This window comes from Phyllobates terribilis, unplaced genomic scaffold, assembly GCF_046119375.1.
Source record: "Phyllobates terribilis strain yellow unplaced genomic scaffold, ASM4611937v1 Scaffold_11__3_contigs__length_659146591, whole genome shotgun sequence".
In the NCBI taxonomy this organism is placed as follows: Eukaryota; Metazoa; Chordata; class Amphibia; order Anura; family Dendrobatidae; genus Phyllobates; species Phyllobates terribilis.
In genome coordinates, this window is record NW_027362771.1 from 28063912 (window position 1) to 28640627 (window position 576716).

At 44.2% G+C, this 576716-nt stretch overlaps 1 protein-coding gene across 3 annotated transcripts; it reads left to right on the plus strand.

The window, feature by feature from the left end:
* Positions 1-58918: 58918 nt before the first annotated feature.
* CPLX2 (complexin 2) lies at positions 58919-467534 on the plus strand. Of its 3 annotated transcripts, XM_073651150.1 has the most exons (5): positions 58919-59215; positions 205433-205561; positions 369052-369150; positions 401492-401667; positions 464861-467534. In XM_073651150.1, the coding sequence occupies exons 3-5, from the start codon at positions 369120-369122 to the stop codon at positions 465056-465058; spliced, it is 405 nt and encodes a 134-aa protein (XP_073507251.1). In that variant the 5' UTR covers positions 58919-59215; positions 205433-205561; positions 369052-369119; the 3' UTR covers positions 465059-467534. The 3 variants fall into 3 exon arrangements, with proteins under 3 accessions (XP_073507251.1, XP_073507250.1, XP_073507249.1); XM_073651149.1 differs by lacking the exon at positions 205433-205561 and having other exon boundaries at positions 58920-59215; XM_073651148.1 differs by lacking the exons at positions 58919-59215; positions 205433-205561 and adding an exon at positions 321488-321742.
* The last annotated feature ends 109182 nt before the right edge of the window (positions 467535-576716 follow it).

Sequence of the window (576716 nt, forward strand, 5' to 3'; positions counted from 1 at the left end):
GGATGTCGCGGTGGTCGGCTCCCTGGCCCGTACCCTGGGGTCACTCTTTAAAAGGGTGGATAATTGTTAATTTTATAAGAGTTTGTGACACCACCTGTGGTATCTGGTGAGAAGCACCAGCGCTGCAGCAGTCCACTGAGGCCCGTGATAAGGCAGCTCGATGGTATAGCTCCCCACAGGTGGAGCTAGGTCTCAGGGCAGCGTATGCAGGGGGAATGCAGGACAGGCGAGACCCAGCTGGGTCAGAGCAAGAACGGAAACGGACACGGTAGTCACTTCAGTACCTTTTACTGGAGGAAATTCAGGCACATCCTGGAGCACTGTAGGGTGAAGGGTGCATATCAGGATCCTCCCCAATGAGCGGGTGTAGGGCCTCCTGTTTCTTGCCTCTGCGCAGTAAGTTTCTGACCTGCCTGGAGCTAGGCCTAACTTTGTCTCTGTCCTGCGCTGGCTGACCTTGTGGTAGGGCCTTCTCTTGAAGTTCACGCTTCCAGTATGCGGGGCCTAAGCGTCTCCTGGCTCTGTTACGTATCAGCACCTTAGCGATCCTGGGACTTGTAGTTCTCCAGGGATTCCGGTTATGCCTTACTGGGTCATAGAGATCCCGGTAAGCTCGGATCCGGTGTCCGGTAAATGCTTCGGGGTGAGCTGGTTAAGCTCCTCTGCCCCTTATGTACTAACTCGCCACTCGCCTTCGGCCTACTCGGGCCCTCAATAGGCTATACACACTAACGGCAGCTTGCCGCGCTTCACCGATCTTATGACGCCGGCACACCTTAAGCTCTATCTGGGCTCCCTGAATCTAGCTAGCAGGAGCCTCGTGCTCCACTGCTGAACTATTAACTGAGTTCTCTAGACTAGACTGAGCTCCACTGCAGACTGACCTCTCTTAGGCTTCTCTACTGCAGGAACTCTTCAGAGGAACTGAACTGCCTAGCTTCACCTTCCCTATTTATATCCCTAACGGGCTCCCTCTGCTGGTCTGAGGTGGAAGGTGGAGATGTGTGAATGTTTATGGGGGCCTCTTGTGGAGGATTCCATCAATACACTCTTCTAGGATCTGTGATACCAAGCGCAGCGGGGCGTCACAGATGCTATTGACGACGAGGTTAGGTTGCGCCTTCCTGGACAGAGACGGAGTACTGGAAGCACGTCAACAACTGCATCCTCAACCACAACTCCACCTCTGACCACAAGTCGTAGTGGCTCTTCAGGTCGCATGGGCTCTAAGCCTTGCATAGCCTGGGCATTTATTCCGATCGATAAGGATGACCCAACTCGTGTTATCTGTAATATTTGTCACCAAAAGCTAAGTAGGGGCCAAAAAATCCATAGTTTGAGTACTTCATGCATGTACCGTCACATGGATATGAAGCATAAGTTGCAGTGGGAAGCTCACTGTGCTACAATGCGGCCTAGCAGGCTGGGCCAACCACCGTCTGCCCCATCTTGTGCATCCGCGGCCTCTTCATCCTCTGTGACTGGGGGGACAGCAGTCACACATGTTTTTGGGCGCAGACCTGCCACCTCTTTACCTGCAACAGCCAGTGTGATTGGCAGGTCGTCAGTTCATTGGGAAGTGGAAACACCTGCTGGTGTTGAGAGCTCTCTGACATCGAGAGCACCACCTTTGGATCAAGGCAACCTAACATGTCCGCCTGCATCTTCCTCACAGACCGGCAGTTTGCCAGGGACACCCTACTCAACCCCGTCAAAGCACAACAGCCAGCCCTCGGTCCCTCAGATGTGGACAAGTAAAAGACCATTTCCTCCTAGCCATGAGAAAGCTAAGAGGTTGAATTTCACCATCTGCAAGCTGTTGGCTACAGAAATGCTGCCTTTCCGCCTGGAGGACACAGTGGATTTTTGAGACCTTATGTCCGTCGCAGTGCCCCAGTACCAGATGCCCAGTCGGCACTACTTCTCAAAGAAAGGTGTGCCTGCGCTCCACCAGCATGTCGCACACAACATCAGCGCTTCTTTGAGAAACTCTGTGTGTGACAGGGTGCATTTCACCACAGACACTTGGACGAGTAGGCATGGACAGGGGCGTTACATGTCGCTGACAGGGCACTGGGTAACTATGGTGACAGCAGGACAAGGGGCTGCTGTCCAAGTCTTGCCGTCCCCGCGAGTTGTACGTCAATCCTCTTTATCTAGAAGTTCCTCCACTGCTTCTGCCTCCTCAACCTCCTCTCGGTCCTCCACCTGCACCCAAAGCCTGTCTGGTAATGCCACCTGCTTTCTAACTGCGCACCTCCTTACTATGCTGGCAGCAGGGCTCAACGGCATCAGTGTTTACTTTGAAATGTCTGGGAAATGTGAGTCACACAGCTGAGGACTTGTGGTCAGCTCTGGAGACCCAGTTTCATGAATGGTTGTCTCCACTGGACCTGCAACCAGGGAAGGCCGTGTGCGACAATGCTGCAAACCTGGGTGCGGCCCTTCGCCGGGGCAATGTTACACACGTGCCTTGTATGGCTCACGTGTTAAACCTGGTTGTCCATAAATTTTTAGCCCACTATCCCGGACTAGATGGCCTTCTGCAGAGGGCACGGTCGCTGTGTGCTCACTTCCGCCGTTCGCATCCCGCAGCTCAACGACTTACATCTCTACAGAAGTCGTTGGGCCTGCCAGTTCACCGGCTGAAATGCGATGTGCCGACACGGTGGAATTCAACTCTGCACATGTTGCAGTGACTGTGGCAGCACCGACAAGCCCTGGTGCAATAGTTTATGACGTATAGCCTGGGCCAACGAGATCCAGAGGTGGGGCAAATCACACAGCAGGAGTGGTCTCAGATCAGGGACCTATGAAGTTGACGCGCCCCCTGAGCCGTGGGGTACCCGGAGCCGGGCCGGTAGACGCTGGGGGTTGTAGTCACTGTGGCGGTGACCCGGTCCGTGACCCAGGGCGGTCAATCCAACGGTAATTTGTATATATGGATTTTATAATGTCCGACTACGCCACCTGTGGAGTGCGGCCAAAGGGGCCGCCGCTGCGGAACAGTCCTCTGAAGCTGGTGGTTTTGCTGCAATGGTATTATTACTCACCACAGGAAGAGTGTAGCTTGAGGGCAGTGTGGGTGGATGATGGTGGTTGTAGTGCAGGGAGTCAGTAATGAACACAGAGTCCGTGTGATGCAGTCCCAAGATCTTTACTAACAGTTGTTGCAGTCCAGATTACAGGTACCAGAGCTATCTCACCCGTCGTGCTGTGCGTACTCAGTGAGGGGCTCAGTCCACCCCCAGATAGCTCCGGAGTACTTAGCAGGACCCCCTTCTGTGTGTCCTTTCTCTGGCCTTCTCCCTGCACCTCACACCCAGTGACACTTCTATCCGGTATCCTCGGGCCTTGGCGGGCGACTTGTGTTCCGTCCCCTGGGTCCTATGTGGCTACCTTCTTAGTGAGACTGGTGTGGACTTTTGCCTGCAGTACATGAAATGCTGCAGCCTCCGGTTTCTAGTTGAGCCTTGCTGTTTCTCCTCTAGTTGAGGGACCGGTTCCCCTTATCTGGCCTGACCCCTCTACCTCCTGGTAGCAGCGGGAGTACAGGTGGCCTTCTGCACGGCCCGTAGCCCTAGGGTCCCTTCGGTTCCTGGAGCCTTCCTGCTCCCACTCCTCTCTTCTCTCCTTCAGTCCTGGGCCTCCCAGGCTAGGCCCGCCTCCGGAGCAGAGCTCATGCCGAGCCTCTGCTCCTGTCACTTTTCCTCCTCTGACTGGCTTGCTCTTTCTAAGATGGCTTCCTATTTATACTCTCCCTGTCATGTGCTCCCCTAAGCTGCTCCCCTAAGCACCCACTACATAGGATCCTCCCGCCAGCTAGGGACCTGGGACTGTGCTCTCCCTTAGGAGCAATCTCGCCCTAACCCCACTGCGGGTATGTGTTGGATGCAGGTGTTAGGGTCCCGAGCCATACGCCTTCCTTACCTGAGGGTGAGATACCACACCTCTGGGTGAGATGCAGTAACTCTGTGGTGACTGCACCCTCAGGGGCGCCACACACCTTTCTGCACAGTTTTGAAATGGCGACGAAGATGTTTAGTGCTGACGACGATGCCATTATCAGCATAACTATTCCGGTGATTTACATGCTGGAGCACACATTAAACAGAATTCAGAGTCAGGTGGTCGGACAAGAGGAGGTGGAGGAAGTAGAGGAGGAGTCGTATGCGGAAGGGATAACATCTCCAAGGTCCAGACGGTTGGCAGCACCAAGGAGGCAGGCATGGGAGGGTGGGGGAGAGGGATTAAACAGGGCGCATGGTAGCAGCCAAACTGTTGAGGAAGGTGCAGGAGCCGAGGAAGAAGTGGAGGATGAACTGGCGATGGGCATGGAAGACTCATCAGATGAGGGAGACCTTGATCACATTTCTGTTGTGCGAGGTTGGGGGGAGAGGGCAGAGGAAAGAAGCATGATTCTTACCTCGCTACCAACACAACAAGGACTTGGTCCTCCTGGATGCGCAAGACACATGAGTGCCTTCTTGCTGCACTACCTGCAACATGACCCTCAGATTGCAGAATTCGAAGTAATCTCGACTACTGGGTTGCCACACTCTTAGATCCCCGGTACAAAAGTAAATTTGCCGAAATAATTCCTGCCATAAAAAGGGATTGACGCATGCAGGAGTATCTGCAGACGCTGTTGCAGAATCTTGTGCTTTTCCACAAAACACCAGTGGTGCACGAAGTGAATCTCACAGTTCTAACTTGCCAACCGCGGGACTGTCGAGTCTTCATCACTCAAACCGTAACAGTAACACAGTATCTGCTGGTAACAGCAATTTTGTGAAATCGTTTCACCACTTTTTTAGACCATCCTTTGCAAGGCCACAGGAGACAAGAAGTCTGACACATAGTCAATGCCTAGAGAGGATGGTGCAGGAGTATCTCCAAGTGAACATCGAAGCCATGACTGTGTCACTGGACCCTTGCTCATTTTGGTATTCCAATCTGGAAAAATGGCCGGAGCTCGCCACTCACGCCTTGGAGATCTTGTCATGCCCTGCAGCCAGTGTTCTCTCTGAACGTGTGTTCAGCGCTGCTCATGGTGTGCTGACAGATAAGCGCACGCGGCTGTCCACTGAGAATGTAGACAGACTCACGTTCATAAAGATGAACAAAACATGGATTCGCAAGGACTTTTCTAATCCTGTGTTATCCTTGGGAGGCTAAAAGCTTGAGGATTTGGTAATATCACCTCACCAACCGTTTTAAGCAACTGTGGGGCAATTGATGCCACTTAACCCTAGAACGCATGACCATAAAAATCTACACTTTCATATACCTGGGGCCTTTTAGGCCCGTGTGCAAATAACATTGAATAACTCAAACTCAAATGACAAACAACTATATACATGAAGAATACCTAGAGTTTCAAAATTCTAACTAAAGTAATCTTGCAGAAAATAGAAAACAATTAACAGGGCGGGACTGCGAGGCCCCAGGTATGCGTTCTAGGGTTAAGTGGTGTCTGTGCCACAATTTTGGGAAAAAATGGAAACTCTTTTTGGAGTCCCCTTGCTGTGTCTTACGTGATGTTGGCATCGTCAGTTCCAGGTGGGTTGGGTCGCTCCCCCCCCCCTTTTAACTGTAAGAAACTACATACACTATGGCTTGGGGTAACACAGATGATTGAGTCTGAAGAGCTGTTTACTCAGAGGTCTGCTCCAAATCTTCAGTGTCTGCTAGTCAGCGTAGAATTTTTAACTGCATCTAGCCTAGGCAATACTTTGGGCGTAGTAGCCCAGCTGCGAAGCAAGCTGCACCGCCTGTGTATCTAATAAGAATTTTTAAATGCATCTAGCCTAGGCAGACTGTGGGGACCCCCAACCAAACCCAGACGCTCAGCCCCCCTACCGCCCCCCTTTCCTTGACAATACAATAATGTAACTCTTACAACTGGATGGGTGAGGATCGGTCACAGCTTTATTAACTCTTTATACTCATTCCATTAGAAAGACATTTTATTTCTAAAATAATTCAGCTTGTTGCAGCATGCCCTGGGTCTCCATTCCGGCAACTTGGCCAACAAGTGTAACTCTCCAACATGTCCTTTCTATTTCCAGGCCACGGAGGATCCTGCGTACTCGTATGCAGGACTCTGACCCCCACCCATCACTCTTAACGCTTGTTCCACTCCGTCCTGGAGTCCTGACAGGAATATGTCCAGTCCAATATCCATTAAGTGAACACCGTCGGGCCGTATGAGGCCTGCTTTATCTCCTTCCAGTTGTCGGTGTCGTACCACTACACCGCCTCTGTCTCTTCTAAATTTTGCCATCCGAATATTTATTACCCGCCTTGTCCGTTCGATGGCCGTGATGTCTCGCGCACCTTGCCATACCGCTATCGGCACAATCTCTGACCATACTATAGCTAGTTTTGTGAAAAATTCTCTGAAGCGCTCAGTGTCTAGTTTCATTATTGCCATTAGTTATGCGCTCTTGTGATGACCTAGGTTGTTTCCCCCAGCCTGTATAACTAAGATGACCAGACATCTTGCCTCTCTCCCTACCTTGATTACCTCCATTAGTACCTGTGGCCATAGCAGGCCTCTAATACCTCTCCAGTTGAAATATGTGTTATGAAACTCTAATTTCCTCCCGCCTGGGCGGACTTTCGCCCTTTAATCTGCCCAATATATGTACGAGTGGCCTATCACCCACACTGTTGGCTTAGCGTCACCTGTAAAAGAAACAAACCACGTTAGGATAACAAGTCCGGTCTTATGTATCTTGCCAAACACGTGGATCACCATCTCTCTATCCTCTGAACTTCCGTTTCTGACAGTCCTGCTCTTGCTGCTTCTGTGGCCGCGCCTATGCGGAATGAGTGTGTCCAGTAATCTTTGGGGTGGTTCCCTGCCGATGTTATGCATTTATTAAATATAGCTTGGAACTGGTATCTTGATAATGGCGTCCCATCAATGTGTGATAGGAACAAATTACTTTGTGATCTGATGGTTAGATATGGTTTTACTATTGTTACCCGACTCAGTGTACCGTTTGTTGGTTGTAGAAGTACCCAAGTGCCCCTGCCCGCTGGAACCATTTTCGATTTGTGTATGCGTAGACGTATTGCATTATTGCCTATGACTACGTCCTGGTGTAATAAGCCTCCACTGGTGCTAATTTTGGATTGAGGGACTAATTCGCTTATGCATAGCGCCCCGAAGAAGGCGATCACAAATGCAGTAGACAGTAGTGTTGCTTCAAATTGTGAGTGTCATGTTAATGGTGTTAGGGATATGATGTGAGAAATCAGTTTTAGTGACACGGGACGGGACGTCTACACTCCTGACTTGGCTGACCCCTTTTCCACCCTTTTATGGATTGTCTGATGATGAATCTTTGTCACATCTCCCCAATTCAGTAGTTGGAAGTGAAATGCTACTCCGGTCAGACACCGCTGCGCTGACGCCCCTGATATGCCCCTCATCATTAGCTGGTGAAGAAATTCTATGGTGACTTGTGATCTGGCTTGTTCACATTGGTCAACCCGTCTGCCTGCTACTAGTCGTGTCCACTCTTCCCATGCCTTACCGTATGCTTGCCACGTCGACGGGGCAACTGACGCTCTGATTAATGGCATCAACTATTCGCCACTAGATCCCATAGGGAAGGTGGGCAACTGTTGTCCCGATGGGTGGGCATTGTGGAAGAGCTCTGTGAAAATCTGCCAATTGAATTGTTATAAAGCGTTAGCAGCAGCTTTAGACCCCTCAGCATAGTGGCTAGCGCGGACCCATACATTGTGTTTTAGGCACAGGAATGCTAGCCTGGGTAGTAGGCCTAGCACTGGGAGAGACGATGATGCCATCTTATTAATGCAGTGCGCTAAGCTGGTGTTTTTTGTTATGAAGCGTATATTTTTGTAAGCCAGGAGCGCGCCCCATATTTCTATTGCTACCACTATTGGGAAAAAAAATTATTTTCAGGGCTAGATGCAGCGAAAAATTATTATTAATTGAAAAGCTGGTGGAGCTTGGTATAGATGGCCTAATACAATGAGACCCACACACTGCTAGAAGGCCAAATATTTTTTCAGAGTTAGATGCAGAAAAAAATTATATTCAGTTTGCAACCTGATGGAGGTCAGTATAGATGGACTAATAGAACAAGTCCCACACACTGCTAGAAGGCCAAAAATTTTTTCAGTGCTAGATGCAGAAAAAAATTATATTCAGTTTGCAACCTTATGGAGGTCAGTATAGATGGACTAATAGAACAAGTCCCACACACAGCTAGAAGCCCAAATATTTTTTCAGAGGTAGATGCAGAAAAAAATTATATTCAGTTTGCAACCTGATGGAGGTCTGTATAGATGGATTAATAGAACAAGTCCCACACACAGCTAGAAGCCCAATATTTTTTCAGAGGTAGATGCAGAAAAAAATATATTCAGTTTGCAACCTGATGGAGGTCTGTATAGATGGATTAATAGAACAAGTCCCACACACAGCTAGAAGCCCAATATTTTTTCAGAGGTAGATGCAGAAAAAAATATATTCAGTTTGCAACCTGATGGAGGTCAGTATAGATGGACTAATAGAACAAGTCCCACACACTGCTAGAAGGCCAAACATTTTTTCAGAGCTAGATGCAGAAAAATATTATATTCAATTTGCAACCTGATGGAGGTCAGTATAGATGGACTAATAGAACAAGTCCCACACACAGCTAGAAGGCCAAATATTTTTTCAGAGGTAGATGCAGAAAAAAATTATATTCAGTTTGCAACCTTATGGAGGTCAGTATAGATGGACTAATAGAACAAGTCCCACACACAGCTAGAAGCCCAAATATTTTTTCAGAGGTAGATGCAGAAAAAAATTATATTCAGTTTGCAACCTGATGGAGGTCTGTATAGATGGTTTAATAGAACAAGTCCCACACACAGCTAGAAGCCCAATATTTTTTCAGAGGTAGATGCAGAAAAAAATATATTCAGTTTGCAACCTGATGGAGGTCTGTATAGATGGATTAATAGAACAAGTCCCACACACAGCTAGAAGCCCAATATTTTTTCAGAGGTAGATGCAGAAAAAAATATATTCAGTTTGCAACCTGATGGGAGGTCAGTATAGATGGACTAATAGAACAAGTCCCACACACTGCTAAAAGGCCAAACATTTTTTCAGAGCTAGATGCAGAAAAATATTATATTCAATTTGCAACCTGATGGAGGTCAGTATAGATGGACTAATAGAACAAGTCCCACACACAGCTAGAAGGCCAAATATTTTTTCAGAGGTAGATGCAGAAAAAAATTATATTCAGTTTGCAACCTTATGGAGGTCTGTATAGATGGACTAATAGAACAAGTCCCACACACAGCTAGAAGCCCAAATATTTTTTCAGAGGTAGATGCAGAAAAAAATTATATTCAGTTTGCAACCTGATGGAGGTCTGTATAGATGGATTAATAGAACAAGTCCCACACACAGCTAGAAGCCCAATATTTTTTCAGAGGTAGATGCAGAAAAAAATATATTCAGTTTGCAACCTGATGGAGGTCTGTATAGATGGATTAATAGAACAAGTCCCACACACAGCTAGAAGCCCAATATTTTTTCAGAGGTAGATGCAGAAAAAAATATATTCAGTTTGCAACCTGATGGAGGTCAGTATAGATGGACTAATAGAACAAGTCCCACACACTGCTAGAAGGCCAAACATTTTTTCAGAGCTAGATGCAGAAAAATATTATATTCAATTTGCAACCTGATGGAGGTCAGTATAGATGGACTAATAGAACAAGTCCCACACACAGCTAGAAGGCCAAATATTTTTTCAGAGGTAGATGCAGAAAAAAATTATATTCAGTTTGCAACCTTATGGAGGTCAGTATAGATGGACTAATAGAACAAGTCCCACACACAGCTAGAAGCCCAAATATTTTTTCAGAGGTAGATGCAGAAAAAAATTATATTCAGTTTGCAACCTGATGGAGGTCTGTATAGATGGTTTAATAGAACAAGTCCCACACACAGCTAGAAGCCCAATATTTTTTCAGAGGTAGATGCAGAAAAAAATATATTCAGTTTGCAACCTGATGGAGGTCTGTATAGATGGATTAATAGAACAAGTCCCACACACAGCTAGAAGCCCAATATTTTTTCAGAGGTAGATGCAGAAAAAAATATATTCAGTTTGCAACCTGATGGGAGGTCAGTATAGATGGACTAATAGAACAAGTCCCACACACTGCTAAAAGGCCAAACATTTTTTCAGAGCTAGATGCAGAAAAATATTATATTCAATTTGCAACCTGATGGAGGTCAGTATAGATGGACTAATAGAACAAGTCCCACACACAGCTAGAAGGCCAAATATTTTTTCAGAGGTAGATGCAGAAAAAAATTATATTCAGTTTGCAACCTTATGGAGGTCTGTATAGATGGACTAATAGAACAAGTCCCACACACAGCTAGAAGCCCAAATATTTTTTCAGAGGTAGATGCAGAAAAAAATTATATTCAGTTTGCAACCTGATGGAGGTCTGTATAGATGGATTAATAGAACAAGTCCCACACACAGCTAGAAGCCCAATATTTTTTCAGAGGTAGATGCAGAAAAAAATATATTCAGTTTGCAACCTGATGGAGATCTGTATAGATGGATTAATAGAACAAGTCCCACACACAGCTAGAAGCCCAATATTTTTTCAGAGGTAGATGCAGAAAAAAATATATTCAGTTTGCAAACCTGATGGAGGTCAGTATAGATGGACTAATAGAACAAGTCCCACACACTGCTAGAAGGCCAAACATTTTTTCAGAGCTAGATGCAGAAAAATATTATATTCAATTTGCAACCTGATGGAGGTCAGTATAGATGGACTAATAGAACAAGTCCCACACACAGCTAGAAGGCCAAATATTTTTTCAGAGGTAGGTGCAGAAAAAAATTATATTCAGTTTGCAACCTTATGGAGGTCAGTATAGATGGACTAATAGAACAAGTCCCACACACAGCTAGAAGCCCAAATATTTTTTCAGAGGTAGATGCAGAAAAAAATTATATTCAGTTTGCAACCTGATGGAGGTCTGTATAGATGGATTAATAGAACAAGTCCCACACACAGCTAGAAGCCCAATATTTTTTCAGAGGTAGATGCAGAAAAAAATATATTCAGTTTGCAACCTGATGGAGGTCTGTATAGATGGATTAATAGAACAAGTCCCACACACAGCTAGAAGCCCAATATTTTTTCAGAGGTAGATGCAGAAAAAAATATATTCAGTTTGCAACCTGATGGAGGTCAGTATAGATGGACTAATAGAACAAGTCCCACACACTGCTAGAAGGCCAAACATTTTTTCAGAGCTAGATGCAGAAAAATATTATATTCAATTTGCAACCTGATGGAGGTCAGTATAGATGGACTAATAGAACAAGTCCCACACACAGCTAGAAGGCCAAATATTTTTTCAGAGGTAGATGCAGAAAAAAATTATATTCAGTTTGCAACCTTATGGAGGTCAGTATAGATGGACTAATAGAACAAGTCCCACACACAGCTAGAAGCCCAAATATTTTTTCAGAGGTAGATGCAGAAAAAAATTATATTCAGTTTGCAACCTGATGGAGGTCTGTATAGATGGTTTAATAGAACAAGTCCCACACACAGCTAGAAGCCCAATATTTTTTCAGAGGTAGATGCAGAAAAAAATATATTCAGTTTGCAACCTGATGGAGGTCTGTATAGATGGATTAATAGAACAAGTCCCACACACAGCTAGAAGCCCAATATTTTTTCAGAGGTAGATGCAGAAAAAAATATATTCAGTTTGCAACCTGATGGGAGGTCAGTATAGATGGACTAATAGAACAAGTCCCACACACTGCTAAAAGGCCAAACATTTTTTCAGAGCTAGATGCAGAAAAATATTATATTCAATTTGCAACCTGATGGAGGTCAGTATAGATGGACTAATAGAACAAGTCCCACACACAGCTAGAAGGCCAAATATTTTTTCAGAGGTAGATGCAGAAAAAAATTATATTCAGTTTGCAACCTTATGGAGGTCTGTATAGATGGACTAATAGAACAAGTCCCACACACAGCTAGAAGCCCAAATATTTTTTCAGAGGTAGATGCAGAAAAAAATTATATTCAGTTTGCAACCTGATGGAGGTCTGTATAGATGGATTAATAGAACAAGTCCCACACACAGCTAGAAGCCCAATATTTTTTCAGAGGTAGATGCAGAAAAAAATATATTCAGTTTGCAACCTGATGGAGATCTGTATAGATGGATTAATAGAACAAGTCCCACACACAGCTAGAAGCCCAATATTTTTTCAGAGGTAGATGCAGAAAAAAATATATTCAGTTTGCAAACCTGATGGAGGTCAGTATAGATGGACTAATAGAACAAGTCCCACACACTGCTAGAAGGCCAAACATTTTTTCAGAGCTAGATGCAGAAAAATATTATATTCAATTTGCAACCTGATGGAGGTCAGTATAGATGGACTAATAGAACAAGTCCCACACACAGCTAGAAGGCTAAATATTTTTTCAGAGGTAGGTGCAGAAAAAAATTATATTCAGTTTGCAACCTTATGGAGGTCAGTATAGATGGACTAATAGAACAAGTCCCACACACAGCTAGAAGCCCAAATATTTTTTCAGAGGTAGATGCAGAAAAAAATTATATTCAGTTTGCAACCTGATGGAGGTCAGTATAGATGGACTAATAGAACAAGTCCCACACACTGCTAGAAGGCCAAACATTTTTTCAGAGATAGATGCAGAAAAATATTATATTCAATTTGCAACCTGATGGAGGTCAGTATAGATGGACTAATAGAACAAGTCCCACACACAGCTAGAAGGCCAAATATTTTTCAGAGGTAGATGCAGAAAAAAATTATATTCAGTTTGCAACCTTATGGAGGTCAGTATAGATGGACTAATAGAACAAGTCCCACACACAGCTAGAAGCCCAAATATTTTTTCAGAGGTAGATGCAGAAAAAAATTATATTCAGTTTGCAACCTGATGGAGGTCTGTATAGATGGATTAATAGAACAAGTCCCACACACAGCTAGAAGCCCAATATTTTTTCAGAGGTAGATGCAGAAAAAAATATATTCAGTTTGCAACCTGATGGAGGTCTGTATAGATGGATTAATAGAACAAGTCCCACACACAGCTAGAAGCCCAATATTTTTTCAGAGGTAGATGCAGAAAAAAATATATTCAGTTTGCAACCTGATGGAGGTCAGTATAGATGGACTAATAGAACAAGTCCCACACACTGCTAGAAGGCCAAACATTTTTTCAGAGCTAGATGCAGAAAAATATTATATTCAATTTGCAACCTGATGGAGGTCAGTATAGATGGACTAATAGAACAAGTCCCACACACAGCTAGAAGGCCAAATATTTTTTCAGAGGTAGGTGCAGAAAAAAATTATATTCAGTTTGCAACCTTATGGAGGTCAGTATAGATGGACTAATAGAACAAGTCCCACACACAGCTAGAAGCCCAAATATTTTTTCAGAGGTAGATGCAGAAAAAAATTATATTCAGTTTGCAACCTGATGGAGGTCAGTATAGATGGACTAATAGAACAAGTCCCACACACTGCTAGAAGGCCAAACATTTTTTCAGAGATAGATGCAGAAAAATATTATATTCAATTTGCAACCTGATGGAGGTCAGTATAGATGGACTAATAGAACAAGTCCCACACACAGCTAGAAGGCCAAATATTTTTCAGAGGTAGATGCAGAAAAAAATTATATTCAGTTTGCAACCTTATGGAGGTCAGTATAGATGGACTAATAGAACAAGTCCCACACACAGCTAGAAGCCCAAATATTTTTTCAGAGCTAGATGCAGAAAAAAATTATATTCAGTTTGCAACCTGATGGAGGTCTGTATAGATGGATTAATAGAACAAGTCCCACACACAGCTAGAAGCCCAATATTTTTTCAGAGGTAGATGCAGAAAAAAATATATTCAGTTTGCAACCTGATGGAGGTCTGTATAGATGGATTAATAGAACAAGTCCCACACACAGCTAGAAGCCCAATATTTTTTCAGAGGTAGATGCAGAAAAAAATATATTCAGTTTGCAACCTGATGGAGGTCAGTATAGATGGACTAATAGAACAAGTCCCACACACTGCTAGAAGGCCAAACATTTTTTCAGAGCTAGATGCAGAAAAATATTATATTCAATTTGCAACCTGATGGAGGTCAGTATAGATGGACTAATAGAACAAGTCCCACACACAGCTAGAAGGCCAAATATTTTTTCAGAGGTAGATGCAGAAAAAAATTATATTCAGTTTCCAACCTTATGGAGGTCAGTATAGATGGACTAATAGAACAAGTCCCACACACAGCTAGAAGCCCAAATATTTTTTCAGAGGTAGATGCAGAAAAAAATTATATTCAGTTTGCAACCTGATGGAGGTCTATATAGATGGATTAATAGAACAAGTCCCACACAAAGCTAGAAGCCCAATATTTTTTCAGAGGTAGATGCAGAAAAAAATATATTCAGTTTGCAACCTGATGGAGGTCTGTATAGATGGATTAATAGAACAAGTCCCACACACAGCTAGAAGCCCAATATTTTTTCAGAGGTAGATGCAGAAAAAAATATATTCAGTTTGCAACCTGATGGAGGTCAGTATAGATGGACTAATAGAACAAGTCCCACACACTGCTAGAAGGCCAAACATTTTTTCAGAGCTAGATGCAGAAAAATATTATATTCAATTTGCAACCTGATGGAGGTCAGTATAGATGGACTAATAGAACAAGTCCCACACACAGCTAGAATGCCAAATATTTTTTCAGAGATAGATGCAGAAAAAAATTATATTCAGTTTGCAACCTTATGGAGGTCAGTATAGATGGACTAATAGAACAAGTCCCACACACAGCTAGAAGCCCAAATATTTTTTCAGAGGTAGATGCAGAAAAAATTATATTCAGTTTGCAACCTGATGGAGGTCAGTATAGATGGACTAATAGAACAAGTCCCACACACTGCTAGAAGGCCAAACATTTTTTCAGAGCTAGATGCAGAAAAATATTATATTCAATTTGCAACCTGATGGAGGTCAGTATAGATGGACTAATAGATCAAGTCCCACACACAGCTAGAAGGCCAAATATTTTTTCAGAGGTAGATGCAGAAAAAAATTATATTCAGTTTGCAACCTTATGGAGGTCAGTATAGATGGACTAATAGAACAAGTCCCACACACAGCTAGAAGCCCAAATATTTTTTCAGAGGTAGATGCAGAAAAAAATTATATTCAGTTTGCAACCTGATGGAGGTCTGTATAGATGGATTAATAGAACAAGTCCCACACACAGCTAGAAGCCCAATATTTTTTCAGAGTTAGATGCAGAAAAAAATATATTCAGTTTGCAACCTGATGGAGGTCTGTATAGATGGATTAATAGAACAAGTCCCACACACAGCTAGAAGCCCAATATTTTTTCAGAGGTAGATGCAGAAAAAAATATATTCAGTTTGCAACCTGATGGAGGTCAGTATAGATGGACTAATAGAACAAGTCCCACACACTGCTAGAAGGCCAAACATTTTTTCAGAGCTAGATGCAGAAAAATATTATATTCAATTTGCAACCTGATGGAGGTCAGTATAGATGGACTAATAGAACAAGTCCCACACACAGCTAGAAGGCCAAATATTTTTTCAGAGGTAGATGCAGAAAAAAATTATATTCAGTTTGCAACCTTATGGAGGTCAGTATAGATGGACTAATAGAACAAGTCCCACACACAGCTAGAAGCCCAAATATTTTTTCAGAGGTAGATGCAGAAAAAAATTATATTCAGTTTGCAACCTGATGGAGGTCAGTATAGATGGACTAATAGAACAAGTCCCACACACTGCTAGAAGGCCAAACATTTTTTCAGAGCTAGATGCAGAAAAATATTATATTCAATTTGCAACCTGATGGAGGTCAGTATAGATGGACTAATAGAACAAGTCCCACACACAGCTAGAAGGCCAAATATTTTTTCAGAGGTAGATGCAGAAAAAAATTATATTCAGTTTGCAACCTTATGGAGGTCAGTATAGATGGACTAATAGAACAAGTCCCACACACAGCTAGAAGCCCAAATATTTTTTCAGAGGTAGATGCAGAAAAAAATTATATTCAGTTTGCAACCTGATGGAGGTCTGTATAGATATATTAATAGAACAAGTCCCACACACAGCTAGAAGCCCAATATTTTTTCAGAGGTAGATGCAGAAAAAAATATATTCAGTTTGCAACCTGATGGAGGTCTGTATAGATGGATTAATAGAACAAGTCCCACACACAGCTAGAAGCCCAATATTTTTTCAGAGGTAGATGCAGAAAAAAATATATTCAGTTTGCAACCTGATGGAGGTCTGTATAGATGGATTAATAGAACAAGTCCCACACACAGCTAGAAGCCCAATATTTTTTCAGAGGTAGATGCAGAAAAAAATATATTCAGTTTGCAACCTGATGGAGGTCAGTATAGATGGACTAATACAGCAAGTCCCACACACAGCTAGAAGCCCAATATTTTTTCAGAGGTAGATGCAGTAAAAAATATATTCAGTTTGCAACCTGATGGAGGTCTGTATAGATGGATTAATAGAACAAGTCCCACACACAGCTAGAAGCCCAATATTTTTTCAGAGGTAGATGCAGAAAAAAATATATTCAGTTTGCAACCTGATGGAGGTCTGTATAGATGGATTAATAGAACAAGTCCCACACACAGCTAGAAGCCCAATATTTTTTCAGAGCTAGATGCAGAAAAAAATTATATTCAATTTGCAACCTGATGGAATGGAGGTCAGTATAGATGGACTAATAGAATGATGCTATGCCCAAAAGATTTTACTTCACTAGGTGCAGTAAAAAAATTGGTATTCTATACACAGGTGGTATATCTTGCAACACAGATAGGCTACTCCACTGACTAACACACTCTGCAATAGGCCAAAAAGGATTAGCTTTGCTAGATTCAGCCAAATGCTGTGAAAAAAACTTGCACAGCACTGGCACAGACCTGCCTGGCAAAAACTGATAGGAACTGATGTAACCTAGTCCTGAAAAGGACTCCAATTACAATTAGTCTTTACTCCCACAATCTATCTATTTAAAAGCACAGACCTGCCTGATAAAAGTCGTGGGAAATGCTGTAACCTAGTCCTTAAAAGGACTGCAATCACAACTATTCCCTACTCCCAAGCTATCTGTAGATTTGTGCGAAAATTGGCTTGAAATTAACAAGGTATAGCGCACACAGCAACAGCGGTGCCGTCTAACACGCAGCTGCAGCAGTGAGAAAATGGTGGCGACGGGGAAAATGGCTTGGTCTTATAGGGCAAGGACATGTGACATACACTGCCAATGACACATGCCCTTGCTTGTGTGAAAAAAAGCACTTCACTCCGTGTGTGCGCTGCTGATAGGCTGACAGATTGCACCTCCCCACTGCAAATGCGGGAAAGAGAAAAAAAAATGGAGATCTTCATTGTTCCTGCAGAGATCCATCCCCTGCCCCTCCCCCCACCCCGCTGTACACTCAAACTGCGTATTAACATTAATTTTCATCATTACTGAGAAAAAATCCAGTTATGATTTTGATGCACGAACAGTTATCGAACATAACCTCGAACAGCCGAATTTTTCTCAAATTGTTCGTGTTCGCCGAACGGCTCGAACACCGCCCAAAACAGCTCGAATTTGAGATTGGCGAACAGTTCGAGTAGAACAACGCTCATCTCTAATCTTCACAAAAACCAGGTACATATACCTTACTTTTCTTTGTCACAAGTCTGCTGACTTTTATGCCCTACTAATGAGACCAGCAACATCACCTAAGGTGCCTGAGTGCCAGCTGAAAACCCCTTACTGATGAAAGAGAGAATGATTGATAAATTTCCAGCATACTTTATATTCTCTCTTCTTTATCCTTCTAGTTTCAGGGGTAAACAGACAAAAGTGACATGTCTGAAAAATGGTCAGCACTTTACCAATATAGCCATATTCAGGATATAATATCTTTTCATCTGAAATTAGAACTAATTGTTACCCTTCAAATATCTCTAATCAATAAGTACAAGGAAAAGTTTAAATTGCAATTGTCATCTACATCCACAAAGTGTTTATTCTTTTTTGAATAATTTTCAACTCCATTTGCATATTAGGTTTATCAACAACATTTGAAAATGTTCTGGTTTTTTTGCAATAAGCTAATCTAACAAGAACATTAGAAATTGCTCACTACAACTAATGTAACAAGCAGTTTCTCCAAATTCAACACACAATACCCTTTTTAATGACTATTGCATTCTTAGAATTAATCAACCCCTTTTGGCTGTTATTACCTGCTGCAAATGTTATGGGCAGTCAGACATCAGCCTCTGGCCTTGTCGTGGAGGAATCTCAAAAAATTCCTCATCTGCACTGGCCTCCACTTCATTAATATTCTTGGGTTTGCTTGCTGGAATTTCCTTCTTGAAATCCCACCAAAGATTTTCTATAGGATTTAAGTGAGGTAATTGTGACAGCCACTCCAAAATCTTCCAAGACTTCTGAAACCAAGCCTTGGTGGACTTGGAGACATGTTTGGAATCATTGTCGTGTTGGAAGGTCCAATGATGCACAAGCTTCATCTTCCTCACAGAAGGCACACGTTTTTCTCTTAGAATTTCCTGCAACTTGATTAAATCCATCTTGCCCTCCAAACACTGTTGTTTTCCTGCATCAGAGAAATTAATGCAGCCTCAACGCTTCACTGGGGAACTGCCATTCTTCACTGTAGTTACAGGTACGGTATTCTTTTCTGCATATGCTTAATTCTTCCTCCTCCAAATACAACCCCTGGCAAAAATTATGGAATCACCGGACTCGGAGGATGTTCATTTAGTTGTTTAATGTTGTTGAAAAAAAGCAGATCACAGACATGGCACAACAACTAAAGTCATTTCAAATGGCAACTTTAGGGCTTTAAAAAACACTAAAAGAAATCAAGATAAAAAATGTGGTACTCAGTAAGGGTAATTTTTTTCAGACCAAGCAGAGGGAAAAAATTATGGAATCACTCAATTCTGAGGAAAAAATTATGGAATCACCCTGTAAATTTTCATTTCCAAAACTAACACCTGCATCAAATTAGATCTGCTCGTTAGTCGGCATCTAAAAAGGAGTGATCACACCTTGGAGAGCTGTTGCACCAAGTGGACTGACATGAATCATGGCTCCAACACGAGAGATGTCAATTGAAACAAAGGAGAGGATTATCAAACTCTTAAAAGAAGGTAAATCATCACGCAATGTTGCAAAAGATATTCGCTGTTCACAGTCATCTGTGTCTAAAATCTGGACCAAATACAAACAACATGGGAAGGTTGTTAAAGGCAATCATACTGGTAGACATCAAAGCGTCAAGACCGGAAACTTAAAGCAATATGTCTCCAAAACAGGAAATGCACAACAAAACAAATGAGGAACGAATGGGAGGAAACTGGAGTTAATGTCTGTGACCGAACTGTAAGAAACCGCCTAAAGCAAATGGGATTTACCTACAGAAAAGCTAAACATAAGCCATCATTAACACCTAAACAGAAAAAAACAAGGTTACAATGAGCTAAGGAAAAACAATCGTGGACTGTGGATGACTGAATGAAAGTCATATTCAGTGATGAATCGCGAATCTGAATTGGGCAAGGTGATGATGCTGGAACTTTTGCTTGGTGCCGTTCCAATGAGATTTATAAAGATGACTGCATGAAGAGAACATGCAAATTTCCACAGTCATTGATGATATGGGGCTGCATGTCAGGTAAAGGCACTGGGGAGATGGCTGTCATTACATCTTCAATAAATGCCCAAGTTTACATTGACATTTTGGACAGTTTTCTTATCCCATCAATTGAAAGGATGTTTGGAGATGATAATATCATTTTTCAAGATGATAATGCATCCTGCCATAGAGCAAAAACTATGAAAACATTCCTTGAAAGAAGACACACTGTTACGCTCACGCCCGGACTGACTGGCGTGAGCGTGATTAGTGATCCCACTGTACCATGAACCGAGGAGTGCCTGGAGGGGCGTAACTAAGTATCAACCAGATCCGATCAAGGTCGCACGGCGGCTTAGTCGACTCCGTGGACCAAGGAGGAACCGAGCAGAGGGACCAGGTGCGACTTCAGGTCAGACCCCGGTCACAGTTGTTGACCCACACCGGGGAATGCAGTAACAGGCAGGTTAGACTGGCATACAGGCAGGTGGGTATTGGCAAGTACGGCTGGTATGCAGACAGGTGGGTACTGGCGAGTACGGCTGGTATGCAGACAGGTGGGCACTGGCAAGCACGGTTGGTATGCAGACAGGTGGGCACTGGCAAGCACGGCTGGTATGCAGACAGGTGGGCACTGGCAAGCATGGTTGGTATGCAGACAGGGAGATACTGGCAAGCACGGCTGGAGTGCAAACCAGGAGGTACTAGCAGGTTGGAGCGCAGGCTGGATAGGGTCCAGTACAGACTGGGAGACAGGTACAGAGCCGCAGATGCGGTAGACAAGCAGAGTAAAGCAAAATCGCCGTAGCGGAGGACAAGGCAGAGCAGAGAGGAACTGCTGGTGCGGTGAGCAAGCAGAGCGGACCGAAAACCGCCGGTGCGGTGGGCAAGGCAGAGCAGAGCGGAAGCGCCGGAGCGGTGGACAAGGCAGAGCAGAGAGAAACCGCAGGTGCGGTGGACAAGGCAGAGCAGAGTGGAACCACCGGAGCGGTGGGCAAGGCAGAGCAGAGAGAAGCCGCCAGAGTGGTGGGCAAGGCAGAGCAGAGAGAAACCGCAGGTGTGGTGGACAAGGCAGAGCAGAGCGGAACCGCCGGGGCGGTGGGCAAGGCAGAGCAGAGAGAAGCCGCCGGAGCGGTGGGCAAGGCAGAGCAGAGAGAAGCCGCCGGAGCGGTGGGCAAGTCAGAGCTGAGAGAAACCGCTGGTGCGGTGAGCAAGGCAGAGCAGAGAGAAGCCGCCGGAGCGGTGGGCAAGTCAGAGCAGAGGGAAGCCACCGGAGTGGTGGGTAAGGCAGAGCAGAGGGGAACCGCAGGAGCGGTGGGCAAGTCAGAGCAGAGAGAAACCGCCGGAGCAGTGAGCAATCCAGAGCGGAGTGAAACCGCAGGTGCGGTGGACAAGGCAGAGAGGACAGGGCTCTGTTCACATGGAACAGACTGGAAAATACAAGAAGATATGGAGGAAGGGAAAAGGGACAAGCAGAACCAGATACACACAAGGTACTTACTATGAAGTAGCGAATGGACACAAAACTCACAAACAGAAGTACAGAGACAATGAGTAGGAGTTAGGTGCAGGTTCAGATACGTCAGGAAAAGGTAAGGTACGGACATAGAGAAAAACAGGTAACAGGCTAGGATACAGTTCAGACAGGAACTGCTACTGCAAAGAGATACACAAACGAGCCTGGGTATACAGCCCCCAGAGATGGCGGAAACGGACAAGAAGACACAGATAACAGGTCTGGATATGCAGCCCCCAGAGATGGCAGAAACAGTCAAGAAGACACAGAACTGGACCTGGCAACTTCAGAGTCAAGGAGAACACTGAATGATAGTGTTGCTCAGGCACCTCCTACTGGGTGGAGGGGGTTTAAATATCCAGTGACTCACAGTAATAGACTGGAGATGCATTAGGGGTGCGCCCACAGCAGCTATAAGAATCAGGAAGTAACCGGGCCGCCGCCCTAAGCAGTCAGTCAAGAGAAATGCACACAGCATGAACTGGAGCAAGATATGCAGGCTGGACTGACAGGTAAGATTGCGGTCTTGCATAGTGGGAGGTGGTGCACTATGCAAGCACGCCGCCAGGGATGTTACAGTACCCCCCCTTTACACCCCCTCTTCTTCAAGCCTGCAAGGGCCTTCTGCAGAGAATTTGGAGGCCAATCCTTCTCTTCAAGAGGATTACCTCTTCTGTCCAATAGAGGAAACAAAACTGATCTCATCATCTTGGTGACTAGGATGCTTCCTCCTAACAAGCCATCCTCAACAACAGATGAAGTGGGTGAAGTGCCAGGAACAGCACACAGGAAAGTCTCTCTCCGTTTGTTATCATTTAGCACCCTGGTGGATTCAGGAGACAACTGGAGGTCCTCCACCTGGTTGGAGGGGTGCAGAGACTCGGGGGTAACCACCGCCTTGACGTTCACTTTGCCAAGCTCACTGGATGAAATGGGCGGCGTACCAGGTACCGAGTGTAGGAAAGTCTCTCTCGTTTTTCAGGTAGCACCCCGGGAAATTCAGGAGACAACTGGAGGTCCTCCGCCTGGTTGGAGGGATGCAGAGACTCGGGGGTAATCACTGCTTCGAAGTACATTTTGCCAAGCTTACTGGATGAAGTGGGCGGCGTACCAGGTACCGGGTGTAGGAAAGTCTCTCTCCGTTTAACAGGTAGCACCCCGGGGAATTCAGGAGACAACTGGAGGTCCTCCGCTTGGTTGGAGGGGTGCAGAGACTCGGGGATAATCACTGCTTCAATGTCCACTTTGCCAAGCTTACTGGATGAAGTGGGCGGCGTACCAGGTATCGGGTGTAGGAAAATCTCTCTCCCTTTGTTATCAGGTAGCACCCCGGAGGATTCAGGAGACAACTGGAGGTCCTCCACCTGGTTGGAGGGGTGCAGAGACTCGGGGGTAACCACCGCCTTGACGTTCACTTTGCCAAGCTTACTGGATGAAATGGGCGGCGTACCAGGTACCGAGTGTTGGAAAGTCTCTCTCGCTTTTCAGGTAGCACCCCAGGAAATTTAGGAGACAACTGGAGGTCCTCCGCCTGGTTGGAGGGATGCAGAGACTCGGGGGTAATCACTGCTTCGAAGTACATTTTTGTCAAGCTTACTGGATGAAGTGGGCGGCGTACCAGGTACCGGGTGTAGGAAAGTCTCTCTCCGTTTAACAGGTAGCACCCCGGGGAATTCAGGAGACAACTGGAGGTCCTCCGCTTGGTTGGAGGGGTGCAGAAACTCGGGAATAATCACTGCTTCAATGTACACTTTGCCAAGCTTACTGGATGAAGTGGGCGGCGTACCAGGTACCGGGTGTAGGAAAGTCTCTCTCCCTTTGTTATCAGGTAGTACCCCGGAGGATTCAGGAGACAACAGGAGGTCCTCCGCCTGGTTGGAGGGGTGCAGAGACTCAGGGGTAAACACCGCCTTGATGGACGTAGGACCAGATTTATTAGAGACGGAGGGTCCTTGCTTTAGGACCATCTTCAGACTGGTTTCAGAGATGACTTGTCTGTAAGGCGGGACGGTATCTGAAGCCAGATCATTGGTACAATCGTCGAGACTGTGTTGGGACAACGCCTCCACTTCTCTTCCTTCGGAGACTTCAGCGGACAGCGAGTCAGCGACTAGCAGATCAGGTGAAGAAGAAGAAGAAACTGCTGACTGTGCTGAAGATGTGGGGACTGGACACCCCTTGTACCTTAGCAGTCCCCCAGGATACACCATGCAGGATCTCCAGACCTGAGCAGGCACTTGATCTCTCGGCTCTGGACGACCTGTGGGTAAGCCAGTCAGCACCTGGAATGTGAACTTCTTCATATGTAATGCTCCAATCTGGAGCTTAATTTGTACAGACATATTTTGACTGTTTCTGAGTAGGGCTCGTCCTTCTTCTAACAATGCCCAAACCGGCTTCTGGAGTTGTCGGACGGGAATCAGACACCGACTCTTCAAGGCTTTAAGCCCGAAACTTCCAGTTAATCCGAGGCCTTCACTTGCCACGGAGACAGTCATGGTCATCTGTGGAGAGGAAACATCAACGCCAAGGACAGCCTCTCCTACAGGCCTAATGTCTTGGGATTCTCCAACCTTCACTGGACAAAGACCGTCAGGGGGTCCCAAACCACCGCAGCGGGACCGCAATCCGATTTTGTGACTGAGTTCTGGCTTCTGCTTTGCCTGAAGAACATAGTCATCCTTCATGGATTCTGTGCGGAAAGCTGCCTCTACAAGCTGGGGAACAGGAGGTCTTTGGGAGAATAGAACCTGGCATGACGGTTTACCTCTACGCCTTGCACGTCTGGACTGCCTCTTGAGGTTGGGAAGAGAAGTATTCTGTGGAGCATAGTCATCCTGTGTGGATTCTGGGTGGGCAGCAGTCTCTTCAGACTGGAGGACTAGCAGGCTACCTACACACATTACCCATCGGGGCTGCTCCGGGATATTGGGAAGGGAACTCGGTCCGACAAAGGTCGCATGGCGGTTTAATCGACTCCGTGGACCAAGGAGGAACTGAGCAGAGGAACCAGGTGCGACTCCAGGTCAGACCCCGGTCACAGTTGTTGACCCACACTGAGGAATGCAGGAACAGGCAGGTTAGACTGGCATACAGGCAGGTGGGTATTGGCAAGTACGGCTGGTATGCAGACAGGTGGGTACTGGTGAGTACGGCTGGTATGCAGACAGGTGGGCACTGGCAAGCATGGCTGGTATGCAGACAGGTGGGCACTGGCAAGCACGGCTGGTATGCAGACAGGTGGGCACTGGCAAGCATGGCTGGTATGCAGACAGGGAGATGCTGGCAAGCATGGCTGGAGTGCAGACAGGGAGGTACTAGCAGGTTGGAGCGCAGGCTGGATAGGGTCCAGTACAGACTGGGAGACAGGTACAGAGCCGCAGATGCGGTAGGCAAGCAGAGTAAAGCAAAACCGCCGGAGCGGAGGATAAGGAAGAGCAGAGAGGAACTGCTGGTGCGGTGAGCAAGCAGAGCGGAGCGAAAACCGCCGGTGCGATGGGCAAGGCAGAGCAGAGCGGAACCGCCAGAGCGGTGGGCATGGCAGAGCAGAGCAGAACCGCCGGTGCAGTGGACAAGGCAGAGCAGAGCAGAACCGCCGATGCGGTGAGCAAGGTAGAGCAGAGAGAAGCCGCTGGAGTGGTGGGCAAGTCAGAGCAGAGGGAATCCTCCGGAGCGGTGGGTAAGGCAGAGCAGAGGGAAACCGCCAGAGCGGTGGGCAAGTCAGAGCAGAGAGAAACAGCCGGAGCAGTGGGCAAGACAGAGCGGAGCGAAACCGCAGGTGCGGTGGACAAGGCAGAGAGGACAGGGCTTTGTTCACATGGAGCAGACTGGAAAATACAAGAAGATACGGAGGAAGGGAAAAGGGACAAGCAGAACCAGATACACACAAGGTACTTACTATGAAGTAGCGAGTGGACACAAAACTCACAAACAGAAGTACAGAGACAACGAGTAGGAGTTATGTGCAAGTTCAGATACTGCAGGAAAAGGGAAGGTACGGACATAGAGAAAAACAGGTAACAGGCTAGGATACAGTTCAGACAGGAACTGCTACTGCAAAGAGATACACGAACGAGCCTGGGTATACTGCCCCCAGAAATGGCAGGAACGAACAAGAAGACACAGATAACAGGTCTGAGTATGCAGCCCCCAGAGATGGCGGAAACAGATAAGAAGACACAGAACTGGACCTGGCAACTTCAGAGTCAAGGAGAACACTGAATGATAGTGTTGCTCAGGCACCTCCTACTGGGTGGAGGGGGTTTAAATATCCAGTGACTCACAGCAATAGGCTGGAGACGCATTAGGGGTGCGCCCACAGCAGCTATAAGAATCAGGAAGTAACCGGGCCACCGCCCTAAGCAGTCAGTCAAGAGAAATGCACACAGCATGAACTGGAGCAAGATATTCAGGCTGGACTGACAGGTAAGATTGCGGTCTTGCATAGTGGGAGGTGGTGCCCTATGCAAGCATGCCGCCAGAGATGTTACACACATAAGGTCAATGTCATGGCCTGAAAATAGTCCGGATCTCAATCCAATTGAAAATCTTTGGTGGAAGATGAAGAAAATGGTCCATGACAAGGCTCCAAACTGCAAAGCAGATCTGGCAACAGCAATCAGAGAAAGTTGGAGCCAGATTGATGAAGAGTACTGTTTGTCACTCATTAAGTCCATGCCTCAGAGACTGCAAGCTGTTATTAAAGCAAGAGGTGGTGAAACAAAATACTAGTGATGTATTGGAGTGTTCTTTTGTGTCTTCGTTTTTCATGATTCCATAATGTTTTCCCTCTTCTTGGTCTGAAAAAAATTACCCTTACTGAGTACCACATTTTTAATCTTGATTTCTTTTACTGTTTCTTAAAGCCCTAAAGTTGCCATTTGAAATGACTTTAGTTTTGTGTCTGTGATCTGCTTGTTCATTAATAGTGTTGAGCCACCCCCGTAGTGTTCGAGTTCGGTTCGGTTCGTCGAACACCCGTGTGTTCGCCGAACTGTTCGTCGAACTGTTCGTCGAACACCATTAAAACCAATGGCAGGCAAACAAAAACACATAGAAACACATAGAAAACACCTTCAAAGGTGTCCAAAAGCTGACAAATTGCTCAGAAGACACAACTAACACATGGAAAAGTGACAAGTACATATAGTCATGCGAAAAGAAAAGAGGTGGAGGAGTAAAAGGAGGGGGAGACACAAATATAGGCATGTCATGCCCTTCTAAAATCCAAAAAGTGAGAAGCCGACACGTTCAGTCCGCTCCTGCACGTGCCACCTCCGTGTCGCCGGGTTTGTGCCAGAGCCGCGGTGAACCCTGACGGCCAGCCCCCCTCTCCCAATACTGGTGCCTGTCCGCTGGTGGGTCGAGCGAGCCCCCCTGTGGTGGAGGCAGCTCTAAGCTTTTTAATTTAAATTGTCTCTCTAATTTGAATGAATACACTTTAAATCCATTTACAAGGATCTATTGGAGGGCAAGTCTCATGCCAGCAGCCGCGTAATTCCAGCTCCAGTAGCGTCCACTAAGCTGCTGCAGTTAAAAAGCTTTTATAAGGATCGAGCTCGGCTGTCCACCGCAAGGCATCCTACTGCCAGTCCCAGCCCCTATGCCTTGGGGTGCCTCCTGATGCTCTTCACTGAGTATCCCGTGGTCCCGAAGCATTTCCTTTGAAAAAATTAAGTGTCCAAACTACAGGTGGTGTAGCTTGCTTAACAGCCGGGATAATCCGCTGACTAGCAGACACTGCAACTAGGCACAAAGTATTTCCTGGGCTAGATGCAGTTAAAAATTTGTAATTAGATACTCTCGTTGGATGCTGAGAAAGCATTCCATAGAGTCTCCTGGCACGCCATATATGATTCTCTTAAAAAGCTTGGGGTAGGGGTCTAGGGGACCCTTTTATAGCAAAAATCACGGCCCTGTATCACAATACATCACCTAGGCTGAAGATAAATGGAACTGTAGCACCCTGAGGGCTCGGTTGCTACAGAGGTATTGCACCTCACCCAGAGGTGTGATATCTCACTCTCAAGTAAGGATGGAGTGTGGATCAGGACCCGACACCTACATGCATTACACCACATTGCCGTGGGGCAGGGTGACCAATATGCCTCTGAGATGGGCACGACAGTCCCTGTCCCTGGCTGGAGTGGGGGGAGGGAACACTGAGGAAGGGGAACCCTGTAGTGAAGGAGCAGGGAGGAAGCAGTTCCTGGGTGCATTGAGAAGGGAGTATAAAAGGTGGGCACCATCTTAGTTCAGTGCAGAGAAGTCTGAGCAGAAGTGGCAGGGAGCAGGGGCTCTGCATGAGCTCTGCTCCGGAGGCGGGCCTAGTAACAGAGGCCCAGGCCTGGAAGAGGGAGAAGGAAGGAAGAGGAGCGGAGAAGGCTCCAGGAACGAGGAATGAAGGGATCCCAGGGGTGCGGACGGGCGAGTCGCCACCGCACGCCCGAATCCACCTGCGTGGAGGGGTCAGGCCAAAGGGGGAGACCGGTCCCCGAAACTAGTGGAGGCAGGAAACGACCCTCAGCTAGAAACCGGAGGCTCTGACATTTTATGTGGCGCAGCCCCTCGCTACACCCGCTAGGAAGGCACCACATAGGGTCAGGGAAACTGGCGCCAAGTTTACCAAGAGGAGGCCCGAGGCAGCTGACAGAAGGGTTGGTAAGAAAGGCCAGACAAAGGACACACAAAGGGGGTCCTGTGAAGCGCTCCAAAGTTATCTGGGAGTTGTCTGAGCCCCTCACCTGGTGAGCACAGTACGACGTGGGCAGCCGTTACCTGCAGACGTGGTCTGGATAATAAGAACTGTGAGTAAAGGCCCTGGACTGCATCACTGACTCCGTGTCGTTACTGCTGCTGCCCTGCACCATCACCCCCATCCTCCGCATACACTGCCCTGAGGCTATACTCCTCCCGTGGGGAGTTATGCTACGCTCTGCTGCACCCACAACACCAGCCTCAGCGGTCTGCCCTGCAGCGGCGGTTCACTCTGACCGCAATCCACGGGTGGCGTAGTCGGACATTTAAACATCAAAACCACATAAATAGTTCCGCCACTGGTTTGACCACCCTGAGCCACGGAACCGGGTGGCCGCCACGAAGACTACAACCACCAGCATCCACCAAAAAGGGTCCGGCTCCGGGTGTCCCAAGGCCCAGGGGGTGCATCAGAACATTTTCATCACCTTTCACAATCACCAATGGGACAAGGCAGGGATGTCCTCTGTCCCCTCTCTTATACATCCTAGTGACGGAGCACCTGCTCTCATCAATTCGCCATAACCCCAATATTAGGTGGATTGAGGTGGGAGGCACCGAGTACAAGTGCTCTCTATTTGCTGATGATGTCCTAGTATATATCACTCAATCACATATATCCATCCATGCTGTTATGGCTGAAATAGATCACTTTGTTACATGGTCAAATTTTAAAATCAATGCAGCGAAGTCTGAGGCCCTCGATGTCTCCCTCCCCAAATCCATATAGGATTCCATCCAGTCCAACTTTCCCTTTGCCTGGCCCTCCTCACAGGGTATCAAATACTTAGGAATTCCTATTCATAGAGACCTCTCCCATCTATGTTATCTTAATTTTGGGCCCTTTATTGAACAACTCCATACAGACCATGGTTGGCAAGTTAGAACTGTAAGATTCACTACGTGAACCACTGGTGTTTTGTGGAAAAGCACATGTACACTGTGTTCCAAATTATTATGCAAAAAGTGTTTAGGAGTGATAAGGGAAGAATTTGTTTGTTTGTCAGTTAAACTCATTGATGGTGATGTGTGTCAGGGCTCTTTATATCACTGTAAGCAATTGCAGACACCTGTGCTAATTAGTTTGGCAGGTGTGTCCAATGAAAGGCAAGACTACTTAAGAAGGCTGTCTCACATTATTAAGCAGCCTACATTTTCTGCCAAAATGGGAAAGAAAAAGGATGTGTCGGCTGCTGAGAAGCAACAAATTGTGGAGTGTTTAGGTCAAGGCATGACTACAATCAACATTGTGCGATGATCAGGATGAAGTGTCTTGGCAATCAAGAAGTATGTAGCTGATTCACAGTACACACGTGTGCGTGCTGATAAGGGCAAATTGAGGACTCTTTCCTACAGGCAATTACGTCAGGTTAAAAGAGCAGCGGCAAAAAAGCCTTGTCATAGCAGCAGACAAGTTTTTGAAGCTGCTGGTGCCTCCAACGTCCCCCGAACAACAAGATGCAGGGTCCTTCAGAGGTTTGCAGCTGTGCATACGCCATCCTGTCGACCTCCTCTATCCACTTCACACAAGCAGAAACGGCTGCAGTGGGCTAAACATTACATGAAGACTGATTTCAAAACTGTTTTGTTCACGGATGAGTGCCGTGCAGCGCTCGATGGTCCAGATGGATGGAGTGGAGGATGGCTGGTTGATGGACACCCCACGCAAACACGGCTACAGCGCCAACAAGGAGGAGGTGGAGTAATGTTTTGGGCTGGAATTATGGGGAGAGAGATTGTCGACCCCTTTAGGATCCCTGAAGGCGCTAAAGATGAACTCCATAATGTATGTGGATTTTCTCAAACAGCACTTCCTGCCATGGTTCAAGAAGAAGAACCGTGTATTTCACAGCAAGATCATTTTTTTGCATGATAATGCACCATCTCATGCTGCACATAAAACATCTGCATCTCTGGCTGATATGGGCATAAAAGGGGACAAATTATGGTGTGACCCCCATGCTCCCCTGACCTCTACCCCATTCAGAACCTCTGGAGCATCATCAAAAGGAGTGTCTATGATGGCGGGAGGCAGTTCACATCTAAGCAACACCTCTGGGAGGGTTTTCTGTCCTCATGCAAAACAATTGAAGCAGAAACCATCCAAAACCTGACAAATTCAATGGACAAGAGAGTTCAGAAGCTCCTTTCGAACAAGGGGTCCTATGTGAAAATGTAACATCACCTAGAATAAAGTTTTGAGTTGAAAACTGTTTGATTTCAGTTTCTAATAACCTGCTAATGCTTATAATTTCAAAAATGACCATTTTTTTGGTCTTTATTAAAATGAAAAGGTTGATCGAAAAGTTTGGGGGATCTAAGAGTGTGGCAACCCAGTAGTCATGATTACTTCGAATTCTGACAATATGAGGGTCATGTTGCAGGTAGTGCAGCAAGAAGGCACTTATGTGTCTTGCGCATCTCGGAGCCCCAAAATTATTTTCCGGGCTAGATGCAGCTAAAAATTATTATTAATTTTAAATCTGGTGGAGCTTAGTATAGATGGCCTAATAGGATCAGTGCTGCACACTGCTACAAAGCCCAAATTATTTTCCAGCCAAGATACAGATAAACATGATTAGTAATTTGAAAGCTTAAAACGGTTGGTAGGGTGATTTTAACCAATCATCAAGCTTTTACTCTCCCCAGGATGACACAGGGGTAGAAAAGTCATTTCGGATCCATGATTTGTTCATCTTTATGAACGTGAGTCTGTCTACATTATCAGTAGAGAGCCGCGTGCGCTTATCTGTCAGCACACCACCAGCAGCGCTGAACACACGTTCAGACAGAACGCTGGCTGCGGGGCATGACAAGATCTCCAAGGCGTAAGTGGCTAGCTCCGGCCATTTATCCAGATTGGAAGCCCAAAAAGAGCAAGGGTCCAGTGACACAGTCATGGCTTCAATGTTTACTTGGAGATACTCCTGTACCATCGTCTCTAGGCGTTGATTATGTGTCAGACTTCTTGTCTCCTGTGGCCTTGCAAAGGATGGGCTAAAAAAGTGGTGAAATGATTCCGCAAAATTGATGTTACCAGCAGATACTGTGGTTCTGTTACGGTTTGAGTGCTGAACACTTGACGGTCCCACGGTTGGCAAGTTGGAACTGTGAGATTCACTACGTGCACCACTGGTGTTTTGTGGAAAAGCACATGTAAGATTCTGCAACAGTCTCTGCTGATACTCCTGCATGCGTGCATCCCTTTCTATGGCAGGAATAATTTCTGCAAATTTACTTTTGTACCGGGGATCTAACAGTGTGGCAACCCAGTAGTCAGGATTATTTCTAATTCTCACAATTCGAGGGTCATGTTGCAGGTAGTGCAGCAAGAAGGCACTCATGTGTGTTGCGCATCAAGGAGCACCAAGTCCCTGTTGTGTTGGTGGCAAGGTAACAATCATGCTTCCTTCCTCTGTCCTCTCCCCCCAACCTCGCACAACAGAAATGTGATCAAGGTCTCCCTCATCTGATGAGTCTTCCATCAGTTCGTCCTCCACTTCTTCCTGGGCTCCTGCACCTTCCTCACTAGTTTGGCTGCTACCATGCGCCCTGGTAAAACCATCTCCCCCACCCTCACATGCCTGCCGCCTTGGTGCTGCCGACTGTCTGGACCTTGCAGATGTTAGCCCTTCCGCATACAACTCCTCCTCCTCTACTTCCTCCACCTCCTCTTGTGCCACCACCTGACTCCGAATTCTGTTTAACATGTGCTCCAGCATGTAAATCACCGGAATAGTCATGCTGATAATGGCATCGTCAGCACTAAACATCTTCGTCGCCATTTCAAAACTGTGCAGAAGGGTGCATAGGTCCCTGATCTGAGACCACTCCTCCAGCGTAATTTGCCCCACCTCTGGATCTCGTTGGCCCAGGCTATATGTCAGAACGTATTGCACCAGGGCTTGTCGGTGCTGCCACAGTCGCTGCAACATGTGCAGAGTTGAATTCCACCGGGTAGGCACATCGCATTTTAGCCGGTGAAGTGGCAGGCCCAACGACTTCTGTAGAGATGTAAGTCGCTGAGCTGCGGGATGCAAACGACGGAAGTGAGCACACAGCGACCGTGCCCTCTGCAGAAGGCCATCTAGTCTGGGATAGTGGGCTAAAAAATGCTGGACAACCAGGTTCAACACGTGAGCCATACAAGGCACGTGTGTGACATTGCCCCGGCGAAGGGCCGCACCCAGGTTTGCAGCATTGTCGCACACGGCCTTCCCTGGTTTCAGGTCCAGTGGAGACAACCATTCATGAAATTGGTTCTCCAGAGCTGACCACAACTCCTCAGCTGTGTGACTCACATTTCCCAGACATTTCAAAGTAAAAACCGCCTGATGACGTTGAGCCCTACTGCCAGCATAGTAAGGAGGTGTGCAGGATCCCTTCTGCGCAGTTAGAAAGCTTGTGGCATGACCAGACAGGCTTTGGGTGCAGGTGGAAGACCGAGAGGAGGTTGAGGAGGCAGAAGCAGTGGAGGAACTTTGACATAAAGAGGATTGACGCACAACTCGTGGGGACGGCAAGACTTGGACAGCAGCCCCTTGTCCTGCTGTCACCATAGTTACCCAGTGCCCAGTCAGCGACATGTAACGCCCCTGTCCATGCCTACTCGTCCAAGTGTCTGTGGTGAAATGCACCCTGTCACACACAGAGTTTCTCAAAGAAGCGGTGATGTTGTGTGCGACATGCTGGTGGAGCGCAGGCACACCTTTCTTTGAGAAGTAGTGCCGACTGGGCATCTGGTACTGGGGCACTGCGACGGACATAAGGTCTCGAAAATCCTCTGTGTCCACCAGGCGGAAAGGCAGCATTTCTGTAGCCAAGAGCTTGCAGATGGTGAAATTCAAACTCTTAGCTTTCTCATGGCTAGGAGGAAATGGTCTTTTATTTGTCCACATCTGAGGGACCGAGGGCTGGCTATTGTGCTTAGACGGGGTTGATAAGGGTGTCCCCGGCAAACTGCCGGTCTGTGAGGAAGATGCAGGCGGACATGTTAGGTTGCCTTGATCCAAAGGTGGTGCTATCGATGTCGGACAGCGCTCAACACCAGCTGGTGTTACCACCTCCAAAGAAAATGATGACCTGCCAATCACGCTGGCTGTTGCGGGTAAAGAGGTGGCAGGTCTGCGCCCCAAAACAGGTGTGACTGCTGTCCCCCCAGTCACAGAGGATGAAGAGGCCGCGGATGCACAAGATATGGCAGACGGTGGTTGGCCCGGCCGGCTAGGCCGCATTGTAGCACACTGAGCTTCCCACTGCAACTTATGCTTCATGTCCATGTGCCGGTTCATGCATGAAGTACTCAAACTATGTATTTTTTGGCCTCTACTTAGCTTTTGCTGACAAATGTTACAGATAACACGAGTTGGGTCATCTTTATCGATCTGAAAAAATGCCCAGGCTATGCAAGGCTTAGCACCCATGCGACCTGAAGAGCCACCACGACTTGTGGTGAGAGGCAGAGTTGTGTTTGAGGATGCAGTTGTTGACGTGCTTCCAGTACTATGTCTCTGTCCAGGAAGGCGCAACCTGACCTCGTCGTCACTAGCATCTTCCTCCACCTCCTCTGCTGACCTCATCTCTTGGCTGACTGTGGGTTGACAGTAAGTGGGATCTCCAACCTCATCATCATCACCCTGTGCGTTATCACACCCGTCGTCCTCAGAGCCAACCTGTTCCTGCCCTGACAAAAAACTAAAGTTGTCGCTCCAATCAGGTATTTGAGTCTCATCATCGTCTTCCTCATTGTCTCCACCAACAGGAGTTACAGTTTGGGAATGAGGGTCTACATTATGGTCAGAACCTTCTGCATCTGGTCCTGGATTCGACTCATAAAGATTCTGGGCATCAGTGCAGATCATTTCCTCGTCTGGATTCACAGAAGCGCTGGAGTCGACCTCTGATTCCCAGGCTATAGTATGAGTAAACAGCTCTGCAGACTCAACCATCTGTTCTACCTCATACTCAGACGGGCAGCTGGAGATTTGGGAGCTGTGAGGAAGCAAGTGCGATTGGGGTGACACCTTTGAGGACTGGAGTATTTGTGATGTTGAAGTTGATGTGGAGGAGAGCCCACTTAAAGGAGCACTTGATATCCGTTGAAGCACCTGCTGTTTTTGTGCCTCATCTGGAATTTGTAGCGATTGGCGTGGCCGTAAGAAAGGGATCTTATCACATTGTCCGCTAAAAGAAGTAGACATTTTAGTTTGGCTGGAAGATGGTCTTTCTTCTGCAGATGTTACTGTTGCTTTAACACCTACCCCACGGACACAACCTTTTTTCCCCTTCCCAACACGCCTATTCCCCTTTCCACCAGCAGCAGGCCTTTTTCTACTCATTTTGGTGGTTAACTAATTCACAACTCTGGAGTTGTTTGCACAAAAAAACAATGGATGGGAACCGAGCAGAGCTGAGTGGCCAAACTGTGGTATTAGGCCAAAACTATTGGCTGGGTTAGATGGAGAAAAAAATTATATTCGATTTGCAACCTGATGGAGGTCTGTATAGATGGATTAATAGAACAAGTCCCACACACAGCTAGAAGCCCAATATTTTTTCAGAGGTAGATGCAGAAAAAAATTATATTCAGTTTGCAACCTGATGGAGGTCAGTATAGATGGACTAATAGAACAAGTCCCACACACAGCTAGAAGCCCAAATATTTTTTCAGAGGTAGATGCAGAAAAAAAATATATTCAGTTTGCAACCTGATGGAGGTCAGTATAGATGGATTAATAGAGAAAGTCCCACACACTGCTAGAAGGCCAAATATTTTTTCAGAGCTAGATGCAGACAAAAAATTATTTTGAATTTGCAACCTGATGGAGGTCAGTATAGGTGGATTAATAGAACAAGTCCCACACACTGCTAGAAGGCCAAATATTTTTTCAGAGCTAGATGCAGAAAAAAATTATATTCAGTTTGCAACCTGATGGAGGTCTGTATAGATGGATTAATAGAACAAGTCCCACACACAGCTAGAAGCCCAATATTTTTTCAGAGGTAGATGCAGAAAAAAATTATATTCAGTTTGCAACCTGATGGAGGTCAGTATAGATGGACTAATAGAACAAGTCCCACACACAGCTAGAAGCCCAAATATTTTTTCAGAGCTAGATGCAGATAAAAATTATTTTTAATTTGCAACCTGATGGAGGTCAGTATAGATGGACTAATAGAGAAAGTCCCACACACTGCTAGAAGGCCAAATATTTTTTCAGAGCTAGATGCAGATAAAAATTATTTTTAATTTGCAACCTGATGGAGGTCAGTATAGATGGACTAATAGAGAAAGTCCCACACACTGCTAGAAGGCCAAATATTTTTTCAGAGCTAGATGCAGATAAAAATTATTTTTAATTTGCAACCTGATGGAGGTCAGTATAGATGGACTAATAGAGAAAGTCCCATACACTGCTAGAAGGCCAAATATTTTTTCAGAGCTAGATGCAGAAAAAAATCATATTCAGTGTGCAACCTGATGGAGGTCAGTATAGATGGACTAATAGAACAAGTCCCACACACAGCTAGAAGCCCAAATATTTTTTCAGAGGTAGATGCAGATAAAAATTATTTTTAGTTTGCAACCTGATGGAGGTCAGTATAGATGGACTAATAGAGAAAGTCCCACACACTGCTAGAAGGCCAAATATGTTTTCAGATCTAGATGCAGATAAAAATTATTTTTAATTTGCAACCTGATGGAGGTCAGTATAGATGGACTAATAGAGAAAGTCCCACACACTGCTAGAAGGCCAACCATTTTTTCAGAGCTAGATGCAGAAAAAAATTATATTCAGTTTGCAACCTGATGGAGGTCTGTATAGATGGATTAATAGAACAAGTCCCACAAACAGCTAGAAGCCCAATATTTTTTCAGAGGTAGATGCAGAAAAAAAATATATTCAGTTTGCAACCTGATGTAGGTCTGTATAGATGGATTAATAGAACAAGTCCCACACACAGCTAGAAGCCCAATATTTTTTCAGAGGTAGATGCAGAAAAAAAATATATTCAGTTTGCAACCTGATGGAGGTCAGTATAGATGGACTAATAGAGAAAGTCCCACACACTGCTAGAAGGCCAAATATTTTTTCAGAGCTAGATGCAGAAAAAAATTATATTCAGTTTGCAACTTGATGGAGGTCAGTATAGATGGACTAATAGAACAAGTCCCATACACAGCTAGAAGCCCAAATATTTTTTCAGAGGTAGATGCAGATAAAAATTATTTTTAATTTGCAACCTGATGGAGGTCAGTATAGATGGACTAATAGAGAAAGTCCCACACACTGCTAGAAGGCCAAATATTTTTTCAGATCTAGATGCAGATAAAATTATTTTTAATTTGCAACCTGATGGAGGTCTGTATAGATGGACTAATAGAGAAAGTCCCACACACTGCTAGAAGGCCAAATATTTTTTCAGAGCTAAATGCAGAAAAAAATTATATTCAGTTTGCAACCTGATGGAGGTCAGTATAGATGGACTAATAGAACAAGTCCCACACACTGCTAGAAGCCCAAATATTTTTTCAGAGCTAGATGCAGAAAAAAATTATATTCAATTTGCAACCTGATGGAGGTCAGTATAGATGGACTAATAGAATGATGCTATGCCCAAAAGATTTTACTTCACTAGGTGCAGTAAAAAAATTGGTATTCTATACACAGGTGGTATATCTTGCAACACAGATAGGCTACTCCACTGACTAACACACTCTGCAATAGGCCAAAAAGGATTAGCTTTGCTAGATTCAGCCAAATGCTGTGAAAAAAACTTGCACAGCACTGGCACAGACCTGCCTGGCAAAAACTGATAGGAACTGATGTAACCTAGTCCTGAAAAGGACTGCAATTACAATTAGTCTTTACTCCCACAATCTATCTATTTAAGAGCACAGACCTGCCTGATAAAAGTCGTAGGAAATGCTGTAACCTAGTCCTTAAAAGGACTGCAATCACAACTATTCCCTACTCCCAAGCTATCTGTAGATTTGTGCGAAAATTGGCTTGAAATTAACAAGGTATAGCGCACACAGCAACAGCGGTGCCGTCTAACACGCAGCTGCAGCAGTGAGAAAATGGTGGCGACGGGGAAAATGGCTTGGTCTTATAGGGCAAGGACATGTGACATACACTGCCAATGACACATGCCCTTGCTTGTGTGAAAAACAGCAGTTCGCTCCGTGTGTGCGCTGCTGATAGGCTGACAGACTGCACCTCCCCACTGCAAATGCGGGAAAGAGAAAAAAAAATGGAGATCTTCATTATTCCTGCAGAGATCCATCCCCTGCCCCTCCCCCCACCCCGCTGTACACTCAAACTGCGTATTAACATTAATTTTCATCATTACTGAGAAAAAATTCAGTTATGATTTTGGTGCACGAACAGTTATCGAACATAACCTCGAACAGCCGAATTTTTCTCAAATCGTTCGTGTTCGCCGAACGGCTCGAACACCGCCCAAAACAGCTCGAATTTGAGATTGGCGAACAGTTCGAGTAGAACAACGCTCATCTCTATTCATTAAACAACTGAATGAACATCCTCCGAGCCCGGTGATTCCATAATTTTTGCCAGAGGTTGTATGTTGCTGATCCATAGGCCTGAAAAGTTCCAATTTTGTTTCATTGATCCACAGAACAGAATACCAAGGCTTTTGTTACTTATTTTTTGGTTTTATCATGAGCATGTCAGATGTGACAGACAGTCGCTCTGCAGTTGGCTGCAGAAGATCTCTTAGTTTGGCACTGCAGACACCTTCTTAAATTTGTCTTACTTTAGGACCCAGCGGATACCTCCCTTCTGCTCTGATTGACTCCTTGGTCTGGGTGTTAAAATACTTTGTTTGCTACAGGAAGGCGCCAGTGATATTCACATTGGTGAGGAACCAATATAGGGATGGTAGGGGAGACAGGGTGATATTAGATCAGTCTAGGGGTCTCCACTTCCCCTTTCCCTAGTGTCTGGGCTCTCTTCCCCTCATTCCTTCGTATTGCACTTTGTCTTACCTACACTTTGCATGACATTATCACCGGCCGTGCATGTTTAAGGAAATAAAAAACTGACACGTGGTTTCATTTGTGTTTTTTTTCCTCAGGCGCGTTTTTTTTTCTTTTCTCCCTTGGTTATGGTTTCAGTTGCAGAGCTTGCAGAGCAGCTGCGCTGTCTGTCTCTGGAGGTGACTGGCCTCTGCTGTGAGGTTCAGCAGCAGTATCAGTGACTGCAGGTCACTAATGTTGGGTTCTCCGCAGGTAGGCCGTTCCAGCTTGAACACAAGGTTGCCCTCCCGTACAGGTTTTCCGGAGGTAGGGACAAGTTTTTTGTGTTCAAGGAGGCCTGCAAACTGTACTTTAAACTTCGTCCTTACTCCTGAGAAGCAAAGAGTGGGAATTGTGATCTTACTGCTTCAAGGAGATTCTCAATCCTGGGCTTTTTCTATGCCGCAGGATTCAGTTTCTCTCCAGTCTGTGGAGGTTTTTTTGGGGCCCTGGCCCTCATCTATGATGACCCTTACCGAGTCGCCTTGGCGGAGTCTAGGCTATGTCGCCTCCATCAGGGGAATCGGTCAGTGGAGACCTACAGCTCTGAATTCCGTAGATGGGATACAAAATGGAATGACTCAGCTCTTAGAAGCCAATTTTGTCAGGGCCTTACAGAAAGGTTGAAAGATGCTTTGGCTGTATAGGAAACCCCTGAGCACTTGGAGGTTGCCATGTCGTTGGCTATACGTGTTGATAGATGCCTTCGGGATAGGTGGGTGAGACCACCTTCTCCGGGGCCTTCTTGTCAGAGTTATGCCCCTTTGCCAGGGGAGCGGTCTGGTGGTGAACCAGTACGGGGGGAGGTGGAAGAAATTTTCAAAACAGTCCTACATAGTCACTGTAGAAGGTACATACCTTATGGGAATAAAAGGGCTAGGAATAGGAGGAAGCCAATGTGGCTAAATAAGGAAGTCAAGAGGGCAATGAAAAACAAAAAAAGGGCTTTCGGTAAACTTAAACAAGAAGGCAGCGAGGAAGCGCTAATATATTATAGGGAAAAAAACAAAATCTGTAAGAAACAAATAAGAATAGCAAAAGAGGAGACAGAGAGACTAATTGCCAAGGAAAGTAAAGCGAATTCCAAACTGTTCTTTAACTATATAAACAGTAAAAGGATTAAAACTGATGGAGTTGGCCCATTGAAAAATAACCTGGGTAAAATCATAGAGGACGACGAGGGTAAAGCAAACCTACTCAATAGCTTCTTCTCCACTGTTTTCACAAAAGAAAACAATTTATCGGAGGAAATGCAGAGTGATAAAGTAAACCCTCCGCTAAATATCACCCACCTAACCCAGAAGGAAGTTTAGAAATGCCTAAATAATATCAAAATAAACAAGTCACCAGACCCAGATGGCATACACCCCCGGGTACTAAAAGAATTAAGTAATGTGATAAACAGACCGCTGTATCTTATATTCAAGCACTCTTTATGGACAGGGACTGTCCCACTAGACTGGCGCCAAGCAAATGTGGTACCAATATTCAAAAAGGGGTCTAAAAGTGACCTTGGGAACTATAGACCAGTCAGCTTAACGTCTGTTGTGGGTAAATAGTTTGAAGGATTTCTTAGAGATGCTATGGTAGAATATCTTAATGATAATAACTGTCTAACTCCATATCAACATGGATTCATGAGGGATCGCTCCTGCCAAACAAACCTGATCGCCTTCTACGAGGAGGTGAGCTCACAGCTGGACCGGGGAGAGTCAGTGGATGTTGTACACCTTGACTTCTCCAAAGCGTTTGATACCGTGCCACACAAAAGGTTGGTATATAAAATGAGAATGCTTGGTCTGGGGGATAATGTGTGCAAGTGGGTAAATAGCTGGCTGAGTGATAGAAAGCAGAGGGTGGTTATCAATGGTGTAAGCTCAGGGTGTGTTAGGGTTACTAGCGGGGTGCCTCAAGGGTCTGTCTTGGGCCCTATATTATTTAATATATTTATTAATCATCTAGTGGAAGGGTTGCATAGTAAAATAGCAATATTTGCAGATGATACTAAACTTTGTAAAGTAGTTAATACAGATGAGGATAGGGCACAGCTACAGGAGGATTTAGATAAATTGGGGAGTTGGGCCAAAAAATGGCAAATGGGGTTCAATGCCGATAAATGTAAGGTCATGCACATGGGAAAGAAAAACAGCAGTCACCCATACATATTAAATGGGAAACCGTTGGGGAAATCTGACATGGAGAAGGACCTGGGCGTCTTGGTTAATAGCAAATTAAATTGGAGTGCCCAGTGTCAGGCAGCAGCTGCGAAGGCAAATAGAGTCATGGCATGCATCAGAAGAGGAATAGGGGCATATGATGAGAACATTGTTCTTCCTCTGTATAAAGCGCTGGTAAGGCCGCACTTAGAATATTGTGCACAGTTCTGGGCTCCGGTGTTCAGGAAAGACATATTGGAGCTAGAGAGGGTACAAAGGAGGGCGACTAAGGTAATAAAGGGAATGGAGGGACTAGAATACCCAGAGAGGTTGTCAAAATTAGGCCTATTTACATTGGAAAAGAGAAGGCTTAGGGGAGACCTCATAAACATGTATAAATACATCAGGGGGCAGTACAGAGATCTCTCCCATGACCTGTTTATACCAAGGATGGTGACAAAGACGAGGGGGCACACTATGCGTCTGGAGGAAAGGAGGTTCCTGCACCAGCATAGAAGGGGATTCTTTACGGTCAGAGCCGTGAGACTCTGGAACTCTCTGGGAGAGGAAGTGGTGATGTCCAACTCACTTAATGAGTTCAAGAGAGGCCTGGACGCCTTTCTTGAGAACAATAAAATTACATCTTATGCTTAGTGATAGTTAATTAATCCAGGGATTTAATCTGACTGCCAGATTGGTGTCGGGAAGTGAATTTTTCCTCAATGATGTAAATTGGCCTATACCGCATGTTTTTTTTTTGCCTTCCCCTGGATCAACGCTGCGGATTAGCTGCAGTGCACAAGAAATAGGCTGAACTGGATGGACGCTTGTCTTTTTTCGGCCTTATAAACTATGTAACTATGTACAGTTAGGGGGTGCCTCTGCATCGTACATTTGCCTGGGGATTGGCAAAAAAAAGGTGTATTTTTTTTTGGGGGGGAAGGGACATTTTATTGGGGTCTGTCCTTCGATTCCTAAGCAAAAGGAGAATCGATTAACCCTTGGCAGTCTGGAGTTGGATAAGCAAGGGGTGCATGTATAATCAACCTGTAGTTCTTGGTTTGTCCTAGAGGTGGTGCTAGAGAGCAAAACCGAGAAAATTTGTGTTTGTTGACAGTGGAGCTAGAATCAGCGTGGTTGATGCTGAGTTTGTGAGAACTCATGGTCTTGCTTGCTGTACTTTAGCTAAGCCTATTCCCATCTTCGCCATTGACTCAGCGCCACTTGCACAGAAAGCTTTAACTCAGATTGTACATAATGTAAGACTGAGGGTGGGGTCAGTTCATTGTGAGATAATCCCTTGCTATGTCCTGGACGGTCTTCCCACACCAATTGTTTTGGGTCTACCCTGGTTGGTAAAACATAATAGGTTGGTGGATTGGCAAGCCAGGGAGATCACTGAATGGGGAGATTACTGCCATGACAACTGTTTCGATATATCCCTTTCTACAGTCTCTACAGAAATATTACCTGCTTTTCTCTCTGGTTTTGAGAACATTTTTTCTGAGAGGGGGTGTCACGATTTGCCTCCTCATCATGCATATGACTGTCCTATAAACCTGACCCCGGAGCCAAACTACCAAAGTCCAGATTGTATAATGTTTCTGGCCCTGAGAGACAAGCAATGAAGGATTTCATTGCGAAAAGTCTGGAGAAGGGACATATCAGACCCTAATCTTCGCCCGTGACGGCAGGGATCTTCTTTGTGAAGAAAAAAGATGGCGGCCTATGTCCCTGTTTAGATTTCCGGGAATTAAATCAAATTACCATCCGAGATCCATACCCTCTTCCTCTGATTCCAGATTTGTTCAGCCAGGTTGTGGGAGCTAAGGTATTCTCCAAGTTGGATTTAAGGGGAGCCTACAATCTGGTTAGAATCACAGAAGGGGATGAATGGAAAATAGCATTCAATACCCTGAAGAGCATTTCGAGGGTCTGGATATGCCTTTTGGTCTGACCATTGCACTTGTGGTGTTCCAGCATTTCATAAATTATATTTTCAATAATTTGGTGGGCAGGTTTGTGGTGGTCTATCTGGATGATATTTTGGTTTACTCACCTGATTTTGAGATACATCGGGGCCATGTTAAACAGGTGCTTCAGATATTAAGGGATAACAAACTATATGGCAAACTAGAAAAATGTGTTTTCGCCATCCAGGAGGTACAGTTTTTAGGGTACATGTTGTCATCTTCGGGTTTTCAGATGGATCCAAAGAGGATCTGTGCAGTCCTTGATTGGGACCATCCCGAGAACCTGAAGGCTCTACAACCTTTTCTGGGCTTTACTAATTTTTACCAGAAATTCATCCAAAATTATTCAGTAATGGTGAAACCCCTTACTAACATGACTAGGACGGGGTCGGATTTGTCCAAATGGTCGGATGCCTCCCTGCAGGCTCCCTAAAGAACTGTTTTGCCAAGGCACCTATACTCATTCAACCAGATGTTTCCCAACCCTTCATTGCAGAAGTTGATGCGTCGAAGGTGGGGGTTGGGGCTGTGTTGTTTCAGGGTCCGTCTCCTGGTAAATGGCGTCCATGCACTTTCTTTTCTAAGAAATTGTCTTTGGCTGAGAGGAATTATGACGAGGGTAATAGGGAACTTTTGGCGATCAAATTGGCGTTCGAAGAATGGCGACATTGGTTGGAGGGGGCTGTGGACCTCCTTTCTCGTTGTTTTGGTGGCCGGGGTTGCATCGGGATGTGATTGAACACGTGTCTGCTTGTAGTATTTGCGTGCGTTGTAAAGTATCACATACCCGTCCGTCTGGTACTCTTCTTCTGCTACCTATTCCTAGCAGACCATGGACACACATATGTATGGATTTTATTACTGACCTACCGGTATTTGCAGGCAAAACTGTGGTTTTGGTGGTTGCAAATAGGTTCAGTAAAATGGTTCACTTTGTCGCATTGCCGGCACTTCCAAATGCCAAGACTCTTGCTCAGGCGTTTATAAATGAGATCGTTAAGCTTCACGGGGTTCCCTCCGATGTGGTGTCAGATCGGGGGACCCAGTGTGTTTCCAAGTTCTGGAAAGCATTCTGTTCTTGACTGGGGGTGCAGCTGTCCTTTTTACTCTGCATTCTGTCATCAGTCGAATGGACAGACCAAGCACGTTAATCTGAATTTGGAGACTTATCTCAGGTGTTTTGTCTCTGAAAATCAGGAGGATTGGGCATCCTACTTACCGCTGGCAGAATTTGCTATTAATAATCATCGTCAAGAATCTACTGGCAGGTCACCATTCTTTGGTGCATACGGTTACCATCCACAGTTTGGCACTTTTAGTGGGGTGGGTGGGCTTCGGGAATTCCTGAGGAGGAACATTTTGCTTTGTCGCTCTCCTCGGTGTGGCTGGGGGGTTCTGAGTAATTTGAAAATCATGGGAGACAGGTACAAACATATGGCTGACAGAAAACGCTTGCCAGCCGACTTCTTAAATCTATCTTACTTTAGGACCCAGCAGCTACCTCCCTCCTGCTTTGATTGACACCTTGGCCTGGGTGTTTAAATACTCTCAGTTTGCTACATGGAGGCACCTGTGATATTTACATGTTCCTTTGTGAAGGCTTGGAGCTATTGCAGTTGGCTTGCTTCCTCTCTGGTGCCTTGGAGGACATTTGGTGTAATCTCTCTGAAGTCTGCTCAAGCTAAGTTTCTCCCCCCTGTGTTTGTCTCCCTTGTTTTTAGTTTATTGTGCGGACTGACCAGTGCTCACCCCCCCCCCCCCTTCCCCATCCAGGGCCTAGCTCCGGATATAAACAGGGCTTAGGTTTCCTGTTCGGCGATGGGTGAGGAACCAATATAGGGACAATAGGGGAGACAGGGTGATATTAGATCAGCCTAGGGGTCTCCACTTCACCTTTCTCTAGTGTTTGGGCTCCCTTCCCCTCATCCCTTCGTGCTGCACTTTGTCTTACCTACACTGTGCGTGACAGCTTTTGAGCATATTGGAGTTGAATTTTCTTGTTCTTTTGGATCAGTAGGGGGTTAAAACTTGGAGTTCAGGCATGAAGAAAATTTTTACATTTTGCTAATGAACCTACTTTGCAATGAGTGATGAATAATTTTTATTATAACTGTGTGCTAGAAATACAGAACCTTGAAAATATATTCATAGCCCATGAACATTTCCACATTTTTCCATGTCACACCTACAAACTTAAATGTATTTTATTGGGATTTTATGTGATGTACCAACAGAAAATAACACGTGTTTGTGATGATTTTCTTAATATTTTTTTTTTTTTAAATCTAAATCTGAAAATTGTGACATGCATTTGTATTCAGCCCTATGTAGTCTGATACCCCTAAATAAAATCCTGAGCAACCAATTGCCTATAGAAGTCACAATATTAGTAAATTGAGTTCATCTGGGTGTAATTTATTTATATATGACTACAGCTGCTCTGTGAAGACCTCAGAGTTTTTTTTGAGAACATTAAGGATCATACAGCATTATGAAAACCAAGGAAGACACCAAAAAGGTCAGGAATATGGTTGTGGAGAAGAGTAAAGCACGGTTAGGTTATACAAAATGGTCAAGCTCTGAACATCTCAAGGAGCAATGTTTAATCCAACATCCAAAAATGAAAGGAGCATGGCACAACTGCAAACCTATCAAAACATGGCCGTCCACCTAAACTGACATTCCAAGCAAGGAGAGCACTAATTAGAGAAGCTGAAAAGAGGCCCATGGTCACTCTGGAGGAGCTGAAGAGATCCACAGCTGAGGTGGATGAATCTGTCCACAGGACAACTATTACTTGTATGCTCCACTAATATGGATTGTATATAAGAGTAGCAAGAAGAAAGCCATTTTTCAAACCAAGCCAAAAGAAGTTTTGTTTGCAGTTTGCAAAAAGTCATGTAGGGGCCACAGCTTGCATGTAGACAAGGGTGCTTTGATCACATGAGAGCAGAGTAGAACTTTTTGGTTTAAATGCAAATCGCTGTGTGAAAACTAACAGTGCATTACACTCAGAAAACACCATCCCCATCATCAAACATGATGGTGGCACCATCATGCTGTGGGGATGCTTCTTTTCAGCAGGGACAGGGAAGCTGGTTAGACACTCACCATCCAATCTCACTGAGCCAGAGCTAGTTTTCAAAAATTTCAGCCTCTACATGTGCAAAGCTGGTAGAGACATCCCCAAAAGACTTGCAGCAGTAATTGCAGTTAAAGGTGGTTTTACAAACTATTTTCTCAGGAGGGCTAAATTCAAATGCACGTTGCAATAATTATTTAAATTTTTTAAATATTTGCAAAACCATATATCATTTCTAGTGTTGAGCGAGCATGCTCGACACTGCTCGGTACTCGCCCAAGCATCTCACTATTCGGGATGTTCGGCGAGCACCGAGCATTTCTGGGTTACTCAGGCGGGAGCCAATGAACATGCAGGGATTGCCGGCCAGTCACTGGAATGCCGCAGCCATGTTGTTTGTGGGCATTACAGTGATTAGCTGGCCGCACAGCGTCACCTCGAGTATTTAAAACCGGGCGCCGCCATCTTGGACACAGTCGCTCCAGATCAGCCAGTGTAGGGTCAGTGCTGCTGAGCTAGGGAGAGATTTATACCCTGAAATAGTTAGTGTAGGGTCTCTAAAGCCTGCCAAATCAAACAAAGAGTCCTTCTCAGGACTAATATCCATCCCAGATATCAGGCAGGCAAGCTGTATAGGAGATGCAGTGGTTATACCAACAAACACTGCATTAAAGTCCTGTGTGCTCCTGCTGGTCAAATTGATAGACTTATTCCCTGGTCTCAGGGGCCAGGAGAAATCCTTTTATTATCATCTAAATCCTGTATTTTTTTTTTCCTCAGTCAGACTGTACAAATACACGTCTTACTAACCTTTTGGTATTCCCCCCCCAAAAAAAAACAAAAATTGAGTGTGTCTGTGACTGATCAGACACAAATATATCTGTTTAAAAGAGTCTGGTGTAGGCCAGATAACTAGAACTGTGTCTTTGCAGTTCCACGGTTCAAATCTCTGTATTATCCTGCTTTTGGCATTTTTTCCATAAAAAAAAACAGTAATAGTGTCTCCCTGACTGTTCAGACACAAATATATCTTTTTAAAAGAGTCTGGTGTAGGCCAGATAACTAGAACTGTGGTTTTGCAGTTCCACGGTTCAAATCTCTGTATTATCCTGCTTTTGGCATTCTTCCATAAAAAAAATCAGTAATAGTGTCTCCCTGACTGTTCAGACACAAATATATCTGTTTAAAAGAGTCTGGTGTTGGCCAAATAACAAGAACTGTGGTTTTGCAGTTCCATGGTTCAAATCTATGTATTATCCTGCTTTTGGCATTTTTTCCATAAAAAAAACAGTAATAGTGTCTCCCTGACTGTTCAGACACAAATATATCTGTTTTAAAGAGTCTGGTGTAGGCCAGATAACTAGAACTGTGGTTTTGTAGTTTCACGGTTCAAATCTCTGTATTATCCCGCTTTTGGCATTTTTTCCATAAAAAAAAAACAGTAATAGTGTTTCCCTGACTGTTCAGACACAAATATATCTGTTTAAAACAGTCTGGTGTAGGCCAGATAACTGGAACTGTGGTTTTGCAGTTCCACGGTTCAAATCTCTGTATTATCCTGCTTTTGGCATTTTTTCCGTAAAAAAATAACAGTAATAGTGTCTCCCTCACTGTTCAGACACAAATATATCTGTTTAAAAGAGTCTGGTGTAGGCCACGTAACTATAACTGTGGTTTTGCAGTTCCATGGTTCAAATCTCTGTATTATCCTGCTTTTGGCATTTTTCCGTAAAAACAAACAGTAATAGTGTCTCCCTGACTGTTCAGACACAAATATTTCTTTTTAAAAGAGTCTGGTGTAGGCCAGATAACTAGAACTGTGGTTTTGCAGTTCCATGGTTCAAATCTCTGTATTATCCTGCTTTTGGCATTTTTTCCGTAAAAAAATAACAGTAATAGTGTCTCCCTGACTGTTCAGACACAAATATATCTGTTTAAAAGAATCTGGTGTAGGCCAGATAAATAGAACTGTGGTTTTGCAGTTTCACGGTTCAAATCTCTGTTTTATACTGCTTTTGGCATTTTTTCCATAAAAAAAAACAGTAATAGTGTCTCCCTGACTGTTCAGACACAAATATATATGTTTAAAAGAGTCTGGTGTAGGCCACATAACTATAACTGTGGTTTTGCAGTTCCATGGTTCAAATCTCTGTATTATCCACCTTTTTGCCTTTTTTTACATGAAAAATAAAAAAATTGAGTGTCTCGCTCAGTGTTCAGACACAAATATATCTGTTTAAAAGAGTCTGGTGTAGGCCAGATAACTAGAACTGTGGTTTTGCAGTTCAACGGTTCAAATCTCTGTATTATCCTGCTTTTGGCATTTTTTCCGTAAAAAAAAACAGTAATAGTGTCTCCCTGACTGTTCAAACACAAATATATCTGTTTAAAAGAGTCTGGTGTAGGCCAGATAAATAGAACTGTGGTTTTGCAGTTTCACGGTTCAAATCTCTGTATTATCCTGCTTTTGGCATTTTTTCCATAAAAAAAAAACAGTAATAGTGTCTCCCTGACTGTTCAGACACAAATATATATGTTTAAAAGAGTCTGGTGTAGGCCACATAACTATAACTGTGGTTTTGCAGTTCCACGGTTCAAATCTCTGTATTATCCTGCCTTTTTGAGTTTTTTACATGAAAAATAAAAAAATTGAGCGTCTCGCTCAGTGTTCAGACACAAATATATCTGTTTATAATATTCTGGTGTAGGCCAGAGAAATAGAACTGTGGTTTTCCTCTTCCACGGTTCTAGTCTCCTTTTTATTACCCTTTTTCCATTGATAGTGCGAGTGTAAGCTATTTTACTTCATTTACAATGGGCAAGGCACGTGGCAAGGGACATGGAACTGGACATTCTGGTGATGGTGCGTGCAGAGGACGGGGGCCGTGGCCAAGGTGAAAATGTTCCACAACCAACAGCCACATCTTCTCACTCCCACTTCTTGACCGAATTACTAGGGAAGCACACTACAACACTAGTATTGCGAACTGATCAGTGTGAGCAGGTTATTAATTGGATAGCAGATAATACTTCCAGTTACCTGGGCACCACCACCTCCGGTCTGTCTTCCATACGGTCAAGTTTTAGTAGCCGTGAGTCTCGACCGCATACTCCTCCTCACCCTGATGCTCCTTCCTCCCACCATGCCGAGTGTCATCAGACAGCAACTGATCCCACACTTGGACACTCTGAAGAGCTGTTCACTGGTCCATTTCCATATTTGTGCCCCTCGCCTGCTCCGCTTGAAGCGGTGGAAGAGGAGATCCCATGTAGCGATGCCCAAATATTTGAACAGCCATGGCCACAGGAAGTCGACGCTGGCAATTTGTCACAAGAGGTGGACGATGACGAGACACAATTGCCACGAATTGAGGAGGAGGATCGTGGTGGGCAAGTGGAAGAGGAGGAGATGGTGGATGATCTAGTAACTGACCCAACGTGGCAGGAGGACACGCTGAGCGAGGCCAGCAGCACACAGGGGGAGGGAAGCAGAGTACCCCAACAGGCAGGAAGAAGCAGTGTGGTGGCCGCACACAGAAGGCGGGCAACAGTTCCCCATAACACCAACACGAGGGACGTTGCTAGTACAAGCGGTAGGTCTTCCAGTGTCTGGAATTTTTTTAAAGACTCTGCTGATAACCCCAAAAAGGCCATATGTACCACCTGCCATGCCAGCATCAGCAGGAGTGACAAAACTACCAGCCTGACCACCACCAGCATGACCAGGCACATGGTAGCAAAGCACCCGACTTTGTGGGGCGAACCTCAGGGTCCACGACCAGTCTCAGCGGGTGTTACCACTGCTTCTTCCGCTGTTGTGCATGTAAGAGAACCCCCTGTTGTGCGTGCAAGGCAATCCCCTGTCCATACTGCATGCAAAGATTCCCCCTCCTCTCAGTCTTGACTTGTTATGGCAGTTTCTCAAGAAATAGCATCAACGTCCACGTCCACGTCCCACCGCAGCGTTCAATTGTCCATATCCCAGAGCTTTGAACGAAAGTGTAAATTCGCAGCCAACGCCCCACAGGCCACAGTCCTAAATTCGCACATTTCATGACTGCTTGCGTTGGAAATGCTACCTTTTAGGCTGGTGGAGACGGAATCCTTCCGCAACCTTATGGCGGTGGCCGACCCTCGGTACTCGGTTCCCAGCCGACACTATTTTGCCCGGTGTGCCATCCCCGGACTACACAAGTACATGTCCCAAAACATCTGCTGTGCCCTCAACAACGCAGTTACTGGGAGAGTCCATCTGACAACAGACACGTGGACAAGTGCTTGTGGCCTGACGGCACACTGGGTAACCATAGTTGAAGCCGGGACCCAGTCGGACCTTGGGACGGAGCACATCCTCCCCACACCGAGGATTGCGGGCCCTATGTCAGTCAGAGTTGCCCCCACAGTGTACAGCTCCTGCGCATCATCCTCCTCCTCATGTTCAGCCTCCATCCCAGATATCACCACATCAGTTACAAGCTGGAAGCACTGCTGAACTGCCTCAGCAAAGCGGCAACAGGCTGTGCTGAAACTCATAAGCTTAGGTGATAAACCTCACACTGCTTGTGAGTTGTGGACAGCTGTGAAAGAGCAGGCAGATCTGTGGCTGAGACCGCTGAACCTACATCCAGGCATGGTCGTGTGTGACAATGGCCGTAACCTGGTGGCGGCTCTGAGGCGAGGCGAGATCACACACGTACCATGCCTGGCTCATGTGCTTAACCTCGTGGTTCAGCGGTTTCTTAAATCGTACGCCAAGTTGACAGATCTGCTTGTCAAAGTACGCCACCTGTCAGCTCATTTTCGCAAGTCGGCTACAGCTTCCGCCGCCCTTGCTGTGTTTCAGCAGCGTTTGCAGCTTCCGGCACACCGACTGGTGTGTGATGTCCCCACACGTTGTAACTCTACCCTCCACATGTTGCAAAGGATTTGTGAGCAGAAGAGAGCAGTTGTGGAGTACCAGCTGCAACAAGGCCGTGAATATACAGGTCAGACGCCACACATAAGACCTCAGGAGTGGACCTGGATGTCTGTCATATGTACCATCCTGACAAACTTTGAGGAGTCCACCAAGATAGTGAGTGGCGATGACGCCATCATTAGCGTCAGCATCCCACTTGTCTCTCTTTTGCAACGCTCTCTGCAGAGAATTAAAGAGGAGGCATTGCAGCCAGAGTATGATGAGATGGATCAAGAAGCCGTACTGGGCGATTACACACAGCCCAGCCTCATCTTATCCCAACGTGCATTGGGGGACAATGAGGGAGAGGAGAAGGAGGAGGAGGAGGAAGAACAGGAGATGGTATCATGCGCTGTAGACGGTAGTACCTGTACAACTGTCATACCGTCGGTTCAGCGTGGGTGGCCTGAGGACAGGGGGGAGGAGGAGGAGGAGAGCGTGGTCAGTCGTCATCTTGGTGAGGACACGGAATTCTTGCCTGTTACCAGTCTGGCACGCATGGCTGACTTTATGTTACGATGCCTTAACCGTGACCCTCGCGTTGTCAAAATGTTGGGTGACAGTCATTACTGGTTGGTGACGCTACAAGGAGAACTTTCCCTCTCTTATTCCTGAGGTGGAGAGGTGTACAAAAATGTGGCAGTACCAGTAGGCCCTTCCTGCAGAACTGTTAAAAAATTTCCCATCTGAACTCGCTAGCGGCAGAGGTCACAGTTCGTTGACCAACCAAGGCGTACAGGCGAGAGAGATGCAACTCTAATCCAGCAGAGGCAGGGGGAACACTGTCAACATTCTGGGACAGTTTTCTGAGACCCGCCGAGCTTACAGGCCCTGAGGCGCGGGGTACTCTCACAAGGAGTGGAAAGTTTCAAAAGATGGTGAGGGAGTACCTTGCCGACCGTACCAGCGTCCTCCATGATTCCTCTGTGCCTTTTAATTATTGGGTATCCGAAATGGACACTTGGAATGAACTCGCTCTGTTCGACTTGGAGGTTCTGGCCTGCCCTGCCGCTAGCGTGTTATCGGAGCGTGTTTTTAGTGCCACTGGGGGAATTATAAGTGATAAGCGTACTCGCCTGTCAACTGACAATGCTGACAAGCTGACCCTTATCAAAATGAACAAGGGCTCGATTGGGCCAGACTTCTCATCACCACTAAATGACAGCAGAGTAACATAAAGTCAAATTCATTGTGTTATTTCGGGAGGTGTATTCCCATGCACCGCTTCACACCCACACATGGGTATACGCTTCCTCATTTTTGCTGTTTTTTGCTCTTCTCCTTATCCTCAGCCTCCACCACCACTATACCACCAGGGTGACCGTGGTCCGTGTTGCCAGCATTGCAAGTTCCTCCGTCCTAATTTTTGGCAGCTTTTGCTTGGAAGGCATAGGCAAAGACTATGGGAGACCCACTCCCCAATAATGGGAATAATGTTTTTAATATTTGGTACTGCATGGCTCTTGTAATGGGCATTAAAACAGTCTTGTTAAGCTACTGTGACCTCCACCACTCTTCCAAGGGGCATTAAAACCGTCTTGCAAGCTACTGTGACCTCCACGTCTCTTCCAAAGGGTATTAAAACTGTCTTGTTAAGCTACTGTGACCTCCACCACTCTTCCAGGTGGCATTAAAACCATCTTGTTAAGCTACTGTGACCTCCACGTCTCTTCCAAGGGGCATTAAAACTGTCTTGTTAAGCTACTGTGACCTCCACCACTCTTCCAAGGGGCATTAGAACCGTCTTGTTAAGCTACTGTGACCTCCACATCTCTTCCAAGGGGCATTAATACCGTCTTGTTAAATTTCTCTGACCTCCACTTCTCTTCCAAGGGGCATTAAAACTGTCTTGTTAAGCTACTGTGACCTCCACCACTCTTCCAAGGGGCATTAAAAAAGTCTTGTTAAACCACTCTGACCTCCACGGTTCTTCCAAGGGGCATTAAAACTGTCTTGTTAAGCTACTGCTACCTCCACCACTCTTCCAAGGGGCATTAAAACCGTCTTGTTAAGCTGCTGTGACCTCCACCACTCTTCCAAGGGGCATTAAAACCATCTTGTTAAACCACTCTGACCTCCACGTCTCTTCCAAGGGGCATTACAACTGTCTTGTTAAGCTACTGTGACCTCCACCACTCTTCCAAGGGGCATTAAAACCGTCTTGTTAAGCTACAGTGACCTTCATGTCTCTTCCAAGGGGCATTAAAACTGTCTTGTTAACTTACTGTGACCTTCACCACTTTTCCAAGGGGCATTAAAACCATCTTGTTAAGCTACTGTGACCTCCACCACACTTCCAAGGGGCATTAAAACCGTCTTGTTAAACCACTCTGACCTCCTCGTCTCTTTCAAGGGGCATTAAAACTGTCTTGTTAAGCTACTGTGACCTCCATCACCCTTCCAAGGGGGATTAAACCGTCTTGTTAAGCTACTGTGACCTCCACGTCTCTTCCAAGGGGCATTTAAACTGTCTTGTTAAACCACTCTGACCTCCACGTCTCTTCCAAGGGGCATTAAAACTGTCTTGTTAAGCTACTGTGACCTCCACGCCTCTTCCAAGGGGCATTAAAACCGTCTTGATAAACCACTCTGACCTCCACGTCTCTTCCAAGGGGCATTAAAACCATCTTGTTAAGCTACTGTGACCTCCACCACTCTTCCAAGGGGCATTTAACCCGTCTTGTTAAACCACTCTGACCTCCACGTCTCTTCCAAGGGGCATTAAAACTGTCTTGTTAAGCTACTGTGACCACCACTCTTCCAAGGGGCATTAAAACCATCTTGTTAAGCTACTATGACCTCCACGTCTCTTTCAAGGGGCATTAAAAACGTCTTGTTAAGCTACTGTGACATCCACCACTCTTCCAAGGGGCATTAAAACCTTCTTGCTAAGCTACTGTGACCTCCACCACTCTTCCAAGGGCATTAAAACCGTCTTGTTAAACCACTCTGACCTCCACGTCTCTTCCAAGGGGCATTAAAACTGTCTTGTTAAGCTACTGTGACCTCCACCACTCTTCCAAGGGGCATTAAAACCGTCTTGTTAAGCTACTGTGACCTCCACGTCTTTTCCAAGGGGCATTAAAACCGTCTTGTTAAACCACTCTGACCTCCACGTCTCTTCCAAGGGGCATTAAAACTGTCTTGTTAAGCTACTGTGACCTCCACCCCTCTTCCAAGGGGCATTAAAACCGTCTTGTTAAACCACTGTGAACTCCACAGATCTTCCAAGGGGCATTGAAATGTTGTTTTTAATTAACTCTAACCTCCACGACTCTTCCAACGGGCATTGCATTTCCTCCTAATTTTAGTCAGCTTTTGCTTTTCAATGCATAGGCGAACACTAAGGGAGACCCACTCCCCAATAATGGGTAGAAGGTTTTTAGTACCCTGTAATCTACGTCTGTTGCAGTTCCTCATAATTTTTGGAAAGCCTTCCATTCACTGCTTAGGCCAACAGTGTACAGGAGACCCAGTTGCTATAATTGGAAAAAACGGTTTAGTTAAGGCACTCTGATTTCCATGTCACTTCCAAGGGGCATTGGAGTACCTCAACATTTTTGGTAGGCATTGCACTCACTGTATGCCCTATAACTGTGTAGCCGAACCGCTCCTTTTGGTACAGAAACATATCCTACAAGATATGTGTGGTTGACTGGCCTGATATTGATGTGAATGGTCCCTGTTCCTCCTGCTCTTTCTCCTTTGCCACCACTCATCCATCATCTGAAGCTTTGTTTTAATGGGAGTCATAGAACTGGGATAATAGCAGGAAAACATCCAGCAATCCTCGGAGAAGGTAGGATATGCACCAAAACGCTGACCACTTCAGGCCTAGCTGCTACTACATACATGCGCTGGCATTCCAAGGAACAGAAAGCTAAGGAGATGGATGGCCTCATGATCATTAATAATTTACTCGTTGTGTAGGAGGCGACCACTGCTGCTGTCTACCTTCTGAACTTTGTGTTGAAGACTGATTGACCCAGGACCCGCAATCCTCTATGTCTGGAGGACGAGTTGCATCCCAGTGTCCACCGGTATCCCGGCTTCCACAATATTAACCCAGTGTGAAGGCGTCAGTCAGATGGACCATCCCTGGCCACATTCACTTGTCCACATGTTTGTGGTTTGGCTGTCCTTCAAATAGGGGCGGCTGGGGACCGTTTATGGACACCCGGCCGCCCCCAGGCGGCTGGAGACCGTGCGTAGGCACCCGGCCGCAGGGCGGCTGGGGACCGAGTATGGACACCCGGCCGCCCCCTGACGGCTGTGGACCAAGCGTGGACAGCCGGCCGCCGGGCGGCTGGGGACTGAGTATGGATACAAGGCCGCCAACGCAGCCATGACGTGGTGGCCAGATTCCGCCTCCACATGCCTAAAAGGCCCAATTTCAAGTGCAAGCAAGCAGGCAGTATGGTATTGCAGCCTCGGGGTGGGTGGGTGGCAGGCTGCATACTTGCGCTTGCATTTTCAAGGAATGGGGGAGGTACAATTGAACACTTCCCTGGGACAAGGACTTGCATGGGGATAGTTGCAAGTCTGCATCTTCTGATGCGGCAAGGATCACTTCTGATGGGCACACTTTTAGGCAGTGACCTGGGAGTCAGAGATGCTTCCAGGGGTCTTCCCCATGCTGTTCCCATGTCTTTTCAGCACTGTATGCATGTGTCACACAGCACATGGCCAGATAAGATTGTAAAATGTTAAAATGACATTTCCCGGTGAATGCATTAGTCACGGTTGAAAGCAATACAAAAGTGCAAAAACGCATAAAAAATGCTACTTGTGAACATAGCCCAAGGTGTGGAGGAGTATTTTTTTGGGGGTTATTTATTTTACCTTATACACAAGTCTTTACCCTGGAAAGGAAGTTCCTTAACATATTTCACAGGAAAGCAGTTTCAGTTTCGTTTTTGAACGTTTTATTGTGAGCCCTTAAAAGTGGCTTAATACCTCTGACCACGTTGTTGACAGCAGTGACCTGGGGTCAGAAATGCTTCCAGGGGCAATCCCCATGCTGCCCCCATGTCATTTGAGCACTGTCACTATTGTTTTGTGCACTTTTTAGGCTTTCTACAGACTGCCGGGGGTGCCGCCGCAAAAATGCTCGGGTCTCCCATAGACTAACATTGGGCTCGTTGCTCGGGTCGAGCACCCGAGTATCACGGTGAGCTCGGCCCGAGCTTTGAGTAGCCGAGCATTTTAGTGCTTGCTCAACACTAATCATTTCTTTTACTCTTCACAAATACTTGCTACTTTGTGTTGGTATATCATATAAAATCCCAATAAAATACATTTAAGTTTGTGGGTGTAACGTGAAAAAATATGGAAATGTTCACACGGAATGAACACTTTTTTTCAAGGCACTGTATCTCCACTAATTTTGCAGCATTTGCAGTAGATATTCTATTAGCATATCCTATAGATGAGCTATCAAAATGCTATACAGTATATACAGTTGAATACAATTAATGGTTTAATCAACAGGTCACCAAAGGAGCTATTAAACATTACCTTTCACTAGTCTGAGCATGTTAAACTGGGCATATCATTATGAATAAAACATTATTTTTTATTCTGGAAAACACCCATGGAGTCAAAATCATCACTACACCTGTAGATAAATTCCTAAAGGGGTATCATTTCCAAAATGGGGTCACTTGGGGGATTTTGCTGTTCTACAACCTAGGGGCTCTGTACATGGAGAATGCAAACTATTCTAGCAAAACCAGTCCTCCATAAGCCAAATAGCGCTCCTTCCTTCTCAGCCCTGACATGTGGCCAAACATTAGTTTCTGATGACATATGGGGCATCACAGCCTTCGGAGTGAAATTGAGCAATAAATTGTGGGGTCTAGTTTCACCTATTAACTCTTGTGTAACTGAAAAATTTGCAGAAAATAATTCTTAAGGGTTCAAAATACTCACTATACCCAAGATGAATTCCTTAAGCAGTACATTTTCCAATTTGGGGTTACCTGGGGGGGGGGGGTTCTGCTGATCTGGCACATCAGGGGCTCAACTAATGGAGTAATCTCTTCAAACAGAATTTGCGTTCTAAAAGCCAAGTAGCGCTCCTTCCCTTCCGATCCCTGTCGTGAGCTCAAACAGAAGTGTACAACCACATATGGGGTATTGCCCCGTACAGTAAAGATTGCACATACTAGTGAGGAGCCACACACAGTTCAGTAGTGGGCCTCCTAAATATGATAATATACTGAACCCCACAGATCTAAATTGAAGCTGCATTGTTATGAACTGCACAGAATGGTAAGAGCTGAGATCACAAGGCTGTTATACAGCTGAGAAAATAAGAGGCTCGTAAGCATAGTAAAAGTAAGTAACACCTGATCAAAGTGTGAACCCCTGTTAAGCATTCTTATTTTTATACATATTTGGCAGCATACATATTGTTAGATGACTCTGAAAGACATTATTGTGTGATGATACAAACGTACATTATAGTATACAAAAACTATACTATGCCTTTTTACACTATACTGTAGTATAACTACATTTGTCTAACTTGCACAGTATATTAGATTCCATTTATATCAATTTGCGTATAGACCCTGTTATTGTAATTGGTGTAATTAGATTATTTGTGAACGATGTAATGGCCTATACAAATTGCAACCGACATCTGAGTAGTTGCAATATGGCGGCCCCAGTAATGGCAATGATTGATAATTCACGCCTTTATACTCATGTCTTTCACCCTTGGTAAAAATGGTTGGGCAGTATCGGTTCAGTGAGGGTGCCACAGTGGTCAGGAAAATCCACACAAACATAGAGGAAATTAACCACAGCACTTTAAGAGACCCAAACAGAAAATCTAATTTGACTTTATTGTAGTAGAAAGCTCCAATATATAATGGCTAACGTTTCAGTAATCTGTAGACTTTGGTCACAGCTTGTTTGTATCATTGAGCTTAGCTTGCAGTGCTGATCATAAGAATGGTCTGGTTGGCACATAGCAAAGTAAGTCATTAGAGTTAGGGACCATCCTGATTGTGGGCAACTTGTTGAGGTGGGATTGCTTTTACGCTTTTGTAAGGAGAATATAATATGAAATTAGCAATTAATTCAGACAAACTTACCCTGGATAAATGATATCAATTAGTTGGCCTTTAGTACAATAACTAAATGTAGTCAATCAACAATGCACAATTTCCCAAAGCTATAATAGCAATATTCCAGACATCAATATTATAAGATTCCTCAGACTGGTGTAAAGTCACCCGCAAATAAGGTTATAATTAATCCCTTCGTCCCAACCCACTGGAATAGGTAGAAATGTGTAAGACCAAATAAGAAATAGTAATAAACTTATCTTAATCTCTAGTCCATCTGAGATTCACACAGTGCCTTGAGTGGTGTCCATTAGATGTCCTTTTTTGTACATAACTGAATATAGTCAATCCACAATTCATAACTCCCCAAAATAGTAACAGCACTCCAGGCATCAATTTTCAAGGTCCCTCAGACTGGTGTAAAGTCATCAGCAGTAAAGTTATTCCTTAGGATTAGTCCCTTCGTCATTGTTGAGTTGAAAAATGGCTCCTGGGATACTTTGAATAAATCACCATATGCACTGGTTCCACCACCAAATCAATGTAACACCGTGCTGTCATTGTACCTGAAATAAAAACTAGAGGGGTCTACATTATGCCATTCTAAACCGCAATCCCTGGGAGTAGAATAAGAGTAACATTCCCTTGTGAAGGTCTCTTCATAGCATTGATGCCAGCAATGCCATAAAGAGGCATTCTCAATGGAACAGGGAAGTTTTCCATGAGACATTTTTCAACACACAACCCCATGCCACATGTTGCTCATGCTACTGTGAGAAACCTGCTTCTCCTAAATGTACTACCATGGTACGTAGGGTCTCTAGACTTTTTTCTCATCAAACACATCTGGGACATCATTGGTTGGCAACTGCAAAAGGACCTGCTTGCAGAGGGTCTTGATTTGTGTGATCAATTGCATTCAGTGTGGCAGAACATTCCTCAGACAACCATTAATAATCTTACTGATCGCAGCCAAGGAGTGTAAATGTGTGTAGTTCTGCATGTGGTGCTCATACTTGATACTGAATAAATTTAAAAGTTTTCTAGATTTGTTTCCATTTTTCCAGCAATTAGATATCACTGACATGTCTATAGATCCTGTGATTTCCATAACTCCATGACTTTACCTGCTTGGTGTTGCAATTTCAATGCTGAGGTGTGTATTAACTGCAAAAACACATTACATCACACATAATATTACACTAGATTCTATGATGGGATCCAGGGTACTAGTCTGATTAATGTATGTGGAGTCGGGATGGAATTTTTCTCTTAATATGGAGCAATTAGCATCTGCCCCATGGGGTTTTGCCTTCCTCTGGATCAACATTTTAGGATATAGGTTGAACTCAATGGACTTAAGTCTACCTTCAACCTTCAAAAAACTATGAAACTATATTACTAGTCAAGGTAATATTAATATAACCCCTCTATGTGAATACAAACCAGTACTACAAGTTATTGCTTCCAGCTCTCAGCCTTTCTTCTCTAAATTTTACTCTCCACAGAAAGGAACGTTCTTGCGCCAAGAAAGGCTTCATGTTATCCTGGGAGAGGTATAGAAAGAGACTGAATTCGACAGATAGAAGTGAGCTGGCTGGGAAAGTGGATGATACAAATTGAAGCAATGTATAGGATGTGCCAGTTTGGCTGCCAGGCGCGAGCAAGCTATTTTTAGCAGGCTTCTTCTCGCAGAGCAGGAGTGGGAGAGCTGTGAAGTGGTAGAGAGACACAGAAATATAGTGACAGAAAGGGAAAGCGAGGAGAAACACTGGAAAATACAAAGCAACAAAGCTGCCTCCATTCCAGCAGCGCTGCCTTCTCTCTAGAACCAACCTCAGTCCACAGAGAGGTAGGTTCAGATATTTTATACATAATGTGTCGGATCTATCTGCCTGGTGGTGCAGGCCTCGCGGCATCCATTCATCATGGTACTGGTTAATTCTGAACATATCTTGGGTAGTATTGTAGGCACGGAATGAAAGAGCAGAGAACGCAGGGTCTGTGTGTGACGGAAGCTGTCACAGCTGTGTCTGTCTCAGCACCATGACTGAGAGGCAGCTCCTCCGGGGAGCTGAGCTCAGCACAAGGCAGACACAATAACACTAGATGCACAATTACACTGCAGGCTGCTCTCAACTTGGCGTTTCCTCTCGCTGTTTATGTAATCGCTACAGGTGTAAGAACTGCTGTCTGGGTCATCACCGAAGCTCGGGCTCATTTTCCATCAATGGTGTCGATGCTCTTTTAATTAACTTCTGCAAAAATGCTGAAAAATATGTCATTTTCTGATATCTGACATGGTTCCATAGGTTATTGTTTAACATTTCAATGTACTGATAGAATTTACACTCAGTCCACTGCAGCAAAGCAAACATGCATGTATATACAAACAGACATGAAGAAAGACTCCATAAGACGTGCTTTATTCACATTTCTTTTCATAGGTTTAATAAGAGATTAATATTCTAGAAAAGCAAGGCCACTAAATCCCTCTAAGGCTCTACTTGCATCTGAAAATCATCACCAGCTGCCCATTATACGATCTAGATGGCTAGTGTAAAAATCTAATGTGGAAATTACCCAGCTCAAGATGACCTAATATCCACTGACTTTCTTGAAGAATTAGGACGGCATTTACTGTAGATACTATAATTGGTTCATCCCGATTAAAGTGGACTGTAAAAAATGTATCTTGATACACGTTTTACAAAAATAGATAGATAGATAGATAGATAGATAGATAGATAGATATGTGATTAATAGATATATGGATAGATAGATAAATGGATTTATAGATATATAGATAGACAGATAAATAGATTTATAGATAGATCGATATGTGATAGATAGATAGATAGATAGATAGATAGATAGATAGATAGATAGATAGATAGATTCATACATACATACATACATACATACATACATACAGGTGCATCTCACTAAATTAGAATATCATAAAAAAGTTCATTTATTTCAGTTCTTCAATACAGAAAGTGAAACTCATATATTATATAGAGTCATTACAAACAGAGTGATCTATTTCAAGTGTTTATTTCTGTTAATGTTGATGATTATGGCTTACAGACAATGAAAACACAATAGTCATTATCTCAGTAAATTAGAATACTTTATAACAACAGCTTGAAAAATGTTTTTAAAATCCGAAATGTTGGCCTACTGAAATGTATGTTCAGTAAATGCACTCAATACTTGGTCGGGCTCCTTTTGCATCAATTACTGCATCAATGTGGCGTGGCATGGAGGCGATCAGCCTGTGGCACTGCTGAGGTGTTATGGAAGCCCAGGTTGCTTTGATAGCAGCCTTCAGCTCGTCTGCATTGTTGGGTCTGGTGTCTCTCTTCTTCTTCTTGACAATACCCCATAGATTCTCTATGGGGTTAAGGTCAAGTGAGTTTGCTGGCCAATCAAGCACAGTGATACTGTTGTTTTTACACCAGGTATTGGTACTTTTGACAGTGTGGACAGGTGCCAAGTCCTGCTGGAGAATGAAATTTCCATCTCCAAAAAGCTTGTCGGCAGAGGGAAGCATGAAGTGCTCTAAAATGTCCTGGTAGACGGCTGCGCTGACTTTGGTCTTGATAAAACACAGTGGACCTACACCAACAGATGACATGGCTCCACAAACCATCACTGATTGTGGAAATACTGTAGCTCTTTCAAAGGCAAGTCCAGCAATACCTTTACATGGTCAGTTTGTTTGAATTGATATGTAAATGAAGCTGTAGATCTGAAACCTCTGTCACTCCATCTCTATTCCCGACTTGGTAATAGGGACTTTGGGTGTCACTACTTTGAACGGGGCAGGAGCAGGATGTCACTACTTTGGTGAGGGGTGAGGGAGAGGTCTGGATGTAGCTCGTGACCCTCTTTCAGACCTGAACCTAGCTCTACAAGTAAGAAGGATTGAAGACCACTGCTCTAGGAAATCCCAACATAACTTCTTGTTGAATTGGACAAATTATCAATTAAAAAGCTCAATCAATTAGTTGGTGTAAACATATTTCTGAACCTGTGCTGTAGACCTGGTGACCTGGTGTGGCAGCATCATAGAAATCTGTCGGTATCTGTGATGCTACAGTTTTGACCTGTGGTTGGGCCAAGGTTTGTGGCTTGGATACAGGCAAGCGTTTTGCACTTACATGAAACTAACCGTATTGTATGAACCCACTTTAAAGTGTTTATCATGAAGTGGACATGTTACTCCCATAATTATTTGTTGATGATATATAGAAATTCACTAAAGAATGACAAAGTGCCAATGGATTAGTGCACACAAGGCATCTATATTCATGAAGGGCTCTATATCCTGGTAAAATATAAATAAAAAAACACTCTCTTGATGCTAAGTTGTTTCAGTGTCTTTTAAAGGATTATATGCATGACTATGTTTCAAGAGTTGTGTTTATAGTGTTTTTCGACATTGCACATTCATGTGACACCTGCTTTATGGGTAAAATAAGGTCTATAATCTTAGAAAGTTTCATTTATAATTTGATTAATGGCTCAAAGACTATATGCCTTAAGTGATAATAAATGATGTCTTCATCTGAATGATCCATGTTTGTAAATTGTAAGCGCTGTATCCTAAGGTTCACTGCTGGAACCAATATCTTTGTTAAAGTGTAATTGTCACTTTCAAAGAAAAAAAGCCCAACATTTATCACAAATGCGACTTGGAGTGTAATAAACTTCTATATTCTTGGGAACAAAGTTGGCGAGGCAGGACTTCCCTCCTGTGCTGTTGGCCAGCACTCTGCGCATCATGCAGTCTGCCCTTACTTTCCATGAGGTAATAGTTATATTAGTGTTTATAAGGCTGCATTTTAATACTGCCGTTTTCTTCTGTGATCATAGTAAAAACGCACAGTTTTGTCACAATTTTTAAAAAACTCAGCAAAACTCTGTTGGTTTGACAAAAAAAATCACACAGCAGCGGCAACATGTGAACACAGCCTTACATGCCCCAGTTCTAAAGAGCTCCAACCAGTGAGTAAAACTAGATAGCAGTGGTAACAGGCACCAGAGAATACAGGCAGGAAACTGCTCCGATGGAGGATGAGTATGTACTCCGACACAACGCAGGTTAGGAGAATGATTGCTGCAGCACAGCCCGCTTCCTTAGCAAGTATCTGTACACAGCCAGTACAGAGTATGGAATATGCATTGCAAAGAAAGCCTGAAATGGATGAAGAAATTAATAGTGGTTGCATGTCAGCAGCATGGAATGGGAAGAAAAGAATAAAAAATTTAATGGAGTGCATTAGAAATCTATAGTAAATCACTGGGGCAACAATTTCATTAAATAGAAATATAAAAGACTGTCTGTTACCCATTAAAGATATAGAGAATGGAGTTAATAGCTTGGTTCCTATTTTGCAGATGAGACTAAAGTATATAGTAGAGTACAATGTAACTACAAGCTGAGCTTTTGCAACCACTTGAAAAATGAGATTCATTGTCAATAAATTAGTGATGGGTAAAATGCGATTTTTTGGTGAGCCGGCTCTTTTGGATCGGCTCACCAAAAAGAGCCGGCTCTTTTGGCTCCGAAAATGGCTCTTCATTTCCTATTACCTTTGGCTTTAAATTTGAAGCCAAATTCTGGTATGTTTTAACCTTTTAGTAAAAATCTACACATGTGCCAATTTATGACATAAAACAGAATAGTTTCCAGAATAACCAGATTTTATATTATTTGCTGTAAAAACTTTAACAAACACAAAATGAACATGCAAAATACCAACAAGATACTAATTATCAGTGCCACATTTTAAAGCTACCTTCACACTTGGCAAGTTCGCTGTGGGCTGTCTGCTGCAAACAGTCTGCAGCAAAACTGCAGTGTCAAATGTGGCATCTGCATCCAGGCGGATTTAGATAAGGAATTTGCTGCAGAATTCACCCGTCCATTGACTGCAATGAATTTCGCATATCGGATATTCTGCACATACTGACATGCTGCTGCTGAAGCCAATTTCACACCTCATGTCAGATTCTGAATTTTTCTACGAAGTGAGAATGTGTTTTGGATAAAAACCATTGCCACTGTTGGCTTCTGTAAATGCCATGGCATGTCCACGCTGATGATCTGCATGGAAACTCCGCTGCAAATCCACAAAGTGTGAAGGCAGCCTAAAATTGTCTTTAGGGCCCATTGGATAGATAAACTAAGTGCCATAGCTTGGATGGACTGATTCAGTTTATTTCTTCTGTTATTATCTGTTTTGGAAAAGACTGTTTTTTTGGTGTCCCATCAAGGACCAATGTCTTTTGCCATCACTAATATAATGTCATTAAAGGGGTTGGATCACATGGGCATTAGTGCCATTAATTGAAGAGAACTTTTTAAAATAGGTATATTCTCCATATACTTATTTTAAAAATTCTGCTTCAATCCTGCTGGTATTCCATAAAAACCTATGTAACTGTTTACATGGGTTTCCATGGAAGTTGTCCTGTGCCGGAGCCCTATTCAGCAAAAGACACACAGGATGCGACCATGTTGTCGGCCAGCGCTCGCTGACTGACCGCATGGACCATGCAGCACCCGAGCCTGCGATCCAGTGATGCTCAATCCAGCGATGGTATGTTTGCAGAGGAGATCCTTATCTGCCCTGCCCATATGCATCGCTGGATCATTTGTTCTCTTCCATTCAAGTGAATGGGAGAGAACAAGGGACGCACATTTACATCCGCTGTTTCTCCCTCGCTCAGCGAGGATTTACAAGCTGGCGGTAAATAACTATAATCAGGCTAAATCCAGATGTCAGTGTTCCTTTAATAAAGTGCCTGACTGCTGCTTGCTTGTCACAGATTGGAGGGGGGTGGGGCTGTGAGTCAGTGCTATGTGCGGCAGCAGGAGGAGCAGGCATTCTCAGTCTCCTGGATAAGATCAGAGTGACTACTGCCGGGAGGGAGGGGCCGGGAGGGGCGGGGCAAGAGGGGAGGGAGGGGAGGGGCGGGGCAAGAGGGGACTGACTGTGGAACGTGAACTGGCAAAGAGCCGTTTAAATTTCAATTGGCTCCCTGCCAGGAGCCGACTCATATGATTCACTATAAAGAGCTGGCTCTTAGAGCCGGCTCGTTCAGGAGCTACCCATCACTACAATAAATGTATTGTATCTAAGTGCTAATACTCTGCATGCAGCATATGTCCTAGGTGCAATAAAAGTAAGAGTCACATGGAGAGAAACATCAGGGTTAATCTTGTAAACCATTGACTGAAAAACAGCATGCAATGTCAATCAGCAGCATCTTAGGCCAGATGGATACTGTTGTATTTTAACCCCTTCACGACATTTGCTACACATGTACGGCGCAGCAGGAGGTTCCCGCAAACCGCCATACATGTATGGCATGATGATTGCATCTGCATATTCGCAGAGCTGGTGCAATCATCAGCGGGTGTCACGATATATTATAGCTCACACCCTGCAGTAACGCCCACAAAAGGTGCTAGCGCTGATCGTGGGCATTTAACCCCTCTGATGCTGCTGCCAATAGCAACAGCGGCATCGATCGGCTTGCATAGGGAGAGAGCTTCCTCTCTGCTCTGGTTGGCACAACGCAATTGCGAACACGTTGCACTGATGGTCTACATGGTGACCCCGAGCCTAAAGATGGCTCACCCAGGGATCGTGGCCTGTAAGTTCCTGCTCAGAGTAGGAGCTGACTCACCTCCTCCATGTGAGCGATGCACTGAGCTAATGCCATGCATTATTATTGAGTATATATTGACCTGAGTATTAGGTCAGTGATCAGGGAAGGGAAAGTTGATGTCCAATAGAGGGACTAAGGAAACATTTTTAAAAAATGTAAAAAAAAATTGTAAAAATTTTAAAAAAATCACAAAATAAAGAATAAAAAAAAATGAAAAACATATTATACCACTAAAAACATATATTAATGTTAAAACAAAAATAAACAAAAAAAGTACACATATTTGGTATCGCGACAAGATCCATAAAACTGTCCCATTAGTTAACCCCTGCAGTGAATACCGTAAAAAAAATGCTCTTTCAACATACAGCCAAAAAAGAGTGCAGTAAAACGCGAACAAAAAGTCGAATGTAAACAAAAATTTATAGCTGAAAATGTCATCTAGTCCCACAAAATACAAGCCATACAGCTCCATCAGCAGAAAAATAAAAAAAAAAAATTATAAAATGTTTTGTATTATGTAAAAGCGACGAAACATAAAAAAATTATATAAATGTGGCATCGCTGTAATCGTACTGACACAATGAACAAAGCAGCCCTATGGCTTTTACCACACAGTGAACGGCATAAAAAAAGACACAATTCCTGAATTGCTGCTTTTTGTTCATGCTGTCTCCCAAAAATGGGAATAGAAAGCAATCAAAAAATGTTATTTGTAGAAAAATGATACCAACAAAAACTCGTTCCGCAAAAAACAAGCCCCAACATGACCGCAGAAATATAGAAAAATTATAGCTCTCAAAATATGGCGATTCAAAAACTTTTTTTTTGTAAAAGAAAAAAATGTTTTTTAGTGTGTGACAGCAGTCAAACATAAATCTGGTATTGCTGTAATCGCACTGACTCGAAGAATAAAGTCATATAATCAATTATACCGCACGAGGAACAGCGTAAAAAATAAATAAAACAAATTCTTGACCTAATGTTGATTTTTTCATTCTGTCTCCCAAAGATTGCAGTAAGGCTCAGCTCACATTTATCCTGCGCTCTGCGCTGAGCGCTTACAACGGGGTTTACGTGTAAATCTTTGAAATACGTGATTTAGACAGAAATCCCCAGCTGAAGATTCCCTACAATGAGGCAGATGGAGACACTGTGGACGTTGTCTGGCCTATGATTCAGCGGTGCCCATCATTTTAAGCATGCATAAAAATGCGGTTGCCACAGTTTTCTGCACCTCTGTAAAGAAGGATACTGAATTGTGGCCATACGGAATCAAAAGTGAACATATTATAAATTATATTATGGTGAATGGATCCCTCTGAGTTTCATCTGAATCACGTCATTCAGAGATTTAGATGGAAACCCCGATGTAAGTTCTCAGAGTACAACGCAGGATAAATGTGATCCAAAATGTTGTGTAAAATTTCCCAATAAGTGTTTCAATCAATCCACAAAAAAGCAAGTCCCCACTCAGGTCCGTCATCTGTCAATGGAAATATAGGGTGCTTCCATGTTACTGGTAATACAAAGGCTCTGGAAAAGTTAAATGGCTCCCCCCAAAAGAAATCCAGCAAATTCTGGACTCCCAAATCCAAATGCTCCCCTCCTTTTAGCCAGTAAATATGCCTAAACCACATTTAGCGTCCACATGTTTGTCAGTACCAAAGTGATGAGAGAAAACTTAATTTACAGGTGCATGTCTCCAGAAGCAAGAGCTGGGCATAATGTACAGGCACTACAATGTACTATGAACTACAACGTACAGGCACAACAATGGCAGATTTTACTCAACAATATTTATTGCTGTTTGCTTCTGGAAAATACCCATGGAGTCAAAATCCTCACTACACCTGTAGATAAATTCCCAGAGGCATGTAACTTCCAAAATGGCGTCACTTGAGAGGGGATTCTGCAGTTCTGGAACTTAGGGGGCTTTGTATATGGAATACAAAAACTATTATTGGAAAACCTGCGCTCCAAGAGTCAAACTCTTCCCTACCAAGTCTCACTGTGTGGCTAAGCAGTACTGTACAGACACATATGGGGTATTGCCATATTCAGCAGAAATTGTGTGATAGATTTTGGTGCCATTTTTACCCATTTCCCAGTGTGAAAATATAAAATCTGGGGCTAAAACAAATATTTTGTGGTAAAAATTTAATTATTTTTTCTCTACCATCCAATGGTATAAGGTTCTGTGAAACACCTGTGGTGTCAATATGATCACTGCACCCCTAGATGAATTAATTGAGGGGTTTAGTTTGTAAAATGGGGTCACTTATGGGTAGGGCTCTGCTGTTCTGGCACCTCAGGGGCTCTGGCAATGTGAATTGGCACTTGCATACCATGACAGAAAAATCTGCACTACAATATAACGCTCCTTCCCATCTGAGCTTTGTACTGTACCTTAAAAGTAGTTTTTGACCACATAAGGTAAATTGATGTAAACAGTAGAAATTGCATGTCAAATTGTACCATTTGTTTTTTTCCTTTTTGCCCTTGTGAAAATGAAAAATTTGGGACAAAAGCAACATTTTTGTGGGAAAAATGTCATTTTTTATGTTCTCGGCTCAACATTATAAAATTCTGTGGAGCACCTGGATTTATGGTTCTCACCACACATCTAGATAAATTCTTTGTAGTTTCCAAAATGGGGATTTCCACTATTTAGGCACATCAGGGCTCTGCAAACATGACCTGGTGTCGGCAATTTATTCCAGCCAATTTTGCTCTCCAAAAGTCAAATGGTGCTCCTTCCTTTTTGAGCCCTGCCGTGTACCCAAAAGTAGTTTTGCACCACATATAGGGTATTGACAAACTCAGTAGAAATTGCACAACAAATTTTGGGGTCCATTTTCAACTGTTACCCTTGTGAAAATGAAAAATTTGGGGTTAAAGCAACATTTTTGTGGGAAAATGTAATATTTTAATTTTTTCCTCCGGAAAGCAAATAAAGGGTTAATAAACGTCTTGACTGAGGTTTTGACTATTTTGAGAGGTGCAGTTTTTAAAATGGTGTCACTTTGGGGTTTTTGGATATTTTCTGTCACATAGGCCCCTCAAAGTCACTTCAAACGTGATGTGGTCCCTAAAAAATGGTTTTGTAAATTTTGTTGCAAAAATCAGAAATTACTGATAAGCTTTTAACCCTTTTAACTTTCTAACAAATTTTTTTTTAAAAATGATGCTGATGTAAAATAGACATGTGGAAAATGCTGTTTATTAACTATTTTGTTGATATAACTGTCTGGTGTAAGGGCATAAAAATGAAAAGTTACAAAATTGCAAAATTTTCAAATTTTTCAACAAATTTCCAATATTTTCAAAAATAAACGGCAAAATAAATTGACAATCATGAAGTACAATGTTACACGAATACGCAATCTCAGAATCGCTGTGACACATTGAAGTGTTTCAGAGTTATTACCACATAAATTCACACTGGTCAGGATTGGAAAATTTTGCCTGGTCAGGAATAATGTGAAAACAGGCTTTGGGGTGAAAGGGTTTAAAGAAGCATAGACTTGGGGGACAGTGACATATTTACTGCTCTATAAGTCACTAGTGCAGCCTCAGGAATGTGTCTGTTTCAGCCCCCTTTGGAACCTAATTTGGAGACTACCCAACACACTACCCCCAATCAATAACATCAATAAAGCTACTCTTAACATTTGGAACTCATTTAGAGATATGTAAAATCCACTTATCCCTAAATTAGTTGTCCGGGTTATGTAGGAAAATAGCAAGGGAGTCTAATACATGTAATTTTAACAGTATGAATTATACTCACTGTTAGGACTGCACTCTAATTCACTGTCCTGACAGATGTCATATGACTACCTGTATGTGATTTGCATACTTGGGATCATGTGCTGACTGCTTTCTCACCCACTTCTCTTAATGGTCTCAATTGGGATAAGTGGAAGAAAAAGCAGTCTGCATGTGACAAATCACATATGAGTGATCATATGATGCTTGACGGGACTGTGAAACAGAGCGTAATGCTAACAGTGACTACATTACACACTATTAGGATTCTGCACATATAATTCGCTAGCTAGTTTTTTACATGGCCTGAACAGAAACCTTTATTGAAAAGAAGACATCTCTTTGACTGCTATTTACACAAATAATGTGTTCCCTACCTAAAATTGCAAAACTCCGTGACTTCTTAACCTATCATTTCTGTAAATTTTATGTATCCCTCGATTCTTGTATTTCATTCACTGTGCTGGCAAGTCTCTACAATATCCATTTAGCTTAACTTTGATCCAAGGGTCGGATCAACATCTGCAATGCAAGTCAATGGGTTTATGGACTGTCAGAATGAAGAAGGTGGAGAATTTGTTTTCTAGTTTCTTCATGTACGAGAAAATCGGATGACACTCGTACCACACTCTGATCAGAATAATCAGTCTGATTTTCTCATACATGAAAAAATCGGACATTTGTATGAGGTCTAGGTATTTGCTGTAGACATTTCTTCATCAAAAACAAATGTTTTGGCTAGAAAAACGGTGCATAAAAAGCATGCATTTTTCCATGTGTTTTTTGATAGGGTTTTTCTGTGTTTTTTTCCTATTCATTAGAATTGGTGAAATACACTGTAAAGACATTGATTTGAAACTGCTTCAAACATGCAAAGAAAGTAAAATGCATTTTTTGCTACAAAAGTTTGCAGAAAAAATGCAATGTGTGAACATACCCTAATACTCTACTACCAGAACTCTTCTCACTAATCCTAGAAACTTTACTAATATTAAAACCTGGGCTCCATGGCCCACAATACAAAAGCCTTTGTTATCATGGTCTATGGTCATCTTATATCGAGAAGGCTCTTTTACTTATTATGGGAATTTGAACAAAATACTTATTTTATGTAAAAGGAAATCCTAAAATGAATTAATTATCCTACAGCAAGTCTAGCTGTGTTAGAATATAAGAAGTTTCCTATTAAATTATACAGCGATTATATTTTACTCCATTCAGACATAGGATAATATCTTACTGCAGAAAGCTGTAATCTTAGAAAAGTGACATTCACATACAGGAGCTCATGAAATGTTTATGGCACAAGTTACACTACATGCGAGGATACACGAAACAAGCAGAAGAAATTCCAGGGGCTGGAGTAAATCTAATGAGCAGTATCATAACCGAGCAGCCCAGAAAGATAATGTTCGTCGTGTCACGGCACAAACATCATCTCTTTTATCTTTGTTGTTTTCATGATTTTTTTTTACATTTCCCACAAACTTAGCAAAATCATGAATCAAAGACTAAAGGAAATGTCAAATTTGTGGATCTACTGTAGCTGCCAGTTTCCGTTCCTTCTACTACTGAGCAAATAAATTAGCAGCAATGTAACCAATGCAAAACATGGGCACCCATACCTAGCGGAGACGAAGACTCGCTTAATGCACCCAGGACAAGAGTGCAGTGCTCTATACTTATGCCGTTTCATTACCTCTATGTTAACACCCAGAGGAAACTGTATTTTGCACTGTTTTGATGTGAATATTTCCATTATTAACTCTCTAGCCATCTCGTTTAAATTATCATGCAGTTTGCATTTCATAGACCCTGTGTAATTGTTTATCAGGATACCAATTGGCATAGCCAAGAAAACAACCATTCTCTAACTGTGTTAGAATAGGTAGAAACATACTAAAAAGTAGTATAGTACATAGAATAGCATAGTATTAGTATAGTAACTAATATTAGTATTGGCATGAGAGACATAAGTCTATGGGACGATTCATTACCACTGATATTGTGTATACCAGTCTAACTGAAGGGCTCATTGGAGTACTTTGCACAAAATTCATGAAGAGACGCACACCACTTAATGAATTTGGCGCATCTACACAGTGGCATGCACCGTCGTTCACCTACCCTGTAATTCTACTCCAGTCAGAGACTAGAGTATAATTTCTAGTAGTAAAACACATAGTTGTGGTGGTAGTTAGTGTCCTCCCACATCTGATATCCTGTTCAGCAATAACGGCTATGATGGTATTACACTGGTCCACAGATTGTGACCATAGGTAAACAGCAATTTTATCCAAAAGTAGAATCTAAAGAAGGTATAAACTATATATAATAATAAAAACCTATTAAGAAGATGTTTAGGACAAATAAATAAAAATGACATAAATCTTCATTTAGAAAATGAATGAATAAAAAGTAATACACAGAGGAAAACCTAAACAATAGATGAATCTCCACAGGAATAAATAAATCACATTTTATGTGTGTATATAAGTCGCTTTGAATTCCTCTGGGGTTCACCCATTGTTTGTGTTCTTTGTCTGTGTCTTTGTGTAGGTTTTGCTCATGCAGTTTTTAACACAAGTTAATAAAATGTATTTTATTTCATGTAAATTTGTCTTACACATATTCTTTCTTAGTGTTTATTGATTCTGGTTGTCCTGAAAAACATTGAGTCTTCCCATGGTTAATGTTTTTCTCATGTATGTATTGTAATAGAAAGAATAGATGATAAAGGGCACAAGTCTGGGTTTGCACTCAGGGTTGAGGTCCTTTTCTGTGGCTCATTTCAGGGATTGTTTTTGACAAAAATGTTGCAGCTACTGGTGTTCTGTTAGTCTTTAACACAAAAAATGGCAGTTACTAATTCTATTTTTTAATAGTGTTGAGCGAGCATGCTCGACACTGCTCGGTACTCGCCCGAGCATCACACTACTCGGGATGTTCAGCAAGCACCGAGCATTTCCGGGTTACTCGGGCGGGAGCTCGGGTCTCTGCCCTGCACGTTTGGCGCCCTTTACAGAGCCAATGAACATGCAGGGATTGCCAGCCAGTCACTGGAATGCCGCAGCCATGTTGGTTGTGGGCATTACAGTGATTGGCTGGCCGCACAGCGACACCTCGAGTATTTAAAACTGCGCTCCGCCACCTTGGACACAGTCGCTCCGAATCAGACAGTGTAGGGAGAGTGCTGCTGAGCTCGGGAGAGATTTATACTGCGAAATAGGTAGTGTAGCGTCTCTAAAGCCTGCCAAATCGAACAAACAGTCCTTCTGAGGACTAATATCCATCCCAGATAGACAAGGACTTGCACGGGGATAGTTGCAAGTCTGCATCTTCTGATGCGGCAAGGATTACTTCTGATGGGCACACTTTTAGGCAGTGACCTGGGTGTCAGAGATGCTTCCAGGGGTCTTCCCCATGCTGTTCCCATGTCTTTCCAGCACTGTATGCATGTGACACAGCACATGGCCAGATAAGGTTGTAAAATGTTAAAATAACATTTCCCGGTGAATGCATTTGTCATGGTTGAAAGCAATACAAAAGTGCAAAAATGCATAAAAAATGCTACTTGTGAACATAGCCCAAGCTGTGGAGGAGTATTTTTGTTTTTGGTTATTTATTTTACTTTATACACAAGTCTTTACCCTGGAAAGGAAGTTCCTGTAACGGGTCTGGGAGGCGGAACCTCTGAGCTACTATACAAGGGGGCGGTCCTTGTAAGGGAGCGGGTGGCAATCAGGGATGACGGGCAGGCAGTCACAGCAGGTGACCGGGACAGTCTCAGAGTGGACGGGCAGGGAGTTACGGCAAGTGACCGGGGCAGTCTCTGGATGAACGGGCAGGGAGTTACGGCAAGTGACCGGGGCAGTCTCTGGGTAAAGGGTAGGTACGACCTGTGATGGCAGAGCCTCCGGGTAGGCTAGCAGGCAGATGGTAGATGTGTGCTCCCAGGTGAGCAAGCGAGAGTCTCTGGAATGGTAGGTGGTCACAGCACGTGACGGCGAAGCCTCCAGGTAGGCTAGCAGGCAGGTAACAGGTGGGCGCTCCCAGGTGAGCGGGCAGGAGTCTCTGGAAAGGCAGATGGTCACAGCACGTGACGGCGGAGCCTCCAGGTAGGCTAGCAGGCAGGTAACAGGTGTGCGCTCCCAGGTGAGCGGGCAGGAGTCTCTGGAAAGGCAGATGGTCACAGCACGTGACGGCGGAGCCTCCAGGTAGGCTAGCAGGCAGGTAACAGGTGTGCGCTCCCAGGTGAGCGGGCAAGCTGGTCCATAGACAGACTGACAGGAGTTGGAAGGCAGACCGTCGGACCTCAGGCTAGCAGGCAGGTGACTGGATATCAGGCAGGACAAAGGCAGCAAGCTGGCAGGAATCTGGCAGGTAACTGGCAGGTAACTGGCAACGGGACCTGAGGGCTGAAGCACAGGTGAGACACAGGTGCAAACAACATTGCTCGGGCACCTCCATTTTGGAGGAGGTGCCCTTTATATGGGAGGTCCTCCGGCAATTGGCCGGGGACTCCTTAGGACGGCGCGCGCGGTCCCTTTAAGAGAGGGGGAGCGCGCGCGCCCTAAGCACACTGCCGGGGAAGGAGCGCGCGCCGGAAGCAGCGGGGAGAGCAGCGCTGGAGGACGCCGCGCCAGGAGCGGGGAGGTGAGAGGGACGGCGTCTCTGCCTAGAACGGGGCAGAGACGCCGATGCTACAGTACCCCCCCTTTAGGCCCCCTCTTTTTTAGGCCAGAAAGAAATTTTTCAAGGAGAAGCGGGGCGTTGATGTTCTCCCTGGGTTCCCAAGTTCTCTCCTCAGGACCAAACCCCTTCCAATCTACCAGAAAAAAGGTTTTTCCTCTTACCCTCTTGGAGGCCAGAATACTCTCTACCTCAAAGATGTCATCAGCGGAAACCGGAGCAGGAGGGGCACCTGGATTTTTGGAAAAAGAGTTAAAGACAACGGGTTTGAGGAGAGATACGTGGAAGGAGTTGGGGATCCGTAGGGTGGCCGGGAGTTTTAATTTGTAGGCCACAGGGTTAATTTGCCTGAGGACTTCGAAGGGGCCGATGAATCGAGGACCCAACTTGTAGGAGGGTATTTTGAGCCGCACATGTTTGGATGAGAGCCAAACCTTGTCTCCCGGACGGAATTGGGGCGGATCCAGACGTCTCTTATCAGCATATCTCTTCATCCGCTCAGAGGAGAGAAGAAGAGCGGACCTGGTGCTCTCCCAAATAGTAGAAAATTCGCTGACAAGAGACTCCGCAGCAGGGTTGTCCACAGAAACGGAGACAGGAAGTGGAATCCGGGGATGTTGGCCACCAACTATAAAGAACGGGGATTTGGAAGAGGACTCGCTCTCATGGTTGTTATAAGAGAACTCGGCCCACGGTAGAAGATCCACCCAGTCCGAGTGGTGAGCATCCACGAAGTGCCGGAGGTAGCTGGACAAGATCTGATTGATCCGCTCCACTTGGACTGAGGGTGGTAAGCGGAGGAGAAATCCAGGGTAATGTCCAGCAGCTTACAAGTGGCTCTCCAGAAACGAGAGGTGAACTGAACCCCACGATCCGACACGATGTGGAGGGGCAGACCATGGAGACGGAAGATGTGGCGGATAAAGTCTTTAGCCAACTCGGGTGCAGACGGAAGACCAGGCAGGGGAATGAAGTGGGCCATCTTAGAAAAACGGTCAGCGACAACCCAAATGACGGTACAACCGGCAGAAACTGGAAGGTCGGTGATAAAGTCCATAGCGATGTGTTGCCAAGGAGCAGCAGGTACGGGAAGGGGCAGGAGATGGCCGGCAGGTAGATGTCGGGGAACTTTGTTACGAGCACAGGATGAACAGGCCGCGACGAAGTCTACCACGTCCTTACGTAGGGTAGGCCACCAGTAATGCCGGGCAATAAGTTGAAAGGTCTTTTTTTGGCCAGCATGGCCAGCTAGTTTAGAAGAATGTCCCCAGCGAAGAACCCTCTCCCGATCTGGCACAGCTATGAACGTCTTACCGGGTGGAAGACGAGTTAGATCCAAGGGAGCCACATTCATCACCTTGGAGGAGTCGATAATGTGCGTAGGTTCCTCCTCTTGATCGGAGGACAGGAAAAGCCGAGACAAGGCATCAGCTTTGACGTTCTTGTTCGCCGGACGGAAATGAAGAGTGAAGTCGAAGCGGGCAAAAAACAACGACCACCGGGCCTGGCGAGGATTGAGCCTCTGGGCATTTTGGAGATATGCCAGGTTTTTGTGATCCGTGTAGATAATTACCGGGTAGAGAGCCCCTTCAAGCAGATAGCGCCACTCTCCTAGTGCCAATTTGATGGCTAGCAATTCCTGGTCTCCAATGGAGTAGTTGCGCTCCGACGAGGAGAAGATTTTGGAGAAGAAGCCGCACGTTACCATTCTCCCGGTAGAAGACTTCTGGGTGAGCACCGCTCCGGCTCCGGAGGAGGAAGCATCAACCTCCAGGTAGAATTGTTTATTACAGTCTGGACGGTGCAGGACGGGAGCAGAGGCGAAGGCTTTCTTTAGGGAAAGGAAGGCCTCCTCGGCTTCAGGCGACCATATCCTGGGGTTAGCCCCCTTACGGGTAAGTGCAGATATGGGAGCAGTCCGAGACGAGAAGTGTGGGATGAAAAGACGATAATAATTAGCGAAGCCCAGGAATCGCTGTATCGCCTTCAAACCTTCAGGACGAGGCCATTTTAGAACGGAAGAGAGCTTCTCGGGATCCATTTGCAGACCTGTTTGGGAGATGACATAGCCCAAGAACGAAAGGGAGGTCTGATCGAAGAGGCACTTCTCGTATTTGGCGTAAAGGTGGTTCTGCCGAAGCCTAAGCAGGACCTGACGAACATCCCTCCGGTGTGTGGGGAGATCCGGAGAGAAGACCAAGATATCGTCCAGGTATACCACTACGCAGGAGTACAGGAGGTCACGGAAGATGTCATTGACTAGTTCCTGAAAGACCGCGGGAGCATTACAGAGACCGAAGGGCATCACAAGGTACTCGTAGTGACCGTCCCGGGTATTGAATGCCGTCTTCCACTCGTCTCCTTGACGGATACGGACCAGATTATACGCTCCTCGAAGATCCAGCTTGGAGAAGATCCTGGCGCCCTTGAGCCGGTCAAACAATTCGGAGATGAGTGGCAGGGGATATTTGTTTTTTACCGTAATGAGATTGAGTCCTCTGTAGTCAATACAGGGACGTAGCGAGCCGTCTTTCTTTTTGACAAAGAAGAATCCGGCTCCAGCCGGGGAGGTAGATTTTCGGATAAATCCCCTAGCCAGATTCTCTTCAATGTACTCAGACATGGCTCGGGTCTCGGCTGCAGATAACGGGTAGATACGCCCACGGGGAGGAGTGGTGCCAGGTACCAGGTCGATCGGGCAATCGTATGGCCTATGGGGCGGCAACGTCTCAGCTTCCTTCTTACCGAAGACGTCCGCATAGGGCCAGTAGGGAGCCGGGAGACCAGGTAAGTTAGCTGGAGTAGGCTGAGGGCGAAGTGGACGGACCGGAACCAGGCAGGTCCTATGGCAGTCAGGACCCCATCGGAGTACTTCACCGGACCGCCAGTTCAATACGGGTTCATGAGTCTGGAGCCAAGGTAGACCTAGCAACAAGGAGTGAGAAAGTCCGGACAGCACATGGAATGAGATCTCCTCAGAGTGCAGCATTCCCACCTGTAGGGTTATAGGTTCGGTGACGAGCAGGATGGTCTCCGAGAGAAGTCTTCCATCCACGGAAGCAACTGACAATGGCTCCGCCAGGGACTTGGTGGGAATATGGTATCTCTCTACCAGAGACTGGGCGATGAGGTTTCCAGCAGCTCCAGAATCCAGATGGGCGAGTTCGAAGAGACGGTTTTCTCCCCAAGCAATAGAGACCGGTAAGGTCAGAGACGGAGAGGACTTACTTTTGTCTAGGACGACCTCTCCAAGTGGTCCTAGACACTGGCGTTTCCCGGCTTTTCCGGGCAGGAACGGATGAAGTGCTTCTTACTGCCACAATAGAAACAGCTTCCCTCGGCTCGGCGAGATTCTTGGCGAGAACCGACCATCTTGGTCTGGTCGACCCGCATAGGCTCAGGAGAGACGGAGGGAGTGACGGGTTGCTGAAAAGTAGGAGCTAGGCGTGGAAACCTCCTCTCACGGGTGACCTCTTTGGCACGCTCATGGAACCGCAGGTCAATCCGGGTGGCAAGAGCTATCAGGTCATCGAGGGTGGTAGGAATGTCCCGACCGGCAAGTTCATCTTTAATACGGCCGGACAGACCCTCCCAGAAGACTGAAACCAGAGCGTCATTATCCCAGGCCAGCTCCGAGGCAAGGGTACGGAACCGTATGGCATATTGGCCCACGGTGAGGCTTCCCTGACGGAGGCGTAGCAGTGACGATGCGGATGAGGTCTTCCGTCCGGGTTCGTCGAAGACTTTCCGGAAGGCCGTGAGAAAGGCAGGCAAGTTGGACACCAGGGGGTCTCCTCTCTCCCATAGAGGATTTAGCCAGGCCAGAGCCTCTCCGGTGAGATGGGACATGATGAAGGCAATTTTGGCCCGGTCGGAGTTAAACTGGTGGGACAGGAGTTCAAAGTGCAGGGTGCACTGATTTATGAAGCCCCGAGCCTGAGCGGAGTCGCCTCCGAAGCGAGGAGGTGCAGAAAGCCGGGGTCCGGGGTAGGATACCATAGTGTTGGTGGACAGCGGAGCTGTCGGATTGCGAATCATGGCGCTGGCGGAGGTTGCTGGCGGAGCAGTCAGAGTGTCCAGGCGAGAATTGACATTCCGCAGGTGACCCAGGATGGACTCCTGTTGGGACCTCTGGCGGGACAGTTCATGGCACAGGTCCGAGAGCGAGGGAGCTTGGGTGCCACCGGGTTCCATGGCCCGAGCAAACTGTAACGGGTCTGGGAGGCGGAACCTCTGAGCTACTATACAAGGGGGTGGTCCTTGTAAGGGAGCGGGTGGCAATCAGGGATGACGGGCAGGCAGTCACAGCAGGTGACCGGGACAGTCTCAGAGTGGACGGGCAGGGAGTTACGGCAAGTGACCGGGGCAGTCTCTGGATGAACGGGCAGGGAGTTACGGCAAGTGACCGGGGCAGTCTCTGGGTAAAGGGTAGGTACGACCTGTGATGGCAGAGCCTCCGGGTAGGCTAGCAGGCAGATGGTAGATGTGTGCTCCCAGGTGAGCAAGCGAGAGTCTCTGGAATGGTAGGTGGTCACAGCACGTGACGGCGAAGCCTCCAGGTAGGCTAGCAGGCAGGTAACAGGTGGGCGCTCCCAGGTGAGCGGGCAGGAGTCTCTGGAAAGGCAGATGGTCACAGCACGTGACGGCGGAGCCTCCAGGTAGGCTAGCAGGCAGGTAACAGGTGTGCGCTCCCAGGTGAGCGGGCAGGAGTCTCTGGAAAGGCAGATGGTCACAGCACGTGACGGCGGAGCCTCCAGGTAGGCTAGCAGGCAGGTAACAGGTGTGCGCTCCCAGGTGAGCGGGCAAGCTGGTCCATAGACAGACTGACAGGAGTTGGAAGGCAGACCGTCGGACCTCAGGCTAGCAGGCAGGTGACTGGATATCAGGCAGGACAAAGGCAGCAAGCTGGCAGGAATCTGGCAGGTAACTGGCAGGTAACTGGCAACGGGACCTGAGGGCTGAAGCACAGGTGAGACACAGGTGCAAACAACATTGCTCGGGCACCTCCATTTTGGAGGAGGTGCCCTTTATATGGGAGGTCCTCCGGCAATTGGCCGGGGACTCCTTAGGACGGCGCGCGCGGTCCCTTTAAGAGAGGGGGAGCGCGCGCGCGCGCGCCCTAAGCACACTGCCGGGGAAGGAGCGCGCGCCGGAAGCAGCGGCGAGAGCAGCGCTGGAGGACGCCGCGCCAGGAGCGGGGAGGTGAGAGGGACGGCGTCTCTGCCTAGAACGGGGCAGAGACGCCGATGCTACAGTACCCCCCCCTTTAGGCCCCCTCTTTTTTAGGCCAGAAAGAAATTTTTCAAGGAGAAGCGGGGCGTTGATGTTCTCCCTGGGTTCCCAAGTTCTCTCCTCAGGACCAAACCCCTTCCAATCTACCAGAAAAAAGGTTTTTCCTCTTACCCTCTTGGAGGCCAGAATACTCTCTACCTCAAAGATGTCATCAGCGGAAACCGGAGCAGGAGGGGCACCTGGATTTTTGGAAAAAGAGTTAAAGACAACGGGTTTGAGGAGAGATACGTGGAAGGAGTTGGGGATCCGTAGGGTGGCCGGGAGTTTTAATTTGTAGGCCACAGGGTTAATTTGCCTGAGGACTTCGAAGGGGCCGATGAATCGAGGACCCAACTTGTAGGAGGGTATTTTGAGCCGCACATGTTTGGATGAGAGCCAAACCTTGTCTCCCGGACGGAATTGGGGCGGATCCAGACGTCTCTTATCAGCATATCTCTTCATCCGCTCAGAGGAGAGAAGAAGAGCGGACCTGGTGCTCTCCCAAATAGTAGAAAATTCGCTGACAAGAGACTCCGCAGCAGGGTTGTCCACAGAAACGGAGACAGGAAGTGGAATCCGGGGATGTTGGCCACCAACTATAAAGAACGGGGATTTGGAAGAGGACTCGCTCTCATGGTTGTTATAAGAGAACTCGGCCCACGGTAGAAGATCCACCCAGTCCGAGTGGTGAGCATCCACGAAGTGCCGGAGGTAGCTGGACAAGATCTGATTGATCCGCTCCACTTGACCATTGGACTGAGGGTGGTAAGCGGAGGAGAAATCCAGGGTAATGTCCAGCAGCTTACAAGTGGCTCTCCAGAAACGAGAGGTGAACTGAACCCCACGATCCGACACGATGTGGAGGGGCAGACCATGGAGACGGAAGATGTGGCGGATAAAGTCTTTAGCCAACTCGGGTGCAGACGGAAGACCAGGCAGGGGAATGAAGTGGGCCATCTTAGAAAAACGGTCAGCGACAACCCAAATGACGGTACAACCGGCAGAAACTGGAAGGTCGGTGATAAAGTCCATAGCGATGTGTTGCCAAGGAGCAGCAGGTACGGGAAGGGGCAGGAGATGGCCGGCAGGTAGATGTCGGGGAACTTTGTTACGAGCACAGGATGAACAGGCCGCGACGAAGTCTACCACGTCCTTACGTAGGGTAGGCCACCAGTAATGCCGGGCAATAAGTTGAAAGGTCTTTTTTTGGCCAGCATGGCCAGCTAGTTTAGAAGAATGTCCCCAGCGAAGAACCCTCTCCCGATCTGGCACAGCTATGAACGTCTTACCGGGTGGAAGACGAGTTAGATCCAAGGGAGCCACATTCATCACCTTGGAGGAGTCGATAATGTGCGTAGGTTCCTCCTCTTGATCGGAGGACAGGAAAGACCGAGACAAGGCATCAGCTTTGACGTTCTTGTCCGCCGGACGGAAATGAAGAGTGAAGTCGAAGCGGGCAAAAAACAACGACCACCGGGCCTGGCGAGGATTGAGCCTCTGGGCATTTTGGAGATATGCCAGGTTTTTGTGATCCGTGTAGATAATTACCGGGTAGAGAGCCCCTTCAAGCAGATAGCGCCACTCTCCTAGTGCCAATTTGATGGCTAGCAATTCCCGGTCTCCAATGGAGTAGTTGCGCTCCGACGAGGAGAAGATTTTGGAGAAGAAGCCGCACGTTACCATTCTCCCGGTAGAAGACTTCTGGGTGAGCACCGCTCCGGCTCCGGAGGAGGAAGCATCAACCTCCAGGTAGAATTGTTTATTACAGTCCGGACGGTGCAGGACGGGAGCAGAGGCGAAGGCTTTCTTTAGGGAAAGGAAGGCCTCCTCGGCTTCAGGCGACCATATCCTGGGGTTAGCCCCCTTACGGGTAAGTGCAGATATGGGAGCAGTCCGAGACGAGAAGTGTGGGATGAAAAGACGATAATAATTAGCGAAGCCCAGGAATCGCTGTATCACCTTCAAACCTTCAGGACGAGGCCATTTTAGAACGGAAGAGAGCTTCTCGGGATCCATTTGCAGACCTGTTTGGGAGATGACATAGCCCAAGAACGGAAGGGAGGTCTGATCGAAGAGGCACTTCTCGTATTTGGCGTAAAGGTGGTTCTGCCGAAGCCTAAGCAGGACCTGACGAACATCCCTCCGGTGTGTGGGGAGATCCGGAGAGAAGACCAAGATATCGTCCAGGTATACCACTACGCAGGAGTACAGGAGGTCACGGAAGATGTCATTGACTAGTTCCTGAAAGACCGCGGGAGCATTACAGAGACCGAAGGGCATCACAAGGTGCTCGTAGTGACCGTCCCGGGTATTGAATGCCGTCTTCCACTCGTCTCCTTGACGGATACGGACCAGATTATACGCTCCTCGAAGATCCAGCTTGGAGAAGATCCTGGCGCCCTTGAGCCGGTCAAACAATTCGGAGATGAGTGGCAGGGGATATTTGTTTTTTACCGTAATGAGATTGAGTCCTCTGTAGTCAATACAGGGACGTAGCGAGCCGTCTTTCTTTTTGACAAAGAAGAATCCGGCTCCAGCCGGGGAGGTAGATTTTCGGATAAATCCCCTAGCCAGATTCTCTTCAATGTACTCAGACATGGCTCGGGTCTCGGCTGCAGATAACGGGTAGATACGCCCACGGGGAGGAGTGGTGCCAGGTACCAGGTCGATCGGGCAATTGTATGGCCTATGGGGCGGCAACGTCTCAGCTTCCTTCTTACCGAAGACGTCCGCATAGGGCCAGTAGGGAGCCGGGAGACCAGGTAAGTTAGCTGGAGTAGGCTGAGGGCGAAGTGGACGGACCGGAACCAGGCAGGTCCTATGGCAGTCAGGACCCCATCGGAGTACTTCACCGGACCGCCAGTTCAATACGGGTTCATGAGTCTGGAGCCAAGGTAGACCTAGCAACAAGGAGTGAGAAAGTCCGGACAGCACATGGAATGAGATCTCCTCAGAGTGCAGCATTCCCACCTGTAGGGTTATAGGTTCGGTGACGAGCAGGATGGTCTCCGAGAGAAGTCTTCCATCCACGGAAGCAACTGACAATGGCTCCGCCAGGGACTTGGTGGGAATATGGTATCTCTCTACCAGAGACTGGGCGATGAGGTTTCCAGCAGCTCCAGAATCCAGATGGGCGAGTTCGAAGAGACGGTTTTCTCCCCAAGCAATAGAGACCGGTAAGGTCAGAGACGGAGAGGACTTACTTTTGTCTAGGACGACCTCTCCAAGTGGTCCTAGACACTGGCGTTTCCCGGCTTTTCCGGGCAGGAACGGATGAAGTGCTTCTTACTGCCACAATAGAAACAGCTTCCCTCGGCTCGGCGAGATTCTTGGCGAGAACCGACCATCTTGGTCTGGTCGACCCGCATAGGCTCAGGAGAGACGGAGGGAGTGACGGGTTGCTGAAAAGTAGGAGCTAGGCGTGGAAACCTCCTCTCACGGGTGACCTCTTTGGCACGCTCCTGGAACCGCAGGTCAATCCGGGTGGCAAGAGCTATCAGGTCATCGAGGGTGGTAGGAATGTCCCGACCGGCAAGTTCATCTTTAATACGGCCGGACAGACCCTCCCAGAAGACTGAAACCAGAGCGTCATTATCCCAGGCCAGCTCCGAGGCAAGGGTACGGAACCGTATGGCATATTGGCCCACGGTGAGGCTTCCCTGACGGAGGCGTAGCAGTGACGATGCGGATGAGGTCTTCCGTCCGGGTTCGTCGAAGACTTTCCGGAAGGCCGTGAGAAAGGCAGGCAAGTTGGACACCAGGGGGTCTCCTCTCTCCCATAGAGGATTTAGCCAGGCCAGAGCCTCTCCGGTGAGATGGGACATGATGAAGGCAATTTTGGCCCGGTCGGAGTTAAACTGGTGGGACAGGAGTTCAAAGTGCAGGGTGCACTGATTTATGAAGCCCCGAGCCTGAGCGGAGTCGCCTCTGAAGCGAGGAGGTGCAGAAAGCCGGGGTCCGGGGTAGGATACCATAGTGTTGGTGGACAGCGGAGCTGTCGGATTGCGAATCATGGCGCTGGCGGAGGTTGCTGGCGGAGCAGTCAGAGTGTCCAGGTGAGAATTGACATTCCGCAGGTGACCCAGGATGGACTCCTGTTGGGACCTCTGGCGGGACAGTTCATGGCACAGGTCCGAGAGCGAGGGAGCTTGGGTGCCACCGGGTTCCATGGCCCGAGCAAACTGTAACGGGTCTGGGAGGCGGAACCTCTGAGCTACTATACAAGGGGGTGGTCCTTGTAAGGGAGCGGGTGGCAATCAGGGATGACGGGCAGGCAGTCACAGCAGGTGACCGGGACAGTCTCAGAGTGGACGGGCAGGGAGTTACGGCAAGTGACCGGGGCAGTCTCTGGATGAACGGGCAGGGAGTTACGGCAAGTGACCGGGGCAGTCTCTGGGTAAAGGGTAGGTACAACCTGTGATGGCAGAGCCTCCGGGTAGGCTAGCAGGCAGATGGTAGATGTGTGCTCCCAGGTGAGCAAGCGAGAGTCTCTGGAATGGTAGGTGGTCACAGCACGTGACGGCGAAGCCTCCAGGTAGGCTAGCAGGCAGGTAACAGGTGGGCGCTCCCAGGTGAGCGGGCAGGAGTCTCTGGAAAGGCAGATGGTCACAGCACGTGACGGCGGAGCCTCCAGGTAGGCTAGCAGGCAGGTAACAGGTGTGCGCTCCCAGGTGAGCGGGCAGGAGTCTCTGGAAAGGCAGATGGTCACAGCACGTGACGGCGGAGCCTCCAGGTAGGCTAGCAGGCAGGTAACAGGTGTGCGCTCCCAGGTGAGCGGGCAAGCTGGTCCATAGACAGACTGACAGGAGTTGGAAGGCAGACCGTCGGACCTCAGGCTAGCAGGCAGGTGACTGGATATCAGGCAGGACAAAGGCAGCAAGCTGGCAGGAATCTGGCAGGTAACTGGCAGGTAACTGGCAACGGGACCTGAGGGCTGAAGCACAGGTGAGACACAGGTGCAAACAACATTGCTCGGGCACCTCCATTTTGGAGGAGGTGCCCTTTATATGGGAGGTCCTCCGGCAATTGGCCGGGGACTCCTTAGGACGGCGCGCGCGGTCCCTTTAAGAGAGGGGGAGCGCGCGCGCGCGCACCCTAAGCACACTGCCGGGGAAGGAGCGCGCGCCGGAAGCAGCGGGGAGAGCAGCGCTGGAGGACGCCGCGCCAGGAGCGGGGAGGTGAGAGGGACGGCGTCTCTGCCTAGAACGGGGCAGAGACGCTGATGCTACAGTTCCTTAACATATTTCACAGGAAAACCGTGTCAGTTTCGTTTTTGAACGTTTTCTTGTGAGCCCGTAAAAGTAGCTTAATTCCTCTGACCACGTTGTTGACAGCAGTGACCTGGGGGTCAGAAATGCTTCCTGGGGCGATCCCCATACTGTCCCCATGTCTTTTGAGCACTGTCACTATCGTTTTGGGCACTTTTTAGGCTTTCTACAGACTGCCGGGGATGCCGCCGAAAAATGCTCGGGTCTCCCATAGACTAACATTGGGCTCGTTGCTCGGGTCGAGCACCCGAGTATCACGGTGAGCTCGGCCCGAGCTTCGAGAACCCAAGCATTTTAGTGCTCGCTCAACACTATTTTTTAAATAGTATACACTTATATTAGACAGTCTTAAAATATGCCAAATTTATTAAAATGGCTCCTTCAGGATGAACTTTTGGTGACAATATGGCCAATAAAATTGCGGCATAATTTTGGTGCAAAGTGTTGTATAATGCCTTCTTTCAAGTAAGTTTGTTAATTCAGGCACATTTAGCTTAGTAAATGTTCTTCACTGTGGTTTGATTTGAAAGCACTTCTTTTTGATTTCAGTGATCTAGGTATAGCACTTATGGTGTTTTCACCCTAAAATTGTATCAAATTGACTTACGTAACTCATTTTGTGCAGTTTTCAAGGGCAAACAAAAAAAAATGTATGAAGGAAGAATCTTACATTAAAGGGTTTTTTTCTCATTCAATTCACTTTAGTGCATTTTTAGAATGCCAAAAAAACAAAGGAGATTGGGGAGTGTGTGCATTTTTTATGAAATAATTTGTTTTCGTGTAATATAAAATGTAATATAAAATGAAGCAATAACTCCTGGATAAAATGTAATTTTCCAAATGTAAAGTAATTTCCAAAGTATACTGTAACTATATAAGGGGTTCACTAGTGACACACTATAATAGGGGCAGCTGTTTGATTAAGAACACCCCACCTATTTTTACAATACAGTAGAGCAAATCAGACTCTCAAGGTTCCTATAATTACAACTATATGCACAATACATTACTATTACTTTGTTTCCAACAAAAAAGCAGCTGATTCCTTAACTACTATTATTTAATAATGAACGCTAACCAACTACGAGTATACATTTTGCAGAAATGTGCTGCAGAAATGAGCAGATTGATCTTCAAGCTGAAATTCCTGAAATTCAGAAGTCCCTGCAAATTCGAACACACTGCAATTTCATTCACAAGGATCAGAAAAAAATGCCTATTGACATTTCATTCAATGCTGAAGAGAGTGGGCTAATGGCATTAAACAAGGCCATGCAGGCTTCCCCATAATTCCCCGCAGCTATCATATCATGGTCTATGGCAGTCAATCAAGGGGGCTATCACACTCAGTGTACAAAAGTAGTGAGCAAAGGAGCACTATTTTACAGTGTAAGAATAGGATGTCAGAGTTTACAGTTCATTCCACCTAGGGAAAGAAAAAGGCCTAAACTGATTGTGGTGTATTACTTTTAGTGTTGCAGTCAATTGGAGAAGGGTGACCATAGATGGTGACTTAATGTAGGGTTCTCTGGTCCTTGCGCCGGAGCAAGAGAGCGTGTGACCTCAAGTATGTAGTTTGCATTCATGCGATCACATGCTGACTAAACGTGCTCAGCCTTGTTCAATACAAGTGATTTAAGTGAGGCCATACACGTCTAGTCTAAATTTGGCAGGAAGTATGTAAATCACATACTTGCGGTCACATGATTGCTCGCTCATGGCGCAGGCACCAGAGAATCCTGACAATGTTCACACTGCGCGTTGTGAGGATTCACAAGTCTGCGGTCACATAGAGCGACTGGCTACTTGAGCCTCAAACTTTGACAACCCCTTTACTGATAGCATCTGTTTTTTGATGACTATGAATTCAATGTTTTATAATTATTGTACAGATTTTTTAACGTTTTCATTCTTAATTTGTTAATCACATGATTGTGACCCAAAAAAATTGCGTATTTTGGTAAAAATTTCTAGAGCAAAATATAAAAAATATATAAATTTGGGCTACAGGTACAAAATGTATTAATTTCAGAGCTTGAACTATTCATATTTCTAAAGAAATATTAAAATGTTTTGAACAGTTGTGGTGGGTGTATTAGAAATCAGGCTGTAAATCTATATAATAATGTGATGTGGTCTGTACTCACTGCATATATTTATTACATTGAAGAGGAGGAAAAACAGTGCTCAACACATAAACAAAATCTTACTGAACACAAGAACATTTTCCAAAATTTTGACAAGACTGAGTTTCATAGAACATTTTTTAACCCATAACATGAAAGTAAGGTTAATCATATAACTTTCCTTACAAATTCTTAAGTTTTCCTAAAATTAGTTGATGCAAAAATAAATACAAACCACATCAAAAACAACTACTTCAAATATTTTGTATGGCCCGTTATTTTAAGGACAGCGTCAAGTCTTTTAGGCATGGTATAAACAAGCAACATTGCAACATCTATCTTTTTCTATTCTTCAAGAATGACTTCTTTTAGAGCCTGGATGCTGGATACAGTGTGATGCTCAACTTATCTCTTCAGAATTCCCCATGGGTGTTCGATTGGGCTCAGATCAGGAGACATACTTGGCCACTGAATCACTTTCATCCTGTTCTTTAGAAATACAACAGTGGCCTTAGATGTGTGTTTTGGATCATTGTCATGTTGGAAAAGTGCACGTCTACCAAAGGCAAAAGTGATGGTAGCATCTTCTCTTTCAATATGGAGCAGTACATCTGTGAATTCATACCCTCAATGAAATGTAGCTCCCCAACACCAACAGCATCATGCAGCCCCATACTCGGACATTTCCACCACCATGTTTCATTATAGGCATCATGCATTTTATTTTGTACTCCTCACCTTTGCAACGCCATACAGTTTTGAAGCCATCCTTTCCAAAAACCATTTATCTTGGTCTCATCACTCCAGAGTATAAAGTCCCAGTAGTCTCCATATTTTTCAGCATGGGCCCTGGCAAATTGTAGGTGGGCTTTTTTGTGCTTGGAATTTAGTAGAGGCTTCCTTTGTGGAAGACACCCATGTATGCTATTACTCTGTGTATTGTGTCATGGGAAACATTCACCCTATTTTGACTTTCTACTTCCTTAGCTAACTTCAGTGAATTTGAATGTCAATTTTCTTCAACCCTTATGAGAAGACGCTCCTGTTTAGGTGTAAACTGGCTTCTGGCGGTAGTCGTGTGAGTGGTCCACCATTTCCATGTCGAGCCAGCTACAGAAAATTTTGTGTTGTTAGTGGGTGTGTGCGACATTGTACCTGGATCTACTGCTTCCACTGTCGGTTCCATTGCACTTTTTGTCAGTCTTGCTCCTGCTGACCATTTCATTCACTTAGCCAGACCAGTCATTAAAAACAATGTCCATTTTATATTCAGCCAGGGGATTACAGGTTAGACATTCTCTTCCTCCATCTTCCACACAATACACCAGCTCCATTCTCAGAGTTACAGACTGCACTTTGTTCTCGGCAACAGGTACCACAGAGGGCATGGGGAGATGTTTGAATTGGCAGCGTTTTCTTAAGGGTAGGGTCATGCGGATCCATGTGTAACGCTATGATCCCAATAACAGTAATAGTCTTTAGCTATATCAATCCCAGGGGCTTCTCATTGAGACTAAACTACCTGTTTTAGTACTCACAGCGGGGCACTAACTTTTCCTAAGTTCCCCCTTTTCCGCTGGACTGTATGTTTCCCGGCTTGTAAGCTTTCATAGAATCATAGAATCATACTTCCCCACTTCCCTGTGATGTCCTGCCGACTCTGTACCTAGCTTCTTGCCATGTTGAGCCTTGTAGTTCTCCAACCAATGAACCTGTTCTCCTTCTGTTATATCCTCTCCAGCCCATAGCCTACTCCATACTCTGCTACTTAAAAACTGACAAACCATTTCCAATATCCCTATAGCCTTCCCACTGGTCCACCTGTAGGGCCATTCATCCCCTCTCTCTTTATATAACATATGCAAAAATATAATCACACAGCAATTAACTTTTAGCTTCTTGCCCCAACATCTTCTTAAGGGGAACAGATCTCCTGTGCACCCTCTCACATAGGTGTTAACTTCTGTGGTCGGCCTGAATGTCTCTTTGAGATTGTTGCAGTTCCATCTTTGTTAAATTTTTGAATAATTTTTGCTACAGTTTTCTTCCTAGCATGTAAATCTTTGCTTTGCTGATCTTCTTGTAGCCTTCACATTTCTTGTGAAAATAAATTATTTTCCTTATCAGGTCTTGTGACATTTCTCTTCCATATGGTGCCATTGCTGATAGCATGAAATAAGAAAGGGTTTTTAGTCAAGGTCTAGGGTTAATAGTCAACTGTTGAACATCTGTTTAATAAATAATTAGCCTTACCTGTGATTGATTTCTTCTTCATTAGAATTTTGTAATGTAAGCTTTAGCTTTGCTCCTAAGACTTTCATCCGAGTATACTCATTTTTGCAACATAGTCTCATATGAATTTGATAATAAAATTATTGTGCAAAATAACAAATCATGTTTGCAATCAATGCTACACATTTGTGTGAGTATTTTTTAGTATGGAATTCCATGGAAAATATTGATTTTGAAAGGAAACTAAAGGTTTTCTGAAATATCTCTTAAGGTGTGCTCATTTATGCTGAGTAGTGATGAGCGAGCACTAAAATGCTCGGGTACTCGTTGCTCGGGTCGAGCAAATTGGAATGCTCGAGTGCTTGGTCCAAGTAACCAGCCCAATGTAAGTCTATGGGAAACTCAAGCATTTTTCCGGCGGCTCCTCCCGGGGGTCTACAGAGGGCCTAAAAATTGTCCAAATCGATGGGAACAGTGCTCAAATGACATGGCCACAGCATGGGGAAGACCCCTGGAAGCATTTCTGACTCCCAGGTCACTGCTGTCAACAATGTTGTCAGAGGTATTATGCCACTTTTACAGACTCACAATAAAACATACAAAAGCAAAAACAAAATGGATTTTTCTGGGAAATATGTTAAGGAACATCCTTTCCAGGGTAATGACTTGTATATAGTGATGAGCAAGCACTAAAATACTCGGCTACTCGTTGCTCAGGTCGAGCAAATTGGAATACTAGGGTGCTCGACCCAAGCAACGAGCCCAATGTAAGTCTATGGGAAACTCGAGCATTTTTCAGGCGGCTCCCCCCGGCGGTCTGCAGAAGGCCTAAACATTGCCAAAATCGATGGGAACAGTGCTCAAATTACATGGGAACAGCATGGGGAAGACCCCTTGAAGCATCTCCCAGATCACTGCTGTCAGCAACGTGGTCAGAGTATTAAACCACTTTTATGGACTAACAATAAAACATACAAAAAGAAAACCAAAATGGATTTTCCTGAGAAATATGTTAAGGAACATCCTTTCCAGGGTAATGACTTGTATATAAGGCAAAATAAATAACCAAAAACAAAAATACTCCACCACAACTTGGGCTATGTTCACACGTAGCGTTTTTGATGCGTTTTTGCACTTTTGAATTGCTTTCAACCAAGACAAATGCATTCACCAGGAAATATAATTTTAACATTTTACAACCTTATCTAGCCATGTGGTGGGTGACACATGATCAAACACATGCATACACTGCTGAAAAGACATGTGGACAGCATGGGGAAGACCTCTGGAAGCATCTCTGACTCCCAGGTCACTGCCTAAAGGTGTGCCCATCATAAGTGATCCTTGGCGCATGTGAAGATGCCTCCCGCCATGCACCTCTCATTGTGGACTTGCAACAATCACCGTCCACGTCCTTGTCCCACTACAGCGTTCAGTTGTCCCTACCCTATTCCTTGGAATGCAAGCTCAAGTATGCAGGCAGCCACCCACCCACCCACAGGCTGCAATACTATACTGGCAAATTTTTGACAGCTGCTTGCACTTGAAATGTGGCCTTTTAGGCTCGTGGAGGCGGAAGCTTTTCACAACCTCATGCCGGCGGTGGCCGAATGTCCATACTTGGTCCCCAGCCGCCACTATATTTCGCGGTATCGCCTCCGCCTTCCACAAGCACGGGTCCCACAACATTACCCGTGCCCTCCTCAGTGCACTTACTGGTAAATGTACCGCCTAACCACAAATGCATGGACAGGTGAATGTGGCTAGCGACGGTACAGAGTCAGTCCACAACTTTTTTTGCTAAGAGTTGTATTTAGCTCAGTGAAAGGACTGGTATAGAGGGAAACTGTATCTACCCTGCATGTCATTCCTCCCAGGAAGTCCTGTAATTGAGCTTGTTGCAGAAGCAATGGCAGCCCGTCCAACATCAACTCGCACTTGTCGGTGGTGCTTTGATACACACACATCTTTGCGCATTTAATTTCTTGAATACAGAGTTGGACAATGGCCTGATCTGTAATGCGTTTTGAGAAATAACATGCATAAGCATGGCCGATCCACAATAAAAAAGCAGCCATAGAGTGTCCGGGAACCTTCCCCTACACGTTTCTTAGCCAGGGCTGCTTTTCGGCAGGGTTGGATGGATCAACCAGAAAACCGGAGACTCCTCCAGTGGGCCCTGGCTTCTCCTTCAGGAGAGTTCATAGTGTCGAGGTGAGGCCATGATGATGATAGAGGCCACCGTCTGCTTAGTTTTCTGTTATTTGGAATGCAAGTGCAAGTATCCAGCCAGCCACCCACCCACCCACAGGTCGCAACACTAAACTGCCAGATTTCTTGGCAGCTCTTTACACTTGAAATATGGCCTTTTAAGGTCGTGGAGACAGAAGATTTTCACAACCTCATGCCGGCGGCGGCCGGGTGTCCATACTCGGTCCCCAGCCACCACTATATTTCCCGGAATCGCCTCCGCCTTCCACAAGCACGGGTCCCACAATATTACCCATGCCCTCCCCAGTGCACTTACTGGGAAGGACAGCCTAACCACAAACACGTGGACAGGTGAATGTGGCCAGGGATGGTACGGAGCCAGTCCACAACTTTTTTGCTAAGAGTTGTATTTAGCTCGGTGAAAGGACTGGTATAGAGGGAAACCGTATCTACCCTGCGTGTCATTTCTCCCAGGAAGTCTTGTAAAGCTGCTCGCATTTGAAATGTGGCCTGAACATTACTGCTGGTTCTTTTCTGTGGAAATTTTCTTGTCTCCTACCAGCCTGGAATATTTCCAGCAAACTATGGTACGACGCCATGGTATTAGCACTGCCCCCAGTACCAGTAGCGAAGCCATCCCCAATTTCCTTCTCAGAAATTTTATTTGGTAGACTGAGTGGCTGCCCAAATACATTTTCTCACAAAGGAGCTGAAGATAGAGTGGCAGTAGGTGCAAGTTTCTCCAGCCTGTTAGATTTTAGAGGGTAAACGGCAGCACATTGGATCAGTGGTTAGCACTGAAGCCTTGCAGCGCTGGGATTCTGGGTTCAAATCCCAGCAAGGACAATATCTGCAAGGACTTTGTATGTTCTCCATGTGTTTGTGTGTGTTTCCTCCTCAGTAAAAAAAGCAGCCATAGAGTGTCCGGGAACCTTCCCACACACTTTTCTTAGCCAGGACTGCTTCTCAGCAGAGTTGGAAGGTCCCTTGGCTTCCCTTGGCTTCTACCTCAGGAGAGTTCATGATGGCGCTAACTTTGCAGCTGCTATGGGGCTCTTGAGCGGGTGAGAAAGGTTAGCCCTCAGACTTAAATCCTCTGGTGGGCAAAATGTTTTTCAATCTGAAACAGCTTCTCAGTGGGAGTTGTATTACACCACAGCCATATTCTTTAGCTCAGTCAAAGGACTGGCATAGAGGGAAACCGTATCTACCCCGGCTGTCATTTCTCCGTCACCAGGTTCCACCCATTGTAACACATGACCATGCCTGGCTGTATGTTCAGCGGTGAGAGCCACAGATTAGGCTGCTGTATTACAGCTTTCAACAACTCTGCAGCGCTGGGCGGTTTGTCAATTAAGCATTAAGCATGTGATCTTCAGCACAGCCTGTTGCCGCTTGGCCAAGGCAGTGCTGCAGTGCTGTCAGCTTGTGACTGATGTGTTCATTTTGGAGATGGAGGAGAAGGTGCATGAGCTGAACAATGTGATGACATTGAGGTTAAATTGGTGACGCTGTTTTTTATACTAAAGAAAGATCCTATTGTTTGTTTTTTTTACGTTATTTTTTAAGACAAATGCATTCACCGGGAAATGTCATTTTAACATTTTACAACCTTATCTGGCAATGTGGTGTGTAACACATCATCAGACACATCCTTTTTTATTTATGATGGAGGGACTCTGAAAGTTATAAAGCCTATTTTTACAGGGACATCAGACGGCCCTTACTATTCTTAAAAGGCCAGCAGTCGGCCCTAGCTATTGTTAGAGAGCCATCAGACAGCTATGCTTTGTTGTTCCCATTATTAACAAGTGGGTCTCCTATACTGTTATTGCGTATCCAGTGACTGAAAGGGCTGCCAAAAATTTGGACGCAACCCAATACCCCTTTGAAGAGACATAGAGGAGGGTCTCAGTAAAAAAAATGTTCCCATTATAAAGGAGTGGGTCTCCCATAGTGGTAATGCCCATGCTGTGACTGCAAGGGCTTCCAAAATTTGGGAAAAACCCCACTAAGAATTTAAAGACACATAGAGCAGGGCCACAGTAACAAGGTACATGTTCCCATTAGAAAGGAGAGGGTCTGCTATACAGTTATAGGGTATGCAGTGAGTCCAACAGCTGACCAATTTTAGGAAAAACCCCACTAAGAATTTAAAGACACATAGAGCAGGGCCACAGTAACAAGGTACGACATGTTCCCATTAGAAAGGAGAGGGTCTGCTATACAGTCAGTCAGAGGAGGAAAGTGAGGGGAGCAGAGGCTCTGCAGGAACTCTGCTCCGGAGGAGGGCCTAGTGAGAGGCCCAGGAGAAGAAGAGAAGAGAGGAGAGGGAGCAGGAGAAAGGCTCCAGGAACAGAAGCAGGGATCCTAGGGGTACGGGAAGTGCTGGAGGCCACCCGTATGCCCGAATCTGCCAGCCGGTGGAGGGATCAAGCCGCAGAGGGGACCGGCCCCTTAACTAGTGGAGAACTACAAGGCTCATCTAGAAACCGGAGGCTGCTGTACTTTCAAGGTGCAGTGGCCACATCCGCAATTATATCGCCGAGAAGGTGGCCACAGAGGGTCCAGGGGATTGCTGGTCGCCCGACAAGACCCGAGGTTACCGGATTGGGACACTGATTGCGAGGCGCAGGGCAGGAGGGTGAGAGCCAGTGCAGGAAGACGACTGAGAAAGGCACACAGAAGGGGGTCACGTTAAGTGCTCCTGAATTATCTGGGGGATTGCTGAACTCCTGCTTGGTGAATGCAGCGCGACGTGGGAGGCTGTAAACTGGACAGTGCAACCTGAGGAACTTAACGACTGTGAGTAAACTCGGAAGACTGCACCCCACTGTCTCTGTGATTATTGTCTGCGCCATCACCCCCTGCACTACAATGCCCAGCACAACCTATAACATCTACACTTCCCTGGAGCTAAGCTCTACCTGTGGAGAGCCACACCATCCCTGCTGCAGTAACATCAGCTCCAGAGGACCTGCTCTGCAGCGGCTGCTCCACATAGCCACGTACCACAGGTGGCGTCACGAACTTTGTACATAAATCCCCTGTAAATAATCCCCTTATTGAATGACCGCCCTGGGTCACAGACCGGGTCACCGCCACTGTGACTTTTCCCCAAACAACGACCGGCCCGGCACCGAGTACCCCACGGCCCAGGGGGCACGTCATATGCAGTGAGTCCAACGGCTGACCAATTTTAGGAAAAACCCCACTAAGAATTTAAAGACACACAGAGCAGGGCCACAGTAACGACAAATTCCCATTAGAAAGGAGAGAGTCTCCCATGGTGTTGGCCTATGCAGTGAATGCAAGGGCTGCCAAAAATTTGGAGGCACTTTAATGCCCCTTGGAAGAGACTTGGAGGAGGGTCTCATAAAAAAAATTTCCCATTAGAAAGGAGCGGGCCTCCTATACTTGTAATGCCCATGCACTAAGTGTATGGGCTGACAATCATTTACCCCTGGGCGGTATACATGAACATACTGTATAAAAAAAAAATTTCACGGGCATCATAAACACCCTTTAAAAAAATTATGTGGGTGTTGCATCACGGACCATGGTCACCCTGGTGATATGTTGGTGGAGGATGAGGAGAAGGAGGAGGACAAGAGCAAATAGACAAAATCAGGAAGCGTATACCCATGTGTGGGTGTGAAAAGGTGCATGGGAATACACCTCCCAAGAAAAGACACTAGATTTGAGTATATGTTACGCTGCTATCATTCAGTGGTGTTGAGAAGTCTGGCCCAATCCACCCCTTGTTCATTTTTATAAGAGTCAGCCTGTCAGCATTTTCAGTTGACAGGCGGATGCGCTTTTCAGTTATAATTCCATCAGCTGCACTAAAAACCCGCTCTGATAAAATGCTGGCGGCAGGGCAGGCCAGGACCTCCAAGGAATAGAGAGCCAGTTCATTCCATGTATCCAGCTTGGATACTCAATAATTATAAGGCACATAGGAATCACGGAGGATGTTGGTACGGTCGGCAAGGTACTCCCTCAGCATCTTCCCAAACTTTGTACTCCTTGTGAGAGTACCCCGCGCCTCAGGGCCTGTGCGATAGGAGGGTCTTAGAAAACTCTCCCAGAACTTTGACAGTGTTCCCCTGCCTCTGCTGGATTGAACTTGTGTCTCTCTCGCCTGTACCTCTTGGTTGTCCAACGAAGTGTACCCTCTGCCGCCAGCGTTTTCAGATGGGAATTTTTTTAATAGTTCCGCAACAAGGACCTTCTGGTACTGCCCCATTTTTGTAGACTTGTCCGCCTCAGGAATAAGAGATATAAAGTTCTCCTTGTAGCGTGGGTCTAGAAATGTCACCAACCAGTAATGATCGTCACCCAAAATTTTGAGAACGCGAGGGTCATGGGAAAGGCAGCGTAACATAAACTCAGCCATGCGTGCCAGACTACTAACAGGCATGACTTCCTTGTCCTCACCAAGAGGATGACTGACCATGCTCTCCTCCTCCTCCTCCTCCCTGTCCTCTGGCCATCCACGCTGAACAGACGGTATGACAGCTGTTCAGGTAGTACCGTCTATAGTGCATGAAACTAGCTCCTGTCCTTCCTCCTCCTCTTCCTCATTGTCACCCAATCCACATTGGGATGAGATGAGGCTTGGCTGTGTGTAATCACCCTGTCTGGTTCCTTGCTCGATCTCATCATGCTACACCTGCAATGCATCCTCTTTGATTGTGAGCAGACAGAGTTTCAGAAGACAGAGAAGCGGGATGGTGATGCTAATTATGGCGTCATCGCTGCTCACCATCGTGGAGGAGTCCTCAAAGTTCTGGAGGATGGTACATATGTCTGACATCCATGTCCACTCATGAGGTCTTATGTGTGGAGTCTGAACTGAATACTGATGGCCTTGTTGATGCTGGTACTCAACAACTGTCCTCTTCTGCTCACAAATCCTTCCCAACATCTGCAGTGTAGAGTTCCAAAGCGTGGGAACATCACACATCAGTCTGTGAGCCGGAAAATGCAAATGCTGCTGAAACACTGCAAGGGCGGCGAAAGCTGTAGCTGACTTTCTAAAATGGGCACACAGGTGGCGTACTTTAACAAGCAGATCCGGCAGCTCCGGGTAGGATTTGAGAAACCTCTGAACCACGAGGTTAAGCACATGTGCTAGGCATGGTACCTGTGTGAGCTCGCCTCGCCTCAGAGCTGCCACCAGGTTCCGGCCATTGTCACACACGACCATGCCTGGCTGTAGGTTCAGCGGTGTGAGCCACAGATCTGCCTGCTCTTTCAGAGCTGTTCACAACTCTTCAGAATTGTGCGGTTTTTCACCTAAGCACATTAGCTTCAGCACAGCCTGTTGCCGCTTGGCCGAGGCTGTACTGCAGTGCTTCCTGCTTGTGACTGATGTGGTCATTTCGGAGATGGAGGCTGATGAGGAGGAGGAGGCTGAGGAGGATTAGGTGCAGGAGCTGTAGACCGTGGGGGCAACCGTGATTGACCTAGGGCCCGCAATCCTTGGCGTCGGGGGGACGTGTTCCGTCCCAAGGTCCGACTGGGTCCCGGCTTCCACTATGATAACCCAGTGTGCCATCAGCGAGATGTACCATCCCGGCCCACAAGCACTCATCTACGTGTACCGGTAACTGCATTGTTGAGAGAACGGCTAATGTTTTGGGACACGTGCTTGTGTAATGCGGGGATGGCACACCGCGAGAAATAGTGGCGACTGGGGACCGAGTACCGAGGGACAGCCGCCGCCATCAGGTTGCGCAATGCTTCCGTCTCCTCGAGCTTAAAAGGCAACATATCGAGCGCAAGCAGTCGTGAAATGTGAGAATTTAGTAGTATAGCCTGTGGGGTGTTGGCTGCATATTTGCGCTTGCTTTCCAAGTACTGAGGTATGGACAACTGAACGCTGCGCTGGGACAAGAACATGGACGTGCTTCCTTATGCTGCTACTTGAGAGTGGGCAATGACAGGTGCAGGGCTGGAGGCATCTTTGCATGCACCATGGACAGGGGATTGGCTTGCATGCATAACAGCGGAAGAAGCAATGATGCCACCCGCAGACACTGTTCCTGGACCCTGGGGTTCGACCCACAAAGTCGGGTGCTTGCTGCCATGTGCTTGATCATGCTGGTGGTGGTCAGGCTGGTCGTTTTGCCACCCCTGCTGATGCTGGCCTGGCACGTGGTGCAAATGGCCTTTTTGGGGTTATCGGCAGAGTTTTTAAAAAACAACCAGACTTGGGAAGACCTAACAGTTGTACTGGCAACTTCCTTCGTATTGGTGTTACGGGGAACGGTTGCCTGCCTTCTGTCTGCGGCCACCACACTGCTTCTTCCTGCCTGTTGGGGTGCTCTGCCTACCTCCCCCTGTGTGCTGCTGTCCTCGCTCTGCATGTCCTCCTGCCAGGTTGAGTCAGTTACTATATCATCCACCACCTCGTCTTCCACTTCCGCACCCTGGTCCTCCTCCTGACATTCTGGCAATTGTGTCTCATCATCGTCCACCTCTTGTGACACTTTCCCACATTCGCCTTCGTGTGACTGTGGCTGCTCAAACATTTGGGCATCGCTATACGCGATCTCCTCTTGCCCCGCTTCAAGTAGACCGGGTGAAAGGCCCGAATCTATAAATGGAAAAGTGAACAGCTTATCAGAGTGTCCAAGTGTGGGATCAGTTGTCTCTGGGTACATGGCATGGTGGGAGGAAGGAGGATCAGGGTAAGGAATATTCAGTCCAGACTCACGGCTACTGAGACTTGACCGTGTGGAAGACAGGGTGGTGGTGGTAGTGGCTAAGTGACTGGAAGCATTATCTGCTATCCAACCAACAACCTTTTGACACTGCTCTGGGTTCAATAGTGGTGTGCTGCCGTCCCCTAGAAATTGGGACAGGAAGGTCAGGCGAGAAGATGTGGGTGTTTGTTGTGGCACAATTTCGGCTTGCCCACGTGCCTTGTCCTCGGCCTCTGCATGCACCATTACCATCACATCCAGTTCCCCGTCCCTTGCTACGTGCCTTGCCCATTTTAAATGGAGGACAGTATCTTCCACGCTCACTACAAATGACTGAGTTTGGAGCGAACATATATGTGATCCGTGTGATGGAGAAAACAGAGTTTTAAATACCTGGCCTGTAGGTAAGTAGTTTGAACAGCAAACTGTGGTGAACTGCTTCAATGACACACTGAAGGAAATTTTTAATGGAGGCCAGAAATGGCAGTTTTTTCTGACAACGTATATGTGATCCGTGTGACGGAGAAAACAGAGTTTTAAATACCTGACCTGTAGGTAAAAAGTTTGAACAGCAAACTTGTGTGAATTGCTTCAATGACACACTAAAGGAAATTTTTAATGGAGGCCAGAAATGGCAGTATTTTCTGACAACGTATATGTGATCCATGTGACGGAGAAAACAGAGTTTTACATACCTTGCCTGTAGTTAAGTAGTTTGAACAGCAAACTGCTGTGAATTGCTTCAATGACACACTAAAGGAAATTTTTAATGGAGGCCAGAAATGGCAGTATTTCCTGACAACGTATATGTGATCCGTGTGACGGAGAAAACACAGTTTTAAATACCTGACCTATAGGTAAGTAGTTTGAACAGCAAACTGCGGTGACTTGCTTTAATGACACACTAAAGGAAATTTTTAATGGAGGCCAGAAATGGCAGTATTTTCTGACAACGTATATGTGATCCGTGTGATGGAGAAAACAGAGTTTTAAATAGTAAAAGAGTTTTAAAAGTATTCCTGGCCCCTGAGACCTAGGCCTTTGCATAGAAATATCTAACAGCAGCAGAAGGCAGAATTGGAATGGAGCCTCTTGTGCTATATGCACTGCAGTCTGCTATATACACCGCCTGCCTATACACCCTGCCTGCCTGATTTCTCTGCAGATAGATTAGTCCTCTGAAGGACTGTTTGTTAAGATGGATATGTGTAATGTATGTTTTTTTTCCCTACACTACCTAATACACAAGCAAATCTGTCCCTGACGCAGCAGCACCTCTCCCAAAACAAGCAAATGGCGCAGAAAAATGATGTTCTCTGGATTGCTTTTTAAGCAAATAATGAGGATTAAGATCCAAAGAAAAGTCTTCCTGGCCCCTGAGACCTGGGCCTTTGTATAGAAATATCTAACAGCAGCAGAAGGCAGAATTGGAATGGAGCCTCTTGTGCTATATGCACTGCAGTCTGCTATATACACCGCATGCCTATACACCCTGCCTGCCTGATATCTCTGCAGATAGATTAGTCCTCAGAAGGACTGTTTGTTAAGATGGATATGTGGAATGTACGGTTTTCCTCCCTACACTACCTAATACATGATCACATCTCTCCCTGACACAGCAGCAGCTCTTCCTACACTGTCTGATCCGGAGTGACTGTGACAAGCATGGCGACGCCAGGTCTGATATAGACCTGATGACGCTGTGCGGCCAGCCAATCACTGTAATGCCCACAACCAACATGGCTATGGCATTACAGTGCATGGCAGGCAATCCCTGCATGTTCATTGGCTCTCTAAAGAGCGCCAAACATGCAGGGAGGGGACCCGAGTTCCCGCCCGAGCAACCCGGAAATACTCAGCGAACGCCGAGCATCTCGAGCAGTGAGATGCTCGGGCGAGCACCGAGCAGTACCAAGCATGCTCGCTCATCACTACTTGTATATAAGGCAAAATAAATAACCAAAAACAAAAATGCTCCTCCACACCTTGGGCTATGTTCACACACAGCGTTTTTTATGCTTTTTTGCACTTAGGCATTGCTTTGTGACAAATGCATTCACTGGGAAATGTTATTTTAACATTTTACAACCTTATCTGGCCATGTGGTGTGTGATACAACATCAGACACATCCTGTTTTATTTATGAAGGAGGGATTGTGAAAGTCACAAACACTATTTTTACAGCCTTACTATTCTTAAAGGGCAAGCAGTCGCCTATGCTTTGTTGTTCCCATTATTAAAGACTGGGACTTCTATACTGTTATTGGGTATCAAGTGACTGAAAGGGCTGCCAAAATTTGGACGCACCCCAATACCCCTTTGAAGAGATATAGAGGAGGGTCTCAGTGAAAAAATATCAAATTATAAAGGAGTGGGTCTCCTATAATGGTAATGCCCATGCTGTGACTGCAAGGGCTGCCAAAATTTGGGGAAAACCCTTCTAACAATTTAGTACGCAGAAAAAACTTCCTTTCCCAGCATCTATCACTAACAATTTAAAGACACATAGAGCTGGGCCACAGTAATGAGTACGACATGTTCCCATTAGAAAGGAAAGGGTCTGTTATTCAGTTATAGGGTATGCAGTGAGTTCAACGATTGACCAAATTTAGGAAAAATCCCACGAAGAATTTAAAGACACAAGGAGCAGGGCCACAGTAACAAGGTACGACATGTTCTCATTAGAAAGGAGAGGGTCAGCTATACAGTTATAGGGTATGCAGTGAGTCCAACGGCTGACCAATTTTAAGAAAAACCCCACTAAGAATTTAAAGACACAAGGAGCAGGGCCACAGTAACAAGTATGACATGTTCCCATTAGAAAGGAGAGAGTCTGCTATACAGTTATAGGGTATGCAGTGAGTCCAACGGCTGACTAATTTTAGGAGAAACCCGACTAAGAATTTAAAGACACATAGAGCAGGGCCACAGTAACAAGGTACGACAAGTTCCCATTAGAAAGGAGAGGGTCTGCTACACAGTTATAGGGTATGCAGTGAGTCCAACGGCTGACCAATTTTAAGAAAAACCTCACTAAGAATTTAAAGACACAAGGAGCAGGGCCACAGTAACAAGTACGACATGTTCCCATTAGAAAGGAGAGAGTCTTCTATACAGTTATAGGGTATGACTGACAAATTTTAGGAGAAACCCCACTAATAATTTAAACACACAAAGAGCTGGGCCACAGTAATGACATGTTCCCATTAGAAAGGAGAGGGTCTGCTATATAGTTATAGGGTATGCAGTAAGTCCAACGGCTGCCAAAATTTAGGAAAATCCCCACTAACAATTTAAAGACACTTAGTGCTGGGCCACAGTAATGACAAGTTCCCATTAGAAAGGAGAGGGTCTGCTGTGCAGTTATAGGGTATTCAGTGAGTCCAACAGCTGCCAAAATTTAGGAAAAACAATACTAACAATTTAAAGACACATAGGGCTGGGCTACAGTAATGAGTATGACATGTTCCCATTAAAAAGGAGTGGGTCTCCCATACTGTTTGCCTATGCAGTGAATGCAATGGCTGCTAAAAATGTCCCTTGCAAAAGATGTAGATATGGTAAAATGGTAGTTATGGTGGTGATATGGAGGAGGATGTGGAGGATGAGAAGGAAAAGGACAAAAACAAATAGACAATCAGGAAGCATATACCTGTGTCTGGGTGTGAAGACAGTGGTGCATGGGAATAAAGTTAGACCTGCCAAAAAAAAGACACTGGATTTGAGTTTATGTTATGCTGCTATCATTTGGTGGTGTTGAGAAGTCTGGCTCAATCGAGCCCTTGTTCATTTTTATAAGAGTCAGCCTGTCAGCATTTTCAGTTGACAGGCAGATGCGCCTATCGATTATAATTCCACCGGCAGCACTAAAAACCCACTCTGACAAAACGCTAGCGGCAGGGCAGGCCAGGACCTCCAAGGCGTAGAGAGCCATTTCATGCCACGTGTCCAGCTAGGATATCCAATAATTATAAGGCACAGAGGAAACATGAAGGATGTTGGTACGGTTGGCAAAGTACTCCCTCCCATCTTCCGAAACTTTTCCCTCCTTGGGAGAGTACCCACGCCTTAGGGCCTGTGTGATTGGAGGGTCTGAGAAAACTGTCCCAGAACTTTGACAGTGCTCCCCTGCTTCTGCTGAATTGCATTTGTGTCTCTCTTGCCTGTACTCCTTGGTTGTCCAACAAACTGTGACCTCTGCTGCCAGCATTTTCTAATGGGAATTTTTTTAATAATTCCGCAACAAGGGCCTTCTCGTACTGCAGTCCTGCAAGGGAATAAGAGACAGAAAATTCTCTTTGTAGCATTGGTCTAGAAGTGTCACCAACCAGTAATGACTGTCACCCAAAATTTTGACAACGCGAGGGTCACGGGAAAGGCAGCGTAACATAAGCTCAGCCATGTGTGCCAGAATGCTAAAAGGCAAGACTTCCGTGTCCTCACCAAGATGACGACTGACCATGCCCTCCTCATCCTCCTCCTCCCTGTCCAAGTCCTCAGGCCATCCACGCTGAACAGACGGTATGACAGTTGTGCAGGTAGTACCGTCTATAGCAAAGGGAAACTAGCTCCTGTTCTTCCTCCTTCTCTTCTTCCTCATTGTCACCCAATCCATGTTGGGATGAGATGAGGCTGTGCTGTGTGTAATCACCCTGTATGGTTCCTTGCTCTATCTCATCGTCCTCCGCCTGCAATACATCCTCTTTAATTGTGAGCAGAGAGCGTTTCAGTAGACAGAGAAGCGGGATGGCGACGCTAATTATGGCATCATCACCGCTCACCATCTTGGTGGAGTCTTCGAAGTTTTGGAGGATGGTACAGATGTCTGACATCCATGTCCACTCATGAGATTTTATGTGTGGAGTCTAACCTGAATACCGACGGCCTTGTTGATGCTGGTAGTCAACAGCTGCCCTCTTCTGCTCACAAATCCATCTCAACATCTGCAATGTAGAGTTCCAACACGTGGGGACATCACAGATTAGTCGGTGAGCTGGAATCTGCAAACGCTGCTGAAGCACAGCAAGGGCGGCGGAAGCTGTAGCTGACTTTCTAAAATGGGCACACGGCGTATTTTGACAAGCAGATCCGGCAGATGCGGGTAGGTTTTGAGAAACCGCTGAACCACGAGGTTAGGCACATGGGCCAGACATGGTACGTGTGTGAGCTCGCCTCGCCTCAGAGCCGCCACCAGGTTTTGTCCATTGTCACACACGACCATGCCTGGCTGAAGAGTCAGCAAGACTCTTGTACTATATGCACTCCAGTCTGCCACATACACTGCCTGCTTGCCTAACTCCTACTATCACCACTGATTATATGCAGCTGGATTACTCCTCAGAAGGACTGTTAGTTCAGATGGATATATATATGCAGTACAGACCAAAAGTTTGGACACACCTTCTCATTTAAAGATTTTTCTGTATTTTCATGACTTTGAAAATTGTACATTCACACTGAAGGCATCAAAACTATGAACTAACACATGTGGAATTATATACTTAACAAAAAAGTGTGAAACAACTGAAAATATGTCTTATATTCTAGGTTCTTCAAAGTAGCCACCTTTTGCTTTGATGACTGCTTTGTACACTCTTGGCATTCTCTTGATGAGCTTCAAGAGGTAGTCACCGGAAATGGTCTTCCAACAATCTTGAAGGAGTTCCCAGAGATGCTTAGCCCTTTTGCCTTCACTCTGCGGTCCAGCTCACCCCAAACCATCTTGATTGGGTTCAGGTCTGGTGACTGTGGAGGCCAGGTCATCTGGCGTAGCAGCCCATCACTATCCTTCTTGGTCAAATAGCCCTTACACAGCCTGGAGGTGTGTTTGGGGTCATTGTCCTGTTGAAAAATAAATTATAGTCCAACTAAACGCAAACTGGATGGAATAGCATGCCGCTCCAAGATGCTGTGGTAGCCATGCTGGTTCAATATGCCTTCAATTTTGAATAAATCCCCAACAGTGTCACCAGCAAAGCACCCCCACACCATCACACCTCCTCCTCCATGCTTCACGGTGGGAACCAGGCATGCAGAGTCCATCCATTCACCTTTTCTGCGTCGCACAAAGACACGGTGGTTGGAACCAAAGATCTCAAATTTGGACTCATCAGACCACAGCACAGATTTCCACTGGTCTAATGTCCATTCCTTGTGTTCTTTAGCCCAAACAAGTCTCTTCTGCTTGTTGCCTGTCCTTAGCAGTGGTTTCCTAGCAGCTATTTTACCATGAAGGCCTGCTGCACAAAGTCTCCTCTTAACAGTTGTTGTAGAGATGTGTCTGTTGCTAGAACTCTGTGTGGATTTGACCTGGTCTCTAATCTGAGTGGCTGTTAACCTGCGATTTCTGAGGCTGGTGACTCGGATAAACTTATCCTCAGAAGCAGAGGTGACTCTTGGTCTTCCTTTTCTGGGGCGGTCCTCATGTGAGCCAGTTTCTTTTTGAACGCTTGATGGTTTTTGCAACTGCACTTTGGGACACATTCCAAGTTTGCCCAATTTTTCGGACTGACTGACCTTCATTTCTTAAAGTAATGATGTCCACTCGTTTTTCTTTACTTAGCTGCTTTTTTCTTGCCATAATACAAATTCTAACATTCTATTCAGTAGGACTATCAGCTGTGTATCCACCTGACTTCTGCACAACACAACTGATCGTCCCAACCCCATTTATAAGGCAAGAAATCCCACTTATTAAACATGATAGGGCACACCTGTGAAGTGAAAACCATTTCTGGTGACTACCTCTTGAAGCTCATCAAGAGAATGCCAAGAGTGTGCAAAGCAGTCATCAAAGCAAAAGGTGGCTACTTTGAAGAACCTAGAATATAAGACATATTTTCAGTTGTTTCACACTTTTTTGTTAAGTATATAATTCCACATGTGTTAATTCATAGTTTTGATGCCTTCAGTGTGAATGTACAATTTTCAAAGTCATGAAAATACAGAAAAATCTTTAAATGAAAAGGTGTGTCCAAACTTTTGGTCTGTACTGTATGTTGGGGAATACTTTTACTAACTATAAACAAGCAAATCTCTCCCTGACTCAGTAGCAGCTCTCCCTACTCTGCCTCTTTCTGGGGTAGACTGTGATGACCATAGCGGCGCCAGGTCTTATATAGACCTGATGATGCTGTGCGGCCAGCCAATTACTGCAATGCCACAACCAACATGGCTACGGCATTACAGTTTGTGGCAGGCAATCCCTGCATGCTCATTGGCTCTCTAAAGAGCGCCAAACTTGCAGGGTGGGGACCTGAGTTCACGCCCCAGCAACCCGGAAATACTCGCTGAGCTTGTCGAGCACCATGATATTCAGGCGAGTACCGAGCAGGGGTGAGCACGTTCACTCATCACTAATGCTGAGCACTGTATGTACAAGTTGCACAGTTTTCACATCTCTAAAAATGCAGAAAAGGGTTAGATTATCACAATATTATTACAAAGATTTGTATTTAGACTTCCGCACTATTCCAATGAACTATCATTAAATTAAAGTGGATCCAGTTTGTTTATCAAGATGATTCAATAATGTTGGCCATAAAAAGTACAAATCCAGGAGAACATATTATCAGCTACTGAAGTAAGGATTTGGTAATGCTCAGAAATGAGATAAAACCATCAGGTTATAAGGTTGCAAACCTTATAATAGCCACTTATTGAGTACAAATATATTGGGGAATGAATTAGGTATTATACGTGCTATTGAAACTGTGAATTGTTACAACATTAAGAGAAATGAAATTCTATTTGTTTTATAGTCAATAAAGACCACTAATTACTGATAAAAATGGATTTGTCTATATCTAGGTTTCAGAGAGCCCTATTTAACACACAAGCACAACTATATCACTAGGATGGATAATTCAAACTAATGATCACAGTAAGACTACACCATTATGCCTGTGAGTAAATTCTGAAGATGCCATATTTTCTTCAGAACCTGCTTCAGCGTTGTCAGCTGCTGTTGCCATATGCCACCGTATTCTGCTTGCAGTGCTGGTGATTGGGAAGAGGTTTGATTGCAGAGAAATGTGTTTTTATCAACTCGGTCTTGTACAGGCTTGGCGTCCCCAGGACGCCAAGAAATCCCCGGGGATTTATCACAACCGAGTTGATAAAAACACGTTTCTCTACAATCAAACCTCTACTATGGGCCATGCAGATATGTATAGATTTACTTTTCTAAAACCTATATGCCCATAGTAGAGGTCTGATATCTCCCAGGGGGTGACAGATTCCCTTTAAGTTCCATGTATGACATGTATGTACTGTGCTCCAAAGACTTAGGGGCAATATACAGTACATATGAGATATACAGTGAATATGAAAAGTGTACACATCCCTGATAAAATGCCAGGTTTTATCATATAAAAAGAAACCTACTGCCTGTTTTTATTTTACCCTTCAAAATGATTTCAGTTTGTTTCTATTATGGGTGATGTGAAGACCCGGGGTCTTCTGTGGGCATAACACTACTGAGACAACACAGGGTGAGGGTAAAGCAGCGTGGCAACACTTTATTGAACCAAAAAGCAGACAATAAACATGTAGAACAGTTCCAACATATACCCAAGATGGTACAACATTACACAGTATCACCCTCCGCTCCGCCCGCCTGGGATAGAACAGCTGTGACTTTGGGACTTCCAGGGCCAACTACCTCAACCAGTGGCCCCCCGCTTCTGGTGGACCCACACAGAGAAGAGGTAGTGGCAAGCTTAGGAAGCTAGCAGTCCATCCCGAGAGTCCCACCCTGGCCTCTCCAAGAGTTTCCATGGGCCAGATGACCGGCGGGTCCCAATCTGGCTTCTCCGAATTTCCGCATGGGTTCCAGGTGACCGTTGGGTCCCTCCTGGCAACCCCAAACAACATATCCATGGGGCTAGGTGACTTCCTCGTCCCACCATGGTCTGCCCAAAATGTATCCATGTCTCTCTGATGGTCAGTGGAGCAGATCCGAATCTTTCCAGTCAGGGCCGATACCCTTAGGCTAGAATCATGTAAAATAAAAATCTGTGTCTGTTTGGATAATGCCATGCAATCAATCTACTGTCCTGAAGGATGTCTCTCATTTTCCTTGTAAAGTCTTTCTGATGCTCCTTGATTCTACTTGCAGCGCTACAGACATCCCTGTTTATATTTACATCTGTGTAACGTCATCAGTCACAGGTTGGGGGAAAGGGCTCATACAAGTCTCATTGTTTGAGCTAATCAATTTACCTAGTTGGTATCACAGGTGGCTCTTGCAAATACACATCTAGCTGGCTTTTTAGTACAATATGTCATTAGCATAGTAAACATTAGTGATGAGCGAGCATGCTTTCCACTGCTCGGTACTCACCCGAGCATCTCAGTACTCGATATGCTCGGAGCTCGCCGAGCACTTGTGCGATGTTCGGGCGGCAGCTTGGGTCCCCGTCCTGCATGTCTGGCACTATTTAGAGCATCAATCATGCAGGGATTGTCTGCAACTCACTGTAATGCCACAGCCATGGTGGTTGTGGCATTACAGTGATTGCCCAAATCGATGGGAACAGTGCTCACAGTGAAACATGAAAAGCCGGCAATTCAGCAGCGGCATACACCGGTACCTGACAATTTAGAACAGAAAGAATAGAGCATCACACATAGATTAGATAGATAGAAACATGTCAGTCACATATATAATAAGTACAGTGACAGTGTTGGTTACTGTACTTGTCATTTACTGTTAAAGGATTTATTAAAAAAAAATAATAGTGTTTTCATGCACCTGTCTCTTTAAAAAAGCCGGCCGGCAATTTATCATCGGTACCCGACAATTTAGAACAGAAAGAATAGAGCATCACACATAGATTAGATAGATAGAAACATGTCAGTCACATATATAAGAAGTACAGTGATAGTGTTGGTTACTGTACTTGTCATTTAGTGTTAAAATAAAGGATTTATTAAAAAAAAAATTGGCGTGGGGTTCCCCGTAATTTTAGTCTCTAGCTGAGGTTAAGCAGACGGCTGGGGCAGATGTTTGAAGCCTGGGAAGGGGGCAATACCCACGGAGTTTCCAAGGCTACTAATATCAGCCCCCAGCTGAATACCTAGCCTTTACTAGCTATAAAAAGGGGGGACCCCCAAAAAAATGACATGGGGTCCCCCCTATTTTTATAGCTAGCAAAGTCTAGGCTGACAGCTGGGGGCTGATATTAATAGCCCAGGAAGGGTGCCATGAATATTGGCCCCCTCCCAGGCTAGAAACACCAGCCGTCAGCCGCCCCAGAAGTGGCGCATCCATAGACTGGGGTGAACCCATCCCTCCGGTACGGGGACCGGCTCTCCATCAGGTCCGGCGAACTGGCTGTACAGGTCAGTCCCAAGGGGTGGTGGTTTCGAGACCGGGGGGTGCACGCGGCTGGGAGGCGCCTGTGGTTTTCAGGCCTTGCGACCGGGCCTGGAGCGGGCCGCTTCCTGCCGCGCCCAGGGTCAGGGGGCACGACAGGGGGCATGGTTCAGTGGCGGTCTTCGCGGCTTGCGGCCCAGGTGTTTGCGGCGGGAGCGTGGAAGCTGCAGCGGCTCCTGGAACTTCTGGCTCCGCGGCGGGATCCAGGGGTAAGCTTACGGTGTCAGGACCCGGGGCAGGGGCGTCCGCCTTACCTGCCTCCGCGGCAGCGCTGTTCTCGGCCTCCGGTCTTCTCTCTCTGTCTTCGGGGGCAGGCGCACTGCCGGATGCTTGGAGCGTCTCTTGCTGCCGGGTCGCGACCCACCGGGACATCTCCTCCCTCCATCCGTCGATGACTTCCCTCTGCGCTCGGACCATCCTCCGGTCCAGCTCCTCCAGCGCTGTCCGCTGGAACTCAGGGTCTTCTGCGGGGAGCTGAGCCATCAGCTCCGTGAGGCTGTATGGGGACGCCTCAGCCTGCAGCAGGCCGCTTGCCAGGGTGCTGGAGTTGACGCTCCTCTCCATCTCCGGGTGTGGTCTGGCCCGACTGATCCAAACCACACCCTGCCCCTCGGCTTTCTTCTCTTTCCGCCCCTGTTGGGGGTTGTCCTGGGGCAATCTGCTGACAATCACTCTCAGGGGCAGCCCCCCCACCTTGATGGACATCTCTACTCATGGCTGTTGGGGGTGGGCTCCTTCTTTGGCGCCATTCTGGGACCTGGCCCACGATGGGAGGTGGCTTCCTGCTGTCTTTTGACGCGCACATTATGGCGTCCATTCTGCCAGGGCGGGCGCCATTTTCAATGCAGTGAAACAGTCTCTTTTCAGGCACGCAATACCCGTTTGTGGCGGTTGGTCACAATCCTGCCGACTACGCCAAAGCTGACTCGCCCCCTGGGCCGTGGGGTACCCAGAACCGGGCCTTCTGGTGTACGGTGCTGATGGGGGTAGTAGTGGCAACCCGGTCCCGTGGCTCAGGGTGGTCAGACCAAATGCTGTGGCAGTCTATTTATAGATTTGGGAATGTCCGACTACGCCACCCGTGGATTGCGGTCAGTGATGACCGCCGCTGCAAGGCAGACCGCTGAGGCTGGTGTTGGTGTGCAGCACAGGGATAGAATAACTTCCCACGGGAAGAGTATAGCCTCAGGGCAATGTAGGTGGATGCTGGGGGTGATGGTGCAGGCGCAGCATAAATCACACAGTGTCCAATGGTGCAGTTCAGGCCTTTTACTCACAGTTGATATCCAAGTCACTTCTGTCAGCAATGACTGCCCAAGCCGTGCTGCGTCCACCAGGTGAGGGGCTCAGTCAACCCCCAGGCAACTCAGGAGTGTGGCACAGGACCCCCTTCTATCCTTTCTCTGGCCTCTCGTGCCCCACCAGTGACCACCAGGCTGCCTCGGGCCTTCTCTGGTAAAACTTGGCGCCAGTTTCCTTGACCCTATGTGGTGCCTTCCTAGCGGGTGTAGCAAGGGGTCGCACCAATAAATGATCACGACCTCCAGTTCTTGGCTGAGGGATGATTTACCTCCACCAACTTGGGAATCCGGTACCCGTCCACGGCCTGACCCTTCACCCGATATAACGCGGGCTTGCAACGGTTGCTGTCCGTTCTGCTCTCTTAGGGTCCCTTCTGCCTTCTTGTTTCTGGAGCCTTTCTACTCCTCTGTCTCTCCTCTTTCCTTCCTTCTCCTTCTCCTCTTCTCCTCTCTGGCCCCGGCCTTCTCTCCAGGCCTGCCTCGTGGAGCCGAGCTCAGGCTGAGCCACAGCTCCCTGTCAGCTCTAACTGAACTTCTGCTCTCTTTCTCTGAACACTGACTAAAGATGGCTCCCACCTTTTATCTACCTCTCTGTGTCTGAGCTCAGGTGACCTGCACCCAATGAGCTCCTTCCTATGCTCCAGAAACCGTTCCCTACTGCTCCTACATCACTGGGTTCTCTCCCCCCTCCCCACTCCAGCCAGGGACATGGTCAGTTGTGCCTGAATAAATGGGAGCACCGTCGAGCCTAGTCAGTCGTGCCTGCATAAATGGGAGCACCGTCGAGCTGTCCCCCGGAAATGGGGTGAGCGTGTGTATGCAGCTAACTGAGCCCTGGTCCACACTCCATCCTTACCTGGGAGTGGAATATCACACCTCTGGTTGAGGTGCAATACCCCTGTGGCAACCGAACCCTCGGGGAGCCACACTTACTTCCTCCCTGGTGCTGAGAGGACGTGTGTCCAATCTCTCTGAAGTCGGCTCAAGCTAACTTGCTACCACCTGTGTTTGTCCCCCTTGCTGTTTTTAGTTGTTTAGTGGGGACTGACTAGCGCTCATCCCCCCCTTCCCTATATAGGGCCAAGCTCAAGGGAAATACAGGGTTTGCGGTGATTGGTGAGCAACCAATATAGGGATGATAGGGGAGACAGGGTGATATCAGATCAGCCTAGGAGATCTCCACTCCCCCTTTCCCTAGTGTCTGGGCTCCCTTCCCCTCATCCCTTCGTGTACACTTAGTCTTTCCCACACCTTGTGTGACAGAATTATGGCATCAGTAATCATGAATTATTGGCAATTTAATTATTTTACTCATTTATATAGCTCCATTAATTTTCATGACATTTTACAGACATTGTCAATTAAGTGGGCCTTCGAGTAATGCAACATTTCCTTTACGGTGCCAAACATAAATTTATTGTTATCATACAGTAAACTACAAAAATCTGACTTTTTTAAAGTGAGTTAAATAGGTAAGCTAGATGGGCTTTGTTATTTTCTATTTTTGGTTTTGTTGTGATGTTCAGATCTGATATTAAGGCAATAAAAACCCAAGCATTTTCCAGATCTTTACGTCCATCTCAGTATGAGGACTCTTAACAAATTGCCATTCCCTCTGAAGGCAAAAATGTATATTCTGTTTCTGTGGATCTTGTAGAAGAGATCTTTAGGGCAACATGGTGACTCGGTGGTTAGTGCTGAGGTGCTGGGTGCCAATCCCACCAAGGACAACAAGAGTTTGCATGTTCTCCCCGTGTTTGCGTGGGTTTTCTCCAGGTACTCCAGTTTCCTCCCAAACTCAAAAGACATACTGATAGGGAATTTAGATTGTGAGCCCCAATGGGGACAGCAATGATAATGTCTGTAAAGTGCTGTGGAATTAATGGCACTATATAATTAAGCAAAATAAATAACAAATCTTTTCCCAGGAGTTCGCCCGACGCTTGCCCCTGACACTACTCCTACCCAAATATTAGTTGTTACTCCCCAGTTTTGTCTATATAGCCTTCGGAAATCCTATGATTCCATGTTTGGGAACCAGGAATTTTTTATATAGACTATAGGGGATATGTGCTTGATTGTGAAATGTGTGCCCAAGCTAAGACTTCCCAAACCATCCTGCAAGTTTTCTCCAGCCCTTACCTGCTCTCGATGTCTTTGAACACACCTCCCCATGGACTTCATTACTGACCTCTGAACCTCAGAAGGCAAGATAGTTTTCTGGGTGGTGATTGACAGATTCAGTAAACAGTGTAATTTTGTAATTTTGTCCTAATGTCTGCATTTCATAACTTTCAAACTTTAAGTAATTTATCCATTAAATAAAGTGTGCATTTACGTGGAATTCCCAAAACATAGTTTGCATCAAGGGAAGCCAGTTCATTTACAAACTGTGGAGGCCATTCTGTAAAAATATCAATGTCTTGTTATTCTGTCCACCACAAAGAGACCAATAGTGAGAATGACCATAGTAAAGGTAATTTGTCACCAGATTTTTGCTACCCCATCTGAGAGCAGCATAATGTAGAGGGTGAGACCCTGATTCCAGCGATGTATCATTTACTGGGTCGCTTGCTGTCATTTTTATAAAAATAATGTTCTATCTGCTGCAAATCTAGGAATTCTCTGACTGTTGAGCTCTGTATAACCTCGCCCACACAACTACTTGTCAACTTTCTATTCATGTACAGCATGCACAACAAACGGCCAATTAGTGGGGTGGGCAGGGATATACTGAGTTCAGGAATATGCATCTGGATCTGGTAGCAGGTTTACTAATCCTCTAGTAATAATCCACTGGTAATTAAAAAATTGATTGTATCAAAACTACACTAAGCAGCCCACTAAGTAGCATATCACTGGAATCAGGGTCTCTGTCACTACATCATGCCACTCTCAGATTAGGTGGCAAAACCTGATGACAGATTCACTTTCACCATATACTCAAGCAATATTATGATATTTCAGATCATCAGTCTGATTGGGTGGACCATCTTCTATTGCCTGAATTTGCTATTAATAGTCAATATCAAGAATCCATTAAACCTTCTTTTTTCTTTAATCTTCGATTGCATCCTGCTTTTGATTTCTTTTCAAGCACCGTGATGAAGGTCGAAAAAATCTATGTGTAAATGAAAGGTTTTCTGGTCTGAAGTCAGAGAGAACTTGAGGAATGCACAGGGTAGTCAGACTTCAGCTACTTATAAGAGACGTTCTAGGTGCCTGAGCTTTGCGGTTGAGGACAAGGTGTGGTTGTCCATAAAAATTATCAAGCTCCTGGCAAAGTTCCTAGTTGAGTCCGAAATGTGTTGGTCCTCATCAAATAATTGAGGTCATTTAACCAGTAACTTTCTGCCTGAAACTTTGTCCTTCAAAATATCTAATACGTTTCATAAGTCCCTCCTATAGTAATATCATTTGCCGGTTCACTCTGTCAGAGATACTCCTCCTCCCATGTTGTCAAAGGCAAATTGGAGTATAATGTGCAGAGAATCCTGGGTTCTCCAGTGGGGAGAGGGTCTTTACAATATCTGGTGCTTTGGAGAAATTATGACCGAGAGGAGAGATCCTGAGTTCTCTTCCGAGTAATATCAATGTCAAAAACATGATCAAGAAGTTTTATATACTGTTCCTGTGTATACCTGGTTGTAAGAGTCCGGAGACCCCTCTTAAACAGGGGTTAGAGGGATGCTGTCTCATCTTCTCCGTCACCTGCTCCTGCAATGTCTGCTACTGTCACCAGATGGCCCTGTATTCATTCTGCTGGCGACACTGGTGATGGGGAGATGTTGGGGTCAGAGGCTCTGGGCAGCACAGGCTCTGTTCGGACCTGTGGTACCGTCCAGTCTGACAATATGGTTATGTGTGCTGTCTAGTTGGAATAATCAGCTCCCCTGCCTTGGCCGAATGATCAGCACCATATCCTACTAATGCTCCCAGATTACTGCTAAGAACTACCAGATATAATTTTACTAGGCCTGGTTCACATCTTAAGTCCAGCTACAGATAGTCTGTGATATTCGCATTTTCATCTTGGCCTGTATCCCCACTATTCTTCTGTCTTCTGACTTTGTTCTTTGTCTGTCCTCCTAGTTTTAACTTGGCTACATGACCACTCTGCACCACTGGAAAGCAGCTGACTTCATGGTTCCAACCCAGTGGTCCTTGTGGAAGTCTAGATCCCTGTTCAGCGGTTAAAGGGTGAAGGCCTAGGCAACCCCTGGGATCTGATAAATGGAGTGGCTTGCACTAAGCCTGTACATAATAGCCATTTTTAGAGCTGTCAGGTGACCACTGAAAAGACCTCTGTTATAGAGGACAACTAACAAATGCATGTGCAATAGTCAAAGTAAAATAAAATTTGTTGGAAAGGTGAAAAGGACTGGCAATGTTGCATACTGGTAGGTATATACTGGCAATATACTGCAGCATACTTATGTGAAGACTGTGAACTATATACTATATAAGGATTGATATTATATGCATAAACTTAATACCAAAGGTTATTATATTGGTCAATAGCCTTGCCTATCATTAAGGCTATGCTCATTCATGTTCAGATGCAGACTTGTATTGTGGATTCCGCATCACAAATTCGCAGCAATTTGCAGTATAATACAAATGAGTGGAGTTTTCAAAACCCCGATCACATTTAGTGGAAAAAATATGATTAGTTGTGAATTTATTGTGGATTTGCTTCAAAACCATAGATGAAATTTTCTGCCATATGTAAACATAGAGTGAGAGTTAGGAGTGTCCGTGACCGGAAGTATGTGATTTGAATACATGCTGTCACGTGCCGACTAGATGGGCAGGGCCTCACTCAATGCAACTGCATTGAGCAAGGCTGGATACAGTCTAGTCGGAATGTGGCCAGAAGTATGCAAATCATATACTTGTGGTCACACCGGCACCAGCATCAGTGAATACCAACAGCGCCTAATGCACTGTCTCATAGAGTGACTGCAGACTTGTAGGTTAAGGCTGTGTGCTCACTATGCATTTTTTAAAAAACGCTTGTTAGAAGGTCTGCAATGTCCCCCAATGATAATCCGCATGTGCTGTGCACATGCGGTGGAAATTTCCGCTGCGGATTATCATTGTGGAAAAATCCGCAGCACTACCAATTATTTTGCGGAATCGCGGTGTTTTCATCGCCATTGACTTGCATTGAATCGTTTAATATCCGCATCACTACATGTGCACATGCGGATATTAAGCGATTCAATGTGCGAATGGTACCCGGGTCTGGAGAAGAGGAGACTCTCCTCCTGACCCGGGTACTATAGTACCTGTAAAAAAAAAGAATTTGAAATAAAAAAATACATTATACTAACTTTCCGATGGCCCCCGGTCTCCTTATCCGATGCGTCCTGGCTCCCTGGCAGCTCGCGATAGTCTGAAAAGGACCTGCCGTGACGTCATTTAGTCATGTGACGGGTCACGTGACCGCTGACGTCGACGGTCACGTGACCTGTCACATGACTAAATAACGTCATGGAAGGTCCTTTCACACAACCGCGAGACACCGGAGAGACTGGACGCATCGGATAAGGAGACTGGGGGCCATCGGTAGGTGAGTGTAATGTTTTTTTGTTTTTTTTTACCATTTTTATCTTTTTTTTTAACTAACTTGGTCACACTATATAAAATCCATGCCGGTTGCATGGATTTATATAGTGTGACCAAGTTGTCAAGCACTTTCCAAGAGATGTTAAAATTGCTTGGAAAGCGCTTGACAACCCGCATGCTAAATCGCATGCTAAAAACGCGGGACATACGCTTCTACCTGGCAGGAAAAGCGCATGTACAATCCGCATGTACAATCCGCATGCGTTTTTTTCTGCCTGGGAGATACAGAAACGCTCAGGAAAAATCCGGAGCATTTCTGCATCGTGGGCACATAGCCTAAGACTGGGCAACCTATTTAACCAAAAATGCTGATTTTAACCTTTTTCCTGGTAGAGTTCCATTTTTCATCTATTATTTTATGTGGTAATAAGTTTGAAATGCTTATACAAATAGCAGTGATTCAGAGTTTTTTGATGACATGCTGTATCTTATATCAGTGGAAAATTTAGGTCAATCTGATTTAAGTTTATTTATGAAAATGTCTAAAATTTGTCAAAAATTTTGAAATATAACCAGTTATCTTCACTTTCATGCCCTGAAAACAAATAGTCATAACACACAAAATGGTTAAAATATAACATTAACCATATGTTTACTTTACAATGGGTTCATTTTTCCAATGTCCTTTTATTTTGTAATGATGTTAGAAGGCTTAATAGTTTAGCATCAAATTTTATTTTTTTCATCTAAGTTTACAAAACCTATTAATTGGGGACCACTTCACTTTTAAAGAGTCTTTGAGGGATCTATAGGTCAGAAAACTCCCAACAAAGAGCTTATTTTAAAAATTGTTTGTTAACACTTCCAGTGCTTCACAGGAAGTAACACTGGGAATTACTGTCACACTCCACTCTCACTAATCTAATATAGATGACCTACCCTTAGGATAGGTCATCCTCACCAAACTATCAGACAACCCCTTTAACTGTGGTTTGGGCACACTGCGGAGCTCAGAAGGGGTTGCTATTTAGCTTTTAGGGTGTGGATTTTGCGGGATTGGTTCTTGGGAGCCACAACACTTTACTAGGGTCTTTAAGTTACTAGTAACATAGAAATCTCCTACTGTATTTTCACAGGATGAGTTGAAGCTTTTTTTATACCATTTTGGGATACATAACATTTTTTAATCTCTTTTTTTTACCAATTTAAAAAAAATGAAATGAACATATATAATCAGTTTTTAAATTGCAGTTTATTTTTACGCTGTTCACAGATTGGTAAATCCAACAAGCCTTCTTTATTCAGGCTTTACAATTACAGTGGTACTATATTTGTATGTTTTCTTTATGTTTTGCATGTTATAACTTTTTTTTTTTAAAAAATTCATTTGTTTTTGTATCTCCATAATCTGACATCTGTAACATTTTTATTTTTTCACCAATAATATTGCCTAGTTTGCTGCCAGATGAATTGAAGCTTTTATTGATATTATTTTGGGCTACATAACATTTTTTGATGGCTTCTTTTCTGATTTTTGAGAGGCAGAATGAACAAAAAACAACAATTCAGGAGATGTTTTTATTTTATTTTTTTATTACGCTATTCACCTCTTACAATATAAGTGATACGACAACTTTTCTTACAGCGAATCAGATTTCTATTGTGTTTTTTTTCTACTTTTGTGCAATAGAAGTTATTTTATTACAAAATATATTTGTGCATTGCCACATTCTGAGAGCAGTAACTTTTTTATTCCTTCTCAAAATGTATGAATGATTGTTTTTTTGCAGTATGAGTTGACAGTTTTAGCAATATTTTTTTTTATATACAACTTTTTGATCAGCTATAATCACTTTATTTCATTTTTAGTGTGTTTCGTATGATGAAAAGGCTACAGAATTTTGTCATGTTTTTGGTTATTTTATTATTCAATCATGAGGTTGAATAATGATACATCTATATAGATCAGGTCATTCCAGACATGGCAATACAAATTGTGTTTGGTTTTTTTGTTTTACTTTTGTTTCTCCTTAAAAGAACAGTGTTTTTAGTGTTAAAAAAATTTTCTTTACTTTTTTTACGTAATCTATTTTAACAAATTTGATTGGACTTTTTTTTTTACTTTATTACTTGGTCCCACTTTGGCCTAGAGCTTTCACTGGTTTGATTGCTGCTGCTGTAATACACTTCAATGCTTGTGTATTATATGCCAAAAGCAGGGCCTAACGGGCCTGCTGAAATACATAAGTGCTTATGGCAGGGTCTAACAGGCCACTGTGCCACTCCGGCCAGGCCCTTGCGGTCACGGTACTGGTGCACGGTGGTCCAAGTGCTGGTATGGTCCGGCCGGGGGTGTGCGACAGTCTGTATCAATTGTGTGGGTTAATAATAAAATAATAAAAAGGTTTGTGACGCCAGTTGGGATGTTCGGCCTGGTATGGCCGGGCACTGATGAAGCTCCCTGGGAGTTAGGTGGTGATGAGCAGTGCTGGATGATTAACCCTTCCCAACCAGGGCTGGCTCCCAGAGGAATTTGAGCAGGAATGGCACAGCAGGAAATAATCAGCTTGAGACAGGGTAATAACCAGTTTGTACCTTTTACTGGAGTTCTGCAAACAGTTCCAGAATCTTCTATACAATTCACATACAGGGTTTTGGACAGACCTGCATGGTGGGGGTTCAGACTCTCTGCTGTGAGGTTATGCAGCCTTCCTGCTGCTAATTATACCTCTGGTAGACAATTCCTTGGATCCCCAGGGGTCCAAGGTGAACAGTTACTTAATCTGTGATCCCTTCCAGAGAGCAGTCTACATGAATCCTGGCAGAACACTCACTTTCTCTTGCCGCAGTGTCTTTGATTCCATGCGGTTGCTGAGCTCCTGGGAAAACACTTCACTGCTCGTTATATGAAGACCGAGCAGTCTTTCAGTTTATCACAGACTCTGGAAGTCTCTGTGCTCTCGGGACTGTGGCCCGGCCTTGTGTAGCTTTCCCTTGCAGAGAACATATTTCTCTCCCTTGCACAGGGCATTCCATGATGCTACATCTTCCTCAAATCTACAACTTCCACTACTGAAGCACCTCCTCCCATCTGACGGATCGTGCACAACTTCCTGGTTTGGACAAAAGTGCACAGTCCTTCAGTTAGGGATCGGGTAACAATGTGTGGATGTAATGAAAACAGCAGAGAATTTAGCCCTCACCATTGCTGGCAATGCATATGAATTATATTACACATGCAGGCATTTTGTGGCGCTATAGACATGGGCACCACACCACCATATTTGGATCTGGAGGCCACTGGTTGGTCTCGGGTTACCATGAAACCATTGGCACCACACGATCACGTCACAGGTGTGCCGATGTAGTGAAAGTGGTATCCGTCTCGCTCTCACAATCATATAGATGCCACGTTCACTATTGATCTTAGCACTTAAAGTGTTAAACAGCCTTTTTGGGGCTTAGCACTCATTGGAGCCATTGTAGCAAAGTGTGCACTATAATATACAGCTGAAACCCATTGCTGATGGTTCCAGCTCTGCTCCAGAACAACCTTCATCACCATGCTATTTATTTACAGCATTTGCGGGTACTCCTTGTCCGCTGCGGCATACACAGTGGATTCTGACATGGGTTTTCAAAGTAAGCACTCCAGCCTCATCAGTTTTAAGAGAACTATTTAATGATCTGTGAGAAAACTCAATTGATAGAATAAAAAAATAGTAGTGGAATCAGCTGTTATTTTATTGTATTTCAGTTACAATAAAGTATATTGTGCAAATAGTTGTAATTGTGAAAACTTTCAGAGACAATTTTACAGTACTATAAAATAGTCTCTGAATTCATCATTCAAAGATGACTATTCTGTATTTCAAAGCCCATTAGGATTTTTTGCTAGAAAACTTCCCATAAGTGATGAACAAAATTGGATAACAGAAAAGAATTATGAAATTATGAATCTACATCTTAGTGAATGAAAGAATATTACAACTTTAGATGCTGCACCCTAAGAAATCTGAGTGATCAGGTTACAAGCAAGTGCCTTTAATTAAATAAAACAACAAGAAAACAAGGTAAAGTGATTCTAAAATGTTTTATTGGAAAAGAAGAAGTCAGGAAAAAGTTAGTGAAACAATTCATTGCATAAAATATGAATTCTGAAACTAAAGTTTCCAATGAGTCATAGTTATATAAACCAGTTGACAGTTTAAGGAATTATTTCCACTTTAGTAAATAATGTATCTATTTTTATGTCTCTGAGTCATATTCATGGATAGATTAGAAATTTTGATGAAAACTTGCAAACTGACTGCAGTTTATGATAGGTTTTGAGCTTATCTTTATGTTAAATTATGTGCTTCTGTTGCTATTAGGCTCTGTGGACATTTGTCAGGCTGGTATAAAGTTGCATATAATTTTTAAAGAGAATTTTTCATCAGGGTGCGCTGCCCTTAAACCTTCTTATATGGTCAGGCAGCTCTTGACCTTAGCTCTCTAAAGACAGGTCAATCCCTATAAAACTCCCTTACTTGCTTGACTTAAAGCTCACTGGCTCGAGGCTGGGAGGATGAAGGTGCAGACATAAGCTAGGGAGGCAAGAGCCATCACAATCAGAGCAGTTCCAGACTCATATTGATAAAAATGTTGATTTTTCTATTATTGAAGAAAAGTGTAAATTGATTTATCTTTAAAAGAGCTATTTGACCATATAAGCAATCTGAGAGGATACACTCTAATGACAAATTCCATTTAAGCTAAATTTAAAAGTGTAGTTGGCTGTTTTTTTTAAAGGAGTTGTCCATTATTTAGATATCTATGACTCTTTCTTAGGATAGAAAAAAAGAAGGCTGCACGGTACTCTTATTTGGGTGCACGAATAGGGTTCCACTCCACAATACACTGTGTGCAGAATTATTAGGCAAATGAGTATTTTGATCACATGATACTTTTTATACATGTTGTCCTACTCCAAGCTGCATAGGCTTGAGAGCCAACTACCAATGAAGTAAATCTGGTGATGTGCATCTCTGTAATGAGGAGGGGTGTGTGTTGACTAATGACATCAACACCCTATATAGGGTGTGCTTAATTATTAGGCAACTTCCTTTCCTTTGGCAAAATGGGTCAGAAGAGAGATTTGATGGGCTCTGAAAAGTCCAAAATTGTAAGATGTCTTGCAGAGGAATGCAGCAGTCTTGAAATTTCCAAACTTTTGAAGCGTGATCACCGAACAATCAAGCATTTCATGGCAAATAGCCAACAGGGTCGCAAGAATCGTGTTGGCCAAAAAAGATGCAAAATAACTGCCCATGAATTGAGGAAAATCAAGCTTGAAGCTGCCAAGATGCCATTCGCCACCAGTTTTGCCATATTTCAGAGCTGCCACGTTACTGGAGTATCAAAAAGCACAAGGTGTGCAATACTCAGGGACATGGCCAAGGTAAGGAAAGTTGAAAAACGACCACCTTTGAACAAGAAACATAAGAAAAAATGTCAAGAATGGGCCAAGAAATATTTTTAGACTGATTTTTTAAAGGTTTTATGGACTCATGAAATGAGAGTGACTCTTGATGGGTTAGATGGATGGGCCAGAGGCTGGATCAGTAAAAGGCAGAGAGCTCCACTCCATCTCAAATGTCAGCAAGGTGGAGGTTGGGTACTGGCATGGGCTGGTATCATCAAAGATGAACTTGTGGGACCTTTTCGGGGTTGAGGATGGAGTGAAGCTCAACTCCCAGACCTACTGCCAGTTTCTGGAAGACAACTTCTTCAAGCAGTGGTACAGGAAGAAGTCGGTATCGTTCAAGAGAAACATGATTTTCATGCAGGACAATGCTCCATCACATGCATCCAACTACTCCACAGCGTGGCTGGCCAGTAAAGGTCTAAAAGAAGAAAAAATAATGACATGGCCCCCTTGTTCACCCGATCTGAACCCCATAGAGAACCTGTGGTCCATCATAAAATGTGAGATCTACAGGGAAGGAAAACAGTACACCTCCCGGAACAGTGTCTGGGAGGCTGTGGTGGCTGCTGCATGCAATGTTGATCGAAAACAGATCAAGCAACTGACAGAATCTATGGATGGAAGGCTGTTGAGTGTCATCATAAAGAAAGCTGACTATATTGATCACTAATTTTTTTGGTTTTTGTTTTTGCATGTCAGAAATGTTTATTTCTAAATTTTGTGCACTGATATGGGTTTACCTGGTGAAAATAAACAAGTGAGATGGCATTATATTTGGTTTTTATTAAGTTGCCTAATAATTCTGCACAGTAATAGTTACCTGCACAAACAGATATCCTCCTAAGATAGCCAAATCTAAAAAAATCCCACTCCAACTTCCAAAAATATTAAGTTTGGATATTTGGGTTGATTGAGAACATAGTTGTTGATCAATCTAATATATATAATCATCTTATCCCATCTGTCTGTCCTTCTGTCCAGGAAATCCCGCATCGCTGATTGGTCCAGCCGCGGCCAATCAGTGATGCGGGATTTCAGAAAAAGATGGCGGCCATTAGCGGCTCATCTGCCGCACGGAGGCCAGCTGCGATGCAGACGGGAGATGAGCGGCAGAACTACCCCGACCAGCGGCGCCGCTGACCTCCATGCGGCTACTGTCGGGAGATCAGCGGCTAGAGAAGCTAATCTCTCGACGGCAAGTGTGAAGGGAGGACCGGGGAGCGGCGCCGCCGGTTTGGATACTTCTGCTGCGAGCAGCCGCTCATCTCCCGGCTGCTCGCAGCGGAAGTACCCGCACAGGCAGCGCCACTCCCCGGTCCTCACTAATACGGTTCGCTGATTAGTCGCGACCGCCGGCCGCGACCAATCAGCGATTTTGGCGCCAAATTTAAACACGCTCTCCGTTCATCACTAACACGGTTTGCTGATTGGTCGCGGCCACCACCAATCAGCGATATTGGCGCCAAATTTAAACAATGCTCTGCACAGAGGTCAGCGGAGATGCAGCCGGGACATGCGTTAGAATCGGGCCACCATCTAGTAATAAAAATAATCCTCTAAAATACAACTTGCCTAACAATTCTGCACATAGTGTATATAAAAATTAAAATAGGTCATCAATATCAGATCAGCAGTGGTGATGCGGGTGTGGTTGGGGATTGTTTTCAACAACTGTCACTCCACCAATTTACAGCATCCAGATGTAAACAGAGTATAATGTCAAATCAGCATGGCTTCATATAGCTCAATTCCTATTTACTTGACTATCTTTAGGATAGGTCATCTTTATTTAAGGAGTGGAAAACTCTCTTAGCCTAGAAGCAAGATAATGCAATTCCCAATGCCTATTGAGTAGTCTAATCTTCAAATTACAAAAAAATAATTCCTATTTTCTGATAGAAGCTTAAAGGGTTCTCTGAGAAAATGTTCAAAATGGCCACCATCACATATTTCAAGCAGCAATAACCATGCATGCATTAGGATGGGTTGCAGAGTGAAGAAACTCAGGGCAAAGCAATATTAGAATTAGAGCAGGTTCCTGTTTGTCAGACTCAGGAGCAGAATTGTAAACAGGAATAACACATCTGCTCTCTCAGTCCAACATATTTGCAACTGGAGATGACTAGCAGAAAGAAAAAGACTCTCCTTGGCTGACTGAGCAGAATGGGCTTTTTTTCTCCTGCTTCAGTCTTCCGCCATGCTCAGTTGTAAACCTGTTCTGATCAGTCACCCTAACAGCTTCACAGGAGGGCATAGAAACTGCCCGAACATCAGCATTGTATGATGTGGGTTCAGCTCTTGAGCCTGCTCCATTCATCTGCAATTGGTGTAATGGTACATCATGTAGCGAGAAGAGGATAAAGAGTTTTGGTGGATACAAATACTATTGCTCCAATTGCCTGAAACATTGCATAGTGGACCATTACATCTATAATATAACGGCAGATGCGTGTCTCTGTCCGAAGCCTCAATAGACTGCGCATGCGTGACGCGCAGTCTGGCTCCAGACAGAAGACCGCATCCAGCCGTTACAGGTAAGACAGCCACTGCTATGGGGCCCGGGCCCGTGGCCGGAGGGGGCCCGTGAGGGCCCAAAGCAGCGTGGGAACGAGGAGGATAGGTGAGTAGGAGGATGCGGCGGCAGAGGAGCGGGTTGCGGCAGTGGAGGATCAGAGCACACTACCACGTGTGCCCGCTGCTAAAGGGACATGAATATTCCCTCTGAGGCCACTCCCATGGTCGTGGAGAAGACGGAATATTCATTCTCTTTAGTAGCGGCCACGGAGGAGCGCTGAGCCACGGCTCCTGCTGTCAGTGGCCGCCGCTAAAGAGAAAGCATATTCACGCTTCTCCACGCCCATAGTCCCCGCATGGAGAAGCGTGAATGTGCCGGCAGCAGCTGCTGCAGAAAGGACACAGCGCTGGAGCAGAGGTGAGGAAGGAAGGTGAGTATAAGTGTTTATTGTTTTATGTGTGCAGTGATTGGGGGGATGAGGAAGCCACACATACCAGGAATTGGGGATTGAGGAGGCCACACATACCAGGAATGGGGGATTGAGGAAGCCACACATACCAGGGATTAGGGGATGGAGGAAGCCACACATACCAGGGATGGGGGATTGAGGAAGCCACACATACCAGGGATGGGGGATGAGGAAGCCACACATACCAGGGATTAGGGGATTAAGGGGGCCACACATACCAGGGATGGGGGATTGAGGAGGCAACACATACCAGGGATTATAGGATTGAGGAGGCCACACATACCAGGGATGAGGGATTGAGGAGGCCACACATACCAGGGATTAGGGGATTGAGGAGGCCACACATACCAGGATACTTGGATTGAGGAGGGCACACATACCAGGAATGGGGGATTGTGGAGGCCACGCATACCAGGAATGGGGGATTGAGGAGGCCACGCATACCGGGATTGGGAGTGAGGGATAGGGTGCCATGCATACCAGGATTGGGGATGAGATGAGCCACGCATACCGGAAATAGGGATGATGGGAGCCACGCATACCGGGATCGGGGATGAGAAGAGCCACACATACCGGGATCGGGGATGAGGGGAGCCACGCATACCGGGATCGGGGATGAGGGGAGCCACGCATACCGGGATCGGGGATGAGGGGAGCCACGCATACCGGGATCAGGGATGAGGGGTGCCACGCATACCGGGATCGGGGATGAGGGGAGCCACGCATACCGGGATCGGGGATGAGGGGAGCCACGCATACCGGGATCGGGGATGAGGGGAGCCACGCATACCGTGATCGGGATGAGGGGAGCCACGCATACCGGGATCGGGGATGAGGGGAGCCATGCATACCGGGATCGGGGATGAGGGGAGCCACGCATACCAGGATCGGGGATGAGGGGAGCCACGCATACCGGGATCGGGGATGATGGGAGCCATGCATACCGGGATCGGGGATGAGGGGAGCCACGCATACTGGGATCGGGGAAGAGGGGAGCCACGCATCCCGGGATCGAGGATGAGGGGAGCCACGCATACAGGGATCGGGGATGAGGGGAGCCACGCATACCGGGATCGGGGATGAGGGGAGCCACGCATACCGGGATCGGGGATGAGGGGAGCCACGCATACCGGGATCGGGGATGAGGGGAGCCATGCATACCGGGATCGGGGATGAGGGGAGCCACGCATACCGGGATTGGATGGTGGGGACAGGATGGGGGCAGCACATACCAGCATGGGAGACCATATACCAATAAAAATGCTCGCCACCCGGGCGTAGAATGGGTTCAATAAGTAGTTTATGATATATTGTTTAATGTATGATAGCTTAGCTCCATATTTCTGGTGTCCAAGCAGTTGTATGACATCTTTCTAATCACCCAGTTAGGTTCAATTGTAATTTTTCAAGCGTTTGAAAAAAAAATAGTTCTGTTGATCATAACATGGTACATATTTCATGTGTAATAAATAATCCAAAACAGTAACATTTTTCTTGTCAATAAGCAATATAGTGACTAATTTCTGGTTTTATGGAATGTATTTGGTGGTGGCCCAGTCACATAATATTATGGTTTTAGCCAAAGGATAGTTATACATTTATTGGTGAAAAACTATTAGATTATCTATCTACTTGAGAGTTAATTATGGCCTAGGATTATTGCATTTAGTACCTTGAAGCCAAAAGCATTCTAGTATATTGTGTAGATGCCAGTGAATTACTTTTATAATAAATAATGAACACAAATCACCTAAATCTATATTCTAGTTCTGCACTCTTTCTCCACAAACTGGAAGATACTTAAAATCTCTCAACAACAGGTTGATCAATATAGACATATACAGTATGTTGTAAAGACGTGGGGGTTTACAACCATACTTGTATAGTAATCACAAACACACACATACACACGTCTATGCATATTCACACAAACACACACAATCGCAGTCATACATATATAACTCTGCCAGATTTAATTTCACTGCTGTCTATATGAAATGCTGTCAGCCATCTTTTGGCAAAAGGTGAATATATCCCATGTAATGGTCACCGTTCACCTGCAGGTACAGCAATACATATATTCTCATACAGCTGATCTAATAGGTGTGAGCGCACTATGGAGGTATTTTAACTCCATAACTCAAACCAGTGTATATTTCAATGTGTTATTAAAAACAAAATGTGCGATCTTATATGGTATAATTAAAGATGAGTCAATCTTTTGAAATTTAAATTTGCCAAATTTTGCCAGGAAATTTGATATGCGGCAAATTGATTTGAAAATACTCCAAAAGCCGCCAATTAAACAAAGTGACAATCAATTACATCTGTATTAATCTCATTTTCTCACATACTATTCTTCTTCATTGTTATGCTTTCACACATTATCTGAACAGTTTCTTCAGTGTTTTATGATTTTCTCTCTCTATTGCTAGGCTGTGAGCTTTGACATCCTCTCACTATCCAGAGTCATCACAAAATGTGTCACGGTTTCGTAACTAACTGTGGCCTAGGGATGCTGTGAGTGACAGCTCAGCCATCGCATGGAATCTGCAGTGTGCTGGATTGTTGGTTTTGTGAGTGATAGTTCAGTCATCCAATCTGATCCTGGGGTGTGCTGGGCTCTCAGCATTTTGATTGATAGCCCTGCTGCTCAATCTGGTCTGGTTTGCAGGTGTTTCCCTAGATACCTCCTGTCCTTAGATAATTTGCTAGGTATTTAGCTGGCTTTCTGTGAGCAGCAGATTGTCAGTTGTAGCTTTGCTTTAAGTAGGAGTGTGTTCTTAGCCCTGTGTCTGACTTCTGATCTTGTTTATGACCTTGGATCTGCTGTGACAATTCTCGTGGATTATCCCTTCTGCTTTTGATGCTCTCCGACTTCAGGTATCTTACCCTGGACTTGGCCTCTGACTATCCACTTGTTGTGCTCCCTGGTTTTGACATCTCCTTCTGGCATTTGACCCAGGACTGTTTCCTGACTACGCCTCTGACTTACTTCTCTGTACTACGAGCCCTCTTGGTATCTGACTTTGGACCTTCTGATTACCCTGTCTCACAGCTTGCCCATGAGTAGTGACTCAACATCACAAAATGGCTGTTGAATTCCTTGCATCTGTTTTTATGCAGGGTATAATAGTCCCTCCTGGTTGGTTGCGATATAACATGTCTGAAAGATGGGGAAGTCTGCTCAGCTGAGTCCGAGGCCAAGTGATCCTTGTCTAACGCAAGCAATCTTTGGCAATGTATAAACTGTCGGCTTCCATTTTAGGCGAATAGTATGTTATTTAAATACACCGAGTTCAGGAAATTCGTAAAAATTGTACAAGAATTCAATTTGCATTGATTCAATCCACTCATCTCTAGTTGTATTATATAATGAAAGTAAGTTATCGACTCAGGTGCAGAATGAGGACTACAGAATTATAGAACGGTGTCATAAAAGCCCTTGGAAAGCCGTCAAAGAAAATACATATCACAAATACATGTCTCAAAGTTTATGAAATGCATTTGAAAGCCCAATACTGCTCATTGTTTTGTCCTCAGCATTCATCTACATTTTAGCTGTTTCCCTCTGTGGGTTGTCAATTGGCTACTTGATCCTAAAAGCATTAAATCATATGTGCAATGTATCAGCATGTAGTTATCGTTCATTTTTTTCAGAATTACACCCTGAGATAGACTGAAATAGTCGGAACAAAAGACAAACGGAAGTGTTTACTTGAAGAGCTTCCTTTTAGCTCAGCAGACGCTGAATATTACTGCCGATGTTGCTATTGATTTTCACACTCTCACTCATTCTTTGACAAATGTGAAAATCAACAGGCATGTCAATTGTGAGGTACAGATTCTGTAAAGAAGAAAAGACTCTTGGGGCAAAGTGTTTCTTATATTTTATTTTACATTTATCCTTTTAGTTCTTTTAAAGTTGAGATATCCCTCAGGCCGTGCTCACATGCAGCATAAACTGCATTTTTTTCTGCTGCTTTTATCTGCGTGTTTTCAGCAGGTGTCCGCACTATTATATGCAATAACAATCTTCTCTGATGATTGGGTTTTTGTTGTGTTTTTTTGTTTTGCTGTGCTTTCTACTTTATTTCATGTCTTTTTTTATGAAGATTTGAAGCAGCATTTTAATGCATTTAAATGTGTTTTTTAAAAATGTTTGGATTCTGTACTTAAAAACTTTTTTTACATGCATTGTTTACATTTTTCAGGCTCCCAATAGCAGCATATAGAGAATTAATGCCCCCAAAAAGCTCAGTGCCACAGTGTCTATAGATGTACAGTGGGGATGCGTTTTCATGAAATCACATGAACTTGGCCTGGATAGTTAAACAAAGCAGATTTCTCTGCACACAACAAAAGCAGCTGAAAAAAATGCAGCTTTTAAGTCTGAAATTACAATTTCAGTATAAAATTAAACATTCGAAAACTATCTATTAAACATATTGTCACCATGCGCTGTACATTTACTGCGCTATAAAGCATAAACTAAATGTGCAATAAATGGAAAAATCTACAGAATAAATATATTCTGTTATTAGTACTGTACAGTGAAAACAAAACACCAAAATAATCCAGAATGGAATTGATATTTTGGTTCCTTTAATCAAAGAAAAAAAATTATACAGAATATGTAAAAAGTTGCAAATACAAAATACTGCTCATTCCACCAGTAACAAACCATTCTACAGCACTGTGGACTGAAGAATTACCATACAGGGCAGTGATGATTAACAAAAAATCAGGGCTAAATCAACTATAGCATATTTTTTAAAAAATATAAAAAAAAATTTTCAGTATCATCTCAGGCAGGATACATATGAAAGGTAGCAGCTCTGTTATAAAACTACGGACAAGCTACATGGGTCACACCATGGATGATGGACACAGCTCATCTCCTCCCACTTGCAGCAGTGTGACACCTCAAGAGTTAATAAGTTATTTTCACTTATAATTTAAAAAAGAAGTAGAACTAATTATGATTATTTTCCCAAAGTACAGCATATTAAAATCTCGCAGTGCATAAATTTGGCAGTAGAATTTATGTTGAGGCTGTATAATTTGCTCCATTTAGATATTCTTTCTCCACGTACAGTAAATAAGTATCAGTCATTGGGATTGGGAGTGCCGTTTTATTAAACATTGCATTATTAGTCCTCAGTAAATAAGTTTTGTCAAACTTAAATCGAATTCAATAACATACCATACATAATGATGTAATAATGATAGACAAATGCCAGCCATTAGGCTCCCAGAGAGCCGGCAATTAAAACCATAGCAACGATTCATTAGGATTTTGGCAATAACAAGTCGTCAGCTGCGACTTTAAAGAACCAAAAATATTTTGTTTCAAGCATGTATATAAACTAACCTTGTCATGTAAAGCAGAGGGAAAGCTCAACAGGCAAAGAAGAAGAAGGAATTGTGAGCAATTTTTTTTTATTATTTATTTATTTTTTACTTATTTTATATTTTTCTTTACTTGAATGTATGTATTGGGCTACAAAATCAGTTTTCCAATCGGGTTTCATTAAAAATTTTGCTCCGTTTGTCTGTTACAGGCTTACAGGCTCTCTGTTTCCTTGCACTTTCAACTTTGATGTGGTCTACGGTAATAAATGAACTTAGCTCCGAAAAAGGGCTTGTTCAGACGAGCGCATTATGTGTTCCACATATGTAGTGCACAAAGGAAAACAAAGTTCCCTATTTGAGCAGATCCGTCCTTAGAGAAAAAAAACAGCCCCTTTTAAAAACAGACGTTTTGGTTTCTGTTTAGATACCCCTAAAATTGTAAAGTGCTGCAAAATATGTTGGTGCTATAAAAATAAAAATTATTATTATTATCTATTTTTGTTCTGCTTCTAATGGATCCATTTTTACCCAAGAAGTCTCTGAACACTTTTAGTTTTCTGGTCATTGCAGTGCTAAAAATCAGATCTGTCTCTCCACAAGTTTTATTCCTGAATTCCTGAAAGAAGATCTCAGTAATCCCCAACTGACGGTGCACAAAACCCCAAAAGTACAATGGAAAATGGGCCTGAGAACAGATGCCAACTGCCGTAGGTGCATTGAAGAAGTAGCAGATCTTAAACACATGTTTTGGGTTTGGGCACATTGCAGGACCTCTGAAGGGTGCTAAAAGGATAGATTTATAGAATATATGGTGTGTGTAGGGGTGCTAACAGGTCCTGTTGGGATTTACCAGGTACAGCTGCAGAACAATTGGCTATTGCTAAAATATTTTATCAAACCAGGAAAATGATTGCGAATCATTTATTACAGGAGGACCCACATAGAGTAGTGGAAATAATAAATCACTGAATGTGAATATACAGCATGAAAGGAAGATATATATGAAGAATAAAGCCATGGTAAGTCAAAAACACAAAGGAAGAAATGGTTAGAATGTCCTGGCATTGTTGCAAATAATCTGATAAGATTAAGAAGGCTGGCGAGGGGCACTTAGGATATAGATGGAGGAATGTAAGTAAATGGGGGTAAGGGGAGGCGGGGAAATGGGAGCAACATGCATCAATAGTCAGCATTAGAGGAACCGAGAAAATGAGAGGGACTCATTAAGGCCACCTGGTGCCAACATACCCAGTGTCATGATCCATTTGGCCTCAACTTGAGCCAGAACCTTTCTAACATTGCCACCCCGTGCACCCATGTGAATCACATCGATCCCACGGACCTTGAAACAGCTGGGGTCACAGTTGTGAGCGACCCTAAAATGTTTAGGGATCGTCTTAGGTTCAGTAAGGGAGTGCCTGCCACTCCCTGTGCTGCCTATTCTCTGTCCACATTGGCACAGCTGACCATGACTGGAACAAAAACACAAAAAGTCCTTACATTTTTATGTAACTTTGTGCCATACAAAAATTTACCAACTTTCCAAAGTGTTTTGTGCAAGTTCTCTGCACTTTAACTTATTGGCCTCTATTTTTTTATCTTGTTGAAAATGTATAGAAACCAGAAAGGAGGCAAACGGATGACATTTATTACACTCCCGTTTCCATTCAAATGATGGGTCATGTACTGGAACATTTTATTTCCATTTTTATGGTAATAAGAAATAAATTGCAAGGGAAAAATTGCTTTTTAGGCAAACCAATTTGAACCCACAAACTTACACATCTCTACAGCAATATTTTACAAATATGAACTTTATGTTGCTATATGATGTTATAAGATGTAGGATGTCCTTGTCTATAATATGAAGTTTAATTAGTACATTTACCGAATATTTTCCAAATGGATTGCTTTTACTTTTATCTGACTGAATACACCTTGACGTTTTTCATAAAGCGGAACGCTATCCACACCTAGCAAACTATAGTCTGTTTGATGGCAAGCTGGGCCCACTCTGACTTTCTTAAGGATGAAAACCAAGGAGACTTTGATCCTTCTAAGCAGAATGGCTGGCAAGCACTAAGCCTGACTGTGGAAGCTTGGTTTCAGGTGATGGATTTGACACAGGAAATGTATCTTGAAATTAGTCAAAATCTACCTGTTTGACTTCATTTGATCCCTACAGTATTACCCATAGAAAATGGCCTGGATAATTCACATATTTCCTTATAGTAATATTAATACACATGAATTTTTCACTACAAAATACACAATATTTTGATTTCAACCTATAAGGCATATTCAGTTTGTAATCAAAGCAACTTAGCTTCACTATCCTTCTACATAGATTATATTGGAGTCTTTGTTTCGATGACAAAACTACACTTGGTCAAAGCCAAATAATCAATGTTGGCTTATGCTATACACTATAAATTTACACTTTTTAGAAGTAGATAAATCAAAGTATGTTAACTGTTTTTAAATGAAAGAAGATAGTTACACCTGCTGTATCGAGACTGACAGTTGCATATACATATACAAGCCCACATCACAAGTTTTAGAAATGAATATTCCACAAAGCCACAAAAGAGAGAACAAACCAAATGAGCCCTTCTTTTCTCTATGGCTGAGCACAACATGCACCCTACTGGAAACTTCATGCCTCATTCTTACGCTAGGAAAGGTACAATATGACATTTTTTCCTCTGGGGCTTGACATAGGCACACAGAGAATGCTGGGTTTATCAGCTGCGATGAACATCACTGATGTGTACATTTAATAATTTAATTTTCTGAGCTGCAACCATTTCTAGCATGTCAATCTCCCCGTACTTCCTAAGTTCTTATCTTCAACCCTCTGGACAATACATTTAAGAAATCAATCAAGTTTAATTTATTATAATTTTTCTATTGATACTTTATAAAATTAGCAGAATTATTATAAAAATAATGTAACACAAAAGTTGTATATTTCCTGAGCAAAACCTCAAATATCACATCAACTGCCATACATGGGCTACAAAACTTTGTAAAGGAAAGAAGTCTTATTTGTCTTTGTCTTCCAGGTTAGGGTTGATTGATTATTCTCTCTCTCCTTTCACATACCAGTTGAAAGTATTTGCTCAATGTTTTTATGTTTTTTACTTAGCTATTTGACACAATATTTGATTCAGTTTCTTGTACTTTGTCTCACGAGTATTTACTGTGAAGGCTTGGCTTAATTTACTATCCATTCAATCTTGGCATGACTTTTGCTTGATTCCTAAATCTTATGTACCATATTGCATGTTGCCTTGTTGTTATTATAGCATATTTCACTGAGTTGCAACTTTTGCGTACGCATGTGCAGCTAGAGTACATCTGCCATTTTAGGTAACTTTTCAGAATAACCTGCCATGAGTATACATTAGGAATAACACTATTTATGGCCATTATTTAATTTATATACTGTATTTCTCACCATTTTTCCATTTGCAGACTCTATACTGAATTATCAGTTATCTCTACTCTAGTGGGTAGAGACTGGCTTTTATGATGTCTTCCAGATACAGCAAACAGAAGCAGATGGATTCCTGCTTCTTCCTCTGTAGCAAACATACAAAAGCAGCAGCAGCATGGCTGACTTTATACAGCAGTACTGAGCTGTGCTACTGTGAATCCAGAACTGAAGTTGTCACGGGTGTGTCAGAGCTGACAGTCAGTCGCCCTGCAGTTGGTTGCAGGAGATCTCTACGTTTGGCATTACAGACATCTTCTTAGAGGCTGGCTGTCTCTAGGACCCAGCGGCTACCTCCCTCTGGCTAATTAGCACCCTGGCCTGAGTGTATAAATACCTGGTGTGTTTGAGAGGGAGGTGCGGGCGATATTCATTACTACTTGTGAGGCTTTAGCAAGAGCAGTACTTCATCCCCTCTCGAGCTTGAGGCCATGTGCGCATTTGGCTGTAGTCGTCTAAAGCTAAGCAATCCCCCCGCCTGTTTGTCTACCCCTGTTGTCTATAGAGTTTACCTGGTCTCCCATTGCGCTGAGTACTTCTCACTTATCCTCACTCATACTCTCTCCATAGAGAGGACTGTGCTGGCAGTCCTTCTTGCTTAGACTAAGCCTACACAGATTTATTTTTAAGAGTGGATTATGAGATCAGGAGGTAATGGATAGGAGATGAAGTGGCTTATAAGGGGAGAAAGAAGTAGATTTATTACAAAATTTCTTAAATTTGCTTGTACTAGTCATTTTTGAAAAGTGACCATTTAAGCCCAAGTAGCTTTTGAATCAACTGTCAAATAGTTGCTATGTCCCCAGGACCTCTCAGCTGCCATTGTTGAATGACAAATGGCTGTATTCCACTCATTATATAATGAACTATAAATCACTGAAATGTTTATCTTGAATTTACAGATAATTCTGACATAGTTAGATTTTTTCTGTGGGATACTGTACCTTTTGAAAAGAACATGCTGTAGATTGTATGTATTGGGATCACTACGTGTGTGGGAGAAGAATGTTTTCTATTGCTATCAACTTATTTTTCTACTTAATGGTGTATTGCTAATGCACGACATCTGCCCACTCACAATAAAGTTTGGAAAACAAGTATTTCTGTGATATCTCCATGGCTGTACATGAAATATATTTATTGGGAACTTGTTTTATTAACATTGTAATGTAAAGACATAGAGACATTCAATCATACCTTCTGCTTGACTTCTTTTGTCACCTAATAGTAATCAGTGTCACCTATTCCTCTCTGATGTTCTGAATAACACAATACATTAATTAGGTGATGCAAATTAAAAGTGCCTGGTACCATGATATTTAAAAAAAAAATAATTAAAGGGATCCTGCCATGTCAAAAAACACTATTAATATGCAGATATGGGTTTAATCTGTAGGTTAACAGTGTTCTAAAGCGATTTGGTCGCCGCACGGAAAGCCCGGCTAGCAGGAGGAAATGAACTTTATTCCTCCTGGTAGCCTCTGGCTTGAAGTCATAGAGACGCGACTTCAGTCACTGCTCAGTATATAGTGAGCCGTGACTGTAAACATGGCCCGGCACTGACTGACAGCCGGGCCAGTATCAGTCAGTGCTGATATTAATAGCCTGGGAAACTTTCTGGATATTGTCCCCTTCCCAGAATAATAACACCAGCCCCCTGATGTCTGCTTTCCCTCAGCTGGTTAGTAAAAATAAGGGAGATCACATGCCATTTTAAAAAAAATAAATAATTTATTTAATAGGTTTAAAAAAGTTAAACACCCTTTAGTACCACATGAAAAGCAATAAAGGGTTCTAGTTTATTATTTGTAGGGGGCTTGTGACATTAAATACAGTGGTGGCCAAAATTATTGGCACCCCTGCAATTCTGTCAGATAATACTCAGTTTCTTCCTGAAAATGATTGCAATCACAAATTCTTTGGTATTATTATCTTCATTTAATTTGCTTGCAAGGAAAAAACACAAAAAGAATTGTCCTAAAGCCAAATTGGATACAATTCCACACCAAACCTAAAAAAGGGGGTGGACAAAAGTATTGGCACCCTTTGAAAAATCATGTGATGTTTCTCTAATTCGTGTAATTAACAGCACCTGTAACTTACCTGTGGCACCTAACAGGTGTTGGCAATAACTAAATCACACTTGCAGCCAGTTAACATGGATTAAAGTTGACTCAACCTCTGTCCTGTGTCCTTGTGTGTACCACATTGAGCATGGAGAAAAGAAAGAAGACCAAAGAATTGTCTGAGGACTTGAGAAACCAAATTGTGAGGAAGCATGAGCAATCTCAAGGCTACAAGTCCATCTCCAAAGACCTGAATGTTCCTGTGTCTTCCGTGCGCAGTGTCATCAAGAAGTTTAAAGCTCATGGCACTATGGCTAACCTCCCTAGATGTGGACGGAAAAGAAAAATTGACGAGAGATTTCAATGCAAAATTGTGCAGATGGTGGATAAAGAACCTCGACTAACATCCAAACAAGTTCAAGCTGCCCTGCAGTCCGAGGGTACAACAGTGTCAACCCGTACTATCCGTCGGCGTCTGAATGAAAAGGGACTGTATGGTAGGATACCCAGGAAGACCCCACTTCTTACCCCGAGACATAAAAAAGCCAGGCAGGAGTTTGCCAAAACTTACCTGAGAAAGCCTAAAACGTTTTGGAAGAATGTTCTCTGGTCAGATGAGACAAAAGTAGAGCTTTTTGCGAAAAAGCATCAACATAGAGTGTACAGGGAAAAAAAGAGGCATTCAAAGAAAAGAACACGGTCCCTACAGTCAAACATGGCGGAGGTTCCCTGATGTTTTGGGGTTGCTTTGCTGCCTCTGGCACTGGACTGCTTGATCGTGTGCACGGCATTATGAAGTCTGAAGACTTCCAACAAATTTTGCAGCATAATGTAGGGCCCAGTGTGAGAAAACTGGGTCTCCCTCAGAGGTCATGGGTCTTCCAGCAGGACAATGACCCAAAACACACTTCCAAAAGCACTATAAAATGGTTTGAGAGAAAGCACTGGAGACTTCTAAGGTGGCCAGCAATGAGTCCAGACCTGAATCCCTTAGAACACCTGTGGAGAGATCTCAAAATGGCAGTTTGGAGAAGGCACCCTTCAAATATCAGGGACCTGGAGCAGTTTGCCAAAGAAGAAAGGTCTACAATTCCAGCAGAGCATTGTAAGAAACTAATTGGTGGTTACCGGAAGCGGTTGTTCGCAGTTATTTCGGCTAAAGGTTGTGCAACCAAGTATTAGGCTGAGGGTGCCAATACTTTTGTCTGGCTCATTTTTGGAGTTTTGTGTGAAATGATCAATGATTTGATTTTTGCTTCATTCTCTTTTGTATTTTTTCCTTGCAAGCAAATTAAATGAAGATAATAATAATACCAAAGAATTTGTGATTGCAATCATTTTTAGGAAGAAACTGAGTATTATCTGACAGAATTGCAGGGGTGCCAATACTTTTGGCCACCACTGTATCCACAGGATAACTATCCTATTTATTCTATCTATCTATATATAAGATTGTTTTATTACTTAGAAAACTAGCTTTAAATGACAAAGATAATGACAGTATGTAAAAGCTGATGTTAAAAAACGCATTGCATACGGATTGCATACGCATGTCATATGGATGTCATTCAGATGCTACTTGATAAAAATCGCATTGTACTCGAATGACACTCACATGACACTCATCCTACTTTTTAGGAACAACATTAGAGTGATTCTATTTAGCTGATGAGGCTAGCCCTTTTATGTATGCTGGGTAGTGTTGAGCGATACCTTCCGATATCGGGAAATATCGGATCGGATTGGATCGGACCGATACCGAAAAAGTATCGGATATCGCCGATTCCGATACCGGAAACCAATGCAAGTCAATGGGACATAAATATCAGAATTAAAATAAACCCTTTCTTTCCTTGTAGGTTATTTCTACATGAAGGAAAACAACTAAGAATAATGTAGAATGTATTGGGGGAGGTGGGGGAGACAATAAAGGCATAGAGGTTTAGCCCAGTCAAATGGAATAGCAGGAATTAATATTTTTTTATTATGTTCTGAGTTACGGAAATATTAACTATGTTAAGTATTTTTATATTTTGTCAGATATTTATGTTTCACTACTTCCATGCTCTTCACCTTCTTTTTTACTTCTCCCACACTTTCTCCTTCATCATCCTCAGCATCTTTTTCATCCACTTCTTCTTCACCTTCTTCTTCTTCACCTTCTTCGTATTATTCTTTTTTTTACATTCTTCATATTCTACTTCTTCATCTTCTTCATATTCTTCTTCTTCATCATATTCTTATTTGTGACAGGCATTCCTGTAGTTGTTATCTATAAAAGTTTGGACATTACACCTTTCGTTCTGCCCGTCACAAAAGATTTACAACAGGATTTGTCCGCGTTCAGTTTGGCCTGCAGCAGCAGGTCTTTTCCAGGGGCACCACGAGGAGGAACGGACTCACCCCCATACACTGCTTAGTCATCTTCTGCTTATAATTTAGATATTATCTTTTGCTCTGATTTTTAGTCTTATGCTTAATGTTCTTCCGCTTTTTGTTCTGCAGCTTCTTGTATTTCTGCTTCTTGGTTTTCTGTCTCTTGTTTTTCTGTATCTTGGTGCTTGTCTTCTCTTCTTTGTCTTCTTGGTCAACTTCTTCAGGGTCATCTTCTTGGTCTTCTTCGGGGTGGTCTTCAGGGTCGTCGTCTTCGGGGGTCCTCGTCTTCGGGGTCCTCGTCTTCTTCGGGTTGGTCTTCTGGGTCCTCGTCTTCGGGGTCCTCGTCTTCTTCAGGGTGGTCTTCAGGGTCCTCGTCTTCTTCGGGGTGGTCTTCAGGGTCCTCGTCTTCTTCGGGGTGGTCTTCAGGGTCCTCGTCTTCAGGGTCATTGTCTTCGGGGTCCTCGTCTTCTTAGGGTTGGTCTTCAGGGTCCTCGTCTTCAGGGTCCTCGTCAGGGAGATCCAGAGTGATTACCAAGAACCATTTCAAAAAGCTTGAACTTGGAAATGTAGCAGAAGGTACAAGAAAGCTGAGGAACTACCGAGGACCAGCTGACGGTACTGGAACCCGGATGGATAGCAGAAGGTACAAGAGCCAATGGAACTACCGAGGACCAGCTGATGTTACTGGAACTCGGTTACTAAGCAGGAGGTACCTGTGCCAGAAAGCACTACCAAGGACCAGCAGACGTTGGTGGAACTTGGATACCGAGAAGGAGGCACCTAATCCAAAGGCACTGCCGAGAACCAGCTGACGGTACTGGAACCCGGATGGGTAGCAGAAGGTACAAGAGCCAATGGAACTACCGAGGACCAGCTGATGTTACTGGAACCCGGATGGGTAGCAGAAGGTACAAGAGCCAATGGAACTACCGAGGACCAGCTGATGTTACTGGAACTCGGTTACTAAGCAGGAGGTACCTGTGCCAGAAAGCACTACCAAGGACCAGCAGACGTTGGTGGAACTTGGATACCGAGAAGGAGGCACCTAATCCAAAGGCACTGCCGAGAACCAGCTGACGGTACTGGAACCCGGATGGGTAGCAGAAGGTACCCATGTAAAAAAAAAGTTCAAGGCCGCGAGCCGGCCGCAGTTACCAAAACCCACAGTCCTACAGAGGGTGCTTGTCCTATTGGCACTATGGAACCAGCCTTCATTGCCAGATCCCGCAGCCCACATAGGAGTCACCTAAACTGCAGGCACCATAGAGTCGGCTAACCCGACCGCAACACGACAGGACAACGCATTGGAGGCAAAGTGACGTTGACACTACCCGGAAACAGCTGGCGTGCTGGAACCAGGCTGGGCAGGAGGGAGTACCCGTGCCAAAGACACTGCCGAGAACCAGCTGACGGTACTGGAACCCGGATGGGTAGCAGAAGGTACAAGAGCCAGGGTAAATACTAAAAACAGAAGAGCCAGAGGTGTATTTGGAGGAGGTTTTAAATCCGTACTACAGTGGATGTGGACAAAGCAGGAGAATTTGCCGGACACACAGCTGGGGATCAGCTGACGTTACTGAATCCCAATAACACTGGAGCAAGCGTTGACTGTGCAGACGGCACTTCTGAGCAGCAACTAGCGGTATTGGAGCCCAGGGTAAATACTAAAAACGGAGGAGCCAGAGGTGTAATTGGAGCAAGTTTTAAATAAGTAGCACAGTGAATATGGACAGAGCAGGAGAAATTGCCGTGAACACAGCAGGGGAACAGCTGACGTTACCGAACCCCAATAACACCGCAGCAAGTGTTGACTGTGCAGACGGCACTTCCGAGCGCCAACTGGCGGTGCTGGAGCCCAGGGATAAGAATGAAAACAGAGGAGCCAGAGGTGTAATTCGAGCAACTTTAAAATGTGTAGTACAGTGGATTTGGACAAAGCAGGAGAAATTGCCGTCCGCACAGCAGGAGAACAGCTGACGTTACTGAACCCCAATAACATGGTAGCAAGTGTTGACTGTGCAGACAGCACTTCCGAGCGCCAACTGGCAGTGCTGGAGCCCAGGGATAAGAATGAAAACAGAGGAGCCAGAGGTGTAATTCGAGCAACTTTAAAATGTGTAGTACAGTGGATGTGGACAAAGCAGGAGAAATTGCCGTCCGCACAGCAGGAGAACAGCTGACGTTACTGAACCCCAATAACACGGCAGCAAGTGTTGACTGTGCAGACAGCACTTCCGAGCGCCAACTGGCGGTGTTGGAGCCCAGGGTAAATACTAAAAACGGAGGAGCCAGAGGTGTAATTGGAGCAAGTTTTAAATAAGTAGCACAGTGAATATGGACAGAGCAGGAGAAATTGCCGTGAACACAGCAGGGGAACAGCTGACGTTACTGAACCCCAATAACATGGTAGCAAGTGTTGACTGTGCAGACAGCACTTCCGAGCGCCAACTGGCGGTGCTGGAGCCCAGGGATAAGAATGAAAACAGAGGAGCCAGAGGTGTAATTCGAGCAACTTTAAAATGTGTAGTACAGTGGATGTGGACAAAGCAGGAGAAATTGCCGTCCGCACAGCAGGAGAACAGCTGACGTTACTGAACCCCAATAACACGGCAGCAAGTGTTGACTGTGCAGACAGCACTTCCGAGCGCCAACTGGCGGTGTTGGAGCCCAGGGTAAATACTAAAAACGGAGGAGCCAGAGGTGTAATTGGAGCAAGTTTTAAATAAGTAGCACAGTGAATATGGACAGAGCAGGAGAAATTGCCGTGAACACAGCAGGGGAACAGCTGACGTTACTGAACCCCAATAACATGGTAGCAAGTGTTGACTGTGCAGACAGCACTTCCGAGCGCCAACTGGCAGTGCTGGAGCCCAGGGATAAGAATGAAAACAGAGGAGCCAGAGGTGTAATTCGAGCAACTTTAAAATGTGTAGTACAGTGGATGTGGACAAAGCAGGAGAAATTGCCGTCCGCACAGCAGGAGAACAGCTGACGTTACTGAACCCCAATAACACGGCAGCAAGTGTTGACTGTGCAGACAGCACTTCCGAGCGCCAACTGGCGGTGTTGGAGCCCAGGGTAAATACTAAAAACGGAGGAGCCAGAGGTGTAATTGGAGCAAGTTTTAAATAAGTAGCACAGTGAATATGGACAGAGCAGGAGAAATTGCCGTGAACACAGCAGGGGAACAGCTGACGTTACTGAACCCCAATAACATGGTAGCAAGTGTTGACTGTGCAGACAGCACTTCCGAGCGCCAACTGGCGGTGCTGGAGCCCAGGGATAAGAATGAAAACAGAGGAGCCAGAGGTGTAATTCGAGCAACTTTAAAATGTGTAGTACAGTGGATGTGGACAAAGCAGGAGAAATTGCCGTCCGCACAGCAGGAGAACAGCTGACGTTACTGAACCCCAATAACACGGCAGCAAGTGTTGACTGTGCAGACGGCACTTCCGAGCGCCAACTGGCGGTGCTGGAGCCCAGGGATAAGAATGAAAACAGAGGAGCCAGAGGTGTAATTCGAGCAACTTTAAAATGTGTAGTACAGTGGATTTGGACAAAGCAGGAGAAATTGCCGTCCGCACAGCAGGAGAACAGCTGACGTTACTGAACCCCAATAACACGGCAGCAAGTGTTGACTGTGCAGACGGCACTTCCGTGCGCCAACTGGCGGTGTTGGAGCTCAGGGATAATACTGAAAACAGAGGAGCCAGAGGTGTAATTGGAGCAACTTTAAAATCTGTAGTAGTGAGAATGTGGACAGAGCAGGAGAAATTGCCGTCCGCACAGCAGGGGAACAGCTGACGTTACTGAACCCCAATAACATGGTAGCAAGTGTTGACTGTGCAGACAGCACTTCCGAGCGCCAACTGGCGGTGCTGGAGCCCAGGGATAAGAATGAAAACAGAGGAGCCAGAGGAGTAATTGGAGCAACTTTAAAATGTGTAGTACAGTGGATGTGGACAAATCAGGAGAAATTGCCGTCCGCACAGCAGGAGAACAGCTGACGTTACTGAACCCCAATAACACGGCAGCAAGTGTTGACTGTGCAGACGGCACTTCCGAGCGCCAACTGGCGGTGTTGGAGCTCAGGGATTACAGTTCAGGTGGTAGAAACATGAACAGAACAGGAGACCTGGATACTGTTGCCAACCAATTATTTATTCTGGAAGAGGACTGGCAAATTCATGAGAGATCCAGGCCTTGTTCATTTTGAGAAAAGTAAGCCGGTCAACGTTATCGGAGGATAGTCGCATGCGACGGTCTGTTAGTACACCACCTGCGGCACTAAAGACGCGTTCCGATAATACACTAGCAGCAGGGCAAGCTAGCACCTCCAGTGCATACTGACTAAGCTCTGGCCATGTATCCAGCTTACAGACCCAAAACTTGAAGGGAGAAGAGCCGTCTGGGAGTACACTAAGAGGGCAAGACATGTAGTCTGTCACCATCTGACGGAAACGTTGCCTCCTGCTGACTGGAGCTGTCTGTGATGGTGTAGACATTTGTGGCGGCGGGGACACAAAACTTTGCCACATTTCGGCCATACTGGTCTTGCCTTGTGCTGAGGCGCTGCTTCTGCTCCCTCTTTGTGCAGAGCTTCCTCCACTGCCTCGACGCACTGAGCTGCTTTGTAAAGCACTAGCAGCACTGCTCTCGGTTGGAATGGAGAACATGATGGAATGCACCAGTGCGTCTTGGTACTCCCGCATTTTACGCTCCCGGTTCAATGGTGTTATGAGGCTTTGTAAGTTGTCCCGGTAGCGAGGATCTAGGAGGGTGGACACCCAATAATCAGCCGTGTTGAGAATGTGGGCGATGCGGCGGTCGTTTCTGAGGCACTGCAGCATGAAATCAACCATGTGCTGCAGACTGCCAACTGGCCAAGAAACGCTGTCCCCTGCTTGAGGCGTGATCTCTGCCTGCTCTGCATCACCCCACCCTCGCTCTAGATACTGACTACTAGAGCATTGTGTACCTCCCTCCTCTGGACAGATGTCTTCCTCATCCATTGACTCCTCCTCATCCTCCTCACAAAGTGTCCCCTGCCTAGGCCTTTGTGAGGAACCACGTTGCGCAGACTGTAGAGAAGCAGATGGCATTTGTGACTCCTCATCCTCCACCTCTTCCAAAACCTCGTCCCTTAGTGCTTGCAGTGTTTTTTCAAGCAGGCAGATAAGGGGGATAGTCATGCTGACTAGTGCATCATCTGCACTCGCCATCCGCGTGGAATAATCGAAGGCACGCAAAACGTGGCAAATGTCCTTCATAGAGGCCCACTCAGTGGTGGTGAAGTGTGAACGGCGCGCACTGCGACTTGTTTGCGCCTGCTGCAGCTGGTACTCCATTACTGCTGCCTGCTGCTCACACAACCTCTCCAACATATGTAACGTTGAATTCCACCTGGTGGGTAGGTCACATATGATGCGATGTTCCGGAAGACATAATCGGCGCTGCAGAGCTGCAATGCGTGATCTTGCATTGCTGGAACGCCGCAAGTGAGCGCACTCTATGCGGACCTTGTGAAGCAGTGCATCAAGATCCGGATAGTCCCTCAAAAAACTCTGCACGACCAAGTTGAGCACATGTGCCAGACATGGGATGTGAGTGAGGTTGCCTAGGCCCAGAGCTGCCACCAGATTTCGGCCATTGTCACACACTACCATGCCTGGCTGGAGATTCGCTGGCACAAACCACACGTCACTCTGCTGCTTGATGGCATTCCAGAGCTCCTGCGCTGTGTGGCTTCGATTCCCCAAAGAAATTAATTTTAATACGGCCTGTTGACGTTTGGCCACGGCTGTGCTCATATCGGTCATCATAACAGGTAACCGTTCACGGGTCGATGTGGAGGTAGACCGTGACGGCTCCTGCAGCGCTGATTCAGAGGAACTGGAGTATGAGGAGGAGTCAATGTGTACAGACTGGATTCCTGCAATCCTTGGAGTTGGCAGAACACGTACAGCGCCACTCTCAAGATCTGTACCCGGCTCCACAACATTTACCCAATGGGCAGTGAGGGAAAGGTATCGTCCCTGTCCATGCTTACTGGTCCACGCATCAGTGGTCAGGTGGACCTTGCTACTGACGGCGTTTTGTAGCGCATGTTTAATTTTTCCCTCCACATGATGTTGCAGGGCAGGGACGGCTTGCCTGCTGAAATAAAAGCGGCTGGGCACGTTGTATTGTGGGACTGCCAATGCCATAAAGTTACGGAATGTGTCAGTCTCCACCAGCCTGAATGATAGCATTTCAAGGGCCAGTAGTTTAGCAATGCCAGCATTCAGAGCCTGTGCTCGGGGGTGGTTTGCCGAGTATGGGCGCCTTTTCTCCCATGCCTGTGCTAACGATGGCTGTAGACTGGCCTGGGAGTGTGAGGATGACTGGGAAAGTGGTGCTGTGGGTGGAATTACACTGTGTCTCTGTACAACAGTGCCAGAGATTCTTCCATGGCGATCCTGTGAGGAAGCCGAACCAGCTGTGTGTGAGCTGGAGGAAGAGGCTACAACACGAGCTGAAGAGGTGGTAGGTGGCGCTGTAGGTTGGCCTAGGTCTTCAGTGTGTTTGTGTAACTCCACCACGTGCTTGGTCCGCACATGTTTCCACATATTTGTGGTATTGAGGTTGCTGACACTTTTCCCTCTTTTCACCTTCTGATTACACAGCTTGCATTTGACAAAGCAAATGTCATCTGCAACTGTGTCAAAAAAGGACCAGGCACTGCAAGTCTTGGGAGCGCCCGCTTTGGATTTTGGAAGAGCCATGCTCCTAATGGGTGCCGAAGTGGAGGCTACAGGCAACCAAGTCTGCCCCCTCCCTCTCCCTCCTTTTTGGGCCGTTCGGGGAATCTCTTCCTCAGAGCTGCTCCCACCACCTTCCTGTCCCTCACGCCATGATGGGTCAAGGACCTCATCATCTACACCACCCTCTTCAAACAACTGCTTCTCCTGGGTAGTCTCGACAGCACAGTACGCACCAGAAAGTGGCACCTGAGTCTCATCATCAGATGCGTACTGAGGTGTGCTGCTGACCATAGGCACTGGCCCACCCGCCTCTTCAGATTCAGAGAGACAAAACGGTTGCGCATCACTGCATACTACCTCTTCTTCAAATTCTCGAATTCTGCTTGGCTGGCCCCCTCTTTCCAAGCCAAGAGATTCAGAGAACAGAAGTAGAGATGGCTCCTGTCCAGGGCTCTCTGACTGCCTGGGCAATTTGGCAGGTGGTGAAGAGACAGATGGGTGCTCTTCAGTGCTCAGGACCTGAGAGGATCTGGAACTAATTGAAGTCGATGCGTTAGCTGCCATCCATCCGACAACGGCTTCAATTTGGTCCTCGCGCAGCAGTGGGGTACGGCTAGCTCCTACAAAGCTGCGCATAAAGGACTGTTCCCTGGTAAAACTGGGGGATGCTGAGTCACTGGTGCCCGCAGCAGGCACAGAATCCCCACGTCCTCTCCCTGCAGGCACAGAATCCTCACGTCCTCTCCCTGCAGAAACTCCACGCCCACGCCCACGACCACGACCACATGCCTTACTCCCTGCCTTCTTCATCTTGGTAGACTGATAAAGATAGGCAGAAAAGTACTAAGGGCTTAGTGTGCTTATTCCTGAACAGCTGCTAACAGGTATAAGAAACACTAATTTTATAAAGTGTGGACTAGACTTTAATATGAGCTAATGTGGCCTACACAACTGTAAAGTGGAGTGTTTGGTGAACTTTATTTAGGTTTTTTTTGTCACAAAAAGACACTGGATGTGCCTAAAGATGTAATAACGATAGTATCACAAACTTTTTGTAGCTATTACAATGTAGGAAGGTAACCTACAATGCAATAGATGAGGCTGCAAAAAATAGGCTAATACTAATCTGGCTGGGGCTGCAGGGCCCAATGCTGCAGAAAGGCTCCTCTATCTACTCCTATATAGTGTGTTTGGAATCAATTTAGCTGAATATGGATGGAACCACCACACTAATAGGAGATATCAGGAAAAATTATGAATTGGCAATAAAGGACAATGTATGAGGCAGTGACACACACTGAGTGCACTACAACCAGACGGGGTTGAAGCACACACTACAGGGTGAGCTGCACTCACACACCAGACCTTGCAGACAGCGGTGAACAGTACAGATGCAGAGCACTGTGCACTAGTGCTGCAAGACGGAAAAAAAATTCTCTATCTACTCCTATATAGTGTGTTTGGAACCAATTTAGCTGAATACAGATGGAACCACCACACTAATAGGAGATATCAGGAAAAATTATGAATTGGCAATAAAGGACAATGTATGAGGCAGTGACACACACTGAGTGCACTACAACCAGACGGGGTTGAAGCACACACTACAGGGTGAGCTGCACTCACACACCAGACCTTGCAGACAGCGGTGAACAGTACAGATGCAGAGCACTGTGCACTAGTGCTGCAAGACGGAAAAAAATTTCTCTATCTACTCCTATATAGTGTGTTTGGAACCAATTTAGCTGAATACAGATGGAACCACCACACTAATAGGAGATATCAGGAAAAATTATGAATTGGCAATAAAGGACAATGTATGAGGCAGTGACACACACTGAGTGCACTACAACCAGACGGGGTTGAAGCACACACTACAGGGTGAGCTGCACTCACACACCAGACCTTGCAGACAGCGGTGAACAGTACAGATGCAGAGCACTGTGCACTAGTGCTGCAAGACGGAAAAAAATTTCTCTATCTACTCCTATATAGTGTGTTTGGAACCAATTTAGCTGAATACAGATGGAACCACCACACTAATAGGAGATATCAGGAAAAATTATGAATTGGCAATAAAGGACAATGTATGAGGCAGTGACACACACTGAGTGCACTACAACCAGACGGGGTTGAAGCACACACTACAGGGTGAGCTGCACTCACACACCAGACCTTGCAGACAGCGGTGAACAGTACAGATGCAGAGCACTGTGCACTAGTGCTGCAAGACGGAAAAAAATTTCTCTATCTACTCCTATATAGTGTGTTTGGAACCAATTTAGCTGAATACAGATGGAACCACCACACTAATAGGAGATATCAGGAAAAATTATGAATTGGCAAAAAAGGACAATGTATGAGGCAGTGACACACACTGAGTGCACTACAACCAGACTTGGCTGAAGCACACACTACAGGGTGAGCTGCACTCACACACACAGACCTTGCAGATAGCGGTGAACAGCACAGGGAACTGTGCACTAGCACTGCAAGGCACAGTGATTTAGAAAGTAGCTTGGGTAAAGCAGTATAGAGCAAATAGGTAGCTAAAACTGTCCCTCAGAACAACAGCGTCCTATCCCTAACTGAATTCACAGCAGAGTGAGCTCAAAATGGCGGCGGTGGCTTTTATAGTGCATCATGACATCATTTCAGCAGCCAATCACAGCCATGCCATTAGTTAAGATGCCTACATGCCTAACAGGATGTGCCCACACTTCTTAGGATCCTCATTGGCTGAATAAAATGAAAATGTCTCATTGCATTATGGGAACTTCCGATTCCGGTATACGATATTGCAATAGTATCGGAATTAAGTATCGGAATTCCGATACCGCGAATATCGGCCGATACCCGATATTTCAGTATCGGAATGCTCAACACTAATGCTGGGGACTCGTTGTTTGCACTCTGTTTGCTGCCTCTTACATTTTTCAGTCATATTTGCAACAAAACCAACTCTGCTAACGACAGTACATTATGATAACTGACCTAATATTCCCTAATATTTCTGCTCAGGTACTGCTAAACGATATCTATATAGTGGCAAACAAAAGTATTCACCCTCCTTGGCCTTTTATCTATTTTGTTACGTTACAACCTGTGTTTAAATATTTTTGTAATCCGATTTGTGTGTAATGCAACAGCACTAAATAGTCTAAATTGGAGAAGTGAATAGTGATGAGCGAGCACTAAAATGCTCGGGTACTCGTTGCTCGGGTCGAGCACATTGGAATACTCTGGTGCTCGACCCGAGCAACGAGCCCAATGTAAGTCTATGGAAAACTCGAGCATTTTTCAGGCGGTCTGCAGAGGGCCTAAAAATTGCCCAAATCGATGGGAACAGTGCTCAAATTACGTGGGAACAGCATTGGGAAGACTCCTGGAAGCATCTCTGACTCCCAGATCACTGCTGTCAACAACGTTGTCAGAGTATTACGCCACTTTTACCGACTCACAATAAAACATACAAAAACAAAAACAAAATGGATTTTCCTCGGAAATATGTTAAGGAATAAGGAACATCCTTTCCAGGGTAATGACTTGTATATAAGGCAAAATAAATAGCCAAAAACAAAAATACTCCTCCACACCTTGGGCTATGTTCACACATAGCGTTTTTGATGGGTTTTTGCAATTTTGCATTGTTTTCAACCAAGACAAATGCATTCACCACAAAATGTCATTTTAACAATTTACAACCTTATCTGGCCATGTGGTGTGTGACACATCATCAGACACATGCATACAGTGCTGAAAAGACAAGGGAACAGCATGGGGAAGACCTCTGGAAGCATCTCTGACTCGCAGGTCACTGACTAAAAGTGTGCCCATCATAAGTGATCTTTGGCGCATGCGAAGATGCCTCTCACCATGCACGTGTCATTGCAGACTTGCAACAATCACCGTCCACGTCCTTGTCCCTACCCCATTCCTTGGAATGCAAGTGCAAGTATTCAGCTTTTGACAGCTGCTTGCACTTGTGGAGGCGGAAGCTTTTCATAAAATCATGCCAGCGGTGACCTGATGTCCATATTCGGTCCCCAGCCACCACTGTTTCTCCCGGTGTCGTCTCTGCCTTCCACAAGCAAGGGTCCCACAACATAACCCATGCCCTCCCCAGTGCACTTACTGGGAAGGACCGCCTAACCACAAACACGTGGACAGGTGAATGTGGCCAGGGACGGTACGGAGCCAGTCCACAGCTTTTTTTGCTGAGTTGTATTTCACCACAGCCATATTCTTTAGATTAGTGAAAGGACTTGGGAAACCATATCTACCCAGCTGTCATTTCTCCCAGGAAGTCCTCTAAAGCTGCTTTCACTTGAAATGTGGCCTTTTAGGCTCATGGAGGCAGAAGCTTTCCATAACCTCATGCCGGCGACGGCCAAGTGTCCATACTCGGTCCCCAGCCGCCACTATTTCTCTCGCTATCGTCTCCACCTTCCACAAGCACGGGTCCCACAACATTACCCGTGCCCTCCCCAGTGCACTTACTGGGAAGGACCGCCTAACCACAAACACGTGGACAGGTGAATGTGGCCAGGGACGGTACGGAGACAGTCCACAGCTTTTTTTGCTGAGTTGTATTTCACCACAGCCATATTCTTTAGCTCGGTGAAAGGACTGGCATAGACGGAAACCATAACTACTCTGGGTGTCATTTCTCCTAGGAAGTCCTCTAAAGCAGCTTTTGCAGAAGCAATGGCAGCCCGTCCAACATCAACTCGCACTTCTCGGTGATGCTTTGACACACAAACATCTTTCTTTGCGCATTTAATTTCATGACTATAGAGTTGGGCAATGGCCTGATCTGCAATCCGGTTCGAGAAATAACATGCATAAGCACGTCCATGCACATTAAAAAAACAGCCATAGAGTGTCCGGGAACCTTCCCCCACACTTTTCTTAGCCAGGGCTGCTGCTCGGCAGGGTTGGACGGACCCACCAGAAAACCGGAGACTCCTCCAGGGGGCCCTGGCTTCTCCTTCAGAAGAGTTCATAGTGCCAAGTTGAGGCCATGTTGATGATAGAGGCCACCATCTGCTTAGTTTTCTGTTACTTGGAATGCAAGCGCAAGTATGCAGCCAGCCACCCACCCACCCACCCACAGGCTGCAATACTAAACTGCCAGATTTCTGGGCAGCTGCTTGCACTTGAAATGGGGCCTTTTAGGCTCGTGGAGGCGGAAGCTTTTCAAAGCCTCATGCCGGCGGCGGCCGGGTGTCAATACTCGGTCCCTCACCACTATTTCTCCCGGTATCGTCTCCGCCTCCCACAAGCACGGGTCCCACAACATTACCCATGCCCTCCCCAGTGCACTTACTAGGAAGGACTGCCTACCCACAATCACGTGGTCAAGTGAATGTGGCCAGAGACGATACAGAGCCAGTCCACAGCTTTTTTTGCTGAGTTGTATTTCACCACAGCAATATTCTTTAGCTGGGATAAAGGACTTGGGAAACCATATCTACTCCAGCTGTGATTTCTCCCAGGAAGTCCTGTAAAGCTGCTTTCACTTGAAATGTGGCCTTTTAGGCTCGTGGAGGTGGAAGCTTTTCACAACCTCATGCCTCTGTCCATACTCGGTTCCCAGCAGCCACTATTTCTCCCGGTGTTGTCTCCGCCTTCTACAAGCACAGGTCTCTGAACATTACTGCTGGTACTTTTCTGTGGGAATCTGCTTGCCTCCTACCAGCCTGGAAAATTTCCAGTAAGCTATGGTACGACGCCATGGTATTAGCACTGCCCCCAGTACCAGTAGCGAAGCCTTCCCCAATTTCCTTTTCAGGAATTTTATTTGGTAGACTGAGTGGCTGCCCAAATACATTAGTTTCTCACAAAGGAGCTGAGGATAGAGTGGCAGTAGGTGCAAGTTTCTCCAGCCTGTTAGATATCAGAGGGTGAATGGCAGCACACTGGATCAGTGGTTAGCACTGAAGCCTTGCAGCGTTGGGATCCTGGGTTCAAATCCCAGCAAGGAAAACATCTGCAAGGATTTTGTATGTTCTCCCCGTGTTTACGTGGGTTTCCACCTCAGTAAAGAAAGCAGCCATAGAGTGTCTGGAAACCTTTCCACACACTTTTCTTAGCCACGACTGCTTCTCGGCAGGGTTGGACTGTCCCACCAGAGAATCCTCTGGTGTGCCCTGGCTTCTACCTCAGGAAAGTTCATGATAGCGCTAACTTTGCAGCTGATATGGGGCTCTTGAGCGGGGGTGAAAGGTGAGCCCTCAGAATCAAATCCTCTGGTGGGCCCAATGTTTTTCAATCTGAAACAGCTTCTCAGTGGGAGTTGTATTTCACCACAGCCATATTCTTTAGCTCGGTGAAAGGACTGGCATAGAGGGAAACCGCATTTACTCAGGCTGTCATTTCTCCGTCACCAGGTTCCGCCCATTGTCACACACGACCATGCCTGGCTGTATGTTCAGCGGTGAGAGCCACAGATCAAGCTGCTGTGTTACAGCTTTCAACAACTCTGCAGTGCTGGGCGGTTTGTCACCTAAGCATTAAACAAGTTATCTTCAGCACAGCCTATTGCCGCTTGGCCAAGACAGTGCTGCAGTGCTTTCAGCTTGTGACTGATGTGGTCATTTCGGAGATGGAGGAGGAGGTGCAGGAGCTGAACAATGTGATTATATTGAGGATACATTGGCAACTCCATCTGGTTTTATACTAAAGAAAGATCCTACTGTTTGTTTTTTTTTATGTTATTTTTTAAGGTAAATGCATTCACCGGGAAATGTCATTTTAACATTGTACAACCTTATCTGGCAATGTGGTGCGTGACACATCATCAGACACATCCTGTTTCATTGATGATGGTGGGACTCTGAAAGACACATAGAGCAGGGCCACAGTAACGACAAATTCAAATTAGAAAGGAGAGAGTCTGCTATACAGTTATAGGGTATGCAGTGAGTCTATCGGCTGACCAAATTTAGGAAAAACCCCACTAAGAATTTAAAGATACATAGAGGAGGGCCACAGTAACAAGTATGACATGATCCCATTAGAAAGGAGAGGGTCTGCTATACAGTTATAGGGTATGCAGTGAGTCCAAAGGCTTACCAAGTTTAGGAAAAACCCCACTAAGAAATTAAAGCCACATAGAGCAGGGCCACAGTAACGACAAATTCCCATTAGAAAGAAGAGAGTCTCCCATAGTGTTGGCCTATGCAGTGAATGCAAGGGCTGCCAAAAATTTGTAGGCACTTCAATGCCCCTTGGAAGAGACGTGGAGGAGGGCCTCATAAAAAAATATTCCCATTAGAAAGGAGCGGACCTCCTATACTTGTAATGCCCATGCACTAAGTGTATGGGTTGATAAACATTTACCCATGGGGAGTATACATGAACATACCTTATAAAAAAAATTTTAACGGGCATCATAAACACCCTTTAAAAAAAATGATGTGGGTGTTGCATCACGGACCACGGTCACCCTGGTGATATAGTGGTGGAGGAAGAGGAGAAGGAGGAGGACAAGAGCAAATAGACAAAATCAGGAAGCGCATACCCATGTGTGGGTGTGAAAAGGTGCATGGGAATACACCTCTCAAGAAACGACACTGGATTTGAGTTTATATTACAGTGCTATCATTCGGTGGTGTTGAGAAGTCTGGCCCAATCTAGCCCTTGTTCATTTTTATAAGAGTCAGCCTGTCAGCATTTTCAGTTGACAGGCGGATGCACTTATCAGTTATAATTTCACCAGCGGTACTAAAAACCCGCTCTGATAAAACGCTGGCGGTAGGGCAGGCCAGGACCTCCAAGGCATAGAGAGCCAGTTCATTCCACGTATCCAGCTTGGATACCCAATAATCATAAGGCACAGAGGAATCACGGAGGACGTTGGTACGGTCGACAAGAAACTCCCTCAGCATCTTCCCAAACTTTGCACTCCTTTTGAGAGTACCCCGCGCCTCAGGGCCTGTGCGATGGGAGGGTCTTAGAAAACTCTCCCAGAACTTTGACAGTGTTCCCCTGCCTCTGCTGGATTGAACTTGTGTCTTTCTCGCCTGCACTCCTTGGTTGTCCAACGAAGTGTGCCCTCTGCCGCCAGCGTTTTCAGATGGGAATTTTTTAAATAGTTCCGCAGCAAGTACCTTCTGGTACAGCCCCATTTTTGTAGACCTGTCTGCCACAGGAATAAGAGATATAAAGTTCTCCTTGTAGCCTGGGTCTAGAAGTGTCACTAACCAGTAATGACTGTCACCAAAAATTTTGAGAACGCGAGGGTCAAGGGAACGGCAGCGTAACATAAACTCAGCCATGCGTGCCAGACTACTAACAGGCAAGTCTTCCATGTCCACACCAAGAGGATGACTGACTATGCTCTCCTCCTCCTCCTCCTCTCTGTCCTCTGGCCATCCACGCTGAACAGACGGTATGAAAGCTGTGCAGGTAGTACCGTCTATAGTGCATGAAACTAGCTCCTGTCCTTCCTCCTCCTCCTCTTCCTCATTGTCTCCCAATCCATGTTGGGATGAGATGAGGCTTGGCTGTGTGTAATCACCTTCTATGGTTCCTTGCTCCATCTCATCGTGCTCCGCCTGAAATGCGTCCTCTTTGATTGTGAGCAGAGAGCGTTTCAGAAGACAGAGAAGTGGGATGGTGATGCTAATTATGGCGTCATCGCCGCTCACCATCTTGGTGGAGTCCTCAAACTTTTGAAGGATGGTACATATGTCTGACATCCATGTCCACTCCTGAGGTCTTATATGTGGAGTCTGAACTCAATACCGACGGCCTTGTTGATGCTGGTACTCAACAACTGCCCTCTTCTGCTCACAAATCCTTCCCAACATCTGCAGTGTAGAGTTCCAACGCGTGGGGACATCACACACCAGTCTGTGAGCCGGAAGCTGAAAATGCTGCTGAAACACGGCAAGGGCGGCGGAAGCTGTAGCTGACTTTCTAAAATGGGCACACAGGTGGCGTACTTTAAGAAGCAGATCCGGCAGCTCCGGGTAGGATTTGAGAAACCACTGAACCACGGGCCAGGCATGGTACGTGTGTGAGCTCGCCTCGCCTCAGAGCTGCCACCAGGTTGCGCTTGCATTCCAAGGACTGGGGTATGGACAACTGAACGTTGCACTGGGACAAGGACATGGACGTGCTTCCTGATGCTGCAACGACAGGTGTAGGGCAGGAGGCGTCTTCGCATGCACCATAGACAGGGGATTGGCTTGCATGCACAACAGCGGAAAAAGCAATGGTGCCACCTGCAGACTCTGTACCTGGACCCTGGGGTTCGGCCCACAAAGTCAGGTGCTTTGCTGCCATGTGCCTGATCAGGCAGGTGGTCAGGCTGGTCGTTTTGCCACCCCTGCTGATGCTGGCCTGACAGGTGGTGCAAATGGCCATTTTGGGGTTATCAGCATAGTCTTTAAAAAACAACCAGACTCGGGAAGACCTAACAGTTGTACTGGCAACTTCCTTTGTGTTGGTGTTACGGGGAATGGTTGCCTGCCTTCTGTCTGCAGCCACCACACTGCTTCTTCCTGCCTGTTGGGGTGCTCTTCCTCCCTCCCCCTGTGTGCTGCTGTCCTCGCTAAGCATGTCCCCCTGCCAGGGTGGGTCAGCTACTATATCATCCACCACCTCGTCTTCCACTTCCGCACCCTGGTCCAATTCCTGACTTTCTGGCAATCGTGTTTTCATCATTGTCCACCTCTTGTGCCACTTTCCCACCGTCGCTTTCGTGTGACCATGGCTGCTCAAATAATTGGGCATTGCTACACGCGATCTCCTCTTGCCCCCCTTCAAGTGGACCGGGCGAGAGGCCCGAATCTATAAATGGAAAAGTGAACAGCTCCTCCGAGTGTCCAAGTGTGGGATCAGTTGTCTCAGGGCACTCGGCATTTTGGGAGGACGGAGGATCAGGGTGAGGAATATGCGGTTCAGACTCACAGCTACTGAGACTTGACCATGTGGAAGACAGGGTGGCGGTGGTAGTGGCTAAGTGACTGGAAGCATTATCCGCTATCCAACCAACAACCTTTTGACACTGCTCTGGGTTCAATAGTGGTGTGCTGCGGTCCCCTAAGAAGTGGGACAGGAAGGTCAGGTGAGAAGATGTGGGTGTTTGTTTTGGCACAATTTCAGCTTGCCCACGGCCTTGTCCTCGGCCTCTGCATGCACCATCACGTCCAGTTCCCCGTCCCTTGACATGTGCCTTGCCCATTTTAAATGGAGGACAGTATCTTCCATTCTCACTACAAATGACTGAGTTGGGAGCGAACTTATATGTGATCCGTGTGATGGGAAAACAGAGTTTTAAATACCTGGCCTGTAGGTAAGTAGTTTGAACAGCAAACTGGTGGGAATTGCTTCACTGACACACTGAAAGAAATTTTTAATGGAGGCCGGAAATGGCAGTATTTTCTGACAACGTATATGTGATCCGTGTGACGGAGAAAACAGAGTTTTAAATACCTGGCCTGTAGGTAACTAGTTTGAACAGCAAACCGGTGTCAAAAATGTTGATGACACAGTGAAAAAAAATTGGAATGGAGGCAAAAAATGGCAGTATTTTCTGAAAACGTATATGTGATTCGTGTGACGGAGAAAACACAGTTTTAAATAGCTGGATTTCTTGTGCTGTAATATGGAAAGGACCTGGATGTATTCTGAAGTGCCAGCAAGCAAATGGCGCAGAAAAACTGTGTTCTCTGGATTGCTTTTTAATGAGGATTACGATCAAAAAAAAAGTATTCCTGGCCCCTGAGACCTGGGCCTTTGTATTGAAATATCTAACAGCAGCAGAAGGCAGAATTGGAATGAATCCTCTTGTGCTATATGCACTGCAGTCTGCTATATACCTTGCCTGCCAGCCTGCCTATATACACTGCCTGCCTGATATCTCTGTAGATGGATTAGTTAATCCTCAAAAGGACTGTTTGTTAAGATGGATATGTGAAATGTACGGTTTTTCTCCCAACACTACCTAATACACAAGCAAATCTCTCCCTGATGCAGCAGCACCTCTCCCTACTCTGCCTGATTCCGGAGTGACTGTGACGAGCACAGCGGCGCCAGGTCTGATCTAGACCTGATGATAATGTGCGACCATCCAATCACTGTAATGCCACAACCACCATGGCTGCGGCATTACAATGAATGGCAGGCAATCCCTGCATGTTGATTGGCGCTCTAAAGAGTGCCAAACATGCACGGAGGAGACCCGAGCTCCCACCAAGCAACCCCGGAAATACTCGGCGAGCGACGAGCATCTCGAACAGTGAGATGCTCGGGCGAGCACCGAGCAGTAGCGAGCATGCTTGCTCATCACTAGAAGTGAAGTGAGAAAAATATAGGCATAAATTACATTTAAGGGATCAAATAGCTAAATATTGGCATGTGCATATGTATTCACCCCTTTTGCGATGAAGCCCCTAAAAATTTCTGGTGTAAACAATTACCTTCATAATTTAGATGCTTAGTGAAAGGAAGTCCGCCTGTGTGCAATCTAAGTGTCACATGTTCTGTCAGTACATACGCACATTTTCTGAAAGACCACAGAGGCTGAAACATTATTAAGCGAGAGGCACCACTAGCCAAATACCACCATGAAGATCAAGGAGATCTCCAAACAAGTTGTTGAGAAGTATAACTCAGAGTTGGGTTATAAAAAAAATATATCCCAATCTCTGAGGATCCCCCAGGGCACCATCAAATCCATTATCATCAAATGGAAAGAACATGGTACCACAACAAACCTGCCAAGAGAGAGCTGCCCACCAAAACTATCAGCCCAGGCTAGGAGGTCATTAATCAGAGAGGCAGCACAGAGACCAATGGTAACCCTGAAGGAGCTGCAGAGTTCCCAAGCAGAGACTGGAGTATCTGTCCATAATGCCACAATAAGCAGTAGAGGTGGCCTTTATGGATGAGTGGGCAGAAAAAAAGCCTTTTTATTTGCACACAAATAGTAAGGTTCATTTTGACTTTGCCAAAAGATATGTGGGAGACTCCTCAAATGTATGGAGGAAGGTGCTGGTCAGACTATAAGGTAGCCCATTCTCACTTTGGCACCCTACACACAAAGTGTGTCCTCCCTCTGGTGTGCTGCAGTGTATGTAGTGCTTTCCACTTATTTCTGACCAGCTGGTCGCTTCTGTCTCCAGACATTTCTCTTCTGGAACCAGGGCAGCAATGAATTCAGAGGACATAAAGTTCACAACAATAACTGGGACTTTACTTGGGAAGTAGGAATATTTACAATATTTACAGGCAGATATAAAGGATAAGGCCCAACGGGTTGTCATCTTTCCCACAGGTACTTGATACAACTTTAGCCCTGGTTCCCAATTTAGGTGAAGTATCTCTGTTGTCTTGTTTTCTAGCCCTAGAGAATCTTCCTCACCAGTGACAGTATATCCCGATCCTAGTTCTCCCCACGTCCTAGACTTGAGTCCTATCTTCTCCTGCAGCTTGCAGACAGAATGTGCCCCAGGTCCTCAATGACTCTCTTGAGGTCGGAAAGGGGACTCTTGTGTAGGGATTCTTCTCTTTGGTGATCCACTGTCTGAGATACGGAGCCCACGTTTACCCTAGCAGCCAGTATATGGATCCTGTCTCTTCATAAGCACTGTACACTACACTGACTCTTCACTTCCTGCTCCTGGAAAACTAACCAGAGATTTCCTAAAATGCCCACCTTCTGTGGACTGTCCGCACACACAGTTAACTCTCTCACTGCCCTAAATGCCTGTAGTGCTACTGGAAAACTTCACCTGTCATCTGTATTCTAGACAGTGGCATCTTGTGGCAGGTTCCTAATAGCATTTATTCATATCCTTTCCGCAACAATAGCACTGAGTTCCCTCTCCTTCTACTGGGCTGGATTATCACAGCTAACCCCTTAACTGGACCTAACTGCAGCCCAGAGAGATCTAACTGTCGGAAACATACTCTTTAACCCTTTTAGTGCCAGAGAGAAGCTACTTCACCACTACTACAAGATGACACCAAAATCATGCTGTTGGGGTTTTTTTTGGCAATAGGGACATGGAAAATAGTCTGAGTTGAGGGGAAGCTGGATGGTGCAAATTACAGGGATATTCTTGAGCAAAACCTGTTTCAGTCTGTCAGTGATTTGAGACTGGGACAGAGGTTTACCTTCCAACAAGACAATGACCCAAAGCATACTGCTAAAGTGGTTTAAGGGGAAACGTGCCAATGTTTTGCAGTGGCTTAGTCAAAGCCCAGACCTTAATCCAATTGAGAATCCGTGGTTAGACTAGGAAGATTCTCATTCACCAGAGGAAACCATCTAACTTGAAGGAGCTGGAGCAGTTCAGTTTTTCTTTGAGGAATGAGCAAAATCCTAGTGGCAAGATGTAGAAAGCTCATAGAGACTTATCCAATGCGACTTGCAGCTGTAATTGCCACAAAAGAAGGCTCTATAAAGTACTGACTAGTGCAGGAACTTTATAAATGGGAATCTCCCTTCTCTGGACTTCAATCTAACATGCAAAAGTGGAGTCACAAACAAGTAGAAGATCTCACAGTAAGGGTAGGTGCAGATAACTGTATGTTCTCCATCTAAGAAAAACTATCCGATTATGCTAATCACACTCTGATCAGACTTTGACCAGAGTGGGATCTGTTTTTCTCGGATGTGGAGAATTAAAAACAGTTTCTCCATCTTCTCCATTCAGTCAGTCTGTGATAATCGGACCAAACTCAGATATCATGCAAGTGCGTTCCAATGTTTTTCAGACCCCTAGACGTGTACAGGCCAGTGCCTTCCGATGAGAGGCAAATCGTACCTGCTTCAATATTTTTCCTCAGAGCACACGGTCCAAGGAAAAGTTTGGACATATGTACTGCCTTATTGAATAACATTGGTCCAAGTGCAATCCGATGTTTTGACTGATAACACTCAGACCAAATCTATAGTCGTCTGCAGTAAAGCCTTTAGAAAGGAACAGATCCCACTTTAGTCAAACTCTGATCAGAATCTGATTAGCATAATCGGATTGTTTTTCTCAGATGGAGAACATACGGCCATCTTGACTCGCCCTAAGGTACTCAGACATTACAGGGATGCTCAATCATGAATAAACTCATAATACTGCAATAATTAGCTGATGGCAATATCCCATGGAAGTGCTGTGTGTTAGAGGTCTGATAAGATTTGGCGCCCAAGTAAGCCAACCCCTATATACCTATGCATTTTATGTAAAACTAAGGTTTCACCACTTTTTATATACTTTTGATTAGCTTGTAGAAGCAAAAAAATCCTCCTTGCCAGTCATTAATTAGACAAGCAACGTGAGATCACAGTTTCCTGCACAGCTTTGTGTAATTCTCAGTTCTGTATCATGTAATTACATCACCTTTAGCCTCATTTGTTTCACTGACAGTTTCAAGTTGCAGAACATAATAACACAGTTTTCATTCTTATTTAGAGGTGGCTGTATTTTCACTAAGTAGTTGGCAGTTACTTCATGATAGTCCGTACTCGTTAAGCCTTAAAAAAAAAAATCTTTATTGGGGTAATGTTAGCATAGCAACTTAGATAATTGACATTGAGAGAATACATTGTGTTAATTGCTATGGCAGCTCACCAAAAAACAAAGCTGGTAGAGAGACCAGTAATGTTTAGTCAGTTTTCTAGGCAACAGAAATGCGAGCAGTCGTAAAGCACCAACACCAGGGGTCTGAATGCCCAAATCTCTCTTTTTTCTGCTCTAATCTCTCTGTTGCAGGTGACAACTTAACTATGTGACACATTTTCATGTTCCAAAAAGCACTAGCCAGAGGCCCAATTATTGCATCCAGTATCAGCTGCAGATGGTGGCAAGTGGCTGATAAAATTATAGTAGTCTTCAAATGATGATAAAACTCCCAAACTGAAGATTTTTCCTAAAATGCCAGATGTGAGGGGCAACAAAGAAGAGCTGGATTGCAGACAGTAGTATTCGTGAGGCAGGTGGCGTACATTGGCAATTTGGAATTTTACCAAATGGTTATATGAAAGTCATTTGTAATCATATTATCAAGGAAAATGCTCATTATTATTATTATTATTATTATATATTTTTATAGCACCATTGATTCCATGGTGCTGTATATGAGAAGGGGTTACATACAAAATACAGATATCAGGCATCAGCTGACAGATATACCTACTTGATTATTCACTCTGTGTATCCTCTTACAGCGCAGACGCGCCCCGTACATGCGCTGCTCGCGCCGTGTGGCGTCGCTGGCCGGGCGGGTTGCTGGGGCGACGGGGGGGATGACGTTTGTCCTCCTCCTAGTCTCTTCTTGCAGACGCCGGCTAGCCGGGCCACGGGGCGGAGCAACATGACGTGTTGCGCGCCGATTCGCTAGTGGCCCAGACCCATTCATTTAAATAGCCCCTGCTTTTAACCTCTAACCACACCTCCTGACGAAGCCGGAAGGTGAAACGCGCGTCGAGGCTGCCATACGCGTCTTTCACTACTTGCTCTTCACTACATTATGATCCAAGGTATTCTCATGCTTTATATTTGTCTTGATCTTGTCTCTGATTTGTGGACAAGACAGAATTGGGCTGCATATTACTAATTTCTTGATTGACTGTTGAGTATATACTCTGACACTTTCCTAATATTCTAGAGCAGCCTTTACTGAGAAGCTGCATGCAGTGTGAATAGGATCCGAGGCTGTTGCACGGATTCCTGTTTACACCTACTCCATATATATTATGATTCTAAGTAAATTATGCAGGCAAGATATAATTATGCCACATACCATTTACTTTTTTGATTGATTGCTAGGCATTTTATTCATTGCTTTGCTATTCAATTTAGTAGCCTTACCTGGAAGCCATATGTAGTTAGAGCAGGATCCCATGTGTCTCTCTTTTCTATTTGTGCTGGATTATTTTCAGCATTTTTTCTATTGTACCATTGCAGTATTTTTTGTCATTCCAAACTATTTTAACTGATATTCTCTATGCTGTATATCTATTATATTAAAATAAAATTTGTTACCTTCTCATAAACAGATCCCACAGTTTTTCTTTAATTCCCGTTTGCTTGTGATTACATATTATATGTTATACTATCGGGATAGCAAAATTGATCAGGGAATGCTCTGTTTTTCAGCTCTTTATTTTTATTGGGATTGTTTTCACTTTTCAGTGAATACTATATAGGTTTATAAAATACAGATATCACTTACAGTAACGAATAAACAATGATAGACTGTTACAGAGGGAAGAGGACCCCTTGCGGGCTTACATTCTACAGGATAGTGGGGAAGAAGACACTGGTTTGGGGGGTTGCAGCAGCTCCGATGTTGGTGAGGCGCAGGTCCGGTGTTGGTAAGGCAGCAGCTCCAGTGGTGTTGAGGACGCAAAGGGGTCATGGCAGGCTGTAAACTTTCTTGAACAGATGGGTTTTCATGTTCTGTTCATAACAGACAAATTGATATAAACAGGCATCAATGAATATGGCAGATCTTGGAATCAGCAGACATACCCTGAACAGACAGATTGATATAAGCAGGGATCAATGAATATGGCAGATCTTGGAATCAGCAGACATACCCAGAACAGACAGATTAATATAAACAGGTATCAATGAATATGGCAGATATTGGAATCAGCAGACATACCCAGAACAGATAGATTAATATAAACAGGTATCAATGAATATGGCAGATATTGGAATCAGCAGACATACCCAGAACAGACAGATTAATATAAACAGGTATCAATGAATATGGCAGATATTGGAATCAGCAGACATACCCAGAACAGACAGATTAATATAAACAGGTATCAATGAATATGGCAGATATTGGAATCAGCAGACATACCCTGAACAGACAGATTGATATAAGCAGGGATCAATGAATATGGTAGATACGGGAACCAGCAGACATACCCAGAACAGACAGATTAATATAAACAGGGATCAATGAATATGGTAGATACGGGAACCAGCAGACATACCCTGAACAGACAGATTGATATAAACAGGGATCAATGAATATGGTAGATACGGGAACCAGCAGACATACCCTGAACAGACAGATTAATATAAACAGGGATCAATGAATATGGTAGATACGGGAACCAGCAGACATACCCTGAACAGACAGATTGATATAAACAGGGATCAATGAATATGGTAGATACGGGAACCAGCAGACATACCCTGAACAGACAGATTGATATAAACAGGGATCAATGAATATGGCAGATACGGGAATCAGCAGACATACCCTGAACAGACAGATTAATATAAACAGGGTCAATGAATATGACAGATATTGGAATCAAAAATCATACCCTGAACAGACAGATTAATATAAACAGGGATCAATGAATATGGCAGATATGGGAATCAGCAGACATACCCTGAACAGACAGATTAATATAAACAGGGTCAATGAATATGGCAGATATTGGAATCAAAAATCATACCCTGAACAGACAGATTAATATAAGCAGGGATCAATGAATATGGCAGATATTGGAATCAGCAGACATACCCTGAACAGACAGATTAATATAAACAGGGACCAATGAATATGGTAGATATTGGAATCAACAATCATACCCTGAACAGACAGATTAATATAAACAGGGATCAATGAATATGGCAGATATGGGAATCAGCAGACATACTCAGAACAGACAGATTGATATAAACAGGGATCAATGAATATGGCAGATATTGGAATCAGCAGACATACCCTGAACAGACAGATTGATATAAACAGGGATCATTGAATATAGCAGATCTTGTCATTATGCTCATGTCATTACTAAAAGTGTTTATTTTCAGCCTGGATAGATATGACATGACATACACTTTACATAGCTGTCGGGCGAACAATAGTTCTACCAATCATTGGGCTGACAGCGATCTCACTTGACTCTCCCATACAGAGGAGCGCTCACCCTGCCACACACTCCTATGTTCTCTATGGAACACCTGCTGCTTGACATCAGCGGTGGCTTATCTCAGGGACAACAAAAGGATCAGCAGTAGAGATGAGCGTTGTTCTACTCGAACTGTTCGCCAATCTCAAATTCGAGCTGTTTTGGGCGGTGTTCGAGCCGTTCGGCGAACGCGAACAATTTGATAAAAATTCGGCTGTTCGAGGTTATGTTCGATAACTGTTCGTGCACCAAAATCATAACTGGATTTTTTCTCAGTAATGATGAAAATTAATGTTAATACGCAGTTTGAGTGTACAGCGGGGTGGGGGGAGGGGCAGGGGATGGATCTCTGCAGGAATAATGAAGATCTCCATTTTTTTTTCTCTTTCCCGCATTTACAGTGGGGAGGTGCAATCTGTCAGCCTATCAGCAGCGCACACACGGAGCGAAGTGCTTTTTTTCACACAAGCAAGGGCATGTGTCATTGGCAGTGTATGTCACATGTCCTTGCCCTATAAGACCAAGCCATTTTCCCCGTCGCCACCATTTTCTCACTGCTGCAGCTGCGTGTTAGACTGCACCGCTGTTGCTGTGTGCGCTATACCTTGTTAATTTCAAGCCAATTTTCGCACAAATATACAGATAGCTTGGGAGTAGGGAATAGTTGTGATTGCAGTCCTTTTAAGGACTAGGTTACAGCATTTCCTACGACTTTTATCAGGGAGGTCTGTGCTCTTAAATAGATAGGTTGTGGGAGTAAAGACTAATTGTAATTGGAGTCCTTTTCAGGACTAGGTTACATCAGTTCCTATCAGTTTTTGCCAGGCAGGTCTGTGCCAGTGCTGTGCAAGTTTTTTTCACAGCATTTGGCTGAATCTAGCAAAGCTAATCCTTTTTGGCCTATTGCAGAGTGTGTTAGTCAGTGGAGTAGCCTATCTGTGCTGCAAGATATACCACCTGTGTATAGAATACCAATTTTTTTACTGCACCTAGTGAAATAAAACCTTTTTGGCATAGCATCATTCTATTAGTCCATCTATACTGACCTCCATCAGGTTGCAAATTAAAACTAATTTTTATCTGCATCTACAGTACCTCTGAAAAAATATTTGGGCTTCTAGCTGTGTGTGGGACTTGTTGTATTAGTCCATCTATACTGACCTCCATCAGGTTGCAAACTGAATATATTTTTTTCTGCATCTACCTCTGAAAAAATATTTGGGCTTCTAGCTGTGTGTGGGTCTTGTTCTATTAATCCATCTATACTGACCTCCATCAGGTTGCAAACTGAATATAATTTTTTTCTGCATCTAGCTCTGAAAAAATATTTGGCCTTCTAGCAGTGTGTCGGACTTTCTCTATTAGTCCATCTATACTGACCTCCATCAGGTTGCAAATTAAAAATAATTTGTATCTGCAGCTACAGTACCTCTGAAAAAATATTTGGGCTTCTAGCTGTGTGTGGGACTTGTTGTATTAGTCCATCTATACTGACCTCCATCAGGTTGCAAACTGAATATATTTTTTTCTGCATCTACCTCTGAAAAAATATTGGGCTTCTAGCAGTGTGTGGGTCTTGTTCTATTAATCCATCTATACAGACCTCCATCAGGTTGCAAACTGAATATAATTTTTTTCTGCATCTACCTCTGAAAAAATATTTGGCCTTGTAGCAGTGTGTCGGACTTTCTCTATTAGTCCATCTATACTGACCTCCATCAGGTTGCAAACTGAATATATTTTTTTCTGCATCTAACCCAGCCAATAGTTTTGGCCTAATACCACAGTTTGGCCACTCAGCTCTGCTCGGTTACCATCCATTGTTTTTTTGTGCAAACAACTCCAGAGTTGTGAATTAGTTAACCACCAAAATGAGTGGAAAAAGGCCTGCTGCTGGTGGAAAGGGGAATAGGCGTGTTGGGAAGGGGAAAAAAGGTTGTGTCCATGGGGTAGGTGTTAAAGCAACAGTAACATCTGCAGAAGAAAGACCATCTTCCAGCCAAACTAAAATGTCTACTTCTTTTAGCGGACAATGTGATAAGATCCCTTTCTTACGGCCACGCCAATCGCTACAAATTCCAGATGAGGCACAAAAACAGCAGGTGCTTCAACGGATATCAAGTGCTCCTTTAAGTGGGCTCTCCTCCACATCAACTTCAACATCACAAATACTCCAGTCCTCAAAGGTGTCACCCAAATCGCACTTGCTTCCTCACAGCTCCCAAATCTCCAGCTGCCCGTCTGAGTATGAGGTAGAACAGATGGTTGAGTCTGCAGAGCTGTTTACTCATACTATAGCCTGGGAATCAGAGGTCGACTCCAGCGCTTCTGTGAATCCAGACGAGGAAATGATCTGCACTGATGCCCAGAATCTTTATGAGTCGGATCCAGGTTCTGACCATAATGTAGACCCTCATTCGTAAACTGTAACTCCTGTTGCTGGAGACAATGAGGAAGACGATGATAAGACTCAAATACCTGATTGGAGCGACAACTTTAGTTTTTTGTCAGGGCAGGAACAGGTTGGCTCTGAGGACGACGGGTGTGATAACACACAGGGTGATGATGATGAGGTTGGAGATCCCACTTACTGTCAACCCACAGTCAGCCAAGAGATGAGGTCAGCAGAGGAGGTGGAGGAAGATGCTAGTGACGACGAGGTCAGGTTGCGCCTTCCTGGACAGAGACGTAGTACTGGAAGCACGTCAACAACTGCATCCTCAAACACAACTCTGCCTCTCACCACAAGTCGTGGTGGCTCTTCAGGTCGCATGGGTGCTAAGCCTTGCATAGCCTGGGCATTTTTTCAGATCGATAAAGATGACCCAACTCGTGTTATCTGTAACATTTGTCAGCAAAAGCTAAGTAGAGGCCAAAAAATACATAGTTTGAGTACTTCATGCATGAACCGGCACATGGACATGAAGCATAAGTTGCAGTGGGAAGCTCAGTGTGCTACAATGCGGCCTAGCCGGCCGGGCCAACCACCGTCTGCCATATCTTGTGCATCCGCGGCCTCTTCATCCTCTGTGACTGGGGGGACAGCAGTCACACCTGTTTTGGGGCGCAGACCTGCCACCTCTTTACCCGCAACAGCCAGCGTGATTGGCAGGTCAACATTTTCTTTGGAGGTGGTAACAGCAGCTGGTGTTGAGCGCTGTCCGACATCGATAGCACCACCTTTGGATCAAGGCAACCTAACATGTCCGCCTGCATCTTCCTCACAGACCGGCAGTTTGCCGGGGACACCCTTATCAACCCCGTCTAAGCACAATAGCTGGCCCTCGGTCCCTCAGATGTGGACAAGTAAAAGACCATTTCCTCCTAGCCATGAGAAAGCTAAGAGGTTGAATTTCACCATCTGCAAGCTCTTGGCTACAGAAATGCTGCCTTTCCGCCTGGTGGACACAGAGGATTTTCGAGACCTTATGTCCGTCGCAGTGCCCCAGTACCAGATGCCCAGTCGGCACTACTTCTCAAAGAAAGGTGTGCCTGCGCTCCACCAGCATGTCGCACACAACATCACCGCTTCTTTGAGAAACTCTGTTTGTGACAGGGTGCATTTCACCACAGACACTTGGATGAGTAGGCATGGACAGGGGCGTTACATGTCGCTGACTGGGCACTGGGTAACTATGGTGACAGCAGGACAAGGGGCTGCTGTCCAAGTCTTGCCGTCCCCACGAGTTGTGCGTCAATCCTCTCTATGTCAAAGTTCCTCCACTGCTTCTGCCTCCTCAACCTCCTCTCGGTCTTCCACCTGCACCCAAAGCCTGTCTGGTCATGCCACAAGCTTTCTAACTGCGCAGAGGGGATCCTGCACACCTCCTTACTACGCTGGCAGTAGGGCTCAACGTCATCAGGCGGTTTTTACATTGAAATGTCTGGGAAATGTGAGTCACACAGCTGAGGAGTTGTGGTCAGCTCTGGAGAACCAATTTCATGAATGGTTGTCTCCACTGGACCTGAAACCAGGGAAGGCCGTGTGCGATAATGCTGCAAACCTGGGTGCGGCCCTTCGCCGGGGCAATGTCACACACGTGCCTTGTATGGCTCACGTGTTGAACCTGGTTGTCCAGCAATTTTTAGCCCACTATCCCAGACTAGATGGCCTTCTGCAGAGGGCACGGTCGCTGTGTGCTCACTTCCGCCGTTCGCATCCCGCAGCTCAGCGACTTACATCTCTACAGAAGTCGTTGGGCCTGCCACTTCACCGGCTAAAATGCGATGTGCCTACCCGGTGGAATTCAACTCTGCACATGTTGCAGCGACTGTGGCAGCACCGACAAGCCCTGGTGCAATACGTTCTGACGTATAGCCTGGGCCAACGAGATTCAGAGGTGGGGCAAATCACGCTGGAGGAGTGGTCTCAGATCAGGGACCTATGCACCCTTCTGCACAGTTTTGAAATGGCGACGAAGATGTTTAATGCTGACGATGCCATTATCAGCATGACTATTCCGGTGATTTACATGCTGGAGCACATGTTAAACAGAATTCGGAGTCAGGTGGTGGCACAAGAGGAGGTGGAGGAAGTAGAGGAGGAGGAGTTGTATGCGGAAGGGCTAACATCTGCAAGGTCCAGACGGTCGGCAGCACCAAGGCGGCAGGCATGTGAGGGTGGGGGAGATGGTTTTACCAGGGCGCATGGTAGCAGCCAAACTAGTGAGGAAGGTGCAGGAGCCCAGGAAGAAGTGGAGGACGAACTGATGGAAGACTCATCAGATGAGGGAGACCTTGATCACATTTCTGTTGTGCGAGGTTGGGGGGAGAGGACAGAGGAAGGAAGCATGATTGTTACCTCGCCACCAACACAACAGGGACTTGGTGCTCCTGGATGCGCAACACACATGAGTGCCTTCTTGCTGCACTACCTGCAACATGACCCTCGAATTGTGAGAATTAGAAATAATCCTGACTACTGGGTTGCCACACTGTTAGATCCCCGGTACAAAAGTAAATTTGCAGAAATTATTCCTGCCATAGAAAGGGATGCACGCATGCAGGAGTATTAGCAGAGACTGTTGCAGAATCTTACATGTGCTTTTCCACAAAATACCAGTGGTGCACGTAGTGAATCTCACAGTTCCAACTTGCCAACCGTGGGACCGTCAAGTGTTCAGCACTCAAACCGTAACAGAACCACAGTATCTGGTGGTAACATCAATTTTGCGGAATCATTTCACCACTTTTTTAGCCCATCCTTTGCAAGGCCACAGGAGACAAGAAGTCTGACACATAGTCAACGCCTAGAGACGATGGTACAGGAGTATCTCCAAGTAAACATTGAAGCCACGACTGTGTCACTGGACCCTTGCTCTTTTTGGGCTTCCAATCTGGATAAATGGCCGGAGCTAGCCACTTACGCCTTGGAGATCTTGTCATGCCCCGCAGCCAGCGTTCTGTCTGAACGTGTGTTCAGCGCTGCTGGTGGTGTGCTGACAGATAAGCGCACGCGGCTCTCCACTGATAATGTAGACAGACTCACGTTCATAAAGATGAACAAATCATGGATCCGAAACGACTTTTCTACCCCTGTGTCATCCTGGGGAGAGTAAAAGCTTGATGATTGTTTAAAATCACCCTACCAACCGTTTTAAGCTTTCAAATTACTAATCATGTTTATCTGTATCTTGACTGGAAAATAATTTGGGCTTTGTAGCAGTGTGCAGCACTGATCCTATTAGGCCATCTATAATAAGCTCCACCAGATTTAAAATTAAAAATAATTTTTAGCTGCATCTAGCCCGGAAAATAATTTTGGGGCTCCGAGATGCGCAAGACACATAAGTGCCTTCTTGCTGCACTACCTGCAGCATGACCCTCATATTGTCAGAATTCGAAGTAATCATGACTACTGGGTTGCCACACTCTTAGATGCCCCAAACTTTTCGATCAACCTTTTCATTTTAATAAAGACAAAAAAAATGGTCATTTTTGAAATTATAAGCATTAGCAGGTTGTTAGAAACTGAAATCAAACAGTTTTCAACTCAAAACTTTATTCTAGGTGATGTTACATTTTCACATAGGACCCCTTGTTCGAAAGGAGCTTCTGAACTCTCTCGTCCATTGAATTTGTCAGGTTTTGGATGGTTTCTGCTTCAATTGTTTTGCATGAGGACAGAATACCCTCCCAGAGCTGTTGCTTAGATGTGAACTGCCTCCCGCCATCATAGACACTCCTTTTAATGATGCTCCAAAGGTTCTGAATGGGGTAGAGGTCAGGGGAGCATGGGGGTCACACCATAAATTTGTCCCCTTTTATGCCCATATCAGCCAGAGATGCAGATGTTTTATGTGCAGCATGAGATGGTGCATTATCATGCAGAAAAATGATCTTGCTGTGAAATACACGGTTCTTCTTCTTGAACCATGGCAGGAAGTGCTGTTTGAGAAAATCCACATACATTATGGAGTTCATCTTTAGCGCCTTCAGGGATCCTAATGGGGCCGACAATCTCTCTCCCCATGATTCCAGCCCAAAACATTACTCCACCTCCTCCTTGTTGGCGCTGTAGCCGTGTTTGCGTGGGGTGTCCATCAACCAGCCATCCTCCACTCCATCCATCTGGACCATCGAGCGCTGCACGGCACTCATCCGTGAACAAAACAGTTTTGAAATCAGTCTTCATGTAATGTTTGGCCCACTGGAGCCGTTTCTGCTTGTGTGAAGTGGATAGAGGAGGTCGACAGGATGGCGTATGCACAGCTGCAAACCTCTGAAGGACCCTGCATCTTGTTGTTCGGGGGACGTTGGAGGCACAAGCAGCTTCAAAAACTTGTCTGCTGCTATGACAAGGCTTTTTTGCCGCTGCTCTTTCAACCTGACGTAATTGCCTGTAGGAAAGAGTCCTCAATTTGCCCTTATCAGCACGCACACGTGTGTACTGTGAATCAGCTACATACTTCTTGATTGCCAAGACACTTCATCCTGATCATCGCACAATGTTGATTGTAGTCATGCCTTGACCTAAACACTCCATAATTTGTTGCTTCTCAACAGCCGACACATCCTTTTTCTTTCCCATTTTGGCAGAAAATGTAGGCTGCTGAATAATGTGAGAGAGCCTTCTTAAGTAGTCTTGCCTTTCATTGGACACACCTGCCAAACTAATTAGCACTGGTGTCTGCAATTGCTTACAGTGATATAAAGAGCCCTGACACACATCACCATCAATGAGTTTAACTGACAAACAAACAAATTCTTCCCTTATCACTCCTAAACACTTTTTGCATAATAATTTGGAACACAGTGTACATGTGCTTTTCCACAAAACACCAGTGGTTCACGTAGTGAATCTTACAGTTCTAACTTGCCAACCGTGGTCTGTATGGAGTTGTTCAATAAAGGGCCCAAAATTAAGATAACATAGATGGGAGAGGTCTCTATGAATAGGAATTCCTAAGTATTTGATACCCTGTGAGGGCCAGGCAAAGGGAAAGTTGGACTGGATGGAATCCTATATGGATTTGGGGAGGGAGACATCGAGGGCCTCAGACTTCGCTGCATTGATTTTAAAATTTGACCATGTAACAAAGTGATCTATTTCAGCCATAACAGCATGGATGGATATATGTGATTGAGTGATATATACTAGGACATCATCAGCAAATAGAGAGCACTTGTACTCGGTGCCTCCCACCTCAATCCACCTAATATTGGGGTTATGGCGAATTGATGAGAGCAGGTGCTCCGTCACTAGGATGTATAAGAGAGGGGACAGAGAACATCCCTGCCTTGTCCCATTGGTGATTGTGAAAGGTGATGAAAATGTTCTGACGCGCCCCCTGGGCCTTGGGACTCCCGGAGCCGGACCCTTTTTGGTGGATGCTGGTGGTTGTAGTCTCCGTGGCGGCAACCCGGTTCCGTGGCTCAGGGCGGTCAAACCAGTGGCGGAACTATTTATGTGGTTTTGATGTTTAAATGTCCGACTACGCCACCCGTGGATTGCGGTCAGAGTGAACCGCCGCTCCAGGGCAGACCGCTGAGGCTGGTGTTGTGGGTGCAGCAGAGCGTAGCATAACTCCCCACGGGAGGAGTATAGCCTCAGGGCAGTGTATGCGGAGGATGGGGGTGATGGTGCAGGGCAGCAGCAGTAATGACACGTAGTCAGTGATGCAGTCCAGGGCCTTTACTCAAAGTTCTTATTATCCAGACCACGTCTGCAGGTAACGGCTGCCCACGTCGTACTGTGCTCACCAGGTGAGGGGCTCAGACAACTCCCAGATAACTTTGGAGCGCTTCACAGGACCCCCTTTGTGTGTCCTTTGTCTGGCCTTTCTTACCAACCCTTCTGTCCGGCTGCCTCGGGCCTCCTCTTGGTAAACTTGGCGCCAGTTTCCCTGACCCTATGTGGTGCCTTCCTAGCGGGTGTAGCGAGGGGCTGCGCCACATAAAATGTCACAGCCTCCTGTTTCTAGCTGAGGGTCGTTTCCTGCCTCCACTAGTTTCGGGGACCGGTCTCCCCCTTTGGCCTGACCCCTCCACGCAGGTGGATTCTGGCGTGCGGTGGCGACTCGCCCGTCCGCACCGCTGAGATCCCTTCGTTCCTCGTTCCTGGAGCCTTCTCCGCTCCTCTTCCTTCCTTCTCCCTCTTCCAGGCCTGGGCCTCTGTTACTAGGCCCGCCTCCGGAGCAGAGCTCATGCAGAGCCCCTGCTCCCTGCCACTTCTGCTCAGACTTCTCTGCACTGAACTAAGATGGTGCCCACCTTTTATACTCCCTTCTCAATGCACCCAGGAACTGCTTCCTCCCTGCTCCTGCACTACAGGGTTCCCCTTCCTCAGTGTTCCCTCCCCCCACTCCAGCCAGGGACAGGGACTGTCGTGCCCATCTCAGGGGCATATTGGTCGCCCTGCCCCACGACAATGTGGTGTAATGCATGCAGGTGTCGGGTCCTGATCCACACTACATCCTTACCTGAGAGTGAGATATCACACCTCTGGGTGAGGTGCAATACCTCTGTAGCAACCGAGCCCTCAGGGTGCTACAGTTCCATTTATCTTCAGCCTAGGTGACGTATTGCGATACAGGGCCGTGATTTTGGCTATAAAAGGGTCCCCTAGACCCCTACCCCAAGCTTTTTAAGAGAATCATATATGGCGTGCCAGGAGACTCTATGGAATGCTTTCTCAGCATCCAACGAGAGTATCTAATTACAAATTTTTAACTGCATCTAGCCCAGGAAATACTTTGTGCCTAGTAGCAGGGTCTGCTAGTCAGCGGATTATCCCGGCTGTTAAGCAAGCTACACCACCTGTAGTTTGGACACTTCATTTTTTCAAAGGAAATGCTTCGGGACCACGGGATACTCAGTGAAGAGCATCAGGAGGCACCCCAAGGCATAGGGGCTGGGACTGGCAGTAGGATGCCTTGCGGTGGACAGCCGAGCTCGATCCTTATAAAAGCTTTTTAACTGCAGCAGCTTTAGTGGACGCTACTGGAGCTGGAATTACGCGGCTGCTGGCATGAGACTTGCCCTCCAATAGATCCTTGTAAATGGATTTAAAGTGTATTCATTCAAATTAGAGAGACAATTTAAATTAAAAAGCTTATAGCTGCCTCCACCACAGGGGGGCTCGCTCGACCCACCAGCGGACAGGCACCAGTATTGGGAGAGGGGGGCTGGCCATCAGGGTTCACCGCGCCTCTGGCACAAACCCGGCGACACGGAGGTGGCACGGGCAGGAGCGGACTGGCCGTGTCGGCTTCTCACTTTTTGGATTTTAGAAGGGCATGACATGCCTATATCTGTGTCTCCCCCTCCTTTTACTCCTCCACCTCTTTTATTTTCGCATGACTATATGTACTTGTCACTTTTCCATGTGTTAGTTATGTCTTCTGAGCAGTTTGTCAGCTTTTGGACACCTTTGAAGGTGTTTTCTATGTGTTTCTATGTGTTTTTGTTTGCCTGCCATTGGTTTTAACGGTGTTCGAAGGTGTTCGACGAACAGTTCGACGAACAGTTCGGCGAACACACGGGTGTTCGACGAACCGAACCGAACTCGAACACTACGGGGGTGGCTCAACACTAATCAGCAGTCCAAAATCAGGTACTTAGCTCCCCCAACAATCATCTGTCAGTGGCCCCAAACCACATTAGATCAAACCCATTAATATGATGTTACCTATTAGTACCTGCTTAGTAAATGATATGGCAACTCAGGTTTTGTTCAAGTCACGAGATCTTGCAATAACTTGTGAGACCTCGCACTTTCACAGAGAAGGACACCATAGAGGCTTGTGGAATCCCGCTATGTATACCTTGGTCCCATAACTCGGAAGCTTGGACCTTACTGTTGCTAGAAAGCCAAATTGCTTAATCTGATTTCAGGGACACTTATGCGCATTTTCGGTAATAACTTAAATTTAGTAAAATGATCTATCTGTAGCTGCCCACTACCCACACCATCACATTATTTCTAGTATGCTTGACAGATAGGGTCCACCAGTCCTTCAACAATTTTTCATTAGTTCTACACTTCATTATTGTTCTGCCTTGTTATCTAACATATACAAGTTACAGTGGGTATGGAAAGTATTCAAACCACTTTAAATTTTTCACTCTTTGTTTCATTGCAGCCATTTGGTAAATTCTAAAAAGTTCATTTTTTTCTCATTAAAGTACACCCTGCACACCATCTTGACTGAAAAAAAACAGAAATGTAGAAATTTTTGCAAATTTATTAAAAAAGAAAAACTGAAATATCACATGGTCATAAGTATGCAGACCCTTTGCTCAGACACTCGTATTTAAGTCACATGCTATCAATTTCCTTGTGATCCTCCTTGAGATAGTTCTACTCCTTCATTGGAGTCCAGCTGTGTTTATTTAAACTGATAGGATTTTATTCGGAAAGGCACACACCTGTCTATATAAGACCTCACAGCTCACAGTGCATGTCAGACCAAATGAGAATCATGAGCTCAAAGGAACTGTCCAAGGAGCTCAGAGACAGAATTATGGCAAGGCACAGATCTGGCCAAGGTTGCAAAACAATTTCTGCATTACTCAAGGTTCCTAAGAGCACAGAGGCCTCCATAGTCCTTAAATGGAAGAAGTTTGGGACCACCAGAAGTCTTTCTAGACCTGGCCGTCCAGCCAAACTGAGCAGTTGTGGGAGAAGAGCCTTGGTGAGAGAGGTAAAGATTGAAGAACCCCAAGATCACTGTGGCTGAGCTCCAGAGATGCAGGAGGGAGATGGGAGAAAGTTTCACAAAGTCAACTATCACTGCAGCCTTCCACCAGTCGGGCCTTTATGGCAGAGTGGCCCGACAGAAGCCTCTCCTCAGTGAAAGCCTGCATAAAGTTTGCTCAAAAACACATGAAGGACTCACAGACTATGAGAAATAAGATTCTCTGGTCTGATGAGATGAAGATAGAACTTTTTGGTGATAATTCTAAGCGGTATGTGTGGAGAAAACCAGGCACTGCTCATCACCTGCCCAATACAATCCCAACAGTGAAACATGGTGGTGGCAGTATCCTGCTATGGGGGTGTTTTTCAGCTGCAGAGACAGGACGACTGGTTGCAACTGAAGGAAACATGAATGTGACCAAGTACAGAGATATCCTGGATGAAAACCTCTAGAGAGTGCTCTGGACCTCAGACTTGGCCGAAGGTTCACCTTCCAACAAGACAATGACCCTAAGCACACAGCTAAAATAACAAAGGAGCGGCTTCAGAACAACTCTGTGACCATTCTTGACTGGCCCAGCCAGAGCCCTGACCTAAACCCAATTGAGCATCTCTGGAGAGACCTGAAAATGGCTGTCCACCAACGTTCACCATCCAACCTGACGGAACTGGAGAGGATCTGCAAGGAAGAATGGCAGAGGATCCCAAAATCCAGGTGTGAAAAACTTGTTGCATCATTCCCAAGAAGACTCATGGCTGTACTAGCTCAAAAGAGTGCTTCTACTCAATACTGAGGAAAGGGTCTGAATACTTATGACCATGTGATATTTCAGTTTTTATTTTTTAATAAATTTTCAAAAATATCTTCATTTCTGGTATTTTTCAGTCAAGATGGGGTGCAGCGTGTACTTTAATGAGAAAAAAAAATGAACTTTTTAGATTTTACCAAATGGCTGCAATGAAACTAAGAGTGAAAAATTTAAAGGGGTCTGAATAGTTTCTGTACCCACTGTACATTAACTGTCCATACAAATTTTCTCTAATCATTCTTCTCCAATATCTGTGTAAGTTGCCTATTTTAGTTTTTGAAACTCTGCCTTAGAAGTAACCATATCGGAATCACTGGAAATGGTTTCTCATCCAGATAACTGATCTGTTTATTCTCCTGCGTCCTTTCTTAGTTAGAAGCAAATGGTGCTGTTCTTACCCTTATAAGATATATTTGATTTCTTGGCAATTTGAGACATGGAATACCTTTCATTTAAGGACAGTAATAGATTAATGAGTCCTGTAAGAAAGATTTTTCTTCTGGATATTTTGACCTAATACTCCAGACACTCACATAGCTAAAAAAGGGCCAGTGCAAATACTTTTTTAAAAAGCTCAATGATAAAAGGGAATCTGTCAGCAGTTTTTTGCAAAATCTGAAGACAGCATGAGATAGGGGTTAAAACACTGAATTCATGGATCTGTCACTTATCATGCATGCAGTGTGCTGTTGTTTACTCACATTGAAGGTTTTATTACTGGGACATTATCATTGCTGGGACTTTGATAAGCAGCTCACTGTCAATAGACAATGTACATACAGACACTGGTGTGGGCAGGGTTAACTTTCTCAGTTCTGCTTCATTCTATATTTAAAAACTCTGATTGTGTCACATTGCTGGAATCAGGGTCTCTTTCTCTACTTTATGCTGCTCTCAGATGAGGAAGCAAAAACCTAGTGACAGATTCCCTTTAACAGCTATACTAACACAATTAACTGATAATTCAGGATATTTTAATACTATGAGCCACTGAATACACAAGTTGTGGAGTGATTTTCTTTACTAACTAGAACCAGATTCTAAAACAAATTCTTTTCTTTTCTCATTATTTTTTATTTCATAATTGGACATTTTTTATTTTAGATTTGTCCATGATTATGTTAGTAGCCCTGATTGAGCTGCTGCCTTGCTAACAGCAGTTTTCAGATGTGCTTTACAGCAGCCACCTAGACGCTTAATGAGCCATATTTTTGTTCTACAGCATCAAATCCAAACATCTGCATGAAGTTTTTATATTCTTAATTTTCATGCAAGTTGTCTTTAGGTACATTACACCTGTTGGTTAACTGGCTGCCTATGAAAATGACACTTCTGTGCATGTGTTTGAGAGCCAAGGAAATAACATTGTGAACGCCACTGGGGATAAGTATTCATGTGCATAGTGACAATTTCTGCACAGTGCTGCGAAATATGTTGGTACATTAAGCAATGGGAATTAAAATGTTTCTCTTCTTCTTGTATGCAAAAGAGAAAAATAATCTATTCTTATCCAACTACTCAGTGCAATTGTACTAATAGATTTTTTTGTCCTTTAATTATTTATGCAAAGTTGTATTTCTGAATAGTTTCAGAGCTGACTCTACAAATGTATTATGCATGCTTTTTCTATGTTATGTTTGACAGTTCAGGTTACAGCTGTGGCATCTCAATTGCTGATAGTATTTTACGCTTAGGGTAGAGCCAACTCTTCTGTAACCTGAGTTATTGATGACTGAAGATACATTTAGAAAAAATATTTTTAAATTGCAATCTATTTTATTGTGTTGCTGATAAAGGAAATGTATAATTAGAAAATGACCTATTATTAAATCAGGTTTTTGACTGAAATTAAATTTTTTCAATTTTTGTTTTTTTTATCTCAATCTATATTAAAAAATAACTGAAATGTTAAAATTTTCATACTGGCTAATGGAGCTGTTTTAGACTCTTTCCTATTGTTTTTTTTTTTACAGAAGAGAGTTTTCAGCAGCCTTGTTATTAAAAAATACAGGATTAAAATGACTGGTAACACCTCTATACACAGCTGATAACACAGGATCCACCAATAACAATAGGTGATGTCACAGCTGACCTGCTCCCCCTCCCTTCACAATGACCTTTGCACATGCTCATTAGATGCTTCAATACAATATGAAGTAAGCATCTAATGTAGAATAGTTCCACTGGCTAGTGTGAAGTTGCAATTTTTTTTAAATACAGACTGTGATAATCTATAGTAAAGATTTTGTAATAATAATATTGCCAAACATTTTGAGAAAATACATTTAACATAAACCCCTGATGTAACCCCTTTATGACCTTGCGATTTTTAGTTTTTGCACTTTTGTGTTTTTCCTCCCCTTATTTCATGAGCCATAACTTTTTTATTTTTTCATCCCCATAACTGTATGAGGACTTGTTTTTGTGGGACGAGTTGTACTTTTGAATTATACTATTCATTTTATCATATAAAGCATAAATTCCAAGTGCAAAAAAAGTGCAATTTCACAATTGCTTTTTTATTTTTTTTTATTTACCATGTTCACTATATGGTAAAAATTACCTGGCAATATAATTTGAGTATGTAGATACCAAACATGTATAGTTTTTTTTATTTAAGTGGTTAAAAAAATTCAGAAATTTGTAAGAAAATTTGTTTTTGCTTATTTCGCCATTTTCTACGACTCGTAACTTTTTCATTTTTCGTGATACGGGGATGTGTGAGGGCTTATTTTCTACGCCCTGAGCTGCTTTTATTGATACCATTTTGGGGTAGATATGATGTTTTGATTGCCTCCTATTACATTTTATTGCAATGTTGAGGTGGCCAAAAAAACTTAAACCTGTTGTTTTTATTTTTTCTCTCGTTACGCTGCTTATTGGATTAATGTATTTTATATTTTAATAGATCTGACTTTTGCGAATGCAGTGAAACCAAATATGTGTATTTTTTAACTGTTTTATTTTTAATGGGGCAAAAGGGGGTGATTTGAACTTTTGTGTTTTTTTTCATATTTTTAAAACTTTTTTCTCACTTTTTACTGTATTGAATAGTCCTCTTAGGGGACTTGAAGCTGCAATCGTCTGATCACTTGTATTATACATAGCAATGCATATGTAGCAGAAGTCACAATCTCCTATGAACTTCGGCCACGGGCCAGCATTTATGGGAGGATCATAATGACAGTCAAGGGGGTTATCAGCAGACCCCCGACTGTCATGACAACCCATCGGCACCCTGCGATCACGTGCACTTTCTAAGACCCCCTCATACTCATCCATCTGGGTCTCTCCAACCATTTGCGATCTCCAGTAGACCTTGGACTCATTTATCAGTAGACTTCATTACTGATTTACCAATATCTGCAGGTAATACAGTTATTATGGTAGTGATGGACAGGTTCAACAAGATGTCTCATTTTATTGCGTTATCCACCTTACCCAACATCAAGACCTTGGCGCAAATTTTCATCAAGGAAATCGTAAGATTAAATGGGATTCCTACCGATCTTGTTTCTGACCGAGGGTGCAATTTATTTCCATGTTTTGGAAAGCGTTTTGCACTCGGTTGGGGATCCATCTGTCGTTTTCCTGAGCCTTTCATCCACAGTCTAGTGAGCAAACTGCTCGCGTTAACCAGAATCTTGGGACTTATCTTACGTGTTTCATGTCTGAGAATCAGCAAGCAGGATTGGGTTACTTATTTACCTCTAGCTAAATTTGGGGTAAATAACCATTGTCATGAGTCTACTGGAAAGTCCCGTTCTTCGGGGCCTACGGTTTTCATCCTCCGATCAGCTCGTTTAATAGGAATTGCTCCTCAGGAATACCTGAAGAGGAGCATTTTTCATTATCTATTATGTCTGTGTGTCAAAGGGTTCTTAATAATTTGAAGAAGATGGGGTCCAAATATAAGAGTGTGGCTGATCAGAGACGTGTGGTGGGTGCGGACCTGTGTGTTGGTGACTTAGTGTGGTTGTCCTCTAGGAACATTAAGTTGAAGGTTCCTTCTTGGAAACTGGGTCCCAGGTTCATCGGTCCTTACAAGATTGTGGCCATCATCAATCCTGTAGCATTTCGCTTTGCGTTGCCACCTACTTTTAGGATTCATAATGTGGTTCATCGGTCTTGCTCAACAAAATACATTGAATCCTCTGAACCATCATCACTGCCTCTGTCTCTGGTCATGGTTGATGGGAATTTGAAGTTTCAGGTAGCCAAGATCATGAATTCATGTTTGGTTTGTCAGTCTCTTCAGTATTTGGTACACTGGAAGGGTTATGGCCCTGAAGCGAGGATGTGGGTACCATCATCTGATGTCCATATGGTTAGGTTGGTCCCGTCCTTTCATACGGCACATCCTGATAAACCTGGCCCCGAGGTTCCGGAGGTCCCTCCTAGAAGGGGGGGGGTACTGCCACAGGTTTACCTCAACAGACAGGAGTCAGAAGACCTCAGCATCTGAGTTCACATACTCCTGCATTGAATAGAAGCACTTCTTCCTCGTATTAAATGGTGCAAGTTTCTTTCAGCAGTGCAGGAGTTAATCCGCTTAGCTTTGAATCTCTATAGCTTCTATTTGGAAGTTCTCTGCTGAGCAGCATCCCCCTTTCTTATATAGTCTCTGCTCTGGCTATCTTGGATTGCCAGTATTATGTCTTCTACAGCCTGGTGAGGAGTGGCAGTGAGGTGTTGGTGTTTGGTGGAGGCGTTTAAGGAGATTTGTTCTGTGACTGTTGCTTGAAGTTTTAGTTGTGTGCATAGTACCATCCTCTTCTATTTTTGTTTACCTTCCTAATTCCTTTGATGTTTCCCGCTGTTGTCTGTGAGTGCATATTTTGTGTGTTAAGTATTTTCAGTTGTCCCTGTACATACTTCCTTGTTTGTCTGGTATGTATATATACATACACTATTCCTCCCCACTTTCCTGGGAGGGGGAGGGGACAGATAAGGGCTGATTCAGGAGAACAGCAAGGTATGTGGCCCCAGCATCTTCACCATCTGAAGTAACCTAGGGAACAGAGATAGATAGGGCACCCCTACTGTTAGGGACAGGGTAGGAGCCCCTGGTCCCGGGTTGTCAGACAATAGCAATGCTTGTGATTTTACATATCTTATGCTTGTGATGTTACACTTAAAACATAACTCTACAATATAATGAAACTTATTTCCAAAGGGATGGATACAATGTGGTTCTTATGCAGCTTATAGAGTGGCAGATTTATTTCAAGTGCATAAGGGAAAAAAAAAATTGGAAATTTCAGCCTACCATGCATATGCCATAAGGGTACACTCGTGCACAGAAATCCTTGGTAGCAAATCCAGGGATGAGAAGCAGTAAGAAGTAGATTAGAAAAATGTTCTCTCTCCATAAAAACTGCAGTATGATGCCTCAACCAGACATCCATGAAGAAGCCTAGAGACTGCTATGCATAAACTTTTGACCCAAACTTGGAAGAATATATGAGGCTGTCAAATGTGGGTTAGTTGACCCGCAGCCAGTCTGTGCATCGTTGTTTCCTGCTAAATGAAATTTTATTTGTTATTTGAGGACTTCTTTCCTAGGATGAACCAGCACTAGCAGTTAAGTCCTATAATTCTCTTAACAGGGCTCTGTTGATATGCGCAATCCTGTATGTTGCCCAAAAATACAGATAAATTCTGTTTTTTACCTAACTTTCCATAGACTAGACCTACATCCACTTATAATAGCATAGCTCGATTTTCCTGTCATTGTGCAGAGAGGCTAAAAGGTTATGCTGCACTTTTAATAGCTAAAAGTCAAACACAACCAGAGAACTGTAGAACAATTGTAACCAAAGTCTATGTTTCACCACGCAAAATGTCTTTTGAAAACACAAAAAGTTCATAAGCTTATTTGTAAGAGTAAATTGCAGATGTACTCGAACAATGAGCAAAACTGTCAATAAGTAGAAGTTAGAGAAGGTCAGATACAGTAGAAAGTAAGCAATTCTTTCACAATAGAATGTTATATATTTTTAAACTATGTGAAATGGTAACAATTTTTGTCATGGATATATTTTCATCATTTGATGTTTATCTATAGATTTATTTATTTTTTTACATATGTCCCCAGTATAAAATAACCTATGTCTCTCACAACTGATCCAATTAATAATACTTTAAATAATAATTACACTAATCTGTTGTGGCAAACCAAATGTTAACTTTTAAACCATTTTAAGGGTTTGTGAATCATCTTTGACAAAAGGGATTTCTTTAGATATTTGCAATTGAGATACATTTTATATTTTTCGCCTTCACATAAACAATATTTAGTAGTTTCCCAACTTTTTTATGTAATTTAGTTCTTGTAAGAGGTATCCATGGAAGTTATGTATAAACTACACGTACTTTTCTTCTAATTTTTATCTCTGGGACAGAGAAAATTATTTGGTTAATTTTGGATAAGAAATGGTATAATATTCTAAGAGATTTACAATAGTCCTCCCCTAGTAATGATTATACAATTTCCTAATTTATGTTAACACAATACTACCCTCCTCATTTCTACATAACATTAGTATTGTCTGTCTACAATAGCACTAAATGTAATAGGTGGGTTCCAAATTTGCCATAGGTGTTAGCTATATTTAGATTAAAAAAAGTCTAAAATGAATGTAAAATAACACCACATGCCTATGATATGTATGTGTAGAGATGGAAAATTTATTCTAATGGAATTAAAATCTACTAGAATTTTACAAGAATTTGCATTCAGAAGAATTATGAATTTTTTTGTCATTTGCTGAATGCACGCACCTGTGGCTCCCATCTATCTGAACTGTAGAAGGCTGGCAAAAAGCTGAAACAAAACCATACCTCACCACTCACTTCTCCAGCCGCTCTCACTGCTCCCTGCCCACACCTCCGGCCCAGTGTTCACTCTAGACTGGGACTTCAAACCACAAGCAGATCCCAGAGCTCACTGTGCATGCTCCAGGCCTATTTGCGGTCAGAAGCTCCTGTCTTGAGTGGACACTAGGCCGCAGATACAAAAAGCACATCAGATAAGGAAAAGAATGGTAGTAAGCCTCACAGATATAGAAAAAATATCAAAAACTTTATTGAGTAAACACATAATACAGGTCAAGTAGAAGAACTTAGAAGTGAAAGGGCGATATTGCCAGCAGGAGAGGGAATCACATTAGATTATATAGGATGTCTCAGGAATCAATATACAGTTATATGAAAAAGTTTGGGCACCCCTATTAATCTTAAGCTTAATGTTTTATAAAAATTGGTGTTTTTGCAACAGCTATTTCAGTTTGATATATGTAATAACTGTTGGACACAGTAATGTTTCTGACTTGAAATGAGGTTTATTGTACTAACAGAAAATGTGCAATCTGCATTCAAACAAAATTTGACAGGTGCATAAGTATGGGCACCTCACCAGAAAAGTGACATTAATATTTAGTAGATCCTCCTTTTGCAAAAATAACAGCCTCTAGTCGCTTCCTGTAGCTTTTAATGAGTTCCTGGATCCTGGATGAAGGTATTTTTGACCATTCCTCTTTACAAAACAATTCCAGTTCAGTTAAGTTTGATGGTCGCCGAGCATGGACAGCCCTCTTCAAATGATCCCACAGATGTTCAATGATATTCAGGTCTGGGGACTGGGATGGCCATTCCAGAACATTGTAATTGTTCCTCTGCATGAATGCCTGAGTAGATTTGGAGCGGTGTTTTGGATCATTGTCTTGCTGAAAGATCCATCCCCTGCGTAATTTCAACTTTATCACTGATTCTTGAACATTATTGTCAAGAATCTGCTGATACTGAGTGGAATCCATGCGTCCCTCAACTTTAACAAGATTCCCGGTGCCGGCATTGGCCACACAGCCCCAAAGCATGATGGAACCTCCACCAAATTTTACTGTGGGTAGCAAGTGTTTTTCTTGGAATGCTGTGTTTTTTTGCCGCCATGCATAACGCCTTTTTGTATGACCAAACAACTCAATCTTAGTTTCATCAGTCCACAGGACCTTCTTCCAAAAAGAAATTGGCTTCTCCAAATGTGCTTTTGCATACCTCAGCCGACTCTGTTTGTGGCGTGCTTGCAGAAACGACTTCTTTCGCATCACTCTCCCATACAGCTTCTCCTTGTGCAAAGTGCGTTGTATAGTTGACCGATGCACAGTGACACCATCTGCAGCAAGTTGATGCTGCAGCTCTCTGGAGGTGGTCTGAGGATTGTCCTTGACTGATCTCACCATTCTTCTTCTCTGCCTTTCTGATGTTTTTCTTGGCCTGCCACTTCTGGCCTTAACAAGAACTGTCTCTGTGTTCTTCCATTTCCTTACTATGTTCCTCACAGTGGAAACTGACTGGTTAAATCTCTGAGACAGCTTTTTGTATCCTTCCCCTGAACAACAATGTTGAATAATCTTTGTTTTCAGATCATTTGACAGTTGTTTTGAGGAGCCCATGATGCCACTCTTCAGAGGAGAACAACTTGCAAGTGGCCACTTTAAGTAGCTTTTCTCATGATTGCATACACCTGGCTATGAAGTTCAAAGCTCAATGAGGTTACAAAACCCAAAAAAGTGCTTTAGTAAGTCAGTAAAAAGTAGGTAGGAGTATTTAAAACCAGAAAATGATAAGGGTGCCCATACTTATGCACCTGTCAAATTTTGTTTGAATGCAGATTGCACATTTTCTGTTAGTACAATAAACCTCATTTCAAGGCAGAAACATTTCTGTGTCCAACAGTTATTACATATATCAAACTGAAATAGCTGTTGCAAAAACACCAATTTTAAGGAAACATTAAGCTTAAGATTAATAGGGGTGCCCAAACTTTTTCATATAACTTTATGTGTAATACAGGTGCCGGGATGCAACGCACAGAGATCACGAGGCATAAACAGTCAAGAGTTGATATAATTCTATTTATATACAGCAATGACTTTAGTGTTAATAACTAGGCAAATCAACAGTAGAACTAATAATAGTAATCTTGGAATAGAATAGAAAGTCTTTAACTAATTAATGGTAATGTTCTTTCCACAAAGGTGGTGCGCCCAGATGTGGGGGTCACCAAGTAAGTTCTCTCTGCCAATATGACCCTGGCGGTGGTCACCAGGTTTTCCCGCTTGGCCTCAAGTCTCTTTGATAGTCTATCAAAGCCCGTTGAGCCTCCCATGGACCAACCGGCCCCCTTCCAACCTGAAATCCTAGTCCCAGACGACCTCGGTACTGTAGGTGATATCTGGAATTGACGGCCCTGTTCACTCTCGCTGTTCCACCGCAATTGCAGGCGTGCCTCTCCTGTCGCAGTCTTCTCTCAGCTCTTCTCGGCTTGACCGTTGGCGGAAGTCTCTTAGGCTCTGGGCGGAGAGGACTGTGCCTTGGCTCTTGACAGGCAACGCCGGGTTCTGGAGGCTTGACGAGCGCAGGGCGCAGATTCTGGTCCTGACCAACATAGGTGTAATTTGGAGTTCTCCTGCGGTGGATCTGGATCTTGCCAGGCAGTGACCAGCACCTGGGTGGCACAGACATCCTCCTGAGGTCCTGGACTCTGCGGCGTCTCTGGAGCACGTCTGCTCCACTCTCTTGATTGGCGCCAAATCTTCCTGCGGTTTGGCATGCATGGCTTTTTTTTATAAAGGAAGTCCTTCCTGTGAGTCACCTGATCAGGTCCAGGACCCCAAGTCACTCCCCCTGCAAATCTTCCAGCACAATTTGGTTCCACTTGATTTCGCCTGGCCAGCAGATGGCAGTCTTTCCTTACCAAAGTCACATCCTGCAAGGACTCTTCAGAGAATTCACTGCTTCTTATTACATATGATTAAACCAATTCTATGTGAATTCAATTCAAATTTTATTCAATTCTAAGGTCACAGCAAATTCGAACAATTTGCTATTCGATTCTTACTAATTGCCAAAAATACTTGCTGCTTTTTACATGTTGGAAGATTGCAACAATCACAAACATGACATAACCTCATGTGGGACTGCATGGGCATCCCCATAATGCCTTGTAGCTATCAAGTCAAATGGCATTGCGCAGCCAGTCAGAAGACACTATCATAGCCCGTATAAAACTTCAGGCAGGGATTACAGTAGCCATTTTAGTGTAATTTTAGAATAGTGAAAGTTTGTTAGAACTCACAGCTCAGCAATAGAAACAGAAAGAGAAAGCCATAAAACAGTAGACAAATACTCCAGACCAGTAATGCATTGTAAAACTGCTGTGAGGATGATAAGAGTAGTAGTATGCAAATAATACACAGATTAAATTGATAGTGGAGAGAGAGTGTTGAGGGAGGTCAGGCTCAGAGTGATTGATCAGTAATATGTCATAGAAGAGATCTGTCCTGTTGAATTTGAAATTGTTCTTAAAGGTAATCTGTCATCAGGTTTTTTCTATATAATCTGAGAGCAGCATGATGTAGGGACAGAGACTCTGATTCCAGAAATGTGTCACTTTCCTTGGTGTATTTGCTGAAGTTTTGATAAAATCACTGTTTTCTCTGCTGCAGATCTAGCAGTTCTCTGAGCTGAACTCTGTATAGTCCCGCACATACCACTGATTGACATATTTCCATGTACACTGGTCATTGGCAGAGGGTTTGCTAATCAATGGCAAGGGTGAGGTTACAAAGAATAGGAGGACTACATAGCATGAGACAACTAGTCCTAGTGAAAATTTTCTGCTGATAAAACTGATTAGTTGTCTTATGACATGTAGTCCTCCTAATCTTTGTAACCTTACCCTTGCCATTGATTGAAACTACAAAAAGCAGCCTAGTAAAAGACACAGCGCTGAAATCACAGTCTCTACCTTTATATCATGCTGCTCTCAAATAGCAAAATCCAGCTGACAAATTTCCTTTAATGCACTAAGAAGCAGAATTGAGACAGCACAATGGTTTTTACAGAAAAAAAATCTGAAATCAGTGTCAGATTGTCAGCTTGACACAAGCAACTATCCTAAGTTTTTATATTTATTGTGCAGTCAATATTAGGATAAGGGGAATAATTGCTTTCTAAGAATGCAAAAGAATACTCCTCAAAATCCAGACATTTAACTGTGACTGTCTACCTCATAAAGTGTATATGTTGCAAACATTTTTGGCCACATGTATTTATCTAGTCAAATTTTGCATTTGTACATGCCTCACGAATACAGTGTCCTGTTGCAGATGCTGCCTTTTTGGACATGTACCTACCTATTTTTTTATTATTACATCATTTTTGAGAAAGTAGTTGAATTTTGTTGGGAAAATTGAAAAAAGAAATAAAGAATTAGACATAATTGTGCATTTTTGGACACACCTGCTTTATTAGTCCATACAGTGGCATGTAAAAGTTTGGGCACCCTTGGTCAAAATTACTGTTATTGTGAACAGTTAAGCAAGTTGAAGATCAAATGATCTCTAAGGCCTAAAGTTAAAGATGACACATTTTCTTTGTAGTTCAGACAAAAAAACATTGTCATTAGAAAAGGAAAATGGGCCAATGCAAAGGTTTGGGCACCCTTGGAGATTTGTGTGCTCAGATAACTTTGACTAAGGTTTCAGACTTTAATTAGCCAGTTAGGGTTATGGCTTGTTCACTATCATGGTTAGGAAAGGCTAGGTGATGCAAATTTCCCAGCTTTATAAAAACCCAGCCTCCTCTAACCTTGTGCCAAAAAACAGCAGCCATGGGTTTTTCTAAGCAGTTGCCTAGCACTCTGAAAATAAAAATGGTGGAGACCCACAAAGCAGGAGAAGGCTATAAGAAGATAGCAAAACATTTTCAAGTTGCCATTTCCTCAGTTTGAAATGTAATTAAGAAATGGCAGTTAACATGAAAACTGGAGGTCAAGATAAGGTCTAGAAGACCAATAAAAATTTCAGTGAGCTGCCTCTCTAGCTGCTCATAGGATGGCTAGAGAGGCAAATCAGAACCCCCGGTTGACTGCAAAACACTTTCAGAAAGATTTAGGAGACTCTGTAGTTGTGGTACAATGTTCTACTGTTCAGAGACACCTTGACAAATCTGATCTTCATGAAAGAGTCATCAGTAGAAAACCTCTCCTTCATCCTCACCACAAAATTCAGCATCAGAAGTATGCAAAGGAACACGTAAACAAGCCTGATGCATTTTGGAAACAAGTCTTGTGGACCAGTGAGGTTAAAATAGAACTCTTCAACACTTTGTAACCTCTATTTTTGGTGTTCATTTATGTTATTACATCTATTAATGTTTTTTGGTTACTGTAGAATGAAAATATTTAATAAAAATAAACCTAATTAAAAAAATAGAACTTTTCGACAACAATAATCAAAGTTATGTGTGGAGAAAAACGACACAGAATTTCAGAAAAACAACATCTCGCCAACCAATGGGGGTGGATCAATCATGCTTTGGGGTTGTGTTGCAGCCTATGGTACGGGGAACATTTCACGGGTAGAGTGAAGAATGGATTCAATGAAACATCAACAAATTCTTGAAGAAAACATATCTGTAAAAAAGCTTAAACTGAAAAGAGGATGGCTCCTACAAATGGATAATGATCCTAAACACAAGTCAAAATCCACAATAGACTGCCTCAAAAGGTACGAGCTGAAGGTTTTGCAATGGCCCTCACAGTCCCCTGATTTGAACATCATTGAAAATCTGTGGCTAGACCTCAAAATAGCAGTACATGCAAGACGACCCAGGAATCTCACAGAGCTGTAAGAATTTTCCAAGGCAGAATGGATGAAAATTCCTCAAGCAAGAATTGAAAGACTCTTGTCTGGCTACAAAAAGCGTTTACAAACTGTGATACTTTCAATCAGTAGGACTCTGCACAGATTTGAGCACCAGCTCAGGGCAATGCACAAAGGGAAAAATTGTTATATGTTAGCAAACAAAAATTCCGGATATTCTGTTAATGCAAAATTCTCAATTTTTGTATAAATAATTATTTTTTCTTTTGCATTTGGTAAAATTTTCTTATAGAAACAAGCATAGGATTGGGCTCCTGTCCAGGACTAAGAATATAAACAGCTCTGATAATATTGCTGTACTTATACTCAATGGATTCTCTTGTAAAACAAATATGAGATAGTTTAAGAGACAGATGGATGCTGCTAAATTCTGTGGGATACATCTTCAAAAGTGTTGAATCAATATTAAACAGTTATCTTGAGAAATCATTATTTCTTCAAGGATTTCAGATTTAACAAAATTTAATCAACATTAGTAATGTCTAATTCTTCTGCCAATGGAATATCTATTACCGGTTCTTCAGCTACAACTCCACAATTTTCCAATATAGATTTTTCATTCTTTCTAGGTTTACTGTGGTCTAGACATCATGTTACCCACAGAAAGTACCATCCAACCTTGATAGACCACACATACACTGTCATTGCCACAAGAATGGATGTTCATCATCACGTGTAGGATCCTGCGTGCATCATTTAAAAAATGCATGGTCACTCAGGTTTGGCATAGACTACAGGCTCAGGCAAGTAAATTCTGACTTGGCCCCCATACAGAAAAATTGTAGTCATTGTCATGGGCTTACAGGCAACAGCAAGAATGGTATGCCTGATCACAAGACTAAGAGGGATAATTTTTGGACAGGTTTTTTTTTTTGTTACGTTTTAAAATGCATAGTCTGTCTGTGCTGTGTGTTATTAAATGTTGTCAGACGTGTTGAGGTCACTTGGTTATTACTAAGGCTGTGTTAGCGTTAAGGATTTCAAAAGGGGTTCAATAATAACACAGGAGACCCCAGAACACTTTTTTTCTAAGCAATTAGAGACACTGCAGTATTGAGATTTACAGCAAATCGATTAGCTACAAATTAAATAAAAAAATTAATTTCAAACCTGGCGAATTTGAATTCCAAAGTTTCGATCATCTTTATTATACATATGATTGTTAGACACAGCAAGTATGCTGGAAAAGAAATTATAATAGAACAGCAGTAGTATGACTTGAAGTGGTCTGTTAATTTACTAATCAGGAAATACAGAAATGATGATGTGCTTTCTGAACAATGAAATAATTCTATGTGAAAAGTCAAGTGTTGATAGAGGGGTTTAATAAAAATTGTATTGAGCAAGTATTCACCTAAGCTAAATATGTGGCTTTAATCCTCATGTCAGTATTCTTTGATGATGAAAGTCAAGGTTCATCAGCTTGAGTCTACACAGGATTCTGTCTGTAGTATCTTCACCATCTGTCTGAATAATAGGAACATATTTGTCAATTGTTGCATATATTGAAGGAGAAAAGCTAAGAAGCAACTGAATTAACAGAGACCAATATGATCATATGCTCAATCATGATCCATTAGAATAAAAAATACAGTAAAAGATGGAAACATTGCTCTGTGAAACTGAAAAATCTGTGCAATATTTATTTTTGGAGATAACATTTTTTAACATAGTGGAAGTAGAAGTACTAAGCAAATATTGCATCTACTCAACACAAAAGATCTGCACACATTGTTTATAATATAACTGACACTTTCAGCTTAATTCATTTTTGTTTGTCACAGTTGGTTCACATTGCATGTAAGTTAGGAATATTATATTATAATTACAGATGATAGAATTGCTCGGCTGAGAATCAATTGTGAATCTACGGTAATTTCCTGAAATTTGCAGTCCCCAGCAAATTTGAACAGTTTGTGATTCTATTGTTGGTGATCATCACCCCCACTAAATAATGCCCTGCACAATTTTACACACTGCTGAAGAGTCAAAGAATGGGCTAATTGTGTCAGGCTTGGCTAGGTAAACTTCTTAATAATGACATGCAGCTATAAAATTATAGGGTCAGGTGGAACTACCAGTATAAAAGATGGGTCAAGCAGCACTATTTTATGCTTATATAGCTTAGAGATAGGAGGTCAGAGCGCACAGCTCATTCCTGTTAGAACCCTCCTGTTAGTTTTTTTCCATTTTTGTGGTCACGTGACCTGCTGCCTATTTATTCCAGCTCCGCCCTCCTGGCTTTGCTGGACTTCAGTGTTACTTTGACTCTTAATCTAGCCAGGTGCTGTGTACCTATCTCTATAGTTTGCTTGGTCCTTGGACCTCTAAGTATTTTTGTCTGTTTGTCTTTTTGCTCCGCTACAACTTCTGCTAGGAGGTGTCCAATTTTGTCCCAGTCCTTAGTACTTTTAGGGACCCCTCCCTTATATCTATAGGTCTGCGTTCAGACTAGTTGAGGACGAAGGCGGGTCTGTTCACAAGGAACAGGTCCCCCACTGCATCGTAGGGAATCAGCTTAGTCCTATTGTAGGGACAGTTTTCCTATCTTTCCTTAGTTCTTGTAGCAGATCATAACAATTCCACACAGGGACAAAAAAAGGCCAAAATTGGATTGTGTTGTACTATTACACTAGTGGTGAAGCACATTGAAAATGGAAGTGGTAATCAGTCTGTGAATAATGATGCTGTATGTACAAGCATTATATGTACACTGCTCAAAAAAAATAAAGGGAACACTTAAACAACAGAATAACAACTAACAAGCTTTCCTTGTCCCATTTGTTCTTTGGAAAGTACCATGGGTACATGTTAATTTTTTGAAAATGTATTTTAATAATCCAATTAATCAAATGCATACCTCATGCTGTATTTTTGTTTCCAGGCATTAACCTGTATGCCTACTTTACAACTTAACATTTTTGCTTGCATTGCATTTACAACATGTTTAACTACTTCCGGACCACCTCCAGACTTTAATAAACATCTGAACAGTCCTCTTTCTACTCTGCAGTGATGTTCTAAAACATCACTGCATAGTAAAGCAGTCTAATTCTCTGCCATGTGCGTTCTGCCACTAGCACTGCCTCTGCAGCCATGTCAGCCACACTTCTCCTGGCTGCCTGTCCACTCTGATTCATAGTGCAAGACGGTACCGCTGCTGTTGGCGGTGCTGTTGATGGCCCTACACTGCCAGAGATTAGTACACCGTGTTTTATAGTGCTAGACATTACTGATGCTGCCGAGACTGCTATATACTATGAGGCATCTTGCCTGCGTCATCCTAATTCTCTACACTTGGCTTCTGCCACTGCCATTGCCGAGCCACACATCTCCTAGCTAGTAATACTAATTTGGAGAGAAATAATAGAAACACCATGATAAAATATACAAACCAAAAATAATAGCGTACACTGTCAACTATGTGAACAAGAAAATATCCTATAATCAAAGCAAAAAAAGATGATACGAAGTCCAAAAAATGTATGTATTTATTACCATGATTAGCTTAAAACATATACAGTGGTTTTCAAAAATATTCACCCATTGGCTTTTTACCTATTTTGTTACTTTACAACCTGCATTTAAATATTTTTGCAATCCAATTTGTGTGTGATGCTTCAGCACTAAATAGTCTAAGTTGGTGAAGTGAAGTGAGAAAAATATAGGCATAAATTAAATTTATGGGATCAAATAATCAAAAATTGGCAGGTGCATATGTATTCACCCCTTTTGCAATGAAGCCCCTAAAAATCTCTGATGCAAGCAATTGACTTCCTTTCACTAAACATGTGATTAATAAAATCTATCTGTGTGCAATCTAAGTGTCACATGGTCTGTCAGTATATACTTTCTACACCTTTTCTGAAAGGCCACAGAGGCTGCAACACCATTAAGCAAGAGGCACTACTAACCAAACAACACCATGAAGACCAAAGAGATCTCTAAACAAGTCGGGGACAAAGTTGTTGAGATTTACAAGTCAGTGCTGGGTTTTAAAAAAAATCCCAATCTCTGATGATTCCCCGGAACACCATCAAATCCATTATCATCAAATGGAAAAAACATGGTAACACAGAAAACCTGCCAAGAGAGAGACACACACCAAAACTCTCAGCCCAGGCAGGGAAGAAATGAATCAGAGAGGCAGCACAGAGACTAAGGTAACCTGGAAGAAACTGCAGAGTAGCCAAACAGAGACTGGAGTATCTGTCCATACGACCATAATAAGCCGTACGCTCCATAAAGGTGGTCTTTAGGGAAGAGTGTGCAGAAAAAAAGCCTTTACTTAGACACAAAAACTGTAAGGCTTGTGTTCAGTTTTTTCAAAAGACATGTGGGAGACTTCCCAAATATAAGGAGGAAGGTGCTGTGGTCAGATGAGACCAAAATGTAACTTTTTGGCCACCAAGGTAAGCACTATGTTTGGCGCCAAACCAACACAGCTCATCACCCCAAGAACACCATCCCCACAGTGAAACATGGTGCTGGTAGCATCATGCTGTGGGGATGTTTTTTGGCAGCAGAGACAGGGAAAACGTCTAGGGGAAGATGGTGCAAAATACAGGGATATGCTTGAGCAAAACCTGTTTCAATTTGCTAGTGATTTGAGACTGGGACAAAGGTTCAGCTTCCAACAAGACAATGACTCAAAGCATACTGCTAAAGCAACACTTGAGTGGTTTTAGGAAAAGACGTGTAAATATTTTGTAGTGGCCTAGTCAAAGCCCAGACCTTAACCCAATTGAATATCTGTGGTCAGACTTGAAGATTGCTGTTCACCAGAGAAAGCCATCTAACTTGAAGGAGCTGGAGCAGTTTTGCCTTGAGGAATGGGCAAAAATCCTTGTGGCAAGATGTGGAAAGCTCATAGAGACTTATCGAAAGCAACTTGCAGCTGTAATTGCTGCCAATGGAGGCTCTGCAAAGTACTGACTTTAGAGGGTAAATAGTTATGCACACTGAGGTTTTATGTTAGTTTGTCCTATTTTTTGTTTGCTTCACAAAAAAAGAAAGCCAAATGTTCACAGTTGTAGGCATGTTCTTTACATGAATTGATGCAAATTCTCAAAAAAAAAATTAAATTACAGGCTTTGATGTAGTAAAACACGAAAAAATGCCAAGGGGGTGAATACTTTCGCAAGCCACTGTACAATGGCACAAGAAGGTCCCCCAATCTGACCCCCTTAGACTTTTAACTTTGGGGTGATCTGAAGGCAATTTTCTATGCTGTGAAGATACGAGATGTGCATCATCTGAAACAACGGATACTGTAAGCCTGTGCTAGCATTTCTTCTGCGGTGTTGCTATCAGTGTGTCAAGAGTGGGAGAAGAGGGTTGCATTGACAATCCAACACAATGGGCAGCACTTTGAACACATTTTGTAAGTGGTCATAAACTTGTAAATAACTAATGAAAGAATAAAGTTAAGATAAAACCAAGCACACCATTGTTTTTCTTATGAAATTCTCAATAAGTTTGATGTGTCACATGACCCTCTTCCCATTAAAAAAATAAAGTTGGATCAAAATGGCGAACTTCAAAATGGCCACCATGGTCACCACCCATCTGAAAAGGTTTTCCCCCTCCCATATACTAATGTGCCATAAATAGCAAGTTGATATCACCAACCATTCCCATTTTATTTAGGTGTATCCATATAAATGGCCCACCCTGTAGATATAAGGTATTCCACGTATTGAGATGCAGTGCACAAGTAGGGTTTCCAGCCATGTTCAGTATAGAAGAGAAGTTGGCACTCAAGAAGGGTTGCAGTTAAACAGAAGAGACGTTTATTCAGGCAATAATAAATGGTTAAATGTTTTTGGTCCTACAGAAGGACCTTCATCAGAACAGGGTGAATTTTTAAAAAAAGAAAAATAAAATTAAAATAAAATAATGGAACAAAGTACATATATATAACAATACAAACAATTGTCACAGGGAAATATAGTTAATAGTTAAATATAACTTCAAAACATGGCAGGAACAATGCACATTAATGCATCTAATGGGTAGTGCCAGTAAAAGGATATACGGAGACTGGAGCAAGCGAGCTGTGCTCCCAGGCACTGCATATCAGTTCCTATTTCTGCAGGTTCCTCTGGCACTACACACAGTTTTTCCTCACCCTGTCCTTCTTCCTCCATTATCCCCTTGGTAAACTTTCTCATCTGTCCCTCTCTATGTGACAAGTCTCCAGCTAAAAACTCTGCTGAATTATTTTACCCTTCCACACTTGCACCCGAGTGGATGCCAGACTTTTCCTACTACAATCTAATGCTCCAGGGGCCATGTTTCATTGTGACCAGCAACATTGGCCTCCTTTGGGGGCCCAGCTCTTGTTAAAAAAAATTGTCGAACCGCCACCGGACATAAATGGCAGCAACCGTTGGTACACTGTTAATAAAAGTCACCATTTAGCCAAACCATAGAGACTGTACAGAGGCACACAGAGCCTTGTGTTTCTACCCTATAAAACATTAATGTGCCTTCATGTTTATTTTCCTCTAGAAACAGTGTTTCTATAAGCGAACACTTATTCTGGAATACAATAGATCATGGAGCCATTTATTTTGGGGGGAGGGGAGCAGGTTTCATAAGTCCTCCATATGCCTTCTAAAAGTACAGCAAAACACCATAATCTTCTATGGGTGCTCTACTTTAGCTTCACATACCTTGGGAAAGTAGGGGAACGTTAATATGACCTTAATTTGCACTAAGAACAATACATATATGTTGTGACCATCGCTACAATAAAGGGCAACTTGACAGCCTCTTTTTCCAGGCCTCAATTCAGATTAGCGACCTCTTTTTGTGCTGTTTATTATATGTAAAGCTGGTTTATTTGCTCCGTGTTTAGCAGCCTTTTTGAGGCTTATTCTCTTGGGTAGCTAAGCAATACTGTAGAGCACATGGAGACAAAAATACCACCACGGATCAAATCTTTGGCACAATCACTTATGAATCTTCATGAGCTTTTTATCAATAATGGGTCTTCCTGAAACCCATTATCATATTCCTGTAGGCAGTCTAAAACTGTTGCTGCAGCGGCTATCACTGAAAGAACATCTTGGGGCTTATATGACATGCTAAATGTCCTGGGCAGGCCAGTGTACTTTCTTTACCAGACAAAGTCATTTTTCGATTTGCACATGCCTATTCCTGTAAGCGTATATAGTGCAATGTAATTCTCCTACATTCATTAGGTATTGCATTCCCTGTGGTCTTTTCTAAGTGGGGATTAGCTCTTGGAAGCAGGGCTGCAGCTAAAGATACAGGTGAACACAGGCTTTTCTAATTCCATAGGATTGTTGTTATTTTATGGAACTGTATTAGTAATATACAATAATTTAAGGAAAGGACTAAATTATAGTTTATTTTATTTATTATTTCACTAGTGTGATTTAATGTTTGCTTTAATGCTATTACCAGTGTAGGGAAATAGATGCATTTTCTGTAAAACATAGTGGAGTTTCTGGGCTTTATTAATATTTAGGAAGTAAAGTTCCAGTTTGACGATGGTTTGGACCCTGTAAAATACATGCTGCTGTAGAAGGTGCTCTACAACAATGAGGGTAAGGCTAGGGTCTCACGACTATTTCTCATCCAAGAAAATTGGTCTGATTTAAGCTAATTACAGTCTGTCAATGAAAAGCGGACCACACTAGGATCCATAGACTTGAATAAGTGTGATCCGATTATTGGAGGCAAATAGCACATGGTGCGTTTTTTTTTTTCCTTCGACCACTCTGAGAAAAAAATTGGACATGTGCAGATTGTGTACAGCCTCATTGAATAACATGGGGACAAGTGCTATCCATCAAAATGACGGATAGCACTTGTCCGAGTTATACGGTTGTCTGCATGAGCCCTTACAGAGAGCACTTGAATTGCCTGTAAACCTGCAGGCTTCTTATTGGAAACGCTCACTATTAAAAAAAATGGAGTAAATATTGAGGAAAATAATTAAAATTAGAGTGAAAATACGATTAAAGTGGCACTCTCTCAGAGCTCAGAAACCTAAGTACTCCCTCTTTAGAAACACCAACGATTCTGGTGTGCAGTGCATCATCTCTGACGGCTAGCTACATCTTTCATCCAGAAATAATCGTTGATTAAAGTTCCAGAAGTGGGACCCCATTGTAGCTATCAGATGCCTGCGATTAACTGCACTGAAAATAACTCTTTACTGATTACTTATTATTATGAAATGGAGTGCTTTCATTTTGTGTTAAAACATTTTAGAGCAGGTTATCCTTTCTTTTATGGTTTGACACAGATGTAGCAAAGATTATCATGACTCACATCACACCACCATCTTGGTCACATGTGATAGAAGGTTATCTTACTTAGAGGGGTTGTCTGGCCACATCATAGGATGGGTCATAAGTATGAGATTAGTGAGGTACGACTCTGGCACGCCTGCAACCAGCTGTTATTAACTCTACAGCTCCATTCCATGTGTTTTTTTTTCCATCCAGAGCTGCTTTCAGTTGATTACTGGAGCTAACATGAGTTGATAACCTATAGGTAGGTCAACAATATGATGTGACTGGACAACCGTTTTAAGGGGATTAAGGTCATTTAAAATTGCAATGTCAAATTAAGTTTACAACTAGACCTTCTAAGGCTGGGGTCACACAACCGTTTGGCTCCTTATCCGAGAAAATCGATCTGATTATCAGAGTTTGGGCAGAGTGTGATCCGATTTTCTCCGATGATGAGAGAAAAAATTCTCCATTTTTCCATTTAGTCTGCACATGATTTTTTTCATGGACTTGATTGGCCGAGTGCCATCCGATTTACAGATGAAAATCGTACAGGCTGTGATTTTTTTCCTCAGACAGAATCCATCCGTTGTAAAAAAGGACATGTGCACAGTCCCATAGAATAACATTGATCTGAGAGCAATCCGATGTTTTGTCAGATCACACATGGACCGAAAATACAGTGGTCTGCACAACCCTAATGCCGTGATATCCCAGGGCTTAGTTATTTTAGTCACGATAACCTAAAGTTAGATCTAAAGATAAGATGTATCAGTCAGCTCTATAGACAGTAGATAAAGCGGTACAGCGCATACTGACCGCCACTTAATTTAAAGGGGTCTTTTGGGCTTGTGGTGAAAGTATGCAGTGGGTCTACGTGACTGCAGACTTCTGAATTCTTACAGCGTGCACACTGTCAGAATTCTCTGGTGTTGCCGGTGAGAGCGGACAAGTATGCGATTTGCATAAGTGTGGTCACATGCTGACTAGAAGTGCTCGGCCTCACTCAATACAAGTGAATTGAGCTAGGTCAAGCACGTCTAGTTGTAATGTGGCTAGAAATATGTAAATCACATACTTGCGATCACATGACCGCCCGCTCTCACTGACAACACTAGAGAGTCCTGACAGCATGCAGTGTGCGTGTGCATGCTGTAACCATTAAGAAGTCTGCAGTCATAAAGTGGCTGCAGAATTTCACCACAAGACCGGACAACCCCTTTAACTCTTCTGATCACTAGAACTGAGTCCAGAGCCCACCATTCCTCCTCACTGCACAACCACAATGAAAAGAAGTTGAAGAAAGATGCGGTCAGCAAGTGTTGAGCCTATTTCTGTCTGTGGGACTGAGGCAGACACCCTAGTGAACAGTGGCAGTCCTATCAATTATATATTTATTGTCTATTCTGTGGAAAAGTGATAAAACTGAATCTTGGAAAACACTTTATGGGATTTGTCATGTGATTGTCTCAACTAATACAGCCATGTGGCATGGTAGCCGAGAAAGCAGACATGCTTGGTTATGGTTATGCCAGCATTCTAGGGTGCCAAACAGTCGTATTTTAGTTGGGCCAACATTTGGCTGGAGGTGAAGAGACCGGAACCCAAAGTTAATGATCGGGACCCAAAGATAATGATCCAATGACAACAACATGAAAGAGGTTGTATTTGATGGAGACAACCCCTTTACTGGTCTATATAACCAATAAGCTTGCTGTGTATATTAAATCTAGAATGGATATTAGAAATTCGTTCAACAGTCAGTGATCACGTGATAACATGATATGGAGTCCATCATTGCCTGTGATGACTGCTGCCTTCAACACTGTGGATTATATACCGTATATACCATAAGAAAATAAAAGGTTTACGGATTGAAAATTGAAAGTATGACAATGAAATTGTCTATGGGCATCTGCACCAGAATAAATTACTTTACAGAATTATCAAAGCAGGGTCGTTCTCAGAGCGTCGCTCATCATTCAACCATTCTCTACTGTGTTACTTGGGTTGTGCTTTTAAGTAACCTGCTACTTCGGGCTCCTAGCAGCCATGAAAATAAACATCCCTCCTTCTCCTTTCATTTAAGGACAAAGGTTAGTATTGAACCTCTCATTCACATTTCCACTGTGCCTTGTCTTCTGCAATCACATGCTAATGAGATGGGGCTCCATCACAGATGCTCCATGCAGAAGCCATTTTTTCATTAGAAACATTTGCGGTCTTTGACATTTTAATTCCTATGAAATAATTAGAACTCTTAAAATACAATAGTTTTATAAACATGTTACTTGCAGTCTGAATGATTGAAATGAATGAACAGTCACAATAAAATACATTCATTCCATTTTATCATCAATGTACATGACACTAAGGCATACAGCAAAGCATATGATATACCATCCATAAGCCAACACTGTACTAAGCTAAATATCTCCTTAAAAATAGAGCAAAAAACATAATATCTAATAATAATAATATTAATCTTTATTTATATAGATAACCTAGCAGTCACCTGAAGAAATGTACACCCAATACACGAAAATTATAGTAATCGTCACCCAGCTAGCTGCCTCATTATCCTGCAGTTCTGTGCTACCATCCTTCCCCACATTGACCCCAGTGAGAAGCAAACTCCTTTCCATATTGTCAATGGATCTCAGTGTTGCGACCTGGTCATTCCAGTATTTGGGCTTCCAAATGTACAATGTGCACACATCTCGCGCAGCAGTATACACCTTAAAATGGCCATTCAAGGCCTGCATACAGGTGACAACATGTACACTGGATGTCATTGTCAATAATGGAGTACATTGTACTAGTGGTGATTTCACAAGACAGAAATAAAACAGCTAAATATAAAAAGTAAGTTACCGTATTTTTCAGACCATAAGACGCACTTTTTTTCCCCAATATTTGGGAGGAAAATGGGGGGTGCGTCTTATGGTCCGAACATTACCTGCTGTGGTGGTGAAGTGGGATTGCAGGGCCCTCCAGGATCTCAGCGGTTGTGGTAGCGGCGGCGGCGTCAGCGGCAGCAGAGGTGAGGCAGAGCGGCTGGGGCCGGGACCTGTGCCCGGCTGGTACTGGGGCTGGGGCCTGTGTCGGGCTGTGAGCGGCGTCGGGCGGTGAAGCAGTGCGGCCTGCGCAAGTTTCCGGTGTGCGCAGCCATCTTCTTAGAGCTGTGATCTGCAGGAAAATGGGAGCCGGCGCATGCGCAGACCGGTAGCTTCGGCGGCCATTTTCCTGTAGATCACAGTTCTAGGAAGATGGCCGCGCACACCGGAAACCTGCGCAGGCCGCACTGATTCGCCACCCAACGCTTCTCACTGCCCGGCACCTGCCGCTGCCCGGTACAGGCCCCAGCCCGAGGTCCCGGACTCAGCACAGTACAGGCCCCAGTCCAAGGCCCCGGGCTCAGCTCGGTACAGGCCTCAGCCCCAGCCAAAGGCCTCAGCCCCAGCCAGAGGCCCCAGCCCCAGCCAGAGGCCTCAGCCCCAGCCCCAGTCAGAGGCCTCGGCCCCAGCCAGAGGTCTTGGCCCCAGCCCCAGCCAGAGGACTCGGCCCCAGCCACAGGCCCCAGCACAGGAACCGGCCAGGCTAAGGGCCTGTGACCTCTTTTGCTGCAACCGCCGACTTCCTGAGGGACCCTGCCTCCTGTGACCCTCGCTCCACTGCCCACAGGTAAGATACCATACCTATTCAGACTATAAAATGGACCCCCATCTTATAAAAAATATTTTTTTCTATTTTCCACCCCAAAATATGGGGTGCGTCTTATGGTCCGGTTGGTCTTATAGTCTGAAAAATACGGTAATCCAAGTCACTACCTTCTAAATTTTCTAAACCCAAAGTCTCTGTATCTCAAGTCATGCTTAAGCCAAACCACACTTAGAACAAACCACTCGCAAGCTCCTTCACTCACTATTTCATTTGCATTTCCTAAGCTGCAATACAACCTGCAACTCACTGCAATATCTGCAAAAGAAAAAAGGTGGAAAAAAACAAGCTGCGGCTTTTATAATTTATTATTTCACCCTTGTGCTGAATTCCTTGCTACAGTGCTAAGTACTATATACAGGTGCATCTCACTAAATTAGAATATCATCAAAAAGTTATTTTATTTCAGTTATTCAATACAAAAAGTGAAAACTCATATATGATATAGAGTAATTACAAACAGCGTGATCTATTTCAAGGGTTTATTTCTGTTAATGTTGATGATTATGGCTTACAGCCAATGAAAACACAAAAGTCATTAACTTAGTAAATTGGAATTATTAACAAAAAACACCTGCAAAGGTCCCTTAGTCTGTTTCAGTAGGCTCCACAATCATGGGGAAGACTGCTGACTTGACAGGTGTCCAGAAGGCAGTCATTGACACACTCCACAAGGTCCCAGAGTTCCTATTTTAATTTGGAAATCAAGGTCTCACAGTCTGGAGGAAGAGTGGAGAGGCACACAATCCAAGCTGCTTGAGGTCTAGTGTGAAGTTTCCACAATCAGTATCACGGTGCTTGATTGGCCAGCAAACTCACCAGACCATAACCCCATAGAGAATCTGTGGGGTATTATCAAGAGGAAGATGAGAGACACCAGACCCAACAATGCAGACGAGCTGAAGGCTGCTATCAAAGCAACCAGGGCTTCCATAGCACCTCAGCAGTGCCACAGGCTGATCGCCTCCATGCCACGCCGCATTGATGCAGTAATTGATGCAAAAGGAGCCCCGACCAAGTATTGAGTGCATTCACTGAATATAAATTTCAGTAGGCCAACATTTCGGATTTTAAAAACATTTTTCAAGCTGTTGTTATAAATTATTCTAATTTACTGAGATAATGACTTTTGTGTGTTCATTGGCTGTAAGCCATAATCATCAACATTAACAGAAATAAACACTTGAAATAGATCACTCTGTAATGACTCTATATAATATATGAGTTTCACTTTTTGTATTAAAGAACTGAAATAAATGTACTTTTTGATGATATTCTAATTCAATGAGATCCACCTGTAGTAGCCTCAATGCTGCTGCTAATGAGCATTTGGTACATAGAGACAGGAGAGCAGATTTTCCTCATGTCTGTGATTCATATGTATAGGAGACACCATAGCAGTTAGTCTCGACTTACAAGCTCAGAGACAACTAAGATTTCATGATAGAGCATGTAGAAAGGAAAAATGGTGAAAGTCATATAATTGCCAGAAATCGTGTTATTCCTCATGTACACAACCATGACAGCTTATTCTGAAAAGTCACCTGAAGTAATAGGTAAGCGTTAAAGGGTTATACCCATATCAGTCTTTCAAGGATAAATGGGAATAACTACGCCTGACTGTCTAGTGTAGTTCGGTTAATGTGTATCTCCACCTGCAGTGGTCAGAGATGGATGGAGTTATTCCCATCTCAGCCAAGAAATGTTTTGGACACTGAATGACAATTTTAATTTGATAATTAATAACACTATTTTTGGGGATCTATCTGGCAATGCTAGGTAGACATTATAAAGCAGAATTACTTAGATATTGTATAAAGACATTATTTAGGGATTGTACAGTGCTAGTGCTGGAAAACTTAATGATAATTGTATGAAAATATTATCTGGTCTCGCATGACAGTATTCAGGTATAAACATTAGGATAAACTGTGCATATGTATCTGTGTGTGATATGCATTTTTTTAAATAATAAAAGCAACTGTCTAATGGCAAGGGGTGTAAGATTGGGGTTACACAAGGTGCTGAGCACACGTAGCATGCATGCAAGGTGTGTCTGCTGACATGACACTTCATAAATCTAGCAGCGGCTGTCCTTTTGAAAGAATTTCTAATGGGTTGACTTTTTTAATAGCCCCACGGTTTTGTGGTGAAATTTTGCCCCCTTTCCTTTACAACTTGCTTACGTTTTTTAAATATTTGGGAGCACAGTGCTCTATAAGGAAATGTCAGAAATCACCTATTGCCTCAATCAAGTTTTTATAATTTTTTATATTATTTATTTTTTATTATTTAGTTTAATTTCCCATTATCCGTTTAAAAAAAAACCTGAACTCTTGTTATTACTTTGGCCACAAGGCCTAAAAGTAGGCTCACAGATGACTTTTCAGCAGGACTTTAATGGTTAAGTGTTTTATCTGTGAAAATCAAGGATTAAACATGTACAGTATATGAAAAACAGAGGTCTGAATGGGACATAAAAGTAAGCCATGTAATAACTTGTGTAAAGTTAGGTAAAGTTAGACAAAAGTGTCTAACATGGCTAGCAAGGTGCACCAAATATATTAAACAGCATGAGCAGGTGTGAAAAATTTAGTGCATCTTCTAAGTCTGATCTAGGATTTCGCTGTTTAAATATAAGAATATGCAAATTGCCTCTTCACAGAGGAAGAGGACTTGAACTCTAGTGCCACCTATTGAAAGTAGCAATCCTAAAAGTCACCTTTAACGAGCCTTGCCATGTGACTTAACACATATGACTTATAAGCCTCCTCACATTGGCATGCCAGGCTAGGCATGTCACTCTCCACAAGGAGGAACGTTACCTCTTAGATTGATTTAAATATAAGAAGAAATTTGTAAATGTGCCCAACTGTGTTAGAATTTCACAAAATATGGCTCTGTGCATAATGACCAAACACCTCTATCTCATGTATCTTAACCACTTTAACCGGGCACATATCAGCTGATTATTACAGCTGCCATGTGCCCACAACAGCCGCGGGTGGAATCGCGATCCACACGCGGCTGTTAACACCTTAAATGCTGCTGTCAATCTCTGACAGCGGCATTTAACATTGCCGTGCCGGAAGCGCGTCACTTACCCCATCGGTGACCCCGTCACGTGATCGCGGGTCACTGATGGGTGGGCATGACAACCCTGGGTCTGCAGCAGACTCCAGTGGTTGTCATGAGCTGATCGCTATGAGCGCCACCTAGTGGTCGGCGCTCATAGCACAGGACCATTTCTGCTACACAGAGGTAATCTGCTCATCACCTCTATGTAGCAGAGGCGATCAGACAAGTGCTGCTTCTAGTCTCCTATGGAGACTATAGAAGCAAGCAAAAAGTGAAAAAAAAATGTTTTTAAAAATATGAAAAAAATATAAAAGTTTAAATCACCCCCCTTTCGCCCCATTCAAAATAAAATAATAAAAAAAAAAAACACATAGACATATTTGGTATCGCCGCGTTCAGAATCGCCCGATCTATCAAAATAAAAAAAGAATTAATCCGATCGGTAAACGGCATAACGGGAAAAAAATTCTAAATGCCAGAATTACGTTTTAATAATAAAATGCAATAACGGGCGATCAAAACATCGTATCTAACCCAAAATGGTATCAATAAAAACTTCAGCTCGGCGTGCAAAAAAATAAGATCCCGAAAAATGGAGACGCTACGGGTCTTGGAAAATGGCACCATTTTTTTTTTTTTTAGCAAACTTTGGAATTTTTTTTCACCACTTAAATAAAAAGCAACCTATACATGTTTGGTGTCTATGAACTCGTAATGACCTGGAGAATAATAATGGCAGGTCAGTTTTAGCATTCAGTGAACGTGGTAAAAAAAAAATAAAAAAAACATCTGTGGTATTGCACTTTTTTTGCAATTTCACCGCACTTGGAATCTTTTTCCCATTTTCCCGTACACAATATGTTAAATCTAGTAATAGTGTTGAAAAGTACAACTCATCCCGCAAAAAATAAGCCCTCACATGGCCATATTGACCAGAAAATAAAAACACTATGACTCTGGGAACAAGGGGAGCAAAAAAGGAAAATGCAAAAACGGAAAATCCCAGGGTTGCGAAGGGGTTAAGGATACTGTTACAGAACTTTTTTTTTCTAGTAGTTACTCTTCAATGAAAAGCCAGTCTGGTTCAGTCTTCTTTCTAATTGTGCTGTCATGAGTATACGCGTTTAATGAGCTTATAAAAGTCAGTAGGTCTTTTGACCTTGGTCTTAACTTGTAACCCACTCCTGGGAAGATTGGCAACTGCATTGAAGATTCTCTTTCTGTAAGCAATACATCCAACTACAGAATAGTGAATTTTATTTTGCCTGGAGACTAAAGGTTTACATCCAGGCTTCCTTCACATACAGCTTTTTTATGTTTTCGTAGCTTGTATCATGGCAATTTTTATATATAAAAAATATATATTATTATATATGCTGTGTGTGTGTGTATATATATATACAGCACAGACCAAAAGTTTGGACACACCTTCTCATTTAAAGATTTTTCTGTATTTTTATGACTATGAAAATTGCACATTCACACTGAAGGCATAAAAACTATGAATTAACACATGTGGAATTATATACTTAACCAAAAAGTGTGAAACAACTGAAAATATGTCTTATATTCTAGGTTCTTCAAAGTAGCTACCTTTTGCTTTGATGACTGCTTTGCACACTCTTGGCATTCTCTTGATGAGCTTCATTGTTGGAAATGGTCTTCCAACAATCTTGAAGGAGTTCCAAGAGATGCTTAGCACTTGTTGGCCGTTTTGCCTTCACTCTGCGGTCCAGCTCACCCCAAACCATCTCGATTGGGTTCAGGTCTGGTGACTGTGGAGGCCAGGTCATCTGGCGTAGCACCCCATCACTCTCCTTCTTGGTCAAATAGCCCTTACACAGCCTGGAGGTGTGTTTGGGGTCATTGTCCTGTTGAAAAATAAATGATGGTCCAACTAAACTCAAACCGGATGGAATAGCATGCCGCTGCAAGATGCTGTGGTTGCCATTCTGGTTCAGTATGCCTTTAATTTTAAATAAATCCCAGCAGTGTCACCAGCAAAGCACCCCCACACCATCACACCTCCTCCTCCATGCTTCACGGTGGACACCATGCACGTAGAGTCCATCCGTTCACCTTTACTGCGTCGCACAAAGACACGGTGGTTGGAACCAAAGATCTCAAATTTGGACTCATCAGACCAAAGCACAGATTTCCACTGGTCTAATGTCCATTCCTTGTGTTCTTTAGCCCAAACAAGTCTCTTCTGCTTGTTTCCTGTCCTTAGCAGTGGTTTCCTAGCAGATATTTTACCATGAAGGCCTGCTGCACAAAGTCTCCTCTTAACAGTTGTTGAAGAGATGTGTCTGCTGCTAGAACTCTGTGTGGCATTGACCTGGTCTCTAATCTGAGCTTCTGTTAACCTGCGATTTCTGAGGCTGGTGACTCGGATAAACTTATCATCAGAAGCAGAGGTGACTCTTGGTCTTCCTTTCCTGGGGCGGTCCTCATGTGAGCCAGTTTCTTTGTAGCGCTTGATGGTTTTTGCAACTGCAATTGGGGACACTTTCAAAGTTTGCCCATTTTTTCGCACTGACTGACGTTTTATTATCTTAAAGTAATGCTGGCCACTCGTTTTTCTTTACTTAGCTGTTTTTTTCTTGCCATAATACAAATTCTAACAGTCTATTCAGTAGGACTATCAGCTGTGTATCCACCAGACTTCTGCACAACACAACTGATGGTCCCAACCCCATTTATAAGGCAAGAAATCCCACTTATTAAACCTGACAGGGCACACCTGTGAACTGAAAATTATTTCCGGTGACTACCTCTTGAAGCTCATCAAGAGAATGCCAAGAGTGTGCAAAGCAGTCATCAAAGCAAACGGTGGCTACTCTGAAGAACCTAGAATATAAGACATATTTTCAGCTGTTTCACACTATTTTGTTAAGTATATAATTCCTCATGTGTTAATTCATAGTTTTGATGCCTTCAGTGTGAATGTACAATTTTCATAGTCATGAAAATACAGAAAAATCTTTAAATGAGAAGGTGTGTCCAAACTTTTGGTCTGTACTGTGTATATGTATATATATATATATATATATATATATATATATATATATATACACTACCGTTCAAAAGTTTAGGGTCATTTAGAAATTTCATTATTTTTGTAAGAAAAGCACTTTTTTTTTCAATGAAGCTAACATTAAATGAATCAGAAATACACTCTATACATTGTTAATGTGGTAAATGACTATTCTAGCTGCAAACGTCTTGTTTTTATTGCAACATCTACAAAGGTGTATAGAGGCCCATTTCCAACAACCACCACTCCAGTGTTTTAATGGTACATTGTGTTTGCTAACTGTGTAAGGAGGCTAATGGATGTTTAGAAAACCCTAGAAAACGCTTGCACAAGTATGTTAGCCCAGCTGAAAATGGTTTGGCTGATTTGAGAAGCTATAAAATTGACTTTCCTTTGAGCTAGTTGAGAATATGGAGCATTACATTTGTTTGTTCTATGAAACTCTCAAAATGACCAGAAAAAGAGAACTTTCATATGAAACTCGACAGTCTATTCTTGTTCTTAGAAATGAAGGCTATACCATGCGAGGAGTTGCCAAGAAACTGCAGATTTCCTACAACGGTGTGTACTACTCCCTTCAGAGGAGAGAACAAACAGGCTCTAACCAGAGTAGAAAGAGAAGTGGGGGGCCCCGCTGCACAACTGAGCAACAAGACAAGTACATTAGAGTCTCTAGTTTGAGAAATTGATGCCTCACAGCTCCTCAACTGGCAGCTTCATTAAATAGTACACGCAAAACGCCAGTGTCAACGTCTACAGTGAAGAGGCGACTCCGGGATGCTGGCCTTTAGGGCAAAGTGGCAAAGAAAAAGCCATATCTGAGACTGGCTAATAAAAGGAAAAGATTAATATGGGCAAAAGAACACAGACATTGGACAGAGGAAGATTGGAAAAAAGTTTTATAGACAGACGAATCAAAGTTTGAGGTGTTTTTATCCTATAAATATGTCTATGGGAAAACACATTAAGAAATTAACACCAGGGGCAAAAGTTTCAGGGGCCTCAAACTACCCTTATACACTTACCCATCACCCAACTGGGCTCCTTTGCGGCTCCAGCTACTGATGCTTTCTGGATTGTAACACCAGCAGCATCAGGAGGACATTCTGCTTGTTGTGTTACACTACATCCTGATGCTGGACAGCGACAGGACCATGTACACTGACACTTTGAGATGAAGATGAGCCCCGAGGCTGAAATTCTTAACTTTAAGGAGATGGAAACTTACAAGGAGCTAAAGGAAAGATAATATTATTTATTGGATGTAACTAATTACTGAGGCTTTGCTCTGAAATGGTGCATCTACCAGGGGATAGTTAAAAAAGTGACGATTCGGAGTCTATGCTGACAATGAATTTGAAGCGTGCTTCTCTCTAACCACACAAAAAAACATACACAGTTTTACCATACACTGCCCTAGCTTCCTCTTCACTGGTGTTTGCTACAGATCCACAGCAATTTGTAGTAAAACCATGTGTTTCTTGAGCAGTTGCTTTTCCACTACCATTTCAGATGTCCTAGTTGCTTACAGAATCTAGATCCTCTCTCTTGTCTCCTGTCCCTCTCTGTTCACATCCCCTCCACTGCTAATCCTTTATGACGTTTTTCTTTTTCTCTTCTCATTCTCTCTTTTCCCCATTTTCCGCCTCTTCCTGGTCCTACCCATTGCTTCTTCCTTCCAGTTCTTGGCCACCCTGAGGTCCTTATGTACAAGATAACAACTTCCCATGATGCTGACAGAGGGGAGGGATCAGCTTTTCAGTGTCCTGTGCCTTCTGTCATTTTCCTGAGATTGCCATATCTTGGACAGGGTGAGTCCTTCTATTCAGCCATTGCACAAATACCTGCTCAATTAAGGAGAAAAACAAATTACCTCCATCTGAACAACTAATTCTGTCCATATCTTAGTGATCACAGACCAACATAGCCCATGAGATTTCCAGGCTGGGCATGATTCAATTTTCTATCTGCAGTACCTGAGATAGGGAACGAAACAGTGGAAAAATTGCAAGTGGTATTTTGCTGCTCTTCACAGAAGAGTTTATAGTCATTACCCCATTTTCTTACATGAATATTTGGATGTTTGCTTTTTTATTTTTATTGTTTTTAAAATGTTACAGTATTTTCATTATAATTTTGTTGCTATTTCTCTACAATATATAGGATAGACGTGTTGAGAAGGACACTTAACTAACCACAGTCAAGTGAATTTTCTCTAGAAAACAGAGTACACATCAACTTGAGAAATGTATTAGTATTCAATTTACCTCACTTTGCTGAGGGGGTGAACTTATTAAATTACACATACAACTGCACGGAATTCTCCTGAGACATCTATGTGGGGTAAAGAATCTGAAATTTCTAAAATAACTAACATTTATTAAAAATCAGAAGTCACAATGCATCGATCTGTGATCTGCTGGCCTTGAGATCATGTAACTCAATGTTTTCGAGCAATATGAGAACTGATAATTATGTGAGACCAATGGCATGCACAAATACTTGGCAGAAACATGGATTGTTACAGTACAAGTAGATCAATGTAGATCAATATGTCTGTGTTTAGACACGTAGGCTCAAAATGCATTCATTCTGTGTCAAAAAGTCCTTCCACAGTCACCAGGTGCATGTGAGTATATACAGAATCCAGATATATGTGTTAATATATATATATATTTGTATATATATATATATATAAATATTTATATATATGACATACAGTATATATACATTGCTCAAAGTAAATGAGTACACACCATTTGAAAAATAAGATTTTAATAAATGAAACAATTTCCAATATGTTGACAAGATTAAGTTTCATAGAACATTTTTTAACCCATAACATGAAAGTACGGTTAATGATATAACTTTCATTACAAAATATTGAGTTTTACTCAGATTAGTTGATGCAAAAATGAATACTCCCCACACCAAAAACTACTACATCTAGTATTTTGTATGACTTCCATGATTGTTAAGTACGGCACCAAATCTTCTAGGCATGAAATGAACAAGTTGGTGACATATTGCAACATCTCTCTTTTTTCCATTCTTCAACAACGACCTCTTTTAGAGCCTGGATGCTGGATGTTCAAGTTGTCTCTTCAGGATTCCCCATAAGTGTTTTGGTTGGGTTCAGATCAGGAGACATACTTGGCCACTGAATCACTTTCACCCTGTTCATGTTTACAACAACAGATGTATATTACGGGTCATTGTCATATTGGAATAGTGCACGTCTACCAAGGGCATGAAGTGGTGGTAGCATTTTCTCTTTCAATATAAAGCACTACATCAATGGAAAAGAAGTGGAAAAATGTAGTTCCCTGACACCTGGAGTTTTCATGCAGCACCACATATGGACACTGCCACCAACATGTTTTACTGTAGATGACGCGCCCCCTGGGCCGTGGGGTACTCGGCAGCCGGGCCTCTTATGGATGCCGGTATTGGGAATATCACGGTGGCTGGCCCGGTCCATGACCCAGGGTGGTCAGTAAAAGGGGGATATTTATAGGGGATTTGGAAAGTTTATGATGCCACCTGTGGTATGCGGCTAAAGGGAGCCGCCGCTGCGGAGCAGTCCTCTGGAGCTGGTGTTACGGCAGCAGGGATGGTGTGGCTCCCCACAGGTGGAGCGGGCCTCAGGGCAGCGTGGGGGGGTAATGGATGGTGGTGCAGGGGAGATGGGACCCAGCCGGGTCAGAGGAAGAACAGACACACACCGGGGCTAGTTTCAGTACCTTTACTGCAGATGGTAGTCAGGTACGGTCCAGGGTACTTGTAAGTGGTGTGCACTTCTGGTCTTGTTCCCCAGTGAGCGGGTGTAAGGCCTCCTTTCTGTATCTTCCTGTCTCTCTCCCTGGAGCTTCTGACCTGCCTGGAACAGGGTCTAGCTCCCTTGATGTTTCTCTCACCCGTATGCTTGGCGGCGAGGGCTTTCTCACTGGTTACCACGATCCCTGGTCGTTGGGGCCTTCGTGGTACCTAGTCCTCTGAGTGTGCGCTATTCACGGGTGGACTGAGGGATATGAAATCCTCCTCAGTATGTCGGATTCCCTACTGGGCATAGAGATCCCAATAGGCTCGGGCCCGGTGCCCGGCTTGCAAAAGGGGACGAACCCTCTGTGGTTCCTTTGTCCCTCATGGCTCTTCTCCTTGCCTTCTAGCCCACTCTAGGCTCTCACTGGCCAGACTAGCCCGCAGCTTGGGCCTAGCCTGGCTTTCAGCCACACAGACTTCAGCTTGTCCGGTGCTGCAGCATCGTGTCACACTCACTGCTTCCCACTGACTGACTTCCTGAACTCCACCCCCCAGTATATATATACCTTACAGGGCTCCATCTAGTGGACTTGGGTGTTGATGTCTGCATGTATTGAGGCCACTGGGAAGAATCCCATCTGTGCAACACCAAGGAGTTCTGTGACAGCCTGCAGCTGCAGGGCATCACATAGACACCATCCATTTTTCTAAATGCAGGGTGCCTTGCCTAGAAGACTTGGTGCAGTTGTTAAAAATCATGGCGGTCATACGAAATACTAGATGTAGTAGTTATTGATGTGGGGTGTATTCATTTTTGCATAAACTAATTTGAGCATAACTGAATATTTTGTATTGAAAGTTATGTTATTAACCTTACTTTTATGTTATGGGTTAAAAATATGTTCTATGAAACGTGCTTCTCCACCGATCATATTTACTTTTCCTCTCGTCATGAGTATGTTTTTTAAACATATATTTGTTCAATATTCTTTCCATTGAAGCTTTTATAATATTTTGTATTCAATAAATTTGATTTAACATTATCTTTTGAAATTTTGGGTCATGTATCTCATTTATAGGTAATAAGTCTTTTCGAGACACATAACCTTTTATTATTTCTACTATTTAATTTTGGAAAAGTGCCAACAATTTTGTCTAACCCATTTTTGGGTTCTTGTGTGAAATTAAGTTCAATTTGCCTTTTCTTTTCTGTTTTATGTGTTGTTCCAATACACACAAAGGAAATAAACATTCTTCATTTTCTGGAACAATTTCAAAGGGTACTATCAACATATATATGTATAAATGTGTGTATGTGCACATGTAGTGCTAAAACATGTACATGCTCATTTATAAGCAATATTTATGGATATAGGATGCCATAGTCTAAAACAATGGCACATCCTGCTGCTTAGTGAGGCACAGGCTTTCCATGCATTAAAAAAAGAACTTATGAAGATCAGTGGGGGTCTGACCGAGACCTCTAACAATTGCCAGAACAGTGACTTCTTCTATATAGAAATAGTGGAACAAAGGTCAAGCATGCGCATTGTTGCTCTATTTAATCTGGGGACAGAAGTCCCCTGCTCAGGCGATTGCTTGCATTTGTCTCCCACCGTTCTAGAAGTTATGAACTATTCTGTGCATACGTGACAACTTATTCTTGCCAGAAAACTATTTAAAGTAATCTTGGTATAAAGAAATCAATGGGTTCAATACTGCTAATTGATCTCATGAAATTACGGTACTTTTCCCTGGCACTACTGGAGTGGGGTTGGGTGGGTGTATTTTGAACGGCATGGTTTCACTTTCTTGGGTACAAGTATTTTATGAAGCTTTGTGGAATTTGCTTGGTGCCATTGGGAGTGTATTTTTTGCTTCAGTGTAGGTGATCTTTGGTATTGATACTGCTCTAGGAGGGAAGTTATTTTACACTGTTATGTTATTTTTGCCACTGCTAGTGTATTTTATGCTTCTTTGTGACAGATTATGTTGGAATGATCACAGGGGCCCTGATGTTCTAATGGCTGCATATGTACAGTCATGGCCAAAAGTATTGAGAATGAGACAAATAGTAATTTTTCCAAAGTTTACTGCTTCATTTTTTGCAATGGCAATTTGCATATACTCCTGAATGTTAAAGAGTGATCAGCTTAACAGCAATTACTGTACTTGCAAAGTCAATATTTGCCCAGAAAATGAACTTTAAGCCCCAAAACACATTTCAACATCATTGCAGTCCTGCCTTAAAAGGAGCAGCTAACATCGTTTTAGTGATTGATCCATTAACACAGGTGTGGGTGTTGATGAGGACAGGGCTGGCGATCAATCAGTCATGATTAAGTAAGAATGACATCACTGGACACTTTAAAAGGAGGCTGGTTCTTGGTATCATTGTTTCTCTTCAGTTAACCATGGTTATCTCTAAAGAAACACTTGCAGCCATCATTGCACTGCACAAAAATGGCCTAACAGGGAAGAGTATCGCAGCTACAAAGATTGCACCTCAGTCAACAATCTATCGCATCATCAAGAACTTCAAGGAGAGAGCTTCCATTGTTGTCAAAAAGGCTCCAGGGCGCCCAAGAAATACCAGCAAGCGCCAGGACCGTATCTTAAAACTGTTTCAGCTGCGGGATCGGACTACCAGCAGTGCCGAGCTTGCTTAGGAATGGCAGCAGGCTGGTGTGAGTGCTTCTGCACGCACTGTGAGGCGGAGACTCTTTGAGCAAGGGCTGGTTTCAAGGAGGGCAGCAAAGAAGCCACTTCTCTCCAGAAAAAACATCAGGGACCGACTGATATTCTGCAAAAGGTACAGGGAGTGGACTGCTGAGGACTGGGGCAAAGTCATTTTCTCTGATGAATCCCCTTTTCGATTGTTTGGGACATCTGGAAAACAGCTTATTCAGAGAAGAAGAGGTGAGCGCTACCACCAGTCTTGTCTCATGCCAACTGTAAAGCATCCTGAAACCATTCATGTGTGGGGTTGCTTCTCAGCCAAGGGAATCGGCTCACTCACAGTCTTGCCTAAAAACACAGCCATGAATAAAGAATGGTACCAGAATGTCCTCCAAGAGCAACTTCTCCCAACCGTCCAAGAGCAGTTTGGCACCCAACAATGCCTTTTCCAGCATGATGGAGCACCTTGCCATAAAGCAAAGGTGATAACTAAATGGCTCATGGAACAAAACATAGAGATTTTGGGTCCATGGCCTGGAAACTCCCCAGATCTTAATCACATTGAGAACTTGTGGTCAATCATCAAGAGACGGGTGGACAAACAAAAACCAACAAATTCTGGCAAAATGCAAGCATTGATTATGCAAGAATGGACTGCTATCAGTCAGGATTTGGTCCAAAAGTTGATTGAGAGCATGCCAGGGAGAATTACAGAGGTCTTGAAGAAGAAGGGGCAACACTGCAAATATTGACTTGCTGCATTAACTCATTCTAACTGTCAATATAACCTATTGGTACTCATAATATGATTGCAATTATATTTCTGTATGTGATATAAACATCAGACAAACACTAATAAAAACCAGAGGCCAGCAGACCATGTGAAAATATCATTTTGGTGTCATTCTTAAAACTTTTGGCCATGACTGTAGATAGATAGATACTTGTGTGCGAGTGTGTCATGTGTATGTGTGTGATATATACTGGTGTGATAGTGTGTCTCGTGAGTGTGTTATATACTGGTGTGCAAGTGTGTGTCATGTGTGTGTTATATATGAGTGTGCGAGTGTGTGTGTCGTATGTGTGTTATATACTTGTGTGTGAGTGTGTGTTTCATGTGTGTGTCATGTATGTGTGGGTTATGTGTATGTGTTATATACTGACGAATGTGTCATGTGTTATATACTGGTGTGAGTGTGTGTCATATGTATGTGTGTGCTATATACTGATGTGCGAGTGTATGTGCCGTGTGTGTTATAATATGGTGTGTGTCATGTGTGTTATTTACTGGTGTGCAAGTGTGTGTCATAATGTGGTGTTTGTCATGTGTGTGTCTTATGTGTGTGTTATACACTGGTGTGTGAGTCATGTGTGTTACATACTGGTGTTTGAGTGTGTGTTATGTATATGTTATATACTGGTTTGCGTGTATATTATGTGTGTTATATACTGGTATGTGTGTGTGTTATGTGTATGTTATATACTGATTTGTGTGTGTTATATACTCGTATTTGAGTGTGTGTTATGTGTATGTTATATACTGGTTTGCATGTGTGTTATATACTGGTGTTTAAGTGTGTGTTATGTATATGTTATATGTATATGTTATATGCGTGTGTGTTATATACTGGTGTTTGAGTGTGTCATGAATGTGTTATGTGTATGTTATTCACTGGTTTGTGTGTGTTATCTACTGGTATGTGTGTGTGTTATACACTGGTTTGTGTGTATTATATACTTGTGTTTGAGTGTGTGTTATGTGTATGTTATATACTGGTTTGCATGTGTGTTATATACTGGTGTTTGAGTGTGTGTTATGTATACAGTTATATGAAAAAGGGTGGGCACCCCTATTAATCTGAAGCTTAATGTTTTATAAAAATTGGTGTTTTTGCAAAAGCTATTTCAGTTTGATATATGTAATAACTGTTGGACACAGTAATGTTTCTGCCTTGAAATGAGGTTTATTGTACTAACAGAAAATGTGCAATCTGCATTCAAACAAAATTTGACAGGTGCATAAGTATGGGCACCCTTATCATTTTCTTGTTTTAAATACTCCTACCTACTTTTTACTGACTTACTAAAGCACTTCTTTGGGGTTTGTAACCTCATTGAGCTTTGAACTTCAGAGACAGGTGTATGCAATCATGAGAAAAGCTACTTAAAGTGGCCACTTGCAAGTTGTTCTCCTGTTTGAATCTCCTCTGAAGAGTGGCATCATGGGCTCCTCAAAACAACTGTCAAATGATCTGAAAACAAAGATTATTCAACATAGTTGTTCAGGAGAAGGATACAAAAATCTGTCTCAGAGATTTAACCTGTCAGTTTCCACTGTGAGGAACATAGTAAGGAAATGGAAGAACACAGGGACAGTTCTTGTTAAGGCCAGAAGTGGCAGGCCAAGAAAAACATCAGAAAGGCAGAGAAGAAGAATGGTGAGATCAGTCAAGGACAATCCTCAGACCACCACCAGAGAGCTGCAGCATCAACTTGCTGCAGATGGTGTCACTGTGCATCAGTTAACTATACAACGCACTTTGCACAAGGAGAAGCTGTATGGGAGAGTGATGCGAAAGAAGCCGTTTCTGCAAGCACGCCACAAACAGAGTCGGCTGAGGTATGCAAAAGCACATTTGGAGAAGCCAATTTCTTTTTGGAAGAAGGTCCTGTGGACTGATGAAACCAAGATTGAGTTGTTTGGTCATACAAAAAGGCATTTTGCATGGCGGCAAAAAAACACAGCATTCCAAGAAAAACACTTGCTACCCACAGTAAAATTTGGTGGAGGTTCCATCATGCTTTGGGGCTGTGTGGCCAATGCCGGCACCGGGAATCTTGTTAAAGTTGAGAGACGCATGGATTCCACTCAGTATCAGCAGATTCTTGACAATAATGTTCAAGAATCAGTGATAAAGTTGAAGTTACGCAGGAGATGGATCTTTCAGCAAGACAATGATCCAAAACACCGCTCCAAATCTACTCAGGCATTCATGCAGAGGAACAATTACAATGTTCTGGAATGGCCATCACAGTCCCCACACCTGAATATCATTGAACATCTGTGGGATCATTTGAAGAGGGCTGTCCATGCTCGGCGACCATCAAACTTAACTGAACTGGAATTGTTTTGTAAAGAGGAATGGTCAAAAATACCTTCATCCAGGATCCAGGAAATCATTAAAAGCTACAGGAAGCGACTAGAGGCTGTTATTTTTGCAAAAGGAGGATCTACTAAATATTAATGTCACTTTTCTGGTGAGGTGCCCATACTTATGCACCTGTCAAATTTTGTTTGAATGCAGATTGCACATTTTCTGTTAGTACAATAAACCTCATTTCAAGGCAGAAACATTACTGTGTCCAACAGTTATTACATATATCAAACTGAAATAGCTGTTGCAAAAACACCAATTTTTATAAAACATTAAGCTTAAGAATAATAGGGGTGCCCAAACTTTTTCATATAACTGTATGTTATGTGTGTGTGTTATACACTGGTTTGTGTGTGTTATGTGTGTTATCTACTGGTATGTGTGTGTGGTATACACTGGCTTGTGTGTTATGTGTGTTATCTACTGGTATGTGTGTGTGTGTTATATACTGGTTTGTGTGTTATCTACTGGTATGTGTGTGTGTTATACATTGGTTTGTGTGTGTGTTATGTGTGTTATCTACTGGTATGTGTGTGTGTTATACACTGGTTTGTGTGTGTGTTATGTGTGTTATCTACTGGTATGTGTGTGTGTTATACACTGGTTTGTGTGTGTTAGTTGTGTTATCAACTGGTATGTGTGTGTGTTATACACTGGCTTGTGTGTGTTATGTGTGCTATCTACTGGTATGTGTGTGTGTTATACACTGCTTTGTGTGTGTTATCTACTGGTATGTGTGTGTGTTATACACTGCTTTGTGTGTGTTATATACTGGTATGTGTGTGTGTTATACACTGGTTTGTGTGTGTTATCTACAGGAATGTGTGTGTGTGTTATACACTGCTTTGTGTGTGTTATACGCTGCTTTGTGTGTGTTATACGCTGCTTTGTGTGTGTTATACACTAGTATGTGTGTGTTATACGCTGCGTTGTGTGTGTTATATGCTGCTTTGTGTGTGTTATACACTGCTTTGTGTGTGTTATACACTGCTTTGTGTGTGTTATAAGCTGGTATGTGTGTGTGTTATACACTGCTTTGTGTGTGTTATATACTGGTATGTGTGTTTGTTATACACTGGTTTGTGTGTGTTATACACTGGTATATGTGTGTTATCTACAGGTATGTGTGTGTGTGTTATACGCTGCTTTGTGCGTGTTATACGCTGCTTTGTGTGTGTTATACACTGCTTTGTGTGTGTTATATGCTGGTATGTGTGTGTGTTATACACTGCTTTGTGTGTGTTATACACTAGTATGTGTGTGTTATACGCTGCTTTGTGTGTGTTATACGCTGCTTTGTGTGTGTGTTATACGCTGCTTTGTGTGTGTTATACACTGGTTTGTGTGTGTTATACACTGCTTTGTGTGTGTTATATGCTGCTTTGTGTGTGTTATACGCTGCTTTGTGTGTGTTATACACTGCTTTGTGTGTGCTATACACTGCTTTGTGTGTGTGTTATACACTGGTATGTGTGTGTTATACACTAGTATGTGTGTGTTATACACTGCTTTGTGTGTGTTATACACTGGTTTGTATGTGTTATACACTGCTTTGTGTGTGTTATACGCTGCTTTGTGTGTGTTATACGCTGCTTTGTGTGTGTTATACACTAGCATGTGTGTATTATACGCTGCTTTGTGTGTGTTATACACTGCTTTGTGTGTGTTATATGCCACTTTGTGTGTGTTATACACTGCTTTGTGTGTGTTATACACTGCTTTGTGTGTGTTATATGCTGGTATGTGTGTGTGTTATACACTGCTTTGTGTGTGTTATATACTGGTATGTGTGTTTGTTATACACTGGTTTGTGTGTGTTATACACTGGTATGTGTGTGTTATCTACAGGTATGTGTGTGTGTGTTATAAACTGCTTTGTGCGTGTTATACGCTGCTTTGTGTGTGTTATACACTGCTTTGTGTGTGTTATATGCTGGTATGTGTGTGTGTTATACACTGCTTTGTGTGTTATACACTAGTATGTGTGTGTTATACGCTGCTTTGTGTGTGTTATACGCTGCTTTGTGTGTGTGTTATACGCTGCTTTGTGTGTGTTATACACTGGTTTGTGTGTGTTATACACTGCTTTGTGTGTGTTATATGCTGCTTTGTGTGTGTTATACGCTGCTTTGTGTGTGTGTTATACACTAGTATGTGTGTGTTATACACTGGTATGTGTGTGTTATACACTAGTATGTGTGTGCTATACACTGCTTTGTGTGTGGTATACACTGGTTTGTGTGTGTTATACACTGCTTTGTGTGTGTTATACGCTGCTTTGTGTGTGTTATACACTAGTATGTGTGTATTATACGCTGCTTTGTGTGTGTTATACACTGCTTTGTGTGTGTTATACGCTGCTTTGTGTGTGTTATACACTGCTTTGTGTGTGTTATACACTGCTTTGTGTGTGTGTTATACACTAATATGTGTGTGTTATACACTGGTATGTGTGTGTTATACACTAGTATGTGTGTGTTATACACTGCTTTGTGTGTGTTATACACTGGTTTGTGTGTGTTATACACTGCTTTGTGTGTGTTATACGCTGCTTTGTGTGTGTTATACGCTGCTTTGTGTGTGTGTTATACGCTGCTTTGTGTGTGTTATACACTAGTATGTGTGTGTTATACACTGCTTTGTGTGTGTTATACGCTGCTTTGTGTGTGTTATACACTGCTTTGTGTGTGTTATACGCTGCTTTGTGTGTGTTATACACTGCTTTGTGTGTGTTATACGCTGCTTTGTGTGTGTGTTATACACTAGTATGTGTGTGTTATACACTGCTTTGTGTGTGTTATACACTGCTTTGCGTGTGTTATACACTGCTTTGTGCGTGTTATACGCGGCTTTGTGTGTGTGTTATACACTGCTTTGTGTGTGTGTTATACACTGCTTTGTGTGTGTTATACACTGCTTTGTGTGTGTGTTATACACTGCTTTGTGTGTGTTATACACTAGTATGTGTGTGTTATACACTGGTATGTGTGTTATACACTAGTATGTGTGTGTTATACACTGCTTTGTGTGTGTTATACACTGCTTTGTGTGTGTTATACGCTGCTTTGTGTGTGTGTTATACGCTGCTTTGTGTGTGTTATACACTAGTATGTGTTTGTTATACACTAGTATGTGTGTGTTATACGCTGCTTTGTGTGTGTTATACACTGCTTTGTGTGTGTTATACGCTGCTTTGTGTGTGTTATACACTGCTTTGTGTGTGATATGCACTGCTTTGTGTGTGTGTTATACACTAGTATGTGTGTGTTATACACTGGTATGTGTGTGTTATACACTAGTATGTGTGTGTTATACACTGCTTTGTGTGTATTATACACTGGTTTGTGTGTATTATACACTGCTTTGTGTGTGTTATACGCTGCTTTTTGTGTGTTATACGCTGCTTTGTGTGTGTTATACACTAGTATGTGTGTGTTATACACTGCTTTGTGTGTATTATACGCTGCTTTGTGTGTGTTATACACTGCTTTGTGTGTTATACGCTGCTTTGTGTGTGTTATACACTGCTTTGTGTGTGTTATAAACTGCTTTGTGTGTTATACACTGCTTTGTGTGTGTTATACACTAGTATGTGTGTGTTATACACTGCTTTGTGTGTGTTATGCACTGCTTTGTGTGTGTTATACGCTGCTTTGTGTGTGTTATACACTGCTTTGTGTGTGTTATACGCGGCTTTGTGTGTGTGTTATACACTGCTTTGTGTGTGTTATACACTGCTTTGTGTGTGTTATACGCTGCTTTGTGTGTGCTATACACTGCTTTGTATGTGTTATACACTGCTTTGTGTGTGTTATACGCTGCTTTGTGTGTGTTATACAGTGCTTTGTGTGTGTTATACACAGCTTTGTGTGTGTTATACGCTGCTTTGTGTGTGTTATACACTGCTTTGTGTGTGTTATACGCTGCTTTGTGTGTGTTATACGCTGCTTTGTGTGTATTATACAGTGCTTTGTGTGTGTTATACGCTGCTTTGTGTGTGTTATACGCTGCTTTGTGTGTGTTATACGCTGCTTTGTGTGTGTTATACGCTGCTTTGTGTGTGTTATGCGCGGCTTTGTGTGTGTGTTATACACTAGTATGTGTGTGTGTTATACGCTGCTTTGTCTGTGTTATACACTGGTTTGTGTGTGTTATACACTAGTATGTGTGTGTGTTATACACTAGTATATGTGTGTGTTATACGCTGCTTTGTGTTTGTTATACACTGGTTTGTGTGTGTTATACACTGGTATGTGTGTGTTATCTACAGGTATGTGTGTGTGTGTTATACGCTGCTTTGTGCGTGTTATACGCTGCTTTGTGTGTGTTCTACACTGCTTTGTGTGTGTTATATGCTGTTATGTGTGTGTGTCATACACTGCTTTGTGTGTGTTATACACTAGTATGTGTGTGTTATACGCTGCTTTGTGTGTGTTATACGCTGCTTTGTGTGTGTGTTATACTCTGCTTTGTGTGTGTTATACACTGGTTTGTGTGTGTTATACACTGCTTTGTGTGTGTTATATGCTGCTTTGTGTGTGTTATACGCTGCTTTGTGTGTGTTATACACTGCTTTGTGTGTGTTATACACTGCTTTGTGTGTGTGTTATACACTAGTATGTGTGTGTTAAACACTGGTATGTGTGTGTTATACACTAGTATGTGTGTGTTATACACTGCTTTGTGTGTGTTATACACTGGTTTGTGTGTGTTATACACTGCTTTGTGTGTGTTATACGCTGCTTTGTGTGGGTTATACGCTGCTTTGTGTGTGTGTTATACGCTGCTTTGTGTGTGTTATACACTAGTATGTGTGTGTTATACACTGCTTTGTGTGTGTTATACACTGCTTTGTGTGTGTTATACACTGCTTTGTGTGTGTTATATGCTGCTTTGCGTGTGTTATACACTGCTTTGTGTGTGTTATACGCTGCTTTGTGTGTGTGTTATACACTAGTATGTGTGTGTTATACACTAGTATATGTGAGTTATACACTGCTTTGTGTGTGTTATACACTGCTTTGTGTGTGTTATATGCTGCTTTGTGTGTGTTATACACTGCTTTGTGTGTGTTATACACTGCTTTGTGTGTGTTATACGCGGCTTTGGTGTGTGTTATACACTGCTTTGTGTGTGTGTTATACACTGCTTTGTGTGTGTTATACACTGCTTTGTGTGTGTGTTATACACTGCTTTGTGTGTGTTATACACTTGTATGTGTGTGTTATACACTGGTATGTGTGTTATACACTAGTATGTGTGTGTTATACACTGCTTTGTGTGTGTTATACGCTGCTTTGTGTGTGTTATACGCTGCTTTGTGTGTGTGTTATACGCTGCTTTGTGTGTGTGTTATACGCTGCTTTGTGTGTGTTATACACTAGTATGTGTGTGTTATACACTAGTATGTGTGTGTTATACACTGCTTTGTGTGTATTATACACTGGTTTGTGTGTGTTATACACTGCTTTGTGTGTGTTATACGCTGCTTTGTGTGTGTGTTATACGCTGCTTTGTGTGTGTTATACACTAGTATGTGTGTGTTATACACTGCTTTGTGTGTGTTATACGCTGCTTTGTGTGTGTTATACACTGCTTTGTGTGTTATACGCTGCTTTGTGTGTGTTATACGCTGCTTTGTGTGTGTTATACAGTGCTTTGTGTGTGTTATACGTTGCTTTGTGTGTGTTATACAGTGCTTTGTGTGTGTTATACACTGCTTTGTGTGTGTTATACACTGCTTTGTGTGTGTTATACGCTGCTTTGTGTGTGTTATACACTGCTTTGTGTGTGTTATACACTGCTTTGTGTGTGTTATACGCTGCTTTGTGTGTGTTATACGCTGCTTTGTGTGTGTTATACAGTGCTTTGTGTGTGTTATACGCTGCTTTGTGTGTGTTATACGCTGCTTTGTGTGTGTTATACGCGGCTTTGTGTGTGTGTTATACACTAGTATGTGTGTGTGTTATACGCTGCTTTGTGTGTGTTATACACTGGTTTGTGTGTGTTATACACTAGTATGTGTGTGTGTTATACGCTGCTTTGTGTGTGTTATACACTGGTGTGTGTGTTTTACGCTGCTTTGTGTGTGTTATACACTGGTTTGTGTGTGTTATACGCTGCTTTGTGTGTGTTATACACTAGTATGTGTGTGTTATACACTGCTTTGTGTGTGTTATACGCTGCGTTGTGTGTGTTATACGCTGCTTTGTGTGTGTTTTATATGCTGCTTTGTGTGTGTTATACACTGCTTTGTGTGTGTTATACACTGGTTTGTGTGTGTTATACGCTGCTTTGTGTGTGTTATACACTAGTATGTGTGTGTTATACACTGCTTTGTGTGTGTTATACGCTGCTTTGTGTGTGTTATACGCTGCTTTGTGTGTGTTATACACTGGTTTGTGAGTGTTATACGCTGCTTTGTGTGTGTTATACACTGGTTTGTGTGTGTTATACGCTGCTTTGTGTGTGTTATACACTAGTATGTGTGTGTTATACACTGCTTTGTGTGTGTTATACGCTGCTTTGTGTGTGTTATACGCTGCTTTGTGTGTGTTATACACTGCTTTGTGTGTGTGTTATACACTAGTATGTGTGTGTTTTACGCTGCTTTGTGTGTGTTATACACTGGTTTGTGTGTGTTATACACTGGTATGTGTGTGTTATACACTGCTTTGTGTGTGTTATACGCTGCTTTGTGTGTGTTATACACTGCATTGTGTGTGTTATACACTGCTTTGTGTGTGTGTGTGTTATACGCTGCTTTGTGTGTGTTATACACTGGTTTGTGTGTGTTATACACTAGTATGTGTGTGTTATACACTGCTTTGTGTGTGTTATACGCTGCTTTGTGTGTGTTATACGCTGCTTTGTGTGTGTTATACACTGGTTTGTGTGTGTTATACGCTGCTTTGTGTGTGTTATACACTGGTTTGTGTGTGTTATACGCTGCTTTGTGTGTGTTATACACTGGTTTGTGTGTGTTATACACTAGTATGTGTGTGTTATACACTGCTTTGTGTGTGTTATACGCTGCTTTGTGTGTGTTATACACTGCATTGTGTGTGTTATACACTGCTTTGTGTGTGTGTGTGTTATACGCTGCTTTGTGTGTGTTATACACTGGTTTGTGTGTGTTATACACTAGTATGTGTGTGTTATACACTGCTTTGTGTGTGTTATACGCTGCTTTGTGTGTGTTATACGCTGCTTTGTGTGTGTTATACACTGGTTTGTGTGTGTTATACGCTGCTTTGTGTGTGTTATACACTGCTTTTTGTGTGTTATACACTGCTTTGTGTGTGTTATACGCTGCTTTGTGTGTGTTATACACTGCTTTGTGTGTGTTATACACTGCTTTGTGTGTGTGTTATACACTAGTATGTGTGTGTGTTATACGCTGCTTTTTGTGTGTTATACACTGGTTTGTGTGTGTTATACACTAGTATGTGTGTGTGTTATACGCTGCTTTGTGTGTGTTATACACTGGTTTGTGTGTGTTATACGCTGCTTTGTGTGTGTTATACACTGGTTTGTGTGTGTTATACGCTGTTTTGTGTGTGTTATACACTAGTATGTGTGTGTTATACACTGCTTTGTGTGTGTTATACACTGCTTTGTGTGTATTATACACTGGTTTGTGTGTGTTATACACTGCTTTGTGTGTGTTATACGCTGCTTTGTGTGTGTGTTATACGCTGCTTTGTGTGTGTTATACACTAGTATGTGTGTGTTATACACTGCTTTGTGTGTGTTATACGCTGCTTTGTGTGTGTTATACACTGCTTTGTGTGTTATACGCTGCTTTGTGTGTGTTATACGCTGCTTTGTGTGTGTTATACAGTGCTTTGTGTGTGTTATACGTTGCTTTGTGTGTGTTATACAGTGCTTTGTGTGTGTTATACACTGCTTTGTGTGTGTTATACACTGCTTTGTGTGTGTTATACGCTGCTTTGTGTGTGTTATACACTGCTTTGTGTGTGTTATACACTGCTTTGTGTGTGTTATACGCTGCTTTGTGTGTGTTATACGCTGCTTTGTGTGTGTTATACAGTGCTTTGTGTGTGTTATACGCTGCTTTGTGTGTGTTATACGCTGCTTTGTGTGTGTTATACGCGGCTTTGTGTGTGTGTTATACACTAGTATGTGTGTGTGTTATACGCTGCTTTGTGTGTGTTATACACTGGTTTGTGTGTGTTATACACTAGTATGTGTGTGTGTTATACGCTGCTTTGTGTGTGTTATACACTGGTTTGTGTGTGTTTTACGCTGCTTTGTGTGTGTTATACACTGGTTTGTGTGTGTTATACGCTGCTTTGTGTGTGTTATACACTAGTATGTGTGTGTTATACACTGCTTTGTGTGTGTTATACGCTGCGTTGTGTGTGTTATACGCTGCTTTGTGTGTGTTTTACACGCTGCTTTGTGTGTGTTATACACTGCTTTGTGTGTGTTATACACTGGTTTGTGTGTGTTATACGCTGCTTTGTGTGTGTTATACACTAGTATGTGTGTGTTATACACTGCTTTGTGTGTGTTATACGCTGCTTTGTGTGTGTTATACGCTGCTTTGTGTGTGTTATACACTGGTTTGTGAGTGTTATACGCTGCTTTGTGTGTGTTATACACTGGTTTGTGTGTGTTATACGCTGCTTTGTGTGTGTTATACACTAGTATGTGTGTGTTATACACTGCTTTGTGTGTGTTATACGCTGCTTTGTGTGTGTTATACGCTGCTTTGTGTGTGTTATACACTGCTTTGTGTGTGTGTTATACACTAGTATGTGTGTGTGTTATACGCTGCTTTGTGTGTGTTATACACTGGTTTGTGTGTGTTATACACTAGTATGTGTGTGTTATACACTGCTTTGTGTGTGTTATACGCTGCTTTGTGTGTGTTATACACTGCATTGTGTGTGTTATACACTGCTTTGTGTGTGTGTGTGTTATTCGCTGCTTTGTGTATGTTATACACTGTTTTGTGTGTGTTATACACTAGTATGTGTGTGTTATACACTGCTTTGTGTGTGTTATACGCTGCTTTGTGTGTGTTATACGCTGCTTTGTGTGTGTTATACACTGGTTTGTGTGTGTTATACGCTGCTTTGTGTGTGTTATACACTGGTTTGTGTGTGTTATACGCTGCTTTGTGTGTGTTATACACTGGTTTGTGTGTGTTATACACTAGTATGTGTGTGTTATACACTGCTTTGTGTGTGTTATACGCTGCTTTGTGTGTGTTATACACTGCATTGTGTGTGTTATACACTGCTTTGTGTGTGTGTGTGTTATACGCTGCTTTGTGTGTGTTATACACTGGTTTGTGTGTGTTATACACTAGTATGTGTGTGTTATACACTGCTTTGTGTGTGTTATACGCTGCTTTGTGTGTGTTATACGCTGCTTTGTGTGTGTTATACACTGGTTTGTGTGTGTTATACGCTGCTTTGTGTGTGTTATACACTGCTTTTTGTGTGTTATACACTGCTTTGTGTGTGTTATACGCTGCTTTGTGTGTGTTATACACTGCTTTGTGTGTGTTATACACTGCTTTGTGTGTGTGTTATACACTAGTATGTGTGTGTATTATACGCTGCTTTTTGTGTGTTATACACTGGTTTGTGTGTGTTATACACTAGTATGTGTGTGTGTTATACACTAGTATGTGTGTGTGTTATACGCTGCTTTGTGTGTGTTATACACTGGTTTGTGTGTGTTATACGCTGCTTTGTGTGTGTTATACACTGGGTTGTGTGTGTTATATGCTGTTTTGTGTGTGTTATACACTAGTATGTGTGTGTTATACACTGCTTTGTGTGTGTTATACGCTGCTTTGTGTGTGTTATACGCTGCTTTGTGTGTGTTATACAGTGCTTTGTGGGTGTTATACGCTGCTTTGTGTGTGTTATACGCTGCTTTGTGTGTGTTATATGCTGCTTTGTGTGTGTTATACGCTGCTTTGTGTGTGTTATACGCGGCTTTGTGTGTGTGTTATACACTAGTATGTGTGTGTGTTATACGCTGCTTTGTGTGTGTTATACACTGGTTTGTGTGTGTTATACACTAGTATGTGTGTGTGTTATACACTAGTATGTGTGTGTGTTATACGCTGCTTTGTGTGTGTTATACACTGGTTTGTGTGTGTTTTACGCTGCTTTGTGTGTGTTATACACTGGTTTGTGTGTGTTATACGCTGCTTTGTGTGTGTTATACACTAGCATGTGTGTGTTATACACTGCTTTGTGTGTGTTATACGCTGCTTTGTGTGTGTTATACGCTGCTTTGTGTGTGTGTTATACGCTGCTTTGTGTGTGTTATACATTGCTTTGTGTGTGTTATACGCTGCTTTGTGTGTGTTATACACTGGTTTGTGTGTGTTATACGCTGCTTTGTGTGTGTTATACACTAGTATGTGTGTTATACACTGCTTTATGTGTGTTATACGCTGCTTTGTGTGTGTTATACGCTGCTTTGTGTGTGTTATACAATGGTTTGTGTGTGTTATACGCTGCTTTGTGTGTGTTATACACTGGTTTGAGTGTGTTATACGCTGCTTTGTGTGTGTTATACACTAGTATGTGTGTGTTATGCACTGCTTTGTGTGTGTTATACGCTGCTTTGTGTGTGTTATACGCTGCTTTGTGTGTGTTATACACTGCTTTGTGTGTGTTATACACTGCTTTGTGTGTGTGTTATACACTAGTATGTGTGTGTGTTATACGCTGCCTTGTGTGTGTTATACACTGGTTTGTGTGTGTTATACACTAGTATGTGTGTGTTATACACTGCTTTGTGTGTGTTATACGCTGCTTTGTGTGTGTTATACGCTGCTTTGTGTGTGTTATACACTACTTTGTGTGTGTTATACACTGCTTTGTGTGTGTGTTATACACTAGTATGTGTGTGTGTTATACGCTGCTTTGTGTGTGTTATACACTGGTTTGTGTGTGTTATACACTAGTATGTGTGTGTTATACACTGCTTTGTGTGTGTTATACGCTGCTTTGTGTGTGTTATACGCTGCTTTGTGTGTGTTATACGCTGCTTTGTGTGTGTTATACACTGGTTTGTGTGTGTTATACGCTGCTTTGTGTGTGTTATACACTAGTATGTGTGAGTTATACACTGCTTTGTGTGTGTTATACACTGCTTTGTGTGTGTTATACGCTACTTTGTGTGTGTTATACACTGCTTTGTGTGTGTAATACACTTCTTTGTGTGTGTGTTATACACTAGTATGTGTGTGTGTTATACGCTGCTTTTTGTGTGTTATACACTGGTTTGTGTGTGTTATACACTAGTATGTGTGTGTGTTATACACTAGTATGTGTGTGTGTTATACGCTGCTTTGTGTGTGTTATACACTAGTATGTGTGTGTGTTATACACTGCTTTGTGTGTGTTATACACTGGTTTGTGTGTGTTATACGCTGCTTTGTGTGTGTTATACACTGGTTTGTGTGTGTTATACGCTGCTTTGTGTGTGTTATACACTAGTATGTGTGTGTTATACACTGGTATGTGTGTGTTATACACTAGTATGTGTGTGTTATACACTGCTTTGTGTGTGTTATACACTGGTTTGTGTGTGTTATACACTGCTTTGTGTGTGTTATACGCTGCTTTGTGTGTTATACGCTGCTTTGTGTGTGTGTTATACGCTGCTTTGTGTGTGTTATACACTAGTATGTGTGTGTTATACACTGCTTTGTGTGTGTTATACGCTGCTTTGTGTGTGTTATACACTGCTTTGTGTGTGTTATATGCTGCTTTGTATGTGTTATACACTGCTTTGTGTGTGTTATACGCTGCTTTGTGTGTGTGTTATACACTATTATGTGTGTGTTATACACTAGTATATGTGTGTTATACACTGCTTTGTGTGTGTTATACACTGCTTTGTGTGTGTTATACGCTGCTTTGTGTGTGTTATACACTGCTTTGTGTGTGTTATACGTGGCTTTGTGTGTGTGTTATACACTGCTTTGTGTGTGTGTTATACACTGCTTTGTGTGTGTTATACACTGCTTTGCGTGTGTGTTATACACTGCTTTGTGTGTGTTATACACTAGTATGTGTGTGTTATACACTGGTATGTGTGTGTTATACACTGCTTTGTGTGTGTTATACACTGCTTTGTGTGTGTTATACGCTGCTTTGTGTGTGTGTTATACTCTGCTTTGTGTGTGTTATACACTAGTATGTGTGTGTTATACACTAGTATGTGTGTGTTATACACTGCTTTGTGTGTATTATACACTGGTTTGTGTGTGTTATACACTGCTTTGTGTGTGTTATACGCTGCTTTGTGTGTGTGTTATACGCTGCTTTGTGTGTGTTATACACTAGTATGTGTGTGTTATACACTGCTTTGTGTGTGTTATACGCTGCTTTGTGTGTGTTATACACTGCTTTGTGTGTTATACGCTGCTTTGTGTGTGTTATACACTGCTTTGTGTGTGTTATACACTGCTTTGTGTGTTATACACTGCTTAGTGTGTGTGTTATACACTAGTATGTGTGTGTTATACACTGCTTTGTGTGTGTTATACACTGCTTTGTGTGTGTTATACGCTGCTTTGTGTGTGTTATACACTGCTTTGTGTGTGTTATACACTGCTTTGTGTGTGTGTTATACACTAGTATGTGTGTGTATTATACGCTGCCTTGTGTGTGTTATACACTGGTTTGTGTGTGTTATACACTAGTATGTGTGTGTTATACACTGCTTTGTGTGTGTTATACGCTGCTTTGTGTGTGTTATACGCTGCTTTGTGTGTGTTATACACTGCTTTGTGTGTGCTATACACTGCTTTGTGTGTGTGTTATACACTAGTATGTGTGTGTGTTATACGCTGCTTTGTGTGTGTTATACACTGGTTTGTGTGTGTTATACACTAGTATGTGTGTGTTATACACTGCTTTGTGTGTGTTATACGCTGCTTTGTGTGTGTTATACGCTGCTTTGTGTGTGTTATACACTGGTTTGTGTGTGTTATACGCTGCTTTGTGTGTGTTATACACTGGTTTGTGTGTGTTATACGCTGCTTTGTGTGTGTTATACACTAGTATGTGTGTGTTATACACTGCTTTGTGTGTGTTATACACTGCTTTGTGTGTGTTATACGCTGCTTTGTGTGTGTTATACGCTGCTTTGTGTGTGTTATACACTGCTTTGTGTGTGTGTTATACACTAGTATGTGTGTGTGTTATACGCTGCTTTTTGTGTGTTATACACTGGTTTGTGTGTGTTATACACTAGTATGTGTGTGTGTTATACACTAGTATGTGTGTGTGTTATACGCTGCTTTGTGTGTGTTATACACTGGTTTGTGTGTGTTATACGCTGCTTTGTGTGTGTTATACAGTGGTTTGTGTGTGTTATACGCTGCTTTGTGTGTGTTATACACTAGTATGTGTGTGTTATACGCTGCTTTGTGTGTGTTATACACTGCTTTGTGTGTGTTATACACTGCTTTGTGTGTGTGTTATACACTAGTATGTGTGTGTTATACACTGGTATGTGTGTGTTATACACTAGTATGTGTGTGTTATACACTGCTTTGTGTGTGTTATACACTGGTTTGTGTGTGTTATACACTGCTTTGTGTGTGTTATACGCTGCTTTGTGTGTGTTATACGCTGCTTTGTGTGTGTGTTATACGCTGCTTTGTGTGTGTTATACACTAGTATGTGTGTGTTATACACTGCTTTGTGTGTGTTATACGCTGGTTTGTGTGTGTTATACACTGCTTTGTGTGTGTTATATGCTGCTTTGTATGTGTTATACACTGCTTTGTGTGTGTTATACGCTGCTTTGTGTGTGTGTTATACACTATTATGTGTGTATTATACACTAGTATATGTGTGTTATACACTGCTTTGTGTGTGTTATACACTGCTTTGTGTGTGTTATACGCTGCTTTGTGTGTGTTATACACTGCTTTGTGTGTGTTATACGTGGCTTTGTGTGTGTGTTATACACTGCTTTGTGTGTGTGTTATACACTGCTTTGTGTGTGTTATACACTGCTTTGCGTGTGTGTTATACACTGCTTTGTGTGTGTTATACACTAGTATGTGTGTGTTATACACTGGTATGTGTGTGTTATACACTGCTTTGTGTGTGTTATACACTGCTTTGTGTGTGTTATACGCTGCTTTGTGTGTGTGTTATACGCTGCTTTGTGTGTGTTATACACTAGTATGTGTGTGTTATACAATAGTATGTGTGTGTTATACACTGCTTTGTGTGTATTATACACTGGTTTGTGTGTGTTATACACTGCTTTGTGTGTGTTATACGCTGCTTTGTGTGTGTGTTATACGCTGCTTTGTGTGTGTTATACACTAGTATGTGTGTGTTATACACTGCTTTGTGTGTGTTATACGCTGCTTTGTGTGTGTTATACACTGCTTTGTGTGTTATACGCTGCTTTGTGTGTGTTATACACTGCTTTGTGTGTTATACACTGCTTAGTGTGTGTGTTGTACACTAGTATGTGTGTGTTATACACTGCTTTGTGTGTGTTATACACTGCTTTGTGTGTGTTATACGCTGCTTTGTGTGTGTTATACACTGCTTTGTGTGTGTTATACACTGCTTTGTGTGTTATACACTGCTTTGTGTGTGTTATACGCTGCTTTGTGTGTGTTATACAGTGCTTTGTGTGTGTTATACGCTGCTTTGTGTGTGTTATACGCTGCTTTGTGTGTGTTATACGCGGCTTTGTGTGTGTGTTATACACTAGTATGTGTGTGTGTTATACGCTGCTTTGTGTGTGTTATACACTGGTTTGTGTGTGTTATACACTAGTATGTGTGTGTGTTGTACACTAGTATGTGTGTGTGTTATACGCTGCTTTGTGTGTGTTATACACTGGTTTGTGTGTGTTTTACGCTGCTTTGTGTGTGTTATACACTGGTTTGTGTGTGTTATACGCTGCTTTGTGTGTGTTATACACTAGTATGTGTGTTATACACTGCTTTGTGTGTGTTATGCGCTGCTTTGTGTGTGTTATACGCTGCTTTGTGTGTGTGTTATACGCTGCTTTGTGTGTGTTATACACTGATTTGTGTGTGTTATACGCTGCTTTGTGTGTGTTATACACTGGTTTGTGTGTGTTATACGCTGCTTTGTGTGTGTTATACACTAGTATGTGTGTGTTATACACTGCTTTGTGTGTGTTATACGCTGCTTTGTGTGTGCTATACACTGGTTTGTGTGTGTTATACGCTGCTTTGTGTGTGTTATACACTGGTTTGTGTGTGTTATACGCTGCTTTGTGTGTGTTATACACTAGTATGTGTGTGTTATACACTGCTTTGTGTGTGTTATACGCTGCTTTGTGTGTGTTATACACTGCTTTGTGTGTGTTATACGCTGCTTTGTGTGTGTTATACGCTGCTTTGTGTGTGTTATACACTGCTTTGTGTGTGTGTTATACACTAGTATGTGTGTGTGTTATACGCTGCTTTGTGTGTGTTATACACTGGTTTGTGTGTGTTATACACTAGTATGTGTGTGTTATACACTGCTTTGTGTGTGTTATACTCTGCTTTGTGTGTGTTATACACTGCATTGTGTGTGTGTTATACCCTAGTATGTGTGTGTGTTATACGCTGCTTTGTGTGTGTTATACACTGGTTTGTGTGTGTTATACACTAGTATGTGTGTGTTATACACTGCTTTGTGTGTGTTATACGCTGCTTTGTGTGTGTTATACGCTGCTTTGTGTGTGTTATACACTGCTTTGTGTGTGTGTTATACACTAGTATGTGTGTGTGTTATACGCTGCTTTGTGTGTGTTATACACTGGTTTGTGTGTGTTATACATTAGTATGTGTGTGTTATACACTGCTTTGTGTGTGTTATACGCTGCTTTGTGTGTGTTATACGCTGCTTTGTGTGTGTTATACGCTGCTTTGTGTGTGTTATACGCTGCTTTGTGTGTGTTATACACTGGTTTGTGTGTGTTATACGCTGCTTTGTGTGTGTTATACACTAGTATGTGTGTGTTATACACTGCTTTGTGTGTGTTGTACACTGCTTTGTGTGTGTTATACGCTGCTTTGTGTGTGTTATACACTGCTTTGTGTGTGTTATACACTAGTATGTGTGTGTGTTATACGCTGCTTTTTGTGTGTTATACACTGGTTTGTGTGTGTTATACACTAGTATGTGTGTGTGTTATACACTAGTATGTGTGTGTGTTATACGCTGCTTTGTGTGTGTTATACACTGGTTTGTGTGTGTTATACGCTGCTTTGTGTGTGTTATACACTGGTTTGTGTGTGTTATACGCTGCTTTGTGTGTGTTATACACTAGTATGTGTGTGTTATACACTGCTTTGTGTGTGTTATACGCTGCTTTGTGTGTGTTATACACTAGTATGTGTGTGTTATACACTAGTATGTGTGTGTTATACGCTGCTTTGTGTGTGTTATACACTGCTTTGTGTGTGTTATACACTGCTTTGTGTGTGTGTTATACACTAGTATGTGTGTGTTATACACTGGTATGTGTGTGTTATACACTAGTATGTGTGTGTTATACACTGCTTTGTGTGTGTTATACACTGGTTTGTGTGTGTTATACACTGCTTTGTGTGTGTTATACGCTGCTTTGTGTGTGTTATGCGCTGCTTTGTGTGTGTGTTATACGCTGCTTTGTGTGTGTTATACACTAGTATGTGTGTGTTATACACTGCTTTGTGTGTGTTATACGCTGCTTTGTGTGTGTTATACACTGCTTTGTGTGTGTTATATGCTGCTTTGTGTGTGTTATACACTGCTTTGTGTGTGTTATACGCTGCTTTGTGTGTGTGTTATACACTAGTATGTGTGTGTTATACACTAGTATATGTGTGTTATACACTGCTTTGTGTGTGTTATACACTGCTTTGTGTGTGTTATACGCTGCTTTGTGTGTGTTATACACTGCTTTGTGTGTGTTATACACGGCTTTGTGTGTGTGTTATACACTGCTTTGTGTGTGTGTTATACACTGCTTTGTGTGTGTTATACACTGCTTTGTGTGTGTGTTATACACTGCTTTGTGTGTGTTATACACTAGTATGTGTGTGTTATACACTGGTATGTGTGTGTTATACACTAGTATGTGTGTGTTATACACTGCTTTGTGTGTGTTATACGCTGCTTTGTGTGTGTTATACGCTGCTTTGTGTGTGTTATACACTAGTATGTGTGTGTTATACACTAGTATGTGTGTGTTATACACTGCTTTGTGTGTATTATACACTGGTTTGTGTGTGTTATACACTGCTTTGTGTGTGTTATACGGTGCTTTGTGTGTGTGTTATACGCTGCTTTGTGTGTGTTATACGCTAGTATGTGTGTGTTATACACTGCTTTGTGTGTGTTATACGCTGCTTTGTGTGTGTTATACACTGCTTTGTGTGTTATACGCTGCTTTGTGTGTGTTATACACTGCTTTGTGTGTATTATACACTGCTTTGTGTGTTATACACTGCTTAGTGTGTGTGTTATACACTAGTATGTGTGTGTTATACACTGCTTTGTGTGTGTTATACACTGCTTTGTGTGTGTTATACGCTGCTTTGTGTGTGTTATACACTGCTTTGTGTGTGTTATACGCGGCTTTGTGTGTGTGTTATACACTGCTTTGTGTGTGTTATACACTGGTTTGTGTGTGTTATACGCTGCTTTGTGTGTGTTATACAGTGCTTTGTGTGTGTTATACGCTGCTTTGTGTGTGTTATACGCTGCTTTGTGTGTGTTATACAGTGCTTTGTGTGTGTTATACGGTGCTTTGTGTGTGTTATACGCTGCTTTGTGTGTGTTATACGCTGCTTTGTGTGTGTTATACGCGGCTTTGTGTGTGTGTTATACGCTGCTTTGTGTGTGTTATACACTGGTTTGTGTGTGTTATACACTAGTATGTGTGTGTGTTATACACTAGTATGTGTGTGTTATACGCTGCTTTGTGTGTGTTATACACTGGTTTGTGTGTGTTTTACGCTGCTTTGTGTGTGTTATACACTGGTTTGTGTGTGTTATACGCTGCTTTGTGTGAGTTATACACTAGTATGTGTGTGTTATACGCTGCTTTGTGTGTGTGTTATACGCTGCTTTGTGTGTGTTATACACTGCTTTGTGTGTGTAATACGCTGCTTTGTGTGTGTTATACACTGGTTTGTGTGTGTTATACGCTGCTTTGTGTGTGTTATACACTAGTATGTGTGTGTTATACACTGCTTTGTGTGTGTTATACGCTGCTTTGTGTGTGTTACACACTGGTTTGTGTGTGTTATACGCTGCTTTGTGTGTGTTATACACTGGTTTGTGTGTGTTATACGCTGCTTTGTGTGTGTTATACACTAGTATGTGTGTGTTATACACTGCTTTGTGTGTGTTATACGCTGCTTTGTGTGTGTTATACGCTGCTTTGTGTGTGTTATACACTGCTTTGTGTGTGTTATACACTGCTTTGTGTGTGTGTTATACACTCGTATGTGTGTGTGTTATACGCTGCTTTGTGTTTGTTATACACTGGTTTGTGTGTGTTATACACTAGTATGTGTGTGTTATACACTGCTTTGTGTGTGTTATACGCTGCTTTGTGTGTGTTATACGCTGCTTTATGTGTGTTATACACTGCTTTGTGTGTGTTATACACTGCTTTGTGTGTGTGTTATACACTAGTATGTGTGTGTGTTATACGCTGCTTTGTGTGTGTTATACACTGGTTTGTGTGTGTTATACACTAGTATGTGTGTGTTATACACTGCTTTGTGTGTGTTATACGCTGCTTTGTGTGTGTTATACGCTGCTTTGTGTGTGTTATACACTGCTTTGTGTGTGTTATATGCTGCTTTGTGTGTGTTATACACTGCTTTGTGTGTGTTATACGCTGCTTTGTGTGTGTGTTATACACTAGTATGTGTGTGTTATACACTAGTATATGTGTGTTATACACTGCTTTGTGTGTGTTATACACTGCTTTGTGTGTGTTATACGCTGCTTTGTGTGTGTTATACACTGCTTTGTGTGTGTTATACACGGCTTTGTGTGTGTGTTATACACTGCTTTGTGTGTGTGTTATACACTGCTTTGTGTGTGTTATACACTGCTTTGTGTGTGTGTTATACTCTGCTTTGTGTGTGTTATACACTAGTATGTGTGTGTTATACACTGGTATGTGTGTGTTATACACTAGTATGTGTGTGTTATACACTGCTTTGTGTGTGTTATACACTGCTTTGTGTGTGTTATACGCTGCTTTGTGTGTGTTATACGCTGCTTTGTGTGTGTGTTACACGCTGCTTTGTGTGTGTTATACACTAGTATGTGTGTGTTATACACTAGTATGTGTGTGTTATACACTGCTTTGTGTGTATTATACACTGGTTTGTGTGTGTTATACACTGCTTTGTGTGTGTTATACGGTGCTTTGTGTGTGTGTTATACGCTGCTTTGTGTGTGTTATACGCTAGTATGTGTGTGTTATACACTGCTTTGTGTGTGTTATACGCTGCTTTGTGTGTGTTATACACTGCTTTGTGTGTTATACGCTGCTTTGTGTGTGTTATACACTGCTTTGTGTGTATTATACACTGCTTTGTGTGTTATACACTGCTTAGTGTGTGTGTTATACACTAGTATGTGTGTGTTATACACTGCTTTGTGTGTGTTATACACTGCTTTGTGTGTGTTATACGCTGCTTTGTGTGTGTTATACACTGCTTTGTGTGTGTTATACGCGGCTTTGTGTGTGTGTTATACACTGCTTTGTGTGTGTTATACACTGGTTTGTGTGTGTTATACGCTGCTTTGTGTGTGTTATACAGTGCTTTGTGTGTGTTATACGCTGCTTTGTGTGTGTTATACGCTGCTTTGTGTGTGTTATACGCTGCTTTGTGTGTGTTATACAGTGCTTTGTGTGTGTTATACGGTGCTTTGTGTGTGTTATACGCTGCTTTGTGTGTGTTATACGCTGCTTTGTGTGTGTTATACGTGGCTTTGTGTGTGTGTTATACGCTGCTTTGTGTGTGTTATACACTGGTTTGTGTGTGTTATACACTAGTATGTGTGTGTGTTATACACTAGTATGTGTGTGTTATACGCTGCTTTGTGTGTGTTATACACTGGTTTGTGTGTGTTTTACGCTGCTTTGTGTGTGTTATACACTGGTTTGTGTGTGTTATACGCTGCTTTGTGTGAGTTATACACTAGTATGTGTGTGTTATACGCTGCTTTGTGTGTGTGTTATACGCTGCTTTGTGTGTGTTATACACTGCTTTGTGTGTGTAATACGCTGCTTTGTGTGTGTTATACACTGGTTTGTGTGTGTTATACGCTGCTTTGTGTGTGTTATACACTAGTATGTGTGTGTTATACACTGCTTTGTGTGTGTTATACGCTGCTTTGTGTGTGTTATACACTGGTTTGTGTGTGTTATACGCTGCTTTGTGTGTGTTATACACTGGTTCGTGTGTGTTATACGCTGCTTTGTGTGTGTTATACACTAGTATGTGTGTGTTATACACTGCTTTGTGTGTGTTATACGCTGCTTTGTGTGTGTTATACGCTGCTTTGTTTGTGTTATACACTGCTTTGTGTGTGTTATACACTGCTTTGTGTGTGTGTTATACACTCGTATGTGTGTGTGTTATACGCTGCTTTGTGTTTGTTATACACTGGTTTGTGTGTGTTATACACTAGTATGTGTGTGTTATACACTGCTTTGTGTGTGTTATACGCTGCTTTGTGTGTGTTATACGCTGCTTTATGTGTGTTATACACTGCTTTGTGTGTGTTATACACTGCTTTGTGTGTGTGTTATACACTAGTATGAGTGTGTGTTATACGCTGCTTTGTGTGTGTTATACACTGGTTTGTGTGTGTTATACACTAGTATGTGTGTGTTATACACTGCTTTGTGTGTGTTATACGCTGCTTTGTGTGTGTTATACGCTGCTTTGTGTGTGTTATACACTGGTTTGTGTGTGTTATACGCTGCTTTGTGTGTGTTATACACTGGTTTGTGTGTGTTATACGCTGCTTTGTGTGTGTTATACACTAGTATGTGTGTGTTATACACTGCTTTGTGTGTGTTATACGCTGCTTTGTGTGTGTTATACACTGCTTTGTGTGTGTTATACACTGCTTTGTGTGTGTGTTATACACTAGTATGTGTGTGTGTTATACGCTGCTTTTTGTGTGTTATACACTGGTTTGTGTGTGTTATACACTAGTATGTGTGTGTGTTATACACTAGTATGTGTGTGTGTTATACGCTGCTTTGTGTGTGTTATACACTTGTTTGTGTATGTTATACGCTGCTTTTTGTGTGTTATACACTGGTTTGTGTGTGTTATACGCTGCTTTGTGTGTGTTATACACTAGTATGTGTGTGTTATACACTGCATTGTGTGTTATACACTTCTTTGTGTGTGTTATACGCTGCTTTGTGTGTGTGTTATACGCTGCTTTGTGTGTGTTATACACTGCTTTGTGTGTGTTATACGCTGCTTTGCGTGTGTTATACACTGCTTTGTGTGTGTTATACACTAGTATGTGTGTGTTATACACGGCTTTGTGTGTGTTATACACGGCTTTCTGTGTGTTATACGCTGCTTTGTGTGTGTTATACACTGGTTTGTGTGTGTTATACGCTGCTTTGTGTGTGTTATACACTGGTTTGTGTGTGTTATACGCTGCTTTGTGTGTGTTATACACTAGTATGTGTGTGTTATACACTGCTTTGTGTGTGTTATACGCTGCTTTGTGTGTGTTATACGCTGCTTTGTGTGTGTTATACGCTGCTTTGTGTGTGTGTTATACACTGCTTTGTGTGTGTTATACACTGCTTTGTGTGTGTTATACGCTGCTTTGTGTGTGTTATACACTGCTTTGTGTGTGTTATACGCTGCTTTGTGTGTGTTATACACTGCTTTGTGTGTGTGTTATACACTAGTATGTGTGTGTGTTATACACTAGTATGTGTGTGTGTTATACGCTGCTTTGTGTGCGTTATACACTGGTTTGTGTGTGTTATACGCTGCTTTGTGTGTGTTATACACTGGTTTGTGTGTGTTATATGCTGCTTTGTGTGTGTTATACACTAGTATGTGTGTGTTATACACTGCTTTGTGTGTGTTATACAGTGCTTTGTGTGTATTATACACTGGTTTGTATGTGTTATACACTGCTTTGTGTGTGTTATACACTAGTATGTGTGTGTTATACACTGCTTTGTGTGTGTTATACACTGCTTTGTGTGTGTTATACACTGGTTTGTGTGTGTTATACGCTGCTTTGTGTGTGTTATACACTGCTTTGTGTGTGTTATACACTGCTTTGTGTGTGTGTTATACACTAGTATGTGTGTGTGTTATACGCTGCTTTGTGTGTGTTATACGCTGCTTTGTGTGTGTTATACACTGCTTTGTGTGTGTTATACACTGCTTTGTGTGTGTGTTATACACTAGTATGTGTGTGTGTTATACGCTGCTTTTTGTGTGTTATACACTGGTTTGTGTGTGTTATACACTAGTATGTGTGTGTGTTATACACTAGTATGTGTGTGTGTTATACGCTGCTTTGTGTGTGTTATACACTTGTTTGTGTATGTTATACTCTGCTTTTTGTGTGTTATACACTGCTTTGTGTGTGTTATACGCTGCTTTGTGTGTGTTATACGCTGCTTTGTGTGTGTTATACGCTGCTTTGTGTGTGTGTTATACACTGCTTTGTGTGTGTTATACACTGCTTTGTGTGTGTTATACGCTGCTTTGTGTGTGTTATGCACTGCTTTGTGTGTGTTATACGCTGCTTTGTGTGTGTTATACACTGCTTTGTGTGTGTTATACGCTGCTTTGCGTGTGTTATACACTGCTTTGTGTGTGTTATACACTAGTATGTGTGTGTTATACACGGCTTTGTGTGTGTTATACACGGCTTTCTGTGTGTTATACGCTGCTTTGTGTGTGTTATACACTGGTTTGTGTGTGTTATACGCTGCTTTGTGTGTGTTATACACTGGTTTGTGTGTGTTATACGCTGCTTTGTGTGTGTTATACACTAGTATGTGTGTGTTATACACTGATTTGTGTGTGTTATACGCTGCTTTGTGTGTGTTATACGCTGCTTTGTGTGTGTTATACGCTGCTTTGTGTGTGTGTTATACACTGCTTTGTGTGTGTTATACACTGCTTTGTGTGTGTTATACGCTGCTTTGTGTGTGTTATACACTGCTTTGTGTGTGTTATACGCTGCTTTGTGTGTGTTATACACTGCTTTGTGTGTGTGTTATACACTAGTATGTGTGTGTGTTATACGCTAGTATGTGTGTGTGTTATACGCTGCTTTGTGTGTGTTATACACTAGTATGTGTGTGTGTTATACGCTGCTTTGTGTGCGTTATACACTGGTTTGTGTGTGTTATATGCTGCTTTGTGTGTGTTATACACTGGTTTTTGTGTGTTATATGCTGCTTTTTGTGTGTTATACACTAGTATGTGTGTGTTATACACTGCTTTGTGTGTGTTATACAGTGCTTTGTGTGTATTATACACTGGTTTGTGTGTGTTATACACTGCTTTGTGTGTGTTATACACTAGTATGTGTTTGTTATACACTGCTTTGTGTGTGTTATACACTGCTTTGTGTGTGTTATACACTGGTTTGTGTGTGTTATACGCTGCTTTGTGTGTGTTATACACTGCTTTGTGTGTGTTATACGCTGCTTTGTGTGTGTGTTTTACACTAGTATGTGTGTCTGTTATTCGCTGCTTTGTGTGTGTTATACGCTGCTTTGTGTGTGTTATACACTGCTTTGTGTGTGTTATACACTGCTTTGTGTGTGTGTTATACACTAGTATGTGTGTGTGTTATACGCTGCTTTTTGTGTGTTATACAGTGGTTTGTGTGTGTTATACACTAGTATGTGTGTGTGTTATACACTAGTATGTGTGTGTGTTATACGCTGCTTTGTGTGTGTTATACACTTGTTTGTGTATGTTATACGCTGCTTTTTGTGTGTTATACACTGGTTTGTGTGTGTTATACGCTGCTTTGTGTGTGTTATACACTAGTATGTGTGTGTTATACACTGCATTGTGTGTGTTATACGCTGCTTTGTGTGTGTTATACGCTGCTTTGTGTGTGTGTTATACGCTGCTTTGTGTGTGTTATACACTGCTTTGTGTGTGTTATACGCTGCTTTGCGTGTGTTATACACTGCTTTGTGTGTGTTATACACTAGTATGTGTGTGTTATACACGGCTTTGTGTGTGTTATACACGGCTTTCTGTGTGTTATACGCTGCTTTGTGTGTGTTATACACTGGTTTGTGTGTGTTATACGCTGCTTTGTGTGTGTTATACACTGGTTTGTGTGTGTTATACGCTGCTTTGTGTGTGTTATACACTAGTATGTGTGTGTTATACACTGCTTTGTGTGTGTTATACGCTGCTTTGTGTGTGTTATACGCTGCTTTGTGTGTGTTATACGCTGCTTTGTGTGTGTGTTATACACTGCTTTGTGTGTGTTATACACTGCTTTGTGTGTGTTATACGCTGCTTTGTGTGTGTTATACGCTGCTTTGTGTGTGTTATACGCTGCTTTGTGTGTGTTATACACTGCTTTGTGTGTGTGTTATACACTAGTATGTGTGTGTGTTATACGCTAGTATGTGTGTGTGTTATACGCTGCTTTGTGTGTGTTATACACTAGTATGTGTGTGTGTTATACGCTGCTTTGTGTGCGTTATACACTGGTTTGTGTGTGTTATACGCTGCTTTGTGTGTGTTATACACTGGTTTGTGTGTGTTATATGCTGCTTTGTGTGTGTTATACACTAGTATGTGTGTGTTATACACTGCTTTGTGTGTGTTATACAGTGCTTTGTGTGTATTATACACTGGTTTGTGTGTGTTATACACTGCTTTGTGTGTGTTATACACTAGTATGTGTTTGTTATACACTGCTTTGTGTGTGTTATACGCTGCTTTGTGTGTGTTATACACTGCTTTGTGTGTGTGTTATACACTAGTATGTGTGTGTGTTATACGCTAGTATGTGTGTGTGTTATACGCTGCTTTGTGTGTGTTATACACTAGTATGTGTGTGTGTTATACGCTGCTTTGTGTGCGTTATACACTGGTTTGTGTGTGTTATATGCTGCTTTGTGTGTGTTATACACTGGTTTTTGTGTGTTATATGCTGCTTTTTGTGTGTTATACACTAGTATGTGTGTGTTATACACTGCTTTGTGTGTGTTATACAGTGCTTTGTGTGTATTATACACTGGTTTGTGTGTGTTATACACTGCTTTGTGTGTGTTATACACTAGTATGTGTTTGTTATACACTGCTTTGTGTGTGTTATACACTGCTTTGTGTGTGTTATACACTGGTTTGTGTGTGTTATACGCTGCTTTGTGTGTGTTATACACTGCTTTGTGTGTGTTATACGCTGCTTTGTGTGTGTGTTTTACACTAGTATGTGTGTCTGTTATTCGCTGCTTTGTGTGTGTTATACGCTGCTTTCTGTGTGTTATACACTGCTTTGTGTGTGTTATACACTGCTTTGTGTGTGTGTTATACACTAGTATGTGTGTGTGTTATACGCTGCTTTTTGTGTGTTATACACTGGTTTGTGTGTGTTATACACTAGTATGTGTGTGTGTTATACACTAGTATGTGTGTGTGTTATACGCTGCTTTGTGTGTGTTATACACTTGTTTGTGTATGTTATACGCTGCTTTTTGTGTGTTATACACTGGTTTGTGTGTGTTATACGCTGCTTTGTGTGTGTTATACACTAGTATGTGTGTGTTATACACTGCATTGTGTGTGTTATACGCTGCTTTGTGTGTGTTATACGCTGCTTTGTGTGTGTGTTATACGCTGCTTTGTGTGTGTTATACACTGCTTTGTGTGTGTTATACGCTGCTTTGCGTGTGTTATACACTGCTTTGTGTGTGTTATACACTAGTATGTGTGTGTTATACACGGCTTTGTGTGTGTTATACACGGCTTTCTGTGTGTTATACGCTGCTTTGTGTGTGTTATACACTGGTTTGTGTGTGTTATACGCTGCTTTGTGTGTGTTATACACTGGTTTGTGTGTGTTATACGCTGCTTTGTGTGTGTTATACACTAGTATGTGTGTGTTATACACTGCTTTGTGTGTGTTATACGCTGCTTTGTGTGTGTTATACGCTGCTTTGTGTGTGTTATACGCTGCTTTGTGTGTGTGTTATACACTGCTTTGTGTGTGTTATACACTGCTTTGTGTGTGTTATACGCTGCTTTGTGTGTGTTATACGCTGCTTTGTGTGTGTTATACGCTGCTTTGTGTGTGTTATACACTGCTTTGTGTGTGTGTTATACACTAGTATGTGTGTGTGTTATACGCTAGTATGTGTGTGTGTTTTACGCTGCTTTGTGTGTGTTATACACTAGTATGTGTGTGTGTTATACGCTGCTTTGTGTGCGTTATACACTGGTTTGTGTGTGTTATACGCTGCTTTGTGTGTGTTATACACTGGTTTGTGTGTGTTATATGCTGCTTTGTGTGTGTTATACACTAGTATGTGTGTGTTATACACTGCTTTGTGTGTGTTATACAGTGCTTTGTGTGTATTATACACTGGTTTGTGTGTGTTATACACTGCTTTGTGTGTGTTATACACTAGTATGTGTGTGTTATACACTGCTTTGTGTGTGTTATACACTGCTTTGTGTGTGTTATACACTGGTTTGTGTGTGTTATACGCTGCTTTGTGTGTGTTATACACTGCTTTGTGTGTGTTATACACTGCTTTGTGTGTGTGTTATACACTAGTATGTGTGTGTTATACGCTGCTTTGTGTGTGTTATACACTAGTATGTGTGTGTTATACACTAGTATGTGTGTGTTATACGCTGCTTTGTGTGTGTTATACACGGCTTTGTGTGTGTTATACACGGCTTTGTGTGTGTTATACACGGCTTTCTGTGTGTTATACGCTGCTTTGTGTGTGTTATACACTGGTTTGTGTGTGTTATACGCTGCTTTGTGTGTGTTATACACTGGTTTGTGTGTGTTATACGCTGCTTTGTGTGTGTTATACACTAGTATGTGTGTGTTATACACTGCTTTGTGTGTGTTATACTCTGCTTTGTGTGTGTTATACGCTGCTTTGTGTGTGTTATACGCTGCTTTGTGTGTGTGTTATACACTGCTTTGTGTGTGTTATACACTGCTTTGTATGTGTTATACGCTGCTTTGTGTGTGTTATACACTGCTTTGTGTGTGTTATACGCTGCTTTGTGTGTGTTATACACTGCTTTGTGTGTGTGTTATACACCAGTATGTGTGTGTGTTATACGCTAGTATGTGTGTGTGTTATACGCTGCTTTGTGTGTGTTATACACTAGTATGTGTGTGTGTTATACGCTGCTTTGTGTGCGTTATACACTGGTTTGTGTGTGTTATACGCTGCTTTGTGTGTGTTGTACACTGGTTTGTGAGTGTTATATGCTGCTTTGTGTGTGTTATACACTAGTATGTGTGTGTTATACACTGCTTTGTGTGTGTTATACAGTGCTTTGTGTGTATTATACACTGGTTTGTGTGTGTTATACACTGCTTTGTGTGTGTTATACACTAGTATGTGTGTGTTATACACTGCTTTGTGTGTGTTATACACTGCTTTGTGTGTGTTATACACTGGTTTGTGTGTGTTATACGCTGCTTTGTGTGTGTTATACACTGCTTTGTGTGTGTTATACACTGCTTTGTGTGTGTGTTATACACTAGTATGTGTGTGTTATACGCTGCTTTGTGTGTGTTATACACTAGTATGTGTGTGTTATACACTAGTATGTGTGTGTTATACGCTGCTTTGTGTGTGTGTTATACACTGCTTTGTGTGTGTTATACACTGCTTTGTGTGTGTTATACGCTGATTTGTGTGTGTTATACGCTGCTTTGTGTGTGTGTTATACACTGCTTTGTGTGTGTTATACGCTGCTTTGTGTGTGTTATACACTGCTTTGTGTGTGTGATATACACTGCTTTGTGTGTGTTATACACTGCTTTGTGTGTGTTATACGCTGCTTTGTGTGTGTTATACGCTGCTTTGTGTGTGTTATACACTGCTTTGTGTGTGTGTTATACACTAGTATGTGTGTGTGTTATACGCTGCTTTGTGTGTGTTATACACTGGTTTGTCTGTGTTATACACTAGTATTTGTGTGTGTTATACACTAGTATGTGTGTGTGTTATACGCTGCTTTGTGTGTGTTATACACTGGTTTGTGTGTGTTATACGCTGCTTTGTGTGTGTTATTCACTAGTATGTGTGTGTTATACACTGCTTTGTGTGTGTTATACAGTGCTTTGTGTGTATTATACACTGGTTTGTGTGTGTTATACACTGCTTTGTGTGTGTTATACACTAGTATGTGTGTGTTATACACTGCTTTGTGTGTGTTATACACTGGTTTGTGTGTGTTATACTCTGCTTTGTGGGTGTTATACGCTGCTTTGTGTGTGTTATACGCTGCTTTGTGTGTGTTATACACTGCTTTGTGTGTGTGTTATACACTAGTATGTGTGTGTTATACGCTGCTTTGTGTGTGTTATACACTAGTATGTGTGTGTTATACACTAGTATGTGTGTGTTATACGCTGCTTTGTGTGTGTGTTATACACTAGTATGTGTGTGTGTTATACGCTGCTTTGTGTGCGTTATACACTGGTTTGTGTGTGTTATACGCTGCTTTGCGTGTGTTATACACTGGTTTGTGTGTGTTATATGCTGCTTTGTGTGTGTTATACACTAGTATGTGTGTGTTATACACTGCTTTGTGTGTGTTATACAGTGCTTTGTGTGTATTATACACTGGTTTGTGTGTGTTATACACTGCTTTGTGTGTGTTATACACTAGTATGTGTGTGTTATACACTGCTTTGTGTGTGTTATACACTGCTTTGTGTGTGTTATACACTGGTTTGTGTGTGTTATACGCTGCTTTGTGTGTGTTATACACTGCTTTGTGTGTGTTATACACTGCTTTGTGTGTGTGTTATACACTAGTATGTGTGTGTTATACGCTGCTTTGTGTGTGTTATACACTAGTATGTGTGTGTTATACACTAGTATGTGTGTGTTATACGCTGCTTTGTGTGTGTTATACACGGCTTTGTGTGTGTTATACACGGCTTTCTGTGTGTTATACGCTGCTTTGTGTGTGTTATACACTGGTTTGTGTGTGTTATACGCTGCTTTGTGTGTGTTATACACTGGTTTGTGTGTGTTATACGCTGCTTTGTGTGTGTTATACACTAGTATGTGTGTGTTATACACTGCTTTGTGTGTGTTATACTCTGCTTTGTGTGTGTTATACGCTGCTTTGTGTGTGTTATACGCTGCTTTGTGTGTGTGTTATACACTGCTTTGTGTGTGTTATACACTGCTTTGTATGTGTTATACGCTGCTTTGTGTGTGTTATACACTGCTTTGTGTGTGTTATACGCTGCTTTGTGTGTGTTATACACTGCTTTGTGTGTGTGTTATACACCAGTATGTGTGTGTGTTATACGCTAGTATGTGTGTGTGTTATACGCTGCTTTGTGTGTGTTATACACTAGTATGTGTGTGTGTTATACGCTGCTTTGTGTGCGTTATACACTGGTTTGTGTGTGTTATACGCTGCTTTGTGTGTGTTGTACACTGGTTTGTGAGTGTTATATGCTGCTTTGTGTGTGTTATACACTAGTATGTGTGTGTTATACACTGCTTTGTGTGTGTTATACAGTGCTTTGTGTGTATTATACACTGGTTTGTGTGTGTTATACACTGCTTTGTGTGTGTTATACACTAGTATGTGTGTGTTATACACTGCTTTGTGTGTGTTATACACTGCTTTGTGTGTGTTATACACTGGTTTGTGTGTGTTATACGCTGCTTTGTGTGTGTTATACACTGCTTTGTGTGTGTTATACACTGCTTTGTGTGTGTGTTATACACTAGTATGTGTGTGTTATACGCTGCTTTGTGTGTGTTATACACTAGTATGTGTGTGTTATACACTAGTATGTGTGTGTTATACGCTGCTTTGTGTGTGTGTTATACACTGCTTTGTGTGTGTTATACACTGCTTTGTGTGTGTTATACGCTGATTTGTGTGTGTTATACGCTGCTTTGTGTGTGTGTTATACACTGCTTTGTGTGTGTTATACGCTGCTTTGTGTGTGTTATACACTGCTTTGTGTGTGTGATATACACTGCTTTGTGTGTGTTATACACTGCTTTGTGTGTGTTATACGCTGCTTTGTGTGTGTTATACGCTGCTTTGTGTGTGTTATACACTGCTTTGTGTGTGTGTTATACACTAGTATGTGTGTGTGTTATACGCTGCTTTGTGTGTGTTATACACTGGTTTGTCTGTGTTATACACTAGTATTTGTGTGTGTTATACACTAGTATGTGTGTGTGTTATACGCTGCTTTGTGTGTGTTATACACTGGTTTGTGTGTGTTATACGCTGCTTTGTGTGTGTTATTCACTAGTATGTGTGTGTTATACACTGCTTTGTGTGTGTTATACAGTGCTTTGTGTGTATTATACACTGGTTTGTGTGTGTTATACACTGCTTTGTGTGTGTTATACACTAGTATGTGTGTGTTATACACTGCTTTGTGTGTGTTATACACTGGTTTGTGTGTGTTATACTCTGCTTTGTGGGTGTTATACGCTGCTTTGTGTGTGTTATACGCTGCTTTGTGTGTGTTATACACTGCTTTGTGTGTGTGTTATACACTAGTATGTGTGTGTTATACGCTGCTTTGTGTGTGTTATACACTAGTATGTGTGTGTTATACACTAGTATGTGTGTGTTATACGCTGCTTTGTGTGTGTGTTATACACTAGTATGTGTGTGTGTTATACGCTGCTTTGTGTGCGTTATACACTGGTTTGTGTGTGTTATACGCTGCTTTGCGTGTGTTATACACTGGTTTGTGTGTGTTATATGCTGCTTTGTGTGTGTTATACACTAGTATGTGTGTGTTATACACTGCTTTGTGTGTGTTATACAGTGCTTTGTGTGTATTATACACTGGTTTGTGTGTGTTATACACTGCTTTGTGTGTGTTATACACTAGTATGTGTGTGTTATACACTGCTTTGTGTGTGTTATACACTGCTTTGTGTGTGTTATACACTGGTTTGTGTGTGTTATACGCTGCTTTGTGTGTGTTATACACTGCTTTGTGTGTGTTATACACTGCTTTGTGTGTGTTATACACTGCTTTGTGTGTGTGTTATACACTAGTATGTGTGTGTTATACGCTGCTTTGTGTGTGTTATACACTAGTATGTGTGTGTTATACACTAGTATGTGTGTGTTATACGCTGCTTTGTGTGTGTGTTATACACTGCTTTGTGTGTGTTATACGCTGCTTTGTGTGTGTTATACGCTGCTTTGTGTGTGTTATACGCTGCTTTGTGTGTGTGTTATACGCTGCTTTGTGTGTGTTATACGCTGCTTTGTGTGTGTGTTATACCCTGCTTTGTGTGTGTTATACGCTGCTTTGTGTGTGTTATAGGCTGCTTTGTGTGTGTTATACGCTGCTTTGTGTGTGTTATACACTGGTTTGTGTGTGTTATACGCTGCTTTGTGTGTGTTATACACTGGTTTGTGTGTGTTATACGCTGCTTTGTGTGTGTTATACACTAGTATGTGTGTGTTATACACTGCTTTTTGTGTGTTATACAGTGCTTTGTGTGTATTATACACTGGTTTGTGTGTGTTATACAATGCTTTGTGTGTGTTATACACTAGTATGTGTGTGTTGTACACTGCTTTGTGTGTGTTATACACTGGTTTGTGTGTGTTATACACTGGTTTGTGTGTGTTATACGCTGCTTTGTGTGTGTTATACACTGCTTTGTGTGTGTGTTATGCACTAGTATGTGTGTGTTATACGCTGCTTTGTGTGTGTTATACAGTAGTATGTGTGTGTTATACACTAGTATGTGTGTGTTATACGCTGCTTTGTGTGTGTTATACACTGCTTTGTGTGTGTTATACACTGCTTTGTGTGTGTTATACGCTGCTTTGTGTGTGTTATACGCTGCTTTGTGTGTGTTATACACTGCTTTATGTGTGTTATACGCTGCTTTGTGTGTGTTATACGCTGCTTTGTGTGTGTGTTATACAGTGCTTTGTGTGTGTTATACACTGCTTTGTGTGTGTTATACGCTGCTTTGTGTGTGTTATACACTGCTTTGTGTGTGTTATACGCTGCTTTGTGTGTGTTATACACTGCTTTGTGTGTGTTATATACTGCTTTGTGTGTGTGTTATACACTAGTATGTGTGTGTGTTATACGCTGCTTTGTGTGTGTTATACACTGGTTTGTGTGTGTTATACACTAGTATGTGTGTGTGTTATCCACTAGTATGTGTGTGTGTTATACGCTGCTTTGTGTGTGTTATACACTGGTTTGTGTGTGTTATACGCTGCTTTGTGTGTGTTATACCCTGGTTTGTGTGTGTTATACGCTGCTTTGTGTGTGTTATACACTGCTTTGTGTGTGTTATACAGTGCTTTGTGTGTATTATACACTGGTTTGTGTGTGTTATACACTGCTTTGTGTGTGTTATACACTAGTATTTGTGTGTTATACACTGCTTTGTGTGTGTTATACACTGGTTTGTGTGTGTTATACTCTGCTTTGTGTGTGTTATACACTGCTTTGTGTGTGTTATACGCTGCTTTGTGTGTGTGTTATACACTAGTATGTGTGTGTTATATGCTGCTTTGTGTGTGTTATAAACTAGTATGTGTGTGTTATACACTAGTATGTGTGTGTTATACGCTGCTTTGTGTGTGTTATACACTAGTATGTGTGTGTTATACACTAGTATGTGTGTGTTATACGCTGCTTTGTGTGTGTGTTATACACTGCTTTGTGTGTGTTATACGCTGCTTTGTGTGTGTTATACTCTGCTTTGTGTGTGTTGTACGCTGCTTTGTGTGTGTTATACAGTGCTTTGTGTGTGTTATACGCTGCTTTGTGTGTGTTATGCGCTGCTTTGTGTGTGTTATACACTGCTTTGTGTGTGTTATACGCTGCTTTGTGTGTGTTATACGCTGCTTTGTGTGTGTTATACGCTGCTTTGTGTGTGTTATACACTTCTTTGTGTGTGTTATACACTGCTTTGTGTGTGTTATACGCTGCTTTGTGTGTGTTATACACTGCTTTGTGTGTGTTATACACTTCTTTGTGTGTGTTATACACTTCTTTGTGTGTGTTATACGCTGCTTTGTGTGTGTTATACGCTGCTTTGTGTGTGTGTTATACACTGCTTTGTGTGTGTTATACACTGCTTTGTGTGTGTTATACGCTGTTTTGTGTGTGTTATACGCTGCTTTGTGTGTGTTATACACTGCTTTGTGTGTGTGTTATACACTGCTTTGTGTGTGTTATACGCTGCTTTGTGTGTGTTATACGCTGCTTTGTGTGTGTTATACGCTGCTTTGTGTGTGTTATACACTTCTTTGTGTGTGTTATACACTGGTTTGTGTGTGTTATACACTGGTTTGTGTGTGTTATACACTGCTTTGTGTGTGTTATACACTGCTTTGTGTGTGTGTTATACACTGCTTTGTGTGTGTTATACACTGCTTTGTGTGTGTGTTATACACTGCTTTGTGTGTGTTATACGCTGCTTTGTGTGTGTTATACACTGCTTTGTGTGTGTTATACACTGCTTTGTGTGTGTTATACGCTGCTTTGTGTGTGTTATACGCTGCTTTTTGTGTGTTATACACTGCTTTGTGTGTGTGTTATACACTGCTTTGTGTGTGTTATACACTGCTTTGTGTGTGTTATACACTGCTTTGTGTGTGTGTTATACACTTCTTTGTGTGTGTTATACGCTACTTTGTGTGTGTTATACACTGCTTTGTGTGTGTTATACACTGCTTTGTGTGTGTTATACGCTGCTTTGTGTGTGTTATACGCTGCTTTTTGTGTGTTATACACTGCTTTGTGTGTGTGTTATACACTGCTTTGTGTGTGTTATACACTGCTTTGTGTGTGTTATACGCTGCTTTGTGTGTGTGGTATACACTTCTTTGTGTGTGTTATACGCTGTTTTGTGTGTGTTATACACTGCTTTGTGTGTTTTATACACTGCTTTGTGTGTGTTATACGCTGCTTTTTGTGTGTTATACACTTCTTTGTGTGTGTGTTATACACTGGTTTGTGTGTGTTATACACTGCTTTGTGTGTGTTATACACTGCTTTGTGTGGGTTATACACTGGTTTGTGTGTGTTATACACTTCTTTGTGTGTGTTATACGCTGCTTTGTGTGTGTTATACACTGCTTTGTGTGTGTTATACGCTGCTTTGTGTGTGTTATACGCTGCTTTGTGTGTGTTATACACTGCTTTGTGTGTGTTATACACTGCTTTGTGTGTGTTATACGCTGCTTTGTGTGTGTTATACACTGGTTTGTGTGTGTTATACACTTCTTTGTGTGTGTTATACGCTGCTTTGTGTGTGTGTTATACACTTCTTTGTGTGTGTTATACGCTGCTTTGTGTGTGTTATACACTGCTTTGTGTGTGTTATACGCTGCTTTGTGTGTGTTATACACTTCTTTGTGTGTGTTATACACTTTTTTGTGTGTGTTATACGCTGCTTTGTGTGTGTGTTATACACTTCTTTGTGTGTGTTATACGCTGCTTTGTGTGTGTTATACACTGCTTTGTGTGTGTTATACGCTGCTTTGTGTGTGTTATACACTTCTTTGTGTGTGTTATACACTGCTTTGTGTGTGTTATACGCTGCTTTGTGTGTGTTATACACTTCTTTGTGTGTGTTATACACTGGTTTGTGTGTGTTATACACTGCTTTGTGTGTGTTATACACTGCTTTGTGTGTGTGTTATACACTAGTATGTGTGTGTGTTAGACGCTGCTTTGTGTGTGTTATACACTGGTTTGTGTGTGTTATACACTAGTATGTGTGTGTGTTATACACTAGTATGTGTGTGTGTTATACGCTGCTTTGTGTGTGTTATACACTGGTTTGTGTGTGTTATACGCTGCTTTGAGTGTGTTATACACTGCTTTGTGTGTGTTATACAGTGCTTTGTGTGTATTATACACTGGTTTGTGTGTGTTATACACTGCTTTGTGTGTGTTATACACTAGTATGTGTGTGTTATACACTGCTTTGTGTGTGTTATACACTGATTTTTGTGTGTTATACTCTGCTTTGTGTGTGTTATACACTGCTTTGTGTGTGTTATACGCTGCTTTGTGTGTGTTATACACTGCTTTGTGTGTGTGTTATACACTAGTATTTGTGTGTTATACGCTGCTTTGTGTGTGTTATACACTAGTATGTGTGTGTTATACACTAGTATGTGTGTGTTATACGCTGCTTTGTGTGTGTGTTATACACTGCTTTGTGTGTGTTATACGCTGCTTTGTGTGTGTTATACGCTGCTTTGTGTGTGTTGTACGCTGCTTTGTGTGTGTTATACAGTGCTTTGTGTGTGTTATACGCTGCTTTGTGTGTGTTATACGCTGCTTTGTGTGTGTTATACACTGCTTTGTGTGTGTTATACGCTGCTTTGTGTGTGTTATACGCTGCTTTGTGTGTGCTATACGCTGCTTTGTGTGTGTTATACACTTCTTTGTGTGTGTTATACACTGCTTTGTGTGTGTTATACGCTGCTTTGTGTGTGTTATACACTGCTTTGTGTGTGTTATACACTTCTTTGTGTGTGTTATACACTTCTTTGTGTGTGTTATACGCTGCTTTGTGTGTGTTATACGCTGCTTTGTGTGTGTGTTATACACTGCTTTGTGTGTGTTATACACTGCTTTGTGTGTGTTATACACTGCTTTGTGTGTGTGTTATACACTGCTTTGTGTGTGTTATACGCTGCTTTGTGTGTGTTATACGCTGCTTTGTGTGTGTTATACGCTGCTTTGTGTGTGTTATACACTTCTTTGTGTGTGTTATACACTGGTTTGTGTGTGTTATACACTGCTTTGTGTGTGTTATACACTGCTATGTGTGTGTGTTATACACTGCTTTGTGTGTGTTATACACTGCTTTGTGTGTGTGTTATACACTGCTTTGTGTGTGTTATACGCTGCTTTGTGTGTGTTATACACTGCTTTGTGTGTGTTATACACTGCTTTGTGTGTGTTATACGCTGCTTTGTGTGTGTTATACGCTGCTTTTTGTGTGTTATACACTGCTTTGTGTGTGTGTTATACACTGCTTTGTGTGTGTTATACACTGCTTTGTGTGTGTTATACACTGCTTTGTGTGTGTTATACGCTACTTTGTGTGTGTTATACACTGCTTTGTGTGTGTTATACACTGCTTTGTGTGTGTTATACGCTGCTTTGTGTGTGTTATACGCTGCTTTTTGTGTGTTATACACTGCTTTGTGTGTGTGTTATACACTGCTTTGTGTGTGTTATACACTGCTTTGTGTGTGTTATACGCTGCTTTGTGTGTGTGTTATACACTTCTTTGTGTGTGTTATACGCTGTTTTGTGTGTGTTATACACTGCTTTGTGTGTTTTATACACTGCTTTGTGTGTGTTATACGCTGCTTTTTGTGTGCTATACACTTCTTTGTGTGTGTGTTATACACTGGTTTGTGTGTGTTATACACTGCTTTGTGTGTGTTATACACTGCTTTGTGTGGGTTATACACTGGTTTGTGTGTGTTATACACTTCTTTGTGTGTGTTATACGCTGCTTTGTGTGTGTTATACACTGCTTTGTGTGTGTTATACGCTGCTTTGTTTGTGCTATACGCTGCTTTGTGTGTGTTATACACTGCTTTGTGTGTGTTATACGCTGCTTTGTGTGTGTTATACGCTGCTTTGTGTGTGTTATACACTGGTTTGTGTGTGTTATACACTTCTTTGTGTGTGTTATACGCTGCTTTGTGTGTGTGTTATACACTTCTTTGTGTGTGTTATACGCTGCTTTGTGTGTGTTATACACTGCTTTGTGTGTGTTATACGCTGCTTTGTGTGTGTTATACACTGCTTTGTGTGTGTTATACGCTGCTTTGTGTGTGTTATACACTTCTTTGTGTGTGTTATACACTGCTTTGTGTGCGTTATACGCTGCTTTGTGTGTGTTATACACTTCTTTGTGTGTGTTATACACTGGTTTGTGTGTGTTATACGCTGCTTTGTGTGTGTTATATGCTGCTTTGTGTGTGTTATACGCTGCTTTGTGTGTGTTATACGCTGCTTTGTGTGTGTTATACACTGGTTTGTGTGTGTTATACACTGCTTTGTGTGTGTTATACACTGGTTTGTGTGTGTGTTATACGCTGCTTTGTGTGTGTTATACACTGCTTTGTGTGTGTTATACGCTGCTTTGTGTGTGTTATACGCTGCTTTGTGTGTGTTATACACTTCTTTGTGTGTGTTATACGCTGCTTTGTGTGTGTTATACACTGCTTTGTGTGTGTTATACACTGCTTTGTGTGTGTTATACGCTGCTTTGTGTGTGTTATACAGTGCTTTGTGTGTGTTATACGCTGCTTTGTGTGTGTTATACGCTGCTTTGTGTGTGTTATACGCTGCTTTCTGTGTGTTATACGCTGCTTTGTGTGTGTTATACGCTGCTTTGTGTGTGTTATACGATGCTTTGTGTGTGTTATACACTGCTTTGTGTGTGTTATACACTGCTTTGTGTGTGTGTTATACACTAGTATGTGTGTGTGTTATACGCTGCTTTGTGTGTGTTATACACTGGTTTGTGTGTGTTATACACTAGTATGTGTGTGTGTTATACACTAGTGTGTGTGTGTGTTATACGCTGCTTTGTGTGTGTTATACACTGGTTTGTGTGTGTTATACGCTGCTTTGTGTGTGTTATACACTGGTTTGTGTGTGTTATACGCTGCTTTGTGTGTGTTATACACTGCTTTGTGTGTGTTATACAGTGCTTTGTGTGTATTATACACTGGTTTGTGTGTGTTATACACTGCTTTGTGTGTGTTATACACTAGTATCTGTGTGTTATACACTGCTTTGTGTGTGTTATACACTGGTTTGTGTGTGTTATACTCTGCTTTGTGTGTGTTATACACTGCTTTGTGTGTGTTATACGCTGCTTTGTGTGTGTTATACACTGCTTTGTGTGTTATACACTGCTTTGTGTGTGTGTTATACACTAGTATGTGTGTGTTATACGCTGCTTTGTGTGTGTTATACACTAGCATGTGTGTGTTATACACTAGTATGTGTGTGTTATACGCTGCTTTGTGTGTGTGTTATACACTGCTTTGTGTGTGTTATACACTGCTTTGTGTGTGTTATACGCTGCTTTGTGTGTGTTATACGCTGCTTTGTGTGTGTTATACAGTGCTTTGTGTGTGTTATACGCTGCTTTGTGTGTGTTATACGCTGCTTTGTGTGTTATACGCTGCTTTGTGTGTGTTATACACTTCTTTGTGTGTGTTATACGCTGCTTTGTGTGTGTTATACGCTGCTTTGTGTGTGTTATACACTGCTTTGTGTGTGTTATACACTAGTATGTGTGTGTAATACACTGCTTTGTGTGTGTTATACACTGGTTTGTGTGTGTTATACTCTGCTTTGTGTGTGTTATACACTGCTTTGTGTGTGTTATACGCTGCTTTGTGTGTGTTATACACTGCTTTGTGTGTGTTATACACTGCTTTGTGTGTGTGCTATACACTAGTATGTGTGTGTTATACGCTGCTTTGTGTGTGTTATACACTAGTATGTGTGTGTTATACACTAGTATATGTGTGTTATACGCTGCGTTGTGTGTGTGTTATACACTGCTTTGTGTGTGTTATACTCTGCTTTGTGTGTGTTATACGCTGCTTTGTGTGTGTTAAACGCTGCATTGTGTGTGTTATACAGTGCTTTGTGTGTGTTATACGCTGCTTTGTGTGTGTTATACGCTGCTTTGTGTGTGTTATACCCTGCTTTGTGTGTGTTATACGCTGCTTTGTGTGTGTTATACGCTGCTTTGTGTGTGTTATACGCTGCTTTGTGTGTGTTATACGCTGCTTTGTGTGTGTTATACGCTGCTTTGTGTGTGTTATACGCTGCTTTGTGTGTGTTATACACTGCTTTGTGTGTGTTATACACTTCTTTGTGTGTGTTATACACTTCTTTGTGTGTGTTATACACTGCTTTGTGTGTGTTATACGCTGCTTTGTGTGTGTGTTATACACTGCTTTGTGTGTGTTATACGCTGCTTTGTGTGTGTTATACACTGCTTTGTGTGTGTTATACACTGCTTTGTGTGTGTTATACGCTGCTTTGTGTGTGTGTTATACACTGCTTTGTGTGTGTTATACGCTGCTTTGTGTGTGTTATACGCTGCTTTGTGTGTGTTATACGCTGCTTTTTGTGTGTTATACGCTTCTTTGTGTGTGTTATACACTGCTTTTTGTGTGTTATACACTGCTTTGTGTGTGTTATACACTGCTTTGTGTGTGTTATACGCTGCTTTGTGTGTGTTATACACTGCTTTGTGTGTGTTATACGCTGCTTTGTGTGTGTTATACACTGCTTTGTGTGTGTTATACACTGCTTTGTGTGTGTTATACGCTGCTTTGTGTGTGTTATACGCTGCTTTTTGTGTGTTATACACTGCTTTGTGTGTGTGTTATACACTGCTTTGTGTGTGTTATACACTGCTTTGTGTGTGTGTTATACACTTCTTTGTGTGTGTTATACGCTGCTTTGTGTGTGTTATACACTGCTTTGTGTGTGTTATACAGTGCTTTGTGTGTGTTATACACTGCTTTGTGTGTGTTATACGCTGCTTTGTGTGTGTTATACGCTGCTTTTTGTGTTTTATACACTGCTTTGTGTGTGTGTTATACACTGCTTTGTGTGTGTTATACACTGCTTTGTGTGTGTTATACGCTGCTTTGTATGTGTGTTATACACTTCTTTGTGTGTGTTATACGCTGCTTTGTGTGTGTTATACACTGCTTTGTGTGTTTTATACACTGCTTTGTGTGTGTTATACGCTGCTTTTTGTGTGTTATACACTGCTTTGTGTGTGTGTTATACACTGCTTTGTGTGTGTTATACACTGCTTTGTGTGGGTTATACACTGCTTTGTGTGTGTTATACACTGCTTTGTGTGTGTTATACGCTGCTTTGTGTGTGTTATACACTGCTTTGTGTGTGTTATACACTTCTTTGTGTGTGTTATACACTGCTTTGTGTGTGTGTTATACACTTCTTTGTGTGTGTTATACGCTGCTTTGTGTGTGTTATACACTGCTTTGTGTGTGTTATACGCTGCTTTGTGTGTGTTATACACTTCTTTGTGTGTGTTATACACTTCTTTGTGTGTGTTATACGCTGCTTTGTGTGTGTGTTATACACTTCTTTGTGTGTGTTATACGCTGCTTTGTGTGTGTTATACACTGCTTTGTGTGTGTTATACGCTGCTTTGTGTGTGTTATACGCTGCTTTGTGTGTGTTATACACTGCTTTGTGTGTGTTATACGCTGCTTTGTGTGTGTTATACACTTCTTTGTGTGTGTTATACACTGCTTTGTGTGTGTTATACGCTGCTTTGTGTGTGTTATACACTTCTTTGTGTGTGTTATACACTGGTTTGTGTGTGTATACGCTGCTTTGTGTGTGTTATATGCTGCTTTGTGTGTGTTATACGCTGCTTTGTGTGTGTTATACGCTGCTTTGTGTGTGTTATACACTGGTTTGTGTGTGTTATACACTGCTTTGTGTGTGTTATACACTGGTTTGTGTGTGTGTTATACGCTGCTTTGTGTGTGTTATACACTGCTTTGTGTGTGTTATACGCTGCTTTGTGTGTGTTATACGCTGCTTTGTGTGTGTTATACACTGGTTTGTGTGTGTTATACACTGCTTTGTGTGTGTTATACACTGGTTTGTGTGTGTGTTATACGCTGCTTTGTGTGTGTTATACGCTGCTTTGTGTGTGTTATACGCTGCTTTGTGTGTGTTATACGCTGCTTTGTGTGTGTTATACGCTGTTTTGTGTGTGTTATACGCTGCTTTGTGTGTGTTATACGCTGCTTTGTGTGTGTTATACACTGGTTTGTGTGTGTTATACACTGCTTTGTGTGTGTTATACGCTGCTTTGTGTGTGTTATACACTGCTTTGTGTGTGTTATACGCTGCTTTGTGTGTGTTATACGCTGCTTTGTGTGTGTTATACGCTGCTTTTTGTGTTATACGCTGCTTTGTGTGTGTTATACACTGCTTTGTGTGTGTTATACACTGCTTTGTGTGTGTTATACACTAGTATGTGTGTGTTATACACTGCTTTGTGTGTGTTATACACTGCTTTGTGTGTGTTATACGCTGCTTTGTGTGTGTGTTATACACTGCGTTGTGTGTGTTATACGCTGCTTTGTGTGTGTTATACGCTGCTTTTTGTGTGTTATACGCTGCTTTTTGTGTGTTATACGCTTCTTTGTGTGTGTTATACACTGCTTTGTGTGTGTTATACACTGCTTTGTGTGTGTTATACACTGCTTTGTGTGTGTTATACACTGCTTTGTGTGTGTTATACGCTGCTTTGTGTGTGTTATACACTGCTTTGTGTGTGTTATACGCTGCTTTGTGTGTGTTATACACTGCTTTGTGTGTGTTATACACTGCTTTGTGTGTGTTATACGCTGCTTTGTGTGTGTTATACGCTGCTTTTTGTGTGTTATACACTGCTTTGTGTGTGTGTTATACACTGCTTTGTGTGTGTTATACACTGCTTTGTGTGTGTGTTATACACTTCTTTGTGTGTGTTATACGCTGCTTTGTGTGTGTTATACGCTGTTTTGTGTGTGTTATACGCTGCTTTGTGTGTGTTATACGCTGCTTTGTGTGTGTTATACACTGGTTTGTGTGTGTTATACACTGCTTTGTGTGTGTTATACGCTGCTTTGTGTGTGTTATACACTGCTTTGTGTGTGTTATACGCTGCTTTGTGTGTGTTATACGCTGCTTTGTGTGTGTTATACGCTGCTTTTTGTGTTATACGCTGCTTTGTGTGTGTTATACACTGCTTTGTGTGTGTTATACGCTGCTTTGTGTGTGTTATACACTAGTATGTGTGTGTTATACACTGCTTTGTGTGTGTTATACGCTGCTTTGTGTGTGTTATACGCTGCTTTGTGTGTGTGTTATACACTGCTTTGTGTATGTTATACACTGCTTTGTGTGTGTTATACGCTGCTTTGTGTGCGTTATACACTAGTATGTGTGTGTTATACACTAGTATGTGTGTGTTATACGCTGCTTCGTGTGTGTGTTATACACTAGTATGTGTGTGTGTTATACGCTGCTTTGTGTGCGTTATACACTGCTTTGTGTGTGTTATACGCTGCTTTGTGTGTGTTATACACTGCTTTGTGTGTGTTATACACTGCTTTGTGTGTGTGTTATACACTAGTATGTGTGTGTGTTATACGCTAGTATGTGTGTGTGTTATACGCTGCTTTGTGTGTGTTATACACTAGTATGTGTGTGTGTTATACGCTGCTTTGTGTGCGTTATACACTGGTTTGTGTGTGTTATACGCTGCTTTGTGTGTGTTATACACTGGTTTGTGTGTGTTATATGCTGCTTTGTGTGTGTTATACACTAGTATGTGTGTGTTATACACTAATTTGTGTGTGTTATACAGTGCTTTGTGTGTATTATACACTGGTTTGTGTGTGTTATACACTGCTTTGTGTGTGTTATACACTAGTATGTGTGTGTTATACACTGCTTTGTGTGTGTTATACACTGCTTTGTGTGTGTTATACACTGGTTTGTGTGTGTTATACGCTGCTTTGTGTGTGTTATACACTGCTTTGTGTGTGTTATACACTGCTTTGTGTGTGTGTTATACACTAGTATGTGTGTGTTATACGCTGCTTTGTGTGTGTTATACACTAGTATGTGTGTGTTATACACTAGTATGTGTGTGTTATACGCTGCTTTGTGTGTGTGTTATACACTGCTTTGTGTGTGTTATACACTGCTTTGTGTGTGTTATACGCTGCTTTGTGTGTGTGTTATACACTGCTTTGTGTGTGTTATACGCTGCTTTTTGTGTGTTATACGCTGCTTTGTGTGTGTGATATACACTGCTTTGTGTGTGTTATACACTGCTTTGTGTGTGTTATACGCTGCTTTGTGTGTGTTATACGCTGCTTTGTGTGTGTTATACACTGCTTTGTGTGTGTTATACACTGCTTTGTGTGTGTGTTATAAACTAGTATGTGTGTGTGTTATACGCTGCTTTGTGTGTGTTATACACTGGTTTGTGTGTGTTATACACTAGTATGTGTGTGTGTTATACACTAGTATGTGTGTGTGTTATATGCTGCTTTGTGTGTGTTATACACTGGTTTGTGTGTGTTATACGCTGCTTTATGTGTGTTATACACTAGTATGTGTGTGTTATACACTGCTTTGTGTGTGTTATACAGTGCTTTGTGTGTATTATGCACTGGTTTGTGTGTGTTATACACTGCTTTGTGTGTGTTATACACTAGTATGTGTGTGTTATACACTGCTTTGTGTGTGTTATACACTGGTTTGTGTGTGTTATACTCTGCTTTGTGTGTGTTATACGCTGCTTTGTGTGTGTTATACGCTGCTTTGTGTGTGTTACACACTGCTTTGTGTGTGTGTTATACACTAGTATGTGTGTGTTATACGCTGCTTTGTGTGTGTTATACACTAGTATGTGTGTGTTATACACTAGTATGTGTGTGTTATACGCTGCTTCGTGTGTGTGTTATACACTAGTATGTGTGTGTGTTATACGCTGCTTTGTGTGCGTTATACACTGGTTTGTGTGTGTTATACGCTGCTTTGTGTGTGTTATACACTGGTTTGTGTGTGTTATATGCTGCTTTGTGTGTGTTATACACTAGTAAGTGTGTGTTATACACTGCTTTGTGTGTGTTATACAGTGCTTTGTGTGTATTATACACTGGTTTGTGTGTGTTATACACTGCTTTGTGTGTGTTATACACTAGTATGTGTGTGTTATACACTGCTTTGTGTGTGTTATACACTGGTTTGTGTGTGTTATACGCTGCTTTGTGTGTTTTATACACTGCTTTGTGTGTGTTATACACTGCTTTGTGTGTGTTATACACTGCTTTGTGTGTGTGTTATACACTAGTATGTGTGTGTTATACGCTGCTTTGTGTGTGTTATACACTAGTATGTGTGTGTTATACACTAGTATGTGTGTGTTATACGCTGCTTTGTGTGTGTGTTATACACTGCTTTGTGTGTGTTATACGCTGCTTTGTGTGTGTTATACGCTGCTTTGTGTGTGTTATACGCTGCTTTGTGTGTGTTATACGCTGCTTTGTGTGTGTGTTATACGCTGCTTTGTGTGTGTTATACGCTGCTTTGTGTGTGTGTTATACCCTGCTTTGTGTGTGTTATACGCTGCTTTGTGTGTGTTATACGCTGCTTTGTGTGTGTTATACACTGGTTTGTGTGTGTTATACGCTGCTTTGTGTGTGTTATACACTGGTTTGTGTGTGTTATACGCTGCTTTGTGTGTGTTATTCACTAGTATGTGTGTGTTATACACTGGTTTGTGTGTGTTATACAGTGCTTTGTGTGTATTACACACTGGTTTGTGTGTGTTATACAATGCTTTGTGTGTGTTATACACTAGTATGTGTGTGTTGTACACTGCTTTGTGTGGGTTATACACTGGTTTGTGTGTGTTATACGCTGCTTTGTGTGTGTTATACACTGCTTTGTGTGTGTGTTATACACTAGTATGTGTGTGTTATACGCTGCTTTGTGTGTGTTATACAGTAGAATGTGTGTGTTATACACTAGTATGTGTGTGTTATACGCTGCTTTGTGTGTGTGTTATACACTGCTTTGTGTGTGTTATACACTGCTTTGTGTGTGTTATACGCTGCTTTGTGTGTGTTATACGCTGCTTTGTGTGTGTTATACGCTGCTTTGTGTGTGTTATACCCTGCTTTGTGTGTGTTATACGCTGCTTTGTGTGTGTTATACGCTGCTTTGTGTGTGTTATACGCTGCTTTGTGTGTGTTATACACTTCTTTGTGTGTGTTATACGCTGCTTTGTGTGTGTTATACGCTGCTTTGTGTGTGTTATACACTGCTTTGTGTGTGTTATACACTTCTTTGTGTGTGTTATACACTTCTTTGTGTGTGTTATACACTGCTTTGTGTGTGTTATACGCTGCTTTGTGTGTGTGTTATACACTGCTTTGTGTGTGTTATACGCTGCTTTGTGTGTGTTATACACTGCTTTGTGTGTGTTATACACTGCTTTGTGTGTGTTATACGCTGCTTTGTGTGTGTTATACACTGCTTTGTGTGTGTTATACGCTGCTTTGTGTGTGTTATACGCTGCTTTGTGTGTGTTATACGCTGCTTTTTGTGTGTTATACGCTTCTTTGTGTGTGTTATACACTGCTTTGTGTGTGTTATACACTGCTTTGTGTGTGTTATACACTGCTTTGTGTGTGTTATACACTGCTTTGTGTGTGTTATACGCTGCTTTGTGTGTTATACACTGCTTTGTGTGTGTTATACGATGCTTTGTGTGTGTTATACGCTGCTTTTTGTGTGTTATACACTGCTTTGTGTGTGTGTTACACACTGCTTTGTGTGTGTTATACACTGCTTTGTGTGTGTGTTATACACTTCTTTGTGTGTGTTATACGCTGCTTTGTGTGTGTTATACACTGCTTTGTGTGTGTTATACACTGCTTTGTGTGTGTTATACAGTGCTTTGTGTGTGTTATACACTGCTTTGTGTGTGTTATACGCTGCTTTGTGTGTGTTATACGCTGCTTTTTGTGTGTTATACACTGCTTTGTGTGTGTGTTATACACTGCTTTGTGTGTGTTATACACTGCTTTGTGTGTGTTATACGCTGCTTTGTGTGTGTGTTATACACTTCTTTGTGTGTGTTATACGCTGCTTTGTGTGTGTTATACACTGCTTTGTGTGTTTTATACACTGCTTTGTGTGTGTTATACGCTGCTTTTTGTGTGTTATACACTGCTTTGTGTGTGTGTTATACACTGCTTTGTGTGTGTTATACACTGCTTTGTGTGGGTTATACACTGCTTTGTGTGTGTTATACACTGCTTTGTGTGTGTTATACGCTGCTTTGTGTGTGTTATACACTGCTTTGTGTGTGTTATACACTGCTTTGTGTGTGTGTTATACACTTCTTTGTGTGTGTTATACGCTGCTTTGTGTGTGTTATACACTGCTTTGTGTGTGTTATACGCTGCTTTGTGTGTGTTATACACTTCTTTGTGTGTGTTATACACTTCTTTGTGTGTGTTATACGCTGCTTTGTGTGTGTGTTATACACTTCTTTGTGTGTGTTATACGCTGCTTTGTGTGTGTTATACACTGCTTTGTGTGTGTTATACGCTGCTTTGTGTGTGTTATACGCTGCTTTGTGTGTGTTATACACTGCTTTGTGTGTGTTATACGCTGCTTTGTGTGTGTTATACACTTCTTTGTGTGTGTTATACACTGCTTTGTGTGTGTTATACGCTGCTTTGTGTGTGTTATACACTTCTTTGTGTGTGTTATACACTGGTTTGTGTGTGTATACGCTGCTTTGTGTGTGTTATATGCTGCTTTGTGTGTGTTATACGCTGCTTTGTGTGTGTTATACGCTGCTTTGTGTGTGTTATACACTGGATTGTGTGTGTTATACACTGCTTTGTGTGTGTTATACACTGGTTTGTGTGTGTGTTATACGCTGCTTTGTGTGTGTTATACACTGCTTTTTGTGTGTTATACGCTGCTTTGTGTGTGTTATACGCTGCTTTGTGTGTGTTATACACTGGTTTGTGTGTGTTATACACTGCTTTGTGTGTGTTATACACTGGTTTGTGTGTGTGTTATACGCTGCTTTGTGTGTGTTATACGCTGCTTTGTGTGTGTTATACGCTGCTTTGTGTGTGTTATACGCTGCTTTGTGTGTGTTATACGCTGTTTTGTGTGTGTTATACGCTGCTTTGTGTGTGTTATACGCTGCTTTGTGTGTGTTATACACTGGTTTTTGTGTGTTATACACTGCTTTGTGTGTGTTATACGCTGCTTTGTGTGTGTTATACACTGCTTTGTGTGTGTTATACGCTGCTTTGTGTGTGTTATACGCTGCTTTTTGTGTTATACGCTGCTTTGTGTGTGTTATACACTGCTTTGTGTGTGTTATACACTGCTTTGTGTGTGTTATACACTAGTATGTGTGTGTTATACACTGCTTTGTGTGTGTTATACACTGCTTTGTGTGTGTTATACGCTGCTTTGTGTGTGTGTTATACACTGCTTTGTGTGTTTTATACGCTGCTTTGTGTGTGCTATACGCTGCTTTGTGTGTGTTATACGCTGCTTTTTGTGTGTTATACGCTTCTTTGTGTGTGTTATACACTGCTTTGTGTGTGTTATACACTGCTTTGTGTGTGTTATACACTGCTTTCGGTGTGTTATACGCTGCTTTGTGTGTGTTATACACTGCTTTGTGTGTGTTATACGCTGCTTTGTGTGTGTTATACACTGCTTTGTGTGTGTTATACGCTGCTTTGTGTGTGTTATACGCTGCTTTTTGTGTGTTATACACTGCTTTGTGTGTGTGTTATACACTGCTTTGTGTGTGTTATACACTGCTTTGTGTGTGTGTTATACACTTCTTTGTGTGTGTTATACGCTGCTTTGTGTGTGTTATACACTGCTTTGTGTGTGTTATACACTGCTTTGTGTGTGTTATACAGTGCTTTGTGTGTGTTATACACTGCTTTGTGTGTGTTATACGCTGCTTTGTGTGTGTTATACGCTGCTTTTTGTGTGTTATACACTGCTTTGTGTGTGTGTTATACACTGCTTTGTGTGTGTTATACACTGCTTTGTGTGTGTTATACGCTGCTTTGTGTGTGTGTTATACACTTCTTTGTGTGTGTTATACGCTGCTTTGTGTGTGTTATACACTGCTTTGTGTGTTTTATACACTGCTTTGTGTGTGTTATACGCTGCTTTTTGTGTGTTATACACTGCTTTGTGTGTGTGATATACACTGCTTTGTGTGTGTTATACACTGCTTTGTGTGGGTTATACACTGCTTTGTGTGTGTTATACACTGCTTTGTGTGTGTTATACGCTGCTTTGTGTGTGTTATACACTGCTTTGTGTGTGTTATACACTTCTTTGTGTGTGTTATACACTGCTTTGTGTGTGTGTTATACACTTCTTTGTGTGTGTTATACGCTGCTTTGTGTGTGTTATACACTGCTTTGTGTGTGTTATACGCTGCTTTGTGTGTGTTATACACTTCTTTGTGTGTGTTATACACTTCTTTGTGTGTGTTATACGCTGCTTTGTGTGTGTGTTATACACTTCTTTGTGTGTGTTATACGCTGCTTTGTGTGTGTTATACACTGCTTTGTGTGTGTTATACGCTGCTTTGTGTGTGTTATACGCTGCTTTGTGTGTGTTATACACTGCTTTGTGTGTGTTATACGCTGCTTTGTGTGTGTTATACACTTCTTTGTGTGTGTTATACACTGCTTTGTGTGTGTTATACGCTGCTTTGTGTGTGTTATACACTTCTTTGTGTGTGTTATACACTGGTTTGTGTGTGTATACGCTGCTTTGTGTGTGTTATATGCTGCTTTGTGTGTTATACGCTGCTTTGTGTGTGTTATACGCTGCTTTGTGTGTGTTATACACTGGTTTGTGTGTGTTATACACTGCTTTGTGTGTGTTATACACTGGTTTGTGTGTGTGTTATACGCTGCTTTGTGTGTGTTATACACTGCTTTGTGTGTGTTATACGCTGCTTTGTGTGTGTTATACGCTGCTTTGTGTGTGCTATACACTGGTTTGTGTGTGTTATACACTGCTTTGTGTGTGTTATACACTGGTTTGTGTGTGTGTTATACGCTGCTTTGTGTGTGTTATACGCTGCTTTGTGTGTGTTATACGCTGCTTTGTGTGTGTTATACGCTGTTTTGTGTGTGTTATACGCTGCTTTGTGTGTGTTATACGCTGCTTTGTGTGTGTTATACACTGGTTTGTGTGTGTTATACCCTGCTTTGTGTGTGTTATATGCTGCTTTGTGTGTGTTATACACTGCTTTGTGTGTGTTATACGCTGCTTTGTGTGTGTTATACGCTGCTTTGTGTGTGTTATACGCTGCTTTTTGTGTTATACGCTGCTTTGTGTGTGTTATACACTGCTTTGTGTGTGTTATACGCTGCTTTGTGTGTGTTATACACTAGTATGTGTGTGTTATACACTGCTTTGTGTGTGTTATACGCTGCTTTGTGTGTGTTATACGCTGCTTTGTGTGTGTGTTATACACTGCTTTGTGTATGTTATACACTGCTTTGTGTGTGTTATACGCTGCTTTGTGTGTGTTATACACTGCTTTGTGTGTGTTATACGCTGCTTTGTGTGTGTTATACACTGCTTTGTGTGTGTTATACACTAGTATGTGTGTGTGTTATACGCTAGTATGTGTGTGTGTTATACGCTGCTTTGTGTGTGTTATACACTAGTATGTGTGTGTGTTATACGCTGCTTTGTGTGCGTTATACACTGGTTTGTGTGTGTTATACGCTGCTTTGTGTGTGTTATACACTGGTTTGTGTGTGTTATATGCTGCTTTGTGTGTGTTATACACTAGTATGTGTGTGTTATACACTGATTTGTGTGTGTTATACAGTGCTTTGTGTGTATTATACACTGGTTTGTGTGTGTTATACACTGCTTTGTGTGTGTTATACACTAGTATGTGTGTGTTATACACTGCTTTGTGTGTGTTATACACTGCTTTGTGTGTGTTATACACTGGTTTGTGTGTGTTATACGCTGCTTTGTGTGTGTTATACACTGCTTTGTGTGTGTTATACACTGCTTTGTGTGTGTGTTATACACTAGTATGTGTGTGTTATACGCTGCTTTGTGTGTGTTATACACTAGTATGTGTGTGTTATACACTAGTATGTGTGTGTTATACGCTGCTTTGTGTGTGTGTTATACACTGCTTTGTGTGTGTTATACACTGCTTTGTGTGTGTTATACGCTGCTTTGTGTGTGTGTTATACACTGCTTTGTGTGTGTTATACGCTGCTTTGTGTGTGTTATACGCTGCTTTGTGTGTGTGATATACACTGCTTTGTGTGTGTTATACACTGCTTTGTGTGTGTTATACGCTGCTTTGTGTGTGTTATACGCTGCTTTGTGTGTGTTATACACTGCTTTGTGTGTGTGTTATACACTAGTATGTGTGTGTGTTATACGCTGCTTTGTGTGTGTTATACACTGGTTTGTGTGTGTTATACACTAGTATGTGTGTGTGTTATACACTAGTATGTGTGTGTGTTATACGCTGCTTTGTGTGTGTTATACACTGGTTTGTGTGTGTTATACGCTGCTTTGTGTGTGTTATACACTAGTATGTGTGTGTTATACACTGCTTTGTGTGTGTTATACAGTGCTTTGTGTGTATTATGCACTGGTTTGTGTGTGTTATACACTGCTTTGTGTGTGTTATACACTAGTATGTGTGTGTTATACACTGCTTTGTGTGTGTTATACACTGGTTTGTGTGTGTTATACTCTGCTTTGTGTGTGTTATACGCTGCTTTGTGTGTGTTATACGCTGCTTTGTGTGTGTTACACACTGCTTTGTGTGTGTGTTATACACTAGTATGTGTGTGTTATACGCTGCTTTGTGTGTGTTATACACTAGTATGTGTGTGTTATACACTAGCATGTGTGTGTTATACGCTGCTTCGTGTGTGTGTTATACACTAGTATGTATGTGTGTTATACGCTGCTTTGTGTGCGTTATACACTGGTTTGTGTGTGTTATACGCTGCTTTGTGTGTGTTATACACTGGTTTGTGTGTGTTATATGCTGCTTTGTGTGTGTTATACACTAGTAAGTGTGTGTTATACACTGCTTTGTGTGTGTTATACAGTGCTTTGTGTGTATTATACACTGGTTTGTGTGTGTTATACACTGCTTTGTGTGTGTTATACACTAGTATGTGTGTGTTATACACTGCTTTGTGTGTGTTATACACTGGTTTGTGTGTGTTATACGCTGCTTTGTGTGTGTTATACACTGCTTTGTGTGTATTATACACTGCTTTGTGTGTGTTATACACTGCTTTGTGTGTGTGTTATACACTAGTATGTGTGTGTTATACGCTGCTTTGTGTGTGTTATACACTAGTATGTGTGTGTTATACATTAGTATGTGTGTGTTATACGCTGCTTTGTGTGTGTGTTATACACTGCTTTGTGTGTGTTATACGCTGCTTTGTGTGTGTTATACGCTGCTTTGTGTGTGTTATACGCTGCTTTGTGTGTGTGTTATACGCTGCTTTGTGTGTGTTATACGCTGCTTTGTGTGTGTGTTATACCCTGCTTTGTGTGTGTTATACGCTGCTTTGTGTGTGTTATACGCTGCTTTGTGTGTGTTATACACTGGTTTGTGTGTGTTATACACTGGTTTGTGTGTGTTATACGCTGCTTTGTGTGTGTTATTCACTAGTATGTGTGTGTTATACACTGGTTTGTGTGTGTTATACAGTGCTTTGTGTGCATTACACACTGGTTTGTGTGTGTTATACAATGCTTTGTGTGTGTTATACACTAGTATGTGTGTGTTGTACACTGCTTTGTGTGGGTTATACACTGGTTTGTGTGTGTTATACGCTGCTTTGTGTGTGTTATACACTGCTTTGTGTGTGTGTTATACACTAGTATGTGTGTGTTATACGCTGCTTTGTGTGTGTTATACAGTAGAATGTGTGTGTTATACACTAGTATGTGTGTGTTATACGCTGCTTTGTGTGTGTGTTATACACTGCTTTGTGTGTGTTATACACTGCTTTGTGTGTGTTATACGCTGCTTTGTGTGTGTTATACGCTGCTTTGTGTGTGTGTTATACACTGCTTTGTGTGTGTTATACGCTGCTTTGTGTGTGTTATACGCTGCTTTGTGTGTGTGTTATACCGTGCTTTGTGTGTGTCATACACTGCTTTGTGTGTGTTATACGCTGCTTTGTGTGTGTTATACACTGCTTTGTGTGTGTGTTATACACTAGTATGTGTGTGTGTTATACGCTGCTTTGTGTGTGTTATACACTGGTTTGTGTGTGTTATACACTAGTATGTGTGTGTGTTATCCACTAGTATGTGTGTGTGTTATACGCTGCTTTGTGTGTGTTATACACTGGTTTGTGTGTGTTATACGCTGCTTTGTGTGTGTTACACACTGGTTTGTGTGTGTTATACGCTGCTTTGTGTGTGTTATACACTGCTTTGTGTGTGTTATACAGTGCTTTGTGTGTATTATACACTGGTTTGTGTGTGTTATACACTGCTTTGTGTGTGTTATACACTAGTATGTGTGTGTTATACACTGCTTTGTGTGTGTTATACACTGGTTTGTGTGTGTTATACTCTGCTTTGTGTGTGTTATACACTGCTTTGTGTGTGTTATACGCTGCTTTGTGTGTGTTATACACTGCTTTGTGTGTGTTATACACTGCTTTGTGTGTGTGTTATACACTAGTATGTGTGTGTTATACGCTGCTTTGTGTGTGTTATACACTAGTATGTGTGTGTTATACACTAGTATGTGTGTGTTATACGCTGCTTTGTGTGTGTGTTATACACTGCTTTGTGTGTGTTATACACTGCTTTGTGTGTGTTATACGCTGCTTTGTGTGTGTTATACAGTGCTTTGTGTGTGTTATACGCTGCTTTGTGTGTGTTATACGCTGCTTTGTGTGTGTTATATGCTGCTTTGTGTGTGTTATACGCTGCTTTCTGTGTGTTATACGCTGCTTTGTGTGTGTTATACACTGCTTTGTGTGTGTTATACGCTGCTTTGTGTGTGTTATACACTGCTTTGTGTGTGTTATACACTGCTTTGTGTGTGTGTTATACACTAGTATGTGTGTGTGTTATACGCTGCTTTGTGTGTGTTATACACTGGTTTGTGTGTGTTATACACTAGTATGTGTGTGTGTTATACACTAGTATGTGTGTGTGTTATACGCTGCTTTGTGTGTGTTATACACTGGTTTGTGTGTGTTATACGCTGCTTTGTGTGTGTTATACACTGCTTTGTGTGTGTTATACAGTGCTTTGTGTGTATTATACACTGGTTTGTGTGTGTTATACACTGCTTTGTGTGTGTTATACACTAGTATGTGTGTGTTATACACTGCTTTGTGTGTGTTATACACTGGTTTGTGTGTGTTATACTCTGCTTTGTGTGTGTCATACACTGCTTTGTGTGTGTTATACGCTGCTTTGTGTGTGTTATACACTGCTTTGTGTGTGTTATACACTGCTTTGTGTGTGTGTTATACACTAGTATGTGTGTGTTATACGCTGCTTTGTGTGTGTTATACACTAGTATGTGTGTGTTATACACTAGTATGTGTGTGTTATACGCTGCTTTGTGTGTGTGTTATACACTGCTTTGTGTGTGTTATACACTGCTTTGTGTGTGTTATACGCTGCTTTGTGTGTGTTATACGCTGCTTTGTGTGTGTTATACACTAGTATGTGTGTGTTATACACTGCTTTGTGTGTGTTATACACTGCTTTGTGTGTGTTATACACTGGTTTGTGTGTGTTATACGCTGCTTTGTGTGTGTTATACACTGCTTTGGGTGTGTTATACACTGCTTTGTGTGTGTTATACACTGCTTTGTGTGTGTGTTATACACTAGTATGTGTGTGTTATACGCTGCTTTGTGTGTGTTATACACTAGTATGTGTGTGTTATAGACTAGTATGTGTGTGTTATACGCTGCTTTGTGTGTGTGTTATACACTGCTTTGTGTGTGTTATACGCTGCTTTGTGTGTGCTATACGCTGCTTTGTGTGTGTTATACGCTGCTTTGTGTGTGTTATACACTGCTTTGTGTGTGTTTTACGCTGCTTTGTGTGTGTGTTATACGCTGCTTTGTGTGTGTTATACGCTGCTTTGTGTGTGTGTTATACCCTGCTTTGTGTGTGTTATACGCTGCTTTGTGTGTGTTATACGCTGCTTTGTGTGTGTTATACGCTGCTTTGTGTGTGTTATACACTGGTTTGTGTGTGTTATACGCTGCTTTGTGTGTGTTATACACTGGTTTGTGTGTGTTATACGCTGCTTTGTGTGTGTTATACACTAGTATGTGTGTGTTATACACTGGTTTGTGTGTGTTATACAGTGCTTTGTGTGTATTATACACTGGTTTGTGTGTGTTATACAATGCTTTGTGTGTGTTATACACTAGTATGTGTGTGTTGTACACTGCTTTGTGTGTGTTATACACTGGTTTGTGTGTGTTATACACTGCTTTGTGTGTGTTATACACTGGTTTGTGTGTGTTATACGCTGCTTTGTGTGTGTTATACACTGCTTTGTGTGTGTGTTATACACTAGTATGTGTGTGTTATACGCTGCTTTGTGTGTGTTATACAGTAGTATGTGTGTGTTATACACTAGTATGTGTGTGTTATACGCTGCTTTGTGTGTGTGTTATACACTGCTTTGTGTGTGTTATACACTGCTTTGTGTGTGTTATACGCTGCTTTGTGTGTGTTATACGCTGCTTTGTGTGTGTTATACGCTGCTTTGTGTGTGTGTTATACACTGCTTTGTGTGTGTTATACGCTGCTTTGTGTGTGTTATACGCTGCTTTGTGTGTGTGTTATACAGTGCTTTGTGTGTGTTATACACTGCTTTGTGTGTTTTATACGCTGCTTTGTGTGTGTTATACACTGCTTTGTGTGTGTTATACGCTGCTTTGTGTGTGTTATACACTGCTTTGTGTGTGTGTTATACACTAGTATGTGTGTGTGTTATACGCTACTTTGTGTGTGTTATACACTGGTTTGTGTGTGTTATACACTAGTATGTGTGTGTGTTATCCACTAGTATGTGTGTGTGTTATACGCTGCTTTGTGTGTGTTATACACTGGTTTGTGTGTGTTATACGCTGCTTTGTGTGCGTTATACACTGGTTTGTGTGTGTTATACGCTGCTTTGTGTGTGTTATACACTGCTTTGTGTGTGTTATACAGTGCTTTGTGTGTATTACACACTGGTTTGTGTGTGTTATACACTGCTTTGTGTGTGTTATACACTAGTATGTGTGTGTTATACACTGCTTTGTGTGTGTTATACACTGGTTTGTGTGTGTTATACTCTGCTTTGTGTGTGTTATACACTGCTTTGTGTGTGTTATACGCTGCTTTGTGTGTGTTATACAGTGCTTTGTGTGTGTTATACACTGCTTTGTGTGTGTGTTATACACTAGTATGTGTGTGTTATACGCTGCTTTGTGTGTGTGTTATACACTGCTTTGTGTGTGTTATACTCTGCTTTGTGTGTGTTATACGCTGCTTTGTGTGTGTTATACAGTGCTTTGTGTGTGTTATACGCTGCTTTGTGTGTGTTATACGCTGCTTTGTGTGTGTTATATGCTGCTTTGTGTGTGTTATACGCTGCTTTCTGTGTGTTATACGCTGCTTTGTGTGTGTTATACACTGCTTTGTGTGTGTTATACGGTGCTTTGTGTGTGTTATACACTGCTTTGTGTGTGTTATACACTGCTTTGTGTGTGTGTTATACACTAGTATGTGTGTGTGTTATACGCTGCTTTGTGTGTGTTATACACTGGTTTGTGTGTGTTATACACTAGTATGTGTGTGTGTTATACACTAGTATGTGTGTGTGTTATACGCTGCTTTTTGTGTGTTATACACTGGTTTGTGTGTGTTATACGCTGCTTTGTGTGTGTTATACACTGGTTTGTGTGTGTTATACGCTGCTTTGTGTGTGTTATACACTGCTTTGTGTGTGTTATACAGTGCTTTGTGTGTATTATACACTGGTTTGTGTGTGTTATACACTGCTTTGTGTGTGTTATACACTAGTATGTGTGTGTTATACACTGCTTTGTGTGTGTTATACACTGGTTTGTGTGTGTTATACTCTGCTTTGTGTGTGTTATACACTGCTTTGTGTGTGTTATACGCTGCTTTGTGTGTGTTATACACTGCTTTGTGTGTGTGTTATACACTAGTATGTGTGTGTTATACGCTGCTTTGTGTGTGTTATACACTAGTATGTGTGTGTTATACACTAGTATGTGTGTGTTATACGCTGCTTTGTGTGTGTGTTATACACTGCTTTGTGTGTGTTATACACTGCTTTGTGTGTGTTATACGCTGCTTTGTGTGTGTTATACGCTGCTTTGTGTGTGTTATACAGTGCTTTGTGTGTGTTATACGCTGCTTTGTGTGTGTTATACGCTGCTTTGTGTGTGTTATACGCTGCTTTGTGTGTGTTATACACTGCTTTGTGTGTGTTATACGCTGCTTTGTGTGTGTTATACACTTCTTTGTGTGTGTTATACGCTGCTTTGTGTGTGTTATACGCTGCTTTGTGTGTGTTATACACTGCTTTGTGTGTGTTATACACTAGTATGTGTGTGTTATACACTGCTTTGTGTGTGTTATACACTGGTTTGTGTGTGTTATACTCTGCTTTGTGTGTGTTATACACTGCTTTGTGTGTGTTATACGCTGCTTTGTGTGTGTTATACGCTGCTTTGTGTGTGTTATACACTAGTATGTGTGTGTTATACACTAGTATGTGTGTGTTATACGCTGCTTTGTGTGTGTGTTATACACTGCTTTGTGTGTGTTATACACTGCTTTGTGTGTGTTATACGCTGCTTTGTGTGTGTTATACAGTGCTTTGTGTGTGTTATACGCTGCTTTGTGTGTGTTATACGCTGCTTTGTGTGTGTTATATGCTGCTTTGTGTGTGTTATACGCTGCTTTCTGTGTGTTATACGCTGCTTTGTGTGTGTTATACACTGCTTTGTGTGTGTTATACGCTGCTTTGTGTGTGTTATACACTGCTTTGTGTGTGTTATACACTGCTTTGTGTGTGTGTTATACACTAGTATGTGTGTGTGTTATACGCTGCTTTGTGTGTGTTATACACTGCTTTGTGTGTGTTATACACTAGTATGTGTGTGTGTTATACACTAGTATGTGTGTGTGTTATACGCTGCTTTGTGTGTGTTATACACTGGTTTGTGTGTGTTATACACTGCTTTGTGTGTGTTATACACTGGTTTGTGTGTGTTATACGCTGCTTTGTGTGTGTTATACACTGCTTTGTGTGTGTTATACAGTGCTTTGTGTGTATTATACACTGGTTTGTGTGTGTTATACACTGCTTTGTGTGTGTTATACACTAGTATGTGTGTGTTATACACTGATTTGTGTGTGTTATACACTGGTTTGTGTGTGTTATACTCTGCTTTGTGTGTGTTATACACTGCTTTGTGTGTGTTATACGCTGCTTTGTGTGTGTTATACACTGCTTTGTGTGTGTTATACACTGCTTTGTGTGTGTGTTATACACTAGTATGTGTGTGTTATACGCTGCTTTGTGTGTGTTATACACTAGTATGTGTGTGTTATACACTAGTATGTGTGTGTTATACGCTGCTTTGTGTGTGTGTTATACACTGCTTTGTGTGTGTTATACACTGCTTTGTGTGTGTTATACGCTGCTTTGTGTGTGTTATACGCTGCTTTGTGTGTGTTATACACTAGTATGTGTGTGTTATACACTGCTTTGTGTGTGTTATACACTGGTTTGTGTGTGTTATACGCTGCTTTGTGTGTGTTATACGCTGCTTTGTGTGTGTTATACACTGCTTTGTGTGTGTTATACACTGTTTTGTGTGTGTGTTATACACTAGTATGTGTGTGTTATACGCTGCTTTGTGTGTGTTATACACTAGTATGTGTGTGTTATACACTAGTATGTGTGTGTTATACGCTGCTTTGTGTGTGTGTTATACACTGCTTTTTGTGTGTTATACGCTGCTTTGTGTGTGTTATACGCTGCTTTGTGTGTGTTATACACTGCTTTGTGTGTGTTATACGCTGCTTTGTGTGTGTGTTATACGCTGCTTTGTGTGTGTTATACGCTGCTTTGTGTGTGTGTTATACCCTGCTTTGTGTGTGTTATACGCTGCTTTGTGTGTGTTATACGCTGCTTTGTGTGTGTTATACGCTGCTTTGTGTGTGTTATACACTGGTTTGTGTGTGTTATACGCTGCTTTGTGTGTGTTATACACTGGTTTGTGTGTGTTATACGCTGCTTTGTGTGTGTTATACACTAGTATGTGTGTGTTATGCACTGGTTTGTGTGTGTTATACAGTGCTTTGTGTGTATTATACACTGGTTTGTGTGTGTTATACAATGCTTTGTGTGTGTTATACAATAGTATGTGAGTGTTGTACACTGCTTTGTGTGTGTTATACACTGGTTTGTGTGTGTTATACACTGCTTTGTGTGTGTTATACACTGGTTTGTGTGTGTTATACGCTGCTTTGTGTGTGTTATACACTGCTTTGTGTGTGTGTTATACACTAGTATGTGTGTGTTATACGCTGCTTTGTGTGTGTTATACAGTAGTATGTGTGTGTTATACACTAGTATGTGTGTGTTATACGCTGCATTGTGTGTGTGTTATACACTGCTTTGTGTGTGTTATACACTGCTTTGTGTGTGTTATACGCTGCTTTCTGTGTGTTATACACTGCTTTGTGTGTGTTATACACTGCTTTGTGTGTGTTATACGCTGCTTTGTGTGTGTTATACGCTGCTTTGTGTGTGTTATACGCTGCTTTGTGTGTGTGTTATACACTGCTTTGTGTGTGTTATACGCTGCTTTGTGTGTGTTATACGCTGCTTTGTGTGTGTGTTATACAGTGCTTTGTGTGTGTTATACACTGCTTTGTGTGTTTTATACGCTGCTTTGTGTGTGTTATACACTGCTTTGTGTGTGTTATACGCTGCTTTGTGTGTGTTATACACTGCTTTGTGTGTGTGTTATACACTAGTATGTGTGTGTGTTATACGCTACTTTGTGTGTGTTATACACTGGTTTGTGTGTGTTATACACTAGTATGTGTGTGTGTTATCCACTAGTATGTGTGTGTGTTATACGCTGCTTTGTGTGTGTTATACACTGGTTTGTGTGTGTTATACGCTGCTTTGTGTGCGTTATACACTGGTTTGTGTGTGTTATACGCTGCTTTGTGTGTGTTATACACTGCTTTGTGTGTGTTATACAGTGCTTTGTGTGTATTACACACTGGTTTGTGTGTGTTATACACTGCTTTGTGTGTGTTATACACTAGTATGTGTGTGTTATACACTGCTTTGTGTGTGTTATACACTGGTTTGTGTGTGTTATACTCTGCTTTGTGTGTGTTATACACTGCTTTGTGTGTGTTATACGCTGCTTTGTGTGTGTTATACAGTGCTTTGTGTGTGTTATACACTGCTTTGTGTGTGTGTTATACACTAGTATGTGTGTGTTATACGCTGCTTTGTGTGTGTGTTATACACTGCTTTGTGTGTGTTATACTCTGCTTTGTGTGTGTTATACGCTGCTTTGTGTGTGTTATACAGTGCTTTGTGTGTGTTATACGCTGCTTTGTGTGTGTTATACGCTGCTTTGTGTGTGTGTTATACACTGCTTTCTGTGTGTTATACGCTGCTTTGTGTGTGTTATACACTGCTTTGTGTGTGTTATACGGTGCTTTGTGTGTGTTATACACTGCTTTGTGTGTGTTATACACTGCTTTGTGTGTGTGTTATACACTAGTATGTGTGTGTGTTATACGCTGCTTTGTGTGTGTTATACACTGGTTTGTGTGTGTTATACACTAGTATGTGTGTGTGTTATACACTAGTATGTGTGTGTGTTATACGCTGCTTTGTGTGTGTTATACACTGGTTTGTGTGTGTTATACGCTGCTTTGTGTGTGTTATACACTGGTTTGTGTGTGTTATACGCTGCTTTGTGTGTGTTATACACTGCTTTGTGTGTGTTATACAGTGCTTTGTGTGTATTATACACTGGTTTGTGTGTGTTATACACTGCTTTGTGTGTGTTATACACTAGTATGTGTGTGTTATACACTGCTTTGTGTGTGTTATACACTGGTTTGTGTGTGTTATACTCTGCTTTGTGTGTGTTATACACTGCTTTGTGTGTGTTATACGCTGCTTTGTGTGTGTTATACACTGCTTTGTGTGTGTGTTATACACTAGTATGTGTGTGTTATACGCTGCTTTGTGTGTGTTATACACTAGTATGTGTGTGTTATACACTAGTATGTGTGTGTTATACGCTGCTTTGTGTGTGTGTTATACACTGCTTTGTGTGTGTTATACACTGCTTTGTGTGTGTTATACGCTGCTTTGTGTGTGTTATACGCTGCTTTGTGAGTGTTATACAGTGCTTTGTGTGTGTTATACGCTGCTTTGTGTGTGTTATACGCTGCTTTGTGTGTGTTATACGCTGCTTTGTGTGTGTTATACACTGCTTTGTGTGTGTTATACGCTGCTTTGTGTGTGTTATACACTTCTTTGTGTGTGTTATACGCTGCTTTGTGTGTGTTATACGCTGCTTTGTGTGTGTTATACACTGCTTTGTGTGTGTTATACACTAGTATGTGTGTGTTATACACTGCTTTGTGTGTGTTATACACTGGTTTGTGTGTGTTATACTCTGCTTTGTGTGTGTTATACACTGCTTTGTGTGTGTTATACGCTGCTTTGTGTGTGTTATACGCTGCTTTGTGTGTGTTATACACTAGTATGTGTGTGTTATACACTAGTATGTGTGTGTTATATGCTGCTTTGTGTGTGTGTTATACACTGCTTTGTGTGTGTTATACACTGCTTTGTGTGTGTTATACGCTGCTTTGTGTGTGTTATACAGTGCTTTGTGTGTGTTATACGCTGCTTTGTGTGTGTTATACGCTGCTTTGTGTGTGTTATATGCTGCTTTGTGTGTGTTATACGCTGCTTTCTGTGTGTTATACGCTGCTTTGTGTGTGTTATACACTGCTTTGTGTGTGTTATACGCTGCTTTGTGTGTGTTATACACTGCTTTGTGTGTGTTATACACTGCTTTGTGTGTGTGTTATACACTAGTATGTGTGTGTGTTATACGCTGCTTTGTGTGTGTTATACACAGCTTTGTGTGTGTTATACACTAGTATGTGTGTGTGTTATACACTAGTATGTGTGTGTGTTATACGCTGCTTTGTGTGTGTTATACACTGGTTTGTGTGTGTTATACACTGCTTTGTGTGTGTTATACACTGGTTTGTGTGTGTTATACGCTGCTTTGTGTGTGTTATACACTGCTTTGTGTGTGTTATACAGTGCTTTGTGTGTATTATACACTGGTTTGTGTGTGTTATACACTGCTTTGTGTGTGTTATACACTAGTATGTGTGTGTTATACACTGCTTTGTGTGTGTTATACACTGGTTTGTGTGTGTTATACTCTGCTTTGTGTGTGTTATACACTGCTTTGTGTGTGTTATACGCTGCTTTGTGTGTGTTATACACTGCTTTGTGTGTGTTATACACTGCTTTGTGTGTGTGTTATACACTAGTATGTGTGTGTTATACGCTGCTTTGTGTGTGTTATACACTAGTATGTGTGTGTTATACACTAGTATGTGTGTGTTATACGCTGCTTTGTGTGTGTGTTATACACTGCTTTGTGTGTGTTATACACTGCTTTGTGTGTGTTATACACTAGTATGTGTGTGTTATACACTGCTTTGTGTGTGTTATACACTGGTTTGTGTGTGTTATACGCTGCTTTGTGTGTGTTATACGCTGCTTTGTGTGTGTTATACACTGCTTTGTGTGTGTTATACACTGCTTTGTGTGTGTGTTATACACTAGTATGTGTGTGTTATACGCTGCTTTGTGTGTGTTATACACTAGTATGTGTGTGTTATACACTAGTATGTGTGTGTTATACGCTGCTTTGTGTGTGTTAGACACTGCTTTGTGTGTGTTATACGCTGCTTTGTGTGTGTTATACGCTGCTTTGTGTGTGTTATACGCTGCTTTGTGTGTGTTATACACTGCTTTGTGTGTGTTATACGCTGCTTTGTGTGTGTGTTATACGCTGCTTTGTGTGTGTTATACGCTGCTTTGTGTGTGTGTTATACCCTGCTTTGTGTGTGTTATACGCTGCTTTGTGTGTGTTATACGCTGCTTTGTGCGTGTTATATGCTGCTTTGTGTGTGTTATACACTGGTTTGTGTGTGTTATACGCTGCTTTGTGTGTGTTATACACTGGTTTGTGTGTGTTATACGCTGCTTTGTGTGTGTTATACACTAGTATGTGTGTGTTATACACTGGTTTGTGTGTGTTATACAGTGCTTTGTGTGTATTATACACTGGTTTGTGTGTGTTATACAATGCTTTGTGTGTGTTATACAATAGTATGTGTGTGTTGTACACTGCTTTGTGTGTGTTATACACTGGTTTGTGTGTGTTATACACTGCTTTGTGTGTGTTATACACTGGTTTGTGTGTGTTATACGCTGCTTTGTGTGTGTTATACACTGCTTTGTGTGTGTGTTATACACTAGTATGTGTGTGTTATACGCTGCTTTGTGTGTGTTATACAGTAGTATGTGTGTGTTATACACTAGTATGTGTGTGTTATACGCTGCTTTGTGTGTGTGTTATACACTGCTTTGTGTGTGTTATACGCTGCTTTGTGTGTGTTATACGCTGCTTTGTGTGTGTTATACGCTGCTTTGTGTGTGTGTTATACACTGCTTTGTGTGTGTTATACGCTGCTTTGTGTGTGTTATACGCTGCTTTGTGTGTGTGTTATACAGTGCTTTGTGTGTGTTATACACTGCTTTGTGTGTTTTATACGCTGCTTTGTGTGTGTTATACACTGCTTTGTGTGTGTTATACGCTGCTTTGTGTGTGTTATACACTGCTTTGTGTGTGTGTTATACACTAGTATGTGTGTGTGTTATACGCTACTTTGTGTGTGTTATACACTGGTTTGTGTGTGTTATACACTAGTATGTGTGTGTGTTATCCACTAGTATGTGTGTGTGTTATACGCTGCTTTGTGTGTGTTATACACTGGTTTGTGTGTGTTATACGCTGCTTTGTGTGTGTTATACACTGGTTTGTGTGTGTTATACGCTGCTTTGTGTGTGTTATACACTGCTTTGTGTGTGTTATACAGTGCTTTGTGTGTATTACACACTGGTTTGTGTGTGTTATACACTGCTTTGTGTGTGTTATACACTAGTATGTGTGTGTTATACACTGCTTTTTGTGTGTTATACACTGGTTTGTGTGTGTTATACTCTGCTTTGTGTGTGTTATACACTGCTTTGTGTGTGTTATACGTTGCTTTGTGTGTGTTATACACTGCTTTGTGTGTGTTATACACTGCTTTGTGTGTGTGTTATACACTAGTATGTGTGTGTTATACGCTGCTTTGTGTGTGTTATACTCTGCTTTGTGTGTGTTATACGCTGCTTTGTGTGTGTTATACAGTGCTTTGTGTGTGTTATACGCTGCTTTGTGTGTGTTATACGCTGCTTTGTGTGTGTTATACTCTGCTTTGTGTGTGTTATACGCTGCTTTGTGTGTGTTATACGCTGCTTTGTGTGTGTTATACAGTGCTTTGTGTGTGTTATACGCTGCTTTGTGTGTGTTATACGCTGCTTTGTGTGTGTTATATGCTGCTTTGTGTGTGTTATACGCTGCTTTCTGTGTGTTATACGCTGCGTTGTGTGTGTTATACACTGCTTTGTGTGTGTTATACTCTGCTTTGTGTGTGTTATACGCTGCTTTGTGTGTGTTATACAGTGCTTTGTGTGTGTTATACGCTGCTTTGTGTGTGTTATACGCTGCTTTGTGTGTGTTATATGCTGCTTTGTGTGTGTTATACGCTGCTTTCTGTGTGTTATACGCTGCGTTGTGTGTGTTATACACTGCTTTGTGTGTGTTATACGCTGCTTTGTGTGTGTTATACACTGCTTTGTGTGTGTTATACACTGCTTTGTGTGTGTGTTATACACTAGTATGTGTGTGTGTTATACGCTGCTTTGTGTGTGTTATACACTGGTTTGTGTGTGTTATACACTAGTATGTGTGTGTGTTATACACTAGTATGTGTGTGTGTTATACGCTGCTTTGTGTGTGTTATACACTGGTTTGTGTGTGTTATACGCTGCTTTGTGTGTGTTATACACTGGTTTGTGTGTGTTATGCGCTGCTTTGTGTGTGTTTTATACACTGCTTTGTGTGTGTTATACAGTGCTTTGTGTGTATTATACACTGGTTTGTTTGTGTTATACACTGCTTTGTGTGTGTTATACACTGCTTTGTGTGTGTTATACACTGGTTTGTGTGTGTTATACACTGCTTTGTGTGTGTTATACGCTGCTTTGTGTGTGTTATACACTGCTTTGTGTGTGTGTTATACACTGCTTTGTGTGTGTTATACACTGCTTTGTGTGTGTTATACGCTGCTTTGTGTGTGTTATACGCTGCTTTGTGTGTGTTATACACTGCTTTGTGTGTGTTATACAGTGCTTTGTGTGTATTATACACTGGTTTGTGTGTGTTATACACTGCTTTGTGTGTGTTATACACTAGTATGTGTGTGTTATACACTGCTTTGTGTGTGTTATACACTGGTTTGTGTGTGTTATACGCTGCTTTGTGTGTGTTATACACTGCTTTGTGTGTGTGTTATACACTGCTTTGTGTGTGTTATACGCTGCTTTGTGTGTGTTATACGCTGCTTTGTGTGTGTTATACGCTGCTTTGTGTGTGTTATACACTGCTTTGTGTGTGTTATACGCTGCTTTGTGTGTGTGTTATACGCTGCTTTGTGTGTGTTATACGCTGCTTTGTGTGTGTGTTATACCCTGCTTTGTGTGTGTTATACGCTGCTTTGTGTGTGTTATACGCTGCTTTGTGTGTGTTATACACTGCTTTGTGTGTGTTATACACTGGTTTGTGTGTGTTATAAGCTGCTTTGTGTGTGTTATACGCTGCTTTGTGTGTGTTATACACTGCTTTGTGTGTGTTATACACTGCTTTGTGTGTGTGTTATACACTAGTATGTGTGTGTTATACGCTGCTTTGTGTGTGTTATACACTAGTATGTGTGTGTTATACACTAGTATGTGTGTGTTATACGCTGCTTTGTGTGTGTGTTATACACTGCTTTGTGTGTGTTATACACTGCTTTGTGTGTGTTATACGCTGCTTTGTGTGTGTTATACGCTGCTTTGTGTGTGTTATACAGTGCTTTGTGTGTGTTATACGCTGCTTTGTGTGTGTTATACGCTGCTTTGTGTGTGTTATACGCTGCTTTGTGTGTGTTATACACTGCTTTGTGTATGTTATACGCTGCTTTGTGTGTGTTATACGCTGCTTTGTGTGTGTTATACACTTCTTTGTGTGTGTTATACGCTGCTTTGTGTGTGTTATACGCTGCTTTGTGTGTGTTATACACTGCTTTGTGTGTGTTATACACTAGTATGTGTGTGTTATACACTGCTTTGTGTGTGTTATACACTGGTTTGTGTGTGTTATACTCTGCTTTGTGTGTGTTATACACTGCTTTGTGTGTGTTATACGCTGCTTTGTGTGTGTTATACGCTGCTTTGTGTGTGTTATACACTAGTATGTGTGTGTTATACACTAGTATGTGTGTGTTATACACTGCTTTGTGTGTGTGTTATACACTGCTTTGTGTGTGTTATACACTGCTTTGTGTGTGTTATACGCTGCTTTGTGTGTGTTATACAGTGCTTTGTGTGTGTTATACGCTGCTTTGTGTGTGTTATACGCTGCTTTGTGTGTGTTATATGCTGCTTTGTGTGTGTTATACGATGCTTTCTGTGTGTTATACGCTGCTTTGTGTGTGTTATACACTGCTTTGTGTGTGTTATACGCTGCTTTGTGTGTGTTATACACTGCTTTGTGTGTGTTATACACTGCTTTGTGTGTGTGTTATACACTAGTATGTGTGTGTGTTATACGCTGCTTTGTGTGTGTTATACACTGGTTTGTGTGTGTTATACACTAGTATGTGTGTGTGTTATACACTAGTATGTGTGTGTGTTATACGCTGCTTTGTGTGTGTTATACACTGGTTTGTGTGTGTTATACACTGGTTTGTGTGTGTTATACGCTGCTTTGTGTGTGTTATACACTGCTTTGTGTGTGTTATACAGTGCTTTGTGTGTATTATACACTGGTTTGTGTGTGTTATACACTGCTTTGTGTGTGTTATACACTAGTATGTGTGTGTTATACACTGCTTTGTGTGTGTTATACACTGGTTTGTGTGTGTTATACACTGCTTTGTGTGTGTGATACACTGGTTTGTGTGTGTTATACGCTGCTTTGTGTGTGTTATACGCTGCTTTGTGCGTGTTATACACTGCTTTGTGTGTGTTATACACTGCTTTGTGTGTGTGTTATACACTAGTATGTGTGTGTTATACGCTGCTTTGTGTGTGTTATACACTAGTATGTGTGTGTTATACACTAGTATGTGTGTGTTATACGCTGCTTTGTGTGTGTGTTATACACTGCTTTGTGTGTGTTATACGCTGCTTTGTGTGTGTTATACGCTGCTTTGTGTGTGTTATACGCTGCTTTGTGTGTGTTATACACTGCTTTGTGTGTGTTATACGCTGCTTTGTGTGTGTGTTATACGCTGCTTTGTGTGTGTTATACGCTGCTTTGTGTGTGTGTTATACCCTGCTTTGTGTGTGTTATACGCTGCTTTGTGTGTGTTATACGCTGCTTTGTGTGTGTTATACGCTGCTTTGTGTGTGTTATACACTGGTTTGTGTGTGTTATACGCTGCTTTGTGTGTGTTATACACTGGTTTGTGTGTGTTATACGCTGCTTTGTGTGTGTTATACACTAGTATGTGTGTGTTATACACTGGTTTGTGTGTGTTATACAGTGCTTTGTGTGTATTTTACACTGGTTTGTGTGTGTTATACAATGCTTTGTGTGTGTTATACACTAGTATGTGTGTGTTGTACACTGCTTTGTGTGTGTTATACACTGGTTTGTGTGTGTTATACACTGCTTTGTGTGTGTTATACACTGGTTTGTGTGTGTTATACGCTGCTTTGTGTGTGTTATACACTGCTTTGTGTGTGTGTTATACACTAGTATGTGTGTGTTATACGCTGCTTTGTGTGTGTTATACAGTAGTATGTGTGTGTTATACACTAGTATGTGTGTGTTATACGCTGCTTTGTGTGTGTGTTATACACTGCTTTGTGTGTGTTATACACTGCTTTGTGTGTGTTATACGCTGCTTTTTGTGTGTTATACGCTGCTTTGTTTGTGTTATACGCTGCTTTGTGTGTGTGTTATACACTGCTTTGTGTGTGTTATACGCTGCTTTGTGTGTGTTATACGCTGCTTTGTGTGTGTGTTATACAGTGCTTTGTGTGTGTTATACACTGCTTTGTGTGTTTTATACGCTGCTTTGTGTGTGTTATACACTGCTTTGTGTGTGTTATACGCTGCTTTGTGTGTGTTATACACTGCTTTGTGTGTGTGTTATACACTAGTATGTGTGTGTGTTATACGCTACTTTGTGTGTGTTATACACTGGTTTGTGTGTGTTATACACTAGTATGTGTGTGTGTTATCCACTAGTATGTGTGTGTGTTATACGCTGCTTTGTGTGTGTTATACACTGGTTTGTGTGTGTTATACGCTGCTTTGTGTGTGTTATACACTGGTTTGTGTGTGTTATACGCTGCTTTGTGTGTGTTATACACTGCTTTGTGTGTGTTATACAGTGCTTTGTGTGTATTACACACTGGTTTGTGTGTGTTATACGCTGCTTTGTGTGTGTTATACACTGGTTTGTGTGTGTTATACGCTGCTTTGTGTGTGTTATACAATGCTTTGTGTGTGTTATACAGTGCTTTGTGTGTATTACACACTGGTTTGTGTGTGTTATACACTGCTTTGTGTGTGTTATACACTAGTATGTGTGTGTTATACACTGCTTTGTGTGTGTTATACACTGGTTTGTGTGTGTTATACTCTGCTTTGTGTGTGTTATACACTGCTTTGTGTGTGTTATACGTTGCTTTGTGTGTGTTATACACTGCTTTGTGTGTGTTATACACTGCTTTGTGTGTGTGTTATACACTAGTATGTGTGTGTTATACGCTGCTTTGTGTGTGTTATACACTAGTATGTGTGTGTTATACGCTGCTTTGTGTGTGTGTTATACACTGCTTTGTGTGTGTTATACTCTGCTTTGTGTGTGTTATACGCTGCTTTGTGTGTGTTATACAGTGCTTTGTGTGTGTTATACGCTGCTTTGTGTGTGTTATACGCTGCTTTGTGTGTATTATATGCTGCTTTGTGTGTGTTATACGCTGCTTTCTGTGTGTTATACGCTGCGTTGTGTGTGTTATACACTGCTTTGTGTGTGTTATACGCTGCTTTGTGTGTGTTATACACTGCTTTGTGTGTGTTATACACTGCTTTGTGTGTGTGTTATACACTAGTATGTGTGTGTGTTATACGCTGCTTTGTGTGTGTTATACACTGGTTTGTGTGTGTTATACAATAGTATGTGTGTGTGTTATACACTAGTATGTGTGTGTTTTATACGCTGCTTTGTGTGTGTTATACACTGGTTTGTGTGTGTTATACGCTGCTTTGTGTGTGTTATACACTGGTTTGTGTGTGTTATGCGCTGCTTTGTGTGTGTTATACACTGCTTTGTGTGTGTTATACAGTGCTTTGTGTGTATTATACACTGGTTTGTGTGTGTTATACACTGCTTTGTGTGTGTTATACACTGCTTTGTGTGTGTTATACACTGGTTTGTGTGTGTTATACACTGCTTTGTGTGTGTTATACGCTGCTTTGTGTGTGTTATACACTGCTTTGTGTGTGTGTTATACACTGCTTTGTGTGTGTTATACACTGCTTTGTGTGTGTTATACGCTGCTTTGTGTGTGTTATACGCTGCTTTGTGTGTGTTATACACTTCTTTGTGTGTGTTATACGCTGCTTTTTGTGTGTTATACGCTGCTTTGTGTGTGTTATACACTGCTTTGTGTGTGTTATACACTAGTATGTGTGTGTTATACACTGCTTTGTGTGTGTTATACACTGGTTTGTGTGTGTTATACTCTGCTTTGTGTGTGTTATACACTGCTTTGTGTGTGTTATACGCTGCTTTGTGTGTGTTATACACTGCTTTGTGTGTGTTATACACTGCTTTGTGTGTGTGTTATACACTAGTATGTGTGTGTTATACGCTGCTTTGTGTGTGTTATACACTAGTATGTGTGTGTTATACACTAGTATGTGTGTGTTATACGCTGCTTTGTGTGTGTGTTATACACTGCTTTGTGTGTGTTATACGCTGCTTTGTGTGTGTTATACGCTGCTTTGTGTGTGTTATACGCTGCTTTGTGTGTGTTATACAGTGCTTTGTGTGTGTTATACGCTGCTTTGTGTGTGTTATACGCTGCTTTGTGTGTGTTATACACTGCTTTGTGTGTGTTATACGCTGCTTTGTGTGTGTGATACGCTGCTTTGTGTGTGTTATACGCTGCTTTGTGTGTGTTATACACTTCTTTGTGTGTGTTATACGCTGCTTTGTGTGTGTTATACGCTGCTTTGTGTGTGTTATACACTGCTTTGTGTGTGTTATACACTTCTTTGTGTGTGTTATACACTTCTTTGCGTGTGTTATACACTGCTTTGTGTGTGTTATACGCTGCTTTGTGTGTGTGTTATACACTGCTTTGTGTGTGTTATACGCTGCTTTGTGTGTGTTATACACTGCTTTGTGTGTGTGTTATACACTGCTTTGTGTGTGTTATACACTGCTTTGTGTGTGTTATACGCTGCTTTGTGTGTGTTATACACTGCTTTGTGTGTGTTATACACTGCTTTGTGTGTGTTATACGCTGCTTTGTGTGTGTGTTATACACTGCTTTGTGTGTGTTATACGCTGCTTTGTGTGTGTTATACGCTGCTTTGTGTGTGTCATACACTTCTTTGTGTGTGTTATACACTGGTTTGTGTGTGTTATACACTGCTTTGTGTGTGTTATACACTGCTTTGTGTGTGTTATACGCTGCTTTGTGTGTGTTATACACTGCTTTGTGTGTGTTATACGCTGCTTTGTGTGTGTTATACGCTGCTTTGTGTGTGTTATACAATGCTTTGTGTGTGTTATACGCTGCTTTGTGTGTGTTATACGCTGCTTTTTGTGTGTTATACACTGCTTTGTGTGTGTGTTATACACTGCTTTGAGTGTGTTATACACTGCTTTGTTAGTGTTATACACTGCTTTGTGTGTGTGTTATACACTTCTTTGTGTGTGTTATACGCTGCTTTGTGTGTGTTATACACTGCTTTGTGTGTGTTATACACTGCTTTGTGTGTGTTATACAGTGCTTTGTGTGTGTTATACACTGCTTTGTGTGTGTTATACGCTGCTTTGTGTGTGTTATACGCTGCTTTTTGTGTGTTATACACTGCTTTGTGTGTGTGTTATACACTGCTTTGTGTGTGTTATACACTGCTTTGTGTGTGTTATACGCTGCTTTGTGTGTGTGTTATACACTTCTTTGTGTGTGTTATACGCTGCTTTGTGTGTGTTATACACTGCTTTGTGTGTTTTATACACTGCTTTGTGTGTGTTATACGCTGCTTTTTGTGTGTTATACACTGCTTTGTGTGTGTTATACACTGCTTTGTGTGTGTTATACACTGCTTTGTGTGGGTTATACACTGGTTTGTGTGTGTTATACACTTGTTTGTGTGTGTTATACGCTGCTTTGTGTGTGTTATATACTGCTTTGTGTGTGTTATACACTGCTTTGTGTGTGTTATACACTGCTTTGTGTGTGTGTTATACACTTCTTTGTGTGTGTTATACGCTGCTTTGTGTGTGTTATACGCTGCTTTGTGTGTGTTATACGCTGCTTTGTGTGTGTTATACACTGCTTTGTGTGTGTTATACACTGCTTTGTGTGTGTTATACACTGGTTTGTGTGTGTTATACACTTCTTTGTGTGTGTTATACGCTGCTTTGTGTGTGTGTTATACACTTCTTTGTGTGTGTTATACGCTGCTTTGTGTGTGTTATACACTGCTTTGTGTGTGTTATACGCTGCTTTGTGTGTGTTATACACTTCTTTGTGTGTGTTATACACTTCTTTGTGTGTGTTATACGCTGCTTTGTGTGTGTTATACACTGCTTTGTGTGTGCTATACGCTGCTTTGTGTGTGTTATACACTTCTTTGTGTGTGTTATACGCTGCTTTGTGTGTGTTATACGCTGCTTTGTGTGTGTTATACACTTCTTTGTCTGTGTTATACACTGGTTTGTGTGTTATACACTGGTTTGTGTGTGTTATACGCTGCTTTGTGTGTGTTATATGCTGCTTTGTGTGTGTTATACGCTGCTTTGTGTGTGTTATACGCTGCTTTGTGTGTGTTATACACTGCTTTGTGTGTGTTATACACTGGTTTGTGTGTGTGTTATACGCTGCTTTGTGTGTGTTATACACTGCTTTGTGTGTGTTATACGCTGCTTTGTGTGTGTTATACGCTGTTTTGTGTGTGTTATACACTTCTTTGTGTGTGTTATACACTGCTTTCTGTGTGTTTTACACTGCTTTGTGTGTGTTATACACTGCTTTGTGTGTGTTATACGCTGCTTTGTGTGTGTTATACAGTGCTTTGTGTGTGTTATACGCTGCTTTGTGTGTGTTATACGATGCTTTGTGTGTGTTATACACTGCTTTGTGTGTGTTATACACTGCTTTGTGTGTGTGTTATACACTAGTATGTGTGTGTGTTATACGCTGCTTTGTGTGTGTTATACACTGGTTTGTGTGTGTTATACACTAGTATGTGTGTGTATTATACACTAGTATGTGTGTGTGTTATACGCTGCTTTGTGTGTGTTATACACTGGTTTGTGTGTGTTATACGCTGCTTTGTGTGTGTTATACACTGGGTTGTGTGTGTTATACGCTGCTTTGTGTGTGTTATACACTGCTTTTTGTGTGTTATACAGTGCTTTGTGTGTATTATACACTGGTTTGTGTGTGTTATACACTGCTTTGTGTGTGTTATACACTAGTATGTGTGTGTTATACACTGCTTTGTGTGTGTTATACACTGGTTTGTGTGTGTTATACTCTGCTTTGTGTGTGTTATACACTGCTTTGTGTGTGTTATACGCTGCTTTGTGTGTGTTATACACTGCTTTGTGTGTGTGTTATACACTAGTATGTGTGTGTTATACGCTGCTTTGTGTGTGCTATACACTAGTATGTGTGTGTTATACACTAGTATGTGTGTGTTATATGCTGCTTTGTGTGTGTGTTATACACTGCTTTGTGTGTGTTATACACTGCTTTGTGTGTGTTATACGCTGCTTTGTGTGTGTTATACGCTGCTTTGTGTGTGTTATACGCTGCTTTGTGTGTGTTATACGCTGCTTTGTGTGTGTTATACACTTCTTTGTGTGTGTTATACGCTGCTTTGTGTGTGTTATACGCTGCTTTGTGTGTGTTATACACTGCTTTGTGTGTGTTATACACTAGTATGTGTGTGTTATACACTGCTTTGTGTGTGTTATACACTGGTTTGTGTGTGTTATACTCTGCTTTGTGTGTGTTATACACTGCTTTGTGTGTGTTATACGCTGCTTTGTGTGTGTTATACACTGCTTTGTGTGTGTTATACACTGCTTTGTGTGTGTGTTATACACTAGTATGTGTGTGTTATACGCTGCTTTGTGTGTGTTATACACTAGTATGTGTGTGTTATACACTAGTATGTGTGTGTTATACGCTGCTTTGTGTGTGTGTTATACACTGCTTTGTGTGTGTTATACGCTGCTTTGTGTGTGTTATACGCTGCTTTGTGTGTGTTATAAGCTGCTTTGTGTGTGTTATATGCTGCTTTGTGTGTGTTATACAGTGCTTTGTGTGTGTTATACGCTGCTTTGTGTGTGTTATACGCTGCTTTGTGTGTGTTATACACTGCTTTGTGTGTGTTATACGCTGCTTTGTGTGTGTTATACGCTGCTTTGTGTGTGTTATACGCTGCTTTGTGTGTGTTATACACTGCTTTGTGTGTGCTATACACTTCTTTGTGTGTGTTATACACTGCTTTGTGTGTGTTATACGCTGCTTTGTGTGTGTGTTATACACTGCTTTGTGTGTGTTATACACTGCTTTGTGTGTGTGTTATACCCTGCATTGTGTGTGTTATACGCTGCTTTGTGTGTGTTATACGCTGCTTTGTGTGTGTTATACGCTGCTTTGTGTGTGTTATACACTGGTTTGTGTGTGTTATACGCTGCTTTGTGTGTGTTATACACTGGTTTGTGTGTGTTATACGCTGCTTTGTGTGTGTTATACACTAGTATGTGTGTGTTATACACTGGTTTGTGTGTGTTATACAGTGCTTTGTGTGTATTATACACTGGTTTGTGTGTGTTATACAATGCTTTGTGTGTGTTATACACTAGTATGTGTGTGTTGTACACTGCTTTGTGTGTGTTATACACTGGTTTGTGTGTGTTATACACTGCTTTGTGTGTGTTATACACTGGTTTGTGTGTGTTATACGCTGCTTTGTGTGTGTTATACAGTGCTTTGTGTGTGTGTTATACACTAGTATGTGTGTGTTATACGCTGCTTTGTGTGTGTTATACAGTAGTATGTGTGTGTTATACACTAGTATGTGTGTGTTATACGCTGCTTTGTGTGTGTGTTATACACTGCTTTGTGTGTGTTATACACTGCTTTGTGTGTGTTATACGCTGCTTTGTGTGTGCTATACGCTGCTTTGTGTGTGTTATACGCTGCTTTGTGTGTGTGTTATACACTGCTTTGTGTGTGTTATACGCTGCTTTGTGTGTGTTATACGCTGCTTTGTGTGTGTGTTATACAGTGCTTTGTGTGTGTTATACACTGCTTTGTGTGTTTTATACGCTGCTTTGTGTGTGTTATACACTGCTTTGTGTGTGTTATACGCTGCTTTGTGTGTGTTATACACTGCTTTGTGTGTGTGTTATACACTAGTATGTGTGTGTGTTATACGCTACTTTGTGTGTGTTATACACTGGTTTGTGTGTGTTATACACTAGTATGTGTGTGTGTTATCCACTAGTATGTGTGTGTGTTATACGCTGCTTTGTGTGTGTTATACACTGGTTTGTGTGTGTTATACGCTGCTTTGTGTGTGTTATACACTGGTTTGTGTGTGTTATACGCTGCTTTGTGTGTGTTATACACTGCTTTGTGTGTGTTATACAGTGCTTTGTGTGTATTACACACTGGTTTGTGTGTGTTATACACTGCTTTGTGTGTGTTATACACTAGTATGTGTGTGTTATACACTGCTTTGTGTGTGTTATACACTGGTTTGTGTGTGTTATACTCTGCTTTGTGTGTGTTATACACTGCTTTGTGTGTGTTATACGTTGCTTTGTGTGTGTTATACACTGCTTTGTGTGTGTTATACACTGCTTTGTGTGTGTGTTATACACTAGTATGTGTGTGTTATACGCTGCTTTGTGTGTGTTATACACTAGTATGTGTGTGTTATACGCTGCTTTGTGTGTGTGTTATACACTGCTTTGTGTGTGTTATACTCTGCTTTGTGTGTGTTATACGCTGCTTTGTGTGTGTTATACAGTGCTTTGTGTGTGTTATACGCTGCTTTGTGTGTGTTATACGCTGCTTTGTGTGTGTTATATGCTGCTTTGTGTGTGTTATACGCTGCTTTCTGTGTGTTATACGCTGCGTTGTGTGTGTTATACACTGCTTTGTGTGTGTTATACGCTGCTTTGTCTGTGTTATACACTGCTTTGTGTGTGTTATACACTGCTTTGTGTGTGTGTTATACACTAGTATGTGTGTGTGTTATACGCTGCTTTGTGTGTGTTATACACTGGTTTGTGTGTGTTATACAATAGTATGTGTGTGTGTTATACACTAGTATGTGTGTGTTATACGCTGCTTTGTGTGTGTTATACACTGGTTTGTGTGTGTTATACGCTGCTTTGTGTGTGTTATACACTGGTTTGTGTGTGTTATGCGCTGCTTTGTGTGTGTTATACACTGCTTTGTGTGTGTTATACAGTGCTTTGTGTGTATTATACACTGGTTTGTGTGTGTTATACACTGCTTTGTGTGTGTTATACACTGCTTTGTGTGTGTTATACACTGGTTTGTGTGTGTTATACACTGCTTTGTGTGTGTTATACGCTGCTTTGTGTGTGTTATACACTGCTTTGTGTGTGTGTTATACACTGCTTTGTGTGTGTTATACACTGCTTTGTGTGTGTTATATGCTGCTTTGTGTGTGTTATACGCTGCTTTGTGTGTGTTATACACTTCTTTGTGTGTGTTATACGCTGCTTTTTGTGTGTTATACGCTGCTTTGTGTGTGTTATACACTGCTTTGTGTGTGTTATACACTAGTATGTGTGTGTTATACACTGCTTTGTGTGTGTTATACACTGGTTTGTGTGTGTTATACTCTGCTTTGTGTGTGTTATACACTGCTTTGTGTGTGTTATACGCTGCTTTGTGTGTGTTATACACTGCTTTGTGTGTGTTATACACTGCTTTGTGTGTGTGTTATACACTAGTATGTGTGTGTTATACGCTGCTTTGTGTGTGTTATACACTAGTATGTGTGTGTTATACACTAGTATGTGTGTGTTATACGCTGCTTTGTGTGTGTGTTATACACTGCTTTGTGTGTGTTATACGCTGCTTTGTGTGTGTTATACGCTGCTTTGTGTGTGTTATACGCTGCTTTGCGTGTGTTATACAGTGCTTTGTGTGTGTTATACGCTGCTTTGTGTGTGTTATACGCTGCTTTGTGTGTGTTATACACTGCTTTGTGTGTGTTATACGCTGCTTTGTGTGTGTTATACGCTGCTTTGTGTGTGTTATACGCTGCTTTGTGTGTGTTATACACTTCTTTGTGTGTGTTATACGCTGCTTTGTGTGTGTTATACGCTGCTTTGTGTGTGTTATACACTGCTTTGTGTGTGTTATACACTTCTTTGTGTGTGTTATACACTTCTTTGTGTGTGTTATACACTGCTTTGTGTGTGTTATACGCTGCTTTGTGTGTGTGTTATACACTGCTTTGTGTGTGTTATACGCTGCTTTGTGTGTGTTATACACTGCTTTGTGTGTGTGTTATACACTGCTTTGTGTGTGTTATACACTGCTTTGTGTGTGTTATACGCTGCTTTGTGTGTGTTATACACTGCTTTGTGTGTGTTATACGCTGCTTTGTGTGTGTGTTATACACTGCTTTGTGTGTGTTATACGCTGCTTTGTGTGTGTTATACGCTGCTTTGTGTGTGTCATACACTTCTTTGTGTGTGTTATACACTGGTTTGTGTGTGTTATACACTGCTTTGTGTGTGTTATACACTGCTTTGTGTGTGTTATACGCTGCTTTGTGTGTGTTATACGCTGCTTTGTGTGTGTTATACGCTGCTTTGTGTGTGTTATACACTGCTTTGTGTGTGTTATACGCTGCTTTGTGTGTGTTATACGCTGCTTTTTGTGTGTTATACACTGCTTTGTGTGTGTGTTATACACTGCTTTGAGTGTGTTATACACTGCTTTGTTAGTGTTATACACTGCTTTGTGTGTGTGTTATACACTTCTTTGTGTGTGTTATACGCTGCTTTGTGTGTGTTATACACTGCTTTGTTTGTGTTATACACTGCTTTGTGTGTGTTATACAGTGCTTTGTGTGTGTTATACACTGCTTTGTGTGTGTTATACGCTGCTTTGTGTGTGTTATACGCTGCTTTTTGTGTGTTATACACTGCTTTGTGTGTGTGTTATCCACTGCTTTGTGTGTGTTATACACTGCTTTGTGTGTGTTATACGCTGCTTTGTGTGTGTGTTATACACTTCTTTGTGTGTGTTATACGCTGCTTTGTGTGTGTTATACACTGCTTTGTGTGTTTTATACACTGCTTTGTGTGTGTTATACGCTGCTTTTTGTGTGTTATACACTGCTTTGTGTGTGTTATACACTGCTTTGTGTGTGTTATACACTGCTTTGTGTGGGTTATACACTGGTTTGTGTGTGTTATACACTTGTTTGTGTGTGTTATACGCTGCTTTGTGTGTGTTATATACTGCTTTGTGTGTGTTATACACTGCTTTGTGTGTGTTATACACTGCTTTGTGTGTGTGTTATACACTTCTTTGTGTGTGTTATACGCTGCTTTGTGTGTGTTATACGCTGCTTTGTGTGTGTTATACGCTGCTTTGTGTGTGTTATACACTGCTTTGTGTGTGTTATACGCTGCTTTGTGTGTGTTATACACTGCTTTGTGTGTGTTATACACTGGGTTGTGTGTGTTATACACTTCTTTGTGTGTGTTATACGCTGCTTTGTGTGTGTGTTATACACTTCTTTGTGTGTGTTATACGCTGCTTTGTGTGTGTTATACACTGCTTTGTGTGTGTTATACACTTCTTTGTGTGTGTTATACACTTCTTTGTGTGTGTTATACGCTGCTTTGTGTGTGTTATACACTGCTTTGTGTGTGCTATACGCTGCTTTGTGTGTGTTATACACTTCTTTGTGTGTGTTATACACTGCTTTGTGTGTGTTATACGCTGCTTTGTGTGTGTTATACACTTCTTTGTCTGTGTTATACACTGGTTTGTGTGTTATACACTGGTTTGTGTGTGTTATACGCTGCTTTGTGTGTGTTATATGCTGCTTTGTGTGTGTTATACGCTGCTTTGTGTGTGTTATACGCTGCTTTGTGTGTGTTATACACTGCTTTGTGTGTGTTATACACTGGTTTGTGTGTGTGTTATACGCTGCTTTGTGTGTGTTATACACTGCTTTGTGTGTGTTATACGCTGCTTTGTGTGTGTTATACGCTGTTTTGTGTGTGTTATACACTTCTTTGTGTGTGTTATACGCTGCTTTGTGTGTGTTTTACACTGCTTTGTGTGTGTTATACACTGCTTTGTGTGTGTTATACGCTGCTTTGTGTGTGTTATACAGTGCTTTGTGTGTGTTATACGCTGCTTTGTGTGTGTTATACGCTGCTTTGTGTGTGTTATACACTGCTTTGTGTGTGTTATACACTGCTTTGTGTGTGTGTTATACACTAGTATGTGTGTGTGTTATACGCTGCTTTGTGTGTGTTATACACTGGTTTGTGTGTGTTATACACTAGTATGTGTGTGTATTATACACTAGTATGTGTGTGTGTTATACGCTGCTTTGTGTGTGTTATACACTGGTTTGTGTGTGTTATACGCTGCTTTGTGTGTGTTATACACTGGGTTGTGTGTGTTATACGCTGCTTTGTGTGTGTTATACACTGCTTTTTGTGTGTTATACAGTGCTTTGTGTGTATTATACACTGGTTTGTGTGTGTTATACACTGCTTTGTGTGTGTTATACACTAGTATGTGTGTGTTATACACTGCTTTGTGTGTGTTATACACTGGTTTGTGTGTGTTATACTCTGCTTTGTGTGTGTTATACACTGCTTTGTGTGTGTTATACGCTGCTTTGTGTGTGTTATACACTGCTTTGTGTGTGTGTTATACACTTCTTTGTGTGTGTTATACACTGGTTTGTGTGTGTTATACGCTGCTTTGTGTGTGTTATACACTAGTATGTGTGTGTTATACACTGCTTTGTGTGTGTTATACGCTGCTTTGTGTGTGTTATACACTGCTTTGTGTGTGTGTTATACACTTCTTTGTGTGTGTTATACGCTGCTTTGTGTGTGTTATACGCTGCTTTGTGTGTGTTATACGCTGCTTTGTGTGTGTTATACACTGCTTTGTGTGTGTTATACGCTGCTTTGTGTGTGTTATACACTGCTTTGTGTGTGTTATACACTGGTTTGTGTGTGTTATACACTTCTTTGTGTGTGTTATACGCTGCTTTGTGTGTGTGTTATACACTTCTTTGTGTGTGTTATACGCTGCTTTGTGTGTGTTATACACTGCTTTGTGTGTGTTATACGCTGCTTTGTGTGTGTTATACACTTCTTTGTGTGTGTTATACACTTCTTTGTGTGTGTTATACGCTGCTTTGTGTGTGTTATACACTGCTTTGTGTGTGCTATACGCTGCTTTGTGTGTGTTATACACTTCTTTGTGTGTGTTATACACTGCTTTGTGTGTGTTATACGCTGCTTTGTGTGTGTTATACACTTCTTTGTCTGTGTTATACACTGGTTTGTGTGTTATACACTGGTTTGTGTGTGTTATACGCTGCTTTGTGTGTGTTATATGCTGCTTTGTGTGTGTTATACGCTGCTTTGTGTGTGTTATACGCTGCTTTGTGTGTGTTATACACTGCTTTGTGTGTGTTATACACTGGTTTGTGTGTGTGTTATACGCTGCTTTGTGTGTGTTATACACTGCTTTGTGTGTGTTATACGCTGCTTTGTGTGTGTTATACGCTGTTTTGTGTGTGTTATACACTTCTTTGTGTGTGTTATACGCTGCTTTGTGTGTGTTTTACACTGCTTTGTGTGTGTTATACACTGCTTTGTGTGTGTTATACGCTGCTTTGTGTGTGTTATACAGTGCTTTGTGTGTGTTATACGCTGCTTTGTGTGTGTTATACGCTGCTTTGTGTGTGTTATACACTGCTTTGTGTGTGTTATACACTGCTTTGTGTGTGTGTTATACACTAGTATGTGTGTGTGTTATACGCTGCTTTGTGTGTGTTATACACTGGTTTGTGTGTGTTATACACTAGTATGTGTGTGTATTATACACTAGTATGTGTGTGTGTTATACGCTGCTTTGTGTGTGTTATACACTGGTTTGTGTGTGTTATACGCTGCTTTGTGTGTGTTATACACTGGGTGGTGTGTGTTATACGCTGCTTTGTGTGTGTTATACACTGCTTTTTGTGTGTTATACAGTGCTTTGTGTGTATTATACACTGGTTTGTGTGTGTTATACACTGCTTTGTGTGTGTTATACACTAGTATGTGTGTGTTATACACTGCTTTGTGTGTGTTATACACTGGTTTGTGTGTGTTATACTCTGCTTTGTGTGTGTTATACACTGCTTTGTGTGTGTTATACGCTGCTTTGTGTGTGTTATACACTGCTTTGTGTGTGTGTTATACACTAGTATGTGTGTGTTATACGCTGCTTTGTGTGTGCTATACACTAGTATGTGTGTGTTATACACTAGTATGTGTGTGTTATATGCTGCTTTGTGTGTGTGTTATACACTGCTTTGTGTGTGTTATACACTGCTTTGTGTGTGTTATACGCTGCTTTGTGTGTGTTATACGCTGCTTTGTGTGTGTTATACGCTGCTTTGTGTGTGTTATACGCTGCTTTGTGTGTGTTATACACTTCTTTGTGTGTGTTATACGCTGCTTTGTGTGTGTTATACGCTGCTTTGTGTGTGTTATACACTGCTTTGTGTGTGTTATACACTAGTATGTGTGTGTTATACACTGCTTTGTGTGTGCTATACACTAGTATGTGTGTGTTATACACTAGTATGTGTGTGTTATACGCTGCTTTGTGTGTGTTATACACTAGTATGTGTGTGTTATACACTAGTATGTGTGTGTTATACGCTGCTTTGTGTGTGTGTTATACACTGCTTTGTGTGTGTTATACGCTGCTTTGTGTGTGTTATACGCTGCTTTGTGTGTGTTATAAGCTGCTTTGTGTGTGTTATATGCTGCTTTGTGTGTGTTATACAGTGCTTTGTGTGTGTTATACGCTGCTTTGTGTGTTATACGCTGCTTTGTGTGTGTTATACACTGCTTTGTGTGTGTTATACGCTGCTTTGTGTGTGTTATACGCTGCTTTGTGTGTGTTATACGCTGCTTTGTGTGTGTTATACACTGCTTTGTGTGTGTTATACACTTCTTTGTGTGTGTTATACACTGCTTTGTGTGTGTTATACGCTGCTTTGTGTGTGTGTTATACACTGCTTTGTGTGTGTTATACACTGCTTTGTGTGTGTTATACGCTGCTTTGTGTGTGTTATACGCTGCTTTGTGTGTGTTATACACTGCTTTGTGTGTGTTATACGCTGCTTTGTGTGTGTTATACGCTGCTTTGTGTGTGTTATACGTTGCTTTGTGTGTGTTATACGCTGCTTTGTGTGTGTTATACACTCGTTTGTGTGTGTTATACACTGCTTTGTGTGTGTTATACACTGATTTGTGTGTGTTATACGCTGCTTTGTGTGTGTGTTATACACTTCTTTGTGTGTGTTATACGCTGCTTTGTGTGTGTTATACACTGCTTTGTGTGTTTTATACACTGCTTCGTGTGTGTTATACGCTGCTTTTTGTGTGTTATACACTGCTGTGTGTGTGTTATACGCTGCTTTGTGTGTGTGTTATACACTGCTTTGTGTGTGTTATACACTGCTTTGTGTGTGTTATACGCTGCTTTGTGTGTGTTATACGCTGCTTTGTGTGTGTTATACACTGCTTTGTGTGTGTTATACGCTGCTTTGTGTGTGTGTTATACACTGCTTTGTGTGTGTTATACGCTGCTTTGTGTGTGTTATACGCTGCTTTGTGTGTGTTATACGCTGCTTTGTGTGTGTTATACGCTTCTTTGTGTGTGTTATACACTGGTTTGTGTGTGTTATACACTGCTTTGTGTGTGTTATACACTGCTCTGTGTGTGTTATACGCTGCTTTGTGTGTGTTATACACTGCTTTGTGTGTGTTATACACTGCTTTGTGTGTGTTATACGCTGCTTTGTGTTTGTTATACACTGCTTTGTGTGTGTTATACACTGCTTTGTGTGTGTTATACGCTGCTTTGTGTGTGTTATACGCTGCTTCTTGTGTGTTATACACTGCTTTGTGTGTGTGTTATACACTGCTTTGTGTGTGTTATACACTGCTTTGTGTGTGTTATACACTGCTTTGTGTGTGTGTTATACACTGCTTTGTGTGTGTTATACACTGCTTTGTGTGTGTGTTATACACTTCTTTGTGTGTGTTATACGCTGCTTTGTGTGTGTTATACACTGCTTTGTGTGTGTTATACACTGCTTTGTGTGTGTTATACGCTGATTTGTGTGTGTTATACGCTGCTTTTTGTGTGTTATACACTGCTTTGTGTGTGTGTTATACACTGCTTTGTGTGTGTTATACACTGCTTTGTGTGTGTTATACGCTGCTTTGTGTGTGTGTTATACACTTCTTTGTGTGTGTTATACGCTGCTTTGTGTGTGTTATACACTGCTTTGTGTGTTTTATACACTGCTTTGTGTGTGTTATACGCTGCTTTTTGTGTGTCATACACTGCTTTGTGTGTGTGTTATACACTGCTTTGTGTGTGTTATACACTGCTTTGTGTGGGTTATACACTGGTTTGTGTGTGTTATACACTTCTTTGTGTGTGTTATACGCTGCTTTCTGTGTGTTATACACTGCTTTGTGTGTTATACACTGCTTTGTGTGTGTGTTATACACTTCTTTGTGTGTGTTATACGCTGCTTTGTGTGTGTTATACACTGCTTTGTGTGTGTTATACACTGCTTTGTGTGTGTTATACGCTGCTTTGTGTGTGTTATACACTGCTTTGTGTGTGTTATACACTGGTTTGTGTGTGTTATACACTTCTTTGTGTGTGTTATACGCTGCTTTGTGTGAGTGTTATACACTTCTTTGTGTGTGTTATACGCTGCTTTGTGTGTGTTATACACTGCTTTGTGTGTGTTATACGCTGCTTTGTGTGTGTTATACACTTCTTTGTGTGTGTTATACACTTCTTTGAGTGTGTTATACGCTGCTTTGTGTGTGTTATACACTTCTTTGTGTGTGTTATACGCTGCTTTGTGTGTGTTATACACTGCTTTGTGAGTGTTATACGCTGCTTTGTGTGTGTTATACACTTCTTTGTGTGTGTTATACACTGCTTTGTGTGTGTTATACGCTGCTTTGTGTGTGTTATACACTTCTTTGTGTGTGTTATACACTGGTTTGTGTGTGTTATACGCTGCTTTGTGTGTGTTATATGCTGCTTTGTGTGTGTTATACGCTGCTTTGTGTGTGTTATACGCTGCTTTGTGTGTGTTATACACTGGTTTGTGTGTATTATACACTGCTTTGTGTGTGTTATACACTGGTTTGTGTGTGTGTTATACGCTGCTTTGTGTGTGTTATACACTGCTTTGTGTGTGTTATACGCTGCTTTGTGTGTGTTATACGCTGCTTTGTGTGTGTTATACACTGGTTTGTGTGTGTTATACACTGCTTTGTGTGTGTTATACACTGGTTTGTGTGTGTGTTATACGCTGCTTTGTGTGTGTTATACACTGCTTTGTGTGTGTTATACGCTGCTTTGTGTGTGTTATACGCTGCTTTGTGTGTGTTATACACTGGTTTGTGTGTGTTATACACTGCTTTGTGTGTGTTATACACTGCTTTGTGTGTGTTATACGCTGCTTTGTGTGTGTTATACACTGCTTTGTGTGTGTTATACGCTGCTTTGTGTGTGTTATACGCTGCTTTGTGTGTGTTATACGCTGCTTTGTGTGTGTTATACACTGGTTTGTGTGTGTTATACACTGCTTTGTGTGTGTTATACACTGCTTTGTGTGTGTTATACGCTGCTTTGTGTGTGTTATACACTGCTTTGTGTGTGTTATACGCTGCTTTGTGTGTGTTATACGCTGCTTTGTGTGTGTTATACAGTGCTTTGTGTGTGTTATACGCTGCTTTGTGTGTGTTATACGCTGCTTTGTGTGTGTTATACAGTGCTTTGTGTGTATTATACACTGGTTTGTGTGTGTTATACACTGCTTTGTGTGTGTTATACACTAGTATGTGTGTGTTATACACTGCTTTGTGTGTGTTTTACACTGGTTTGTGTGTGTTATACTCTGCTTTGTGTGTGTTATACACTGCTTTGTGTGTGTTATACGCTGCTTTGTGTGTGTTATACACTGCTTTGTGTGTGTTATACACTGCTTTGTGTGTGTGTTATACACTAGTATGTGTGTGTTATACGCTGCTTTGTGTGTGTTATACACTAGTATGTGTGTGTTATACACTAGTATGTGTGTGTTATACGCTGCTTTGTGTGTGTGTTATACACTGCTTTGTGTGTGTTATACACTGCTTTGTGTGTGTTATACGCTGCTTTGTGTGTCTTATACGCTGCTTTGTGTGTGTTATACAGTGCTTTGTGTGTGTTATACGCTGCTTTGTGTGTGTTATACGCTGCTTTGTGTGTGTTATACGCTGCTTTGTGTGTGTTATACACTGCTTTGTGTGTGTTATACGCTGCTTTGTGTGTGTTATACGCTGCTTTCTGTGTGTTATACACTTCTTTGTGTGTGTTATACGCTGCTTTGTGTGTGTTATACGCTGCTTTGTGTGTGTTATACACTGCTTTGTGTGTGTTATACACTAGTATGTGTGTGTTATACACTGCTTTGTGTGTGTTATACACTGGTTTGTGTGTGTTATACTCTGCTTTGTGTGTGTTATACACTGCTTTGTGTGTGTTATACGCTGCTTTGTGTGTGTTATACTCTGCTTTGTGTGTGTTATACACTGCTTTGTGTGTGTGTTATACACTAGTATGTGTGTGTTATACGCTGCTTTCTGTGTGTTATACACTAGTATGTGTGTGTTATACACTAGTATGTGTGTGTTATACGCTGCTTTGTGTGTGTGTTATACACTGCTTTGTGTGTGTTATACGCTGCTTTGTGTGTGTTATACGCTGCTTTGTGTGTGTTATACGCTGCTTTGTGTGTGTTATACAGTGCTTTGTGTGTTATATGCTGCTTTGTGTGTGTTATACGCTGCTATGTGTGTGTTATACACTGCTTTGTGTGTGTTATGCGCTGCTTTGTGTGTGTTATACGCTGCTTTGTGTGTGTTATACGCTGCTTTGTGTGTGTTATACACTTCTTTGTGTGTGTTATACGCTGCTTTGTGTGTGTTATACGCTGCTTTGTGTGTGTTATACACTGGTTTGTGTGTGTTATACACTAGTATGTGTGTGTATTATACACTAGTATGTGTGTGTGTTATACGCTGCTTTGTGTGTGTTATACACTGGTTTGTGTGTGTTATACGCTGCTTTGTGTGTGTTATACACTGGGTTGTGTGTGTTATACGCTGCTTTGTGTGTGTTATACACTGCTTTGTGTGTGTTATACAGTGCTTTGTGTGTATTATACACTCGTTTGTGTGTGTTATACACTGCTTTGTGTGTGTTATACACTAGTATGTGTGTGTTATACACTGCTTTGTGTGTGTTATACACTGGTTTGTGTGTGTTATACTCTGCTTTGTGTGTGTTATACACTGCTTTGTGTGTGTTATACGCTGCTTTGTGTGTGTTATACACTGCTTTGTGTGTGTGTTATACACTAGTATGTGTGTGTTATACGCTGCTTTGTGTGTGCTATACACTAGTATGTGTGTGTTATACACTAGTATGTGTGTGTTATATGCTGCTTTGTGTGTGTGTTATACACTGCTTTGTGTGTGTTATACACTGCTTTGTGTGTGTTATACAGTGCTTTGTGTGTATTATACACTGGTTTGTGTGTGTTATACACTGCTTTGTGTGTGTTATACACTAGTATGTGTGTGTTATACACTGCTTTGTGTGTGTTATACACTGGTTTGTGTGTGTTATACTCTGCTTTGTGTGTGTTATACACTGCTTTGTGTGTGTTATACGCTGCTTTGTGTGTGTTATACACTGCTTTGTGTGTGTGTTATACACTAGTATGTGTGTGTTATACGCTGCTTTGTGTGTGTTATACACTAGTATGTGTGTGTTATACACTAGTATGTGTGTGTTATATGCTGCTTTGTGTGTGTGTTATACACTGCTTTGTGTGTGTTATACACTGCTTTGTGTGTATTATACGCTGCTTTGTGTGTGTTATACGCTGCTTTGTGTGTGTTATACGCTGCTTTGTGTGTGTTATACACTGCTTTGTGTGTGTTATACACTAGTATGTGTGTGTTATACACTGCTTTGTGTGTGTTATACACTGGTTTGTGTGTGTTATACTCTGCTTTGTGTGTGTTATACACTGCTTTGTGTGTGTTATACACTGCTTTGTGTGTGTTATACACTGCTTTGTGTGTGTGTTATACACTAGTATGTGTGTGTTATACGCTGCTTTGTGTGTGTTATACACTAGTATGTGTGTGTTATACACTAGTATGTGTGTGTTATACGCTGCTTTGTGTGTGTGTTATACACTGCTTTGTGTGTGTTATACGCTGCTTTGTGTGTGTTATACGCTGCTTTGTGTGTGTTATAAGCTGCTTTGTGTGTGTTATATGCTGCTTTGTGTGTGTTATACAGTGCTTTGTGTGTGTTATACGCTGCTTTGTGTGTGTTATACGCTGCTTTGTGTGTGTTATACACTGCTTTGTGTGTGTTATACGCTGCTTTGTGTGTGTTATACGCTGCTTTGTGTGTGTTATACGCTGCTTTGTGTGTGTTATTCGCTGCTTTGTGTGTGTTATACACTGCTTTGTGTGTGTTATACACTTCTTTGTGTGTGTTATACACTGCTTTGTGTGTGTTATACGCTGCTTTGTGTGTGTGTTATACACTGCTTTGTGTGTGTTATACACTGCTTTGTGTGTGTTATACGCTGCTTTGTGTGTGTTATACGCTGCTTTGTGTGTGTTATACACTGCTTTGTGTGTGCTATACGCTGCTTTGTGTGTGTGTTATACACTGCTTTGGGTGTGTTATACGCTGCTTTGTGTGTGTTATACGCTGCTTTGTGTGTGTTATACGCTGCTTTGTGTGTGTTATACGCTTCTCTGTGTGTGTTATACACTCGTTTGTGTGTGTTATACACTGCTTTGTGTGTGTTATACACTGCTTTGTGTGTGTTATACGCTGCTTTGTGTGTGTTATACACTGCTTTGTGTGTGTTATACACTGCTTTGTGTGTGTTATACGCTGCTTTGTGTGTGTTATACACTGCTTTGTGTGTGTTATACACTGCTTTGTGTGTGTTATACGCTGCTTTGTGTGTGTTATACGCTGCTTTTTGTGTGTTATACACTGCTTTGTGTGTGTGTTATACACTGCTTTGTGTGTGTTATACACTGCTTTGTGTGTGTTATACACTGCTTTGTGTGTGTGTTATACACTTCTTTGTGTGTGTTATACGCTGCTTTGTGTGTGTTATACACTGCTTTGTGTGTGTTATACAGTGCTTTGTGTGTGTTATACACTGCTTTGTGTGTGTTATACGCTGATGTGTGTGTGTTATACGCTGCTTTTTGTGTGTTATACACTGCTTTGTGTGTTATACACTGATTTGTGTGTGTTATACGCTGCTTTGTGTGTGTGTTATACACTTCTTTGTGTGTGTTATACGCTGCTTTGTGTGTGTTATACACTGCTTTGTGTGTTTTATACACTGCTTCGTGTGTGTTATACGCTGCTTTTTGTGTGTTATACACTGCTTTGTGTGTGTTATACGCTGCTTTGTGTGTGTGTTATACACTGCTTTGTGTGTGTTATACACTGCTTTGTGTGTGTTATACGCTGCTTTGTGTGTGTTATACGCTGCTTTGTGTGTGTTATACACTGCTTTGTGTGTGTTATACACTGCTTTGTGTGTGTTATACGCTGCTTTGTGTGTGTGTTATACACTGCTTTGTGTGTGTTATACGCTGCTTTGTGTGTGTTATACGCTGCTTTGTGTGTGTTATACACTGGTTTGTGTGTGTTATACACTGCTTTGTGTGTGTTATACACTGCTTTGTGTGTGTTATACGCTGCTTTGTGTGTGTTATACACTGCTTTGTGTGTGTTATACACTGCTTTGTGTGTGTTATACGCTGCTTTGTGTGTGTTATACACTGCTTTGTGTGTGTTATACACTGCTTTGTGTGTGTTATACGCTGCTTTGTGTGTGTTATACGCTGCTTTTTGTGTGTTATACACTGCTTTGTGTGTGTGTTATACACTGCTTTGTGTGTGTTATACACTGCTTTGTGTGTGTTATACACTGCTTTGTGTGTGTGTTATACACTTCTTTGTGTGTGTTATACGCTGCTTTGTGTGTGTTATACACTGCTTTGTGTGTGTTATACACTGCTTTGTGTGTGTTATACGCTGATTTGTGTGTGTTATACGCTGCTTTTTGTGTGTTATACACTGCTTTGTGTGTGTGTTATACACTGCTTTGTGTGTGTTATACACTGCTTTGTGTGTGTTATACGCTGCTTTGTGTGTGTGTTATACACTTCTTTGTGTGTGTTATACGCTGCTTTGTGTGTGTTATACACTGCTTTGTGTGTTTTATACACTGCTTCGTGTGTGTTATACGCTGCTTTTTGTGTGTTATACACTGCTTTGTGTGTGTGTTATACACTGCTTTGTGTGTGTTATACACTGCTTTGTGTGGGTTATACACTGGTTTGTGTGTGTTATACACTTCTTTGTGTGTGTTATACGCTGCTTTGTGTGTGTTATACACTGCTTTGTGTGTGTTATACACTGCTTTGTGTGTGTGTTATACACTTCTTTGTGTGTGTTATACGCTGCTTTGTGTGTGTTATACACTGCTTTGTGTGTTATACACTGCTTTGTGTGTGTTATACGCTGCTTTGTGTGTGTTATACACTGCTTTGTGTGTGTTATACACTGGTTTGTGTGTGTTATACACTTCTTTGTGTGTGTTATACGCTGCTTTGTGTGAGTGTTATACACTTCTTTGTGTGTGTTATACGCTGCTTTGTGTGTGTTATACACTGCTTTGTGTGTGTTATACGCTGCTTTGTGTGTGTTATACACTTCTTTGTGTGTGTTATACGCTGCTTTGTGTGTGTGCTATACACTTCTTTGTGTGTGTTATACGCTGCTTTGTGTGTGTTATACACTGCTTTGTGTGTGTTATACGCTGCTTTGTGTGTGTTATACACTTCTTTGTGTGTGTTATACACTGCTTTGTGTGTGTTATACGCTGCTTTGTGTGTGTTATACACTTCTTTGTGTGTGTTATACACTGGTTTGTGTGTGTTATACGCTGCTTTGTGTGTGTTATATGCTGCTTTGTGTGTGTTATACGCTGCTTTGTGTGTGTTATACGCTGCTTTGTGTGTGTTATACACTGGTTTGTGTGTGTTATACACTGCTTTGTGTGTGTTATACACTGGTTTGTGTGTGTGTTATACGCTGCTTTGTGTGTGTTATACACTGCTTTGTGTGTGTTATACGCTGCTTTGTGTGTGTTATACGCTGCTTTGTGTGTGTTATACACTGGTTTGTGTGTGTTATACACTGCTTTGTGTGTGTTATACACTGGTTTGTGTGTGTGTTATACGCTGCTTTGTGTGTGTTATACACTGCTTTGTGTGTGTTATACGCTGCTTTGTGTGTGTTATACACTGGTTTGTGTGTGTTATACACTGCTTTGTGTGTGTTATACACTGCTTTGTGTGTGTTATACGCTGCTTTATGTGTGTTATACACTGCTTTGTGTGTGTTATACGCTGCTTTGTGTGTGTTATACGCTGCTTTGTGTGTGTTATACGCTGCTTTGTGTGTGTTATACACTGGTTTGTGTGTGTTATACACTGCTTTGTGTGTGTTATACACTGCTTTGTGTGTGTTATACGCTGCTTTGTGTGTGTTATACACTGCTTTGTGTGTGTTATACGCTGCTTTGTGTGTGTTATACACTTCTTTGTGTGTGTTATACGCTGCTTTGTGTGTGTGCTATACACTTCTTTGTGTGTGTTATACGCTGCTTTGTGTGTGTTATACACTGCTTTGTGTGTGTTATACGCTGCTTTGTGTGTGTTATACACTTCTTTGTGTGTGTTATACACTGCTTTGTGTGTGTTATACGCTGCTTTGTGTGTGTTATACACTTCTTTGTGTGTGTTATACACTGGTTTGTGTGTGTTATACGCTGCTTTGTGTGTGTTATATGCTGCTTTGTGTGTGTTATACGCTGCTTTGTGTGTGTTATACGCTGCTTTGTGTGTGTTATACACTGGTTTGTGTGTGTTATACACTGCTTTGTGTGTGTTATACACTGGTTTGTGTGTGTGTTATACGCTGCTTTGTGTGTGTTATACACTGCTTTGTGTGTGTTATACGCTGCTTTGTGTGTGTTATACGCTGCTTTGTGTGTGTTATACACTGGTTTGTGTGTGTTATACACTGCTTTGTGTGTGTTATACACTGGTTTGTGTGTGTGTTATACGCTGCTTTGTGTGTGTTATACACTGCTTTGTGTGTGTTATACGCTGCTTTGTGTGTGTTATACACTGGTTTGTGTGTGTTATACACTGCTTTGTGTGTGTTATACACTGCTTTGTGTGTGTTATACGCTGCTTTATGTGTGTTATACACTGCTTTGTGTGTGTTATACGCTGCTTTGTGTGTGTTATACGCTGCTTTGTGTGTGTTATACGCTGCTTTGTGTGTGTTATACACTGGTTTGTGTGTGTTATACACTGCTTTGTGTGTGTTATACACTGCTTTGTGTGTGTTATACGCTGCTTTGTGTGTGTTATACACTGCTTTGTGTGTGTTATACGCTGCTTTGTGTGTGTTATACGCTGCTTTGTGTGTGTTATACACTGCTTTGTGTGTGTTATACGCTGCTTTGTGTGTGTTATACGCTGCTTTGTGTGTGTTATACAGTGCTTTGTGTGTATTATACACTGGTTTGTGTGTGTTATACACTGCTTTGTGTGTGTTATACACTAGTATGTGTGTGTTATACACTGCTTTGTGTGTGTTTTACACTGGATTGTGTGTGTTATACTCTGCTTTGTGTGTGTCATACACTGCTTTGTGTGTGTTATACGCTGCTTTGTGTGTGTTATACACTGCTTTGTGTGTGTTATACACTGCTTTGTGTGTGTGTTATACACTAGTATGTGTGTGTTATACGCTGCTTTGTGTGTGTTATACACTGCTTTGTGTGTGTTATACACTGCTTTGTGTGTGTGTTATACACTAGTATGTGTGTGTTATACGCTGCTTTGTGTGTGTTATACACTAGTATGTGTGTGTTATACACTAGTATGTGTGTGTTATACGCTGCTTTGTGTGTGTGTTATACACTGCTTTGTGTGTGTTATACACTGCTTTGTGTGTGTTATACGCTGCTTTGTGTGTCTTATACGCTGCTTTGTGTGTGTTATACAGTGCTTTGTGTGTTATACGCTGCTTTGTGTGTGTTATACGCTGCTTTGTGTGTGTTATACGCTGCTTTGTGTGTGTTATACACTGCTTTGTGTGTGTTATACGCTGCTTTGTGTGTGTTATACGCTTCTTTCTGTGTGTTATACACTTCTTTGTGTGTGTTATACGCTGCTTTGTGTGTGTTATACGCTGCTTCGTGTGTGTTATAAACTGCTTTGTGTGTGTTATACACTAGTATGTGTGTGTTATACACTGCTTTGTGTGTGTTATACACTGGTTTGTGTGTGTTATACTCTGCTTTGTGTGTGTTATACACTGCTTTGTGTGTGTTATACGCTGCTTTGTGTGTGTTATACTCTGCTTTGTGTGTGTTATACACTGCTTTGTGTGTGTGTTATACACTAGTATGTGTGTGTTATACGCTGCTTTGTGTGTGTTATACACTAGTATGTGTGTGTTATACACTAGTATGTGTGTGTTATACGCTGCTTTGTGTGTGTGTTATACACTGCTTTGTGTGTGTTATACGCTGCTTTGTGTGTGTTATACGCTGCTTTGTGTGTGTTATACGCTGCTTTGTGTGTGTTATACAGTGCTTTGTGTGTTATACGCTGCTTTCTGTGTGTTATACGCTGCTATGTGTGTGTTATACACTGCTTTGTGTGTGTTATACGCTGCTTTGTGTGTGTTATACGCTGCTTTGTGTGTGTTATACGCTGCTTTGTGTGTGTTATACACTTCTTTGTGTGTGTTATACGCTGCTTTGTGTGTGTTATACGCTGCTTTATGTGTGTTATACACTGCTTTGTGTGTGTTATACACTTCTTTGTGTGTGTTATACACTTCTTTGTGTGTGTTATACACTGCTTTGTGTGTGTTATACGCTGCTTTGTGTGTGTGTTATACACTGCTTTGTGCGTGTTATACACTGCTCTGTGTGTGTTATACGCTGCTTTGTGTGTGTTATACGCTGCTTTGTGTGTGTTATACACTGCTTTGTGTGTGTTATACACTGCTTTGTGTGTGTTATACGCTGCTTTGTGTGTGTGTTATACGCTGCTTTGTGTGTGTTATACGCTTCTTTGTGTGTGTTATACACTGGTTTGTGTGTGTTATACACTGCTTTGTGTGTGTTATACACTGCTTTGTGTGTGTTATACGCTGCTTTGTGTGTGTTATACGCTGCTTTGTGTGTGATATACGCTGCTTTGTGTGTGTTATACACTGCTTTGTGTGTGTTATACACTGCTTTGTGTGTGTTATACGCTGCTTTGTGTGTATTATACGCTGCTTTTTGTGTGTTATACACTGCTTTGTGTGTGTGTTATACACTGCTTTGTGTGTGTTATACACTGCTTTGTGTGTGTGTTATACACTTCTTTGTGTGTGTTATACGCTGCTTTGTGTGTGTTATACACTGCTTTGTGTGTGTTATACACTGCTTTGTGTGTGTTATACGCTGCTTTGTGTGTGTTATACGCTGCTTTTTGTGTGTTATACACTGCTTTGTGTGTGTGTTATACACTGCTGTGTGTGTGTTATACACTGCTTTGTGTGTGTTATACGCTGCTTTGTGTGTGTGTTATATACACTTCTTTGTGTGTGTTATACGCTGCTTTGTGTGTGTTATACACTGCTTTGTGTGTTTTATACACTGCTTTGTGTGTGTTATACGCTGCTTTTTGTGTGTTATACACTGCTTTGTGTGTGTGTTATACACTGCTTTGTGTGTGTTATACACTGCTTTGTGTGTGTTATACACTGCTTTGTGTGGGTTATACACTGGTTTGTGTGTGTTATACACTTCTTTGTGTGTGTTATACGCTGCTTTGTGTGTGTTATACGCTGCTTTGTGTGTCTTATACGCTGCTTTGTGTGTGTTATACACTGTTTTGTGTGTCTTATACGCTGCTTTGTGTGTGTTATACGCTGCTTTGTGTGTGTTATACACTTCTTTGTGTGTGTTATACGCTGCTTTGTGTGTGTTATACGCTGCTTTGTGTGTGTTATACACTGCTTTGTGTGTGTTATACACTAGTATGTGTGTGTTATACACTGCTTTGTGTGTGTTATACACTGGTTTGTGTGTGTTATACTGTGCTTTGTGTGTGTTATACACTGCTTTGTGTGTGTTATACGCTGCTTTGTGTGTGTTATACTCTGCTTTGTGTGTGTTATACACTGCTTTGTGTGTGTGTTATACACTAGTATGTGTGTGTTATACACTAGTATGTGTGTGTTATACGCTGCTTTGTGTGTGTGTTATACACTGCTTTGTGTGTGTTATACGCTGCTTTGTGTGTGTTATACGCTGCTTTGTGTGTGTTATACGCTGCTTTGTGTGTGTTATACGCTGCTTTGTGTGTGTTATACACTGCTTTGTGTGTGTTATACGCTGCTTTGTGTGTGTTATACGCTGCTTTGTGTGTGTTATACGCATCTTTGTGTGTGTTATACACTTCTTTGTGTGTGTTATACGCTGCTTTGTGTGTGTTATACGCTGCTTTGTGTGTGTTATACACTGCTTTGTGTGTGTTATACACTTCTTTGTGTGTGTTCTACACTTCTTTGTGTGTGTTATACGCTGCTTTGTGTGTGTTATACACTGCTTTGTGTGTGTTATACACTGCTCTGTGTGTGTTATACGCTGCTTTGTGTGTGTTATACACTGCTTTGTGTGTGTTATACACTGCTTTGTGTGTGTTATACGCTGCTTTGTGTGTGTGTTATACACTGCTTTGTGTGTGTTATACGCTGCTTTGTGTGTGTTATACGCTGCTTTGTGTGTGTTATACGCTTCTTTGTGTGTGTTATACACTGCTTTGTGTGTGTTATACACTGCTTTGTGTGTGTTATACACTGCTTTGTGTGTGTTATACGCTGCTTTGTGTGTGTTATACGCTGCTTTGTGTGTGTTATACACTGCTTTGTGTGTGTTATACGCTGCTTTGTGTGTGTTATACGCTGCTTTGTGTGTGTTATACACTGCTTTGTGTGTGTTATACACTGCTTTGTGTGTGTTATACGCTGCTTTGTGTGTGTTATACGCTGCTTTTTGTGTGTTATACACTGCTTTGTGTGTGTGTTATACACTGCTTTGTGTGTGTTATACACTGCTTTGTGTGTGTGTTATACACTTCTTTGTGTGTGTTATACGCTGCTTTGTGTGTGTTATACACTGCTTTGTGTGTGTTATACAGTGCTTTGTGTGTGTTATACACTGCTTTGTGTGTGTTATACGCTGCTTTGTGTGTGTTATACGCTGCTTTATGTGTGTTATACGCTGCTTTTTGTGTGTTATACACTGCTTTGTGTGTGTGTTATACACTGCTGTGTGTGTGTTATACACTGCTTTGTGTGTGTTATACACTGCTTTGTGTGTGTGTTATACACTTCTTTGTGTGTGTTATACGCTGCTTTGTGTGTGTTATACACTGCTTTGTGTGTGTTATACAGTGCTTTGTGTGTGTTATACACTGCTTTGTGTGTGTTATACGCTGCTTTGTGTGTGTTATACGCTGCTTTTTGTGTGTTATACACTGCTTTGTGTGTGTGTTATACACTGCTGTGTGTGTGTTATACACTGCTTTGTGTGTGTTATACGCTGCTTTGTGTGTGTGTTATATACACTTCTTTGTGTGTGTTATACGCTGCTTTGTGTGTGTTATACACTGCTTTGTGTGTTTTATACACTGCTTTGTGTGTGTTATACGCTGCTTTTTGTGTGTTATACACTGCTTTGTGTGTGTGTTATACACTGCTTTGTGTGTGTTATACACTGCTTTGTGTGTGTTATACACTGCTTTGTGTGGGTTATACACTGGTTTGTGTGTGTTATACACTTCTTTGTGTGTGTTATACGCTGCTTTGTGTGTGTTATACACTGCTTTGTGTGTGTTATACACTGCTTTGTGTGTGTTATACACTGCTTTGTGTGTGTGTTATACACTTCTTTGTGTGTGTTATACGCTGCTTTGTGTGTGTTATACACTGCTTTGTGTGTGTTATACACTGCTTTGTGTGTGTTATACGCTGCTTTGTGTGTGTTATACACTGCTTTGTGTGTGTTATACACTGGTTTGTGTGTGTTATACACTTCTTTGTGTGTGTTATACGCTGCTTTTTGTGTGTGTTATACACTTCTTTGTGTGTGTTATACGCTGCTTTGTGTGTGTTATACACTGCTTTGTGTGTGTTATACGCTGCTTTGTGTGTGTTATACACTTCTTTGTGTGTGTTATACACTTCTTTGTGTGTGTTATACGCTGCTTTGTGTGTGTGTTATACACTTCTTTGTGTGTGTTATACGCTGCTTTGTGTGTGTTATACACTGCTTTGTGTGTGTTATACGCTGCTTTGTGTGTGTTATACACTTCTTTGTGTGTGTTATACACTGCTTTGTGTGTGTTATACGCTGCTTTGTGTGTGTTATACACTTCTTTGTGTGTGTTATACACTGGTTTGTGTGTGTTATACGCTGCTTTGTGTGTGTTATATGCTGCTTTGTGTGTGTTATACGCTGCTTTGTGTGTGTTATATGCTGCTTTGTGTGTGTTATACACTGGTTTGTGTGTGTTATACACTGCTTTGTGTGTGTTATACACTGGTTTGTGTGTGTGTTATACGCTGCTTTGTGTGTGTTATACACTGCTTTGTGTGTGTTATACGCTGCTTTGTGTGTGTTATACGCTGCTTTGTGTGTGTTATACACTGGTTTGTGTGTGTTATACACTGCTTTGTGTGTGTTATACACTGCTCTGTGTGTGTTATACGCTGCTTTGTGTGTGTTATACACTGCTTTGTGTGTGTTATACACTGCTTTGTGTGTGTTATACGCTGCTTTGTGTGTGTGTTATACACTGCTTTGTGTGTGTTATACGCTGCTTTGTGTGTGTTATACGCTGCTTTGTGTGTGTTATACGCTTCTTTGTGTGTGTTATACACTGCTTTGTGTGTGTTATACACTGCTTTGTGTGTGTTATACACTGCTTTGTGTGTGTTATACGCTGCTTTGTGTGTGTTATACGCTGCTTTGTGTGTGTTATACACTGCTTTGTGTGTGTTATACGCTGCTTTGTGTGTGTTATACGCTGCTTTGTGTGTGTTATACACTGCTTTGTGTGTGTTATACACTGCTTTGTGTGTGTTATACGCTGCTTTGTGTGTGTTATACGCTGCTTTTTGTGTGTTATACACTGCTTTGTGTGTGTGTTATACACTGCTTTGTGTGTGTTATACACTGCTTTGTGTGTGTGTTATACACTTCTTTGTGTGTGTTATACGCTGCTTTGTGTGTGTTATACACTGCTTTGTGTGTGTTATACAGTGCTTTGTGTGTGTTATACACTGCTTTGTGTGTGTTATACGCTGCTTTGTGTGTGTTATACGCTGCTTTATGTGTGTTATACGCTGCTTTTTGTGTGTTATACACTGCTTTGTGTGTGTGTTATACACTGCTGTGTGTGTGTTATACACTGCTTTGTGTGTGTTATACACTGCTTTGTGTGTGTGTTATACACTTCTTTGTGTGTGTTATACGCTGCTTTGTGTGTGTTATACACTGCTTTGTGTGTGTTATACAGTGCTTTGTGTGTGTTATACACTGCTTTGTGTGTGTTATACGCTGCTTTGTGTGTGTTATACGCTGCTTTTTGTGTGTTATACACTGCTTTGTGTGTGTGTTATACACTGCTGTGTGTGTGTTATACACTGCTTTGTGTGTGTTATACGCTGCTTTGTGTGTGTGTTATATACACTTCTTTGTGTGTGTTATACGCTGCTTTGTGTGTGTTATACACTGCTTTGTGTGTTTTATACACTGCTTTGTGTGTGTTATACGCTGCTTTTTGTGTGTTATACACTGCTTTGTGTGTGTGTTATACACTGCTTTGTGTGTGTTATACACTGCTTTGTGTGTGTTATACACTGCTTTGTGTGGGTTATACACTGGTTTGTGTGTGTTATACACTTCTTTGTGTGTGTTATACGCTGCTTTGTGTGTGTTATACACTGCTTTGTGTGTGTTATACACTGCTTTGTGTGTGTTATACACTGCTTTGTGTGTGTGTTATACACTTCTTTGTGTGTGTTATACGCTGCTTTGTGTGTGTTATACACTGCTTTGTGTGTGTTATACACTGCTTTGTGTGTGTTATACGCTGCTTTGTGTGTGTTATACACTGCTTTGTGTGTGTTATACACTGGTTTGTGTGTGTTATACACTTCTTTGTGTGTGTTATACGCTGCTTTTTGTGTGTGTTATACACTTCTTTGTGTGTGTTATACGCTGCTTTGTGTGTGTTATACACTGCTTTGTGTGTGTTATACGCTGCTTTGTGTGTGTTATACACTTCTTTGTGTGTGTTATACACTTCTTTGTGTGTGTTATACGCTGCTTTGTGTGTGTGTTATACACTTCTTTGTGTGTGTTATACGCTGCTTTGTGTGTGTTATACACTGCTTTGTGTGTGTTATACGCTGCTTTGTGTGTGTTATACACTTCTTTGTGTGTGTTATACACTGCTTTGTGTGTGTTATACGCTGCTTTGTGTGTGTTATACACTTCTTTGTGTGTGTTATACACTGGTTTGTGTGTGTTATACGCTGCTTTGTGTGTGTTATATGCTGCTTTGTGTGTGTTATACGCTGCTTTGTGTGTGTTATATGCTGCTTTGTGTGTGTTATACACTGGTTTGTGTGTGTTATACACTGCTTTGTGTGTGTTATACACTGGTTTGTGTGTGTGTTATACGCTGCTTTGTGTGTGTTATACACTGCTTTGTGTGTGTTATACGCTGCTTTGTGTGTGTTATACGCTGCTTTGTGTGTGTTATACACTGGTTTGTGTGTGTTATACACTGCTTTGTGTGTGTTATACACTGGTTTGTGTGTGTGTTATACGCTGCTTTGTGTGTGTTATACACTGCTTTGTGTGTGTTATACGCTGCTTTGTGTGTGTTATACGCTGCTTTGTGTGTGTTATACGCTGCTTTGTGTGTGTTATACACTGGTTTGTGTGTGTTATACACTGCTTTGTGTGTGTTATACGCTGCTTTGTGTGTGTTATACACTGCTTTGTGTGTGTTATACGCTGCTTTGTGTGTGTTATACGCTGCTTTGTGTGTGTTATACGCTGCTTTGTGTGTGTTATACACTGGTTTGTGTGTGTTATACACTGCTTTGTGTGTGTTATACTCTGCTTTGTGTGTGTTATACACTGCTTTGTGTGTGTTATACACTGCTTTGTGTGTGTTATACGCTGCTTTGTGTGTGTTATACACTGGTTTGTGTGTGTTATACTCTGCTTTGTGTGTGTTATACACTGCATTGTGTGTGTTATACACTGCTTTGTGTGTGTTATACACTGTTTTGTGTGTGTTATACGCTGCTTTGTGTGTGTTATACACTGGTTTGTGTGTGTTATACTCTGCTTTGTGTGTGTTATACACTACTTTGTGTGTGTTATACACTGCTTTGTGTGTGTTATACGCTGCTTTGTGTGTGTTATACACTAGTATGTGTGTGTTATACACTGCTTTGTGTGTGTTATACACTGTTTTGTGTGTGTTATACACTGCTTTGTGTGTGTTATACACTAGTATGTGTGTGTTATACACTGCTTTGTGTGTGTTATACACTGGTTTGTGTGTGTTATACTCTGCTTTGTGTGTGTTATACACTGCTTTGTGTGTGTTATACGCTGCTTTGTGTGTGTTATACACTGCTTTGTGTGTGTGTTATACACTAGTATGTGTGTGTTATACGCTGCTTTGTGTGTGCTATACACTAGTATGTGTGTGTTATACACTAGTATGTGTGTGTTATACGCTGCTTTGTGTGTGTGTTATACACTGCTTTGTGTGTGTTATACACTGCTTTGTGTGTGTTATACGCTGCTTTGTGTGTGTTATACGCTGCTTTGTGTGTGTTATACGCTGCTTTGTGTGTGTTATACTCTGCTTTGTGTGTGTTATACACTGCTTTGTGTGTGTTATACGCTGCTTTGTGTGTGTTATACGCTGCTTTGTGTGTGTTATACGCTGCTTTGTGTGTGTTATACACTAGTATGTGTGTGTTATACGCTGCTTTGTGTGTGTTATACGCTGCTTTGTGTGTGTTATACGCTGCTTTGTGTGTGTTATACACTGCTTTGTGTGTGTTATACGCTGCTTTGTGTGTGTTATACACTAGTATGTGTGTGTTATACGCTGCTTTGTGTGTGTTATACGCTGCTTTGTGTGTGTTATACGCTGCTTTGTGTGTGTTATACACTAGTATGCGTGTGTTATACGCTGCTTTGTGTGTGTTATACGCTGCTTTGTGTGTGTGTTATACACTGCTTTGTGTGTGTTATACGCTGCTTTGTGTGTGTTATACGCTTCTTTGTGTGTGTTATACACTGGTTTGTGTGTGTTATACACTGCTTTGTGTGTGTTATACACTGCTTTGTGTGTGTTATACGCTGCTTTGTGTGTGTTATACGCTGCTTTGTGTGTGTTATACACTGCTTTGTGTGTGTTATACGCTGCTTTGTGTGTGTTATACACTGCTTTGTGTGTGTTATACACTGCTTTGTGTGTGTTATACACTGCTTTGTGTGTGTTATACGCTGCTTTGTGTGTGTTATACGCTGCTTTTTGTGTGTTATACACTGCTTTGTGTGTGTGTTATACACTGCTTTGTGTGTGTTATACACTGCTTTGTGTGTGTGTTATACACTTCTTTGTGTGTGTTATACGCTGCTTTGTGTGTGTTATACACTGCTTTGTGTGTGTTATACAGTGCTTTGTGTGTGTTATACACTGCTTTGTGTGTGTTATACGCTGCTTTGTGTGTGTTATACGCTGCTTTTTGTGTGTTATACACTGCTTTGTGTGTGTGTTATACACTGCTGTGTGTGTGTTATACACTGCTTTGTGTGTGTTATACGCTGCTTTGTGTGTGTGTTATATACACTTCTTTGTGTGTGTTATACACTGCTTTGTGTGTGTTATACACTGCTTTGTGTGTGTTATACGCTGCTTTGTGTGTGTTATACGCTGCTTTGTGTGTGTTATACACTGCTTTGTGTGTGTTATACGCTGCTTTGTGTGTGTTATACACTGCTTTGTGTGTGTTATACACTGCTTTGTGTGTGTTATACACTGCTTTGTGTGTGTTATACGCTGCTTTGTGTGTGTTATACGCTGCTTTTTGTGTGTTATACACTGCTTTGTGTGTGTGTTATACACTGCTTTGTGTGTGTTATACACTGCTTTGTGTGTGTGTTATACACTTCTTTGTGTGTGTTATACGCTGCTTTGTGTGTGTTATACACTGCTTTGTGTGTGTTATACAGTGCTTTGTGTGTGTTATACACTGCTTTGTGTGTGTTATACGCTGCTTTGTGTGTGTTATACGCTGCTTTTTGTGTGTTATACACTGCTTTGTGTGTGTGTTATACACTGCTGTGTGTGTGTTATACACTGCTTTGTGTGTGTTATACGCTGCTTTGTGTGTGTGTTATATACACTTCTTTGTGTGTGTTATACGCTGCTTTGTGTGTGTTATACACTGCTTTGTGTGTTTTATACACTGCTTTGTGTGTGTTATACGCTGCTTTTTGTGTGTTATACACTGCTTTGTGTGTGTGTTATACACTGCTTTGTGTGTGTTATACACTGCTTTGTGTGTGTTATACACTGCTTTGTGTGTGTTATACACTGGTTTGTGTGTGTTATACACTTCTTTGTGTGTGTTATACGCTGCTTTGTGTGTGTTATACACTGCTTTGTGTGTGTTATACACTGCTTTGTGTGTGTTATACACTGCTTTGTGTGTGTGTTATACACTTCTTTGTGTGTTATACGCTGCTTTGTGTGTGTTATACACTGCTTTGTGTGTGTTATACACTGCTTTGTGTGTGTTATACGCTGCTTTGTGTGTGTTATACACTGCTTTGTGTGTGTTATACACTGGTTTGTGTGTGTTATACACTTCTTTGTGTGTGTTATACGCTGCTTTGTGTGTGTGTTATACACTTCTTTGTGTGTGTTATACGCTGCTTTGTGTGTGTTATACACTGCTTTGTGTGTGTTATACGCTGCTTTGTGTGTGTTATACACTTCTTTGTGTGTGTTATACACTTCTTTGTGTGTGTTATACGCTGCTTTGTGTGTGTGTTATACACTTCTTTGTGTGTGTTATACGCTGCTTTGTGTGTGTTATACACTGCTTTGTGTGTGTTATACACTGCTTTGTGTGTGTTATACACTGCTTTGTGTGTGTTATACACTGCTTTGTGTGTGTGTTATACACTTCTTTGTGTGTTATACGCTGCTTTGTGTGTGTTATACACTGCTTTGTGTGTGTTATACACTGCTTTGTGTGTGTTATACGCTGCTTTGTGTGTGTTATACACTGCTTTGTGTGTGTTATACACTGGTTTGTGTGTGTTATACACTTCTTTGTGTGTGTTATACGCTGCTTTGTGTGTGTGTTATACACTTCTTTGTGTGTGTTATACGCTGCTTTGTGTGTGTTATACACTGCTTTGTGTGTGTTATACGCTGCTTTGTGTGTGTTATACACTTCTTTGTGTGTGTTATACACTTCTTTGTGTGTGTTATACGCTGCTTTGTGTGTGTGTTATACACTTCTTTGTGTGTGTTATACGCTGCTTTGTGTGTGTTATACACTGCTTTGTGTGTGTTATACGCTGCTTTGTGTGTGTTATACACTTCTTTGTGTGTGTTATACACTGCTTTGTGTGTGTTATACGCTGCTTTGTGTGTGTTATACACTTCTTTGTGTGTGTTATACACTGGTTTGTGTGTGTTATACACTGGTTTGTGTGTGTTATACACTGCTTTGTGTGTGTTATACACTGGTTTGTGTGTGTGTTATACGCTGCTTTGTGTGTGTTATACACTGCTTTGTGTGTGTTATACACTTCTTTGTGTGTGTTATACACTGCTTTGTGTGTGTTATACACTGGTTTGTGTGTGTTATACACTGCTTTGTGTGTGTTATACACTGGTTTGTGTGTGTGTTATACGCTGCTTTGTGTGTGTTATACACTGCTTTGTGTGTGTTATACGCTGCTTTGTGTGTGTTATACGCTGCTTTGTGTGTGTTATACGCTGCTTTGTGTGTGTTATACACTGGTTTGTGTGTGTGTTATACGCTGCTTTGTGTGTGTTATACACTGCTTTGTGTGTGTTATACGCTGCTTTGTGTGTGTTATACGCTGCTTTGTGTGTGTTATACGCTGCTTTGTGTGTGTTATACACTGGTTTGTGTGTGTTATACACTGCTTTGTGTGTGTTATACGCTGCTTTGTGTGTGTTATACACTGCTTTGTGTGTGTTATACGCTGCTTTGTGTGTGTTATACGCTGCTTTGTGTGTGTTATACGCTGCTTTGTGTGTGTTATACACTGGTTTGTGTGTGTTATACACTGCTTTGTGTGTGTTATACTCTGCTTTGTGTGTGTTATACACTGCTTTGTGTGTGTTATACACTGCTTTGTGTGTGTTATACGCTGCTTTGTGTGTGTTATACACTGGTTTGTGTGTGTTATACTCTGCTTTGTGTGTGTTATACACTGCTTTGTGTGTGTTATACACTGCTTTGTGTGTGTTATACACTGTTTTGTGTGTGTTATACGCTGCTTTGTGTGTGTTATACACTGGTTTGTGTGTGTTATACTCTGCTTTGTGTGTGTTATACACTACTTTGTGTGTGTTATACACTGCTTTGTGTGTGTTATACGCTGCTTTGTGTGTGTTATACACTAGTATGTGTGTGTTATACACTGCTTTGTGTGTGTTATACACTGTTTTGTGTGTGTTATACACTGCTTTGTGTGTGTTATACACTAGTATGTGTGTGTTATACACTGCTTTGTGTGTGTTATACACTGGTTTGTGTGTGTTATACTCTGCTTTGTGTGTGTTATACACTGCTTTGTGTGTGTTATACGCTGCTTTGTGTGTGTTATACACTGCTTTGTGTGTGTGTTATACACTAGTATGTGTGTGTTATACGCTGCTTTGTGTGTGCTATACACTAGTATGTGTGTGTTATACACTAGTATGTGTGTGTTATACGCTGCTTTGTGTGTGTGTTATACACTGCTTTGTGTGTGTTATACACTGCTTTGTGTGTGTTATACGCTGCTTTGTGTGTGTTATACGCTGCTTTGTGTGTGTTATACGCTGCTTTGTGTGTGTGTTATACACTGCTTTGTGTGTTATACTCTGCTTTGTGTGTGTTATACACTGCTTTGTGTGTGTTATACGCTGCTTTGTGTGTGTTATACGCTGCTTTGTGTGTGTTATACGCTGCTTTGTGTGTGTTATACACTAGTATGTGTGTGTTATACGCTGCTTTGTGTGTGTTATACGCTGCTTTGTGTGTGTTATACGCTGCTTTGTGTGTGTTATACACTGCTTTGTGTGTGTTATACGCTGCTTTGTGTGTGTTATACACTAGTATGTGTGTGTTATACGCTGCTTTGTGTGTGTTATACGCTGCTCTGTGTGTGTTATACGCTGCTTTGTGTGTGTTATACACTAGTATGCGTGTGTTATACGCTGCTTTGTGTGTGTTATACGCTGCTTTGTGTGTGTGTTATACACTGCTTTGTGTGTGTTATACGCTGCTTTGTGTGTGTTATACGCTTCTTTGTGTGTGTTATACACTGGTTTGTGTGTGTTATACACTGCTTTGTGTGTGTTATACACTGCTTTGTGTGTGTTATACGCTGCTTTGTGTGTGTTATACGCTGCTTTGTGTGTGTTATACACTGCTTTGTGTGTGTTATACGCTGCTTTGTGTGTGTTATACACTGCTTTTTGTGTGTTATACACTGCTTTGTGTGTGTGTTATACACTGCTTTGTGTGTGTTATACACTGCTTTGTGTGTGTGTTATACACTTCTTTGTGTGTGTTATACGCTGCTTTGTGTGTGTTATACACTGCTTTGTGTGTGTTATACAGTGCTTTGTGTGTGTTATACACTGCTTTGTGTGTGTTATACGCTGCTTTGTGTGTGTTATACGCTGCTTTTTGTGTGTTATACACTGCTTTGTGTGTGTGTTATACACTGCTGTGTGTGTGTTATACACTGCTTTGTGTGTGTTATACGCTGCTTTGTGTGTGTGTTATATACACTTCTTTGTGTGTGTTATACACTGCTTTTTGTGTGTTATACACTGCTTTGTGTGTGTTATACGCTGCTTTGTGTGTGTTATACGCTGCTTTGTGTGTGTTATACACTGCTTTGTGTGTGTTATACGCTGCTTTGTGTGTGTTATACACTGCTTTGTGTGTGTTATACACTGCTTTGTGTGTGTTATACACTGCTTTGTGTGTGTTATACGCTGCTTTGTGTGTGTTATACGCTGCTTTTTGTGTGTTATACACTGCTTTGTGTGTGTGTTATACACTGCTTTGTGTGTGTTATACACTGCTTTGTGTGTGTGTTATACACTTCTTTGTGTGTGTTATACGCTGCTTTGTGTGTGTTATACACTGCTTTGTGTGTGTTATACAGTGCTTTGTGTGTGTTATACACTGCTTTGTGTGTGTTATACGCTGCTTTGTGTGTGTTATACGCTGCTTTTTGTGTGTTATACACTGCTTTGTGTGTGTGTTATACACTGCTGTGTGTGTGTTATACACTGCTTTGTGTGTGTTATACGCTGCTTTGTGTGTGTGTTATATACACTTCTTTGTGTGTGTTATACGCTGCTTTGTGTGTGTTATACACTGCTTTGTGTGTTTTATACACTGCTTTGTGTGTGTTATACGCTGCTTTTTGTGTGTTATACACTGCTTTGTGTGTGTGTTATACACTGCTTTGTGTGTGTTATACACTGCTTTGTGTGTGTTATACACTGCTTTGTGTGTGTTATACACTGGTTTGTGTGTGTTATACACTTCTTTGTGTGTGTTATACGCTGCTTTGTGTGTGTTATACACTGCTTTGTGTGTGTTATACACTGCTTTGTGTGTGTTATACACTGCTTTGTGTGTGTGTTATACACTTCTTTGTGTGTGTTATACGCTGCTTTGTGTGTGTTATACACTGCTTTGTGTGTGTTATACACTGCTTTGTGTGTGTTATACGCTGCTTTGTGTGTGTTATACACTGCTTTGTGTGTGTTATACACTGGTTTGTGTGTGTTATACACTTCTTTGTGTGTGTTATACGCTGCTTTGTGTGTGTGTTATACACTTCTTTGTGTGTGTTATACGCTGCTTTGTGTGTGTTATACACTGCTTTGTGTGTGTTATACGCTGCTTTGTGTGTGTTATACACTTCTTTGTGTGTGTTATACACTTCTTTGTGTGTGTTATACGCTGCTTTGTGTGTGTGTTATACACTTCTTTGTGTGTGTTATACGCTGCTTTGTGTGTGTTATACACTGCTTTGTGTGTGTTATACGCTGCTTTGTGTGTGTTATACACTTCTTTGTGTGTGTTATACACTGCTTTGTGTGTGTTATACGCTGCTTTGTGTGTGTTATACACTTCTTTGTGTGTGTTATACACTGGTTTGTGTGTGTTATACGCTGCTTTGTGTGTGTTATATGCTGCTTTGTGTGTGTTATACGCTGCTTTGTGTGTGTTATATGCTGCTTTGTGTGTGTTATACACTGGTTTGTGTGTGTTATACACTGCTTTGTGTGTGTTATACACTGGTTTGTGTGTGTGTTATACGCTGCTTTGTGTGTGTTATACACTGCTTTGTGTGTGTTATACGCTGCTTTGTGTGTGTTATACGCTGCTTTGTGTGTGTTATACACTGGTTTGTGTGTGTTATACACTGCTTTGTGTGTGTTATACACTGGTTTGTGTGTGTGTTATACGCTGCTTTGTGTGTGTTATACACTGCTTTGTGTGTGTTATACGCTGCTTTGTGTGTGTTATACGCTGCTTTGTGTGTGTTATACGCTGCTTTGTGTGTGTTATACGCTGCTTTGTGTGTGTTATACACTGGTTTGTGTGTGTTATACACTGCTTTGTGTGTGTTATACACTGCTTTGTGTGTGTTATACGCTGCTTTGTGTGTGTTATACACTGCTTTGTGTGTGTTATACGCTGCTTTGTGTGTGTTATACGCTGCTTTGTGTGTGTTATACGCTGCTTTGTGTGTGTTATACACTGGTTTGTGTGTGTTATACACTGCTTTGTGTGTGTTATACTCTGCTTTGTGTGTGTTATACACTGCTTTGTGTGTGTTATACACTGCTTTGTGTGTGTTATACGCTGCTTTGTGTGTGTTATACACTGGTTTGTGTGTGTTATACTCTGCTTTGTGTGTTTTATACACTGCTTTGTGTGTGTTATACACTGCTTTGTGTGTGTTATACACTGCTTTGTGTGTGTTATACGCTGCTTTGTGTGTGTTATACACTGGTTTGTGTGTGTTATACTCTGCTTTGTGTGTGTTATACACTGCTTTGTGTGTGTTATACACTGCTTTGTGTGTGTTATACGCTGCTTTGTGTGTGTTATACACTAGTATGTGTGTGTTATACACTGCTTTGTGTGTGTTATACACTGTTTTGTGTGTGTTATACACTGCTTTGTGTGTGTTATACACTAGTATGTGTGTGTTATACACTGCTTTGTGTGTGTTATACACTGGTTTGTGTGTGTTATACACTGCTTTGTGTGTGTTATACACTGCTTTGTGTGTGTTATACACTGCTTTGTGTGTGTTATACGCTGCTTTGTGTGTGTTATACACTGGTTTGTGTGTGTTATACTCTGCTTTGTGTGTGTTATACACTGCTTTGTGTGTGTTATACGCTGCTTTGTGTGTGTTATACACTGCTTTGTGTGTGTGTTATACACTAGTATGTGTGTGTTATACGCTGCTTTGTGTGTGCTATACACTAGTATGTGTGTGTTATACACTAGTATGTGTGTGTTATACGCTGCTTTGTGTGTGTGTTATACACTGCTTTGTGTGTGTTATACACTGCTTTGTGTGTGTTATACGCTGCTTTGTGTGTGTTATACGCTGCTTTGTGTGTGTTATACGCTGCTTTGTGTGTGTGTTATACACTGCTTTGTGTGTGTTATACACTGCTTTGTGTGTGTTATACACTGCTTTATGTGTGTTATACGCTGCTTTGTGTGTGTTATACGCTGCTTTGTGTGTGTTATACGCTGCTTTGTGTGTGTTATACACTAGTATGTGTGTGTTATACGCTGCTTTGTGTGTGTTATACGCTGCTTTGTGTGTGTTATACGCTGCTTTGTGTGTGTTATACGCTGCTTTGTGTGTGTTATACACTGGTTTGTGTGTGTTATACGCTGCTTTGTGTGTGTTATACACTAGTATGCGTGTGTTATACGCTGCTTTGTGTGTGTTATACGCTGCTTTGTGTGTGTTATACACAGCGTGCGATCACATGAATGGAAGCATAGCTGACCTGTTGGCTTCCCAGGCTTGGTATTGGATAGAGCACTGTCTGGCGCGGTTACCTCAGGTGACTGGCGCAGTGAGCCTGTGTCTGCAACGCGCATAATAATAACTAAGAACCTGCAGAATATGGATCCTTGAAATACCTAGAAGAATAGACAGAATCTGAGGATTGTGCCCCCATCTCCACCGAGTGCAGCCAATGTAACTGTAAGAAGAGCAAGAGGCTGCTGGCATCTAGGGCTATGGCCGCCCTGACTGTCATATCAATGACTAATTCATGAAGTTTCCTGCAGGAGGAGGATGGGGACGCCGGGGTCTTTGTAGCCAGCCTGTGATTAATATTACTTAGCCCAATGAAGCAAAGATGACAGAAATAATGAAGTATCTCATTAGGACCCTTACAAGAAGGTCAGGTGTGGGTTGGGTTCCGGGGGACACTGCCTTTAGAGCTTGTAGTCAAAATACAAGGTCATTCCTCCCCCACCCTCAGCACAATCCCCCCAATTCCAGGCTTCCTTGCAGGAGGAGGCGCTTTCCTTGCTCTAGTCACTGGCGATGTTTTGTGAAGGAGGCAGCTGATCACTATCAATCAATGCGGAGCACAGACTAGTAACCAGGAGGAGGAGGAGGAGGGAGACTCCGAGGGAAGGGAGTGACGGCTCCCAGGCAGCAGCTCAGTCCACGGCTCCCTCTGCTGCAGGCAGGATCGGCTCCACGGCAGACCCACTCCACTCCACTCCACCAGCACAGCTGTACAGGTTAGTGACCAGCTCTGGAGACCTGCAGGCCCGGGCTGTGCAGAGAGCCACAGGCAATGGTGGTGCTGAAAGGACAGCTCCCTGCAGAAACTAACTTTCCTCCTGTCCAGCAGCCTAGTGCTGCTCTGCTGTCAGCTCTCTGGCCTCTGTGTACTACACCTCTGACTGCTCTACACCGACCTGCAGTCCCATGCAAAATCAGTGGCATCAAATGACTATATATATATGTATATATATATATATAAGTCCTGCTATATGGTAACATTTGTCCTATTACACAGCGATGAGTTCCTTATTGAGAGATGTATGATATATACAGTATATATATATATGTAGCAATTTTTTTTTATTTTTATTGCGCCAACATATTCCGTAGTACTTTATAATATATATATATATTTATATATATATATATATATATATATATATATATATATATATATATATACAATTACTATAATACTTCAGTGTTGTTGTAATCTCATTTAGGATGAGTACTAGCTGTAAGGATACCTCGAAATCTCCTATCCTCCATCAATGTATTCAGTGACTAATAAACAGCCCCTATATGTGTATTGTTGTATACGGGAGCTCCCACAAAATAAATAATATTTAGGTTCTCCACCCAGACAACTTCCTTACCTGCTTTATAAGTGTGGTCCAAGTAACAAAGTAATTATAGACATTATTCTTACTGATTCTGGTACATTACTTATTGCAAAGTCTAAAACAAAGCTATGGGGATTTTTTGGGGTTAGACTCACAAAGACAGGTGAGGGAGAAGAGGGTATTATATTCTGGGCAAGTGCTAACTGCAATGATGACTACAATGGACACTGCCGGATATAAGCAAAGTATTATGTGAGCAAACAGGTGATATCAAATAATTCTGATGATAATATTCAATGCAGGGTAACATTTTAATAACTTTATTTCTGTAATCCTGCCATTGATACCAGCTCTCATCTGGGAACTTTTGCTGCTAGGTATTCAGGTCCCCAGTGAGCCCTGCAAGGTGTCTTTTTCCCCTAGCACTAGCAGACTGGCATTCACACAGGGAATGTACATATAGATGGCTAAAGGTAATCTGTCTGTCATTACACATATTAAGGAAACATATAATGATGGTTACTCAATGTCCAGATTATAGGTAACGTTGGTGGTGGAGGAACAGGATTCACAGGTGTGATATAACATTGTTATTCTACATATCCTTATTACCTACAACCATCACGAAGCCGAGTGATCCCATGGTTTCACTATATACACCTGAGCATATACTGTATGTAGGGAAACCTTGATCCAGGAGTGCTAATCCGACATAAGCACATGCTGCGTGCACGTATAGAGGGAGCCACTGTCACCTGTTGTTGAGCGGCAAAGACTTTTTTTAACGCACACAAATATACTGACATTAATAAACTGATTATTTATTATAGTTTTTATTGTGAGTTCAATATACATATTACAATGCTTGAGTGACATTTTGTGGCGTTTCATTTATAGTCCTAATATATAATCTATTTTTATAAAGCGGCATGAATAAATGTCTTATTACATTACAAGAAGTGCACACATTGCTGGAACATGACGTTCCAAATAATGTCAGTAATGCAATAGATATATCGACATCATTTACAATTCTACATACAGTCATGTAAATACGGCATATTTAAAAAATGTCCATGCTTTCCATCAAAAATGTCATTTTTCAGTTATAAAGTATGAAACATAAACTTGCATCATCTACAGTATGGAGTGTATTCAGCTACAAGGCCTTCTACATTCAGCTACAAAGCCCCACATGAACGGTAGATTAGAAAAATATAATGATGCTTATTATTATTAATATTAATATAATTATTAGTTTGATGTAAAAGCAATAGACTAAACAATTGTGAGTGTATTTTAGGTAAATTCCACACATCTGAAAATTGGAAAATTGAAGTGCTATTTCCATTATCTCAGCCCACTAGGAGATTGTACTGACTTTTAATCTTCAGAGATGCTATTTTGTCAATCACCCACTTTATTGTGGTATTTTAGTAATAGGTGACCCTGAGTGGACCTGACCTGTTCTTTTATCTGGTCGCTCGGATCATCACATTAGATCTTCCTCCTCCCTTCTATCAATGCCCCAGGTCTCATCGGAGCCTACCATTTCCCTAGTATCTGGGATCCGTGACCTCCTGTGGCATGGCAGTGATAGTCAAATATTGGGGTTACCTTGGGTGGAGCCTGGCTATAATAATCATGTGTACACTTGTTTGAAAGTATTGTATCTTTATCTTCTATTATAGGTTTAGATATTTGTCTGTTTTCAAAGAACTGGACAACTAAATAACCTGCAGAGACTCATAGTGCTTTAATCATTAATAATTCATATAGTATTTGCTTCAATATATCAGCAGATGTGAATCTCTTTAATCCTTCTGGCATCTCCTTATCTTTAGGGCATATTCTCACCTATATTAACTGGCCCTGTGATACAGAACACAATCTCCCCCCATTGTTGGGCTGGGTGATGCAGATATCAAAGTGTTATATTGAAGACTAGGTCTTTCAGCAGCAGGAAATGAAAGATTGGGGCTTTCATTCAAAGCAGAATGAAATAGACATGTTGCTTATCATTAAAGGGCAAACAGCGCTGGAAATGCAAACATTTGCTTCCAGTATACATAGAAGAAAGGTTTTGGTCAGTTCAAGGTTTAAAAATTATGAAAAAAAATTGGACTTTGAGGATTCTAGCCAAATAAACCGACTCAAGAAAGATGCTACAAAGTGCTAAGACAAAGATGTCATTTACATGTTTTTTGTTTTTTGGGGGGGGTTGTTTCTTTTTTTAAAGCAATGACTTGTTTAGACACAGTGGATATACATCGACACAGTGGATATTGCTCCATCTGGCAGCAGACTTTAAATGGGTGGCACAGGATTAGAAAAATGTGGCTGATTTATTCCAAAAAGACCACAACATGCGTCGTCTGATATCTCAGTTCATCTCCATAAAAGTGGCTCGCTTAGCTGCAATATCGCATACAACCAGAAGGGAGAGGTGGCACTGTTTTTATTTCCTAAGCAATTCTTTAAAAAAACATGGGTCCTCAGAGGGAGACCACTGATGTTGTCATGCTTCTATGTTCAACAAACTGTTCAAACCAAAAAATTTAGCTTGTTGTTTTTTCAAACAGATCTTCCATTTTTTATGTGCCATTTTAGCTTAATCAAAAATATACTTTGTTTCACAGGACACATTATTCCTCTTAACAAAATGTATATTCCTGCTGTTTGAGGAATCCGGGTGTCATTTTGCTGTTGACACCATATTGTAATAGTATATTTGGGTTTTAACAGCCCCAAATCAGCAATAGAAACCACTAATGGGTATAGATGTATTTATTATATAAAGCCCAGCTTTGGGTGGACCAACTCAGTGGCTGGTGTTAGCATGAACAAAACTACCCCTCTTCACAGGTCAGGTGTAATGCTGGCCATACACACTAGATGGCTGTCACCTGAACAGAGCAATATGAGAACAATGCAATCAAGTAGTCCGAAATCGGAAAAGTGTGATCGACATTTCTCTTAGACCATCAGTCGGCCGGCCTGACCATTCTCTCCTGAATTGGTTAAGAAAATAGGCAAAAAAGGCATTCTTTTTGGAATGAATGTTTGGTGGCATCACCCAAGTTCCTAATTCTAGAGGGTTCTCTGCTATTTACAACTTGCTTCTTAGGATAATATACACCAAATAAATGATTATGGGTGGCAATAACTCTTTCTTCTGGACTAAACAAGGTGTCTGGTATGTACATTCAGTTCTCTTAGTAGTCAAATGTCAAAAGTTTTTGGTGTCATTTTGGCTCCTAGGAGAATGAATCTGTAAGTGTAATTTGCTGCCCTTAAAAGGAACCTGTCAGTAGGTTTTTGCCATGTAATCTGTGAGCCACATGATGTATGGACAGAGACCCTGATTCCAACAATGTATCACTTACTGGACTGCCTGGTGTAGTTTTGATAGAATCCCTGTTTTATCTGCTATAGATGTAGCAGAGCTCAGAACACTGAGTTGTGTATAACCCCGCCCACATCCCTGATTGGCAGCCTCCTGTGTGCTCTGTGCATTGTGAGCAAGATGCTAATGATTGATGGGGCGGGGTTATACAGATTAGCAGGACTGCCATGCATGCTACACCTAGTTTGCACTGATAATCTCCTGCTAAATTACTGATTGCATTGCAACTACAACACACAGCTTAGTAAATGACACATCCTTGGTGTCAGGTTCACTTGCCTTTATATTATGCTGCTCTCAGATCAAGCAGCAAAAAACTGCTGATTGATTTCCTTTAAATAGGGCAGCATATTAAGCTAAAAGATCTAATGTAGTGTAAATTATTAGATTATTGGTGCTGAAAAAAAGTTTTTGCTCAAACTAAAAGTTTTGGCTTCTCTTATTGGTATGTGTAAACCTTATCCGCAATAGATTACTTTCCATATCCAGCACTTCTGCTATTTCTGAGTATTTATCTTTTGTTCTGACTTCTCGTAATAGAATCTTAGAGATATTGAAAACATTATTACTTTTACTGGAAAGTAATGTGCCCGTAGCTCCTCTACATCTGCCTTTAAGCTAAGATCAGCTATGAAAAATGCATTTGTGGTCTACATTTCCCATCATTAGCATGAACAGACATTTTCAATATTCCATACAGAATAGTGTTATCCTAAAATACTAGTACATTAGTGTTGAATATGACATTCAGTTTCATAATGTCTTTCTTGGAAAATGTTCATTCTGTCAATGCGAGAATAGAACAATACACCTGTAACACTCTTGCTTGTGGAGCTTCAGGCTTGAAATATACTTTCATGGTCTCCTTATTGTTCCAGTAAAGTAATTTTAAGTGCTTGACAAGACCAAGGATTGTCCAGCAGGATTATTTCAGAAAATAACCAGCAACTTCCATATGTAAAATTTTTATATGGTCATAGCATAGACTTATCAGCTAGATTGTGAACTGTCCAGAGTCAGAACTTGGGTGGCCTCAACTCAGAAATGTATTGTAATGCATTTTTCAGAGCTCTTTAAAGGGGTTGTCCACTACTTTATATGATCCCCCAATGTATTCCCCCTGAGCCCATAAATGTTTCTCTAAATACCTTGTAGTGCCTTTTCTGCCTGTGAGCGGCGCTATCACTGGCCTCTCACAGGCATCACGTGACCCCCGGCTGCAGCCGGCTCTGACATCCACTGACGTCACAACAAGTCCAGGCTGCAGCCTAGGGTCCCTCTTCCGCGTTCCACCAGTGGCTGCTGGGCTGTGGGCGGGGTTACCCTGCACGTTACACTCAGCATCCACCGCGCGCTCTCCCTGTCCTCATTCACTGGGAAAATGCGTGGTGGATGCTGGGTGTGATGCGCGGGGTAACCCCACTCACAACCCAGCGTCCACCATGGGGAGCGCGTCACTGATGTCACGCCTCACTTGACATGACATCAGTGACAGGTCACGTGATGTCAGTGAGCGGCCACCAATAGCGCTGCTCAGAGGCAGAAAAGGCACCACAAGGTATTTACAAAAACACTTCTGGGCCCCGGGGGGATACATTGGGGGTTCATATAAAGTAGTGGACAACTTCTTTAAAAGTGAATAGACAGCTCAACATACAGTATGAGTAGCCACCATCTCTCCATTGCTGTCAAGATGTGGTGGAACCCTGGTTTTGGGATACATGTGGGCATTTATGTTTATCCTCTGGTCATGACATGACTGTCCCATATAAAAATAACCCTTTAATCTTCTGTATCAGGGTCCCCTGGTTGATTTACAATCATGTTGTATTCTTATACGTTTAAAGGGAATTTGTCCCCCTTTTGCACCAGGGGCCAGGCAGCAGGTCCATTTCAGCCCTATCCAAACCTACCCCTCTCACCACACACACACCAACTATAACTAGTAGAAGAAATTATGTATTCTTGTGCCCCTATCTTGTTGTGTAAATGGAGAAAAAGGCATCCTGTAGACAAATCCATATGAGCTTGTTGGTGTGTATTTGTTTCACCAGCCAATGTTATTTGTGTAAAAGAAGGGTCTAGATTACTTTGTCCAATACAATGTAATGTAGGAACTTGGATGCTTTCATACTTCCATTATGTCTGTGGTAAAAGTTCAGAAGGGAATGCCTATGCAGGTCTAATTAGGGGGACTTGCCACCATTACAAAAGCCTCTTTGCAGTCACATCACTAATCTGTATGGTAAATAATGCCCTTTTTGATATTACAATGTAGGTAGGAGCAAAACATTTTAATATGGAAATAGCCTCTTCACAGAGAAAGAGAACTATTACACTAGTGCTACATATTAGAAGTAGCAATCCTAAAAGTCAACATCAATTCTTTAAAGAGCCTTGGCACATGACCTAGGATATAAAGCCAAACCAGAGACACCATTTGCAGACATGTGTTTCAGGGCGTTTGATCCTCATCAGTGACAAGCAGTAGGTCTGATTTGGGTAGTTGAGAGGCCTCTGGATGGTCTAAGAGGAAATGTTTCTTCTTGTGGAGAGTGCCAAGCTGGCATAAAGAAACTTATAGACGATGCAATGGTCCTTTGGGACTTTTAATAAACAAATAGCTTCTTCAGAGAGGAAGAGGACTTGAACTTTCGTGTCACCTATTGGATGTAGCAATCCTAAAAGTCAATATCGACCCTATAAGGAGACTTGACTAAGGACATCATGATTGCCACAATGTAAAATAACATTTTTCCTTGAAGCACACATCAGAAGTAGAGGTACAGGCTTAGATAGTGTAACAAATATAGTATTAGGCCGGGGTCACTGTGTGCAGTCTATATACAATCCGTTTTTTTCTCAGCAGCTATTAATCATTTACAGGACCATTTACAGTTCCCTAAGCTACAGAATTGTTATGTATCCGTAAATATTGGATGCTGTACTGATGGTTCGTTTGGTATACGCTTTTCTCTCTCACACCCATCAGATTTCGGAGTGACATCACGGTAGAATAACATTGGTCTGAGTGCTATCAGATTTTGTATCAGATTGCACTCTTCCGATTTATATGCTAGTATGAAGGAGCCTTTAATGTAATACTATCGATGTGTTGGTCTTATGCTATATTCTTCAGCATTATGCATTGGGGTATGATCACCTTCTGGGCTTTGCACAGTTTTATCCACCCATCTTTATCAGATTTTTTTTAATTAGATCAAAGTATAGCTGAGTCCTGTTTTGCACCTGTTTATTAGAGACCTAGGCACATGGAGAGGTGAGTCTATAAAATGTAGGGTACCATTGAAATTAAATTTGCTTGTTGGTGGTGGGGTGGGAAGGCTTATGCAATGCTGATCAAAATTGTAAGCAAAGTTCTTCATGTATTCATTCGTTGAGTGCTGTTGCATAGTATTTTGAAATATATTAGACTGGGTAACATCTTGTATATTTTGATGATAAACTTCAAATATGGTTATCTAATAAGCTTTTATAAAGGACAATTTTATTTAACTCACTTAAAGAAGCACTCCTCCCATCAAAGTTTTTATCCTCTTAATATACTGCAATCATCATATTATATAGCACGGAGTACTTACAATTGCTCATTTTGTCCTTCTACCCAGCTAATTCTCTTTTCTCTGCTCTATTTACAAAAAGGAAGTGTCTTGTCCCTGCATTTATCATTCCTCTCTTCAACTTGTGACTGGGCTGCTCCCTCCTCCTGACTACCATTGACTTTTGCATTGACTTATGACTCATACAGGGAAAATTGACCTCCTTTTTCTACATCGAGCTTAGAAGTATTCAGCTAGTCAGTTTTTAATCATGTGATATCATAGATGTAATGGAAAACAGAAGAATTAAGTGGGTAGAAAGGCAAAATAAGCATTTGTAAGTACACAGTGCCATATAATATGATGACTGCAATATATTAAGTGGATAAAAATTTTGATGGGAGGAGTGCTTCTTTAAATGTTTGCATTATTAACTAACAGTATATAGAGATTGTCTGGAGTGATATGGAATTGTAATAGTCAGTTGCAAATATCAGAAAAGTAAATGTCAGGTAACGATTTTCCAGGTTTAATGTATCCTTTTTAAAGTCTGCCATATAAATCATTTCCAAATGCAGTGAGCTAGAATACTTGGTGTCTACACTTATCTAACATTCATGGTAACCTTTAAGAGGCAAATGTGACCTGGATTGTTTCTGAAACAGAATATAGGTTAAATAGATCTAGTTCAGTGTCTGGTACTTGTGGGACTGACACAGTTTGTGGAAAGTGCTTATCTAGCACAACTTTTCTAAGTATTTACTATTTTGATCTCCTAAGGGATCTGTCCTTGCAGCACACAACCCAGCACTGGTAGTTAACCTCTCTTCATACTCAAGCACTTACTCCATTTGTTTAAAAAAATCAATAAACTTGCATTAGTTGCCTGTCTTATGAATGAGATACAGAATTTATGAAATGAATGTAATTAGATGACTTCACAATGTCCCACTACATTTGATGTTCTTCTATTTCATTGTCAACCATTTCTTAGCTTAAAGGTGAAACATGCTATACTATCTGATTTGCTAAACTGATGGGTATAATATACTGTATATTTTGTGGAAAAGGAGTCAGCAGAATTTTTCTTTTTTTATTTAAAGGGGGAATTTCATTGATTTTTTTTTATTTAAACAGAGTACCAACACCAATTGCTGCAGTTTCACTGATCCTGGAACAGTTTTTCTTTTTTTTCTTTACTCATCCATACCAAAGTTATGCCCCTTGGCAGCAGATTTTTCTTCTTACCAACTTCTTTGTGGGCATTCGCTTTTTCTCCTCTGATGCTGATCAGTTAAAACATGGCTGCAACCACAGAGAAGTTCTGCGGTATACATGCAGTTGGATGACCGAAAAATGTATTTCTTTATTTCCTGGGGACAGAACTTTCGAATGAAAGGGTCATTCCCCCACCCCCACAAAAAAAAAAACTGTTCCAGAATCAGTATAGCGGCATTTGAAGGTTAATATATTAATGCATACCCAGTTTATATTAAAAATCCAGTGAATGGTCCTTTTTAAACCTCAGCTCACTTTAGGCTCAGGAGTCCAGTAGGTTGTCTTCTGCACCAACAAAAGCTGCAGCACTATTGCCAACATTGCAGAACCATTCGATATCACTCTATAATGGGATTTTGATACACTATGTTGGGCTATAGGTCTTTTCATGCCATCCAGGATACTTAAAGTAAAAGTTCCACTGCACTGACCAGAAACACAGTGAAGAACAGATTAATAGTGAGATATATTGCCACACAGCTTTGTATCTTAATTATCTGGACATATCTTGAGTTCAGAGCATTGATTATTGGGTTAAGGGCTTCTAATTGTCTAGGAAGCCAAGAAGACTCAGCTTTATTTATAGTAATGGATACAAAGAACTACTGAAGAGGAATTCCAAGCAATACATTACTTGTCGCATTACAGAAAACAATGTAAAGATTTCTATCCCTCCAGGTGTCAACTGTAATCAGTATATTAGAATAACGTTAATTAACACGATGAAACACTGATTTCCCCAAAAATTTCTCCAATGTTTGAGCGTGCCAAAAACAATCAGAGCATTTATATATTAATCAGAAAATATAGTGTTAGATTATTGTGCAGGTGCACAGACGCCGTGACCAATCTGCGAACACTATTCAACATCACTCTGCAATTAATACAAGAATCCCGCTATTGCTATACACATAATAATGTAAGGTACTGAACTTTTTTAAAATCAAAAAATGAAGAAACCATCCACCAGAGATTAATTGACCTCATTGCATGGTCCTAGATTGAATCCAGCTTTCCCCGATTAACTGAGGCCTGGTGGGGCACAGCGAGGTGAGAGAGAGTTATGGGTCCATCCAATGAGTTCACCATGTCGCTGGTAGATGAAATAGATTTTCTGATCATCAATTTTTTTACTACGTACCTCACATTTTTTCTGTGTGTGGCAGTAGTGGAAATCGTGTATTCATTAATTGCAGAATTCTGTTGGATAGTGTTTGCATATGTATATATATATTTTAATCAGAGCATTCAATGCTATAAATATTTATTTTATGAATCAAAATCATATTATTTCTCAGTATAGTGTTGACTAGAGATGAATGGATCTTTTGAAATCGAATTTGCCAAGTTTGCCAAATTTTCCCACTAAATTTGATTTGCAACTAATTTAATACTGAAAAGCTACTAATTTCATGGGAGAGAGTTGTTTGCAGTGAGTGAAGGATAAAAAGGAAGGCTATTATTAAGGTGCTGTTACTGCGGTATTTCACAGGTCAATCAAGTCACAGGCACACTGACAGACTATACAGCTACTGCACTTCTCTATATATCGCTTGGATCTTTGGATTAGTATTCACAGACTGAGACTACCACTCCCATTTTCAACCTGCTTCAGCAATACAGTAGTCCACCACATGTGATTAGGCCTTTTTCTGTTCCTGTGTGGAATGAGCTGTGCGATCTGACTCCCTATCACTACACTGTGCAAGCCAAGCATAGAATGTCACTCCATGGCCAACATCCATCTTTTGCAATGGCTGTGATAGTTCCAACTGATTGGCTGCTCTACAACTATGTTATGCCATAGCTGGGCATTAAGGGGTGGTTCGCAGCCACGGAAAATGTCATTAGATGCTCTTACAGCTTTCAAGCTCTGATCACTAGTTCTTACTATAAACTGACTCTTCTTGGTCTGTAGATATCACTTTCCAGTAATCATCTCATTAATATCACGACCTACAGTAGATTACCATGAAATGTAATTCTTATATATAGATAACACATGACCCAGTATTGTTAGTAGGCTATAGTCACAGCTCACCTTCTCCCTCTCACTGCACAATGAACCCTGCACAAGTCATGGAGTATACCTACAAGATGGTCCCATATGATCCATGTAGCGCTACAATAAAAGACTAGAAAAAAGAATGTTTTAGTATCTGGTTAAAAAAAAACCTTAGGATATAAAGTTTTCTTTAACCAGTTGTCATTATTGACTGAGATACTAGGATTAGACCTTATCCTTCAACTGTAATTCGTAGGATGGAGAAAAAAAAAGGGAACCTTCAATGCCCTTGATAGTCATCTATATTGTTTCTGCATAATAATAGTAATAATAATAAAAATAATTTGATTTCTATAGCCCCAACATATTCTGCCGAACTTTACAATTGATGGGGGCATGTACGAACAATAAAGACATTGCAAAATAACACATTATTCAACAGTTACAAAAGGCAGGAGGGTTCTGCTTGCAAGCTTACAATCTGCAAGGAAATGGGGGAGACACAATAGGTAGACTGTGCTTGTTATATATGGTCCAGCCATCATTATAATAAAGTGGAATAAGCAGCATGAACCAGTCATCAGCCAGTATATGTCTAGGTACACTTACCAAGTGCTATTGGGTGCATGGAGGATGTGGACACAGATAAATAGTAGGGACCAGGTTCTGAGGAAATTTTAGAAAGAGGGAATAGGGAAGTGTTAGATTAGTGAAGTGAGGTGATAAGTCTGTCTAAAAAGATGTGTTTTTAAAGCATGCTTAATAATGTGAGGGCTAGGTAATAATCGGATCATCAGGGGTAGCCCATTCCAGAAAACTGGCAAAACTGGCGCAGCACGAGACAAGTCATCGAGACGGAGGTGGAAGGTTCTGAATACGGAGGATGTTAGACTTACATCAGTTGCAGAATGGAGGGCAAGGGTACAATGATAGACAGAAATGAGGGAGGTAATGTATGATGGTGCTGAACTGTGGAGATCTTTGTGTGTGAGAGAGATAAGTATATATTGTACTCTGTAGTGGATGGGTAACTAGTGCAATGACTGTCACAAGGTGGAAGTGTCAGTGAAGCTACCACACAGAAATACCACCGTAGTATTCAGGATGAATTGAAGGGGAGAATGTTTAGTAAGAGGGAGATCAATCAATAGAGAGATGCGGCAGTCCAGAAGAGAATGAATGATGGTAAAGTATAGGGAGGCGAGAAGGAGGCTTAGGGACTGAGCCTTGAGGCTGAACCTTGAGGACCCCAATAGTAAGGGGAAGATTAGAGGAATACAGTAAAAGCCATCAAAAGATACAGTGAAGGAGTGATCAGAGAGATAGAAGGAGAACCAGGAGTGAACTACACTGCTCAAAAAAATAAAGGGAACACTTAAACAACAGAATATAACTCCAAGTAAATCAAACTTCTGTGAAATCAAACAGTTCACTTAGGAAGCAACACTGATTGACAATCAATTTCACATGCTGTTGTGCAAATGGCATAGACAATAGATGGAAATTATTGGCAATTATAAAGACACACTCAATAAAGGAGTGGTTCTGCAGGTGGGGACCACAGACCACATCTCAGTACCAATGCTTTCTGGCTAATGTTTTGGTCACTTTTGAATGTTGGTTGTACTTTCACACTCATGGTAGCATGAGACGGACTCTACAACCCACAGAAGTTGCTCAGGTAGTACAGCTCATCCAGGTTGGCACATCAATGCGAGCTGGGGCAAGAAGGTTTGGTGTGTCTGTCAGCGTAGCGTCCAGAGGCTGGAGACGCTACCAGGAGACAGGCCAGTACACCAGGAGACGTGGAGGGGGCCGTAGGAGGGCAACAACCCAGCAGCAGGACCGTTACCTCCGCCTTTGTGCATGGAGGAACAGGAAGAGCACTGCCAGAGCCCTGCAAAATGACCTCCAGCAGGCCACAAATGTGCTTGTGTCTGCACAAACGGTTTGAAACCGACTCCATGAGGGTGGTATGAGGGCCCGACGTCCACAGATGGAGGTTGTGCTCACAGCCCAACACCGTGCAGGACGCTTGGCATTTGCCACAGAACACCAGGATTGGCAAAGTCGCCACTGGCGCCCTGTGCTCTTCACAGATTTAAGCAGGTTCACACTGAGCACATATGACAGATGTGACAGTGTCTGGAGACACCGTGGAGAGCGATCTGCTGCCTGCAACATCCTTCAGCATGACCAGTTTGGTAGTGGGTCAGTAATGGTGTGGGGTGGCATTTCTTTGGAGGGCCGCACAGCCCTCCATGTGCTCGCCAGAGGTAGCCTGACTGCCATTAGGTACCGAGATGAGATCTTCAGACCCCTTGTGAGACCATATGCTGGTGCGGTTGGCCCTGGGTTTCTCCTAATGCAGGACAATGCCAGACCTTATGTGGCTGGAGTGTGTCAGCAGTTAATGCAAGATGAAGGCATTGTAGCTATGGACGGGCCCGCCCGCCTGAATCTGATTGAGCACATCTGGGACATCATGTCTCGCTCCATCCACCAACGTCACGTTGCACCACAGACTGTCCAGGGGTGGGTGGATGCTTTAGTCCAGGTCAGGGAACAGATCCCACAGGAGAACATCCGCAACCTCATCAGGAGCATGCCCAGGTGTTGCAGGGAGGTCACACAGGCACGTGGAGGTCACATACAATACTGAGCCTCATTTTGACTTGTTTTAAGGACATTACATCAAAGTTGGATCAGCCTGTAGTGTGTTTTTCCACTTTAATTTTGGGGGTGACTCCAAATCCAGGCCTCCATTGGTTAATAAATGTGATTTCCATTGATGATTTTTGTGTGGTAGTTGTCAGCACATTCAACTTTGTACAGAACAAAGTATTCAATGAGAATATTTCATTCATTCAGATCTAGGATGTGTTATCTGAGTGTTCCCTTTATTTTTTGGAGCAGTGTATATCCTTGAGGCTGATAGAGTGGAGCCTAGTGAGGAGGATCTGGTGATCCACAGTGTCAAATGCAGCAGAGAGATCAAGGACAATCAGTAGGTAGAGCAGTAAGTAGTGACTATTAGATTTAGCTGTTAACACATCATTACAGACTTTAGAAAGAGCAGTTCTGTAGACTGTAAGGAACGGAAGCCAGATTGTAACTGGTCAAGAAAAGAATTATCTGAGAGATAGCAGATTAGACAAGAGTGGACCAAGTGTTCCAGAAGTTTAAAGGGAATCTGTCACCCCCCTGGGCGATATCAGACCTCTACTATGGCCATACAGGGTATAGAAAAGTAAATCTATACATACCTGTATGGCCCATAGCAGAGGGCTGATTGCAGAGAAAAGCACTTTAATCAATTTTTTTTTCCACAGGCTTGGCATCCGGAAAGGAAGATTAGAAACTGGTCTGTAGTTAGCAGTGCAGTTCTGTTCGAAGGATGGTTTTAGTAAAGGGTTTTTGACGGCATGTTTGAATGACAAGGGAAAGATACCGGGAGAAAAAGAGAGGTTAAATATTTTAATTAGGTGAGCAGTGATAGCTGGGGAGAGAGATTGAATGAGATGTTAGGGAATGGGGTCATAGTTACAGGCTGTAGGGCGAGAAGAAGCGAGGGGAATTATATCTTCTTCTGTGACAGATTTAAATGTGGAAAGTTAACTTCAGGTGTGGGAGAAAAGGGGATTCAAGCTCTGAGAGGATTGGACGAACGTATCCTAATGGATATGGTTGATTTTTTTCTTGGAAATAAGTGGCCAGATTGTCCACACTGATGTTGGTGATGGCCTGTACTTTAGGGCTCAGGAAGGAGTGGAAAGTTTCAAAGAGTCATTTTAGATTGTTGGCTAGTGATGTGATGAGGGTGATGAAGTAGGCTTGTCTGGCAAGATGGAAAGCAGAGTTATAAGTTTTGAGCATGAACTTATAGTGGATGAAGTCTTCTGTTGAAAGTGATTTTCTCCACTAACACTTGGCACACCTTGAGCAACAGTGGAGAAAACATTTTTGCAGCTTGTGCCAGTGTTGCCATGATCTGTGTTGGGTTATTCTGCGTATAGCAGGTGCTGCTTCATCCAGGGCACTTTCTAATGTCACAGGATAGGAAGTGTGGATCCAGGTCACAATGTGATCCATGAACTGGTTGGTTATGCTTGGAGGGTGATGCACAACCACTACTCACAGGGAGAAGGGTTGAAGAGTCTAACAGTATGTGACGCGCCCCTGGGCCTGTGTCGCGCTGCGTTGCGCACGCGGGAGCTTACCCGGAGCCGGATCTCTTGAGGGTTGTAGTCTCGTGGCGGCGACCCGGTCCGTGCCCAGGGAGTCAAACTGAGCGGCGATGTACTAGCAGTAGATGGTTGATGACTACGCCACCCGTTGAGTGCAGCCAGGAAGCTGCTGCTGCAGGGCAGACCGCTGAGGCCGGTGGTAGGATTGTGCAGCGTGATAGTATAACCCCCAACGGGAGGGGTATGGCCTCAGGGCAGCCGACGTGGATGATGGGGGTAGCAGGAACCACTCAGAGACGGTACGGTGTAGTTCAGGGTCTTTACTGGTAACAACGACAGACCCTCCCGGAGTACTTGCTAGCAAACGGGGCCTGGTCAGTCTTTGAGCAGATGGGATCTCCCCTGGCCAGGCGTAGTTATAGGCCTCCCAAACTGACTGTACTCTTCTGGCTACCTTGCTAGAAGCTGATGTAAGTAGCCCACGTCCCTGAGTGTACCGTGTGGTGCTCACCCGTATGGCCGGTGACTCGGGGCCTTCTAATGGCTTCCGCTCCACGATGGCGGTGCTGGTCCCACGCGTGTGACCGTGCCTTCGGGCTTCTGGGCCAGAGGACCTGAAATCCCCTGCCTGACGGATTCTGCTGCTGGGTAGGAGTTAGTCCCCACAGCCTCGGACTCCGGGTCCGGTAAAGAATCTTCTTAGTCAGGGCGAGCTCTGCAGCTGCCAGCCCCTGACTCCTTGTAACTCTGCTGTTTCCTATGCTGCTTCTTGTCTCCACTCTCCTTGTCTGACTCACCCTGCCTCAGCCCCGGGTTTATACAGGGGAAGTTCTTCCCCTCCCAAGACTGGGCAGGAGGTGTGGCATGCACAGGATCCCTGACCAAAGGACCTCCCACCTGCTCTCAGACATAACATTACATTACTGTGGAAAACCAGACCCCTGGGGTGCCACATTCCCCCCTAGTGAAATTTAGTACTCCGGGACTAAACACATTTAGAAAAACATAACAAGGCAAAAACATTAATAATACAATAAGAAAACATATAAAGATGGTTACGGCGTGTCCGCAACCGGGTGCAGTCTCTGAAGAGAGCAAGGTGTCCATTTCACCAACACAGGGAGACGTAACCAGGTAGGGGTCTGTCCTACCCCGAGTCCTTAACAGTCTCTAGTCCATCCTGGGTTACGCTCCAACTATGTACAAGGATTCCCGGTAAATCCACCAAGGATTCCTAAAAATAACTAGAAACACAAAATTATACACAAGCAACAAGACACAGAAAAACATAAATAAAACAATTTATACACTTTAAATTCTCCAGCGTGCGGGTAACTGGCCTCTAGTGGCCCGAGTGGACCTACGGAGCTGACTGTCTGGCCCTGAACTACAGGGTGTAGGAGCTGTCAAGGGTAAACTGGGCAGCTGTCTACCGGCTCTTTGTCTCACTAGGGGTACGGCAGGCTCACTATAAGCAGAGGGTTGATTCTCCTGTTCTGCTTGTGTGGAGTCTTCTGCCTCCTGGACCGGCTGTTCTTCCAGCTCTACCCGTTGCTCCGTAGGTTCTTGGGATGATGGTTGGAGGAAGGTGAGTACGGGTACCACAACTGCACCATTGACTTGAGTCCAAGACTGAGGGAAGTCCCCGAGCACGGTACTAACCATATCTTCCCTTTCTTCCACGGGTCGATGGTCTTCTTGTTCCTCTTCAGGGTTCCTCAGTTGTTCGGGACACTTCTTCAGGTGGTCCCGGGATACAATGGCTGTGGTTTCCCCTCCGTCTTTACTGATGGTACAGACCTTCGGGTTCTCGTGGCTTGAGGGCAGTACGGTGTACGGGTCCTTCTCCCACTGGTCGTCCAACTTGTGGAGCCGTCTCTTCCTCTTCAAGACCTGCTCTCCGGGTACCAGGGGAACAGCGGGAGCATACTGGTTGTAAGTTTTCTCTTGTCTTTCCCTAGCCTGACAGAGACTTCGCTCCACGCTCTCCTGTACTCTCCGGTACTGCTGCTGCCTCTCTGTGTCCCAGTCTGTTTCTGGTGAAGTGTCCTCGGGGGTCAGGACTCCCATTTCCAGGTCAACAGGTAACTTACCAGGTCTTGCCCTCATTAGGTAAGCCGGGGTACAGTTGGTGGAACCTACCGGGATGTGGTTGTATAGGTCCACCAGATCGGGCAACTTTTCAGGCCACAGACTGCGTTCTTCCAGGGGCAACGTTTTCAGAAGATCCATTACCACCTGGTTCATTTTCTCACAAAGTCCATTAGTTTGCGGATGATAGGGTGTCGTCCTTATCTTCCGGCAGCCATACAGATTGCAGAATTCCTGAAAGACCTCCGCTTCAAAGGCAGGTCCCTGGTCCGTCAGCACTTGGTCCGGGTACCCGTGTGGACGGCAGAAGTGCTGCTGGAAGGCTCTAGCTGCTGTTTGAGCCGTTAAGTCCTTGACGGGGACGACAACCAAGAACCGGAAGTAATGATCCACGATGGTTAACGCGTAGACGTAGCCACTTCTGCTTGGGGTCAGTTTTACATGATCCAAGGCTACCAGTTCCAACGGTTGCCGGGTGACGATGGACTGCAGGGGAGTCTTCTGGCTGGCTCGGTCCTTCCTTCTCAGGTTGCACGGGCCACAATCTCTGCACCACTTCTCGATGGTTCCCCTCATGCCTACCCAGTGGAACCGCTCGCGCAGCAGGAACTCCAGCTTTTTCCACCCAAAGTGTCCAGCTCCGTCGTGGTATGCCTCCATCACCATGGCTGCGTCTCTTCGTGGCACCACTACTTGCCAGAGTAATTCATGCGTCCGGGAGTTAACCATTCTGCGGCACAACTTCCCTTTGTAAAGGAACAGTCGACTCTTCTCTGCCCATAGTTGTTTGGCTTCCTCCGGAGCGTCTGGTTCAAGGCGAGCCTCCGGCCGAGTCAGCATCTCCTTCACCAGTCGGACGGCAGGGTCGCTGTCTTGCGTTTCCGCCCAGTTGTAGTGGGGTAAGGGGTTCAACGTAGCAGCCTGCTTACTCCTTACCCGGTGGGAATACTGAATAGTCCCATGACGGTGGAACGCAGGGAGTTCAACTTCTTCCAGTCCCTCCGGATCTTCTCCTCCGTCCGGCAGGTTGGGCATCCTGGACAGGGCGTCCGCGTTGGTATTGGAGCGTCCTGCCCGGTATTTAATTGTGAACTCGTAGTTGGACAGACGGGCCATCCACCTCTGCTCCAGGGCACCGAGTCTTGCCGTGTCCAGGTGTGTCAGCGGGTTGTTATCCGTGTACACGGTGAACCGGGAAGAAGCGAGGTAATGCTTAAAGCGCTCAGTGATTGCCCATACTACGGCCAGGAACTCTAACTTAAATGAGCTGTAATTCTCGTGGTTCCTTTCGGTGGGTCGCAGTTTTCGGCTGGCGTAGGCGATTACTCGTTCCTTCCCCTGCTGGATCTGGGACAGTACGGCTCCTAGCCCGATGTTACTGGCGTCGGTGTAGAGGATAAAGGGCTGGCTATAATCCGGGTACGCCAGGATTTCGTCCCCCGTGAGGGCCATCTTCAGCTGGCGGAAGGACTCTTCTTCCAGCTCTTCCCATTTGAAGGGCGGCTTCTGGTTCTTGGCCTTCCGGGACTGGCCTATCAGGAGGTCCTGCATAGGTGCTGCCTTTTTGGTGAAACCGGGAATAAACCTTCGGTAGTAGCCTACCAACGCGAGGAACTGCCGCACTTCTTTTACGCTGGAGGGGCTTGGCCATTCCTTAATTGCGGTGATTTTATCAGGGTCGGGAGCCACTCCGTCAGCGCTCACTACGTGTCCCAGGTACTGCACCTTTGGTTTCAGGCGGTGACACTTGGAGGGTTTCACCTTTAGGCCGTAACTCGCCAGAGCCTCGAACACTTCCGCCAGGTGTTTCAGGTGGTCCTCATACGTCTTGGAATATACGATGACATCGTCCAGGTACAACAGGACCGTCTCGAAGTTTCTGTGGCCCAGACAACACTCCATTAGGCGTTGGAAGGTTCCTGGTGCGTTGCAGAGTCCGAACGGCATGCAGGTGAACTCGCTAAGTCCCATCGGGGTGGTGAATGCGGTCTTCTCCCGGTCCGCCTCTACTACAGGAACCTGCCAGTACCCGCTAGTGAGATCCAAGGTAGAGAAGAAGTTAGCAGATCTTAAAGCAGCCAATGACTCCTCTATCCTTGGTAAGGGGTACGCATCCTTGTGTGTGATACGGTTGATTTTCCGGTAATCTACACACATCCTCATGGTGTTGTCTTTCTTTTTGACTAAAACTAATGGGGCTGCCCAGGGGCTACAACTATCCCGGATTACCCCAGCCTCCTTCATGTCTCTAAGCATCCCCTTGGCGTGTTGGTAATGTGCAGGGGGTACGGGTCGATACCTCTCTTTTATGGGAGGATGATCTCCCGTGGGGATGCGATGTTCTACCCCCTTGACTCGCCCGAAGTCTAACGGGTGTTTACTAAACACTCTCTCATACTCTTGAACCACCCGATAGACTCCTTGTTTCTGATGTGAGGGAGTGGAGTCAGTACCCAGATGTAGTTGCTGACACCAGTCCTCCATGTCTTTCTTAGAGCCGTTACCTTCCTCCGGGTGAGATGGAGGCAAGGGTTCCACAGATTGTATAGAATTTTGATTAGTGATATATAATTTGGCTAGCGTGGCATACCGGGGCAGGTACACTTCCCTCTCCCCGATATTTATTATGCGAACGGGCACCCTCCCATGGCGTACATTGACGACCCCCCGTGCTGTCAAAATGGTGGGCCTACTGTCTGAGTAAACTGGTTCTACCATTGCCTGGTAATCTCTACCTCTCAGACCAATAGCTGCCCGGCACCAAATCATCATTTCACTTTTTGGGGGCATGGCAATAGGAAAAGGGTCACACATTCTTACGCTACCAATCTCACCGCCGGAGAGTTCCACTTGTTGCCGTTGCATCAGTGCCCGGATCTCTTTCTGGAGCACCCGCTGCTCGCCGGAGCTGGCATTCTTGGCAACCTGCTGTAAAAGGAAAATCACCTCTGCAAGACAATTTTCAATTACATTAGTTCCTAGAGTTATTTTTGGGTGACTCTCATGTTTATCAATATCTACAATGATCAGTCCCTGTGCGGCCAGTTCGACTCTACCAATTTTGATGGTCACCTCTTTAAATCCGATCTGTGGCACGGGCTGACCATTGCTGGCGATGATACTCAAGTCGTCGTCGGGGTAGCGGGTAATATCCGAGTCATTCCAGTACTGCTTGAAGAGCACGTACGGGATGGTGGTGACCTGTGACCCGGTGTCCAGTAGGGCACTCATGGGAATGCCATCCAGTACCACAGGCAAGACTGGACGTCCTCCCACATATCTGTCGCGCCAGTTCGATGGGCCTGGTGATCTTTTTCCTGGGGGTTGGCCCTCTACCCCAGGTTGTGCCTGTTTAAAGAACAGTACCTTGCCATATGTCCGGGTTGATTGCAGCGGCGGCAGATGGGTCGTCCGTCCTCACTGTATCGGTCACTGGGTCTTCCTCTGGCCGGTGGGGTCCTCCTTGGTCGACGCCACGGGATGTCCTCCGGTCCGGATGCCAGCTGGATCTTCCCTGGGGTGGAAACCTGTAAAGACTGCACAGTTCGGGTTAGCGCAGCAACGCTCTTAGCTAGCTCTTGGACCTGATGGTGTAGGTCTGGAGCCGGGTCATTGTCCAAAGCCTGCGCATCAGCTCCCACAGGCCCTGCTGACAAGGGCGCCGCCTCCTGGTAGTAAGTGGTAGCGGGGCGTCTGTGGGTCACAACGCCACCTGGTGCCGGTTCTCGGAGCACCCGGATGGCTCTGTCCTTGAACTGTGCAAAGTCCAGATGGGGATCCTGTAAGGCCATTGCCCGCAACTGGGTTCGGTGGGCATTGCAATATAAACCCTCTATAAATTGTTCAGTCAACAGCCTGTCCTCGTTTCCCACCCCATCAGGGTCGGTCTGCTTTATGGCCCTCAGGGCCTCTTGTAGGTTTAGTGCATAGTCCCTTATACTCTCATGCGCTCGCTGCTTGCACCCGTAGAATCTAAGCTTAATCTCGGCTGAGGTGCGGGTATCAAAGGTGTCCTTCAGCCGGGTTAGTATCCCTGCGACAGTCTTCCTCCCAGGTGGCCAGGATTTTACTTCCCTTTTGGCTGCCCCTGTTAGTTGGGCCACCAGGATGCTCACTTTTTGCTCTTCTGTGAGGGGGTACACCTGGAAGAGGCTATCCAGCTTTTCTCTAAAGTCATGCAGGGTATGTGACTCCCCTGAGAACTGGGGTAGCCAAGCTGCTCCCGGGATATAGGGCATGGTGAAGGGCATAACTGCAGCAGCGGTAGCGCTGGCGGGGGTTGAGGCAGTGAAGCTCTCCTCCGTATCCGACATCTTCCTCCCCCCTAGTGGACCGTGGCCTACCTTGCGATGATCCTCTTCCGTAGGCCGCGGCTCCGCAGTGGATCGTCAGGGTTGAGGACCTTCCGTCGCGCTCCTGTGACGTCGGCGTCTGCTGGGCTCCTTCCAGGACCTTACGCAACGTCCGGACGTGAGGCGGGGCTTCAGTTCTCGCGCGCTTTCGGAGTCCACGCCCCTCTTCTTCCCGCGCGGCGTCCTCAAGATGGCGTCCAATGGCGGGAAAACTCCACGGATGGCGGGAAGAAGGTGGAAGATGGCGCCGGATGGCGGGAAAACTTCGCGGATGGCGGGAAGAAGGTAGAAGATGGCGCCGGATGGCGGGAAACCTCCACGGATAGCGGGAATCTTCACCACTGGTAAGTTTGAACAGTCTTTGCTTTTCAGGCATGCAGTACCCGGTGGTTGCGGGCACGAAATCCTGCCGACTACGCCAAAGTTGACGCGCCCCTGGGCCTGTGTCGCGCTGCGTTGCGCACGCGGGAGCTTACCCGGAGCCGGATCTCTTGAGGGTTGTAGTCTCGTGGCGGCGACCCGGTCCGTGCCCAGGGAGTCAAACTGAGCGGCGATGTACTAGCAGTAGATGGTTGATGACTACGCCACCCGTTGAGTGCAGCCAGGAAGCTGCTGCTGCAGGGCAGACCGCTGAGGCCGGTGGTAGGATTGTGCAGCGTGATAGTATAACCCCCAACGGGAGGGGTATGGCCTCAGGGCAGCCGACGTGGATGATGGGGGTAGCAGGAACCACTCAGAGATGGTACGGTGTAGTTCAGGGTCTTTACTGGTAACAACGACAGACCCTCCCGGAGTACTTGCTAGCAAACGGGGCCTGGTCAGTCTTTGAGCAGATGGGATCTCCCCTGGCCAGGCGTAGTTATAGGCCTCCCAAACTGACTGTACTCTTCTGGCTACCTTGCTAGAAGCTGATGTAAGTAGCCCACGTCCCTGAGTGTACCGTGTGGTGCTCACCCGTATGGCCGGTGACTCGGGGCCTTCTAATGGCTTCCGCTCCATGATGGCGGTGCTGGTCCCACGCGTGTGACCGTGCCTTCGGGCTTCTGGGCCAGAGGACCTGAAATCCCCTGCCTGACGGATTCTGCTGCTGGGTAGGAGTTAGTCCCCACAGCCTCGGACTCCGGGTCCGGTAAAGAATCTTCTTAGTCAGGGCGAGCTCTGCAGCTGCCAGCCCCTGACTCCTTGTAACTCTGCTGTTTCCTATGCTGCTTCTTGTCTCCACTCTCCTTGTCTGACTCACCCTGCCTCAGCCCCGGGTTTATACAGGGGAAGTTCTTCCCCTCCCAAGACTGGGCAGGAGGTGTGGCATGCACAGGATCCCTGACCAAAGGACCTCCCACCTGCTCTCAGACATAACATTACATTACTGTGGAAAACCAGACCCCTGGGGTGCCACATATGGACCTCAAGGAAGGAAACATAAACCAGGGTACTGTGGAAAGAATCTAAAAAGCACATTGTGATGAAAGGAGAAGACCAACATCTCCACCTTGTCTGCTCTCAAGTCTGGCAATATGTGAAAATTGTACCCGTACAAATGAGAGAACAACAACGGCGGTGGTGTCCAACTGCTGAATCCAGGTTTCAGTGAGAGCCAGGGGGTTAAGAAAATTAGAAAGAAAGAGGTTGTGGATTTAGGGGGATTTGTAACACACTGCTTGTGAGTTTCAGAGAGCAGAGAGAGAGGAGAAGGCATGCAATGAATGTTAATAAGATTGGAAGGGTTTAAATGATACATTTACTAGTGGAAGGAGGGCCGGCAAGGGTTAGGGGAGATGTCATCATGGTTTGGAGTGTTTGAGAAATGTGAGTAGGGCCTGAGAACAGCATATATAAGACTATTAATCTAGTGACATGGTAAAGAAGAAAATTCCTTATTGTAATGAAAAATGTCTAACTGACTAATTATCATGACATCCATGGTCATTAGTTTATAATGGAGTAAAAGTTTCATTTTTATTTACTTTTTTTCTCAGAATGAATCACAGAATTTCACATTTACATCTGTTCATCATGTAAGCAAGATGTTTTATTAAACAGAATTGGAGAATTGTTTATTTAAATGTGAGAGTAAAAATAAAATAGTACGAGAGTCGGCATGTTACTGGTTGTCGAAGGCAGATGATTAAGGTAATTGGAAGCCATATTCCATTCTAATATACTTTTAGGGAATTAAATGATTGAGACAACGTCCAGGCAGGTCAGAAGGACATACTAGGTGGACTAGGAGGCAGTATACTAAAAAGCCAGCAAACAACATCTGATCAGAATCAGGGTTCGAAATTGAGACAACTGACATACACTATTGTCAGTGCTGGATTAAACCTTGTGGTGGCTCCTAGACAATCAAAATCTTGGGGCTCCTCCAGCAAAGTATTTCCTAATACGTTTTTAAATTTACCATCAACAAGTTTATAACGCCAATTAAATTTTATTAAACAGAGCAAAAAGTCAGTTACTCAAACTTTATTATAACTGAAAAAAAGTAATTAATGTTGACATTTGGTGTCAACAAAGCTTCTACTCATGAATGTTCTATTATGATCTAGAGTCGGTGAGGTCACTTACATCTCCACTCCTTGTTCTGATCAGTCACACAAGTGCCATGCCCAATCACATAGATGTCCTTCCTCTACTACTCATGAATTCTTGAATAAATCTGAAAACAGCTGAAACGTTATCTCACTGCCACTTGCTGTAATACCCACATCAAAGCTCTGTTGCTCCAGCTGGCCTCTGATGTCAGCCAGATGAGTTGGTGCACTGATTGTAAATTTTGTAAATTACTTTTAGTATCAAATTAATATTATTTTTCATCCATTGCATGGAGCTCCTAAAAGAGGAGGGGCCCATAGGCCGGTGTCTACTCTGCCTAATTGGTAATCTGGCACTAACTAGTGTGAAAGTGTCAAAACAAAGAGCTGAGAAGCCCATTCCAGATGTGGAATCATTCTGAAGGAAAATTTGGATTACCATTAAAAATTTCATAAGGTTCCTTAAGTGTTGTTTACCTTTGGGGATCATTTTCTTTTTTTACTTAAGTGCATTTGTTTTTGTCTAAAAAATATTTTTTTGCTATAGGGTTTCATTTAAACATTTTATAGTCTCTATTTTGCTTTGTCTATTACTGGCTGCCGAATGACTTAATTGAGATTCTACCAGTGAGCGTGTTCTGATAGTCTGACAGGAGAGTTTGTCATTTTTTTCTGAGCTCCTATCAGCTGGTCACGGACTACATGAAAGTTAAATGTGTAGGGAAAAGAAGACCCTTTAAAATCCAAATAATTACATATTTTATTAAAATTCAGTTGAAAAAAAATATTTTTATTCCCAAACACATACAGTACATTCAAGTAAAAAAATGTTCTCAAAGATGAAAACCATTTGTAATTAATAGGCACATCCAAACACAAACATTGACCCGTTGCAGCCACAGTTTTCTAGCAGCTCGATATTTTCTGATGATTGTATTAATAAAATATCAGCAGAAATCCATATGCAACTCTTTTCTGCTTACCCTAAGTTCTAGCTCTAACTTTTACTCTGAGCTGCAAGGTCTATGCAACATCTCAATAGTTTCTGCAAAGTATAAAAAAAAAGATGTGGCGCCTCCTACCACAATAGATCCAATGTAAGGCGGAGATTAGGTAGATTAGAGAGGGATGCACTCACCTTTTGGGGGTTGGGCACTTACCACATTTCAGGATTCCTTTCCTTTATTCTATAAAAGTTCACTTTTGTTAGTATACACCAATATATTCAGAGCACATAAAACTCAGTCCTACAGCAGGGTCAGAGTCAGACGTGTCTCACTTCTTGTTATAGGAGTTAGTGAAAATATGTCCAATATCAATCCATGGCTGGACACTTAAGCTGACAATGAACAACCAAAACCTAAATCAGAACAATGTATAACTGTCTAGAAAACAAGACATTCCAGCTTTTATGATAAAACATATACATTTTATTCAATCAAAGAAAAATATAAAAACAAAAAGACAGAGCAACAACCTCCAAAAAAAGGAAGAGGACACATGCATAGATGGGATTGTAATCCCTAAACAGGCTAGTAATAATCAATAGATGGACATGTAAATCATAGAGAAAGTAGCAGGTCACACATAAATCTATAGGGAGGACAGTCCAGAAATTACAATGAGTCCATAATTAGCACCTATTAATGAAAATCAAATGAGGTAAGGAAGAAATTAATAAATTCAGGGGTCCCAAGATGGAAAATACCTGTATATTGAATATTCACCCCTAGTGAAATATAAAGTGCACAGTGCCAAGAATTAGCTTTCTGTCCGGGTGTGTGCCATCGAATGAAAGCCTGATAGCAATGGCCAGGTATCCAAAAAGTAAATGCTATAAGGGTAAAGTTGCCTAATCAACCGGCCACCTATGCAGCAGTAATGCAGTATCCTCTCTACCCCGATGCCGTTTCGCCAACTCTTCTTCCTAGGGGTGAATATTCAATGTACAGATGTTTTGCATCTTGGGACCCCTGAAGTTATTTATTTCTTCCTTACCTGATTTGATTTTCATTAATAGGTGCTAATTATGGTAATTACTGGACTGTCCTCCCTATAGATTTATGTGACTTGCTACTTTACATGTCTTTCTATTGATTCTTACTAGCCTGTTTAGGGCTTACAAACCCGTTTAAGGCTGTGTGCCCATGATGCGTTTTTTAAGCGTTAACGCAGCGGTAATACCGCAGAAATGCTTAAAAAACGCTAGGTAGAAGGCCTGCCATGTTCCCCAATGATAATCCGCACGTGCTGTGCACATGCTGTGGAAATTTCCGCTGCGGATTATCATTGCGGAAAAAAACGCAGCACTACCAATTATTTTGCGGAAGCGCTGCGTTTTCGCCGCCATTGATTTGCATTGGAACGCTTGGATTCCGCATCACTGCATCTGTACATGCAGAATCCATGCGTTTCAATGTTCGGATGGTACCCGGGTGTGGAGAGGAGGAGACTCTCCTCCGGACCCGGGTACCATAGAACCTGTAAAAAAAAAGATAAAATAACAAATAAACATTATACTTACCTTCTGATGGCCTCCGGTGTACTTGTCTTGGCTTTCCGGCAGATCGCGGTGGACTCAAGGACCGGCGCTGACGTCATTTAGTCATGTGACGGGTCACGCGACCGCTGACGTCGGCAAGTCCTTCAGTGTACCGCGAGCTGCCGGCAAGCCGAGATGCATCGAATAAAGACTCCGGGGGCCATCAGAAGGTAAGTATGATATTTATTTTTTATTTTTTAACATTCTTTTGGACACACTGTATAAAATCAATGCCGTTTACATGGATTTATATAGTGTGACCAAGTTGACAAGCACTTTCCAAGTGAAGTGATGCTAAAATCACTTGGAAAGCGCTTGACAACCCGCATGCGGAAATGCATGTGAAGAACGCTTCACATCCGCATGTCCCTGGCAGGAACAATCCGCATGCGTTTTTTCAGCCAGGGAGATGCAGAAACGCACAGGAAAAAATCCAGAGCATTTCTGCATTGTGGGCACATAGCCTACGTGTCCTTCCTTGGAGGTTGTTGCCCTATATTTTTAATTGTTTTTATATTTTTGTTTATTGAATAAAATTGATATGTTTTATCATAAAAGCTGGAATCTCTTGTTTTCTAGACAGCTATAGATTGTGCTGATTTAGATTGTGGTTGTTCTTTGTTATAAGAGTTGCCTGCTCTAATTTCATATGCACGTTAGGCTTTCAAATAATTTAGCCTGTGAAGACAGTTTTTGTAAGAAAAAAGCTATGTTTCCAAAAAACTGAAGGTGGAAGAGTCTTAAATTTCCCTGCAATAGGGCTGCATTCACATGAAAAGCCTGAGCATCCCAGTGATCACAATTGAGCAAATGGATCATACATATCTGTTGCCAGTCTGTGGTTGCTATCTGTAACTAAAATGTCCACACAGTGCAGATTATTCCATGCAGTAAATGAACAAAAGTTAAAAGGCTTGGATGTGATGCCTTTCATTGGTTAAGTACCACTTACGTAAAAGAGCAACAAGAGTCACATAATTCCCATCACGTTCAATAATTGAGATAATTGGGGTTGGGTTTGGAAAGCAGTATAATATTAGGGCACTCCTGAAGCGATACAAGGCACTACAGCTATCTCGACTTTACTGGTACTTATCACATAATTTAACAGGTTCTCCAAGGTTATTACTAGAGATGAGCGTTGTTCTACTCGAACTGTTCGCCAATCTCAAATTCGAGCTGTTTTGGGCGGTGTTCGAGCCGGTCGGCGAACACGAACAATTTGAGAAAAATTCGGCTGTTCGAGGTTATGTTCGATAACTGTTCGTGCACCAAAATCATAACTGGATTTTTTCTCAGTAATGATGAAAATTAATGTTAATACGCAGTTTGAGTGTACAGCTGGGCGGGGGGAGGGGCAGGGGATGGATCTCTGCAGGAACAATGAAGATCTCCATTTTTTTTTCTCTTTCCCGCATTTGCAGTGGGGAGGTGCAATCTGTCAGCCTATCAGCAGCGCACACACGGAGCGAAGTGCTTTTTTTCACACAAGCAAGGGCATGTGTGATTGGCAGTGTATGTCACATGTCCTTGCCCTATAAGACCAAGCCATTTTCCCCGTCGCCACCATTTTCTCACTGCTGCAGCTGCGTGTTAGACTGCACCGCTGTTGCTGTGTGCGCTATACCTTGTTAATTTCAAGCCAATTTTCGCACAAATATACAGATAGCTTGGGAGTAGGGAATAGTTGTGATTGCAGTCCTTTTAAGGACTAGGTTACAGCATTTCCTACGACTTTTATCAGGCAGGTCTGTGCTCTTAAATAGATAGATTGTGGGAGTAAAGACTAATTGTAATTGGAGTCCTTCTCAGGACTAGGTTACATCAGTTCCTATCAGTTTTTGCCAGGCAGGTCTGTGCCAGTGCTGTGCAAGTTTTTTTCACAGCATTTGGCTGAATCTAGCAAAGCTAATCCTTTTTGGCCTATTGCAGAGTGTGTTAGTCAGTGGAGTAGCCTATCTGTGTTGCAAGATATACCACCTGTGTATAGAATACCAATTTTTTTACTGCACCTAGTGAAGTAAAATCTTTTGGGCATAGCATCATTCTATTAGTCCATCTATACTGACCTCCATCAGGTTGCAAACTGAATATAATTTTTTTCTGCATCTAGCTCTGAAAAAATATTTGGGCTTCTAGCAGTGTGTGGGACTTGGTCTATTAGTCCATCTATACTGACCTCCATCAGGTTGCAAATTAAAAATAATTTTTTTCTTCACTTAGCTCTGAAAAAATATTTGGGCTTCTAGCAGTGTGTGGGACTTGTTCTATTAGTCCTTCTATACTGACCTCCAGCAGGTTGCAAATTGAATATAATTTTTTTCTGCATCTAGCTCTGAAAAAATATTTGGGCTTCTAGCGGTGTGTGGGACTTGGTCTATTAGTCCATCTATACTGACCTCCATCAGGTTGCAAATTAAAAATAATTTTTTTCTGCATCTAGCTCTGAAAAAATATTTGGGCTTCTAGCAGTGTGTGGGACTTGGTCTATTAGTCCATCTATACTGACCTCCATCAGGTTGCAAATTGAATAAAAAAATTTTCTGCATCTAGCTCTGAAAAAATATTTGGGCTTCTAGCGGTGTGTGGGACTTGGTCTATTAGTCCATCTATACTGACCTCCATCAGGTTGCAAATTAAAAATAATTTTTTTCTGCATCTAACCCAGCCAATAGTTTTGGCCTAATACCACAGTTTGGCCACTCAGCTCTGCTCGGTTACCATCCATTGTTTTTTTGTGCAAACAACTCCAGAGTTGTGAATTAGTTAACCACCAAAATGAGTGGAAAAAGGCCTGCTGCTGGTGGAAAGGGGAATAGGCGTGTTGGGAAGGGGAAAAAAGGTTGTGTCCGTGGGGTAGGTGCAGAAGAAAGACCATCTTCCAGCCAAACTAAAATGTCTACTTCTTTTAGCGGACAATGTGATAAGATCCCTTTCTTACGGCCACGCCAATCGCTACAAATTCCAGATGAGGCACAAAAACAGCAGGTGCTTCAACGGATATCAAGTGCTCCTTTAAGTGGGCTCTCCTCCACATCAACTTCAACATCACAAATACTCCAGTCCTCAAAGGTGTCACCCAAATCGCACTTGCTTCCTCACAGCTCCCAAATCTCCAGCTGCCCGTCTGAGTATGAGGTAGAACAGATGGTTGAGTCTGCAGAGCTGTTTACTCATACTATAGCCTGGGAATCAGAGGTCGACTCCAGCGCTTCTGTGAATCCAGACGAGGAAATGATCTGCACTGATGCCCAGAATCTTTATGAGTCGGATCCAGGACCAGACGCAGAAGGTTCTGACCATAATGTAGACCCTCATTCCCAAACTGTAACTTCTGTTGGTGGAGACAATGAGGAAGACGATGATAAGACTCAAATACCTGATTGGAGCGACAACTTTAGTTTTTTGTCAGGGCAGGAACAGGTTGGCTCTGAGGACGACGGGTGTGATAACGCACAGGGTGATGATGATGAGGTCGGAGATCCCACTTACTGTCAACCCACAGTCAGCCAAGAGATGAGGTCAGCAGAGGAGGTGGAGGAAGATGCTAGTGACGACGAGGTCAGGTTGCGCCTTCCTGGACAGAGACGTAGTACTGGAAGCACGTCAACAACTGCATCCTCAAACACAACTCTGCCTCTCACCACAAGTCGTGGTGGCTCTTCAGGTCGCATGGGTGCTAAGCCTTGCATAGCCTGGGCATTTTTTCAGATGGATAAAGATGACCCAACTCGTGTTATCTGTAACATTTGTCAGCAAAAGCTAAGTAGAGGCCAAAAAATACATAGTTTGAGTACTTCATGCATGAACCGGCACATGGACATGAAGCATAAGTTGCAGTGGGAAGCTCAGTGTGCTACAATGCGGTCTAGCCGGCCGGGCCAACCACCGTCTGCCATATCTTGTGCATCCGCGGCCTCTTCATCCTCTGTGACTGGGGGGACAGCAGTCACACCTGTTTTGGGGCGCAGACCTGCCACCTCTTTACCCGCAACAGCCAGCGTGATTGGCAGGTCATCATTTTCTTTGGAGGTGGTAACACCAGCTGGTCTTGAGCGCTGTCCGACATCGATAGCACCACCTTTGGATCAAGGCAACCTAACATGTCCGCCTGCATCTTCCTCACAGACCGGCAGTTTGCCGGGGACACCCTTATCAACCCCGTCTAAGCACAATAGCCAGCCCTCGGTCCCTCAGATGTGGACAAGTAAAAGACCATTTCCTCCTAGCCATGAGAAAGCTAAGAGGTTGAATTTCACCATCTGCAAGCTCTTGGCTACAGAAATGCTGCCTTTCCGCCTGGTGGACACAGAGGATTTTCGAGACCTTATGTCCGTCGCAGTGCCCCAGTACCAGATGCCCAGTCGGCACTACTTCTCAAAGAAAGGTGTGCCTGCGCTCCACCAGCATGTCGCACACAACATCACCGCTTCTTTGAGAAACTCTGTGTGTGACAGGGTGCATTTCACCACAGACACTTGGACGAGTAGGCATGGACAGGGGCGTTACATGTCGCTGACTGGGCACTGGGTAACTATGGTGACAGCAGGACAAGGGGCTGCTGTCCAAGTCTTGCCGTCCCCACGAGTTGTGCGTCAATCCTCTTTATGTCATTTTTCCTCCACTGCTTCTGCCTCCTCAACCTCCTCTCGGTCTTCCACCTGCACCCAAAGCCTGTCTGGTCATGCCACAAGCTTTCTAACTGCGCAGAAGGGATCCTGCACACCTCCTTACTATGCTGGCAGTAGGGCTCAACGTCATCAGGCGGTTTTTACATTGAAATGTCTGGGAAATGTGAGTCACACAGCTGAGGAGTTGTGGTCAGCTCTGGAGAACCAATTTCATGAATGGTTGTCTCCACTGGACCTGAAACCAGGGAAGGCCGTGTGCGACAATGCTGCAAACCTGGGTGCGGCCCTTCGCCGGGGCAATGTCACACACGTGCCTTGTATGGCTCACGTGTTGAACCTGGTTGTCCAGCAATTTTTAGCCCACTATCCCAGACTAGATGGCCTTCTGCAGAGGGCACGGTCGCTGTGTGCTCACTTCCGCCGTTCGCATCCCGCAGCTCAGCGACTTACATCTCTACAGAAGTCGTTGGGCCTGCCACTTCACCGGCTAAAATGCGATGTGCCTACCCGGTGGAATTCAACTCTGCACATGTTGCAGCGACTGTGGCAGCACCGACAAGCCCTGGTGCAATACGTTCTGACGTATAGCCTGGGCCAACGAGATTCAGAGGTGGGGCAAATCACGCTGGAGGAGTGGTCTCAGATCAGGGACCTATGCACCCTTCTGCACAGTTTTGAAATGGCGACGAAGATGTTTAGTGCTGACGATGCCATTATCAGCATGACTATTCCGGTGATTTACATGCTGGAGCACATGTTAAACAGAATTCGGAGTCAGGTGGTGGCACAAGAGGAGGTGGAGGAAGTAGAGGAGGAGGAGTTGTATGCGGAAGGGCTAACATCTGCAAGGTCCAGACGGTCGGCAGCACCAAGGCGTCAGGCATGTGAGGGTGGGGGAGATGATTTTACCAGGGCGCATGGTAGCAGCCAAACTAGTGAGGAAGGTGCAGGAGCCCAGGAAGAAGTGGAGGACGAACTGATGGAAGACTCATCAGATGAGGGAGACCTTGATCACATTTCTGTTGTGCGAGGTTGGGGGGAGAGGACAGAGGAAGGAAGCATGATTGCTACCTCGCCACCAACACAACAGGGACTTGGTGCTCCTGGATGCGCAACACACATGAGTGCCTTCTTGCTGCAGTACCTGCAACATGACCCTCGAATTGTGAGAATTAGAAATAATCCTGACTACTGGGTTGCCACACTGTTAGATCCCCGGTACAAAAGTAAATTTGCAGAAATTATTCCTGCCATAGAAAGGGATGCACGCATGCAGGAGTATCAGCAGAGACTGTTGCAGAATCTTACATGTGCTTTTCCACAAAATACCAGTGGTGCACGTAGTGAATCTCACAGTTCCAACTTGCCAACCGTGGGACCGTCAAGTGTTCAGCACTCAAACCGTGACAGAACCACAGTATCTGGTGGTAACATCAATTTTGCGGAATCATTTCACCACTTTTTTAGCCCATCCTTTGCAAGGCCACAGGAGACAAGAAGTCTGACACATAGTCAACGCCTAGAGACGATGGTACAGGAGTATCTCCAAGTAAACATTGAAGCCACGACTGTGTCACTGGACCCTTGCTCTTTTTGGGCTTCCAATCTGGATAAATGGCCGGAGCTAGCCACTTACGCCTTGGAGATCTTGTCATGCCCCGCAGCCAGCGTTCTGTCTGAACGTGTGTTCAGCGCTGCTGGTGGTGTGCTGACAGATAAGCGCACGCGGCTCTCCACTGATAATGTAGACAGACTCACGTTCATAAAGATGAACAAATCATGGATCCGAAACGACTTTTCTACCCCTGTGTCATCCTGGGGAGAGTAAAAGCTTGATGATTGGTTAAAATCACCCTACCAACCGTTTTAAGCTTTCAAATTACTAATCATGTTTATCTGTATCTTGACTGGAAAATAATTTGGGCTTTGTAGCAGTGTGCAGCACTGATCCTATTAGGCCATCTATAATAAGCTTCACCAGATTTAAAATTAAAAATAATTTTTAGCTGCATCTAGCCCGGAAAATAATTTTGGGGCTCCGAGATGCGCAAGACACATAAGTGCCTTCTTGCTGCACTACCTGCAGCATGACCCTCATATTGTCAGAATTCGAAGTAATCATGACTACTGGGTTGCCACACTCTTAGATCCCCCAAACTTTTCGATCAACCTTTTCATTTTAATAAAGACCAAAAAAATGGTCATTTTTGAAATTATAAGCATTAGCAGGTTGTTAGAAACTGAAATCAAACAGTTTTCAACTCAAAACTTTATTCTAGGTGATGTTACATTTTCACATAGGACCCCTTGTTCGAAAGGAGCTTCTGAACTCTCTCGTCCATTGAATTTGTCAGGTTTTGGATGGTTTCTGCTTCAATTGTTTTGCATGAGGACAGAATACCCTCCCAGAGCTGTTGCTTAGATGTGAACTGCCTCCCGCCATCATAGACACTCCTTTTAATGATGCTCCAAAGGTTCTGAATGGGGTAGAGGTCAGGGGAGCATGGGGGTCACACCATAAGTTTGTCCCCTTTTATGCCCATATCAGCCAGAGATGCAGATGTTTTATGTGCAGCATGGGATGGTGCATTATCATGCAGAAAAATGATCTTGCTGTGAAATACACGGTTCTTCTTCTTGAACCATGGCAGGAAGTGCTGTTTGAGAAAATCCACATACATTATGGAGTTCATCTTTAGCGCCTTCAGGGATCCTAAAGGGGCCGACAATCTCTCTCCCCATGATTCCAGCCCAAAACATTACTCCACCTCCTCCTTGTTGGCGCTGTAGCCGTGTTTGCGTGGGGTGTCCATCAACCAGCCATCCTCCACTCCATTCATCTGGACCATCGAGCGCTGCACGGCACTCATCCGTGAACAAAACAGTTTTGAAATCATTCTTCATGTAATGTTTGGCCCACTGGAGCCGTTTCTGCTTGTGTGAAGTGGATAGAGGAGGTCGACAGGATGGCGTATGCACAGCTGCAAACCTCTGAAGGACCCTGCATCTTGTTGTTCGGGGGACGTTGGAGGCACAAGCAGCTTCAAAAACTTGTCTGCTGCTATGACAAGGCTTTTTTGCCGCTGCTCTTTCAACCTGACGTAATTGCCTGTAGGAAAGAGTCCTCAATTTGCCCTTATCAGCACGCACACGTGTGTACTGTGAATCAGCTACATACTTCTTGATTGCCAAGACACTTCATCCTGATCATCGCACAATGTTGATTGTAGTCATGCCTTGACCTAAACACTCCACAATTTGTTGCTTCTCAGCAGCCGACACATCCTTTTTCTTTCCCATTTTGGCAGAAAATGTAGGCTGCTTAATAATGTGAGAGAGCCTTCTTAAGTAGTCTTGCCTTTCATTGGACACACCTGCCAAACTAATTAGCACAGGTGTCTGCAATTGCTTACAGTGATATAAAGAGCCCTGACACACATCACCATCAATGAGTTTAACTGACAAACAAACAAATTCTTCCCTTATCACTCCTAAACACTTTTTGCATAATAATTTGGAACGCGGTGTACATGTGCTTTTCCACAAAACACCAGTGGTTCACGTAGTGAATCTTACAGTTCTAACTTGCCAACCGTGGTCTGTATGGAATTGTTCAATAAAGGGCCCAAAATTAAGATAACATAGATGGGAGAGGTCTCTATGAATAGGAATTCCTAAGTATTTGATACCCTGTGAGGGCCAGGCAAAGGGAAAGTTGGACTGGATGGAATCCTATATGGATTTAGGGAGGGAGACATCGAGGGCCTCAGACTTCGCTGCATTGATTTTAAAATTTTACCATGTAACAAAGTGATCTATTTCAGCCATAACAGCAGGGATGGATATATGTGATTGAGTGATATATACTAGGACATCATCAGCAAATAGAGAGCACTTGTACTCGGTGCCTCCCACCTCAATCCACCTAATATTGGGGTTATGGCGAATTGATGAGAGCAGGTGCTCCGTCACTAGGATGTATAAGAGAGGGGACAGAGGACATCCCTGCCTTGTCTCATTGGTGATTGTGAAAGGTGATGAAAATGTTCTGACGCACCCCCTGGGCCTTGGGACACCCGGAGCCGGACCCTTTTTGGTGGATGCTGGTGGTTGTAGTCTTCGTGGCGGCGATCCGGTTCCGTGGCTCAGGGCGGTCAAACCAGTGGCGGAACTATTTATGTGGTTTTGATGTTTAAATGTCCGACTACGCCACCCGTGGATTGCGGTCAGAGTGAACCGCCGCTACAGGGCAGACCGCTAAGGCTGGTGTTGTGGGTGCAGCAGAGCGTAGCATAACTCCCCACGGGAGGAGTATAGCCTCAGGGCAGTGTATGCGGAGGATGGGGGTGATGGTGCAGGGCAGCAGCAGTAACGACACGGAGTCAGTGATGCAGTTCAGGGCCTTTACTCACAGTTCTTATTATCCAGACCACGTCTGCAGGTAACGGCTGCCCACGTCGTACTGTGCTCACCAGGTGAGGGGCTCAGACAACTCCCAGATAACTTTGGAGCGCTTCACAGGACCCCCTTTGTGTGTCCTTTGTCTGGCCTTTCTTACCAACACTTCTGTCCGGCTGCCTCGGGCCTCCTCTTGGTAAACTTGGCGCCAGTTTCCCTGACCCTATGTGGTGCCTTCCTAGCGGGTGGAGCAAGGGGCTGCGCCACATAAAATGTCAGAGCCTCCGGTTTCTAGCTGAGGGTCGTTTCCTGCCTCCACTAGTTCGGGGACCGGTCTCCCCCTTTGGCCTGACCCCTCCACGCAGGTGGATTCGGGCGTGCGGTGGCGACTCGCCCGTCCGCACCCCTGGGATCCCTTCATTCCTCGTTCCTGGAGCCTTCTCCGCTCCTCTTCCTTCCTTCTCCCTCTTGCAGGCCTGGGCCTCTGTTACTAGGCCCGCCTCCGGAGCAGAGCTCATGCAGAGCCCCTGCTCCCTGCCACTTCTGCTCAGACTTCTCTGCACTGAACTAAGATGGTGCCCACCTTTTATACTCCCTTCTCAATGCACCCAGGAACTGCTTCCTCCCTGCTCCTGCACTGCAGGGTTCCCCTTCCTCAGTGTTCCCTCCCCCCACTCCAGCCAGGGACAGGGACTGTCGTGCCCATCTCAGGGGCATATTGGTCGCCCTGCCCCACGGCAATGTGGTGTAATGCATGCAGGTGTCGGGTCCTGATCCACACTCCATCCTTATCTGAGAGTGAGATATCACACCTCTGGGTGAGGTGCAATACGTCTGTAGCAACCGAGCCCTCGGTGCTACAGTTCCATTTATCTTCAGCCTAGGTGACGTATTGTGATACAGGGCCGTGATTTTGGCTATAAAAGGGTCCCCTAGACCCCTACCCCAAGCTTTTTAAGAGAATCATATATGGCGTGCCAGGAGACTCTATGGAATGCTTTCTCAGCATCCAACGAGAGTATCTACTTACAAATTTTTAACTGCATCTAGCCCAGGAAATACTTTGTGCCTAGTAGCAGTGTCTGCTAGTCAGCGGATTATCCCGGCTGTTAAGCAAGCTACACCACCTGTAGTTTGGACACTTAATTTTTTCAAAGGAAATGCTTCGGGACCACGGGATACTTAGTGAAGAGCATCAGGAGGCACCCCAAGGCATAGGGGCTGGGACTGGCACTAGGATGCCTTGCGGTGGACAGCCGAGCTCGATCCTTATAAAAGCTTTTTAACTGCAGCAGCTTTAGTGGACGCTACTGGAGCTGGAATTACGCGGCTGCTGGCATGAGACTTGCCCTCCAATAGATCCTTGTAAATGGATTTAAAGTGTATTCATTCAAATTAGAGGGACAATTTAAATTAAAAAGCTTAGAGCTGCCTCCACCACAGGGGGGCTCTCTCGACCCACCAGCGGACAGGCACCAGTATTGGGAGAGGGGGGCTGGCCGTCAGGGTTCACCGCGGCTCTGGCACAAACCCGGCGACACGGAGGTGGCACGGGCAGGAGCGGACTGGCCGTCTCGGCTTCTCACTTTTTGGATTTTAGAAGGGCATGACATGACTCCCCCTCCTTTTACTCCTCCACCTCTTTTCTTTTCGCATGACTATATGTACTTGTCACTTTTCCATGTGTTAGTTGTGTCTTCTGAGCAGTTTGTCAGCTTTTGGACACCTTTGAAGGTGTTTTCTATGTGTTTCTATGTGTTTTTGTTTGCCTGCCATTGGTTTTAACGGTGTTCGAAGGTGTTCGACGAACAGTTCGACGAACAGTTCGGCGAACACACGGGTGTTCGACGAACCGAACCGAACTCGAACACTACGGGGGTGGCTCAACACTAGTTATTACATTAAACTCATGATGTCAAATGTACTTTTTGTAACTCTGGTACCCTGTGATCTCAATGATTTTTTATTATTGCTTTCATTAACTAGGAAAAGATAAAGATAGATAGATAGATAGATAGATAGTGTCACGCTATCTCAGCGTACAGGGGGTCAGGGGCCTGAGCTGACCCTAAACGGGGGCCCTGACTAATCCCTCAACCTGGAGGTACTGTTAATGGTACAGAGGTCCAGGCCGCCAGCGTAACCCTAAACTCCTGAATATCCCTGAACCTCAGTAATCTAGTCCTGAGAAGGACCCCGATCACAACAATGGGGAACAAGATAGAAAATGCCCAAAACACAGTACTAGACAAACGAGACAGTACAAGGGGAAAACCAAAAACCACCTTGCATACAAAAACTAACACCACAATTACAGAGGGAACAACAACAGGTTAGGAGATAAATTATAAAGGGAGGAAGGGAAGAAACCACACCGCATACTCCTCGCTCCGAACTCCACCTAACAACGATCCGCTCTGAAGGTCTGCAAGAAATGCTTTCACCGACAACTTCCCTATCAGACCAGCAGGTATTTGAAGGAATCCCAATACTGCAGCATTAACTGCAGCTGGGCGAGGCTGAGCCTCGTCAAGCACAGAGAGAGAGAATTAACTCCCTCACAACCAAAAAACACAAAGCACCAAAAACTCAGCTGCGAGAAGTCAGGCTGTGTAGTCGCGACGATCTTCGCGGCGACACACCCATGACAGTACCCCCCCTTCTACGAGGGGCCTCCGGACCCTCAGGGCCAGGTTTATCCGGGTGAGTCGTGTGGAAGGCCCGAATTAACCGGTCTGCGTTAATATCTGACGCAGGAACCCACATTCTCTCCTCAGGACCATACCCTTTCCAATGAACCAGGTACTGAAGGGACCGGCGACTAAAACGTGAATCGATGACTTTCGATACCTGAAACTCCAAATTTCCATTGACCACCACTGGAGGAGGAGGTAAAGGTGACGGTATCATTGACGCCACATATCTCTTAAGCAAAGATCTGTGGAACACGTTATGAATTTTAAACGTAGGGGGGAGGTCAAGACGGAATGCCACCGGATTAATTATAGAACTGATCCTGTACGGCCTGATGAACCTGGGACCCAGTTTCCAGGAGGGAACCTTGAGTTTTATATTCTTGGTAGACAACCATACCCGATCGTTCACACTTAGGTCCGGACCAGACACTCTCCTCCTATCAGCCATACGTTTGTATCGGTTCCCCATAGTACTCAGATTATTCAGTACCCCTCTCCATATTGAAGCGAGTGATGACGAAAATCGTCCCTCCTCAGGAACCCCCGAAGAGCCCCCTCTACTGAAAGTACAAAACTGGGGGTGAAAACCATATGCCCCAAAAAACGGGGACTTACCAGTGGATTTGCTCCGCCTATTATTAAGAGCAAACTCCGCCAGAGGTAAGAAAGAAGCCCAGTCCTCCTGGTTCTCTGACACAAAACACGGGAGATATGTCTCCAAACTCTGGTTCAGACGTTCCGTCTGACCATTGGTCTGAGGATGAAAAGCCGATGAGAACGATAAATGCATCCCCCGCCGAGTACAAAAAGCCTTCCAGAATTTGGACACAAACTGAGACCCCCGATCCGACACCACATCGGAGGGTACCCCGTGAAGCCTCACAATCTCTCCAATGAACACCTGCGCAAGAGTTTTAGCATTAGGAAGAGCAGGAAGAGCGATAAAATGTGCCATCTTGCTGAACCTGTCTACTACAACGAGTATGACCGTTTTACCCGAGGACGGCGGGAGGTCCGTAATAAAGTCCATAGACAGATGAGTCCAAGGACGCTCCGGGATCTTCAAAGGTAAGAGGGCCCCAGACGGACGGGTATGTGGGGTCTTAGAGCGCGCACAAACCCCACAGGACGCAACAAAAGTTACCACCTCCGTATGTAAGTTAGGCCACCAAAACCGACGCGAGAGGAGATCCACAGTTGCTTTACTCCCTGGGTGTCCTGCCAAAGCTGAGTTATGGTGTGCCTCGATCACCTTTTGTCGTAGCTGATCTGGAACAAACAGTCTCCCTGGAGGTCCAACAGGGGCGTCCCCCTGAGCCTCCAATACCTCCTCCTCAAGCTCAGAGCATACTGCCGACACCACCACCCCCTCTTGAAGGATAGGAACCGGATCATCCGTATTCCTGGCCCCAGGGAAACTACGAGATAAGGCATCCGTCTTTACATTTTTTGACCCAGGACGATATGTAACGACAAAATTAAACCTGGTTAAAAACAACGACCACCTGGCTTGTCTGGGATTCAGACGTTTTGCGGACTCCAGATAAAGCAGGTTCTTGTGATCGGTGATGACGGTGACCGGATGGACTACCCCCTCCAAAAAATGGCGCCACTCCTCAAAAGCTAACTTAATAGCCAAGAGTTCCCTATTGCCGACATCGTAATTCCTCTCAGCGGATGACAATTTTTTGGAGAAAAAAGCGCACGGACGCCACTTACCAGGGGACGAACCTTGTGACAAAACTGCTCCCACCCCTACCTCAGAAGCGTCTATCTCTACAATGAACGGCTGTGACGCATCAGGTTGAATGAGTATGGGTGCTGAGGCAAAACATTTTTTCAAGGAGGAGAATGCTTGACAAGCCTTGTCAGACCACCTAGCAAAAATCCGTCCCCTTTTTTGTCATGTCTGTGAGAGGTTCAACCATGGATGAGAAATTACGAATGAATTTCCAGTAATAATTAGCAAACCCCAGGAAACGTTGTAGTGCCTTAAGATTCTCTGGCAGATCCCACTCAAGAACTGCCTGCACTTTCCCTGGGTCCATACGAAAACCGGACGCTGACACCAGGAAACCTAAAAACTGGAGTTCCTGTACGGCGAACACACACTTCTCCCATTTGGCGTACAGTTTATTATCCCACAAGATCTGTAACACCTGCCTAACATGCTCCTGATGAGACACAAGATCAGGCGAGTAAATTAAGATGTCATCCAGATATATGACCACAAACTGACCCACCAGGCGGCGAAAAATGTCATTAACAAAGTGTTGGAACACCGCCGGGGCATTAGTCAGACCGAATGGCATGACAAGGTTCTCATAACGCCCCTCCGGAGTGTTAAACGCCGTCTTCCACTCATCCCCCTCCTTTATCCTAATCAGATTGTACGCCCCCCTGAGATCCAACTTAGAGAACCATTTGGCGCCCACGATCTGATTAAAGAGATCGGGGATAAGTGGGAGTGGATACGGATCTCGGACCGTAATCCGATTAAGTTCACGGAAATCCAGGCAAGGGCGTAGGCCTCCATCTTTCTTCTTCACAAAGAACCCCGCGGCCACCGGGGAAGATGAAGGTCTAATATGCCCCTTAGCCAGACTCTCAGAAATATAATCCTTCATGGCCTGCCTCTCCGGACCAGATAGGTTATACAACCTAGATTTAGGTAACTTGGCCCCAGGGAGCAATTTTACAGAACAGTCATACACGCGATGAGGAGGTAGTTCCTGACACCCTTTGTCCGAGAATACATCCTCAAAGTCCGCCAGAAATGGAGGTAAGACCCTAGGAGTGACAGCACCGATGACCGTATTCATGCAGTTTTTATTACAGAATTCACCCCATTGGCTTATCTCCCTGGATTGCCAATTAATAACCGGATTATACTTAGTTAACCAAGGAAGGCCCAACACAATAGGAGTGGGAAGACCCTCCAACACGTAACAAGACAACAGTTCTTTATGTATCGCCCCCACTTGAAGATTTACGTTATGCGCCACTTGCAAAAAACTTCCCTGACCGAGAGGCCTGGCGTCGATCGAAAATATGGGGATGGGTTTAGTCAACATATTCAATAACATACCTTGAACCCGGGCAAACCGAGCGTCCACCAGATTAGCCCCGGCCCCACTATCAAGAAGAACAGATATCCTCTCAGTTCTCGTACCCACCACCACCTCCGCCGGTACGAGAAACTGAGACGAACCTAGGGACAAAATACCTACTCCCAGATTGCCGTCCACCACACAACCTGGGATCAATAGTTTTCCGACGACTCTTTACTCTGCAAAGGACAGGATGGACACCCCCCAATAAAATGTCCCTTTCTCCCGCAGAAGAAGCACCTTCCAGTCTTGTGGTGCACCGCCGGTCCCCTCCCCCGGAGAGATGTCCCTCCTAACTGCATAGGCTCCTCTGGACTGACCAGGGGAACCTCCATATGAGGGGACCTTGAAGGAGGTGGAGTCATCCCAGGGGGCGGAGTTATCCCGCACCTCTCCCGAAGCCGTCTGTCAGTGCGAATAGCAAGGGCCATAGCGGCTTCCAGTGAGGCGGGAGGGTCATATTGTGCCAACACATCCTTTAATTTGTCAGATGACCCTTGACAAAACTGGCTCCTAAGAGCCGGGTCATTCCACTGGGTGTCCGTGGCCCACCTACGGAACTCCGAACAGAATTCCTCCGCCGGACGATCTCCCTGGTGGATCCTACGTAACTTGGATTCAGCAAGTGAGATCCGATCCGGGTCATCATATACGAGTCCCAGAGCAGCGAAAAACCTATCCACTGACTGGAGAGCCGGGGAGCCCGGGGGAAGAGAGAACGCCCAAGATTGTGGGTCCCCTTGTAGGAGCGAGATGACAATTCCCACCCTTTGCTCCTCACTCCCCGATGACCGAGGCCGCAGCTGAAAGTACAACTTGCATGCCTCCCGGAAAACAAAAAACTTGTCCCGCCCCCCAGTGAAGCTGTCAGGGAGAGCTACTTTAGGTTCTGGTCTGGCTTGCTCCAGGGGACACAAAACCTTGGACTTAACATCCGCCATCTCCATGGACAAACTCTGCAACTGCCGAGCTAGACTGGCTACTGGATCCATGGTGGTTGGGGAAAATTTTTTTTTTTTTTTTTTTTTGTCGGTCGGTGAAAATGTCACGCTATCTCAGCGTACAGGGGGTCAGGGGCCTGAGCTGACCCTAAACGGGGGCCCTGACTAATCCCTCAACCTGGAGGTACTGTTAATGGTACAGAGGTCCAGGCCGCCAGCGTAACCCTAAACTCCTGAATATCCCTGAACCTCAGTAATCTAGTCCTGAGAAGGACCCCGATCACAACAATGGGGCACAGAATAGAAAATGCCCAAAACACAGTACTAGACAAACGAGACAGTACAAGGGGAAAACCAAAAACCACCTTGCATACAAAAACTAACACCACAATTACAGAGGGAACAACAACAGGTTAGGAGATAAATTATAAAGGGAGGAAGGGAAGAAACCACACCGCATACTCCTCGCTCCGAACTCCACCTAACAACGATCCGCTCTGAAGGTCTGCAAGAAATGCTTTCACCGACAACTTCCCTATCAGACCAGCAGGTATTTGAAGGAATCCCAATACTGCAGCATTAACTGCAGCTGGGCGAGGCTGAGCCTCGTCAAGCACAGAGAGAGAGAATTAACTCCCTCACAACCAAAAAACACAAAGCACCAAAAACTCAGCTGCGAGAAGTCAGGCTGTGTAGTCGCGACGATCTTCGCGGCGACACACCCATGACAGATAGATAGATATGTGATAAATATATGGATACATAGATAAATATAGCATGCAAAAGTGGAACAGCACATACTGTATATTCAAAATTTTGGGTGCAAGGCCATCAAACAAATATCCAATGGTACAAGTATAGATTCCAAAAAAAGTAGGCAGCACTGCAGAGATTTTCAGTTGAAAAACTGGATTTTATTAGCCCGGTGTGGCGACGTTTCAGTTGAGCACAACCTTCATCAAGCCATCAAGGCTAATAGAGTCCAGTTTTTCAACTGAAAATCTCTGGATTGCTGCCTACTTTTTTTGGAATATATAGATAGATAATAGATGAATAGGTATAGCCAGTGACATACCTTAAAGCTTGTGGGTCACGATGCAAAATTTCCAACAGGGCCCGCAACTATCACAGTGCACTTAATAGCAATAGTATTTTAATATGGGCCAAAGGGACTTTTTGTGCCCCCTAGGCTACAAGGCCCAAGTGCAATAAAACCACCTTCATCTAAAATAATTCCGCCCCTTGGAATAGCTAATGGCTCATGCTTATTAAAGAAGCACTCCCATCAAAGTTTGCATCCTTTTAATACAGTCATATGAAAAAGTTTGGGCACCCCTATCAATCTTAAGCTTAATGTTTTATAAAAATTGGTGTTTTTGCAACAGCTATTTCAGTTTGATATATGTAATAACTGTTGGACAGGTGCATAAGTATGGGCACCTCACCAGAAAAGTGACATTAATATTTAGTAGATCCTCCTTTTGCAAAAATAACAGCCTCTAGTCGCTTCCTGTAGCTTTTAATGAGTTCCTGGATCCTGGATGAAGGTATTTTTGACCATTCCTCTTTACAAAACAATTCCAGTTCAGTTAAGTTTGATGGTCGCCGAGCATGGACAGCCCTCTTCAAATGATCCCACAGATGTTCAATGATATTCAGGTCTGGGGACTGGGATGGCCATTCCAGAACATTGTAATTGTTCCTCTGCATGAATGCCTGAGTACATTTGGAGCGGTGTTTTGGATCATTGTCTTGCTAAAAGATCCATCCCCTGCGTAACTTCAACTTTATCACTGATTCTTTGACATTATTGTCAAGAATCTGCTGATACTGAGTGGAATCCATGCGTCCCTCAACTTTAGCAAGATTCCCGATGCCGGCATTGGCCACACAGCCCCAAAGCATGATGGAACCTCCACCAAATTTTACTGTGGGTAGCAAGTGTTTTCTTGGAATGCTGTGTTTTTTTGCCGCCATAGATAACACCTTTTTGTATGACCAAACAACTCAATCTTGGTTTCATTAGTCCACAGGACCTTCTTCCAAAAAGACATTGGCTTCCCCAAATGTGCTTTTGCATACCTCAGCCGACTCTGTTTGTGGCGTGCTTGCAGAAGCGGCTTCTTTCGCATCACTCTCCCATACAGCTTCTCCTTGTGCAAAGTGCATTGTATAGTTGACCGATGCACAGTGACACCATCTGCAGCAAGTTGATGCTGCAGCTCTCTGGAGGTGGTCTGAGGATTGTCCTTGACTGATTTCACCATTCTTCTTCTCTGCCTTTCTGATGTTTTTCTTGGCCTGCCACTTCTGGCCTTAACAAGAACTGTCCCTGTGTTCTTCCATTTCCTTACTATGTTCCTCTCAGTGGAAACTGACAGGTTACATCTCTGAGACAGCTTTTTGTATCCTTCCCCTGAACAACTATGTTGAATAATCTTTGTTTTCAGATCATTTGACAGTTGTTTTGAGGAGCCCATGATGCCACTCTTCAGAGGAGATTCAAACAGGAGAACAACTTGCAAGTGGCCACTTTAAGTAGCTTTTCTCATGATTGCATACACCTGGCTATGAAGTTCAAAGCTCAATGAGGTTACAAACCCCAAAGAAGTGCTTTAGTAAGTCAGTAAAAAGTAGGTAGGAGTATTTAAAACAAGAAAATGATAAGGGTGCCCATACTTATGCACCTGTCAAATTTTGTTTGAATGCAGACCGCACATTTTCTGTTAGTACAATAAACCTCATTTCAAGGCAGAAACATTACTGTGTCCAACAGTTATTACATATATCAAACTGAAATAGCTGTTGCAAAAACACAAATTTTTATAAAACATTAAGCTTAAGATTAATAGGGGTGCCCAAACTTTTTCATATAACTGTATATTGCAGTCATCATATTATGTAGCACTGTGTACTTACCATTGCTCATTTCGCCTTTCTACCTAGTTAATTCTTTTCTCTACTCTGTATAGAAACAAGAAGTCTCTTTTCCTTGCACAAGTCATCCCCCTCTTCAACTCCTGACCCCGCTGCTCCCTCCTCCAGGGACTTTTGCAGTGATGACTCATACAGGGAAAATTGACCTCCTGTTTCTACATAGAGCTTAGAAGGATTCAGCTAGTCCGTTTTTAATCACGTGATGTCATATATCTAAGGGAAAGCAGAAGAATTAACTTGGCAGAAAGGCAAAAATAAGTACACAGTGCTGTATAATATGATGACTGCAATATATTAAGAGGATAACAATTTTGATGAGAGGAGTGCTTCTTTAAGACTGGTGTATCATATGTCATTGTTAGAAAAAGCTTGTGTCAGTGGTTTGTGCCTCACATGGTAGAAAGTATGAGCCTCCATCATGAGTTGTGGTTGTATTTATTATCTGACGCTCTGCTGCAAAGGCCAGGATTGAAAATAACTATCTTCCCAATCATTTAACCTCTTAGCTGCCACTTACAGTGATAGCAGCTTCTAAGTGGATAAACAGAGGTCCTCTGCCAGCAATGGGTTATCATCTCATCGCAGTTGGTGGCCTATTTTTTTTTCTGTGCAGCGTGACAGGGATCAAGGGGTGCCAAGCACACCAGGAACCAGGATTAGGGCGTCATACATACTGGAATGAAGGGAGCTATGCATACAAGGATGAGTGGGGCCATATATACCGGGATGAGGGGGGCCATGCATACAGGGATGAGGGGGCCATACATAAGGGATGAAGGGGGCCATACATACAGGCATGAAGGGGGCCATACATAGCAGGATGAGGGGGGCCATAAATACAGGGATGAAGAGTGCCATACATACCAGGAAGAGGAATGAAGGTACCATACATACCAGGAAGAGGGATGAAGGTGCCATGCATACCAGGAAGAGGGATGAGGGGAGCATGCATAACAGGATGGGAGATTGGGGTGCCAAAAGTTTAATCAAATGTTTAAATTAAAAAAAAATGCTTTAAAGTGACAAAATAATCAACAGAAAAAAAGAGTACTCATAATTGGTAGTACATGGTTTGTTATTAGTGACATAATAACATAAAAAATGCCAGAATTGTTATTTTTTGTTCATCGGGTCATACATAAACCTCTTCTCTGTATACTCCTGGTTCTGTGTTGCTGCTTCTCTGAGTCTTATAATAGTTACAAGCAAAAATAATCCAAGTGTCTATTTTTGCCAGAAAAAGTGTCAAGATCTTCTTTGCTCAATTACATGTAATTAAGAAGTTTCTGCTGCCATGTGCTACAAACATAGAATACTAATCTAAAAATACAGGAACCCCCAATGGAAATTGTTAGAAAATGTCAGCAAAAGTGTAAGCGGAGCTTCTTGCGCTTCTGATTTTACATTCCCATAATGAGACGGGTTTATCCACTGTAATTATCTCATTTACATTTTACAATGTAGAGAAATATTGGGATGTACACTTCTCATGATTCAGGGAAAGAAGTTAGTATTCACAGAACATCTAATAGAAATGACAATGATTTTGTAATACATTAAAAGGCTGTGTGCCCACGTAGCGTTTTACAAGCGTTTTTGATGCGGAATTTCCGTAGCGGAAACGCTTGTAAAATGCTTGGTAACCCGCACCCCATGATCCCCAATGGGTTTCCGCAACTTCTATGCACATGCTGCGGATTTTTCCGCAGCGTTTATGCCGCGTTCAAAAATCCGCAGCATGTCATTTAATTTTGCGTTTCCGCAAGCGGAATTGCCTTTGTCCAATGCATAAAAAACGCAAGGCAATTCCGCATGTGGAAAACGCGTGATAAACGCGCGAAAAATACGCGATAAACGCGTGCGGAATTCCGCATGCGTTTTTCCGGGAGAGGACTTGCATTTATGCAGCAGAAATTTTCTGCTTCATAAATGCAACGTGGGCACATAGCCAAACAGTAATATTTCATGTTTTATTGTTTTGCTTGGAATATTATACATCATATATTTAATATTCTCCATCTTTTTCTTATAGTGTCTCCTTCCCACTGTGCTGAATGAGAATTCCTCTTTGACCAACAGGGCAGAACTCATCAGAGGACCATGGATTTTGTTATGAAACAAGCTTTAGGGGGTAAGAGATCTTTTTTGTACTGTGTCAATCTGCTTCTAATTAATTGCCATTTCTGGGAACAGTATTGTTATTTATAAGCTTATATATCTTTAATATCTTTTTCCCTTTGTTAAATGTCCTGCTGTTTGGTCTGGGGTTTAGGGTCTGTGATCCCTACCGATTGCTCAAAGAACTACTCTCAAGTGTGCCGCTTAGCAGGCAGAATCGGTGACCTCCGGAAAGAGCATGTTCACACTGTGGTGTTTGGGCTTATACACTTCAGGGATTCTGCCTGCTGAGCAGCATGCTTCAGAGAATTTTTTTCAGTCATCAGTGGGGGTCTTAGGACCTCAACCCCCCACCAATTGCAGGACATGTAATGAAAGGAAAAATATTTAAAAAAAAGATGGCTACTCTTAACAGGGGTTTTCACATCTTTAAAGTTTGTGGCCGAGTGTGCTCATCTATCTTCAGTGCGCTCATTAAAGTAAATGGAGAGAACTGTGTGTGCATGGTCCCCACTTGATTCCTGATGGCACAAGACAGAGCTTTGTTCTTCAGGTAGGTGCAGGTCACAAAAGTTGCCTATCAGATATTAATGACATGCTTCATTTATTCTTGTGGCATACATTTGGATAACATTTTACAGGTGATGTCTCATGAAACAATTCCTTTTCCATATGTCCTATCAAGGACTCATTCAGAGGTCAGTGATTATTCTCGTATGAAAAATACACCCGAGTGGACCCATTAACTTGTATGGGTAACTTTGATCTGTGACTTGAATCAAAAACTAACATGTCTCCATGAATTTTTTTGAAGACACATGGTCTGTAACAAAAATCATGGACGTGTGAACAGCTCCATAGAGTATAATGGGAAACATGGAGAGAACATGTAAGTGAATAACGTACTGCTGAAAGTCACATTGAAAGCACAGACAGATTCCTCCACCTGGTGTGGCCCCTTTATTTGAGAAATAGGCAATGCTTCCTGATAAAAATCTGTATTTTCACCAACTTCATATTGCGCTGTTTGATTTATTTTAGAATATTCATTCGGGTATAATGTGTATTGCTGAGAACTTTAATATATTTAGATCTAATGTTTTTCTAAATTAAGCTTTCAATATGCCTGAAATAAAAGATCTATGAAGCACTCCCAACATGGAGATTTAAAGATAGTGAACAATATTTTTTTTTAACGCATATACATTACATATATGTGTGTATATATATATATATATATATATATATATATATATATATATATATACAGTCATGGCCAAAAGTTTTGAGAATGACACCAAAATGATATTTTCACATGATCTGCTGGCCTCTGGTTTTTATTAGTGTTTGTCTGATGTTTATATCACATACAGAAATATAATTGCAATCATATTATGAGTACCAATAGGTTATATTGACAGTTAGAATGAGTTAATGCAGCAAGTCAATATTTGCAGTATTGCCCCTTCTTCTTCAAGACCTCTGTAATTCTCCCTGGCATGCTCTCAATCCACTTTTGGATTGACTGATAGCAGTCCATTCTTGCATAATCAATGCTTGCATTTTGCAAGAATTTGTTGGTTTTTGTTTGTCCACCCGTCTCTTGATGATTGACCACAAGTTCTCAATGGGATTAAGATCTGGGGAGTTTCCAGGCCATGGACCCAAAATCTCTATGTTTTGTTCCATGAGCCATTTAGTTATCACCTTTGCTTTATGGCAAGGTGCTCCATCATGCTGGAAAAGGCATTGTTGGGCACCAAACTGCTCTTGGACGGTTGGGAGAAGTTGCTCTTGGAGGATATTCTGGTACCATTCTTTATTCATGGCTGTGTTTTTAGGCAAGACTGTGAGTGAGCCGATTCCCTTGGCTGAGAAGCAACCCCACACATGAATGGTTTCAGGATGCTTTACAGCTGGCATGAGACAAGACTGGTGGTAGCGCTCACCTCTTCTTCTCCGAATAAGCAGTTTTCCAGATGTCCCAAACAATCGAAAAGGGGATTCATCAGAGAAAATGACTTTGCCCCAGTCCTCAGCAGTCCACTCCCTGTACCTTTTGCAGAATATCAGTCGGTCCCTGATGTTTTTTCTGGAGAGAAGTGGCTTCTTTGCTGCCCTCCTTGAAACCAGCCCTTGCTCAAAGAGTCTCCGCCTCACAGTGCGTGCAGAAGCACTCACACCAGCCTGCTGCCATTCCTGAGCAAGCTCGGCACTGCTGGTAGTCCGATCCCGCAGCTGAAACAGTTTTAAGATACGGTCCTGGTGCTTGCTGGTCTTTCTTGGGCGCCCTGGAGCCTTTTTGACAACAATGGAAGCTCTCTCCTTGAAGTTCTTGATGATGCAATAGATTGTTCACTGAGGTGCAATCTTTGTAGCTGCGATACTCTTCCCTGTTAGGCCATTTTTGTGCAGTGCAATGATGGCTGCATGTGTTTCTTTAGAGATAACCATGGTTAACTGAAGAGAAGCAATGATACCAAGAACCAGCCTCGTTTTAAAGTGTCCAGTGATGTCATTCTTACTTAATCATGACTGATTGATCGCCAGCCCTGTCCTCATCAACACCCACACCTGTGTTAATGGATCAATCACTAAAACGATGTTAGCTGCTCCTTTTAAGGCAGGACTGCAATGATGTTGAAATGTGTTTTGGGGGTTAAAGTTCATTTTCTGGGCAAATATTGACTTTGCAAGTACAGTAATTGCTGTTAAGCTGATCACTCTTTGACATTCAGGAGTATATGCAAATTGCCATTACAAAAAATGAAGCAGTAAACTTTGGAAAAATTACTATTTGTCTCATTCTCAATACTTTTGGCCATGACTGTATGTATATATATATATATATATATATATATATATATATATATATATATATATATATATATATATACACACATCTAATCTAAACATTGATTGTTGTATTTTCCACCTAAAAAAACAACATTAAAATATGCATGCAATCTACTATCATCCCAGTACAATCATTACCTGATGTCCCATCCTGAACAATGACACTTCTTGCAATCTGTGTATCATACGAATTTGGGCCATTCAACTGAATTCTAATGGATTGTATCAGATTGGAAAAACATAGCTGTTTTCCTCCAGAAACAGTTTCATGTTCAGTTTGTGTCTGATATTGTATAATAGCTTCATTGAAATGAATGAGGCCGAGCTTCAATACTTTAAGTAATTTGTGTATAGGTATTGCACGTCTTTTTTCTTTAACCTGTCATGTGAAGAAATGCTATTAACTTGCAGATAAGGTGTTAATCTGCAAGTTAATAGCCTTCTGAAGCTGTGTGACCGCCACACTGAAAGCCTGGATACCAGGAGGAAATTAACTTTATTTCTCCTGGCAGCCTCCAGCTTTCAGTCAGAGGCATGGCCGGCATGGATTCAGTCACCACCCAGTGCACAATGAGCATCGGCTGTAACTGTGCACCTGCCAGTGACTGACAGCCGGCTCAGCACTGATTCACTGTAGAGTCAAATGCCCAGGGGTGTGGTTACAGTCGCGGCTCACTACAGTACTGAGCATTGACTGCAGCCACATTGACCGTATCTCTAGAACTGAAAGCCCAAGGCTGCCGAGAGGAATAAAATTAATTTCCTCCTGGCAGCGCAGCAACCGCATGGCTTCAGAATGCTATTACCCTGAAGAATTAACCGCATATAGGCAGGTTAATAGAGTTTTTTTTCCATATGACAGGTTCTCTTTAAGCAGAATTTTTTTTTAATCATGTACAATCCAAGCAAAACACTTGCTTTGCTGTTTGGCTTAAAAACATTCTTTGGTATAGTTTGAAAAATTACCAGTATGAAAGTTGTGCAGTAAAAAATAGTCATGCTTTTAGGGTAAGTTATGATGAAGCATAGCCATTGGAATGTAGGGAAAATGGCCTAAAACTTAATTTTTTGGTACAGTATCCATCAATTCCACCATATCTGAACATAGCCTCGCTTGGCACAACAGCTTACTGTTTGGGGCTTCTGAATTTGTATCAGCTTAAAGGCTTATTCCTAACATGTAATTACATATCTACAGGATCCTAAGAATGTGGCTCTAAAAGGAGAGGCATGCCACCACTCCATATATTCTCTATAAGACTTCCAGAAAAATCTTTATTCAGCTATCTCCAGCAGTCCCATAGAGAATGAATGAACACAGAATATTATAGCTATATTTTTGAATTCGGTGGGGATCCCAGTGGTCAGACCTCCAGCAGCACAAAAGTTATATATCCTGTGGATAGATGATAACTCCACATGTTGAAATTTACCGGTTAGGGCAGAGTTTTAGAAATGAGTGAAATAATACAAATACAGCAGTCATTGTGTGGAGAATCTGAATAGTGAAAGGACATCACATTCCACAGCTTAGGAATAGAGGTCGGAGAGAAAGCCATAAGACACTGACAAATTTTTTTTTTACAAATAGTGTACATAACAGTAAAGCAGTGAATATTATTTTTTTAAGAAATAATAATAATTCAGATTTAATTGATAGGATAGCTATCAGCTGGCAGCTGCTGCTTAATTGATCAGTGTGATATAGAACTGTTACATTTAATGTTTTTCATTCATGCAAAAGCACGTCACCAATATTGCTGAAAGAAACAAAACTCTATGACTGGCTCACAAAATGTGAGTGTCACAAACTACTGATTTTTTGCACACCTGGTCATATTAGTCAAATTCGACATACATTCAGTACTGTGCAAAAGTTTTTAGGCAACAGTGGAAAAAATACTGCAAAGTAAAAAATGTTTTCAAAACTGTGTTAATGGTGTATTGTTTATCAACTAACAAAATGCTAAGTGAACGAACAAAAGAGAAATCTAAATCAAATTAATATTTATGGCGACCAACCTTTGCCTTTAAAACAATTCTTTTATGTACACCTCTGCACACAGTTTTTGAAGGAGCTTCGCAGGGAGAGTGGTCCAAACATCTTGAGGAACTAACTATAGATCTTCTATGGATGTAAGCTTGCACTAATCCTTTTACCTCTTTATGCAATCCCAGACACACTCTATGATCAGGGCTCTGTAGGTGACATATAATCACTTTCAGGACTCCTTGTTCTTCTTTATGCTGACGAAAGGTCTTAATTACATTAACCATTGATTCTTCTCTTTCCAAAAGAGAAAACTGTTGCTAATGCCAAAAAAGATATAGGTTTTGGGAGGCTTGATGAAAAAGAATCATTGCTTCTTCACCTTCTAAACAACAAACCTGTTGCTCATTCCAAAAAAAAGGGAATATTTTCATGGTTTGTGAAAAACCATTGCTTCTTAACTAGAGATGAGCGAACCTGACCTTCAAAAGTTTGGCGTTCGTATCAGACAGTTAGTGTCCGGTGCTAAACGCCAAACACCAACTTTCCTCGGAGGTCAGTTGCAGAGAGAGAGGGGGAGAGAGGGTTCTGGTTCAAGTTCGGTACAGTTTCCGTACCTGAACTGAACTTTGGAATAAAGTTTGGGTCAGGTACCAGAATCCAAACTTCCACGGGTCCGCTCATCACTATTCTTAACCGGTAATTTTTTTAAATTTTTACTACAAAATTGTTATTACTTTCCATGTCTTCCTTCATGTCTGAAATAAGTCATCATTTTGTCATCTGGGCATTGGTGTTTCTCCTTAGCTTATTACACTTTATGAACAAATATCAAACCTGTTGCCTGCACAAAAAGGGATAATTATCGGTAATACGTTTTCATTGCTAAAAGAAGTGAAGACATAGCTCCTTCAGATTGCAACACCAAAGATGGTGCTACTTTGCAAAAAGAGATAATTTTTGGACCACGACTTAAAGATGAACAAATGGTTTTGATGCACATAAAAATTGTGTCAAATTTTAGGACCTTTTCTGAACCCGATTCACGCGAAAAATGCTATTTGCACAGTACAGAATATTGCATCAGTCTGAGAAGGCACACATGACCTCGGGCACGACCAGGCAGGCTTCTCTATAATGCCTTGTCTTGTCACATCACATAGTATAACACAGCTTATCAAAGCATGTATCAAAGACAGGGCAGGGAATTCAGTGCAGCAAACATCTTGGAATGAATCTAGACGTAGTGTCAGAATTTTTTAGTGAGTTACATGTTTTTTTGTAAATTTCTAGAGTAGACACACAGGTAATAAACTGGGACAGGTGGAAATACTTTTGCACATGTTGGTTGCCTGATCCTTTGCAGTTTCAGTGGAACACAATTTTACCTCCCTAAAATTAATTCCTTGCTATTTAACCCCTTCACCACCTCGGGTTTTTCTGTTTTTGCGTTTTCCTTTTTTGCTCCTCTTTTCCCAGATCCATAACTTTTTTATGTTTATAACCATGTGATGGCTTGTTTTTTGCACGACTGGTTGTACTTTTGAATGACACCATTGATTTTACCATATAGTGTACTGGAAAACGGGAAAAAAATTCCAAGTGCGGTGAAATTGCAAAAAAACTTCAATTCCACAATTTTTTTTTTCTTACCATGTTCACTAATTGCTAAAACTGACCTGCCATTATGATTCTCCAAGTCATTACCAGTTTGTAGATACCAAACATGTAGAGGTACTTATTTATTTAAGTGGTGAAAGAAAAACAATGGCGCCATATTCCGAGCGTCTCCATTTTTTGGGAGTTGGGGCCGGGTGAGGGCTTATTTTTTGCATGCCGAGCTGACATTTTTATTGATACCATTTTGGGTTAGATACAATGTTTTGATCACCTGTTATTTCAATGTTGTGGCGACCAAAAAAACGTAATTCTGGCATTTTGATTTTTTTTTCTCGTTACACCGTTTACCGATCGGATTAATTCTTTATATATTTTGATAGATCGGGCATGTCTGTACGCAGCGATACCAAATGTGTATTTTTTTTAAATTTTATTTTGAATGGGGCAAAAGGGGGTGATTTGAACTGTTTTATATATATATATATATATATATATATATATATATATATATATACAGTTATATGAAAAAATTTGGGCACCCCTATTAATCTTAAGCTTAATGTTTTATAAAAATTGGTGTTTTTGCAACAGCTATTTCAGTTTGATATATGTAATAACTGTTGGACACAGTAATGTTTCTGCCTTGAAATGAGGTTTATTGTACTAACAGAAAATGTGCAATCTGCATTCAAACAAAATTTGACAGGTGCATAAGTATGGGCACCCTTATCATTTTCTTGTTTTAAATACTCCTACCTACTTTTTACTGACTTACTAAAGCACTTTTTTTGGTTTTGTAACCTCATTGAGCTTTGAACTTCATAGCCAGGTGTATGCAATCATGAGAAAAGCTACTTAAAGTGGCCACTTGCAAGTTGTTCTCCTGTTTGAATCTCCTCTGAAGAGTGGCATCATGGGCTCCTCAAAACAACTGTCAAATGATCTGAAAACAAAGATTATTCAACATAGTTATTCAGGGGAAGGATACAAAAAGCTGTCTCAGAGATTTAACCTGTCAGTTTCCACTGTGAGGAACATAGTAAGGAAATGGAAGAACACAGGGACAGTTCTTGTTAAGGCCAGAAGTGGCAGGCCAAGAAAAACATCAGAAAGGCAGAGAAGAAGAATGGTGAGATCAGTCAAGGACAATCCTCAGACCACCTCCAGAGAGCTGCAGCATCAACTTGCTGCAGATGGTGTCACTGTGCATCGGTCAACTATACAACGCACTTTGCACAAGGAGAAGCTGTATGGGAGAGTGATGCGAAAGAAGCCGTTTCTGCAAGCACGCCACAAACAGAGTCGGCTGAGGTATGCAAAAGCACATTTGGAGAAGCCAATTTCTTCTTGGAAGAAGGTCCTATGGACTGATGAAACCAAGATTGAGTTGTTTGGTCATACAAAAAGGCGTTATGCATGGCGGCAATAAAACACAGCATTCCAAGAAAAACACTTGCTACCCACAGTAAAATTTGGTGGAGGTTCCATCATGCTTTGGGGCTGTGTGGTCAATGCCGTCACCAGGAATATTGTTAAAGTTGAGGGACGCATGGATTCCACTCAGTATCAACAGATTCTTGACAATAATGTTCAAGAATCAGTGACAAAGTTGAAGTTACGCAGGGGATGGATCTTTCAGCAAGACAATGATCCAAAACACCGCTCCAAATCTACTCAGGAATTCATGCAGAGGAACAATTACAATGTTCTGGAATGGCCATCCCAGTCCCCAGACCTGAATATCATTGAACATCTGTGGGATCATTTGAAGAGGGCTGTCCATGCTCGGCGACCATCAAACTTAACTGAACTGGAATTGTTTTGTAAAGAGGAATGGTCAAAAATACCTTCATCCAGGATCCAGGAACTCATTAAAAGCTACAGGAAGCGACTAGAGGCTGTTATTTTTGCAAAAGGAGGATCTACTAAATATTAATGTCACTTTTCTGGTGAGGTGCCCATACTTATGCACCTGTCAAATTTTGTTTGAATGCAGATTGCACATTTTCTGTTAGCACAATAAACCTCATTTCAAGGCAGAAACATTACTGTGTCCAACAGTTATTACATATATCAAACTGAAATAGCTGTTGCAAAAACACCAATTTTTATAAAACATTAAGCTTAAGATTAATAGGGGTGCCCAAACTTTTTCATATAACTGTATATATATATATATATATAGTGGTGGCTAAAAGTATTGGCACCCCTGCAATTCTGTCAGATAATACTCAGTTTCTTCCTGAAAATGATTGCAATCACAAATTCTTTGGTATTATTATCTTCATTTAATTTGTCTTCAATGAAAAACACAAAAAGAATTGTCCTAAAGCCAAATTGGATACAATTCCACACCAAACCTAAAAAAGGGGGTGGACAAAAGTATTGGCACTGTTTGAAAAATCATGTGATGCGTCTCTAATTCATGTAATTAACAGCACCTGTAACTTACCTGTGGCACCTAACAGGTGTTGGCAATAACTAAATCACACTTGCAGCCAGTTAACATGGATTAAAGTTGACTCAACCTCTGTCCTGTGTCCTTGTGTGTACCACATTGAGCATGGAGAAAAGAAAGAAGACCAAAGAACTGTCTGAGGACTTGAGAAACCAAATTGTGAGGAAGCATGAGCAATCTCAAGGCTACAAGTCCATCTCCAAAGACCTGAATGTTCCTGTGTCTTCCGTGCGCAGTGTCATCAAGAAGTGTAAAGCCCATGGCACTGTGGCTAACCTCCCTAGATGTGGACGGAAAAGAAAAATTGACGAGAGATTTCAACGCAAGATTGTGCGGATGGTGGATAAAGAACCTTGACTAACATCCAAACAAGTTCAAGCTGCCCTGCAGTCCGAGGGTACAACAGTGTCAACCCATACTATCCGTCGGCGTCTGAATGAAAAGGGACTGTATGGTAGGATACTCAGGAAGACCCCACTTCTTACCCCGAGACATAAAAAAGCCAGGCTGGAGTTTGCCAAAACTTACCTGAGAAAGCCTAAAACGTTTTGGAAGAATGTTCTCTGGTCAGATGAGACAAAAGTAGAGCTTTTTGGGAAAAAGCATCAACATAGAGTGTACAGATGAAAAAAAGAGGCATTCAAAGAAAAGAACACGGTCCCTACAGTCAAACATGGTGGAGGTTCCCTGATGTTTTGGGGTTGCTTTGCTGCCTCTGGCACTGGACTGCTTGACCGTGTGCATGGCATTATGAAGTCTGAAGACTACAAACAAATTTTGCAGCATAATGTAGGGCCCAGTGTGAGAAAGCTGGGTCTTCCTCAGAGGTCATGGGTCTTCCAGCAGGACAATGACCCAAAACACACTTCCAAAAGCACTATAAAATGGTTTGAGAGAAAGCACTGGAGACTTCTAAGGTGGCCAGCAATGAGTCCAGACCTGAATCCCATAGAACACCTGTGGAGAGATCTCAAAATGGCAGTTTGGAGAAGGCACCCTTCAAATATCAGGGACCTGGAGCAGTTTGCCAAAGAAGAATGGTCTACAATTCCAGCAGAGCATTGTAAGAAACTCATTGATGGTTACCGGAAGCAGTTGTTCGCAGTTATTTTGGCTAAAGGTTGTGCAACCAAGTATTAGGCTGAGGGTGCCAATACTTTTGTCTGGCTCATTTTTGGAGTTTTGTGTGAAATAATCAATGATTTGATTTTTGCTTCATTCTCTTTTGTGTTTTTTCCTTGGAAGCAAATTAAATGAAGATAATAATACCAAAGAATTTGTGATTGCAATCATTTTCAGGAAGAAACTGAGTATTATCTGACAGAATTGCAGGGGTGCCAATACTTTTGGCCACCACTGTATATATTTTTTTTTAAAAAAACTTTTTTACTTTTTACTTGCTTCAATAGTCCCCTTAGGAGACTTGAAGCTGTGATCGTCTGATCGCTTGTGTTACACATAGTAGGGCTTCAGCGCTGCTATGTCTAACAAAAGTGCTCATCTGCTATGAGATTACCAGCTGCATTTAACATGTTAAAATGAAAATTAATGAATCATTGAATCGCGTTCCACCCGCGGCTGTTAGGGGTACATGTCAGCTGATGAAATCAGCTGTCATGTGCCTGATGAGGTGTGGTCTCATCGCCAGAGTCCGCACCAAAAGGGAAGAGGCAACCTATGACGTACCTATACGTCATAGGTCGTAAAGGGGTTAAATGATCAAAGCTAAACTACTTATGTATAGTTTAGGCATTTTGCAGGTTTTAATATTTTGACATGGAACTCAGAAAAAACATTTTAACCACTTCGCACCAGAGCCTGTTTTTGCCTTCGTGACCGGGCCAATTTTTTCAATTCTGACCATTGTCACTTTATGAAGTAATTACTCTGGAATTCTTCAACGTATTCCCCTGATTCTGAGACTGTTTTTTCGTGACATATTGAACTTCATGATAGTGGTAAAATTTCTTCGATATAACTTGCGTTTATTTGGGAAAAAAATCAGAAATTTGGCGAAAATTTAGAAAATTTTGCAATTTTCAAACTTTGAATTTTCATGCCCTTAAATCAGAGAGATATGTCACACAAAATAGTTAATAAATAACATTTCCCACATGTCTACTTTACATCAGCATAATTTTGGAACCAAAAATTGTTTTTGTTAGGGAGCTATAAGGGTTAAAATTTGACCAGCGATTTCTCATTTTTACAACAAAATTTACAAAAACATTTTTTTAGGGACCACATCATATTTGAAGTCACTTTGAGGGGTCTTTATGACAGAAAATACCCAAAAGTGACACCATTCTAAAAACTGCACCCCTCAAGGTGCTCAAAACCACATTCAAGAACTTTATTAACCCTTCAGGTGCTTCACAGGAATTTTTGGAATGCGGAAGAAAAAAATTAACATTTAACTTTTTTCACAAAAATGTTAATTTAGACCCAATTTTTTTTATTTTCACAAGGGTAACGGGAAAAAATGGACCCCAAATTTTTTTGAGCAATTTCTCTTGAGCGTGCTGATACCCCATATGTGAGGGAAAACCACTGTTTGGGCGCACTGCAGGGTTCGGAAGGGAAGGAGCGCCATTAGACTTTTTGAATGTAAAATTTGTTTGAATAATTAGCGGACGCCATGTTGCATTTGGGGAGCACCTGATGTGCCTAAACAGTGGAAACCCCCCACAAGTGACACCATTTTGGAAACTAGACCCCTTAGGGAACTTTTCTAGATGTGTGGTGAGCACCTTGAACCCCAAGGTGCTGCTCAGAAGTTTATAATATTGAGCTGTAAAAATAAAATTTTCACATTTTCCCACAAAAACGTTTTTCATCCCTTAATTTTGCATTATCATAAGGGTAATAGGAAAAATTGCACCATGAAATTTGTTGTGCAATTTCTCCTGAACACGCTGATATCCCATATGTGGAGGCAAACCACTGTTTGGGCGCACGGCAGGGTTTGAAAGGGAAGGAGCGCCATTTGACTTTTTGAATGTAAAATTTGTTTGAATAATTAGCGGACGCCATGTTGCATTTGGGGAGCCCCTGATGTGCCTAAACAGTGGAAACCCCCCACAAGTGACACCATTTTGGAAACTAGACCCCTTAGGGAACTTATCTAGATGTGTGGTGAGCACCTTGAACCCCAAGGTGCATCACAGAAGTTTATAATATGGAGCTGTAAAAATAAAATTTTCACATTTTCCCACAAAAACGTTTTTCATCCCTTAATTTTGCATTATCATAAGGGTAATAGGAAAAATTGCACCACGAAATTTGTTGTGCAATTTCTCCTGAACACGCTGATACCCAAAATGTGGAGGCAAACCACTGTTTGGGCGCACGGCAGGGTTTGAAATGGAAGGCGCGCCATTTGACTTTTTGAATGTAAAATTTGTTTGAATAATTAACGGACGCCATGTTGCATTTGGGGAGCCCCTGATGTGCCTGAACAGTGGAAACCCCCCACAAGTGACAGCATTTTGGAAACTATGCCCCTTAGGGAACTTATCTAGATGTGTGGTGAGCACCTTGACCCCAAAGGTGCTCCACAGAAGATTATAATATTGAGCTGTAAAAATAAAATTTTCACATTTTTCCCACAAAACCATTTTTCATCCCTTAATTTTGCATTATCATCAGGGTAATAGGATAAATTGCACCATGAAATTTGTTGTGCAATTTCTCCTGAACACGCCGATACCCAATATGTGGAGGCAAATTACTGTTTGGGCGCATGGCAGGGTTTGAAAGGGAAGGAGCGCCATTTGACTTTTTGAATGTAAAATTTGTTTGAATAATTAGCAGACCCCCCCACAAATGCCACCATTTTGGAAACTAGACCCCTTAGGAAACTTATCTAGATGTGTGGTGAGCACCTTGCACCCCCTGCTGCTTCACAGAAGTTTATAATATTGAGCCATAAAAATAAAATTTTCACATTTTTCCCACAAAAAATGTTTTTCATTCCCTAATTTTGCATTATCATAAGGGTAACAGGATAAATTGCACCATGATGATTTGTTGTGCAATTTCTCCTGAGTACGCCGATACCCCATATGTGGGGGAAAAACACTGCTTTGGTGTACGGCAGGGTTCGGAAGAGAAAGGAGCGCTATGTTGGCTGGGATAGGTGGCAGACACCATGTCACATTTGAAGAGTCGCTGACATGCCGAAACAGCAGAAACCCCCACAAGTGACCCCATTTTGTAAACTACACCTCTCAAGGAATTCATCTAGGGAAGTAGTGAGTATTTTTTAATTTTTTAATTTATACCATTGGGCAGTGAAAAAAGCATAATTATATTTTTACCACAAAAAAATGTTTTGCCCTCAGATTTTACATTTTCACACAGGGCAATGGGTAAAAATGGTGCCGAAATGTGTCACACAATTTCTTCTAAAAGTGGCAATACCCCATATGTGGCTGTATCGTACCGCTCAGCCATACGGCGAGATCTGGGGGGGGACGGAGTGCTATTTGACAATTGGAGAACAAATTATTGTAGAATAGGCATTTGGATTTGGGAGCACAAAATTTTCTGAATTTCTTTTGGGGGGCAAGGGCCATTTCGCTTTTCCAGAGCCTTTCTGCTACCAGTAACTTGGAAGTCCCTTATATTTTTAACAGATGACGGACCTGAGTGGAGACTAGCTTTTTTTGAGGACTGAGTTGAAGCTTTTATTGGGAACATTTTACGTAACATTTATCCGGCGCTCGAGGCTGAGCACTTACATCGGGGTTTCCATCTAAATTTCCAAGTGATGTAATTCAGATGAAACCCCATTCACTGTAATGAGGCAGCAGAGTTACTCTGGACTCCGTCTGGCCTCTGTTTAGCGGTGTCCTTTTTTTCAGAAGTGCACAAAACTGTGGCCAACCGCATTTTTATGCACGCCTAAAACAAATGACACCGTGGGATCCCAGGCTAGACAGCGTCCACAGTGGCCTATATCTGCCTCATTACAGGGAATCTTCCGTCATGGGTTCCGGCTGAATCACGTATTTCAGAGAGTTACACGGAAACTCTGGTGTAAGCGCTTAGCGCAGAGCACAGGATAAATGTGAGCAGAGCCTTACTGCGATCTTTGGGAGACATAATAAACAAATCAGTAGCAGGTGAAGAATTGGTTTTATTTATTTTTTACGCCATTCCTAGTGTGATATAACTGATTAAATTACTTTATTCTTCGGGTCGGTGCGATTACAGAGATACCAGATTTATATCGGGTTTTTATGACTGACAGCTGTCACTCACTAAAAGACGCTTTTTTTTGCAAAATCTAGTTTTTGCATTGCCATATTTTGAGAGCTATAATTTTTCCATATTTCGGCCGACAGAGTCATGTATGGCTTGTTTTTTGCGGGACGAGTTGACATTTTTATTGGTACCATTTTTGGGTACGTGACATTTTTTCATCGCTTTCTATTCCGTTTTTTGGGAGGTAAAATTAACAAAAACCAACAATTCAGGAATTGTTTGAGGTTTTTTTTTTATGCCGTTCTGCGTGTGGTAAAAGTGATCAGGCAGCGTTATTCTTCGGGTCAGTACGTTTACAGCGATACTACACTTACTGTATATTTTTTTTTATGTTTTGGCGCTTTTACACAATAAAACAATTTTATAGAAAAAAATATTTTTTTTGCATTGCTTTATTCTGAGCGCTATAACTTTTTTATTTTTCGGCTGATGGAGCTGTATGGCGGCTTTTTTTTTGCAGAACAAGATGACGTTTTCAGCTGTACCATTTTTATTTCTATTTTGCTTTTTGATCGCATTTTTTTCCACTTTTTGTTTGGCGATATGATGAAAAAGCATATTTTTTTGCTCCGTTTTTTATTTATTTTTATTATGGTGTGCACAGAAGGAGTTAATTAGTGTGACAGTTTTATAGCTCGGGTTGTTTCAGACGCGGCGATACCAAATATGTGTACTTTTTTTGGTTTTGTAAAAATATACGGATTTATTGGTTTAATATTTTATTTATTTATTTATTTTGTGATTTTTTTTAACAGTTTAAAAACATTTTTTTTACCTTTTTTTTTACATTTTTACTTAGTCCCTGTATATGACATTAATTTTTATTTTTCTGATCACTGATCTCATGTAATGTAATAGACATGTATTACATTACATGAGATCTTCGCTGACTGTTTCACAGTCAGAGTCTCCTGCCTGGCTTCAGCTGCAGGCTGAGCCAGGCAGGACACCATATATGGCAGATCTGGAGGCGGTCATGTGACCTCCAGCTGCCATAGCAACCCCAGGTCCTGGAAGGTATCAGGGGTCGTCGGAGAGGTAAGTAAGACGACCCCCTCTCCTCTGTCTATCTTTTATATGCCGCGATCACTATAGATCGCGGCATATAGAACATAGCAAAGGGTTAACATCACTGGGACCTGATCCAATCAGGTCCCGATGATGTCCCCTGTCAGAGCTAACGCTCTGCACCGGAATCGCAGCGCTTGCAGGACCCTGGGGGTCCTGAGCGCTGCGAGACCACCCACCGTTTTTAAACGTCGGCGCTGCCCAGAGCCCAGCAAGCGCCGACGTTTATCTACAGTGGGCGGTCGGGAACCGGTTAAGGGCTTGAAACAGTTTGCTGCAGTCCTGGGGGAACTCTGCATCATACATATCTTTTCAGCGCAATTGGAGACTTTGCAGAACTTTTGATTCATGGCAAATCAACTCAGTGAATCAAATTTTAAAAAAAAAATCTGCGAAGCTGGTGACTTCAAATTTTAAAAGATTCATCCATCTCTTCAAGGTTTCCAATTTTTACTTTCTACCCTTCTCATAGAATCATATCCATTGTTTTGAGTGCGAATTGGTTAGTTTTCATTGACTCTTGTCCAGTTTTCTTGCTAGAACGGCAGCCATTCTTGGGCATCGTTTTTAATTGCTTGGAGGCTGCACATGAATATTCAATATCACCACCTACTGTGCTTGCTCCTGTTTATCTCTGATTCATATTAGAAAACTTATATTAATTTGTACTTTGAAATATTCCCAATGGCTTTGTGTGATCATTATAATACAAGATGGTTTCTGAGTAAAGGCCCATTTTAATTATTACTCATTTATATCTGATTTTGATTGATTGCACTGACATTTCCCTAAATGATGAAACATGTTAAGACTATTTTCAGGAAAAATGTATTTCTTATTATCAGACTATTAACACTTTTACTAAATTTAATTGTGGAAATGTGTGTCCTCATTGCTGTTACAAAGTTATTATTTTTAGGTCTTACCGTGAAGTAACAAGAACAACATTTTACCATTCTCATTTCACCAAACCACACATCCCTCAAAGACTAGAAACGTAGTAGAGGCTATCAGTGTGATACGTAGTCTGTGTGGTGTTAGATCACTAACTTTTTTCCATTTTCAATTTTGGAAATGTTATTTAGCAGATACTCATTGCGAGGTGAAAGAAATAGTTAAAGATTCAGCCCACTGTTCCTGAGAATTATTTTGGTGCACGGATTGCCACAGCGCATATGGTCAGGCAGACAAATCTCTGGAGAAGCAAATGTACAGTACAGTCCAGTTTTGCCCTGTTAAGACATAATTTCTTTATTATAGCATTACAAAATCAGATCTGAGCAAAGAACGCTTTCTCATTTGCATTACTCATTTCAGAAGGGACCCTTCAGCATAGCCCAATGATCTTTACACCGTGCAGGTCTCCCCAATTCCCAAGCTCATGACGGCACCATGGCCTCTCTGTATAGCATGTTCGCCATTATTTTTATCGTACGAATATTTATTTCATAGCATCAGATTTGCATTTGCCAATATTATAACTTTTCTGCAGGATCAAAAAAAGAATGAATAGAAAATAATAAAATAATAGTATGAGAATTTTAGTGCCATAGCATATATTCACCATGATCAAGTATTAAATTAAAGAATTTTCCCCTAGTAATCAATAGCATCTTAAAATTATTTATTATTTCTTCCTTGCATTGGATTATGTATTGAACAGGGCTTAAATCAATGTCATTAGAGTACTGGTATGTATGCGTAAGTAGAACCTATTGCTCTTTGGATAATAATATGGATTACAAAGTAAATACAAAACAACACATCTTTATTCTTTATGCATTTGCAATTAGAACATATATAATAATGATTTATTAGTATTACTAACATTTTTATTAGTTGTTACTAAGGATAATGAGATTCTGAAATAAGCCTTGCATGGTGGACCATAAATGTAGTCCTAATCCCTTGTTAATTACCAAAGTTGTCCCACATGATTTATAACAAATTTCTACTCGGTATCAGAACTCTAAGGAATACCTATGATTATGCAGTATCCTAAAAATTACTCCTCAGATAAAATTAATGAACCGTAACTACTTGATTATACAAAATTTCAAACTTTATTGATATAGAGAAAATGCCGGTACTTCATAGAGACGTTAAGTACAAAAACCAACAAATGTCATATCAGGAGATCATGTAATAGGTCTACAATTATCCGCCGGGCATAAATGGAAACATAAAAAAGAATAAACTCAAGGCTTGACCATTGAATTGTAACAACACTTCATTTATGAATGTTTTTCATAAATTAATAGTATAATAAAATTTGTAATGTAGCTTATTAGCGAATATTTTTCGTTCCCACATCTAAGTCACTTTTTGTCCCCTTCACTAATTATTCACTTTCAAAAATAGCACAAACCTGTTTGCAAATCTGTTTACAGGGAGAGAACAAATTACATTTTTGCCTATTAATCTCTATGGAGAGAAGAGGAATGAACTCGAGGGAAACAAAAGCAGAAAGTCACAAGGAAAATACTGTGGCTTTTAGTGCACAGGAAAATTGCTTAAAATGCAGAATAAAAGTCATTTAATAGCCAGAAATAGTGTTGCTCTTCATATACACTCACATTACAGCTTATTCTGAAAAGTCACCTGAAAGTGCAGTTACACTCCAAAGCAGTGATGTTCAACTGAAATACACAGAGGGCCAAAATTAAAAACTTGGAAAAAAATGTCTACAATTGACAAAGTTTTTACTTATCAAATATAACAATGAACTTTTTCATATGGAAACAAACCTAAAGGGGCTGTCCTACTAACAAAGTACATTTTAATTAATAGATCTTAGAATAAAATATTGCAATATTATAATATGTAAGAGCATGTGGCCTAATGGCCTAATTTAAATACATAATAACAAAGGATAAAAAAGCCTTGAATAATACAGATAATAAAGTATGATGCAAACAAAAGTGCCCCCAAACACCGTATGATACCTCCACAGTGAGTTCCTGCACACTATCCTCCACATACACAGTATAATGACCCTACTGTACCCCTCTCCCTCCTTTCCACAAAGAATGGTGACCCCATCACAGTATGATTCCCCAACTGTAATCCCCACACAGCCCGCCATATAGTAACCAGGGCCTCACATAGTGCTCCATACAGTATAATGGCCTTACATAGTGTTCCATGCAGTATAAAGGGCCCCACATAGTGCTCCATACAGAATAATAGCCCCACACAGTGCTCCAAACAGTATAATGCATCCCACATAGTGCTCCATACCATATAATGTCACCGCTGCCAGTTTTCCCACTGCTCCAGTCTCTTCATGGTGTCTTCAGATCCTTTGCACAACTCGATACCATGGACGCGTTGTAATGACGTCATTGCGCCTCCTGGCATCTTGGTCCAAATATACACAGGGGGCCCTACGGGCCAGATTTGGCCTGTGGGCCAGAGTTTGACATATGTGCTCTAAAGGTACCGAAAGGTAAAAAAATAGCCATACTGATTTTTTTTTTCATGTTTTGGAAACAATCAGTTTTTAACTAGAAAGCTTGTCTCGCCAATAGGTATTCTTGCACAGTACCCTCCACACGTACGATTTGATGACCCTACTGTACCTGTCTCTGTCCCCCCCACAAAGAATGGTGACCCCATCACAGTATGATTCTCCAACTGTAATCCCCACACAGCACTCAATACAGTATAAAGGGTCTCACATAGTGCTCTATACAGTATAATGGCCCCACATAGTGCTCCATACAGTATAATGGGCCTCTCATAGTGCTCCAAACAATATAATGGCCACACACTGTGCTCCATGCAGTATAATGTGCCCCTCATAGTGATCCATACTGTATAATGACCTGACACAGTGCTCCATACAGTATAATGGGCAACTAGTGATGAGCGAGCATGCTCGCTACTGCTCGGTGCTCACCCGAGCATCTCACTGCTCGAGATGCTCGGCGCTCGCTGAGTATTTACGGGGTTGCTCTTTAGAGCGCCAATAAACATGCAGGGATTGCCTGCCACTAGTGATGAGCGAGTATGTTTTGTTAACCCTTTCGCCGAGTATGCTCGGCCGAGCACCGAGTAGTTACAGCTGATCGGTGTTATGTTTGAATCACTCCCGTGTGCATGATTTGCGACTGTTTGACAGCTTTAATACATGTGAGGAATGCGTAAGAAATAGACATTCCTCACATGTATTAAACCTGTCAAACAGTCACAAATCATGCACACGGGAGTGATTCAAACATAACACCGATCAGCTGTAACTACTCGGTGCTCGCCCCAAGCATACTCGGCGACAGGGTTAACAAAACATACTCGATCATCACTAGTAAGAAATAGACATTCTTCACATGTATTCAAGCTGTCAAACAGTCGCAAATCATGCACACAGGAGTGATTCAAACATATCACCGAGCAGCTTTAAGTACTCGGTGCTCGGCCCGAGCATACTCGGCGAAAGGATTAAAAAAACATACTCGCTCATCACTACCTGCCACTCATTGTAATGCCGCAGCCATGGTGGTTGTGGCATTACAGTGATTGGATGGCCGCACAGCGTCATCAGGTCTATATCAGACCTGGCGCCGCTGTGCTCGTCACTGTCATTCCGGAATCAGGCAGAGTAGGGAGAGGTGCTGCTGCATCAAGGAGAGATTTGCTTGTGTATTAGGTAGTGTAGGAAGAAAAACCGTACATTACACATATCCATCTTTACAAACAGTCCTTTTGAGGACTAACTAATCCATCAGCAGAGATATCAGGCAGGCAGTGTATATAGGCAGGCAGGCAGGGTATATAGCAGACTGCAGTGCATATAGCACAAGAGGCTCCATTCCAATTCTGCCTTCTGCTGCTGTTAGATAGTTCTATACAAAGGCCTAAGTCTCAGGGGCCAGGAATACTTTTTTTTGGATCTTAATCCTCAGTATTTGCTTAAAAAGCAATCCAGAGAACACAGTTTTTCTGCGCCATTTGCTTGTTGGCACAGCAGAATATAGCCAGGTCCTTTCTATATTACAACGCTAGAAATACAGCTACTGAAAACTGTGTTTTCTCCGTCACACGGATCACATATACGTTTTCAGAAAATACTGCCACTTTTGGCCTCCATTCCAATTTTTTTTCACTGTGTCAGCGACATTTTTGACACCGGTTTGCTGTTCAAACTAGTTACCTACAGGCCAGGTATGCAAAACTCTGTTTTCTCCGTCACACGGATCACATATACGTTGCAGAAAATTCTGCCATTTCTGGTCTCCATTAAAAATTTCCTTTAGTGTGTCAGTGAAGCAATTCACAACAGTTTGCTGTTCAAACTAGTTACCTGCAGGCAGGGTATTTAAAACTCTTTTCTCCGTCATACGGATCACATATAAGTTCGCTCCAAACTCAGTCATATGTAGTGAGCGTGGAAGATACTGTCCTCCATTTAAAATGGGCAAGGCGCGTGGCAAGGGACGGGGAACTGGACGTGATGGTGATGGTGCATGCAGAGACCTAGGACAAGGCCGTGGGCAAGCTGAAATTGTGCCACAACAAACACCCACATCTTCTCGCCGGATCTTCCTGTCCCAATTCCTAGGGGAACGCAGCACACCACTATTGAACCCAGAGCAGTGTCAAAAGGTTGTTGGTTGGATAGCGGATAATGCTTCCAGTCACTTAGCCACCACCACCACCCTGTCTTCCACACAGTCAAGTCTCAGTAGCCGTGGGTCTGGACCGCATATTCCTCACTCTGATCCTCCTTCCTCCCACCATACCGAGTGCCTGGAGACAACTGATCCCACACTTGGACACTCTGAAGAGCTGTTCACTGTTCCATTTATAGATACGGGCCTCTCGCCCAGTCCACTTGAAGCTGGGCAAGAGGAGATCGCATGTAGCGATGCCCAAATATTTGAGCAGCCACGGTCACACGAAGGCGAAGGTGGGAAAGTGTCACAAGAGGTGGACGATGATGAGACACAATTGCCAGAAAGTCAGGAGGAGGACCAGGGTGCGGAAGTGGAAGATGGGGTGGTGGATGATATACTAACTGACCCAACCTGGCAGGAGGACATGCAGAGCGAGGACAGCAGCACACAGGGGGAGGGAAGCAGAGCACCCCAACAGGCAGGAACAAGCAGTGTAGTGGCCGCAAACAGAGGGCAGGCAACCGTTTTCCGTAACACCAACACGAAGGAAGTTGCCAGTACAATTGTTAGGTCTTCCCGAGTCTGGTTGTTTTTTAAAGACTCTGCCGATAACCCCAAAAAGGCCATTTGCACCACCTGCCAGGCCAGCATCAGCAGGGGTGGCAAAACGACCAGCCTGACCACCACCAGCGTGATCAGGCACATGACAGCAAAGCACCCGACTTTGTGGGCCGAACCCCAGGATCCAGTAACAGTGTCTGCAGGTGGCACCATTGCTTCTTCCCTTGTTGTGCATGCAAGCCAATCCCCTGTCCACGGTGCATGCGAAGATGCCTCCTGCCCTGCACCTGTCGTTGCGCACGCTCAAGTAGCAGCATCAGGAAGCACGTCCATGTCCTTGTCCCAGTACATTGTTCAGCTGTCCATACCCCAGTCCTTAGAACGCAAGCGCAAATATGCAGCCAACGCCGCACAGGCCACACTAATAAATTCTCACATTTCACGACTGCTTGCACTCGAAATGTTGCCTTTTAGGCTTGTGGAGATGGAAGCTTTCTGCAACCTGATGGCGGTGGAGTTCCTCGGTACTCGGTCCCTAGCTGCCACTATTTCTCCCGGTGTGCCGTCCCCGCTTTACACAAGCACGTGTCCCAAAACATTAGCCGTGCCCTCAACAACTCAGTTACCGGGAAAGTCCACCTAACCACGGACACGTGGACAAGTGCTTGTGGGCAGGGACGGTACATCTCGCTGACGGCACACTGGGTTAACATAGTGGAAGCCAGGACCCGACCGGACCTTGGGATGGAACACGTCCTCCCAATGCCAAGGATTGTGGGCCCTAGGTCAATAGGGGTTGCCCCCACGGTCTACAGCTCCTGCACCTCATCCTCCTCAGCCTCCTCCTCCTCTTCAGCCTCCATCTCCGAAATGACCACATCAGTCACAAGCTGGAATCACTGCAGCACTGCCTCGGCCAAGCGGCAATAGGCTGAGCTGACGCTAATATGCTTAGGTGACAAACCACACAATGCTGAAGAGTTGTGGACAGCTCTGAATGAGCAGGCAGATCTGTGGCTCACACCGCTGAACCTACAGCCAGGCATGGTCGTGTGTGACAATGGCCGGAACCTGGCGGCATCTCTGAGGCGAGTCGAGCTCACACACGTACCATGCCTGGCCCATGTGCTTAACCTCGTGGTTCAGAGGTTTCTCAAATCCTATCCGGAGCTGCCCGATCTGCTTGTTAAAGTATTCCTCCTGTGTGCCCATTTTAGAAAGTCAGCTACAGCTTCTGCCGCCCTTGCCATGTTTCAGCAGCGTTTGCAGCTTCCGGCTCACAGACTGGTGTGTGATGTCCCCACGTTTGTAACTCTACACTGCAGATGTTGGGAAGGATTTGTAAGCAGAAGAGGGCAGTTGTTGAGTACCAGCATCAACAAGGCTGTCGGTATTCAGTTCAGACTCCACACATAAGACCTCAGGAGTGGACATGGATGTCAGACATATGTACCATCCTCCAAAACCTTGAGGACTCCACCAAGATGGTGAGCGGCGATAACGCCATAATTGGCATCACCATCCCGCTTCTCTGTCTTCTGAAACACTCTCTGCTCACAATCAAAGAGGATGCATTGCAAGCGGAGCACGATGAGATAGAGCAAGGAACCATACAGGGTGATTACACACAGTCAAGCCTCGTCTCATCCCAACGTGGATTGGGTGACAATGAGGAAGAGGAGGAGACGGAAGGACAGGAGCTAGTTTCATGCACTATAGAGGGTACTACCTGCACAGCTGTCATACTGTTCTGCGTGGATGGCCAGAGGACAGAGAGGAGGAGGAGAACATGGTCAGTCATCCTCTTGGTGAAGACATGGAAGTCTTGGCTGTTAGTAGTCTGGCACGTATGGCTGAGTTTATGTTACGCTGCCTTTCCCATGACACTCGCATTCTCAAAATTTTAGATGACAGTCATTACTGGTTGGTGACACTTCTAGACCCACGCTACAAGGAGAAATTTATATCTCTTATTCCTGAGGCGGACAGGTCTACAAAAATGGGGCTGTACCAGAAGGCCCTTGTTGTGGAACTATTAAAAAAATTCCCATCTAAAAACGCTGGCGGCAGAGGGCACACTTCGTTGGACAACCAAGGAGTACAGGCGAGACAGACACAACTTCAATCCAGCAGAGGCAGGGGAACACTGTCAAAGTTCTGGGAGAGTTTTCTCAGACCCTCCCATCGCATAGGCCCTGAGGCACGGGGTACTCTCACAAGGAGTGCAAAGTTTGGGAAGATGCTGAGGGAGTCCCTTACCAACGTCCTCAATGATTCCTCTGTGCCTTATAATTATTGGGTATCAAAGCTGGATACGTGGAATGAACTGGCTCTCTATGCCTTGGAGGTCCTGGCCTGCCCTGCCGCCAACGTTTTATCAGAGCGGGTTTTTAGTGCCGCTGGTGGAATTATAACTGATAAGCGCATCCGCCTGTCAACTGAAAATGCTGACAGGCTGATTGTTATTAAAATGAACAAGGGCTGGATTGTTCCAGACTTCTCAACACCACCGAATGATAGCAGCGTAACAGAAACTCAAATCCAGTGTCTTTTCTTGGGAGGTGTATTCCCATGCACCTTTTCACACCCAGACATGGGTATACACTTCATGATTTTGTCTATTTGCTCTTGTCCTTCTCCTTCTCCTCATCCTCCACCACCATATCACCAGGGTGATCGTGGTCTGTGATGCAACACCCACATAATTTTTTTAAAGGGTGTTTATGATGCCCGTAAAAAAAAATTTATGCAGTATGTTCATGTATACCCCCCAGGGGTAAATGTTTGTCAGCCCATACACTTAGTGCATGGGCTTTACAAGTATACGAGGCCCGCTCCTTTCTCATGGGAACATTTTTTTATGAGGCCCTCCACCACGTCTCTTCCAAGCGGCATTGAACTGCCTACAAATTTTTGCAGCCCTTGCATTAACTGCATTGGCCAGCACTATGGGAGACTCTCTCCTTTCTAATGGGAATTTGTCGTTACTGTGGCCCTGCTCTGTGTCTCTTTAAATTGTTAGTGGGGTTTTTCCTAAATTTGGTCAGCCTTTGGACTCACTGCATACCCTATAACTGTATAGCAGACTCTCTCCTTTGTAATGGGAATTTGTCGTTACTGTGGCCCTGCTCTATGTGTCTTTAATTTCTTAGTGGGGTTTTTCCTAAATTTGATCAGCCGTTGGACTCACTGCATATCCTATAACTGTATAGCAGACTCTCTCCTTTCTAATGGGAATATGTCGTACTTGTTACTGTGGCCCTGCTCTATGTGTCTTTCAGAGTCCTTCCATCATCAATGAAACAGGATGTGTCTGATGATGTGTCACACACCACATTGCCAGATAAGGTTCTAAAATATTAAAATGACATTTCCCGGTGAATGCATTTGCCCTAAAAAATAACTTAAAAAAAAACCAGTAGGATCTTTCTTTAGTATAAAAACATAGTCGCCAATGTAACCTCAATGTAATCACATTGTTCAGCTCCTGCACCTCCTTCTCCATCTCCATAAAGACCACATCAGTCACAAGCTGAAAGCATTGCAGCATTGCCTTGGCCAAGCGGCAACAGGCTGTGCTGAAGATAACATGCTTAATGCTTAATTGACAAACCACCCAGCACTGCAGAGTTGTTGAAAGCTGTAACACAGCAGCTTGATCTGTGGCTCTCACCGCTGAACATACGGCCAGGCATGGTCGTGTGTGACAATGGGCGGAACCTGTTGACGGAGAAATGACAGCCGGAGTAGATACGGTTTCCCTCTATGCCAGTCCTTTCACCGAGCTAAAGAATATGGTTGTGGTAAAATACAACTCCCACTGAGAAGCTGTTTCAGATTGAAAAACATTGTGCCCACCAGAAGATTTGATTCTGAGGGCTCACCTTTCTCCCCCACTGAAGAGCCCCATAGCAGCTGCCAAGTTAGCGCTATCATGAACTCTCCTGAGGTAGAAGCCAGGGCACACCAGAGGATTCTCTGGTGAGACCGTCCAACCCTGCCGAGAAGCAGTCCTGGTTAAGAAAAGTGTGTGGGAAGGTTCCCAGACACTCTATGGCTGTTTTTTACTGAGGTGGACACACACACAAACATGGGGAGAACATACAAAGTCCTTGCAGATGTTGTCCTTGCTGGGATTTGAACCCAGGATCCCAGCGCTGCAAGGCTTGAGTGCTAACCACTGATCCAATGTGCTGCCGTTCATCCTCTAATATCTAACAGGCTGGAGAAACTTGCACCTACTGCCACTCTATCCTCAGCTCCTTTGTGAGAAAATAATGTATTTGGGCAGCCACTCAGTCTACCTAAAAAAATTCCTGAGAAGGAAATTGGGGATGGCTTTGCTACTGTTACTGGGGGCAGTGCTAATACCATGGCGTCGCACCATAGTTTACCGGAAATATTCTAGGCTGGTAGGAGGCAAGCAAATTCCCACAGAAAAGTACCAGCAGTAATGTTCAGGGACCCACGCTTGTAGAAGGCAGAGACAACACTGGGAGAAATAGTGACGGCTGGGGACCGAGTATGGACACGAGGCATGAGGCATGAGGTTGTGAAAAGCTTCCACCTCCACGAGCCTAAAAGGCCACATTTCAAGTGCAAGCAGCTGCCCAGAAATCTGGCAGTTTAGTATTGCAACCTGTGGGTGGGTGGCTGACTGCATACTTGCGCTTGCATTCCAAGTAACAGAAAACTAAGCAGATGGTGGCTTCTATCATCATCATGGCCTCACCTCGGCACTATGAACTCTCCTGAAGGAGAAGCCAGGGCCCACCGGAGGAGTCTCCGGTTTTCTGGTGGATCCATCCAACCCTGCCGAGAAGCAGCCCTGGCTAAGAAAAGTGTAGGGGAAGGCTCCCGGACACTCTATTGCTGTTTTTTTAATGTGGATCGGACGTGCTTATGCATGTTATTTCTCAAACCGGATTGCAGATCAGGCCATTGCCCCACTCTATAGTCATGAAATTAAATGCACAAAGAAAGATGTTTGTGTGTCAAAGCACCACCGAGAAATGCGAGTTGATATTGGATGGGCTGCCATTGCTTCTGCAAAAGCTGTTTTAGAGGACTTCCTGGGACAAATGACACCCAGAGTAGATACGGTTTCCCTCTATTCCAGTCATTTCACCGAGCTAAAGAATATGGCTGTGGTGAAATACAACTCTAAGCAAAAAAAGCTGTGGACTGGCTCCGTATCGTCCCTGGCCACATTCACCTGTCAACGTGTTTGTGGTTAGGCGGTCCTTCCCAGTAAGTGCACCGGGGAGGGCATGGGTAATGTTGTGGGACCCGTGCTTGTGGAAGGCGGAGACGACACCGGGAGAAACAGTGGCGGCTAGGGACCGAGTATGGACACCCGGCCGCCGCCGGCATGAGGTTAGGAAAAGCTTCCGCCTTCACGAGCCTAAAAGGCCACATTTCAAGTGAAAGCAGCTTTAGAGGACTTCCTGGGAGAAATGACAGCTGGGTAGATATGGTTTCCTAAGTCCTTTCACCAAGCTAAAGAATATGGCTGTGGTGAAATACAACTCAGCAAAAAAAGCTCTGGACTGGCAACGTACCGTCCCTGGCCACATTCACCTGTCCACGTGTTTGTGGTTAGGCGGTCCTTCCCAGTAAGTGCACTGGGGAGGGCATGGGTAATGTTGTGGGACCCGTGCTTGTGGAAGGCGGAGACGACATCGGGAGAAACAGTGGCGGCTGGGGACCGAGTATGGACACCCGGCCGCCGCCGGCATGAGGTTATGAAAAGCTTCTGCCTCCACGAGCCTAAAAGGCCACATTTCAAGTGAAAGCTGCTTTAGAGGACTTCCTGGGAGAAATGACAGCTGGGTAGATATGGTTTCCCAAGTCCTTTCACCAAGCTAAAGAATATGGCTGTGGTGAAATACAACTCAGCAAAAAAAAGCTGTGGACTGGCTCCGTACTGTCCCTGGCCACATTCACCTGGCCACATTCACCTGTCCACATGTTTGTGGTTAGGCGGTCCTTCCCAGTAAGTGCACTGGGGAGGGCATGGGTAATGTTGTGGGACCCTTGCTTGTGGAAGGCGGAGACGACACAGTGAGAAACAGTGGCGGCTGGGGACTGAGTATAGACACCCGGCCGCCGCCGGCATGAGGTTATGAAAAGCTTCTGCCTCCACGAGCCTAAAAGGCCACATTTCAAGTGCAAGCAGCTGTCAAAAATTTGGCAGTATAGTATAACAGCCTATGGGTGGTGGGTGGCTGGCTGCATATTTGCTCTTGCATTCTAAGGAATGGTGAACGCTGCACTGGGACAAGGACGTGGATAGTGATTGTTGCAAGTCTGCAATGACAGGTGCATGGCGGGAGGCATCTTCACATGCGCCAAGGATCACTTATGATGGGCATACTTTTAGGCAGTGACCTGGGAGTCAGAGATGCTTCCAGAGGTCTTCCCCATGCTGTTCCCATGTCTTTTCAGCACTGTATGTGTCTTATGATGTGTCACACACCACATGGCCAGATAAGGTTGTAAAATGTTAAAACGACATTTCCTGGTGAATGCATTTGTCTTGGTTGAAAGCAATGCAAAAGTGCAAAAACGCATCAAAAATGCTACGTGTGAAAATAGTCCAAGGTGTGGAGGAGTATTTTTGTTTTTGATTATTTATTTTGCCTTATATACAAGTCATTACCCTGGAAAGGATGTTCCTTGACATATTTCCCAGGAAAATCCATTTTGGTTTCGTTTTTGCATGTTTTATTGTGAGTCCATAAAAGTGGCATAATACTCTGACAACGTTGTTGAAAGCAGTGATCTGGGAGTCAGAGATGCTCCCAGGGTTCTTCCCCATGCTATTCCCATATCATTTGAGCACTGTTCCAATCGACTTGGACAATTTTTAGGCCCTCTGCAGATCGCCGGGGGGAGCAGCCTGTAAAATGCTCGAGTTTCCCATAGACTTACATTGGGCTCTTTGCTCGGGTCGAGCACCCGAGTATTCCAATGTGCTCGACCCGAGTAACGAGTACCCGAGCATTTTAGTGCTCGCTCATCACTATGGGCAACACGTTAAAAAAATAATTAAATACTCACCTCTGCTCGTTCCCCCACCGCTTCGGTCTCTTCATGATGTCTTCAAAGAATGTAATGAGTCACTCACAGATGAGGAACTAGCAAAGGTTACCTGATTCAGATAACAAAGGACTGGGATCTCACAGCAAAAAAAGTTATAAGTTGACATCTAATTTGACATTGGTCTATGGCTTGTGCAATGTTAAGTTATCTTATTAATCTCTAAAGTGACATAAACTTCTGTGACACATTATCAGGTTTGTGTGTTCTGAGTCATGATAACCTTTGTTGCATTTGCACATCTGGTGACAGCTTTTCTCCCCTTAGAACAAAAGGATTGAAACTCAACATACCAATCTTTTTTTCACTGAGATTTAACAAATAGAAATTGGCAAAAATCTCATTGTGATGCTGAGTCACAAGACGTAAGGCGGGGAAGTCAAGAAGTCTGAGGTCAAATGCCAGAAGGGTATGTCAGAGACAAAGAGATAATACAAACTGATAGTAAAAGAGTCAGGAAACCAAGGTTTCTGTCCACGATGCAGAAATGCTCCGGATTTTTTCCTGAGCGTTTCTGCATCTCCCTGGCAGAAAAAACGCATGCGGATTGTACATGCGTTTTTCCTGCCAGGGACAAGCGGATGTGAAGCTTTCTTCACATGCATTTCCACATGCGGGTTGACAAGCGCTTTCCAAGCGATTTTAGCATAACTTGGAAAGTGCTTGACAACTTGGTCACACTATATAAATCTATGCAAACAGCATAGATTTATATACTGTAACTGTGACAGCTCTATTGCCGCTGCAGAAACGCTTAAAGAACGCATCGTGGGCACACAGCCTTAGAGTGCAATAAGGCAAAAGGGGTAATACTAACAGGTACTCTAAAAAGCAAATCCAAGGTCAGGCAACAAAGATCATAATACAGAGCAAACACACCACTGAGCTAAAAGCTACAACTGGCAAGGTCTGATAATAGCCAGCCAACCTGCTAAATAGCCAGGTAATCACCCAGAACGGGTGACACCAGGAAGACCCAGCAGGACCGGCCAGATTGGGCAGCTGGGCTGGCAATCACATTACCGACAGCCCTGCATGCCACTGCCTCAGATTGGGTGATTGTACTGTCACTCACAATACTGGCAGCTCAGCATGCCCCTATCCTATAGAGTGGAATTGTGACACACATGCACATTACATGGGAGGCTTCACCAAAATCAGTGGGTTCAACAATCAACATTTGTTTAATGTGTATGACCAATTTGAAAAGGATTTTTTTTGTTGACTGGGATTCTTTTATTGGTCTCCTTCAGTAAACACAGTAGTCGGGGAGGGATACAGCTGTAGTCAATTATGTTAAAGCTAAGAACACGTCATGTCTGAAGTTTGTGACTATAGTGGCTGATCACTTGTGACACATGTATGAGAATTTTTAATATATAACTCACACTTTACATTGGAATATGAAACAGAACAATATAAAAAGAAAGATTATAGGAACGATTGCTGGGGGTAATTTATTTTTTATATGTTTCTGTTTTTATGTGTTCTGTAAGGATGCCGATGGACAGATCCTGGATGGGAGATATGTGTCACAAGGTGTTTAGCCTCAGTGATGTGAAGCTCAGAGAGAAGGCTCCAGCAAGGTAGTTGCTGAGAGATTTTATTATTGGGCCTGGATTTTGGGTCTGGGTTTTAGGAGCGGCCAGAAGAGCTGGATGGGACTGGTTATTCCCTTATCTCCACTCCGTAATCTCAGCTGCCTTAGAAGTGTCTGTGTGTGGGAGGTAGAATGAACTTTGTTGTGTTGTTTAGTCTCTGCCAGAGACTGAGAGCTGGATGGGTTAGCCAGCATGTGCCTTTATATGGACTGTTTTACTTTTGTTTACAGTTTTGCCAAGAAAAGGCTGTTTTGTGTTTTGAGCTGGGACTATTTTCCTGGACTTTAATAAACTGCTCACTGTTTTGACAGTGACATTGTGCCTGTGCATACCCAATCATCTACCAGAGAGTCGCACCCCTACAATTCCTTTAACTGTAAATAAAATAATAAACTACAAATTCATAAAAGGAAGGTTGAGACTTTAGCAAATCTTTTCAACTTTGCCATATTTTTCAAATTGCAAATACTGAAAAGTAATTGCACAGAAAATATGTGCATAACACTCTGAGATCTCATAGGACTGTATCTAACCACTGTCAAGCACTTAAACGCAAGCAAAGTCAAAGTGAGTGCTACATATATGGCTATGGTAACCGGTGGTATCCAGCAGGCGTTTTAAGCCCTTACCAACATGTGACCTAATGGTACATCATAAGTCGGCTTATTGTCTTTGATGCAGGTTCAGGACCTAAGCCCGCATTTTTGCCAGTAGATAATGGCTGTGCTCTTCAGCTATCATTTGCCTCTAATAGTGGCGAGTGGGTGTGAGCACCCCCATGGCTGTTAACCTGTTAAATGCCACTATCAAACTCTGGCAGCGGCATGTACAGCTCATAGTCTGGGGTCAGGGCTTTTCTAACCACCTATCTGCTCCCCCACAATGTGATCATGGGGTGTCAATGAATTGCCATAATGTATGTAGACCCCCTGTGCCTGTCATTATGGTAATCCTAAGGAAGCCTGCATGAGTCAGTCAACGCTATATGCATCAATAAACTGCAACTTCACAAATCAGGCAGTGCTCAGGCAGACCATTTTGTCTTTGCAAAGTTTTGAGGCAATGTTTTGCCAGTTGAAAGGCCCACACACTCTCCTGGCCATAGGCAGCACCTTCTTCAATTGGGTATATTACTTTTAAAAAATTAACTATCACTGCTTTCAATTTTTAGCATTTTGCATGAAGCAAGTTACAAATTGTTCAAATTCTGTGGGTCTCTATGCATTCTCAAAAATTTGATACAAATTCAACTTGCATCGAATCGATTTGACCTTATGTAGGAAAGTTGATGTCCTCAATTTAGCAGTTTTCAAAACTACACCAAAAGCTGGTATCTGGATCTAGCTTGAATTTTATAAAATAACCATCTAGACTTAAGGATAGACTAGTACTCTGAAATTGTCTAGCAGATGACAGTATTATTTACCTAACTATAATCTGACTTCCATCTATATACCATTGACAAGAGGTTGGTGAGTTTTGCATGTTGAATGTCTGTGGGTGAAGATCTTTCTGAAACAGGCATCAAGCCTACACTTTAACTCTTAGAGAGTCATAGGAGGTTTGAATTTCCTGTACATATTAAGTACTAAAATATTGCTTCTCCTTCTAGAGCAAATCCCAAGTAATGAGAGTAGTCGATCTCTTGGGATTCCTAGAGTAGTCTATGACAATAATGGTCTTAGGGGTTTAAAAAAACAATGTAATCTCTTAAGAAAATGAAGTCAAATTTCTATATATGGTTAGCATATGAAAAAAGATACAGTCTGTATGTAAGCCATGATCTTGCTACCTTGCTAAAGTGTGCCAAACATAAAGCTGAAGACATTGGCCTCACTGACCATGTAAGTGCAAAAGGAAATGGCAGGTATAATAAAAGTTGGGAAGATTTTGAAAATTAGGTATAATGAGATGGCTAGCTGAAATGTAAAACTGTATGACATAATAATGGGAGGTATGCGAACAGCAGTATCTGTAGATTACAGAGGAACTGTACCATATCATGTACAGTATATAGCTCAGCTGTGCATTGTACTGAAGTTAGATGTGCTAATGTCAAAAGAGATATATAAAATAATGAGCATTGTGCAACTTACTATGCATAAATGATAACTGAAATCTAAAATGTACTTCATTCTAACTAAATAACTAAGTTATTGATTCCTACAGTACTATGCTCCAGTTTGCTTTCATGTGTTATTTCTCATTGCACATAGGGGCAACTAAGGATATGGGTAAGATGCTCGGAGGAGAAGAGGAGAAAGATCCAGATGCCCAAAAAAAGGAAGAAGAAAGACAAGAAGCTCTTCGTCAGCAGGAGGATGAAAGAAAGGCCAAACATGCCAGGATGGAAGCAGAAAGGGAGAAAGTCCGGCAACAAATAAGAGATAAGGTGCCCCTTTAAGTTCAATTTTGACTGTAGAATTGTATATTACAAATCTTAGTGTTGACAATGGATAAGCGAATCTCTTGGTTTAGGTCAAGAAATTCAATGCACATTGACAATTCGATTATGTGAATCGAATTTCCATTATTCTGCTCTTAGGTCTCCCCAAACCTCAGATCATAATAAACATAGGTAAAACAAAGTAAAAAAAAATTATACTCACCATGTGCAGTATCGTTCTCCAGCACCAGACATCCATGTAGGCTATGACGCAGACTGAGCCCTGTGATGTCATAACATAATGTTGGGGGGCATAGTCTGTGCCGGAGGTGCCAAAGATGAATGGCACAAGTGTTAGAGACTGCACAAGACCAAAGCAGCTGACCAGACTTGAGCATGGCTGTTTGGCAATGCAGGTGAGGGCCCTGGGAGAACATTTTTTTAAATCCTTCCAGCCTCTCCATAACCAAAATGGGTGCCAGTGAATCTGTATTTTTTTGTAAAATTTTAAGGAAATTCTATTTGGCTCAAGCCAATTTGCTCATCTCTATTGTAGGCTGACAGGAGAAAAACTGAAAGTGACCTTGATATATTCATATTCTTTTGAGGTCATTCATTACATACAATAAAACTGTGAAACATTCGGGTTGCTATGGAAACTAAAATTTTAAGTACTTTAAAGGAAGTTTGTCAGCACAAAAAACCTATTCAAACCCAGCGCATTCATTGTAGGGGACATAGTGTTAATAAAAAAATCATACCTTCAGTGTCCAAATCTGTTCCAGTGTTGGCGAGAAATCATTCTTTCTTCAAATATGATACTGAAATCCTCGTTGCACCCTTGTGTGGCCGACCAGTTCAGAGCATTTTCCCACCTACTTGGTTCACCTCCTCTTCCTTGACTGGCAGCTTTGGCTTAATAGGAACCAGAGGAGGGTAAAGATCAATGGAAAACAAGTAGGTGAGAAGGAGGGCACTTGAACTACTCACCCACACTAAGGGTGCACCTTATTAGAAAGAACATGAAGGGTCATCTGGCTGCATCTACCATGATAATGATACCCATTTAATAATGTAGCATCTTTCACTATATGACATTCCTTCTGGTTCATGTGAATCATTCTGATACTTGATCTTTCAGCAATCAGTGTAGCAGTCCATTGTATTCTCTTGGCTAAAAGTGCAACGTTACAAATTGAACCCGTAATCTAGCACCTATTCTTTATGTTATTAAATATTTTATGAAAATAAGAATTATTACACATGACCAGAGCATCTTGTGCTGTAACTAGGGGTGCCAACTCATCATTTTAATTATTGACACACAGAAATTATTTATATTGTGACTGGTCGGTCTTTGTGCCCTACCTTGTTTTAATTAGTAGTGTAGGGCGGCGGTGTTCACACCGTGCAGTAACTGAGGCAGTGACCCAAGCAAGTCCAACATAAACAGCTATTATTCAGCAACTCACGGGTAAACAGAAAGTCCTCCGGTTCGCAGCCGAGTTAACATGAGTCCATAAACAACGGTTGCCGGGGGCAATGGCCGCGCCGGGCTGCTCAGAGCCTGACAGGTGCAGAGGCTTCCCAGGCGTGGGTTCAGCCACACTCAATCCTGATGAGCTTTCCTGCTATGCTCCTAGCAGGTTCCAACATAGAACAACACTAATCCTTAGTACAGGGGTTTTAAAGGACCTGTGGCAAGAGCCACTGGAAAACCCGGGTTGGAGGGAGGAGACCGCCCCACTGACTCCTGTGACCTCCTCCAAGAAATTAAGGTCCTGCCGGGTTTTACTTAATCTGTCCTAGCCAGGTAGTCTGACCAGGTCATAGCTCACCTTCATTCATGCATTGCAGGTGAGTTTGTGACTGCAATGCACTCCAATGGATTTAATAGGTCTCTGTACACATTCTGGGGGATATATAGCGTCCCTCGTATACAATCCCGGTCACTGCCTCACATAACCCCCCCTCTGTTCAAACTTGTGGGGTTGAACATTTGCCACCATACAGGGTGCCCGGGACAGGGCATCCGCGTTTGCTTGCAACTTCCCAGGGCGATGTTCTACAGAGAAACAGAAATTTTGCAGTGACAGGAACCACCTGGTGACTCGCGCATTCCTCTCCTTGGCATTCCTCATCCATACCAAGGGGGAGTGGTCCGTCACCAAGCGGAACTGACGCCCAAGTAAATAATAACGTAGCAATTCCAAGGCCCACTTAATAGCCAAACACTCCTTCTCTACCACACTATAGTTTTTCTCTGCCGGGACAAGTTTTCTACTCAAGTAAGTGACCGAGTGCTCTTCACCATTTACTTTTTGTGGCAATACCGCCCCTAGGCCTACCTCCGAGGCATCTGTCTGTACAATGAAGGTTTCCTTGAAGTTGGGGCAGATGAGGACCGGCTGTCCACACAGGGCCAACTTCATGGACTGAAAAGCTTCTTCTGCCTGAGGGTTCCACCGAACCATTGCCGATTTTTTTCCTTTGAAGAGATCGGTCAGGGCCGCCGTTCGCCCAGCAAAATTAGGTATAAACCGGCGGTAATACCCAAGGATGCCAAGGAACACCCTCACCTGTTTTGTACTTGATGGTTTAGGCCAGTTTTTTATGGCCTCAACTTTATTGATTTGGGGCTTGATAGCTCCTCGGCCTATCACATACCCCAAATATCGGGCTTCCTCTAGCCCTAACGCACATTTTTTTGGGTTTGCCGTTAACCCGGCGGCTCTGAGAGAATCCAGCACTGCTTGTACCTGGGATAGATGCGTATGCCAGTCGGTGCTAAAGATGATAATATCATCTAGATATGCGGACGCGTACTCCTGATGAGGCTTGAGCACTATGTCCATCAACCTCTGGAATGTAGCCGGGGCCCCATGTAACCCAAAAGGTAAGAATACATAGTGGTATAGACCCTCCGGAGTTACGAAGGCGGTCTTTTCCTTCGCCGAATTTGTGAGAGGTACCTGCCAGTAACGCTTGGTGAGATCGAGCGTGGTAAAGTACTGGGCCTGCCCCAGTCTCTCAATCAGCTCGTCCACCCTGGGCATTGGATAGAGGTCAAACTGACATGTCATTCAATTTCCAGAAATCGTTACAGAAGCGTAACGATCCGTCTGGTTTTGGAATCAGTACGATGGGGCTAGCCCACTCACTCCGTGATTCCTCTATGACGCCTAACTGAAGCATTTGTTTTACCTCAGCCGTGATGGCTTGCCTCTGGGCTTCGGGTACCCGGTACGGTTTTATTCACACCCTTACCCCAGGTTCGGTGACAATGTCATGTTGGATAACCGTAGTCCTACCCGGTAGCTCTGAGAACACGTCGGTATTGTGCTGCACCAGCGAGCGAGCCGCCCGTCGCTGCTGTTTAGTGAGGGCATCACTTATCCTGACATCCCCCTCGGACGCTTGCCTGGCTGAAGGTAGAGAACTCTCTGGCGATATGCCCGGGGTGACGTCTGTAACTAAACACTCTCGATCTTTCCAAGGCTTTAGCAGGTTTACATGGTAAAGCTGCTCAGGTTTCCTCCTTCCGGGCTGATACACCCGGTAATTTACCTCCCCCACTTTTTCTCGAACCTCATATGGCCCTTGCCACTTGGCTATGAGCTTACTCGCTGTGGATACCAGTACTAACACCTGATTGCCCTTGTTAAAAGACCTGACTCTGGCTCTTTTATTGTATGTGCATCTCTGGGCTGCCTGGGCATCTAACAGATGTTCTTTCACGATGAGTATGACCGCCGCGATCCGGTCCTGCATACTAGCCACGTGTTCAATTATACTCCTATGTGGATTCGGCTCTTGCTCCCATGTCTCTTTGGCTACGTCCAACAGACCCCTAGGGTGTCTGCCATGCAATAACTCAAAGGGAGAGAACCCTGTGGAAGTCTGGGGTACCTAACGGACGGCGAATATCAAATAGGGTAGCAACATGTCCCAATCCTTTCCGTCCTTAGAAACCACCTTTTTTAACATGGACTTGAGGGTTTTATTGAACCGTTCTACTAGCCCGTCGGTTTGAGGGTGGTACACCGAGGTGCGCAATTGTTTAATTTTTAGCAATTTGCACAGTTCCCTTGTCACTTTGGACATAAAAGGGGTCCCCTGATCCGTCAGGATCTCCTTAGGTAGTCCAAGGCGACAGAAAATGGCAAGCAGCTCCCGTGCAATCAATTTTGCCGAGGTGTGGCATAGTGGTATAGCCTCCGTGTACCATAGTCGACGACCACCAGTATATGTTGGTGGCCACGGGCGAATTTTACAATGTGCTCTACCAAATCCATTGCAATTCGTTCAAAAGGTACCTCTATCACTGGCAGGGGTACCAATGGGCTACGGAAACTTGCAGTGGGTGAGGTCAACTGACATTCGGGCCAGGATTCGCAGTACCTTTTGACCTCCGCGTAAACCCCAGGCCAAAAGAACCGCTGCAAGATACGTTCTTGCGGTTTTTTTACCCCTAAGTGTCCACCCAGCAAGTGTGTGTGTGCCAAATCTAGAACCACCCAACGGTACGACTGAGGTACTACCAACTGTTCCACAATCTCATCCCTGATCTTATCTATCCTATAGAGCAACTCACCGTTGACTACCATGCGTGGAAATACAGTATCTGCATCGGGCTGTTGGGCTACGCCGTTTACCTCTACCACCCTTTCCCGCGCCTGAGTCAGGGTGGGATCCTGTAGCTGAGCTGTCCCAAACGTGTCCCGGGACACTTCCAGCTCGGGGATCAAAGGGGTCTCCTCGACCTCTCCTGCCAGTACCTCTAAGGGAAACCTATCGGGGTCACACTCTGTCCCTAAGTTGGACACCCCTATGGCAGGTCTGTCGGGTACAGCGTTTGTAATACATTTTACCGGGGGAGAGTGGATTTTGTTTTTCCACAGAGTCCAGAACAGGGGCAAGTCTCTTCCCAACACAGTCCCATAGGGAAGAGTTTTTACCACCCCCACCACATGTTTTATGTCTCCACATGGCGTGGACAAAACTACCTCCGCAGTTGGGTACTCTCGGAGGTCCCCATGGATACACACAACCCCGACTGGCCGTCCACTGGGGTTGTCTCCTGCCACCAGCGACCCATGTACCAGAGTCACGAGATTCCCTGAGTCCAGGAGGGCCTCCGTGGGTACCCATTAACCAGTACCTGGCACAGTTGGAGTTCACTGTACCGGGGGTCGGCGCTCGCTGTGCAGACATTCTGGGCATACATTGAGACCAGGCGGCTATATCCGCAGTCCATGGGTTCCGTAGTCAGGGGACAATTAGCAATCACATGTCCCGGCCCCTGACACCGCCAGCACCTAAGGGTGGAGGTACTGTTAGGTTTTATGACAGTTTGGGAGGGAATCGGTCTCCTGCCACTCTCACTCCGAGGTTCCCCTTCAGCACAGGTACAATGCAGACTGTCCCCATCAGAGGGACGCGACCCCTTTCCCGACTCCTAGGTTGGCAGGGATCAGCGTGACATAGGCCACATATGTCCACATAGGCCCACGAAAACACACGCTGAGCCCTCACGTATGTATTGACCCCCAGCCGAGCAAGGATCTCACCTTTGAGCCTCTGGTAGTCCTGGGCATCCTCTCGACTTAGGTCGAAGTAGGCCTTTTGGGCATCGCCGACGAGAAACCGAGCCACCACTTCTGCCCACTGGCCGGCCGATAGGTTTTCCCGCTCTGCTGTGCACTCACAGATGGTCAGGAAGACTTCCAGATCGTCCTCCGGTCCCATCTTCCTCAACGCTGAGCGAACCTTGTCCCGGGCCTCTTGACGTTCCAGGGCTGGTGCCGTCTGTGTCTCCCGCAGGGCAGCCATCTGTTGCAGCAACAGTTCGTTTGTTTTTTGCTGCTGCTGCAGGGCGAGTCCCAAATGCTTTAACAGCTCATCCATTTTGTCCACGGGGTGGAACTGAAAGGTGGCAGGCCGGATTGTGGTCATGCAGCTGCCGGTGGGGTATGCCTCAGTCACAATGCTCGCATTCTCCACCAAACTGTAGGGCGGCGGTGTTCACACCATGCAGTAACTGAGGCAGTGACCCAAGCAAGTCCAACATAAACAGCTTTTATTCAGCAACTCACGGGTAAACAGAAAGTCCTCCGGTTCGCAGCCGGGTTAACATGAGTCCATAAACAACGGTTGCCGGGGGCAACGGCTGCACCGGGCCGCTCAGAGCCTGACAGGTGCAGAGGCTTCCCAGGCGTGGGTTCAGCCACACTCAATCCTGCTGAGCTTTCCTGCTATGCTCCTAGCAGGTCCCAACACTGAACACTGCTAATCCTTAGTGCAGGGGTTTTAAAGGTCCTGTGGCAAGAGCCACTGGAAAACCTGGGTTGGAGGGAGGAGACCGCCCCACTGCCTGCTGTGACCTCCTCCAAGAAATGAAGGCCCTGACGGGTTTTACTTAATCTGCCCTAGCCAGGTAGTCTGACCAGGTCATAGCTCACCTTCATTCATGCATTGCAGGTGAGTTTGTGACTGCAATGCACTCCAATGGATTTAATAGGTCTCTGTACACATTCTGGGGGATATATAGCGTCCCTCGTATACGATCCCGGTCACTGCCTCACAGTAGCCAAACTTGTGTTACTGTCTAGCTTTGGATGTGAGTTTGCAATCCTAGATGTTGACACAAAATCCAAGATGTAAGAGCTGATGTGAGGTAGTCATACATAGATATAAAGGCTCCACGTTCTATGGTAAAGTTTATTCTTTTTAACAAATAAATGGTTTATAATCAGGGGTGCACCCACTGTGTATACTGTACATATGTAATAACCAACATATCTTTATAATACAACATACCTAAAGCATTATATTAGTGTATACAGTTTACAGTGTCCAGGTTACCAAAAATCTCTAAATACATCTCATCCTTTTGCAATTTTTTCTGATATGCATTCTACCATTGTTCCATCAAGATGCTGATAAATTATGTAAATGCCAACTATAACTTATAAAGGACTGTCACTTGCTCAATAAAATCCTGTTAAATAACTTGTAAAAACACCCCAGCTCCCCTGGTTCTTCTCTTTCCATTGTAGAGATATTCACATTTGTTGCTTTTGGAGCGCAGTATGTGAAATCTCTGCTTGCAGACCAGCTGGGTATTTCTTCAGAGTCTTCTCTGGGGGCAAGCACTTTTAGACTTTCCAGATGCTGCCAAGCACACCTCGGCAGGTAACCTAAAAGTCTGGCAGTCTCAGACATTGCTGATCTGTGATTGGCAGCGCCTTAGAGGGTCTGGTGAAAGCGCACGCCCTCTGAGAAGACTCTGAAGAAACGCGCAGTTGGTCTTGCGCTCAAGTGTGAAGATCTCTACATTGGAGTGGCATTGCACAAACAGGTAAGAGAGGCAGAATCAGGGTTGATCTGCGATGTTTACAAGGTATTTAAGTCCTATTTTTTGCACAGGTGAAATGTCTACTTTAAATGTAGAATGTAGAAAAGCAATGCACAATACACTACTGTTATCATGTAACGTCTCAAACCTCACAATCTGGCCCACACATCTATAATACAACAAGTCATTAGTTTAGCAACAGCTGATGGATGGAACTAGCTCCTGCTGGTTATAGATTCTCCTGCTGGTTTGAATGTGCTCAGAGTGAAACCTAGAATGAACAGTGAGTATAAAGGGAACAGTAAAGGAACAAATATAGTTATAGGCATTGATCGCGTGCGCTGCAAGTTGAATGCAACAGCTGTTGTGCAAGGCCTGGACAATGAAAGGAATTGTGTACAAGATGAACAAATGAAAGATGAATACATACCACGCTGATTAACAAGTGCCTCTGGGTGCAGGTTATAGAAGATGTGCCTGGGTTTATATTGTCATTGTCTCATGTTGTATGTAGAAAGGAAAAAGAGCTTCCTGTCTGTGTATTACAGTGTAGGAGAGTGGAACAACAATTATTTAGCTCTTTTTCCCAAAAAGTTCCTAAATGCAAAAATATTCCATATTCTTATATGTATGAGGTGTGCACCCAGGCGTACAGTGAACAAGATATTCTGCTACAGATTTTGAGGCAAATCTGTCACAAATCCAGAGCAAATTTTGCATGCGTTACAGTATATGTGATTTTTTTACCGATTGTGACATGGATTTGCAGAGGATTTCACCCTATGCATTGCAAAGGGTATAATCTAAAATCTTTTTGCAAAACAATAGTTACGCTACAGATTTAAAAATGTGAATTCACATGAAAATCCCACTTCTACCAGTTTCAATCATTTTGGCAAGAAGTGTATAGGAATGGACCTGCTGTTTAACATGGGGCAGAGTAGAAGTCCATATGATTAGAGATGCCTCAGCACGGTCTCCAGCGGTGTGAAGAAGTGCACTAACAGGGACATGTAATGTATGATATTCGGCATGTAGAGACTACAACCAGAGACTTTACTGTGCCTTTTACTGTGTAAAAACTTCCTAGGAATTAGAGGACTGACGAACCTTAAAGAGAAAGGTTTCACAAAGGTCCTGCACCCATGGGTCTAAGAGCAATGTCAAGTTTTTCTTTCACTGTGGGTGCACTTTATCAGCTACAGTGGGTTTTAGGGTTCCCAAATGAAGATTTTCTTAAATCATAATAAGTTGTCACATTTTAAATTTAGAGGTTTTTGTTTTTTTATGATGTTCCTATAAGGACACAAGAAGAAATCATTTCATATTTAAGAAGCAATATAATATATATTAAAAGAGTTATGTTCGTCCAGAAAACTTTTAACCATATACTTATTTTGCTAAAGCGAAAATGTGATTTACTTGCACCCCCCAGGTCCAGCACTGCTTTGCCGGTCTTTGTTGTTTGTCTGCAGCGGTGATATCACATCAACAGTACTGAAGTCAGTCATAGAGATCAGCGTCTCATGCTATCTACATAAACATAAAGCCGCTGAGCTCAGTAACTAGCTGCAGCGCTGTCTTAATAACGTCACTGCTGCAGCCAATCAACGATGATAAGGTTAACAGTGGAGACATTGGGCCAGACACTGGAGAGGGTAAATAAAGCACAGTTTGTTTTTTGATAACAGCACACAACAATGATTTTGCTACTGAGTGAAAAACATGTGATTTAGGCTGCGTGCCCGCGATGTGTTTTTAATTAGTTTCTGCAGCGTTTCTGCAGCGTTTTTGCAGCTGCGGAAACGCATTAAAAACGCATGGTAGAAGGGCAGCAATGTTACCCAATGATAATCCGCATGTGCTGTGCACATGCTGCGGAAATTTCCATTGCGAATTATCATTGCGGAAAAAAAAGCAGCACTACCAATTATTTTGCGGAAGTGCTGCGTTTTCGCCGCCATTGACTTGCATTAGAACGCGCCAATTCCGCAAGACTGCATCTGTACTTGCATAATTGGCACGTTCTAATGTGCGGATGGTACCCGGGTGTAGAGGAGAGGAGAGTCTCATCCACACCCAGGTACCATTAAAAAAGCTGTAAAAAAAGAATAAAATAAAAAATAAATGCGCTCCTCCTTGCTTCCCGGCACTTCGCGGTGGATTTGTAGCACCCCGAGGGCTCGGCTGCTACAGGGGTATTGCACCTCGAACCAGAGGTGTGGTATTCCACTCCCGGGTAAGGATGGAGTGTGGACTGGAACTCAGTTAGCTGCATGCACCACATACATCCCATTTCCGGGGGACAGATCAACGGTACTCCCACCAGATAGATGTGCAGGTACGACAGCGTCTGTCCCTGGCTGGAGTGGGAGGGGGGGAGGAATATCCCAGTGGTGCAGGAGCAGAGAGGGGAGGGACTCTGGGCATAGGAAGGAGCCCATTGGTGGCTAGTCACCTGGGCTCGGGTGTCAGAGGGAGTATAAAAGGTGGGCACCATCTTAGGAGTTCAGTCAGACAGAAGAAGAGGAGAAGAGTAGTGACAGGGAGCAGCAGCCCTGTCTGGGTGCTGCTCCTGAAGGGAGCAAGAGAGAGAAAGACAAGAGGAAAGGAACAAGGAACAAGGAAGGAATGGAACCTGGAGAAAGGCCCAGAGACATGAAGGAAGAGGGAACCCGAACACGCTAGGAGTCAGCGGGTGAAGGGTTGGCAGATCAGGGTACCGGATCCCGAACTGGTGGAGGCCACTTATCCTCAGCCAGGAACCGGAGGTCGTGGCCACGTCTTGGCGCGACCACTCACTACACTCACCACGAAGGCACGCCACATAGGGTCAGGGAAACCGGAGATAGGTTTCGCCACCAGAAGGCCCGAGGAAGCTGGACATGGGTGGGTCCCTAGTGGGGACGGCCAGAGAAAGGAACGGAGAAAGGAGTTCAAGGTCACACTCTGGAACTGCCTGGGGGTTGGTCGAGCCCCGTACCTGGTGGACGCAGCACGGCTCGGGTCGTCATCACCTGCAGGACTGACACTGATAACATCTGTGAGTAAAGCATTGAAAACTGCAATCAGTCTCTGTGTTCCATCGCACTACCAGCACTAAAGGTACCGGGACGCCCTTTCTATCACTCCCTTCACCCGCACCAGCTGCCCTGAGGCCATACCTCTCCTGTTGGGGGTTATACCACCATTGCTGCACACATACCACCGGCCTCAGCGGACTGTTCTGCAGCGGCGGCCTTGCGACCGCAAATCAACGGGTGGCGTAGTCGACACTTAAACAACATCTACAAAGACTGCCGCACACTTAGTTTGACCACCCTGGGCACGGACCGGGTCCCCACCACTCGGAGACTACTACCCCCATCGGATCCGGCTCCGGGTATTCCCCCGCGCACACGTGCGCCGCACTACAGCACTGGCCCAGGGGGCGCGTCAACTTTGGCGTAGTCGGCAGGATACCGTGCCCGCAACCACCGGGTACTGTGTGCCTGAAAAAGAGACTTTTTACTTACCTGTGGTGAAGTTTCCCGCCGTCCGGAGTCGTTTCCCGCCATCCGGAGCCGATTCCCGCCATCCGACGCCATCTTCTGCCTTCTTCCCGCCATCCGTGGAGTTTTCCCGCCATTGGGCGCCATCTTGAGGACGCCGCGCGGGAAGAAGAGGGGTGTGGACTCCGAAAGCCCGCGAGAACTGAAGCCCCGCCTCACGTCCGGACGTTGCGTAAGGTCCTGGAAGGAGCCCAGTGACGCCGACGTCACAGGAGCGCGACGGAAGGTCCTCAACCCTGACGATCCACTGCGGAGCCGCGGCCTACGGAAGAGGATCATTGCAAGGTAGGCCACGGTCCACTAGGGGGGAGGGGGATGTCGGATACGGAGGAGAGCTTCACCGCCACAGCCGCCATACCAGATTGCAGAGCTGCTAGCGGTGCTCCAGAAGGAAGAACCGGAGTACGCGCAGGCCGCGCTGGAAGAGCTGAACAGGAGGATGATCTGGGCGCAACGAGACGTGCTCGCCGGGTGGAAGGAGGAGTTGACCCAGCGCACGCTGACCTGCCAACCGGAGGTGCAGCCACCATCCAGCACCGCGTCGACCCCGAGAGGCAGCAGAAGCGGACCGGAGGCCGGGGACGACGCCGCGGGGGAGGCCGCAACGACAAGTAAGGGGAACGCCGTTACTCCGGGCCCTGAGGCCGCGGACCTGCCCCTACCTCCCGCCGCGGGACCCGAAGCTCTGGGTGCCGCACCGCCCACCGTACCTCCACCACCAGTAGTCAGCTCTCCAGCAGCAAGCTCTGCAGCGGAGCCTCGCCCTGAACCGTGCTCCCCAACACCGGGCACGATCAGAAAGTCACCGGCCTGGTTAAAAGGCCGAGTGCCCGCGGGCACTGCACCCCAGCCGGGGCCCCCAGTCGTGCCATCATTGGGGAAAGACCTGTATGAGCAGCACACCTGCCCGGATGGGACACCATTCGTCTGGCCGCCTGAGTACACCAACCCCCGCTCCAGGAAGAGTCATCCCGTAGGAGCAAGGGCCCCAGATGAACCGCTAATCCCAGCTCCGGAGCCCGTGGACCTCTCTTCACCCCGCTGGAGGACGCCCAATTCGAGGGGGACCCCACTGGAGAAGACCTGATGGGGTTCACTCAGGAGACCCGGGCGGGCGCCGCCCGGCGCTATGAGACCTGCCGCCAACAACTGGCAACGTTTGAGCGGGAGCGGAGAGAGAGGAAAGTGAAGGAGGAGTGGCTCCACATTAAAAACGTGGAGCAGAAGACAAGGACCCGCCAGGACCCCCCCCCCGTACAGCTCACGGTCCCCGAGTCACCGGGACTGTTGTTAAGTTTCACATGGCATGTGGCTGGGGCATCATCCAAGACCCGAAGACCATAAGCCAGGTGTTTGTAAACAGGAGCGACGTAGAGTCCCACCTACCGGAGGGGCACAGTGGACAGGACCTGGTGCCTGGAGATACCGTCACCTATACCAGGCATAAGGGAGTGAAGGGGTGGTACGCCCTTCATGTCCACCGGGTCAAGGAAGAAGAGGAGCAATCGTACCAGGAGGAGGAGGAGAAAGAGGGCCCGGACGGGTCTGAACCTGAGGAAGAGAAAGGAGCGTGTGGAGCACACCGTTAATCGTAAACGGTAAAAGAGGAGATGTAAATAGTTACCCGACCGGGTATAAGGACTGTTGTGGGACTGTTTCCACTAAGAGTGTGGTCCCCGTTGGGACAGAAAGAGAACTGTTGCCTATTTTTGCCCTAATCCCTAACCTGACCGAGGACTGAGAGCGGTCATCTCTTCCCTCTACCTGGCCGAAGACTGAGAGCGGCCAGATCCCAAGATCCCAAGAACCCGAGAATTCAAGAATGTTTTATTTGAGAATGCCTTAATGTGAAATTTGATATGATGCCAAAGTTTTACATAGTGTTTTTGTAAAAGAGTTCCGGTGGCATTAGCCAGCTGTTGAGAAAACCTCCCATAAAGGGATGGATGAAAGTTGATGTGTTTTATGTGTACGTACACTTTAAAAATTGTTTTTACTCTATTTCAGCCCGAGGACGTGCTGTGGTTTACCAGGGGGGAATGTAGCACCCTGAGGGCTCGGCTGCTACAGGGGTATTGCACCTCGAACCAGAGGTGTGGTATTCCACTCCCAGGTAAGGATGGAGTGTGGACTGGAACTCAGTTAGCTGCATGCACCACATACATCCCATTTCCGGGGGACAGATCAACGGTACTCCCACCAGATAGATGTGCAGGTACGACAGCGTCTGTCCCTGGCTGGAGTGGGAGGGGGGGAGGAATATCCCAGTGGTGCAGGAGCAGAGAGGGGAGGGACTCTGGGCATAGGAAGGAGCCCATTGGTGGCTAGTCACCTGGGCTCGGGTGTCAGAGGGAGTATAAAAGGTGGGCACCATCTTAGGAGTTCAGTCAGACAGAAGAAGAGGAGAAGAGTAGTGACAGGGAGCAGCAGCCCTGTCTGGGTGCTGCTCCTGAAGGGAGCAAGAGAGAGAAAGACAAGAGGAAAGGAACAAGGAACAAGGAAGGAATGGAACCTGGAGAAAGGCCCAGAGACATGAAGGAAGAGGGAACCCGAACACGCTAGGAGTCAGCGGGTGAAGGGTTGGCAGATCAGGGTACCGGATCCCGAACTGGTGGAGGCCACTTATCCTCAGCCAGGAACCGGAGGTCGTGGCCACGTCTTGGCGCGACCACTCACTACACTCACCACGAAGGCACGCCACATAGGGTCAGGGAAACCGGAGATAGGTTTCGCCACCAGAAGGCCCGAGGAAGCTGGACATGGGTGGGTCCCTAGTGGGGACGGCCAGAGAAAGGAACGGAGAAAGGAGTTCAAGGTCACACTCTGGAACTGCCTAGGGGTTGGTCGAGCCCCGTACCTGGTGGACGCAGCACGGCTCGGGTCGTCATCACCTGCAGGACTGACACTGATAACATCTGTGAGTAAAGCATTGAAAACTGCAATCAGTCTCTGTGTTCCATCGCACTACCAGCACTAAAGGTACCGGGACGCCCTTTCTATCACTCCCTTCACCCGCACCAGCTGCCCTGAGGCCATACCTCTCCCGTTGGGGGTTATACCACCATTGCTGCACACATACCACCGGCCTCAGCGGACTGTTCTGCAGCGGCGGCCTTGCGACCGCAAATCAACGGGTGGCGTAGTCGACACTTAAACAACATCTACAAAGACTGCCGCACACTTAGTTTGACCACCCTGGGCACGGACCGGGTCCCCACCACTCGGAGACTACTACCCCCATCGGATCCGGCTCCGGGTATTCCCCCGCGCACATGTGCGCCGCACTACAGCACTGGCCCAGGGGGTGCGTCAGATTGAAGGACCTGCACTGACGTCAGAATCATGTGACGGGTCACGCGACGCTGACGTCGGCAGGTCCTACTATCCATCGCTGCCAGCAAGGGAGAACGGAGTCAGCAGGACACCAGGGGCCATTGGAGGATAAGTATACATTTATTTTTTTATTTTTAACCACTCTCTCGGGTCACACTATATAAATCCATGCCGTTTGCATGGATTTATATAGTGTGACCTAGTTGTCACAAGCACTTTCCAAGTGATGCTAAAATCGCCTGGAAAGCGCTTGTCTACCCGCATGCGGAAATGTCAGTGAATAACGCTCCATTTCCGCATGTCCCTGGCAGGAAAACGCATGTACAATCCGCATGCGTTTTTTTCTGCCAGGGAGATGCAGAAACGCTCAGGAAAAAATCCAGAGCATTTCTGCATCGTGGGCACATAGCCTTATACTAAATTGAACGTGTCGATTCCAAATACGAACGTAGAATTTGGCTCACGTGTCTAGATTTTAATTTATACATGCAAAGCCTGTTAACTATAATAATATTCATTCTATATTGGAAATATTTTAACGGATATGCCCAGCCCTGTCCAGATACGCTCAGACTGGTCTATCGGCTGGTGACAGCAGTAAGTATATAAGGCAAGCTGGACAGAGTTTGATAAAGTGATCTGTTATGCTGTTATCAGTTTTGAAACGTAAGATGGATAGACGCAAATGTATTAACAATCCGGACAATTTCTGTTACATATGAAGCAAATACAATAATACTTATGATCAGCGCAGGAATCTGTCAAAACGAATGAGTCTTGCTTACAAGTATTACTTTGTCAAATTGGAGATGAAGAGAAAAGCTGGGCCTTCATGTTTGATGCACTATATGTTACTCTGGGCTAACGCAGTGGTTGAATGGTAAAAGGAAAGGAATGACCTTTGCACGGCCAATGGTTTGGCTTGAGCAGAAAAATCACCATTCAGACTGTTATTTTTGCATTACTAAAATCGCTGGATATTCAAAAAGAAGCAAGTCACAAATTGTGTATCCTGACTGCCAGTCTGCTCTTAAACCAGTACCAAATGCTGTAGAGAATCCAGTGTCTGCCCCTCTTGCAACAGGAACGGCTATTGAAACTGATGGTTCTGATCCTGATGAAGAACATGTTGATTGGCATGATGTTTTTCCTGATCCAGTACAACCAGAGGGTCAGCTGCATTTGCTGAGCCAATCAGATTTAGATGATCTGGTAAGAGATCTGTCATTAGCTAAACAAAATTCAGAGCTGCTAGCTTCTAGACTTTGGGAATGGAATTTGCTACAACGAGGTACCACAACTTCACATTTTCGTCATTGACACACCAAGTTAGCTACGTACTAAGCAATGGAAAGCGATGTCTGTTTCTGTACTGATGTACATGGACTTATGATGGAGATAGATGGTATACATGAATGGAGGATATCCATAGACTCTAGCAAAACGAGTTTGAAAGCTGTCTTGTTGCACAATGGTAATGAAAAACCATCTGTTCCATTGGCTCATGAGGTTGGAATGAAAAGACCTGTGCTTCTATGGAGTTAATTTTGAAATACTCAGAAAATAAATGGAAAATCTGTGCGGACCTGAAAGCGGTAGCACTGCTGCATGGCCTACAGTTAGGGTACACAAAGCATATATGTTTCTTGTGCCTATGGAACAGTCGTGATGACTGCAATCATTACAAAATGAGACAGTGGCCTCTCAGAGTCGAGCACACAGTTGGTCAGTACAATGTACAACACAAATCACTAGTCGATCCACTTCAAGTTTATCTTCCACCAATTCACGTTAAACTTGGTTTAATAAAAAATTTGTAGTTGCAATTGATCGTGATGGAAAGAGTTTCCAGTATTTGAAGGAGAAGTTTAGCACACTGAAAACTGAGGCTAAAATAAAGGCCGGAATTTTTATTGGCCCCGAAATCAACAAACTAATGCATGATGACATCTTCAGAACAAATTCCAACCCTCTGGAACTTACATCTTGGGATGCATTTCTGCTAGAAGTGCAGAACTTTCTTGGGAATAGACATGCTGAACTAGTAGACAATATGCTTAAAGCATATGAACAACTTGGCTGCCGAATCGCATTGAAAATGCATTTCTTATTATCCCATCTTGACTTTTTGAAAAAACAAGGGGAAAGGGAAAGGGAAAACGTATGTCAGCTCACCATGTAATAGCCAGACTCATCCAGTCCCAACGAAGTCTTGCAGCGGAGACGCCCAGGTCACGGGCTACCAAAGTTCAAGTAATGAGAAAGCAAGCAAAGATGTCTCCAGCAGGACCAGGGTTGTATATATCTTGTTAAAACTTGACTTTTAATTTCAAATTATAAAAAGCCAAGGATGAGTTACAGAATGAGCAATATAGCGGCTCTTAGGTACAGCACATTCCAACGCGTTTCGGCTAAACCTTATTCATGGAATAATGTGAGAACTAAGCCTACTAGCTGAAGTTAAATAAAAAACACTTCTTGGTGATTGCTTCAGGTGTTGGACCACAGTCCAGAGGAGAATTAACCCATTATTGGCAGCTAAAATTAACTACAGCAAAAAAGCACAAAAACTACATAAAATTGGACATGAGGTAGAATGGAATACAAAATTAGTGGAAATACAAAATGAGTGAGAGATACATGCAGAAACAAAAACAAAAAGATCTTTTATGCCGTGGTGCAGTAAAACACATCTAAAAAGTTAATAGATTTTTTGTCAGTGTGAGATGTAAATTTAAGATTATAATTATTTTTATTGATATATTTGACAAAATCTGTGATAAGATGGGGAGAGCCTGTCCAAACAAGAAGTAAATCATCTATATATCGCCCATACCAAGCAATATATTTCAAAAACGGGTTTGAATCTGAAAAAACATCGGTCTCTTCCCAGGTGGCCATGACAATATTAGCCAATGATGGGGAGAATTTTCCCCCCATGCTGACTCCCCGTTTTTGCAGATAATAGCGACCGCTTAAATCCGACCGAATACGTTTTGTTTTTTTTGTTTTTTTTTCTCAAAGATATATATATTTTTTTTTTAAAGATTTTTTTTTCTTTTTTTTAATGGGACTACATATACTAACTATATTCATACTCTAATGGTGTTTAAACGGTCATGCTCACCAGACATAAAGGATGCTTAGTGATTATTATGATCATTATTATGTGTTTTACTGCTCCACGCCAATGGGTTAATTCTCCTCTGGGCTGTGGTCCAACACCTGAAGCAATCACCAAGAAGTGTGTTTTATTTAACTTCAGCTAGTAGGCTTAGTTCTCACATTATTCCATGAATAAGGTTTAGCCGAAACGCGTTGGAATGTGCTGTACCTAAGAGCCGCTATATTGCTCATTCTGTAACTCATCCTTGGCTTTTATAATTTGAAATTAAAAGTGAAGTTTTAACAAGATATATACAACCCTGGTCCTGCTGGAGACATCTTTGCTTGCTTTCTCATATCTTTACTTTTTTTACCTAATTTGGGACACTTAAGTGACGAACATGGAGCAAGGTTCCATAAAGATATTTCTACAATGGAGAACAGATATCAAGGCTGCTGGAATCCCAACATGATGGGGGACTACTGCTGGTTTTTGCAACGGGCACATATGACCGCTCACAAGAGCAAAAGCAGAAGCACTTTTAACAGTACTGGGCCTTACTTAAGTAAGACTTTTTTGAAATTTTGTTATTCCATTCGATTTTCATATACTGTTTACTATGAACATTTTTATGTAGACCTGGTAATTGAGTAAAAGTCATTCTGTACAAAATTTTTCAATGCTTTCCAAATGCTTAATTCATTTGGGCAAACTTATGCTTAGCAAAATTTCCTGACGTGTTACAGCAATTCTGACTTCGGATTTGGAATATGCACACTCGATTTAGTAAAGGACACATGGTTTCTGCCCAGTAGCAGACAATTTTTTATGCTGTGCTGTGCAATTAATTGATTATATAGCAAAATGTTTTCTGAAAGGGAACAAGTCATTTAGTGAATGAATTAGCCAAGTGTTTAGCTATGCCCCAATGTCTTTGTATTTTGTAGCGCCATTAATATGAGAAAATAACACTAATGTCCTTGCATACAGCATATTCCTGTATTTTGCTTCTAAACCACATCTGTTTTAAGACATCCTCACATTATTCATATTAGAGGCAAAGATGTGGTGTATATTAGGACTCCATTTACACCTGTTAGGCTTTTCCTGCTGCGTAAGAAGGATGGAATTGAGTCAATGAGCCATGACTTCCTCTATCTATTACAATGTCACCCAAGAGTGGTGGGCACAGATTCAATGGTCCATGTATCCAATCTAAAACTTGCCTCATTTAATATAAGGTCACCTTCAAACAGAAAACAACAGCCTGCTTTTCTCTATACTATGCCAAATTGTTACGTTTCCAAATCACAGGGAAAAAAAGGGAAACGTGTGACAAATATATGATAATCTACATTATGAAATTCACATTGGGATATTAGTTAAGAAAAAAAATAAAGGCAAGTGCAAAATGAAGGACAAAGATTTTAATTCTAAAAGCTTTGAAAAAAAAACCTTTAGAAAAAAAGACAAGCTGACATCAACCCCAACCCTATTACCCCACTGCAACCGCTACAGGGCAGTGGGAAGCGCGTGGCTAAGTGCCAGAACAGGCACATCCCATGGATGCGCCATTTCTGGGACGGCTGACGGCTGGTGTTTCTAGCCTGGGAGGGGGCCAATATCCATGGCACCCTTCCTGGGCTATTAATATCTGCCCCCAGCTGTCTGCCTAGCCTTTGCTAGCTATTAAAATAGGGGGGACCCCACGTCATTTTTTTTTGGGTCCCCCATTTTAATAGCTAGTAAAGGCTAGGTATTCAGCTGGGGGCTGATATTAGTAGCCTGGGAAGCTCCGTGGGTATTACCCCCTTCCCAGGCTTCAAACATCTGCCCCAGCCATCTGCTTAACCTCTGCTAGAGACTAAAATTACGGGGAACCCTATGCGAATTTTTTTTTTTAATAAATCCTTTATTTTAACACTAAATGACAAGTACAGTAACCAACACTGTCACTGTACTTATTATATATATGGCTGACATGTTTCTTTCTATCTAATCTATGTGTGATGCTCTATTCTTCCTGTTCTAAATTGTCAGTTACCGATGTATGCCGCTGATGAATTGCTAGCCGGCTTTTTTAAAGAGACAAAAACACTATTATTTTTTTTTTAATAAATCCTTTATTTTAAAACTAAATAACAAGTACAGTAACCAACACTGTCACTGTACTTAGAAACATGTCAATCACATATATAATATCTAATAATATCTACCTAATCTACAGCGGTGGCCAAAAGTATTGGCACCCCTGCAATTCTGTCAGATAATACTCAGTTTCTTCCTGAAAATGATTGCAATCACAAATTCTTTGGTATTATTATCTTCATTTAATTTGTCTTCAATGAAAAAACACAAAAAGAATTGTCCTAAAGCCAAATTGGATATAATTCCACACCAAACCTAAAAAAGGGGGTGGGCAAAAGTATTGGCACTGTTTGAAAAATCATGTGATGCTTCTCTAATTCGTGTAATTAACAGCACCTGTAACTTACCTGTGGCACCTAACAGGTGTTGGCAATAACTAAATCACACTTGCAGCCAGTTAACATGGATTAAAGTTGACTCAACCTCTGTCCTGTGTCCTTGTGTGTACCACATTGAGCATGGAGAAAAGAAAGAAGACCAAAGAACTGTCTGAGGACTTGAGAAACCAAATTGTGAGGAAGCATGAGCAATCTCAAGGCTACAAGTCCATCTCCAAAGACCTGAATGTTCCTGTGTCTTCCGTGCGCAGTGTCAAGAAGTTTAAAGCCCGTGGCACTGTGGCTAACCTTCCTAGATGTGGACGGAAAAGAAAAATTGACGAGAGATTTCAACGCAAGATTGTGCGGATGGTGGATAAAGAACCTCGACTAACATCCAAACAAGTTCAAGCTGCCCTGCAGTCCGAGGGTACAACAGTGTCAACCCGTACTATCCGTCGGCGTCTGAATGAAAAGGGACTGTATGGTAGGATACCCAGGAAGACCTCACTTCTTACCCCGAGACATAAAAAAGCCAGGCTGGAGTTTGCCAAAACTTACCTGAGAAAGCCTAAAACGTTTTGGAAGAATGTTCTCTGGTCAGATGAGACAAAAGTAGAGCTTTTTGGGAAAAAGCATCAACATAGAGTGTACAGGAAAAAAAAGAGGCATTCAAAGAAAAGAACACGGTCCCTACAGTCAAACATGGCGGAGGTTCCCTGATGTTTTGGGGTTGCTTTGCTGCCTCTGGCACTGGACTGCTTGACCGTGTGCATGGCATTATGAAGTCTGAAGACTACCAACAAATTTTGCAGCGTAATGTAGGGCCCAGAGTGAGAAAGCTGGTTCTCCCTCAGAGGTCATGGGTTTCCAGCAGGACAATGACCCAAAACACACTTCCAAAAGCACTATAAAATGGTTTGAGAGAAAGCACTGGAGACTTCTAAGGTGGCCAGCAATGAGTCAAGACCTGAATCCCATAGAACACCTATGGAGAGATCTCAAAATGGCAGTTTGGAGAAGGCACCCTTCAAATATCAGGGACCTGGAGCAGTTTGCCAAAGAAAAATGGTCTACAATTCCAGCAGAGCAGTGTAAGAAACTCATTGATGGTTACCGGAAGCAGTTGTTCGCAGTTATTTTGGCTAAAGGTTGTGCAACCAAGTATTAGGCTGAGGGTGCCAATACTTTGGTCTGGCCCATTTTTGGAGTTTTGTGTGAAATGATCAATGATTTGATTTTTGCTTCATTCTCTTTTGTGTTTTTTCCTTTCAAGCAAATTAAATGAAGATAATAATACCAAAGAATTTGTGATTGCAATCATTTTCAGGAAGAAACTGAGTATTATCTGACAGAATTGCAGGGGTGCCAATACTTTTGGCCACCACTGTATGTGTGATGCTCTATTCTTTCTGTTCTAAATTGTCGGGTACCGGTGCATGCGGCTGCTGAATTGCTGGCCGGCTTTTTTAAAGAGATGGTGTGATGAAAGCCGGCCGGTGGGTGCAGCTCTCTGGCGCCCCCTTACCTCTCAGGTCAGTCAAGGTACTGCACCTAGAGAAAGTAGTGCCAGGTAGCTGCAACCAGCGCAGGGAACACGGTAGTGTGTTATCCCTTCAACGTCACTAAACCGTAACGTCACTACACAGCACAACTCGCTAGCGCCCTCTTAGCCTCAGGTCAGTCAAGGAACTGCACCTAGGATAAGCGGTCGCCAGGGAGACTGTCCTGTAACCTACTGGGTATCGGGGCCCTCGGTAGTGAGGGCGGTATATATATCTTCCTTGGCCGCGCCAGGAATATATATATCTGAACCTCCGACCGTCACTACCAGCCTTCCCCAATCCCCAGTTGGTATGCTGCCACCAGTCCCTATTTTAGATATACGCCCAGTCCGTGAATGGGCCTATATCGGGTCAGGAACCAACCCTGGGTAGCGTTTTGGCTTGAGCCGAGCTCACACGGACGTGCGTTCGTTATGCAGAATAAAAGGCAGGCCCACAATTACTTGAGGTAATTGATTATAATAATACACTAGATACACGATATACAACTAAATATACACAGGTATAAGGTCAGGCTAAACTATACAACAATGGAATACAACACACAGAATCACCACAGCATATCAGTTACCGGTTTCTTGATTTTCTTGTGACGCAGGGAGAGGATTCTGCGGTCGCAGGCACGGTTCTTTGTTACAGGCTGAGGCCTACCACCGCATGGTCAAACTGCTCCTCCCCTTGGTGGCCTCAGCTGGTGCTCAGATGTTCAGCACACCACTCTTGGGTCAAGACTGACTTGTCTCTTGTCTGTCCTGCTATCTTACCTGCCCTGTCCCGCCCACTGCTGGTGAGGTCAGCTGGCTCAGTCTCCACCCTCAGGTCTAACTTCGATCAGAAGCCCAAATTCTATGGAACCCAATAACTTCTTCTGGGATGGTCTCATGATACCCCCAGGGGTTCCCATGGATTCGGGCCGCCGTAACCGACCTTTTGATATCAATTATGATACCATACGGTCCTCAGGAATGGCTCCGCGCTATATCTTGGCTTCCAGAGCACGTACAAACGTCTACCGCGGAGGCTTGTGTGCGCAATGGCTCCGGGACGCCGTGATATTTTTTTATTGGCCCATCCCACGCAACATGCGTGTACTATTCATGTTTCTATATCTTATGCCTCCATGCTTGTGACAGACAAAGAAACTAGTCCTATGGGACAAATGGTCAGGTACAGATAGACGAAGCACCCCCCCCTGCTGGCTGTGTTTCCTCTCGAAGTCTTTGAAGCTCCTAGCATTCAAGTGTTAAGTAGGCTTCTTATCTTACAGGAGCCTGGATGGGGGGAAACTATCTAGTTGACGTTTTAACAGAAGGTCCCAAGGGTGGGGGCTGCTGAAGTGTGGCCATCCCTGGATATGATTTATCATTACCAAGATGGCGGCTACAGGTTCATCACACCTCCCCCTATACGAGGGCGCGAGGGGGTAGCACATTCCTGTGTTCCCCCGTGCGTCCTTCTGCACCCTCCCCTTGCCGGGATAACCCGTCAGCGTTACCGTGGTCACGGCCTCTTCTGTGGCGAATGGAGAAGTGGTACTGCTGGAGAGCGAGGCTCCAGCGTAGCAACCTGCCATTCGACCCAGAGACCGTGTGTAACCAGCTGAGGGGGTTGTGGTCCGTCTCCACGGTGAAATGGCTCCCGTACAAGTAGGGCTGCAGACGCTGCAGGGCCCATACAATTGCCAGGCATTCTTTTTCCACCGTGGAGTAAGCCACCTCCCGGGGCAGTAGCTTCCTGCTCAGGTACAAGACAGGATGTTCCTGGCCTGTCGTGTTGACCTGACTTAGCACAGCACCGAGGCCAAAGTCACTGGCGTCGGTCTGTACCACAAACGGCCGGTCGAAGTCGGCAGCTTGCAGTACAGGGGAGCTACTTAGGGCGGCCTTGAGTGCCCCGAAAGCTGTCTCGCAGGCGACTGTCCAGTCGACTGCGACGGGCAGCTTCTTCTTGGTGAGGTCCGTCAGGGGCTTGGCCAGGGTGCTATAGTGTGGGACGAACCTCCTATAGTACCCGGCGGTCCCCAAGAAGGACATCACCTGCTTTTTGGTCCTAGGAGTGGGCCAGGATGCGATGGCATCCACTTTCCCCGGTTCTGGCTTCAGAACCCCCCCGCCTACCCGGTGACCCAGGTAGAGGACCTCACTCATGCCCAGCTGGCACTTTTCCGGCTTGATGGTCAAGCCTGCCCGGTGGATCCGACCGAGCACCTGCCGCAGGTGCTCTAGGTGATCCTCCCAAGTGGGACTGAAGACTGCAATATCGTCCAAGTACGCAGCCGCGTACCCTTCAAGTCCCTCAAGCAGCGTATTGACCATCCGCTGAAAAGTGGCAGGGGCATTCTTCATGCCGAATGGCATCACTGTGGACTCGTACAGTCCAAAAGGGGTGATAAAGGCAGAGCGTTCCCTTGCCGCGGGGGTCAGAGGAATCTGCCAGTACCCCCGGCTCAGATCCATGATGGTCAGGTACTTAGCCCCGGCCATCCGATCGAGCAGGTCATCGATGCGTGGTATGGGGAACGCATCGGTGGCCGTTACAGCGTTGAGCCCCCGGTAGTCCACGCAGAACCGTGTAGTTCGGTCCTTCTTTGGTACGAGGACTACAGGCGAGGCCCACGCGCTGCTGGATGCCTGGATCACCCCCAGCTTCAGCATCTCGTCTATCTCTTGGCGCATGTTTCCCTGCACCTCGAAAGAGACCCGATATGCTGAACGCCGGATCGGCGGGTGATCGCCAGTGTCCACGTCGTGGACAGCCATCTCAGTCCTTCCGGGCAGGCTGCTGAACAGCCCCCGGAAGGGGTGCAGGGTGGTCCCCAGCTGGGACCGTTGGTCCTCCGTGAGCTGGTGGCCAACCCCCACATCCTCGATGGACCCACCCGCCTTGGCTTGGGTGAGCAGATCCAGGAGGGTTTCTACCTCTCCTTCCTCGGGAAGGTTGCACACTGGGTGGGCAGTCGCTTCCCGCTCATGATGAGCCTTCATCATGTTCACGTGGAAGGCCTTCCTCCTTCCACGGGCGTGATCCAGGGTGACCAGATAGGTGACGGCATTGAGTTTCTGGTGCACGAAGTAGGGACCTTCCCAGGCTGCCTGAAGCTTGTTCTGTGGTACGGGGACCAGTACCCACACCTTTTGACCCACCTGGTAGGTCCTCTCACAAGCATTCTGGTCGTACCACCGCTTCTGGTCGGCCTGGGCCTGGGCCATATTGTCCTGCACCAGCTTTGCCAAGGCCATCATCCTGTCCCGGTGGCGCACGACATACTCGATGACCGACACCTCGGGGGTGGCCAAATCCCCTTCCCATGCTTCCTTCACCAGAGCCAGGGGGCCCCGTACCCGTCGCCCGTACAGGAGCTCAAAGGGGGAGAACCCCGTTGAGGCCTGCGGAACCTCCCGGTAAGCAAATAGGAGGTGTGGGAGGTAACGCTCCCAGTCTCTCCCGTGGGAGTCGACCAACATCTTAAGCATCTGCTTTAAGGTGCCATTGAACCGCTCACACAGGCCATTAGTCTGTGGGTGATACGGGCTGGCCACCAGATGTTGCACCTGCATTTGCTTACAGAGGGACTCCATCAGCCGCGACATGAACTGGGTCCCTCGGTCGGTGAGCATTTCTTGGGGGAAACCCACTCTGGAGAAGATCTCCAGTAAGGCGGTAGCCACCTTGTCGGCCCGAATGGACGACAAAGCTACCGCTTCCGGGTACCGGGTGGCATAGTCCACTACCGTGAGTATGAAGCATTTCCCGGAGTGGCTGGGAGTGGACAGAGGTCCAATAAGATCCACAGCAACCCTCGAGAAAGGCTCTTCGATGATTGGCAGAGTTACCAGTGGGGCTTTGGGGCGCGGCCCCGCCTTCCCCACCCTCTGACAGGTGTCACACGAACGGCAGTAGGCACCCACCGCGGCTCCCATCCCAGGCCAGTAGAAATGCTGAGCTATCCTGGCCTTGGTTTTAGCGATCCCTAGGTGTCCGGCCATCGGAATCTCGTGTGCGATCCGCAACAATTCCGCCCTGAACGGATAGGGTACCACTAACTGTCGGTCCCTGGGCCACGCCTCCGGTGAACCCTGCTGGACCGTTACCCGGTACAGCCGTCCCTGGTCCCAGACCACCCGCTCGCAGTCTGACTCCATGGGAGGCTGTGCCGCCTGTTCCTTGAGAGCTTTCAGGCTGTCGTCTGCTTCCAACGCAGCCTGAAATTCCTGACTTGATGTGGCCAGAATCGACGAAACTGCCACATCCTCTGTCAGCCCCTCCGGGCATGTCACCTGGCCGCTGTCTGACCCGGCAGACACTTGGTCAGAAGTGGGGAAGCCGTCGGACCTCTGCAAGGCTCCTTGGGCTCCGGCGCTCCCACTCCTGGTGACAGCGGCTATGACCGCTGTGACCGTGGGTAGTGCCTGCTTCCCCTCTGTTTCTGACCAAGCCGCCCGATCAGGCAGGCTTCCTAGGCCTTTGGACATCTCGGATGTGGGGAACTCCTGCCCTGGGGTCTTACCTGGCGGCTCCTCTCTTGGGACACCCCCACCTCCCATGGCCTGTTCCTCCCCCTGCAGTGGGCCTATACTCAGCAGCCTGGATACCCCTGGGAGCCCTACACTGCCGGTAGCTGCCCCCCTCTCCATCCCTGAGCTTCCCTCTACAGAATCCTGCCCGCCCCCTCCCTCACCGGAGGACAAGAGGTCACGGCACGCCGGCTGAGCACCTCTGCGGGCATCCCCACACTCCCCACCTGCTTTCACTAACCCTGTTTGTGTTGTGTCTGTGCAGGTGTTACCCTCAGGTTTCACTCCCTCCTCCTCAGCAGGACACACACTACATACAACATGGTTGGCATTAGCAGCAGACAAATCAATACACTCTTGGGGGGCCGAACTTGGGGGTTCAGAGGGTACATACTGCGATACTAGACGCCCCAAGTCGGTCCCTAATAAAACATTTGCGGGAATATTTGGCGTTACTCCCACCTCCCGCATCCCCCTTCCGGCACCCCAGTCCAAATACACCATGGCAACGGGAAGTGCCGGCTCCACGCCTCCAACCCCGGAGACGGAAAGAGTCTTTCCTGGTACCAAGTCCTGGGGGGACACCACCTCAGGCCGTACCAGTGTTCGTTCAGCGCCCGTGTCCCGCAGTCCCATGACCGCAGAACGGCCTATGGTGACGGGTTGGATGTTGTCCAGGGACCTACCACCACCCCCTCCCACACACAAAACATTGGGCGCTCTCTGGGACTGGGATGGGGTCTTTTGGCGCTGGGGACACTCAGCCCTAAAGTGTCCTGGTTTGTTGCATAGATGACAACGTCTTACGTCTGGTCCTTGCCTGGAGAGGGCAACAGGGGGATACACCCCTTGTGTTCTAGGGGCCGGGGAAACAGGGGCATGACTGGGCTTACCCCCTCTCCAGGTGCTGCTGGCAGACTTCTTCAGCTCAGGCGCCCTGTTATTGGCATACTCGTCTGCCAGGGCGGCTGTAGCAGAAGCCCCTGTTGGTTTTCGGTCACGGAGGAACTGTCGGAGGTCCTCTGGGCAGTTCCACAAGAACTGCTCCGTGACGAACAGTTCCTGGACCTCCTGGCGGGTAGTAAGTGCTAGACCCGAGGTCCAGTGCTCTGCGGCTCTCAACAGCGCCCGCATATGATCGGTCCAGGTGTCCTTGGGGCCACGCAGCAGGCTCCGGAACTTCTGGCGGTACGACTCGGGAGTGAGGTTGTACTGCCGGATCAGGGCCCGCTTGATGCAGTCGTAGTTCTGTACCTCCCCGGCAGGTAAGTCCCCCAAGGCATCCAGGGACTTACCCCTCAAACGGGGGGTCAGGTATCTGGCCCACTGATCCCGGGCCAGATGGTGCTGAAGACAGGTCCGTTCAAATGCCACCAGAAAGGAGTCCAGGTCCCCATCCTTCTCCAGTAGAGGGAAGTCCTCAGCTCGGACTTTGGACGACTTGGTCTCCTGATGGGTTGGTTGCTCTAGCGGAAGCCCCCGCTGGGCCAGGTCCAGTTGGTGCTGGCGCTCCGCAGCTCGCTCTGCACGCTCCGCAGCCTCCCGGCGCTCTGCAGCTTCACGCTCCGCAGCCCGCTCCGCAGCCCGCTCCGCAGCCCGCTCTGCACGCTCCTCCTCCGCTGCCTTCTCTGATGCTGCCAGGAGGGTTTTGTAGACGGCATCGCCATGAGACTGGAGACTTGCCATAGCCGCTTGTAAAAGGGCTTGTGATCTGGACAGGCTGGGCTGGGTAGGTGGTGGGCAGCCCACTGCGGGACCGTATACTGGGGACTGGCTCCCTGAGGTGCCCGGGCTGGACTCCTCCTCGCCATGAGTAACAATGTCCTCCCCTCCTGCCACACGGACCGTAGCATTAGCCTCTTGCAGGGTCTTGCTCCTGGTGCCGTCTGCCATCTTGGTAACCGACACCGCTGCAACCCTGAGTTTGCACACACCTTGTTATACTTTTAGCCTGACCGTCTAACGTTGGGCTGACCTTAAGACTCCAGCAGTGGAAGTTACCACTGGCAGTCTTTAGTGCCTGGGAGTAGGGGTCCCACAACACTATTATTCTGCAATCCCACCGCTCTGCCACCAATGTTTTGAAAGCCGGCCGGTGGGTGCAGCTCTCTGGCGCCCCCTTACCTCTCAGGTCAGTCAAGGTACTGCACCTAGAGAAAGTAGTGCCAGGTAGCTGCAACCAGCGCAGGGAACACGGTAGTGTGTTATCCCTTCAACGTCACTAAACCGTAACGTCACTACACAGCACAACTCGCTAGCGCCCTCTTAGCCTCAGGTCAGTCAAGGAACTGCACCTAGGATAAGCGGTCGCCAGGGAGACTGTCCTGTAACCTACTGGGTATCGGGGCCCTCGGTAGTGAGGGCGGTATATATATCTTCCTTGGCCGCGCCAGGAATATATATATCTGAACCTCCGACCGTCACTACCAGCCTTCCCCAATCCCCAGTTGGTATGCTGCCACCAGTCCCTATTTTAGATATACGCCCAGTCCGTGAATGGGCCTATATCGGGTCAGGAACCAACCCTGGGTAGCGTTTTGGCTTGAGCCGAGCTCACACGGACGTGCGTTCGTTATGCAGAATAAAAGGCAGGCCCACAATTACTTGAGGTAATTGATTATAATAATACACTAGATACACGATATACAACTAAATATACACAGGTATAAGGTCAGGCTAAACTATACAACAATGGAATACAACACACAGAATCACCACAGCATATCAGTTACCGGTTTCTTGATTTTCTTGTGACGCAGGGAGAGGATTCTGCGGTCGCAGGCACGGTTCTTTGTTACAGGCTGAGGCCTACCACCGCATGGTCAAACTGCTCCTCCCCTTGGTGGCCTCAGCTGGTGCTCAGATGTTCAGCACACCACTCTTGGGTCAAGACTGACTTGTCTCTTGTCTGTCCTGCTATCTTACCTGCCCTGTCCCGCCCACTGCTGGTGAGGTCAGCTGGCTCAGTCTCCACCCTCAGGTCTAACTTCGATCAGAAGCCCAAATTCTATGGAACCCAATAACTTCTTCTGGGATGGTCTCATGATACCCCCAGGGGTTCCCATGGATTCGGGCCGCCGTAACCGACCTTTTGATATCAATTATGATACCATACGGTCCTCAGGAATGGCTCCGCGCTATATCTTGGCTTCCAGAGCACGTACAAACGTCTACCGCGGAGGCTTGTGTGCGCAATGGCTCCGGGACGCCGTGATATTTTTTTATTGGCCCATCCCACGCAACATGCGTGTACTATTCATGTTTCTATATCTTATGCCTCCATGCTTGTGACAGACAAAGAAACTAGTCCTATGGGACAAATGGTCAGGTACAGATAGACGAAGCACCCCCCCCTGCTGGCTGTGTTTCCTCTCGAAGTCTTTGAAGCTCCTAGCATTCAAGTGTTAAGTAGGCTTCTTATCTTACAGGAGCCTGGATGGGGGGAAACTATCTAGTTGACGTTTTAACAGAAGGTCCCAAGGGTGGGGGCTGCTGAAGTGTGGCCATCCCTGGATATGATTTATCATTACCAAGATGGCGGCTACAGGTTCATCACAGATGGGTGCATGAAAATAGGAGGGCACTATTGTGTTCCAAGTGCCCTGCTATGTTTTTCATGCACCCTCCTATATACCCTGCCTGCCTGTCTGCCTATATATTCTGCCTGCCTGACGTTTAATTGAGCACTGTTCCCATTGATTTGGGCAATTTTTGCCCTTTTGCAGACCGCCGGGGGGGACCGCCTGAAAAATGCTCGAGTTTCCCATAGACTTAAATTGGGCTCGTTGCTTGGGTCGAGCTCCCGAGTATTCCAATGTGCTCGACCCGAGCTTCGAGCACCCGAGCATTTTAGTGCTCGCTCATCACTAGTGTCTATGTATAACAGTGTCTATGAGCATGGTCCTTATCACTAGAGGCTGTCAGAACAGAAGAAAGAGGGAAGGGATCTTCCGTGGCCACGTCTGCAATATATTGACACATTGCGCTTGTGCAGGGAGCGATTATGGTGTAGTTTTGTGCACATGGTGGCTAGATTGTGATTTGTAGTGCAGTATTAGCCTCTGTTCATTTGTTATTTCTCCTCCATGTTTAGCAAGTATATTGGGAAAGTCCATAGTGTAGATGCTAAATGTGACAATAAACTTCAATTCCAGACAGAGGCCAACAAACTCTATTAGGCTGATTCATATGACTGTATAGTCCACAAATATAGTATATAATATCTTAGTAGATTACTGCAGCACCTTATAAAGGAACCTAAGAATTTAACCGGTTCAGGACCGCCCACTGTACATAAACGTCGGCGCTGCCTGGGCTCTGTGCAGCGCCGACGTTTAATAACGGTGGGTGGTCCCGCAGCGCTCATAACCCCCAAGGTCCTGCAAGCACTGCGGTTCCAGTGCAGAGCGATAGCTCTGACAGGGGACATCATCGGGACCTGATTGGATCAGGTCCCAATGATGTTAACCCTTTGCTATCTTCTATATGCCACGATCTATAGTGATCGCGGCATATAGAAGATAGTGAGAGGAGAGGGGGTCGTCAACTTACCTCTCCGACGGTCCCCTGATGCCTTCCAGGACCTGCCGTTGTTATGGCAGCTGGAGGTCACATGACCGCCTCCAGATCTGCCATATATGGTGTCCTGCTAGGCTCAGCCTGCAGCTGAACTTTAGCAGGAGACAGACAGTGTAAAACTGTCAGCAAAGATCTCATCCAATGCAATACATGTCTATTACATTGCGTGAGATCAGTGATTAGAAAAATAAAAATTAATGTCCCATACAGGGACTAAGTAAAAATGTAAAAAAAAAGTCAAAAAATGTTTTCAAACTGTTAAAAAAAAATCACAAAATAAATGAAAATAAATAAATAAAATATTAAACCAATAAATCCGTATATTTACGCAAAAACAAAAAAAGTACACATATTTGGTATCGCTGCATCTGAAACAACCCGATCTATAAAACTGTCACACTAATTAACTCCTTCTGTGCACACCGTAATAAAAATAAATAAAAAATGGAGCAAAAAACTATGCTTTTTCATCATATCGCCAAACAAAATGTGGAAAAAAATGCGATCAAAAAGCAAAATGGAAATAAAAATGGTACCGCTGAAAACATCATCTTGTTCCGCTAAAAAAAAGCCGCCATACAGCTCCATCAGCCAAAAAATAAAAAAGTTATAGCTCTCAGAATAAAGCGATGCAAGAAAAAATTTTTTTTCTATAAAATTGTTTTATTGTGTAAAAGCGCCAAAACATAAAAAAAATATACAGTAAGTGTATTATCGCTGTAAACGTACTGACCCAAAGAATAACGCTGCCTTATCACTTTTACCACACGCAGAACGGCATAAAAAAAACAAAACCTCAAAAAACAATTCCTGAATTTTGTTTTTTGTTAATTTTACCTCCCATAAAACGGAATAGAAAGCGATCAAAAAATGTCACGTACCCAAAAATGGTACCAATAAAATTGTCAACTCGTCCCGCAAAAAACAAGCCATCACATGACTCTGTCGGCCGAAATATGAAAAAATTATAGCTCTCAAAATATGGCGATGCAAAAACTAGATTTTGCAAAAAAAAGCGTCTCTTAGTGTGTGACAGCTGTCAATCATAAAAACCCGATATAAATCTGGTATCTCTGTAATCGCACCGACCTGAAGAATAAAGTAATCTCATCACTTATACCGCACGAGGAATGGCGTAAAAAATAAATAAAACCAATTCTTCACCTGCTACTGATTTGTTTATTATGTCTCCCAAAGATCGCAGTAAGGCTCTGCTCACATTTATCCTGCGCTCTGCGCTGAGCACTTACACCAGAGTTTCCGTGTAAATCTCTGAAATACGTGATTCAGACGGATCCCATGATGGAAGATTCCCTGTAATGAGGCAGATATAGGCCACTGTGGATGCCGTCTGGCCTGTGATGCCACGGTGTCATTTTTTTTAGGCGTGCATAAAGGTGCGGTTGGCCACAGTTTTGTGCACTTCTGAAAAAAAGGACACCGCTAAACAGAGGCCAGACGGAGTCCAGAGTAACTCTGCTGCCTCATTACAGTGAATGGATCCCACAGGGGTTTCATCTGAATTACATCACTTGGAAATTTAGATGGAAACCCCGATGTAAGTGCTCAGCCTCGAGCGCCGGATAAATGTTACGTAAAATGTTCCCAATAAAAGCTTCAACTCAGTCCTCAAAAAAAGCTAGTCCCCACTCAGGTCCGTCATCTGTTAAAAATATTCCAAGTTACTGGTAGCAGAAAGGCTCTGGAAAAGCGAAATGGCCCTTGCCCCCCAAAAGAAATTCAGAAAATTTTGTGCTTCCAAATCCAAATGCCTATTCTACCATAATTTGTTCTTCAATTGTCAAATAGCGCTCCGTCCATCCCAGATCTCACCGTATGGCTAACCGGTACGATACAGCCACATATGGGGTATTGCAACTTTTAGAAGATTTTGTGTGACACATTTCGGCACCATTTTTGCCCATTGCCCTGTGTGAAAATGTAAAATCTGAGGGTAAAACATTTTTTTGTGGTAAAAATCTAATTATGTTTTCTTCACTGCCCAATGGCATAAATTTAAAAATAAAAAAATACTCACTATTTGCCTAGATGAATTCCTTGAGAGATGTAGTTTACAAAATGGGGTCACTTGTGGGGGTTTCTGCTGTTTCGGCATGTCAGCGACTCTTCAAATGTGACATGGTGTCTGCAACCTTTCCCAGCCAACATAGCCCTCCTTTCTCTTCCGAACCCTGCCGTACACCAAAGCAGTGGTTTTCCCCCACATATAGGGTATCGGCATACTCAGGAGAAATTGCACAACAAATTTCATGGTGCAATTTCTCCTGTTATCCTTATGATAATGCAAAATTAGGGAATGAAAAACATTTTTCGTGGGAAAAATGTGAAAATTTTATTTTTACGGCTCAATATTATAAACTTCTGTGATGCACCTGGGGGTGCAAGGTGCTCACCACACATCTAGATCACATCCCAAAGGGGTCTAGTTTCCAAAACGGTGTCACTTGTGGGGGGTTTCCACTGTTTAGGCACATTAGGGGCTCCCCAACTGCGACATAGCGTCCGCTAATTATTCAAACAAATTTTACATTCAAAAAGTCAAATGGCGCTCCTTCCCTTCCGAATCCTGCAGTGTACCCAAATAGTGGTTTTCCCCCACATATGGGGTATCGGCATACTCAGGAGAAATTGCACAGCAAATTTCATGGTGCAATTTCTCCTGTTACCCTTATGATAATGCAAAATTAGGGAATGAAAAACTTTTTTGTGGGAAAAATGTGAAAATTTTATTTTTACGGCTCAATATTATAAACTTCTGTGAAGCACCTGGGGGTGCAAGGTACTCACCACACATCTAGATAAGTTCCTTAAGGGGTCTAGTTTCCAAAATGGTGTCACTTGTGGGGGGTTTCCACTGTTTAGGCACATCAGGGGCTCCCCAAATGCAACATGGCGTCCGCTAATTATTCAAGCAAATTTTACATTCAAAAAGTCAAATGGCGCTCCTTCCCTTCCAAACCCTGCCGTGCGCCCAAACAGTGGTTTTCCCTCACATATGGGGTATCAGTCCGCTCAAGAGAAATTGAACTACAAATTGTGTATTCCATTTTTTCCTGTTACCCTTGTGAAAATAAAAAAATTGGGTCTAAATTAACAATTTTGTGAAAAAAAAATTAAATGTTCATTGTTTTCTTCCACATTCCAAAAATTCCCGTTAAACACCTGAAGGGTTAATAAACTTCTTGAATGTGGTTTTGAGCACCTTGAGGGGTGAAGTTTTTATAATGGTGTCACTTTTGGGTATTTTCTGTCATAAAGGCCCCTCAAAGTCACTTCAAATAAGATGTGGTCCCTAAAAAAATGTTTTTGTAAATTTTGTTGGAAAAATGAGAAATTGCTGGTCAACTTTAACCCTTATAGCTTCCTAACAAAAAAAAATTTTGGTTCCAAAATTGTGCTGATGTAAAGTAGACATGTGGGAAATGTTATTTATTAACTATTTTGTGTTACATATCTCTCTGATTTAAGGGCATGAAAATTCAAAGTTTGAAAATTGCAAAATTTTCAAAATTTTCGCCAAATTTCTGACTTTTTCACAAATAAACACAAGTGATATCGAACAAATTTTACCACTATCATGAAGTACAATATGTCATGAAAAAACAGTCTCAGAATCAGGGGAATCTGTTGAAGCGTTCCAGAGTAATTACTTCATAAAGTGACAGTGGTCAGAATTGAAAAAATTGGCCCGGTCACGAAGGCAAAAACAGGCTGTGGCGCGAAGTGGTTAACAGATGTCATAATATCATATAGGTAACATGACACTGTATGGCATCCAACGCTGTCCTCCATTAAACATATCCATCTATAGACTCCAATGACGTCAGTGCCTATATTTGAACAGTTACATCAATGGTGCTCCCTGCGGAACCAATATCTGTCTACAGGCTTCAGTGATGTCACTGCCTATATTTGAACAATTACATCACTGGCGCTTCCCATGGTACAAATATCCATCTACAGGCTTCAGTGACGTCACTGCTCCTATACAGTATTTGAACAGTTACATTAATGACGCTCCCCGTTGTACTAGTATCCATTTATAGGCTCCTATGATATCACTGTTTTAATTTGAACAGTTACGTCACTGACGCTCCCCGTGGTACCAAAATCCATCTTTAGGCTCCTGTGACGTCAGCATAGGCGGGGATTTTAATGAAGGCTCCGGGGGGTCCATGGCCAGATTGCCCTCATTATAATATGTGCGGCGCCGCGGCACATACCGGCAGACAGTGGCAGGGGGCCCCCCGGACCGCTCCCCCAGCAGCGGCGCACGGCCGCTGCTTCTTCTTCGGCCCTGTGAGCAGCCATGTCTGCTAGTGTGACGTCACGCAGTGCGCGCCCGGCCTGCACTGCTGCACCGGAGAGGAGCTGGATGACTGGAGCCGAGCCGGGGGATGGTGAGTGTGTGTGTGTGTGTGAGAGTGTGTGTGTGTGTGTGTGTGTGTGATTGAGTGAGTGTGTGTGTGTGTGCAGGCAGATATCATTGTGTGATGTCTGTTTATATGTATTTTTGTGTTTCAAATGTGTTTATGCATGTATGTATATGTCTGTATATGTTTGTGTGTGCGTGACTGCGTGTGGCCTCCTGCTGTGTATAGATGGCTACGTGTGGCCTCCTGCTGTGTATAGATGGCACCGTGCGGGCTCCTGCTGTGTATAGATGGCTACGTGCCGCCTCCTGCTGAGTATAGATGGCTACGTGCGGCCTCCCGCTGTGTATAGATGGCGCCGTGCGGCCTCCCGCTCTGTATAGATGGCTACGTGCGGCCTTCCGCTGTGTATAGATGGCTACGTGCGGCCTCCCGCTGTATCTGGGGGGCGCCGTGTGGCCTCCCGCTGTGTATAGATGGCTACGTGCTGCCTCCCGCTGTGTATAGATGGCTACGTGTGGCCTCCTGTTGTGTATAGATGGCTACGTGTGGCCTCCTGCTGTATATAGATGGCTACGTGCGGCCTCCTGCTGTGTATAGATGGCTACGTTCGGCCATCTGTGTATAGATGGCTACATTCGGCCTTCTGTGTATAGATGGCTACGTTCGGCCTCCTGCTGTGTATAGATGGCTACGTGCGGCCTCTTGCTGTGTATAGATGGCTACGTGCGGCCTCTCGCTGTGTATAGATGGCACCGTGCGGCCCCCTGCTGTGTATAGATGGCACCGTGCGGCCCCCTGCTTTGTATAGATGGCACCGTGTGGCCTCCTGCTGTGTATAGATGGCACCGTGCGGCCCCCTGCTGTATATAGATGGTACCGTGCGGCCTCCTGCTGTGTACAGATGGCTACATGTGGCCTCCCGCTGTGTATTGATGGCTACATGTGGCGTCCCGCTGTATATAGATGGCGCCGTGCGGCCTCCCGCTGTGTATAGATGGCGCCGTGCGGCCTCCTGCTGTGTATAGATGGCTACGTGCGGCATCCTGCTGTGTATAGATGGTACCGTGCGGCCTCCCGCTGTGTATAGATGGCACCGTGTGGCCTCCCGCTGTGTATAGATGGCACCGTGTGGCCTCCCACTGTGTATAGAAGACTACGTGCGGCCTCCCACTTTGTATAGAAGGCTACGTGCGGCCTCCCGCTGTGTATAGAAGACTACGTGCGGCCTCCCGCTTTGTATAGATGGCTACGTGCGGCCTCCTGCTGTGTATAGAAGACTATGTTTGGCCTCCCTCTGTGTATAGATGGTGCCGTGCGGCCTCCCGCTGTGTATAGATGGCACCGTGCGGCCTTCCGCTGTGTATAGAAGACTACGTGCGGCCTCCCGCTTTGTATAGATGGCTACGTGCGGCCTCCTGCTGTGTATAGAAGACTATGTTTGGCCTCCCTCTGTGTATAGATGGTGCCGTGCGGCCTCTCGCTGTGTATAGAAGACTACGTGCGGCCTCCCGCTGTGTATAGATGGCTACGTGCGGCCTCCCGCTGTGTATAAAAGACTACGTGCAGCCTCCCGCTGTGTATAGATGGCGCCGTGCGGCCTCCTGGTGTGTATACACGTGTGCAGAATTATTAGGCAAGTTGTATTTTAGAGGATTATTTTTATTATTGATCAACAACTATGTTCTCAATCAACCCAAAAGACTCATAAATATTCAAGCTTAATATTTTTGGAAGTTGAAGTGTTTTTTTTTTTTAGATTTGGCTATTTTAGGAGGATATCTGTTTGTGCAGGTAACTATTACTGTGCAGAATTATTAGGCAACTTAATAAAAACCAAATATAATCCCATCTCACTTGTTTATTTTCACCAGGTAAACCAATATCAGTGCACAAAATTTAGAAATAAACATTTCTGACATGCAAAAACAAATACAAAAAAAATTAGAGATCAATATAGCCACCTTTCTTTATGATGACACTCAACAGCCTTCCGTCCATAGATTCTGTCAATTGCTTGATCTGTTTTCGATCAACATTGCGTGCAGCAGCCACCACAGCCTCCCAGACACTGTTCCGAGAGGTGTACTGTTTTCCCTCCCTCTAGATCTCACATTTTATGATGGACCACAGGTTCTCTATGGGGTTCAGATCAGGTGAACAAGGGGGCCATGTCATTATTTTTTCTTCTTTTAGACCTTTACTGGCCAGCCACGCTGTGGAATAGTTGGATGCATGTGATGGAGCACTGTCCTGCATGAAAATCATGTTTTTCTTGAACGATACCGACTTCTTCCTGTACCACTGCTTGAAGAAGTTGTCTTTCAGAAACTGGCAGTAGGTCTGGGAGTTGAGCTTCACTCCATCCTCAACCCAAAAAGGTCCCACAAGTTCATCTTTGATACCAGCCCATACCAGTACCCCACCTCCACCTTACTGGCGTCTGAGTCGGAGTGGAGCTCTCTGCCCTTTACTGATCCAGCCTCTGGCCCATCCATCTGGCCCATCAAGAGTCACTCTCATTTCATCAGTCCATAAAACCTTTGAAAAATCAGTCTTAAGATATTTCTTGGCCCATTCTTGTCGTTTTATCTTATGTTTCTTGTTCAAAGGTGGTCGTTTTTCAGCCTTCCTTACCTTGGCCATGTCCCTGAGTATTGCACACCTTGTGGTTTTTGATACTCCAGTAACGTTGCAGCTCTGAAATATGGCAAAACTGGTGGTGAATGGCATCTTGGCAGCTTCACGCTTGATTTTCCTCAATTCATGGGCAGTTATTTTGTGCCTTTTTTGGCCAACACGCTTCTTGCGACCCTGTTGGCTATTTGCCATGAAACACTTGATTATTCAGTGATCACGCTTCAAAAGTTTGGAAATTTCAAGACTGCTGCATTCCTCTGCAAGACATCTCACAATTTTGGACTTTTCAGAGCCCGTCAAATCTCTCTTCTGACCCATTTTGCCAAAGGAAAGAAAGTTGCCTAATAATTATGCACACCTTATATAGGGTGTTGATGTCATTAGTCAACACCCCTCCTCATTACAGAGATGCACATCCCCAGATTTACTTAATTGGTAGTTGGCTCTCAAGCCTATGCAGCTTGGAGTAGGACAACATGTATAAAAAGTATCATGTGATCAAAATACTAATTTGCCTAATGATTCGGCACACAGTGTAGATGGCACCGTGCGGCCTCCTGCTGTGTATAGATGGCTACGTGCGGCCTCCCGCTGTGTATAGATGGCTACGTGCTGCCTCCTGCTGTGTATAGATGGCTACGTGCGGCCTCCTGTTGTGTGTAGATGGCTACGTGTGCTCAATATTAAGCCATACAATTAATGTAAGGCTATGTGCCCACGATGCAGAAATGCTCCCTATTTTTTTGAGCATTTCTGCATCTCCCTGTCAGAAAAAAAGCATGTGGATTTTACATGCGTTTTTCCTGCCAGGGACAAGCGGAAGTGAAGCGTTCTTCACATGCATTTCCGCATGCTGGTTGACAAGCGCTTTCCAAGCGATTTTAGCATCACTTGGAAAGTGCTTGACAACTTGTTCACACTATATAAATCCATGCAACCGGCATGGATATATAGAGTGTGACCGTAAAAGAATGATAAAAAATAAAAATATACTTACCTTCTGATGGCCTGCCGACGTCAGCGGTCGCGTGACCCGTCACATGACTAAATGACGTCACCACAGGACCTTTAGTCTACCGTGAGCTGCCGGCAAGCCGGGACGCATCGGATAAAGACACCGGGGGCCATCAGAAGGTAAGTATAATATTTATTTTTTATTTTATTCTTTTTTTTTACAGGTACTATGGTACCCCGGTCTGGAGGAGAGTCTCCTCTTCTCCAGACCCGGGTACCATCCGCACATTGAACCGCATGATATCTGCATGTGCACATGTAGTGATGCGGATATTGTACGTTCCAATGCAAGTCAATGGTGGCTAAAACGCAGCACTTCCGCAAAATAATTGGTAGTGCTGCAGATTTTTCCGCAATGATAATCCGCAGCGGAAATTTCCGCAGCATGTGCACAGCACATGCGGATTATCATTGGGGAACATGGCAGGCCTTCTACCAAGCGTTTTTTAAGCGTTTCTGCAGAGGAATTGCTGCTGCGGAAATGCTTAAAAAAAGCATAGTGGGCACACAGCCTAAAAAAAATTATTATAATTAATATATTAATATTGTGGCAAATTAATTTCACGTGAACTATCACATGATCTATCACAGGGGATCATGTGACATGCGATACATCAGGTGTGTGTGGGGGGGGACCCGTGCCTCCTAAACTGCCCGGGGCCCTTGCTACTCTTAATCCACCCCTGGACGTTAGTGCCTATATCTGAATAGTTACCAGGGCTGTGGAGTCGGTAAGCCAAACCTCTGACTCCGACTCTGACTCCTCAATTACCATGACACCGATAAATTCACTGTAGCACATATTAATCTCAGCTAAAAGTCTAGACCTTTAGATCAGGAATAAGACAGACATTTATAGGACATTTCATAACTTTCCCAAATTCTTATAAAAAATATTCCCCACAAACTGCATTGAATTACTGTACCCAATTTTAGGAGTCGGAGTCGTTCCATTTTATACCAACTCCGACTCCACAGCCCTGATAGTTACATCACTGGTGCTCCCCGTGGTACCAATATCCATCTATAAGCTCAAGTGAGGTCACAACTATATTTGAACAGTTACATCAATGTCGCTCCTTGTGTAACCAATTGTATTCAAAAAGAAAGGAAGCACATCCTAAATGACATACTAGGGTGCATCATCATGTACCAAAGACGCATAGTACAAGAAACAAAGAGATACAATAGTGATGAGTACACCTGAAATATATTGCTATAAAAAATATTTTATTCACAGCTACTCATAAAAACATTAAAACCAAAACCAAACACAATACAGAAATACCCCATTGGCCCATGCAGCATATGCGAGTATGGGTAACAGCTAGATCAATATATAAGCATAGTATGAAATCATATAATACCTTAGCCAAAGTATGTGTACACAGATGCCCAGCAAGATATAAATATATCAGACCAATAAAACATTACAGTACAGTCATGGCCAAAAGTTTTGAGAATGACACCAAAATTATATTTTCACATGATCTGCTGGCCTCTGGTTTTTATTAGTGTTTGTCTGATGTTTATATCACATACAGAAATATAATTGCAATCATATTATGAGTACCAATAGGTTATATTGACAGTTAGAATGAGTTAATGCAGCAAGTCAATATTTGCAGTGTTGCCCCTCCTTCTTCAAGACCTCTGTAATTCTCCCTGGCATGCTCTCAATCAACTTTTGGACCAAATTCTGACTGATAGCAGTCCATTCTTGCATAATCAATGCTTGCATTTTGCCAGAATTTGTTGGTTTTTGTTTGTCCACCCGTCTCTTGATGATTGACCACAAGTTCTCAATGGGATTAAGATCTGGGGAGTTTCCAGGCCATGGACGCAAAATCTCTATGTTTTATTCCATGAGCCATTTAGTTATCACCTTTGCTTTATGGCAAGGTGCTCCATCATGCTGGAAAATGCATTGTTGGGCGCCAAACTGCTCTTGGACGGTTGGGAGAAGTTGCTCTTGGAGGACATTCTGGTACCATTCTTTATTCATGGCTGTGTATTTAGGCAAGACTGTGAGTGAGCCGATTCCCTTGGCTGAGAAGCAACCCCACACATGAATGGTTTCAGGATGCTTTACAGTTGGCATGAGACAAGACTGGTGGTAGCGCTCACCTCTTCTTCTCCAAATAAGCTGTTTTCCAGATGTCCCAAACAATCGAAAAGGGGATTCATCAGAGAAAATGACTTTGCCCCAGTCCTCAGCAGTCCACTCCCTGTACCTTTTGCAGAATATCAGTCGGTCCCTGATGTTTTTTCTGGAGAGAAGTGGCTTCTTTGCTGCCCTCCTTGAAACCAGCACTTGTGACGCCCCTGGGCCTGTGTCGCGCTGCGTTGCGCATGCGGGAGCTTACCCGGAGCCGGATCTCTTGAGGGTTGTAGTTTTGTGGCGGTGACCCGGTCCGTGCCCAGGGAGTCAAACTGAGCGGCGATGTAACAGCGGTAGATGTAGGACGACTACGCCACCCGTTGAATGCAGCTATGGAGCTGCCGCTGCAGGACAGTCCGCTGAGGCCGGTGGATGGATGGTGCAGCGTAGATGGTATAACCCCCAACGGGAGGGGTATGGCCTCAGGGCAGCAGGTGTGGATGATGGGGGTAGCAGGAACCACTCAGAGACGGTGCGGTGTAATTCAGGGTCTTTACTGGTAACAACGATAGACCCTCCCGGAGTACTTGCTAGTGAACGGGGCCTGGTCAGTCCTTGAGCAGATGGGATCTCCCCTGGCCAGGCGGAGTTGTAGGCCTCCCAAACTGACTGTACTCTTCTGGCTACCTTGCTAGAAGCGGATATAAGTAGCCCACGTCCCTGAGTGTACCGTGTGGTGCTCACCCGTATGGCCGGTGACTCGGGGCCTTCTAATGGCTTCCGCTCCACGATGGCGGTGCTGGTCCCACGCGTGTGACCGTGCCTTCGGGTTTCTGGGCCTGAGGACCTGAAATCCCCTGCCGGTCGGCTTCTGCTGCTGGGTAAGAGTTAGTCCCCACAGCCTCGGACGCCGGGTCCGGTAAGAAAGCTTCTCAGTCAGGGCAAGCTCTGCAGCTGCCAGCCCCTGACTCGTAGTAGTATTGCTTCTGCTGTCTCTTGTCTCTACTCTCCTTGACTGCTCACCCTGCTTCAGCCCCGGGTTTATATAGGGGAAGTTCTTCCCCTCCCAAGACTGGGCAGGAGGTGTGGCATGCACAGGATCCCTGACCAAAGGACCTCCCACCTGCTCTCAGACATAATATCTCTATCACTGTGGCAACCAGACCCCTGGGGTGTCACACTTGCTCAAAGAGTCTCCGCCTCACAGTGCATGCAGAAGCACTCACACCAGCCTGCTGCCATTCCTAGCAAGCTCGGCACTGCTGGTAGTCTGATCCCGCAGCTGAAACAGTTTTAAGATATGGTCCTGGCGCTTGCTGGTCTTTCTTGGGCGCCCTGGAGCCTTTTTGACAACAATGGAAGCTCTCTCCTTGAAGTTCTTGATGATGCAATAGATTGTTGACTGAGGTACAATCTTTGTAGCTGCGATACTCTTCCCTGTTAGGCCATTTTTGTGCAGTGCAATGATGGCTGCACGTGTTTCTTTAGAGATAACCATGGTTAACTGAAGAGAAACAATGATACCAAGAACCAGCCTCCTTTTAAAGTGTCCAGTGATGTCATTCTTACTTAATCATGACTGATTGATCGCCAGCCCTGTCCTCATCAACACCCACACCTGTGTTAATGGATCAATCACTAAAACGATGTTAGCTGCTCCTTTTAAGGCAGGACTGCAATGATGTTGAAATGTGTTTTGGGGGTTAAAGTTCATTTTCTGGGCAAATATTGACTTTGCAAGTACAGTAATTGCTGTTAAGCTGATCACTCTTTGACATTCAGGAGTATATGCAAATTGCCATAACAAAAAATGAAGCAGTAAACTTTGGAAAAATTACTATTTGTCTCATTTTTGGCCATGACTGTATATAGGCACTAAAAACTCTATAGGGTTCTATTAAAACATCAAGATATGCATGTAATGAACATGGTAAGACTCCTACATATGCCTCAGTTCAAGTGATATACATAATACCATGATAGATCTACAGAGTCAGCAAGGCTAAGAGTATCACCCATACAGGACCAGAGTTGGGGTAAAACTCAGACACCCCACGCGTATCGCTGTGGCCCCTTATGGTACCATTGATGATACCAATTTGCACGGTGGCGCAGTGGTTAGCACTGCAGCCTTGCAGCGCTGGGGTCCTGGGTTTAAATCCCACCAAGGACAACATATGCAAGAGTTTGCATTTTCTCCCCGTATTTGCGTGGGTTTCCTCCGGGTTCTCCGGTTTCCTCCCACACTCCAAAGACATACTGATAGGGAATCTAGATTGTGAGCCCCAATGGGGACAGCGACGATAATGTATGTAAAGCGCTGCGGAATATGTTAGCGCTATATAAAAATAAAGATTATTATTTTCTTTGGTACAGGAAAAGCAGTTTTTTGCTTACCGTATATACTCGATTATAAGTCTATCCGAATATAAACCGAGACACCTAATTTTACCACAAAAAACTGGGAAAACTTATCGAGTATAAGCCTAGGGTGGGAAATGCATACAGAATAATGGACCACATATAATGCTCCATACAGAATAATGGACCCCATATAATGCTTCATACTGAATAATGGACCCCATATAATGCTGTATACAGAATAATGGGCCCCATATATTTCTCCATACAGAATAATGGGCCCCACATAATCCTCCATATATAATTAATGGACCCACATAATGCTCCATATATTGCTCCATTCATTAAGAAAAAAAATCAAATACTCACCTCTCCTCGTTGTTGCTGCTGCTCTGCTCCGGACTCCTCAGCGTCGCCGTCTTCCCGCTCTCTGCACTGTGATTCTCAGAGCAGAGAGCACTATAATGACATCACCGCGCCCTCTACCCTGACACGTCACAGTGTCAGAAGACACGGAAGACGCCAGAGCTGCGGAGTAAAAGGGAAAGGTAAGTATTGGAAGTGCCGGGGCCCTGAGCAAGTGGGGGGGCCGACTCATGGGCCCCATAGCATGCTGGGGTCCCCGACAGCGAGTGGGCCCCTCTGCTTGCTCAGGGCGCCGGCATGGTCCCTGAGTGAGACTTTCACTCGAGTATAAGCCGAGGGGAGCTTTTTCAGCATAAAAAATGTGCTGAAAAGTCAGCTTATACACTGGTAAATACGGTACCTTTTTTAAATTCTAAATATTTATTTTACTGTTTAAAAGGACCTGTTGCCATGTCAAAAGTGGTCAGTTTCCGTTCTTATTTTATTCTCTGTGTTCCCCTGAGTGTGCCATTATTGGGTTTGTTTTGTTTTTTTAATACCTTATTGTTCCAATGTTATTGGCCTTTTCATTTAGCCCCATTGAGTAGGGCTAGTCCGCATCCAGATCTGCCATATATCCATCTGCACATGTGAGAATTCTTCAAGTTAACAATTGCTCCATCTGTAAATACCGTATTTTTTGGACTATAAGACACACTTTTTTTCCTACAAAATTTTTGAGGAAAGTGGGAGGTGCGTCTTATAGTCCGAACCTTCTATTCTATACTGTCTTGTTGCTGTGGGTGGTGGGGTTATGGGGGGGCAGCAGCGGCGGAGGAGCGGGGTACAGGAGGCAGCAGCGGCTACTCCAGCCTACACTGTCCCCTCTGCTTAAGAAAATTAATATTCACTGCTCCCCACGCACTGAATATTCATTGTCCTTAATCACGGGCATACAGTGTGGCTGCAGCGCGGCTCCTGCAGCACTCGGCAGTCATTTGCGCCCGCTACTAAAGAGCATGAATATTCACCCCCTCTCAATGCCCATGGGAGTGGAGAGGGGGTGAATATTCCTGCTCTTTAATAGCGGGCACACGCAACCGCCCGGCAGCAGGAGCCGCTCTGTGGCTCCAGTGTGCGCCCGCTATCCAGGAGCATGCAGTCACTGCTCCCCACGCACACAGTCCCTGCGTGAGGAGCAGTGACTATTCCAGCAGAGCATCTCCCTGTGTGAGCGCGCATGTCAGTTGCGCCATGCACGGCTCACACAGGGAGATCTGTGCTGGCTACAGAGGAGGACACAGCGCTGGAGGAGAGAAGAAGAAAGGTGAGTAGGAGTGTTTATTTTTTTGTGTAATGGAGATGGAGGTGCCAGGCATACCAGGATGTGGGGGTGCCAGGCATACCAGGATGTGGGGGTGCCAGGCATACCAGGTTGTGGAGGTGCCAGGCATACCAGGATGTAAGGGTGTCAGGCATACCATGATGTGGGGCTGTCAGGCATACCAGGATGTGGGGCTGCCAGGCATACCAGGATGTGGGGGTGCCAGGCATACCAGGATGTGAGGATGCCAGGCATACCAGGATGTGGGGGTGCCAGGCATACCAGGATGTGGGTGTGCCAGGCATACCAGGATGTGGGTGTGCCAGGCATACCAGGATGTGGGTGTGCCAGGCATACCAGGATGTGGGGGTGCCATGCATACCAGGATGAGGAGGGGTATGCATACCAGGATGAGGGTGGCCTTGCATACCAGGATGAGGGGTGCCATGCATGCCAGGATGAGGGGTGCCATGCATGCCAGGATGAGGGGTGCCATGCATACCAGGATGAGGGGTGCCAAGCATACCAGGATGAGGGGGGCCTTGCATACCAGGATGAGGGGTGCCAAGCATACCAGGCGGAGGGGTGCCTTGCATACCAGAATGGGGGCTATTAGAACAGAATTAGGGGATATTACCCCTATAACAGTGTCAGCAGCAGACCCTCTCCCCCTTAACAGAGCATCATGACCCCATTTTTTCTTACATTTTTTCCCCTATTTTCCTCCTCTAAAACCCAGGTGCGTCTTATGGTCCAGTGCGTCTTATAGTCCGAAAAATACGTTATGTATGTTATGGCTGTTGCAGCTTTGGTGAAGTGAGAGGCCCCAAACATGCTTTTTACATAGGGTACCTAAGGGTCAGTATCGCCCCTGGATGTACACGGTGCCATGATCCATGGTCAGCAAGACATACTGATACGGAATGTAGGTTGTGAGCCCCAATGGGGACAGTGATGATAATGTCTGTAAAGCGCTGTGGAATTAAGGGTGCTATATAAGCAAAGAATCATAAATTAATCATCCGATCCTTCAATTTCTCACACAAAAGTTTAATATTCATGGCCTGTATGAAGTATATGGTAAAAATCAGAACTGAGAAACATATTTTCTCATCTTTTTCACTTATTTTTTTATAATAGTAACTTATGCCAGAGCAATGTACACCAATAAAGAATATAAATACATGAGCAGATGGCAGGGATTCACCATCCAAGAGGAAAGGTGAGATGAGCTCTTCACCACAGGCAGCGCTGATGATAATTGTAGGTGATAAGCTATTTGGCAGGCAGATGATCCACATGGTGCTTCTCTCATCTCCAATGTGGGGATGGGGGCACCATTTCACTTTGCACTTCAGGTGACAAAAAAGGTTTGAATTCCCCATTGCAGTAGAAGTGTAATTTTAACTTCCCCTTTCAAGCACACATACCGGTGCATCTCACTAAATTAGAATATCATCAAAAAGTTAATTTATTTCAGTTCTTCAATACAATAAGTGAAACTCATATAGAGTCATTACAAACAGAGTGATCTATTTCAAGTCTTTATTTCTGTTAATGTTGATGATTATGGCTTACAGACAATGAAAACACAAAAGTCATTATCTCAGTAAATTAGAATACTTTATAACAACAGCTTGAAAAATGTTTTTAAAATCCAAAATGTTTTCCTACTGAAGTGTATGTTCAGTAAATGCACTCAATACTTGGTCAGGGCTCCTTTTGCATCAATTACTGCATAAGTGCTGCCTGGCATGGAGGCGATCAGCCTGTGGCACTGCTGAGGTGTTATGGAAGCCAGGTTGCTTTGATTGCAGCCTTCAGCTCGTCTGCATTGTTGGGTCTGGTGTCTCTCATCTTCCTCTTGACAATACCCCATAGATTCTCTATGGGGTTAAGGTCAGGCGAGTTTGCTGGCCAATCAAGCACAGTGATACTGTTGTTTTTAAACCAGGTATTGGTACTTTTGGCAGTGTGATCAGGTTCCAAGTCCTGATGGAGAATGTAATTTCCATCTGCAAGAAGCTTGTCAGCAGAGGGAAGCATGAAGTGCTCTAAAATTTCCTGGTAGACGGCTGCGCTGACTTTGGTCTTGATAAAACACAGTGGACCTACACCAGCAGATGACATGGCTCTCCAAACCATCACTGATAGTGGAACCTTCACACTAGACCTCAAGCAGCTTGGATTGTGTGCCTCTCCACTCTTCCTCCAGACTCTGGGACTTTGATTTCCAAATGAAAATTTGAACTCTGGGACCTTGTGGAGTGTGTCAATGACTGCCTTCTGGACATCTGTCAAGTCAGCAGTCTTCCCCATTATTGTGGAGCCTACTGAAACAGACTAAGGGACCTTTTTAAACGCTTAGGAAACCTTTGCAGGTGTTTTTTGTTAATTATTTTAATTTACTGAGATAATGACTTTTGTGTTTTCATTGGCTGTAAGCCATAATCATCAACGTTAACAGAAATAAACACTTGAAATAGATCACTCTGTTAATAATGACTATATACACTGCGCAAAAAAATAAAGGGAACACTCAAATAACACATCCCAGATCTGAATGAATGAAATATTCTCATTGAATACTTTGTTCTGTACAAAGTTGAATGTGCTGACAACAAAATCACACAAAAATCATCAATGAAAATCAAATTTATTAACCAATGGAGGCCTGGATTTGGAGTCACCCCCAAAATTAAAGTGGAAAAACACACTACAGGCTGATCCAACTTTGATGTAATGTCCTTAAAACAAGTCAAAATGAGGCTCAGTATTGTGTATGGCCTCCACGTGCCTGTATGACCTCCTTACAACGCCTGGGCATGCTCCTGATGAGGTTGTGGATGGTCTCCTGTGGGATCTCCTCCCAGACCTGGACTAAAGCATCCTCCACGTTGGTGGATGGAGCAAGACATGATGTCCCAGATGTGCTCAATCGGATTCAGGTCTGGGGAACGAGCGGGCCAGTCCATATCTTCAATGCCTTCATCTTGCAGGAACTTCTGACACACTCCAGCCATATGATGTCTTGCATTGTCCTGCATTAGGAGGAACCCAGGGCCAACCGCACCAGCATATGGTCTCACAAGGAGTCTGAGGATCTCATCTCGGTACCTAATGGCAGTCAGGCTACCTCTGGCGAGCACATGGCATGGAGGGCTGTGCGGCCCTCCAAAGAAATGCCACCCCACACCATTACTGACCCACTGCCCAACCGGTCATGCTGAAAGATGTTGCAGGCAGCAGATCACTCTCCACGGCGTCTTCAGACTCTGTTACATCTGTCACATGTGCTCAGTGTGAACCTGCTTTCATCTGTGAAGAGCACAGGGCGCCAGTGGTGACTTTGCCAATCCTGGTGTTCTGTGGCAAATGCCAAGCGTCCTGCACGGTGTTGGGCTGTGAGCACAACCCCCATCTGTGGACGTCGGGCCCTCATACCACCCTCATGGAGTCGGTTTCTAACCGTTTGTGCAGACACATGCACATTTGTGGCCTGCTGGAGATTATTTTGCAGGGCTCTGGCAGTGTTCCTCCTGTTTCTCTTTGCACAAAGGCGGAGGTAGCGGTCCTGTTGCTGGGTTCTTGCCCTCCTACAGCCCCCTCCATGTCTCCTGGTGTACTGGCCTGTCTCCTCTTAGCACCTCCAGCCTCTGGACACTACGCTGACAGACACAGCAAACCTTCTTGCCACAGCTCGCATTGATGTGCCATCCTGGATGAGCTGCACTACCTGTGCAACTTCTGTGGGTTACAGAGTCTGTCTCATGCTACCACGAGTGTGAAAGCACAACCAACATTCAAAAGTGAGCAAAACATTAGCCAGAAAGCATTGGTACTGAGATGTGGTCTGTGGTCCCCACCTGCAGAACCACTCCTTTATTGAGTGTGTCTTGATAACTGCCAATAATTTCCATCTATTGTCTATTCCATTTGCACAACAGCATGTGAAATTGATTGTCAATCAGTGTTGCTTCCTAAGTGGACAGTTTGATTTCACAGAAGTTTGATGTACTTGAAGTTATATTCTGTTGTTTAAGTGTCCCCTTTATTTTTTTGAGCAGTGTAATATATGAGTTTCACTTTTTGTATTGAAGAACTGAAATAAATTAACTTTTTTATGATATTCTAATTTAGTGAGATGCACCTGTACACTAAGTTCGCACGATGAGTATTTGGTGACTTTTTGATACTGTTGATTTACTGCAGCTTTTTAACACCATTTAGCCAAATTACCTGTATTTTTTTCATTGTGTTTTTAGTTTTGTTAAAACTTTGTCATGTGCTGATTATATGCATTTTTAGTGTGTTTTCTGAGCTGAAAAACACAATATAACGCATGTGCTTTTTTTTACCTCATATCATTCAAGCGTATAGCGCCCGCTGTCAGGATTCTGTGGTGTCGGTGTCAAGACCGGGCAGTCATGTGACTGCAAATATGTGATACTCATACGGTCCAATTCACTTGTATTGAGCGAAGTCGTGCACATCTTGTTAGAATGTGGCTGGGGTTATGCATATGATATAGTGGTCACATAACCGCCTGCTCGAGGCTCCAGCCCCGAAGAATCCTGATATGCGCAATGTGTGGATTTACAAGTCTGCAGTCACATAGAATGACTGTAGAATTTCATGCCAAACCTGGACAATCCCTTTAACTCATACAATGAAGCGAACATACAATAGCATGGTCAGGCTTCCAGTCTACCAACTGCAATCCCTACAGAGCACCAGAGCCATCACAGAAAATATTTTCCCTAATTTGAGATGGGGAAAGTGCTAGCCTGTATATTTGTCTAAAAGCTGCCATCCTACACCTAGAAAAAGGTGAAACTAAAGATATTGTTCTCACATGCCCATACCCAGGGTCGGACTGGGGTGCCTAGGGCCCACCAGGGGAACTGACTCTAGGGGCCCACACTACAGCCCACCTAAACGGTTTTATTACTTGTTATGTTTTTCTATAATGTACTATAATTACATGTTTGGCCGCGCTGTGGAGCACCAAGCGGCAGGACTTTCTTCGAACAGTCATTCCGTACTGCCAGAGTCCCTTTAATGGTAACTTGTCACCTTGAAAAATGCTATTTATCTGCAGATATAGGGGTAATCTGCAGGTAAATAGGGTGTAAAGCCTGGTTAGACGGCTTATTGGAAAAGCATTGGCTACACGGAGAAAATTACATTTTATTCTCCCTGCCGCCACTCGCTTCCTGTCATAGGGTCGGTGAGGGTGCTGCAATAACATCCGGCACCTTGATTGTGACATCTTCCATGGAGGCCAACCTCAGGCTGAGCTTCATTGAATGACTAACATGGCAGCAGCACCTGGCAACTAGTGCTGAGCGAACGTGGTTGGATAAGGTGTGATCCCAGCATGCTCGGGTGTTATCTGAGTATCTTGTAGTGCTCTGCTACTATGCTCGAGTCCCCGGGGTAGCATGTTTTACGGAGGTAGACAGACGCAACACATACAGGAATTGCCGGTTTGTTAGGTAATCCCTGCATGTGTTGCTTCTGTCTATCACCGCAAAACATGCTACCCCGGGGACTCGAGCATATTAGCAGAGCACTACAAGATACTTGGATAACACCCGAGCATGCTGGGATCACACCTTATCCGACCAAACTCACTCAGCACTAGTTGCCAGGTGCAGCTACCATGTTAGTCATTCAATGAAGCTCAGCCTGAGGTTGGGCTCCATGGAAGTGTCACAATCAAGCACACACAGACACATACTAAGGGCTCTTTCACACGTCAGTACATGCGATGACAGTTTCCACACGTACCAGAGACATTGGTACACTCAGACCCATTCAAATGAATGTTTTTACCTGCTGCACCTCCTGCAAAACGTCCCGCACACTGATGACAGCGCTCTTCCCAAGCACCGGGTGCTGAACGCTGCTCTCATCATAGATCCCTGCCGGCGCTGCGATCAGCAACAGCAGGGTCAATGATGAGAGTAGTAGTCTACTCCCGCCGTGTCCAACTGTAAAAATAGGAATAAAATAAAAAACTCCTTATACTCACCTCTCCTAAGTGTCACCCGCTGTAATCCGTGCGAGCGCTCACGCCGAGGAGAATGACTCCTGCAGCGAGCGGGCCCCGGAGCTGCGCTCAACAAGGGGTGCCCTGTCAATCACTGAGCACAGCTCCGGGGCCCGCTCACTGCAGGAGTTGTTCTCCTCGGCGTGAGCGCTCGCACGGATTACAGTGGGTGACACTTAGGAGAGGTGAGTATAAGGATTTTTTAATTTTATTGCTGAGCTGTGATTGACAGCATCTGGGAGGGAGGAAGGGGTGTGCAGTTAGATGGCAAGCAGAGATTTCACATACTGCGCTACGAAAGCAACAAATGTAAATATCTGTGCAATGGAGCGATGCAACACAAAATTAAAAAAGTGTCAGAATCAGGAAATCTCAGGGATTTTTACAAGATATTTTATTAATTTTTTTGAGTAAGTGACAGCTTCTCTTTAAATGAACCCAGCATTAAATTAATAAACAAAAAGTGGCAAATATAATCCAACTAAAAAATTTTTCTAGCTATAGTAATTCTCTTTTTACACAGCAGGTAAAGGAAAGCAGGGGACATATGCAGACAATAAAGACATTACTGAGTAACACATAATTCAACACTTACCAAGAGGAGTGGGGGGCCCTGCTCACAAGCTTACAATCTATAAGGAAATAGGGGAGGCACAACAGGTAAAATAATGTGCTTGTCGTGTAAGGTCCAGGCATCATTATAATAAATAGCGCATTTCAACTAACGCTGCATGAACCAGTCACCAGTCACTATATGTACACGTACAGATAAAAGTGCTATGGAATGCGTGGAAGAAAGAACAGGAGATAGTTAGTTTGATTAATGAGGTGAAGTAATAGGCTAGTCTAAACGAATATGTTTTTAGGGCACACTTAAAACTCTAGATACTGGGAATTAACAGGATTGTCTAGGGGAGTACATTCCAGAAAACTGGTGCAGCACGAAAGAAGTTCTAGAAACGAGAATTGGAGGTTATTAGTCTTAAGTCATTTCTGGAATCGAGAGCACAGGAAGGGTGGTAGATCGAGATGAAGGAAGAGATGTAAAGAAGTGCAGAACTGTGGAGTGCTTTGTGTGTAGAGTGATACGTTTATATTGGATTCTGTAGCCAATGAGCAACTAGTGCAAAGACTAGCACAGAGTGGCAGCATCAATGTAGCGGGTGGACAGAAACATGATCCTGGCTGCAGCATTCATGATAGATTGTAAGAGAGTATGCGTCCTGCTGTACAGAATTTCATGTTTTATTGAACATGAGACTTTCATTGCAGTTTTTACTTGAAGGTCATCTACAAGAACAAACAATTGCTATTTAAATAGAGAAATTTCGAAATTCTGTTCAAATATTTAACTTTAATATTTACTTACTTCCAGGCATACATTTATGCAATTTTTATACGAAGGGGAAAAAAAACTTTCATTAAAAGAAACAGATGGAACATCTGCTGTCATTTATTCTTACAATCCAACCGTGTCCAAGGGCTTAGACAATGTTTAAAAAGTCATTTGGGAAATATAATTCACATTAGGAGATTGCTACCCGTAGATAAGAAAAATACTGTAAAATTGTATCAAAACTGGAAAAACTCAAGGCGAGCACATGTGAACATGTTGGAGGACACATGAACAAGTTGGTTTTAGCATTCACGGATAAGTTCCATTGTATCCGCCTTTGTGTCCACCCCACCTCATTATAAGGTGTTGTTAACTAGTTTCGCCTGAGCCAAAAACTCCAAAAACCTTTATAAGATCCAAGTAACAATAGTCATAAATATTGTTCAGTTATTTTTGATAAAAATAAATGGCCACAGCGGTCAGTTGACTGGTGGTCATGATGTCATCATTTCCGATCTCGACCAAAAGCATTAAAGCTGGAGTGAAATGGATTCCAGTGGTAAGTAGTGCTCCTTCCTTCCTTACGGATAAACCTCATTTAAAAAACTATTAAAATAGAAAAATGGTTTATTTCTACTACAGTATTTATATACGTTCACTATTTTAAAGTCTAATAGTTTTCATGTGTAATACTTTTATTGGAAATGTACATATTCCACTGCTAATAGCAGAAAAGGCTTACACAGTACTAGTCAGGGCTTCTCCTACTTTTTCTACATGGGCCTCATCAGACAGACCAGAATGATGTCTGGACCTCACCATCTGTAGCAGAACTCCATACTCAAATTAAAAATATTTTTCGATATTTCTAACTAACTTTATAATAAGCACAGAATGAGTGAATTATGTTGCTGAACTAGAGATCATATTTTGCTTCAAAGACTATGCTATTCTCTCTCCTCTCTCAGCTTTCAATTGGTGCAATCTGTGGCCCAAGAGGTAAAGGTACCCACTTCCACCTATGAAGCAGCGAGTTGCTTCCGTCATAGACAAAGCTACTGTATTACAAAGGGCCCATTTACTGTTCTTGGACAGGGGCCTTTTTCTGTCTGTCTGCCACTGATTGCAAACCTGGGAGAATTACTTTAGGAAGGTCAAGCACTCATGTGAGATGTGACTTTCTATATTTATCTGACAATGGGGCTCTCCAGTGCCTATAGACATTTCTTATGTTTGTGACAGATAAGTCACTTTGCTTTTTTTGCGGCTGTAACATAGGGCATCATGGTGGCTCATTGGTTAGCACTGTAGCCTTGTACAGTCATGGCCAAAAGTATTGAGAATGAGACAAATAGTAATTTTTCCAAAGTTTACTGCTTCATTTTTTGTAATGGCAATTTGCTTATACTCCTGAATGTCAAAGAGTGATCAGCTTAACAGCAATTACTGTACTTGCAAAGTCAATATTTGCCCAGAAAATGAACTTTAACCCCCAAAACACATTTCAACATCATTGCAGTCCTGCCTTAAAAGGAGCAGCTAACATCATTTTAGTGATTGATCCATTAACACAGGTGTGGGTGTTGATGAGGACAGGGCTGGCGATCAATCAGTCATGATTAAGTAAGAATGACATCACTGGACACTTTAAAAGGAGGCTGGTTCTTGGTATCATTGTTTCTCTTCAGTTAACCATGGTTATCTCTAAAGAAACACGTGCAGCCATCATTGCACTGCACAAAAATGGCCTAACAGGGAAGAGTATCGCAGCTACAAAGATTGCACCTCAGTCAACAATCTATTGCATCATCAAGAACTTCAAGGAGAGAGCTTCCATTGTTGTCAAAAAGGCTCCAGGGCGCCCAAGAAAGACCAGCAAGCGCCAGGACCGTATCTTAAAACTGTTTCAGCTGCGGGATCGGACTACCAGCAGTGCCGAGCTTGCACAGGAATGGCAGCAGGCTGGTGTGAGTGCTTCTGCACGCACTGTGAGGCGGAGACTCTATGAGCAAGGGCTGGTTTCAAGGAGGGCAGCAAAGAAGCCACTTCTCTCCAGAAAAAACATCAGGGACCGACTGATATTCTGCAAAAGGTACAGGGAGTGGACTTCTGAGGACTGGGGCAAAGTCATTTTCTCTGATGAATCCCCTTTTCGATTGTTTGGGACATCTGGAAAACAGCTTATTCGGAGAAGAAGAGGTGAGCGCTACCACCAGTCTTGTCTCATGCCAGCTGTAAAGCATCCTGAAACCATTCATGTATGGGGTTGCTTCTCAGCCAAGGGAATCGGCTCACTTACAGTCTTGCCTAAAAACACAGCCATGAATAAAGAATGGTACCAGAATGTCCTCCAAGAGCAACTTCTCCCAACCGTCCAAGAGCAGTTTGGCGCCCAACAATGCCTTTTCCAGCATGATGGAGCACCTTGCCATAAAGCAAAGGTGATAACTAAATGGCTCATGGAACAAAACATAGAGATTTTGGGTCCATGGCCTGGAAACTCCCCAGATCTTAATCCCATTGAGAACTTGTGGTCAATCATCAAGAGACTGGTGGACAAATAAAAACCAACAAATTCTGGCAAAATGCAAGCATTGATTATGCAAGAGTGGACTGCTATCAGTCAGGATTTGGTCCAAAAGTTGATTGAGAGCATGCCAGGGAGAATTACAGAGGTCTTGAAGAAGAAGGGGCAACACTGCAAATATTGACTTGCTGCATTAACTCATTCTAACTGTCAATATAACCTATTGGTACTCATAATATGATTGCAATTATATTTCTGTATGTGATATAAGCATCAGACAAACACTAATAAAAACCAGAGGACAGCAGATCATGTGAAAATATAATTTTGGTGTCATTCTCAAAACTTTTGGCCATGACTGTAGCTCTGGGGTCCTGTGTTCAAATCCCATGAAGAATAATATCTGCAAGGAGCTTGCTTGTATGTTCTCATTGTGGATTTACTCTAACTACTCCAGTTTCCTCCAACACTCCAAATTCTGGTAGGAAATTTAGATTGTGAGCCCCAAGGGGAACAGTGATGATGATGTATGTAAAGTGCTGTGGAATTAAAGGCACTATATAAGCAAGTAAAATAAATGAATAATATGAAATCAGCACCTGAACTTCTCATGGTTGTTGGAACTGGAGTTAGGTCACCCTAGAAGGGATGTCCAGGTCTTGGGCAAAAAAATTCAAATATAAAATGCCCTTAGAAAAGAGGGCAAATAATCTGAATTATATGGAGGTTATGCACTTTGAAATCATTTTTCCATTACCAGTGTATGATATACAAATGATGCGTTCATGACATGTACACTTGAGCAAGAACAGCAAGCTTTATCTTTCAATAGTTTTCTGCAAGATGTCTTGAATGTTATCGTGCTATTAAAATTAGGCTTGTGCCTCTGTGTAATATGAGGTCAGAGAGTGCAAGCAGTCTATCAAAATCTACCTTTGTGAACCAGCTGTCTGCGAAATGCCAGCCTCTGAACTCCCTGAGACAAAGATCAGTATGGGAGCGGTGAGTTGGAACATGAGAAGTCGTTTGTGTCTGTGCATCAGAAATCGCGGCTCAGCACTGTCGTGTTCATCTCTCGCCGGATCCTTTCATCATGCGCGTCTCACACTATACAATATTTACAACCTGTTTACTCCTAATGTACATTAAGCCTGGAAGGGACGAGTTCCCGCGACAGCTCTCTACATCAGTCTCCCTTCCCCACCCCTTATTGCTTTGTTTATTTCTATTCTTTATCATAATGTTCAGCGTTCTGTAAAGAGTTGGCAGTCTGCGCACTGGGTTTGCCCAATTAATAATTGATTAGCCTCTGAGTCGTTTCCCGTCTCTGACTTTATGCAGTACCATATGCTTGTAACTCTTTCACTTCCTCATAAACAGTCAGATGTTAACAAGTCTTCTGATTTTCGAATTAGACATTTAAGAAGATAATGGCAATTTTAATGTAATTTGACCATATACAAATGGATTCATGGGCAGCATGAATCAGAGACAAGCTCGATAATTACAATTGTACATGTTTTACTCTGCAAATTGCCTTTTTAATGCTGTGCGAAAGGACAATTTGCTTATTCCGCAGAACTGCAATTGCCATATGTACATTTAGTTTTAAACATGAGTGAATAGACTGATATGACTACAAGGTGTCGAGAAGGTCTTTTTGTAGACCAAATTAACAGATGGATAACTGAGATTCATTTTAATTCCCATAGATTAATATTAAAGGAGTTGTCCACTATTCAGACAACCCTTTCTGAATCCCTATGTTTCCCCCCCCAGTAAAATAATAAAATCTATACTCCCCTCCGATGCTGGAGCCATTGCAGTGGTGTTAGCATTGGCTCTCCCGAGACTCACGTGACATTATTATGTCACTTGATACCTGTGACCAATCAACGCTGGATTTACTCTCCCCTCTTTCGAACAAATCAAGACATTCGGAGGAAGTGACAGCTGCTGCTGCCCTCTTGTTTCCTCCATATGTCAACTACAGAGAATAGAGTGAAACCAGAAACAATGTCACGCGAGAGAGTGCCAAGACCGCTGGAATGGCGCCTTCATCAAAGATAGGGGTTCAGCCTGGTTTACATGGTCTTTAACACATTATGCCAACTGTCCTCGCACATCCAGGAGGCTCCCAGTTAAAAAAGAGACCTGTGGGAAAAAATGGCAAATCCTCCTAAAACACCTGAAAAAGCTGCTGTTATGGAAGGGTTCTTGCACAAAAGAGGAGTGGAGGAGTTGGACATGTTTAAATGCACCAATGATTAGGAATCAATGAACAGTCATTTCCCATGTAAATGTTGACGTGACATCACCAATGTAACCTGTACACCATCACCAGAGCAGCAGTGAGGTGTAGCGCTGGACCCGAAGGGGATGAGTAAAAGCTCAATTGTTTGTCTTCCTGAGCTCATGGAAAAAGAATATTTGAAAGGGAAAAACCCTTTAAGACAACTTTTCAGCATTAATTTGTAATGTAAAGTCATGACAGTAAAGGGGCTGTAACACTGATTACATTGATACCTTTGGTGAAGAAATCAGCTTTGTGGTTCTTCTGTAATCACCATTTTAAGTTTTCTGTTAATTAGATTTCGGTGCACAGGGGCCGCACTGTACACGGGGTCTTCTCCTTCTTGTCTGTGATTCCCCAGCCCCTCCACCTGCCTCCGATCTATGAATAAACTGCCTCCTCTGTTTGAAGTCTCAGCAGTGACCTGTCATTCACAAACCAGAGGCAGGAGGAGGGGCCAGGGAATCACAGACAGGAGAAGACCCCGAGTACAGACCAACCCCTGTACACCAAAATCTAATTAGCAGAAAACTTCAAATGGCGGTTAAACAAGAACAACAAAGCAGATTTCTTCACCAAAACTATCAATTTAAAGAGCCATTACTGCCATGTTGTTACTTTACATCTCAAAATCCTGTTGACAGGTTCTCTTAAACTATTTCTAAGACAATACATTCCCTGTAGATGAACTTCATTTTTACTTCTTGACATCTAATGTCCTCTATGTGATTGTAAGGCTGATAAAACAGATTCTGTGTCTCCATAATTAATACTATGTGATAGGCAGTGTTTGACGTGTCTGCCAGCTTATCTTCTCTTGGCATTGCATTACATATAATTCATTTCATTCAATAATCTTTCATTGCATATCTGATTTTGTGTGCTCGCCAAAATTGTACATCCCATCATCCTAATAAAGGAACATCCGTGAAGAGAAACAGTTTACGTCTTTATTATAACTTCTTTATAAAAGCATAGAAGCTTTCCTCCTACTTCTTTCATAGAAATTATATCAGTAAATTTGCAGGAACGAGATTAAACAAACTTGACGGCAAGTAACATACTTTTATCCCTCGTCTCTGACCTTGGGAGACCAAATGTATGTTGTCACTGAAGAGGTTTAAGAAAGTTCAATGTTATCATCAAATCGCTTAATATTAGAAAACTCAGTCATAGCCCTATCTATCATCTCCCTTGGGCAGCTCATTCCCTCACCAGATGTTCCACCTAATCACAAGGTGGGCAGAAGGACATAGATCTTTAATATCCTGTCAGGAAAATAGGGGAGATAACAGACAATAAATTGGCCTTCTCAAATTCCACCATATCAGATAAATAAAGAATATTCTTCATAAAAGAAAGAAATCTTTCCATCAGATTCTGTGTACTGTATGGTGGAGGTGCAAATTATATTCCTCCAAATGGGTTTGATTGATCGTTCCAAATACAGTATATGTGCACTGACTATTCACTATTGACATGGAGTTTCTTTGGATGATGGAATATTCTGCTTCTTATGTCCAAAAATGTTTCTGAAATACATATTTCATTTATCTAAAGGGAGTATCATGGACATGTCAAACATAATTCATTAATTGTCAATAATTACTGAATTTGCTTAATAAATTTCGCAACTCAATTAGTCTCCTAACTCATAGCGCTCTTAAAGGAAATCTGTCAGGAGGACTTCAGCCCCAAACTATTTACATGCCCGTAAAACTCTTGCAAAGACAAGGTCAGCCATATGTTTAGCTAGCCAGTCCATATCTCCGTTACCGAGAAATTGGCTTTTTCAATCGATATGCAAATGAGGCTGAAGTGCTTTGGACAAATGGAAGCACTATTCAAGTCTTTGATTTACCAACTTTTTTTCCCTACCCAGTGCTGCCTTCTCGTGCTTGACTGATTGCTCCATTGCTTGAAGTCACACAGCAAAGAAGCTGTCTGTCAAGCAGGAGAAGACAGTGCTAGGTGGGGAATAGAGTTGAGTGACAGAGACTTGGAAAGTGCTTCCAGACTTCCAAAGCTCTTCAACCTCATTTGAAAATCTATTCAAATGCCAATTTCTTGGTAATGGAGGAACAGACTAGCTAGCTAATGTATGACAAGACTTGTCTTTACAAGAGTTATGTATACATATATATAGTTTGGGGGTTAACATAGTGCTGACAGATTTCCTTAAGCTTTGTGTCAGGAACATATTAATATCAGGAAAATGTTCTTCCATATCTGCCTGACATAGATGTTTACCCTCCTCCTTTATTCCCCTTCTGCTCAGCACAAAAGCCACAATTAGCACACGCATGGGAAATAGTTTATGCAAACAAGGCCAGCCAAGGAGTGTTATAACTTCGTTAGGAAGCAAGTATCTTGTCTCTGAAAGACGCAGGAGGTAATTAAAACGCAGGCTTGCACTAATTTGCGTGTAACTGTTGAAGCTGCTTCCCAAGCCTCAAAGGTAAATTTCTAGACGCACTGTCTCCGATATGAAATATGAAATCTTGTGAGTTCCAGAATCGTCTCCGCGATCGTATAGTGTAAGTAAGTTATCTTCTCTTTCCTCCTGTTTATTTTATGAAACTGCCTATGTATTTTAATGTCTCCCTTGTAACATCCTTGTATATATTTTTCCTAAACACTGCCTCCCTTTTGGATTAAATATAAAATTTAATAGTTCTGTTTCTTTTGTTCTGTAATCGTTCCCTCCCCCCGAAGCCATATACGCTACCAAAATGCAGGCGTCCGGCCAGGCCTGTATTATATTTAAAACTCGGCTGGTGGTGGCAGAGAGTATTAATAATTGGGCTATCATGAAGCTGACAGTGACCGTACGAAGGGCGTTAAACACGGATTCCAGGCTGTGAAACCCAGGGTGTTGCGCCATACGCTCACTGGTCGCTTACCGATACCTACGTAGAGAGTAGTCTGGATCGCGTGCTCGCGACTCCGGACAAAATACGGACAGCGTGACGGCACGGTGAGATATTGTGTGATCTCCCCAGTGTCATTCCTGACTGTGTGTGGGTGGAATCCCTGACAAATTGGTGGCAGCGGTGGGATATTGTGTGATCCTGCTGGTGCCGTCCCTGACACTTTGTAAAAACTACCCCACAAAATACCAAAGAATTCCCCCGTAAACCAAGCACTCTGTCTCAATAATAGGTCCAGGCCCAGCAGAAGACAATCACATATAGAGATGACTCTGGAGCCAAATGATACTTGGTTCTACTTGTAATGGGCTCATTTACAAACAAGCTATTAGACCATATCAATAATGTGTTCTATTTGTGCAATGATAGAAACCAAAGATAAATCAGTTCAAGACTTGGCCATTTTTGTTTGCTAACGACAAAGGAGAATTCTTGTTTGTTAATTTTAATGACAGTTTAAGCCATAAAACCTAATTCATCAAGTGAAGTTGCACAAAAATGTTGCATCTTTTGCCTTTTTCTCCCATCTCCACCAAAATAGGCAGAGCTGGGGCAGTAACGGGTGCGTTGGAAGTGTGACTGCACAACTTTTCCAATTCATGACAAGCTATATTACATTCCCTACCCCAGAAATCTTACTCTAGTCACAGACTGGAGTAAGATTTGTGGTGAAGCGTAAGCATCTTAATGAATCAGGAGTGTCTGACTCCTATACGCCCCCTCATCAAGACTGTTCTGTTTGAATATTAAATGCAGCTTTTTTTTGTAATACTGTACATCAGACTTCTAGGCCATTTATGTGTTTTTTTTTATTCTTGTTGATACCTGGTGATGAAAAAGAAATAGGAAATAAGTTTCTATTTTCACATTTATTCTATTTTCAATAGCACAAAGTGCCAATATAATAGCCCCATTCTTGATTATTAGGTAAGTATTGTATAGCTTTGGGTAATTGGGATGGGGTAACAGCTATAGTTTGTGCTAATGGTAGCGTTATTTTTTGTTTGTGTGTTTGTTTAGACTGCAGAGATAATCAGCATTGCAGCCTCCTGACCTGTATACATGGCAATTATTGAGAAAACATTTATATAGCGTTTAAGAAGGCAGGGATTGTTAAAAAAAATTGTCTTTGCCTTCCTTATGAAAATTTTGCCTGTGTCAGTTGCAGAAAGGTATCTCCAAGTTATGCAGACTATCCCACAAGGAGTTAAAAAGAACCTGTTAGCTTTATTACATGTCTATTTCAATAAATACTTGTACTCTCTATGAAATTACTGTTCCGCCTGATGGAACTGAGAAGGCCTGAGCCCATGAGAGGCACAACACTAAGTCACGAGATCGCCAGTGGAGAAGCAGCGCCAGGTAAGTATGATTCTTTCTTATTTTATTCAGCACACTTAAGACATTAAAAAGGAATTGTCACAGCAAATTTTCTTTTTTGAGCTTTTGTTTTTCCCTCCTCTGATTCCAAGAGCCATAACTTTGTTTTTGTTTTGCCCACATAGCCATATGAGGACTTGTTTTTTGTGAGATGAGTTGTAGTTTTGAATGACGCTATTCATCTCACCCTATGGTGTACTGGAACATTTTTGAAATTTGCCAAATAAAAAAAAACACATTTTTGTTTGTGTTGCCGTTTTCTGAGATCAATATTTTTTTTCCTGTCATTTGAGCTGTGTGAGGGCTTTAGCTGTTTTTAGGCTTTAGCTGCTTTTATTGATACAATTTTGGAGTACAAACAATGTTTTTAGCACTTTTTATTGTAATTTTTTTGTGGAGGTTCGATGGCCGAAAAAATGGCATTTATGATTTTTGGTGCTTTATAACATTTACCACATGGGTTAAATAATTTTATACTTTGATAGACTAGACTTTTATAGACACAGAAATATTGAATATGTTTATTTTATTAATGTCTTTATTGAGAAAAAAAGGAGGTAGTTTTTTTATTTCATAGTATTTTTCATTTACATCTTGTACCTATGATCATCTGATCGCTTGATCTATATAATGCACAGTTGTATTGCAGTACATAGCTAAAGCCACATTTTCCTTTGACTAGGCGACACAACAGCACAGGTCAGTTATGGAGACCTTTACCAGGACATCCAGCTGTCATTGCGTTGTAGGGGGTTGATGAGCACCCGGTATTGTGTGCCCTTGGGGCAGCTCCGATCACTGCTGTAATCTGCCCAGTATGGTGCAGGCGCAGCTCCTGAGTCTGATCTGTACTCCCACACACGAACATGTATGGTTGATATCAGGAATGGGTTAATAAATACTACATCTGTATAATGTATTACAATGTTCTGAAGAATCTTTTTACTAACTTTACTTGAAGCTTCTACATCTGCTTTTTCAGTAAATGTATTTTTTCATTGTCAGTGATGCAAACAGAATAAAATAAAGGCGTAGAGTTGACTTTTACAAGATCAAACGCTATTAGATCACACTACCTGAACGATCTTACATTATACCTCGTAAACCCGGACAGCTACACATATTAAGCACACCTTGTTCATCATAAAATCTATCTATCTTAAAGGAGCCCTACTGGAAAAATGTAAAACTACATATGAAAGCCATTTTCAGGTGTTTTTTAAGGGCATATGACTGAATGTAGCAGCTCCAATGACTGAGGTTGAAAATATTCAGTTAACATTTCTTTTACTGTTGCATTATTGACATAGATATCTTGGATGGCATCAAATTACCAAGTATATTGAGGATCACACATATACTTGTAGGTTTTTTAGCCAGTTAGATACTTTGCATGTGATAGACATATGTATTAGAATACAACACAACCCCTGACGAGAATCAAAAAAAACATCTCTCAGCAGTTATACAGTGACCAAGCATGTAAACCTTTCTATTTTATTGTGTAAGCTTTGGTACTTGCTTTTCTTACTTTATAATATTTTTTGGAAGATATGAAATAATTTGCAAATCTTTTTACCTTGGACACTTAGAAGGCTTTTACACTGAAAGATAATCGTGAAGTAGTGTTGTTAAAAACGCTTGTTTCGCGATTTATCTTGCAGTGTAAACAGGCTGACAATCACTCGATAAACGAGCAAAACGTTCGTTCATCGGGTAAAATTATCTTTTATGCAGCATAAAAAAATTGTTTTCGGTGGTGCATCATCCTGTGTAGTATCTAGTCTAGATCGCTCAATACACATCGCCTGCCTGTGTAAACAGGTGTTCAGATGACCACCGATCAGTAAAAGTTCACTCATTGGCAGTTATATTGTGCCGCCAGTCAGTTTGTGTAAACCGGCCCTTAAAATAATCTCCATGTACCTTCTGGGTCTTGATATTGAAGCCCAGAAACCACATTTTACATTATTATATTGACATATTAGATATATATAGTTTACTTAATAAGTTCTCATTTCTTCTTACAGTATGGTTTGAAAAAGAAGGAAGAGAAAGAAGCCGAAGAGAAGGCAGCAATGGAACAACCTTGTGAAGGCAGCTTGACTCGTCCAAAGAAAGCCATCCCAGCAGGTTGTGGTGATGATGATGAAGAGGAAGAAGAAAGCATTTTGGATACTGTACTCAAGTACCTCCCAGGTCCCCTCCAGGACATGTTCAAAAAGTAACTATGGCCAACAGTGCGGACTTCTACTCTAGCCAAACGTATTTTCTGCTACAAACAATGGGACCACCTATGGAATCTTTGACCACAAGAGATACATAAAAGCACACAACTGGAAAACACAAATAGGAATAAACAAACATTAGAATAACACAAAACCTTCTTTACTGACAGACGTGACTATACAGGTAGACGCATAGGCACAATTGCATACATTCCGGAAAACACAAGGACACAAAATGTAACTTTCATTTTCCCTTTTTTTGGACATAGGTTTTTAAACCTCACACTAGGTTACATGGACCAAACTTGTCACTGCTGCTTGGTTTCAGCAGAGGGCAGAATTTACAAGACTTGTCAGTTTCGGAGCTGTCTTTGCTTAGTCAATGGATGAGTAGATAGGGTTATTTTACTTCCCTATAGACATTTACTAAAAAACTAGGCTCCAGTACTCAACAATAGCTGACTGCTCATAATACGAGCGTTAATAGCGTGTGTAGATAATATGCTCCTCTCCCACAAGGGTATAGGGAGATGCAAAGTGACAGTTCATATGCAGATTTACAGTCCATTTTGTGAGTTTTGTCGCACACTGTGTGACATCTGGGAGCTTGGAATATGTCATGAGATGCATGTGGAGAAACCCTAGTGTGTTTCCATCTGTTCTGTACACTGTATATCGTTTTCTTGTCGCTCTCTCTTCTCGCCTTCCCTTATCAGTACCTTGCTAATGGGACCTGCAGCATTTAGCTTCTTTGATTCAGAATTTCTGATCCGCCAACATCCTTTGCACAGAAACGGTGGAAAGTTCTACACAAAATGAAGCAAGCTATGGTGCCGTGTAGAAGTTACATTTTCCCTGCTGGTCTCTTAGCAATAATTATCTTTAAAAAGGGAACAAGGGTCTGAAGCCTGGTGTGGATCCTCGTATGGACTCTGACTAGGATCCATAGACTTCTCTTCTAGATTTCTATGACTGTAATGCTGATTGCATGCTTAGGAAAATTCAAGTGTTTGATGCCTTTTTGAAATTGCAAGCACTGTCTGTCTTAGTCCTGTGCCTATCACTGTATTTCTAGTTTACATTAATACCATGAGGACCAGAGTAGAGCTGTGATCTCACATGTATACCGTTGTGTGCACTCAGCAGCCGCTCACTTTTTTTATTTTTTACTGTGGAAAATCTTATTTTCTGTATTCAAACCAAAGTGATTTTTTCTCTTAAATGTTTCTACTTGTCTTTGTCAGTCAATGTTTATGTCCAACATTCCAAAAACATGAAGGCATAATTGCTCTTCTCTTTTGTTATAGGGAGAGGCAAAATGCCAAGGACCAAATTGCAGATCTTATAAAGGAATAGTGTAATATTTGATATAATATAGTACAGGATCCTTAAGCCTTGGCTTCTTGGAACCACTCTGTATACCCACAGCTGTGATTACATCCCATGTTTCCATTTCATTGATTTTATAGAGAAGTCTGATACATTCCTTCACCAACAAAGGTTGGTTTATAGATCTTATTGGCTAATTAGAGTAAGGTTTTTACATGTATATGTACACAATGTTTAATAATATAATAAACCTGTTTACTGTAAAGCTGTAAAACAATAAACTTAATATATTGCCGAGGCCAGAATTGTCTTAAGGGTCATACCCTTTAAATTAATACACCCCAGAAGAAAAATAAAATACATAATGTACTGGATATCAGAACTGGTATCTATCCCATATAAAATGATCAGGTTTTAGTTTGAGTGCTTTACATTGCACTGTCTCTACAGCAGACATGAGAACAGAGCTTCTCCCAGGCACTGTAGAGGCAGCTGTGCCCTAGCACTGACAGATGCTCTAGACTACTCAACCAGTTGCCAGTAAACAAATTTGGGGTTTGCATCTGGGAAACTGCCTCTTGTTTGTTATCTCGTCCCAGAATACAGAAACCTCTCCAGAAACACAATATATGGTACACCGCAGGGTGACACAATATATTCAAAATATGCAAAATGCAAATACTTGCCTTTTACTAGATGTTTGCTGTCCACTACATTCAAATTTTGCTTATTACCACTTTCAACTTAGCCAACCTTTAAATAACACGATGATGACCAGATAGTCCAATTTCTATCAAGTATAAAACAGTTTGTTTTTACTTAAATAGGGTTTGTATATATTTTAATAAATTACTTACATTCATAACTAAAGAAACGTAAAATTTCTGTAAAATATTAAAGGGTGTTCTGCTGCAAAGTAATATGAAATGGGTTTTAAATCTGTAGAACTTTTAATAATAATATAAATATACACAAATAGTAAAAAAAAATCCTAGTATTTAAGAGCTGGAAAACTTTGAGTGGTCCTTGCTAATATTAATGTACATATAGTATATGTGTGTATGTATATATGTGTCTGGTGTGTGTATATTTATGTACATTGAGGTGTTTGATGTTATCACTTATATTTCCTGTGTGTGTTTACTGTCACCCAATATGACTTACAGAAATGGATAAATGTTTCATACATGCATGCTTGTTTCACAGTGATACCAAGCTGCCCATGTCAAATGACTGGGAAGGTCCTACCATGACCAGTCATTGAAGCCCCGAGGCTTCTGTAGGAGATAAAGCCATAAAGCCATTACTTGATGTCTTGTAAAGTCAGTTTTGTATATGTTCATCCTGTTATGCACATGTCTATATAGAATCCAACCAACTCCATTCTAGAGGTTCTGTTAGGGATAAATCTGAAAGCAACCAAAATTGGCCAAAATATTGAAGTTGAGAATGTGAAATTAGAATAATATGGTATAAGAACATAATGATTATGTATTCTGCATTGTATTTACTTTTATAAAAGATGCCACTTTGCACTTTATCTAAAAGTCAAAATGGAAAAAGTCTCAGATCATGGAAAATGGTAAGCACGAAAGACGTGGAATGTTGACCTCTGGAGACTGGAATATGTATCTGAAAATGTAACTACTGTATTTAATCACCAGAAAAAATGAATAGTCTTACTGTAATTGAGTTCTTAGTTTGCTACAATTTTTTTTTTCACAAGGTTCCTGGGTACCTGACAACCAATATGGTCACCATCACAGCTTCAGTAATTATTGTCACCCAGGTTTGTGAGTAAATAACCAATTTATAATATCTCCATCACCACTGCATTGATAGACTGATTTACATTTGATTTCCATGGCCTAGCTTTTCACAGATATAAGAAACAGATACATATGGGTATCTTGGATGTTTGTATTTAATTATGATTTTTGCTTTATTTATAGGGCAAGTAGTATGTAATATTTCTGTTTCATTATTTTATTCTATATATTCTAAAACAAACAAAATCTTGTCTATCAGGCAAGCTTTGCAGATCCCTATTCTAGAACCTGTTTTTTTTTAAGCCATATTCCTTTGTAGGGATGAGTAAATCGCCCGTGCATGGTTCAGATTTTACAGGAATTCTCTTTCCAAATTTTTATGATGTTAAATTTGTAAAAAAAAAAACTGTTTATTGTATATGTACTCTTAAGGGAACACTACCATCATAGAAGGAAAAATTTCCCACACTACATGTAACTAAAATGTACCAATGAATAAAATAAAATAAAAGAATGTTAAGCTATGTTCACATATGTGCTGGAGCCCCCATCACAGGGAAAATACAGTAAAAAATTACTGCAAAAAATTACACAGCATTGTTATTTGTCTGGTAAAACAATGATGGACAGGACACCCAATAGCTCCAATGTAGTCAAAGGGGACTGTCGGGTGCTATTGGTGCCCATCATATGATAGATCCTGTAACCGGTGATTGAGCAGCTGAGTTACAACTGCAGATGTGAACAGAACCTTATATGACAAAAATTTAAATAACAAAATATTAAAACTAAATTTTGGAAACTGAACCAATAACGGATTTACTCACCTCTACAGCTATAACTGCAATATTACTTCATGATATGAATTGTGTGAAAGTGAGTTGGATTTTGTAAATGTCAAAATACCTGTACTAAAAATGGGTTCCTTACATGCAAATGTTTTTGGGGTTTTTTATGCTATAAAGTCACCTCATACTCTTAATTAATAAAACTTATTGAACACCACATGAGTGCACTGATAAAAATAACTGCAGTTTTACGTCCAATAAGTAAGAGTAAGGTCGTAATGATCACCATCTGTTTTTTTATCCATATCTACACCCGATTGCTGACTTCATAGTTACATGAAGTGGTGCTGAAAATGTCTAACAAGTCTCCAAAGTGTTGTGTTAGGTGGCACAAAGTAATTACCGACTTGGCCCCAATGTTGAGATATTCTTCTGAGAATTTTTTCATTCATTTTCAAATTGATCTCAAAAGAAGATGGAAAATGACACCAAGGAAAAGAAAAGGCAAACTTGTAAAAACACCTTGGAAGTCCTAGGCTAGGACTAAAATAAAAGGCTACCATGGTATACAACATTGTCATGTTACTATATTTAAGTGATACATGACTTATATTGTATGGTAGATGCATCTAGTACCATGACAGTTTTATGTCCTGAGAAAAAATCAATTCACCAGCTACTTAAAGGGAATCAGACACCAGTTTTTTTGCCACCTGGTGATTAATTTGATCAAAATGACAAAAAAAAGCTCAGTAAGTGACCCATCATTGGAATCAGGATCTCTGAACCTACATCATGCTGCTCTCAGATAACATAGCAAACATTTGTTGAAAGATTCTCTTTAAAATCCTTTTTTGGTATGTGGCTGAGTTAATTATTGGTCCCCGAGATTTTCGGATCTAATTATAGATGTTGCTGAAATGACTATAACCCTAATTACATATATTCAGTTGCAAGAAAAGTAAATGAACCCTTTGAAATTATCTAGATTTATGCAGTGATCACTAGAAAAGATGGTCTGATTGTTATAATGTTAGACAAATGTGTATTTATGAGTTTCATGTCAAATTGAGTAATCATCCATAGTAAAGGAAGAAACAGTAAGTAAACCTCTGTGTTGTTAGTTTTTTTTAAATGTTTTCCCACGAACGAAAGTTCATTTTAGTCATTTTCGGTGTCTGACCGGGTACAGAACATAGCACATCTCCTGGGCAGGGGAGGAATCAAAAGAGTATACAGACATTACAGCAGGGGATCGCAGCTGATTCTTTCTGTGAGGTAAAACATTTCCCTGCCTGTTTTTAAACAATATTTTACCTCACAGAAAGAATCAGCTGTGACCCCCTGCTGTAATGTCTGTATTGTCTTTTGCTTCCTCCCCTGCCCAGGAGCTGTGGTATGGTCCATACACGGTCAGACACAGACAATTATTAAAATGAACTTTTGTTCGTGGGAAAACCCCTTTAAGATCTATTTCGCTTAAGGTGGAGATGCCAATAACTAATAAAATTAGCACACATATATTTTAGTGCAAAAATGAGTGAAGATTTATGATTATGCCAATGTTTTACAATGGCAACGTTTTGGGCTTAGTGGCCCTTTATCAAGCTAGTGGTGCAATAATTTGGGACCTAAGGTGTGATGTGTATGGTAAGTAGCAAACACATAGCGACTTAGGTCATTTTCCTGCATCATTGCAATAAAAAATTCTGCACATATGTTTTGCATCTTTGTATTGGAACAAGTGTGTGCCGTCCTAGTTGTATTGGTTTCTCTGACGCGCCCCCTGGGACACATTCCTTTTTGAGGGGAATACCCGGCACCGGATCAGATGGGGGGTTGTAGTCTCCGAGCGGCTGTGACCCGGCCCCGTGCCCAGGGCGTCAAGCTCAGTGTTATGTGGCAGTCCTACAGATGTTATTAAGAGTTCTTTTGTGTCGACTACGCCACCCGTTGTGATGCGGTCACTGTGGCCGCCGCTGCAGCAGGGTCCGCTGAGGCTGATGGTGGGTGCGCAGCTTGGTGGGATAGCCCCCAACGGGAGGGGTATAGCCTCAGAGGGGACAGGCGCAGAGGATGGGGGTTGTGGTGGTGTAGTGCAGACGGCAGTGAAGACAGAGTCGGGTTGTGCAGTTAAGGGTGTTTACTTACTGCAGATGTTGTACTGGTCACTCCAGCTGCTAGTGACCACCCGAGCCGTGCTGCGTCCACCAGGTCCTGGATCCAGCCAACCCCCAAACAAGTCCGGAGCGTGGCCCTGAGCTCTCTTTCTGTCCCGTTCTCTGGCCGTCCCCACCAGTGATCCACCTAGGTCCAGCTCCCTCGGGCCTTCTGTTGGGACACCCTTGGCCTTGGGTTCCCTGACCCTTCATGTGGTGTGCCTTCGGGGTGGATGTGATGGGTGGCCGTGGCAGATGCTGCCCACGGCCTCCGGTCTCTGGCTGGGGTGTGTTTTCTGCCCCCACCAGCTTGGGTTCCGGTACCCTGTGCCGACTCCTCACCCGGTGCTTTAATTTGGGTTCTTGGGTCCTCTCTGTTCTCCCCTCTGGGTACTCCTTCTCTGCTCCTCTCTCACTCAGGGTCTCTCTTCTCCCTTGCTGCAGGCTGACTTCCTCTCTGCTTGCTGTCTGCTCCTCTGCAGCTGTCTTGCTGTCTCCAACTGACTTGTTCTCTGCATCTGACTGACTCTCTGCATCTGATCCTCTGCATCTGACCCTGTTCTTAGTTGGTGCCCACCTTATATACACCCTCTATGTGTGAGCTCAGGTGACCAGCACCCAATGAGCTCCTATCTTTACCCAGGCTGCTCCCCCTATCTGCCCCTACACTACATGGGATGTACCACCCCCCTCCCACTCCAGCCAGGAACAGACTCGGTCGTACCTGCACATTTCTAAGTGGGAGTACCGTCGGCCTGTTCCCCGGAAATGGGATGTGTGTAGTGCATGCAGCCTACCGAGCTCAGTTCCACACTCCATCCTTACCCGGGAGTGGAATATCACACCTCTGGGTTGAGGTGCAATACCCCTGTAGCAGCCGAATCCTCAGGGTGCTACATTCCCCCCTGGTAAATCACAGCACGTCCTCGGGCTGTAAGACATAAACACCAAAAACATACAAAATTTTTGCATAAACATATAAAACATATAAAACATTATATATATATATATCAATATAAAACATTCTCGTCGCCTCTGGCTCCTCCTCCGGTCACTGTGCAACGGGTGACCGGGTAAAGTGCGACAGTCTCTTAGAAAAACTGGCTTTCCTATAAAACCGGTAGGGGGCGCTTTAGGAAGCGCAACTATATACAGGGGAAGTTGGCCGCTCTCAGTCCTCGGCCAGGTAGAGGGAAGGGAATGGCTGCTCACAGTCCTCAGCCTGTGGGATTAAGGGGTTAACGGGTAAACAGTTCACTCAGCTGGTCCCAACGGGGACTATATATATATGTATCAACAGTTTCTTTGGTACCCGGTCGGGTAACTATTTACATCACTTGCTCTGCCGCACTCAACGGCGTCTTCCTCCTGCTCTTTGCTTATAGCTGATTGTTACTTCAGACCCGTCCGGGTCCTCTTGCTCCTCCTCCTCGCACCGCAACTCCTCCTCCGTCAGGCGGTGTACGTGGAGGGCATAAGGTCCCTTGGCACACTTGTGCCGGGTAAAGGTGACCTCGTCTCCGATGTAGAGGTCACGACCTCTGTGCCCCTCCGGCAGATGAGACTCCACGTCTCTGCGCGTGACAAAGACGTCGCCGGGGGTGTTGTTGTCTCTAATGAAGCCCCACCCATGCTGCTGGTTGAACTTGATTACAGTCCCGGTGGTACGGGGACTGTGCGCTGCACGGGGGTCCCTCCTGGTCCGGCTCTTTTGCTCGGCGCTCCTTATTTGGGCCTGTTGTTCCCGGACCCGCCTCTCTCTCCGCTCCCTCGCAAACTCCTCGAGCTGTTGGCGGCAGCACTCCGCACGCTCTGCTGCAGCTGCCCTAGTTTCCTGAGTGAACCCCATTAGATCTTCTCCGGTGGGGTCCCACTCAAACTGTGCTTCCGCTAGCGGGGGCGAGATCCTTATTACGGGCTTCGGAGCCGGAATCAGGGGTGCACACATGGCCCCAACCCTCCTCTGGTGCTCCAGTTCGTAATACTTCTGGGGCCAGATGAAAGGCTGCCCGTCCGGCCACGTGTGCTGGGCAAACAAGTCCTCTCCCAGACGCGGCACCCTTGGTTTTACGGGTGCGGGCGCGGTGGTGGTGGCGCCCGGGTTGCCCAGGCCTTGCGGCCAGGCCTGGGGCACCTGGAAGGTGAAGGGCACCGTTAATACGGCGGCGCCCTGGGCTACCTGGCCTTGCGACCAGGCCGGAGGCTCCACAGAGGTAGGGGGCGCTGTTGGTGTTGCGGCGCCCGGGAATTCTAGGCCCTGCGACCAGGCTGGTGGTACTTCCTGCTTGGTCACGCTCGGGGTCGAGGCGTGTGACGTCACAGGGGTCGCGGCGGCGGCTTCCGGTTGGGGCCTAGTCTGCGTCGGTGACATGGCGTTTTCGGGCACAGCAGGGGGACTTTCGGGCTCTGCGACGGGGAGCTGGGGCAGGTAAGCGGTGTCCCGGCTTGGGGTATAGACGTCCCCTTTACCTGCCTCCATGCGTTCGGCTCCCTCCTCGGCGCCGTCTCCGGCCTTGGGTCCTCCCGCGCCATCCTCAGAGGCGGTCTCCTTCCTCATCTCGGCTGGCGTGCTCCGGGTCTTGGTTTCAGCTTGCGTCTTGGTTTCAGCTTGCTGGGCCATCTCCCGGCTCCATTCCGCCAATATCTCGCGCTGTACCCGGGCCATCCTCCGTGCGAGGCCCTCCAGGGCAGTCTGCGCACACTCCCGGTCTCGGGGGAGCTGTGCAAGGACCTCCACTAGGCCTAGTGGGGTCGTGGTGTCCAGCAGGCTCCTGACCAACGGGTCGGTGCTGCTCTGCTCTTCTTCCAGCAGGCTCCTGGCCAGCGGGCCGGTGCTGCTCTGCTCTCTGGACATCTCCGGGTGAGCTCCTCCGATATTCTTCTCCCGGCTTCTTGCCTCCAGGTGCGCTCGCTCTAGACTGCTCCAGGCGGCACCCATCTTTGTTCTCTCCTTTCGTCTCCTCCCCCCTCGAGGGCGGTCCCGGGGCAACTCGGTGACTGTCAGCTCCAGGGGTAGTTCTTTCACGCTGACAGACACCTCCAGCATCACAGTCTCTGTTGGTGGGGGTGGTTTCCACTTTTGGCGCCATTTTCTGTCCTGGCCCACGATGGGAGGTGGCCTCTTGCCCTCCTTTGGCACGCCCATAATGGCGTCCGCTGCTCTTCCAAGGCGGGAAATCTGCGGTTTTGGCGGGAAGCGTCGCCCAGTGGCGGGAAACTCTGCAGATGGCGGGAACAAGCTGGAAATGGCGGACAATCGGCGGGAAACGACTTGTGATGGGGTCCGATGGCGTGGACCCTCCGGAACCGGCGGGAGACTTCTTTCTGAGGTAAACTTGCACTTTTCTTCAGGCACGCAGTACCCGGGTGTTGCGGGCACGTAATCCTGCCGACTACGCCAAAATTGACGCGACCCCTGGGACACATTCCTTTTTGAGGGGAATACCCGGCACCGGATCAGATGGGGGGTTGTAGTCTCCGAGCGGCTGTGACCCGGCCCCGTGCCCAGGGCGTCAAGCTCAGTGTTATGTGGCAGTCCTACAGATGTTATTAAGAGTTCTTTTGTGTCGACTACGCCACCCGTTGTGATGCGGTCACTGTGGCCGCCGCTGCAGCAGGGTCCGCTGAGGCTGATGGTGGGTGCGCAGCTTGGTGGGATAGCCCCCAACGGGAGGGGTATAGCCTCAGAGGGGACAGGCGCAGAGGATGGGGGTTGTGGTGGTGTAGTGCAGACGGCAGTGAAGACAGAGTCGGGTTGTGCAGTTAAGGGTGTTTACTTACTGCAGATGTTGTACTGGTCACTCCAGCTGCTAGTGACCACCCGAGCCGTGCTGCGTCCACCAGGTCCTGGATCCAGCCAACCCCCAAACAAGTCCGGAGCGTGGCCCTGAGCTCTCTTTTTGTCCCGTTCTCTGGCCGTCCCCACCAGTGATCCACCTAGGTCCAGCTCCCTCGGGCCTTCTGTTGGGACACCCTTGGCCTTGGGTTCCCTGACCCTTCATGTGGTGTGCCTTCGGGGTGGATGTGATGGGTGGCCGTGGCAGATGCTGCCCACGGCCTCCGGTCTCTGGCTGGGGTGTGTTTTCTGCCCCCACCAGCTTGGGTTCCGGTACCCTGTGCCGACTCCTCACCCGGTGCTTTAATTTGGGTTCTTGGGTCCTCTCTGTTCTCCCCTCTGGGTACTCCTTCTCTGCTCCTCTCTCACTCAGGGTCTCTCTTCTCCCTTGCTGCAGGCTGACTTCCTCTCTGCTTGCTGTCTGCTCCTCTGCAGCTGTCTTGCTGTCTCCAACTGACTTGTTCTCTGCATCTGACTGACTCTCTGCATCTGATCCTCTGCATCTGACCCTGTTCTTAGTTGGTGCCCACCTTATATACACCCTCTATGTGTGAGCTCAGGTGACCAGCACCCAATGAGCTCCTATCTTTACCCAGGCTGCTCCCCCTATCTGCCCCTACACTACATGGGATGTACCACCCCCCTCCCACTCCAGCCAGGAACAGACTCGGTCGTACCTGCACATTTCTAAGTGGGAGTACCGTCGGCCTGTTCCCCGGAAATGGGATGTGTGTAGTGCATGCAGCCTACCGAGCTCAGTTCCACACTCCATCCTTACCCGGGAGTGGAATATCACACCTCTGGGTTGAGGTGCAATACCCCTGTAGCAGCCGAATCCTCAGGGTGCTACATCTCCACCTGGTTCTAGACAGTTAAACCAACTAGAACTTGCACCATGTTTAATTACGCCATACAACAAGAGTGTGCTGATACATATACAAAAATAAATTAAGAGCATGAGATTTGAAGTGTGGATTTCAATGGTCTATTAAATAAAGATACACAAAGCCTGGTTAGTGACGAATCTATTCTTCTCAAGGAACATTGGTTAGTGTGGAACCTGCTTTTCAGAAGACCTGAAAACGAGTAATATAGATAATGCATAAAGCTGAAATGGTCTACAAAAGAATTGATAAGTCCTGTGTGTACAGGAATTTGTGACAAGACTAATTGGTTACTGAAGGGGGGCACAGGGCCAGTTTCAACATGCTGTGGGCCGGAACTGAGTTCTCTGCAACTTGTGTCCCCTGTTCTATAAAAGACTGAGAGTGGAGTGTGATGGAGGATTTCCTTTACTCATTGTTACTTCGTCCATGGGACCGGAACCGTCTTCAAACAAGACGGGAGATCTGAGATCCGGATTAACAGGTTCACTTTTACTGTGCAATTCTTTTACACATGGCTGCAGTATACAGATTAAGACATAGTCTCTTGTTAGTGATGTTCACTTGGTTGTGTGCCCTTTCAGTGTTTGTCACTGTCCTGTCCTGAGATCCACTATCTTCCACTTTCTCTGGCACCCAGCTGACATCTTGCTCTTCTAGGAGACAGAGTCCTGATTGTCAGGCCCTCTTCCAGACTGTAAGCCCAAGACTGTCCCACCGTCCAGATGGAGCATTAGACGTTTCCTCATTCTATTAGAAAACATGGGCTGATAGAACACTTTCCCCTCTACTGTATCTGCTTTCTGGAACCTGTCTCTGTCTGTTCAGCCTTCCTTTTCTCCACTCCACTTTCTTTTACAGGACGTGCACCAGTCCTGTGCTGTAAGGTTCATGGACCCAGAACTAGGATGTGAGTCATAGACTCCACACCCTGACTAACTGCCTGCAACCTGGAAACTGTTTTCTATAAAACTACTCTAACCCCTTCCAACTGGTGAATTTAATCCCAGTGTTAACTATCTAGTGTCTAAGCAATGTAATGCAAACTGTATCCCTACCTATTGTATGGTTCCCCTAGTGGACAGACCTCCCGCATTCCCAGGAACGGCCTTAGGCAGAACCTGTAGGAGAACTGGCATGCAATAACGGCCATAGGGATAAAACACAGTAAACTTTATCACACTAATCATAAGACATAACATAACTTATAACACATTTAACCCACTTGTTGAGACGGCGTCTTCATCAGCCTGCCACCCTCCTTCATTACAATGGAGAAAAAAATTGAACTTACTACTATCCCTAGTAGTGGGCATCTTGTTAACTCAAGAATAAACTCAAGGGCAATATAACATCCATGTTGGTACCTGCCCCCTGTTTCTGCTTCTTTTGCTAGGCGATAAAGTGACAGCCCTGTGTAATCTGGGACTTATGATGGCAGGGAGTTTAGGGGTTAATTCCTGTCTTTGGTTTAGTATTAACTCCCTGCTGTGAGCCCTGGGCAGGGTTGTTCACTATATAAACTTCTGAATTTAGTGGTGATTCCTGTTTCAGACCTTGGCTCATTTTCTGACCATTCTTCTGCCTTATGTTTTTGCCTCTTATTCATATCTCCTGGTTCTGACCCGGCTATCTGACATTCCCTGCCAGTCTGCTACCCCAGCCAGCAGCTACTTTGTACACTCAACACAGGGCCCCTGTATAAGTCCAAAGCCCTGCGCAAGGGTCAAATGGTGGAGCCCAGAATTCCCCTAGCACCTGATAGATGGAATAGCTAGCATAAAGCCTGTCCGAGTAAGCCTTATTTAGAGATGCCAGGCCACCTCATACAGAACAGCTTCACAGGTAAAAGCAAAAGACCTAATGAAGACTATACAAACTATAAAAATGCATGTTCATGTGTTCACTAGTAAAATAGCACTAACAATGTTGTCCATGAAGGGCAAAATGAAAGCAGCTACTGCTGTAAAAAGAATGCGCACAATTTCAAATTTCCTCAAGATCATTAGGATGGTAAAAGGTTCTACAGAAGAGAGAAAGTGGAAAGTTTTAGCTGAAATGTACAAGTATAACAATGTACAACAAATTAAAACCAAAACCTTATCTCAACTGTAAAGGATGGAAGGAGGATAATAATTTGGGACTGTTTTCCTGCCTTAAGTTCTGGACAGATTGCAAATAATACAGGAACAATGAATTTATATTTGAGAATATATAGGCCATGACCTCAAGCAATGAGCCAAAGCACACAAGTAAATTGACAAAAGTATGGTTAAAAAAGAAAAACATTTGTGTTTTGAAATGGCCAAGTCAGAGTTCTGACCTTAAATCTATGGAGAGGTTGTGGCGAAACCTGAAGAAGGTTTTGCATGCAAGATACCCCCAGCAATATGATGAACTGAAAATCATTTGCAGGAATGCATGGTCCAAAATTGTTCCTTACCGTCTTGAAAATTATTTTTGCATCTGCAGGAAATGTGGTGGAGGTGATTAAAAGTGGATTAAATTCCAGGATTCACTTAAGGTCTGTTTACTCCAGCCTAATGGGGGCAGCCTACTTTTTGCTGATTGGCAGTCATTTAATGAGCTGTTTACACAGGCAGACCACTCTTCTGATGCACGCTGATCAATCTCTAACAGATCATTCAGTGCGCATACTATGATATTGTTCTTGGCAGTGCAGGTCTCGGTTACACTGGATGATTCACTGCCAATAACGATAACTTTTTTGCCAAAGCAAATGTTAATTTCACCCAATAAACAAGTGTTCTGCTCATTTTTATGCTGATGATCGTCAACCTGTTTAGAGTGCACATTTATCAGGAAATGAGCATGCCTAAGGCCATGTTCACATGTTCACTATTTGTAAGCCAAAACCAGGAGTGGGTGATAAATGCAGAAGTGATGCACCTACCTGTATTTCTATTATACTTTTCCTCTGATTGCTCCACTCCTGATTTGGGCTTACAGATACTGATGTAAAATACTGACCAAATACTCAGCGTGGCCTTACAATGGTCATTCATGATAATCCTGCGGTGTAAATGCACCTTGCCTTTTCTCCCTTCACTGTGACTGTATACTCAATAAAAGACATGTACAGTACAAGTGTTTGTTTGTTATCAGATTAGTTAGATTGTGCCTTAGATCTGTAGTTGTGACTTAGATAACAAGGAGACCTTATTATATTATTAAACTCAAACTATAATAATTACACTAGCTTCACTTTTTTTCTTGCCACAGTATCCACACATATATTCGCAAGGGACAGATTTTAATTCTTTTCCAGCTGGCGCCCTTACCACAGGCACACCTAATGATAAATGCCCACTGTATCCATAATTAAATCCCACCCCAAGTAGAATACTGATAACACATTTTTATTTATGATCATTGCTTAGTTTATATCCACTGGTAGATCGTGGATCCATTTATAACCACTCTGTAGCACTATGGCACCCGTTGATGCCCAACAGACCCCTTATGAAGTCTCTTGAGTGCCATTGTGGCTTCCGTAGATCTGATGGCAAAAATAGCGCTGCACGCATGAGTTATTCTTCTCATTGAAATCTAGAAGAATTTGCAACCAAGACTCCAACATAAATGGTAACACAGCCGCGGCTGATTCTGCAAGTTTATTAACAAATGTTATTTTATAAGCAAAAAGACACCAATTATTTCTTCTTCAGTCCATTTATTCCTCCTAAACAATCTTGTCCTGATATTTAAGAATTTCAAATGTTATTTAGTGACTCAAGGTTTGATGTTATAAAATGCAGTTATTACGAGAGCTGTAATTTTTGTGTAGGTAGTGGTGACATGACATATTCCACAATGCTGTACAGAAAATGTACTTTGCTTATCTTAAGCAGACACACGCTCTACGGCTAATTTTCTACCATCCACAACATTATGATGTTGTACCTGTTTGGATGCTAATAAGTATACTTAAGGAAAGGAAAAGATCCTCAGTAAATAATGAGATGCAATATTCACAATTATGTTACTAATTCTATAAAGTCCTGCGTTGCCTATGATAAGCAAGGCTGGATTAAAAGGATTTTACATTTCAATGAACTACAAGCATCGCTAGTGCTGCTGTGGCACCCCAGGGGTCTGGTTTCCACAGTAATGTAATGTTATGTCTGAGAGCAGGTGGGAGGTCCTTTGGTCAGGGATCCTGTGCATGCCACACCTCCTGCCCAGTCTTGGGAGGCGAAGAACTTCCCCTTTATAAACCCGGGGCTGAAGCAGGGTTAGCAGTCAAGGAGAGTAGAGACAAGAAACAGCAGAAGCAATACTACTACGAGTCAGGGGCTGGCAGCTGCAGAGCTCGCCCTGACTGAGAAGCTTTCTTACCGGACCCGGCGTCCGAGGCTGTGGGGACTAACTCTTACCCAGCAGCAGAAGCCGACCGGCAGGGGATTTCAGGTCCTCAGGCCCAGAAACCCGAAGGCACGGTCACACGCGTGGGACCAGCACCGCCATCGTGGAGCGGAAGCCATTAGAAGGCCCCGAGTCACCGGCCATACGGGTGAGCACCACACGGTACACTCAGGGACGTGGGCTACTTATATCCGCTTCTAGCAAGGTAGCCAGAAGAGTACAGTCAGTTTGGGAGGCCTACAACTCCGCCTGGCCAGGGGAGATCCCATCTGCTCAAGGACTGACCAGGCCCCGTTCACTAGCAAGTACTCCGGGAGGGTCTATCGTTGTTACCAGTAAAGACCCTGAATTACACCGCACCGTCTCTGAGTGGTTCCTGCTACCCCCATCATCCACATCTGCTGCCCTGAGGCCATACCCCTCCCGTTGGGGGTTATACCATCTACGCTGCACCATCCATCCACCGGCCTCAGCGGACTGTCCTGCAGCGGCAGCTCCATAGCTGCATTCAACGGGTGGCGTAGTCGTCCTACATCTACCGCTGTTACATCGCCGCTCAGTTTGACTCCCTGGGCACGGACCGGGTCACCGCCACGAGACTACAACCCTCAAGAGATCCGGCTCCGGGTAAGCTCCCGCGTGCGCAACGCAGCGCGACACAGGCCCAGGGGCGCGTCAACTTTGGCGTAGTCGGCAGGATTTCGTGCCCGCAACCACCGGGTACTGCGTGCCTGAAAAAGAGACTTTTCAAACTTACCTGTGGTGAAGATTCCCGCCATCGGTGAAGTTTCCCGCCATCCGGCGCCATCTTCTGCCTTCTTCCCGCCATCCGTGGAGTTTTCCCGCCATTGGACGCCATCTTGAGGACGCCGCGCGGGAAGAAGAGGGGCGTGGACTCCGAAAGCGCGCGAGAACTGAAGCCCCGCCTCACGTCCGGACGTTGCGTAAGGTCCTGGAAGGAGCCCAGCAGACGCCGACGTCACAGGAGCGCGACGGAAGGTCCTCAACCCTGACGATCCACTGCGGAGCCGCGGCCTACGGAAGAGGATCATCGCAAGGTAGGCCACGGTCCACTAGGGGGGAGGAAGATGTCGGATACGGAGGAGAGCTTCACTGCCTCAACCCCCGCCAGCGCTACCGCTGCTGCAGTTATGCCCTTCACCATGCCCTATATCCCGGGAGCAGCTTGGCTACCCCAGTATTCAGGGGAGTCACATACCCTGCATGACTTTAGAGAAAAGCTGGATAGCCTCTTCCAGGTGTACCCCCTCACAGAAGAGCAAAAAGTGAGCATCCTGGTGGCCCAACTAACCGGGGCAGCCAAAAGGGAAGTAAAATCCTGGCCACCTGGGAGGAAGACTGTCGCAGGGATACTAACCCGGCTGAAGGACACTTTTGATACCCGCACCTCAGCCGAGATTAAGCTTAGATTCTACGGGTGCAAGCAGCGAGCGCATGAGAGTATAAGGGACTATGCACTAAACCTACAAGAGGCCCTGAGGGCCATTAAGCAGACCGACCCTGATGGAGTGGGAAACGAGGACAGGCTGTTGACCGAACAGTTTATAGAGGGACTGTATTGTAATACCCACCGAACCCAGTTGCGGGCAATGGCCTTACAGGATCCCCATCTGGGCTTTGCACAGTTCAAGGACAGAGCCATCCGGGTGCTCCGAGAACCGGCACCGGGTGGCGTTGTGACCCACAAGCGCCCTGCTATCACTTACCACCAGGAGGCGGCGCCCTTGTCGGCAGGGCCTGTGGGAGCTGATGCGCAGGCTTTGGACAATGACCCGGCTCCAGACCTACACCATCAGGTCCAAGAGCTAGCTAAGAGCGTTGCTGCGCTAACCCGAACTGTGCAGTCTTTACAGGCTTCCACCCCAGGGAAGATCCAGCTGGCATCCGGACCGGAGGACATCCCGTGGCGTCGACCAAGGAGGACCCCACCGGCCAGAGGAAGACCCAGTGACCGATACAGCGAGGACGGACGACCCATCTGCCGCTGCTGCAATCAACCTGGACATATGGCAAGGTACTGTTCTTTAAACGGGCACAACCTGGGGTAGAGGGCCAACCCCCAGGAAAAAGATCACCAGGCCCATCGAACTGGCGCGACAGATATGTGGGAGGACGTCCAGTCTTGCCTGTGGTACTGGATGGCATTCCCATGAGTGCCCTACTGGACACCGGGTCACAGGTCACCACCATCCCGTACGTGCTCTTTAAGCAGTACTGGAATGACTCGGATATTACCCGCTACCCTGACGACGACTTGAGTATCATCGCCAGCAATGGCCAGCCCGTGCCACAGATCGGATTTAAAGAGGTGACCATCAAAATCGGTAGAGTCGAACTGGCAGCACAGGGACTGATCATTGTAGATATTGACAAACATGAGAGTCACCCAAAAATAACTCTAGGAACTAATGTAATTGAAAATTGTCTTGCAGAGGTGATTTTCCTTTTACAGCAGGTTGCCAAGAACGCCAGCTCCGGCGAGCAGCGGGTGCTCCAGAAAGAGATCCGGGCACTGATGCGACGGCAACAGGTGGAACTCTCCGGCGGTGAGATTGGTAGCGTAAGAATGTGTGACCCTTTTCCTATTGCCATGCCCCCAAAAAGTGAAATGATGATTTGGTGCCGGGCAGCTATTGGTCTGAGAGGTAGAGATTACCAGGCAATGGTAGAACCAGTTTACTCGGACAGTAGGCCCACCATTTTGACAGCACGGGGGGTGGTTGATGTACGCCATGGGAGGGTGCCCGTTCGCATAATAAATATCGGGGAGAGGGAAGTGTACCTGCCCCGGTATGCCACGCTAGCCAAATTATATACCATTAACCAAAATTCTATACAATCTGTGGAACCCTTGCCTCCATCTCACCCGGAGGAAGGTAACGGCTCTAAGAAAAACATGGAGGACTGGTGTCAGCAACTACATCTGGGTACTGACTCCACTCCCGCACACCAGAAACAAGGAGTCTATCGGGTGGTTCAGGAGTACGAGAGAGTGTTCAGTAAACACCCGTTAGACTTCGGGCGAGTCAAGGGGGTAGAACACCACATCCCCACGGGAGACCATCCTCCTATAAAAGAGAGGTATCGACCCGTACCCCCTGCCCACTACCAACACGCCAAGGGGATGCTTAGAGACATGAAGGAGGCTGGGGTGATCAGGGATAGCTGTAGCCCCTGGGCAGCTCCACTAGTCTTAGTCCGAAAGAAAGACAACACCATGAGGATGTGTGTAGATTACCGGAAAATCAATCGTATCACACACAAGGATGCGTACCCCTTACCAAGGATAGAGGAGTCATTGGCTGCTTTAAGATCTGCTAACTTCTTCTCTACCTTGGATCTCACTAGCGGGTACTGGCAGGTTCCTGTAGCAGAGGCGGACCGGGAGAAGACCGCATTCACCACCCCGATGGGACTTAGCGAGTTCACCTGCATGCCGTTCGGACTCTGCAACGCACCGGGAACCTTCCAACGACTAATGGAGTGTTGTCTGGGCCACAGAAACTTCGAGACGGTCCTGTTGTACCTGGACGATGTCATCGTATATTTCAAGACGTATGAGGACCACCTGAAACACCTGGCGGAAGTGTTCGAAGCTCTGGCAAGTTACGGCCTAAAGGTGAAACCCTCCAAGTGTCACCTCCTGAAACCAAAGGTGCAGTACCTGGGACACGTGGTGAGCGCTGACGGAGTGGCTCCCGACCCTGATAAGATCACCGCAATTAAGGAATGGCCAAGCCCCTCCAGCGTAAAAGAAGTGCGGCAGTTCCTCGGGTTGGTAGGCTACTACCGAAGGTTTATTCCCGGTTTCACCAAAAAGGCAGCACCTATGCAGGACCTCCTGATAGGCCAGTCCCGGAAGGCCAAGAACCAGAAGCCGCCCTTCAAATGGGAGGAGCTGGAAGAAGAGTCCTTCCGCCAGCTGAAGATGGCCCTCACGGGGGACGAAATCCTGGCGTACCCGGATTATAGCCAGCCCTTTATCCTCTACACCGACGCCAGTAACATCGGGCTAGGAGCCGTACTGTCCCAGATCCAGCAGGGGAAGGAACGAGTAATCGCCTACGCCAGCCGAAAACTGCGACCCACCGAAAGGAACCCCGAGAATTACAGCTCATTTAAGCTAGAGTTCCTGGCCGTAGTATGGGCAGTCACCGAGCGCTTTAAGCATTACCTCGCTTCTTCCCGGTTCACCGTGTACACGGATAACAACCCGTTGACACACCTGGACACGGCAAGACTCGGTGCCCTGGAGCAGAGGTGGATGGCCCGTCTGTCCAACTACGAGTTCACAATCAAATACCGGGCAGGACGCTCCAATACCAACGCGGACGCCCTGTCCAGGATGCCCAACCTGCCGGACGGAGGAGAAGATCCGGAGGGACTGGAAGAAGTTGAACTCCCTGCGTTCCACCGTCATGGGACTATCCAGTATTCCCACCGGGTAAGGAGTAAGCAGGCTGCTACGTTGAACCCCTTACCCCACTACAACTGGGCGGAAACGCAAGACAGCGACCCTGCCGTCCGACTGGTGAAGGAGATGCTGACTCGGCCGGAGGCTCGCCTTGAACCAGACGCTCCGGAGGAAGCCAAACAACTATGGGCAGAGAAGAGTCGACTGTTCCTTTACAAAGGGAAGTTGTGCCGCAGAATGGTTAACTCCCGGACGCATGAATTACTCTGGCAAGTAGTGGTGCCACGAAGAGACGCAGCCATGGTGATGGAGGCATACCACGACGGAGCTGGACACTTCGGGTGGAAGAAGCTGGAGTTCCTGCTGCGCGAGCGGTTCCACTGGGTAGGCATGAGGGGAACCATCGAGAAGTGGTGCAGAGACTGTGGCCCGTGCAACCTGAGAAGGAAGGACCGTGCCAGCCAGAAGACTCCCCTGCAGTCCATCGTCACCCGGCAACCGTTGGAACTGGTAGCCTTGGATCATGTAAAACTGACCCCAAGCAGAAGTGGCTACGTCTACGCGTTAACCATCGTGGATCATTACTCCCGGTTTCTGGTTGTCGTCCCCGTCAAGGACTTAACGGCTCAAACAGCAGCTAGAGCCTTCCAGCAGCACTTTTGCCGTCCACACGGGTACCCGGACCAAGTGCTGACGGACCAGGGACCTGCCTTTGAAGCGGAGGTCTTCCAGGAATTCTGCAATCTGTATGGCTGCCGGAAGATAAGGACGACACCCTACCATCTGCAAACTAATGGACTTTGTGAGAAAATGAACCAGGTGGTAATGGATCTTCTAAAAACGTTGCCCCTGGAAGAACGCAGTCTGTGGCCTGAGAAGTTGCCCGATCTGGTGGACCTATACAACCACATCCCGGTAGGTTCCACCAACTGTACCCCGGCTTACCTAATGAGGGCAAGACCTGGTAAGTTACCTGTTGACCTGGAAATGGGAGTCCTGACACCCGAGGACACTTCACCAGAAACAGACTGGGACACAGAGAGGCAGCAGCAGTACCGGAGAGTACAGGAGAGCGTGGAGCGAAGTCTCTGTCAGGCTAGGGAAAGACAAGAGAAAACTTACAACCAGTATGCTCCCGCTGTTCCCCTGGTACCCGGAGAGCAGGTCTTGAAGAGGAAGAGACGGCTCCACAAGTTGGACGACCAGTGGGAGAAGGACCCGTACACCGTACTGCCCTCAAGCCACGAGAACCCGAAGGTTTGTACCATCAGTAAAGACGGAGGGGAAACCACAGCCATTGTATCCCGGGACCACCTGAAGAAGTGTCCTGAACAACTGAGGAACCCTGAAGAGGAACAAGAAGACCATCGACCCGTAGAGGAAAGGGAAGATATGGTTAGTACTGTGCTCGGGGACTTCCCTCGGTCTTGGACTCAAGTCAATGGTGCAGTTGTGGTACCCGTACTCACCTTCCTCCAACCAGTATCCCAAGCACCTACGGAGCAACAGGTAGAGCTGGAAGAACAGCCGGTCCAGGAGGCAGAAGACTCCACACAAGCAGAACAGGAGGATCAACCCTCTGCTTATAGTGAGCCTGCCGTACCCCTAGTGAGACAAAGAGCCGGTAGACAGCTGCCCAGTTTACCCTTGACAGCTCCTACACCCTGTAGTTCAGGGCCAGACCGTCAGCTCCGTAGGTCCACTAGGGCCACTAGAGGCCAGTTACCCACACGCTGGAGGATTTGAAGTGTATAAATTGTTTTATTTATGTTTATCTGTGTATTGTTGCTTGTGTATAATTTTGTGTTTCCAGTTATTTTTAGGAATCCTTGGTGGATTTACCGGGAATCCTTGTACATAGTTGGAGCGTAACCCAGGATGGACTAGAGACTGTTAAGGACTCGGGGTAGGACAGACCCCTACCTGGTTACGTCTCCCTGTTTTGGTGAAATGGACACCTTGCTTTCTTCAAAGACTGCACCCGGTTACGGACATGCCATGACCACCTTTATGTGTTTCTTATTGTATTGTTATTGTTATATCTTGTTATGTTTTTCTAAAATGTGTTTAGTCCCGGAGTACTAAATTTTACTAGGGGGGAATGTGGCACCCCAGGGGTCTGGTTTCCACAGTAATGTAATGTTATGTCTGAGAGCAGGTGGGAGGTCCTTTGGTCAGGGATCCTGTGCATGCCACACCTCCTGCCCAGTCTTGGGAGGGGAAGAACTTCCCCTATATAAACCCGGGGCTGAAGCAGGGTTAGCAGTCAAGGAGAGTAGAGACAAGAAACAGCAGAAGCAATACTACTACGAGTCAGGGGCTGGCAGCTGCAGAGCTCGCCCTGACTGAGAAGCTTTCTTACCGGACCCGGCGTCCGAGGCTGTGGGGACTAACTCTTACCCAGCAGCAGAAGCCGACCGGCAGGGGTTTCAGGTCCTCAGGCCCAGAAACCCGAAGGCACGGTCACACGCGTGGGACCAGCACCGCCATCGTGGAGCGGAAGCCATTAGAAGGCCCCGAGTCACCGGCCATACGGGTGAGCACCACACGGTACACTCAGGGACGTGGGCTACTTATATCCGCTTCTAGCAAGGTAGCCAGAAGAGTACAGTCAGTTTGGGAGGCCTACAACTCCGCCTGGCCAGGGGAGATCCCATCTGCTCAAGGACTGACCAGGCCCCGTTCACTAGCAAGTACTCCGGGAGGGTCTATCGTTGTTACCAGTAAAGACCCTGAATTACACCGCACCGTCTCTGAGTGGTTCCTGCTACCCCCATCATCCACATCTGCTGCCCTGAGGCCATACCCCTCCCGTTGGGGGTTATACCATCTACGCTGCACCATCCATCCACCGGCCTCAGCGGACTGTCCTGCAGCGGCAGCTCCATAGCTGCATTCAACGGGTGGCGTAGTCGTCCTACATCTACCACTGTTACATCGCCGCTCAGTTTGACTCCCTGGGCACGGACCGGGTCACCGCCACGAGACTACAACCCTCAAGAGATCCGGCTCCGGGTAAGCTCCCGCGTGCGCAACGCAGCGCGACACAGGCCCAGGGGCGCGTCACTGCAGTTATTAAAGGACCCTAGGAAAATGAATGCTTAGATTAGAAAGCAGGCTGAATATTGAAATATGGTAAAGGGAACCTGTTTCCATAAAAATGCAATGCAATCTGCAGGCACCATGTTATAGAGCCGGGGGAGCTGAGTAGATTAATATATAGTTGTGTTAGAAAATATTCATTATACTCTGTGTTTCAATCTTTCTACATAGAAAGCTGTCAGTCACTGATGGGACCAAAAACCCAGAAAAAGCAGAGGATTAAATGATTAAAACACAGATTATACTGAATTTTTTCTCACAAAACTATATATCAATCTCATCAGCTCCCCCGGCTCTATAACATGGTGCCTTCAGATTGGACAGCATTTTCTTGGTGACAGATTCCCTTTAAGTTGAAATCATGTGAAAGCGCATGTCAACATGGTGGAACACTAAAATAATTTTATGGGAAATTGAAATTCTTATGGTAAACAATCAATGTGTGATTGGCAGGGGTCTTCAAGGGGTTCTGTCAGCACAGAATGACTCTTCAAACCAAGTATAGGCGGTCGGTACACCACGGCGTGGCCAAACTTTTAACTACAACTTCCCACCTGCTTGTTTTCCATCTGTCTCTGCCCTTCTCTGGCTCTATAAAGCCAGAGCTGTCAATAAAAAAAGAGAGGGGGATGGAGATAGACAGAAAACAGCTAGATGGGAAGGTGCACTTAAATGTTTGGCCACACCACGGGTGCCCCAGGGCCTGTAATTGATTTGAACCATCATTTTGTGCCGACAGACTCCCTTTAACCTTTAAGTGTCATCCTTTATTTCTATCCAGACCAGAAGTTTATTCATCAATGTGACAGGGCCTGGTATTGCAGTTTTTCTATAATGGATCAGTTATTTAACTTTTATGGATTTTCATTACAGTCCAGGTAGCAGTCACCTCAGGAAACTTTTTCACATTGATATGTAGCGAGGGACAGGTACTGTATCACAATGCCTTGAACTTTTGGGGTGTATAAAGAACAAAAAATCAAAACCAAATCTTTCTGACCCAAACCGGTGATGAGTTTTACTTTTAGAGATGATGATAAATCCAACCTAATGTGTCACATAAAATGCAAGGGGTACTCAGATTCTTTAACCAACTATATTATGAGTTATTCAAAGTAACAGTCTACGCTCACAAGGATGCTGTTTGTAAAGATCTCTAATGTGATTATGGCTCCCAAAGGTAGAAAGAGATTATTGAGGATCATCATATCTCAGGTTCTTTAACCCAAGTGAGTAGGACATGGAGAGGGGAAGAAGAGTACTGAAGTTAATTGCAGTCACATCTATTTTTTCGACTTTATCAAATTGCATGTTATGACCTTCAGATTAAGCAGTAAAGATTTAGTCTTCAGTTTGAAACACGTCAGACACGATATAGGGCATTAAATGTAACTTTACTATTTTTGAACCTAAGGAGAGCTTATATTATATGTAGGCTCACCTGTTGTTTTCCTCTGGTAGACTTATGTGATCAGAATCACTTTTTATGTCAGAAAGAAATGCACTAATGTAAGAATATGATATCAGGAGCGTGATATTGTCTCATCAAGTCTGCAGAAAACAGTGACTATTACAGTGCTATTCCCATGCACAAGTCTATATATACTACAGTCATTCTTATGGATCAGTTCTCCTATATATATCATGTGGCTCTCATGTTATTAACATAGGAACGTAAGAAACTGGGAAATTATCCTCATTCTGTTGCTATTTATAATGCCTATTTATACACTGCTCAACATTGAAATTGCAACACCAAGAGGAAAAGCCAATGAATTATAGAATCACAGGATGGATAGACATGTTAATGATAAGCAAATAAAAAAATGGAATCAAAATTTTCAATACATCTCAATTTATTGAGCCTTGAGTGTGTCTGCCATGTACAGAAATACATGCACTTACTGTAACGCAAAGTGTGGGAAAGACTAAGTACAACACGAAGGGAAGAGGGGAAGGGAGCCCAGACATTAGGGAAAGGGGGAATGGAGACCTCCTAGGTTGATCTGATATCACCCTGTGTACCCTATTGTCCCTATATTTGTTCCTCACCAATCGCCGCACAGGAACCTAAACCATGCATTTCCCTAGAGCTTGGCCCTGGATAGGGAAGGGGGGGATGAGCACTAGTCAGTCCCCACTAACAACTAAATACAAGAAGGGAGACAAACATGGAGGAAAGTAACTTAGCTTGAGCTGACTTCAGAGAGATTACACCACACGACATCCTAGCACCAGAGAGGAAGTAAACAAATTGCAGTAGCTCCAAGCCTTCACAAGGATACATGTGAATATCACCGGAGCCTCCCTATAGCAAAATAAGGTTCTTAAACACCCAGGTGTCAATTTGCAGGAGGGAGGTAGCCGCTGGGTCCTAGAGTAAGACAGATTTAAGAAGGTGTCTGTAATGCCAAACAAAGAGATCTACTGCAACCAACTGCAGGGCGACTGGCTGTCACATCTGACACACCCGTGACACTTACACTACGTGGCTTGGCTGCTATCAATGAGGTGATTAATTGTGGCTGAGGAATATTCTGGTATGCTTAATGCTAACATCAAGATCCTCTGCTGGCAGCACCCAATGACATCTCGATGTCCAGATGTGTTCATTGGAGACAAGGCAGGAGACCCTGCAGGCTTTGGTAGCTTGTTTCAGCCATGTATGCTGCTCACAGAAGCAAGAACAACAAGCAAGACTACAATGGAGTCTGGAATGAAAGTTTATCCTCTTCAGTGGTGACTCCTGCTTTTGTTTTGGGCTCAATAATAGCTGGATTTGAGCCTTTAGACCACAGGGCAAGGCAATTAAGAGGACATTAGTGGGATGGATTAACATATGGGATGGCATAATGTCCAGTAGACCATTCTAGTCTTTATTCCAGGTACAATAACAGTACAGCATTACATTAATTTGGTCATGCCCATTTCTTGAAAGTGCCACCGAACGAGCCATATTTCTGTCAAGCCGGAGCAAGGAAATACCCGGCGTGCGGCGCAAAAGAGGAAAAGAAGGTAAAGGGTGCCCTGACAATTGGGAAAGGGGAGAGGCAAAACCCTTAAACAGTCGCCTGAGGCTGCACCCTGGGCTCCCTATCGTCTTTAGACGGATCATCCCCCCATGCGCGATCATGTGCCTAAGCGCTGACTGGCCCTGAGCTAGCCCTAACTAGTGAGTAGGGCAGCAAGACATTAGTCTCACAACTAAAGTAAGGAAACACACTGTTAAGGGGACAGTTGCAACAACTTTATTAAAAATGGAAAGCAACCGAACCCGGGGTCCGCGATGCAGCCTAGAAGACTGCGGCCGAACACCCACCGGGTAAGAATGTAAAACAACCAACTAAAATATAAATCCCTCCAGTGTTGCTACACACCGGGACAGGAAAAGGATTCGCACTATCTCCGTTAACTGCACGATAGATGTGCGACAACTAACGTAACCGTAGCTCTGTTGACTGCACAGAGACTACGCAGCAGGCGCTAGGAAGTATGTGTGACTAACGCCGGAGTGTACGTGCTCCCAGCCGGTGTGTGACCGGCCTGCGGAGTAACTCTCCAAGTGGCTAACAGGCGGTGCCAGGGATATGGAACCCGCAGTCTGCTCGGGGTGTATAGCAACCCCCTTGCCAGAGCCAGACTGCCAAACGGGAACTACCTGCCTAAACACACCTAAGCCTGCCTAAGCGACCTGTGCTAATCAGCCAAGCGAACTCTGGCATTGGCAGGTCACGGAGAGAGCAGCTAGGGAGCACATGGAACCTGCCTAAGCGACCTGTGCTAATCAGCCGAGCGAACTTTGGCATCGGCAGGTCACGGAGAGAGCAGCTAGGGAGCACGTGGAGCCCAAACAGACAAGCGTCCACACAAGTACACAACCTAAACGGAATGATCAGAGCCCACCGCCATGCTTGTGGTCGGGCTATTTAAAGACTAAGCCCTGCCCACAGTCGCATTATTGGTCGCACTACTGATGACGTCACCCGCGGCCAATCAGGCGATGCCAGGTCACCGGATCAGCTGACACCAAACCACCAATCACGGTCTGCCATGTCACGGGCATGCTCACTGCAGTGCACCCTGGACTTAGGCTGTAGCAGCCCTGTTCCCCTCCGCAACCTATGCTTAACACTACTAGGAACAAAGACCCAAGAGACAGCTTGTACATTGCGTGCACTAGCTAGGCGTTGGGACTGACGGCGATGCTGAGCAGCATCTGGACCAGAATGGGAGACCACAGAATCCACAGATGATTTTGACCCAATTTCAGACCCAGCCAACACCCGACACCTAACATTATCCCCCCTTCTAACATCCACCTCCACATGACACTCATATTCCTCAATGAGCAGAGGAGCATGAATGTGGTCCGCCGGTTCCCAGGAGCAATCCTCAGATCCATGACCCCTCCAGTGTACCAGGTAATATTTTTTCCCACGAACCATCTTAGACCCCACAATCGCCTGTACCTCAAGATCATCACCCCTGGTGTCTGAAGCAGGTTGGGATTCAGAGAATTTTGTCAGGCGAACGGGCTTCAGGAGCGACACATGAAAAGTGTCGTGAATCTTCAGGTGTCGTGGTAACTGTAAACGGTACACTACGGGGTTTACTTGGGCCAAAATTATGAAAGGACCAATAAAACGGGGGGCAAACTTAGCAGATTCCCCGCGTACTCTGATATTGCGAGCCACGAGCCACACCCTGTCGCCCGGAGAGAATACGGGGGCTGGACGGTGATGAGTGTCAGCCGACTTTTTCATCCGATTCTTGGAAGCCAATATAGCATCCTGGGTATGGTCCCAAGCCTCCCGTGCCTCCAGAGCCCAATCTCTGACCCCAGGTTCCACAGAGGAAACTGGCATAGGAACCTAGATGCGCGGATGTTGGCCATTATTCAGAAGAAACGGAGTCTGACCTGTGGAATCCGCCACTGCGTTGTTTAGAGCAAACTCTTCCCAAGGAAGCAATATCGCCCAATCATTATGGTTGGCAGAAACGAAATGGCGCAAGTATGTCACAAGTGCGTTCCACCAGACCATTGGTCTCCAGGTGATAGGCAGTGGAAATATTTAGTTCAATGCTAAGCAAATTACACAATTCTCTCCAGAACCGGGAGGTAAACTGTGGACCCCGATCACAGGCAATCCTATCAGGAATTCCGTGGAGACGGAAAACGTGACGAATGAACAGTGATGCCAGAATCCGGGAAGAGGGAACCATAGGAAGGGGAACCAGGTAAACCATCTTAGAAAAATGGTCCGAAACCACCCATATTGTCGTATTTCCCCGGGACTTAGGTAACTTGACAGCGAAATCCATCCCAACCAGCTCCCAAGGTCTATCCGCCACGGGTAACGGATGAAGAAGACCAGCCGGCCTCTGACAGGACGATTTATTTCTCGCACAGGAGACATACGCTTGAACATATTCCTTAACGTCCTGGGGCAACCAAGGCCACCAATACGACCGTTGGAGAAACTCCGTGGTACGTTTGACCCCAAAATGACCGCCGATCTTAGAGGCATGTGCCCAGGAGAGCACCTCATTTTGTAGATTAGGAGGAATGAACATCCTCCCGGGAGGAACCTGGTTTAGGGACACTGGAGCCACCGTTCGCATACTCTCCGGAGGAACGATAAGCCTGGGCCCGTCTTCAGCCGTATCCATAGACCGGGACAAAGCGTCCGCCCGAGGGTTCTTTTCCCCTTTTAAAAAGTGAATGGAAAAATTGAATCGGGAAAAGAAAAGGGACCACCGGGCCTGCCTTGGGTTAAGACGCTACGCCGTGTATAGGTACGAGAGATTCTTATGATCGGAATATACCACGAAAGGGTGTTTAGCTCCCTCCAAGAGGTACCTCCACTCTGAAAAAGCCATCTTAATAGCAAGTAATTCTTTGTCCCCAATCGTGTAATTCCTCTCTGCTGGAGAAAAGGTCTTGGAGAAGAAAAAACATGGTCTTCTCCGACCCTGTTCATTCTTTTGAGAGAGAACCGCTCCTGCTCCTACAGAGGAAGCGTCGACCTCCAAGAAGAATGCCCTGTCAACATCCGGGCGATGGAGAATGGGAGCTCTAGAAAAATAGGATTTAATCTCCCGGAACACCTCGGATGTCTCCTTAGACCAATTCTTGGGATTGGCACCCTTCCTGGTTAAAGCAGCCAAAGGAGCCACCAATGTGGAAAAATGTGGTATGAATTGCCGGTAGTAGTTGATAAACCCCATGAAGCGTTGCACCGCCTTAAGGGAATGGGGCTCCTGCTAGTTCTGTACCGCCACCAACTTTTGTGGGTCCATGGCCAATCCCTTACTGGATACGATGTAACCCAGGACGGTAGAGATTCCCGTTCGAACTGGCATTTCTCCAGCTTACAATACAGAGAATTCGCACGCAAGCGTTCGAAAACTCTGCGAACATCCTGTGTGCGGAGAGGTCCGGGGAAAATATAAGGATATCATCAAGATAGACTACCACGGATGATAGCAGCAAATCCCAAAAGATATCATTGACAAAATCCTGAAAAACAGCTGGGGCATTGCATAACTTGAAGGGCATGACGAGATACTCGTAATGACCATCACGAGTGTTAAAAGCTGTTTTCCACTCGTCACCCTCACTGATTCGTACGAGATTATATGCCCCTCGCAGGTCCAATTTTGTGAAGAAGTTAGCCCCTCGCAACCTGTCAAACAATTCAGAGATAAGGGGCAGAGGGTATTTATTTTTGATGGTGATGGCATTTAGTCCTCTGTAATCAATGCAGGGACGTAAATCACCCTCTTTCTTCTGGACGAAGAAAAACCCCGCTCCAGCAGGAGAGACTGATTTCTGATAAACCCCCGGGCAAGGTTCTCTCTGACATGGCCTGGGTCTCGGGGACAGACTGGGGATAAACCCCACTGCGAGGAAGCTCCGTGCTGTGGACCAAGTCAATAGGACAGTCAAACGGTCAGTGGGGAGGTAAAGTCTCTGCAGCCTTTTTAGAAAAGACATCCGCAAAACTCTGATATTGCACAGGAAGAGCGGCCAAGTCGGTAGAAGGCTCTGAGACTACCCTCTGGGCGGCTGTAACCATACACTGAGAAACACAATTCTCACCCCAGGAAGAAATTCTTCCCGTATTCCAGTCAATGTGTGGAGTGTGACAACGTAGCCATGGAAGACCCAATAGCACCTCATCCAATCCACCGGGAATAATAAGAAAGGAGATGACCTCCTGGTGACCCTAAGGAAACGACATGGTGAGGGGAATCGACTGGTGAGTGATTTGCGTGTCCAGCAGTGAACCGTTGACTACCCTAATGTTCATTGGTTTAGGCAGTAACTCCATAGGAATGACGTGCTTCTGGGCAAACGTTGATGACAAAAAATTGCCATAGGGCGCCAGAATCCACCTACGCCTTGGCAGTAACAGTGGTTGTTCAGAAGAGCAACGTCACCTCATACAATAATTTGGAGGAAGAAGCCCCAGAATCTAACACACCTCCTCCAACGGCGGTTAGACACACTCGTTTTCCCGACCGTTTGGAACCCTTATTAATGGGATACTCCAAGAGATGTGCTGGTCGGAAATGAGGGGACCTAGACTTAGTCCGGGATATATCCATAGCCTCAGACTCCGGGTCGGGAGCCGTGGGTTTGGAAATAGGTCTAGAGAATGAAGGTGCTAGCCGAAACCGAGGTCTGGAGACCTCCAGCTCTAACTTGCGTTCAGCATGAGGCAAATCTATTCGGTTTGCGAGAGTGATTAATTCTTCCAGAGAGGTTGGAATCTTTCTGGTAGCTAGAGCATTTTAAATATGTCCAGCCAAAAGACTCTTTAGGGCTCTAAGAAAAAGACCCGCATTAGCCACTACCGGGTCATTCCGCTCCCATAGAGGGGTAGCCCACTCCAAAGCCCTGTGGGAAAGTAACGAAATGACAAAAACCCACTTTGGCCCTTTCGGAGGAGAACCGTGCCTCCATCATCTCTAACTGAATGGAGAACAGATTAATAAAACCTCTGTAGGATCTGCTGTTGCCAGAAAATTTTTCCGGGAGAGCAAAACGGGGTAATGGGGCAATAGCAGCTGCCGCAGCATTCACCGCAGTCGTGTTAACAAGATTAGCCGCCTGTGAAGCAGCCTGGGTAGCTACTGCAGTGAGATCAGCAACAGGGACAGTTCGTTCCAGAGTCCTAAGTCTGGCCTCAAGTCGTTGTATATAGCGCTGCAGTTGCTGGTTGTCAGCCATGTTCGGCTAGACCCTGGCGCTCTGATACTGTTAAGGGGACGGTTGCAACAACTTTATTAAAAATGGAAAGCAACCGAACCCGGGGTCCGCGATGCAGCCTAGAAGACTGCGGCCGAACACCCACCGGGTAAGAATGTAAAACAACCAACTAAAATATAAATCCCTCCAGTGTTACTACACACCGGGACGGGAAAAGGATTTGCACTATCTCCGTTAACTGCACAGGAGATGTGCGACAACTAACGTAGCCGTAGCTCTGTTGACCGCACAGAGACTACGCAGCAGGCGCTAGGAAGTGTGTGTGACTAATGCCGGAGTGTACGTGCTCCCAGCCAGTGTGTGACCGGCCTGCGGAGTAACTCTCCAATTGGCTAACAGGCGGTGCCAGGGATACGGAACCCGCAGTCTGACGGGGTGTATAGCAACCCCCTTGCCGGAGCCAGACTGCCAAACGGGAACTACCTGCCTAAGCACACCTATGCCTGCCTAAGCGACCTGTGCTAATCAGCCGAGCGAACTCTGGCATCGGCAGGTCACAGAGAGAGCAGCTAGGGAGCACATGGAACCTGCCTAAGCGACCTGTGCTAATCAGCCGAGCGAACTGTGGCATCGGCAGGTCACGGAGAGAGCAGCTAGGGAGCACGTGGAGCCCAAACAGACAAGCGTCCACACAAGTACACAACCTAAACAGAATGATCAGAGCGCACCGCCATGCTTGTGGTCGGGCTATTTAAAGACTAAGCCCTGCCCACAGTCGCATTATTGGTCGCACTACTGATGATGTCACCCGCGGCCAATCAGGCGATGCCGGGTCACCGGATTAGCTGACACCAAACCACCAATCACGGTCCGCCATGTCACGGGCATGCTCAGTGCAGTGCACCCTGGACTTAGGCTGTAGCAGCCCTGTTCCCCTCCGCAACCTATGCTTAACACTACTAGGAACAAAGACCCAAGAGACAGCTTGTACACCGTCGTGCACGTTGGGACCGATGGTGATGCTGAGCAGCATCTGCCCTGGCTGGACCAGAATAGGAGACCACAGAATCCACTGATGATTCTGACCCAATTTCAGATCCAGCCAATGCCTGACACCTAACACACATGGAGGGAGACAAACAGGGAGAAATCAAACAACTGGAACTCCACAGCTTAAACTGGAACAACTTCTCCAGGGAGGTCAGCATAGAAAACCTATAGCCGGCACAGAAGAGAGCTAGGAGTGAGTTTAAATAATGGAAGGAAATGGCAGCAAGACGCAGCAGCTAATATTAGAGCCATATGGAATCCCAGCAGGATCAAAAAGGAACTCTTAACCCCTTTGAAATTAAGTGAAAATCAATCTGCTCCACTCAAGTTAAATGCCAAGCTGACTCCAATGAGGACCTACTATCTGCCAATCACTGTGACCTTCTGATCCCAGATACCCCAAAGGTCTCAGCAGGATGGAACACATTTGTGACTATTTCAACACAAAAAACGCCAGGCCATATGTTGCTCATTCTACTGTGAGCAGCATGTAGGGCCTAAACATTCTACCATGGCCTGCAGCATCTGTGGACTTGACTCCCACCCAGAATATCTGGGGCATCATTGGTTAGCAATGGCAAAGGTATCTGCCAGCAGCAGATCTTGATAATGTGCAAACCCAAGTGCATTCAACATGGCCGAACATGGCAGACCATTTACCATTAAATTTACTGATTGCAGCCACACCGTGTAAGTACATGCATTTTTGCATGTGACGCTCATACCTGAGACTGAATAAATTGAGATGTTTAAAAAAATGTTGCTTCCATTTTTTCATAATTTGCACGAGTAACATGTCTATCCATCCTTCGATTTCCATAATCCCACAAATTTTCTTATTTTTGTTGCAATTGCAACTTTTGTTGCAATTTTGTTGCAATTTCAACATTAATGTATAAGCTGAAACAGGATAGACCTCTCTTTTCAGAATTTCGCACCCGGGCATGATATATTATATTCGAAATTTACTATTTCGGAGGCAGTAATTTAATGAATTAGTTATCGCTCTACATCTTTTTGACAGCACAAGTCTATAAGATTTCTAATGCTCATCTGTTAACGATAGTGACAGTTTATTGCTACTAGGCAAAGACTGTGGTAAATTTATTATGTGAGAATGATGTCAAGTTCACATTTGTTTCACTGGTAAAGAAAAATTATCTCACGCTATACAGGAAGCCTATTCATGTTATACAAAGATACAGTTTTTTGTGTGACAAGCAAATAAGTACTCCTCGAAATGCAGAAATCCCACTATGCATACTGTTCACGCTTGATTTAACTCTGCAGTGGTATCCATTTTGATACTGCTCTCTAGTTTATATAGATAATCTATCTTAAATTGTAGTCTGTAGTCTGTCAGCTCCAAGCTTTGCTGAGACCGGGAAAAGAAATGAAATGACAATTGGAAATTAAACATCATAAAACACCCCAAGGGTCATTTTACGCCGCTTTTTCATTTTTTTTCTTGAAAAATGCTGTATTTTTTTAAATCAATGTGTTTTTTTCTGTGACTTTTGCAGCAAGAAACACTATCAAAGATTTTGGCTGTATGATAGTAAAAAAGTATAAGGCGTAATAGAAACAATGTCACGATTCATCATTTGCGTGAAGGTTGGGTTTATCTTTCTTTATGTGTTGATGGACCTTGTGCTAAATTTTTCAAAATAGTGCATGATGATTGATGGAAATTCCAAGTTTGAAAAAATATTGCGCTTTAGTAAAAAAAAGTACATTTGGATAATGAAAACCATGACCGCATTGTCTAGCAAATGTAAAAAAAGTTACGAGGACTGAAAAATTTTGTGTAAGATGGCAAACCTTTAAAAAAAGACAGACTTGGTTTTGGTGATATCTTTTCAATTTTTTGGTGCATATTTTTGGTCCTCACAGTATTTTAGGTGTGGAATTTTTTATGCATTTTACCATAGGCTTCTCAGTAGGAAAAAAAAGCATGAAAACAGAGTTACTAAATGTGGGTAATTATTTCAGTACTTTTATTTATAGTGGGCATTGCAGCTAATAGGAATAGTCCCCCTAACTGCTGTGCCCTTTCTCCACTTTATTATGTGATGATGTTACCGCCATGGTCTCCCTTGCTTGCTCTCTTGTCCTCCCACTTGCAGGTAATCCAAATGGTATAGCCCAGCCCTCTGACCAATAGGCTGTCACCTTCCATCTTGCAATAGCTAATAAAAGGGGACTGCCTATGAGCATGTAACAAGATTTGATTCTTGTGATCCTCCCAACATTAAAGTGGCTGTCCCCTACGGGACAACCCCTTCTTAACAGGTAAAATGCTCTATATGAAAAAAATACAGTATATTTACCTACTGCACATGCGCCGATCCTCCGAAGTTGGCACTGTGTCTCTCGGCAGTCATGTCCCCTTGATATGTCGAGTGACTACTGCAGCTAATCAACGGCTGCTAATCGGCTAAAACCTTTCAATATTCTGTCACTATTTCGACACTGGAGGAGCAGCATAGATCGAGGGAGTAAATATGTTTTGTTTTTTTTTGTTTTTTCTTGGTCATTTTAGCAGTTAAAGAGGACAACTTTTTTGGCCTGGTGACAGGCTCTCTTTAAGGAGTCGTCCAGAATTGGATAAACCCTTTAAGATTCTCCATGACCTGTTGATTCTTCTAACAAAGCAACTGTCCAAAGTTCCTAGCAAGAGATTCTAACTGCTACCTTGCTGGTAACATATGGCAGTTTGTAGTGCCTTGCTAAGGAGAAACTGATAAAATTGGCAAGGAGCATGTACATTTCTATTTTTTTCAACAAAATAGCGTATCAACTATCCCAAATACTGACAATACTGACAGTATTGAAAAAAATAGATTTTTTATCATTGGTGAACGAACTACATGTGGATAACTGGAGCGATTCACTCTTTAAAAAAGTATGACTGTAATCGTAATATTTTTTTTAATTACTTTGCTCTGAATTTAGTAAAAGCAGACATGATTTTTTTTCAGAAACTAGAACCTGAGTTTGGATGAGATATTAGGCGATACATTCTTTCCTTGAATCTGATATTTATTAGAATAGGGAACATCATTTTACAAGGGGAAATGTGAGCAGTTGGAAATTTTTAAGCATGTATGAAAAGCAGGGATTAAACATGTAAAGTTATGAGGCGTTTGCTCTGTCACTGCTTCAGACATGTAAATGATGTCATGTATGATACAGTTTATAAGATGAAAACATAAGCAAATCTAGGTTTTCCTGCACCCGGGGCAAAAATTCAGTTTGGTACTCCTTCCAAAAATGCCTAAGTGTTAGATCAGGCTGAGCTGTCATGTCATGGCCACAAAACATTTTTTAATTGATTAATCCGCTGTGTTCACATGTGGCAGCCATGTAGTGATTTCTTCTGCCGTAGTTGAAATGAAGTGTTTTTGCCATGATATTGAAAAAAAATACTGGAAAAAGATGATAACATGCTGGCAATACCAACTATACCAACAATACCAAAATTACGGATAAAACAATGCCGACAGTACTGCAATTACATCTATGCTGACAATACCAAAAGTACTAATAAACCCAAACTGTGCCACCAATTCCAACAATACCGGCAGTACTGACAATAGCAACTGTACTAACAATACAGACAATTTGACAAAACCAACAATACTGACAGTATTGACAATACCAACTATACTAATAATATGACAGTACTGACAAAACCATCAATACCGACAGTGCTGTCAATATCAATAATACCAACAGCACTGACAATACCAACTATCCCAATTATACCAAAAGTATCGATAATACCCACAGTGTTGATGTTACCAAGTATACTGACAGTACTGACAATACCATCAATAACAAAAGTATTGACAATATCACCAATACCAACAATACCGACAGTGCTGACAATACCAATTATTCAAATTATACCAACAGTATCGACAATACCCACAATAATGACATTATCAACTATATCGACAGAACTGACAATACTAACTACCCCAATTATACCAAGAGTACCGACAATACTCATAATAATGACATTACCAACTATATTGACAGTACTGACAATACCAACAGTATTGACAATATCACCAATACCGATATTGACGATACCAACTATGCTAACAATAGCGACAGTACCAACAATACCCACAGTATTGGCATTACCAACTAGACTGACAGTACTGACAATGCCAACTATACTAACAATAGCGACAGTACTGACAATACCACCAATATGGAGAGTAGTGACAATACCACAATTGCCAACTATGCTGACATAGATGTATTGGTGATATTGTTGGTACGACAATATCACCAATACATCTATGCCAACCGTACTGACAATAGCAAATATACAGACAATGCCACAATACCAATAATACCAGTAAAGCCAACTATACCACTTTCCAAATTATTATGTAAATTGGATTTAAGTGTCATAAAGATTTAATTTTTTGTTCTCCAAATAAACTCGTGTCTCAGGCTCCTTCGATCACTGGAATCAATCTCAAAACACCTGTGATAATTAGTTTTCCAGGTGAGCCCAATTAAAGGAAAACTACTAAAGAAGGACAATGCTGATGCTGGTGCCTCTGGAGTTCCACGAACTTCAAAGTTTAGAATCCTCCAGAGGTTTGCAGTTGTGGATAAACATATTATTTGGCCACCCCTAAACAGCGCTCACAGCGGAAACGGTTGCTGTGGGCCCAGTCATGTTTAACTGATGAGTGCCGTGCAACCCTGGATGATCCAGGTGGATAGCATAGTGGATGATTGGTGGATGGTCACCAAGGAGGCGATGAAGTTATGTTTTGGGCCAGAATCATGGGGAGAAAGCTGGTAGAACCCTTCAGAGCACCTGAAGGTGTGAAAATGACCTTGGCAAAGTGTATAAAGCTTCTGACTGACCACTTTCTTCCATGGTACAAAAAAAAGAACTATGCCATTCATAGCAAAATCATCTTCATGCATAACAATGCACCCTCTCATGCGGCAAAGAATACGTCTGAGTCATTGGCTGCTATGGTCACAAAAGGAGAGAAACTCATTGTGTGGCCACCATCCTCCCCTGATCTCAACCCTATTGAGAACCTTTGAAGTATCCTCAAGCAAAAGATGTATGAGGGTGGGTGGCAGTTCACATCAAAACAGCAGCTCTGGGAGGCTATTCTGACAGCCTACAAAAAAATTCAAGCAGAAACTATCCAAAAATTCCCAATTTCAATGAATGCAAGTATTGTGAAGATATCAAAGAAAGAGTCCTATGTTAACATGCAACTTGACCTTTTAAGATGATTTTGATTGAAAAAGCTTTTGATTTCAGTAAATGTGACCTCTTAAGCTGCAAATTTAACAATGACCTTTTTCAGTTCTTTACAACCTATGAAATGCTTGGAAACTGCTGGGCAGCAGCAGAGGCACAACAATGGACCTGGGAAGGGTAAGTTAAGCTTACTTTGTTTTTTAAACATCTAAGGGTATGTGCACACGATGTCTCACCTCCTGTGGCCCCAACGCTGCAGAGAAGCCGCCGGCGGCTTCCACTCAATATGCTAGTGAGCGGATGCTTTTTATTTTTTCCACATGTGGACTTTCCTCATAGAGATTAGGTCTATGGGGAGAGCCCGCATGCGGACCCGCACGAGAAATTGACATGCAGCGGTCTAGAAAGACGCGCCGCATATCAATTTCCGTGGGTGTACGGAGACGCATAGTGGACATGGGATTTCTACAAATCCCATCCACTATGCTGTAACATCTGGCCGCTGCGGATTGGACGCAGCGCAAGTGCACTGCGTCCAATCCGCAGCAAATACTGATCGTGTGCACATACCCTAACTGAGCTTGCAAACAGAAGATTTTGAAAGGGACCAACCCCTTTAAACACAGCCAGGAACATAGTGCTCCGTCCTTTTTAGTAACTTTTCAGAATAAGCTGTTCTGAGTGTGTACATGAGGAATAACATTATTTTTGGCAAATATATGACATGATGAAAATTAGACATTTTCAAATGATTTTGATTTTTCATTTAATTTCTACATCATGTCAGTACACAGTATATCATAATCACAGTTCTGTTACTATAAACACCATTATTCACATAATCACAAAAATCATTAGGAGAAGCGGAATGTATTTTTATTTTTCATTCAATTAGTATTGATGTATGACAAACAGTAAAAATGTATGTCCTGGAAAAGAAGACCAATGTAAACATGCAATTAAAGGGATTTGTGATTCATGCTTCACGAACCACACGGAGTATGAACCAGAAACCAACTTTCTCATTACAAAAATCTATTTTTTACTTTGCGGCACTTCAGAGAAGCAAGTGCTGGGGACGAGGTGACTAGGAAGACTCGTCACAGAGACAGGACCTAAAAAATTCTCCCTGCCCCTCTCAGCAAGGCTGAAAGGTCTCTCCCTAGACAGATACATAATCTGTCAATCAAGCATAGTGAGACAGGCCTGCCTCTGTGACAAGGCCTATTTTATATGAATTAGCTGTACTTAATGCACCACTCCAGTGTTTTGTTTTCAGCCATGGAGTGGTGCTTCTAATCTAAGGTCCCGGAATGTGGTCTTATATTTACTCGGCCAGAATCTTAACCTTTTATCTGCGCCACTCCAGGCCTATGGCGCCATCTTGTGACTGTCCAAAAGTCGGGAGTAACGATCACAAGTGCACATGTCTATGAGAGCCAGAATGAGGCTATCATAGATTTACATTGGAAAGGAACCTCTGGCTCGCTCAAGCGAACACTGGATTGATCAACCTGCTGGAGACTGACTGGAGCAGCGCTGATAGATGGTGAAGATGGCTGCTGGTAAGTATAAGACAAGGGGCAGGGAACTTAGATTAGTAGTACCACTCCAGCGCTGAAATTAAAAAAAATGCTGGACTGGTGCTTTAACTCATTTTCAATCTGATATCTTATTTTACAAATACTAGGAGTGGATGCAAGAAATGAAACACTTGCTCTACTAATATTTTAATCTGTCTACCTGTGTGGTTAAAAAAGCAATTAAAGTGGTTGTCTCATCACAACACCCTTTTATTACACATGGACATCATAGGGATAACACTGCTCTTGTAATTATAGCTAGAGAGAAATGATGGAAAGCAGTGTTCAGTTTGGCCTGGTGAAGGCACCAGATAGGTGTGAAAACTCAATAAAGGAACCTTATATCTTAGCTATGAGCTGTTATTCTTTCCAGCAGCGCCCAGTTCTTTGTTTTTCCTCTACATTCCACTAATTTTAATAATGGTGACCATGTAATGCTAAACTTGCACTGCAATGTTCATTGCATGGAAAATGACTGGCCAGATGCAACGACAAATGGTTATCTTTATGAGGAAATTTTTTAAAGGGAATCTGACAAAATTCATAACAATTACTCACAAGCTTTCTATAGACCATTAGTATGAAATATTTTCAGACTCCCTCTCAGAGGTCACGGCCCCACTATCAGTATTTGGTCAGTATTCGGTCAGTATTTTTTCCCAGGAGATGGAGCCAAAACCAGGAGTGGGTGATAAATACAGAATTGGTGACTTGTTTCTATTCTACCTTTTCTCTGATTGTTCCTCACCTGGTTTTGGCTCCCACTCCGGAGAAAAAATACTGACCGAATACTGATCAAATACTGATAGTGGGGCCGTGGCCTTAGGCTCAATCCACACATCCGCTTTTCATATACAGTACAGACCAAAAGTTTGGACACACCTTCTCATTTAAAGATTTTTCTCTATTTTCATGACTATGAAAATTGTACATTCACACTGAAGGCATCAAAACTATGAATTAACACATGTGGAATTATATACTTAACAAAAAAGTGTGAAACAAATGAAAATATGTCTTATATTCTAGGTTCTTCAAAGTAGCCACCTTTTGCTTTGATGACTGCTTTGCACACTCTTGGCATTCTCTTGATGAGCTTCAAGAGGTAGTCACCAGAAATGATCTTCCAACAATCTTGAAGGAGTTCCCAGAGATGCTTAGCACTTGTTGGTTCTTTTGCCTTCACTCTGCGGTCCAGCTCACCCCAAACCATCTCGATTGGGTTCAGGTCTGGTGACTGTGGAGGCCAGGTCATCTGGCGTAGCACCCCATCACTCTCCCTCCTGGTCAAATAGCCCTTACACAGCCTGGAGGTGTGTTTGGGGTCATTGTCATGTTGAAAAATAAATGGTGGTCCAACTAAACGCAAACCAGATGGAATAGCATGCCGCTGCAAGAAGCTGTGGTAACCATGCTGGTTTAGTATGCCTTCAATTTTGAATAAATCCCCAACAGTGTCACCAGCAAAGCACCCCCACACCATCACACCTCCTCCTCCATGCTTCATGGTGGGAACCAGGCATGTAGAGTCCATCCGTTCACCTTTTCTGCGTCGCACAAAGACACGGTGGTTGGAACCAAAGATCTCAAATTTGGACTCATCAGACCAAAGCACAGATTTCCACTGGTCTAATGTCCATTCCTTGTGTTCTTCAGCCCAAACAAGTCTCTTCTGCTTGTTGCCTGTCCTTGGCAGTGGTTTCCTAGCAGCTATTTTACCATGAAGGCCTGCTGCACAAAATCTCCTCTTAACAGTCATTGTAGAGATGTGTCTGCTGCTGGAACTCTGTGTGGCATTGACCTGGTCTCTAATCTGAGCTGCTGTTAACCTGCGATTTCTGAGGCTGGTGACTCGGATAAACTTATCCTCAGAAGCAGAGGTGACTCTTGGTCTTCTTTTCCTGGGGCGGTCCTCATGTGAGCCAGTTTCTTTGTAGCACTTCATGGCTTTTGCAACTGCACTTGGAGACACTTTCAAAGTTTGCCCAATTTTCCAGACTGACTGACCTTCATTTCTTAAAGTAATGATGGCCACTCGTTTTTCTTTACTTAGCTGCTTTTTTGTTGCCATAATACAAATTCTAACAGTCTATTCAGTAGGATTATCAGCTGTGTATCCACCAGACTTCTGCACAACACAACTGATAGTCCCAACCCCATTTATAAGGCAAGAAATCCCACTTATTAAACCTGACAGGGAACACCTGTGAAGTGAAAACCATTTCCGGTGACTACCTTTTGAAGATCATCAAGAGAATGCCAAGAGTGTGCAAAGCAGTCATCAAAGCAAAAGGTGGCTACTTTGAAGAACCTAGAATATAAGACATAATGCACGGGTGAACGCAGCGCGACGCGGGAGGCTGTAAGCTGACAGTGCACCCTGAGGAACTAAAGAACTGTGAGTAAAGACACGGATGACTGCACTGCACCGCCTCTCTCCAGTTATTTCGTCCGCGCCATCATTCCCTCCCTGCACTACAACGCCCAGCGCAACCACCACACCACCTTACACTGCCCTGGAGCTAGCTCTACCCATTGAGAGCCACACCATTCCTGCTGCCGTAACACCAGCTCCAGAGTACTGCTCCACAGTGGCGGCTCCCTCTAGCCGCGATCCACAGGTGGCATTGTGGCGACCTGCTGCGCATTGGTGCCACAGATCCCAGAGGGGTGCATGGACGGACTTCTCCACAAGAGGCCCTCATAGCATTCACACACCTCCACCCTACCACCTCAGACCACCAGAGGGAGCCCGGATAGGGATATATATACTGGAGGGTGGAGTTAAGCAGTCCGTCTGTTGAGAGGAACTCCTGCAGAAGCTAGCCTGCAGTGGAGCTCAGTCAGTTCAGTCCAGACTCAGAGAGCTCGAGTTAGTGAGCCTAGGGTGTGCCGACGCCAAAAGAGCGGTGAAGAGTAGCGAGGCCTACTGCCCGTGTGAAGCCTAGGGAGGGCCCCGAGCGTGGCCGAAGGCGAGTGGAGTAAGCAAGCGACATAGGGGGGCAGAGGAGCTTAACCAGCTCACCCCAAAACCATTTACCAGACACTGGGTCCGCGCCTACAGGGGGCCTATATCCCCAGCAGGAATAACCGGAACCCCTGGAGAACTTTACGTCCCAGGTTCACCAGAAGCTGACTGATATACCAGGGCCAGGAGTCACGGAGGCCCAAGAGACCAGGGAGTGTGATCTCCAACAGAAGGCCCTACCACCAGGTCAGCAGGTGCAAGACAGAGACCAAGTTAGGCCTAGCTCCAGGCAGGTCAGAAACTTATTAAGGAAAGGCAAGGAACAGGAGGCCCCACACCCGCTCACTGGGGGAGTCCTGATATGCACCCTTCACCCTGAAGTACCCTGGACCATGCCAGAAACACCACCAGTAAAGGTACTGAAGTGAACTCCGGTGTGCGTGCCTGTTCTTCTATTCTTCCTCTGACCCGGCTGGGTCCCCTCTGTCCTGCATCCCTACACTTACGCTGCCCTGAGGCCCCGCTCCACCTGTGGGGAGCCGCACCAACTAAGCTGCCTGAACACCAGCCTCAGAGGACTGTCGCAGAGCTGGTGATCCTCACCAGACGCCACGGGTGGCGTCACGAACATTCCCTATCCCATGACACTTTCCCCCTTCTTTTAAGAGTGACCCCAGGGTACGGGCCCGGGAGCCGACCACCGCGACGTCCCCCAAGATCAGGCAACAACAAGGCCCGGGCGCCGAGTCGTCCCCATCCCCTGGGCGCGTCATCTCATCCTGGCGTCACGAACAGGATTCTGTGCCCGCTGCAACGACGGAGTGTTGTGCCCGTTGCCACCGGGTACTTTGATCAAAACTGTGTATTTAACTGTGGCGAAGATCGCCGCCATTGTTGTGCCGCCGAGCGGGAAGAAGGGCATAACTGCGGGAAACTGAGAGGCATACCTGCTGAAGCGCGCGAAGCCCCGGACACGCCCCACGCCTCGACGTCAAACCAGGAAGCGCCAGGTCCTGGAAGGAGCCCCGGTGAGCGCTCTGACGTAGGACGCATGCGATGCAAGGTCCTGAAGGAAGACCGTTACCTGCGGAGCTGTGGCCTACCGGAAGAAAAGAAAAGAAGGTAGGCCATGGTTCGCTAGGAGGGTGTCAGAATGTCCGAAGAACCGCACAACGCCGGAGTACCGGTTAACGGCCCTGATGATCAACCCGTGCCCGGCGCCGAGCAGGCCGGAGCAGGCGCTCCACCAGCAGGGCTTGTAACCCCTGTCATACCCATGGCCCTACCATACATCCCTGGAGCGAAGTGGCTCCCCCAGTACAGCGGCAAACCAGATACCCTGTCTGGATTCAAAAGGAAAATATGCAGTATACTGGACGTGTACTCTATGACAGGCAAGCAAAGAGTCGCTGTTGTATTGGGACAATTGACTGGTGCTGCGGAGCAAGAAGCAGAAACCTGGCCGGCCGCAGACCAGGAGTCAGTGTCCGCAATCTTTAAAAAGTTACAGACTGTCTTTGAGGATTGTACTGAGACAGACCTCCGGATGAGGTTCTACAACTGCTCTCAGCAACCGGAGGACAGTGTTCGGGACTATGCCTGGCGTTTAAAAGGGGCCCTGCGAGCTCTGAAACAGGTTAGTCCAACCAGCATCAATAATGAAAATAAAATGCTGAAGGAACAGTTTATCCGGGGACTGAGGTCTCAAGAGGAGAGCAGGACTGTGAGTTGGTGGTCCCTGGATCATCCAGATGCCACCTTTGACACCCTTAAGGACATGGCTATAAAAGGACTGCAGCCCCTGGAAACAACTGCTATCCAATGTTACCAGGGTTGGGCCACCCCAGTGCCTGCAGCGTCCACCTTTTCCCCGGTGGCTGCTGAAGCCAAGGTTCCAGCAAAACCCTGACCACTGTACTGAGTGCCCTGCAGCTGCAGACGGAGCCTGAGGAGGAAGGAAGGATCTTGCTAGCCGACAGCCCTGAGGATGTCCCCTGGATGAGAAGGAAGAGGAAGACAACGCCACCCCCTGGGAGAACCAGCGATCAACGCCGCCCGCCGAAGGACCCTGTCTGCCACCGCTGCCACAAGACAGGTCACGCCGTCCAGAGCTGTCCTTTAAACGAGCAAACCCTGGGGCCGAGGGCCGACACCCAGGAGCAGACCCCTCAGGCCCCTCAAACTGGTACCGCAGGTTCGTGGGAGGAAGACCTTTCCTGTCCATCGTGCTGGACGGCATCGCGACACCTGCTCTGCTGGACACAGGATCTCAGGTAACCATCATGCCTGATGTCCTCTACAAACGGTTCTGGTCCATAGACGAACTTCGCCCACCAGATCCAAATCTTTCCATGTATGCCTCAAAACGGCCTCCCCCTTAACCTAGTCGGGGTTAAGGATGTGGCAGTAAAGGTGGGAAGAGTGGAACTGAAGGACCAGGGACTAATTGTAGTAGAGACTAATCCTGATGATACAGACTTGTATATGGTACTTGCCACAAATATTGTTAGTAACTGTTTGGGAGAAGTGTTGTTCTTGCTCCAACAGATAGCTGACACTGCCAGACCAGGGCAGAGAGGGGCGCTCCAGAAAGAGATCCGAGCCCTTATGTACCACCAACAGGTAAAGCTAACAGGTGGTGAAATTGATAATGTACGGGTGACAGACCCGGTACCCATTGTGATTCCCCCGATGAGTGAAATGCTGATTTGGTGTAGAGCAGCAATAGGTCTCAAAGGACGGAGCTACCAGGCGGTAGTAGAGCCCCTTAGCTCGGAACATAGACCTACACTCTTGACTGCCAGAGGGGTAGTGGATGTACGCAATGGGAGGGTGCCCGTATGCCTCTTAAACTATGGGGAGGATGAGGTTAGATTACCATGCTACGCCACTGTTGCCAAACTGTACACAGTAAATAACAACTCCATACACACGGCGGAGTCCTTAACCTCACCAGACGAAGTAGAGGATAATGACCCGGCAACCCAGGTGGAGGATTGGTGTCAACAGCTCCATGTTGGGACAGACACCACCCCTGTCCATCAGAAGCAGGGTGTACATCGGGTGGTTCAGGGATACACGCAGGTATTCGGTAAGCACCCACTTGACTTTGGGAGGATTAAGGGGGTTCAACACCATAGCCCCACAGGTGACCATCCACCCATCAAAGAACGTTACAGGCCTATACCACCAGCACACTACCAGAAGGCGAAGGAGATGTTGCACGACATGAAGAAGGCAGGGGTAGCAAGGGATATTTGTAGTCCCTGTGCAGCTCCCCTGGTCCTAGTCAAGAAAAAGGATGGAAGCATGAGAATGTGTGTAGATTACAGACAAGTAAATCGCATTACACATAAAGATGCATACCCTTTAACAAGTATAGAGGAATCCCTGGCTGCCTTGAAGTCTGCAAATTATTTCTCCACCCTTGACCTCACTAGTGGGTACTGGAAGTAGCTGTTGCTGAGGAGGATCGGGAGAAGACGGCCTTCACCACCCCGATGAGACTCTGCGAGTTCAATAGTACGCCATTTGGACTCTGCAACGCCCCTGGGACGTTCCAGAGATTGATGGAGTGCTGCCTGGGACACCGCAACTTCGAGACTGTACTACTATACCTGGACGACGTAATAGTGTACTCCAAGACGTATGAGGACCACTTGAAGCACCTGGCGGAGGTATTTGAGTCGCTGTCCCGGTATGGGATGAAGCTGAAGCCCTCAAAGTGCCACCTGCTCAAGCGAAGAGTACAGTACCTGGGGCACATCGTCAGTCCAGAGGGAGTAGCACCAGGCCCGGAGAAGGTCACTGCCATCCAGAAATGGCCGGAGTCGAAGAGCCTCAAGGAGGTACGTCAGTTCCTGGGACTAGTCGGGTATTACTGGAGGTTTATGAAGGACTATACCAAGAAAGTGGCGCCTTTGCAAGACCTCCTGGTAGGACAGTCCGGGAGAGGCAGAAACCCCCCGTTCCAGTGGGGTAAGCTGAATCCTTTGAGGTGATGAAGGGGATCTTGACCGGTGAAGAGATCCTGGCCTACCCTGACTACAGCCAACCGTTCCTGCTGTACACTGATGTCAGCAACGAGGGATTAGGAGCTGTGTTAAGTCAGAAGCAGAATGGCCGAGAGAAGGTGATCGCCTATGCAAGCAGGAAGCTCCGCCCGACCGAGAGGAACCCAGAGAACTATAGCATCTTCAAGTTGGAGTTCCTGGCCCTGGTCTGGGCCATCACAGAGCGGTTCAAGCACTACCTAGCCTCCAGTAAGTTCACTGCCTTCACTGATAATAACCCCTTGACTCATCTGGAAACAGCCAAGCTAGGAGCCATGGAACAACGATGGATGGCTCGGCAGCCAAACTACCAATTCACTATTAAGCACCGGGCGGGCCGCAAAAACGCCAATGCCGATGCCCTGTCCAGGATGCCTCACCAGTCAGACACAGAAGACGAAGTGGATGACCTGGAGGAGATTGAACTACCTGCCTTTCATCGGAATGGAATGGTCCATGAGCAACGAGCCTCCAGGGTGCATCGCGGTAAGACGTTAAACCCCTTGCCTCACCACAGCTGGAAGGAGACCCAGCACAGTGCCCCGGTTGTCAGCCATATCAAAGAGCTGATAACCCAGGAAGGTTCCTCCCTGGAGAAGGACGCGTCTCAACAAGCCAAGCAGCTGTGGAATGAGAAGAGCCGGCTGTTCAAATATAGAGAGAAGCTGTGCCGAAGGTACGTCAACCCCAAAACCCATGAGATGGTATGGCAGATAGTGGTGCCCAAGACAGACATCCAGATGGTGTTGGAAGCCTACCACGATCAGGTGGGGCACTTTGGCTGGAAGAAGCTAGAAACCCTGCTGAAGTGTCGGTTTTATTGGGTAGGAATGCGCAGTTCCATTGAGAGGTGGTGCCGGAATTGTGAACCCTGTAGCCTCAGAAGAAAAGACTACAGCAGCCAGAAGGCACCCCTGCAACCCATCAAGACAACTCGACCTTTGGAGATCGTGGCCCTGAATCATGTCAAGCTGTCACCCAGCAGGTCAGGATATTCTTATGCTCTGACCATGGTGGATCACTACTCCCGGTTCCTGGTGGTCGCCCCCATCAAGGATCTGACTGGAGAAACTGCGGCGAAGACGTTTCAGGCGTACTTCTGCAGGCCCCATGGATACCCGGAGCAGGTGCTGACAGATCAAGGCTCAGCCTTTGAAGCCGAACTGTTCAAGGAGTTCTGCCATCTGTACAGGTGTAAAAAGATCTAGACTACACCGTACCACCCCAACGGTCTCTGTGAAAAGATGAATAATATCGTCATCGACCTGCTGAAGACCTTACCACTAGTGGAGAGAAATCAGTGGCCAGACCTACTACCTGACCTGGTAGATCTGTACAACCACATACCTGTGATTTCCGCCAATTGTACTCCAGAATATCTCATGCGAGCAAGACCCGAGAAGTTGCCCATAGACCTGGAGCTTGGTGTAGTAGAACCAGAAGCAGATATGTCCACTGAGGACTGGGACACGACCAGACAGGAGCAGTACAGAAGAGTACAGGCCTGTGTCAAAGACAGTCTCACTCGGGTAAGGGACAAGCAGGAAGCCCACTACAATAAAAGTGCGCCCGCAGAACCCTTCACACCAGGAGAAGTGGTGTTAAAGAGGAAAAGGAGAAACCAAAAACTTGATGACCAGTGGGAGAGAGAACCCTACACTGTGTTAAATTCAAGATTTGATAACAAGACCTGTTTGATTAGCAAAGATGGAGGAATAACGACTGCAACGGTATCTAGAGACCATCTGAAGTTGTGTCCAGACCTGCTAAAGCCCCAAGAAGAAGCGCCTCTCACCGTACCGGAGGAGCCTAAAGAAGCAGTACTCCGTACTGACTTAGGAGATATCCCGGCAGATTGGCCTCAACTAGGAGGAGCAGTAATAATACCTGTGATCCACTTCTTTCAACAGCCAGAAGACCCTCCACAGCAAGTAGAAGCTGTAAGTGCTTCAGAAGAGCCTGCTCAAGAAGAATCCCTGGAAGAAGGATCCCCGGTTGGAGCAGAGCAAGAAGGCCCAGCCAATGGTATACTTGCCAGTTCCGTAGAGAGGTTAAGGCAACCCTGCAGTCCCCCAACACTTAGAACTGACAGAATGGTGGGTAGTGCAAACACTAGTGCCTCACGCATCCCAGTACCACGTAGGTCGACACGTAGCACACGAGGTCAGACCCCTGTCAGATACAGAGAATAGAGAAGGAAACTCTGACAGTGTAGATAGTTGGGGTATTGTCTTGTGTATTTTCATGTATGTGTATCTTGATATGTGCTTTGCCTTACTAATGGACAATTTAAGTGATATGGACACTTCCCTTGTTATCTCTAGTTACCCGTAAGGGTACATAAAGAACTTTGCGGCTGAGGACTGTGTGCAGCCCAAAAACTGTTTGCTGTAAATAATTGCACTCCCTGGCGTGCCCCTTTAGGTGACCTCAGAACAAAAACCTGTCTGGCGTGGCAGAAGTGGAGGTCCAACTCAGGATCGCCATGCCCTGCAGCCACCCCAGGGCCTACGTTGAGGGTTTGCTTTGGACAAGTCCCTCAAGCTACCTTGTACTTTACCCGTGAGATGGACACCTCACTGGAACAGATTTAAATTCTGAGGTTGCCTATTGTATGTATGTATATATTTATTATTTATAATGTTTTATTATGCAACGTTCAAGCAAAGTGCCTCCCATAAAGGGAAGAGTTATTGTTGTTACCTGTTATAAAAATTACTTCAGTCCGGGAGTACTGAGCTTTGCTAGGGGGGGAATGTGGCGCCCTGCTGCGCATTGGTGCCACAGATCCCAGAGGGGTGCATGGACGGACTTCTCCACAAGCGGCCCTCATAGCATTCACACACCTCCACCCTACCACCTTAGACCACCAGAGGGAGCCCGGATAGGGATATATATACTGGAGGGTGGAGTTAAGCAGTCAGTCTGTTGAGAGGAACTCCTGCAGAAGCTAGCCTGCAGTGGAGCTCAGTCAGTTCAGTCCAGACTCAGAGAGCTCGAGTTAGTGAGCCTAGGGCGTGCCGACGCCAAAAGAGCGGTGAAGAGTAGCGAGGCCTACTGCCCGTGTGAAGCCTAGGGAGGGCCCCAAGCGTGGCCGAAGGCGAGTGGAGTAAGCAAGCGATATAGGGGGGCAGAGGAGCTTAACCAGCTCACCCCAAAACCATTTACCGGTCGCCGGGTCCGCGCCTACAGGGGGCCTATATCCCCAGCAGGAATAACCGGAACCCCTGGAGAACTTTACGTCCCAAGTTCACCAGAAGCTGACTGATATACCAGGGCCAGGAGTCACGGAGGCCCAAGAGACCAGGGAGTGTGATCTCCAACAGGAGGCCCTACCACCAGGTCAGCAGGTGCAAGACAGAGACCAAGTTAGGCCTAGCTCCAGGCTGGTCAGAAACTTATTAAGGAAAGGCAAGGAACAGGAGGCCCCACACCCGCTCACTGGGGGAGTCCTGATATGCACCCTTCACCCTGAAGTACCCTGGACCATGCAAGAAACACCACCAGTAAAGGTACTGAAGTGAACTCCGGTGTGCGTGCCTGTTCTTCTATTCTTCCTCTGACCCGGCTGGGTCCCCTCTGTCCTGCATCCCTACACTTACGCTGCCCTGAGGCCCCGCTCCACCTGTGGGGAGCCGCACCAACTAAGTTGCCTGAACACCAGCCTCAGAGGACTGTCGCAGCGCTGGTGATCCTCACCAGACACCACGGGTGGCGTCATGAGCATTCCCTATCCCATACAACTTTCCCCCATCTTTTAAGAGTGACCCCAGGGTACGGGTCCGGGAGCCGACCACAGCGACATCCCCCAAGATCAGGCAACAACAAGGCCTGGGCGCCGAGTCGTCCCCATCCCCTGGGCGTGTCACGAACACTTAAATCCCCTATAACTACTATCCCCCTTTTGGGTGGCCGCCCTGGGCCACGGACAGGGCCAGCCACCATGATATTCCCCACCGGCAAACACAGAGGCCCGGCTGCTGAGTACCCCACGGCTCTGGGGGCGTGTCATCTTCTGGCGTCACAAACAGGATACGTGACCAGCCCATATCGGTGGGTGAAGTGTGCCTAAAGAATCGTGTTATGTTACTGAATGTGGCGCCTGCCCCAGAAGAACGGGCGCCATTATGTGCATGCTAAAGGACAACAAAGTGGAACCCCCCATCGTGGGCCAGGTCCCGGAATGGCGCCAAAAGCCAGCCCTGCCCCTTGCAACAGTGACTGTCCAGATAGCCAGATAGATGTGTCCATCAAGGCAGGGAGGCCGTCACAGGGAGTGACCGATAGCAGATTGCCATGGGACCGCCCCCAAAAGAAGTGGGGAGGAGGAGAGAAGGAATGGAGACAGGGTGTGATCTTAACAAATCTAGACAGACCACATCCGGCAGCCAGAATGGAAGGAAGCAAAAGTCCGGCCTCCGCCTCTGGCCTGCCGCAGCGTCAAGTGACCCCCCTCACCCTGGAGGGAGAAATATCTAAGCTGTCCCCGGGGGATGCCGAGTTCCTCCAAGCAGAGGTGCAGGAACTGAGCCGCAAAGTCGAGGAGGAAGAGAACATGCCCCTGCAGCCTGAGGCTGATGACCCGGCTGGGTCAGGGAAGAATCAGAAATACCACAGGCGGTGTCACCACTATTAGTCCGGCAAGTGGGACTGATAGTGTACATAGTCACCCGTAAGGGTGCAGTAGTTCAACGTTTGAAAATAATGTTTTTCTTTTCCTAACAGTGTGTGTTTATAGGATTACCTGCCAGGGTATAGAAACTCCAGGCTGGAGACAGTGAACGGCCAAGAACTTGCATTGTAAATAGTTCCGGACTTCTTAAAGTGCACCCTATTGGTTTTATATTCACAACCATGATCACAGAACAAAAACCCATTTGGCGTGGTGGAAGATGTGGTCCTGCACCAGGATCGTCTATGCCCTGCAGCCACGCCCAGGGCCTACGTTGAGAGTTTGCGGACGGGTCCCTCATGCTGCTACTTGTTGCACCAGTTGTGAAGTAATATGGACACCCGGTTGCAGCATGAATTGTAACCTGTTACAAGAAACGTATGAAAAATGTTTTATAAAGTTTTGATAAACATAGCTTGCAATGTTAAAGTGATGTGCCTCCCATAAAGGAAAGAAATCTAATGTTTTATAATATTATAGGCAAATGCATTCTTAAAAATTTGCATGTCATGTATACCCTGTTTTACTCTGTTCCAGCCCGCGGACGTGCTGTGTTTTACCAGTGGGGGAGTGTGGCGCCCCTGAAGGTTCAGTCGCCGCAGAGGTACTGCACCTCACCCAGAGGTGTGGTGTCTCTCTTCTCTCAGGTAAAGAGGGAGTGCTGCTCGAAACCCCAAACACCTGCATCCAACACTACACTGCTCCAGGCCGGCAGGAGGGGCAACATGCAGAGTGCAGCTGCTGAGCCCTGTCCCTGGCTGGGGTGGGGGAACCCAAAGGTAGGGGCAACCAGTAGTGGGTGTGGGAGGAGGAAGTAGTTAGAGGGAGCACCATAGTAGTAGGAGTATAAAATAGGGAAGCCATCTTAGGGTGGCATGACAGAACAGTAGAGGAGAGCAGCTCAGAAGAACAGCTCGGGACAGTTCAGAAGAACAGTCCGGGAGCAGAGTCTCATTAGGAGCTCTGCTCCACAAGTCAAGGCCTAGTGATAGAGGCCCAAGAGGGGAGCAGGGAGTAGGCTCCGTTCTAAGAAGGGATCCTAGGGGGTACGGCGAGTGCAGGACTGCACCCGTACGCCCCGAATCTGTCAAAAGACAGAGGGATCGTAAGCCGCATTCTAATCCCCAGGAGGGTCAAGCAGGTCCGGGAACCAACATACAGGAAGGACTTTAGAGCACCCGAGCGGGATTGAGAGTGGGCAGCGCAGGGCAGGAGGGAGAAAGATCCAGTGTGAAGTTGGTCTAGAGAGGAACACGAGAAAGTGGGGTTCTGTCAGGCATTCCTAAATCCCCTGAGGAAGAGCTGGACCCCTGTCGGGTGAACGCAGCGCGACACGGGAGGCTGTAAGCTGACAGTGCACCCTGAGGAACTAAAGAGCTGTGAGTAAAGACACGGATGACTGCACTGCACCGCCTCTGTCCAGTTATTTCGTCCGCGCCATCATTCCCTCCCTGCACTACAATGCCTAGCGCAACCACCACACCACCTTACACTGCCCTGGAGCTAGCTCTACCCATGAAGAGCCACACCATCCCTGCTGCCGTAACACCAGCTCCAGAGGACTGCTCCGCAGCGGCAGCTCCCTCTAGCCGCGATCCACAGGTGGCGTCACGAACACTTAAATCCCCTATAACTACTATCCCCCTTTTGGGTGGCCGCCCTGGGCCACGGACAGGGCCAGCCACCGTGATATTCCCCACCGGCAAACACTGAGGCCCGGCTGCCAAGTACCCCACGGCCCTGGGGGCGCATCAATATCACGGTGGCTGGCCCGGTCCGTGGCCCAGGGCGGTCAACAAAAAGGGGATTATAACTTGGATAAGAAAAATGAAAATAAAATAAATAGTTTGTGACGCCACCTGTGGTACCTGGTAAGGTTTACCAGCGCTGCTTCAGACCTCCGGGGGTGTTGGCAGGGCCGGCGTCAGCACCCGGCGCACCCGGGCAAATGCCGGGGCCCTGAGCAGGCAGAGGGGCCCACTGGCGGTCGCGCACCCCGCTGGGCTATGGGCGGAGGATAGCGGTGTCAGCGCCCGCCCTTCTCCGCCGCTTGCTCAGGGCCCCGGCAGCTAGATACTTACCTCTCCCCGTGCCTCCGCAGATCAGCTGTCTTCCTGCTCTGTGCTCCCTGTGACGTCTCAGGTCAGAGGGCGCGGTGACGTCTTTACACCGCGCCCTCCCCTGAGCCGTCACAGGGAGCGCTGAGCGGGAAGACGCCGACAACGATGGAGTTTGGACCCGAGCAGCGGGCAGCAGGTAGCAGGGGAGGAGAAGGGAGGTGAGTATTTGATTTTTTTTTTTTAATGTATGGAGGCATGGGGCAGTATAAAGAGGGGGGGTGACATCCTGCATGGGGCATTATAAAGAGGGGGGGACATCCTGCATGGGGCATTATAAAGAGGGGGGGTGACATCCTGCATGGGGCATTATAAGGTGGGGAACAGCCTGCATGGGGCATTATAAAGGGGGGGGCAGCCTGCATAGTGCATTATGTGGGGGGGAACAGCCTGCATGGAGCATTATAAGGGGGGGGGCAGCCTGTATGGGGCATTATGTGGGGGGTAACAGCCTGAATGGAGCATTAAAAGGGGGGGGGTTGTATGGGGCATTATGTGGGGGGTAACAGCCTGCATGGAGCATTATAAGGGGGGGACAGCCTGTATGGGGCATTATGTGGGGGTAACAGCCTGCATGCAGCATTATATGGGGGCCAGTATCCTGTATGGACCGTTATAAGGGGACCGGCATCCTGTATGGAGCGTTATAAGGGGACCGGTATCCTGTATGGAGCCTTATATGGGGGCCAGTATCCTGTATGGAGTTTTATAAGGGGACCAGTATCCTGTATGGAGCGTTATATGGGGGCCAGTATCCTGTATGGAGCTTTATAAGGGGACCAGTATCCTGTATGGAGCGTTATATGGGGGCCAGTATTCTGTATGGAGCCTTATATGGGGGCCAGTATTCCGTATGGAGCCTTATATGGAGGCCAGTATTCCGTATGGAGCCTTATATGGGGGTCAGTATTCCGTATGCGGCCTTATATGGGGGCCAGTATTCCGTATGGGGCCTTATATGGGGGCCAGTATTCCGTATGGAGCCTTATATGGGGGCCAGTATTCCGTATGGAGCCTTATATGGAGGCCAGTATTCCGTATGGAGCCTTATATGGGGGCCAGTATTCCGTATGGGGCCTCATATAGGGGCCAGTATTCCGTATGGGGCCTTATATGGGGGCCAGTATTCCGTATGGAGCCTTATATGGGGGCCAGTATTCCGTATGGAGCCTTATATGGGGGCCAGTATTCCGTTTGGAGCCTTATATGGGGGCCAGTATTCCGTATGGAGCCTTATATGGGGGCCAGTATTCCGTATGGAGCCTTATATGGGGGCCAGTATTCCGCATGGAGCCTTATATGGGGGCCAGTATTCCGTATGGGGCCTTATATGGGGGCCAGTATTCCGTATGGGGCCTTATATGGGGGCCAGTATTCCGTATGGCGCCTTATATGGGGGCCAGTATTCCGTATGAAGCGTTATATGGGGGCCAGTATTCCGTATGGAGCCTTATATGGGGGCCAGTATTCTGTGTGGAGCGATTCACCGGTTTCTGAGCTATTGTGGAATTTACAATAGATATCACTCATGTAATGTAAGAAGTGAAATCTTTGCATTGTACTATATATATATATATATATATATATATATATATATATATATATTTCTCCGCCGTATCTCTGCATTATGAATCGTGGTATGTGTTAAAGGGGCCCACTGAGACTCTTTCGCCCGGGGCCCAGAAAAATCTGGAGCCGGCCCTGGGTGTTGGGATGGCAGCTGAGGTGTTTCTGCTCCCCACAGGTGGAGCGGGCCCCAGGGGCTGGGATGGTGTGAAGGGATGCAGGAGAGAGGGGACCCAGCCGGGTCAGAGGAAGAACAGACACGCACACAGGGGTTTGCTTCAGTACCTTTACTGATGATGGTAGTCAGGTACGGTCCAGTGTACTTGCTAGGAAGGGTGTGCACTTCTGGACTTGCTCCCCAGTGAGCGTGTGTATGGCCTCCTTTCTGTATCTTCCTGTCTCTCTCCCTGGAGCTTCTGACCAGCCTGGAACAGGGTCTAGCTCCCTCGATGTTTCTCTCACCCGTCTTGCTTGGCGGCGAGGGCTTTCCCACTGGTTACCACGATCCCTGGACGCTGGGGCCTTCATGGTACCTAGTCCTCTAAATATGCGGTATTCACGGGTGGACTGAGGGATATGAAATCCTCTTCAGTATGCCGGATTCCCTACTGGGCGTAGAGATCCCAATAGGCTCGGGCCCTGTGCCCGGCTTGCATCAGGGGACGAACCCTCTGTGGTTCCTCTGTCCCTCATGGCTCTTCTCTGCTCCTTGCCTTCTAGCCCACTCTAGGCTCTCACTGGCCAGACTAGCCCACAGCTTGGGCCTAGCCTGGCTTTCAGCCACACAGACTTCAGCTTGTCTGGTGCTACACCACTGCACTGCTTCCCACTGACTGACTTCCTGAACTCCACCCCCCAGTATATATATACCTGACAGGGCTCCATCTAGTGGACTTGGGTGGAGATGTCTGCATGTATTGAGGCCACTGGGGAGAAACCATCTGTGCAACACCCAGGAGATCTGTGACAGCCTGCAGCTGCAGGGCGTCACACAGATAGCTCAAACTTCTGAGATCCCGAGAGGGTGAGTAAGGGATGATACAACAAACTGCACCTGGGCGCAACTTTCCTGAAATAGTAAAATCCCTTTAAGCCTCCCAAAGAAATTAGCTGTTGGCCTGATGTAAAAGCATTCTCACCTGAAATCCCTATACACAGGAACATTCTGCTCGACCAAATGCTTTTCTGTTCTCTGTGATAGAACCTCTGCCAGAGAAGTCTCAACATGCCAAATCCTTCTTTCTTACAACATCATGTGTCAGGAAAGAGTCAGAAGACCTCCACACACATCAGACTAGCGAGATCAGCTGGCTGTAATTTAACGTGTATGGGGGCCTTTAGTGTTTTATTTATTTATTTATGTTATTCTCTTATATAGTGTCATTAATTTCCATAGTGTTTTACAGACATCATCATCACTGCCACCAATGGAGTTTGCATGCTAAATTCCATTGAGTATGTTTTTGGAGAGTAAAAGGAAACTGGAATACCAGAGGAACCTGATGCAAACATGGGAAAAACATGCACAGTTGCCCACATATGAAAAGAGACAGTCCTTCCACTATAGGCACGTGCGTTGCAGAGTAGAAAATTATGATATTATATAAGAAAAATGATTCTTTAGTAATTGTTTGCTATGACAGTACCTATAATGTACAATAATGAGCAGCAAATTTTCCATCTGTAAAATCTGGACAAAAAGCCTGCTACATATTTTAATCATGTGGATATATCTTTTACCTATTGTGCGCCGTGGAATATAGATTTTACATATATAATATTTAAAATTGTATATCATATACATGAATATATAATATCAGTAGATGAATACATATTAAAAACCACCATCAGTATGTAACACCTGTTGTGAGACCCATGTGTGTAATTCCAGCAGATCCAGTCTCCGCACAAACATTTACAGCAGCAGACTTTAATGACTTTAATGTGGCTATTTAAAGGAAGAGTGACCTCCCTATCTCCCAAGTTAATTGCAATGACTTAGCTGATTCTACATATATATGTAAATTGTGAGTACTGTTATTTCAATGTTACCTGACATCCTCCTTACCAATTACCTCCCACCACAATAAATCTGTTTGAGTTTTCAAACTCATCTCTTTGTGAGTGTATAAAGAAGTGAGTATAGGGGTTTCCCAGTCGACCACTTGCAGAAGAGGAAGACCCTCCTGCATCCCACTACAACTCCCAGCAAGATTCAGGTGGAGGCACTGCGCTATATTGAGGTGAGAACTATGAAACACCCTGCCCACAGATGTGGCTTAAAGGGGTGTTACAAGTACATGAATAAATTAACAGTACATAAATACAGCATCCGAAAAGCCATCAATACACGAATAACTCTCCACAGCCACCATATGTAGATGAATACATTATTAGAACTACTTTCAATAAATGAATACCAGATCAGAACCACCATCTGTACATAAATACACAACCACCATCAGCGCATGAAGACAGCACCTGAAACCACCATCGGTAAATGAATATATCACCAGAACCACCATTAATAGATGAATGCAACATCAGAATCATCATCAGTACATGAATACATCATCAGACAGACCCATCACTAGTTCACGAATATCACCAGAACTATTATCAGTACCTAAATTTAGCCCGGCACCATTGACAGTACATGATTACGGAACCATAATCACCATCAGTACACCAAAACCACTGTCAGTACGTGACTACGTCACCACAACCATCGTCAGTACATTAATACATCAACAGAACTGCTGTCAGTACATGAATACAGAATGTGAACCACCATTAGTACATGAATACAGAACAAAAACCACCATCAGCTCATCAATACATTACCAGAACTATCATAAATATCTGAATACATCTCCAGATAGATCCCTCATCAGTACATGAATACAGCACTAGAACCATCAATACATAAATATAGACGCAGTACCAACGTCACTACATGATTAGATTACAGCACTATAATCATTGTCAACACACCAAAACCACCATCGGTACACAATACATCACTAGAACCACAATCAGTATTGGAACACATCTCCAGAACCACCAGCAGTACATGAATACATCACCAGAACCATCATCAGTAGATAATTACATACAGTGGTGTGAAAAAGTGTTTGCCCCCTTCCTGATTTCTTATTCATTTGCATGTTTGTTACACTTAAATGTTTCAGATCACAAATTAAATTTAAATACTAGACAAATATAGCGCAATTAAACAAAAGATGCAATTTTTAAATAAAAGTCTTTATTATTAAGGAAAAAATAAATCCAATCCAAACCTACAGGGCCCTATGTGAAAAAGTGCAATATATCACTTTTCTCCTCTATACACAGACTCCTCCTGCAGAATACCACTCCTGTGCTCTATACAAAGAGCCATCCTGCATAGCAGCAAAACATCACACCAGTCATATATACACAGCCCCCGCAGTATATCACTCTGGTTCTCTATACACAGACACTCCTGCAGTATATTATTCCTGTCCTTTATGTACAAACCCTCCTTGCAGTTTATCACTCTTTTCATCCATACCACCATGCTGGTGCAGGCCGTGGGTTTGCTTTGTTGAGCATGCTGCTGGATACAGTTTACAACGGCTGCTGCTCCTTCACTTCAGGGTTTTACTTCTTAAAATAGATGACATAACAAGTGACTTTCCTAATTCTCCCAGAAAGAGCCGTCGCTTATGCAGTTTATTGGCATTTTGATCGGGTTTATTTCACGCCAAAAAACAAAGGCATTGTAGACAGCTACATCAAGAATGGTTTTGGTTCTGCTTGTGTATGTAGCTATTAGTTGATCTAGTGTATCAAGTGCCCCTTTGGTAGCATTATAATCTAATATCATCTGCGGCTTTTTGTCATCTCGACTACTTAAGCCTGAATGCCGCAAGGTATCTGTGATGAACCTGTAGCCGCCATCTTGGTAATGATAAATCATATCCAGGGATGGCCACACTTCAGCAGCCCCCACCCTTGGGACCTTCTGTTAAAACGTCAACTAGATAGTTTCCCCCCATCCAGGCTCCTGTAAGATAAGAAGCCTACTTAACACTTGAATGCTAGGAGCTTCAAAGACTTCGAGAGGAAACACAGCCAGCAGGGGGGGGTGCTTCGTCTATCTGTACCTGACCATTTGTCCCATAGGACTAGTTTCTTTGTCTGTCACAAGCATGGAGGCATAAGATATAGAAACATGAAAAGTACACGCATGTTGCATGGGATGGGCCAATAAAAAAATATCACGGCGTCCCGGAGCCATTGCGCACACAAGCCTCCGCGGTAGACGTTTGTACGTGCTCTGGAAGCCAAGATATAGCGCTGAGCCATTCCTGAGGACCGTATGGTATCATAATTGATATCAAAAGGTCGGTTACGGCGGCCCGAATCCATGGGAACCCCTGGGGGTATCATGAGACCATCCCAGAAGAAGTTATTGGGTTCCATAGAATTTGGGCTTCTGATCGAAGTTAGACCTGAGGGTGGAGACTGAGCCAGCTGACCTCACCAGCAGTGGGCGGGACGGGGCAGGTAAGATAGCAGGACAGACAAGAGATAAGTCAGTCTTGACCCAAGAGTGGGGTGCTGAACATCTGAGCACCAGCTGAGGCCACCAAGGGGAGGAGCAGTTTGACCATGCGGTGGTAGGCCTCAGCCTGTAACAAAGAACCGTGCCTGCGACCGCAGAATCCTCTCCCTGCGTCACAAGAAAATCAAGAAACCGGTAACTGATATGCTGTGGTGATTCTGTGTGTTGTATTCCATTGTTGTATAGTTTAGCCTGACCTTATACCTGTGTATATTTAGTTGCATATCGTGTATCTAGTGTATTATTATAATCAATTACCTCAAGTAATTGTGGGCCTGCCTTTTATTCTGCACAACGAACGCACGTCCGTGTGAGCTCGGCTCAAGCCAAAAACGCTACCCAGGGTTGGTTCCTGACCCGATATAGGCCCATTCACGGACTGGGCGTATATCTAAAATAGGGACTGGTGGCAGCATACCAACTGGGGATTGGGGAAGGCTGGTAGTGACGGTCGGAGGTTCAGATATATATATTCCTGGCGCGGCCAAGGAAGATATATATACCGCCCTCACTACAGAGGGCCCCGATACCCAGTAGGTTACAGGACAGTCTCCCTGGCGACCGCTTATCCTAGGTGCAGTTCCTTGACTGACCTGAGGCTAAGAGGGCGCTAGCGAGTTGTGCTGTGTAGTGACGTTACGGTTTAGTGACGTTGAAGGGATAACACACTACCGTGTTCCCTGCGCTGGTTGCAGCTTCCTGGCACTACTTTCTCTAGGTGCAGTACCTTGACTGACCTGAGAGGTAAGGGGGCGCCAGAGAGCTGCACCCACCGGCCGGCTTTCATGCCATTGGTGGCAGAGCGGTGGGATTGCAGAATAATAGTGTTGTGGGACCCCTACTCCCAGGCACTAAAGACTGCCAGTGGTAACTTCCACTGCTGGAGTCTTAAGGTCAGCCCAACGTTAGACGGTCAGGCTAAAAGTATAACAAGGTGTGTGCAAACTCAGGGTTGCAGCGGTGTCGGTTACCAAGATGACAGACGGCACCAGGAGCAAGACCCTGCAGGAGGCTAATGCTACGGTCCGTGTGGCAGGAGGGGAGGACATTGTTACTCATGGCGAGGAGGAGTCCAGCCCGGGCACCTCAGGGAGCCAGTCCCCAGTATACGGTCCCGCAGTGGGCTGCCCACCACCTACCCAGCCCAGCCTGTCCAGATCACAAGCCCTTTTACAAGCGGCTATGGCAAGTCTCCAGTCTCATGGCGATGCCGTCTACAAAACCCTCCTGGCAGCATCAGAGAAGGCAGCGGAGGAGGAGCGTGCAGAGCGGGCTGCGGAGCGGGCTGCGGAGCGGGCTGCGGAGCGTGAAGCTGCAGAGCGCCGGGAGGCTGCGGAGCGTGAAGCTGCAGAGCGCCGGGAGGTTGCGGAGCGTGCAGAGCGAGCTGCGGAGCGCCAGCACCAACTGGACCTGGCCCAGCGGGGGCTTCCGCTAGAGCAACCAACCCATCAGGAGACCAAGTCGTCCAAAGTCCGAGCTGAGGACTTCCCTCTACTGGAGAAGGATGGGGACCTGGACTCCTTTCTGGTGGCATTTGAACGGACCTGTCTTCAGCACCATCTGGCCCGGGATCAGTGGGCCAGATACCTGACCCCCCGTTTGAGGGGTAAGTCCCTGGATGCCTTGGGGGACTTACCTGCCGGGGAGGTACAGAACTACGACTGCATCAAGCGGGCCCTGATCCGGCAGTACAACCTCACTCCCGAGTCGTACCGCCAGAAGTTCCGGAGCCTGCTGCGTGGCCCCAAGGACACCTGGACCGATCATATGCGGGCGCTGTTGAGAGCCGCAGAGCACTGGACCTCGGGTCTAGCGCTTACTACCCGCCAGGAGGTCCAGGAACTGTTCGTCACGGAGCAGTTCTTGTGGAACTGCCCAGAGGACCTCCGACAGTTCCTCCGTGACCGAAAACCAACAGGGGCTTCTGCTACAGCCGCCCTGGCAGACGAGTATGCCAATAACAGGGCGCCTGAGCTGAAGAAGTCTGCCAGCAGCACCTGGAGAGGGGGTAAGCCCAGTCATGCCCCTGTTTCCCCGGCCCCTAGAACACAAGGGGTGTATCCCCCTGTTGCCCTCTCCAGGCAAGGACCAGACGTAAGACGTTGTCATCTATGCAACAAACCAGGACACTTTAGGGCTGAGTGTCCCCAGCGCCAAAAGACCCCATCCCAGTCCCAGAGAGCGCCCAATGTTTTGTGTGTGGGAGGGGGTGGTGGTAGGTCCCTGGACAACATCCAACCCGTTACCATAGGCCGTTCTGCGGTCATGGGACTGCGGGACACTGGCGCTGAACGAACACTGGTACGGCCTGAGGTGGTGTCCCCCCAGGACTTGGTACCAGGAAAGACTCTTTCCGTCTCCGGGGTTGGAGGCGTGGAGCCGGCACTTCCCGTTGCCATGGTGTATTTGGACTGGGGTGCCGGGAGGGGGATGCGGGAGGTGGGAGTAACGCCAAATATTCCCGCAAATGTTTTATTAGGGACCGACTTGGGGCGTCTAGTATCGCAGTATGTACCCTCTGAACCCCCAAGTTCGGCCCCCCAAGAGTGTATTGATTTGTCTGCTGCTAATGCCAACCATGTTGTATGTAGTGTGCGTCCTGCTGAGGAGGAGGGAGTGAAACCTGAGGGTAACACCTGCACAGACACAACACAAACAGGGTTAGTGAAAGCAGGTGGGGAGTGTGGGGATGCCCGCAGAGGTGCTCAGCCGGCGTGCCGTGACCTCTTGTCCTCCGGTGAGGGAGGGGGCGGGCAGGATTCTGTAGAGGGAAGCTCAGGGATGGAGAGGGGGGCAGCTACCGGCAGTGTAGGGCTCCCAGGGGTATCCAGGCTGCTGAGTATAGGCCCACTGCAGGGGGAGGAACAGGCCATGGGGGGTGGGGGTGTCCCAAGAGAGGAGCCGCCAGGTAAGACCCCAGGGCAGGAGTTCCCCACATCCGAGATGTCCAAAGGCCTAGGAAGCCTGCCTGATCGGGCGGCTTGGTCAGAAACAGAGGGGAAGCGGGCACTACCCACGGTCACAGCGGTCATAGCCGCTGTCACCAGGAGTGGGAGCGCCGGAGCCCAAGGAGCCTTGCAGAGGTCCGACGGCTTCCCCACTTCTGACCAAGTGTCTGCCGGGTCAGACAGCGGCCAGGTGACATGCCCGGAGGGGCTGACAGAGGATGTGGCAGTTTCGTCGATTCTGGCCACATCAAGTCAGGAATTTCAGGCTGCGTTGGAAGCAGACGACAGCCTGAAAGCTCTCAAGGAACAGGCGGCACAGCCTCCCATGGAGTCAGACTGCGAGCGTGTGGTCTGGGACCAGGGACGGCTGTACCGGGTAACGGTCCAGCAGGGTTCACCGGAGGCGTGGCCCAGGGACCGACAGTTAGTGGTACCCTATCCGTTCAGGGCGGAATTGTTGCGGATCGCACACGAGATTCCGATGGCCGGACACCTAGGGATCGCTAAAACCAAGGCCAGGATAGCTCAGCATTTCTACTGGCCTGGGATGGGAGCCGCGGTGGGTGCCTACTGCCGTTCGTGTGACACCTGTCAGAGGGTGGGGAAGGCGGGGCCGCGCCCCAAAGCCCCACTGGTAACTCTGCCAATCATCGAAGAGCCTTTCTCGAGGGTCGCTGTGGATCTTATTGGACCTCTGTCCACTCCCAGCCACTCCGGGAAATGCTTCATACTCACGGTAGTGGACTATGCCACCCGGTACCCGGAAGCGGTAGCTTTGTCGTCCATTCGGGCCGACAAGGTGGCTACCGCCTTACTGGAGATCTTCTCCAGAGTGGGTTTCCTCCAAGAAATGCTCACCGACCGAGGGACCCAGTTCATGTCGCGGCTGATGGAGTCCCTCTGTAAGCAAATGCAGGTGCAACATCTGGTGGCCAGCCCGTATCACCCACAGACTAATGGCCTGTGTGAGCGGTTCAATGGCACCTTAAAGCAGATGCTTAAGATGTTGGTCGACTCCCACGGGAGAGACTGGGAGCGTTACCTCCCACACCTCCTATTTGCTTACCGGGAGGTTCCGCAGGCCTCAACGGGGTTCTCCCCCTTTGAGCTCCTGTACGGGCGACGGGTACGGGGCCCCCTGGCTCTGGTGAAGGAAGCATGGGAAGGGGATTTGGCCACCCCCGAGGTGTCGGTCATCGAGTATGTCGTGCGCCACCGGGACAGGATGATGGCCTTGGCAAAGCTGGTGCAGGACAATATGGCCCAGGCCCAGGCCGACCAGAAGCGGTGGTACGACCAGAATGCTTGTGAGAGGACCTACCAGGTGGGTCAAAAGGTGTGGGTACTGGTCCCCGTACCACAGAACAAGCTTCAGGCAGCCTGGGAAGGTCCCTACTTCGTGCACCAGAAACTCAATGCCGTCACCTATCTGGTCACCCTGGATCACGCCCGTGGAAGGAGGAAGGCCTTCCACGTGAACATGATGAAGGCTCATCATGAGCGGGAAGCGACTGCCCACCCAGTGTGCAACCTTCCCGAGGAAGGAGAGGTAGAAACCCTCCTGGATCTGCTCACCCAAGCCAAGGCGGGTGGGTCCATCGAGGATGTGGGGGTTGGCCACCAGCTCACGGAGGACCAACGGTCCCAGCTGGGGACCACCCTGCACCCCTTCCGGGGGCTGTTCAGCAGCCTGCCCGGAAGGACTGAGATGGCTGTCCACGACGTGGACACTGGCGATCACCCGCCGATCCGGCGTTCAGCATATCGGGTCTCTTTCGAGGTGCAGGGAAACATGCGCCAAGAGATAGACGAGATGCTGAAGCTGGGGGTGATCCAGGCATCCAGCAGCGCGTGGGCCTCGCCTGTAGTCCTCGTACCAAAGAAGGACCGAACTACACGGTTCTGCGTGGACTACCGGGGGCTCAACGCTGTAACGGCCACCGATGCGTTCCCCATACCACGCATCGATGACCTGCTCGATCGGATGGCCGGGGCTAAGTACCTGACCATCATGGATCTGAGCCGGGGGTACTGGCAGATTCCTCTGACCCCCGCGGCAAGGGAACGCTCTGCCTTTATCACCCCTTTTGGACTGTACGAGTCCACAGTGATGCCATTCGGCATGAAGAATGCCCCTGCCACTTTTCAGCGGATGGTCAATACGCTGCTTGAGGGACTTGAAGGGTACGCGGCTGCGTACTTGGACGATATTGCAGTCTTCAGTCCCACTTGGGAGGATCACCTAGAGCACCTGCGGCAGGTGCTCGGTCGGATCCACCGGGCAGGCTTGACCATCAAGCCGGAAAAGTGCCAGCTGGGCATGAGTGAGGTCCTCTACCTGGGTCACCGGGTAGGCGGGGGGGTTCTGAAGCCAGAACCGGGGAAAGTGGATGCCATCGCATCCTGGCCCACTCCTAGGACCAAAAAGCAGGTGATGTCCTTCTTGGGGACCGCCGGGTACTATAGGAGGTTCGTCCCACACTATAGCACCCTGGCCAAGCCCCTGACGGACCTCACCAAGAAGAAGCTGCCCGTCGCAGTCGACTGGACAGTCGCCCGCGAGACAGCTTTCGGGGCACTCAAGGCCGCCCTAAGTAGCTCCCCTGTACTGCAAGCTGCCGACTTCGACCGGCCGTTTGTGGTACAGACCGACGCCAGTGACTTTGGCCTCGGTGCTGTGCTAAGTCAGGTCAACACGACAGGCCAGGAACATCCTGTCTTGTACCTGAGCAGGAAGCTACTGCCCCGGGAGGTGGCTTACTCCACGGTGGAAAAAGAATGCCTGGCAATTGTATGGGCCCTGCAGCGTCTGCAGCCCTACTTGTACGGGAGCCATTTCACCGTGGAGACGGACCACAACCCCCTCAGCTGGTTACACACGGTCTCTGGGTCGAATGGCAGGTTGCTACGCTGGAGCCTCGCTCTCCAGCAGTACCACTTCCCCATTCGCCACAGAAGAGGCCGTGACCACGGTAACGCTGACGGGTTATCCCGGCAAGGGGAGGGTGCAGAAGGACGCACGGGGGAACACAGGAATGTGCTACCCCCTCGCGCCCTCGTATAGGGGGAGGTGTGATGAACCTGTAGCCGCCATCTTGGTAATGATAAATCATATCCAGGGATGGCCACACTTCAGCAGCCCCCACCCTTGGGACCTTCTGTTAAAACGTCAACTAGATAGTTTCCCCCCATCCAGGCTCCTGTAAGATAAGAAGCCTACTTAACACTTGAATGCTAGGAGCTTCAAAGACTTCGAGAGGAAACACAGCCAGCAGGGGGGGGTGCTTCGTCTATCTGTACCTGACCATTTGTCCCATAGGACTAGTTTCTTTGTCTGTCACAAGCATGGAGGCATAAGATATAGAAACATGAAAAGTACACGCATGTTGCATGGGATGGGCCAATAAAAAAATATCACGGCGTCCCGGAGCCATTGCGCACACAAGCCTCCGCGGTAGACGTTTGTACGTGCTCTGGAAGCCAAGATATAGCGCTGAGCCATTCCTGAGGACCGTATGGTATCATAATTGATATCAAAAGGTCGGTTACGGCGGCCCGAATCCATGGGAACCCCTGGGGGTATCATGAGACCATCCCAGAAGAAGTTATTGGGTTCCATAGAATTTGGGCTTCTGATCGAAGTTAGACCTGAGGGTGGAGACTGAGCCAGCTGACCTCACCAGCAGTGGGCGGGACGGGGCAGGTAAGATAGCAGGACAGACAAGAGATAAGTCAGTCTTGACCCAAGAGTGGGGTGCTGAACATCTGAGCACCAGCTGAGGCCACCAAGGGGAGGAGCAGTTTGACCATGCGGTGGTAGGCCTCAGCCTGTAACAAAGAACCGTGCCTGCGACCACAGAATCCTCTCCCTGCGTCACAAGAAAATCAAGAAACCGGTAACTGATATGCTGTGGTGATTCTGTGTGTTGTATTCCATTGTTGTATAGTTTAGCCTGACCTTATACCTGTGTATATTTAGTTGCATATCGTGTATCTAGTGTATTATTATAATCAATTACCTCAAGTAATTGTGGGCCTGCCTTTTATTCTGCACAACGAACGCACGTCCGTGTGAGCTCGGCTCAAGCCAAAAACGCTACCCAGGGTTGGTTCCTGACCCGATATAGGCCCATTCACGGACTGGGCGTATATCTAAAATAGGGACTGGTGGCAGCATACCAACTGGGGATTGGGGAAGGCTGGTAGTGACGGTCGGAGGTTCAGATATATATATTCCTGGCGCGGCCAAGGAAGATATATATACCGCCCTCACTACAGAGGGCCCCGATACCCAGTAGGTTACAGGACAGTCTCCCTGGCGACCGCTTATCCTAGGTGCAGTTCCTTGACTGACCTGAGGCTAAGAGGGCGCTAGCGAGTTGTGCTGTGTAGTGACGTTACGGTTTAGTGACGTTGAAGGGATAACACACTACCGTGTTCCCTGCGCTGGTTGCAGCTTCCTGGCACTACTTTCTCTAGGTGCAGTACCTTGACTGACCTGAGAGGTAAGGGGGCGCCAGAGAGCTGCACCCACCGGCCGGCTTTCATCACAGTATCCTTGGAAAAAGAAATATTCATAGTTCAACATTTTACTTTACTGGAGATACAACAGTGGTTTCTTATGTAGCACCCCGAGGGCTCGGCTGCTACAGGGGTATTGCACCTCAAACCAGAGGTGTGATATTCCACTCCCGGGTAAGGATGGAGTGTGGACCAGGGTTCGTTTAGCTGCATGCACCACACACACCCCATTTCCGAGGGACAGCTCAACGGTGCTCCGACTAGACAGAAGTGCAGGCACGACAGAATCTGTCCCTGGCTGGAGTGGGGCGGGGGGTGGAATACCCAGTGGTGTAGGAGCAGATAGGGTGGGTTTCTGGGCATAGGTAGGAGCCCATTGGTTGCTAGTCACCTGGGCTCGGGTGTTAGAAGGAGGTATATAAGGTGGGCACCATCTTAGAAGTTGAGCCAGTTCAGTCAGGAGTTCAGCCAGAGAGGGCTGACAGGGAGCTGTGGCTCAGTCTGGGCCCAGCTCCAGAGGCAGGCCTGGAGTGGAGGCCAGAAACAGCAGAAAGAGAGAGGAGAAGGAACGGAAAGGAAAGTAAGAAAGTAACTGGAACAGAGGAGAAAGGAAGCAAGGAACACAGAGAAAGGCCCAGAGACACGAGGACAGAAGGAACCCCATATGCCCAGGAGATACAGGGTGAAGGGTTGGCAGAACAGGGTACCGGAACCCAAATTGGTGGAGGCAACAGATTCCTCAGCCAAAGACCGGAGGTTGTTACCACATCTTGGTGCGACCCCTCACTACATCCACCAGGAAAGCATACCGCAAAGGGTCAGGGAAACCGGAGATAGGTTTCGCCAAGAGAAGGCCCGAGGGAGCTGGACAAAGGTGGGTCACTGGTGGGGACGGCTAGAGAAAGGAAAGGAAAGGAGCCCTGTGCCACGCTCTGGAATTGCCTGGGAGTTGGTCGAGTCCCTTGCCTGGTGAACGCAGCATGGCTCAGGCGGTCCCTCATGTGCACAAGTGACCAGAATAACAACTGTGAGTAAAGCATTGGAAACTGCAATTACAAGTCTCTGTGTTTCATCGCCGCACCAGCACCATTAGGACTGGGACGCTCACTCCATCACTACCATCATCTACACTAGCTGCCCTGAGGCAATACTTCTCCCATGGGGAGTTATCCCATATTTGGCTGCGCATACAACACCAGCCTCAGCGGTCTGCAGCGCAGCGGCGGTCTCCACTGACAGCAATCCACGGGTGGCGTAGTCGGACAATTACAATACCAATAGACTGCCACTGGTTTGACCACCCTGGGCACGGACCGGGTCACCGCCACACTGAGACTACAACCCCCAGCGATCCGGCTCCGGGTATCCCCTGCACAGCACTGGCCCACGGGGCGCGTCACTTACATTCCCCCAAAAAACATACAGGTCATTCTGATGAGCACAATGCACCATGACAATGCAGTATTGCTTTTTCTTACAGTGCCCAGCATTGTAACTTTTCATTTTAGCAACAGCTTCCCCATGTAAATAAGTTATCACATGTCACATTTTGTACTCTAAGGCTATGTGCCCACGATGCAGAAATGCTCCGGATTTTTCCTGAGCGTTTCTGCATCTCCCTGGCAGAAAAAACGCATGCGGATTGTACATGCGGATTGTACATGCGTTTTTCCTGCCAGGGACATGCGGATGTGAAGCGTTCTTCACTTGCATTTCTGCATGGGGGTTGACAAGCGCTTTCCAAGCGATTTTAGCATCACTTGGAAAGTACTTGTCAACGTGGTCACACTATATAAATCCATGCAACCGGCATGGATTTATATAGTGTGGCCTTAAAGAATGGTAAAAAATAAAAAAATAAATCTATACTTACCTTCTGATGGCCCCCGCAGTCTTGCTTCGCTCCGTCCTCCCTTGCTGGCAGCTCGCGGTACACTGAAGGACCTGCCGTCACATCGCGAGCTGCCGGCAAGGGAGGACAAGCACACCGCGGGCCATCAGAGGGTAAGTATAATATTTATTTTTTATTTTATTCTTTTTTTTACAGGTTCTATGGTACCTGTCCTCCACACCCGGATACCATCTGCACATTGAAACGCATGGATTCCACATGTACAGATGCAGTGATGCGGAATCCAAGCGTTTCAATGCAAGTCAATGGCGGAAAAAACGCGTTTTTTTCCGCAATGATAATCCGCAGCGGAAATTTCTGCAGCATGTGCACAGCACATGCGGATTATCATTGGGGAACATGGCAGGCCTTCTACCATGCATTTTTCAAGCGTTTCTGCAGCGTTTTTGCCGCTGCGGAAACGCTTAAAAAATGCATCGTGGGCACACAGCCTTAGTCCATACATCAAATCTGACATGACGCACCCTGATTCTTTTCAGGTTTTTCTCCAGGCTTTTTTCCTGTATAAACCTAAGTGTTTAGACCGTATGAACTGCCGCTTTCACAGTGTCCATATCTTGATGCCGTACTTTGCTGGCTTACTCGGTATATATTGTGTGAACGGGAACCTACCTTGGAATGCCACAAGTTGTTTATCCACAGTGACATTTTCACCAGTATTGTATAATTTTGGAAGAATCTGCATCCATTAGTGTTGAGCGAGCACTAAAATGCTCGGGTGTTCGAAGCTCGGGCCGAGCTCGCCGTGATACTCGGGTGCTCGACCCGAGCAACGAGCCCAATCTTAGTCTATGGGAGACCCGAGCATTTTTGCGGCGGCACCTCCGGCAGTCTGTAGAAAGCCTAAAAAGTGCCCAAAACGATAGTGACAGTGCTCAAAAGACATGGGGACAGCATGGGCATCGCCCCTGGAAGCATTTCTGACCCCCAGGTCACTGCTGTCAACAACGTGGTTAGAGGTATTAAGCCATTTTTATGGGCTCACAATAAAACGTTCAAAACAAATCTGAAACGGTTTTCCTGTGAAATATGTTAAGGAACTTCCTTTCCAGGGTAAAGACTTGTGTATAAGGTAAAATAAATAACCAAAAACAAAAATACTCATCCACACCTTGGGCTATGTTCACAAGTAGCATTTTTTATGCGTTTTTGCACTTTTGTATTGCTTTCAACCATGACAAATGCATTCACCGGGAAATGTCATTTTAACATTTTACAATCTTATCTGGCCATGTGCTGTGTGACACATGCATACAGTGCTGAAAAGACATGGGAACAGCATGGGGAAGACCCCTAGAAGCATCTCTGACACCCAGGTCACTGCCTAAAAGTGTGCCCATCAGAAGTGATCCTTGCCGCATCAGAAGATGAAGACTTGCAACTCTCCCCGTGCAAGTCCTTGTCCCAGGGCAGTGTTCAATTGTACCTCCCCCATTCCTTGCAATGCAAGCGCAAGTATGCAGCCTGCCACCCACCCACCCCCCAGGCTGCAATACCATACTGCTAGCTTGCTTGCACTTGAAATTGGGCCTTTTAGGCATGTGGAGGCAGACGCCGGCCACCATGTCATGGCTGCGCCGGCGGCCTGGTATCCATACTCGGTCCCCAGCCGCCCCACGGCCGGGTGCCCACACACGGTCCCCAGCCGCCTGGGAGCGGTCGGGTGTCCATAAACGGTCCCCAGCCACCCATATTTCTCCGGGGAACTTCCCCCACACTTTTCTTACCCTGGCCTGCTTTAGGGCAGCATTGGACGAGCCCACCAGAGAACCAGACTCCTCCGGTGGGCCCTGGCTTCTCCATCAGGGGAGTTGAGAGTGCCAAGGTGAGGAGCATGATGATGATGATAGAAGTTAGCATCTGCTTTGTTTTCTTGGAATGCAAGCGTAAGTGTGCAACCTGCCACCCACCCACCCCCAGGCTGCAATACCATACTGCTAGCTTGCTTGCACTTGAAATTGGGCCTTTTAGGCATGTGGAGGCAGACGCCGGCCACCATGTCATGGCTGCGTCGGCGGCCTTGTATCCATACTCAGTCTCCAGCCGCCCAGCAGCCGGTGTCCACGCTCGGTCCCCAGCCGCCAGGGGGCGGCCGGGTGTCGATACTCGGTCCACAGCCGCCCCTATTTGAAGGACAGCCTAACCACAAACACGTGGACAAGTGAATGTGGCCAGGGATGGTCCATCTCACGCCTTCACACTGGGTTAATATTGTGGAAGCCGGGACACAGTTGGACACTGGGATGCAACACGTCCTCCAGATATAGAGGATTGCGGGTCCTGGGTCAATCAGGCTTTAACACAAAGTTCAAAAGGTAGACAGCAGCAGTGGTCGGCCTCCTACACAACGAGTAAATGATTCATGATCATGAGGCCATCCATCTCCTTAGCTTTCTGTTCCTTGGAATGCAAGCTCATGTATGTAGTAACGGCTAGGCCTCAAGTGGTCAGCGTTTTGGCGCATATCCTACCTCCTCCGAGGATCGCTGGATGTTTTCCTGCTACTATCCCAGTTCTATGACTCCCGTTAAACCAAAGCTTCAGGTGATGAATGATGGATGAGGTGGTGGCAAAGGAGAAAGTGCAGGAGGAACAGGGACCATTCACATCAATATCAGGCCAGTCAACCACACATGTCTTGTAGGATATGTTTCTGTACCAAAAGGAGCGGTTCGGCTACACAGTTATAGGGCATACAGTGAGTGCAATGCCTACCAAAAATTTCAAGGCACTCCAATGCCCCTTGGAAGTGACATGGAGGTCAGAGGGCCTTAACTAAATCTTTTTTTTCATTTATAGCAACTGGGTCTCCTGTACACTGTTGGCCTAAGCAGTGAATGGAAGGCTTTCCAAAAATTATGAGGAACTGCAATGCCCCTTGAAACAGACGTGGATTACAGCGTACTAAAAACCTACCCATTATTGGGGAGTGGGTCTCCCTTATTGTTTGCCTATGCATTGAAAAGCAAAAGCTGACTAAAATTAGGAGGAAATGCAATGCCCGTTGGAAGAGTTGTGGGGGTTAGAGTTAATTAAAAACAACATTTCAATGCCCCTTGGAAGAGCTGTGGAGTTCAGAGTGGTTTAACAAGACGGTTTTAATGCCCCTTGGAAGAGACGTGGAGGTCACAGTAGCTTAACAAGACGGTTTTAATGCCCCTTGGAAAAGGGGTGGAGGTCGCAGTAGCTTAACAAGATGGTTTTAATGCCCCTTGGAAAAGTGGTGGAGGTCGCAGTAGCTTAACAAGACGGTTTTAATGCCCCTTGGAAGAGACGTGGAGGTCGCAGTAGCTTAACAAGACGGTTTTAATGCCCCTTGGAAAAGGGGTGGAGGTTGCAGTAGCTTAACAAGACGGTTTTAATGCCCCTAGGAAGAGACGTGGAGGTCGCAGTAGCTTAACAAGAAGGTTTTAATGCCCCTTGGAAAAGTGGTGGAGGTCGCAGTAGCTTAACAAGATGGTTTTAATGCCCCTTGGAGAAGTGTTGGAGGTCGCAGTAGCTTAACAAGACGGTTTTAATGCCCCTTCGAAGAGACGTGGAGGTCGCAGTAGCTTAACAAGACGGTTTTAATGCCCCTCGGAAAAGTGGTGGAGGTCACAGTAGCTTAACAAGACGGTTTTAATCCCCCTTGGAAGAATGGTGGAGGTCGCAGTGGAATAAAAAGACAATATCAATGCCCCTTGGAAGAGTGGTGGAGGTCGCAGTAGCTTAACAAGATGGTTTTAATGCCCCTTGGAAAAGTGATGGAGGTCGCAGTAGCTTAACAAGATGGTTTTAATGCCCCTTGGAAGAGACGTGGAGGTCGCAGTAGCTTAACAAGATGGTTTTAATGCCCCTTGGAAGAGACGTGGAGGTCGCAGTAGCTTAACAAGACGGTTTTAATGCCCCTTGGAAGAGACGTGGAGGTCGCAGTAGCTTAACAAGATGGTTTTAATGCCCCTTGGAAAAGGGGTGGAGGTCGCAGTAGCTTAACAAGACGGTTTTAATGCCCCTTGGAAGAGATGTGGAGGTCGCAGTAGCTTAACAAGATGGTTTTAATGCCCCTTGGAAAAGTGGTGGAGGTCGCAGTAGCTTAACAAGACGGTTTTAATGCCCCTTGGAGAAGTGTTGGAGGTCGCAGTAGCTTAACAAGACGGTTTTAATCCCCCTTGGAAGAATGGTGGAGGTCTCAGTGGAATAAAAAGACAATATCAATGCCCATTGGAAGAGTGATGGATGTCGCAGTAGCTTAACAAGACGGTTTTAATGCCCCTTGGAAAAGTGGTGGAGGTTGCAGTAGCTTAACAAGACGGTTTTAATGCCCCTTGGAAGAGACGTGGAGGTCGCATTAGCTTAACAAGATGGTTTTAATGCCCCTTGGAAAAGTGGTGGAGGTCACAGTAGCTTAACAAGACGGTTATAATGCCCCTTGGAAGAGACATGGAGGTCAGAGTGGTTTAACAAGACGGTTTCAATGCCCCTTGGAAAAGTCGTGGCGGTCACAGTAGCTTACAAGAGCCATGCAGTACAGCATATTAAAAACATTATTCCCATTATTGGGGAGTAGGTCTCCCATAGTCTTTGCCTATGTCTTCCAAGCAAAAGCTGCTAAAAATTAGGACGGAGGAACTTGCAATGCTGGCAACACGGACCATGGTCACCCTGGTGGTATAGTGGTGGTGGAGGCTGAGGATAAGGAAAAGAGCAAAAAACAGCCGAAATGAGGAAGCATATACCCATGCGTGGGTGTGAAGCGGTGCATGGGAATACACCTCCCGAAATAACACAGTGGATTTGACTTTATGTTACTCTGCTGTCCTTTGGTGGTGATGAGAAGTCTGGCCCAATCCAGGCCTTGTTCATTTTGATAAGGGTCAGCTTGTCAGCATTGTCAGTTGACAGGCGAGTGTGCTTATCAGTTATAATTCCCCCAACGGCACTTAAAACACGCTCCGATAACACGCTAGCGGCAGGGCAGGCCAGGACCTCCAAGGCGTACAGAGCGAGTTCATTCCAAGTGTCCAGCTTGGATACCCAATAATTAAAAGGAGGAATCACAGAGGACGCTGGTACGGTCAGCAAGGTACTCCCTCACCATCTTTTGAAACTTTCCACTCCTTGTGAGAGTACCCCGCGCCTCAGGGCCTATAAGCTGGGCGGGTCTCAGAAAACTGTCCCAGAATGTTGACAGTGTTCCCCTGCCTCTGCTGGAGTTGCGTCTCTCTCGCGTGTACGCCTTGGTTGGTCAACGAACTGTGACCTCTGCCGCTAGCGTGTTCACATGGGAATTTTTTTAACAGTTCTGCAGCAAGGGCCTTCTGGTACTGATACATTTTTGTAGACCTCTCCACCTCAGGAATAAGAGAGTGAAAGTTCTCCTTGTAGCGGGGGTCTTAAAGTGTCACCAACCTGTAATGACTGTCACCCAACATTTTGACAACGTGAGGGTCACGGTTAAGGCAGCATAACATAAAGTCAGCCTTGCGTGCCAGACTGGTAACGGGCAAGACTTTCATGTCCTCACCAAGATGACGACTGACCATGCTCTCCTCCACCTCCTCCTCCTCCCCCCTGTTCTCAGGCCACCCATGCTGAACCAACTGTATGACAGTTGTATAGGTACTACCATCTACAGTGCATGATACCAGCTCCTGTTCTTCCTCCTCCTCCTCCTCCTCTCCCTCATTGTCCCCCAATGCACGTTGGGATGAGATGATGCTGGGCTGTGTGTAATCGCCCATTACAGCTTCTTGATCCATCTCATCATACTCTGGCTGCAATGCCTCCTCTTTAATTCTCTGCAGAGAGCGTTGCAAAAGACAGACAAGTGGGATGCTGACGCTAATGATGGCGTCATCACCACTCACCATCTTGGTGGACTCCTCAAAGTTTGTCAGGATGGTACATATGTCAGACATCCAGGTCCACTCCTGAGGTCTTATGTGTGGAGTCTGACCTGAATATCGACGGCCTTGTTGCAGCTGGTTCTCCACAACTGCTCTCTTCTGCTCACAAATCCTTTGCAACATGTGGAGGGTAGAGTTCCAATGTGTGGGGACATCACACACCAGTCGGTGTGCCGGAAGCTGCAAATGCTGCTTCAACACAGCAAGGGCTGCAGAAGCTGTAGCCGACTTCCGAAAATGAGCTGACAGGCGGCGTACTTTGACGAGCAGATCTGGCAACTCGGGGTACGATTTAAGAAACCGCTGAACCACGAGGTTAAGCACATGAGCCAGGCATGGTACGTGTGTGATCTCGCCTCGCCTCAGAACCGCCACCAGGTTACTGCCATTGTCACACACGACCATGCCTGGATGTAGGTTCAGCGGTCTCAGCCACAGATCTGCCTACTCTTTCACAGCTGTCCACAACTCACAAGCAGTGTGAGGTTTATCACCTAAGCTTATGAGTTTCAGCACAGCCTGTTGCCGCATGGCTGAGGCAGTACTGCATTGCTTCCAGCTTGTAACTGATGTGGTGATATCTGAGATGGAGGCTGAACATGAGGAGGAGGAGGATGATGCGCAGGAGCTGTACACTGTGGGGGCAACTCTGACTGACATAGGGCCCGCAATCCTCGGTGTAGGGAGGATGTGTTCCGTCCCAAGGTCCGACTGGGTCCCGGCTTCCACTATGTTTACCCAGTGTGCCGTCAGGGAGATGTACCATCCCTGGCCACAAGCACTTGTCCACGTGTCCGTTGTCAGGTGGACTCTCCCAGTAACTGCATTGATGAGGGCACGGCAGATGTTTTGGGACACGTGCTTGTGTAGTGCGGGGATATAGTGTCGGCTGGGGACCGAGTACCGAGGGACGGCCACCGCCATAAGGTTGCTGAAGGATTCCGTGTCCACCAACCTAAAAGGCAGCATTTCCAACGCAAGCAGTCATGAAATGTGCGAATTTAGGACTGTGGCCTGTGGGGCGTTGGCTGTGAATTTGCGCTTTCGTTCAAAGCTCTGGGATATGGACAATTGAACGCTGCGGTGGGACGTGGATGTGGACGTTGATGCTGTTTCTTGAGAAACTGCCATAACAAGTGACGACTGAGAGGAGGGGGCATCTTTGCATGCAGTATGGACAGGGGATTGCCTTGCACACACAACAGGGGGTTCTATTACACGCACAACAGCGGATGAAGCAGTGGTGACACCCGCTGACACTGGTCGTGAACCCTGGGGTTCGCCCCACAAAGTCGGGTGCTTTGCTGACATGTGCCTGATCATGCTGGTGGTGGTCAGGCTGGTAGTTTTGTCACCCCTGCTGATGCTGGCATGGCAGGTGGTACAAATGACCTTTTTTGGGGTTATCAGCAGAGTCTTTAAAAAAATACCACACTCTGGAAGACCTACAGGTTGTACTGGCAACGTCCCTCGTGTTGATGTTACGGGGAACTGTTGCCCGCCTTCTGTGTGCGGCCACCACACTGCTTCTTCCTGCCTGTTGGGGTACTCTGCCTCCCTCCCCCTGTGTGCTGCTGGCCTCGCTCTGCATGTCCTCCTGCCACGTTGGGTCAGTTACTAGATCATCCACCACCTCCTCCTCTTCCACTTGCGCACCATGATCCACCTCTTCACTTCGTGGCAATTGTGTCTCGTCATCGTCCACCTCTTGTGACAAATTGCCAGCGTCGACTTCCTCTGGCCGTGGCTGTTCAAATATTTGGGCATCGCTACATGGGATCTCCTCTTCCATCACTTCCAGCGGAGCAGACGAGGGGCACAAATATGGGAATGGACCAGTGAACAGCTTTTCAGAGTGTCCAAGTGTGGGATCAGTTGCTGTCTGACGACACTCGGCATGGTGGGAGGAAGGAGCATCAGGGTGAGGAGGAGTATGCGGTCGAGACTCATGGCTACTAAAACTTGACCGTGTGGAAGACAGACCGGAGGTGGTGGTGCCCAGGTAACTGGAAGTATTATCTGCTATCCAATTAATAACCTGTTCACACTGATCAGTTCGCAATACTGGTGTTGTAATGTGCTTCCCTAGTAATTCGGTCAAGAAGTGGGAGCGAGAAGATGTGGCTGTTAGTTGTGGCACATTTTCACCTTGGTGACGGCCCCATCCTCTACACGCACCATCACCAGAACGTCCAGTTCCACGTCCCTTGCCATGCGCCTTGCCCATTGTAAATGAAGTAAAATAGCTTACACTCGCACTATCAATGGAAAAAGGGTAATAAAAAGGAGATTAGAACCGTGGAACTGCAAAACCACAGTTCTATTTCTCTGGCCTACACCAGAATCTTTTAAACAGATATATTTGTGTCTGAACACTGAGCGAGACACTCAATTTTTTCATTTTTTATGTAAAAAAGGCAAAAAGGTGGATAATACAGAGATTTGATTATTGGTGTCTGAACAGTCAGGGAGACTCTATTACTGTTTTTTTTTATGGAAAAAATGCCAAAAGCAGGATAATACAGAGATTTGACCCATGAAACTGCAAAACCACAGTTGTAGTTATCTGGCCTACACCAGACTCTTTTAAACAGATATATTGGTGTCTGAACAGTCAGGGAGACACTATTACTGTTTTTTTTTACGGAAAAAATGCCAAAAGTATGATAATACAGATATTTGACCCGTGGAACTGCAAAACCACAGTTGTAGTTATCTGGCCTACACCAGACTCTTTTAAACAGATATATTGGTGTCTGAACAGTCAGGGAGACACTATTACAGTTTTTTTTACGGAAAAAATGCCAAAAGCAGGATAATACAGAGATTTGACCTGTGGAACTGCAAAACCATAGTTCTAGTTATCTGGTCTACACCAGACTCTTTTAAACAGATATATTGGTGTCTGAAGAGTCACAGACACACTGAATTTTTACTTTGGGGGGGGGGGATACCAAAATGTTAATAAGACGCATATTTGTACAGTCTGACTGAGGAAAAAAAAAATACAGGATTTAGATGAAAAAAAAAGGATTTTTCCTGGCCCCTGAGACCAGGGTGATAGGTCTAGCAATTTGACCAACAGGAGCACACAGGACTGTAATGCAGCGTTTGCTGGTATAACCACTGCGTCTCCTATACAGCCTGCTCACCTGCCTGATATCTGGGATGGATATTAGTCCTGAGAAGGACTGTTTGTTTGATTTGGCAGGCTTAAAGGCCCCGTCACACTAAGCGATATCGCTAGCGAGATCGCTGCTGTGTCACGGTTTTGGTGACTCACCAGCGACCTCACCAGCGATGTCGCTATGTGTGACACTTTGCAACAATCAGGCCCCTGCTGTGAGGCCGCTGATCGTTGCAAAGTGTCCTGGACCATTTTTTGGTCGTTGGCCTCCCGCTGGCCAGCACACATCGCTGTGTGTGACCAGCGGGACCAACGATCTGGCTGGTAACCATGGTAAATATCGGGTTACTAGGGGCACGCGCGCACTTAGTAACCCGCTGTTTACCATGGATACCACTCTGCTACAGTGAGCGGAGGCTCCAGCGCACCGTAGCAGAGTGGTATCCATGGTAAACAGCGGATTACTAGGGTCACACGCGCACTTAGTAACCTGATATTTACCATAGTTACCAGCCTGCTCCTGCTTAAGCAGCAGGCTGGGAACGGGAGCAGGACATCGTGGAACGATTCTTTCCACGATATCGCTGCTCCCCTCATCGCTGGTGAGCCTGCCTGTTTGACAGCTCACCAGCGATGTATTAGCGATGCAGCAACGATCCCTGACAGGTCGTATCGTTGTCGGGATCGCTGCTGCATCGCTTAGTGTGACGGGGCCTTTAGAGACTCTACACTAACTATTTTGCAGTATAAATCTCTCCCTAGCTCTGCAGCACTGACCCTACACTGTCTGTTTTGGAGCGACTGTGTCCAAGATGGCGGCGCCCGGTTTTAAATACCCGAGGTGACGCTGTGCGGCCAGCCAATCACTGTAATGCCCACAAGCAACATGGCTGCGGCATTACAGTGACTGGCTGGCAATCCCTGCATGTTCATTGGCTCTGTAAAGAGCGCCAAACGTGCAGGGCGGAGACCCGAGCTCCCGCCCGAGTAACCCGAAAATGCTCGGTGCTCGCTGAACATCCCAAGTAGCGTGATGCTCGGGCGAGTAACGAGCAGTGTCGAGCATGCTCGCTCAACGCTAGTATCCATTTATCCCAAACTTCTCTAATAGAGGCTAGTTATTAGAGAATTATCTGATGTTAGCAGAGGACAATTCTCCTGTCTGGGCAGAAGGCTGCAAGTGCCTCATCAGTTTCAACTTCAGAATCAGAATTCTTATAATCACTTTCCCCACCACTTATGTGGTCCTCATCTTTGGACACTTTCTGCAGTTGGATATCTTCTTCAGAATCTGAGGCATTGGGGAGCTTTTACAATTCAGCTTCACTCAATGGGCATCTTTGCCACATTTTTATCCAACCATCCAAATAATGGACAATCACGACTTTCACAGGGTTAAATCAGCGTTGTGGAATAAAATAGCACTATATAAATAAACAACAATAATAATAAGAAAATCGCAGCAAACACTAACCAGTGTAGCAACAATAAGATCTTATATACAATAGCGAAACAGACCTGTACTCAAAACCCATCCATCTGTAGTAACTTGCAAATGTATCGAGCGCATGGACTGTCAGGAACTGGAAAAATTGATAAACTATATTAGATGCAATAAATAATCCACAATAATACTATAATTCTTTTATGTGACTGAAAATGTAGCAGGAGATCTGTATAAAATACTATCGGGTCATATTGACTCGAACAGTCATATGTAACAATTATTATTTCATACAAAAAGAGTTAAATAAAAAAAACAACACTCATAATAACAACACCTATCCATAAACAAACGTGCCTAACAACAATTTACAGATCCTCATTATAAATAATCTGCAGCTTCGCAAACTTTTTTTCGGGTCAAATAGACCCAAACAGTATAGCAGGGTTAATATATGCAAACTAGTCCATGATCCCTGTTATGTGGTAAATAGGTCCGGCACCATAGGAAAATAAACATGCCCATATCATGATGCTTGCACCACCATGCTTCACTGTCTTCAGAGTGTACTGTGGCTTGAATGCAGAGTTTGGGGGTCATCCTATGAACTGTCTGCAGCCTTTGGACCCCAAAAGAACAATTTTACTTTCATCAGTCCACAAAATGTTTCTCCATTTCTCTTTAGCTCAGTTGATGTGTTCTTTGGCAAATTGTATCCGCTTCAGTACATGTCTTTTTTTTAACAGAGGGACTTTGCGGGGACTTCTTGCTATGAGATTAGCTTCACACAGGCGTCTTCTAACTGTCACAGTACTCACAGGTAACTTGAGACTGTCTTTGATCATCCTGGAGCTGATATTGGCTGAGCCTTTGCCATTCTTGCTATTCTTCGATCCATTCGAATGGTAGTCTTCCATTTTCTTCCATGTCTTTCTGGTTTTGTAGCCATTTTAAAGCATTGGAGATCATTATAGCTGAACAGCGTTCCATTATCTGCACTTCTTTATAAGTTTTACCCTCTGCAATCAACTATTTAATCAAAGTACGCTGTTCTTCTGAACAATGTCTCGAATGACCCATATTTCTCAGGCTTTTCATCACCCTTAAATAAGGGCCAAATGATTCACACCTGTTTCCTCACAGAATGATTCACCTCACTAATTGAACTCCACTCTGCTATTATTTTGAACACCCCCCTTTCAATTAATTAATCAGATAAAGACTCAAAACATGCAGACCATGAATGCTGAGTCTGTTGTAGTAATATAATTCATACCAAAAACAGTGGTTAATCTGGTTAGTCATATTGGACTGATATTATTTTGAATACTACTTTATGAAACGTTTTTCTAACGTGGTTTTTTTTTAGTAATGCAAATCTTTGATTCTGTATTTAATAAAAGCAACTGCTTTTTTTCAGGCTCCCCATTGAAGCATATAGAGAAAAAAAACACCAAAATCACACAGTTCAACATTGTTTTTAGACACATAGTTGCAGGGGAAAAAAGTATTTAAGCAACATGGGAACACAGCCTTACACACTAAAAAGCAAGCACTCATATAGTGATGCTAACTTAAAAATGAGAAAGTTATGGCTGAACAAAAATTAAAACCATTGGTCCTAACTGTCCTTGATACAGCACAAATGTCCCAGATTTTGGTCTACAACCTGCTGTCCTGAGCAGTCTGCCGTGTTCCTCAATTCTACCATGCCCCCTCTAACATCTCTTCCTGCTAGAGTAGAAAGAAATGCTAAGTAGGTGTGGCTAGGAGTGTGGACAAAATTTCTACACATAGCCCCTCTTAAGCCCCCGTCTCACATAGCGAGATCGCTAGCGAGATCGCTGCTGTGTCACGGTTTTGGTGACGCAACAGCGACCTCACCAGCGATGTCGCTATGTGTGACACTTTGCAGCGATCAGGCCCCTGCTGTGAGGTCGCTGATCGCTGCAAAGTGTCCTGGACCATTTTTTGGACGTTCCCCTCCTGCTGGTCAGCACACATCGCTGTGTGTGACCAGCGGGAGCAGCGATCAGGCTGGTAACCATGATAAACATCGGGTTACTAGGGGCACACGCGCACCTAGTAACCCGTTGTTTATCATGGTTACGAGCCTGCTAAAGTGAGCGGTAACCTCCCACTCACTGTAGCAGAGTGGTAACCATGGTAAACATCGGGTTACTAGGTGCGCGTGTGCCCCTAGTAACCCGATGTTTATCATGGTTACCAGCCTGCTAAAGTGAGTGGTAACCTCCCGCTCACTGTAGCAGAGTGGTAACCATGGTAAACAACGGGTTACTAGGTGCGCGTGTGCCCCTAGTAACCCGATGTTTATCATGGTTACCAGCCTGCTAAAGTGAGCGGTAACCTCCCGCTCACTGTAGCAGAGTGGTAACCATGGTAAACATCGGGTTACTAGGTGCGCGTGTGCCCCTAGTAACCCGATGTTTATCATGGTTACCAGCCTGCTAAAGTGAGCGGTAACCTCCCGCTCACTGTAGCAGAGTGGTAACCATGGTAAACAACGGGTTACTAGGTGCGCGTGTGCCCCTAGTAACCCGATGTTTACCATGGTTACCAGCCTGCTCCTGCTTCAGCAGCAGGCTGGTAACCAGGAGCAGGACATCGTGGAAAGATTCTTTCCACGATGTCGCTGCTCCCCTGATCGCTGGTGAGCCTGCCTGTTTGACAGCTCACCAGCGACCACATAGCGACGCAGCAACGATCCCTGACAGGTCATATCATTGTCGGGATCGTTGCAGCGTCGCTAAGTGTGACGGGGCCATAACAGAACATCACTTCTATCCACTGTACATAGCTCTCTCCTGCGGAACATCACTCATGTCCTGTGTACATAGGCCCCCTTTAGTAATGCATCACTCCTCTTATCAGAATACGTGAGCACTGCTGATGTTTCCTGTTTGGAGCTCTGTAATGCAGAAGGCTGCACTTCTCCCTGTGACATCATCTCTCACAGGAGCAGCACCAAAGCAAACCAGTGTAAAGAAGGAGAGAAGAAGAGTACAGAGCTGTCAGAACAAGGATACAATCATGTGATGCTGTATGCCATTCTGACAGCTTTGTACTGTGTCCCTCTTGTGCAAGAGGAAGTGACAATACTCTTGAAAAACCCTGGTACTGTGTATCTCTGGTGCGAGAAGGCTGCCACCTAGGGATGGGACCATGCAGAGCTAACCAGAAGAGGAAGAGTTGCAGGGAGGGAGAGTTTGGCTGTAACACATAGTCAGGTGCCATTGATGATGGAGTTCCTCAATATAAAGAGTCTGTGCTCCAAAGTTGAGTGGGTTTTGGAGCCAAAGGAGAGAGCGGTCCAGACGTGCTCAGGGGGAGACACTGCAGTGTGAGTGACAGCCTCACTGAGATGTGTGTGCCAGTGGGCTGCTATCCAGTTACAAACAGGACCCCAGCGGCACCAAGTCAGACCCAGAGCCCAGACTGCCAGAAAAGTCCCAGGGACTCGATCTGCATCAGTCAAGATCCAGAGTCCCGACTATGCCAGTCAAGGCCTGAATCCCAGACCTGCGCCAGTCAAGACCCATGAACACATGACGGCAGTCAAGAGCCGGGGCCGAGCCCTCTTTCCCTCAGACGCAGAAGACACACGCACCAAAGATCCATGAGGAGACTCCGCCCGGAAGAGGACGCTTGCAGTGGTGAACGTGAGACACAATTGAGCCAGGCCATCGCTTCCAGCACTGACATAAGGTACAGGGGTTGGCCTGAGCAGGGGCTACAGACAGAGCGGGGTCAATTGAAGCGAAGGAGGCCCAACGTGCTTTGGTAGACTTTGTCAGGAGGACTTGTGGCCTAGCGGGAGGAACCAGAGGCCCCCGCTAGGGCCATTTCTAAGGGAGGAGTCTGCACACTAGCTCCCATCAGGACTGGAGCTTCACCTTTGTTAGATGGACATAGGCATAGTCTTCAAGAGGCTTCCCAAACGTTTAAAGTGAACTTTAACACTCATTATATGCCCTGTATTGTATAATTCACCTGTTCTGTTGCAACTTGTTAACTGTTATAACAATTTCCCACCGTTCTGAGGAAATGAATAGCTCATTGCTTGTTCCCACCCCGATTTCCTCTGTGTGTTGCATCAGACTACCTGCATTACGCTATCTGTCTGGCATTATTCCACTGTGAAAAAATGGACATCAGTAGGTTCAATGTTATTCAATGGGGTAGTGCAGACGAGTGATTTTTTTTTTTCACTGACCTAATCTGCATGTCAAAAAAAAAATTGCAGTATGCCCTAGTTTCTTTCACAAATCAGATGAGACTTGCTTTTTCAAGTCTTTGGATGCGCAAGAAAACATCGGATGCCATACGGAGCTACAGAATAGCGTTTGATTTTTATGGATGCATTACGAACAGGTAACATGGAAAACGGTAAATGTTTAATGGCTGCTGCTGTAAAAAAAGAGGATTGTATATGGACTGCAAAGGAACAAAAATGGGAGAAAAATATTGTCTGTGTTTTCTGGATGAAGCTTTTAATGATTTTTTATGCGCTCATTTGAACCTACCCTAATAGTCATTCCTACCAGCTTTCTACAGCATTTTGCAAAAAAAGTGTCCGTGCGTTCTTCGCAAATCTTCGGGATGATTACTGTAGATCAGCCACTTAAATTATAAATCCCATTTAAAAGATAAAGTAAAACATGTATAAATTCCACCGCAACTGTGAAGTGAATTTATCTGATAAAAATGCATTTCATACAATTGATGATAGTAAAAATATTCGATTGTCTCGTCGTTATGAATCAAAGGTAAGTATGGACAATAGAATTATGTTTGTTTTTCTAAATGAAGCAGCTATATATATTTTTATATCTACCCAAGTGCATCTATATTGGATACATACACATGCTTACTTCCTTGCTTATTGTCTGTAGAGGCAGTAACGTGGTCAGTGTTTCATTTATGCAATGAAGCAGAGTTACTATATTATGACTATTGTACAGCATCCATGAAAGTTCATGCGGTCCACGTATTATTCCTATGGTAGATCAGCTCAACTGGAGGTACCATACAATGGCACATGAAGTGCTACCTTCTCCACCATACAAGATAACAGAGACTGCATATCGCTATACAGGTGCTCTGCATGCTGTATGCACAAAGACTTTCGCCAAAAAAGAAAAACAAGAAAAATGCTCACATATTTCATATGTTCCAGCAAGTAATATAAGAAAAGTTTTGTTTTCTTTTTAAGAATAGCAAAAAAAAACTAAAATTATTAATAAATGTTTATATTAGAAATTGTATTCAATCAATGTATTCTTTATCTTTACTAAAAAAAGATGTTTTCTTAAGATAACTACATAAGAATGTAAATTGATTTTTACAGATACATTAGGTTACATTCCCACAGTGAGTTTTTGGTGAGTTTTTGACGCTGTGTATTTTCACTGCACAAAAAACTCAGCGTCTTACAGTCCCAGCATAGGAATTTATGGAAATCTCATCCCCACTGTGTTTTTTTTTTGCTCAGCGTAACCTGACCCCCTGAGTGTGTCTGAAATCCGCAATATTTCAATTTCTCTTTCAAGTATGCAGAATTTCACATTTGGATTTTGCTTAACCCCTTAAGCCCCGAGGGTGGTTTGCACATTAATGACCAGGCCAATTTTTACAATTCTGATCAATGTCACTTTATGAGGTTATTACTCTAGAACGCTTCAACGGATCCCCCTGATTCTGAGACTGTTTTTTCGTGACATATTGTACTTCATGATAGTGGTAAAATTTCTTCAATATCACTTGCGTTTATTTGTGAAAAAAACGGAAATTTGGCAAAAATTTTGAAAATTTTGCAATTTTCAAAATTTTAATTTTTATGCCCTTAAATCAGAGAGATATGTCATACAAAAGAGTTAATAAATAACATTTCCCACATGTCTACTTTACGTCAGCACAATTTTGGAACCAAAATTTTTTTTTGTTAGGAAGCTATAAGGGTTAAAAGTTGACCAGCGATTTCTCATTTTTCCAACAAAATTTACAAAACCATTTTTTTAGGGACCACATCACATTTGAAGTCACTTTGACAGGTCTTTGTGACAGAAAATACCCAAAAATTACACCATTCTAAAAACTGCACCCCTCAAGGTGCTCAAAACCACATTCAAGAACTTTATTAACCCTTCAGGTGCTTCACAGGAATTTTTGGAATGTGGAAGAAAAAAATGAACATCTAACTTTTTTCACAAAAATGTTACTTTAGACCCAATTTTTTTTATTTTCACAGGGGTAACAAGAAAAAATGGACCCCAAAATTTGTTGTGCAATTTCCCCTGGGCACGCAGATACCCAATATGTGGGGAAAAAACACTGTTTGGGCGCACGGCAGGTCTCGGAAGGGAAGGAGCGCCATTTAACTTTTTGATTGTAAAATTTGCTTGAATAATTAGCGGACGCCATGTTTCGTTTGGAGAGCCCCTGTGTGCCCAAAAATTGGAGCTCCCCCACAAGTGACCCCATTTTGGAAACTAGACCCCCCAAGGCACCTATCTAGATGCATAGTGAGCACTTGGAACCCCTAGGTGCTTCACAAATTGATTCGTAAAAATGAAAAAGTGAAAAAAAAACATTTTTCATTTTTATGAATCAATTTGTGAAGCACCTGGGGGTTCCAAGTGCTTACTATGCATCTAGATAGGTGCCTTGGGGGATCTAGTTTCCAAAATGGGGTCACTTGTGGGGGAGCTCCAATGTTTGGGCACACAGGGACTCTTCAAATGCAACATGGTGTCCGCTAACAAATTGTCGGCTCAAATTGTTAGCGGACACCATGTTGCGTTTGGAGAGGCCCTGTGTGCCAGAACATTGGAGTTCCCTCACAAGTGACCCCATTTTGGAAACTAGACCCCCCCAAGGCATTTATCTAGATGCATAGTGAGCACTTGGAACCCCCAGGTGCTTCACAAATTGATTCATAAAAATGAAAAAGTGAAAAAAAAACACTTTTTCATTTTTATGAATCAATTTGTGAAGCACCTGGGGGTTCCAAGTGCTCACTATGCATCTAGATAGGTGACTTGGGGGGTCTAGTTTCCAAAATGGGGTCACTTGTGGGGGAGCTCCAATGTTTGGGCACACAGGGACTCTTCAAATGCAACATGGTGTCCGCTAACAAATTGTTGGCTCAAATTGATTCATAAAAATGAAAAAGTTAAAAAAAAACACTTTTTCATTTTTATGAATCAATTTGTGAAGCACCTGGGGGTTCCAAGTGCTCACTATGCATCTAGATAGGTGCCTTGGGGGATCTAGTTTCCAAAATGGGGTCACTTTTTGGGGAGCTCCAATGTTTGGGCACACAGGGACTCTCCAAATGCAACATGGTATCCGCTAACAAATTGAATGGAAAATCGGCTCAAATTGTTAGCGGACACCATGTTGCGTTTGGAGAGCCCGTGATGTGCCTAAACAGTGGAGCTCCCCCACAAGTGACCCCATTTTGGAAACTATACCCCTCAAGGATTTTATTAAGGTGTATAGTGAACATTTTGAACCCAGAGGTACGACACAGAATTTGTTTACATTAGGTCATCATATTGAATAAGTTGTCATTAGTCTTGAGAGCAAGTGCTCACTACTTGAGTTTGCATCGGGTACTCAGGTATGCACCATGTACAGCGTGTGCTCGAGTGACATGCTCGAGTCCCTGCTCCGCATGTTTCACGGTTATTAGACATCCAAAAAAAAACATGCGGGGATCGCTCGTGCATGGCAGGCAATCCCCGTAAAGTTTTTTTGGCCGCGAAGCATATGGGGCAGAGACTCGAGCATGTCACTCAAATACCCACGATACTCAATGCATACCAGAGCACCCGATGCAAACTCAAGTAGCGAGCACTTGCGCTCAACACTAGTCGCCATATCGTCATCTTTTTTTCTTACTTTTGAAAAAAATCCCAACCCCATCACAACCCTAACCCCAAACCCAGCCCTAACCCTAGCCCAACCCTAACCCGAGAGTTTATTTTTGACGCCGTTCCTCATGCGGTATAAGTGATTAGACGACTTTATTCTTCGGGTCGGTGTGATTACAGCAATACCAGAATCATATGGGGTTTTTATGACTGACAGCTGTCACACACTAAAAGACGCATTTTTTGTAAAATCTAGTTTTTGCATCGCCATATTTTGAGAGCTATAATTTTTCCAGATTTTGGCAGACAGTCATGTGATGGCTTGTTTTTTGCGGGATGAGTTGACGTAGTTATTGGTGCCATTTTCAGGCACGTGACATTTTTTGATCGCTTTCTATTCCGATTTTTGGGAGGCAGAATAAACAAAAAACAACAATTCAGGAATTGTTTTTTTTTTTTTTTTTTTTAATTCTGTTCCGCGTGTGGTAAAATTGATAAGGTAGCTTTATTCTTCGGGTCAGTACGTTAACAGCGGTACCACATTTATATCGTTTTTCTATGTTTTGCACTTTTACATAATAAAAGCAATTTTATAGAAAAAAATATTTTTAGCATAGCTTTATTCTGAGAGCTATAACTTTTTTATTTTTCGGCTGATGGAGCTGTATGTCGGCTTCTTTTTTGCGGGACGAGATGACGTTTTCAGCGGTACCATTTTTATTTATATTTGTCTTTTTGATCGCGTGTTATTCCATTTTTTGTTTGGCAGTATGGTGATAAAGCATTGTTTTTTGCTTCGTTTTTTTTTTTTTTTTTTTTACCGTGTTCACTGAAGGGGTTAACTAGTGGGACAGTTTTATAGGTCAGGTTGTTCCGGACGCGGCAATACCAAGTATGTGTACTTTTATTGTTTGGTTTTTTTTTTTATAATAATATTTATTGATGGCTACATTATAATTTTATTTTTGGTGGATTATTTTTTTTATTTTTTTTTTATATTTTTGCAATTTTTTTTACATTTTTTTTTCACTTTCTGAAAGTTTATATGCTTTTTTACTTTGTCCCACTATGGGACTTTCACTTTTTTTTCTCTGATCGCCTGCATGGCACAGGAATGCAGCACCATACCTGTGTCATGCAGGCTGTCAGCCCTGGACGGTGAGAAGATTGTTTGGAGATGCACTGCGCATGTCCAAACAATCTTCCTGCTTGTCTGGTGACCCGGATGTTGTCATGACGACATCGGGTCGTCATGGCAACACCCGGGAAGCCGCGTGAGACAGCGCTGGAAGCCGGAAGAGGAGGTGAGTATCTGCGATCACCTCCCCTTGCCCCCGCAATGCTGCGATCGACTTCGATCGCAGCATCGCGGGGGTTAATGTGCTGAGAGCGGTGCAGGACCGCTCCCAGCACATAGTATCGGGTGTCAGCTGTGACAATCAGCTGACACCCGGCGGCGATCGCGCCCGCACAGCCTGTGTGCGCGCGCGATCGCCATGACATACTAATACGGGTCTGGCTCTTAAGTCCCAGGGCACAGACGCGTATTAGTACGTCAGATGTTATTAAGGGGTTAAAGAACTGCATTTGAAAGCCTGCACAAAAAATTGCATATGTGTTTTTAGTGCGGAATCTAGGGGTAATATTTCTCCTTGCGGAGAGTGACATGTTAAGCACGTCAGGTGAGGAGACTTTTAAAGCCGCAATGCTCCCCTGGGAAATATGCAAATTGTCTCTTAAGAGACCAATAGGACCAGAACTCTAGTGCCTCCTACAGGAAGTAGCAGTCCTAAAAGTCAATAGTGACCCTTTAACGAGCCTTATCACATGACTTAGGATAAAAGCCAATACCAGAAATTCAATTTGCAGACACTGTGTATCGGGGTACTGTGGAAGCGCAGTAAAAACGTATGTAAACTACACATAACTGCATCAATAAAGTTTTTGTAAAACCAAGTAACGGGAAGCAAACATAAATCAGCTTTATGACAAATGAGACAAAAACAGCAGCGGCAAATGACGATAAAACGCACTCAAAAACACAATGAAAAAAAATGCAAGTAACCTAATTTAGTTAATAGGTGCAGAAAATGTGCAACTTTAAAAACTCACCAAATACTCCTAGTAATAATGTAGCTTTACCAGCAGTAATCCATTCCATACATCTAAACAAGATTTATAAAAATTGCAGAAAAAAAGCCCAAAAGTATCTATACACAACCACAACACAAATGATCACTTAACATATGCTGCCTTACATGGATGGTAACCATCTGTACATACAGTATAGTGAGGTCATGCTACTCTTTGCTACCTCTCTATTACGCAAGTTATGAATTTTATTTCCAGTGTCACCGATTTGCTTTCCCCTCTGCACTTATATCTCGTCTTTATCAGCTGAACTGTCCCATTTCCATCCTAATTCCCAAGATGGTATGTGCATCCGTTTTCCTTTTCATCTTGCATGCTCTCATCTACTTATTATCTCTTTCCTTTAGTCCTTTGTGTATCATTTTAAAAGCAATTAGTGGATCTCCATCTTCTGCTTAGAATCAATTAACTAATTAAGGGGATGTCCTCTGGCAGAAATTGAACTTAAAACATAACCAAGGTTTTTTTTTTAGCTGGAACTTCCCCTGAAGCAGTTCACAGACCTTATCCAAATGGAAAATCCAAGGAGGGAATTCATTAAAAATGTACACTCTTTTGCTAAATAGAATTATTGAACGCTACTTTGTGGCTAGTCTATAAGTAGCAGGAATAAAACAAAGCTGATTCTGTGTCCTAATTTATACTTTTCTATGCATCCTTCGGTCTTGTTATGTATACAACAGGGGCGTATATATTGGTGCAACCTGTGCGGCCGCACAGGGGCCCTAGAGGTAAGGGGGCCCATTTCTTCCTCCAAAGCAGGTGCAATTGGGCTGCAAAGGGCCCATGTATTGTTCTTGCACAGGGGACCTTTTCTGTCTGTGTTCGCCAGTGACATATTACTTACATATATAACTTATTCTATTGATATACAGTATATACTGTATATAAGTTAATTCATAAGTCATGATGATCACATGATTTGACATTTTAAGCGTGGTAAAGCTTTAGCTCAATGAAATGCCAAATTGCCGTGCATATATAACTAAAGAGTCCATCTAATTGCGTCTCTTGCCCAATCTCGGAAGAAGCATGGTGCATACAATACAATGCTCACAGAGTGTATCATTCATGCTCTATTAATTACAATTCACTGAAAATGACATCACATCCAAACACATCACAGCAAGAAAAATTTCCTTTTTGACCAATAAAATATCAATATACAGCAGAATATGGATGGGCCCCGGTGACATAAGGTAGTGGTAGCGCAGGTGCAAAACACCTATCCTCCATCAGCGGGTGGTAACTTAGTGGTAATTGAACGTGGTGCTTGAAAGTTCTCCAACCTGATGAGCATCAACAAGTCTTCTTCTGCTGTCCTCAAAAATTCCCTTCATTCATGCCATGAGACCCTTCCACAAACGTGTTGTGAAGATCAGACTTTTATATATCCCTCTACTTTAAACAAAACAGGTCGATAACTCACACCTGCTTGTTATCCCATTGATTTAAAACACCAGACACTAATTTCACCTTCAAATTACCTATTTATTGTAAACTCACTTTTACCACTCTACTTTTTAGACTTGAGTGAAAATCTGATATAGTTTTAGAACAAATTTATGTAGAAATATGGAAAATTCTGAAGGGTTCACAAATTTATCAAGCACCACAGTAAATACACACTGCTAAGGACAGTATAATGTACCAGTCCTACAGATATGTGTATTGCACTATGCTGGCTTAGAGCCTGTTACAGCCCATACATTAGATAAGATGGGCAGCCCATTGCTGTATAAGTGTACCCCACAAGAAGAGACAACCTAATTCAGGACACTAGCACTACAGGGACTAGCTGCATCATGCAAAGATGTAGAGTACACTTACAAAGTCAGACAGACTGCTTGATTGAATCATATGGGCATGATGAATAAGCTTTTAACCGGCACGGTTCACTACATGTATCTGTGTGATTGGAATCACATACAAGCCTTACTCATATGCATTTCTACTACTAAATAACTACCCCCTTCTTAGATGGCATCATACAATTTATTTTACAGTTGTATAGATAACACTGCACTTTTCTGCAATGGATGTCAAACCAAGCAGAAAAATGATATCAAATGGATCCTATCGGGGAGGTGGCTCCCCCTTTTTGAGCTAGGCATTTCCTCTGCATAGCTTTTCATGGGCAATCTTAAGAGTGGTTTTCCCCAAGACCGCAGTGAGGCACACAGTGTGCATTGCAGTTCTAGATTTTCAACCCCGAGAATGTTGAGTCATCAACGCAAAAACATTAGCAGCAGCAGTGTAAGTGACAGAAGCAATTTCTGTGAATCATTTCACACATTGTTTAGATCAGCCCGTGCACCAACACAACAGAGTACAAGTCTGACACATAGTGAATGACTGGAGATAATAGTGCAGGAGTATCTCAAGCTCAATATCAATGCCATCAAGGGGGGTTTGGACCCTTTTGCCTTTTGGTCTTCAAAAACGGAAGAGTGGCATGAGCTTGCCTGCCACGCCTTGGAGGTTTTATCATGCTCGGCAGACAGTGTTCCCTCAGAACGTGTCTTCAGCGCTGCTGGTGGTGTTCTGACGGATTAGCGCCTTTGGCTGTCCCCTGAAAGTGTAGACCGTCTAACTTTCATCAAGATGAACAAGTCATGGATCTTCAATGACTTTTTCACTCCAATCACAGACTGGGCAGACTAGAAGATGATGTAATTTTTAGTGTACTGCATTGATCTCGTGTTATTGCAGTCTGTGACACCTTTGACGTGGCTTCTGTGCCTGCTGTTGCTACTGCTAATGTGGAGACTCAAAGTTGGGTCTCCACCTGGGTGGTTGCCTGTAGTGGAAGGTGTGTCAGATCCCCATTATACTATTTCTACTTTGGGGAAATTGATGCCACTTTAGTGGTGTTTGCCCCTAATTTTTGGAAATGTTTGGACTCCAAGTTGGGTCTCCTTCATGTCTGTTGTCTGTAGCAGTAGGACTCCCAGACTGACAGGCCTGCACTTTCAGTCAACTACCTGTGTTACTATCCTTAAGTTTTTCTAGCAATAGTAGTCTGCAAAACTGATATTTGTACCACCTAAGTGTGGCTGACCAGAAAAGTAGTTTGAGCTGTTGCATGACGTATCAGGGCTAACAGCACAGCAGACCACACCGGTCCCTCACCCACCTCTAAATTTGAACTTAAATTCAAAGCTGTAATTGCTGGCCCAGACCCTGAAACCTCATGCATGGCCCATGGCCGACTACTGTTGTGCTATTATAAAATTTCTACTGTGGGTCAATTGATGCTACTTTTCCTGGTGTGGGCCCCGAATTTTTTCAAATGTTTGGACTCCAAGTTGGGTCTCCTTCATGTGTGTTGCCTGAATTTGGCAGGGCTCTCAGAGTACGAGGCCTATACCTGTCACTCATCCACCTGCTACTGATGAATGTTCAAGCTAGAAATGCTGGTCCAAGCCCTGTCCCAGGCCCTGCCCTAAGCATCCATGCTGTGCAATAATACTATTTGCACTCTGGGGAAATTGATGCCACTTTTCCTGGTGTCTGTCCCTAATTTGAGCTGTTTGGCAGCTTTTGGTCCCCATTGAAGGTGTCGTCTATGCCTTTGGTTTTGCCTCTCATTGGATTCAATGGGGTTTGGGTATGTTCGACGAACTGTTCGGCCAACATCGGGACATTCGCCGAACCGAACTTTGAAACGTTCGCTCATCTCTAGTTATAACTCCCTAAACAGGAGTGGCTCTTCTATAGATCAGAAACATGTAAAGACAAAAAATAAAATGTTCAGCTTTAGGGGGAAATAGCCCATATTAAAAAATCATACCTTTACTATTCTAATTGCTGCCTCCACTCTGCAGATAATGGAGTTTAATCAAATAGGCCAATAAGGGTGTCCGATGCACCCTGGCATAGCCGAGCAGTTCAGTGCAACGATCCACCCACAAATTCTATTCTAGAATATTGGATGTAATCATTTGAAGTTAATAAAAATATGTATGTATTAGAAACCATGAAAATATTATCTAAAACAGCAATGCAAAACAAGAATACGCCGCAGTGCTTATAACAGCAACACCAGTGCCAGTATTGTGCATTAATGTAGATCACATCTCTAGTAGTGTTGAGCCACCCCCGTAGTGTTCGAGTTCGGTTCGGTTCGTCGAACACCCGTGTGTTCGCCGAACTGTTCGTCGAACTGTTCGTCGAACACCTTCGAACACCGTTAAAACCAATGGCAGGCAAACAAAAACACATAGAAACACATAGAAAACACCTTCAAAGGTGTCCAAAAGCTGACAAACTGCTCAGAAGACACAACTAACACATGGAAAAGTGACAAGTACATATAGTCATGCGAAAAGAAAAGAGGTGGAGGAGTAAAAGGAGGGGGAGACACAGATATAGGCATGTCATGCCCTTCTAAAATCCAAAAAGTGAGAAGCCGAGACGGCCAGTCCGCTCCTGCCCGTGCCACCTCCGTGTCGCCGGGTTTGTGCCAGAGCCGCGGTGAACCCTGACGGCCAGCCCCCCTCTCCCAATACTGGTGCCTGTCCGCTGGTGGGTCGAGAGAGCCCCCCTGTGGTGGAGGCAGCTCTAAGCTTTTTAATTTAAATTGTCCCTCTAATTTGAATGAATACACTTTAAATCCATTTACAAGGATCTATTGGAGGGCAAGTCTCATGCCAGCAGCCGCGTAATTCCAGCTCCAGTAGCGTCCACTAAAGCTGCTGCAGTTAAAAAGCTTTTATAAGGATCGAGCTCGGCTGTCCACCGCAAGGCATCCTAGTGCCAGTCCCAGCCCCTATGCCTTGGGGTGCCTCCTGATGCTCTTCACTAAGTATCCCGTGGTCCCGAAGCATTTCCTTTGAAAAAATTAAGTGTCCAAACTACAGGTGGTGTAGCTTGCTTAACAGCCGGGATAATCCGCTGACTAGCAGACACTGCTACTAGGCACAAAGTATTTCCTGGGCTAGATGCAGTTAAAAATTTGTAAGTAGATACTCTCGTTGGATGCTGAGAAAGCATTCCATAGAGTCTCCTGGCACGCCATATATGATTCTCTTAAAAAGCTTGGGGTAGGGGTCTAGGGGACCCTTTTATAGCCAAAATCACGGCCCTGTATCACAATACGTCACCTAGGCTGAAGATAAATGGAACTGTAGCACCGAGGGCTCGGTTGCTACAGACGTATTGCACCTCACCCAGAGGTGTGATATCTCACTCTCAGATAAGGATGGAGTGTGGATCAGGACCCGACACCTGCATGCATTACACCACATTGCCGTGGGGCAGGGCGACCAATATGCCCCTGAGATGGGCACTACAGTCCCTGTCCCTGGCTGGAGTGGGGGGAGGGAACACTGAGGAAGGGGAACCCTGCAGTGCAGGAGCAGGGAGGAAGCAGTTCCTGGGTGCATTGAGAAGGGAGTATAAAAGGTGGGCACCATCTTAGTTCAGTGCAGAGAAGTCTGAGCAGAAGTGGCAGGGAGCAGGGGCTCTGCATGAGCTATGCTCCGGAGGCGGGCCTAGTAACAGAGGCCCAGGCCTGCAAGAGGGAGAAGGAAGGAAGAGGAGCGGAGAAGGCTCCAGGAACGAGGAATGAAGGGATCCCAGGGGTGCGGACGGGCGAGTCGCCACCGCACGCCCGAATCCACCTGCGTGGAGGGGTCAGGCCAAAGGGGGAGACCGGTCCCCGAACTAGTGGAGGCAGGAAACGACCCTCAGCTAGAAACCGGAGGCTCTGACATTTTATGTGGCGCAGCCCCTTGCTCCACCCGCTAGGAAGGCACCACATAGGGTCAGGGAAACTGGCGCCAAGTTTACCAAGAGGAGGCCCGAGGCAGCCGGACAGAAGTGTTGGTAAGAAAGGCCAGACAAAGGACACACAAAGGGGGTCCTGTGAAGCGCTCCAAAGTTATCTGGGAGTTGTCTGAGCCCCTCACCTGGTGAGCACAGTACGACGTGGGCAGCCGTTACCTGCAGACGTGGTCTGGATAATAAGAACTGTGAGTAAAGGCCCTGAACTGCATCACTGACTCCGTGTCGTTACTGCTGCTGCCCTGCACCATCACCCCCATCCTCCGCATACACTGCCCTGAGGCTATACTCCTCCCGTGGGGAGTTATGCTACGCTCTGCTGCACCCACAACACCAGCCTTAGCGGTCTGCCCTGTAGCGGCGGTTCACTCTGACCGCAATCCACGGGTGGCGTAGTCGGACATTTAAACATCAAAACCACATAAATAGTTCCGCCACTGGTTTGACCGCCCTGAGCCACGGAACCGGATCGCCGCCACGAAGACTACAACCACCAGCATCCACCAAAAAGGGTCCGGCTCCGGGTGTCCCAAGGCCCAGGGGGTGCGTCAGAACATTTTCATCACCTTTCACAATCACCAATGGGACAAGGCAGGGATGTCCTCTGTCCCCTCTCTTATACATCCTAGTGACGGAGCACCTGCTCTCATCAATTCGCCATAACCCCAATATTAGGTGGATTGAGGTGGGAGGCACCGAGTACAAGTGCTCTCTATTTGCTGATGATGTCCTAGTATATATCACTCAATCACATATATCCATCCCTGCTGTTATGGCTGAAATAGATCACTTTGTTACATGGTAAAATTTTAAAATCAATGCAGCGAAGTCTGAGGCCCTCGATGTCTCCCTCCCTAAATCCATATAGGATTCCATCCAGTCCAACTTTCCCTTTGCCTGGCCCTCACAGGGTATCAAATACTTAGGAATTCCTATTCATAGAGACCTCTCCCATCTATGTTATCTTAATTTTGGGCCCTTTATTGAACAATTCCATACAGACCACGGTTGAAAAGTTGGAACTGTGAGATTCACTACGTGCACCACTGGTATTTTGTGGAAAAGCACATGTAAGATTCTGCAACAGTCTCTGCTGATACTCCTGCATGCGTGCATCCCTTTCTATGGCAGGAATAATTTCTGCAAATTTACTTTTGTACCGGGGATCTAACAGTGTGGCAACCCAGTAGTCAGGATTATTTCTAATTCTCACAATTCGAGGGTCATGTTGCAGGTAGTGCAGCAAGAAGGCACTCATGTGTGTTGCGCATCCAGGAGCACCAAGTCCCTGTTGTGTTGGTGGCGAGGTAACAATCATGCTTCCTTCCTCTGTCCTCTCCCCCCAACCTCGCACAACAGAAATGTGATCAAGGTCTCCCTCATCTGATGAGTCTTCCATCAGTTCGTCCTCCACTTCTTCCTGGGCTCCTGCACCTTCCTCACTAGTTTGGCTGCTACCATGCGCCCTGGTAAAATCATCTCCCCCACCCTCACATGCCTGCCGCCCTGGTGCTGCCGACCGTCTGGACCTTGCAGATGTTAGCCCTTCCGCATACAACTCCTCCTCCTCTACTTCCTCCACCTCCTCTTGTGCCACCACCTGACTCCGAATTCTGTTTAACATGTGCTCCAGCATGTAAATCACCGGAATAGTCATGCTGATAATGGCATCGTCAGCACTAAACATCTTCGTCGCCATTTCAAAACTGTGCAGAAGGGTGCATAGGTCCCTGATCTGAGACCACTCCTCCAGCGTGATTTGCCCCACCTCTGAATCTCGTTGGCCCAGGCTATACGTCAGAACGTATTGCACCAGGGCTTGTCGGTGCTGCCACAGTCGCTGCAACATGTGCAAAGTTGAATTCCACCGGGTAGGCACATCGCATTTTAGCCGGTGAAGTGGCAGGCCCAACGACTTCTGTAGAGATGTAAGTCGCTGAGCTGCGGGATGCGAACGGCGGAAGTGAGCACACAGCGACCGTGCCCTCTGCAGAAGGCCATCTAGTCTGGGATAGTGGGCTAAAAATTGCTGGACAACCAGGTTCAACACGTGAGCCATACAAGGCACGTGTGTGACATTGCCCCGGCGAAGGGCCGCACCCAGGTTTGCAGCATTGTCGCACACGGCCTTCCCTGGTTTCAGGTCCAGTGGAGACAACCATTCATGAAATTGGTTCTCCAGAGCTGACCACAACTCCTCAGCTGTGTGACTCACATTTCCCAGACATTTCAATGTAAAAACCGCCTGATGACGTTGAGCCCTACTGCCAGCATAGTAAGGAGGTGTGCAGGATCCCTTCTGCGCAGTTAGAAAGCTTGTGGCATGACCAGACAGGCTTTGGGTGCAGGTGGAAGACCGAGAGGAGGTTGAGGAGGCAGAAGCAGTGGAGGAAAAATGACATAAAGAGGATTGACGCACAACTCGTGGGGACGGCAAGACTTGGACAGCAGCCCCTTGTCCTGCTGTCACCATAGTTACCCAGTGCCCAGTCAGCGACATGTAACGCCCCTGTCCATGCCTACTCGTCCAAGTGTCTGTGGTGAAATGCACCCTGTCACACACAGAGTTTCTCAAAGAAGCGGTGATGTTGTGTGCGACATGCTGGTGGAGCGCAGGCACACCTTTCTTTGAGAAGTAGTGCCGACTGGGCATCTGGTACTGGGGCACTGCGACGGACATAAGGTCTCGAAAATCCTCTGTGTCCACCAGGCGGAAAGGCAGCATTTCTGTAGCCAAGAGCTTGCAGATGGTGAAATTCAACCTCTTAGCTTTCTCATGGCTAGGAGGAAATGGTCTTTTACTTGTCCACATCTGAGGGACCGAGGGCTGGCTATTGTGCTTAGACGGGGTTGATAAGGGTGTCCCCGGCAAACTGCCGGTCTGTGAGGAAGATGCAGGCGGACATGTTAGGTTGCCTTGATCCAAAGGTGGTGCTATCGATGTCGGACAGCGCTCAAGACCAGCTGGTGTTACCACTTCCAAAGAAAATGATGACCTGCCAATCACGCTGGCTGTTGCGGGTAAAGAGGTGGCAGGTCTGCGCCCCAAAACAGGTGTGACTGCTGTCCCCCCAGTCACAGAGGATGAAGAGGCCGCGGATGCACAAGATATGGCAGACGGTGGTTGGCCCGGCCGGCTAGACCGCATTGTAGCACACTGAGCTTCCCACTGCAACTTATGCTTCATGTCCATGTGCCGGTTCATGCATGAAGTACTCAAACTATGTATTTTTTGGCCTCTACTTAGCTTTTGCTGACAAATATTACAGATAACACGAGTTGGGTCATCTTTATCGATCTGAAAAAATGCCCAGGCTATGCAAGGCTTAGCACCCATGCGACCTGAAGAGCCACCACGACTTGTGGTGAGAGGCAGAGTTGTGTTTGAGGATGCAGTTGTTGACGTGCTTCCAGTACTACGTCTCTGTCCAGGAAGGCGCAACCTGACCTCGTCGTCACTAGCATCTTCCTCCACCTCCTCTGCTGACCTCATCTCTTGGCTGACTGTGGGTTGACAGTAAGTGGGATCTCCGACCTCATCATCATCACCCTGTGCGTTATCACACCCGTCGTCCTCAGAGCCAACCTGTTCCTGCCCTGACAAAAAACTAAAGTTGTCGCTCCAATCAGGTATTTGAGTCTTATCATCGTCTTCCTCATTGTCTCCACCAACAGGAGTTACAGTTTGGGAATGAGGGTCTACATTATGGTCAGAACCTTCTGCGTCTGGTCCTGGATCCGACTCATAAAGATTCTGGGCATCAGTGCAGATCATTTCCTCGTCTGGATTCACAGAAGCGCTGGAGTCGACCTCTGATTCCCAGGCTATAGTATGAGTAAACAGCTCTGCAGACTCAACCATCTGTTCTACCTCATACTCAGACGGGCAGCTGGAGATTTGGGAGCTGTGAGGAAGCAAGTGCGATTTGGGTGACACCTTTGAGGACTGGAGTATTTGTGATGTTGAAGTTGATGTGGAGGAGAGCCCACTTAAAGGAGCACTTGATATCCGTTGAAGCACCTGCTGTTTTTGTGCCTCATCTGGAATTTGTAGCGATTGGCGTGGCCGTAAGAAAGGGATCTTATCACATTGTCCGCTAAAAGAAGTAGACATTTTAGTTTGGCTGGAAGATGGTCTTTCTTCTGCACCTACCCCACGGACACAACCTTTTTTCCCCTTCCCAACACGCCTATTCCCCTTTCCACCAGCAGCAGGCCTTTTTCCACTCATTTTGGTGGTTAACTAATTCACAACTCTGGAGTTGTTTGCACAAAAAAACAATGGATGGTAACCGAGCAGAGCTGAGTGGCCAAACTGTGGTATTAGGCCAAAACTATTGGCTGGGTTAGATGCAGAAAAAAATTATTTTTAATTTGCAACCTGATGGAGGTCAGTATAGATGGACTAATAGACCAAGTCCCACACACCGCTAGAAGCCCAAATATTTTTTCAGAGCTAGATGCAGAAAATTTTTTTATTCAATTTGCAACCTGATGGAGGTCAGTATAGATGGACTAATAGACCAAGTCCCACACACTGCTAGAAGCCCAAATATTTTTTCAGAGCTAGATGCAGAAAAAAATTATTTTTAATTTGCAACCTGATGGAGGTCAGTATAGATGGACTAATAGACCAAGTCCCACACACTGCTAGAAGCCCAAATATTTTTTCAGAGCTAGATGCAGAAAAAAATTATTTTTAATTTGCAACCTGATGGAGGTCAGTATAGATGGACTAATAGAACAAGTCCCACACGCTGCTAGAAGCCCAAATATTTTTTCAGAGATAAATGAAGAAAAAAATTATTTTTAATTTGCAACCTGATGGAGGTCAGTATAGATGGACTAATAGACCAAGTCCCACACACTGCTAGAAGCCCAAATATTTTTTCAGAGCTAGATGCAGAAAAAAAATATTTTTAATTTGCAACCTGATGGAGGTCAGTATAGATGGACTAATAGACCAAGTCCCACACACCGCTAGAAGCCCAAATATTTTTTCAGAGCTAGATGCAGAAAAAAATTATATTCAATTTGCAACCTGCTGGAGGTCAGTATAGAAGGACTAATAGAACAAGTCCCACACACTGCTAGAAGCCCAAATATTTTTTCAGAGCTAAATGAAGAAAAAAATTATTTTTAATTTGCAACCTGATGGAGGTCAGTATAGATGGACTAATAGACCAAGTCCCACACACTGCTAGAAGCCCAAATATTTTTTCAGAGCTAGATGCAGAAAAAAATTATATTCAGTTTGCAACCTGATGGAGGTCAGTATAGATGGACTAATAGAATGATGCTATGCCCAAAAGATTTTACTTCACTAGGTGCAGTAAAAAAATTGGTATTCTATACACAGGTGGTATATCTTGCAACACAGATAGGCTACTCCACTGACTAACACACTCTGCAATAGGCCAAAAAGGATTAGCTTTGCTAGATTCAGCCAAATGCTGTGAAAAAAACTTGCACAGCACTGGCACAGACCTGCCTGGCAAAAACTGATAGGAACTGATGTAACCTAGTCCTGAAAAGGACTCCAATTACAATTAGTCTTTACTCCCACAATCTATCTATTTAAGAGCACAGACCTGCCTGATAAAAGTCGTAGGAAATGCTGTAACCTAGTCCTTAAAAGGACTGCAATCACAACTATTCCCTACTCCCAAGCTATCTGTATATTTGTGCGAAAATTGGCTTGAAATTAACAAGGTATAGCGCACACAGCAACAGCGGTGCCGTCTAACACGCAGCTGCAGCAGTGAGAAAATGGTGGCGACGGGGAAAATGGCTTGGTCTTATAGGGCAAGGACATGTGAGATACACTGCCAATGACACATGCCCTTGCTTGTGTGAAAAAAAGCACTTCGCTCCGTGTGTGCGCTGCTGATAGGCTGACAGATTGCACCTCCCCACTGCAAATGCGGGAAAGAGAAAAAAAAATGGAGATCTTCATTGTTCCTGCAGAGATCCATCCCCTGCCCCTCCCCCCGCCCCGCTGTACACTCAAACTGCGTATTAACATTAATTTTCATCATTACTGAGAAAAAATCCAATTATGATTTTGGTGCACGAACAGTTATCGAACATAACCTCGAACAGCCGAATTTTTCTCAAATTGTTCGTGTTCGCCGACCGGCTCGAACACCGCCCAAAACAGCTCGAATTTGAGATTGGCGAACAGTTCGAGTAGAACAACGCTCATCTCTAATCTCTAGCAAAGAAAGTAATAAAAAGAAGAGATATATTAATAAAAATGTATTATCGTTTGTCTCAGAGATTCAGACTCTTTCTGATCCATGCAATGGAAAGTGTGTATGATGGCTGCTATGTTGCTCCTCAAAATACCAGACGTAATTGTTTTATTATTAGATGTAATGTCCGAAATGTGCTGCATATGTGTACATTTTGAAGGAGCATGATATACTGTATATCCTGCAAACCGTAATTTGCATTTTTCTCTTAATGCCAAATAAACGACCTTGACAGTATTGCAATTAAAGGGGCTGTCCGGTCTAAATTGATAAGTCTACAGTCACTCTACGTGACTGGATACTTATGAATCTCCCCAGTGCATGCACTGTGCGCTGCAAGGATTTGTCTGTTTCTGCCCGGGAGTATGCATAACGCAAAAGCTCTACATTTAGGGACATACTCATCAACCTCCTTTCAAGCACTCAGCCACCAAAATGACCTCTAAACAGCTCTCCAGGTGGCTGAGGAAAAAAGATGCCTGGCCAATACAGACTCATACACTTCATTAAGAAGATCAGTGCGAAGCAAGGACGACCCAAAAAGCTCGCCAGGTGGCAAGACCTCCAGTGCACCAACCTGAGCTTCCACAATACTCTGTCTGAGATCAATCCCCAGAGCACCCACCTCTTCACTAAGAAATTTGACTAGATTTTAGTCCCTCAACTCCAGGAACAAAACTGCGTGATAAGCATCAGACTTTATATTCTTAGTACCAGTGAAATATGTCACAGAGAAATCAAACTGAGCGAAAAAGGGGGCTCACCGGGCCTGTTCATTATTCAATCATTTAGCAGGGTCAACATACAGTACATTTTTGTGATCAGTAAAGACCATTACTTTATGCCCCCTCCAACCAATGCCTCCATTTCTTGAAAGCTCTTTTAACAGCTAAGAGTTCTCAATCGCCTATATCATAGTTGAGAATTTCCGAGAAAAAAAAAGCACAAGAATGAAAGTTACCATCCTTCTTCTGTGAAAGAACAGCACCATCCCCACAGAAGAGGCGTCTACCTCAACCACAAAAGGCAAATCAACATTGGGTTGATTGAGGTCAGGAGCTTTAGAAAAGGTTGTCTTGGTAGCCGGAAAGGCATCAAAAGCCTCAGTAGACCAAGAGGAGAAGTCTGTACCCTACTTGGTCATATCAGTAAGAGGTTTGACTATGATTGAGAAGTTCTTAATGAATTTAATGATAATAATTAGCAAAATGTAAGAACCACTGTAAGTAGGTTGTACACAGAGGCACAGCTAGGGTTTTGGTTCAGGGGGGGCGAAACTTCTGAGTAGACCCCTAACCAGGTAAACCTGATTACAGCTATGGTGGCGCACCCAGAGAGTGGATGTAGGAGAACCTCAGCAGATTTCCACGCTGTTACTGAAAATAATCTCTATACAGCACTGATATTACTGCCATATGGTGACATATATTGATAGATACCAGTCCTGCAGAACATATAGGAGATCACAGCACAGTTATATATAGTAACTTACAGCTGACGTTCTTTCTGATTAAATTGTTCACTTTTCCCATCTTTTCCATCTGGCCCAGACCGACACAACAACGTCTCCATCCAGGACTCAGAGTCTCAGGTCTGCAGAAATCACAACAAAGACACATTTGACTCCTTACATTTCAGGCCCTGTCCCCATCTATTCCCAACCAGCACAAACCCCTCATTCTGCTGATAATCCATTACTGAGCCTCTGTTGCTGTACGTGTCCCTATTACTGCACCTACTGTGTTGTACTGTGTGCCCTCTAGATGGTAAAACAAACCTCTAGAATATAGGAATGCACTGTGCAAGTTGCAAGTGCTCTAGAAAACAGTGCCCATATTGTGCCCCCTAGAAAGTAATAATGCCCTTTTTGTGCCCCACTGACAGTCATAATAACCTGATTTTCCCTATAACGATAAGTGCCCTTTAAGATTTAATAATGTCCTGAGTCTCCCCCCATCTACAGCTCCCCTCTACACAGTATTATGCTCTCCTATGCATAGTATAATGCCCCCTCACTGTACAGTACCCCCATACAGTATACTGACCCCTAAGTAACCTGAAACTGATGTCTTCCACACTGTATGATGGCCCCCACACTGTTCAAAGACCCCGCATTATCTCCCACACTGTATGATGGCCCCCATACTGTGTAAAGACCCCACCTTATCTCCGACACTGTATGACCCTAACTGTAATCACCACACTGTACAAATAGCCTACTTATAGTATAATTCCCCCCCAAAGGCAGAGTCTCTAGTATAATGCCCCCCATAGGTAGAGTCTGTAGTATAATGCTCCCCCCCCCCATAGGCAGAGTCTATAATATAATGCTCCCCCCTTCCCATAGGCAGAGTCTGTATTATAATGTCGCCCTCCATAGGCAGAGTTTGTAGTATCATGTCCCCCCATAGGCAGAGTCTGTGACGCACCCCCTGGGCCATATTCTTTAGTGGGAATATCCGGAGCCGGATCAGATGGGGGTTGTAGTCTTCCGAGTGGCTGTGACCCGGTCCGTGCCCAGGGTGTCAAACTCAGTTGTATGTGGCAGTCCTACAGATGTTATAAGTTCTTAATGTCGACTACGCCACCCGTTGTGTTGCGGTCACTATGGCCGCCGCTGCAGCAGGGTCTGCTGAGGCTGATGGTGTAGGTGCAGCTTGTGATGGTATAACCCCCAACGGGTGGGGTATAGCCTCAGGGGATCAGGTGCAGAGGATGGGAGTTGTGGTGGTACAGTGTAGACGGCAATCAGAGACAGAGTCGGGTTCTGCAGTTTAGGATGTTTTACTCACTGCTGATGTTCTGGTCACTCCAGCTTCGAGTGACCTCCCGAGCCGTGCTGCGTCCACCAGGTTCTGGATCCAGCCAACTCCCAAATAAGTCCGGAGCGTGACCCTGAGCTCTCCTTCTGTCCTTTCTCTGGCCGTCCCCACTATTGATCCACCCAGGTCCAGCTCCCTCGGGCCTTCTGTTGGGAGACCCTTGGCCTTGGGTTCCCTGACCCTCCTCGTGGTATGCCTTCGTGGTGGATGTGGTGGGTGACCGTGGCAAACGCTGCCCACGGTCTCCGGTCTCTGGCTGGGGAGTGTTTTTGCCCCCACCAGCTTGGGTTCCGGTACCCTGATGCCGACTCTTCACCCGGGGATTTAATTTGGGGTCTTAGAGTCCTTTTCTTCTGTGCCTCTGAGTCTCTCTCTCTCTCCTCTCTCACTCTGGGTCTCTCTTCTCCTCTGCTCCTGACTTTCTCTCTGCAACTGACCCTGTTCTTAGTTGGTGCCCACCTTATATACACCCTCTATGTGTGAGCTCAGGTGACCAGCACCCAATGAGCTCCTATCTTTACTCAGGCTGCTCCCCCTATCTGCCCCTACACTACTTGGGATGTTCCACCCCCCTCCCACTCCAGCCAGGAACAGACTCGGTCGTACCTGCACATTTCTAAGTGGGAGTACCGTCGGTCTGCTCCTCGGAAATGGGATGTGTGTAGTGCATGCAGCCTACCGAGCTCAGATCCACACTCCTTCCTTACCCGGGAGTGGAATATCACACCTCTGGGTTGAGGTGCAATACCCCTGTAGCAGCCGAATCCTCAGGGTGCTACATTCCCCCCTGGTAAATCACAGCACGTCCTCGGGCTGTAAGACATAAACACCAAAACATACAAATTTTTATAAACATATAAAACATATAAAACATTATATAAATAACATATCTTAGCAGATAAAACTTTCTCGTCGTCTCAGGCTCCTCCTCCGGTCACTGTGCAACGTGTGACCGGGTAAAGTGCGACAGTCTCTCTAGAAAACTGGTTTTCCTATAAAACCGGTAGGGGGCGCTTTAGGACGCGCAACTATTTACAAGGGGTATGGCCGCTCTCAGTCCTCGGCCAGGTATTGGGGAAGAATGACCGCTCTCAGTCCTCGGTCAGTGGGATTTAGGGGTTAAACGGGTAACAGTTCACACTTGCTGGTCCCAACGGGGACTATATTAGCAACAGTAACAGTTTCAGTTTCAGTTCACTGTGCCCCGACGGGCAACTATATACAGCTCCTGCTTCGCTGTACTTAGCGACGGCGTCCTCCTGCTCTTTCTTTATGGTTACCTTTGGCTCTAGTTTCAGACCCGTCCGGGTCCTCTTGTTCTTCCTCCTCACATCGCAGCTCCTCTTCTGTCAGGCGATGCACATGGAGGGCGTAAGGTCCTTTGGCACACTTGTGCCGGGTAAAGGTGACCTCGTCCCCGATATAAAGGTCACGACCTCTGTGCCCCTCCGGCAGATGGGACTCCACATCTCTGCGCGTGACAAAGACGTCGCCGGGGGTGTTGTGGTCTCTGATGAAGCCCCACCCATGCTGCATGTTGAACTTAATTACAGTCCCGGTGGTGCGGGGACTGTGCGCTGCACGGGGGTCCTCCTGGTTCGGCTCTTCTGCTCGGCGCTCCTTACTTGAGCCTGTTGTTCCCGGACCCGCCTCTCTCTAAGCTCCCTCGCAAACTCCTCGAGCTGCTGTCGGCAGCACTCTGCACGCTCCGCTGCAGCTGCCCTGGTTTCTTGAGTGAACCCCATTAGGTCTTCTCCGGTGGGGTCCCACTCAAACTGTGCTTCCGCTAGCGGGGGCGAGATCCTTATTACGGGCTTCGGAGCCGGAATCAGGGGTGCACACATGGCCCCAACTCTCCTCTGGTGCTCCAGTTCGTAATATTCCTGGGGCCAGATGAAAGGCTGCCCGTCCGGCCACGTGTGCTGGGCAAACAAGTCCTCTCCCAGACGCGGCACCCTTGGTTTTACGGGTGCGGGCGCGGTGGTGGTGGCGCCCGGGTTGCCCAGGCCTTGCGGCCAGGCCTGGGGCACCTGGAAGGTGAAGGGCACCGTTAGGACGGCGGCACCCTGGGCTACCTGGCCTTGCGGCCAGGCCGGAGGCTCCGCGGAGGTAGGGGGCGCTGTTGGTGATGCGACGCCCGGGGGTACTAGGCCTTGCGACCAGGCTGGTGGTACTTCCTGCTTGGTCACGCTCGGGGTCGAGGCGTGTGACGTCACAGGGGTCGCGGCGGCGGCTTCCGGTTGGGGCCTAGTCTGCGTCGGTGACATGGCGTTTTCGGGCACAGCAGGGGGACTTTCGGGCTCTGCGACGGGGAGCTGGGGCAGGTAAGCGGTGTCCCGGCTTGGGGTATAGACGTCCCCTTTACCTGCCTCCATGCGTTCGGCTCCCTTCTCGGCGCCGTCTCCGGCCTTGGGTCCTTCCGCGCCATCCTCAGAGGCGGTCTGTCTCCTCATCTTGGCTGGCGTGCTCCGGGTCTTGGTTTGCTGGGCCATCTCTCGGCTCCACTCCGCCAATGTCTCTCGCTGTACCCGGGCCATCCTCCGTGCGAGGCCCTCCAGGGCAGTTTGTGCACACTCCCGGTCTCGGGGGAGCTGTGCTAGGACCTCCACTAGGCCTAGTGGGGTCGTTGTTTCCAGCAGGCTCCTGACCAACGGGTCGGTGCTGCTCTGCTCTCCTTCTTCTGTTTCTAGCAGGCTCCTGGCCAGCGGGCCGGTGCTGCTCTGCTTTCTCGCCATCTCCGGGTAAGCTCCTCCGATCTTCTTCTCCAGGCTTCTTGCCTCCGGGTGCGCTCGCTCTAGACTGCTCCAAGCGACACCCATCTTTGTTCTCTCCTTTCGTCTCCTCCCACTTCGAGGGCGGTCCCGGGGCCACTGGGTGACTGTCAGCTCCAGGGGCGGTTCTTTCACGCTGACAGACACCTCAAGCATCACAGTCTCTGTTGGTGGGGGCGGTTTCCACTTTTGGCGCCATTTTCGGTCCTGGCCCACGATGGGAGGTGGCCTCTCGCCACCCTCTGGCACGCCCATAATGGCGTCCGCTCTTCCAAGGCGGGAAACCTTTGGAAATGGCGGGAATCGCTTCCCAGTGGCGGGAAACTCTGCAGATGGCGGGAAAAAGCTGTTAATGGCGGACAACCGGCGGGAATCGACTGGTGATGGGGTCCGATGGCGGGGACCCTCCGGAACCGGCAGGAGACTTCTTTTTGAGGTAAACTCGTTCTTTTCTTCAGGCACGCAGTACCCGGGTGTTGCGGGCACGTAATCCTGCCGACTACGCCAAAGTTGACGCACCCCCTGGGCCATATTCTTTAGTGGGAATATCCAGAGCCGGATCAGATGGGGGTTGTAGTCTTCCGAGTGGCTGTGACCCGGTCCGTGCCCAGGGTGTCAAACTCAGTTGTATGTGGCAGTCCTACAGATGTTATAAGTTCTTAATGTCGACTACGCCACCCGTTGTGTTGCGGTCACTATGGCCGCCGCTGCAGCAGGGTCCGCTGAGGCTGATGGTGTAGGTGCAGCTTGTGATGGTATAACCCCCAACGGGTGGGGTATAGCCTCAGGGGATCAGGTGCAGAGGATGGGAGTTGTGGTGGTACAGTGTAGACGGCAATCAGAGACAGAGTCGGGTTCTGCAGTTTAGGATGTTTTACTCACTGCTGATGTTCTGGTCACTCCAGCTTAGAGTGACCTCCCGAGCCGTGCTGCGTCCACCAGGTTCTGGATCCAGCCAACTCCCAAATAAGTCCGGAGCGTGACCCTGAGCTCTCCTTCTGTCCTTTCTCTGGCCGTCCCCACTATTGATCCACCCAGGTCCAGCTCCCTCGGGCCTTCTGTTGGGAGACCCTTGGCCTTGGGTTCCCTGACCCTCCTCGTGGTATGCCTTCGTGGTGGATGTGGTGGGTGACCGTGGCAAACGCTGCCCACGGTCTCCGGTCTCTGGCTGGGGAGTGTTTTTGCCCCCACCAGCTTGGGTTCCGGTACCCTGATGCCGACTCTTCACCCGGGGATTTAATTTGGGGTCTTAGAGTCCTTTTCTTCTGTGCCTCTGAGTCTCTCTCTCTCTCCTCTCTCACTCTGGGTCTCTCTTCTCCTCTGCTCCTGACTTTCTCTCTGCAACTGACCCTGTTCTTAGTTGGTGCCCACCTTATATACACCCTCTATGTGTGAGCTCAGGTGACCAGCACCCAATGAGCTCCTATCTTTACTCAGGCTGCTCCCCCTATCTGCCCCTACACTACTTGGGATGTTCCACCCCCCTCCCACTCCAGCCAGGAACAGACTCGGTCGTACCTGCACATTTCTAAGTGGGAGTACCGTCGGTCTGCTCCTCGGAAATGGGATGTGTGTAGTGCATGCAGCCTACCGAGCTCAGATCCACACTCCTTCCTTACCCGGGAGTGGAATATCACACCTCTGGGTTGAGGTGCAATACCCCTGTAGCAGCCGAATCCTCAGGGTGCTACATCTGTAGTATAATGCTCCCCCCATAGGCAGAGTCTGTAGTATAATGCCCCCCCTCATAGGCAGAGTCTGTAGTTTAATGCTCCCCCCATAGGCAGAGTCTGTAGTATAATGCTCCCCCCATAGGCAGAGTCTGTAGAATAATTCTCCCTCCCATAGGCAGAGTCTGTAGTATAATGCTTCCCCCTTTCCTTAGACAGAGTTTGTAGTATAATGCTCCCCCCATAGGCAGAGTCTGCAGTATAATGCCCCCCCCCTATAGGCAGAGTCTGTAGTATAATGCTCCCCCCATAGGCAGAGGCTGTAGTATAATGCCCCCCCCTTATAGGCAGAGTCTGTAGTATAATGTGCTCCCCCTCATAGGTAGAGTCTGTAGTATAATGCTCCCCCCTTAGGCAGAGTCTGTAGTATAATGCCCTCCCTCATAGGCAGAGTCTGTAGTATAATTCTCCCCCCCATAGGCAGAGTCTGTAGTATAATGCTCCCCCCTTCCCTTAGGCAGAGTCTGTAGTATAATGTCGCCCCCCATAGACAAAGTTTGTAGTATAATGTCATCCCCCCATAGGCAGAGTCTGTAGTATAATGCTCCCCCCTTCACTTAGGCAGAGTCTGTAGTATAATGTCGCCCCCCATAGACAGAGTTTGTAGTATAATGTCGTCCCCCCATAGGCAGAGTCTGTAGTATAATGCTCCCCCCCATAGGCAGAGTCTGTAGTATAATGTCCCCCCTTATAGGCAGAGTCTGTAGTATAATGCTCCCCCCCATAGACAGAGTCTGTAGTAAAATGCCCCACTTTATAGGCAGAGTCTGTAGTATAATGTGCTCCCCCCCCTCATAGGCAGAGTCTGTAGTATAATGCCACCGTCCCCTCTGCCCCCCCCCCCGGGAGCTACCCTACTGGTTGTACACAATCAAGGACGGCCTGTACCTTAATGGGATTCATCTTAAAACCTTTAGCAGAAAAAAATGACCCAAAAACTGCATCTGCTGCACCTCAAATTGATAGTTTGTAGCTTGGCAAATAAATGATTGTCATGTAGAACTTGAAGCACCTTTCGAATATGCTCAATGATGCTCCTCACAAGAAGCTGAGTAAATCAAGATGTCATCCAAGTATATCATTACAAATCAACCCACTAAAGAAGAAAAAAAATAATGTATGAAATTCTGAAACACTGCTGGAGCTTTGGTCAAACCGAATGGCATCACCAAATTTTCAAAGTGACCCTCAGGTGTACTGTATTAAAGGCAGTCTTCCACTCATCACCTTGACAAACATGTATAAGTTTATAAGCCCCTCTCAGATTGAGTTTAAAAAACAACTTGGTCTAATTGATTAAACAGATCAGGAATAAGAGTTAGTGGGTTAGGATTACGTACAGTAATGTTTTTAATTTCTTTAAAATCCAAACATGGACGTGACCCTCCATCTTTTTTCTTAACAAAGAAAAATCCCAGGGCGATTGGTGAGGTGGAAGGCCTTATGTGAGGCTCATGGTGAGACTCTTATGAATGTACTCTATCAAGGCATCTGAGAGAGGTTAAACAGAAGAGATTTAAGCAATTTTGCTCCTGGGATAAATTTGATAGCACAATCATATGACCTATGCGGGGTAAGAACTTCACATTCAGTCTCGAAAAACATTCTCAAAATCCTGAATAAAATCTGGAAGAAGAGATCTCATAAATGCCAGGGATTTAGATAAACAACTGGAAAAACAAAAATTCCCCCAAGACTTAACCTTGTGAGTCTCGCAATTGATGGTAGGATTGTCTTTAACCAACCAGAACATACCCAACACAACTTTAAATGGTATGTAAGAAACACCAGGAATTAAATACATTTTGTGTGTAACACTCCCACTCTCATGCGCATATTGTCAACCTTAGAAGTAACATAACTGTGGGTAAGGTGAGAATTATCAATTGTGGATACTTAAATAGGATGACCGAGAGTTTATACTGTGTACTCACACTTCATAGCAAAATCGCTGCCAATGAGATCCAAGGAGGAACCTGAATCAACAAATGCAGAGGTAATTAAAACTCAAGATTTGGAAACTAAAGACGCTTATAAAAAAAAAAAAAACAGTAGTGTGCATAGTGGTATAACTTCAAACCTTCAGTGGCCTTACATATTAATGATTTCTTATTTTTCTGTTTACCTTTAAGAAATGTTTTATTGTATCTGAAACACTGAATCATTACATGACCCGTTCGACCGCAATATAGATAGATGAGCAGGTGATCCAGGTTAAAGAAGTTGTCCACAACCCCTTCTCTTAACCCACACTTGGCCCAAATAAAATAAAAAAGCTTATAATCACCTCCCGTGCTGGTGCCATTCCAGCGGTGTCAGCACTCGCGTTCCCAGGGCTTTCATGCGGTTGTTATGACACGTGAGCCTGGCGCACAATCAGCGCTGGCGTCACTGGCCCCGCCTTCGGACATATCAAACATCAAGAGGGAGTCAGACATGTGGCTGCTCTTTCACTTCACCTTGATGTTCGATTTGTCCAAAGGCGGAGACAGTGACACCAGTGCTGATTGGGTGCCAGGCTCACATGTCATAACCTCTGCACAAGAGACCCAGGAACGTGAGAGCCGACACCGCTGGAACGGCGCCAGCACGGGAGGTGAGTATAAGCTTTTTTATTTTATCAGCGCCAAACATTTAGATCAAGAAGGGGTTGTCCTAGTAATGGACAGCCCCTTTAAATTCCCTCATTGGACTCTTTGCAGGCCCCAATTTGCTAGGTTCTCCTGCCTCAATAGGGGAGAGGAAGAAATCACTGAAAAACCCTCAGATGTGCTCTTATCCCTAAAATGTATGTCTAAATGCACACTCAGAGTGACATAGTTTCTTCCAGGAACAACGGGGAGGCAATATAAACCATCATATTTTAAATCTGGCTAGAAAGACTTTAGCAGAATTGACTGTGAAGGACTGGGTCATGGCAGGAGATTTCCACTGCCCAGCGGCAGTAATCCTATACTTTATGATTTCCCTGAACCAACTTGCGGATCATTGAGTCAGCAACAGCAACTTTATCGGGGTTGTCATAAATGAGGTCCAGAGCAGAGAAAAAAGCGTCAACTGAGGAAAAAATTAGAGAATCCTAACGCAGTGAAAATGCCCAAGCCTAAGGATCTCCACAGAGCAAAAACAGAACAATACCTACTCGTTGACTCTTTCCACTGGATTAGGTAGGATGGATACGAAAAAATAACTTACAGGAATAAAGAAAGATAAAAAACTTTCTTTGGTTCCCATCGAAGCAATCCGGTAAATTTACCGTTGGCTCAGAAGACAGTTTTGTGTGGACTAAAACCTCTGTAGCGGTGGACAGTGCATGCTGTCGTTGCTGCTAGATGTCCGCTACCTCTAAGAACAAGGACTGTAATTGAGAGTCCAAGGCCTCCCTGCGTCCATGACAGCTTCTCGGCACACAAAAATGGAGTGAGCTGGTGATAATGTTATGGTTGTGTAACATCTCACATGGGAAAATAGGCAAAACACTATAAAAACTTCAAGTGACCCCACCGGTTCCAGTACAGAATAGAGATTCTGATACCGCAGTCCCTAGTGGTTCCTATGTGGGCTGGAAAAGCCATAACAAAAGACTAAACAATGGCAGCTCAGAACTATGCTGCCTGAAAGGCCATTGAGTGCTGCACGTT

Coding starts and splice junctions, on each gene's coding strand:
- CPLX2 (XM_073651150.1), top strand. CDS start 369,120: ATGGATTTTGTTATGAAACAAGCTTTAGGGG. Junction 369,151..401,491: donor TATGAAACAAGCTTTAGGGG/GTAAGAGATCTT, acceptor CATTGCACATAG/GGGCAACTAAGGATATGGGT. Junction 401,668..464,860: donor GGCAACAAATAAGAGATAAG/GTGCCCCTTTAA, acceptor TTCTTCTTACAG/TATGGTTTGAAAAAGAAGGA.